This window comes from Chrysemys picta, chromosome 10 (assembly GCF_011386835.1).
Source record: "Chrysemys picta bellii isolate R12L10 chromosome 10, ASM1138683v2, whole genome shotgun sequence".
In the NCBI taxonomy this organism is placed as follows: Eukaryota; Metazoa; Chordata; order Testudines; family Emydidae; genus Chrysemys; species Chrysemys picta.
The window spans coordinates 12,884,025-13,361,177 of NC_088800.1; the positions used below are offsets into that span (position 1 = coordinate 12,884,025).

A 477,153-nucleotide genomic window follows, 5' to 3' on the forward strand; every position below is an offset into this window, starting at 1 on the left:
AACCACCTTCTGCTGGTGACATCTGACTCAGATGATGAAAATGAATGTGTGTCAGTCCACCCTGCTTTGGATCGTTATCAAGCAGAACCCGTCATCTGCATGGACACATGTCCTCTAGAATGGTGCTTGAAGCATGAAGGGACATATGAATCTTTAGTGCATCTGGCATGTAAATATCTTGCGACACCAGCTACAACAGTGCCATGAGAACGCCTGTTCTCATTTTCAGGTGACATTGTAAACAGGAAGTGGGCAACATTATCTCCTGCAAATTGTAACCAAACTTGTTTGTCTGAGCGATTGGCTGAAGTAGGACTGAGTGGACTTGTAGGCTCTAAACTTTTACATTGTTTTATTTTTGAATGCAGTTATTTTTTGTACATCATTCTACATTTGTAAGTTCAACTTTCATGATAAAGAGATTTCACTACAGGACATGTATGAGGTGAATTGAAAAATACTATTTCTTTTGTTTTTTACTGTACAAATATTTGTAATCAAAAACAAATATAAAGTGAGCACTTTACACTTTGTATTCTGTGTTGTAATTGAAATAAATATATTTGAAAATGTAGAAAACGTCCAAAATATTTAAATAAATGGTATTCTATTATTGTTTAACAGCGCAATTAATCGCATGATTAATCACGATTAAGTATTTTTTTAATCTCGCGATTAATCTTGATTAATTTTTTAATCACTTGACAGCCCTATCTGCATGTTGTCTGCCACACAACAGAAATCTCACCCATACAACCCTTATGCATGCGCGTAGTCCTCATTCACAAGAGTCACCCTGTTGACTTCAAGGAGACGACTCATCTGAGTAAGGCCTGTAGGATCCAGCCCTCCTATGGGTGGGGTGAAGGGTGTGTGTTGAGCATGGAGCAACAGTAATTAAGGGTGAGATGTACAGCTAATTTGACATAGCTCCATTATGCACTCTTTGGAGGTCACACACACAAACAGCAACTGTTGCCCCCTCATATCTTCTGCCCCCTTGCTTTTTTTCTCTTGCTGATGGTTCTTTTAGTTCCGGTTTATAATCATGAAGCAGAGGGCAGCAAGAGGTTAGAGCAGGAGTCGGCAACATTCGGCACGCGGCTCGCCAGGGTAAGCACCCTGGCGGGCCGGGCCAGTTTTATTTACCTGCTGACGCGGCAGGTTCGGCCGATCGCGGCCCCCACTGGCCGCGGTTTGCCGTCCCGGGCCAATGGGGGCGGCGAGAAGCGGCGCGGGCGAGCGATGTGCTGGCCGCGGCTTCTCGCCGCCCCCATTGGCTCGGGACGGCGAACCGCAGCCAGTGGGGGCCGTGATCGGCCGAACCTGCCAAGTCATGTGATTATGTTATGGGGAAAAAAGAGTTAATAACAGGCTCTTCCGTCTATCAGAGAAAGGTATGAAACAATAGAGTGGCTAGAAGCTAGATAAAATCAGACTGGAACTAAGACGTACATTTTAAACAGCGAGAGTAATTAACCATTGGAACAACTTACCAAGGGGTGGTGAATTCTCCATCACTGACCATTTTTAAATCAAGATGGATTTAAATCTCAGACTTACTTTGGGGAAGTTTTATGGCCTGTGATATATGGGAGGTCAGACTAGATGATCGCAATGAATCTATGAGAATCTCAGTTTTCATTTGTAGGATGAGGAGAAAAGCTTGTAAATGTGACTCAATGATTAGAAGGTAAATAAAAAAGAATCTAACATCTATTATTTCTAAAAATATCATGATTTTTAAGACAATTTCATGAATTTTTGGTAGGTGCTGACTCATGATTTTAGCACTTGGGGATGACAGTACTGTAGCAGCTAGAAAGGGATATGAACCCAGCTCCCAGTCCTGGTTATTGATACAAGTAATCCAGAGTCTATGCCTACAAGTCATGAGACCTCTGCAGAAATGGATGGAATTTTAACCCAGGTATCTGAAGGATTCCCTTGTGCCCTAGGGAATTTTTGCCAGTCTTTTATAAAGACGGTTGCAACAAACATAACTATAATGGTAGCGAACATCAAGATGGGAGACTTAGACACCGCCAAATAAGTTTAGCTCTGTCTGTCCTTTAATGAAGTCTTTACAACAACTTTGGTTAAAAAGTAGGGATGAGCCTGAGGCACAAACATTTGATCTTGATCCAGCTCTGAATTTTGGTAAAATTTAGGAATATTTAGATACAGGGTATTTCACTCCAGCCTTCCCAGCCCTCCCCTTCACGCCCCAAGAGCCCCCAACATCGGTTCACTAGCTCTCATAAGTGCTCTATATGACCAGCATTTGAGGAGCCATAGGTTGGAGATCTATGGAGGAAAATACTGCTTCTGCTGCCTAGGTTTCTGCAGTGCTTCCCATGCGCAGCATCTCAGACAGCTCATGTTGGAGACTCATAGAACAACCTCATCAACAGACTCAACCCAATGTAAGCCACCTTGTCTGTGTCTCTTGTAACTTCTTTGGGACAGGGTCTGTCTTTACTTTCTCCCGTGCAACACTGAGCACATTGTTGGTGCTAAGCAAGTAAACAACAAGAACTTCACAAATGCCCCCAAATGGGCACTTCCCCTGTGATAGCCAAGAGTTTTAATAATTTTAGGTCAATTTGAAATTGAAAATCAGGATGGTCCCCATGCCATGTCAACCTTTATAATACAAAACACATACTTTAAGACAGGGGTCATTTTCATTTCAATAGTGCTGCAGTGTTCACCTCCTGGTGAAAAGACCCAGCCAAATGCCTGCTCCTCAGCTGGCAATTAACTCGATCACTTCTGCAAGAATTGCACATCAGGCTGCCAGCTTATCCTGTCTGTCACTTGTAATCACAGCCAGGTCACCCCCTCCCACAGGGTATATGGGCGGAGGCTTTGAGGAGAGGAGACCTCTACAGCAGGGGTAGGAAACCTATGGCCGCCTTCGGCACGCGAGCTGATTTTCAGTGGCACTCTCACTGCCTGGGTCCTGGCCACCGGTCTGGGGGGCTCTGCATTTTAATTTAATTTTAAATGAAGCTTCTTAAACATTTTAAAAACCTTATTTACTTTACATACAACAATAGTTTAGTTATATATTATAGACTTATAGAAAGAGACCTTCTAAAATGTTAAAATGTATGACTGGCACGCGAAACATTCAATTAGAGTGACTAAATGAAGACTCGGCACATCACTTCTGAAAGGTTGCCGACCCCTGCTCTAGAGTTTCCTCCAGAGTCTTCTGTTGGGAGGAGCAGGGTCGCCTCCACCTTTCACTGGAAGAAGGAAAGTGTTTGCCCCCAAGCCCTGCAGATTTGAGGATCTTCTACAGTCCTGGGCCATCTGCAGGAGGACCCTATGCTTCCACTGGCTCCTCACCTTTTCTTGCTCTTGACAACTTGGTTCTTTAATTCCCAGCTGTTCAATGAAGTAACCCAAACATCACCTCCCTCCCCAGGCTCTGAATTTCCTGGGCTCCTGGTGGTGGGGGGAACACTGATGGGCTTTGGGCTCTGCTGAGCAAAGGGCCACTGGGACGTGTCACTCTGCGGGTCACCTGCACCCACAAGAATGAAAGTTTCTTACAGCCTTCCCTGCATGGGAGGGCGGACGATGCCTTCCTTGTGCAGGGGTATTTGGAAATATAGGTGGCCCTGTGATGGGGGGATTTATGCATCAGATTTGCCAGCGTCTCTGTGTTATGCTGAGCATCCTCAGCTCCCACTGAAGTTAACAGGGGTGCAGAGGGTCCAGCAACTTGCAGGAATTGCTCAGCATCTCACAAAGTTTTGTACCAAGCATCTGGTCTCCCAGTTGCAGTTCCCCAGGCTGGCTGGAGAACGGTCCATTGCCACAAGGAAAGATTGCACTTGTTTGGGATTTATCCACCCAGCACTGATGAATCTGTGTCATGCTTCTTTACTACAGAGAGTTTGAGGGGGTCTTTCTGCCAGCAGGTTGGGAGCAGATGCCGGAGACCGGCTTGCATTTCTCCAGAACTCTGACCATATAAGCGTGACCTCTCAGAAGCATTACTAAGACCTCCCATTCTCCTTTAAGAATAGCAGACCACAGTAGATGCTGGCTTCCTTTCCTTAGCCAGGCTGGAAAAGGCTGATGTTCAAAGACCTATGGCTGGAGATGAGACTTGAGGTGACGCCTCTTGTTTTTCTGAAAGGGCTGAAACACTTATTGTGGGTACCCTGGGAATGTTACTAGTGCGTCATTGCTATACAAACAGAACGCAACCAGGCAATGAGGCGCTTATCTGGTTTGGCATTCAGCTCCCTCAATTGTCAGGGGATGTGTTATTTGCACCCATCTGGGGTCTGTGACTTGCTGCAATGCAGAGACCAACATCAGACAGATCTTTATTCAGGGAAGTGATCTAGAGAGATGGGGCACACGTTCATCAATTCTTCTGGCAGTCTCTGATTTTGCACTCCTACTTGTAAGTGCACAGCAGGGTGCGGTCCCAAAAGCAGCCATGCACCCATCCCGTGTGTGCAAATCTACATGGAGTTTGTGTGCACAACTGGCAGTTAGTCTGCATAAAATGTGAGCGCACACACTTCATGGGGTGCCATAAACAACTTGGACAAAAGTAAGTGTGCAATACGCTATGGTAGGAGTGAGCATCTGTGTCAGGGCCTTTATTATCCCAGGGTTGTGAGCGTGTCTGTATACTTGAGTGGGAGACTGCCAGGAAGAGCCAGGAAGCTGGAGAAGTGATGTACACAGGTATGGAGGTACGTGTTTACCTCTGTACATTCTGACACAAGATTGGAACATAGAGCCAGAGCTGGGAGGAAGGGTGGAGGTTGGCAGGCAGAAGCGAGGGAGAGGTAAAGAAGTTTTAACTCCCCCATCTCCCATGTGACCTGTGGTAATTCTGCCCACTCCATACAGCCAATCATGGGGTAAAATGGCACCTCTGAGCAATGGGTATCTGGAGTTAAAGGCAGAAAGCCCGGGCTGAAGGGGCTGTCTCTTATTTGCTGTACACTATCTAGTGCCACTATTTAAGCTACCCTCATTCTCCATACTAAGTGCTGAGAGACACAGGCTCTCCCTCCGCTGCTCAGTGCTGGCACTGAATAGTTTTCTGGCCGCAGTACAAAACCCCGGGACTGCGAACAGTCCTGACAGGGGAAGCCCAGAACTCTGCCCGGAGGATCCCCCGTCCCATATTGTCAATTCCCCAAATTAATTTTCCGGATCAGGAGCTGAGCCTTTGAAAAAGGTCTCGTCTGAAAAGATTATGGAATTACTCCCATGCTAATGAGCAGTTTAATGTTACGGCAGCTTAAAATCCTGCAAGAAAAAAGGAGCCTTAGCAGTGAACTGAAGGTACCATGAGAACAGGGAGCCTGGGGTGTCTGGGCAGGGGGATGGAGGGGCATGGACTGAGTCACTGAAACACACAGTCTGCAGGGCCAGGCTTGGCTTAAGCCCCACACTGTAAGGAGAAGAAACTTGGTGGAAAACTAAGCTGAAGAGCCCTACAGTAATATCTTCAGCAGCCCCTAATCTGACAGTACTGTCATCCCAAAGTGTTAAAATCATGAGTCAGCACCAACCAAAAATTCACGAAAGTGTCTTAAAAATCATGATATTTTTAAAAATAATATATGTTAGATTATTTTTAATTTACCTTCTAATTGTTGAGACACATTCACAAGCTTTTCTCCTAATCCTACAAATGAAAACTGAGATTCTCATACAGATTCAATGCGATCATCTAGTCTGACCTCCCATATATCACAGGCCATAAAACTTCCCCAAAATAAGTCCTAGAGAAGCAATTTTTTTTTAGAAAAACATCCTATCTTGATTTTAAAATGGTCAGTGATGAAGAATTCACCACCCCTTGGTAAGTTGTTCCAATGGTTAATTACTCTCACTGTTTAAAATGTACGTCTTAGTTCCAGTCTGATTTTATCTAGTTTTTAGCCACTCTATTGTTTCATACCTTTCTCTGATAGACGGAAGAGCCTGTTATTAACACTTTTTTCCCCATAACATAATCACATGACTCCAGGGGTTGGGGTTTCAAGGAAAGTACCTAACTTCATAAGGCTCAGGATAAAATTGCGAGAGTTGGGAGCGCTGCTGCTATGACCTTGTGCATTGCTGTGCACACTGGCTGCCATCGGGCATTACCATTCATTTCTCAGCAGGGGATAGGGTGACCAGACAGCAAGTGTGAAAAATCGGGATGGGGGTGGGGGGTAATAGAAGCCTATATAAGAAAAAGCCCCAAATATCGGGACTGTCCCTATAAAATCGGGACATCTGGTCACCCTAGCAAGGGATGGAAAATGAGGCACAAGCTCTTGTTCGCCTCTATTTATTGTTGTAGTAACAAGAGTGTAAATTTCAAGCACTTTGCGTTGGGTGGGATTTTGTGGTCAGACTGGCCCTAGTGCTAAATTACATTCCCTCAGCTCTATCACTCTCCTCCTCGTAAACCAGCTAGAAACATGAGGCCGTGAGAAGGGTGTCTGCGTACGTACGTGAGCAGGTATGTCTGTCGTCTTTGGTCCCGCACCCACTGGGGTAAGGGCCAACCCATGTTAGAACAGAGTTTAAAAATGGGGCTGTAGCTCCAATCGCTCCACCCACACTGCACTATCAACAACGTAGTGGGATCTGGTTACAGTACAGTCACCCACCCAACAATTAAAACGTGCTTCCACAACATTGTGTGACTGGGAAGTAAACTTGGCTTATCTGCGTTCTTGCAGCTTGCTGCAGTCTTGGACTTTGTTGCAGGATCTGATTACAACATGAGTAAAACACAGTTCAGAGTAATGGTGTATCTGTGTTAGTTCCTTAGGCTTTGCCAAAAATGTCTCCATGTGGCTAGCACGTGTTCAGCTTCATCAATGGTAGCAAAGTGGGGAGAAGTATGTAAATAAATGTGAGTCTGGAATATACAGGGCTCCCCTTATTGCTGTCATTTTCATCATCATGTCCTGAGACCTGGTGTGGGCAGGATTAGATCACGTGCTGATTAGAAGGCCTGAAGCTGCTATAATTGCTATTTCTTTAGCACCTAGAGCAGTGGTTCTCAACCTGCGGCCCAGTCAGCACACCTGTGCGGCCCATGTGACATCCTCAGGGCCATACAAGTAGTATATATGTAACCCTTCTGCCCATCTAAGTTGGCAGCAACAAGGGCCGGGTTCTGTATCTAGGGGTTCCGTTTCAATAACACAATGCAAAACCGGCTCAAGCCCCCACCCAGTGACCTGGGACAATTACATACCATCCCTTTGTGCCTCTAAGAGGCAATACTTCCCCTCTCGCAAGCACAGAGTCTGAGTGTGACAGAAAATGTTTAATAACATGAGGTAAACGATATCAGCATTAAGTTGGAAAAACACCACAAACAGGATTCATAACACAAACCATGAGCAAAAAAAACCCCACCCCAGCAAATTGGGCTGTGTCCTTTTCCTTTGGTTCTTGAATCCAGCAATCCAAAAATCACCCAGAGTCCCCAAAGTCCAACACCCCCAAAGTCTCTTGGGTCCAGCAACCACCCAAAGTCCCAAAAGTTCAACAGACCCCAAAGTCTCTGTCCCTGGTCAGTGCAGCCCCAGAGTAAAAGGGGGGGGTCACGTAGGGTGTTAAGGGGCACCTTACGTGATCCGAGGCCAGCCGGCCGTCTCTCCGTGAGGTTCCGCCACAGCCTTCACCACGAGACAGTCCACTTCCTGCCGTCCCACAAACTGCTCCACCAGTTGCTTAGCAATATAGCTTCAGGCTCCCCCACTAGTTAACACAGCACTCAGTGATCTCAGCTCTTAATAACTTTAGCTCTTTTGTGATTTCAGCTCTTAACAATTTCAGCTCATAGTAGGGGAGCCCCAGTGCTAGTGCACCATTGGCCCAAAGTGAATTCAGCTCAGCAGCCTGTAACTAGACTCCTAACAGAATCAAAGTTAGCTCTAACATTCAACAGTGGAGAGAAGAGATAGTGCAATTGGTGTGTCAAGCCCTCAGAGGGGGGCCCATACCATCAGCTACAAATACCTGTCCCCATTCTCTCTCCATGCATTAGGTTTTGTAACCCATCCCCCTTGTCAAGCAAGTGCTACTTAGGTAATGGTGAAGGACTCACTCAGGCCTTCTGTCATACAACAGTTCCACTGGCCTTGATTCACAGAATCAGGGTAACAAAACTTTATTCTTCCTGCCCCAATAACAGAGAAAACTGGGGATCCCACACCAGCCAAAGTAACCACTTTCAGTTGCTGTTGTTTCATGCCAGGCGAGTGGGTGTGCCTATGCAAACAAGATCAGGCCCTGGAGTTCTTTTCCCACACTTGCCATAATTCACCACCAGATGTCAGGGTAGAGCTCATCCTGACTCTGCTTACATCTATATTGTGTGGATGTGGCCCACATAACAGACAGAGAGCTGCATATGCGGCCCGCAATAATAAAAGGTTGAGAACCACTGACCTAGAGGTTCCAACTGAGATGATGGCTCCTCTGTACATACACATCACAAGAGATGGTCCCTACCTCACAGAGCTTACAGTCTAAACAGACAAGACAGAAAGGGAAAGCAGAATTATAATTAGCCTTATTTTACCGATGTGGAACTGAAATACTTACACTGCATTACACAGGAAATCTATGACAGAGCTAGGAATTAAACCCACATTCTAAGGCCAGGTCTACACTAACCCCCCAATTCGAACTAAGGTACGCAACTTCAGCTACGTGAATAACGTAGCTGAAGTTCAAAGTACCTTAGTTCGAACTTACCTCGGTCCACACGCGGCAGGCAGGCTCCCCCGTCGACTCCGCGGTACTCCTCTCGTCTAGCTGGAGTACCGCAGTCGACGGCGAGCACTTCCGGGTTCGACTTATCGCGTCCAGACAAGACGCGATAAGTCGAACCCGGAAGTTCGATCGCTCGCCGCCGAACTACCGGGTAAGTGTAGACCTACCCTTAGAGTGCTAATCAGGCCCTTTAACCACAAGACTAGCATTCCTCTTAAGCTACTGTTATCTACACTAGCACCAGGGGAACTGGGCTGATAGTAACAAGACCGAGAGGTTATGGTTAATGTAGACACAACCTCAGAGAAATCATTCCAATGTGACATCATTTAGCAACAATCCCTAAGAAATAGACCCTAACTTGTAGTAAAGAATTGTGGCCCTAGGCAGAGCAGATGCTGATTCAAGGCTCCTATCTTGTTTATCAAGTAACAACTGAGGGTGAAGAGGCTGTTATTTATAAATGAAAACCCTCTTCACAGCAGCTTTGCAGTTGCAGTGACAAACAAACCAGTGACAAGTCTCCAGTCCAAGCAAACCAGCCTACAGGCTGTCTGGCACAAAGGGCTCTTGTAGCGGGTAATGAGTAGCTTCCCACTGATCAGGGCTCTGCACAAACGTGTCTTATTTGTTGGCAAGATGAGATAAACCAGTCACATTCAGCAGCTGCAGAGCCACTAATTCCATAGCCCAGGAAGGATACATTCGTCTTGGCTAATTAAGAACATAAGAACTGCCATACTGGGTCAGATTAATGGTTCACATAGCTCAGTATCTTGTCTTCCAAATGCTCCAGAGGGAATGGACAGAACAGGTCAATTATTGAGTGATCCATCCTGTCATCCAGTCCTAGCTTTTGGTAGTCAGAGGCTTAGGGACATCCGGAGCATAGGGTTGTGTCCTTGACCATCTTGACTAATAGTCATTGATGGACCTACACTCTGTGAACTTAGCTAATTCTTTTTTAAATCCAGTTATACTTTTGGCCTTCATAACATCCTCTGGCAATGAGTTCTAGAGGTTGACTGTGTGTTGTGTGAAGAAGGACTTCCTTTTATTTGTTTTAAACTTCCTGCCTATTACTTTTATCAGGTTTTATCAGACCCTTGATTCTTGTGTTACATGAAGGGGTAAATAACACTTCCTTATTCACTTTCTCCACACTATTCATGATTGTATAGACTTCTATCGTAAGTCCTCTTAACTGTCTCTCTTTTCCAAGCTGAACAGTCCCAGTCTTTTTAACCTCTCCTCAGATGGAAGCAGTTCCATATCCCTAATCATTTTTGTTGCCCTTCTCCAATTCTAATATATCTTTTTGAAAGTGGGTTGGCCAGAACGCACACAGTTTTCAAGGTGTGGGCATACCATGGCTTTATATACTGGCATTATGGTATTTACTGTCTTATTTATCCCCCTTTCCTAATGGTTCCTATAGTTCTGTTAGCTTTTTTGACTACCACTGCACATTGAGAAGATGTTTTCAGTGAACTATTCACAATGACTCCAAGATCTCTTTCTTGGGTGGTAACAGATAATTTATGGTCCATCATTTTTTGTATAGTTGGGACTATATTTTCCAGTGTGAATTACTTTGTATTTATACACAGTGAATTTCATCTGCCATTTTGTTGCCCAGTCACCCACTTTTGTGAGATCCCTTTGTAATTTTTCACAGTTAGCTTTGGACTTACAAAATTACTCAAGCTAATTATCATCTACAAACTTTGCCACATCACCATTTACCCCTTTTTCCAGTTAATTTATGAATATGTTGAACAGCATTGGTCCCGGTACAGATCCTTGGGGAACTCTGCTATTTACCTCTCTCCACTGTGAAAACTGACCATTTATTCCTCAGCTTTGTTTCCTGTCTTTAACCAGTTATTGATCCATTACAGCAGTGTTTCCTAAACTTGGGACGCCGCTTGTGTAGGAAAGCCCCTGGCGGGCCGGGACGGTTTGTTTACCTGCCGCATCCGCAGGTCCGGCTGATCGCGGCTCCCACTGGCTGCGGTTCGCTGCTCCAGGCCAATGGGAGCTGCTGGAAGTGGCGGCCAGTACGGCCCTTGGCCCGCATTACAGAATATTCCCTCTTATTCTATGACTGCTTACTTTGCTTAAGAGCCTTTGGTGAGGGAGTTTCTCAAAGGCTTTCTGAAAGTCCAAGTACACTATATCCACTGGATCACCCTTAGCCACATGTTTGTTGGCATCCTCAAAGAATTCTAATAGATTGGTGAGGCATGATTTCCCTTTATAAAAGCCATGGTGGACTCTTCCCCAACAAATTGTGTTCATCTATGTGTCTGAAAATTCTGTTCTTTACTATAATTTCAATCAATTTGCCTGGTGCTGAAGTTAGGCTTACTTGTAATTGCTAGGTGTTTTTATAAGTCTATGTTACATTAGCTATCCTCCAGTCATCTGGTACAGAGGATGATTTAAGTGATAGGTTACATACCACAGTTAGTAGTTCTGCAAATTCATATTTGAGTTCCTTCAGAACTCTTGAATGAACACCATCTGGTCCTGGTTGCTTATTATTGTTTAATTTATTATTTTTTTTCCAAAACCTCCCCTATCAAACTCAGTCTGGGACAGTTCACCAGATTTGTCTCTTAAAAAGAATGTCTCAGGTGTGGGCAGGGCCATCCCTAGGGGATGCAGGGCCCGGGACATATGTGCCAAGTTTCTAATCTTCTGGGGGGTGCTCCCTCCCAGCTCCGCCTTGGCCCCGCCCCCACTCCACCGCTTCCCCCAAGGCCCCACCACTTCTCCGCCCAGTTCTACCCTTCCTCCAACTGTGCTGTGCCCTTGATCCTCTCCCCTCCCCCCAGCACCTCCTGATGCCGTGAAAAACATCTGATCCGCTGCAGGAGGTTAGGTGCTGAGAGGGACGGGGAGGTGCTGATCAACAGGGCCCACTGGTGGGAAGGAGGCGCTGGGGGGATTGGGAGGTTCTGGTAGCGGGGGCTCCTCCTCATCCCTCCATTCTCCTGCCCACTTCCTGCCTCTCCTCCCCACTCACCCTCACGATTTTATCGAAGCACAGAGCCTGGGACGGTCACCCCGTTTCGCTGTACCCAAGGGACGGCTCTTGGTGTGGGAATCTTCCTCACATCCTCTGCACTGAAGACTGATGCAAAGAATACGTTTAGCTTCTCCCTAACACCATTGTATTCCTTGAGATCTACTTAGGCAACTTGATTGATTGTTCAGTGACCCCACTGATTGTTTGGCAGGCTTCCTGCTTCTGATGTACTTAAAACATGTTTTGCTGTTCGTTTTTGTGTCTTGCTAGTCGCTCTTCACATTCTTTTTTGGCCTGCCTAATTATACTTTTTCACTTGATTTGCCAGAGTTTATGTTCCTTACTTGTAAAGGGAAGGAGGGAAGAAAGGAACTGAGCTTCCATTTGTTTCACATAGGGAAGTGGGACTAAATGAATCCCTAGTGTAAACCCTGTTTTCTTTGATGGAATTACACTGGGGATGAATTTGTCCCAGAGGGAGCAATGTTAAACATCATTAGCAGAAATTCTAGTTGAAAAATTATCAGCTGAGTCCAGGCCCATTAGGTTTTGGAACAGAGCTAATCAGCTAGTTTCCTGAGGGCAGGAGTTGGTCCTTTAGTCCCATTTTTGGTGAGAGGTAAGTTAGAGGCACCTGGGGCAGCTTGAATGTACACCCTGTACATGGATTGCAAACATGCATATGGAGAAGCAAAGTGCAGGCCTCTTTCCCTTGGCTCCACCTCCTTTTAGTGTGGCCACACCCCTTCCATGCCAACTTTGAATGTGTTATGCACAGCCAAAACACACCACTACCCTCTGGGTGATGCCCAAAGGGGCAGCATTAACCTACTTCTCTTCCCATATAACCTACTCTGTTTTCCTGGGTGTGCTGTGCAAGTTACACCTTTCTGGCCACTCGTGCACTATACAGCTCTCATGGGTCAATCAGCACCAGAGGCTGTAGGGAAGGCAAACATGGCCTGTGAGTGGCTGAGGCAGCAGAGGAATTCTGACCAGGTTACCATCCCACCTGGCTGCCCTCTTGTGCTTTCCCTCATTAACTGGGAGATGGATGATAAAAGGCGGCAGGGAACTGTTAACGATCTGCTGTGTTTGTCTAGGTCGAGCTCATGTTTTCACAAGAGCATTTTTGGGGTCAGTACGTTAAAAAGAAAAACAACAAAAAACCAGGATGAAAACATGTTCTAGATTTGCTCAGGAAAAACTTTTCCAGACATTTCTAAGCAAAAAAGAAGAGGGTAGAAAAGAGTCCAAGAGGACATTCTGTATTAGGTCTGCAATGTACTGTCAGGCCAGCCAAGACCAAAACGTCAGCGATTTTAAGCACTGTAAGAGGAGCCCCTCCCTCCCTCTCTCTTTCTCTTCTACATAATGAAGCTCAGTGCCTAGAGAGAAGCACAGAAGCTGATTGTTTTCAGTTCTGGGAAAGCCTGAGCATTGGAAATGAAACAGCCACACAGCCTGAATACATCTGGGCAGATGCACACATGGTGGAGGGAGATGGGGCGACCGTGCTATGTGCTTAGGTTCCCGCAATGGTGGATAAATTGTGCAAAGTCTCCCTGGAATAATAATAAGAGGCTACTCACAAATGTGCTGGAAACAAGGCAAGGAGTTGACCTGTGAATCCCCCACAAGCTGTTGGAGCGAATTCATGGCACTGGAAACCATTTGCCTGGTTCTAAGCCGAGTGCCCTTATGAAAAATACCTGAAGGATCAGGGCCATCTGGCTGAGCCTGTTGTTGACTTCTGAAATCTTCTGACCAGGCAGGAAAGTCATAAATTGCAGAAATTGAACGTATTTTTTGTACAGGTTCCAATCATATATCCCAAGGCTGAAACAGGGCTGTTGTGATCATCTAATCTGACTTCCTGCATAATTCAGGCCATAGAAGGGTTACTGTGCTGAAAGCCGATTGGATAAAGAAGATTAAGTAATGTGTAATGCAGAAATGTATAAAAGACTCAAGTGAATATGGGCTCAAAGTGGAGAAACTCCAGCCCCAGGACTGAAGGACCAGACCAATGGCTCAGAGAAGGCAATGACTATCACAAAAGGTGGAAGGATTTCCCAGTGCCTCAGAATGTGCTTACCAGTTCCGGCTTGTCTGACATTATTTATCTGGCATAAATATGAGTCCAGACGCTATAAGTGACAATAATTCTGTACGGAACTGTATAAATAAAAGGAAAAATTGAGTAATTGTGGAGTTGTGCCTGAGTTTCCCAACTTTTACCCACAACAGTCCCATGTGTTTTACTGTGCAGTGTGTAGCACACCTGTGAGTTCTATGAACTCATGCTGAGTAATAATAATGAATAAGAAGGACTGTGTGATATCAGCCCAGTCTCTCTAGTCAACATGTAAGATACAATAGCTTGGAGCTCTTAAGTTCTCCCAAGTAATCTTGGGGCTTTACTCTTTCACTCCTGGCTCTTATCTGATCCTCCACTGCACCCATGTGGTGCCAACAGTCTATTGACAGTCCATTGGATTCAAGGATACTGTGCCTGCATCCCCCAGCAGCACAGCAACATGTTCTTCCTGGATGTGACACGGTGCATGCACTGCGCACAGATGAAGCTAGAATATTCAATAGCAAGGCAGGTTCATTTTGCCTGGCTGTGCTTGGATCAAGACTGTCTCCAGCTGTTCCCAGCACAATAGGTGAGCTCCCCCTGGAACATTGGGCACCTGTACAAAAAATAAGTTCAATTTCTGCAATTTATGACTTTCCTGCCTGGTCAGAAGATTTCAGAAGTCAACAACAGACTCAGCCAGATGGCCCTGATCCTTCAGGTATTTTTCATAAGGGCACTCAGCTTAGAACCAGGCAAATGGTTTCCAGTGCCAGGAATTCGCTCCAACAGCTTGTGGGGGATTCACAGGTCAACTCCTTGCCTTGTTTCCAGCACATTTGTGAGTAGCCTCTTATTATTATTCCAGGGAGACTTTGCACAATTTATCCACCATTGCGGGAACCTAAGCACATAGCACGGTCGCCCCATCTCCCTCCACCATGTGTGCATCTGCCCAGATGTATTCAGGCTGTGTGGCTGTTTCATTTCCAATGCTCAGGCTTTCCCAGAACTGAAAACAATCAGCTTCTGTGCTTCTCTCTAGGCACTGAGCTTCATTATGTAGAATAGAAAGAGAGAGGGAGGGAGGGGCTCCTCTTATAGTGCTTAAAATTGCTGACGTTTTGGTCTTGGCTGGCCTGACAGTACATTGCAGACCTAATACAGAATGTCCTCTTGGACTCTTTTCTACCCTCTTCTTTTTAATCCCTGGGTGTCCACTGCCTGCAGATGCTTAGAAATGGCTGGAAAAGTTTTTCCTGAGCAAATCTAGAACATGTTTTCATCCTGGTTTTCTGTTGTTTTTCTTTGTAATGTACTGACCCCAAAAATGCTCTTGTGAAAACATGAGCTCGGCCTAGACAAACACAGCAGATCGTTAACAGTTCCCTGCCGCCTTTTATCATCCATCTCCCAGTTAATGAGGGAAAGCACAAGAGGGTAGCCAGGTGGGATGGTAACCTGGTCAGAATTCCTCTGCTGCCTCAGCCACTCACAGGCCATGTTTGCCTTCCCTACAGCCTCTGGTGCTGATTGACCCATGAGAGCTGTATAGTGCATGAGTGGCCAGAAAGGTGTAACTTGCACAGCACACCCAGGAAAACAGAGTAGGTTATATGGGAAGAGAAGTAGGCTAATGCTGCCCCTTTGGGCATCACCTAGAGGGCAGTGGTGTGTTTTGGCTGTGCATAACACATTCAAAGTTGGCGTGGAGGGGGTGTGGCCACACTAAAAGGAGGTGGAGCCAAGGGAAAGAGGCCTGCACTTTGCTTCTCCATATGCATGTTTGCAATCCATGTACAGGGTGTACATTCAAGCTGCCCCAGGTGCCTCTAACTTACCTCTCACCAAAAATGGGACTAAAGGACCAACTCCTGCCCTCAGGAAACTAGCTGACTAGCTCTGTTCCAAAACCTAGTGGGCCTGGACTCAGCTGATAATTTTTCAACTAGAATTTCTGCTAATGATGTTTAACATTGCTCCCTCTGGACAAATTCATCCCCAGTGTAATCCCATCAAGGAAAACAGGGTTTACACTAGGGATTAATTTAGTCTCACTTCCCTATGTGAAACAAATGGAAGCTCAGTTCCTTTCATCCCTCCTTCCCTTTACAAGTAAGGAACATAAACTCTGGCAAATCAAGTGAAAAAATATAATTAGGCAGGCCAAAAAAGAATGTGAAGAGCGACTGGCAAGACACAAAAACGAACAGCAAAACATGTTTTAAGTACATCAGAAGCAGGAAGCCTGCCAAACAATCAGTGGGGTCACTGAACAATCAAGTTGCTAAAGGAGATCTCAAGGAATACAAGGGCGTGATGGAGAAGCTAAATGTATTCTTTGCATCATTCTTCACTACAGACGATGTGAGCAAGATTCCCACGCCCAGAACCATCCCTTGGGTACAGTGAATCGGGACGTCCGCCCTGGGCCCCACAAAGTGTGGGGCCCCTTGCTTCGATAAAATCATAAGGAGATGGGTGGGGAGGTAAGGCGGGGGGCAGTCAGGCAAGCAGGATGAGAAGGCAAACGGGAAGGCCAGGGCCAAGCGGGCACGTGGGCGGAGGAGGTCTCCCCTACCAGAACCTCCCCCTCCTCGCAGCGCCTACTGCCAACCAGCAGGCCCCGCCCATCAGCGCCTCTCCCACCCTCTCAACGCCTACTGCCTACAGTAGATCAGATGTTTCACGATGTCTGGAGGCGCTGGGGGGGAGGGGAGCGAGGGCGCAGCGTGCTCGGAGGCGGGGGCAGAACTGGACGGGGAAGAGGTGGGGTGGAGATGGAGCCTTGGGGGAAGGGGTGGAGTGGAGACGGGGTCTGGGCAGAGCTGGGGAGGAGCACCCCCTGGCAGATTAGAAACTCGGCGCCTATGGACCCTGGACCCACACCCCCCTAGGGAAGGCCCTACCCACACCTGAGACATTCTTTTTAGGAGACAATCTGGTGAACTGTCCCAGACTGAGAGATTGATATGGGAGGTTTTGGAACAAATTTATAAATTAAACAATAATAAGCAACCAGGACCAGATGGTATTCATCCAAGAGTTCTGAAGGAACTCAAATATGAAATTGCAGAACTACTAATTGTGGTATGCAACCTATCACTTAAATCATCCTTTGTACCAGATGACTGGAGGATAGCTAATGTAAAATAGACTTATAAAAACACCTAGCAATTACAGGCCAGAAAGCCAAACTTCAGCACCAGGCAAATTAGCTGAAACTATAGTAAAGAACAGAATTTTCAGACACATAGATGAACACAATTTGTTGGGGAAAAGTCCACGGTGGCTTTTGTAAATAGAAATCATGCCCCACCAATCTTTTAGAACTCTCTGAGGGTGCCAACAAATATGTGGCTAATGGTGATCCAGTGGATATAGTGTATTTGGGCTTTCAGAAAGCCCTTTGTCAAACTCCCTCCCACAGGCTCTTAAGCAGGGCCGCCCAGAGGATTCAGGGGGCCTGGGACAAAGCAATTTTGGGGGCCCCTTCCATACAAAAAAGTTGCAATACTATAAAATACTATATTCTCGTGGGGGCACCTACGGGGCCCGGAGTCTGGGGCCAATTGCCCCACTTGCCCCCCCTCTGGGCAGCCCCGCTCTTAAGCAAAAGAAGCAGTCATGTGATTATGTTATGGGGAAAAAAGAGTTAATAACAGGCTCTTCCGTCTATCAGAGAAAGGTATGAAACAATAGAGTGGCTAAAAGCTAGATAAAATCAGACTGGAACTAAGATGTACATTTTAAACAGTGAGAGTAATTAATCATTGGAACAACTTACTAAGGGGTGGTGAATTCTCCATCACTGACAATTTTTAAATCAAGATGGATTTAAATCTCGGAGTTTCTTTGGGGAAGTTTTATGGCCTGTGATATATGGGAGGTCAGACTAGATGATCGCAATGAATCTATGAGAATCTCAGTTTTCATTTGTAGGATGAGGAGAAAAGCTTGTAAATGTGACTCAATGATTAGAAGGTAAATAAAAAAGAATCTAACATCTCTTATTTCTAAAAATATCATGATTTTTAAGACAACTTCATGAATTTTTGGTAAGTGCTGACTCATGATTTTAGCACTTGGGGATGACAGTACTGTAGCAGCTAGAAAGGGGTATGAACCCAGCTCCCAGTCCTGGTTATGGATACAAGTAATCCAGAGTCTATGCCTACAAGTCATGAGACCTCTGCAGAAATGGATGGAATTTTAACCCAGGTATCTGAAGGATTCCCTTGTGCCCTAGGGAATTTTTGCCAGTCTTTTATAGAGAGGGTTGCAACAAATAGAAATATAATGGTAGCGAACATCAAGATGGGAGACTTAGACACCGCCAAATAAGTTTAGCTCTGTCTGTCCTTTAATGAAGTCTTTACAACAACTTTGGTTAAAAAGTAGGGATGCGCACAAACATTTGATCTTGATCCAGCTCTGAATTTTGGTAAAATTTAGGAATATTTGGATCCAGGGTGTTTCACTCCAGCCTTCCCAGCCCTCCCCTTCACGCCCCAAGAGTCCCCAACATCGGTTCACTAGCTCTCATAAGTGCTCTATATGACCGTCATTTGAGGAGGCATAGGTTGGAGATCTATGGAGGAAAATACTGCTTCTGCTGCCTAGGTTTCTGCAGTGCTTCCCATGGGCAGCATCTCAGACAGCTCATGTTGGAGACTCATAGAACAACCTCATCAACAGACTCAACCCAATGTAAGCCACCTTGTCTGTGTCTCTTGTAATTTCTTTGGGACAGGGTCTGTCTTTACTTTTCTCCCATGCAACTCTGAGCACATTGTTGGTGCTAAGCAAGTAAACAACAAGAACTGCACAAATGCCCCCAAATGGGCACTTCCCCTGCGATAGCCAAGAGTTTTAATAATTTTAGGTCCAATTTGAAATTGAAAATCAGGATGGTCCCCATACCATGTCAACCTTTAAAATACAAAACAAATACTTTATGACAGGGGTTGGCAACCTTTGGCACGCGGCTCACCAGGGTAAGCCCCCTGGCGGGGCAGGCCAGTTTGTTTACCTGCCGTGTCCACAGATTCGGCCGATCACAGCTCCCACTGGCCGCAGTTCGCCGCTCCAGGCCAGTGGGGGTGGCAGGAAGCCGCAGACAGCACATCGCTCACCCGCGCCGCTTCCCACCGCCCTTGTTGGCCTGGAACGGCGAACCGCAGCCAGTGGGAGCTGCGATCGGCCGAACCTGTGGACGCGGCAAGTAAACAAACCGTCCCGGCCCGCCAGGGGGCTTACCCTGGTGAGCCACGTGCCAAAGATTGCCAACCCCTGCTTTACGATGATGTGTCAATAAATTGTTCCCCTAAATGATGAGAAATGTTTAAGTCAGGGAAGCTTTGGGTAGATATCCATATGGAGAAAAAAATAGCCTGTTGCTCTTCATAGTAGAGTCCGCTCACTGTGTTCAATTCCAGCTGGCTGCCGACATTCACTGTTTACTGAACAGCTTGACAAGCGTGTAAATTATTCACAACACTGTGCACAAACTTTAGCTGTTCTGATCTTTGTGCTGTCCTTGTCACTTTCTCCCTGCCAGGACCAAATTAATGACTGTTGAGTATGGAGAGAGTCTAGCCACAACTGTCCCACAATCCTCTATCCACATTACCCATTCTCCTCTTGGGTTGCCTGAACGTACAAGGCGACTCTGCAGTGTTAACAGCTGTGAAGCAGATGCAGGCAGTCTCAGTCACGTGAGCTGATGCTTGCGTTTAGTACTGGCCTCTCTCAGGATTTCTCAGTTGCTCTGGACAGTTGAGCATAAATAAAGGCAGCAGTATCAAGGGCAGAACATTAAAGGAATATCTGCTGTTTCAAGATGCAGTTTAAATTCTTGAAAAGCAAATAATAGTAATTAATAACACATGGTATTAATGATGGAAGTATGTTCTTATGGTTACAACATGGGATTGTGAATCCAACCACCCTGGCTCTATTCCTAGTTCTGCCACTTATTTGCTGTCTGGCCTTTGCCAAGTCATTCAGCTGTCTGCGCCTCTCGTTCGCTGTCTATAATGTTGGATGATGAAACGTACCTATTTCATAGACATACTGTGAAGCTCAGCTAGTTAAGGTTTGCAAAGTGCTTTGAGATCCTCAGGCATCAGGTTCCAGAGAACAATAATGGCAACAACCTATAATTCCGGATCTTAAAAGTAGAAAATTGCACTTGAAAGCCGCTAGTTGCACACAGAGCTAGTCAATGTAAGCGGATGATCCTGTCACTCTTCCCTCGTAGGTCTTCCTCCTTCCCTCTATTTTCTGTTTGTTTTATATCTACCTTTCATCTTGCTTTTAACTACACTGCCTTACACTATGCTAATCCACCTTTAGCTAACACACGCCTTGCCAGGCAAGCCGCCATTTCCTACAGGGTTAAAATGCCAGCTCTACCGGATCACTATACTTGCTTCTTCCTTAAACCTTCTCTTCCCTTTTAGAGAGGAAAAGCTGAACTGGAGCTGTCTCATGTGAGGCATTGTTCTCCCTTCACTAGCTGAGCTTAAAGGGCCATGTGCTGGTGACAGCCTTTCTTTCTATCTGTGGGGTCTGCGTTGCACCAGCACTTTTTATCAGATGCTGTCTGTTCCCGGCAAATACATTTTTTTTAAATTTTCTACATAACTCTATGCCTCCAGCAGTGACAGAGTACACGTACCCAGTGCTATGGTTATGAATCATTTACAACACACCCAGCTGCAATATAAATGCCAAGGGATTTGAACTTGGGGCCTTACCTCCCCACTCTCTGCTCTCAGTGCAAGGGGCGTGTCTTTAACATAAACATATATAACGTGTGTGTGCATGTGAGAGAGAGAACAAATACTACCTGACAGAAGTGCAGTCACGTTGCTCTGCTAGGTGTTCAGATGCTATAGTGATTAGCATGGTACAAGAATCTATATAGAATAGAATCTCTAATTTCTGTGATTATCATAGGCTAGGTCTACCTGAATCGGCAGATTAGAAATCGATCTCTTGGGGATCGAATTATCGCGTCTCGTTGTGACAATCGATCCCCAAATTGACACTCTTTCTCCACCAGCGGAGGTGGGAGTAAGCGCCGTTGACGGGGAGCCGCGGAGATCGATTTTGCCGCCATCCTCACAGCGGGGTAAGTCGGCTCCGATAGGTCGAATTCAGCTACGCTATTCGCGTAGCTGAATTTGCGTATCTTAAATCGACCCCTCCCCCCCGTAGTGAAGACCTGCCCATAGAGTGGAAATATTGCCCAACCCAGACCCATAGATTCAGATCTATTATATATTTTAATGTGAATTTTGCAATAGTGTCCTGGACTGCGGTCCAACTGCGGTAGGGTGACCAGATGTCCCAATTTTATAGGGACAGTCCTGATTTTGGGGTCTTTTTCTTATATAGGCTCCTATTACCCCCCACCCCTGTCCCGATTTTTCACACTTGCTGTCTGGTCACCCTAAACTGCGGTAGGTGCTGTATAGACTAAGCTTCTACTGGAGCAGCAGTAAAGCTCAGTGGATGTGAGTTTGCACTGAAAGTCAAAATGCCCAAGGTTTAGTTCAGTTTAGCATCCAGGAGTTTGTCTCAAGTTTATCCAAACATCTCCTAACTCCATGTTCTGGACATACAGAAATAATATTTGCCATTTTAGAGATCAGTCCCTGCTAACCTCTCAGGTAGTCAGGTATCACTGCAAATGGGAAACTGGGCACAGATGCTGAGCTTGTCTGGAGAAGTTCTTAGAGCAGCATTCAGGACTCAGGAATTACTGACTGCCTGTCCCATGCTCAGACAATTAGACCATGCCTCTCTCCCTACTATCACTTCCTCGGGCTTTCTCATGGGATTACTGGTGCTTCTGCGTTCCATACAAATCACAAATAGTGGGTTTAGGAAGAAAGCTCATTTTGTAGCTAAATCATCAGACTAGGATTTGGAGACTTGGTTTCTATTCCCAGCTCTGTCACTGACTGGTTGTATGATGTCAGGAAACTCACGTTAGCCCAAATGACCCAGCCTTTTATTTTTGGGAACAGAAGGCTTTGGTTCTACCAGACCTTACTGTTAGTGCAAGTGGTAGCGTGACCAGACATCCCAATATTCTTGGGACTGTCCCGATAGTAAGAGCTTTGTCTTATCTATGCAAATATACCACCACCACCCCTGAAAAAAAGTGTCCCAATTTTTCACACTTGGTATCTGGCCACCCTAACAAATGGCACCAGATCAGGGAAAGAAACACAATCAACATAGAAAAAAATATTCTAGCAAGATCCACTAGAGGCCACCATTGTACCCTTTAACGACTCCAGTGTCTCCATCACTGGTTTGGTTTGACTCCCAGGCACTGTCATCACTGTGGTTTGTGTTTGCTTTCTTTTTGGTGTTGTCATATCTTGGCATATGGACTATTACAAATGGACGTGCAGCAGAGCAGTGCTTGATGCACATGGGGATGAGGGAGGGGGAAATAGGTGGCTTTATCTTACCTGTTCTCTCCTCTAATCCAAAGGCTGGACCATCTCTAACTTGTGCTGATGTATAATAGCTGCCAAGAGATTGCTGGGACACATTGTACTCCAGCCTTGCCCTATAAGGCAGCTTTAAGTCCCTGCTGAAGCAGTGCAAAGAGAACTAAAGGGATGGGCTAAAGCCCAGGGCTATCACTCTCCTTCACTAGCACATGATGCTATATCTCCTACCTTTTGACACTGGCCCATTGCTCCCCAGGCCCTCCATAGCTCTTACCTGGCATTCCATTTGGGTGTCAAACACACCATTATTTTTGGTTTGTGCTGGGCCCTACTGAGGCTGTGAACTGTCTGGACATGTACCAAAAGGCTATGGAAAAAGGATGGAACACGGATTGTACATTAAAGTCCATAAAAAAAATATTTTTTCTGCTGCAATTTCAGAGCACAGGTCCTTTTGTCCATAGCTCACAATGTAGCGATATGTGCAGTGCCTTTAGAGTTTTTAATGAGTTGGCTCGGTGAAAATTAAGTGGTGCTTTTATTTATTTGTATGTAATGAAGGAAGAGTCACTAGGGGAATTAAAAAATATTTCTGTTGCTACTTTTTCCTCTTTAAAATGATTAAATAAATGACTAACAACGGGGAAGAAAATAGGTGACACTATGCGACCCTCGAAATAAACCAGTGATGATTTTCTAAAAAACGGTTGTAAGGACCAGATGCCTGTGATTTTTGTTGATTAAATGGTGATAGATAAAAATGTGGCTGCTTATTTTAAAAATAATTCAATCTGGCATTTTGGGAGCCTATATCTTTTGGCTTTATGGTGGTGAACTTGACTTTGCTATTCGGTAACCCTTAGCAATGGGAAGAGTGAAGGTCAGATTGCTCTGTCACTGAGCTTTGACTGAGGTGTTGTGCTTACGGCTGCCAGAGTCGTAATGAAATGTGTGTGAGCATGCATGCTCATGTATGTGCAACAATGCCCTCTACTGGTTGGAAAATGTTACATGGATTTATCCGCTGTCTCTATTGGCCTAACGAGCGTTGCACCCCCGTTAGCTCATCAGGTAGAAGATCCACAGTCAGGAAGAAACTTTATGAGATACATTAGTGTGTGTGAAAGAGAGAGAAATGGGGAGGCTGCTTAAATCTAAATCACCCAACAATGGCCATTGTGGGAGTCATGATACTAGACTAGATGGATCACTGTTCTATGCCTCTCTCTACCTTGCATTATCATGTTCTATATCAGGAATCGGCAACCTTTGGCCCGTGGCTCACCCGGAAAAGCCGCTGACGGGCCAGGATGGTTTATTTACCTGCCACGTGTGCAGGTTCGGCTGATCGCAGCTCCCACTGGCCGCGGTTCACCGCCCCAGGCCAATGAGGGCTGCGGGAAGGGCAGACAGCACATCCTGTGGCCCGTGCTGTTTCCCGCAGCCCCCATTGGCCTGGGAGGATGAACTGCGGCCAGTGGGAGCTGCGATCGGCCGAACCTGCGCACGTGGCAGGTAAACAAACCATTCTGGCCCGCCTGCAGCTTTCCCTGGCAGGCCGCGTGCCAAAAGTTGACGATCCCTGTTCTATATACAAAGATTGGCAGATTTTTAAATGACTGTGCAACATTCTGGTAAGATAATGCCTAGCAGATTCTTTTCTGGCTCAATTACTGCTTCATATGGCATAGAAAGTATGCTTATTAAGTTTGCGGATGATACCAAACTGGGAGGGATTGCAACTGCTTTGGAGGACAGGGTCATAATTCAAAATGATCTGGACAAATTGGAGAAGTGGGCTGAGGTAAACAGGATGAAGTTTAACAAAGACAAATGCAAAGTGCTCCACTTAGGAAGGAAAAATCAGTTTCACACATACAAAATGGGAAGAGACTGTCTAGGAAGGAGTACGGCAGAAAGGGATCTAGGGGTTATAGTGGACCACAAGCTAAATATGAGTCAACAGTGTGATGCTGTTGCAAAAAAAGCAAACATGATTCTGGGATGTATTAACAGGTGTGTTGGGAGCAAGACACGAGAAGTCATTCTTCCGCTCTACTCTGCTCTGGTTAGGCCTCAGCTGGAGTATTGTGTCCAGTTCTGGGCACCGCATTTTAAAAAAGATGTGGAGAAATTGGAAAGGGTCCAAAGAAGAGCAACAACAATGATTAAAGGTCTTGAGAACATGACCTATGAAGGAAGGCTGAAAGAATTGGGTTTGTTTAGTTTGGAAAAGAGAAGACTGAGAGGGGACATGATAGCAGTTTTCAGGTATTTAAAAGGGTGTCATAAGGAGGAGGGAGAAAACTTGTTCACCTTAGCCTCTAAGGATAGAACCAGAAGCAATGGGTTTAAACTGCAGCAAGGGAGGTCTAGGTTGGACAATAGGAAAAAGTTCCTAACTGTCAGGGTGGTTAAACACTGGAATAAATTGCCTAGGGAGGTTGTGGAATCTCCATCTCTGGAGATATTTAAGAGTAGGTTAGATAAATGTCTATCAGGGATGGTCTAGACAGTATTTGGTCCTGCCATGTGGGCAGGGGACTGGACTTGATGACCTCTCGAGGTCCCTTCCAGTCCTAGAATCTATGAATCTATGAATATGAGTCCGTAAATAAAGGGGCTACTTGTGCAGTAGAACCTCAAAGTTACGGACACCAGAGTTACGAACTGACCACTGCCAGTCAACCACACATCTTATTTGAAACCAGAAGTACACAATCAGGCAGCAGCAGGGACCCAAAAAAAGCAAATACAGTATAGTACTGTGTTAAACCTAAACTAGAGGGCCCACCCCGTCCAATCCTGGTGGTACCAGCCAGGACTAACGTCTGGCGCACCAAGGGGGACTACGCCACCTGCACACTGAGATGGGGGGAATGTAGCAGGGGCTCCATGAAGAGATCCTCCCCCTCGGCGGCTGCCACAGACCTGGTCGCCAAGGGTAAGTTCTGACAGCTGAGTGAGCAGCCCTGATCTGGCTGTGAGTTTGCCTCACAATCTGGTACTGGCTGCTGTCAAAGACAGGATATTAGATTAGATTTAGTCTGATCCACTATAGCAATTCCTGTGTTTGTACTATGTAGCGCTGGAGTATACTGGTAGTTCTGTCTTGGTACATTCAGCCACGGTGTGTACCCATCTGTCAAAAGATGTGTTAGAAGAAGTCAGTTTGCCTGGGGGTTAATAATCCTTCCCGCCTTGTAGCATTTTATTGATCATGCTTTTTTCAATCAGCCAGTTAAGCAACTGATGCTGAGTTACAATGAAAACAGTTAGGGGAGGACATGTGGCTTGCACATGAATAGAAGCTAATGACTTCACTGTGACCAGGCTTATGGGGTTAGTGCCAAAAGAATTCATAATAAAGGATGCAGAGAAAATAAAATGCCTCTCTTTATCTAGTAAGTGTAGATCACATGCAAATGACTATGCATGTTTCAAAGAAAAAGGAAAGGAAACTTAGATTGGATAGCAGGAAGCTTAAACTCAGAGCTCTATTAGACCACAAAATGATCTCCCAGAGAAAGTGATAGAAGTCACATTGATGAGTCCCTAAAAACTGAAAAATAAAGTACAGGGAATTACACTTGCAGAGGTGAGGCTGGGCAGGGAGGGAGATTACAGGTTCATTAACTAATAAATCTTAAGTTCTATTATTCTATTATTTCTTTATTTGGAAACCAAGTGTCCATAAAACTCTTTGTAGCTCCAGTCTGCGTGCCTGAAGGATTGTCCTGCGTGACTGTTGAAACCACAGGCATTCCCAGGCACACTGTATCTGATTCTGAAAGTTAGACCAGGCAGAACATCTCTTTGTTAGCCATAATGTCACCTTGCAAGACTCCTCCTGGCCTCACATTAAGCTTCTTACACAAATGTATCTTCACTGCCAATTACATCTACCTTCCTAGTAGTTTATTCTTTCAAAATACACCTGTGTCTGCCATGGCACACCATATTGTATGTATGCAAACCATACATACAATAATAATTGCTGGAGTAATTGCTTGCTCTCCTGCATAAAACAAGCAAACAAAGAAACACACACACACTTTTTGAAAACTAAAAAGGGCCATTAGGCAGCGCCATAACACTCATCCATCTGATAACGATCACCCAATGGCCCCGATGTTACATTTCTTTATAGTGGTCTTACCAACAGTAAGACACAAACATTTAAGCAGTGCCCTTCTGAGCTTCTGTAGCTGTGTCTTAACCTCCCCTTGACACTCCCAGCAAACTATATCCCTCCAGAGACTTCAGAGAACATCATTAGATGACTCCTGCTCATTCTGCAGCATTTTTGGGGTGTTGGCCTGGCTGGCAGGGTATTAGAGTTCAAGTTTCTCCCTCCCTGTGCTGTCAGGGACTAGCGCAATGGAAGCAACATGCTCAGCTGCTAGAAGTAGGAAACACATCACCTCACTTTCAAGACATCCCTTGTGGTTGCTGCTCAGATCTATGCCAATGGGCTCCAAGGGTGTCATATCCAGTCTCCTTGGCTGGAAGCAGGGTCACTGTTACCCAGGTCGGTTAAAAGACAAAACCCAAAGATTGCTCCCATGCAGAGATTTTAGTTACAAACCAAGGGCCAGATTTTTAGACCCAGTTGGGTACAACAATGCACTGGCATGATCTGCACCATCATGTGCCACACTGCACAAGCAACCCAATGAATCCTGTGTGGGAACAATCAATTAAATGTCTGTCGTGCAGTTATCAGAATGTGAATGCTGTTGTGGTAAATGAGCATGCAAATTCTGCAGGTGCATTTTTGGAAATAAATTTTATTTTAAAAAATTAAGTTTTTTTGTTTTGTTTTGTTTTGTTTTTTAAGCATGCACACAACCATCTGACTGGTCTTTCACATGTTCATTTCAATATGTACATTTGAAAACATCTGGTCCCAAATGTTATCCTGTTTCCAATTCTTCCAATGAAAACTGCAGGTAGCCTCACCCTGAAATAGTCTGGCCCCAATCACAGTTGAAAGAATGTCTGAGAACTCACTTTCCTTGTGTTTAAAAGACATTTGTGTAAGAAGCTTAATGTGAGCCCAGGAGGAGTCTTTCAAGGTGACATTATGGCTAACAAAGAGATGTTCTGCATGGTCTAACTTTCAGAATCAGATACAGTGTGCCTGGGAATGCCTGTGGTTTCAACAGTCATGCAGGACAATCCTTCAGGCACGCAGACTGGAGCTACAAAGAGTTTTATTGACACTTGGTCACGTGTTTAAACTACCCAACCCATGGAGGAGGAGATCCGTTCCTTCATCCTCATAAAGGTCTTCAACTGCTCTCCATAAATCAATAGATTAATCAAAAGCATAGCAAGCCAAATTCATGTTTGGTGTATATTCATTGGCTTCAGTAGGAGTTGGGGGCATTCAACACCATACCAAGTTGCTCAGTGCTTGGCAGGATTGAGTCTTTTTTTGGCACTATCAGCAGAGGCCAAGGTCTGAATGGACCATAAAGAGTGAACTTCCCTCTGTGCTCTAGGGAAGCTCCCTTCAGCTCAGGGCTGAGTCGCATTGGCTGCGTGGGGACAGCTGGAAACTTGGCTTTGCTGTACTTGTCCTATAAATAGGTAGAGCACTTTAATCACTCCTTGGCCGACAAACCTGTGCTTGCATTTTTTTGCTTTCTGGGTATTTATTTTTTCCAAGAGAGTGAAACTAAATTCAGGTATAGCGAGAATGCCTAACCATTGTTTTTGCATGTGGTGGGTCTGACCAGTATCTTCTGGGATAGGATCACACTCATGTGGACACAGATCACAAGCTAAAGGGCTGGAGACACAACATTTTGATCCAAGTTTAAACCCTCAGTTAAAGCTTTTGCTTTGGTCTGTTATAGACAATAGGACCCAATTGTATAATTCTGACCCAGAATTGGGTTCAGGTTCCAAACCCCATCTTCCAATGTGGGAGGGTTGGTGGGGGTGGGTGTTAAGAGGAAGGTTCAGATCCAGAGTTTGGGTTTGGACCCATCTCAACCACAAATATGTGAGAGCTATTTCCAAAAATGTGTTTAGCCCCAATCACCTCTAAACAATGTTAAGGAAAACTAAAATGTGTAACTTGCATCGACAGTACCAAGAAGACTCCCTGATATTCATTGCTGAATTTCTGTCCAGAGAATCAGTACCATAAGAAAGTGACTACTGGGGCCCTCAGGCTGCCTTCGTGTGATTGAAAAGTGGTATGTCCAGAGCAGAGACGTACCCATATGGAGGGTGCACTTCATAATCCCTCTATGCTTTGCTATCCTGACAGATCAATGATTTGGAGAGTAATTTAAGAAGAGCACTGAACATACTGCATGGTGGAACTCCCATACCTTTGTCTACAATGAAACTGAGCCCCCTTTTACCATGTAAGTTCTTTGGGGCAGGGACTGTCTCTTACTGGTGTTTGTACAACATTTCACACAACAAGTCTCTGATCTCAGCCAGGGCTTCTAGGTGCCTCTGTAATACAAACAATTAATAGTAGTAATAATAAGCAATAACACACACTCTGCTTATACAGAGCCTCAAGCATGTCTAGCCAGGGCTTAAGATGTCCTGTGTAGCCCCCAAAAGAACAGAGAAGTCAAATGCCTCATAAGTCATTGGATTTGGTGCAGTATCTGCAGTGAATTCCTAGCCAGCTAACAACAGGGAATCATAGAAACTAGAAATGGAAGACCCCTATTTGATCATCTAGCCTATTCCTTCCCAGTGCAGCTATTTTTCATTACGTTGTCCATTCTAGATTTAAATGGCCCACCCAATGCATCTTCCACTGCCTCCTTTGAGAAACTATTCCACAGTTTACCAGACTGGGGACCACTCAAGACATATTAAATAACCAAATGACCTTGAAGTAAGCTACCCTTGGATTGATTTACTGTGCGCGGTCAAGAATGCGTTATGATGACAGATTTTGCTACTCTGATTACTGAGAAACAGATCACTTGCACACAACCGCAGCTGCCATCAGTGAATGCTGCAAAGCACAGCTTGCCCAGCATGGGATTCCAGCGTGGGATTCGTAACTACAGAAAATCGACCTCAATTTACCTGTCAGGAATTTTCAGAGTTTGCTGTATCATAGGAATTTGAACATGCCATATCCCTACCTCAGTACCGCCTGTGTAATGGCAAAAAAGAAGCTGCAACCCAGGCTGCCAAGAAACGACTAACAAAGGGTCTAGGACAGTGTTTCTCAATGACTGTTCCGTGGACCGGCACCAGTCCCTGAGATTTCCCTGACACAGTTTAGGAAAGCAGCAGGCTCGTCCCTGGTATCAAAAAGGTTGAGAAACACTGGTCTAGCAGAGACCCCTGAAAAGTATTACTGAACTGGAGATAAGCACTGACAGGAGACAAGGACACCAATCCTCTCTGACAGTGGTGGGCCATCAGGGTTATCCGCTGACGGGCCGCAAGACAGTTTGTTTATATTATCCACAGGCATGGCCGCCCGCAGCTCCCAGTGGCCGCTTATTTTAAAGTGATAGGAATGGAATTGATCAAAGTAGCTGAAGACACAGTATTAGCCCCATGGTGGAATCCCTCTAGCCCCCAGGGATCGGCAACCTTTGGCACACGGCTTGTCAGGGTAAGCACCCTGGCGTGCCAGGCTGGTTTGTTTGCCTGCTACATCCGCAGGTTCGGCCGATCGCGGCTCCCACTGGCCGCAGTTCACCACTCCAGGCCAATGGGGGTGGTGGGAAGCGACGTGGGCCAAGGGATGTACTGGCCACCACTTCCTGCCGTCCCGATTGGCCTGGGATGGTGAACCGCGACCAGTGGGAGCTGCGATCAGCCGAACCTGCAGACGCTGCAGGTAAACAAACCGGCCCGGCCCGCCAGGGTGCTTACCCTGGCGAGCCGTGTGCCAAAGGTTGTCAACCCCTGCTCTAGCCTATATCTCTGCCTGTCTTCACTCTGACTTTCACCCTGAAGCTTCTCTTACACAGTAGGTGCACAATGTTGCCACCGCTCAAGATTATATTGCAAGTCTTGTGATATTTGTTTTTGTTTAAAGCCCCAGCTCCTGGAATCAAAAAACTGCATGAGAATCTTAGCTTTTTCTTTTTTTAATGAAAGGTTTAGCCCTTGTGGATGCCAGGAAAAGCTTGAAAATGTGATCCAAGTGCACTCTAAAGGCTCAGAAACCAGAGAGTCAATAAAAAGACCCCAAAGTGTATTATTGAAGTCCCACAGATTGTGCCATTTTCAGTGATGTCCCCTATTTTCTAATGGGGAATTCTGCTCAAGAATACAGAATATCTCAAAATAGGATGCACTCTTAAGTAATGCACAAAAGGAAACTGACTAGAATTCATTCATTTCCTTTGATATTAATCTTTCCCCAGAACTGACTGCAAAATCTGACTAGGATTGTTCTCTTTGTAGCTAGCTTCCTCCAGAGCTTGAGACAAAGGAAAACTGAGAACTTCCCTCTGCAGCAAGCTCTTTACACAAGACTTAACTAGATTTCTAATCAATTTCATTTTGCATTTCTGCTCTCTTTGGTATGGCAACCTAAGAGACCTAAATCCAACCGTGCCTCAGTTTGGGTCACAAGTGAAAACTAGATTGGTGATCTCATCTTATTCCTTACTGGACATCTGGCCACATTATAAAATCTTGGCTCAGTACGAGCACAGAACTCAGATACCAACGGGGCTCATAGGACAGTACAGGGGTGTGTTGTTAGAGCTTCTGAGGGAGGTTATGATTAGAATAACAGCTGATGTGGTATTAGCACATCTCCCAGGGCAGGGTTTCTCAAACAGGGGCCGCCGCTTGTGTAGGGAAAGCCCCTGGCGGGCCGGGCCGGTTTGTTTACCTGCCGCGTCCGCAGGTCCGGCCGATCGCGGCTCCCACTGGCCGCGGATCGCTGCTCCGGGCCAATGGGGGCTGCTGGAAGCGGCGGCCAGTAAACCCTCGGCCTGCACAGCTTCCAGCAGCTCCCATTGGCCCGGAGCAGCGATCCGCGGCCAGTGGGAGCCGCGATCGGCCGGACCTGCGGACACGGCAGGTAAACAAACCGGCCCGGCCCGCCAGGGGCTTTCCCTACACAAGCGGGGACCCCTGTTTGAGAAACTGTGTCCTAGGGCAATAATTAAAGCTAGCACTAGTTCCTGACTTTCACAGGCACTAAACACATACAATTAAAAAACGAAGATAATGTGCAGCCTGTATCATCTGTACCATTAATATCCAGGGTCTTGTTTTTGTAGCTGCATAAGCTTAATGAACATTTGTTTCGAATCATGGCTGCTTCCTTTGATGGATTCTACTGTGTTGGCTGCTTTCAACCAATCAGTGCCAATGGAGTCATACTACTATTCCTGCTAATATAGCCAGTTATTCAGAATCTGTGCACAGGCCCAAATTCTACTGTCACACTGGTGCAACTCATACATAAATCTGTGACATGGGCAATGACTAAGCTCCTTGCAGCTGGTTCCAGGACAAAAAAAAATCTGAAAAACAGAGATCAAATAAAGCATGATTCTCCATTACTTGTTGTTCGCTCTAAAAAATGCAAACGTGGATCTGGTGATGTAAACATTTTTGAAGATGAGTCAAAAAGAAAATGATGTGGGCACAAACCCATACTCAGGAAAACTACTGTATGTGCTTCTGTCAATACATTGTTAATTTGCTGCTATGGGTGGTCACTAAGCAGTGCACCTAATGCACCCAATGCAAGAATTATTGGGGGTGAGGAACTTGGATGCATAGGTTGCACTTTAAAAATAATTTAAAAAACCCATTTCAATGCACAAGTCTTTCATCCCAAGCACCTTGAAGATGGTTGCAATTAAAAAGTATTATTTGGTAATTGGAGCAGAAGGCTGGGAGTCAGGAATTGCAGGGATAGGCACTGGTGCAGCAACAGATGGCAGGGAGTTTATATCTACTCCATTCAGGGGCCGCAGGGGCCTTGTGACCTTCCAGTGCAGGTTATAGTAGCCCTAAAGTCTGCTCTAAACTGAGCCCTGAATTCAACTTAGATTGCAAGCTCTCTGGGACAGAACCAGCACAAAGGGGTCCTGCTCCCAGGGCCGGCGCTTCCATTTAGGCGACCTAGGCGGTTGCCTAGGGCACCAGGATTTGGGGGGGGGCAGCATTTTGCTGCCCTAGGCAGCAACTCGGCGCTGGGGGGTCCTTCTGCGCTCCGGGTCTTCGGTGGCAATTCTGCGGCGGGTCCTTCACTCGCTCTGGGACCCGCCCCGAAGACCAGGAGCGCGGAAGGACCCCCCTGCCGCAGAATTGCCAACGACGACTGGGAACGCGGAAGGACCCCTGCCTAGGGCGCCAAAAACCCTGGTGCTGCTCCTGCCTGCTCCATGTCTGAGGCTCCTATATGCCACTGCAATATTAGTAATAAAAGAGCCCTATGGGACTTTGCAGAGGGATGGAATTTCAAGGGTGCCCAGGCTATGCTCTTTCACTTAACTTACCCCTCCCTCTCGTCCTCAGACCTGCCCACACCTCATCTGTGTGATACTTCCCCTGCCTTCCCATCTGGACCTCTATTGCCCAGACCTAATGTGCAGGTGGTATAGAGCTGACGGAGTTGACTCTTCCCCTGAAATCAAGATCCTCATGTGCCAGTGGTATTCCTGGTGGGCTGGGTTATGTCTACTCTAGAGCCGCTTTGAGCTAGCCTGCCTGATGAAAAGGGCTGGAGTCCAACAATGAACTGGGCCTTTCAGTTTGATTCCCCATTCTGTTGTGATCTTAGGCATCTCACTTAAGCTCTCCGTCCATCAGTAAAATGGGCAGAACACTTACTTACCTCACAGGTAGGAAATGAAGGTTAACCTGTTTAGAAAGCACTCAGAGGTCCTCAGAGCCAATGTACTATAACCCGGTCCCTACTTCACCTACATCACAAAATCACTGCAGTTTTATCCAATTGGCAATATCTACTTGATAGAGGACAGCAGTGCTGAGGCTGCTGGAGGTGAATTGACACCTTCTCCATTACAGGGGACTTCGTTGTAGAGAATGTTGCAATTAGGGTACAATCTCTCAGGAGACTGCTTAGCTTTGCCTTCTCTCATTCAAAAAACTTCCTGAAAGCGTTTACAGCTGTTGTGTGTGTGTGTAAATGCATAGTGGGTATGTGAGAGAGAAAAAGAGAGAAAGACTTGTGATGTATGGGGTTGTCTGCTGTATACCTAGCTGCTAAAGCAGAAACATTCCCTTGATTGAAGTCTAAGTGGGGAAAAATATATTTTTCCATATGCTATATGGAAAGATTTATTCAGCTGTTACCATGCCACCTTGTTATTGTGTTTGTCCTTATGGGCTGGGTTGGGTCAGTGCTTCCATGGGACACAGAGGTGCTGCAGGAAGTGGGGGTTCACTAGGTGGCACTCTTTCCTATAAGTCAACAATGTGTTGCTGGACTTCCTGTCTGTTAGGTGAGAGATAAAAATAAGGGTCTGACTAGTCATACCCATTAAAGAACTCATGGCACCTTTTCACAAGGGAAGAGGGATTAACCTAGGTTTCATCGAATTAAAAGTTGGGTCCGTATAGCAGCCATACCAATCCGCCTTCCCCCCCCCCCCCCATCCCTTGCAGCTTCAGTTGGGAAAGTTATTCTTCTCATCTTGTTCTTCTACACCGTCACGTAATCTTGTGTGCTAAAAGGGCAGAAGTGTTCCAAACCGAGAAGTGACTGTGTCACTCCAGTGGTGAAATGATTCTTGTGCACTATGCCAGGGCCTGATCAGTCTTCCAGGTCAGTTAAAATGACTCTTGCCGTTGACTTAAAGGGGCACAGGATCAGCCCATATTTAGCACAGTGCTCTAGGTTCTTTCGGACAAAAGCTGCTCTAGTGAGGTAATGATTTCTAGTGGTTAGTGGGACTAGAAGACAGGAAATAGGTGCTGCTACCCTTGGCTTTGCTGCTAACTTGTGGGTTTGACAAGTCACAACCTTTCTGAGCCACATTTTCCTTGCAGTGTAAGTCAGGGCTGCATTTGGCCCTCTGTGCCATAGTCTCCCAATGTGTCTGATAGGGGATAATCATATGTACTCAACTCATAGGGTTGTTGTGAGGGTTACAGAGGTATGAGAATCACTGCAGAAAAAATGATACAATATGTGCATCTAATCTGTGAGCAGCTCAAACACGACAAAATGAGTCCTTCCCTCTGCAGGGATCACTTATACGGTGCATGCAACAGAATGTTGTGGTGGTGGGTACATGTGCGCCACATTTATTTGCACAGGATCACATTTCACTGTTAAAGAGTGTATGATGCCAGAAACACTAGAAGGAGATACTTTATAATAGCCAGAGGAGGGAATGTTAGAAATGTAACACAAACTGAAACACACAACTGAAGCTAAAGTTTAGTGGGTGAAAGTTATTTCCTTCAAATAAAAATAAATCCAGGTCTTTAAAAAGTTGACCACGTTTCTTTAACTTCAATAAAGCAGCACAGTATTATAATTAATTAGAATTCAGAGAGCAGCTGAATAAACTGGAAAAGGTCGCACATGAGGGAGAAACATCAAGGTGAAATGTAGGTGATAAAACTCACTAGAAGTACCTTCCTGGAATCAAAACAAGGCTTCTCAGGCCTTGGGAGACCAGCAATCTCTCTTCCCAGTCTGGAAAAAGCTGTAATTTCTCCGTCAAAAAACAACAAATCACAATTTGTTATTCAATGCATAAATTGTACAGGAAAACAGGTGGAATCCTGGTCCCACTGCAGTCAATTTCAAGATTCTGACCAGGATTTCACTTCAGGCACTTTGAAGGTCTCCCGTACTGTTTACTCCCACCCCTGAAAGTCCACGTGGACCACAAATCCCTGCCTGAGAACCTCTAAATTAGAATGTCCAGTTTAGAGATAAAAATGTATTGGGACAAAATACTGAGATCTGTGCTCATTTCCCTCCCTCCCGCCCCCCAGGTTTTTCCTGGGGCAAAAATGCCATTGACTTCAATGAAGTGAAACTGAGTAAAAACTAAGTGAAAACTTCAGGATTTAGCCCATTGTAAGGGTAGGATGGTCTTCTGTGTGCAGCTAACCTGTGCTTTCCCCTGCATTTGACCAGACTCTATATACCTTTTGAGAAACATTTTATTTTTTGTGCCATATGAGTGTGTGAAACATCAGATATGTCATCTGCCTGATGCAGATGCCTTTTGTGTAGCTCCAGTGGTGCAAAGGGGCTTAAAGCTGCTGGGGAATCCCTGACACAGGGAAAATCCCCAAGTGGTATAACATAAATATAGCCAGCTATACATCATTCTCTGCCTGCCCAGCTAGTAGGAGGCATACCGTGGGTGAGTCAGAATGCGCTTTGCTCTTGTTGAGTTTGGACCCAGAAGTACATGGGATTGTTTTAGAAAGCATAACTGGAGTAGCCCTGCAGCTGCTCTAGTCCTTGCTCCCCACAATTTGGAATGATGGAAAGGTCTGACAGTGTCACCCCCACTTTTCAGGTGTGCCAGCAAATTGGTAGTACACTTGCATATCCAAAGAGGACCTACATTTAGAAGAGAATTCTTAGATTTGGGTTCCACTGGTTTACAGCAAACTGCTGCTGCATGTTTTTTTACAGAGAGCAGGCTTCCGTTTCGGTAGAAATACATTTGCTTTTAAAACTACACCGTCCTTTGAGGATTTCAATTATTTGTTTAAGGGGGAGGAGACTGTTTTATGAAACTCACTGAAGCCTTGGGAAATCTAAAACATAAAATGGGGGAGAGCTTCTGAAATGTTACAAAATCTCAAAGTCCGGAGAGGAGTTCCCCAACTCTAACCGATGGTAATTTAGTAATCTTCTATGTAGGTAAATAGTAACTTTAAAATCTGCAGGCCACCTATTTTTCTACCCAATCTCTCCAAGAATTACAATATATATATTCTCTGAGATGTAACTGTGTTGTCCTGTGGGGAAGAATGACCTACCCGCTAAAGCTTATCTCAGGACTGAGGGGCAGGAGATCTTGGGCAAGCCACTTAAGTGATCCGTGCCTCAGTTTCCCCTTCTGTAAAGCGAGGAGGGTAACAGGCATGTCACGGGGGGGAGGAAGCATTGCGAGGATTAATCTATGCAAGCCGGTAAGGCGCTCTGGGATCCCCCGACAGCAGGCAAGCGGCAGGAGCTGCCTTTTGATGAACTCCCTGCTCAGCTGCTGAATTCTCCACGCCTGCAAAATGCACCAACTGGAGCCAGCTCCGCGCCCCGTCCACGCTCCCGCTCCCCATCCTCCACGCGTGATTTCCAGCCGCCCGGGCGAGCTCCCTCCTCCCCACGCCGGGGCCACGCCCCCCAGTGGGAGCCGCGAGCTCACGGGCCCCCAGGCCGTGCAATCAGAGCGGCCTCCCGCTTCCCCCCCGCGCTAGGAGGAGGAACCTAGTGGGATGGAGAAAGGGGGGGTCCTCCCCTTCCACCCCCCCTCCCTCCTAGGTGGCGCATGCGTCCTGGCTCAGGGCTGCTCGTCGGGCCAGCGGAGGGAGGGAGCCGCCGGGAGCGCTCGGGTGCCGCCGCCTGTTGCACCAGCGCCCCGTGCCGCCAGCCATTGTCCCCCGCTCCCCGCCGCTGCAGGAGGCCAAGCAGCCCCGCCCGCGGGGTGAGTGCGCGAGCGAGTTTGCGGGAGTTGGGGGAAGTGCCGGGGGCCCCGCCTGGGGCTGCGTCTGCGGGGGGCCGGGGAGGGGGTGTCCCGGCAGAGAGTCTGGGGGGGGGAGCTCTCCCACCACTGCAGTGTTGGGGGGCCAGGGTGCCCCTCTTGCTGCAGAGCTGGGGGAGCCCCTGCTCCGTCGCCCCTCTTGCTGCAAAGCTGGGGGGCCGGCGCCCCCCGAGTCCCTGCGGAGAAGGGGTAGCGGGAGGAGGTGGCACTGCAGGGGCGAGCCGCCCCCCTTCCCCCCGCCGGCCGGGGTACGGGGAGCGCCCGCCTGCGCTCGCGGCGCTGCGATTCTGCTGCTGGGAGGGGGGTCGTTCATGCAGTTCCGCTCCTGCTTCCCATCTCCCGGGTGGAGAGAGGCCCCTTCCTCCCCCCCGCGTCCTGCTCCCCTCTCCCCTCATTATCCCGCTATCCTGCCCCCTCCCAGTCCCTGCCGTATCTGGGGAGGGGGCCTGAAGGGCTCTGTTGAAAATGCACATGGAAGCTCTCTCTCCCTCCCCCCCCCTCCCCCCCGGCGCTTGCCCAAGTCCTGAACCCCCCAGGGCGGTTCTCTTGACAACTTTGTGTCTTCCACGAGCTGTGCTGCGCTGCGTCAGAGCCAGGGTCACTCTCTAACAGGTCACTGCTGGATCGGACAGACCTGGTCTGGGCTGCTCGTTTTCTTCTCCTCTCTCGCTCGCTTTTCTGTCCTTTGTTTCTGCTTTTGCTAATTGCAAACATACTTTATTGTGTCCAAGCCCGAAACCACTTTTCCCTCCGCTCTTGTCTGTGCTGCGGTAACTATTGTACCAAGTTCTCTGGAGTAGTTTGAGCTGTTGCCACCAATTGTTAAATCCCTCCTATCCTGAGGAACTATTAGGGGTGGCACAGAGAAATGTGAGCCTTGAAAGCCATTTTATTGATAAATTAACAGAAAGTGGCTTTCTAAACTTTTTACCCACGGATTTGTGTGTAGGTGGGAGGTGTGTTTTTTTAGAAAAATGTCAATATATGTTTGTAAAATAAACTTCCTCTTTATCAAAATCATGGATGTTGTGATGTGAAATACTTAATTTCAATTTCAGTAGTACAACCAGATCACACTTAACATCGCCACTTTATTGCAAGGAAAGTAATCCAGGAGCTAAAACACAATCTGTTTTAATGTTTGTGTTTATATGAACCTTTGAAGTTATTCTGAGGGGGGTCATCCTATAGAAATGCATCATGTTTTTATTCTGCGGTTTTTAGGAGGCACTGCACGTATATTTTGTTTCTATAGTTAAATCAAACAGACTTTTATTTGAAAAAAGTATGTGGAATTCCTGAACAAGGGTCACAGAAGTGCTGCTGTTTCTTAACCTTTTAACTGTCAGGGTTTATTAATCCACCTTCTGTGTCCATGTTATCCCTGCAGGTCATACAAAGGAGTTGGGATTAGCAGAGAGCAGTTTTACTGACCTCTCTAATTGCTTCTACTGCAGTGTCTTTTACACTGCTTCATTGTGTATCTTTTCATTCTTGCATTCAGGCTGTTTTCATAGTGCTGTTTGTATGAGCATACTGTACTAATTCCATCTGATATGATACTGTGTCACTTTAGAGATGCCCAGATGTTGTCTTGATGAACACATTACAAATATGATAGTAAAACACTCAGTAGCATCTGTGGACTACCTAGTTCTTCAGTCAGCCATGAAACTTAAAATAAGTAGGAGATATGTGATGCAGTAGAAGTATGTTAAGCACGTAGACTATAAAGCAAGTTTAGACAGTTGTCCTGAGTTGCATGAATGTCTTATATGCTGAGAGTTTTGAGTAATGTAATTTAATCAGTTTTAAAGGGAGAAAAAATGGTGTGGTTTCTGTTTATAGTAACCCCGTGGAGCTTGAAATCACTCCTTCTCTGGATTCCCCCCCCCCCTCTGTTTTGTACACACTGGCTATCTGTAGAGTTGCTAAGGTGAGTTAGGCTCCAGATATCCTCTTTGAGGTAAGATATTAATGAATCATTTAATGGAGGGATTGTTTTTGTATTTCTCCCATCACCATAACATCAGAGAGCCTCACAAACTTTACTGAAGTTGACTTTGCAACATTTCTGAGGTTGGGGAAACTGTTGCTTCCCCAGGTATAGACCTGAGATACTGACTCATAGGGATGTAAATAGTGTTTAGAAAAGTAACCATTTAAACTATTAAAATTGTATCGGTTAAACCTTTAATTGTTAACGAGTTCACAACATAGGGAACTAGGGGAGCAGGGGGATCTGGACAAAGGTAAGGGGGCCGAGCCCGGCAGCCGGGACCCCAGGCGCGATGCCGGTGGCCGGGACCCCGGACACACATTAGGCATTTAAACGTTAACTGAATACATTACCAGTAAGACTGGTGCTTATTGGTTAACCCGTTAACATTTTACATCCCTACTGACTCATAGAGAATGAGTTGGTCACAGTCACACAGGAAGTCTGTGGCAGAGAGGAGAATTGAATCCAGTCCTCCAGTACATTGCTCCGACTCCAAGACTATCATTCTCCCTCAGACATTTTCTTTCTCCTTCCCCCTCATATATCCTGTTACCTGCCAGTTGAGCAGATGGTGGGCTGGCCAATCAACCAGCCATGCAGTGTTCCCTTAAATAACCTTAACAAGAATATCTGTGTATCAAATATAGCTTTTTAGGTAGCTTATCAGATTATACTTCATGATGTGGTTATTTTGCATGTGCATACACAGCTTGCCAACACTAAAATATTCTGCATGTTTTTATGCGGATGGTATTGGCCAACATTGTAAAACGAGGCCCATTTGGGATACCATAGATAGGTAGAGGAAGGAGGGTCCAGTGGTGAAGATGCTAGCTTGGGACATGAGACCTCAATTCAATTCCTGTTCCACCACAGACTTCCTGTGTGACCTTGGGCAAGTCATCTAGACTCTCTGTGCTTCAGTTCTCCACCCATAAAGTGGGGATAATAGCACTTCCCAACTTCACACCACATGGGGGTTGGGAGGGTAAACGCAGATTGCGAGGTGTTCAGATAGACCTGAAAGGGGCCTGCTTTTTCAGAGGGTGGCTGCTCAGCACTTTCGAAGAGTTGGGCCTCTCTTAAGGGGACTTCAGTTGGACACTCCAAATCATTAGCAGCTTCAAAAAATCTTGGTTGTTTACTGCCTTGTCTGCCTTTCATGTTTGATTGAGAGCATGTTAGCATTTGATCCTGAGAGATGTCAAGCACCCACAAACTCCGGAGTTCTGGGTGCTAGCCACCTTAATTTGCATGTCCATTAAATTCTTGGCATCTCTGCTAAAGGTGATGCTTGTGATATGGGCAGCTGCTGGCTAGGAACTGGACTTAGGCCACCAACTCTATCACCGCTACGCATGGTGAACTTGGAGTTGTGACATGTAGAGGAACGGCTCCATACACCATTTTTTGGTCCCCTGAGCTTTCCAGTCTCAGTCCACTTCTGTGACACTGGCATTCCCCACCCATACAGAATGGGGAAAAGTAGTCTCCTTGTTACTCAGGTTTTACTATGTTTACTTCAGGTTAATGGTGGTGGTTGGGGAGAACCCTATAAAAATAGCACTTCAGTAGATGATTGAGGAGTACAAACTACAGTAAAACTGGAACAACTTGTCCTTCAGAATGCCTGTTTGCAGGCAGGTGAAACAGAACCAAATGTGGAGCAAAGACAATTTAGCTTATTTCAGAACACATTATTAAAATGAAAAAGGCCTTATGCCTCCTGCCTGTTATCATTTTTCATTAAGTGACCGTCTATTAAGAACCCTTTATTCTGGAAAAGAAAAGATGCAACTGTCCAAAGAAAATGGAAGCCTTCCTAATTCGCGCGTGTGTATGTCTCACTAATAAATTCACCAAAACTTGTGCCTCTCTACTATTCATTGACTTCTTCACCCTTTTCAAATTAAATGGGCTTTTGGAAAAAACACTAACTCTTCCTCCTTTTCTTCCCCCAGTGTATTTAATTTTCTTCTTTTTAGTGGAAATTGTACTACTGACCAGAATGCAGCTCGCTAAGAGGTACATTGATCAAAAACATCTTGTTCTCTATCTTTGGCTAGGTACTTGCTGATCAGAATTCTTTTTTTAACTCCATGGAACACTTCAACTTTTTAGTAAAAAAAAAAAAAAAACAACCAAAAACAAAAAACCATTTTGATTTGGAAAAGCTGTCATGGTGTCTCATGGGAGTTGTAATCTGGGAGTCCCATGCTCCTAGTCTCCTCTATATGGGGGAAAGGGGATGGATGTACTGGCTGGACTACATGTCCCAGGATGCACCATGGTTTCCATTCTTGGTAGGATGCTGTGGTACCTCATGGGAGTCTCTGGCCATGGTTCATCATAGGACATATCTTCCAGCTGGGTAACCCAGCCTGTAGGATAATGTTAGTAGGAGGAACCTAAACCACAACTCCCAGGAGGCACCATGGCAGCCTTTTTGAATCAAAATTTATGGTTACCATCTAGAAATATTTTGGACATTGGTCTTTTATGAAAAGTCTGTTTTCCATAGAGAGCTGACACTATACAAGTTTCTTTGATTCTTCACAAACTCCTAACTTTCTGTTGGAAAAATAGCATGGACAGAAAAATTCTAGCTATCCCGAGTACTCCCTGAATAGCCAACCACTTAATGCTTCTGATGTCATAATTCAGAACCAGACTTCTTGATCACTGCAGCTAACAGCAAAAACATGGAGACAGCTTATAAAGAGTCCTTTTCTTACCTGTCTTTCTCCCTTGGAATTGACCTTTATGTGGCTTTGGAAGGCTATAACCCTCACGTCAAGTGTTCCTTTGGCTAGTGATAAAGAAGTATGCTGACAGCATTCCAGAACAAACATTTACATAATAAACCCGTTGCTACATTCAGTTTATAGAACACATCATCTCCCCCGCCCCAGCATATCATATCCATTGTTTCTTTTTAAGAGGGTAACTTCTCCTTTGACGACACGATAAAAATGCAACTAAATTTTCTAATTCATAGTGTTGCAGCTATGAATCCAGTGAAATTACACCCTCTTAGTGTTTACATATAGTTGTTTGGAAATGTATAATAGTTAAACTGTTCTTAGCAAATAAATCTCAGACTCACAGGTGGTGTTTTAACTGGAAAAAATGACATTTTTTACCATGTTAACATTTATACAAGAAAAAATTGTAGCGTGGACAGGCTAATATATATTAATAGGTTGAATTTAACATTAGCTTGTTCCCTTGACCTACTGTCACATATTAAAACTATAATTTTGTCCACATTAGTTCTACCACTTAAAAAAAAAACCCACACAAATAAACCACACCTTTTTTTCCTAGAAAGGATACACCCAAAAAGCTTAGTCTAATAGCACAAGTTGATGATGCAGGACAAAGGGTAGAAAGTGCGTAGCAGATATTCTATGCTAGTCAGCATATGCACCTCTCAAAAGGTCTGGCTTTTTTCCTAACTCCTCCAACAAAATAACTGTTGAAATCTATTGTAATGCTTAAAAGAATATAACACTATCATGTGTCCCAAAGTAGTATTGCTGTGGTCTTCAGAGATCAATCTTCTTTTTATCTCTCTCTTTTTATAAAGAGACCTGATGCTGGAGAGTGTTGGGTAACTTCTATCAAAATATTAATAAGATTAAAGAGGGTAAAACTGGAGTAATGTAGATTTCTAATGGGCAGCTTTACAGCTCCAATTCTAAACTGCAGTGAAGCTGACCTGGGAGCAGCTCCGGAGGTCTTTGAGGTGGGGGCTCTGTGATCTTTGCATCGCCTTGATTCTGGAGGCAGTCAGGGCAGTCAGGGTAATTGGAGTGGTGCCCACCATAAACTAGAGTAGCCCCAGAGATGGCTCTAATTTACTGTGTGCTGCAACATCTCCCTGTCCAGTAGCACAGAATACCTGGAGCCACATCCTCTATGCCTGGGGTATTAGAGATCTGTGCTACTGTGGAATCCCTCCTGCGGTTGAAGAGGTCTGCCAGAACTATGGGTCCTGTACAACTTCAGCTGGTATACAGATGCCTTGGCAAAGGTCCGAATCAGAGCGTATGTTGGTACTTTTTCCTGTATATATTCTAATTTATAGGATAATCCCCCCCCCCCCCCCATAGAACTAGTGTATGTTCATCTTTCTCCTCCAAGACAACCTGAGATCCCTATTTCTGCATTTATATTTTCTTTGGCTTTCTGTCTTCTATAAACATCAGTAATTGCCTCTTCTCCACACCATCTAACTTTTTCAAAATTAGTCAGCTTGCCCTTCATTCCAAAAATAACTTTTCTGTGATGCTGTTGTTACCGCATTAGTAACAAATTCTTTCCCAAATAAATGTTCCCGCCCTTCCAATGTCAGAGAATAACTCTTGGCAATAGCAGACCTAGTGAATTATCTTGCAACACTTTCTCACCTGGTTAATCTTTGCATGACTTTTCCCATTGATTTGCATGGAACTTATTGAATGATGAGGGATTACTCACATCAGTAGGAATTTCAGGACTGAGCCAACCAGAGAGATCCATTTCAGTTGTTCTTTGTGAGTCCATTAGGGTGACCAGACAGCAAGTTTAAAAAATTGGGACAGCGGTGGAGGATAATAGGTGTCTATATAAGAAAAAGCCCCCCAAATCGGGACTGCCCCTATAAAATTGGGACATCTGGTCACCCTAGAGTCCATTTAATTTAAACGGATCTGCTTAGGAACATGTAACTGGCATCAATCTGCATTTTAATTTTCAAGCATTTGTGAATTCATTTCTACAACATAAATGTAATAATAGAATAAGAAAAATTCTTTGTTTGGTGCTTGCCAAAACATACGCCTGCAGCTACTGACTGCTTCTGATCTTCATTAGCCTGTCTCCTGGACCTTGATTTGGTGGCCAGTCAAGTTTGTGGAAGATGTTAAATTGCATCAGCCTTAGAGCAGTAATTTTTGGCATGAAATTTTCCCAAATGTATGTTTGATTTCTAAACCCATCTTATAGAGAATATGCAAAGTTTGCAACGTGAGTACTTTATATAGAGAGTAGCTTGTTGCAAGGCCAAATTCCACTCAACCTTTCTCCAGTATTGGTGGGAATTAGAGATTTTCTCTTAAAGTACTTAGTCATGTTATTAATTCCTCTTTGAGGGGGAGAGAACATAGACGACCGTTTAGATGTAGAGAAGGAGGGGAATTTTGATATGACCCATTCTTTATAGGGTTGATATGTTGTGGTCCTTTTAGAGTACCGCACGAGGGATTGTGATATTTAAAGTCTTATGCCAGTGAATTCTACCAGTGAATTCTCAGTGTGCGCAGTGTGCCCACATTGGAGTTGTGCATGTAGCTACATGCTTTTATCAGGCAGGCCTATTGCAGTTCAAAACACTAAGCATTTTTAAAAGCTATTGCACACTTCATAACCTCATCCAAAGCTTTTGTCAAAATTAGTCAGGAGGTAAATGTCTCTTCTGTCATTCAGTGTAGCACAGCATCCAGTGGTGTAACTGGTGTATAAAACTCAGTGTTCTCATTAGTAAATCTCTGACTAACAAGAAAGTATTGTGCTATACCAGAGCTCTTTTAAACAATCCCTTGTCTTCAAAATACAAAAAATGGATTCAACCTTTCCTCCTTCTAGGGCTACCATGCACCTGATGGCACAGGTGCTGACTGGCTTGTTCTTATTCTTGCCATTATTCTTGTGAATTTAGGGATGTCTAGTAGAATTGGGAGCATGGGGAGTCTTTAGAGAGTGGTAAAATGTTGCTATGATCCTTATGAGAAGGATCATTTTGTCTGGTAATGGTTTAACTCCATGTTTCCCAAACTTGGGACGCTGCTTGTGTAGGGAAAGCTCCTGGCCGGCTGGGCCAGTTTGTTTACGTGCCCCGTCCGCAGGTCTGGCCAATCGCGGCTCCCACTGGCTGCAGTTCGCTTCTCCAGACAAATGGGAGCCGCAGGAAGCGGCGAGGGTGGTACTGGCCGCCGCTTCCAGCAGCTCCCATGGCCTGGAGAAGCGAACCGCGGCCAGTGGGAGCCATGATCGGCCAAACCTGCAGACGCGGCAGGTAAACAAACCGGCCCGGCCCGATAGGGGCTTTCCCTACACAAGCGGCGTCCCAAGTTTGGGAAACACTGGTTTAACTGATTGCACACTCATTCTAAACTGTGAATAAGGTAAAGGGACCATGTTTGGGATGCATCTTAGTACTTGAAGCACTAGTCTGAAAGTGAGTCTGGTTCTGTAGATGAAAGCATCACACGTACCATAATATTCAGCTTCCCCCTGTATTCCGAGCATTTGTCTGTCTTCTCAACATTAGGGTAAATTTTGGGGCTGCAGTTACTATTAAGGAAAACAGAATTGTGTGTGGGGGTTGCAGGAAATGTAGGCTTAATGAAGGGGAAGGACTGCTCACTATGACCTTACTTTCCTTTCGAATTGCCTCTGGGATGCCGAAACCTCAGGAAATACATACTCGTGGTTGGGATAACCAATGTTTGGATGCTGATGGTCAAGGGGAGAAGTGCTTTTGTGGGAGAGCGGGGAATTAAAAGGGAATTCAGAGCTTTTGCAGGGGGCAGAGAATTATTCTTACCCTAAAACTATTAATTGATGATTCTGCTGTGATTCTGCACTGTGAAAGTCTTGTTTTATTGCCCAGTCTGACCCATTGCCTGTATCACTGGATAGTGTTTTTTACAACCTAAGTGGCTTTCAACGATGCCTCATTAGAGACATACCTGAGAGGTTCTGATGTTCTGTGAAAGGCTGGATTGAGGGACTTCTAGTACTTTGAACAAAAGGGATTAGAAATTACCATCAGCAGTCATTGTGTAGCCTACATGTAGACTTTTTAACTTGTACCATGTACACCTCTACCCCAATATAACGCGACCCGATATAACGCAAATTCGAATATAATGCGGTAAAGCAGTGCTCCGGGGGTGGGGGTGGGGCTGCGCACTCGGGTAGATCAAAGCAAGTTCGATATAACGCGGTTTCACCTATAATGTGGTAAGATTTTTTTGGCTCCCAAGGACAGCGTTATATCGAGGTAGAGGTGTAGTTCAAACATTCTGGGTTAGGAAAAAAGTGTCTGAATGTCCAGAGCATTTCCCCCACCACAGAGCAGACATAAACAATGGAAAACCCATTGAAGTAGCCTAGACTTCCTCAAAGGGGGGAGACTATCTGTCAACCCAACTTCCCTCCTTTCTTCTGAGTTTATAGACATGTCTACATGCAATCTGTGTGTGTGGCTCTGCAGTATTGCGGGGATAGGAAAAAAAATCTGCTTTAGGCCCCTTTAGACACTGGGTGAACTTTCTATATTAGATAATGCAGGCCACATCAGCATAATTTTATGTAAAGGTTTCCTCTGTGTTGTCAAACTCTTGATGGGATTGGGGCATCCATAGGTGGGAACCAAAGGCAGCCCAGTTCCTGAAAGGTTTTTGGTGATAAGTTGGAGTGAAGTAGTATAGATGTCCAACTATCTCTGGGAATTCTGCATGGGGCACTCTTGAATAAAGAGGGGGTAGATGTCAAAATAACAAATAAAGGATGACTTTTAATGGGACATGTTCACCATGACTCCTAATAGCCTTGGGGTAGCAGTATTGAGGTGCAACCTGATGAGGACAAATGAAATGTCCTGGGAAGGGAGATTCTGTTCCAGGGTGGATTAATTTGCACCAATATTAAAACAAGACATTCGGCCTCTGAATGGTAGCCTGAGAAAGCAGGTGAAATGCATCTCTCAGAATATCTCAGTGGGTAGCAAGGAAGGAGGTTTTAATACAGGGCTGGACAAACAGATTGATACACAATCTGAGCCTGGCCACCACAGTACCAGAGAGAACATAATCAGTGAATGGGTTGCTAACCACTAGAAAGCATAGTCAAATTTTGGGGTTGTATCCTTTAAAAAATGATTTGGAAATGAAATAGAGGATTTTCGATTGAATGGGTTAGCCTGGAGGGTAACCAGCAGATAGTTCATACACAGAGATAACGTGGGACTCTTCGTCTCAAAGGGGATCCCCAAGTACTTTACAAACTATTTTTCTCTTGCTTGCAGGGCAGGAAACAACCATTGTGCTGGTCCATGACTGGGGCTCCTAGTTGCTATGGCAATACAAACAATATAAAATAATAACTAGCCCACTGCATGCTGCACAACAATGGGAACAGAAATCTTGGCCATATCCCCTGACAGAATCTCCTATGCTTATGAAGAATACTTGTAGATCTTTAATGTTCTTGTTTCTTTTGATGTCCCTGAAAAACACTCGCTCAGTGTGATGGACTTAAATTGTAGCAATGGTGGTTTAGGTTGGCATTAGGACAAACTTCTTGTCAGGGTGGTTAAGCACTGTAATAAATTGCCTAGGGAGGTTGTGGTAACTCCATCACTGAAGATTTTTAAGAGCAGGTTAGACAAACACCTGTCGGGGATGGTCTAGATCAGTGGTTCTCAAAGCCAGTCTGCTGCTTGTTCAGGGAAAGCCTCTGGCAGGCCGGGACAGTTTTTTACCTGCCGCGTCCGCAGGTTCAGCTGATCCCAGCTCCCACTGGCCGCGGTTCACCGCTCCAGGTCAATGGGGGCTGCAGGAAGCGGCGCGGGCAGAGGGACGTACTGGCCGCTGCTTCCTGCAGCTCCCATTGGCCCGGAGCAGTGAACCTGCGGACGTGGCAGGTAAATAAACCGGCCCGGCCTGCCAGGGGCTTTCCCTGAACAAGTGGCGGACCAGCTTTGAGAACCACTGGTCCAGATAATACTTAGTCCTGCCGTGAGTGCAGGAGACTGAACTAGATGTTCTCTTGAGGTCCATTCCAGTCCTACAGTTCTATGATTTTATGATACTCCACTTACCTACCTTGAAAGAACTTGAGTGGGTCCTGTTGTAATTTGATCCTGTGAGTCTGAGGAGTCTAGGTATTCTGTGACTGAGAGTTAAGCTATGGAGCTGTCCCCAACCCAGGATGCTCTCAAAGCTGTGTAGAATGCCCTGCTCCTCCGAACCATCTCTTTGACCATGTATTTGGATCTGATAAGGATGCTATCAAAGCGGCTCTCAACACTGTTCTTCTTGCTACTGTTCTTATACTGTGCTTACCTCTGTAGCAACGCAGTGCCTTCCAGTAGTTCATTTAGCTATGTGACTAACGTGTCGAGTGGAGTTTGTTCTGTCTTCGTGGGCAGAAGTGTGTACAGCGGAGTGTCTTCTTTTGGAGGTGGTGGTGGGGACTCTGTGGTTATGTGTATTTTAGGGAAGACAGGCTGAAGAAGAGCATCTGGGAGTAGAAGGTGATGAGGTTTGTGATGGGCTTCCTGGGGCAGTTCATTCTGCAGTCTTGGACCGGCCCCTGAGACAGCTGTCTCCCTCACAAGATGAGCTTTCACTTTATTGTGAAAAGTTCTTTTGTGCCCCACGAGCATAGCTGTTGATCACAATATTCCTCCTAGAGCTTTAGTCAATGTGTTGGATATTCTGGGCATAGGGGATTGCGTGTCTTTGAAGATAAGGACCAAGACCTTGAACTTGATTCAATATTCTGTGGGAAGCTGGTGTAGGGAGTGGAGGACTGGCTTGATGTGCTTCCGGAAGCCCGTGTTTCTGAAGAGATGTGCTGCAGCCTTCTTTACCTGTTATACTTAAGGGCTGAAGGCTTCATGCCCAGGTTTATTGCATTGCTCTAGTCTATCTGAGAAATGACAAAGGCATGAGTATCTGAGGCCCGGTCATCATGTGTCAAGGATAGGATGGAGTCTCTAGGCAGCTGGAGATGGTAGAGAGCATTATCCTCAGCTGTTGCTGCTATGTGACAGTTTAGCATTTGCAACAACTCCATAGAGTGCTCCTAATCTGCAGACTGAATTGACTAATTGTGGGTGCATTTCTTCAGCCAAAACAGACTTCACTAGGGGTTCAAGCTTTTCAGAATGTTCTTCTCTGCCTATTAGCATAACTTATGGCTTGCTCTAGTTCAGTTTAAACCAGCTGTTCTTCCTCCATGAGCTGATTTTTGTCCACTGGGTCATCTTGGTAGGAGTGGTATGGTCATATATGGTGAAAGGATACAGAGAGCTGTGTGTCACTCTGTGCTTGATTCAAGGCTCTAATTTAGTACTTCACACGGGAAACATACCCTCTGTTATCATGATGGGCGAGAGCCTGAATGCAGTTGTCTGACTCAATGGTTTGTGCCCATGCCTGCTGAGGAATGTGTGTAATATCGGAGCAGACCTTGCTGTTGAAGTGTTGGCTCTTTTTCACCTATCTACATAAACTCTGCGATAGGACTGTGTGTAGGAAAATAAGTTGTTTTACCTCCCCTGCCCACATATAAAGTACTGTATCGAATGCTTCAAAAGCCAGGAAATCAATCAAAGTAAAAGCTTGCTCATGTGATTTTAACTTGTAATGTTTCCTGTGAGGTTTTTGTTTGTGTTACAGCCCTAATGTTTAACTAGTTTTGTGTGTGACTTTCTTTTTGGTGAGATTTTATTTTTTCATCCATCTGTTTAGAAGAACAGGTTCTCCCCATTTCTGATAGCCATGAAATTATTTTCCCAAGGGAATAGGAGAGAAGGAAGATTATGGGAAACACCAAAGGGGGAAATCTAAGAATAGACTTGTTTTTGCTGATGATACACTAAGGTTCATTATAAACCTATTACTACCCTTCCAAATGTCCTTGAGCTCTGTGAGAGCTTTGCAAAACTTCTTGCATTTCAAATTCACTTACTCGGAGGTGCTTCCTCTGAGTAAAACATGCATTTATAGAAACGGGCTTGTGAGACAGTTGGCATTTAAATATGAAGATGCCTCTATTAAAAAATACTTGGAAATACATACATCTCATGTTAGCTGGAGTACCTGTGGGAAGTACATTAAACTCATCAGTCACCTGAGTTAATTAGCAACATGAGTTAATGTGCTTTGTATCAAATTTCTTTTGAAAACAATGGAGCTGGTGAATGCTGCCTAGAAACTGGAAACTGAAATCTTCTCTGAATCAGGTGAAGCGTAGAAAAGTGTAGTGCAAGGTTTCTCGCTTTCTTTAGGGGACTCCTGACCTCTGGGGGTAAGGATTGGGGGAGAGAGAACACTTCTAGGGGTGCTCTCCATGCCCATCCATTGCTTGGTTTCTGTTGAATCTGCTAGTAATAGTAGCTGTGATTGGTTTCCTTGTGTTTGAACACCTGTTTACTAGACTGAAATCAGTAACCCATTTTACCTGGTTCTCTTGAACAGCTATCAGGAGTTGGTAATAATTTTCAGATACTACTAACCTGTGCTCGTTCTCTAACTTCACTTACTAATTTTTTTTAAAAACCCTCCACTTTGGAAATAGATTGATTTTCTTCATTGGCTACTCCTTTCAGGGCAGGTGGAACAATAACAAAAACTACTTGAATGTTGATGAATAATAGTTTGAAACTTTGCCTACTTTCGTAGCAGTATGTCCATAAATAGAATCACTGTCTAGCGGGTTTCCTTTAGCAAAGGAAGTGTGCCACTGTTACAAAATGAGCTAAGGAGGGACACCTGCAGTCATATACATTAAGGCCATAGCTTCTGTACGTGAAGCATAGGACTTTTAAGAATATGAGCATAATAGATAATGGACCGGATCCTTGACCCAGGTCCCCTTCCTCCCCTCCCTTCCCCTCCCATTGGCAACTTTGTGCCACTGAGGCAGAATTGGAAGGAGGCATAAAGCTAGTGTGTCAAGCCCTACATCATCCTCTTATTATTTTCTCCCCATCTGCTTGGCACAGCATGTCATGGCAGGCTGAAGATAGAATGGAGTATGGACCGAGTGCACGGTGCTCCCTGGTGGATGAAACTGTGCCCTGGGCTACTTTTACAACTGCTGTAACTTAAACTGGTGGCCAACGTGGAGCCTGGCATGACCCAGGATTGGGGGAGTACACAGACAGCTCCCCACTCTTGTCCCTTTGGGTCATGGGCCAAGCACACCATGGCCAGATCCAAGACTGTGGTGTGTTTGGGTCTTGGGTTTTTGACTCACAGTAGAGTTGGTAAGGTGAAGCATGATATCCTTGTATATCAAGTAAGGAGTTTTGTGGTCTGTTTGACTGGGAGCAGGGACAGCTAAATTCTAACCTTGATTCTCCCATCAACTCAGTGTGTCTCTGGCTCCAGTTCAACAGACCAGAAAGAGGCAAAATTAAACAAATTCAAGATTAGGAGTCAGAATGAGGAAGGCTATTTTCCGCTCCTTAACAGCAAAATACTGCATATAAGTACTCTTCTCTCTCTTTCTCTCCTTATTTTCCTTTTTTAAACGGGTTGTGGCATGATTATTACTAGATGTCGAGAAATGTAAATAACACAAAAATAGCTAACTGTAGCATTCCAGAGTCCTTGGCGGTGTTCTTGAATTGAAACGTCTGTCTGTGATTCCTCTCCAGCTTCCTCCCCTCACACAGCCATTGGGTTTAAGTATCTACCGATCTACACAAACAGGGCTTCAGAAAGGATCCCCTCATATGCTGTAGGTGCTAGTGACCCATTCTTCTTTTAACTACTATCCATTTAAACAAACCAAAATTGAGAAGTCTTAGGGCCGTATTAAAAAGAATGTGATTCTTGTTATGAGGAAAGTTCATCTAGTCATTGAAGCACACCGTGTTCTGGTACCATTCTCTGATGAGTCTAAGCTCTGTGCCTTTATGGGAATAAAGGGTGTAAAATGCAGTACCTGACTTAAAGAGCTAATAAATCAGAGTGTTAATCTATTGCTCTTGACACAATCTGGCTCTTCTCCCAGTCTGTCTCTCACTTTCACTGCATTCTCAGACCAGAATCCCCCAGTTGGCCTTGGTGTGACAAAGGTATAATTACAACTTGTCTCTCATATTTGTACTATGTAAATCGGCTTTGACAGGGTAAATTTAACAATTGCAGGGGGGATCTACCCATTTAAAGGACTGTAGAGCAATGGTAATAACTGAATTTCTATGGCACTAATTCACTTTTTGAATGGGGCGGGGGTTGAGATAAAAGTCTAGGAATTAGTGCAAAGAAAAGTAGGAAATCACCATGATTATTTTACTTTCTTGCTTTTTTCTTTAGTGAGGGTGGGTCGGAGACATAGGCTAATAGCTGGTTTTTTTTTTTTTTTTTTTGATGGCAACTTTAACCAAAATAAAAGTTAAAAGAAAACTATATATACATCATGGGAAGATGAGCTATTTTACAACTTAAAGTACAGCGGTGATGGAGAGAGATGATTTGCAGCCTGACCTTCAGAGGTTTTTAGCCATCACAGTATCTAATACTGTTCACTCTGAAGTCAGTAGACTATTCGGAACAACAGAAGCAGGATGGAATCTATGTTAGAGCTGGTTGAAATTTTGCAAATGGCATTTTATTTTAAATGGCTTTTATTTAAATTGGAAATTTCCACAATTTGTCTTTTTCTCTGTTTTTCATGTTTTTGATGAAATGGGGACAATATTTTTTTTTTTTTTTTTTTTTTTTTTTTTAGTTTTTACAATTTATCTTTTCTTCCCCTTTGTCCCTTTCTCTCCTTTCCCCCCTCTCAGCCTTCCTTTTCAATGGCAAGTCACAAGGGGACCAGGAACAAGGAAAACTGGGGGGAAAAAATGGAAAAATTTCAAAAGCAAAAATTCTGATTACAACTCTTCTCTGGAAAAAATTGAAAAGAAATGAAATATTGTTTCTTTTTGAAACCTGGGAAACAAAAATTACTGCAATTATTTGTGCATGCTTCCTTAATTTTCAACCAACTCTCTGGCAAGTTTCTGAGGGATCAAATAGAAGCTGTAAAGGTTTTCAAATAACAAGCTGGGGAGACTTCATACATTGTAATGTTTATTCTGAGTTAAAATGACTGCAGATATTCAGCTGCATTTGTGAGATTGGGTGTCTGTATTTTTTTCTGTTTTCAGTTTATTTCCTTCACAATAATATGATTTTGCTTATTCACAAGGACGAAAATATTTAATGTTCTAGAAACACGCATTGCATCAGACAAAGAAACAAGCTTTAGAGAATTTTGTTTTTCCCCTTCTCTTGTGTCATTCTGAAGGAAATACTAATGATTTTGCGTAGCACAAAAGGGTGCCCACTGTCATTTGTTTTTCTGGCATTTGCTCTGAGCTTTTTAGCAGGTGAGTACTAGCTTGCTCAGGCAGAAATGTAATAATATTATACTTTGGAGTGAACAGGAAGTCTGCAAACAGCCACAATGTCCTGCCACGGGTGCATGTATAGTAGGGCAGGTTTACTAATGGCAGAACAGTCAGTAAAATAAGAGCAAAACGTATAGAAAATAATCTTGTCACAGAAAAGTAAATGGAGGAGGGTTGAGTAAGGTATTTGGAGGAAACCACAGCAGTAGGTTAAATGCAAAATAAAAACCTGGTTTCAGCAGCTGTGCTAGCGACGAAGCTACTCTCCGCAACCTTGACTTCCGTAGCAGTGATGAACAATTTGAATTTTCTATCTCTTTAATAGTTTGGAAATTGTTTTCCTTAACTAGCTTTTTCTGCCAGCTGTCTTGGTATTCGCTTTAAGGCCAAATCTTGCTATCTTTACGTGAGTAAATTTCCCACTGTTGTAAATAGGCTAGATTTTCAGTATTAGTAATGCCATATTTGTGACTGCTTCCTCTGACTCCCCACCCCTCCAAAAACACATTGTAACTCTTGTGGTGCCAAAAATCATTCTTGTAGAGTATTGGCTGTGTACTGTTAAAGCAGCTGGTGTGTTCCTGCCGTTCATATGCTGAGCGTGTTAATTCATTAATGTTTGTAAAGTGCTTTGAGCTCCTTGGATGAAATAAGCAAATGAAATACAAAGTATTGTTCAAGTTAAATGAACATTGCCAAAGCTGGCTATACTTGATCTACTGGGAAACTGACATCCCCTACCTTTTATTTATATAGCTCCACAAGTGTGGAACTGTATAGAGGGAAGTGCTGCCAAACAAATAAATGAGGCTTTGCCTCAAATGTCTAACAGCCTACGTCACGGGACAAACTGGTACAGCATGGACTGTACTAAACAAAAATGGAGGGGTGCAGGTAATCATTATAACTGGAAAGCATCCTGGAATGGCCGTGTTTTGAAAGTGGGGTCTTGGCATATATTAACTGTGAAGATGTACCAGGCCTAAGAAGCAGAAAATAATGCAGCAGAAAGGAAGTGGTTAGGAGGGTAGCTGGGTGAGAGGCAGGAGATAGGCAGAGCAGCACTTTGATCACGATTCCATTTTAAAGCTTTTATCTTTAAGGAATCCTTCACTACCCCTCTCTCTCTCTCTCTCTCTCTCTCTCCCCCCAACGCCCCGAAGAAGTCATTCCTTAGTCTGAGTTTGGGAGATGTTAGTATGTACATGGGAACATGCATACAGTTCTAGAAAATCTTTAGAGGCATGATGTAAGTTTGAGATGCACAGTATAAAAGTATCCAAAGTAAAGGGTGAAAATGGACTGGGAAATTGGCTTGCCACCCCCTCATGCGTATGAGCATGTCTAGTGTCTTTTCTAACCTTGCTAACTTCTTCCCTTGTGTATTTTCTTTCTTTCAACCCTTGATGTTTTTTAAAGTAGTTCTTGTGTAAATATTGAATAAAAAAAGGAGTTCTAAAATATTTTTGAAAAATGTGATTCTCTCTCTGTGTAGCAACGATTGTAGGGAGGCGATATCCTGTCAACAATAGTAGTATCTTGGCAATCTAACATTTAGCTGTGTGTGTGTGTGTGTACACACATAATTTTCAGGGGTAATTATAAGTTACTTTGAGACACTGTCATACATTTTTTGCAACTAAACATATCTTCTCTGCTGCCATCCAAAGATGTTTTTAGAAGTATGCAGTAATATTAGAGCTGGATGAATAATGCAAACAATTTCTCGATAGTATTTGTTTGAATTCTTAAATGAACTCTAGTAGCCTTTGTGGCCCCTTTTTTATTCACATCCCATGAACGCTAGAATAATTGAGTTTTACTAGCACAATTGTTTATGGAAAGCAAATTTCAGAGTCTTCTGTATGCTTTTATATGAAAACAATAAATTTAAAATTTCACATGCACTTGCTTATGCTAGAATACTCATGTTCATTTAATTAGGGAAGAAGAAAAAATCGATTTGGCTTTTATCTGTGCTAAGCAACACAACTCACATTTCAAATTTATGATCAGTATACATCAGGGGTTGGCACACCTGAGGGCCACATCTAGGTATGGAAATTGTATGGCGGGCCATGAATGCTCACGAAATTGGGGTTGGGGTTCAGGAGGGGGTGAGGTCTCTGGTGGTGCGGGCTCTGGGGTGGGGCCAGAAAAGAGGAGTTCAGGGTGTGGGAGAGGGTCGGAGTGGGGGGGGGGGATGAGGGCTTCGGATGGGAGTGTGGGTTCTGGGCTGGGGCTGGGGTTAAGGGGTTTGGGATGCAGGAGGGTGCTCCAGGCTGGGACTGAGGGGTTCGGAATGGGGATCAGGGCTGGGGCAGGGGTGTAAGCTCCGGGCAGTGCCTACCTCAAGCAGCTCCCAGAAACAGCGGCATGTCCCTCCTTCAGCTCCTACATGGCAGCGTGGCCAGGCTGCCCCGGCAGCTCCCATTGGCCACAGTTCCCGGCCAATGGGAGCTGCGGGGGCAGCGACTACAGATGGGGCAGTGCCCCCTATCTGCCCCTAAATGTAGGAGCTGGAGGGGGGGCACCGTGCGCTGAGCGGCCCTCGACCCAGCTCCCCGGTGGGAGCTTGAGGACCGGATTAAATGGGCTGGCGGGCCAGATGTGGCCTGCAGGCTGTAGTTTGCCCACCCCTGGCATACATTTAAAGAAAATCATACTTGTCAAACAAGACTCAAATACACATTTGAAGAAATTGATCTTCTCCAGGACATCCTGCAAACAGAAAAAGAAGCTGAATTTGTTGAATGAATTATGTGGTCACTTCTCATAAGAGCTGTTTTTGCGATTTCCCTTCCTCTCTTCTCCTCTCCTCTTTTTATATTGGGAGAGAAGAAGTAACATGTCAGTGATGTTGCTAGTTGGCAGGTTTTCTCTTGTCTTTCAAGATGTAACTTCAGTAACTTTAACTTCTAACCTTCTGCATTCTGTGTCCCTGAAGTCTGTTTGGAGTTGCAGCTGATGTCAAGATTCTTCTTGACTTCCTGATCTAAACCTTTATGTAGTGTTTCTGTGCACTGTTAAAGAAGAGCTGCATTCCACCCCAGAGGTAATTGCAATTCAGTACTCAGGCCTAAGTCCTGGAAGAAGATGCATACAGGTGAACCCCTACTCAGCTCCCTTTATTTCATTAGGACCCTGCATGACCACAGCACAGAGTTTAGCCTGCATGTATCTCCTTGCAGGAGCAGAACTGAAGGTCTAATCTGTTGTTAGAGAAGGTTTGCTGGTACAGCCATACCTTCCTAGCATAGACGCAGCTTATGCTGGCAAAGTGGTGCTTTTGTCGGTATTGCTTAAACCAGCTACCCAAGCAAAGGAAGTTTTATCGGCAAAAACAAGCTTTGGAAGCTGCTTTGCTAGTATAAAAATATTTCTTCTTAAAAACAAACTAAATGGGGGGGGGGGAACCCTCGTACCCAACATTATTGTACCAGCAAAAGTTTTAAATGCAGACATGGCCTTAGTTTGCAAGTTCTTTTGTAACCTTGATGAAGATCATATCATTGTATAATTACATACTAACATGTATTAGTATTAGACAGGCTTCCAGACTTTCCAAAATTTAGGATGGCTTTCATATCCAGTATAAAACTCCCACAAAACCCTGGTAGTATTGCTGATGTTTGCTATGAATTTGCCTTCAAAAGCTGAACAGTATTTAGTAACTGTAGGAGATCTGGAGATCTTTGCAATATTATTTTTTTTTTATATTGAATGTGGATTTATATAGGCAGCAGGAGATTGCATGAACCCTGATAGTACTGAGAAAGTCGAGGATGGAAAATGTGTGACTCAGTAGCAGAAAATTATGCTGAAGTACGAGATAAGCAGTTTCAAGATGGAGCAGAGCTGAAAAGCATTGCATATGTTGAACAGACATTATTACTCTGGGTCTTACAGAACTTTTCTCTCTTGTGCACACTGTTTCGCTTGCTCTTCACCTTATTTTGTGCTAGTAACTATACCTTACCTTCTTCCGGCGTGGCATAAAATCATTGTTTGGTATTGCTATGACTATTTCAGAGCACGGTGTGTTTAAATAATCACCTTTTCATTTGAACTTTGGTTTCCAATTTTTTTTTTAAATTACATCTCCCAGTGAGTCCAGGTTTGTGGGAAACTTTCTGCACAAATGGAACTTTGTTACCATTATACGCTGTAGGAGGAATACATTATCATTGAGAGAGACACTGACATTAGTCAATAATGTACTGGTGGTCCTTGCAAAGCATGCAGAAAATTTGGTGGCATCTGTAAATAAAAACAAATACAAGGGGGGAGGGATAGCTCAGTGGTTTGAGCATTGGCCTGCTAAACCCAGGGCTGTGAGTTCAATCCTTGAGGGGGCCACTTAGGGATCTGGGGCAAAATCAGTACTTCGTCCTGCTAGTGAAGGCAGGGGGCTGGACTCGATGACCTTTCAAGGTCCCTTCCAGTTCTTGGAGATAGGATATCTCCATTAATTTATAATTTAAACCAGTGTGCTGCAGCAAATTCATCTAGTGACCAAGAAACTATTGTTGAAATATCTTCCACTTCTTTCAGTACCAGATATTCCAAATATTAGATTTTTTTAAGATTATGGAAGCTAAGAAAAGGATGTGTGTAGGCGTTCTAAAACTTTCCACAGTTCAGGCTTGTAAAACAAACTGAACAAGAACCAAGTGCTCCCCTAAAGCATCAACATTTCTATTCTCAGAATAACAGCATCTCTGAAATAACTGTGAACCAGCAGAACGTGCTGGTAGTGATATGCAAAAGAGCACTTGAAGCTCTCTCTGATTGATTGAGACTTCTTGTATCCATCACTAGAACAGAAGGTAGCTTTGGAAATGGAGCAGGATTTGTGCTATCCAGGTGTGGAACAATGGGCATAAATCTTGGTGTGTTAAAACTCAAACTCATTGCTTTTAAGGCCAGAAGGACAATTATGATAAATTGATAAACTTGTCTGGCCACCTGCATAACATAGGGCATAGAATTTTACTCTGCATCAAGCTCAAAGCTATTTGTTGAGCTAGAGAACTCATAGGGCTGTTCCTTTTAACGGGGTAAAATGCATGTCTCTGGTTGCACAGCTGTCATGGATAACCTTACGGGGTTGCTCTCTGAGCTCTGAGAACAAGCTGGAAGGTTTGGGTGTTCTTGCCTAATTGTTTTTAATTAAACATTGGTGCAACAAGGGTTGTACTTTGACAGGGCAGAACCAACTAGCTTACAAAATGTACAGAACAAACAAGCTCCATCATGTCATCCCATTACAACATTTCTATTCTAGGAAACACCCGTTGACTTGTTTTGATAAATTCAGCTCTAATAGTGCCAAGATGCAAATTAAGGAATATGCTTAATCACTTCTGTATACATGTATAACAGTATTTTGGGCTTTTCATATGTGGGCTTGCAAAGACATCATGCAGCTAGGTAAGCATTATTATCCTCATATAATAGGTGGGGCAACTCAGGCACAAAGAAATGAAAGCCACCATTTCCAAAAATGTCCACTAAAACCAGATACCTGCAACTCCTGCTGGAGTCAGTGGATGCTGCAGGTGCATGTGATGAAAATCCGCATAGGTGTCTCAAGCTGGGCAACCAAAGTTAGTGGACCTGTTAAAATAAACTGGGCCTAGGTGATTTGCCCAAGGACACATGCATTGGTAGCAGAGTTCCTGACTCCCATTTATAAATGCTTATATAATTACAGAAATTATATTAATTTGAAAGTTGCTGTAGGTTTGCGTTGCAGTTAATACAGAAATCCTAAAGTCTTTTGTTAATAGTAACTTTAAAGTGTGGGTGTATTTGATCTCCTTTTGGTATGAAAATTGACAGTTTGGTAGTTTTGTAGCTACATGCTTTAATAGGTGTCACCATTCTGAAATAGTATTCATCACGATAGTATGAAGGAGCAGATGTGTTAATGGCAAGCTCTGCTATTACACTTGTGCCACTTCTTTTGTTAATCTGTCACCTCTCTGCCACAGATCACGTGGGAGTGAAGGATGCTATTCATGCTGGAGAAAGGCAGAGGGTCAGTGTGAACTGATGGGGGCTGTTTACTCTGGGGCCTATTGATATCTTGAGGAAGAGGGGCCTCCCTTGAAGACCTCTAAGAGTATATGTACACTACACACTAAGCCTGGGCTCTGACTCATGTTTGAGCCTAAGTCCCCTTTCCGTCCTCACTCGGTCTGATTCAGGTCAGTAAGTACTCTGGACCTGAATCCCAGGACCCTGCGAGGGGTGTGGGTCAGAGCCTGAGTCCTGCTGTGCCTTGAGTTCAAGCAGAGTCATTTTGTTGTGTGGACGCAGGTCAAGCCTCAGACCTGAATCAGAAGGTCTGTCTAGTACAGTACGGACATGTTAGCACAGGTGTGAGGCTTGTGTCCAGCAATTGTAAATCCAGGGTTAAATACAGTGTGGCTGCTCACGCATAGGCTTGGACATACTGAGTCCACAAGCCTGGGTCCCATAGACCTGGGTTCAGTGTGGACATACCCTAAGACTCATTTTGAACTAAATAACCCTGTGTAATAAATTGGGCATATTCCACATGGTGAGTTCAGCTGCCATACCTAGGCAATTCCATCCCCACCCCCGTAAACAAAGAGAGATACTCTCCCTCTCTGGCACTTATCCTCACCTTCGAGGTGAGGACCTGGGGCTCATCCCTATTAGGGCCTGTTGTAACCTGAGCATTGGTTTATCCCCTCCCATCATTTTCACAGGTGGATATTGTTTGCCGGTCTTCTCTGACAGCAAAGTTGTCTGAGGAATAACATCACCTTATGCTTTACAGGAAAAATGCTCCTGTCTGTATAATCCAAAACATTAGGCTACGTCCCGCTGCCTTTGCTCACAGAGGTTGTTCTGCTCGCTGTGGTTTGAGGGAATACCTCAAACAGGATTTGCCAAGATGTTCTGAATGGATGGAGCAGTGATTGAGGGTGGCAGATCTGGTTTGAGTGTGGTGCCTGCGTGCCTTTTTAATTTTTTTTTATTAGCTGATTTCTTGGGTGTGGACGTTACCTTCATATCTTTTGTCATTAGTCTTAACTTTTGGTGAACAATGTACTTTTCCCCAAATCCCCATTTTGGAAGCCTGCAAAGTGCTTGCATTTGTATCTAGTTAATTTTTTTAGCTATATTATGATGGCAAACCTCAGTGTTTGTTTGTTTATTACTTTTTTTAAACAGCCTGTTTAAAAGCTGTTTGGCCAGGGGAGGGAGGTAGTTTTTCAGAGTCCTTCTAGTATTTCCAGATGCTGTTAAGCTTTTCATGGCCTTCTGAACAGTCAAGTACTATCCCAGGCTTGTGGTGGTGGTTTTTGAATAGAGAAGAGTCATTTAATAATATATGGAAATCTGCAAAATAACTGCTTGGAATTGCTAATACCTGACACAGATTAAGTAACACTGAGAGCAGCGTCCTGCTCCCAGTGAAGTCAAATAGCAAAAAGGCTCTGACCTTGAAAGTTATTCATGAACTGACTTCATCTGGAGAAGCTTTAGCAGAAAGGGTCTTTCTGTATGGGTTGGTGAGTTGCCCCCCCAACCCCCAGTTTAATTTTTGTATTTGATTCTTAATAATGTTCCCAGCACACCTGCTCTCTGAGCATGTGTACATAAATTACCAGTCAAACACATTCAGTTGGCTAATGCAAACTAAATCTAAATCCCAGATGTAGATATCAACTAAAATAGCATAATTTTTTCCACTGCTGCTCTAGTTTTGATTGCAATATTGTTGGTTCTCTTATCTGCTAAGAAGAAAATAAATAGATTCTTATCTCTGAGTTTTGGCGCAGCTGTAACCAGCCAGTGTAACTTCCTTTTGCCCTCTGCTGAATAATTCTAAGTACTTTATCTGCTATATCCTAAAGTCTTCCCCTGGTTTAACAACCTCTCTAAGAGCAGCTATAAAAGGGGCTTTCACTAACGAACAGGAAGCAGAATGAATTGCAGGAACTTCTGATAATGCACTGTCTGTCTGAGAGGAAGATCAGCCTGACTAAGCTATACCAGAGTAATGAATGATGGTCCTTCAGCTAGGGCCAGCCGTGCACATTTTAATACTGGGAACAAAGAATTCTCCCTCTTCAACTAACTATTTAAACACCCTTGTCAATTTAGTGGCCCAATACAGTCAATCTCATCTAGCTTATTTGCTTTCTTTTCGCTGTTCATAGTGAATCCTAACAAGCCTCAGACGTTTTTTCTATCTATCTCTATATCTATATCTACACACACATACACCATATCCATTTTGGAAGGGCTAATACAGCCACCAATGCTGCCTTCCTAATGCCTGCTACAGCTCCACTGAGTTTTTAGCATCCAAAAATGTACATGGTTACATGCATGTGATATGTTCCACAGACTGCAAGGTTTCACATACTGAACAGAATGTTGGGCCTTCCTATGTTTCTGTTGGAATTTCACTCTGGGAGTGTCTGGATATTTGTAATGAACGACCGTTTCAATTCCTTCCCCTCCCCCTCCAGGCTGGGCAGCTGTCTGTTTACTCCTTTCTCCACTCTTGAGCACTGCTGGCTTGTAAAAGAAAGACGCCAATGATTAAATAAATTCTGAACTTGGCAGTGACACAGTTTAGCTACCTGCTTTGGGCCTGGTTCTCTATCGTGCCATGCTAGCTTTACGCCAGCGAAATTCCATTGACTTCTGTGGGCTTGCACTGGTACAAAACTTGTGTAATGCAATGGAAGATCAGATCCTTCATTTCTGACATGCCGGCTTTCTGAATAGTGTCCTTTCCACTTCTTCAGGGGTCAGCAACCTCTGGCACGCAGCTCACTAGGGTAAGAACCCTGGCGGGCCGGGCCAGTTTATTTACCTGCTGACGCAGCAGGTTCGGCCGATCGCGGCCCCCACTGGCTGCAGTTCGCCGTTCCAGGCCAATGAGGCGTCGGGAAGCGGCATGGGGGAGTGATGTGCTGGCCATGGCTTCCTGCCGCCCCATTGGCCTGGGACGGCGAACCGCAACCAGTGAGGGCCGCGATCGGCCGAACCTGCCGCGTCAGCAGGTAAATAAACTGGGCCGGCCTGCCAGGGTTCTTACCCTGGCAAGCCACGTGCCAGAGGTTGCCGACCCCTGCACTACTTGGTCTGCTTCAAACGTATCATAATGGAGTGATTTGGGTTTTTTTAAGATGTTGACCTTTTTGTTTTGTCACTTTTGGGTATGTGAAATTAAAATGGTTTGTTCATTTGTGGCACTTTTTTGGTCTCTTTCAGGTCTCTCTCAGATTTTTAATATCAGAAAATTGGTGTCTCTGATGAGAACTTTGTGTAGGTAAGTGAAGCAAGATTATTTTTTGTATTTACAGGTTCAAGTTCCATATTTTACTTTTATGGTATGTTTTATTGTAACTGGAAGCTGCCAGCTGGCTGTTCTGGTAAGCTGTGGCTAAATAAGTCTGGAGTTGTGTATTAAACATAAGTAGGATAATGCCTGTAGTACGATTTAGGGGAGTGATCTTTTAATTTCTCACTTTTCTGGAAAATGTTCTTTATATAATCAACTAAAAAGGATCCAATTGCAGAATAGCTAGTTTTATATCTTTCAGCTAACCACGATAGCTGTTTACAAAGGGATCACTGATTGGAGATCTGCTAGACTTCAGAGGTGGGAGGGGGTAATGATGGGGATAGGATGGGATAGTGACCTGATTTTCATTGTGAAAATTTACCAAGATTCAGGGTTACAGCTGTCTAGTTTTTCTAATTTTCTGGGCAAATTCTGTTTTCCTGCTATTAAGTGACAAAGGCTTATTAACATGAGCCAAACATGGCGGTCCATTACTGCAATGCACACTGTATAGGCAGGAGGGCTTTCGGTACACAGCTCTGCCAATGTACCTCAGGACTGACCTGCAACACGTTGTACGTTTCTGGTCTTTATGATGGAGAGTGCCAGGCTGCCAAATATGCAGGGTGCCTTGTTGCCCCAGGGTCTCACTTAGGATGCAAGAGGGGCTGGTTTTAAATCTTAGACAAGCGCTTGCAGAGATTGGAAAAAATTGCATAAGTTTTGAAAAAAATTGCATAAGTTCTGCATATTCATGTCTCAGATATTGCAGTGGTGAGTGCTACATAAATACCTAGATAGACCCATGACTTTTCTTTTTTTCCCTTTAAAGTGGCTGAGAGGTTTTTCTCTCACCATCCTTGCTTCTGCAGCCACCATCTTTGGTCCTCTCTAAGGACTTCTTTGTGTTCCCCATTGGTTTGCTGAGTCTTTTCCTCCAAGGCCTCTCTGACTCTTGAGGCCATGGACTTGGGGAGAGTCAGGTGGACCCAAGTGTAGAACAAACCACTACTGTGCTCCAGTCTGCTGCCTCCCCAGCTCTATTTTCCTCTGCAGAGAATAATGCCTGGGGAGTGGGTCTAGTGACTCCTCACATATGTGGTCTTAAAAATCAAACCAGACAAGACTCGAGGGCAGGGGTGAAAGTAACTTAAAGGACTTACCGGTATGCCGGAGTCCTGAGTGGGGGAGTGGCCTCAACTGGAAGAGGCGGAGCCTTTCATGATATAAAGGCCCCAGAGCTCTGGCTGTGGCTGGGAGCCCCAGGGCCTTTAAATCACCCCGGAGCTACCAGGCTGCCGGAGCTCCTGCGGTGATTTAAAGAGCCCTGGGCTCCCCACAGCAGCTGGAGCCCTATGCCCTTTAAATCACTGATGGAGGAGACGGTCCAGTCCGGCACGGCGCACCGGCTCTTGCTGGTACGCCGTACCCGACTGTGCTGGCTTAATTTCATCTCTGCTCTAGGCAAAGTTATGGGGTTTCCTGACTTTCTGCAAAGAGGTCCCTCTTAGCTCATTCTCCCTGTCCACCTCTCTCTTTCCAAGGTGCTGACTCAAATTGTTCCATGCACAGTGTGGTTCTTATATTACCCAGAAACCTGCATACAGGCTAGAAGACTGCCTCAAAGAGTTGTGGTTCTCTCATCCCAAAGTGAACTCAGTAGCAGCCTCCTTCTATACTCTGATTCCTCTCTAGAGGACCTGATAGGCCACAGGGCAGAGGAGTTCTCTAAGAACCACCCTTAGGCTTGGATATATTAGCATCCTCTGCATCTTACTCATCTAGAACAGCTGTCTTGACAGAGACCTGTAAATGGAAGTTTCCAAAACCGGTCCACAGGAGTCTCTCCAGATACCTCCTGGCTATGAACAGCCTGAATGATAGCCTAAATGAGCCCTGTGTCCTATGTGCTGGTATTCTGGATCCTTTGTTCTAGCTTGTTGAGTCCTCTGAATTCATTGTGGGCGTGGGAGGTGCCAGGTGCAGGGAATGTCATTAAAACACTGACCCCTAGTACTTTAGAGCACCCCGGCAGCTTTGGAAATATCCTTAACTCTATTTTCCAGGAGATCTGGAAGAAAAGACATCCCCCCCCCCCCCCTTCCATAGGCTCGCTTGTGAAAAAGCCAGTCTGCTTGTTTGCTGTAATCTTCCTCCCCTAGGAGCAATCCCAGCTTCTCCTTCCAGTCAAGTACAGCCCTAAGTAGCAGGAATATAGAAGGAACCAAGTTCCGACCTCAGCTCTTATGGCTGATAAACTCCAAGCCCAAGCTTTACCCTTAGACAGAGTAAGTGAGGATGTAACCAGTTCTGACCATTTCCTTCCTAGGAGGGAAGATTCCTGTTTCATACAGTGTGTGCTAGTGCTGGGCTATCACTCCGTGGTAGTTCCAAATTGGGATGTCAGATAACAAAATGCTCATGTAGACACAGCTAGAGAGAAGAGCGACACCTACGGAGCCATTGCAACACATCTGCAGTGTACTACTGGGTTTTCCTTTGTGCTCTCATCTGAGTTATTGACCTGTCCTGGCTCTGCTTAGTTCCTGAGCTCTGACTAAATCACAGCCCTCAGGCTGTATTGACGTTTTAGTGCGTCCAGAGGGAAAAAACACCACGCGAATTAATAAAGGAAGATTGCATAAAGTGCCCAGGCAGCCATTCTAAATGTAGTGGGCAAGCAGAGCCTTGTAGCTACGTATATTAGACAGCAAGTCAAATCTATGAATATATGCAGGCCTGGTTAATAAATAACCCAGACACTGGTAGTTAAGAGGGAAAGACATGACAGATTTAATTATCTGCTCTGCCTTTAAGTTGGATCCAGAGCGGTAATGCTTTACACTAGAAAGGTAAACACTGTCATTATTCAACAATGAAACACACACAAGGCTGACATTGTTTTTTTCCTCCTTTGATTTAATAATTATTTGTAACAGGTTTAATGGACTATTAGATTGTCTCTGTTTTTGTACAGTGGAACCCTGATAAAGCCCTACCCTTTATGAAGGGCCATTACTCCTTTCTTTTAATTCACATTTTTCATGGTGCTTTGCTGAAGGTCCTTGTTTTAAATTTGCTATGGTTGTTGTATGCTTAGTTCCTCTCCCAGGGTGTGGTTTAGCCCAAGACTATTCAAGAATGTTTCTGCTCATCAGATTACCCATGTTAAACCCTCCTTTACTGAGTTCTCCCATGTCAAACAGACAAGCCTATAGAATGGAAGAGGATTTTCCCTCTGTGGACCTTCTATTCTCTTGTATGTTTTCTCTCTCCTAAACTAAAAATTTTCAGGCTGCCTAATACAGACGCCCTGGGCTAACTCCCAGCTTTAAGGTGCAGGCTGAAGGATGAGGATGGACATTCTTGTCTTGTTGCATTGTACTTTAAGAGTCTGCAGCAGGCTCTTCGTGGGTTTCTGGGTACCTCTAGGGCAGGCCTCCTCTCTCCCAAACCTACTGTGCTGGTGGCCCACATGTTTTGAGCTTCCTTGGACTCTGGAGGTTGTTTTTCAGGTGTCTCAAGACTGCTATTTAGGGTTGTTTAGCTTGCAAGTTTCTCTGGAGAAGCAGACCGTTCTCTTTCATTCTATACCGTACCCTGTTAAATAAAATATGGAGTTCCTAGGTTAACACTCATTGGCCTTGTGTACGATGGCATAGTAGGATCCATCTGTACAATCCGTGGTTCTGCAGCGTTGTGACTGGTTGTGTATTAGGAGTCCTGTTTTTTTGCCATTATAGTTGTAGCCTCAGATTGGTGCCAGGATGGTCCTTAGTTGAGACTTCTTCTCTGTTCCCTTTGGAAAGGCCTGAGTCTGGCGAGCTTAAATGCTCATCGTAAAATCTTTGGGTTATACAGGTTGGCTGGGGTGATTTTTGGGTTATCACTTAATGTAATAAAACATTCAGAAATGGGAGGGATAACTCTTGTTAATGGGCCTCGCTGTCACGGCGATAGGCATTACATCAACGAATACATACATTTTAGAGTATATGTTGGGGGGAACCTTGAGTGCTCCTTCCTGTTGAGTTCCCTTCTGACTCTTGCAGCTCTTGCTCTTCCACTGGGAGTTGTCGTCAAAATCGTTTAAGGGGCCACCAATGAAATGTCTGCTCTGGCTTAGCAGCTGCTTCCCAAAGGAGGCAGTGGAAGAATTCCCTCATTCCTCTTCGTATGTATTTTCTTTGGAAGACCAATAGCTCTGTGCTTTGTCTTTAGCTGTCCGTGCACCTCCTCAGCTAAGTCCTAAGCAGTTAACTACTCTAATACGCTATCTACACTATTTTAAAGGCATTCACTTGAAATCTTCCTGGCCATGCACCTGTGGCATGGACAGGAATAAATAATTTCTAGACCTCCTCCTTACTATCCTCTTCTCGTAATTGCAAAGGTTTTAGAAACGCTCTACTGGTTACTCAAAGAAAAACTAAAATTGAATGGAGTCTCGCCTTACCATGGATCCAACAGAGACTGGATGTGTCTTGGAAAAGGCATAGTAGAAAATTATATGTTTGCCCTTAATGCAGGGTAGGATGCCTGTTGGCCAAAGGTTCTATTGTTTTATGGTTAACACGTTGTTGTGTTATTGCAGCCGGTGATCTTTTTATTTTGCTGAGGCAGATGGAGGGTTTCCAAGTCCCATAAGCATAATCATGGGAAAGCTTAGTTGGTTTTCGGTTTGACCACTTGGGCAAGTTGAGGTTACCCTGTGACAGAGATGCATCCCTGAATATGGAGACACCGTCTTGGCCGAAAGCATGGCAAGTGACGTGAAGCCTGAGAAAGGACAATTGTAAACTCCTGGAGCAAAGTTCTATACGTGCATTCAAAGAAGGAGGCTCTTGTGACATGTGTGGACTGCTTGTGTTCTTTCGTTGTTGTTGTGGCTTGTTTTATTGTTTTTATGTGGTAGAGGAGACTTTGCTGTAAGTGTTCCAGAGATAGTTATAATGGATTAAAATATCTATATAAATGTAACATCGCTCATATGATGCCTGTAAAGAGTCTTGCAAGAATTGCTTTATTCTAACATCGAACATGAATTTTATTAAATAAGAAATCAATATTATCCCTAAAGCTACCTGCTCTGTTGGCCTGACTGTAGTGCTTCTGGGTAGCACTTTCTCAGGGCCCCTTCCCTGTCTTCCTGCTACCGATTTAAAGAAACAATACATACATAATCCATGGAGGTTAGTAAATTTTTTTTTTTTTTTACGATAACAGCAATCCGAAGTAGTTGCTGTGCAGTTCTCCAAATACATGCTCTTGATGCAAGCCTTTGTGTTCATGTTGCAGCCAGAGACGACCCTTGCCCACTTGTGATGGGTCATAATAAGCTGAACCGGACAGATATGTGTTTCCTTTCAGTTGCTCATGTAGTACTTTATTCTTTTCCCACTCTGCTTTGGCTTGGAAGATTGCTGAGATGCTTCCTCTGTCTGACCCACTTGGCATCAGAGTGAAGAAGATCATCTTTCTTCAGTATCAAAGTTTATAGGTCTTCAGCTCATCAGTAAATTCTTAGTTTTGCAGCTGATCACTCATAGAGCTGCTGTTTTTAATACCCTTTTTCTCTCCTTCTCAATAGCTGATGCGTTGTATTGCCCACAAAAACCCAAGGCAAGTACTGTTGTACTGCCTGTGTATTGGAAGGGCAGGCAGCAGCACAAGTGTTGATAAGGGTACTAAAAATGGCAGGCCCATAATACTTCACTTAGTGTCCAAATTTTTATCTCTTTATCATTGTGCTTACACAGTCTAGTGCAATTATTGTTACTATTATTGTAGTGTGGCAGCTCCTGGGAGCTCCAGTCATGGATCAGGACCCCATTGTGCTAGGCTTTGTACAAACACAGACCAAAGTATAAGACAAGAGACAACAGGTGGAAACCGTTGATTACAGACACAGATGGAGGACCACAAGGAAAATTGCTTTGCAGTGTAACTTCCTTGTCTAGATTTCATATCCACATGTGTTCAGAAGAGAAGGAGATGGGGGTGTGTACAGCAGTGGGACTGAAATGAAATGTTACTCATTTCAAAGTATGATATTGACTTTATTTCCCTCCTGAATCTCATGTCAATGACTGGTAATGTGAACAATGGTTCTGTTTTTTCTTTTACGTGGTTAAAAACACACAATTATTATTTTTTAAATAAATCAGACCTTGGTCAACTAGAGCAGTGGTTTTTAAACTGCGGGTTACGACCCAGTATTAGGTCACGGAATGGAAGGCACCTGGCTCATAGCGGCTCTGGTCAGTACCGCCAACTGGCCCGTTGAAAGTCCCATCGGCGGAGTTCCTACCTGTTCTGACACTGCGCTGCACCCCAGAAGCAGTCAGCAGCTGGCCTGGCTCCTAGGCAGGGGGGCCATTGGGCTCCATGCGCTGCCCTCACCCGAGCACTGGCTCCACACGTGGCCAATGGGAGCTGGGGCGGGGGGAGCGGTGCCTGTGCATGAGAAGCGCGGAGCTGCTTGTGCGCCTCCGCCTAGGAGCCGGACCTGCTGCTGGCTGCTTCCGGGGTGCAACGTGGTCCGTGGTGCCAGGACAGGCAGGAAGCCTGCCTTAGCACCCCTGTTGCGTCACTGACCAGGAGCTGCCCGAGGTAAGCCCTGCACTCCAATCCCTGGCCTCATCCCAGAGCCTACACCCACTGAGCTAGAGTGTGTTCATGTACTGTGATGGCAAATGGTTGGCTTGCACCTGTCTTTGGCGGTGCCTTATTGCAAAAGGGAAATCGACTTTTTGACTCTTCAACAATGTTAATGTTTGTGTGTGTATCACACGCTATAATAAAGCTTCACTGAGCAACTGCCTACAGTGGAATAGCTCCGTTTTTAATGAAATCTGTTTATATAAATGCTCAATAAATACCATATATGGCTGCCTTAACTTTAGCTTCTTCTCCATTTCTAAAAACAAACAGAACCTGAGCTTTTTCTTCCCTTTGTCCTCCCTTGCAAATCCCACACAGTTTTGATTTCTGTCACACAGGGGTTTTTTTTGTTTCAAAAGTTGTGCCTTTTGCAGTTGCTAAGCCATTCACCTGTTCAATGTTTGTGAGTATAAATGAGTTATAAGAGAACACCGAGCCATAGGCCCTGTAACTGAATGTTTGCTTTATTCAAATAGAACCCTGTTAATCAGGAAAGCCTTGACTAGTGAAATGACCTGCATAAATAACATGAGAGAGAGGATTCAGGCACCAGCCCGTTTTCCCCTCCCCCAAACACCTCTCTTTTATTTCAGCATCTCACACTGCACAATGTAATAGCTGTTCAGTCATCTTAGGGCTTGTCTACATTACCCGCTGGATCGACGGGCAGCGATGGATCCAGCAGGGGTTGATTTATCGCATCTAGTCTAGACGCGATAAATCGACCGCCGAGCGCTCTCCCGTTGACTCCGGTACTCCACCAGGGCGAGAGGCGCGGGCAGAGTCGACGGGAGAGCGTCAGCCGTCAACTTACCACAGTGAAGATACTACAGTAAATAGATTTAAGTACGTCGACGTCAGCTACGTTATTCACATAGCTGAAGTTGCGTAACTCAGATCGATTTCTCCCCCCCTCCTCTCCTCCCCCCGGTGTAGACCAGGCCTTCCTCTTTCCCTGAACAAAACAAAATGACTTCACATCTGAGGTTGCTTTTAGTGTAGTTGCATTAAAAAGGACCATATATATTTATAAACTATGACTAGATTTCCCCTCTGCCTCTGCAATTCATTCTCACTGTTTGTCCTTAGCTGTTTCCCATTGCCAACATTTTGAGTGTGAGAGACTCTTGAATGCTGAGCCCAATCCACACATGACTTATTCCGGGATTTCAAAGGTTCTGCATGCTCCGTTCTGTGTACTTCATCTGCAGGCCTGTGACCAGCCCCTCTGGCCCCCAAGAAACAAGGGGTAACATCTTATTGCAAAACGAAGGCTGTGTAGAATTCTGTGCATATTCCTATGTATACATGGAGTTCTAGATTTGTCCCATTTAGTATTAATACTAAATTAAGCTAGTCAGGGAAGGTGTTATTTCAGCTGCCCCTGCAGCAGTCAGGTGCAACTGTTCCTTTTGGCATAAATCCATGTCAAAGCCCTTGAAGCTAATTTTGCACTCATCCCCTTCTTAGGAAGCTCTAGAAATAAAATATAACTCTATACATTACCCAATTTACCCAGCCGTGTGTGTATGTTTAATATGGATATAAAACAATGATAACATAAAATATGCCTTTTATAAAACAGGAGGGGGTTCCCTGTCTAGGGGGCTAAGGTAGACCCGCTGTGCATGCGTCGCACTTCCATTTCTTACAAAAGCTCTGCATTTGGTTGAGTGCCATCTCATTTTTTGCCTTTCTCTGTTTCTTATTCCATTTAGAGCAGTGTATGTGCCACAAGTTTGTGGTGTTGGTGAGCAGGAGTGTGTATTATGGTGGGCGTGGGTTACAGTTAAAAATGATAGGGTCAACAAATAGACGGAGAGAGAACCTTTAAATCAGTGCAAGTTGAGGTTGCTCGGCACTGTACAGGTTCCATCCCTGAATCATTTTTGCCATCATATCTTCTCTCTTGAAAGAAAGTGCTCCCATGTCGAAAGCTTAAAACTAGATTGCATTAAGCCCTGGAAAACATACTGTAGGGAGCCCTGTATTGGCAAAGAGAACTGGATTAGATTAATAATAGGTCTCTTCTTTAGCTGACTTTGATACTCTCACATTATCAAGAAATCGCTCTGCCATGTAGGAAAAACAAGATGTTCTCTGGCATGTATATAATTTTCCTTCGGATTTGTGGGTTAGCCAGTATTGCCACACTGGGTAGGCGTCTTAAAAAATAAACGGAGTGTTTGCACGCGCATCAGCATGTTTGCACATGGATTATCTTCATTACTTATCAATGTGAGATTGTTCAAGAGCAACTACTGAGAATGGGATGAGGAGTGTGCTGATGAGACTGTTAAAATGGTAAGTGGAAGTGAAGGAGACAAAGCAGTATCTGCTTTAAATGAGTTCTCCTTGGGCAAATGACTTAACTGCTCGATGCCTCAGTTAACCAACTGACAAAAAGATATTTTATGTAGATTGTAGAGTGATGCAACCTTTAGTTAAAGTTGCACAAGGAATTTCATTCTAATTTGTTTTCAGTTGCTTGCAAGTATGTCAAGGATGAATTTCGGCACTTACAACTTTCGGGCTGAATTTAGCATGTTTGTTCATAGCCTAGAGGTGACTGTTTTTGGAAAGTTGGAAGAATTAACAGTTGGGGTGTTTGAGAACGATGAGTAGTGGAAGGCTAAGCGCGGGGGGGTGAGGACCATTCTGCTAGTGTCTAGCAAAGTGTTGTGCATGATATGGAATTTTTGTTTTATTTTAAAAATACTAGGAAATTCCTTTATAAAACCTACTTTAAAAGGATATTAAGGTTACGATGTGTAGCCTTCAAGTCTGGAACTGCCTGTAATAAAGTCACTCATGCAAAGTTATTGTTGATACCAGTGTGTGTAGAAAAAGTGATGCATTCTTTAATTCCATAACTGTATACTACTTTTTATGTAGGATCTCTGCCTCCATCAGCATACAGTTTGGAGGGCGAATAAGGCACGACTCATGGAAACTGCATCATTCATACTGAGATTGGTTTGTGTGCTTTTTGTAAGACCTAGGGCCGCACATCAAACAATTAGTTTACAACTAAATATTGAACAGCGATCTGATTCACTGAGCGTGATGCAGCCTTTCTACTGGATGAGGCTGGGGCTCTTCTGGGATTAGGAAAGGGGAAATATGTGATCATGTAATCAGACTGTACCAAAAGATACACACCCTTAATTTATGTTTTTATTGAGCAACTTAAATGAAAAGTGACATAGAAGTGTAAAGTATGTTACTTGCACATACATCTTTTCTCTCTCGCTTGCAAACTCTCACCACCTGAAATTCACTGTTCATCCCCTTGGCTCCGTCATGCACATTCCACCTTATCCCAGTCCTCTTCCCACCTACTCAGTCACCATTCTCCTTCTATAACAGTTTCCTGTTGTTTTTCTTTCTCATTCCAAGTTAATCAATCCTCTTTTCTCTTCCCTTGCAAATTCAGTAGTTGTCTTCCCTGCCCTACCAATGCTTGTTCTCTTCAGCAGCAGCTCTTTAAGGCACGCAATGGCCTCCTCAATCCCTCTGACCCAGTTGGACCTCCCCGCAGAATCAATGACCACCTCAGCACTGCTCCCACCCATGTAGAATTGCAATGGTCTCCATATCCCAGTCAGGCCTGCAGTCGTCTCCTGGTGGCAGGCACTTCCCCTCTCCACTTGCAGGGTCGCTTCCTCAGGCCCTGCAGAAAGGCTGGGAGTTCTGCTTTACCTCTTTCCTCATTTAGAGATGAGGCTGCTGGAAATTTTGAGCCCTCCCTGGAGCGGGGTAGGCACTGGGTCTGTCCTGTTCCACTCCCTAGCCCTGAGGAAGGGGGCTCACTGGAGCTGGATAGGAGGAGGCAGCAGCGTTTGGGGCTGGCTGTGGGAGGATGCTTCAAAGCAGGAGTGTTCTGGGCCTAACCTTGTCTGGGGGTAAGGTGAGAGTGTGCGTTGCACAGGTAAAGGGATACAGGGAGGGGAGGAGCTGGTCTATGGCTTGAGGCAGATTGTGTGGTGCTCCCTCTTCAGGCCCACTAGTGTAACAATTGCTTTTCAGGACCTGGCTGGTTCAGCTTAGTCCACACGCAGTATGTTATAAGGGTTCTCCCCTCCCCCAATCATCAGTGCTAGACAATTTAACTCAAACATCAGTAATCTGCAGAAGTTGATCACAGTGGTTGCACTTACCTGCGAACATTTTCTAATTGCCCTGGGCAAGCTGATGAGTAGGATTTTAAAAGGCTGTAGTCTATTATTACCTACACTTAAAAAATAACAGTGGGCATTCTCACGAGAGAGATGGTGCTATCAAATCTTTTACTCTGGTGAAAGCTGGCTAGCTCAAAACCCTCTGCTATCACCAAACTGTAACCTCCTGGTGCCGCTGTCTAGTGATACCGTCTCTGGTTTGTGACAAAGATGTTCATCTAAATCATCCTTTGAAAAAGAAAAGGATCATATAACTTGGTCTCACTTTCCCCTGCTCGGCTGAGTCCTTCATTCTGGCCTGAGTAAAGTGAGGAATTTGATCGGATCTGCTAGTGTCACACTCTTTGAACTAAATGAAATAGACTAGAGCTGGGTTACAGAGCACAGGGTTTTTCTTCTCAAGCTGCCAGAGATTGGTGTATCAGTACTCCAGTTCAGCTTGCCTGTATCGCAGAGTGACGAAAAGGAATCTAGCTACATAGTAATTCTTTCAGCCCAGCTAGCAGTCAGTGGGCGGTGGTGAGGTACTTATTAGTTGTGATGTAGTGCCAGCTATTTATTCAAGTATGTCTCATTCCTGGATATTTATGCTGCAAAGTACATTCAGAGCTGCACTTTATCTTGGGCTAGATGCTTGTTCCATTCACTAAGAAAAAAATAATGTTGATAATGCTGGAACACTTTCATGAATTTCAGTGTGTGAAAATAAAATAATGAGGAATGTTCAAGTGTCAGTTGGGTTGGCTCTCTAACATGCGTGGTGATGGTGGTGATTGGTTTTGTTCCCTTCACAAGGGGAAGAGGGAGCAGAGTTTGTAGCACATTTACTGTAGCACTAGTTCAGATATTGTTAAATGCCCTTCTACTGTGATTATACAGGGGTTCATGTTAATTCCAGCTCAGTGTCCCCAAGATGTTTAGGGACTACTCATAAAATGAACATTTTTTTACAAGAGGGTCCGGGGTTGAGTTTCTGACCCTAATGAGAATTGTTGGAGAATTGATGGGTCAAATTCTGAGCTGAGTGCCCAGAAAGGGCCCAGTGAGCTTATATCCTTCCCAGAGTTCTTGAGGGGCAATAGGTTTCATGAACTCCTTCCTCAGCAACTAGGATTCTGGTTTTAGATATTTTCTGTGCTTACTCTTGGCGCTCGCTTGCAGGTATTGTCTTTTGCCAGTTTTCTTTACAGTGGAATGCCAGTTGTCTTTTCTTTAGTTTTTTTTTTTTCCCTTTGGTATGTGAAGAATATCACTCAACAAACTAAATAAAACAAAACATGGCTAGCCCATTAAATTCGGTGCTTTCCTGCTTTGAGAGGGATCTTACAGACAGCTATATCAGCTTCAGGAGGAGGTTACGTGATATCTCCCTGTGCTACTGCCACCTCCCCCCTTCCATGATGTTGCCTGCTTCAGTTCACCGTCACTGGCTGTAGCTGAATCTTTGCTGTTTGTGCCTATTTAAGAAGTTAATCTTTCTAAAAGCCATTGAGCTCCTTGGCACAGCGCGGTAGCCTTGGCTACGGGTGTGTAAAACAGCATTCCAAAAACCAAATGTGGAGTGATTAAGAAAAATGTGTGCTGCTGTTTTGTTTACTTGCTAGTTTGCAGGATCCTGGGATACATTTTGTGAGTTGGTAACAATTTTTGTTTAATCACTAGCTCAGAGACCTACAGAAGAGCTCTGGGAAGCTCAAAAGCACTTGTTCCTTCCCCAAACAGAAGTTGGTCCAGTAAAAGATATTACCTCACCTACCTTGTCTCTCTAGCTCCGTGATGACATTTAAGTATTTTTGTACTAAAACAAATTGCTTGAGTCATTTCAATGGGTGACTCAGTAAAATCACAGCCCCCTTCTTTACACACAGACTGTCCTTGCCCTAATTAATAAACCAATTAGTTAAAAGTCATGTTAAACAAAACACATAATGTTTAAAAGGAAGAAGAGAATTAGTGTAAGGTTAGCTTTACTAGTGCATACTTGAAAAGCATCTACGAATTAGATCCCTCTTCTTAGGTCTGTGTCCTTGGCAGGTTGAAGTGGGTGCTAGGTATGATGACCTTATAATTAAGTGCCCAAAGGTAAAGGGCATATTGTAATCATTGGCATATTGTAATTATAGGACCCACTCTGACGTGATCTTTGGCATTGAATCCCTCTCTGTTATGTAAAGGCTTTAACTCTTTGTGCACTTTTCCAGGGCTAATTTAACTTCTTGGGGCTGAGTTCACCCATGGTGTAATCCCATTGAAGTTATTTCAGGGATGAATTTGGCCCTTGATCCCATTGCCATAGTAATAGTACTGAATTAAACCCTTTGCAGGCTGGTGGTTCCAGAGTACAGAACTCTACAGAAGTGCTGCTGTGTTTTCCATAAACAATCATCATTTCATCTCGCTCATATTCTCCCCTCCCCACCAAAAAAACCCATCCTAAATGCCAGTGAAAGGGTTAATAGGAACAGCTGCATTCCTAAGATGGACCTTGTCTTGGGAGACTGCCAGTGTCTGTCTGCTCCTCTCCCATATGCAATACAATACTTGGACTACTTGAGGAATTTTGATATGTGCAGCGTGACACTGTAGTTTTGCATCTGTGCCTTGCACTTTAAGTGGGGCTTGTTGCCAGGTGAAGAGTCCTCTTCTTTTCACACAAGCAGGGAAATGAGTCCTGTCACTATCAGGGATTACTTGAGCATACGGACGCATATTCTTTAGCATTCCCTGTGCTTCAGCAGGTTTGCAGTAACCGCTCCTAAGGATAGCAGTACAGAAATGAGTTTTCTTGCATGGAAGCCTTTAGCCTTTATGATTAATGTTTTGAGCTACTGTGGCAATTATGGCTTGCAGGAGCTATGGCCTATGTGTTCTTGAATAAAAACATACAGTGAAGGAACTTGCCCAGGCAAGAAGTTGGTCTTATTGCACAAGGCCCATCTGCCTATAGCCCAGGGCTTGGAAGAAATACATTCAGGCTAGAGTTGGTGCTAAGAAATGATAATGGAATCTGAGTTTCTTTTTGTGCGTGTGTGTGCTAGAGTTAGGCCAATAAGAGTTTTCAGTGTGGGTGACAGTGTGATTTTAATAGCAAGGGGAATAGCTTTTGTATAGCTATAGAACAGGAGAGGCACCACTGGGTGTTACTGTAAAACAAATAGTAAATGATAATGGTGAGGAGGTGGAATATACTTGTAATGCCTGCACTGGGGCTATATGTGATGTGATTCACCTTGCCTTTCACCAAAAAATCCAAACCAACCAAATGCAAAAAAAACCAAACGTCTCAGTTCAGCAGCCCAGCAAGCTGCCATTCGTAAGATCCAGCATCAGCCGTAATGCCGCCTGCCTGAGTTGCAATTATGGATGGGCTGGGATGGGGAAAAGAGTTCAACCAAATGACGATCTAGGGTGAGTGTCACTGAAAGTCAGTGGGACGTAGTTTCCCAAGTCACATAGGTGCTTTTGAAAATGTTACTCCTAATTTGAAACTTGGCCTTTTGTTCATACTGAACCAAAGCTCAGTGTGCAGGACCAGATGAGTTGTTAATGCTCTTTCCTGCCACCCCTGTTAGCTGCCAGGGTCCCGGTTTGCTGCTGTGGCATATCCTTTCCTAGGCTTCCTGCTAGCACGCTTGAGGGCATCCCTGAGTAGCTGGGCACTTCCTGGGATATGACTCGGTTTCTCTGATGCATTTATTTACTGCACAAAACCTTTGTGTGTTTTTTTTTCTGTCACACTTTAGTATGTAACGTTCTTGCAATTTTAAAAAAATTGAACGATCAAATCTAGATGTTTATTCCATCCAGTGAAATGTGGTATGCAGTACCACACATGTCCTTAAAGGCCCCTCCCAAAGCAAATGGTTCACATTTTCCACCCATTTCCCTTGAAATTATTCCTATATACTTGGGTTTGGAAAGTGCTAGGGAATTCGCATCAAAGTTGCATGAGATTTTCTCTTTTCTTTAGGAAGATGTCTCTTCCCCCATCCCCCAACTGCCTTTTAGCTGTAAGACTTCTACCGGAACATGGTGTACCTGAGAACAAAGGCACTGGCTTGCTGCTGCAGTTAATAATCCCCATGGTGAAGTGGAACTATTTCTCTTCCCTTAGCCAACAAGGTGATCAAAGCATTATGCTAGTTTTATAGACAAGGAGATGGCTGAGAGAGTTACCTGTTGCTGGGATCTTTGAGAAACATTAAAACAAAGCAGTCAGTTTCTCAGCTTCCTTACTTCAGGGGAAACGGAAAAAAGGGTCTTTCTCAAGGTGGGTTAGAAATTAACACAGCAGCTGGATTCAGTCCAGAGAGTGCTCTTTGCAGGTGCCCTAAGCATTAGGTTATTCTGGCTCTACAGACCTCTATTTTTTTTCTCACTCACGCTCCATGTACTCCCTTCAAAGGGTCTCCTGAGCCGGGAATTGTAGCTGCTGCTGCCCACTGCTCTTGCTAGACGGGTAATGCCTGATGCCTCCATTACTTCTCTCTCAGCTTGCTTGGCACGGGGCTTTTTTGCCTGCAGGCTGCCTTTGTAGGCCGACGACATGATGTAGTGTGGGAACAGCTTCTCATTGACAATATCCCCCAGCTTGCGATAAAGATGAGCCCTGAGACATTCTTATTTAGACCACAGTCCAAATCGCTCTCACGCTCCCTCCTATCTTATGTTTACCAGATTGGCTCTAAGCAGTGTAACAAGGCTTGTGTTTGGATTGGTTTAGTTTACAGGGAATGTAGAGGTCCTTTATCAGTCATCATGGGTTAAGACTGAGGAATATTTTCAGACTTTCTCTCCATAGCACAGGTTATGTTTTTGTCAGGATAATTTCCTTGGGACATGTGAGGCCATGGAATCATTTCAATGTAAACTGCATTTACACACAAATGTACTCAAACATCCACTGTATTCCCCACAAAACCACATCACTGGGAAGGCTCAGCACCATGGACTTGGGATCCCTGGTCCTATACACAGTAGAACTAGCACAGTTTGCATAGATCTCCCTTCTCCTTCTCTCCTCTCACCCCAGTTGAAGTTGTCCAGAGTGTACCCTGTAGAATTCTGCTGCGTGACAAATGGCCACCCCCACATCTTCCTAACAAGTGTGGCCTGCAGAATATATAGGTCCCAGCAAGCAACATTGCCTCTAGATCTGAGGGGAGATTCATTACAGGCTGCTGTGGTCTGCTCCATTATGTGAGTATTAGGTGTAGCTCTCATGCCCCTTACCTATGTGCTTCTTGGATGGACACAGTCTGGAAACTGCTGTTATTAGCTGAACAAGTGTTTTTTGTCTAACCGTTTCAGAAAGGCTTCTGTTTGGGTATGCGTCCTCCCTCCTCAGTCAGTAACTTTGTGTGGAGGCACATCAGGACTATGCAATAAAGAAACACATGCTTATAATCAAAAGAAGAATGAATTTGCATTCTTCTCCAGTGCTTTTATGTGGGCCCATTGGCTCATGACTCTGAGGCCGCAACGTAGGCACCCAAGCCAAAAATTTATCTGCATTTTTCCGTGTCACATGCTGCCTGCCAGGTCCGTTAGTAGCAACTGTTGGAAAAAGAGAGAAGAATAATACAACTTACCTTACCACCAGGGTGGATTTGATTTAAATCAAATTGATTTAAATCACTAGTCAGGAAGACTCGATTTAATCATGGATTTCTACATAAAAGTGCATTCTTGTTGGTTGTTATAACCTTAATACATATTCTTCACAATTCAGAGATAGATGTAGGTTTCATTTTTAGAAGGTACACACTATACATTTTTAAAGTGATTTATTTTGAAAACTTTTCAGATTAGTTTTACAGCTGTATCAGAAAATGAATGATTGGTTATTTCATTTACCAAAGGTAATTGAAGCAGATATTTATGAAGTCATTGGGAGGTGAACTATCTCCAATTCAACAGGTTAGTCATTAATATTTGGAGGATTTTCTTGCCATGCTGTATTAGGAGGAGAACATCACCAGACAGGCATTTAAATTGTTTTATTTAATTAAAACAACAACCTTGTGTATTCTGGGTTTTTTTCTTCAACAGCAAACATATAATTGTTTAACAAAATAAGCATGTGAATTTTTGAAATTAGTTAAACATTCAAGTTTTTTAAAACCAGGTTTGTTTTTGTTAAAATAGTTAAATGAAATATTAAAAAAAAAAATAAATCGACTATGTCAGCCAGGTCAACATGAGAAACTTAAAATATTGGCTTCTGCAGCGAACTCAGTCATCTTCACCTTCATTTTCCTGTTTCTTCATAATCTGGAAAAGAAAAACAAGCTTTCCTGCTTTTTCAGGTTCCAAACGATTTCTCAATTTGGAATGAATTAGTCGAAAGGAAGAAAATATTCTTTCTGCACTGGCAGAAGAAGCTACTGCTGTTAAAAGTGAGATTATCACTTCAACAGTCTCTGAATCCAAGAGGTTAAGTGACTTCCACCAGTTCACTGGTGTAACTTTCTTTAAAACATCATCAGCAAACATATATTTCTTGAATGGTTCACCCGTAGCTCTGTAGTTTATTATAGTTGGCATTATGGAGGGATGATTGCTGGATGTCCATGTCATAGCCAGCCCCTCTTCTTTAGCAGTTAAGGTTTGACCTTGGTACTGAGTATTGAGAATATTTACAATAAAATGAGCTGGAGATAGTGCTTGTCCCATTTGTTTTTTTAATGCTTGTAATTTAACTCTGTCATTGCATATTTCTCTTTTTAATATCTCACTCAGTTCCTTCCAAATTTCAACAGTGTCAGCAATAAAACAGCTATTTCCCTGCATTTTGTTCAAGGCTACAGAAAAAGGCTTCAGGGTACTCAGCATGTGTTCAACATTTCTCTTAAGCCCAATGTTGAGAACTTGGGCTGTGACAGTGCCATCTATTTTTTTCATGATTTTGTTCACAAACTGTCATCAGATTAGGCCAGTTCTTGATATAGTGCTCAAAACAGTCCACTACTGAGTTCCATTGCACGTCTTGTGGGAGAGTTAGCTTGGTTCCTCCCACGTTTTTCAGAACAGCTGCTGCAAAGTGGTTGTTACGGAAGTATTTTGCAATTTCAACAACATTCGTCTTTATTTCTGGAACACTGAAGTCTTTGGCTAGGTGGTGCATCAAATGAGCACTGCAACTGTATTTTACTAGCGTGGGACTCTTCTAAATAATTTCTTCTCATCTTGGATACGTTTGCAGCATTGTTTGTGACCAAGCTGCGTACTAGACATTTGAATTTTTTTCACAGTTTGTTATAGATTTTACTGCTACTTCTTGTAAGTAGTCTACTGTGTGCAGTTCCCGATGTACCAGTTTTTTCTGTAAGGAAGACATTCCTTTCTTCTCTTGTCACACAAGCACATACAGCAGGATCATTGTGGACATTTCTCCATGCATCAAGACTCAGGTTAACAATTTCACCCTCTAGACCTTTTGCAGACTGCTCAGTTTCTCTTTCATACACTTGATCCAGCAATTTGCCTGCGACATCTGCTCCGTTGGGTGGACTGTATCCTGGTCTTCATGACTGAACCATGTTAATGAAGTGTGGGTTCTCAATCATACGGTAAGGAGAGTTTGTTGCATAAACAAACTGGGCAATTTTTTCATTAATTATCTCTTTTTGTAATCTACTGGTTCTTATCACAAACTTATCTATAGTTGTTTCTGGATGATGGAGATTTTATTTTATTTTATTTTATTTTTTTGCTACAGGTGGTATACTGTGGCTATGTGACATACATGAGGTGACTGAAACACTATCATTGGCAGATAACTCTGAAACTATAGAAAATGATGGTGATCTTGAAGGTGGATAGTCTTCCGAATGTTGAGGATGGATTCTCCTAAACAAAATAAGTCAATGCAGTTATTTAATTATTACCATACTGCTCATTTAGTATTACTCATTGCATTCACTGACACTCAGTACTACTTTAAAGGTCAAATTGTAAAAGGAAAATCTGCCTGTTTCATCTATTTATTTTTTTTATCATAACTGCATCTAAAATGATAGTACCATAGAGTAACAACTACATGTTTTGCTCAAACGTAAGAATTCAAGAATAGTCCAGAAGGAAGACAGGCAGTCCTTAAGAAAGAAGTGTGAAATAAAAGTTTACCAACCTGAAGATCCTGCATGTTCAGACATGTTCCTTTCATCACCTTCAATGCAACTTGCTCCTGAGAAGGAACACTTCTCATGATGTTGTTTCATTGGGGCAACCAGGCCTTGCATTTCTTTATTGCACTGTTTGCGTTTTGCATTGCATGCCTGTCTTACACACAGGTAGAGGAACTTCATTAAAATATTCCCAAACTGGGGCTCTTTTACGGCCTGCTGCCATTATAGGATTTCCCTTCTAGTGAGAGAATGGTATGGTAGATCTCAAATCAATGAAGGCTACATCAGAAAGACCTCAAGACTTCTGGAATATGCTGCTCATCCAGTTTCACTTTTTTTTCTACTTCCTGTCCCTCCCTTCTCACATTTATCTCCAGACTTCTTCTCTTTGTCCAGATCTATTCCGCCCCCAACAATCTCCTTTTCATTTAACTTTTTGAAACTTTGCACTTTTAGCGAGAGATAAGGGATTGACTCTGTGTATACAAATTTGCAGAGGGACAATAGGGTTGATGTCTGTTATTCCTCACCTCTATTTATTTATTTATTTATTTATTTATTTATTTAACAGTTTTGCTTTTAACAAGCATGTTATCTCTGAAGACACAAATCCACAGTTTGAGAACTGCAAAACTAAGCATCTCTGATGGTATCGTCTAGACCAGTGTTTCCCAAATTTGGGATGCCACTTGTGTAGGGAAAGCCCCTGTCGGGTCGGGCCGGTTTGTTTACCTGCTGCGTCCGCAGGTCCGGCCGATCGCGGCTCCCACTGGCCGCGGTTCGCTGTTCCTGGCCAAGGGGGGCAGCAGGAAGCAGCGTGCGGGCCGAGGGACGTACTGGCCGCCGCTTCCAGCAGCTCCCATTGGCCTGGAGCAGCGAACCGCGGCCAGTGGGAGCCGCGATCGGCTGGACCTGCGGACCCGGCAGGTAAACAAACCGGCCTGGCCCGACGGGCTTTCCCTAAACAAGCGGCGTCCCAAGTTTGGGAAACACTGGTCTAGACTGAGCACTGAGTCCCATTGGGTAGATAGAAAGATTAACCTAAATAATCCATACAGAAGCCCCTGGAACCCCATGAGATTGGGTCCCTAATCCATGAACTATTGGAACTCATTTACAAAACTTTTCTTAAACATTACATGAATATATTCTCATACTATAGAATTAGAATTTATAATCCCTATTTCATGATGAGATATCTTTGAGCTATAATGTATCATAATTAAAGCTATCTTTTTCCCTCAAACAGCATTTTATCAAAAAAAATCCAATTTAAATTAAAAAATTAGATTTTTTTTTTAAATAATTGATTTTTATCCACCCTGCTTACACAAGTCTGTATGGAAAGCTGAAGATAACTTGCACAGCAAGTTAAAACCTGACCATTCTCTCTCACCCCTCGACCTTCCTATCCATTATTCTCCTTCTGCACATACCTGCTATGAATAAAATGTCCATGCCTCAGCTCCTGGGTGACTAGTAGCAATAATAAAGGATGTCTCCAGCAGTTTGTGATGGAAAACTTGTTTCAAATAACTCAAGTGGGAGATGTGCCTAGGAAAACAAGATACAATTACAAGAGGGAAGATTTCAAGTGCAACTTTAGAAGTATTTGGAAATAGGTAGTCCGAGAGGAGAGCAAGTATATAGGGAAAAGAAACTGTCACAAAAGGCCCCACCAAATTCTTTCAGAAGGAGGAGAGTGCAACCCCTAAACCCAAAGATGTTACCAAGTAATAATTGACCAGTTTTTCTTCCCCACGCTTGAGGCATGAAATTGAAAGGTGAAAGATGATCCTCTTAAATTTTTCTACTTCCTTCATGTTCTCTTTTCTCAACCCTAGGGTTACCATACGTCTGGATTTTCCCGGACATGTCCAGCTTTTTGGTCCTCAAATCCCCGTCTGGGAGGAATTTCCAAAAAGCCGAACATGTCTGGGAAAATAGGGAGGCATGATAAGGGGACCCCGAGTGCGAGTGGCTGCAGCAAAACTTACAATTCCCGTGATATGCCGATTTGCCGGGACACAGAGGCGGCGGGCGGCATCCGAGCATGCAGCCGCCTCCTCCCCGGTCTCCAACTTTCCCGGCTCCCGCCGCTCTCCACCGCGCGCTGGGGCCAAAGCAACTTCCCCAATGCAGCAGCCGGAGCCCGGGGAGGAGGCGGCTGTGCGCTCGGATGCCGTCCACCGCCTCCGCAGATTGGGGGAGTTGTTAGTTTTGCTGCAGCCACTCGCACTTAGGGTCCCCCGAGCGTCTTTTGCCCGAGCGCTACTGGCTTCACTTCCCCAGCGCAGCAGCAGCCGGAGCCCATGGGGCAGGAGGAATGCGGGGTGCTCAGGCGAGGGGGCGGAGTTGGGGGGGACTTTGGGGAAGGGGTTGGAATGGGGGCGGGGAAGGGGTGGAGTTGGGGCGGGGCCGGGGCCTGTGGAGTGTCCTCTTTTTTCAGTGTTGAAATATGGTAACCCTAGTCAACCCCCCATTTGTTATGATGATGCAAAAACAAACCATTTAAAATACACTTTATAAGAAAAGAAAAAAATAATATTTTTGAACTGAACCTTTGGATCATTTGATGGCCTTTTCACTCCATCATACCCTAAAACTTGGAGAAGTCCCTATATAGTAACCCACTTACACATAACCAGAATGAGTTTATTGGTTTTAATTGATAATATTACATAATCAAACAAAGCAAGATCAAAACCTACTTCTAAAGTTCTATACCTAGTCCATATTTCTCTTTTATTTTTGTTTGCAATGTACAGAACACGTCTGATGCACAATTTAAGCGTTTCTTTTATAGCTAACCATTGTACAGATATATGGAAAACTATATTCTATATATGAGAACAATCTGGAATGTCACCCTATGCACATGCATTTAATACATGCAGTGTGAACAAAACAAAACCAAAAAACATAACTCCAAAGCTAGAGGGGGGTGATTGTAGGATTTCTCTTGGTTTTTTTTAATGTCAATTCTGTGCTTTTTCAATTTACATTCCAGCCCTTCTTGTCAGTGGAAGATGGATGTACACCATTTAGTATTTCTATTTACTTAAGATGTTGGAATGTGAAGTTCATCTTTATTTCTATCTCTGCCCCCTTCACTCTCTTTTTTGAAATGTTAAGTCAAAGAAAGTCGTTTTTACGGTCAGGGCTCGGAATGGAGACATTTGAGCCACCAAACAAATAGCATGGCTTGTTCTAATCAGTTGCTTGGACTGTTGTCATTGAAGCCTTGTTGGAAACAAGAAGCCAATAGATGTGTTTGTATTGAGATTTAAGAGACCAACAAAATAAAACAAAACAACCCTTAAACCTTCTCTCTTATTGGCATTTTTGCTGCAGAGATTTCCACTTCCAGGAAAGTTCTCTTCTTACTGCTTCAGTGTTGAGGATTGGAGGTATGGTGTTTTGAATTTGGAAGAGGGACAGTGACATTTGGACTTTGGAAGTTTATAAAGCCAATTCCTGTATATTAACTTTTCTTCTGTTAATTGCTAAGCCTGTGGTATTAATAGCCTGTGGTTTTTAATGTGGGCAGGCTAGTGCCTCTTACAATGTTTGATAGAGATGCATCGTTGTTCCATGAGAAGATTTCAAATGCTGGTGTTGTAAAAGATGCAGCATCAAGACATTTTGCTGCATCGTATTCCTGATGTTCTTAAGTGTAAATATTACTAAGGAGTCTTTGCATTTCAATTTACTGCGTAATTTATTCTTGCATTAAAATAATAAATAAAGAAAAAACAAAAAATTTGCCACCCTGTGAAAGTTTTCCAGATCCTTGCTTTACTTCAAACGCTGAGCTTGCCTGCGTTGTTACAACTTTCATAGACCTTTGAGTGACTGGTTCTCAGCTTCTAGCAAACTGTGGCTGATTTCACATCAAAACTACGTACAACTCAGTGCACCCAGTTTGAGTCTTTTCTGAGGCACAGCCTGCATGGGTGCAGTGAACCCTGTGCAGGACAAAACTGAAGATAAGTTTCCCATAAACTCCTCGAAACCAAAAGATGCTATAGAATGAGTTGTGCTTCTACCAAGCATTTCCCACTTCCCTCTCCCTTGCTTTGAGGCTCAATCCTTCAAAGTGCTGAGCACCCTGGGCCCGATCCAGCAAAGCACTAGAGCACATACTGTAGGCATAGGAGTCCTCCCCTTAACTCCAAGCATATGCTTAAATGCTTTGGCCCTAATTCAAGAAAGTGGTCAGCACTTCACAGTATTGAGTGCAACTCCTCACTTGGACACTGAACATTTACTTCCATGGCCCTTTGTTAAGGGACTGATCCAGAGGCATCTTGCTCCTGTTGCTTTCAGTGTGAGCAGGATTGGGCCTTAGGTGTGTTGCATTCCAATTAGGATCTGTAATTAGGGTGGTGGGGGAGAACAGGATGAAAAGGAGCCTTATGTTGCTAGTGAAAGCAAGTATTATTATTACCAATTCAGGCAGCTAAGAAAATTGACACTTCCGTTAGGGTTCTGTTGGGCTAGTGTTTCCATCGGCTCAAGGACAGAGAGGAATACAACAGAATGATTGAACAGTTGTATGAATAAAGCTACATTCTAGCATGAGCAATGAAATAGCTGCCAAGGGGGAACACAATGGCTGCCCTTTACAATGTAAGTGAAATACTTCCTAAAATAACTGCAAATCTCACAAGAGGAGGAGGATAATAAAATATATTGGCTGCATTTGTGAAGCCCCAATCAGGAAAATGTGCCTACATTAAAACACACACTTTAATGAATAAAAACAAGCATAATCCAGGTTAGACATTGCCATTCTCAGTGCTTTGCCTTATTGCTCTTGTGTATATAAGGATGGAAGGGTCTTGGAGAAGAGCAGGAGCTAAATGCAGCAAGGTGAATCAAGGGCAGAGCGAGAGGCTTAACTTGCAATTTCCTTGTTTTTGTTGGTTTAAGTCTGGCCCTTCGCATTCTGTTAACATTTTGTAGTTCATTTCCTCCATTGTTTAAGGAATGGCAGAGGTGGGAGCTGGGGACAGGGGTCAGAGGTGAGGCATGCAAAGCTTAAAGCAAATTTGCTCTTCGCTCCCCGTAGATATGTACATACTTTCTCAGTAGGTCAAGAGAGAGTTGAAGTGCTGGTGGTGGTCTGGCTGTGCTGCCGAGTTTAAAACTTTCCTGTGCATCCCTGGAGTGTGGACGCACGCACGCGCACATGCAGTCTCTCTCTCTCCCGCAAGATGCACTGACCCCGACTGATCAGTGTAGCTCAAAAAGAATTGGACTCAGTGAGACAGAGAGTGTGCTGGCAACCAAATGGGAGTTGATCTTTCTTGGTCCCAAGCTATCTTTTCCAGCCATAGCACCTTCACTTTTTTCCTTTTGCTTGAGATGGAGATTGCAAAGGAAGAAATACTCACTTCAAGCTGTTGAAAAATTACCGAAGGCAAGATACACATCAGGGCTACTGGAGGCAAAGCCCAATCTTCCATTGCAGGTGTGAGCATTCATAGACAGACCTCAGCTGATAGTTATTTTGAGTCTGGAATTGCGGGGTGGAATTATTATTAAATTCTCTGGCTTGTGCTGTACAGGAGGTCAAACTAGGTGATCATAATTTAGATGATCATCATTGTCCCTTCTGCCCCTAAAAGCTATTAATCAAAATCTCCTTTTTAGCCTCCCCCCCCCACCCCCCAAACAAAAGCAACATAAGGAGAGGTGGGCCCTTCCTAGAAACCGTTTGGAAAAACTTTCTGTGTAGAAACCATTTCTTGGGTTTGTTTTTTGGTCTCTTCCTTCCTTCCCTCTCACCTTCCTTTTAATCGCTTAGGACATTTAAATGAAAATAGGATCCTTGTTGCTTAGGAGTTAATCTGCTTCTGTTGCTTATTCCCCACCTGAAATTCTCAAGGGATCCATTACTGGCAGCCTGCAGATGAAATGGCCTGTAGAAGAGGGGAGTAGTTTCTTTTAATTTACAGATGAAGCAGTGTTGCTTCTCTTGCTCCCCTGCTTTTTTTTTCTCTTCTCTCCCTGGCTGCCTGTTCCCAGATTAGTGGAAGAGGAGCACAGCTAGTCCCTTAACCTTCCCTACTGTAAGTAGTTTAAATCTGAGAGCTTGGGCATTTTAGTGGTGACTCTGAAGGCCCAGGGATTTATTGTTCTCTTAAAGCAGACTATTAATTCTAAAAATAATCCTTGTAAGAATGTAGCTTTTAATAAAAATTGCCCATAAACGTATATAATTAAGGAAGTGGTTTTTCTATTCTTCTAAAACTTGCTCACCAGGCATATTGTGGGTTATCTCTGCTTTTGCTAACTCCTGCTGTCTGCGTACTCCTTCTACCTGCACTTGTTCAACATGTCTCTTGATAGCAGATACGCATGTTGCATACGCTAGGGAACAGGTGAGGTGAAACTGGAAAACGTTTTAACTCTTCAGAAACACTCCCTTAACCCACTCTGCCTGTGTTCGCAGATCTGTGGGCCGGTGTTGAATTATACCACCTTCTGTAAGTTTCAACTTACCATTCCTAGAAATACCTCCCTTTTGTGCCTCTAAAAGTGGTAATTCCTGAGGCATGAGGCACATTGCTTCTTGGAACGCTGTGACATCCTACATGTGAGTATCCGTGATGAACGGATCTCTCTGTGTCAGGGTTTTATTTCAGGCTGTAGGATTGTGCCCTAGGTGTATAATCCTGAATGTGCTGCCATGCAGTTTATAAACTGCTGTGGCAGCAGGACAAGCTGTAATATTAGGGATGTTTGGGAGTGCTGGTTAGTAAACAAGAGAAATGCTACACAGCATAAGATGTCCGCTGCTTAGGAAGATGTCCAGATTTAGAAGTGCTGCTAATGTCTAATGCCAGGGGCACGTGGAGAAGATGGGAGAAATGGGGGCATTAGAAAAAAATGTATCTTACTGGCCAGCATTTCCTATCAGAATCATTATCTCCAGAAAAGGCAACTCAAGCATCATCAGGTGACGGGGGAATGAGGGAGAATGGAATCATCTGATATACATGAGACCAAAATAAGGCAAAACCCTCATTTAAAATCTTATAGCCTGGCTTTCCGAAGGTCCTGGGCACCTGCAGCTCCTATTGACTTCAATGGATATTCTGTACCTCAGAAAACCAGGCCATTACCCCCAATTTTTGGTCCGTGACAAGGCACTTACATCTGGATACGTTTCTGAAATGAAACCAGAGAGAACTTCTGTCTCCCAGGGTAACACGGAAGGCCTGCAGGGGAGCTGCAGCAGTGTGGTTTTGTTGGTGGAGCTGCTCTTTTGGGTCTCCGGTAAGAAGTTCTGTGCTCTTGTGGGAGCCGGTCTTGTGTTTGAATCCTGTTGCCTACTGATGCGTGGAGAGATGTGTGCACGCACAGTAGGCTTAGAACATACTTGTTACTATGTTGGTATAAAATGATACATATAGGGCTGCAGATACCCAAAGGCTTTTACAAATATAGAGCAAACCCCATTCCCGGCCCTGGAGTGCATATTGTCGAAGGCCCTGATCCTGTAACAGACTGTATGTGCTTAACTAACCATGTGAGTCCTCCCCTTGACTTCAGGGAGGCCGTTCAAATACAAATATCCTGTAGGCTTTGTGTTTCAAAGCGCTGTTTTCTCCTTCCACCCCTCCGCTTTTGCCTTAGTGTTAGATTGTTTATGGCAATGCTGAGAGAGGCGGGGGATGGGGGTGGAAGATTATTGGCAGTTATAAGAACTGGTAGAGGGAAGATCCAAGAGATTTGAGGTCCCATTTACAAACCCGGTTGCAACACGTGACCGCCTGTGGGTATTAGTCTAGATGAGTAGTGGTGCCTTCACTTGCCCAATACCCACGTGGAAATGCAGGTAGTTCATACAATATTATTGTATTACAATAGTGCCTAGAGGCCCCACTGAGAGAGGGCCATATTATACAAAAATACAGTTGACAGGTGCAATGAGTGAAGGTGCATCTGTTGTTCCATGTTATAACATTTGAGCCTTATGTATCTTGGGTAGTTCACCAAATTACTTGAGCACCCGCTTGAATCTGTGGTCATCCTTTAGAAATAAGACTTTCACTTTGCTTTAACCAAAGATTTCTGACTTCAAGGGATGGTTAGGAAGAGGGGCTACCACAAGGCCACGAAGGGAGGCACGAAGGTATACGTTACTGTGTTGTGTAGTTCAACAGTATTCTTGCTGTAGGCTTGATGGCCAGCAAAGTACTCAGATTGATTTACTTGCTTTCGGGATGTTTTTCTTCCCGCTACATCTTACAGTGCTGGTGAAGTTGTGTAGTTGGTTTTGTGTCGCGCAGTAAGTCTTGGCTTTGGTATAGTGGGGTACACGCTTTTCAAAGTCCCGTTCATGTCTCACCTTGTCTTCTTGTAAACTTGACAGGAGGAGTCTGCTGATGCAACTAGGATTTAATGATGCTGCCTGAATTGTTGTTACCCCAGAATGCAAAGCAGTGGCAGGTTCTGATACCTAGTGTGAGGCTGATGTCTGCCTCCAGGCACAAGTGAATTACATCCATACGCTAACTCTCTTAGGAATCATTTTAATTTCACTTGCAACCTGAGCCTGTTTTTCCTCCCCTTAGAGCCATTCAAGTACATGGCATTTGTGGCTCTGTGTTGTTGGGTGCACTCTGGCTCTCACTGTGACTTACTAATCCTATTTAACAAATCCTTTTAGTTGTTTACATGTGATACACTACATCAGTGGTTTTCAACCTTTTTTTCATTCGCGGACCCATAACAAATTTCAAATGGAGGTGTAGACCCCTTTGGAAATCTTAGACATAGTCTGTTGACCCCCAGGGGTCCGTGAACCATAGGTTGAAAACCATTGCACTGCATCATTATGAGGCATCTCCTTAAAGATATTATTGTTGCATCCTTCCTGTCTCCCTTTGGAGGAACAGGAAAGTGACTGGGTGAAAACAATGCTGCCCGCTGCATTGACCTAGTTCAGGGGTCAGCAACCTTTCAGAAGTGGTGTGCCAAGCCTTCATTTATTCACTCTAATTTAAGGTTTCGCATGCCAGTAATATATTTTAACGTTTTTAGAAGGTCTCTTTCTATAAGTCTATAATATATAACTAAACTATTGTTGTATGTAAAGTAAATAAGGTTTTTAAAATGTTTAAGAAGCGTCATTTAAAATTAAATTTAAAATGCAGAGCCCCCTGAACCGGTGGCCAGACCCGGGCAGTGTGAGTGCCACTGAAAATCAGCTCACGTGCCGCCTTTGGTACATGTGCTATAGGTTGCCTACTGCTAACCTTGTTTCTCTCAAAAATATTAATCAGAAGCAAATCGAAGTAGCAAGCCCATCAAGAAGTGCCAGTGCGGGGCTTAAGCTCCTCAGGTAAAAGATGCTCTACAGTGGCAGTGTGTTAACTTCCACCCTTCTGCAACAACATTGTAAATTATTTGACCTACTGTGGTTAAGCCCACCCCAGATTTGTAACAACAATAGCCAGAGATAAGTTCTACTTCTATTACAGAAATGATTCTGTAGATAAATGAAGCAAAGTACAAATGAACTCTCTGGCTTTTGCTGCTGTGCGCTCAGTGATATTTGCGCAGTGAACAACTCCGACTTTTATAATAAAAGTGCCTGCTTCTTGGGACAGAATGTTTTCCAAGGTCTTGGAAAGATAAGCATTGAGTGTTCCAACACGCATATTAAACTTGCATTGCATATGTTAATGTAACCAGGAACAAACTGACTTTTCTGCTCAAAGAAGGGCTAGAGACTTTATTTAAAACAAGGAAACAAAACACAACCCAAACCCTCCTTTTACCTCTGAAAGCCAAATGGAATTTTTCTCCCCTCCTAGTTGTCTTGCTCTGCCCCATTTTTCAACATTAACCTTGTCATAGTATCAAGTTCTCTTGTGATTCATGGAATGTGGAGGTCTTATTGAATGCTACCTTGGAAAAGTAATCGCTGAATGAGTTTGGGGGAGGGAGGAGAGCAAGGAATGCATAGTAGGATGCATTGCAGGAGTGAATTGTTCTCAGTTTGGAGTTTAGTATGAGAATTTTGAACAGTTTGTTTTCCAAGTGAATGAGCGATATTAATATGTTGTTTCCATAATGGATGAGCATTGTTATTGAGAAAAAAATAAAATATATGGTATTGCTTTTCAGAGTATATTTCCAGATACTACAGAACATCAAATTGAGGCTTTTGCCATGCCCGATTAAACCAAACATATGAACAATCACTAGCAAGTATTAGTAAATAAACAATTTGCAAATGGATACTGTTCCCCCTCAGCTAATTGTACTTGTTTTCTAATTGATTATGCACACCTTGATTTTCCATAGCATTGGCTGGCCTCTTTTCTAAATCTAAATAATACTTCTTAGCTCTTACACCAGTGTAGCACTTTTCATCTGTAGATCTCTGAGCCCTTTACAAAGGGAAGGTAAAATAAATACTGCTAATCTGATACTTTTAGTTATTGGTCGTATAAAATGTAACTAAAAATGCTGAACAACCATAAAAAGAGGAATTTGGAATGAAATGCCTTTTCACTTTCAAAATAATGTCATAGTTTTAAAAAAGCATTACTGTTTGGCAGTGTTTTAATGAAGGAAGTGAAACAACAAAATAAAGAACTCTCCTTGTAGAAGTCTTCTGGGCATGACCACCTCTCCTCTCCACAATCCCAACCTAGCTGCAAATATCCAACCAATGTCTAAAGAACCCCAGGCCTTGTGAATGTGGTTTATGAATGACTCCAGTATAAACTGACCCTATGCTGACATTGCCTCTGGATCAGGGTCCAGCTGGGAGTTAAAACATACAGCACAGTACAACTGCGGTGACTTTTGTAAACTTAACCCCAGTGAAACCAATTCAATGATCTGTTGGGAATGGGGTCTTTTTCTGTGTACACGACTCCTCTTGCTGTTCGCTGAAAAGGGCAGTTCTCCACACTTGGGAGAAGAGAGCAGTGCAGCTAGGACAGGCTTGCCGCATATATTATTAATTTGGAGAAGATTTTGGCACAGATCAGCCTCACGGTGATGCTTTTTTTCCATGTTGATGCTTTTTCTGTTTTAGGTGATGCTGATGGCAGCGCTGCTAAAACACTTTAATTCTATGATGTTTACCCCTTAGCTCCTGATGGAATGGAAGTGGGGTATATTTGGCTAGGATATAGCTTGTTTAACATCAGGTGGTTGTTGTGGGAAAGTATCAACGTGTGGGGGAAAAATGATCTGTAGTATGTAAGATTTCTACTAGCTGCCTCAGTGTTTAGTTGTTTGAGCTGTTGTGCAACCCAGTATGTAATCTGAGATTCAGTTGGAGTTTTTTGTTGCATCATTAGACCTCCTCTTTCTTTATTGGTTTAGGAACATTATATAGATCTCCTAATTAATGTAATTATGTTAAAATACTACATCCCCTCGGTGACATGTTGTTTTGAGCAGTGAAGCAATTTAATTCCAAGGTTGCCTACTTGGTGTTCAGTTTGGCAAATCTGATCAGATCAGCACCAGATTAAAAGCAGATATTTTTGAGGCATTAGAACACTAGAAAAAGGCAGTTGGTAGCCCACTTTTGGAGCCTCTCTGGCTGCCAACTCCTTTCCGTGTACTAAGCAGCATGGTCTAGTGGGTAGGGCACTGACCTGGGGGTCGGGATCAGGGTTCTGTTTCCACCCCTCTGCCCGAGACCTTAGGCAAGTCACTTCACTTCACCTTTCTGTGTCTCCATTTCCCTTCTTAAAGTTTGTCTGTTCAATCTGTAAACTCTGTGACGTAGGGTCTCTTACTATATATAGGCAAAGTGTCTAGCACAATGCGGCCTCACTCTTGGTTGGAGCCTCTAGGCATAGAAATGATAATTTGAGGGGGGGAATTTGCTCTTTGAGGTTAAGAATCTCATATCCATATAAAATATAAACTCTATCACTGAGGCAGTGTTTATTTCCTTGTTTTATCCTGTACAATTGAATCCATTTTAATGAATAGCTGATATGGCTAAACTTTTGTTCCATACTCATCGCTGTGGTATCTGATATTTTTAATTTGATATTTCCCTTCCTTCCCACATATTTTCTGTGTGTGTGTGACTGATTTGTTGTTGATTTGTGGAAAAGTCAAGTTAAATAAATGAGTTCTAATTTAATTACTTCTATGACCCCAATTACTGCCATATTTGAGCACCTCGCAATCTGTAATGTGTTTATTTTCACAACACCCCTGTGAGGTAGGGAAGTGCTACTTATCCCCATTTTGCAAATGGGAACTGAGACACAGAGAGACTCTGTCCTGGTCTACACTGAAAAGTTACATCCGCGTAGCTACGTCTCTCAGAGGTGAGAAAAACTTGCACCCCTGAGAGACGTAGGTAAGCCGACCTAACCTTTGGCATAGACCGTGCTAGCTGGCCACCTAGCTACTGCCTCTCGGGGAGGTGGGTTAACTACAGCTATGGGAGAACCTCTCTAGCCTCTGTAGTAAGTGTCTACACTGAAATGCTACAGTGGTGTAGCTGCTCTAACCACTGGACCATCTGTTCTCTGAATTTTGCATTTAGATTTGAAGGAGGTGAGATTCTTGGTCATTCTGCCATCCCCAGGAGAGAGTTCTGCAGTCATAGGCCAGCTGCTGAGAAAGCGCAATTCCCTGTGCTTGCTACCCTCATCATTCTAGCTAGCCGTTCCACTGGAATATAGCTGCTGGCAGGTCATGGTTATATAGATGGAGGTGTAGAGCCTTGCGTACCTAGGGCAACCCATCTAGAAATACTGAGGACAAAACCTTGGGATTGAAATGTTCCCCTTAGGAAGCTAACATAGAGAAAAGGGCATGAAGGTGATGGGCTCTAAATGCCCTGGATTGCAGGGCAGGTGGACTGCTGTATTATGGTCCATTTTGGAGTTTTCTCCAGGGTCAGCTGCTTCTTTCCTAGGAATAATGAGTTGCAATAGGTTTAGGTTCTGTTTACATTTACTTCTCTGTTCTGAAAAATACCACATCCAGTAGCAACAAAATCCTCTTGCCCAAGGACACCTGCTTATAGGAGTGAATCCATTCAAAGAAGGCATGGTATTTGCTTTTCCCAAAGCGTTGTGCACTTGAAACTTTGCCTCTTGCAAGACCACTTGTGAATATGTGCTCACAAGCTAGGGAGAGAAACCCATCCTTTTAGGATGGAGCACAGGGTTTACATGTGTAAAATAAGCATTGAGATGCTCCATCAACAGCACCTCAGCCTGTGGGTTAGTAATGACGGTGTTCCTGTAGTGCTCAGCTTGCTGTTCTTTGCACTTCCTGCACATTTCCTGGTCTGCGGGTGAGGGTTTATTTTGGGCTCTGGCCCATGTTAACAGAGGGGATAACTTGTTTAGATTATAGTCCGAATGTCGTCATAGAAAAGACATCATCCTTTGTGTCTTGTACTAACAGACAGAGGCTGTGCCTCTTGGAAGGGAAACGCTAACACACAGAAGGAGGATCCATGGTGTCCTTCTTTTGAGGAGAGGGTTGTAGGCTCAAGTCGTCATAGCCACTTGATGTTGCTTGGAGTTATTTGCCTAAAACAAAAAAAATACAGTTCTTTGGCTGGAGATGGAAACTGAGTCTTAGTATGAAGCTTATAATATTAGTGCACATCATCAATCAGTATTTTTTAAATCCATAAAAAGTTCATAGAATATTCTTACTGTCCCCCAAATACACTAGAATATGGTGATACAGACCCTGAGATGGTTCTCCAAGAGCTTACTTTTTTTAACAAACAAAAATATTAATAATACTCATGTAGTATGAAGGTTGTGACACATTCTAGTAAAAGCAAGACAGTCTCTGGGCTCAATCCTGCTCTCATTAATATATATTTCTGAATATTCTGGTTGTGCACAGAAATTGGGCCACATTTCTAATTCTGTCTAAACAGTGGGACAAACTTCCAAAAGCCTTCCACGAGCTGGTTTTATCTTCTGAAGGACCAGTACAAACTGAAGAGGATATTCTGTAACCAGAAAGGCTATGCATATATGTTATGGCGATGTATAAATATGTGCATGCAAATACAGCCATCAGAGAAGGGGGCAAAAAATCTGTTCAAAATCTTGTAGATGGGACAGCAGTTTGGGGATGTAGTGAGGGCAGGCAACATTTTCATTGGTTTAATTTGATACTAAATTGTAAAGCGGGGGGTGGTTGTGGTTTTTGAAGGGAGTCATTGCTGTGGGAGTGGCCTCATTTGGGTGTCTTTGTTATTATGAGGTCCCAGCTGCAACAAACGGTTCAAAATAATTAATTGTTTATCTTGTAGCTCATTGGTGCCCAGATTTTGTGCTCCATTTGGATTTGTTGAAAGCTTAATTATTACAATTACAATCGGATTCTGAGATACCTGTCAAAACCATTGAAGCTTACAAAGCGGAAAATACATAACATTTTTCAAAGGGAAAAAAACTCCTTATTTTAAAAAAAGAAATAACTTTAAAAATGTGGCTTCTGGCTTTATTAATGTTTGTTTCATTTGGGTTTTTTTGTTTTGTTTTAACTGAAAGATAGGCAAGCCTATGGTTCAGCTTACTTGACTCTTTAGGGGAAATCAACAGGACACCTGTAAATCAGAATAGGTGCTTCCTTGTCACTGGTTGGTTTTTTCTCTTTGCCCTGAAATTGTTTTTAAGCGTTTTTTTTTTTTTTTTTTTTTAAACAGAGTATAAGTCACTTTTCTTAAGACAGTACTAAACTACATTGTTGTTCACTTGTAAAGGCAATGTATGATGTCTCATTCTAAGCAGTCAGGCTTTGGGGGACACACTCCCACATTTCAGCACATGGTGGCAATTACGTTTTTAACTCCCAATCCTGCCAAAGTGCAGATCTAATCCTGGCACTGGAAGTGTATCTTTAAAATTGTGCAAATTCCCATGACCGCCCCCCCAAACCTCAATCTCTTTAGTAATTCACCAGTGATATGGGCAGAGTGTTCTCCAATCTTCTCAACATGAAAGGTTGCATTTAGACTTGACTGACAGAATGATCTGCCATCCAATGATCATATTTTGCCAGATGGGACAAAGATATTTCTCAGATCAGAAGTAGACTGTTTAGGTGATTAGCTGGTGGCAAATTTGTGACTTTTGTTTAACTCTGTTTATTTCATTTTTACTAACACCACCATCACCTTGCTTGTCTGTTTGGTTCAACTGTGTTCTGTCTCACACATAGATTGTAAGCCAGGGATTGGCAATCTTTGGCACGTGGCCCGTCGGGGAAAGCCCCTGGTGGGCCGGGCCGGTTTGTTTACCTGCAGCGTCCGCAGCTTCCACCGATCGCAGCTCCCACTGGCCGCGGTTCACCGCTCCGGGCCAATAGGGGCTGTGGAAAGTGGTGGCTAGCACGTCCCTCAGCCCGCGCTGCTTCCCGCAACCCCCATTGGCCTGGAGCGGCGAACCGCGGCCAATGGGAGCCGTGATCAGCCGAACCTGTGGACGCTGCAAGTAAACAAACCGGCCTGGCCTGCCAGGGGCTTTCCCTGATGGGCCATGTGCCAAAGGTTGCCGATCCCTGTTGCAAGCTCTCTGGGGCCATGACTGTCTTCTCTGATACTTATCCAGGGTCTAGCACAATAGGATCCTGATTGGGGTTCCTATGCAACCCTAATATAATTCACAGAGGGCTGTATGAGCCACTCTTGAAGACCTCTCTAAATAGTATGCCAATCCAAAAGCTTAAGGAAAAATCCTCTTTATATTGGCTTAGGCTATTTGCCAAGATAGTAATCACAGTTAGTTTCATAGACGCTTTGACTATCTCAGATTTCCTCATTCTTCTGTGTTATACATCACTGTAGGTGCTGTAAAATACCACAGTGCTGAGATATCAAGGTGAACAGCCTCCAAGAAACACTTTAGATAGTAACCAGTGGTCAGTTAATACCTAATTGTGTTCACATGCATTAAACTGGTGATTCTGAAGGTGAATACGATTTGTTCAGTTCAGCATTGCAACTGTCTTATTGCTATATAATTTATCCTTCTTTGCTTGGCTTCTGTGTCTTTCACTGTGAAATCCTTTTGAGTATAATTCATGCTTTTTGAACATATGGGCAAAGTTCACCTGTTGTGTCACTGAATTGACCTCATTTGGACATCACACAAGGAATGAACATGACGCACTGGTTTTATATCTTAGCTTCTTGTTTTTGTAACTTCTGGATACCTAAGTTTGTCCTTTCTCTGACCACAAGTGAAAGTTAGTTTCAAATTCTTACTGCAGTGTCTTATAGATATTCTTTCCACGTCACACAACTGCTCAACAATTTAACATGATTGACAGCATCTGTTCTTAAGAGAATCACAGGACTGGTCTAGTAGAAGGTGTTGCAGGTCAAAATCCAGGGGCATTGTCAGAGCTGTGTGGGTGTTCCAGAGTTGCTTTATTATTTTTGGGCTTTGAGAAGATAACAGCTGAAAATCCACTGGATGGAATGTAGATTTTCTTTATTTTGACAAAGGAACGGCTTTTTACATCCAGTGCTGTGGCATTACAATTTGAGTGAATTTTTAGCATCATGTGAGAGAATTTCAGTGTGGCTAAACCCTCTGCATGTCATATTGGGAAAACTTCACCCTGAGTGATAGTCGTTTTGTTGTTTGATCTGATACAGCCTATCTTGCAGACACCGTCCTTTTTGAACCAAATAAGTATTAAGATGTGTGTTTCTTTATCTAGCAGGCTCTGCAAGCGAGCACCAGATAGAAATGCACAGTACTAGAAGTAATGATGTTAGAGGATTAATTTCCACTTTAATGTCTATTGTATTGTCAACCAGGAGGGAAATTATTTCAAGGGTGGATTTCAGATTTTTTTAAGCTCTCTTTGTGAACCATCTGGGTTTGCCAACAAAGAAACATGGAAAGAGGCATACATTCGCTACACGAGCTGGTTGAAAACTTTTGAATTTTGGAATTTCAATTACATTTTGAAAAAAGAAGACACTCTTTAAAAAACAGCTCTATTCTCTACCATTGTTCCCCGAGTATCAGTTATTTCCCATGGGTAGTAAAATGATACCATTTTCTATACAATAGAACCTTGCTAAACTGCACAAAAAGTCTCCTGACCTCTCAGCAAAGACTCAATAAGCGACTGCATTACAGCTTTTGCTATTAATAGGTTTTCATTCATTTAATGAAATGTTCTACTGTGCAACATTATAATTAAAGCCATACTATATTTGTGAGAATAGATGAACAAGGTATATTTTGTGATGTGTGTCTTTGCTTTTTGCATTCTGTGTTCACTTGCCAATTCACACAGGGTAAAGAGTTTCCCAGTCACTAATTCTACCACTGTCATTTTACTGATCATAAATGCACTTTTAATCCTGAGCCCACTAAAGAATATTGTTTCAGTGTGAGGGAGGGCAGCTATCTCTCTCTGCTTATAAATGCCTTCCTGGCCAGGAGAGAACAAAGATCGATGCTCCCCTTCCTTGGATAGCAGGAGACGACCTGTTGAGCTTTCTAGTTTCAGTTGACTTGTATGTACACAGGAACTTTTCCTGCTGTGGTGACCAAGTGATGGTCTGAGGTGCTGACTTTGTTTTAACTAATAAAATCTCCCACAGAGCATTAATAAACGGAACCACTAACTGTACTTTCTCTTCTCTCACCATTCTGAATTGTTTGTTAAGAACCCAACTTCCCTATTTTGTTAAACTGTCCTCTTTCCATGTGCACTTAGTGGGACAGATTAATCCCTTTGGGTGCAGTATGGGAAGCAAGTTGTACCCTGGAGCAGGGGATTTGCCTGTGGAAGGGTATGCAGGAGTATGCTTTACATTCTAGCTGGGAATCCACAGAACCCTGATAGTGGAGGCTTCTCAGGGCTTCTTCCAGCTAGGCTGGCTCTCCTCTGCCCCTTCTGCGCTGGTCATTCTTTACTAAGTTCCCTGGAGAGTGGATCTTGCCAGAAGCATGTGCTTGTGCTCCTGCTCCAGATGGATTTCCACCTGAAACGAGTTTATTTAACCTTTGTAGGAGTTCCATTTAGAACAAGATGTATCTTTCACTTCAATATAATTGAACCATCTATGGAAAGGGGGGCTTTGCCATCCTCATCTGCATGTCACTTGGAGGAGGAAAGGGTAAGAGAGCTGTTAGTTCACTCCCACCTTCAGAATGTTACTACTTTTTGAAATGTGAAGCTCCACAGGTTAATGGAGACTTCCATCCTCCCTCCTGGACCAATCACTGGCTTGTATTCAAATTAACTGCTTGTCCCACTTCAACTGTTTTCTGTCTCTCACTTTTGTATACGTAATTCTAAAGGTCCCTCTATGCCAGTGGTGCGTCAAATGATTCCAATTTTCTCTTTTCCAGGACCCGTATATTGCTTTCTGCTGCGATTCTCTGTGCTTGACTTGGAGGTCTTGAAAGAAGCTGCACGCTGCTGCATGCAGTTACAATAAGGTTAAACACTTTTTATTGATCAATGATGAATAGAAGTAGTTGAGATTACATGTTCTTGTGATGTTCTCTCTCAAACTTTTCTGCTGATACCACAGGAAGATGCTGATATCAAAGCACATTTCTTAAATTGGTTTAACAGATTATTATTTTGCTACAATTAATTTTTTACCATTGACTTGAAGTAGAAGTCAAACAACATAACTATCACATTGAAGAACAACAAAACAGGTACAGAGATTTCATAAAGCTATTGGAACAGAATGCAATACCAGCATTATCCGTGGAGTATGGTGTGTTAATTATCTGTCTCCCTGTTAAGCTCACCGAGTTCCCCATTTGACACAGTGTGAAATGCATTTCTCTCCCTGTCTCTCTCTCTTGGAGGTGGGGAATTTAGCTCTGTCCCTGTAGATTTGCCATTTCCCCTGCTATTTTATTTACAAGACCCCACATTCCAGGGGTCGTTTGAGTTCCCCCGGTGACACTGTGGCCAAAAGAGCTAATGCAGTACTAGGATGCATAAATAGGGGAATTTGAAGTAGAGAGGTTATTTCACCTCCTATTTGGCATTGGTGCAACTGCTGCTGGAATCCTGTGTCCATTTGTGCCCAAAGTTTAAGAAGGATGTTGATCAGTTGGAGAGGGTTCAGAGAAGAACCACAAGAATAATTAAAGGACTAGAAAATATGCCTTATAGTGGTAGACTCAAGGAGCTCAATCTATTTATCTTAACAAAGAGGAGGTTAGGGGGTGACTTTTTTACAGTGTACAAGTATCTACCTTGGAACAAATATTTAATGATGGACTTTTCAGTCTAGCAGAGAAGGTATAAGATGATCCAATGGATGGAAGTTGACGTTGGATAAATTCAGATTGGAAATAAGGTGTAAACTTTCAACAATGAGAGTAAGGAACCATTGTAACAATTTACCTAGGGGCTTGGTGAATTCTCTGTCACTAACAAATTTTAAATCAAGATTGGATGTTTTTCTAAAAGATCTGCTCTAGGAATTATTTTAGGGAATCCTATGGCCTGTGTTATAGAGGAGGTCAGATTAGATTGTCACAGTGGTCCATTCTGGCCTAAGAATTTATGAAACAAAAACTGGATGAGCCATACGATGGCTTTTCTATTGTACCTTTGATAGTAGGAGAAGAAGCCTAGCAGCTTGTGAAATTCCTCTGTTGTGCTTGGTGGTTTCTCTGCAACAGCACAAACAGCTATGGTGTCAACTGGATCCATCTTATAAACTTCAGCAGACACCCCCCACTCCCACGTAACATACCTCTCTCTTAAAGAGGTCACATTAAGAAGCTTTCAATTTAATTCCATGTTTCTATAATTGTTGCAGTACTCCCCTTACATTCTCCATGTGTTCTTCAAAGGTACTGCTGTAAGCATGTAAAACATACCTCATCCCTAAGGTCCACAAAGCACTCTTCCATACACCCTAGAAGTCAGCAAGTGCATTTGTTAAACCGAAGGGGATTCTAACCTGTTCGTACAGGCCCCGTGGAGTAATGAAGGGCATGATGTGATGGCTTTGTTCAGCCATGAAACTTTGATGGTGGGCCTTCTCTTGATCCAAAATGAAGAACTGGATTTACCTCTTAATCCAGTCAGAACATCATGGATTTGAGGGATGAGTTCTGTCTGCTATGATTTTTCCATTCAATTCCCAAAAGTCAATGCAGAATCTTAGACTACCGTCCTTTTTCCGGACCCGTACCACTGATGATGGATAGGATGACTGATTTTGTAACACAGCCCCTGTTTAGGAGCTCTTGTAGATATTCCTTTACCTCTTTATATAGTGGATGAGGCACTGAGATGTAAGTCTTCTGTATGGGTTGCTGGTAATGTCCTCTGCAGGCTAGAGAGCTATTCCATGTCTCTCATCTTTGGAAAAAGCTTTGGGCTCCTCTTTCAATATCTGCTGGGGCATTTTCCTTCACATCTCTGACAAATGACTCAGGTTCGCTATTGGTTTGAACAGATCTGTCATCTCTTCTGCTTAGAGACTGTTTTCTTTCCTGGTATGACCATCTCTTTTTAAACACTGATACCACCTGGAAAGGTTTTATCTGTTGAGTATCCATCCACCTAAATTTCAGATTTAATTTACAGTAAACTTCCCAGCACAGTTCATCCTTTCAGCGTTCCGTCATGTTTTGAAGGGTTACTCACAGGGATATTTATCCGGCAAGGTGATCCTTTAGGTATTTTGGCTAGTGTGTCTCATGTCCAAATCCTCAGGCCATTGAGAAGCAGCGTCTGACTCAAATATTGCTGTTCAACTTTCAGTATCCAGGTCTGTAAGAAGCCAACGTGCTGCATTAGTGGCTGTTCCTTTGGGGATAACGTACCCCTTTCCCCCCACTTTAAGCATTCACATTTTGTCAGGATTGTTTGTCTGATGACGTTCACAAGAGTTGCTACTTTGGCCGTGCCCAAATGAGGAAATAGATGTTTTGTATTGTTAATAAAGCTAAGTGCTGGTGCCTCATCGGGTAAATTGCAGCAGTGGTATTCGAGAAGATAGGCAATAACATTGTGGCCAGTGATTGAGTTCTCCAGCACAGGAACAGTTAAGATGTTGTCATCTTTGCTTAACTGGAACTGGACTTCAATCCATCCTTCATAAGGGATTTGAGTTCCATTGGCAGCTTTAAGTTCAAGCCCATCTTCTATTTTCAGTAACTCTTCAAGCTTCCTATGGCGTCTCCTTGGGCGATTATCTTCCACCCACTGGCTCAAGAAGACCATGCACACTTGTGTCTCAGTGTCTCATAGTTTTCGCTTTATTGAGGAAACGCCACGCCAAACATCTCTTTCCAATTGAGTTAGTCACTCTGGTTTGCTGTTCGGGCATTAGATGGCATACATGAGTCACTCCTGGTAAATCAGACACAGGGCTGTCAGCTTTGTCTCTGCTATCTTGTGATTTTCTTGCCTGATGCTGAAGCTGACTTTGGGACTCTGAAGTTCCACCAAGCACTCCTGGTTTTGTTGGGGTGACCCTCTGCCAGTCCCTCAAGTGATCCTCCCTGCACGGCATCCCGACTGGTAGTGTTCTCCGCTCTCACATCTGAAACAATGGTTGTAAGTACTGTCTCTGCCAGATTGCCTGCAGCTCTCACACACTTTCTCTTTTCTGGCATTACCTGTCTGCAGGTGTCCTCGTCCAGTATCAATCACTGCTTTTATCTTGTGTCTAGACAGCTTGTCTTAATATGTTAATTTTGGCTTTCATTTATTTAATTTAATCAATACAGGCCTTTAGTTCCCTAGCTTCATCAGTGGGTTACCTTTAGAAATCTCTTTTCCCCTAGATGGAGGTGCTGCTTCCCCCTCCAGCCCCTGTTGTGTAGGCACTGATTTCTCGGAAGTACATGTTACTGCCTTAGTATGGGTTCCTCAGTTTCTGTTTTCTTTTACCTCCTCACTTTCAGCACTGTTGGATTCTCTAATAAGGTCTCATCTGCATCCTGGTTATCTTTTAAAAATAGGGTGGTATTGCTATTCATGTTATTTTGAGATCCTGTCAGGACTGAGTGGAGGAACACGCATGTGTGAGGAGAGGATCGTACCTTAGGTTAGAGTCAGCTTTCAGAGTTCTGTCTACGAAATCCTGCAGTCACTCTTTTAGCTCTTGTGCTGCTCTTGAGAGCTGCTGGTAAAGTTCACTTGTATTTTTTCCCTCATAATAGGACCGTAGAGTCTTCGTTTTGGCAAGTTCAGATCAGTTTTCCCCTTCTGAGGTTCAGTTCTGGGAATTCTGCTCTGATTAGAGCCTCCATGATCTATCTTCTCTTCAGTGTACTACTTTTGAATCCCACTTTCAGTCTTCCAGAATTGAATGCAGAATGCCAGAATACTAAAACTTAATCTATCCTTTTAGATGGGGGTTGCCAATCTGTCCTGCTATTTTTTTATTTTTTATTTTAAACTGGTTCTGTTTTCTGGAGTGGGGATGACCACACTTTTGCAAGGTTTGGATTTAATTTCCTTCTTGCTTTCCCGAAACTGTATTTCAAGCAACTGTCATTTTTTCAGCATACTATTTCTGAATTGCCTCTAGTTTAGGAACTTCAGATTGCTCTCTTTGCTGTAGCAATGAGTTGTAAAATCTTCTTTGAGCCCCAGTAATGTAGACAATCCCTGCTCTCCCAACTCTTCACTATAAGAGTTATGGCTTGTTAGAAGTTTGACTAAAGCCAAATGGCTTTTTGATGCAGTTTTACTGCTATCTTTCCCAGGAATATCCAGTCACGGGCTTCTCTTAAATGCTCCTCTTTTAGCTGGTATAAGAGTCCTCCTACCTCCATAACTATGTTCTCTAACTCTCTCCCAATGGTAGTGCCTGCAAACAGTTTTTCCCTCTGCTTCCCGGGAAAACTTTGTGGACAGTCACTTTTCTGCTTCCATTATCTTCTGGCAGATTTTCCTGGAACAGCCTGCAGCAGCTTCTAGGTAGATCCATCTCTCAGAGAGGTTAGTTCACTGCAGTTCAGCCTCTCCTGCTTGTGCTTGCCAAATGTTGCAGTCCCAGGCCAGGGATGGGTTTAAGATTGAGGTTTTATTAAACACTATATAAAAAAAGCAAGCAAAGACAGCCTGCATAAGCCTCATACCAGCTTAGTTTCACCAGAACCTAACAACCACCTCCTTGCTTCTCCACTATGTTTCCTTGTACCCCGTCAACAGTGCTTCAAACCCATAAAGGGACAGAGCAGAGGTAAATTAACCCGGTCATTCCCCTATGACTGCTACACAACCATAGCACCTTCCAATCAGGATATCACACCTACCTGTCCTATATCTTGATGGAGGTAACCGGTCATAGTTGCTGCTGTACATCAGCAGAATTGGCTCAATAGCTTTATTCAGGCTAACTCTTGCTAATAGTTCTGGTCAACAAAGAGTCCTGCATCCATATGTCAGGGTTATATGTCCTGCTACCCGGTGATAGTACCCAACTCAAGACAGTCATAAAAGCCGTAGTAATTGTTTTGCCTAAAGAAAGAGTAGAGAAATCATACGATTTTTGCAGTCCTGGTAAGCATGACGAACCAATGTCTTCCAGAATACTGTGCTTTCAGTTGCACTGATTATTTTGGTCTGGACCTTTTCCCTCCTTTCTCCCTTAGGGGAGCCCTATACAGTTGAGGGAGGTGACTGAGTTCCTTCAGCCAGCTGTTAACATCTTGTAACGCAGAGTGTTAGTGCACTACCTCCAATGTTCTGCTGGGAGTGCTGACAGATGGAATACACCCATTTTCTCAGACCGAGCTTGAATTTGCAAAACCTGCTTAGCCCTGTGCAGAGGCCGAGAGAGCCTTGCTTGGAAAGAGGATCTCTCAAGCACTTCTTAAACTCTGCCAGAAGAGAAAGAGCCCTCCCCCTCAAACTTATAATTTTCTACTACTCTGTCTAGCCTGTTTACTGTGTGCAGTGTCTCAGATTTTCCATGGACCTACCCAAGAAAACTAGCGCTTTGGACACAGCATATGTAACAATTTTTTGGCCCAAATCATTTGGCACAACTGAACGTTAGCACCAGCTGAATGGATTAATCATAATCTGCGGTTAGTCTGCAAAGACTAGCATTTACTATTGTAATTATTTTGATTTAACTTTTCTTTTGCACAGTTGAGGAACTGGGGAACTATATATCTTTTAACCCTTGACAGCATGTAGAGTAGGAAATGAATCCTTATTTGGCTGTACTAGAATGACACCTAATTGAACAGGGAAAAAAAATGAAGATATGTATGGCTAAAAACCTTGCTTCATGGTTCATCATGAACCCCAACCAACCTAACGAATCCTTGCACATATGAAGGAGAATGGCTGTCTTTATCACATAAACCAATCAGAGAAACAATATGGAAAGGATGAGATTAAATCACCTGTGAATACCCAATAGTTTTGTATTCATGAGGAAGAAATATCAGATCTGTTTCAGATGCTAATATAGTGAACTCCTTGAGGTGCTTTAGAAGATTATTTTTTCTGGGGCATAACAAGCCTGGATTTTGTGCACTGTTCATTGTTCTGAAGCATCTGTGACTCTCTTCCCAAGAGAGTGACTCAGCAAGGGAGTAATGTGGCTTCCTTATATGGGAAGGTGGAAGTAGACTGATCACCAGAGAACCAGTGGATAGGCAATGGAAAACTGCTCACCTAATTGCCTTTCTGGAAATCCTGACTTTTAGGCATGTCTCCTATGCAGACAGCTAAACTTGTTACCCAGTAACCATATCTTTAGATCATGCCTCTTCCTTTTTGGCTCATGAACCAGGGCAAAACTGTACATACAATGAAAAGCTTTTAAAATAACTTCCTTGCAGGGTGGATAAAAATTTAATTTAAATTAAAAAAATTTTTTTTTTAATTGGCTTTTTAAATTAAAATTAGTTTTTTAAAAATAAACCTGTTTGAAATTAACAACCTATGTTAAGGTGCAAACTTAGAATCTATTAAAATAATTTAAATACAAAAATTAATATGAAACAGTACATGTTTGCTGCCAAATTTTACAGGTCAGAGCACCCAACTGGTGGAATTAGCTGGTTCAGCTTCTGGAACCAGAGTTTGTTCAAGTGCTAAACTAGCTTCTGACTGCGATAACCTCTTCTGCAGGTGCAGAGGGAATATTTTCTTCATTTCAGTTGAATAAGCTGGTTCAGTTCCATTACTATTCATTCATAGGCAAAGCAACTGAAAAAGCAGGAAGGCTAGTTTTCCTCTTCCAAAAATGAGGTTGGGAGAGGATGAGATCTCCTAGTTCTAAAATCTTGAAGAACATGGAGACCAGAAACAATCCAGTGAATTATCTACTAATATTTTGTTAAATAAATCAGTTAGTTTTCAATCCAAAACATTTTGATACATAAAAAAGTTTATCCAATACATTTAAGATAGTTTTATATAATAAAAAATTAAAATGCTGTTTGTGTATTTTAATTGATTTGAATTTCCATCCAAATAGCGCTTGAAATAAATCACAAGTAAAAAATGAATAGTCATTTAGAAAAATAAGAAATGCATCATTCACCATTTTCTAACCTAATAAAAATGTAAAAATTAAGAATCTGAATATATGTAAATTAAGGTATTGTGACAAAGTTTCTCCTCTACCTTGGTGGGTGTTGTGCTTATTGGCGGATTTGCTCGCTTCACAGATTCACTCTGTGGGTCAGGAAAAAGTCCAGAGACCTTCCCCTCTGGTAGAAGCTATAGTCCAGGTCAATTCCTCCTGTGTTTGATCAGGAGTTGGGAGGTATGGGGGAATCTGGGCCCGCCCTCTACTCCGGGTTCCAGCCCAGGGTCCTGTGGACTGCAGCTGTTTAGAGTGCCTCCTGGTACAGTTGCACAACACCTACAACTCCCTGGGCTACTTCCCCATGGCCTCCTCCCAACACCTTCTTTGTCCTCACCACCGGACCTTCCTCCTGATGTCTGATAACTCTTGTACTTCTCAGTCCTTCAGCAGTACACCTACTCACTCTCAGCTTCTTGTACACCTCTTGCTCCCAGTTCCTCTCACACACTTCCTCTCCTCTGGCTCCCCTTGGCTTGACTGGAGTGAGCCCTTTTATAACATCAGAGGGGCCTTAATTAGAGTCAGGTGCTTAATTGCCTCACCTGACTCTTAGCAGGTTAATTGGAGTCAGGTGGTCTATTAGCCTGGAGCAGCCCCTGCTCTGGTCACTCAGGGAACAGAAAACTACTTATCCAGTGGCCAGTATATCTCCTTTCTGCTACTCTGCTGTTCCCAACTGGTCTGGGTCTATCACAGTATGTAATTGCTTAAATAAATGTCTATTGATATGGTGTACCCTCCCCATTAGCAAAAAGAAGTACCAAATTTCGTGTAAAAGCTATCTTTAGTTGCAAATCAACATGTTTTAATGGTTATTAACCAATGAAAGTTAATGGTTTGGGGAAAATAACTAAAAAGGCAAAATGCAAAACAATTAAAGCTGAGAATTTAAATCTAGGTCTCTTGCTTGCTCATTTAAATCCTGATTGAAATTGGTGATTTAAATCAATCCAAGTTGCATCATTCATAACTTGGTAATTTTGTTAAAGATGTTTACCTTTATGAACTTGGATGAAACATTTAAAATAACCGTATAACTGTAAGACTGATACCAACCCCGCTCCCCAGATTAATTTTACATTGTACTATAGGTGCACAAGTTCCCTGGGTTGCATGTTGCTACACGACAAGGACTCCTCAACTTTTTACGCTTGTCTGTTGGGATCCCAGATTGCAAAGTGATTGGGGTGTGGAAGGAGGGGAACCTGTGGGTACCTTATGGTATTTCATTCCTAAGGGATCAGTTTGTTGCTAAGATCACTGTTGAGGAGAATGATTCCAGGCTCTGAGAATAAATGTTTGCCAAGCTCACCTTGTCAAGGTGTAATCCTGATGCAGAATAGCATTGATCCCATAAATTGGAGGCAAAACTAACTTCCTTGGGATGGGGCTGGGGTAGGATCTAAGCTTTATAGGATTTATGTGTTCTGATCCTTCTCCTGCCCTGCTTTGTGTCTATTTCCACTCCCAGGAGGGATATTCTGTTTTGGGTTTCATATACTTCAGATTTGTGACATAACTGTTTTCTTGGAGCAGCATTAGAGCTTGAGCTGTTGCTCCCTGGACACCTGGAGAGATTTCAATAGATTGTCCAGGAATGAGTATAGATGGGTGACATGCTTTTAAGACCATGACACGATAGGGATGTCCCTGCAAAAAAATGTTTTCTGTGGCTGTTTGGTTAAATGAGTTGTAGGCCCTATAGTCTCTTCAGAATGTGCTTTCCATTTCCCCTATCTGTGTGGTCTTTTAGTAAGAAATGTGTCACTTTATCAGTAAATTCCAGTTCTAATGTAACCAGTCTCTCTCTCTCTCCCCCCCCCCCAAATCCCAAAGGGTCAGGACTATATCAGGTTTCCAGTTAGAAGGCAGGTCATTTACCTTCCCCATATTTCCTTTTTATTTAGCTGGATGTCCTCCATTGTTCTCCTTCTGCCCATAGTATCAAGTAAATCAGAGAATAGTGGGGCAAATTCCTTCCTGGATATCCTGATCCTAATTTTGATGCTGTGATGTAGTGTGTTTCTATTTGTATGGATGATGAGTGGAATGTCTTGTACTTTTTCAGCTTTCTTTGTTTCTTTGTTTCTTGATCTTTTGGCGAGGAAGCACTGGCTTTCCAACTTGCATTTGTGAGTGGAGCTCCTTATAGAGGATTTAAGGTTGGTGCAAACTAGCTTTACTTCCTGTTCTGCCTCTGAAAAGAAGATGCCTTACAGATAACATGGAGGCATGTCTTTAAATATACTCACTTGTTTGCACACAAATCCCAGAAGATGCCTGTTAGGGACTGCAAGAAATTTGGCAGAACTTGCTTTAAGGGGGAGTTGGTCTTAGAGATATGGAGGGTTTGACACTTACCTTGGGGAAAGATCACAATTGCTACATTCCTGCTCAAGTTCCAACCTTTTAGGTGCCTGTAACAAAAGCTTTTTGCCGAAGAATCTCTACCACTTATGTGTGTGAGCCTATTTCCTTGGTTTTCCAGGGGGCTGTGCACTGAGAACAATTTTGCAATAGAGGAGCATTACAGATGGAGCATTTCTCTCTTTTGAGGCAGGGGATGGTTTTGAGTTGTGAAGTAGTGTGGGAGTGGACGTAACAGGAGTACTCCAAAGAGGGAACCTTAGAAGGTTCCTGAGTAAGGTTTATTCCTGTGGCAAAGGCCAAACCTTACCTGAATGCTCACTCTGTTCACAAATACTGAAGGAAAAAAAAAAAACACGTGAATTTAAATTTTGGAGTGTGGGAGGTTTTTCAGTTTCTGCAAGGAAAATGACTGGGAATGGGCATGGCCTTCTGGAAATGTTTTGGCTGCCTCCAGATTCTGCAGAGAGAAAGGAGATGCTCACAGAAGTTAGGGACTCAGAGCTAGTGGAGTTACCTGGATCTAGAAAAAAGTGGGGGATGGGGGGAGGGAAGGGAGAGGGAGGCTTCTCTGAGCTCCTAGAGAGAATCTAGAGTCAATATCACATTTTAAGACGTCTGCCTTAGTTGCAAATGCAAAGTTGGTGTATTGATTTGTCGGAGTACATATTTGCATGCATGTGCTGCTTGGCTAATTACCTGATTTGCACATGTGCGTACCAGTAAACACATACAAATGATTATCCTTGTCAAATTATGATGCTGTTTCTGAGGCATATGTGGTACTTCATGCGAGTCTGAGGTGCAAAGCAACCTTTTTGTGGTTCCACTCCAAATTTATTGTTCATTTTCAGCTTGAAGTGAATAAGGGTGGGAGGAAGTAGGGACGGAGGCTAGGGTTGCCAACTTTCTAATTGCAGAAAACCAAACACCCTTGCCCTGCCCCGCCCCTTCTCTGAGGCCCCACCCCTTCTCCAAGGCCCTGCTCACTCCATCCCCTTCCCTCCGTCGCTCGCTCTCCCCCACCCTCGTTCACTTGCTCATTTTCACCAAGCTGGGGCAGGAGATTAGGGTGCAGGAGGGGGTGAAGGCTCTGATGGAGGTGGGGTTGGAGATGAGGGGTTTGGGTGTAGGAGGGGGCTCTGGGCTGGGGCCAAGGGATTCAGAGTGCGGGAGGGCAGGGGGGCTGGAGCAGGGGGTTCGGGTGAAGGCTCCATGTGGTGCGGACCTCAGGCGGCCCCAGCATTTCTCAGGGTTGGAGGAAGTCCGCATAGCTCCAGGGATGCGGTGGCATGTCCCTCTGGCTCCTTGGCGGAGGGGCAGCCAGGGGGCTCAGCGTGCTGCCCCTGCCCACAGGCACCAACCCCGCAGCTCCCATTGGCAGTGGTTCCCTGACAATGGAAGCTGGGGAGCCGGCACTCGGGATGGCACCTGTGGGTGGGGGAGGCGCGTGCAGCCCCCGGCTACTCCTCTGCGTAGGTTGCTTCCTGGGAACCGCGCTAAGCCTGCCTGCCCTGCTGAGGCCAACCAGACTTTTAGCAGCCGGAGCTTCCAGGGTCCCTTTTCGACTGGGCATTTCAGTCGAAAACTGGACGCCTGGCAACCCTAAGTGGGACCTGTTGATTATTTTGGAGCTTTGTTTTTTTTCATTCACTGTTGTAAGCCGTCAAACGTAACAGTGAAACCCACATGCTACTACTGCTGAATGTACATGCTTACAATACCACACGAGTCAGAATCTGCACGGTAGCAAGACTGAGCCACCTGGTGTGGCCTGGGATCATGGAATCCGTCGGTCAAGAAATCCCACTGCTTGCAAGATTTTGCATGCACTCCTCTGTTAATGACCGTGTTCCAGCTGAAAGTGTTCTTTGTCCCTCTTCTATCATCTGCACAAAATGTCTGTTGATTGCATTTGGCAAAATACTCCACAAGGCCTTTTTTCCATCCAAAAAGAGCAGCAGATGATAGAGACTACAAAATAAACCGAGGATTCATCTAAACTTTCAAAAATGTCTGATGATTCTGGTTGCCTCAATTTTTCTGATACCTTGTAAACAGCCTGGTTATTCAGAAAGTTCTGTTACTTATCCCTTAGAAATTGGGGCCCTTTAAGAAGTCTCAAGTTGAGCATCCAAAATTACTAGTAACTCTTGCAATTTGAGGACAGTTATCCTTGCACAGTTTTCAGGAATTCGATGCCAAAAAACAAATTTTGTTTAAAAAAAATTAAAGTTTAAATCTTTACCCAAACTCTTCAGCTGACTAGACTGGCTGCTGAAGCCTTCCAAAAATGGAATTTCAGCCTGTGGATAGCTGCCTTGCACATATGGGGAAGAAACAACAGCTGCCTCAGAACCTGTTGGAAGATATAATTTGAACGCATGCACAAACATGCATTCATAAGCACATAGTCTCGTTTTCTGCACTTGCTGGGGGACCCATCTATTCGTTTAGCTAACTGCTAGATAGTAACGTCATCGTTAAATCCCTAACCTAAACCAAAAAACTCGGTCTGAAATTATTTCTATTTTGTTTTTAATGACATCATAGCTCCTCAGTTGTTGGTTGGTGCATTCTGCAAATAGATGTTTCATAGCTTCTACAGAGGCCAACTCTTGGTGATTGACATTTGTGTTGGTATTCAATAAGATAATGTTAGTAAAAATATTTATTTTTAAAAGCATTTACCATCAGTGATGGTGGATATTTAGAAATAAAAATAGGCAGGTGAGGGACTAGATAATAGCTTGATGCAAGTGAGTCCATCCGTAGTAAATGATGATGTAAAACATTAAGTATGCTAATACCGAGCCAGTGATTATGCACACCCCTCCTCGTTACATACAGTGTACATTAAAAGAAGCTTGTCTTTGTGTTACACAAATAGATTCCGGACATGTGAAAGAGGCTTATGGCAAGAGGATGAGATCAGTTGGTATAATTAGAGCCAGCTGATAATCCTTTTACTCTCTCTCATTTCAACATTTACAGTACTTCTATTTATTTGAAATCGGGCACGTGGGCTGTAGATTGGTGCATGTTTGGATTCTGGCTCTTTAATACTATGTTTCTTTACGGGGAGTGGGGATGGCAGAGAAGAACCCAAACAACCATTTTAAACAGAGAGGCTGCTGCTACTTTCCTTTCCCAAGTGGGGGGAGTATTGTTGGTTTTATTAACCTTGGTCATTGTTTTATCTCACTCCAGCATTTTAATTGGCAAGTGAGTAATCAGTTGACAATCTTCGCAATTTTGAACAGGAATGTTGCAGAAAGAAGAATTTAAAAATGGGGGCAGGGAAAGCTACTTTTTAGGATGTTACTTGTAGTAGCAGTATTGCTATTGGTTTTTCATGGTTTTGTTGTTGTTGCATGCACAGTTCTCTCCTGAACATCCTAAGAATGTACTTAAACCTCATTAGCTTTTCTTCAGCCCTGTCTTAGGTACTGGGAAGTTCCTCACTGCCTGTGCACTTCCTGTATCTGCTGTGGCCATGCTGTGCCGCAGCATGGACTATGGGAGTATGAATTGCAGAATTCATCAAAGGTGGTTGTCGTTGGCAGCATCCACACAGGGCAATTCGAGCACAATGCTCTGCAATTCACACTCCCATAGTCCACCCTGCCGCACAGTGTCCACAAGCTCTCAGTCACCTGCTGACCTAGGACACTGGTGAAACAGGAACACTGATTGGTGCTCATCCCCAGGCAAACCTTACTCAGTCCAAGAGGACTGGCAGAGGTATTTGGAAGGAGAGCAAGGGGTCTGCACCTAGTTCAAAGTGATTAGCCTGATTTTCAGTAGCCAGGCCGACTCAGAAGTTGAGGGCTTTCCCGCTTTAGTCATATAGCCAAGGTGGCCAAACTTACTGACCGTCCGAGGTGCATATGATAATCTTCAGAAGTTCAGGTGCCAGGAGTGTCTGCCGGGGCTCAGGGCTTCACACCTGTGGGGTGCACCTGCCGGGGTTCCTGCCCTGTGGTGGGGCTAGGGAATTCTGCCCTGAGTCCCGGCAGGTGCCTCCCATGGGACAGAAGTGCCGAGACCCCCATCTCCGTTGGGCAGAAGCTCCTAGCCCCACCACTCCACTGCAGGACAGAAGCCCTGAGCTGGCGCCCCCCCGCCCCACAATCTGGTAGTTGGGGTGAGGTGGGGCTCTGCGAACTGCACTTTAATTGTAAAATTGCTGCATGTGGCTTGCAAGCTGCAGTTTGGCCACCCCGTCATATAGCTTGTGTCCTGCATCGGCATGGTGAACTAAATATTCACCTCGGTACCATGGCAATGGGGTTTTTGACAGCATGGCAATCACTCACACTCACCCAAATGTACTGCAGGTTAAAAGAAGGCACTGAGGAATATGCCAAAGGCCACAGATGACCGTGTTACTTTGGCTGTGCCATTCCCGGGCCCTACACAAAGCCCAGAAAGGAAGGATAGTCCAGTGGTTAGGGTGCTAGCCTGGAATGCTGGAGACCTAAGTTTGATTCTCTGCTCCTCCTGGCTTTGGGCCAGTCATTTACTCTGTCTATGCCTCAGTTCCCTATCTGTAAAGTGGGTATAATAGCTCTGGCCTACCTCACCAGGGTGTTGTGAGGACGGCATTAATAGGGACTGTACAGTGCATTGTAAAGAATTCCACCGCAGAGAGGTGTCACCCAGAAGATGCTGGTGCACCAGCCTTCTCAGTGACTGCCCTTCAAAGACGCAGACTGAAACAGCTGTTCACCCTTCCTGAAGAACCCGAAGAACCCCTTATAGATGGTGGTGTGATGGGGACTTCCCCAAGTCATAGCACCAGGTAAGGGAGACATAGCACGGGATCTGTAGCAGCAGGAAGGAGTAGAGTGAATTTCCTATATACCTCTACCTCAATATAATGCTGTCCTCGGGAGCCAAAAAATCTTACCGTGTTATAGGTGAAACCGTATTATATCGAACTTGCTTTGATCCACCAGAGTGCGCAGCCCCCCCCCCGGAGCACTGCTTTACTGCGTTATATCCGAATTCGTGTTATATTGGGTCGCGTTATATCGGGGTAGAGGTGTATCTCTCGCCCCCTCTTTCCCCAGTTTCCTGTAGAGTTGCATTGTCCTGGGGGTGAACTGGAAACTTGGGGATGCACATCCGATGGAACTAGAACCAGCTGACAATGTTGGTTGAAACTTGGGTGAACTGAAACTGGTTGGTTCTGCACAGCTCTGCGCTTCAGTGGGGGCACTTTTGAACGATCCAGTGAAACGAAACTAGATTTCAATCTAACAAAGCAATTTCAGTTCCCAGTTCCAGGGGCGCGAAATAATTAATATGAAGCAAAGCACGTTAATCTGTATCCAGAGCATTTTATTTAATCATCAGTCAATGAAATCAGTGACACTCGGTTGACTTTCATCGCCCATTGTGTTTTTTCTTTTTCTTTGGTGTGGTGCAATGAGCAGGATAACCTGATCTTTTTAAGATTGTTGCTGTAGCAACCCCTTGGGTCCCACTGCGGGGCTGTTGTGCCTAATGGCCTAGGATCTGAGGATTCTGAAAAAAATTCAGGAAGCGGAGTTTTGTTTTTAAAGTCATTTTCACGTTAACTGTTTGGACATTTTCCCCCATAGAGTTGGAAAAAAGGTAAAACTCCATCAATTTTATCATCTCCATTCTTATTATGCTTATAATTTTAAATCTGTCTGTTTTACACTCAACTGTGGCTCAGTATTGTCCTAACTCTGTTCCTTTTGAAGTCAGGGGAAGTAGAAGTAGGCCTGGACTGAGTGCTTTTGAAAATCCCAACAAAATCTTCAAAATATGAATCTGCTCTCATTGCAGAAAGAGTCTCATGTCTGCCGCTGCTGAATGAACGTCCCAGTATTTGCCTTCTAGTGGCAGCATGTGGTTCTGTTATGCCTGAGACCGGATACAGCTGGGAAGCAAGCATCACCTGAGGAAATGCTGCACATGAAACTTTTTTTTAAGTGATCATTTTAGCAGGAAACCGTAAACCAAAGCAAGTTGTTTAAACATTGAAGTTCACAAACACATCATCTTAAAAGTTCTTTACTTTGCAACTCAGCCTTGTTGTTATCTGCATGCTGCATTATCATAGCTTAAAGTGTTCTGCCATGTTGTTTTTAAAGTGTCAGTCTTAGTTCCCTCTCCCTCAGCTCTTTACCACTGTGGTCAATGACTCTTAATGGTGGTGACGTGTCCTTTATGTGTTTGCAAAAATCTTCTCTGGTCATACTTTTTTTTAACCACAGCATCTGTCCTTCAACATCCTGTCCCCAACCAGGAAGGTTCAAACCCCCATAATGGACAATTATATATTAACATGGCTGGAGGAGGCGGGTGGGGGAGAGTCTTTCTGACCTCTTGCAGTTTGTGATTGGCTTCTGTCTCGAAACATGTGGGTTGATCTTCTAGATAGATGTTTATCCTGAACTCATATAAATGCAGCTCTCTGCTTATTCATAGAAACATCTAAGCCTTTTTAGGAATGCTACTAAACTTTTTGCCTTATAATATATTTTGGCAGTGTCCCCTACAGGTTAACTATGTAAAGCATTTCTATTGTTTACTTTGTTCTCTTCTTATTTAATTAATTTTGTTCCCTTTATTACATGAGTCAATAAACAGTACCTGATTGAGTTTCTCCATGCACATATTGATCATTTCTGTAGTTATGTATCTTTTCTAAAGTAAATGGTACCGGTCTTTTTAATCTCCTCTCACATGGTAATCCAGTAGAGGGCATTGAGGTACACCTAATGCTGGTTCATTATATTATCATGTATTTGTGCTATTTATTGAATATGGGTGACATTCAAAGCACAGAGGGGTCAACCCAAAGCCTAAAGACCAGCTAAATCCCTCCTAAACCCAGTCCCATGCTGTGAAAATAAATTGACTTTCAGAATTAAGGCAGAGATGGACATTGCCTTTTGCGCTGTATCCTCTCTTCTTTGGGAACCTAGAGTTTCGATCTGCTGGAATCTCAAGTTAACTTCTATTTGATTAGTATTTTGCTTTTAAGTCTAGGGTGACTACAAAGATTTTTTTTTCTCTTTTCCATCACAGCATTAAGTGATAAGTTGAATTTTCTTACCTTAGTTTTTTTAACAGCATCACGCACAGCTCAAAAGGAAAGGAGACAGCTCCAACTTATTTCTCATGACACTGAGGTTTATTTAGAAGAACTACAATAAATAATCATGAAATGAATATCGATGGTACAATTTCCTGAAAAGGGACTTAAGCACCAAATTGCCGATCTGTTGTCCTTCTCATGAACCCACACCCTCCCTGTCCTCCACTCTTGTCCTATGTCTTGTCTTTGTTTATCTTGGGTAGTTTAGAGCATAAATAATTTGGGGCAGGGAACCGGTCTTACCAATGTTTGTAATTATGCATAGATTGACAGAGTTTTATTATAATGTGTGAGTGCCCTCAGGACCATCTTCTATATTTTGATGAATGAGGAGTTTTTGTTGTTTGGGAGCTTGATTTCTTTTTTGTAATGAGTAATGCAAAAATCAAATCATGCCAACTAGTCAAGGTAGGTAGATTTGCTCCCACCCAATACATTTTTTGGCTACATTTAAGAATGTAGAGAGGATCTAATCCAGTGCTCATTCAAGTCAAAAGAAGGACTCCCATTGGCTTCAGTGGATATTTGTCAGATCCCAGGAGCCCCATTTTTGTGTTCTGTTAATCCCTGAATTTGTTTAAACTTTTCTTGGAGAGTTATAGGCCATTTGCCTAGGGCTGACGATCCGAGAATTGCTATGGGCATTTTGCTGTGGAATACTTTACTTCGGCGTTTTAAGCGTGTTATCCAAAATCTCTCTCACAACACGAAGAAAGTCAGTCTGTGACTTCACATGTGTCATGTATTCTGCACAGGTAGAGCAATTCTAATTGAGAAGAGAGAATTTGTAGCTTGTACTACCATTTGAAATGTTTCAGAGTAGCAGCCGTGTTAGTCTGTATCCGCAAAAAGAATAGGAGTACTTGTGGCACCTTAGAGACTAACAAATTTATTAGAGCATAAGCTTTCGTGGGCTACAGCCCACTTCTTCGGATGCATATAGAATGGAACATGTATTGAAGATATATATATATATAAAATATAATACACACACACACATACAGAGAGCATGAACAGGTGGGAGTTGTCTTACCAACTCTGAAAGGCCGATTAAGTAAGAGAAAAAAAACCTTTTGAAGTGATAATCAAGATAGCCCAGTACAGACAGTTTGATAAGAAGTGTGAGAATACTTACTCTCACACTTCTTATCAAACTGTCTATACTGGGCTATCTTGATTATCACTTCAAAAGTTTTTTTTCTCTTACTTAATTGGCCTCTCAGAGTTGGTAGGACAACTCCCACCTGTTCATGTTCTCTGTATGGGTGTATATATATCTCTCCTCAATATATGTTCCATTCTATATGCATCCGAAGAAGTGGGCTATAGCCCACGAAAGCTTATGCTCTAATAAATTTGTTAGTCTCTAAGGTGCCACAAGTACTCCTGTTCTTTTTACCCTTTGAAATGTTATTCCTATAATCTTGTGAAATAACATAAGGCTTAACCCCGGTAAGGCATGCCAGCCAATTCCCATGGTCACCCATATCTGTCTCCCATTTTTCAGACCAGCTTTATGTAAATCACCCCACGTTGCGTCGTATTCAAATAACCCTTCAATTCCTTCTTCAGCTGCCAGCTTTGAGCCTTTGTGTGCCTTCGTGTGTTGCCCTTTACAGCTTGAACTCTCTCTCCTGACCTCTCTTCATTCAGACCCATATTTTAAAACTCCTTCCAGGAGGCCTACAAAACCTCCCTCTGGATTCCCTTGTGTGCCTGATCTTTGTCCCTTTAGACCGTGAGCTTCTTATGGCAACAACTGTTTTGTATAGCACTGCGCACACTGTTTAGAGCGTAACAAATATTCAATAGTGTTAACCAAAAAAAAATGTAAATAGAAAATCTATGCCAGACTTCCAACTCCGTCTTTTTTGAGCCAGCCAAGTTTGAAGCTGGATACACCTGAAGTATTCCCTCATGTAGCTTATAGTGTTCCCAAGGCCTTGGAGCGGATGGGTCTGAGCATATGTTCAAATACCCGCATTCCTCCCAATTCACATAGTTGTTATAAGCTGCTGGAGCCAAGCACTGCCATTTTCCTGTTTCTAAAAATCCTGTAGCCATTGTTTTCCCCTATGAAGCACCCTAAGACATTTCTGTAAAGGGCTAGCATACAGTACAGGTGTCTAAAAGAAGGATGGTTCTTCATCCTTACATGCCACTTTGTCTCCAGAGCTTCTCAGTTGTGCATTCGTGTCCATCAAGAAGGATCCAGATGATGCTACTGAGGCAGGCATTTAATTTACACTTACTCTTTTGAAAGAGAAGGTTAGATATAGTCAGAATGGCACTTGCTATTGTGGGTCCCTAAGAGCCATTTTTCCAACTCGGCAGGCGCCATCTGGAACAGGATAGACAGCTGTTTGTCCACACTGCCCCTTACACATGAACTGATCCCTTATGTCACTAGGCTCTTCTTCGGATCTCTCTGTTGGGCCCACTTTTTCTGGGACATGATATCAGTTGGCTGGATTCTTGTACATGTTAGATCGAGGGGTACGTGGACATAGATGATGTGTATTTGTTACAAAAACACAATGTTATAAATATACATGCACGTGATGGTTGTATCCCTGTCCCTCACCCTTCCTGGTCTGTAACTTCTTCAGGGTAGGGAACATATTTTCGTATGTGTTTGTGCACTTCTGTACATTACTGTACTCACAATCCGTAACTCCCCCTTGTGTCAGGGTATGATGCTGCAAGGGGACCTTATCACCAGCACCTCTTGCAGGCCATCTGCCTCTCCCTGGGTCTTCTCTGGCTCAGCCTGCTGGCCAAGTTACATAAAGCTCAGTCCCCGTCCACAGTAACACAAAGGTCCAGGTCCAACTGAAAGTTCACAAAACATCCCAACACAAGAGAACTCTTTCTCCCCCCCCCCCCCCCCCCCCCCGAGCGATTCCTCAGCTTGTCTTCTGGAGTCAGTCTTCAACCCCAACCTGGGCTCAGTATTTCTTCTGTAGGGCTTGCATGCCTCCTTATACAGAGCTGGTAGGGGAACTCAGGCCCCCACCCTCTACTCTGGGCTCTTGCCCTGGGACCTTATATGAAGCAGATAGGTCTGCTTCTTCAAGCGTGCTTCTGTTTCCCTGGGCCTCTTCCTACCTCTGAGCCCCCTTGTGCTGCTCTCCCACAGCCTGTGTTTAATACGCCTTCCCTTTGGTTCTCAGGCCGCTGGCTTCTCCGTGGACCTCCCAGCTCTTTGGTTCCCTACAGAATTAACCACTCGTGCACCTCTTAGGCTCCACTGAAGTCCGTTTAACTGGCCCTACAACAGTGCCCTCCCCCACCAGGAGCCTACCCTGCTCCTTGAGAATCCTTCTGCCTGGCTTCTTGCTACCCCCACCGTGGGTTTCTCTCCCGAGGGAGAATACTGTGTTCTCTGCAGTCTCCTCCCTAGTGAGTTTCCTCTGGTTCCTATAAAGGGCAGGTACCTACTGATGCTTACTTTGCCTCCTCACCAGAGAGGGAGGAGCAGTCAGTCCATCAACTACAGGTGCACTAATTTGCTTTTACTCCCATCACCTGTCAGGCAAGGGGTTAAGCCCCATCATACGTGCTTAGCACAAAGTCTCATTGGGACCTTTGAGTGCTACAGCGAGACAAAGAAGTCCCTTGCCCAGCAGACATTAACTATGCATTTAGTTGCCCTTCACCACTTCCCCAGTGAATCTAAATGTAAATAGCATATAAGAGAATCCTGGACAGATTTCAATAACAGATGCACCATATTAATTCAGGTTTTAATGTTTAAGGGGGCAGAAGGATATTTTTTCTATTATGAGAAAATGGTGGTTTCAGATCTTGTTTTTTCTGACCCCTGCTGATGTTTTCATTGTTTGAAACCACTGTTGCTTTTTTAAGTGCTTCAACCTGGAATTGTTACTTCATGCCCTATTTTCAAATTTGAAAAGGCAAGGAATTTTACTGTGTTATTTTAAGGGGAGAGACAAAATAGAACTCCAGAAAAATTGCAAGCTGAGTGTTCTGAATTGCTACAAAATGTGTGACAAACCAAACATGAATTTAAAAGAAACGGTTTGAACATTTGAGTGCTGCAACTGTGTTCATGAATATTTGTTCAAATAAAAAACCAATTGAATTTGCTTCAGCGGCATTCATGTCTTAGGTTCATTTTCCATGAATATTCTAGTGAATGAAGTTACAGGAAGGACTCTTGCTCCTTGTTTGCTGAGATGGGGACACATAGAAGTACCTAGACAGTGTTAATGGAAATGGCATATTTTAATCTCACTATTTGAACATGTGCACAGAAAATGAGCCAAAGCTGTGATCCCACATAGCCCATATCCTACTCCTCTCATGAATGTGCCCAGGACACAATGCCAGGAGGCTTGTAAGGCTCAATATTGTGCACACATGAGAGTGGAGAGGAGCAGAGGGTGTAAATGTGTCTATGTACCAAACATCATCTACAGGGGTTTTAATTTTAAGACCACCCGCTACAAAATGGGTCCCCTTTTAATTAATGCATGATGTAGGCATCATCAACTTTGTGGTGTGTCTGTTCAACTTAGTAATTTAAAATGTAATTAGAGGGATAGGATAATGAGCGTGTTTGGGGGGTGGCAGGGTGCCTATTCAACAGACCGTTCATTAACGAGTCCCCTCACACAACGCAAACATTTTAAAACACTGTATTCCCTGTGCATACACCCCAAATCCCAAGAGACGAGTAACTGGCAGACTTCTACCAACAGGCAGCAATTCTTCTAGTTTGTATAAAATCTTTTTATCTTGTTTTACAATGCAGACAACAGATTTGCAAAGAGCAATCTGAGGAAATGTACAGAGACAGGTCTCAGATGGATGACAAGTAACTACAAAGGTTAACCCACCGCACTCGTTATAAACAACATAATGAAAATGTTCATCCACAAATGTTTGCCCTCCAGAATTCCTTCATCCGAAAAGGCTAAAATCCATTTTGCGTTTAAAAGGCAAATAGTGGAATTCAAATTCTGCTGTGATTTCCTCAGATAAGATTTTAATAACACATGCACAGTAGGTAGTCTAGTAAATGTCGAGTGCTGATGGAGTAATATACAGCCTGATGTTAACTGAATGTTTTGGCTGCAGATATTTGAACTATGCCCGTTGTCAGAGGGTTACGTAAGATGCAGTTATGTATTCTGTTACCAATGCTTGAACTATTCTTCAAGCATTTTGGGATCTCAACTTCTTTTTATTTAATCTGAGCATTTGGTTTATTCCTATTGGCATAAATGACTTGGCCAAGTTTGTAGCAAAACTTTACAAACACACATTCATTCATATATTTTCTCGTGTGTGTGTGTGTGTGTATCTATATGTATATGTGTATATATTCGGAATATTACGTCTCATAGAGGCCCGCAGAAGACGTTCAGAGTTTGAGTGGTCGTACTCTGAAAAGTGACTGCTTAAAAATGGCATTGTGGGGTACCCTTTTTATTCAAAGCATCCAAGTCATATTTGAAATTGAGAGTTGGGCACTTTAAATATTTACCCTGTGTAGGGATTTAACCCAGGACCTTCCTTGTCAAGCCCAAACCCCCACCTCTGAGCTAAAGGAGTGCATTTGTGAGGTGTCAGTAAGTCTCCTGCTCTGTGAGCCAGCCCCTAGTGAGGCCTAATCACATGTACTAGAGCAGTCTGTTACACCTGCATTGTGATGAGGGCATTGAAGACAATTTTGATTCCATTGCATCACGGGTGGGGCGTCAGGTGCCATGTTCTCAGTGATGGGCGCGTTTGCTCACAGTGCAACGGATGGGAAGTGGCACTTGGCTCACAGTATGCTGGGCTGTGCTCACACTACCCTAGGGTAATGTGGGGGCGGAGCTAGGAAATACTCCGGTGCATTCACGTTGCTTTTGGGTGAGTATCAGGAGCCGTGCTTGCATTGAGTCTGGGGGAAGGAAGATTGAATGTTGTTGACACCAGTTCAGTTTCTGATACTTACTTGCACCGAAGTCAATGAAACTACTCGTGGAGCAAGGTGCTACTCATTGGGAGCAAGGGTATCGGATTGTGGCCCATTGGTGGAGATAGGATTGTCACAGCCTTGTTGTGACATGGGATGTGCTTGGATCATAGCTGGGTAGGGTGACCAGACGTCCCGATTTTATCGGGACCGTCCCGATATTTCCTTGTTTGTCCCGCGTCCCGACCGACGTGCGGTCGGGACAACCGGACAAACAAGGAAATGCCCCGAGCCTCGAGCCCGGAAGTGCTCGCGCCCCCCCCCCCTGCCCCGACTCCGCCCCCTCCTCCCCCGATTGGCTCCCTCCCCGAATCCCCGCCTCTTCCCCGGGCTCACCATTCCCCCTCCCTCCACAAGCGCTGGAGGGAGGCCCGGGAGACGCAGGGGAAGCGCGGGGCCGGGGTGAGTAAGAGTCCGGCCTGGTCCCTTGCAGGCAGGACTCAGTCGGGTGGTTGGGAGAGGAGGGGGGCGGCCCGCGGGGCCAGGCGACGGGGGAGGAAGCGGCCATGGCGCTCGGCGGCTCTGGCGCCCCCGAACCCCCCGAGCCGGGGCCTGCAGCAGCGCGTACGCTGGGCCCAGCCCCTGGCCAGTCGCGTCTGGGCTGCTGCCCAGCTGGTGCTATCCCGCGGCGGCCCCGGGGCGGAGGCATCGGCAGCCCAGCCCCGTTCGTTCCCCTGCGGGACGGGGGGGCTGGGGCCTGCTGCCCCCACTCCGGGGCCGCCGCGGGATAGCACCAGCTGGGCAGCAGCCCAGACGCGACTGGCCAGGGGCTGGGCGCAGCGTGCGCGCTGCTGGGTCCCTGCAGCAGGCCCCGGCTCGGGGGCTTCGGGGGCGCCAGAGCCGCAGCCGCCGAGCGCCATGGCCGCTTCCTCCCCCGCGGCAGTGGGAGCTGCAGCAGCGGCTGCTCCCGAGTCCCGCTGCCCAGGGGGGAGAACAGCCGCCGCCTGGCCCCGCGGGTCGCCCCCCTCCTCGCCCTACCACCCGACTGAGTCCTGCCTGCTCGGGGCCAGGCCGGACTCTCACTACCCCGGCCCCGCGCTTCCCCTGAGTCTCCCGGGCCTCCCTCCAGCGCTTGCGGAGGAAGGTGTTTGTTTTTTTTTTGCCCCGCCCCCCGCCACGCCCCCCCCCACGTCACCCCCCCCCCCCCCCCCGGCGTCCCGATATTTGTCTTTGGTGATCTGGTCACCCTATAGCTGGGTGGTGGCACGGCCACCATTGGGATATGCCTGAAGGCAGATGCCACACACTCGTTGCAACAGAGCTTGAGCTTTTCATTGTGGCCAGGACTAGAGTGAGGCAGGGCTCATGTTCCCATTGCAAAAGATAGCATGGACTGGCTTGGCTCGGTCTATTTGCAACCACAGCTGTGGAGACGTTTTAAAGAGACCATTGTGAATTCCAACTGTTTCCATTATTTATTCCTTTTAGTCAACAAGCTGCCCTAGGGAAGGGAATCAGACACTTCCGAGCTTGCTGTAAGCTGTGGCTATTGCTAGAGCCTTATTTCTGGCTCTGTAAACATCCTTTTGAACTGAGTGCGTGTAACAATTGTTCTTTGAGTCGGTGTTGGTGTGGATCCTACTGGCAGAGCACATGTGCCGCATGAGCATGAGATTGGATTTTTTTTTTTAACAGCAGTGTCTGGGGCTGCACATGTGCACTATGCCTTCTCGTGCAAAGGTGTGAAGGGTGGAGTGGCCATGACTCTCCCCCAGTTCCTTGTTCCCACCTGTGGCAGCAAGATGGTTCCCTGGTGAGTGACTGGCCTGCTCTTTTTTTCTGAGCGACTAGTTTTGTGAAGAAATCTAGCTTCACCTTCCTTAATTTTGTTAATTCTCTAATTCTAGCTAGACTGACGGAAGCATTCTTCCATCGACCTAGCTGTGTCTACACTGGGTGGTAGGTCAGCATAGCTAAGATGTTTAGGGGCGTGGATTTTTTTAGGGGTAGACCAGTCCTGAGTGGTGCAGCCCTGTCTGTGTTTCTTTACCAGAGGTAGAGAGAGAGGATTCAGCTCCACCTTGTTACTTAGATCACCGAGACCCAAACACACTACTAATTGGGTACCATTCTGGTGTAGCATTTGACCTAGATCTTTGTCATCTGCAACACTGCTCTCTGTCTAATACCAGACAATACAGGAAATTTCTCTGTCTGCTCCTGGTAGTCATGTCAAGAGGAAGTTTTTGTAATACATACGTATTCTGCTGCTTAAAATTGGTTTTCTGTAAATAGCAATGCCTATTTTAATATCTTCCTTGAGAGCATGCATTTTGTGTGTGTGAGAGAGAGAGAGAATGATCACTTGGAGCTAAAATGGCTTGCATGTGTTCGCTGAAAGTGTAAAAGAACTCTCTTTTATTAGTTTGCTTTGGGGTGGCAGAACGGGCCTTAGGAAGAAGTTCAAAGCACAGACAGTATCTTATTTTCTTTTAAAAAGCACAGTTAGCGCTAGTGAAAGATGTGGAATGCCAACTCTTGACAGTTGCATCTTTCCTCTCTCTGAAACAACTATAGTCGGGGCAGTGCAAGCCTCTTTTCTCACACTCCCATGTAACGTGCTTCAAACTGGTTCTGAAGGGATTTTGTTCTTCTTTGCCCACCCAGTTTCTGCTGGGATTGCCACTAGGGGAACCAGATAGATCAGTGCTGCCTTTTAGTTGTGGGGTTGCTTCTCTTCCAGGAACTAGATTGAGGCTGCAGACCAAATTGCAATATCGTCTACACCTGCATTGCAATTAAGTTATATAGCTATTCACAGTAATCAGTTTCACAACCTCCTCTCCAGTAAAACGTCACTGATGATGAAGTGTCTACAACAGCTGTCTGCTTTGTCTCTATGGCCTTGCCTCCACTAGCCTTTTTCCCTTCCAAATTTCCCAGTGTGGCTAGGTAGGAGCCCTGATCTGACAGTGTGCAGCACTGTCATCACAGTGACCTGCTCTGAACAGAGCTAGATAACACGGTGGTAAAAATAACAGTAGTTATGGCAGCCCAGCATACACCAGAGTGTCCACCATTTCTATAAATGACGATAGCAGAAGTGGGATATTTTAAGGGAAAAGGCACAGCCTACTTAGTATCAGATCATGTCACTTTTGTTTAATCAAATGACATGAGGTGCTGAGTGCAGGGCAAGTGCAATACCAAAAGACATGCTGCCCAAGCAGACCCCCCTCCGTTGCTTATGCTGCAGAAACTGTATTGTATAGTACATGCAGAGCTATCTACTAAGCCCTCAATTTGCCTCCTCACTAGTTGCCTCCTCCCCTGCTGCTCTGCCTACGTATCACTTCTGGACTAAAGAATTCTCACGTGTATCAGAATCAGTGCTACAGAGCTTCCTGTGTATGGTTGCCGTTCCTTTTGCATTGCAATGTGGAAGTGCTCCATCCTGTTAAAAGTTCCCTGTGGTAAACTCAGTTAAGCTGCCATCAGGTAAGTTAAGCTTTCAGGACAGACTCCTGGATAAGCAGGACTGGTGGCAAAATATGCTAGCTTGGCAAGGCTGTCACTGATCCAACATGCCCATCCCTGAGTATCACAAGACAATAATTTTAGTTTTGAAGAGTAACCTATTTGTAACTGATCAGAGTTGGGCAGTCCACCCTGTGTGCTCACAGGGTTCTGTAAAGAATGCTTGTCTTCTAAAGTCGTCTGCATTCCTTGTCCGGGTTGACTGAGCTGCTGCGGAATGCTTGCAGGCCGTGCAAAATCCCAGGAATTCAAGAAATGTGTTGCTTTTAGCTTTTATTGGCGACACACAATAATGATAAGGCAGCCTTCAGGTTATAAAGGACTAGCACAAACACTAAACATATGTAGACGATTTTGTGAAAACCCGAGAGAGCAATATTTCATTGCTGGAGAGAGCTTCACATTTCTGCTTCGCTCTTTGCGGGGGCTCTCCCACCCCAAGTTTTCCTTGTATTGTAGCCAGGATCGTTCCTAGAAGCCAGTCAATGTCATTTAATTGTCTAGAGAGATTGTTATTGAGTATTGTCTGGCACTCGTTGGCTTCGCCTCTTGCCTGCACAAGCTGAGTGGGCTCCCTTCTTAACAGTCCAAGTCCCGCCTACCCAAGTGGGGACCCAGGAATTGATCTGTAGTGTATCACAAGGCGCTGCAGACCACAGGCCAGAGCTGGCTTAGAGAGAGGGATTCTGTGATAGAAGCATGGTTGCTTAGGGGCTGTGTGAAAAACACCATTGCTCCCATTTGAAAGAGCCTTCATCTTGAAATTCCTGTTTTTGGGGCGGTAAAGGCATCTATGAAACATGCATGAGCAGAGGGAGAGGTTTTTCTCAGATACCTGGTACTTCTGTCAGTACCTCTCTAGTGTCCCCCACCTCCCAAGCACAAACACACACACCTGCTGCAAATCAACTAAAAAAATCTGCTAGAGCAGTACCTGTGTTGCAGTAGTGCCGAGAGGCCCAGGAAGGGATGGAGCCCCAATGTGCTAGGTGATGTACTAGCATATAATAATAAAAACAGTCCCTGCCCCAGAATGCTTACACCCTGAGAGCTGATTTAAAGCCCATTGCAGTCATTGACTTCTGTAGGCTTTGGATCAGACCTTTACCTGCCAAGAGACGACAGGTGGCTGCTGTGAGAGAGGAGACTCAAATGACCGTGCGTAGTGTAATAAGGAACACACATTCTCTGCAGGTTTGTGTGCACAAACGAGAGAACTGGAACTCTGAAATCGAGGCATAACCTCATTCAGAGTAAAAACAACGAGGAGTCTGGTGGCACCTTAAAGACTAGCACATTTATTTGGGCATAAGCTTTTGTGGGTAAAAAAACCCACTTCAGATTCATGGAGTGAACATTACAGATGCAGGCATTATTATACTGTGTATAATGTGTATATTAATGCCTGCATCTGTAATTTTTATTCCATGCATCTGAAGAAGTCGGGTTTTTTACCCACGAAAGCTTTTGCCCAAATAAATGTGCTAGTCTTTAAGGTGCCACCAGACTCCTCGTTGTTTTTGTGGATACAGACTAATACGGCTACCCCTCTGATACTTGACCTCATTCAGAGTGTGCATGCTTATGTACCTTTTGGATTCTGAAAGCATGAGAATGTATCCACCTTCAAACCACAGAAGTCAAACAATGATATAAGCAGGGTGACTGCAAATACCTCGGAGCCTGACGCACTTTACTGGGAGTTTCCAGCATGAAAGAGAAATCCTATTTTAAAATGGGAGGAGGAGTGGGAAAGCACTGATTAGGATTCCTTCCTCTCAGCAGAGTTCTTTCTGAGAAACTAAATAGCTCTTGAAAAATTAATAAAGAATGAATTAGATCTTCAGAAAAAGCCCTAGGAGAGTAAGAGTAAGGGTGTTACTTGTGTTGTCTTGCTCAGATCCAAAATCTGGTCACTTTTTAAATTCCTCATGGGATATCCCTTGAATTGAGTAACTTTGTACTTTCGTATGCAATAAGCCTGTAATGTAATGTAATGTTGCTGGTGTAGAATGGCTGCTGTGTGGTGGAATTTCAGGGGCAGGTGAAGTATTCTCTGCTAGTATATAGAACATTTTCAGTTTCCTTGTTAAGATAGACGCTATACAATGAGATGATTATGCAGGTTTTATCTTTAGTCTGAGTGTAAAATGTGATTGTTTGTGAACTCAGCTGATTAAATACTATAAAAGTACAAATTAGCCATTCTAGTTTACAATAAAGAAAAAGATGTTTTCCTGTATGGTGCAGAATATTTCTACGGCAATGAAGGAACTGAATATTGAAGAAGAATCTAGTCTTGGACAAAGATTTTGCTCCCTTCAAACACCCTGATTTGAGACAGAAGTGTCGTGTTTGATGTCATAATGTTTGCATCATCATGTCATTATGCAAATGTCATTAAATTCTCAAGCCAGAGATTTCAGGATTTAATTCCAGGACACGGGAGAAGCCCATCAGAAATGGGCCTCTCTCATGAAAATCTGAATGATTAGTTGGCACTTCATGGGGGGAAGGTAGGTTGAAACAGTGGTCTATATCAAAATGAAAAACTGTTCGGTCTCAACCTAGTTTTCATGACACACAAGAAAAGGCACCCAGTTGGACAACACTCTGGGTGTCTGTCTAAGAGGCCCAGCTCCAGAATATCTGGGGCTCTTGTAGCTCAGACTGAGGAGAATTGGCAGAGAGAGATGTGTGATTCGAGTGGGGAATAGGACTGGAAGAGCAGGGGCTAGTGTAGATCAGGAGTGAGGTTTATTGACAGAGCTGTGTGCGGGAAGCTTGTTCTGCACCTCACAAAAGCATGCCACGCTCAAGCCAATGTTATTGGTCCCTCATTTTCACAAGTAATACAATGTCTTACAAGCTGAAAGGTGTGAAAAAGGCAAAACAAGTCTTTCGAACACCGCTATTTTGTAAAACTTTTATTGTGACTCGTGGAAGAGAATGTTGTGACTGAAACTGGACGTGATGTTATGACCAGTTTTAGAAGTTGTTACGAAATAAGGGTGTATATAACAAGATGTCAGGTACTAGGACCCTGCACAGAAATACAAAGTGATTTTGGTGATTCCTCCTTGTCCAGGCATGTCTAAATAATTAGTCTTACCAAGGTGTACAAAAAGGTTTGACTGTAAGGCAAAAGGAATTAGAGGGTATCCTTCAGGGGAAAGAGCGTAGGAATTGCTAAGTTCTGGAGAAAGTTTAGGCTGAGGTTTATTTTGGTTTGCTGTTTAACAATGAAGGCAAACCCCAGGGAGGAGGTAGGTTTGGACCAGCTATTCAAAGTATGTGAGTTAGGTGCAGGTGGGCATTTTCACCCTGTTTACCGGGGGGCCTTAAGTACTTAGAGATTTGCTCCCATCGCTACTGAAGGAAATAAGCACAATTGAAAAGTCCTATTAGAAGACTAAAGCTTTGCTCTCCTCTATCTGTGGATCTCAAAGCACGTTGCGGTTATTAATAAGTGAAATCCTGTCCCCACTGAAACGAATGTCAAAACTCCCACTGACTTCAGTGGGCCCAAAATTTAACCCAGAGATCTTTTCCCCAGGTCATACAGAATATTCATGTCGGAGCTGGGAACAGAAGCCAGTTTTCCTGACTTCCGTTCCCAAAACTTGAGCTGCAATGTCATCCTTCCCTTCTAGGTTGGTCCTGGGAGATTAGATGTACTGACAGTCACAATAATACCTATGATCCTAGGATGATGAATAGGCGCCAAGGCTTCAGCTTCCTTGGAAAGATTTGATGATGCAACAAATCACAAAACCAAACTGCAAGGGATTTTTGAACTTACCAGGAGGGTGAAGTAAAAATCTATTATCTCTAAGGCCACATTTGATTTCTGTTTCTATGTTGTATGGTGCTTTATAAAAAAAGTGAACAAAATCTGCTTTAAATATCCTGTACCTGAATTCAGGCTCTGCCGGACTGAGATGTACATTCTCACCAGGTGCAGTTAGGATTCTAGTGTCTAGCTCCTGGAAACCTTTGAATACAGGCATACTAGAATCCGCTTCTAATTTCTCCTCATAGCTCTTTTCAAGCAAAGTGAACATTTGGGAAGTTGAAAGAAAAGCTTGCACGCTTTTTGCCATTGGCTTTACGTAGAGATGCTTCCCCCACCCCCCATACCTATAGTACAGGGGTTCTCAAACTGGGGGTCGGGAACCCTCAGGGGGTCGTGAGGTTATTACATGGGGGGTGGGTTGCGAGCAGTCAGCCTCCACCCCTGACCCCACTTTGCCTCCAGCATTTAAAATGGTGTTAAAAATATAAAAATGTGTTTTTAATTTATTTTGGGGGTCACACCCAGAGGCTTGTTATGTGAAAGAGGTCACCTGTACAAAAGTTTGAGAACCACTGCTGCTCTAGTACAATTCTCCTAACACTAGATTGTTTTCTACAGAGGTGCTTTTTATTTTCACAACTCCAGAAGAAAAGGAAATGGAAGTTATGTTTAAAGAAATGCAATTCTGTGTGGGGAAATCTACGGGACACAACCATGATAGGAAGGAGCGATATGGAAGATAGAGGGGGTTGGGTACTGAAATGGACTATGGGTACTGTGGTCCATGTTAGTAGTGATGGAAAGTCATTACCATCTCTTGACTCTTTGTTGGCCTATGGGAAACGAGCTGGTGGGTCTCAGAACAAGTACTAGTGGATAGAACAGAGGTGGGCAAACTACGGCCCGTGGGGCTGTCCTGCCCGGCCACTGAGCAGCCGGCCCCTCCCCTGCTGTCCCGCCTCCCCTGCAGCCTCAGCTCGCCGTGCCGACAGTGTGGCGGCGCGGCTAGCTCCGGCCGGGCGGCGCGGCTCAGGGGCAGATTTACAAGTGAACACAGGGTGCCCTGGCACGGGCCCCCCAACAAGAGGGGTACCCAGGGCTGGGCACTCGGGCAGCTCAGCACCAGTGCACCCCCCGCGTGGGGGAGGGGCTGCACTGCGGAGGCAGGGGAGAAGGTGGGTGGCGGGAACGTGGGCGGAGGACTGGGTGGCTGCCCAGCCAGCCGGAGAGAAGCGGCGCTTTGAAGGGGAAATCGCCGCTTCTCTCCGGCTGCATGGCTGCCCCTGCTCCTCCTGAGTCCTCCACCCATGTTCGCAGGGCCGCATTCCGAAAGGGGCTGGGGGTGGGGGTCGGGGGATCCCAGGGGAGTGGTTAGGGGCAGGGGGTCATGGGAGGGGGCGGTCAGAGGACAAGGAGCAGGGGGGTTGGATGGGTCGGGGATTCTGAGGGGGGCAGTCAGGGGGCAGGAAGTGTGAGGGGGCGGGCAGGGGGGAGGAAGTTTTTTTTTTGGAGGGGGGGCACAGCCTTTCCTACCCGGCCCTCCATACCATTTTGCAACCCCAATGTGGCCCTCAGGCCAAAAAGTTTGCCCACCCCTGGGATAGAAGCTAAAGCTATCAACACGGTTTTCACTAACTGATACTTCGGTTGGCAGTGTAAGCATAGAAGCCAAGGATTGTGTGGGTGTAGAGCTTGAATTTCCTTCTCGCCTCTCAAGTAATAGATCCTTCTCAGTCAAGTTTGAGGCATGTCTTCAGAGGAGCTATGAAAAGAGGGCTTGCATTGCCAATGCGCATGTTGCACCTGCCCTTTGGGTACACAAGAGACTTTAATCTCCTGGCAAATTAAGGGCAATCCCTTATATTTCGGGAGTGCTAAATTGACCCAAAAGCATTTAAATATCCAAATTCTCTTTTGTTACATATTAGAATTAACAGAACGTTAGTTTAAAGGCTCTAGAAAGCAGCGTGATTGTCACAGCACAGAATTAAAACTGCACCTACCTCCAACAGCGGCTAAATGATTCAAAAAACTTTTTCATCTATGTGTGGTTTACCCTCTAAGGATTCCCAGACTGGAATAGGAAACAATTGGGACAAGGACTGATGTTTCCTGGCTAGGCTATCACTGAAGAAATGCTTGGGCACTGTATATTGCTTTCTCTGAAGAACATTCCTGAATTTCATAAAGAATGATTTTTCAGTGTACTGCATTTTCTTGGAATGTTTCCTGAAAGACACCACTCCAGCAAGCCCAGGGACCAGATTCCTTTGGAAGATACATTTGCCAGACTAATGGATTTCACCACTTCATTCTGGAACGAGCCATCAGTACTGTAATTGTTACTTGAGGGAGAACAGCTACAATAAATAAAACAGTTTTGTGCTAAAAGGGCGGGGGGAATTATTGGCAATGTATAATGGAATAATAATAATTATTAACATGCAGCATGCAGAGACTTTTAGGGCATTCTGCACCATTGCAGAGAACTCAGCAAATTCATGGAGATTAAAAGACAGTCCTATAAAGGACCCAACAAAAAAAATAGAAGGGGGCAAATATCAGTGGGTTGTCAGATGTGTGGCAGGGCTACAACACTAAAGAACACATTCGGAAACAGGTGGTTTTTAAGATGTGTTTGGGGAATGAAGAGAGGTGAACTGACATGAAGGTACAGGGGTGTGAGTTCCATCTCCACTAACTATTATCAATGCGGGAGATAGCTGCTGGCTCTTCTGTCCCTGACTGGGAGGAGTCCTGGCACTGCCTTCCCTGCACTCTGGCCAAAGCAGCTGGTTGGGTGTAAAGGGAAGGAGTAAACTTCTGCCTGAAATGGGTGAAGTAACCTCCCCTTCGCTAAGAGCAAAATGGGACCACTGCTCTGCTTTTAGGTTGGTGCAGTTACTTGCCACTCCTCATTCAGGACAGGTTGTAAGGTCTAGCCCGAAATGGGCAGTGCCATGTGTGACACAAAGGATATCAACTATCTATTCCCTTTGGGCCAGACTCTGCCACCCTTCCTCAGTGCTGCCCAGTATGAGCAAAGATGGAAGAATTTGGTTCTTGTATTATTTAGATCAGCTGGACCCATAAGGTAAAGTAGTGTGAAACTATAGTTAGAGAGAAATTTTTCTCAAGCTGTGGCCTTGTGTGGATTTGTATATTCTTTATTTAGGATTCTGCAGCTTACCAAAAAAAGAGTTAATTTTAGAGAGGATAAATGAATGTTTTTAACACCTCTTTTCTCTTCCATTCCAGTGTTCGGGTCATGAAACTTAATCCACAGCAAGCTCCGTTATATGTGAGTAGACCAACATTTAAACTATTTGTTTTATCTTTTTTTGTGTCACAAATTGTACCTATTTGATGCGGTTTTGTTCTGTCCCAGGGATGTTGGTTATCTTGTTTTATCCTTTGCTCCCCAAATAAATCAAATTAAAGATCTAGTACTGCAGTAAAAAGGAAGCTTTTTAGCTAATCCGGGTAATTCCTTTTAAGTAGAAAGTTTAAGGGTCTCACTTGTGGAATGCTGTAATGCATAACACTGTTCCGCACCATGCATAAGCTTAAAAGCATGGAAATACCCCCTTCCTTTTTGGAGAACATTTCTGGGTGAACGTAAGTGCTGTTGGAACTCAGGGAGTATTGAGAGGTCTTGCAAGTCAGTTTGTGTGCGAAACAAGAAACCTTAATGTTCACCCAAGGGTATCATTTTTTGTCAGACTTTAGATAGGACAGAAATGGAGCTGGGTCATCATCAGGAAATGGCAGGAGAGCTCTCTAAGGTTTCTTTAGTATGGTATGTTTTAAATCAGTCTCTCTAGAAGCTGGTGACATGGATGACCAAGATAATAAAGAACAGGATAGCTTTTTCTTCTGAATAGAAGCCCTGTTGCAGCATGATAGGAACTGCCAAACAAGAGCTAGACACACATGTATATAAATTGTTCAAATATGTTTTGGAATCAGTGGCAGGCGGCTTAACTGTTTTACTGTATATAGCACCACAGATGTGCATCATGTTAGTGGTTTGCCTGTGGAATCCTTGTATTGTTCAAAATGTATTCCCTGTTTGGAAGGAAACATAAATGTACTGTGCCAGTTTTAAAAATAAGGCTATGTCTTCACTACTCGCCTGAATCGGCGGGTAGAAATCCATTTCTTGGGGATCGAATTATCGCGTCTCATCGGGACGCGACAATTGATCCCTGAATCGATGCTTGCACTCCACCAGCGCAGGTAGGAGTAAGCGCCGTCGACGGGGGAGCCGCGGCGGTCGATTTGCCGCCGTCCTCATGGCGGGGTAAGTCGGCTCGGATACGTTGAATTCAGCTACGCTATTCACGTAGCTGAATTTGCGTATCTTAAATTGACCCCTCCCCTCTGTAGTGAAGATGTAGCCTAAGTAACCACTGTCCTACTCTAGGTAAGCTACTTTTCTCTTCCTAGGGACCTTTGCCATGTGCACTGAAAAATTAGCAATGCATATTTTATAAGGCTCCTCTCACCAGCTTTTCCAATCTGGAAACCGCTTAAATAGACTTCAACCTGTTGTTTCAAAACAGAGAGTCCATAATGTTATTTTGTAGATTGTCTGCTTTATTAATGACCTTATCCTTCTCTCCTGATAAAATAATAGAATATTAGGGTTGGAAGGGAAAGAGTCTTCTGATGACACAATGTCTGATCCTGTTCCTATTGAAGTCAATGGGACTTCAACCACAGCAGGATTGCCTTCAAATATCTTCTCCATGCTAAGCTGTTTTGGAAAATCTGTCACTTGCTACTTCTGGGTACAGCTCCACCGACACCTTCTATTGGTAGCAACGTTGGGCGTTCGAGTGTCGGCAGGCCACTGGCAGTCAGTAATGTTTTAGCCTCCATGTTGTCTATGCTTACTCTGAGCAGAGTTAGCCAAGATGGTGGGTGAAACTCTAGTGGTCAGTCTACATTTATAGTCTCACCATTGCTACCATTGATAGAGCTCCACTTGTTCTAGTGGAAGAAAAGTGCTTGTGCAGACAGCTGTAGAAGTAAGAGCTAAGTGGGCAGGTGTGGTGGGGAGTTTTTTGTGAAGCACTGGGTGTTTGACATAGTGGACTATACTGGCCTTTAATCTCTTGTCATTTTTAATTCTGCACTTTTGTTCTGTCAATGGCTTAATTTTTTACTCCCAGACTGCCACCTTCTCTTTCACATAGCAGCACTAGACTGTGATTCTCCTCCTGAAAAGTGACTGTAAAAATATTGAAATCCACAGCTGCATTGTGTATAATCTTGTAACAATTTTTAACATAAAAGTTGGTAAATCACAAGCAGATTATAGCCACATCAATTTAGAAGAAATTTTGTTTTAAAGTTAGGAACCACCAGAGAGCGGTTACAAGAAATTGCAGGTTATGTACATATATTTGATGTAAACACCAGACAGAATTAAATTTTAGTGTGTAACTTTATGAATTTCCTGTTCTTGAGTGCTTGATTTCTCAGTCCTAATGCTGCACTCAAGCTAAGTTTATTTTCCCCCCTATCATTTTGATTGTTTTGCATTTTATAGATAATAAATTCATGTATTGGACATATTTACAAGGTCTCTTTTTCCATGTGTGGAGGCAGGAAGGATTAAATGGAAGTTTAGTTTAGCACAGTGATGAACAAAATGATGATAATACTGGCATACTGTATAGTTTTTCTTTGTGTATGTTGATATGAGCATGACATGACTGTTACTGCTCTGGTGATTCCCCCCACCCCCCTCAGTAGCTATAAAAGCTAATCTGCTTCTACCGAAATCAAGAGCCAGTTTCAGTAGATGCAAACAATCCAGGAAAATAAATGTTTGCTTTCAATTTATGGACTGCGTAGTTTTTTGGACCAGTTTCATGTTCCACCTACCACTAATTGACAACTGATATCTCTCCATCGGTTGAGTGGATTGTTCCATGTGAGAGGAAGAGAAAAAAGATTAATACCAAAAACAGATCAACCACTTTCTGATTATTTTTTTTTCTCAAAAGGGAGAGACAGAATAATTTCCAGGACCAATCAGCAGTGGGCATTACTATTAAACAGCACTAAAAGTTCTTGGAATTTGTGTTCTTTTTCAGATTGACATTTATTAGACATCCCATACATAGGCTTGGTTGGGGGCTGCATTTCTGAAAGCTAAAAATTGCATTCAAAATAAGTCATTCATTTGTTAATAAGGAATATGCCATCTATGAAGCAAATTATTGGAAATGAACGTAATGATTATCTGGAGGGAGCCACATACACCAGTGATTGCTTCCAGGAAAAGTTTTTTGTTTTGGTGTGATTTTTAGGAGGTCTTTCTGGTGTGGCCTTTTTTTGACTAAGAAAATAAAGTTTTAAATATGAGTAGCAGTTGCTATTTCTCTAGCAACTTTTATCCTGAAAGCGGGGAAGGGGTGTGTGTAAATAAAAATATATTTAGGGATCCATTCTCCATACACTAAACTGCTTCTTTTTTTGACAACTACTCTGCACCAACAGCACTGTCCTGCCACTTTTAGAGGGAGAAAGTGAAAAATAACATCTTCAGTTGAACTTCAAGGTCTAGTTAGAGAGGCAGAATGCAATTTGCCCTGAGACAACTAGGTTAATGCTGTTATAATTGTGAAAAGTGTTGTGGGAACCTAAGGGGTTACATGTGCTCAGGACTTAGATTTTGTATCTAATAGAAAAAAGAGTATTTCCAATAAAACTATATCCTTTAGCTCCATCCTGGGTAATTGATTCATTACACTGACTTGGAGGGAAAGAGAGCCACCTACTGAATCACCACTACTACTTCCTAAATCACCTGGATTTTCATTCTCCAGTCCCATAAGAGCGGACCCATCCTGCCTCTGCTTAGTTTGTGAGATGGGGCGAAGTCACAGCCTGAGATGATATGGCTACAGGCCTTTGAGAGCGCTTATTTGAAGACCAAAAGAGAGACGCTCAAATCCATTTTTAAAATTAAATGTCAGCATTCCATTTCAGCATTCTCTGGTGAGTGAGAATTAAAGCCAAGAACTGTAAAGGGCAGGTGTGATGCAACTGCTCTGGAAAAAAAATAATCAGCAGGTAGCGATGAAGTCAGTCTATTCTTTTAACATCTGTGTGAAAGTGGGCTCACGCTTCGTGCTGAAAACAACTGGCCCTTGTTTTATTTGGCTCCCCTGTGACAATTGTATCTCTCCTTTAATCTCTGAGTAAGTTACCTACACTTTATAACAATACTTTTTAATGTGTTCTTTCTTAGCTCCTTGATTTGGCTCAGCTCCCAGTGTACACAGTGATTCAGTCACAAGGCCTTGCAACTGATGTCAGAAGAGGCAGGGCAGTCAAGTGTTCCTCAATATAGCACAGTGAAACATCAGCAGAGTGTGATATAATTAATGCCAATATTTAATCAGGCTCCAGGTCAAGCAACTATCACCTCAGTGTAATTGTCAACACTTAGTTACTTTATAAAAGGTGGTATTCTATTTTAAAGTCTAGTGTGTTGTTATAGTGTGAATTTAAGGCAAATAAGTTTAAACCCACTTTTCCCCTCCCTAACGTGGGAGGTGCTGTTATATCAGCTGCAGTCTTATTGATAACAAGTAACTCTGAGTTGGGAAGTCATTGACAAGGATTATCTATATCCCCATAACAGATGAATTGCCACTACTAACCTGGGGCTTTCAAAAACTTATGATATGGACCACACTTTAACACAGAGATGATCTTGTGCACTATAATCAAGTTGTGGGGTGCAATAGTGCCGGTCAGAGAATGCACTTTATATCTTGGCCACAGTCCCGTGATGTGGGTCAGGGTTACAAAAGGTTTATGTCACATGACTGGGATCGGTATCCAGAGCCTCCTGTGTATACTGCTATAATGGACCTCTTCCCCTCCAATTTGCAATTGTAAGAACCATCTCTCATCTTGTTCACAATTCCATAATCTTTTTGGGACCTCTACAGCAATTACATGGAAAATGGCATTAGGAGAACATTCAGTGTGCCCTATTGGCCTTCTAGTGCATTGTAGAAGCAGGATATAGGAAAGAGGAACCAAAGCTACGTGACTGGACAATTCTCCATGGACCACCATAGTTATCCAGTTATCTACCTCAACTCATCATAGGGGAGCTCCTATGTTAAAGCAAAGGCACAGAATTAAATCTAGAAAAGGCCTTTAACTCCTCGCCCTTATCAAACATTTTATTAATGAAGGGAGGGATATGATCACAACCAGACTTAGTTTTCTGAAGGTCTTACAGTGAAATCTCTCATCTTCACTATGTCATAGACTTTTTTTTTTTTTTCACTCAGAAAACTTGCAACTAGACCTAGAATATCGGGAGATTATTGCCAGTATTGCATTTGGGGACTTTGCATTTGGAATAGCCAGTTCTATTGCAGGTGAGGGTTGAGATGCATTGGTAGCGCAAGGTTAGTCTCTCCGGGCTGGTCTCCACTACAGGGAGATCAAGGCTGCTGCAATCGATGAAGCAGGGATTGATTTAGCGGGTCTAGTGAAGACCCGCTAAATCGATGGCAGAATGGTCTCCAGTTAACCCCAGTACTCCAGCTCTGAAAAGAGTAAGAGAAGTTGACTGGACAGCATCTCCTGTCGACGCAGCACCATGAAGACACTGGGGTAAGTCGACCTAAGCTATGTCGATTCCAGCTACATTATTCACATAGCTGGAGTAGTGTAACTTAGGTTGACTTGCCCCTGTAGTGAAGACAAGCCCTCAGTTTCCTTAGCACTTAGACTTTTTTAAAGTGATCTTTGTTTTCTGATTGAGTTAAAGAAGCACCTTTGTCTATAAGTGAAATTCAGTTTTAGTCAATTCTTTGGGCTGAATGGAATTGCTACCAATTGAAACAACTAGAAAAGAAATATGAACAAGTTTTATATAGGCAGTATTTTGCTTTTTTATGGTTCATAGAATCATAGAACATCAGGGTTGGAAGGGACCTCAGGAGGTCATCTAGTCCAACCCCCTGCTCAAAGCAGGACCAATTCTCAACTAAATTATCCCAGCCAGGGCTTTGTCAAGCTGGGCCTTAAAAACCTCCAAGGAAGGAGATTCCACCACCTCCCTAGGTAACCCATTCCAGTGCTTCACCACCCTGCTAGTGAAATAGTGTTTCCTAATATCCAACCTAGACCTCCCCCACTGCAACTTGAGACCATTGCTCCTTGTTCTGTCATCTGCCAGCACTGAGAACAGCCGAGCTCCATCCTCTTTGGAGCCCCCCCTCAGGTAGTTGAAAGCAGCTATCAAATCCCCCCTCATTCTTCTCTTCTGGAGACTAAACAATCCCAGTTCCCTCAGCCTCTCCTCATAAGTCATGTGCTCCAGACCCCTAATCATTTTTGTTGCCCTCCGCTGGACTCTTTCCAATTTTTCCACATCCTTCTTGAAGTGTGGGGCCCAAAACTGGACACAGTACTCCAGATGAGGCCTCACCAATGTCGAATAAAGGGGAACGATCACGTATCTCGATCTGCTGGCAATGCCCCTACTTATACAGCCCAAAAGGCTGTTAGCCTTCTTGGCAACAAGAGCACACTGTTGACTCATATCCAGCTTCTCGTCCACTGTGACCCCTAGGTCCTTTTCTGCAGAACTGCTACCTAGCCATTTGGTCCCTAGTCTGTAGCAGTGCATAGGATTCTTCCGTCCTAAGTGCAGGACTCTGCACTTGTCCTTGTTGAACCTCATCAGGTTTTTTTTGGCCCAATCCTCTAATTTGTCTAGGTCCCTCTGTATCCGATCCCTACTCTCCAGTGTATCTACCACGCCTCCCAGTTTAGTGTCATCTGCAAACTTGCTGAGAATGCAGTCCACACCATCCTCCAGATCATTAATAAAGATATTAAACAAAACCAGCCCCAGGACCGACCCTTGGGGCACTCCGCTTGAAACCAGCTGCCAACTAGACATGGAGCCATTGATCACTACCCGTTGAGCCTGACGATCTAGCCAGCTTTCTATCCACCTTACAGTCCATTCATCCAGCCCATACTTCTTTAACTTGGCGGCAAGAATACCGTGGGAGACGGTATCAAAAGCTTTGCTAAAGTCAAGGAATAACACATCCACTGCTTTCCCCTCATCCACAGAGCCAGTTATCTCCTCATAGAAGGCAATTAGGTTAGTCAGGCATGACTTTCCCTTGGTGAATCCATGCTGACTATTCCTGATCACTTTCCTCTCCTCTAAGTGTTTCATAATTGATTTCTTGAGGACCTGTTCCATGATTTTTCCAGGGACTGAGGTGAGGCTGACTGGCCTGTAGTTCCCTGCATCCTCCTCCTTCCCTTTTTAAAAGATGGGCACTACATTAGCCTTTTTCCAGTCATCCGGGACCTCCCCCGATCGCCATGAGTTTTCAAAGATGATGGCCAATGGCTCCGCAATCACATCCGCCAACTCCTTTAGCACCCTTGGATGCAGCGCATCCGGCCCTGTGGATTTGTGCTCATCCAGTTTTTCTAAATAGTCCCGAACCACTTCTTTCTCCACGGAGGGCTGGTCACCTCCTCCCCATACCGTGCTGCCCAGTCCAGCAGTCTGGGAGCTGACCTTGTTCGTGAAGACAGAGGCAAAAAAAGCATTGAGTACATTAGCTTTTTCCACATCCTCTGTCACTAGGTTGCCTTCCTCATTCAGTAAGGGGCCCACACTTTCCTTGACTTTCTTCTTGTTGCTAACATACCTGAAGAAACCCTTCTTGTTACTCTTAACATCTCTTGCTAACTGCAACTCCAAGTGCGATTTGGCCTTCCTGATTTCACTCTTGCATGCCTGAGCGATATTTTTATACTCCTCCCTGGTTATTTGTCCAATCTTCCACTTCTTGTAAGCTATGGTTTGTACCATAATTGAGAGTTCTTTTGGATGCTTTACTGTAGCTATAACTAAAGGATCAAGGATCACAAGTTATGTTCTTATTACCAACATACATTCAATAAATATGGAGTGTGGGGGGGTTAATTATCATATGTAACTAAAGACTTGATCTTGGTGTCCTAATAGTCTTGCTTCAAAAGTGAACTGGGTACTTCCCAATTTTAGCCTTAGTAATGCCTATCTATAGGGTTTTTATAACATTTATCTTATTGCTTGTCTCCATGCACAGAAGCATAGTAAAATTGACACATACTATAACACGCAGTATTCGATAATCAAATGTTGGTGTTAGATCATGCTTGTTTATAGAAAGTTGGTGAAAGTCTGTAGTTGTATAATTGGTCATCTGTGTATTGCATATATGAAAAAGGAAAGTTTTCCAGTGACTTAAGTGAGAGCTTGATTATGCCCATTGTGGCTCAAAGTTGATTGAATTGGGGGGAGGCTGGAGCTATTTCATAGACTCATCAAAATGTAGGGCTGGAGGGGCTTCGAGAAGCCATAAAGTCCAGCTTCTTGTGGTGTGGCAGGACCAAGTAACCCTAGACCATCCCTGACAGGTGTTTGTCCAACCTGTTCTTAAATACATCCAGTGTTGGGGATTCTACAACCTTCCTTTGAAGTCCATTCCAGTGCTTAACTACCCTTATAGTTAGAAAGTTTTTCCTAATATCTAACCTAAATCTCCCTGGCTGCAGATTAAGCTCATTACTTCTTGTCCTATCTTCAGTGGATAGGGAAAATAATTGATCACCATCCTCTTTAAAAAAGCCCTTAACGTATTTGAAGACAGTTATCAGGTCCCCCCTCAGTCTTCTTTTCTCAAGACTAAACAGGCCCAGTTTTTTTAACCTTTCCTTAGAAATCAGATTTTCTAAACCTTCTGTAATTTTTGTTGCTCTCCTCAGGACTCTCTCCAGTTTGTCCACATCTTTCCTAAAGAGTGGCACCCAGAACTGTACACAATACTCCATCTGAGGCCTTACCAGTGCTGAGTAGAGCAGGATATTTACCTCTCATGCCTTACATACAACACTCCTGTTAATACACCCCAGAATATTAGCCTTTTCTGCAACTGCTTCACATTGTTCATTCATATTCTATTTGTGATCCACTATAACCCCCAGATCCTTTTCTGCAGTACTAAAACTTAGCCAGGTATTCCCCATTTTCTAGTTGTGTATTTGATTTTTCCTTCCTAAGTGAAGTACTTGTTTTTATTGAATTTAATCTTGATGAATTCAGACCAGTTATTCAATTTGTCCAGGTCATTTTGAATTCTAATCCTGTCCTCTAAAGTGCATGCAACCCTCGCCTCTCCCTCCCCCCCCCCCCCGGTCATCTGCATATTTTATAAGCATACTCTCCACTCCATTATCCAAATTACTAATGAAAAGATTGTATAGTACAGGACCCAGGACTTACTCCTGTGGAATCCCACTAGATATACTCTCTGTTTGACTACCGTACTCTTTGAGTATGGTCTTTCAACCAGTTGTACACCCACCTTGTAGTGTATAATTTCATCTATACCACATTGTCTTTGTTTATGAGAATGTCATGTGGGACAGTGTCAAAGCCTTACTAAAACCAAGATACGTTGCATCTATTGCTTCCCCCCATTCCCAGGCTAGTAACGCTGTCAAAGAAGGAAATTAGGTTGGTTGGACATGATTTGTTTTTGACTAATCCATGCTGGCTGTTCCTTGTAATCCTATTATCCTCTAGGTGCTTACAAACTGATAGTTTAATAATTTGTTCCAGTATCTTTCCAGATATCAGACTTAAGCTGACTGGTCTGTAATTCCCGAGGACCTTGTTCCCCCTTTTTAAGATAGGTACTATGTTTAGGTTTCTCCAGTCCTCTGGGACCTCACCCGTTCCTCTGTGAGTGCTCAAAAATAATTGCTAATGATTCCGAGATTATTGCAGCTAGTTTTCTAAGAACCATAGGATGAATTTGATCAGGTTCTGCTGACTTGAAAACATCCAACTTATCTAAATATTCTTTAACCTGTTCTTTCCTTATTTTGGCTTGTGCTCCTTCCCCTTTGTTGTTAATATTAATTGTATTGAGTATCTGGACACCATTGACCTTTTTAGTGAAAACTGAAGCAAAATAGGCATTAAACACCTCAGCCTTCTTGATGTTGTCAGGTACTAGCTCTCCTTCCCTGCTAAGTAGAGAACCTACATTCTCCTTGCCCCTAATGTATTTAAAAACCTCTTATTGTCTTTTATGTCCTTTGCTAGGTGTAACTCATTTAGTGCCTTAGCCTTTCTGATTTTGTCCCTACATGCTTGTGGTATTCTTTTGCACTCCGCCGTAGCAATTTGGCCATGTTTCCATTTTTTGGTAGGATTTCTTTTTGATATTCATGTCATTAAAGAGCTCCTCATGGAACCATACTCCTATCTTTCCTTCACATGTTGAGAGCGACATTCGCTTCCCTAGCAGACAGCCTAAGCTTAATTCATGCTGCTCGACCCACGTTTATATGTTCTACCCCACAGAAAAGAGATCCGCTTAGAACTTTTTCAATTGTTTGTTCTGAGACTGTTGTTTAAGGCCCACAAACCCACTAGTGCCTTCACCACCACAACATTGCGTACAGAAGGAAGAGAGAGGCATTAATAAAACCAAGGAAACTCTTCTCGGTTCCTCAATGTGTCCTGCATTCTTCACGTCTCCTGTTCAGATTGTAATCTGCCCAGAGCAGCAGCTGTCTTCATCTGTGTGTCTAGTACAGTTCCAAGCACATTGTCCGCATTTAAACACTAACAGTCGTTATGAGCGACGGTGTGGTACCTAAGTTGCCAGTGTGGATGGAGAAACTGAGCTTTTTGAAATTGGTTAGAAAGTAATTACTTCCTGCTGGGTAGGTGGACAATGGCTGATTAAAATCAAATTTAAATAAAGAGATTGTGGTGAGTGAAAACACAAAGAGGAGTCAAAGCAGTCAGTGTTTGACAGCAGAATAATTACCGTGTCTGAAACGGAGTCTCAAAGTGTGCAACTTGTGCAGCATTGTGTACTATAATTAGTGATCTTTTAAAATATTTATCCAGAGGGATGAGGCCCAAGTGAAATGTCTTTGCTGTGTGTGATGCTACCTGTCAATGAAGTTTGTCCCTGAAGCAATTGGATGGACAGATACGTTTTAATCACTACCTAAAGGCAATAAAACTGCTTTCTTGGAAAGAACCAGGGTGATACAGGCCACTTGGGATTTGAGGGTATCTGATAATGACAGGCAGGAAGCAGAATGTATCTTGGTCTTCTTTTAACATGGGAGTAGTCCATGAACATTATTCTGAGCAACATAGTAGCCTTGTGTGACTCTCTTGGGATCCTCAGGCAAGAAGAAAAGACGCTTTGATCTTGAGTTTTGTAGTTATGAAGGCAGGAGACTCTGATAATCTCTCCTGTCATGTATTAGTTGGGCACTTGAATTTTCTCTTAATGACAAGGTGATTTTCTGTTCCTTCACCCCCAAAGCCTTTGACTTCCACAATATGAGAAGGCCTTTTAAATGAGGAGCAAAGAACACATTAGTCAGAGTTATTTAAAGGGGGACCTGACAATCTAAGGAGACTTTTTAGAAAGTCTTACAGAAAGCATCCTGCTCGGGTAAATTCTGACCTTTTGAGAGTAACACATATTTGGCAGCTCTAAAGAACAATGTGCAGCTTTCCCTTTGTATCTTTATTTTTTGCCTCCCAGATGGAAATGCAAGATATCCTTACATATACTTTCCTGCAACGTTGTCCTTATTCAACTATGCACCAAATGATGATGTTTGATGCCTATCCTGGCTTTTGATCTGTGATCCTTCCATTCCCAACTCCCCAAATTCTTGTCCACGTCATGCACGGATAGTTTGTCTCCTGTTCTGTTGAACTGTAGAGCCCACCACTGCTGATGAAGCACAGTGCTGTGTTCCTGCAAACCAGTATGCTGCTTCTTAGCTGTACAGCTGAATCCTGGACTTGCAATGTATTGTTGCCTCTTAGGTCTGACCTCACAGGTCCCCACAATTTAAGAGCCACTTTGAATAACTCTCACACTAGGAGCTGCATTAACCCATGAGCCCCGCTGAATACCAATGTAAACACCTTCGCGCATCAATCATGTATTTAATATAATGTTCATTCACATATTTAAAGCAGTCTTCTCTAGAGCAGCCTCATGAAATGACCATCAATTGAGAGCTTTCCTGCTTAAAGACCATACTCCTTCCAGACTGGTCACGAGGTGAGTTGCAGTTGGTAAATCCCTTCTCAGCCCTCCTCCCCTATTTCTCACATGTTCCAAACACTGACACACAGTTTACTTAATTTAGTTTGAAACAGCCCCTCCTACTTCCCCCACCCTGTAGTCCATCTTTTCTGCTAGGTCGGTATAAATGGGGCTTGTCTGTGTAGGTCAATCTTATGGTGAAATAACATAAATGGACTGGCTTAAACAAACAAACCCAAGGCAGTTATTGTCAGAGATTCAGCCCTTAAGTCACCATTATCTCAAAGTATTATAGTCTATGTGATATTGAAATAATTTGTGCTTTCCCGGAGGCCCCTCTACCCCCTGCTGAAGGCACCATTATTGTTCTGAGCTGTAACATCTTGATCGTGAAGTTGGTTACTTTAAACCCTGAGTACTAAAAGGCTTCACAAACTTATTCATTGGAAAAGTAGCTACTATGCAATGCACAGTAAACTAATTTGTTAAGATAGCATATAGCTGCCAGGCCCTGAGTTCAGGGTTCTCTATCTCCCACAGTGGCTGGTGAGCTCGCCAGCAGCAGGAACAGTGGAAAGGGTTGCATCCCTTACCCCACGTTGGGTGATAATGTCATCACCAGCTGTCACAGGAAAAACACAGATCCCAGGACGTAGAGACTTCAGCTGTTCTTTTCGGTGAAGTATGTGGGGGAAGGACAATCTGGTGGTTAGGGCACTAGCGTAGGATATTGAGTTCTCTGCTCCACTACAGACTTTTTGTGTGACCGTGGGCAAAGATGCTTTAACCTCTCTGTACCTTAGTTCCCCATCTGTAAATGAGGATATCATCACTTCCCTAACTCTCAGAACTGTTGAGGATAAATGTATTAAAAAGATGGTGAAGTGCTTTGGGGTGTACTGATGAAAAGCACCATATAAGAGTGAGCTATTACTATTTATGTAAAATTAAATCTATGTATTCTGCAGCTCATTTGGGTTCTTAAATAGCTTTTGAAAAAAAAATTGCAGTTCATCTTTAAAAATGACCTGAGTAAGTCCCCGCTCAACTCCTCCAGAACTCTTATCCCCTTTGGTTTCTGTAACAAAATGTCAACGCTTGCTTTGCCCGGAGCTGATTTTTACAACCTCGTTAAATCCTCTATGGAATTTGGCCAGAGCAGGGCTATGTTGAGGATACTGACAGGCCTGAAACTGTAAGAGAGAGAATGGTAGTGTACGTTTTCAAATCACTATAAGCTTTCAAATCTCATCAGAAAAACATATCTGCTCTCCTTTGCTTGTCACATCTTTCTCTCCCCCTCATTCTGCTATTGTTTCTTACGTGGCTCTGTAAAGTGTGTTGGGAGACAGTTTGTAGGAAAGATGCTATGTGACATATAGCTGTCTAAATAAACCAATATGTTTTTATTTATAAATGGAAAATAAAATAGAGAAGCAATTATTAGAGTCTCTTGTTGAGATCAGTGCTGTGTACTGCCACCCAGTGGCAGCTGCGTTACAGGACAAAGATTTTAATGCTGAGGTTCTGCTTTCAAGTCCGTGTTACTTGTTGCAAATGATTGTTTGTTAAGGAGTAAAAGAACTAATTGTCTAGGGCAAGAGGAAAAATACTCCTCCTTAGTAAAATATAGATACAATGTATTGTATTCCTAGTTGCAAAAATGTACAATGTCACTTTAAAAATTGGCTTGATTATTACTGTAGCTCTCAGTGCTGTAGTTGTGAAATATTTTTTAAGTGGGAGAGGCTGTTTTGCAGCTGGTAGGGAAATTGACACTTCAAGTCACGTCTGAGCTGCATCTTTTGGAGTGTGTTGCTGGAGAGAGGAGGAGAGCAGAGTGAGGAGAGCCCTTCTGCTGCCATGTGCCTTTAAATCGGGGAAAGGCTTAAAACCTATGACTTTAAGATACAGCTGCTCTGCTTTAGAAATTATACCATTGATAGGAAACAGTCTAATAAAAAGTATGGTCATATGTACTTCGCCTCCAGGAATTCTAAATCTCTCCTTTTAACTCCATGGTGCCAGGGCCGACTTTCCATTTCTCAGGCAGCAGATGCATTAACACGGCCTGCTATTTTCCCTTTCCCATGTTTAAATAAAAGGCCCATTTTGTTGCTTGTAATTGGTTGAAAGTGGTGTTGATCACTCAGGCAGCTACTAATAAAATTATATGGTTGAATACTTTGAGTGTAGCCAAAAAGGCTCAGATCTTGAAAGGTATTAGACTCTTCACTTCCACTGATTTCAGTGGATGTTAGGAGCCCAAAATACCTTTGAGGATCTTGACCTAAGGCTTGGAGAGAGGGGCAGGGACAAGGAACCCTGAGCAAGTTAAAGTTGGCTTGCAAGATACTATAATTCCATCACAATAGCTTTCAGGATTCCTGTGGACCCCAGGGTGGTATGATTGGCACTAATGCCATGAACTATTGCAGCAGTTCTCAAACTGTGGGTCCTGACCCCATTTTAATGGGGTCACCAGGGCTGGCTTAGACTTGCTGGGGCCTGGGGCTGAAGCCAAAGCTCGAGGGCTTCAGCCCTGCGCGGCGGGGCTCACGTTACAGGCTCCCGCCTGGGGTTGAAGCCCTTAGGCTTCAACTCTTCCCACCCCCCTGCCCGGAGTGTTGGGGCTCAGGCTTTGGCCACCGCATGCGGGGCTCGGGCGGACTCAAACTTCAGTCCCCCCTTCCGGAGTCATATAGTAATTGTTGTGGTCAGATGGGGGTCATGGTGCAATGAAGTTTGAGAACCCCTGAACTATTGGATAGCGTAAGTGGTAGGGGTACAGGCTTTGGGGTCTTTCACTGACATTCTGGGGCCACATATCGAGATTTGCCCCCCACGCGCACACCCCCCAACTAACAGCAGAACAATTGTGGAGCTGCTCCCTGGTGCGGCTTTGCCCAACTCAGGGCCGTTACATCGAGGCTTGCATACAGCCAGAGTAGTATGGAGAGACAATATATATTATTAGTTAATATTAGATGATTAGACTATTTGATGATTAGACTGTTAGATAATTGACTCTAATCTAATATTAGATTAGACTATTAGATTATTAGATGATGATGATAATGTGTAGTATTAGAATAAACCATTTTAATATTAAAAAAACAAAAGTAATACAACAACATAGATTTTTTTCAAGCTGTATCATAAAATATCAGGGTTGGAAGGGACCTCAGGAGGTCACCTAGTCCAACCCCCTGCTCAAAGCAGGATCATTTCCCAGATAGATTTTTTGCCCCAGATCCCTAAATGGCCCCCTCAAGGATTGAACTCACCACCATAGGTTTATTAGGCCAGTGCTCAAACCACTTTGGAGCCGAAGAATTTGTCATTCTTCCGTTGTTGAAGTTTAATTCTCAGATTATTCATTATGGCATACACTTCACGTGCCGTCACACTGTCATTTTCCAAACAAAGCATAGTATCGTTGAAGATTTTTCAGGACATTCTGGAGGAAAACCAGATGAATCTCAACTTTGCTAGGCCCCTCACTTTGTTCACCATTTTCCATGTCAGAGAACAGCGTCCATAGAGATTTTGGGCACTCGTCACTGCCCAGAGAAACAAAGTAGCACTTCACAACCTGCCACGTATTGACAAACTTGTTTACAGCTGGGAAAAGACTCACCCAGCGTGTTGGAACATGGCGCAGTAAAGTGGCATACTCCATATCCACAAAGTCAAACATCCTTCAGTGCTGTTACTCTTTTAGCAGAACTGCCAAAATGATTGAATGTCTTAATCACCAGAGTCTCAATGTCAACTTGCAGGGTATTGCTAGCACGTTTCACAGCCACGAAAGCTTATGCTCCCAGTACTTCTGTTAGTCTCAAAGGTGCCACAGGACCCTCTGTTGCTTTTTACAGATTCAGACTAACACAGCTACCCCTCTGATACTTGACAACATGGGCAGGGCAGTTTGCAGGCAAGATATTTTCGTCTTATTTTTTTAAATTCTGGTACACTGATTGTCGTTTTCCATAATTCATGTTCGAATTATCAGCACAGTAGAAAGACACTTTGTTCAGGTCTAGTTTGTGTGTTGCAAGTTTTTCAAGTAATGTGTTGCTTATTGCCACTGCAGTCTCTTTGCTTTGCTCATAGAAGTCTAACAGTTTATCTTGGACCCCATGTTCGGGTGTCCAGTATCTCAGCGATAAGGGGAAAGTTTTCACATTGCCCTTGTTAGATACATCTGTGGCAACTGAGAAATAGGGACCGTCTGGATCTTTTGAAAATCTTGTCGAGAGTGGTGACAGCACATTTTTGATCAATGCCTCTGCTTTAGTTCGGCTACAGCTGGCATGCTTCACAATCGTTGAATCTGGATACAAGGTGGGCGCCAGTTTAAGTTCACAGTCACACGAGCGATAGGAGTGTTGATGGACTACTGTGTGGTAAAGTTGTTAGCTAAGCAGCAATAACCTTGTTATTGAAGGATTCATTTGACCTGCTGAAAAAAAACTGAGACCAGGGTATTTGCTCTTGTGAGTGTCGGTGTTTTGTTCATGATTTTTTGAATCAGCATGATGCTTAACATTGGACTCACCACCATGGCAAATGCTAAATTCCTTCCTGCATGCTTTACAAAAGGCTTTTGAATCACACTCGTAGGATTTCCGAATCCAGGTGTAAGTGTTTTCCCATTCTGTCCTGTATCTGCACTGTCTTTTTTGCTTTTTGGTAGTTAGCTCCTTACTTGCTGTTGCCATTTCGGGCGGGGTTTTCGGCTGAAGACCATTAACTAGAGAGCTAGCAACTGAAAAGAACCGCACAGTCTCTGTGCTTCTTACATGTTACTAAGTGCCCACTGTAGTTTGTGCTACGGTATGCACTGTGGTTCAGAACTGTAAACTACATATCCCTACTGTAAATTGTGTTACACCTGAAAAACCAAAATTGCCAGCAGATAACATAGTGTGCAATCAAGTTTAACAAATAGGACATCCCCAATTGACTAATTTTCTATTTCACTACCAAGTTTTAAATTTTACCTGAATATCTGGACAAATGGCATCCCAATCGTACATCAATCAGGTGCACACCCCCAGGTGCAGCCCCTGCATGCCAGTGTAGGTAAGTGACCTGGGCAGCAGCTTAGCAGTGCTCAGCCCTGGGGCAGAATCAGCATGTGCAGTGCTCCAGCAGCAGCCTCTGCAGCCCTGCCCCCGGCATGGCTAGGTGTTTCCTTTCTCTTGCTCTGCCATGAGCAAGGTGGACTGGTCTGCACACACTTTGCTGGGGGGAGGATGCAGCTATTACACCTGCCCCCGCCTCCCCCATCAAACATGGAGACGTGTCTCATTTCAGAGCTGGCAGTTCTGGCCCTTCCGCTGCATCCACGGAGCCAGCTGTGGGGGACTCCCTGCCCGGCTCTGCGAGCCAGGGCTCCCTGCAAGCTGCCTGGCCCAGCCCTCCTTAGGGGCACCCCGAGCACAGAGGGGTTCTGCTCCAGGGCTGTCACTCAGCCCTGGGTGCCAAGAGCCATTGGAACACTCCAGCCCTGGGGGTCAGCAGCTTCCCGGGCTCAATTGGCTGAGGTGGGTTTCCCTCTCTGTTGTCGCTACCCCCTGTTAAAATAAATGGGCGACTTCAGTTCACTTTGGATCGGTCCGATCCCAAAGCTCGTTCGCCAAGAGCGGGTTTGGATCGGGCGCAGCGCTAATCCTGGTCACAGAGAGCCGGCAGGTGACAGCTGAATCGAAGCGTGACTTTTGTTCCCCGCCTCATGGAAAGGGCAGCTCTTTCCAGTACTGGGTTTACAATGGGCACCGGGACACTCAGTGCAGAGCCCACTTCTACCCTTGCAGTAGCCTGAGCGTGGTGCCACACTGCCGGTGCGTGCACACTCCCAAGTGCTGGCGCGAGGCCCTTGGCGGCAGTGTGGGGGCACGTGCCGAGGAGGGGGCGGGGTTCAAATGGGCACACAGCAGGCAGCCTCCCCCCTCTCGGAGACTCCGCCAGTGAAAGGCATGAGCCTGGGAGCTTCGAACCCAGCAGCAGTCCATGTGGGGGGGAGGGCTGCCCCTCTCCCCCAGCTGCCTCACACAGCCAGCGTCCCGCGGACCTAGCTTCACATGGGCTCTGCCCCCTGCTTCATGGGCTCCAGCGCCCCCCACCCCAATGGGCTCCTTCCACCCTGTGAAGTGCCCCCTGTGGGACCTCCATTTTTGTGGGCTCCAGCGCCCTACATTCATGGGTTCCAGCGCCCCTCCCCCTCCGAGGACACCCCCCTTCCTTGGCTCCATTCTCCGCTTGCTGGGCCCCTGGGGATCCCCTGCCCCCATTCAGGGGGTCTGTGCTTTTCACACTGTCCCCTCTTGGAGCTCTTCTTCCCTCCCCCTAGGCTTTATTCCTCCCTGACCTATTTCTTCCCCTGGACATAGGCTGGTGTCATTCTGAGGAGAGCTGAGTGGGCTGGGGCTCCTTCCCGGAGCTGTCTATCTGTGTGGTGGTTTTGTTTGGCTCCTCTCCACCTCCTGCCCTGGCCAGACCCCAGTGCAGCTCCAGCTCCGGACAGTCTCTGATGCCCGCCACCTGTGGGGCCCCGCCTGCTTCCCCAGAGCTGAGCCGCGTGGGATCGGTGCAGAATTAGGGCCACTCTCAGCCGGTGGGGGGTCAGCATGGAGGGGGCTTGGCTGGGCCCCTCCAGGCAAGTGGGTCCTGAGGGAGCCTGGCGGGGGCGGGGGCAGGCCCTGGCATGACTGATAGCGTTGCTCTCAAGGGGCTGGAGTGATTCCCAGGACTGGCCCCAGCCATGTTGCTGGCTCATCCCAGCTGACACTCACCACACCTCCCAGCAGGGCTGGTGAGTGCGGCCAGGGGAGGGGGCAGGGTATGAGGGAGGGAGTGTCTGGGAGGTCTGTGGTGGGTGCTGGGCTGTGAGGCAGTGGAGGGTGCTGGGGAGTGGGGGAGGTCTGTGTGTGTTGGGGCACTGGGAAGTGGGGGTCTGTGTGGGGCACTGTGTAGTTGTGGTGGGGCTGTGGGTAAGGGCACTGGCGAGTCGTGTGCCAAAGGTTGCCAACCCCTCGATTAGAGGGTGAGTCATTAATGAATGTCATGGTGATTTGAAATCTTGAATGGGATTGTGGGGTACTCACCTTCCCCTTGGTTTTGAGCTGCCATTTATTCTCTCCACTAGACACTTTCCATGGAGAATTTTCATCCACCCCTAATGATTATTTCCATTTTACAGATAGGGTTGCCAATCCTCCAGGATTGGCCTGGAGTCTCCCAGAATCGGCACCAATCTCCCGGTGCCTATTGAAAGCAACCTGGGAGATTTTAATTGGATATTTTAATAAAATGTCATGTGGGGGAGGGGGAATCTCCGAGAATAGCTTCAGTCAGAATTGGCAACCCTATTTACAGATGAGAAAACTTGAGGCACAGAGAAGTGAAATGATTCGCTGAGAACTGTTCTTGGGGCCGCCCCTCTACAGGTCCCAGCTTTCTCTAAACTGGTCTCTCTGTATTTCTGTTCATCTCAAATTAGCCCAATCCCATCAACTTGACCTACAATGAGTCAATCAGCCCTTAAACTCCAGAGTTTGCCATCTTCCTTTGTCTCCCTGTCAGTTTGTTATAGGCAGTGTGGCATGGGACTGTTAGCCCTCTGCTCTCCTAGGTCTTTCTGCCTCCTCATTGCTCTCTGTTTTCCTTTTTTATGGCTTGGCTTGTTTTCCTTATTGGTCCCAGCTGTGGGTGCATTCCTCCATGATTGGCAGTTCTGGCAGCTGTGCTGGGGTGTGGTCAGCCTAGTTGCCAGTAAGCAGGGAAGATTCCTTTCCTGCCTGTGCTCACGTGGTGTTTATAAACCCATTACTCTTGCCCAAAGTCATACAGGATATGTCTACACTGCAGCTGCTGCACAGTGACTCAAAGTGTAGACATACTCACAGTTACTCTGGAGTGAAATCTGACTTCTCTTTGTGTGCCCTTAGCAGTAGATAATGCTGCTGGCTTGAAGGTTAGATGACAACATGCCTACTTCATTTAAAAAAAAAAAAATGAAGTTGAGCCTGAATCAGTTCAAGGAGGAAAACAATCAAAGGATTTCAATTTTCTGTGCCCATAAAAGAAGATCCACATTGAAACTGTGTGAACAGCTTTCCATTAATAAAGAAGTTACCAGTTTGAAAGTATAAATTGCTATGGTACCAAAAGGCATAATGTAATAGGAAGTTGACCCAAGAACAAGTCAGTTCTGTTATGAATGGAAACAGAATTAAACCTGTTAAAAGGGCACATTATTCTCACTTGTCTAATCTGACACTCCAAGCCAAACTCTTCAGTAAAACAGCAGAACTCTTCTTGGCAAAGGCTGCTTGGAAAGAAAAGTGCTGAAAGGTATCAGACCTATTTTTTGCATCCACTTAGTAAATTTTTCCTAGTCATCGAATGCATGCTTTTGTGCCCAGCATCAGTGTACTGTAGTAGGTGCTACCATGATGAAAAATGTAACCAGAGATTGTACTGATTAACATCAGCAATCTCATGCTTGCATTAGAAATGAATGCAGGATTACCAAGTGCTGATATATTCTGTCCATTTACCGTTCTGCTTTTAATAAAACTTCTAACACATCATACTGGCGTTTGCATTTATTTAAATAGGCCTAGGCTTTGTTTGGGTTAGGCGAAAAAAGATGAGTTTTTGATATGTTTGCTAACATACTTTAAAACACCACAATAGGATAAGTGGTATAAGGATAAGTGGTATTTTAAAATGTGCTAACTGCTTGAGGTGAATATGGTTCATATTAAAATACAACTTAAATTGTTTATAGTGGAATTTTAAAATACGTTAGCTAGCACATTTAAAAAAAAATATCCTTTTCCGGCCCTAATCTGGACAAACACAAGTGTATAGGAAACCTGTAAAATGATATAGTTTTGCTTTGGGGATGAATGGATTACTGTGGGTCTTGCTTCTGCCATTTCTTATTGACTCCTCATGTGATCCCAAATGGTGCATGTTACAGGGGAATCCTTATGATTCAGTGTCATTTGCAGTATAGAGTCCGACAAGATTGATGGTTCCCCAGCACTTACAGAAGCAGACAAAGATGGTCAATAACTCAATTGGAAATTTGAGCTTTTGCTGTATAATTAAACTGTGCAAACATTTTAAGAGATTAAGGTAGTCTCTTTTTAGAATGCAGATATATTTAAGAAATAATAAATAATATAAATTAGTAATATTTGGCTCTTGTATAGTGGCTGTTGTCTAATAACATCATAGAAATTTACAAACGCTGATGAAATAAGCTCATATAAAAAAAGCCCTACAAGGGCAGATCATTCCCCTTTTACAGATGGAGAAAGTGAAACACAGAAAGGAAATGGTTTAGCCATGATCACTCAGGGCTCATCTACACACAGTTTTTGTACTCCCATTACTGTAATGGTTTAGAAATTGATACGAAGTGGTATAGTGCTCTAGTGTTGACACAATTATATTGCTGTAAGGGTGCTTATATCGATATAGCCACCATTATACTGGTGTAACGGTGTCAATGCTAGACATTGTACCACTTCAGTTAAAATCAGTTTCTAAATTGATATAGTGGTACAAAAATTGTGTGTAGATCAGCCCTCAGTGAATCTGTGGCCAAGTCCCTTATCTTTAGTCATGTGCTGTGATCACTAAACAACATTCCCTCCCCAGCTGGAGATACTGAATGTATCAATAATAGGCTTAATTCATACAGGTCACATCTCTGAAATGTCGATTTCATACATCTTGAATTGAAATTTGGGAGTTGAAAGAAATGGTGACCTTTTGTGTGAATGGACATAAAATGGAATGTTTTCATTTCCAATGGGCTTTAAGCTAAGTAAATATTAGTCAATCCAAACTAGTTTTGAAATTAAATTATTCTTATTTGTTGGCATGTGCCGGAGAATTGCTTTGATCTATCTGTACTTTCACCGAAGGGGTATTGGCAGCCTGGCTTTCCATTTGTAGCCATTCAGGATGAAAGGGGTTATAATAGCCACCTTGTGTGGCAGTGATATTGAACAGATGACATTATTTGGGTAATATTAAATGAATAAAGGTAAACATGCTTCAATTAAAATGTTTTTGCAGGCAGAGTGCAATAGTGCTATTGGAAACTCTTCTATGTGGGTTTAAGGAATTTGGCCACATTTGTAACTGGTTTGCTTTAACTCTGAAGTTGTTGGGAAGAGAGAACCTTGTACTGTAAACTGTTAATTCATATTTTCAAAAAGATTTTTTTTAAAGTAACTTTTGGATGTGGATTTTTTTTTTATGAAGATGACGGAGTTTTGCTGTCTGTTACCGATTTTAATGAGAGATATTAAAGGCCACCCACTTTCTTAATCATGATAATTAGAACTTGTATATCTCCTTCATCCAGGGGTCTCAAAGTAGATTACAAACAGTTAATTATGCCGTACACAATAGCAAATGGCAGTTCAGAAGGCACACACAAAGGTGAACTGCAACGCACGATAAATAAATGAATGAATGGCATCCTTTCCATCTTGCTAATGACCCACAAAGAGAATGTCAGTTTGTTTGTTTAAAAAAAAAAAGGCTGTGCTTGGTTTTTATGTTAGGAATATTGGGTATTGGCTTCCCGCTTTTTATTAAAAGACTTTATTAAAACTGACACCTGAGCTGTAGCTCCCAGGTTGCTAACTGAGGTGGCAGGAGATGCTTATTCTTAGGCCTTGCTTAGGTACAAAGGTACCTTGTTTCAACAGAATTAGTTAATTTATTTCCGAACCCCACTGAACACCAGTGTGGACACAATTTACCAACCTTAGTTTGAAATAGAGTTCCAGGGTAGACCCATAAAGTGTGGTTTACAGTCAAGTAAGGCCCTGTCTATGTAGGCCAGGGGTCGGCAACGTTCGGCACGCGGCTCGCCAGGGTAAGCCGGGCGGGCCGGGCCAGTTTTATTTACCTGCTGACGCAGCAGGTTCGGCCGATTGCGGCCCGCACTGGCCGTAGTTCGCCGTCCCGGGCCAATGGGGGCGGCGAGAAGCGGCGCGGGCGAGCGATGTGCTTGTATCTATGTAGCAGAAAATGGAGCATTTTTCAATTGTGTTTAGTTCAGTAAGTTAGCTTAGCATCACTGGAATACCCCTTTAGCACCTGTGTAGACACAGTTCTGTGGCACAGTGTGGACTGTGGGGGTGTGACCAAAATGATGTGCTCTAATTGCCCAATGTAGACGCTGTTGGTGAGACCTAGAAGGTACTTAGTTTGTGTTAACGTAGTCCTCTTTCAAACAGGACTGTACTAACACAAACTAGGTAATGTTTAGTTTCTGTCAGCATCATCCACTGGGGAGTGCACCATTTTGGTGCGCTCTACAGTTCACAGCCCCCGTAGTCTACACTGCAGTCCAGTGTAGACCTTTACAATCATGCTAGCTGATTTTGTCGAAACCTAGGCTTCTCTCTAGACGTTAACTCAACCAGTTTAGTATATTCTGAAGTACAGTTGCTTTGCGTTGACTAGAGTTTTAGAAGATGTAAAGTAGAGTTAGCTAACTTGATCTAACATCACTCCTTTAAATCCTAGTCTAGACGAACCTATATAGAGGGCCTGAGGGGTTCTAGTATTTGTCCACATCTGCAACTTGTTCTGTGTTAGTCCTCTATCCTGGTTGTTTTAACAACAGCTAGGTGCATGTATCTATAGTTTTTTGCTCTAATATTTGTGAGTTAACCTGTATCTCTTCAGCTTGTTAAAATAAATTATTACCCTGATGGGCTTTGTGTAGTCCATGTGTGTATAAACCCATCAATACATGGTTAAATAAAGAAAATAAATTAATGGAGATATCCTATCTCCTAGAACTGGAAGGGACCTTGGGTCATCGAGTCCAACCCCCTGCCTTCACTAGCAAGACCAAGTACTGATTTTGCCCCAGATCCCTAAGTGGCCCCCTCAAGAATTTACCTCACAACCCTGGGTTTAGCAGGCCAATGCTCAAACCACTGAGCTATCCCTCCCCTTCTCATGTACTCTGTGCTGATTACTTTTGTTCCAAAGGAAAATGATGAGCCATATTTACAGGTTTTGGGTTTAAAAATATTAGCCTTAGCTGATATTTGTTTAAACAATCAGCTCTGTTGATGGGGTTGTCTTAAACTTTAGCAGGACTTTAGGTCCATTTAAGTATTTGCATGTGGATGCCATGGGGGGGAACAGTTTGAGCAAGGATGAAGAAACAAAAATCAAAACAAAGGGAGAGATTTGTAGGTTAAAAAGTGTGGGTTTTGAATAGTTGCTTCAAAACCAGACATATTTGTTGGAACGGAATCTTTTAGTTCTACATGTGAATTAGTAATGTTTGAATTTCAAATCTGAGACTTTTTCCCATCTTTTTTTTGTATAATTGAAAACACACACATTATATTTCTACCTTTTCTGTGTATTATTCCCTTTGTATCCTCTAGAACAGGGTACGCGGCCCACCAGGGTAAGTCCCCAGACGGGCCGGACCTGTTTGTTTACCTACCGTCTCTACAGGTTCGGCCGATTGCGGCTCCGTTGGCCTGTGCTGCTTCCCACAGCCTCCATTGGCCTGGAGCGGCAAATCGCGGCCAGTGGGAGCTGCGATCGGTCGAACCGCCGGACGTGGCAGGTAAACAAACTGACCCGGCCCACCAAGGGGCTTACCCTGGCTGGCCACGTGCCAAGGGTTGCCGATCCCTGCTATGGAACTCTGCTCTGGTATTATCTCCTGATAGACTGCAGAAGCACTTCTTCTAGTGCCTTTCTGCCACTGGTTCAATAATTTTTGTCAAGATGAATTGCAGCAGCAACAAAAAGTGGGTAATATGCTAATTGTTTAATTGTAAGCATTACTTTTATGAGCAGTGATGATGGACTAACCTGTGAGCCATGATACGAGGACTAGTGATAAGTTTAACTCTCTGCATGATCTGTACACACTTGTTTAACTAATGGTGTAATTTTATACTGATTTATTTAAATTGATGCATCTTTGTGTATGGGAACTCTTAAATGGATTTAAATCTGGTTGATATCTGGTTAGCTTGTTCCTGAAAACAGGGGAAAGCTTAATCGATAAAACTAGTTTTAGGTTGATGATATCAGGATTTTCCACTAGTGTAATGACACTGGGGCAACTTTGTATGTTGACAAGCCCGCAGGAGCCTATCTGCTGAAGCCACATTACCACAAATAGTTATGTCACCCTTGTGGTTTTCTCATCCAAAACCTGCTTAGATTTTACTACCATACGGTCCACATCTGGCATATGACTAGTTGGCAGTAATGTCAACTCTTATGATATTTGATGTTTTTCTTAAAGCCCCAGCTCTTGGAGTCATGAAATTGAGACGTTCTATTTTCTTTTTTCCTTCCCCTCCCCTCCCCCTTTTCGTTTGTTTCTCTTTCCTTTTGTTTTGCTGGTTTCCCTTTCATTTTCCCTCATTCTTTTTCTTTTTCTTTTTCTTTCGTTTTCTCTCTTTCTTTCAGTGGTGTACCTTTACTATAGAGTCCCATGGAAAGTGAATGGGGTTGGAGTGGAAGACTGGAGGGAGAGGTACTTGAGGTGGTTTCTGTTCAGTTAGTCTCCTCTAAGGCAGATTCTCTGTGGTTAGCATCCTCTAGGGAGTCCATGGGTGGTCTGTAACCATAGAAACTCCACACACAGCATCACCCAACCAGCTGCAGATAAAGAGATAAGGCAAGAGTAACACTGGATGGAGTGATGTAGGGTGTTGTGCTGTGTCGAAGGGTACATTGGGGGACTACTTTCTTGGCGAGAGGAATGAGACAAATCCAAAGATGGACATGAGGAACCAGAGATGAGTTTGGGGGAGCCAGGCCAGGGTGATGGAGGGGCAGCTCAAGTGAGGGAGCCAGAATGTGAAGTGGAGTGTGGAGGAACTGTGGGGATCCAGAGGTAGAAGATGGGGTGGGGAACCCAGGGTGGGAGGGTGAGTGAGCAGAAAGGAAGATGGAGCGGAAACTGAATGGGAAACTGGTGGATTTGTTTGGGAGAAAGTATTAATTTGAGAGGGAGGAGGAGGAGCAATGAATTGAAGGATTTTAGAGTCAAGGTTATATAATGAGACTGTGCTTGTTGTTTAAATATTCAAATTGGATTTTGCATAATCTGCATGGAGCCTTTTCCAAACTTACAACATTAATGTATGCTAAGTGGAGTGGTGACACAGGGCTAGTTAATATGGCTTACATTTTAAAACCTGAGGCATCAAACTGGTTTTGATCTTAGTAGATTAGTGGGCTAGAAAAGGACCAGACATTTCAGCCTACTGTTCCCAGTGATGTGTGTCTTAAGCAATTAATTGTAGGCAAATTATGAAGGATAGCAAAGTCATACAAAACACCCTTCACCCTTGTTATTTCTGTATGTACTTTCCTTCCCTTGCAATGAATGTATCTCCGAGGCTGCAGGAGAGTGGATTTTTAATCTTTCATAGGTATTTATACACCTTGAAACCAGTTTTTTAGAGTTGTATGTCCAAAAGAACGTGTATAATTTGCACATACGATTACTTCAGTTACATGCAGAGTTACTTATGATAACTGCATATCATTTATGCAGAGATAAGAAGGGCTCGAAAGCCTGTCTCACCGACAGAAGTGGTCCAATAAAAGATTTCATTACATCCCCCATTTTGTGTCTCTAATATCTTGGGACCAACACAGCTACAATTATACTGCATGTCTCATTTATGTATACTTCTTTGCAAACAGTTGTTCTAAAAATCTAGGTTGTGCAGACTGAGCGTAGGAGTGTCACCTGAGACAGCAAGAGATAGAGGAGAAAATCTGCCACTTATTCAGGATATATTCTGGTTTCATGGACTAGTGTATTTGATCTAAATAAGGTTTTGCAGCCTCATCAAAGCATGATCTGCTAGAGAATGTGGCAAACGAGGAGGTAATGCATACCTTGCAACAAGGCAGTGGATATTTTCAAATTGTTATAGTTTGGTAAAAGTGTAATTGCACATGACCATGTAGGCATGACAGTAAATCTTACTTCTAGGCAATATTGATATGTGCCAGTACATAGCTATCGGGTTGCAAAGGGAGTCAGATTTGAGTCCTGAAAATATAATGCCTATTCTCCTGTCTGGAGTTGTTGTTCCAGGAAGGGTAGGTCTATTGAGTATAATTTTGCAATAACACTGCCCTTATTGGTTCCTTACGATCATGTTTCTGTCCCCCTCTCTTTGTAGCAAGAGAAAACCCTATGGAATTTGATGCTTCCCTAGGTTTCTGTGTTTGTGTGTTGAGGAGGAGAGGAGTGGTCAGTGCTTGAGTTAGTTACCTTGCAGGTATCAGTAGGTAGTTACCTTGGCACAGAGAGGGATCAAAGAGAATTTAGGCTGGGATACTTTGGATACTTGAGCAATTTTTGGTTGCTCTCCATGCTTCCTTGTGTGTGTCAAACACCAATGAGATGCTACAGTACCATCGTGATATCACGGTGCTGATTTTGATCTTGTGCCGACGTTTCCAGATGATGTCGCCTACCATGGCCATTTGAACAGGGTTTGGCAATTTTTTTACATAAAAATTAGTTAGTCTTTAAGGTGCCACCAGACTCCTGGTTGTTTTTACATAAACAGTTTTTCATCAGAAAATAACACATTGTCGAAACTGAAACTTTTCGTGAAACCATACCAGTTTTGGAAAAAACTTGAACCAGGCAGGATTCTCAGGTCCGGTATGGGATTTCTGGTGAGAGAGAGGAGCCAGTGGGTAGGGTATGCACCTGGGATGTGGGAGGTCCAGGTTCAAGAATCTGCTCTGCCTGACTGAGAGCAGAAACTTGAACCTGGTCTTCCCACGTTTCAGGTGAGTGCCCTACAGACCAGACTGTGTTGGCTGTTCTGGGGTGAGGGCACTCTCTTGCTCTCTCTTTTGGAGGGGGTGGGTGAGGGGTAAAATTTTGTAAAAGTCTTGGTTTCATCCCAGTGCAATGTGGGAATTTTTCTTTTCTTTTTTTCAAACCTTGACAATTTTCATGGGATGGGAAAACTGTTTTCTGTCAGGATCTAATAGCCGTGCCTCTGCATATCTTTTTGAAGCTGACGGCTGTGCTTGATGATCTGGTCAAAATGCATGCTGAAATCTACCTGTATATCTGAAGATGGGAGCAGGACTCTTAGAGTGATGTGAAAAAGGACAGAGAGAAGAAACCAGGAGCCTTGGAGACCGAGAGGGTCTTTTATATAATAAAATTATTGACAATGTGAACTTGACCTCTGGCTTTTTTTGCCCTTTTCTTAGGGTGACTGTGTTATTACAGTACGGCTGACGGAAGAAGCTGAACTTGAAGATGATGTAGTTTTTTACTTGGTGTTTACTGGCTCCGCTGTCCAACACTGCACAAGCACTAGAAAAATTAATCGTGGGACATTGGAGACCATTGCTCCTGGTAAGCTTTCTTTGCAAAACACAGCCTAAAACAATTTGTGAAAACGGATGCATCGAAGTTTATTTAAACCTCATGTAATGTTGAGAATATTATTTTCCCCTACTTGCACAAACTTTTAGAATAAAAAAATATGTATCTGGAAAGATCATTTTAAACCAGGCTTTGACTGGATGGGTTTTTAAAAAACGATCCAGAGGCAAACGGAGGTTTATAGTGGAATCGCATCCGTACGGTAGCATAGTTATTTAATGCATAACTGTTACGCTGTACAAAAGAAAACACAACGTTTTGCTTATGCATGTTAAGACTTTGAGTAAAGGCCAGACGGAAGAGGACACAGTTGCCTTTACAGATTACAAATGTCTAGAAATGCCATTTGTTCAAGGGGATTTGCAGCGCAGTAAGGAACTGGCTGCATTTAGGTTGCTAGGGTTGAGTTGAACAGAGGCTCATTAATGTAGCCACAGGTACAGGCTTCCTCCTTTCCTGGGGGGTGCTCCACCCCAGGCCCTGCTCCTACTCCACCCCTTCCCCCAAGGCCCCACCCCCACCCCACCTCTTCCTGCCCCGAGTGTGCCCCCCCCACTAGTTCCCTTCCACCCCCCCCCCCCAGCGCCTCCTGCATGCTGCGGAACAGCTGATCGTGGCAGGCGGGAGCCACTGAGAGGGAGGGGAAGGAACTGATCAGCAGGGCTGCCAGTGGGCAGGAGGCACTGGGGGTGGGATGGGGAGGAGCTGGCTGCCGGTGGATGCTAAGCATCCACTATTTTTTTTTTCATGGGTACTCTAGCCCCGGAGCACCCATAGCATCAGCTCCTATGAATGTAGCCGTATTGAAACAAGCCCCTGCCTTAAACCTAAAACACCTTCATGCACTTAAACCCAGTGCCATAGTTTCTGAAGTTGTTGCAGGGTGTGATCTCTCTCCAATAAATGTGCTTGGTCCTTGGTGACTTTCCCACTCCTGTGGTATATAGTGCTCAGGAAGAGTCATTCTTGGAGTCTCTTTGGCCCAGGCTTCATGCAATTAAAGAAGGGCAGCACTTTCCTTCAGTGGCTTCAACACCCTGGGAATGAAAATTTTCCAGATGGCATTTTTTACTATTAACCTTTTATCCTGACTGTTGCTATACAGCGCATTGATATGAGTGTGAGGAAAAAACAGTTTATTATTTTCAACTATATACAACAGTATAGCTTATGTAATTTAGTGTATTTCCTGCTTTTTATCTATGTGGCAGGTAATGTTATAGGAGAGATGCATGTTCAATGGAATTTGCCAATGACAGCATGCTTCTGTATGTTGCTGTGGTCTCTTTGTTTCCTCCTGGTAAATGTAGTGATTAAAGCAAAGTTGGCCATATTATTCACTCTGTACAGTCTCTGTTTGCATTGTCAGGGTAATTAAAGTTACTTGGAAAGAGCAATCTAGTACGATTACTGATTACTGGAACCCAGTGCAGTCAGTGAGATTGATTCATTTTCTCATGGAAGCGATACAGAACTGGTAACTCTTAGACTGTGTTTGTGTTGTGAGTACAAGGCATACAGTAATTCTGTGACAGTATTGGGTGCCGGGACCTCATCTCTCTTGGGACCCAAATAGCAGAATTGCCCAGAAGGGAACTGAAATGATTGTGTTCCGTTTCAGCTTGAAAAGGAGCCGGAATACCTCACAGGATTTCATTACAAAAGCAATCCATTTCTATTGTTGTTATCCTAACATCCCTGTATGCAACAAAGGACACCACTTGAGCTTCTGTTTGACTTTAATGATTGTATCTGCAGTGGTGCTGGATGGCAGTTACCTCTAGTAACTTGGGTTTAGTATGTGTATTTCATGTTGGAAGATACTGTCACAGAAGGTAGGACTTCAGTATTGGACCAGTCTTTGGTGAGGGGTGGTGGTGAGGGAAGGTGAAGAGAGAGTCTTTTTTATCATACTTGTATCCAGAAAAAAATCTATTTAGCCAGTATTGTTCCTTGGTTCAGTCTCTCTTACTGAAGATGGATTTCAGAGGGTTAGTCTGTATCAGCAAAAACAATGAGGAGTCCTTGTGGCACCTTAGAGACTAACAAATTTATTTGAGCATAAGCTTTTGTGGGCTATAACCCACTTCATGAAAACTTATGCCCAAATAAATGTGTTAGTCTTTAAGGTGCCACAAGGGCTCCTCGTTATTTTTATTGAAGATGCTGATTCTAGTAGGAGAATGATCTCTCTTAGCTCAGGTTCTCCTCCTGCTGGACTCCACAGTGAATCTGCAATCATGTGCTTACCTTTTGTATTCAGCCAGTTACCTTGGAAATGGTTATGATGACTCATAGCCAAGTATTATTTGACCTCGCTGGAGGATTAACTATGAGCAAGAGGCAGTGTGTGGGAGACCAGCCCTTATTGAAACATCATAGCCGGGGTAATTAACAAGTCCTTCATGATTACACAAATTAAGAAAACCATAAGCAAAGTGAATGACTTTTGGCCAATCGTCACATGATAGAACTAGGAGTGCAGGTTCTCTGTGTAGCATACAAGGTAGGGTGACCAGACGTTCAGATATTATTGGGACTGCCCCGATATTATATAACATAAGCCCAAGACTGAGAAGTTGTTGGCTTGTTTGGGTTTTTTTGTGTAGGGGTGGGGCAGGGAAGAAGGAGGTTTAAAGAGAAAAGTTTTTAAACTCCTTTAAACCTATTATGCAAAAGAAACATTGCCATTTTGTTTCCGAACTTTTTCTGGCAGTTCTGGTTTGAAAACATACCAGCGTTCTGCTAGTACATGCGAACCAAAAAGGGGAACTGACCAGACGAGGTTCTGCTGTCTAAGCTAAAGAAAATGTTTAAAACAAACTCCCATAAAGGGAGAGCATTTGATTAGACTGAGCAACATAAGGTAGCATTAGGCAAATAATTTTTTGAACACATGACTTTAACCCTTTCAATTCTCATTATACATAAAAATATTCCATAGTCTGAATGTCTTACTTTAAACAAAAGTTGTTAAGGGCAGAGTCCAAAGCCTGCTACATTTCATCTTACTATGAATAATCTGCTCTTTTACTGTGTGTTTTCATTATTGGTCATATGATAACTAATCTTTAAAAGAAATCTTTTGACTATTGAAATACAAGCTTTTACTTCTATACATGACAAAACTGAAGAAAGGATTTAAATTTATAACCAGAGGTTGAAGATAGGGCAAGATTGTTATTTACAGAGGGATCATTTTTAATTGAAATATTAGATTCTGAATAGACTATATTACTGGGCTGAATTGTACATCAAATTAGATCATCAACTGTGATGTCTTGCAAATATTCAGGACTTGACAGTCCTACTCCCCCAATGACACAGTGGAAATAGCCAATAACCCAGTAAAATTGTCATACAAATTTGTAAGCAGAAATGGATCAGGCTTCATTTTCCTGTGGGTCATTTCACACGTCATGGGTTCATAGAAGGAATAGCTTAGTGTTTGGACCATGAAAACCCACAGTCTCCTTTAAACACATACACATGTTCATATGTGTAGTACAGTTTTGGAATGTATTACAGTGAGACTTCTGAGGGTTTTTTGTTTTAGGATTTGTTGGTGGGTTAGGTCTGAAGTGTTGAATACCGGAAATGGCAGTTTGTTAAAAGCACCTGATTATAAAATTGTTCCATCTTGCATTCCCATTGTTAGTTAGTGTTGGGGAAGGCAGGGTGGGCCAGAACTGGAGTGGGTTTCGTTCTAAAGTAATGATCACCTCGGCCAAGAAGAGGAACAAAAGTGGGAAAATCACTGTCTAGATTTGTACCAAGAGTGTTGCATAATTAACAGAATGTCACTTGTATGTCTATTGGGTGGTGGTAATTAGGATTGTTTTTATACAAGCTCTGTTTCCTTTGCTTACTGCTGTGAAGGAGATTAGTAAGAATTTGCACTTTTGCAAACTTATTGATTTTTGAGATGCTTAGGAGAGGTCATCCCATATTTTACCTTTTGATCTGTGTGCATGTATATAAAATGTTTATTACTCCATTGGATTACAAACCACATCCAGTTGGCAGAGATGGGATGTGCCTATGCCTAAAACACAAAAGCTGTAACAAAGAATAATTGAAGAGAAAGCACATTTTCAACACAAACACCTTTTATATGCTAGAATAAATTTAACAGGGTCTGTCCTCTTCCTCCTCCCATTGCCAAAGCAGGATAGTTCCCATGCTCCAAGATTAAACTCTGTCTCAGAGTCAATATCATACTTGGGCAATTATAATTATCACTTAGTTTACAATCTGAAGGCCTTGAGGTTGGAAAAAGGGGTAAACAGTGAGGTGGCAAAATTTGCAGATAATACAAAACTACTCAAGATAGTTAAGTCCCGGGCAGACTGCGAAGAGCTACAAAAGGAACTTTCATAACTGGGTGACTGGGCAAAAAAAGGGCAGATGAAATTTAGTGTTGATAAATGCACATTGGAAAACATAATCCCAACTATACATATAAAATGATGGGGTCTAAATTAGCTGTTACCACTCAAGAAAGAAGCCTTGGAGTCATTGTGGATAGTTCTCTGAAAATATCCACTCAATGTGTAGTGACAGTCATAAAAGCAAACAGAATGTTGGGAATCATTAAGAAAGGGATAGATAATAAGGCAGAAAATATCAGATTGCCTCTATATAAATCCATGGTACGCCCACATCTTGAAAACTGTGTGCAGATGTGGTCACCCCATCTCAAAAAAGATATATTGGAATTGGAAAAGGTTCAGAAAAGGGCAACAAAAATGATTAGGGGTATGGAATGGCTTCTGTATGAGGAGGGATTAAGAAGACTGGGACTTCTCAGCTTGGAAAAGAGACGACTAAGGGGGGATATGATTGAGGTCTATAAAATCATGACTGGTGCGGAGAATGTAAATAAGGAAGTGTTATTTACTTCTTCTCATAACACAAGAACTAGGGGTCACCAAATGAAATTAATAGGCAGCAGGTTTAAAACAAATCAAAGGAAGTATTTCTTCTCACAATGCACAGTCAACCCGTGGAACTCTTTGCCAGAGGATGTTGTGAAGGGCAAGACTATAACAGGGTTCAAAAAAGAACTAGATAAATTCATGGAGGATATGTCCATCAATGGCTTTTAGCCAGGATGGGCAGGGATGGTGTCCCTAGCCTCTGTTTGCCAGAAGCTGGGAATGAGCGAGAGGGAATGGATCACTTGATGATTACCTGTTCATTCCCTCTGGGGCACCTGACATTGGCCACCTTTGGAAGACCGGATACTGGGCTAGATGGACCTTTGGTCTGACCCCAGGATGGCCATTCTTATGTTCTTATGGCGATGCTCTTGCTGGTCCTTGCAGCTTCCACCACATCTTTCCTCAAATGTGCAACTCAGAAGCCTCCCAGTTATTTATAACTGTTAAAATAATAATGACTAATAATGTGTACACCACTATGAAATTACCTGACATATATATAAGTTATTGCAATGGGACCTTGTTTTGACCATTTGTTGACCATTTTCTATTTCACCTCTCCATTGACAGCCTTTTACTGACCTTCCTTTCTAAACTAGATACTAGGTGCCCTGACTGTTCTACAATTATTTGCTATTCGGAAGCTACAGGAGTAAAAGGAAGCATTATGATAATCCAATAGCAGATGGGGATCCAACAGGTATCATAAAAGGGACTTGGCTTGTTATGTAGCCTGCATATCAGCAGAAACATTTACCAGGTCCCAGTAATGGAGGATTCAAAAAAGCATAATATAGATTAAGGGTATGTCTACACTGCTGACAGCACTTTAACGTGACTGTGTAGTCGTGGCTCCAGCACTGGGAGAGAGCTCTCCCAGCACTGTAATAAACCAGGGGAATAGCTACAAGCTCTGGGACCGCACCAGCACTATCTACACTGCCACTTTACAGTGCTGAAACGTGCATCGCTCATGGTTTTTTTTTTTTTTTTTTTTTTTTTCCCCCACACTCCTGAGCGAAGAAAGTTTCAGCACTGTAAGTGGCAGTGTAGACTAGGCCTTAGTCCCTTATTGGAAGATTAGATGATTATTGCTGAAGCTCCCCTATTAGTGGAACAGAATTGTGGGTGGATCTAATGCTCCTATGAACTAAAGCAGAAGCTGAACCTGCGGACCCGGCAGGTAAACAAACCGGCCCGGCCCGCCAGGGGCTTTCCCTACACAAGTGGTGGCCTCAGTTTGAGAACCACTGAACTAAAGATTCATGAAAACTGTTCAGTTCATGATGTCTTTCAGCAGCATTTTTACCAACCTGCGGACGCATTAAGTGGTATTATGCAGTTAAACCATTTTGTTAAACTGAACATTTATTTTGTTTGTGTTACTGCTTTCCTTTTGCTTTCTAAAATGAAGCATTTCACCAAACTGCTGGCTTTTTGTTTTCCTAGTTGAGCTCATATTTATAACCCATAATTTGAAGTGTTTTCCTTTGTGCCAGAAGTAAATGCTGATGCTGCAGAGTAGTTGGAGCTTTACATCTTGTTTGGTACTTTGTGGTGATGTTTATTTATCTTAGGTTCTTATATAGTCTTCATTTCCATAGTATCTGAAAGCCCCACAAGTTTCAGTGCATTTGTCCTCACAACACTCCTGTGAAATAGGAAAGTGCTAGTCTCCCTGTTTTACAGATGGCGAACTGCATCACAGAGAGGCTAAGTGAGTTGCTCAAAGTCACGCAGGAAGTTTGTGGTGGAACAGGAAATTGAATCTGAGTCTCCTAAGTCCCAGTTAGTGCCCATTGTGTAAGTTTGTGAGGTGGGGATTTACCCACTGGGCCTTGAACTGCTACGTGCAAGCTCATTTTAAGTGGGTTACATGATTTAACATTCCTATTAATCTGGCTAAGGCTTCATTTCTCTCTCTTTCCTTTTAACTGTAGTTTAGGAAGTTAGGACTTAAATGAGAATAGGAACAGGCCCTTAATTGTTCTGTTGCAGTAACACTAGTTGGCTGCAGGCAAACAAAACTTCACCCTTAACATACTGGTAGGGTAAGAAATGTCATGTTGGTGAACCATGTCATTAAAACAATAAAGAAGGCGATTATATGCCATACCATTGACTCCACATTCACTATAGTGTTTTATCATTTATCATTTTCAGAAGTTGTCCTGTGTGAAGTAGCTAATTGATTAGGGTCTACTCCTGTAACGCTGAAGTCAATGGAAGTTTTGCACTGGTTTCAGTGGGAGCAGAATTAGGCTCTTAAGCATCATGTGTGTCTCTTTGTGGTGGTTGCCATTTGCCAAAAGTTACCATGCATTTGGGGTACCCAATTATTTCCTCTTATAATATTTCTACATATTTCCATTACTACTGCATGGTTCCATAACTTTCAGAAAATGTTGACTTTTTAATGTTGTTCACTGTATTTGTCCTTAATTATGTTCATATGGGGAGGTTCTGACTAAATTTTTTGTAATTCCTTTAATTTTAGAATTTTTTTCTACTTGACAGCTGCTGTTTAAAGTGAAATAAATTGCTATTAAATGAATATCTTCATTTAAAATATATACTTGATTTTGCATTTTTTTAAATGTATGTTCATGCTTATTCTCTTCCACCAATGACTGTTTCCCACCTAGGAAACTACTGTTAATAGAAAAGGCTGTCCTCTCGACTTTATTAAATAATCTTTGTTCTGGAAGACCAAAAGAGTAAACAAGTTATGTAACAAATGATCACTTGGCAATAATAGTCATGTGGACTTGTTTTAAAATATTCTTAACAATGAAACCTCTACAAAGCTAAAATAGAGACAGATGATGTAACCAAAAACAGTTATATACTGCAGCCTCTCTGGTATACTTTGGTGCATTATGCAGACTTATTAAAATTAGATGAAGCCAGCTAAATGACATACGTCATAGGAAAAAACTGGTGAATACTGTATAGAGAGTATCTATGACAGCGTGTTTGGAAGGTATATAGTGCCATAGATTTTATGACAACCCTACATTAACAAGCCACTGAGTGTGTATGGAAGAGGTGGAAAGATTTTGGCTAGGAAATAGATTTCAGTGTTGAAGGTTTAAAACATTGAATGTGGCCTCTCTCCATTGTTGTTGCAATATCTATTTATTTAAGCCTGTACTAAATCCATGTGTTGCAAACAGTGGGTATCTCATGTGCACACACTAAATCACACACAGGGTCCTTACATTTCAAAAGCAGAGTGTTAAACTCCTTGAGCAAAAGAACTCCTTTATCTGTTAGCAGTACAGTAACTCCTCACTTAACGTTGTAGTTATGTTCCTGAAAAATGTGACTTTAAGTGAAACGATGTTAAGCGAATCCAATTTCCCCATAAGAATGAATGTAAATGGGGGGGATTAGGTTCCAGGGAAATTTTTTTTTTGCCATACAGTAGAGTACAGTACTATAGTTGGGAGGTGCCCCGCCTTATCCCACACAGGCACAGCCCACTGGCACTGGAGACAAGGAGGCAGACAAGGAGGCTGAAGGTGCTATAGGCTAGGAAAAGCACATTGCGCAGCAGCAGTGGCAGCTTCCCCTACTCTGCAGTTCAAGTCACCGTGACAGAGGATACAATTAGCACAGGAATCCTGAGTCACCTACTAAAGCAAACCTAGCATGCTCTTCCAATGTAACTTTAAATAGCTGCCGAGGCCAAGAACCTATTGTTTGGTGTATTAAATATGAATCCTCAAAATAGGAGGCTTGGACAGGATTTCCACTTTCAGCTGGGTAGGAAGTGAAGTCATGTTTTAAGGCATTCATTGGCTTTGTGTAGCTACAACAATGTTTTGTCTCCATGTATGCTTTGTTTAATGATAAGGAGCCTGCAGGAAACGATACCACCCTTTAAAACACACCCTCAGTTTTAGTCAAGCACATTTATGGTACTGGTATAAATTAGACCCAACTTGGTTGTATATTGTAAGTTAATCATTAGCAGTTAACTCTTTGTAACTTCCAGGTTTCATATTTTTTCTGTGTATTATCTCACAGGGTGTCTCCACAGAAAAAAATAAAAGGCAGTTTTGTCAGTTTTCTTCAGTTCTGCGTGCATACGTGCAGGTGGACGAGAAGCCTGTGTTAATTTTAATTTTTTGTGTTTATATATCGTGCTGTTGCCTGAAGCAAATTCAGCTTCTAGCTAGGAGACTGTAATGCAGCACTACAGTTAGTATAAAACAAGGAGTAATGGTCTCAAGATGCAGTGGGGGAGGTTTAGGTTGGATATTGGGAAAAACTATTTCTCTAGGAGGGTGGTGAAGCAATGGAATGGGTTACCTAGGGAGGTGGTGGAATCTCTTTCCTTAGAGGTTTTTAAGGCCCGGCTTGACAAAGCCCTGGCTGGGATGATTTAGTTGTGGTTGGTCCTGCTTTGAGCAGGGGGTTGGACTAGATGACCTCCTGAGGTCTCTTCCAACCCTAATCTTCTGTGATTCTATATAGATCAGACATGTCTTTTTAAAGTGTGGAGGATAAAGTTTTACCATTCTGACAATTTACCTGTATAAAGGAGTCGCAATAAAGACTCCATAGTTTACGTTGTAGGACCGTTTCCATTGTAAGCTCACTTTTGGCTTCACTTCCAATTTCTGTTTTAAACAAAAAAACCTGCTTTCTGCATACATTTTTTCATGTTGAGTCCCTGCCCAGAGAAGCCGTTTTTTTTTAAAAAGCTGGAGGTTAATCAGAGAAGCCAATTTAGTTATGAGACTGAAAAATGGATGGCATTTCACTTTCTAAAAATGTTTTTAACGTTTGCCTGCTCCTGGGCAAACATTGGTTTCTTATCAGCGCTGACCATCTCTTAACACAGATTTTGGTATGGATTCTTGGGAAGAAATGTCCCAATCCACACTGAACTGAGGGTGGGCAGAGTTCAAGTTGTTAGGGTAGTTCGTGGATAGGTAAAGTTGATGAAACGTTTCTTGTTTCACTTTATATGCTCTTAATATTGTGGATTTTGTAATTTGCTTACAAAGAGAGGGCAATGTGTAGAAGTTTGCCATAGCTCAAATTCAGTCATACCCCATGTGCACCGATAAATAAAACTGCTTTTCAATCTGTTTATGTATTTATAATGTGCCCAATGTTGTGCTTGGTACCCTTCAAAAGAGAAGGCAGACCTTCTTTCTGCCCTGAGAAGCGCACAGACTAAATCAATCCTAATTGAGACAGGGAGAGAGAAATGTGAGAGGGACAATACGGTAACTCAGCAAGAGCTATCGGATGGTCTGATGGAGTAATGCTTGGTGTATATGAGTTTTCACAGGGTTAAGGAGTGTGTTCATTGGCTAACGTCATATGGATATTGTGTCATAAATGTGTGTTGATGGTTCTAAGTGGGAAAGGCGTTCCAAGCAGAGGAATAGCAGGGAGGAAAGCCCCAAAACGTTTGCGAAAGTAGTGGGCAAATGTGGTATGAAGTCTGGTGTCATTGGCAGAGCAGCTAAAATTCCTATTAGAATATTATTTGGTTTTATACAGTGGTCATGCGTAACGATTTATCGTTTGCCTTAGATCGTTGTTTCTCAACCCTTAGGTCATGACTCCCCAGGGTGTCATAAAAGGCAATCTAGGGGTCACAAGACATTGAACATTTTACTACAATTAAATCCACTCTCTTCCGCTCCCTGCCCACCCTTTCCCTTCAAGGACAAGTATTCTTGACCTCTTGAAACACGCTCAAATTATATAGGCGTATTTGTTGTTGTTACTGATACTTTAATAAAGAAGTAAGAGTAAAAAGTGAATGGGAGTCGTGAAGTTTTTTGATTTCCAATAAGGAGTTGCTGTGGCTGGTATTGCAATTTCCTGGAGATCTTACAGTATTAAGTTTATGTATCGTTGGGGTCAGGAATTGTATGTAATTCCATGGGGAAGGATGACCACAGGTCTTCCAGGAACTAAGATTAGGTTAATTGACTCAGGTTGTGATACCTCCAGAGAAGTTCCACCATCTAGAGAGGCATAAAGTAGTTCAAACTGGATTCTCCAGAGACCAACAGACAAAGAAAGGACTTCTGGATAAATAGTCTTAGTTTAAACTGTTGCAGGGCTACGTTTCACATCCAGCAAATGGTCAGAACCTTTTGTCCAAGGGGGACCTCAATCCTTCCTGGGAAGGGTTGGAAGGACTTTGACCTACTGAGGCCCTGTAAGACTGATGGATGACATCTGGTAAACGTCTAGAATGCATGTAGGATCTTTTTTTGTTTTTATATGTTTTCTTTGTATTACTTTCACCTTAAGAATAAATGTGCTTGCTTATAAGGGTCTGTGCATTAATTTATAACTGCTTTCAATTATGCTGTTCATAACCCATCAGAGAGAACCAAAGTGCAGATGCTAGCTTGTTTAGGAAGTCTCGTTTGCTGGGAATATCACAATGTAGTCTGAGAAAAACAACAGTCAGGAGGGGGAGAGATACAGGTTTCTGCCCAAGAAAGGTAATGGCTGGCCTAAAAGTAGGTGCCAGTGATGGGCCATGGAGGAGGAATACAGGTACAGTTTTCCTGATCTGTGACAGTTGTCAGTCAACCTGAAAGGAGAGCCATATCTCTGCAAAATTGATATCTCACAGAGATCTGGCCTTCCTTCAATTGCTCATTATATTCAAAAGCCATATTGCATGCTTTTTGGCCATGTCACCAGGATCAAAACACCCCGGCACACTGTGCTCTCAAACTCTCCATTGATGAGCAAAGGGGTACATGCCCTGACCCTACCTGGCACTGCTCACTGGGCTACCCCATTGATTCTTGGATTTGCAGTATTGACTCAGATTTGGGAACTTCAGTATACAATGCCTGGTGCGATGCCATCAGCTGTGGTCATTCTGGCTGGCACAATGGTCCTCAGTAGTCTATGCATGCTGGATGTTGATGATGAACCTGAAAAGATTGAGAGAGACTGCTTTGAGATGGTGCCTCCAGGGCCGGCTCCAGCTTTTTTGCCGCCCCAAGTGGCGAAGCGGGGGGGGAAAAAAAAAAAGATAAAAGCCGCAATCGGCGGCACTTCAGCAGCAGCTCTACCGCGCCGCTTCATTCTTCGGCAGCAATTTGGCGGCGAGTCCTTCGCTCTGAGAGGGACTGAGGGACCCGCTGCCGAAGACCCGGACGTGCCCCCCCTTTCCATTGGCTGCCCCAAGCACCTGCTTCCTTTGCTGGTGCCTGGAGCCGGCCCTGGGTGCCTCAGATAACCAAATGACTGGCTGCAGTGTTGTAAGTATTCCTGGTAGTAAGCATAGGGGAACTGTTCCATACACCAAGCATGTTTGTGTTTTTCAGAGTACATGAGTTGATACTTATCATACGTAAAGGAAATCCCTGCAGCGTAGTTGTTAGAGCAGGGAACAGGTGACCAGGAGTAATTGAGTATGCCATCAGTGTCACTGACTGTTTGATCTTGGGCAAATCACTTAACCTTGCTCTGCAACCTGTAAAATGAGCATAATCGCATTAACTATCACTTATTTCATAGAAATGTTGGGAAAATCAGCTAACATTTCTAATGCTATTTGACATCCTCTGGGGAAGGAGTTGTTGCAGTCCAGATATTATTGTAAGGGGCTCTTTGAAGCTGAGAGAAATGTTACCCCACTGGAGACGGTCCCTTCAGAAGGCTGTATGTGTGCATTCATGTTTTGAAGCATACTCACACGCACCATTCCTGAAGACATTTCAAAGCAGGGGGCAGGGTCCTCTTGAGCAATCTTAGCATTTGTCATGCTTGTTACTTAATTGCTCCTCTTTCTTTTGAACTGATTGCCAAAGTCAGAACCTGTCCCAGACACTCACCCCTGAATCTGATGTTTTGTCAGATGGAGGGAAGGAGAACATCAGAGCATTTGAGGGGATAGAATACGGTTACCCTTTAGGAGAACATGCCCCTTAGGTTAGCAGAACACATGTTTGATCCCATTAGATATAAATGAATTATCACTTCCCTTGCTTCTCTGAAAGCTGTATTGGCTATTTTATGTGTGAGTTCTGAGAGACCTTTACTGTCTGCAGATCAGTGCATAAAGTGTTTGCAATACACTGCACTGAACACCCATCTGGTTTTGCTTTAAATTGGGTGCAGAAACTCTGATGTTTGGGCTGTCTCTCTCTCTCTCTCTCTCTGTTCATGGGAACTCAGTTCAGCATGGCTAATGGATGTCTGCTATGAGAACATGAGTGCAGTGCCAGTTTATCTGACAACGGGAGTCCAAATATCACACCTGGGATTTCTCTTGCTACTCTCCTAACTGAAAAGCCTGTACTAGTGTCAGATAGGCAGAGGAATTGTAAGAAGTGAATGACCTGAACTATTTGTCCGTGCATTACCTCACTCCCTTAACTATTACTTGGCATTGCTTGGGGGAGTTCAGACTGAATTCTGAGTGACGGCAGGTTTTTAGAGTAGGGGTTGTCACACTGTCTGGAGAGGCTCACAACTATCTGAGTGCCAATCTCAGATCAGACGGTCAGAAAAAGGACAGACACCCCAAACTGGTGGTATATTTTATAATTGGATTTCACCAAGCCAATAACAAATATGCACTCCTGGATTACTATAACAGTATTACATGGAGTCACAGACGGTCCCCTTAGACTCTCCAGCCTGTCTTGCCATGCAGACAAACTGAACTTAGTGATAAAAGTTATTAAAATAAAAAATCACACCACTTCAGGTTACTCCCAATCTCAAAGGGTTGGTCGCTTACCCCACATCAGTCGATACTCTCGATCTCAAAAGCAAGCAGCCGATTTCTCTAGTAAACGAACTAAAGGTTTATTGGGTAAGAAAAATAAATGAGTTATTGAGAGGTTAAATCAGGTAAAATACATTAACAGGTGAGTCAAAATTTGTATGTCCAAAATGATATCAGAGATGTAGTAATCTGCTAGTTTTCATAAGTCTCTCTTGGTTACACAAAGTAACTTGGGGGATCTGTCTTGTGTCTGGAATGCTTTCCTGTGAGTGTCCAAAAAGTTCAGAGATGCAGGATCATTCCCTTAGACAATTATTTATAGATCCAGCTCTCACAAGACAATCTGACCAGTGTCTTCACCCACCTGGGTTTTGATGAGTAGCAATTGTAAAACTTAGTTTGTGAATTTCCATTCTTGAACACAACAGCCCTTGCTTTGAAGTTAGCATTTTGCTTCTATTGTATTCACAAGTAATTTAGTTACAGTGATGTACAAAATTCAATTCTAATTGGGATAGATAAATGAAAACAATACAAGTAACATTTCATTAGTTTTCGTGCAGTTTACACTCAAACATCATCTCATCTTAGCACTCACACACACCTTGGTCTAGGTTATCCAATTACAAGGTATACATAATGATGTAATGCGATAGTAATCAGTAAGTAATAGATAAGTGAAGGCAATAGCATTCACATTTCCTTTGAACTAAATTAAAACGTGAGTGAATTAGTACACGTAACATTTCTTTGATATTCTCACACAAGTGAATTGACCTATTGCTCTGACCTGAGCTGGCCTGTCAGCATCACAGGGGTATTATAGGCACATTTTGCAGATGAGACGCTTTTTACCGTACAGCCTAGTAAACAGCCACCGCAGGTTGCTAACAGTGTCTGTGTTGGTGAAAACAGAAAGCGTGCAGCACCTGAGCTGGTTTCCATGGGTTGATGCCATGTCATTACTGTATTATGTACATTGTATCAATATTTTTGTGTAATAGGGATTGAAAAGTTTACCAGACACCTGCTGTCCAGAGGACTAATCCTGCAGCCCGAGGAATAAATGAAAGGCAGAGTGGGAGACTTGTCTATATTAGTAATGTACTTATTGCTGACAGCAGGCGTCATAGACTGGTGGCAAGGATGGTTAAACTGCAAATCCAGAATTTGCATCATTTCAGAAACCATGTTCCAGACCTTGCTCTGAGCAGAGCTCAGCCACAGGGTTCAGAAATGGTGTTGAAATTGGTTTTGTCTTCTCTTGCAGTTAATCAATTTTAGCACTGGTTCTGCCACACCCGCTGCTTCATCTTTCACATCAGTAGGTGTTGGATAAATTTGAATCTCCACTCCATTCTAGCTGCTGGAAGGGAGAAGGAGTTTTGTGTCTCATCTGCTAATTCCAGAGCCTCCAGGTTGCAAGGAGAGGTCTCAGCTACTCTTTCTCCCCTAGCCTCTGTTTTTGTGTGTCCTCCTCTCCTGTGGAAGCCGCTGTTGCCTGCCCCTGTTGCACATGTTTTTCTCCAGAAGCAGCATGACATTAACCTGATACTTGACAATTTGCTGACTACAGAGTCCTGAATAGCAGCGATGAAACTGATCTTTTTACTGAAACTGACTATTTGGCTGACGCTTGACAAATCAAGGAGCAACAGCAGAGGCATTGGAGCAGTCTGTCTTCAGACTGGGAAGACAAACCTGCATTTGGTTATATCTGGAAGGTTTTCTTCCTGACCATAAGGGCTAGAAACTTTTTTTTCTTTATAAATAAAAGTGATTACTGAGACCCACTCCCAAACACAAGGGAAGGCTACCCACTCATCATCCATGTGTGTGAGTAAATGAAATGTTCAGGCCCAATTGTGAAAATTCCGTCATCTCTTTTATTTAATAAAATAAATAAATAAACAGGGTTTGATCAACGTAGTAAGATGCTGAGGTCATGGGTAGAGAGAGCAGCTTTTCCAGTAATTAGTGAAGGGTCTGTGCTTGTTCTGGCAAAAACAGCAATGACGTCAGTCTACCATTGGAGCGAGAGACCGAGACTGCAGAGAACATTGAACTTGAAACATAAACCTTATTATTAAAGGGGCTTGTCAGACAATTTTAAGTGTCGGTCATGCTAAAAAGATGAGATTTTTTTTTCCACCTTTTAAATTGCAGGGGAGTTTATCTTGCATTTTCTGGGTCTAGGGAACTGCTGCCCTGTTGCACTGGCCTTTCATTAAAATAAGTAAATGAAAAGTCAGCAGAGATGTGAAAATAATCTTCTCTCACTCTTTTTTGGAAAATATGAAAAGCAGCAATTTCCCTGTTCTCTGGAATGCAGCAAGCTTAGTTCTGTCATGTGAAATCAAATCCAAATGGCAGGTGCAGTGTTGAACAAAAGAGGTGTAACCACACACATAGAACATGTCTAAAGCATGTTATGTTCCAGTATTAATTGTTGCTTTTTGGTTGCTTAAGTGCAATTAGTTCATTGTCTTCACTGGCAAGGTGCTCCGAATGCTGACACCTGTGCTTTATTTCTGATGGGCTGCCATGGTCTCACAGTATTCTTTAAAATATGGTTCTATGAACTAAGGGGGAGATTTTCAAAGGCCAAATGGGAGTTAAGTGTCAAACTCCTCTTGACTTTCAATGCGAGTGAAGAGCCTTACTCCCCTTTTTGATTCTGAAAACCTTCTCCTGAGTCAATTAGCAGTCCTGAATTTGTCTCTTGGTGGCTGAAGTTAGCCCACGAACAAGAAGGCTGTAATGTGATCACTAGATAAGAGAGTGAGTGGGTTCTCATGCAGGAGGCATCACTGAGAACTTTTTGCCATACGGTGTTTTCCTTTATACGCAAAAAATAATGTGTAAAGGGACACCACGTGCGGGTGTGTATATACTAATGGGGTGATCAATGTCCAGACCCATGTTGCTTTAGCTTAGTCATTTCTCTTCTCCATTACAATTATGTTCATTTTCTTGGTTTTATTTTACAGGCCATGACTGCTGTGAGACAGTGAAGGTGGCACTTTGCGCTGCCAAGGAAGGGCTTCCTGTTCTAGTGGTGGCAGAGGAAAGTTTTCAGTTCATTCAGGATGAGGCCTATGATGCAGCTCAGTTCCTAGCAACCTGCGCTGGAAACCAGCAAGCACTGAACTTCACAAGATTCCTGGACCGGTCAAGGCCTCCCTCGGGAGATGTGGATTTTCTGGATGAGAAAGTGGTTTTGGCATTTCGGCATCTGAAACTGCCAGCAGAATGGAATGTGTTGGGAACAGACCAGACGCTTAATGGTGAGAACTAGTCGCAACTGAGTAATGTGTGTATGTATGAGAGAGAGAGGATCACTGCATGTGTTGCAATGTTTCTGTTGTGGAGAGTTCCTCTGATGTGTGAGGGGATTCTCCAGCAGATAGATCAAGGACCTGTGCTTTGAGCTTTAGCCATGCTGAAGATGCCCTGGTGCAACTTTCCCCAACACCCCATGCATATCCACAGAGTTTGGAGCAGGGTTGTGTCTTCTTTTCTTGGCACACAGTCTAGTGCTTTTCTCTACCTCCTTTGTAATAAAAGAGCACAAATTGGCTTCAGTGATCCAGTGTTTTAATATCGTGCTCGGAGAGTTCTTTTTTTATATGGGGAGTGTGTGTACCAGTATTACAGTGATGACTGGAAGGCTTATACATAAATATCAAGCCTGGTCCAAAGTCCTGTTAAAACATACTCCTGGGAGTACTCAGTGTAACTGGTACCCTGGTATGATCCTCTGGCTAGCTAGCAGCATGCAAGGTGCAAGGCTTATTCCATGCTGTGCTCCGCTGTTCAGAGAATAAGAAAGTGGAGCGTGGTATGTGGGAAATGAAGGGTTAAATGCTGCGGCAGCTTCCAGTGCATAGAGGGCAAGTGTAGAAGGCCCAGAAGATAAGGGCATGGGGAATTATGGCAATGACAGTAGAGCAGGGGTCGGCAACGTTCGGCAACGTTCGGCATTTTACCTGCTGACGCGGCAGGTTCGGCCGATCGCGGCCCCCACTTGCCACGGTTCACCATCCCGGGCCAATAGGGGCGGCGAGAAACGGCGCGGGCAAGCGATGTGCTGGCCGTGGCTTCTCGCCGCCTCCATTGGCCCGGGATGGCGAACCGCAGCCAGTGGGGGCTGCGATCGGCCGAACCTGCCACGTCAGCAGGTAAATAAAACTGGCCCGGCCCGCCAGGGTGCTTACCCTGCCGAGCCACGTGCCGAACGTTGCCGACCCCTGCAGTAGAGGACTGGTAAGGTTTGAGCCCAGGTATTCGCACCTTTGCTACCTCTACACTGCAAAGCAGGCTTGTAGGTGGGCAGGTCATCGCTCAACCCACGCATCCATCCACAACCTAGACAAGCTCACCAGCTCGGAATGTAGTTGCTTACTAGGTGTGGGTTTAATGGCTTTGAGTGTGGACAATGGAGGGTCTAGGCACTTCTGCACACCTTCATCTGCAGAGAGCTTGCAGCATAGACAGAGCTATAGAGTCCTTGCCAAATATTGAAACAGAACTACGAAGACCTACCTGTTTACGACAAGTACACCTGCTTGGAGCCCTGTGCTCATTGGGTGTCACATGGGAATTGGGAGGACACATACAGATTCACGGTGCATTATATTTTTTGTAGTGATTTATGGCGTATGGCTGCCCACAGAAAATGTGATTGTGAGATCTGTACTATATTACTACATGAATTCCCTTCTCTTTATTTAAAAAAAAAGGGGAGGGGGACTTGGGGGAGGCAATGAACCCTTTACGTGTGGTGGAACATGAATTGTTCTGTGCAGACTAGCATGGCAACTTTGTTCTCATACAGCATGGTTTTCTGTAGTGTTTTGCGGTTGCTGCTCTCGTGTCTTTCAGTGAATAGCTGACCACTGTTTGGTTTTATTATAAACATGTATGCCTGGGCAGGCAATTGAACCAAGGTTAGTAAATGTTCACAGTTTTGTACATATTTGGTGGTTTCCGCATTAAAATTCAACCATAGAGTCATTCGCTTACAGGTAGCTAAACAAGCAATGCTGCCATTTCTTTCCTCTACTTGCATGGCTCCTACATTCTTATTGTGGTTTTGTGAGATTTTTTTTAATCCCCCTCTCAGTTTAAAGATAATGCTAACACATGCATTTACATGCTCCTGTGTAAATAACGAAGTACATTTAACAGACTAACAGTGGTCTTAGCCAGACAGTCGAAAATCATGTTTGAATCATTGGTGACGTAGGGCCTAATTTTCAGACATACTGGCAACCAGTCTCTCTCTTCGACTTCAGTTGCATTCGTGAGAGTTCAGCACTTGTGAAAATCAGGCCCATAACATTTAAATTGTTCTGCTTAAGAAAAACGATTGTGTCAGAAAGCCATGAACATTCAGGGCTGAATGGCACCTGTGGAGTGCCTGTTACAACCTCCAGTAAACAGAGAGGAGCTCCTGGTGGCCATCAGTGTAATGGGACCTTTCTGAGAGGTGTCTGCTGGGAAGTGGGTGGGAATGATGTTTGTTAACCTGAGATAGTATAGATGAATAAATGAGTTTTATGTAATGGGATTAAATGTGTTTAGCAGCCACACAAGCATTCCCTTGTGATGAGTCCTCCTGCACTTAACTGTTTAAAGGCAGTTTATTGCTTGCTTTCCTGTCTTTGATCCTTCCGTAACTAGCCTTTCGTCTAAGAAGCTGTGCCTTTAACATAGATGCAGTACAAAAGAAAAAGGATTTTTTAATGTGAATTTGGACTAGTGGTTGTTGGATGCTACCAGTGTTGTTGGTTTTCGTTTGTTTGCTTAAGCTCCTGAAAAGCAGGACTGATAAAAGCATCAACCAGCTCTTAACTGTAGCCGTTTAAGAGGACATGTCTCTAATTCAGAGATGATTCTATAATCTGACCCTTCCTGATTGTGTCTAAAGATAGACAAGAGAATGAAATGACTCATACTTCCTACTAAGAGCAATTAAGGAAGTGATGCAGTAACTCAGCATTTCTATAGAGGCAGAATTTGGATATTGGCCCAAAAAAGAAAGTAATTTTAATTAATTTCAACCTGGCCTCTCTCCTCTCCTCTCTTTTATCCCTCACTCACCTTTCTTTTGATCACTTTGATCTTTCTCCACCATAGGTTAACTTAAAAGTTTACACATTAATTATGTTACTTAATTAACTTAAAATATTACACATTAATTATACGTAAATTATGCATGTCATCTGAAAATATTGCAAATTAACCCATTCTTATTTTTTAAAAAATGCTGTATTAGTTTTTTAAAATACAACCCCCCCCCAAACTATATGATAAAATTAAAAAAAGTACAGCCCCAAAACAAAATATATTGAGCAACACAATTTAATTTAATATGTCAATCAGTATTCCACACATTAGGTTAAAGAAAAACTTAAATAAAATGTCGGGTTTTTTTAATTAATTGAGTTTTTTAGAATGTTATGTACATCTAGCACAGGGATCGGCAACCTTTGGCACGCAGCCTGCTAGGGAAATCCGTTGGTGGGCTGGGCCGGTTTGTTTACCTGCAGCGTCCATAGGTTCAGCCGATCGCAGCTCCCGCTGGCCGTGGTTCGCTGTCCCAGGCCAATGGGGGCTGTGAGAAGCGGCGGCCAGCACATCCCTCGGCCCGCACTGCTTCCCGCAGCCCCCATTGGCCTGGGACGGCGAAGTGCGGCCAGTGGGAGCTGTGATCGGCTGAACCTGCAGACGCAGCAGGTAAACAAACTGTCCCAGCCTGCCAGGAGCTTTTCCTGACGGGCTGCGTGCCAAAGGTTGCTGATCCCTGATCTATCACATCACTAATACGAAATCCCCAAAACCCAGCCCGCAGTTATTGGCTCCCTTAGGCCCTGATCCAATGCCCATTGAAGTGAACGAAAAGACTGGCTTTGACTTCAGTAGGCTATGGATCAGCCCCTTAGCCCCTGATCCTGCACACGTTTAGCTTTATGCACCATGAGTAGTCTCATTGCTTCAGTGGGGCACTATTCACAGTGCATAAAGCTGCTCCAGGGGGAGGGGGAGTCAAGTCTTTGCAGGATTAAGGCCTGTGATTGTAAAACCTTTGGGGGGGGCAGGGATTATGTCTTCATATGTTTTGTTCAGCACCTCGCACAATGGACCATGGAACCTGATTGGGAACTGTAGATACTGCAGTATAACTAAGTATCGTTAATTATATCAATAGCAGTTGTAGGAGAAACAGGGGAACCCAGCTCTGAAGTCTTCCTAATTTCACAGGTTTTCAGTGCAACTCTAAATTGTTTATCAATGGCCTTATCTTGTAACCTATTCCTAATGTCCACTCTCATTTAAGGCAGTGTTCTTGTCCAAATTTCTGATTTGTTCCTAATTTTCTCCTCTTATTTCTGATCCTGCTTCACCAGGACGAGATATTTAGCAATAATCCTTTCAGTAATTTTGAATGCTACGGTTTGATCACCTGAAAATATTTTTCTCTCTAGCATTTATAAAAACTCAATCTCTTTCGCCTTTCCTCATGACAAATGCTCTTAAAAGGTGTAATCATGTTTCATGCTCTTCAAGTCAGTACTATATTCTTGAGAAAAGGTGGCACAATGACTTGCCACTAAGCTACAGCCTGCAGAACCGATTAGAAAGTAGGAGAGGGGCTGTTAATGCACAGTCCTGTGTAAGTTTTGTGCATGACTTGGTCATGTTCTTGCAAAATGGTTTATTTTTGCAATCACAATTCTACTTCTTCTCCCCCCCCCCCCCCCCCCCCAAAATAGGCTTCCATCTCAGAATGCAAACTATTCTCCTGACATCAGCCTTGCCAGCTGCTAATTGGTAAGAGTTGTGTAAGCACTAGACAGCCTGCTTTCTGGTAGTGAAGGAAGTGCAAAGAAACAGACTCACAACCAGACCTTCTGACATTGAGTAGATCAATAAATGAATTGATTCCCTCCCCTTCTTCCTGCACTCGGCTTGATTCGGGAGGTTTACAAGCAATTTAGGTGCAGCCTTGTATGTTTGATTCTTGTTTCTATCAAATACATTTCTTGTAAGCTATATGTGCAAAGATTTTTCACAATATTAAAGGTTTTCTTTCCTTTCTGATGGGTAGTAAACTAATGACAAAGATCCAACCCTATAGGTAAAATCTGAGAAATAGGGATATTTTGCATATTGACTTCTTTCAAGGTAGTACCTTCAGTAGTACCTTCAATAGATTCGTAATACTTCTGGAGATTCCTTGTGGTTACTGAACAAGGTAACTCCTCACTGAGAGGATAAGGGAAAACCATTCTGAGAGCCAGACAACGTTCCTCTTTATAAACTACAGAACACTGGACCCTGGTTGTGGACTGCTGACTCAAAGCCTGTACTTATTTGACAAAACACTTGAACATGTTTTAACTTTAGGCACGTGCTTAAGTCCCATTGACTTCAAGAATTTGTATCACTTTCCAGGAACTCTGCATGATAAACGTTCATTTGCAATATTTTCTTAAGAAAAATGCACAGACTGATGCTGTGAGATAACCAGAAGGAGGGGAAAGTCTAGAACAAGATACTTTAACTTTTATTCATTCTGTGCGTCATCTGAAATTATCTAAATAACGTGTTTGACTAGAATTGCATTAAGCTTTTGATAACCAAGCATACAAATTCACCAGTATATGACTGTCCTAAATCACGTAAGCGCATAATGCAACATTAGTGTCAGAATGGCAAGGAGATACCCCCTTTAAAAGCTTTTGTTTTTAAATACTAGAGGGAAAGAAAAATCAGAAGAGACGAGTATGAAGAGGATATGGGGAAAAGAGAGAGGGGAATGTTACAAGGCTAGAATAATGAGAATCATTTAGAAGCAACTGACCCTTGTCCAAGTGCATAAAAGAGGTGTGGTTAATATGACCAGCAAGATAAATTTTATGGGACTTGTTGAGTCAATCATCTGTGTGAATGTACTTAAAGTAAAGCTCTAATAAAAGGTTACCAGATTTGAATGTCCTTTGTTAGATTATGCAAAAGCAAACGTTTTGAATATAGCTATTTCCAGAATAGATTATACCTATTGCTGTATGAATGGCATTGTCTTGATAAGAATAAATTCAGCCATCAGTAAAAATTAAAAGGAGATAATATGCAAACACAGGGTACCTCTCTACTGTTACATTTGCATTAGCAAAGTATGTGCTGGTGGCATTGCCTGATTCGAAGCAAGAAGTAATCGTGGATTAGGGGTAGAAATTGGGATGGGAATTGATGGGTTGAAATCATCCTAACCTTATTCCCACAAAAAAGGAAGGGGTCTTACTGAGATGCTTGTCTTGATTGTGCCTGTACAATCCTTTCTCAAGCTGAGGCAAGAGAAGTCTCTCTGGTGATACCACTACGCTACAGAAGACAGAATATTGTGGCAGCCGTAAAACAGACGTGGGTAGTGGTTGAAAGGGACGGTGGGCTTTCTGGATCAGTGGTTGTTGTTCATATTGTAATTGGGTTCTTTCAGGTTCAGAGGCTTAAATCTATCCATCTTCCACATGTTTTGATAGTTTCCCTTGACCCCTTTCTTTGGAGTAGCTACCAGTAATGCTTGAGCTTTAACTTCAGACTTTCATATTAATTTGCAGTCCACTCCCTCACATTCACCTTTTGTTGTATGTTGCAGTAAAATAACTGTGTGGAATACATCATCTTTCCTGTATCAACAGCATAGCATTGTGCACATGGTCTTATCAGTTCAAACCAGTGAGAACCTGGACAGTGAAGGAAAACCTTTCTCAGAACAAAATGCAAGATATCTTCAGCAATGGGAGGAGAAAGCGGGGAACTAGAAAGTTGCAAGCAAAATAAAATTCTTTTTTGTACAAGTGGTCTCTGCCCCCTAGTCCATCCATCCAAAATCTACTGCTCAATAAAAGATTCTGTGACTGAGATATCAAAGCCACTCCTAATTCCCTTTAAAATAAGTAGGAATTGAGGCATTTCAGTCCCCTACGCTGCTTTGAAAATCACAGTTTATAAGATTAAAAAAATTACCCACAAATCAATTATTTTCAGCTGAGTTGGTGTTTCATCTCTCAACACTTTAAGGCACAACGTCCCTCTGTCTTGACCCTCCTCTTCTAACGTTGCCGGTTCAGGTGGTCATCTGGGACTTACTGATCTGTGATGATAACATGTTTCCATTTCCCTGTCCCACTGACATGTGAGGTTTGAGCTGGGTGAGAGGGCAGCTTCCCACAGAGGGAGGGGTGCAGGGGTGGAAGCCAGATTTGATGGGGAGTTCCACAATCACTCACTCTGTACCTCTTCATGGGAAGCGTGGGTGGTTTTTTTCCCCCTTCTTTCAATCAAGTTAATTAAAAATGAAGCTCCTGGCTCAGGGAACACCGTGTATGTTCTCAGATCTGTCATATTCAAGCGTTTTCTTCCTCAGTGGGTATTTGTTACTGGTTAAAAGTACCTTAAACCTTAATCCTGTCAGTTAGCAAAGTGAGTTTGACAGTTTTCCGTGGAAAGTTGATCCTTAGTTACCCAGCTTAACTGCCTGCTTATTTATCTGCCACAACTGCCAAAAACAAAAAACAAAAAACCCCAGCACTCTAAAATCTTGCATTCCTTGCCAGCTGGATTAAAGTGCTCTTTCATTATGGGGCACTAATCATATGTTTTGAACCTTGCCTATTACTAGGAAACATAGAAGGAACAAAATAGCCTTGACCTCCCAGTATTGCATGTACTTTATTTCTGTAATTCTCTAATTGCAAAGGGCTTTGTGTTACCACTTTATGGGCTGCTTGGTGATTCTGCAGACCCCTGCTAAATTTCTGCTTTCAGCCATTTATGATGGAAAACAGCTACAGCTAATCCATGCTAAAGGTTGTGTAACTCTTCCATGCTTGGGATGGTCATTCTGCACCATGCCAACCTGTTCAAACAAACCTCTGCCTGAATTTCTAAAGTCCAGTGCCCTAAGATTCCCTTGTTGGTGGGCAAAAAAAAAAAAAAAAAAAACTTAGAAATAGCTTCATTTTTTTTGCCTTTCCCCTTTTTCCCCATTCCTCCCAAGGTCTGATGCAAACAGGCTATAAACTTGCTTTGAGCAGCCGTCACAGTGACAGATGCGTTTTTATTTTGGGAAGTTAATCCAGTTCACAGATGGCACATCCCTTTTAACACAAGTCATGTAAGTTCTGTATCGTCTGTCGCTGAAAATGTGTTCCGCTCAGACTCCTGCCCTGAGCACTCACAGTTGTTGCGTGTACAGTACTTTGTCTCTTGGCTGCCATCATTCATACTTGTCTCTCTTAGGATGGCTTGATGCCAGTTCACACAGTAGTCAGATCCTCTGGCCCTGAGGCTGGATGGTGAGTTTTTTTGTTTAATGTGCTCGACACGGCAAGTGCCATCTCTTCTGGTAAAAGACTGCACTCCCTCATGTTGGTACTCAGAAGCATTAGTGTAGTATACAGTATATGGATCCTTGCGTGTAAGGGTAGTATCCAAACACAGGAAACACACAAATCCAAGATCTTCTATGTGACTTGCTGCTTGGAAGACGGTTTGTATTGTAATAAGTTGGGTACAATTTTCAAAAAAGACTTAAGTATGGAAGAAGAGTGTCATTTTTAAAAATGGGACTTGGACTCCTAAATCACTTAGGTGTTTTTGAAAATTGTACTCTTAAAAAAAAACAGATAAAAACTGTCTTCAGAGAAGTAGCATAGATGCCCCAATTCGGTACAGGAATAAGCTATACTCATATGATTTTATACCACTGTAACTGCATCCACGGTAGGAGGATTGTTTTGCTTTATTATACTAGTGCAGTTAAAGTGGTACAATATTTATGTGTAGACAAGCCCCTAGGAAGATCATTTTTGAATCTACTGTTCTCCTCTCTGGAAAAGTTCCTCCTACAGCAACTTTTCTATTGTCTCCTCTCAGGCCCCGTTTCCCTTCCCAGACAGTCGGCCATTTTTTTTCCTGACTTAAGATACCTTGTCTTCTCATTCATCTATAAAGTGCCATGCTGTAGCATGTTCTACTAATGTCCCTCTCTTCGCTCTTTCACAGGCTACAAATATTTTGTCTAAGCAAGCTCGGTTATGTCCTTCCTGTAATCAGCTGGAACCACCATTCAGACATGATTTTCCTTTACTCTAATCAGGAAGAGGCTGGGATTGGGGTAGTGTGTAGTGGGTGTGGGGGGAAGGGGAGGAGGGAGAAAGCAGGTTGGCAAAGCCCTAATTCGGAGTTGTATGGTAGACTGTGCCAGGAAGCTTTTGGTACTTGAATACAGATTAGGCTCTGCAGGAGCTGAGCCAGCCAAGAAACTCAGCAAAAGCTACATGGCAAAAAGCAGAGAAATCGCTGTTTTGTTTTTTGACTAAATGCCTTAATGATGTCCCTTAAAACCCAGCTGAACAAAGGAATTAGCAGTTTGTACTGTGGCATCCTTCAAAAATGTGCTTGAGAGAAATGACCTGATTAAATCTTAGAAGCATTATGCACTCACGTTATAACCTGATCTGTTGGTTTGGTTGTCGACCAAATAATAAGTGTATAAATTTTTACTACAATATTCAGGGTGTTTCGCTGAATCTATTCATGCAGTTGGTTTACTGCAGTGTAAAGGGTGCCTTTTAAAGCTATACCAGTCAATGCTGAAACCCTTTGTTAATTTTCAAGAACAAATGTTTAGGGTTTTTTTTTTTTTTTTACCTCTTCTTGCAGATTTTAAAATCCAAATATCCATGTTCTGGGTACAGATATCACAAATGCTTTGATCTCCAAATACTGTATTTCAGTGTTTCCCAAACTTGGGACGCCACTTGTGTAGGGAAAGCCCCTGGTGGGCCGGGCTGGTTTGTTTATCTCCCGCGTCCGCAGGTCTGGCCTATCGTGGCTCCCACTGGCCGCGGTTCACCGCTCCAGGCTAATGGGAGCTGCTGGAAGCAGCGGCCAGTACGTCCCTCGGCCCGCGCCGCTTTCAGCAGCTCCCATTGGTCTGGAGCAGTGAACCGCGGCCACTGGGAGCTGTGATCAGCCGGACCTGCGGATGCGGCAGGTAAACAAACTGGCCCGGCCCGCCAGGGGCTTTCCCTGAACAAGCGGCGTCCCAAGTTTGGGAAACACTGCTGTATTTCACAGTGTATCTGGAGCTCATTTCTGGTTGTTGCTGTTCAGAGCAAGGTTCTAGGGCTTCAGTTCTTTGAATAAGGGTTTATTTTTCAGAGATGAAAGCTTAGACAGTGGTTTTTTAAATCAAATTATAAGACCATGATTGTTAAATATAAAAGGCGGGGGGCGGGGGGAGGGAGTACACCCATCTTACAAATACTGCTACTCAGAATTATACAGCTTCTGTGTAATGCTGTGTCTGCTGACATGGGCACTGTAAAAGCTGGGCTAAGCCCTAATCAAATTAGAAAAAGAAAGTCCTCACTTTTTACTTTGAGAAAGTGTAGACTGTCCTCTTTTTATAGCTGCTCCAGATTTATGTCTTCAGTTTAGCATTTTTGCTGTGCCCAGGGAGGAATCTGTGTTTTAAACACCAAATTTGGCAGTGCCAAAAAGTTAATTCAGTCTTATGTGGGAGAAAAGTACCAGTACGTACAGACAAACACAGCCTGCTTGAACTTACTGAGCTTCTATTTAGAGGTAGTTAAATAGTCTACATATCAAGTCCATCTAGGAACTACACCCTTTCTCATTTGCTTCTGCAGTAGGTCTGATCCTGAGAGGTCCTGAGCACTCACAACTTCTATTAAAATTACTGTGGTAGGGCCCTACCAAATTCCTGGTCCATTTTGGTCAATTTCAGTCATAGGAATTTAAAAATTGTAAATGTCATGATTTCAGCTATTTAAATCTGAAATGTCATGGTGTTGTAATTGTAGGGTTCCTGACCTATAAAGGAGTTGTGAAAGGATCGCAAAGTTATTGTAGAGGGGTTGCGATACTGCTGCCCATACTCTTGCGCTGCTGCTGGTGGCGGCGCTGCCTTCAGAGCGGGGCAGCTGGAGAGTGGCAGCTGCTGTCCAGGAACCCAGCTCTGAAGGCAGAGTCGCTGCCAGCCGCAGTGCAGAAATAAGGATGGCATAGAATGGTATTGCCACCCTTGCGTCCGCATTGCTGCCTGCAGAGCTGAGCCCTTGGTCAGCAGCCACCACTCTCCAGCCACCCAGCTCTGAAGGCAGCAGTGCAGAAGTAAGGATGGCATGGTATGGTATTGCCACCCTTACTTCTGCACTGCTCCTGGCGGGGCACTGCCTTCAGAGCTGGATGCCCAACCAACAGCCGCCCCTCTCCAGCTGCCCAGCTCTGAAGGCAGCGCAGAAATAAGGGTGGCAATACTGTGACCCCCCCCCCTAAAATAACCTTGCAACACCCCTGCAATTCCCTTTTCGGTCAGGACCCCCAATTTGAGAAATGCTGGTCTCTCCCGTAAAATCTGTATAGTATAGGGTAAAAGCACACAAGACCAGATTTCACAGTCCGGAATGCCCTTTTTATGGCCGTGAATTTGGTAGGGCCCTACACTGTGGTGATCCCCTCGCTCTGAAGTGCAAGCCTCCCCTGAATGTGATCAGCCAGTCTTTGCATATGTTTTTCCAGGTGCTTCAGTGTTTGGGTTGCCTGGCTTTTTGGCTCTGAGAGACTGCTAGTTTTGTGCCAACCATTGTACTGTATTTTGCATCAGTGTGGCTCAACTCCAGTAGCTAGGATGTGGGGAAGTGGCATTCATCTAATCCATAATCTGCACGTTTCATTTTCTTTTTTCTTTCTTCCCAGAGAGTAGCCCCCGGGAGACGTTGTTGCATTTTGCAGTGAGGCTGGGCCTTCTGAGGTTGACATGGTTTCTGCTACAGCAGCCAGGTGGAAGAGGAGCTCTTTGCATCCACAACAACGAAGGGGCTACACCTGTGAGCTTGGCCTTGGAGCGGGGCTATCAGAAGCTACATCAGATTTTGACAGAGTAAGAATAATTTTTCTGAGTTTCTGTGTTGGCTTTCTGTCCCCTGCAGCATCCTTGCCTGTATTGTGCATAGTTATTTGAATAACACGAATCCAAGTACCCCCAATTAGGTGCAGTTTTTGTTGTTAACTCTTTATTTTTGCCTTTGTTGCTGGAAAGGGTTGGACAGGACCTCAAGGTTTATGGGAAATGCAATAGTCATGTGATATTCTCATTTCTGTTTTTGTTGCACAGTCTTCTGTTTACAGCTGTCACGTCATTTTTTGTAACAGTGTTAGAGTTAAACCTTATGCAAACACAAATGAAGAAGTTTTTCCTTGCACAAGTGCCAGATCCCCCAGTGGAAAGCTGATATTGGGAGTTTGGGTGAGGTTTTTTGTTTTTCTTTCTATTAAATAATATTCTCTACCAGTTTTTGCTTAAAACAAACCATGCTGATTCTATAGAATAAAATATCATTATTTATGGAAAAGATATGTAACCCTGAAGGTCTGGACTGAAATTAACTTGTGTGTTTAAAAACAAAATGAGAGGTTTGTGAAGACATACTGACTAGTCCCAAGTGACCAATCATGTATGTGTTTTCACGTTATTTTCTTTATTGAAGTGCTTTACAAGAATGTTTTGGAGAACTAGAAGTTATCAAAAATAACAGTATATTGAGAGATCTAGTTTTGAAAGCCAAGGCTGATAACACTTATTTAATCTGTTTGCTTTGAGTGGAAAGTTTGTCAAAGCAGGAGAAAAAGTTTTAACCAGTTGCACACTTAATCTATATTGTTATCAATTTTTATTATCTTGATATCTTGTCATCTTAAGCTCTTCTGTCATTAACTTTCCTTTTCTGCTCTGAATTTTTAGACTCCTTTTAAATCTGCATTCAGTTGCCCAATGCCATGAATTGTGTTAATGTTATTAAACACCAGTGCATGTTATTGGGCGTAATGTCTTTGTTCTCCATTATTATTACTGCTACTATTGTTGTTGTTGTTATTTTAGGAGATGGGGGAGAATAATTCTCAAAGCTGAAAGTCAGTCTTGTGATATATGTTGCTGAAGTCGTTGAAATTAATCTTCCATCACACAAGTTTCAAAATTTTCTATCAACACCATGTTAAAGTAGAGAGAGAGGGGGAAAAGAAACTCTGCATTAAGCTTTCATTTAATACCCATCATCTGGGAATAATATGGGGTCATGGTGATAGGCGTTACACCCGCTTTCCCAAGTGATCTTTTGATATATGAATCATTCTGTGACAATGTTCAGTCCCCATAATTCTCTTATACCCACACACCCGTGCCTGTATACTGAATTAAAGTTGGAATAAATGGATCAATCCTATAATGTGGTTAGTTAACCATGAAATAAGGTGAAACTCTCCTAAATGTTTAGATGGTTAGCAACATAACAGGATAGTCAAGAAAGACAGGATGCAGTCAAGAAAATTACATCACTCAAAACTCGGTTGTATAGCTTGCAGCAAGTACCGTAAGTACTGTTATTACCCAAATAGGAGTAGAGCTGGTAATTTAGTAAAAATGGGGAAATAAAGCTATTACAACAGCCGCGCAGTGTACTTGAGGAATATTTCACAATCGGTTCAAGTATTGGAGTGTCAGATCTCTGTTGGAGTGAAAACTAAAAGTTCTGAGTCCTTGGATTTCTGGCAGTATCTCCCTAGTGTTACTGTTTTTCCCTGGAAAGTGATTCTGACCTAAGACAAGAGGCTTTGTGATGGCCTTGTAGTTCACCTGTGAAAATAAAAGACCAAATTTCAATTATGCTACCAATATGATCTGAATTCCTGTTATCCATATTATTTCCTTAAAGCATTACTTAGCTTCAGCAACAAGATACTGAATCCCCCTCTTAGCCGGACTAGTGAGGACATAAAAAGAAGAACAGGAGGACTTGTGGCACCTTAGAGACTAACAAATTTATTAGAGCATAAGCTTTCGTGGACTATAGCCCACTTCTTCGGATGCATATAGAATGGAACATATATTGAGGAGATATATATACACACATACAGAGAGCATAAACAGGTGGGAGTTGTCTTACCACCTCTGAGAGGCCAATTAATTAAGAGAAAAAAACTTTTGAAGTGATAATCAAGCTAGCCCAGCACAGACAGACAGTTAGATAACAAGTGTGAGAATACTTACAAGGGGAGATAGATTTCAATGTTTGTAATGGCCCAACCATTCCCAGTCCTTATTTAAACCGGAGTTGATTGTGTCTAGTTTGCATATCAATTCTAGCTCAGCAGTTTCTCGTTGGAGTCTGTTTTTGAAGTTTTTCTGTTGTAATATAGTGAGGACATGACACCTGTGGATATATTATTATTTGTACTACCGTAGTGCCTACGAACCTTAGTTGTAGGACCAGGACCCCTTTGTGTTAAAACAAATAATACAAAAAAGACAGTCCCTGCCCCAAAGAGAATTAAGGCCTTGTGTACATGGAGGGGTTAGTTTGCACTGAATTGACACTAGTTGGCATGCAATATGTAAGCCATACGAATAACCTGCACACAGGTCAACAGACTTGGGCTCATGTTACTGTGATTAAAAATAGCTGTGTAGATGTTGCAACTTGGGCTTTGGAGCCTAGAGAGGGGGATAGGCTCCAGAGTCCAAGCTCCAGCCCCAGCATCCGCACAGCTATTTTTAGTGAGGTAGCACAAGTCCTATCAGCCTGAGTCTGTTGACCTGGGCTTGGAGACTCACTGCCGCTTGCTGTGTAGACATATCCATTGGATACATGGCGTGGGCTTGACGTGTACTAAGTGTGTTGTATTCTCTGATGTTATCCTTTGGTCCTTTTTGCTTTGCTGCTGAGCTGTGTATGTTCTCGGATTTTTCTCACTGCGTGTTGAGAGATGCTTAGTGGAAGCCAGTGGAATTCTGGGACGTGGTCAAATTTAAAAAAAATCCCATGATTCCTCTCTCTCCGTCCCTTGATTCCTCCCTGTTTATGAAAAAAGCTTTTCCTTTTTAAGCTGTTGCAGTTCTTCATGAAAACAGCCTGAACATTTTCTTTCTTATAACCCCTGGATTCCTGGAGAGTTGTTGCTTTCTTATGTTAACTGGTCCCTGCATCATCTCTCTTGATATGAGAGGTGTAAGCACAGATTCTTCAAGAGTGAAAGACAGAACTGGATTAGAACAGACAGCCCACTAAAATGAAGTGGGATCTTTCTGGGAGTGTGATGAATAAGTCATAAATCACCCCTGCGCACCTTTGTTTTATCTATAAATAAGGTTTGCAAAATAAACCTGGCCTTTCTCCTAGTGAAAATGGAATAATCTATTGCCCGAGGCAGTAATATTTTCCAAAACATCCCATTAGGATCCTCTGTTACTGGAGCTCATCCACATTTGCTAAGTATCTATTTATTAGACATTTTAAATGCATCTCTCTAATTTGCAGGGTACAAATCAGTGACCAAATAATGATCCATCCCCTTCTGAAAACAGCTAGGAAAATAGGTCGGCCTTGAAAGCCAGCTGTCTCTTAGAGCAGTGGTGGGAGTGAATTCCAGATTCAAGGTCCCTTCATTGAGAATGGTTTGCCAGTAGCCCTTTCATGTTTAATTCTGGCCATTGGTAGCTTGAGAGCCTCAGCTAACCTCAGTGGCCATGTTATCATGCAAAGGGAGAGATGACCTCTAAAGGAATGTGCTTCCCAGGATGGGTAAACAAACATGCTAGCTTTGCTCAACCTAGTGCACTAAAAATAGCAGTGTGGCTGGGGTGGCACAGGCAGCTCCTTGGGCTAGCTGCAGGAGTATGAATCTGCCCAACCCCCGGAGTATGTATGCGGGTGGCTAGCTCAAGCAGCGGTCTGTGCCACCTTGGCCATACTGCTGTTTTTAGCAAGCTGCCTCGAGCACAGCTAGTGTGTGTTTGTCTACCCAAGCTGGGAGGTATGCTCCCAGTTGCTGTGTAGATTATACACTAAGAGCCAGTTCACTCTGGAACATAGGGGTCGCCTGCTTCCTGGCAGTAACTTGGCTGTGTAAGAGGACAGCTGCATTTTGCACTAGCTGGTGTTTCCAAATAGAATGCAGTGTAGTAATCCAGGTCCATGTTCTTCATTGCTTTGTGAAGCAGGTATAGGAGGAGATTCCAAGGACTGTCTGATATTCAGTTTGCCAGTTGATTGAAAGCCCCTCCTCTCTTTTGGGGGGTGGGGGAGGAATTGGGTAAGAAAAGATATAAATGTTTAAAATTTAGCAGCTGAGATTGTGACTGGCAAAGCAGGGGTCGGCAACGTTCGGCATGCGGCTCGCCAGGGTAAGCACCCTGGCGAGCTGCGTGACAACGTTGCTGACCCTGAACTACAGCAAGGGGAAGATCACCCAGGACTTCTCATTGTATCATCTCCACTTCTTTTATTCTCCTTGAATATGTTCGGTAATGCAACGCAATTGTTGTTGATTATTTTTAAAATCTGACATACTGTTGTGTGTATGTGTCTATAAACAACCTAACAATGCCACTTTCATAATCTGATTTGCTTCGTAGTAGCCTAAATCTCTGTCTAATAACTGAAAAGTGCAAAAATCTTCGGTGAGCTACGCATGTGGAAACTCTCAGCAGTCAATCATGAGTGTGGCACCATAAAGAAAGAAGTAGGTGAGAAGGATGAAAAGACCCACAAGGAAAACACTTTTTTTTCTGTCTGGCTCTTATTTTTGTATGCCTACTAGAGAAAGGAGAGATTCAAAGTTTAAGCAATCACTAATTTCTCCTAGAAAACTTTGCAGGATTTTCATTTGAGTTAGTTCTGCGTCTGTGGTGTTATCACTGTCTGGTGGGTTTCTTCCCTTCTCTATTATTAATAAAGTCATCAGTGCAGCTAAGTGATCATAGGGAGAGTATTACCCTTCCTTAAAATGTTCTGATAATAGCCAGGTGGCTCAGCATGTGAAGATGTAAATCAGTGTGCAGAGAGGCAGGACAAAGTGTGGTTCTTATTAGAAAATGGATGTAATTTCCAAGTTCATACTGACCCAGACCCAACTAACATAAAAGGAAAAAAAGTTGTTTTGTGAGCATTTTGCAATCCTTGATCTAAAATACATAAGTGATGAGGTCTGTGCTGTTTCCCAATGAGATGCTTTCAGTAGTGCCTCTGAGATGGGTACTCTTCTAGGTATTTGTACTTGAGTACATGCTTAATTTTAAATACGTAGGTAATCCCATTCCTATTTAGCAAAGGATTTAAGTGTGGGTTTAAAGGTAGGCATATGTTTAAATACTTTGCTGAATAAGGGCTTTAACTGTGGTCAGGGTAGAAGCTGAAGACATTCTCTTCCCCTCTCTCATCTCCAAATATAACAACAACAATAACAAAAAGGAGGATAAGTAACTTGACATTTTCATTTATTTTCATGGCTGGGTAGTTTTATTAAACTTAACCTATTCCTAGCAGGAAAACTGCCTACTATGTAAATGCACTCCCAGAATTACCATTTATACGCATATACTGATGTAAATGCCTGGCTTCATATCAGCTCCAGGTTTGTGGCTGTTATATGTAAGCAGGTACTTCTTCTCTGACCGGCTGAAATATCTTTGCCTACATGCTTGTCCTCAGCCAGATGTGAACTGATAACTTCGAGATGAAAGGTGCCATGTTCTCCTAAGGTTGTCTCTTATTGATCCTTCAACTAGGAGGAATGATGGTGGCAGAGTGAGATGCATAAATATTAAGCACATGGACAGTAGTATACAGAGCATCTCAATTACCAATGGCTAAGAGCGACCATAATTGGAAAAGAGTGGGGGTTGCTTTGAGACTCGTGCCCTTCTCCAAAGCTCATGAAATGCTTCCTCCTTCTGATAAGAATATCAAATTTCTTTCCCTCCCAGTGTTGTCTTCTTTCACTAGACGACTACTGATTTTCTTTCCCTCTCCTAAAGTTTTCTCAGTAGATTTGATATTACAGGGACACTGTCCAGTTTAAAAAAAATACTAAAAAGTAATTGTCTCTTTGTATTAATATCACCTTATATTATTAAATTCAAAAGAATTTTTAAAATCTAAAATCTTATTCTGGGTGAAACCGTGCAGAGGCATTTGGTAGAGTTTACCATAATGTCAGACTGGCTGATGAGTTGAGTATTAAACTGAGCTGACGTAAATGTCCATATATTAAGTGGATATGCACCACAATTAGGAGAGGATCAAAAGATAAAAGTGGAGTTTTTGTATCAGTTGTTGTGCCTTACTGGAAACATATTACCCAATGAGAAGATAATTATCAAGCAGATCTAAGTACACATGTTATAACCGCAAAGACTGGGTATGAAACAGTCCATGAAAGGCACGGCATTGGAACCAGAAACTCCAAGAGGGAATTGGCCCTACAGACTTGTCTGGTGATTGCTAACACACGCTTTCAGAAGAGGGAAAGTAACATTATAAGGTATGCCAGTGACAGACACAAGTCCCAAATTGATTTCTTGTTGACAAGAAGCAGCAATAGCTCATGAATAATCAATTGTAAGGTAATACCTGGCAAGTGCATTGTGAACCAGCACAGACTTATTACGGACTTCAGACTGCAGAGATCTCAGAAACGTCTGAACTATTGGGCACTGGAAAGGCCGAAGTGGTGGAAACTTAAAGATGGGAATGAAAAAAATCTTTGAACAAGCAGTAATGTATAGGCTTCCGGACTACACACAGGGATGTGTGGAAGATAACTGGTACAAACTAAAGTTAATATTGCTGGACATGGCACAAGGAGTCCTAGGAGTGATGGAATCAGTGCCGAAAAGGATAAGAAGGAACACTTTTTGTGATGGAATCATCAAAATAAAGAATCCGTTGAAAAGAAAAAGGTAACCTTTAAAAAACAGCAGGCCAGTGGCTTGAACGGTGATGAGATGGTGTATATGAAGGCGAAAAAGGAAGCTAAAAGAAGTGTTACGACAGATAACATTTAGGCTTGTGATAACTGACTACGAGGATACGAGGGAGAAAAGACAATCTGCAGACTCATTAAGGCCAGAGAGAAAATGATGAGGGATGTGAACCAGTTTGTGTATATTAGAAATGAACATGGTATATTGCAGACAAATGGTGAATCAATCAATAAAGTCTGGGGTGATTATTTTGAAAGAGTGATGAAGGGAGGGACTAAGAACACATAGGCCAAACTTGGGCATGAAAGATTACATGCAGGAGGAAGAGGCTTGAGAGGCACATAGGAGAATGAAAAAGGAGAAAGCTTGGCTAGAAGAAGTATTGGTGGATGGACTGAAGTCATTGGGAAGGGAAGGTGTCATGTATTTTACAAGTCTGTTGAATTATATTCTAAGAAAGAGGGAAATGTCTAATGAAAGGCGTAAAAGCTTCATGGTGCCCATTTTTAAAGATGAAGGAGATATTACACGGTTTGCTAATTATTACTCAATTCAGCTGACATCACATGCTTTGAAAGTATGGGAGAAGATTATTGAAAAGTATTTGCCTGGAACAGTTAAAATTTGGGAGGGTCAATATGGACTTAGGCCAGGAAGAAATCAAATTGATGCCATATTTGCTCTACAAATCCTCATGGAGAAGTTCAGCAAAAAGAGATGGCAACTGGGCATAGTCTTTGTGGTCTTAGAGAAGGCATATGATCATGTACCAAGATAATTGGAGTTTGTGATGGACAGGTGTGCTAGAAGGGTATATTCATTTTATCTGGGTTAGGTTTGATGGCATGACTACTGTAGTCCAAACCAAATGGGGCTACGCAGAGAATTTCCAGTAAATGTTGTCCTGCACCAGGAGTCAGCGTTTGTTGTTTACAGTTGTCTTAGATGTGCTAAGTGAGAGTGTACAAAGGGAGCCACGTTGGAAATCCTGTTTGTTGATGGCTTAGTGGCATGCACAAAACATTGTTTTGAACATTGGCAGCACAGTTTTGAGTAGGCAGCACTTAGAGTGAATGTTGATAAGATTGAGGCTGTGCTGACTGCGGGAGGAGGACCCACCCCCTAAAGATATTACAGGCAGAGAGCTTAGAAGAGTGACAAAATTTAAATACCTAGGATTAGTGGTTGTGGACAGTGGTGTCCTCCTGAGTGATGCTCGGCATTGTACCAAAGCTACGTGGTGCAATTGTAGGAGCTGACCCTCTCCTTAATAAAAATATGGCAATAAAGTTAAAGGCTAGAGTGCATAAAACTGTAATTTGGCTCCTCCTAACGTATGGGACAAAGACTTGGCCAGCCACAAAAAAAGAAATCAGTATGCTCCCCACTATGGGGATGAAGATGTTGGGATGGTCAAATGGTTGGACAAAAAGAAATGAGATTGTGAGGGGCCTAATGCAGGTTGCCCCAATTGAAGACAAGGCTACGTTGGTAAGGGCACGTCTAGCGGAGACCTGAGAGTTATATTGGTAGGATGGCCATTGCAATGATTGTGGATAGAAGACATTCAAGGGGGAAACCAAAGACTCAGTATGTGAGCTGGATATTACTGGGCCTTAGAGAGACCAATTTGCATGACAGCCAGGTGTACTATCATGAGTTTTGGAAGAGGGCTATAAAAGACCCCAAATAGAGACATGGCAAGAAAGAATAAGAATATACTTTTAAGCCTTTTTGCTATTTGTTTCCTATTTTGCACTTCACTTAGCTTGGGCAGATTGATCAGTCTAACTTTTAGTCATAGTTTTTCTTCCTAGCCAGTGAAACTTTCCTGGTCTTGTGCCCTAATACAATGCTGGAGTATTTGTGTTAGCAACACTACACAGTAATTTTTTTTAAGTTGCAATTTAAAAAAGTGGAGTCATGGAAACATTTATATATGATCAGAGGTTTAAAAAAAACAAACCAAAAAATCATCATCATTATCATGATTTGGGCTTGAGTCTCCTCTGTCTCATATCTTTTATCTGAAGCAGAGCTCTGCATGGCTCAAAAGCTTCTCTCTCACCAACAGAAATTGGCCCAATAAAAGATATGACCTCGCCCGCCTTGTCTCTCTTGTATCTTTAGCTGTCATTTACAACTGTGTAAAGTGAGTGCAGAGTGGTTATATAACACTGCTAAATCAGGGTAGTAGCGTTTTATGGCATTTTGCGCTCAGTTTGCACAGGTATATATGATGACACAAGGTGCAAAACAGTGGAGAATATGTCGAAAGGCTTTTACAAACTGAATTTTCGGCTTAATTTGACCTGGAAATGCTCCTTTAATAGATTTGTGAGTGTTTAGGTGCTTATTTCTATAGTAGCAGTATTGATGGTGCCCTCAAAGCTCTGTAATTGTAGGTGATGGCTGGCTTTTTGCCGTTGTGACACCTAGAATGTAGAGGTTACACAGACAGTGGTTAATTGGGGTATTAATTTCATTGTTATCTAGAAGAGAGAGAATGATTAATTAATTAGGCAGATAGCTTGAATCCACAGAATGTTCAGCATCAGAAAGTAACACTTTTAAAAATATTTTTAAAATATATTTTTATTAAATATACTGTTTGCAAGAGGCACCAGATTGACAAATCTGGAACATGACATCTCCTTTGTCACAGCCCTAACCTAGTGGGGGTGTGGTCTCTCTGGCCCATTCATTCTTTAGTATTTCTGCTGAGCATGCTAACAAGAGGGCTAATTATAGGAAGTTGTTTTTGTGAGGTGTGTAGCTGTCTGCTAGAAACTTGATGCAGAGTACTATCTTATTCCATATGGGTCACTGAAGGGCTTTCATTTGGGAACATCTTTTTGTCCCTACTAGACTGAGCTGATTCAGAGTAACCATTTTAAAGCATTCACATTGAGGGAGGCACCAGGATCGTAAGAAAAATGGGAAGAGTGGGGGAAATGATGTCCCCCCCCCCCCCCGTTTGCACTCAAACCTTCCCTCTCCCCAAACTTCCAGTCTACTCCTTGTCCTGAACCCCTATGTTTGCAACTAACATAGCACCTCAGCTTCTCAGCATTTCTTCCAGTTAATGGATAAACATTACGTCAAACCCAATTATGGCTCGGAAACTATCCTGTTAAAATGTAATGCACAACAAACGAAACCTGGTGTCCTATCGGGTAGCTCATATTCCCTTGTGTCCTATTGGATAGATATATCCCCTTGAATGCCCACTCTCACTCAGCTGTTTAATAGCTTTGATTGCCACCCTCTCTTTCGGTTTTCATATTGTACTAGAATTTATACAGGCTATGATTGTGCTTTCCATGTCGTTTGATTTATTGTGCAAAACTTCCTTATTTTAAGCTGGTAACACTGTTACCTATTACCCTCTGAATATTTATCTGTTATAGAGTTAATAAGATTTTTTGGGTTGTGGGTATGGAATAACTTAAGAATAGGCATTCCAGTGTACCATCAAAGTTTTTCTGCACAGGATTCCATTTAGTCCAGCAAAAGGCTACCTTGTAGATAGAAAACAAGTTTGTTACAGGTTCTTAACCAATATACAAGAAGAGCAGTTCTCTTTCGAGTGCTTGCTCATGTCCATTCCATATTAGGTATTGAGCTTGCCACATGCACCGGTGCTGGAAGTTTTTCCCTCAGCAGTATCCATAGGGGACTAGCTCTGGCGCCCCCTGGAGCGGTGCACACGTGCCACGGTATAAGGGGTGCCGCCGGCTCTCCCCACCCTCAGTTCCTTCTTGCCGCCAGTAGTGGTGCTGGAACGTCGTCTGCTTCGGCTAGCGTTGTCTCGTTCTCTGTTCGTAGAACTTGTAGTATAGTTGTAGATAATCGTTGTTACAGTTAGTTACCCTTAGTAGTAGTTCTTGAAGTTCTCGTAGTCCCAAACGGGACTCAGCCGGGGGACAGGGCATGCCCTAGTCCCCAGACTTTAAGCTCTGCGATCGCTGCAAATGGCCTATGCCCATCAGCGATCCAAATAACTGCTGCCTAAGGTGCTTCGGCGAGGGACACATAAGCGACAAGTGTTGTATCTGCAAGTCCTTCAAACCTAAGATAAAGAAGTAGCGCAATATCCCTCTAAAAGCACTCCTAATGGAGTTGACACTCACTCCAGCACCAGAGCAGCGGTCTGACTCCGCACCGAACACCGTGGCCTCCGTGCGCAGTGCTCTGCCAGTGCCATCCACAAGCCAGCACTGGTCTCCCTCCATGGCTCCAGTCAAGAAGCCGAAAAAGACTGTGAGAGGAAGATCTTCTACTTCCCGCAAGGAAAGGAAAAGGAGAGGGCTGGGGGCGAGCAAGAGTAAGAATAAGATATAGATGAAGGGGTGGCTTACAGGCAAAATGCAGCCTTCCACAGAGTTCTAACATAGCCTGTAATCATGCGCATGTTCATTATGTAACTGTGTCCTGCAGAGACAACATGTCCCATTATGCAACGCTCATCTTGACCAGAGAAACCTTTGTTTGGATACAGGTAGAACATTGCATGCTGAGGCAGTATCCATTGGCCACACCTGTGTATTAAAGATGAGGGTGGGTGAATCTGCTCCACTTTATCCTAAATACTTGCAGCTCCCAGACTTACCCTAAGTTTCCAATGAGACCATCAGCGATGCAAAATTCAGCCATCCCTTTTCTTCACTAATTACCTTTAATAGGCTATTTTGGTTCCTTAAGTAATGTTGAGTGCTACAGTATTGGATCTCTAGAGGTGAATGCCAAGAGGTACCAATCTTTTTGAATTCAAGATAGTTGGTGTGAATATAAACCAAAAGGAAGAATTAATTTAATAACAGGCAATTATGTCTTATGGAATTTATAGTATGTGAACTGCTTTGCCTGCAAGTATATATAATATCAGTGTTGCTGTTTTGATTTCTTATTTTACAGCCCACATTGAAGCCTGAAAAATGCTTGGTTTAAAAGAGTGTAGTCCCTTTGTGGGAAGAAGTATAGTTTGAATTGCACTGAGAATAATTTTTCATACTATCTGAGGATATGAAAATCTGTGAACATTTATTAAAGAAGGGATGCAAATTAAACCACCTTTCTGACAGGAATTTTATATTGTCTGGTATTTGATCGGTGGTCTGAACATTTCCCAAATTACAGTGTAAGGCATTTTGAAACCATTTGTTGAACATTTCACCTTTTACTGGGGAGCGCTGGTTACACAATCCAGAATTATTAGTGTCCTAATCTTCTACCCTGCTTCTGTTCACTTCCATATGCAGTATGGTAAGGAATTAGTCACTATTACACAAGTACATTTTTAACTCTTTGTTGCCACCTCAGAAAGCATTCAAATTAGCGAGTGCCCATAACATATTCTTACGGCACTAACAAATGTATTCGTTGCTGCTTTCCTGCATATTTCTGGAGGCACCTAAAATGTGAAAATCTCTCCCTTGTACACAAACTCTCACATACCCACAGAGTCAGGTGTGGTAGTTGGTGAGAAGTTAATCACCTGAGCGTGTTGCTGTAGATCCCATAACCCAGTGTTTCCCAAACTTGGGCCGCCGCTTGTGTAGGGAAAGCCCCTGGCCGGCCGGGCCGGTTTGTTTACCTGCCGGGTCCGCAGGTTCGGCCGATCGCGGCTCCCACTGGCTGCAGTTCGCTGCTCCAGGCCAATGGGAGTGGCTGGAAGCAGCGCTGGGCAAGGGACGTACTGGCCGCCACTTCCCGCCGCCCCCATTGGCCTGGAGCAGCCAACCGCGGCCAGTGGGAGCCGCGATCGGCCGAACCTGTGGACGCGGCAGGTAAACAAACCGTCCAGTGGCTTTCCCTACACAAGCGGCGGCCCAAGTTTGGGAAACACTGCCTTAACCCATACAACTTATTTGAAAATGTCACTGGTGAGTATTAAAGTTCTGTTTTATTGTAGTTCTGAGAGGCTATATTTCCAGATTACTTTTCATTGCCTCTGCACAATGGTAGTGAATACCATTTCAGCTCTGAGGTCATTGTGTCCTCTCAGAAGTGATAGTATTTGCAAGAATAAGGTAACACAGTAACTATGGTTCTTACCATTAAAAGTTATTTAGCCAGAGCAACCACATAATAGAATTCCCTTCTAGGACTAGGGAAATACTCTGGGATCTGATATACCACTGTGGTAACTTTGGGGAAATGTTGACTTTTTAACGGCGACCCTGTCATCGGTGTCATTAAATTTCAATAGTGAAGGATCTAACTGTGACCTTTATTGAAGTTGTTTGCACTGTTCTGTCACAGAGCACTCACTAAAATCTGAATAGATTGTCTAGTACGGGGGTGGGCAAACTTTTTGGCCCGAGGGCCACATCGGGGTTCCGAAACTGTATGGAGGGCCAGGTAGGGAAGGCTGTGCCTCCCCAAACAGCCTGGTCCCCGCCCCCATCCGCCCCCTCCCACTTCCTGCCCCCTGCCTACTCCCCTCAGAACCTCCAAATCATCCAACCCCTCCCCCCCGCTTCTTGTCCCCCTGACCGCCCCCTCCTGGGACTCCCGGCCCCTAACTGCCCCCCCCCCCCCGGGACCCCACCTGCATCCAACCCCCCCTGCTCCCTGTCCCCTCACTGCCTCGACCCCTATCCACACCCCCGCACCCTGACAGGACTCCATATGATTTTCAAACCTGTGCAAATCAGTATGCGAAACTTTGCACTTAGGACCTCAGAGTCCAATTGCAAATGCATCTCTCTGTTTTTGAAGCACATTTTGTTTTCCTCTTTTCATTCTTCTTCCCTCTTTTTAAAAATATCTCATCAGTAGTTGCAGGAAGTTCTAAGACTTGCTGTGTAGCTGCAGATTTCTATCTCTTTCCGTTGCAAGATAGTGACGCAGAGCTATCCTATTTGCTCTGCTGCGTTAAATCTGTTATTTTGTTTCTTAAGTGCTCTTCACCAGGGAAGAGCAAATGATCTACTTGGGCAGCCTTTGGACATGAAAATATATTGTGCTGTTTTACATTTCAAATGTACTAACTGCACTAGGGTGTGACCAGTCTGATTAGTTTCTTGGATTCAGTACGTCATATTACTTTGGTGGTAGCAATGATTTGGGTTAATTGCTTTGGCTGTCACTCCTTTTTGGGCTTGCACCCTAATCTGAGATGTTTCTGTAGCTGCAGGATGACCTGGTAAATATTTTTCCTGCTTAGGTGCAAACACTGTTCATCCCTAAAGAAACAAATTTCTTCCCTCTAGGAATATTTTTTTTCTGACTAGGATTTTGGACAAACCAAAACAGGGACTAAGAGCAGAGAATTCATCCCAGTTTTTATCCTGAAACTTTATTCAGTGCTGTGTGGATACTCTCACAGCGTAGATCTGATCAACAGGGATCCTCGTTTTCCATGATAAAAAAAAAAACACAAAATTCTCTGATTAAAAAAACCATAAAAATCCATAGCCACCATATTCAGTTGAACACAATGTTTTATTGATCTACTTACAATTTTTTAACAAGTTCAAAGCCTACCAGTGCCATCAATCATTATAATAAAATAAAATAAATTGCCATTTGTATCTACAGCCTTGCTCCTACAGTACTGAACAGCACATTACCGTCAATGTGAAATTTGTCCTTGCCAAACTCAGTGACACCGTCTTTAGGAGTGATTTATAAGGTTTTCGGCATCTTTCGTAACTTTACTCACTCATATCTGGAGGCTGAAGTAAAATTTGAGATGCATTAAAACACTAACCCCTGTACACCGTTGAATAAATTTTATACCCCAGAAATGGTTTATTAGAGTATGTTTAGCTATGTAAATTTAAAGCACATTCAAATATCCACCACAGGTGGAGAAGGTTATGCACATTGAATGAGTGACACTGGTACTTTCAGTAAAATTTAGTTAATAGTTAATATACGTTTTTATTTTTTCACAAAATGTAAAAACTAAAGATTCTGTATAAAAATGAAAATTCCAAGTTAAGGAATTCCAAGATGAGGAAGAGACTAGCACAGTAAATTTAAACTTTTCCCCCCATTGCTAGTGTTGTCTACTTTATAGTTACACACTGAGTGGAAAGAGGGGATTATGTTTTTATATGAAGCAATGTGCCAGACAAAAAATGAGCTTTCAAAATTAAGTTGGTTTCCCAGGAAGTCTTTAGGGAGGAAAGGTGTGCAAATGTACCCTATCTGGTTGCAAGAAACCAGCCTTTTGAAGCTTTGCCCTGGCGGAAGGGGGAACCTTTGTAATTTGATCACCTGTTACATGAGGGCAAGATCAGTGGCCCAAACTATATAAAAAGTGAGTCTCAGATTCATAGGCATTCTGGTTCTGAGCAAAAGGTTTTATGAACTTGTGACCACAGAAAAAACGCTTTAGTGGGGTTGAAGGACTGACTCCTCCCAGAGCCCTTGTCAGAGTTGGGGTGATCTCCGGTAAACTTCTTAGCATGTGCATAGGTTTTGGGTTTTGTTTTTTTTCTTTCTTTCTCTGTAATGCTTTCACCTTGAGAATAAATTTGCTTGCTTAGGAAAAGCTATGGGTACCTTATGCCTATGGGCAGTTACTCTGTTTATAGCCTCTGAGGAGAAAGCAAAGCAGGCCTGCTTAGGCAGTCTGACTTGCTGGGGAACTCGCAGCCTGGAAAAACCCCAGTCACCAGGGAGTGAGATCTGCTCAAGAGAGGGACAGCTGGGGAGCTGGAAGCCTAAGAAGGGGTGCCTTTGCTGGACTATAAAGGGAAACTACAAGTGCAGTTGCCCTGAACCAGGGGCGGCTGTATGTATTTTGCCACCCCAAGCACGGCAGTCAGGCAGCCTTTGGCGACATGCCTGCGGGAGGTCCGCTGGTAACACGGATTTGGCGTCATGCCTGCGGGAGGTCCGCCGGTCCCGCGCCTTCGGCGTACCTGCCGCCGAATTGCCGCGGGACCAGCGGACCTCCCGCAGGCATGCCGCCCAAGGCAGCCTGACTGCCACCCTCATGGCGACCGGCAGGCCGCCCCCCGCGGCTTGCCGCCCCAGGCACGTGCTTGGTGCGCTGGTGCCTGGAGCCGCCCCTGCCCTGAACTGTGGCAATACCTTCCTCTGGGAGGAGTCCCATTCGCTGAAGACTCATCACGGTCCTCAGTGGGACAACTCGTGGAGTAAGGGTGGTAGATGCAGGCCATCAGTTATATCTTTGTTTCATCTGGGCATGGTACAGATGACTTCTTATTGCATACTGAGCCAATAGTCCCCTGCGACTGCCTGGATGTGAGATGTAATTTGCTACTTAACAAGGTTTACGCACCATTATAAAAATGTTCAGTTTAACACTCAGCATGAAATTTGTATATGAAAGACATTTTTTTCTTTGTATGTGGAAGTAATTATTTGAATAAATCTGGCATACTTCTGTGAAGGTGGTGAATTTCATTAGAGGCAAACAGGTAGGCGTAGTTACTCTGTAATTCATTTCTGAATTTTGATGTTTGTGAAGTCATTCATAATCCTGAATTCTGCAGATTGCTTTGTGGATGCCTGTTTGAAGATGCTTGCAAATATACTTGAAGCTGATGGGAAATTGACAAAGGCTGCTGCGCTTAGTTCTCTTTAATCTCGCTGATGTTGCTCTCATGAATTGGTGAATGGGCTTTTCACCATGACTGCTTCATTGTGTTCCGAAAGCTGCTCTAAGTACAGTGATTTCTCATATATGACAGCTGAAAAGAAAAATAGCTCAGACAGAAATGTCTGTGTTTCCTTGATAAAGAAGGGCCATTTATTCAGTTAACTGAGCTATTAAAAGCATAAAATAACTTGGATTGCAGGGGTTTGATGGTTGGTTTTACAGAAGTTGAAACAGCCATTTATAATAGAAAACCGTACATTACCTTCTCTTTCTTTATTGAAATATTGATTCTGGTTCTGAATAAATCAGGAGCAATTCCATTGAAGTCAATTGAGGTACACTGTGGAGACAGGGAGGAGAATCAGGTCCATTTAGACTGGGCTTGATTTGGATGAATCATAGATTAATTTGAAGTGAGTCATAGAAATTAGAAAAAATCTGTTAGGGCAGCTAGTCCATCAGCCACTGTCAGTACAGGATTGTTCTTTGCAATATATATATATCGTGTATAAAACTGTCTCAGGGTAGCCCCACCCGACCATGCCCACTATCTACTGCCAATGTTCATAGAGATCCATTTCTTCAATACTGCTCCACGTCAAAGATGTAGGTGTTTCTTTTAAATTGCATGGTAACTTATATAACAGTATCCAGTGGACTTGCTTTCCTCGAGTAATTTCCTTGGGTACTCATTAACCTGATAAAAGGGTTACTGTTTTTATCCTAAGGACTCAAAGTGGCATGTGTTCGTAAACGTACCTGTAATTTTATGAGGCCTAATGGACATATTTCTCAATGGAGTGTGTTAGTTCTAGTATTTGAAATCCTTCATCGTTTAGGGCTCAACCATAGCTTTGCCATGCAGCTGACGTATGAAGTAGTTTGTAATTTCACTGCCCCCGAAGAAACTTGGGAATCAGAATGTGGCTCAGGCCTTGTCTTCACTAGGGAAGAAGGGTGTGGTGTTAACTTCAGTTAACTAAGGGTATGTCTACATTAAAAACTTAAGTCAATTTACAGCCACCACAGTAATTTCTGTGATGGTGCATGTCCACACTACCCTCCATGAGTCAGTGATGTGTGTCCTCACCAGGAGCGCTTCCACTGACCTAAGAGGGGCAGTGTGGGGAGCGGAGAGCCCGGTCTCTCAGCTGCGCTGGCAGCTCCCTGACGGGAGCCCAGCTGCCCCCCATTTCCCATTGGGAGCGGGGTTTTGCTGCCCACGGCTCCCAGCTAAGAGTGGGATCCATTCTTACCCTCCCAGATGGGAGTGGGGTCCAGCCATTCCAGCTCTCCAGGGGTATGGGGCGGCAGTTGGGCTCTAGCTGTCTGCTTTCTTGTCAATTTCACAGCGCAGCTGGAGCCATGAAATTGATAAGAGAGTGAACAGCCCATGTAAATAACACAGTGTCTATATGGACACTGCATAGCCCTAACTACACCGGCATAAGCCTTGTGCCCCTTGTGGAGGTGGAGTTATGTCGTTGCAGTAGGGCACTTACATCAGTGGGACAAGACTGTTGTGTAGACACTGACATAATGAGGTCGACGTAAGTTACCTTATGTCAACCTAACTGTGTAGTGTAGGCCAGGCCTAATACAAGATAAAATCCTTATGAAGTGAAAGCAGTTTGTAGTTTTTTCATGAGTTAGCAGGTTGAGGCACACCCTAAGCTCCACCACAGCCTTGAACTTCACCTGATAACTTGTGTGAGAACTACAAATGGCCTTGTCTCTTCTAGGATTTAAACTTGTGCTACTGACTCAACTTAACTACACATCTTTTTTCCGAGTGAAGAAAACTGCCTCAGCTGCCCACCTCCCAGTCCCCCTGGCACACTTGCTCGGACAGAGACGTACCCTGCAGAGCCGTATACCTGGCACATCATATGTCTCCAGCACATCAGTGCAGCTGGCCTAGATGGCACACAATGTGATGAAGTCAAGGCTCCACTCCTGCCTGTCCACTCCCACCCACATGCACCGAAGGGGAAAGTATCAGCCCCACAGTGGCTGTTTTCTCTATTCTGAAAGTGATACGATTACCCCTAGGGTGATTAGCCAGCATGGCCACCATATGCCACTGTGACAAGATGAGCCAGAATCTGGCCATTAGTGGAAAGTGCTTCTCGCTGACAGGCCAATGTCTCATCAGTTCCCGGAACTCGTTTCTGGTTCAAAATGAAACTTGACAGAGGGCAAAAAACCCCAAAGTGAACTGCAGACTAAGGCCTCGATCCTACAAGTGTACCCATGCTTAACTCTAATGCTTAACTTTAAGCATGTGGGTAGTCCCATTGAGGTTACTGAGACTAATCACATGACTAAAACTAAGCACTTGTATAAGTGTTTGTGGGATCAAGGCTAGCTGTTTAACCAGGGTTCTTACTTTCTAGAACAGCAGCCTGTAGGCTGCTGGCCTGTCTCTCCAGCCCAGGAAAGGGTGACATCATGTGCAGATTCTGATTCAGTCCTGTTTCCTCAGGGCTTCTGCTTTGGTTCTTACACGTAAAACTAGTACAGTACCTCCATTGTCCCTTCCCCTGAACCTTGAGTCTCCTGCAGGGAGCTAGTCCCTACAGGTTTCTGCTCTACTGGCTGTTTGCCTGAGAGTGTCACCCTGCTCCAGGGCCTGCCAGTGGAGCCAGCCTGCTTCCTGTAGTTCTTCCCCTTTGACTTAGGGGCTTCTTGCCAGAGCCTCCCTGCTCCTGACATCTCTCTGCCTGACTGGGCTACTTGCTGGGTTTTTATAATCACCTGGGCCCAGATTTTTGGAAGTATTGGCATTGCTGCTGTCAGCATTGCACACCTAACTGATTTATGGCAATATATATAAACATTCTCCTACATCACAAAGAACAGTAACCACAGTATATGGGAGTCATTGGCGTGCAATCTTCCTCCATCTTTCAGAGTTTTTACGCAGCCTCGCGAAGTGCGCTGTACCGCATTCCATCCAATCAACATCATCATCAGCCCACGCTCGCCATAGGCGCCCCTTGGCACCTTGCATCAGTCCCTGCAAAACTTTCTTTGGCCATCTTCCTCTGTTCATTTGACCCACATGTCCTGCAAACTCAAGTGTTCTTTATCTGATTGTCTTAATAGACAGTATCGCTCCAGTTATGCTGTAAATGTGCGTGATTAAATCCTCGTTAGTCCTGAGTGAGGTATAGGTAATCCCCAGCAATTGCCTGTAGAATTTCAATTCAAAAGCAGAAAGCTTCTTACCATCCTGTTTCCTTAGTGTCCATGTCTTGTTTGTGTATAGCAAGATGCTGAAGGCAAGAAACTGCAGCAGTTTCATTTTACACTTCATGGTAATATGTTTGTTTCTCCAAATGTGTCTGAGTGGGCTAGAGCAGCAGTCATGAGTCCAGTACTATGTCGAATCCCTAAGTCACGGGTAGGCAACCTATGGCACGCGTGCCAAAGGTGGCATGGGAGCTGATTTTCAGTGGCACTCACACTGCCCGGGTCCTGGCCACTGGACCAGGGGGCTCTGCATTTTAATTTAATTTTAAATGAAGCTTCTTAAACATTTTAAAAACCTTATTTACTTTACATACAACAATAGTTTAGTTATATATTATAGACTTATAGAAAGAGACCTTCTAAAAATGTTAAAATGTATTACGGGGACGCGAAACCTTAAAGACTCGTGTGCCATAGTTGCCTACCCCTGAGTTATAATGACAAAAGTGCAGTGTAGACATAGCCCAAATCTCATTTTAAAAAAGAGATTTCAGCACCTTGGAGCCAAAATCTCATTGACTGCTCACAGGATTTAGGCTCCTTAAACGCCATTTGAAAATTGGATTTAGGCTCCTAAATCTGTTAGACATTGGAATGCTGAGCACAGTAATGCCTAAATACCTTTAAAAATCTGGGTTCTGATTCCTAACTGGTCAGCCTCAGCTGGAAGGTTGCTGATCTATCACACCTGTGGCTGGGCCCAACTCCCCTTAAAGGGCCAATCACACTCCTACAGCATAGCACCTCAGTATGATTTATCCTTTTAGATTCAAATTCAGTCTTTATCACAGGCATCACTCAAATGCAAACTTCTGCTAGGCCTGAATTTGGCTAGTAACCTTAATGGAAATTCGACTTGACTCTTTTCTTTCAGTTCCGGTTCTTAAACTGTGCCATTTACTATGGTATCTGAGCTCATGTTAACTGTTAGAAACATAACAATTTTCCTAACAATTAGGGATAGGAAAAGTTCCATATGGGTGTGCCTCTGTTCTTCTGTCAGTGTAGTCATGCTCTGAAGCTTGTAGTGAAGGTGGCAGTATTTTGACCATTACTGTGTTCATTTTATGTAAATAAGAATGTAAATTAGTTATAACTTTAAAGCTCTGTGCTAGTGGAGACAACGGCATGGTTTTCTTTTTCTTTTTCCTCATAGGATTGACCCTTTTTAAAGATTTTGTTACTGTTAACTGTCAAAATGGGAAACTCTATAATTAAATCAATAATCCTATTGTAGAGGGACTTGATATCTCAGGATATTGGTGTCCTAACTGTTATGTAAGAATGGCCATATAAGATCTTCCCCTTTAGGCCAGCCATTCAAATCAAGTCCAGTTCAGTAATGAATGAAAGTTGCTAGGTTTATTGTCTCAGTCCGATCCCTGGAGGAATGTTTCTGTCCTAAAAGTTGTTATGCTGTTTGCCTATTGCCCTACAGTCCTTATTCTATAGATTAGGAGATAGTTCCCACTCTAGGGTTGTCAACCTGGCCACCTTGGTCTGCATTAAATTCACTTTAGAAAGCAGTCACTTTGCCCATCATCACTATTTGCTATAACCTTCTGACAGCTTGGAAACTCCAGGTCGATAAGACTTGGCAGGACTTTTTGGGATGTAGCTTGTCATTGACTCTAACTCTCAACTCCAGTTCATTTCCCTCTGCCAAGATTGGGGAGCGTATGTGTTTCTTGGCCTGACCTTCTAGCCTGCAGAGTAAACCGCCCTGTAGTCTCTTTTGCTTGGGCCATTGACTAGATGAGTATCCAGACCAAGGCATGTGTGTCACTGCATCACAGCGTTTCAGTCTCATTTATGTGTTAACCTGGGTTTGTTTTATTTCAGAGAGGAAGCTGGTGAACCAGACTCTTGGAGCACTTTGTCTCATATAGTGCACTCGGGGGACTACTGTGTGAAATACCACCGTGGGCTGAATGTTTATACGCTAACGGCTGAAGCCAAGGAAGGAACAAATGCCGGCATGGAACATGACATAGAGCAGCTCCAGAAATTCATAGCGAGCCACCAGCACACGGTGAGAAAGGGACAGGGCAATACAGTGAGTGTAAATGTACCTGGGATGCCTGCTGCTGTTATCTTGAGCTTCCAGGTATCTTGTAAGAAACTTTGCACCTAGGCAGTGCTCACATAGGGATTTACAAATGACACTAGACCATCACATCTTGAAGAACCACAGTTACAGTAAGAAACTGTTTCTTAACTTAGATATACCTTATATACTCGTTCATTAGCCCGTTCGTTTATAAGCCAACCCCCCAAGATGGTTAGGTAAAAATAGCAAAAAGTGTATGACCCTTTCATAAGCCGACCCTATATTTCAGGGGTTGGCAAACTTTGGCTCCTGGCCCATTAGGGTAAGCTGCTAGCGGGCCTGGACGTTTTGTTTACCCGGAGCATCTGCAGGCACGGAGCCCCTCAGTTCCGAGTGTCCGCAGTTTGCCATTGCCAGCCAATGGCACACCACGTCCTGCAGCTCCCATTGGCTGGGAATGGCAAACCGCGGACACTGGGATCTGCGGGGCTCCGTGCCTGCAAACGCTTCAGGTAAACAAAATGACAACATATTAGATATTTAATTCAATGATTCCATAAAGTTTAAAATCATCAAATTTTGGTGTAGACCCGTTTATAAGCCGGCCCCCGCTCTTTGATGCGTCATTTTTACCAAAAATATTCAGCTTCTGAACGAGTATATACGGTAATTAACTAATGCCCAGGGGTATCTTACCTGGGAACTGTCTGCTTTCCTCTGATTTGGGAGTGGGGCTCTACTAAAGGCATTGTTAGAATGAAGGGAAGTTTTCTGCCATCTGGGAGGTGGAGCTTGGTCAGGACTCTCTAGGAAGAAGCAAATCCTGCCCTGCACCTCCTTCCTCATGTACTCTGCCTCTCTCTGCTTCCGGATCCTGACTCGTCCCTGCAAGAAGAAGGCGAGTTACATCCTGAGGGCAGAAGAAAATTGCTTGGAGCTCAGGGTAGCTCCCTGCAGGGTGGTTGGGTCAGTGGGTGAGGAGTGTGAGGTGGGTTCTGGTACTGGCTGGGGGTTAACAGAGTGCTAGGGAGATGGGAATGTTTTTGTTTGGAGAAGACAATAATAGATCTGCCAGGAAGCAGCCCTCTGGTTGAGGGGAAGGGCCAGAGGAGACGTCGTAAGAGCATTGTATGCTCTTCTTTAGTACCTCAGTGCAGGATTCTGAGGGTGAGTCCTCTCCTGTTAAATGTTGTAGGAATTCATGGTGGGGTTTTCAGAAGCACTTGGCATTGGCCTGATACTGCGCCAATTGAAGCCACTGGGAGCTTGATCATAGGATCTGCAATTAGGTCAAGGCTGAGGTCTTTGGAAAATTCCACCCTCAGAGCTGCCAGGGAGACCCTCTTCAGAGGGTGAAATGCAAAATGGTGGTCAGGATTTTACAGCTGCTGCAGAACCGTACAGTTTTCCTTGTGTGTCCACCATTCCTTCAGATGTCTGTATGTTTTTGTTTAATTCTACCATCCTAGGCCTGTTCTACACTAGGAATTTACTTCGGGATAGCTACGTCTCACGGGGATATGAAATATCAAACTCCTGAGAGAGGTACTGTAGCTATACCAACCTAACCCCTGGTGTGGACCAGCACTAGGTCAATGAAAGAATTCTTCTGTTGACCTATCTACCATCTCTCAGGGCAGTGGAATACCTATGCCAATGAGAAAAGCCCTCCTGTTGGCATAGGTAGTGTCTACATGAAGAGTTACAGCCCGCAGTGTTGTGTTATTTAAATATTGCTACTCCTTTTTCATGAAGAGATAAAAAGGAGGAGGTCGGAGGAGTATTTTTCATTTTTACTAGTTGAAGTTTTAGCCCACTGATCATTCTGAACAACAGTCCTCGCTGTCGTCTGAATACAGAACGGTAGTAACTCTTGGTTTCAACTGGTGATACAAGTGGTACTGGTGATACTGGTACTGGTGATACAAATGGCAAACCAAAGCGAGTGTTGGGATCACCTCACTTTGCCTCCCCCTTACCACCAGATGACAGTAAAATATGTCTAACGTACTAAGCACATTTCTTTTTGATAGTGCAGATGCCTGATGGGTTCATTTTGTCTGACAATGAAATCAGAAAAGCTATGTTTAGATTTTTTTCCAGCCCTGTTTCACTTCAAATCTAATCTGATTTGAATTTGGAAAGCAGCCCTGCAATTACTTCATTTAGGCTCAGCTGAAAGCCAGTTGGCTTCCTTTGGAGAAGGCTCTATTTTTCAGTCTATCAGCAGAGTGACTTCACTGCGAGGATGTGAAGGCTCCCACTCCCCATGTCTTTCAAAACCTTGCTTGTTCCACAACAAGTGTCAGTTTTGTTTGTGTTTTTCTGTATTGGCTGGAAACCAGTAGAGCATTCCCTGTGCTCTGCTGCAGGGTGGAAGCCACCAGACAGCTGACACTCCATTTGAACTTGTTCAGTTGCGTACCCACACAAATGGATCTATCCTGTGTTCTTTCTTCCTGTAGAGCAGTAGTTCCAGCCAATGCCCACTCCCTCCCAATCAGTTATGTGCATTCTAACCCACCACAGAGAATGGACAGCATCGCAAGTTTAGAACTGCATGGTCTGTCATTGTAGTGGCACAGGAGCACCCCTATAGTTAAGGTTGCATCATGACATCTGTTTAAAGGTTAACGCTTCTAAGTCCTCTAAAACCGACATGCGTAGTCAATTTTTTTTAAAATTTGGTGTGCTTGGAGGTGCTTGGTGGGATTAGCAGGAGGGTGCTTGGTGGGATTAGAGACCCAAATTTGGAGTCGTATGAGCATGGGGTTCTGGAGATACAAGCCCCCATCCACCCCCAAAAAATAACCATGTAAAAAAAGTTTCTAGGTGGGTTTCTTTGCCCAGAGCTAGGGATTAAACCAGGGGTCGGCAACATTCGGCACGTGGCTCGCCAGGGTAAGCACCCTGGCGGGCCGGGCCAGTTTTATTTACCTGCTGACGCGGCAGGTTCAGCCAATCGCGGTCCCCGCTGGCCGCGATTTGCCGTCCTGGGCCAATGGGGGTGGCGAGAAGCCGCGGCCAGCACATCGCTCGCCCACGCCGCTTCCCACAGCCCCCATTGGCCCGGGACAGCGAACCGCGGCCAGTGGGGGCCGGGATCGGCCAAACCTGCCGCGTCAGCAGGGAAATAAAACTGGCCCGGCCCGCCAGGGTGCTTACCCTGGTGAGCCGCCTGCTGAACGTTGCCGACCCCTGGATTAAACTATTGATGTGATGAAGGTCAAAATGGTCTCAGTCTGTTGAGTTTTATCTAGAGTAGTGTTTGGCATCCACTGAATCTTTGGGAGACCCACATTGAGAATGGTATTTAAGGAAATGTACATATTTACACTGTGCATGCACCGATATAGAAAAAATGGCTTCAATTCCCATCATTTTATAGGTTTCAAAGCTTGACTCTTGTAAGTGTTCTAAAATCCAAATAGTTAATTGGATAGCTTTGAAATCTGGGGTCCCTCATAGGGGCGCAGGGTAGCATTAGTGATCCACATTGGGGTCCTTTGACCCCAGGGGTTCTTGAGTTACAGCCCCAACTCCAAAAAAAACAGTTTTTTTCTGCTGCCTTGTACTGTTAAACTGAGAGGTACTAAGGCTACAATTATGTCACGGAGGTCACGGAATCTGTCATTTCCAGAGTCGTCCCTGACATTTTCTGCTTCAGCCCTGGGGCCACGGGGCTAGATTTGTCAGCCAGTGGGGGCGCCAGAGCTTTCAGCTGCCAGCCTGGATCTCTGAGCTATATGTGGGGGGGGGGGGCCCACAACTCCCAGGCGCCTGTCTAGAGCTCCAAGCCTCCGGAGCTCTGAGCCACAGCAGAGACCCCCGCAGGTCCCAGCTGTCGTGGGCAGCAGGTCGCCTCGGAGCTCTCAGGTGCAAGGGCCCCTGGAGTTCCACGGGTGGCGGATGGCCCCCGGAGCTCCCACCCATGAGGGTTGTGGGGGGCCCCCCTGAGTTCAGAGCTGGGGGAGGGGTCCCCATCAACTCCCAGCTGCCAGTCCTGGAGCTCTGAGCCTCCACGGGCAGTGGGGGCCTGCCGCTCGCAGCCACTGTGAGCGTCAGCAGCGGTGGGTGTTGAGGGGCCCTCCCACTCCCTATTTTGTCAGGGTTATTTTTAGTAAAAGTCACGGACAGGTCACGAGGCTTCTGTGAATTTTTGGTTATTGGCTGTGACCTGTCTGACTTACTAAAAATTGCCATGACAAAATCTTAGTCTTACTAATGGCTGATGAATCAGAGCCCTCTTGATGACTGTGAACTCTTCCTGTCATTAACATAACTACCACCTAAGACAAAAGGAGTTTTGAACTGAGTAGCTGGAGGTTGCTACAATTTGTGAGTTATAAGTAGCTATTTGAGTTTGGGAGGTCATGGAATCAAAGTATTGGGGGGGGAGGGGGAATTAGGCATGTGAGTGCTTCTTGGGAAGGGAGGGGCATTGGGGTCAAAAAGTGGGGAAATATGGGGAGAGGAGTGGGGGGTTGCAGTGAGGGGAGGTGGGATTATGGGGAGGGGGATAAATGGTGATGTGGGGAGGGAGAAAGGTTGGGGGCTCAGGTGAGAGGGGGGGTGGCACCCCGAGCTCTGCCAGTGCATCCCAACTGTGCACCCAACCCCGCTACATCTTCCAAAGTCTTTGGGGGGAAATTAGCTATGCAAATATTTCCCGGGAGTGGTGGGCTGAGTGAGGGGAGAGGCATTTGGGACTGTTGTAGCGAGGAGAGGGCGGTTATGAGACGGGGGATAACTGCAAGGGGGGGAAGAGGTTGAGGGACCAGGTGAAGGAGGTTTGGGGGTTAGGGACAGTGGAGGGCTAGTGCAGTGGGAACGGGGCTGTGGGTGTGTGTGGCAGAGGGGAGAATAGGGGTAGGGGCACTTGTCAGTCTCGCATTACCTCCTCCCTCGTGTATGTCCAGATCTGGTGGGCTCTCATGCCTCTAGTGGTTCTAAGTCCCCTTTAAGCTGGGCTATGGGGGACCTTATGCCTCTGAGTGTGTCTGAGTCTCTCATACTGCCACCCATGTGTGGGTCAGGATCTAGGGGGCCCATGCTTGTCTACAGCCCCCCTCCCCATCTTCCTCAGTTGAGCCAAGATCTGAAGTCCTGCCCATTTGAATGGGGAGCTGAGAACAGGCATACTTCATGTATATCATAGGCTCTAAAGAGAGGTGGGAGCATTCACTAAGATGAGTGGAGTGTCCACCATGTGTCTCAGAGCTGTTGTTTCAAGTTGTCTTAATCTCCATGGGGTGTTCTCATTCAGCTGAGATGTGATCATGGTACACCTCTCAGAGCCTCCTATGCTTAAGATGGGTATGTAGAGGAGCACTTTCCCACCGTTGTCCCTCTGTCCTTCCTGTTTAAAGAACGACGCTTCTAAGTGCTCTAAAATCTGCATGCTTGCACAGATATTTTTCTTGACATTTGCTATACTTTGTGGGAGTGCAGAGTGGGGCGAGTGACCCCCATTTAGGGTCCTAGGAACCAATTCTGGAGAGAAAAGCCCCCCCAAAATAATTAGCCATTTTCAAAAAGTTTGTGTGGCTTTTTTTTTTTTGTTCTGAACTAGAGATTAAACTATTGCTCTGAAGTGGGACAAAATGGTCTCTGTCGATCAGATTGTACCTTAGGTAGTGCATGGCACCTGCTCAGTCTTGCGGGGACCGAAATTGTGAACGGTATTTAAGAACAGGTAAGCCTCTTAGCCAGCTGTGCAGTCTGGAAGGATTATATCAATAAAGAAAGGAGAAAAAAAAAAGGGTTTCTATGCAACCACTTTATGCTTGCCTGGGTAGTTCAAGGGAACTGGCCAACCCCATTACCCCGGTGAATATCCCACCACTGACATTTCTAGTCTGAGCCGTTGTACACCTGAACTATAAAGATTTAATAATGCATATTGCTTGCTACAATATGCATTATTAAATGCATTATTAAATGCAGTTATTTTATGACTCGGGTTACTGTAAACACAGCAGGATAGTCAGCAGCTGTTGTCACCAAAATGCGTGTTACGTTGGGTGGGGAGGAGCTGGAGACGGAGGACTTGGTGTATGGGAGTGGGGTGGGAGAAGGAGCAAGCACAGAGAGATGGGCTGTGCAGGGAATGGGCAATGAGGAAAGGTGGTAGGCAAGCCTTGGATTGGTTGTTTGAGAAAAGTCTGTATTTTACTAGCCCCCAGGGGATGGTGGCAAGTGGCTGCTTCCTGCTTTGGGGGCAGATTAATATGGTGTTTCCAAAGACACAGGGGATCTGTAATCCTCCTACAGGGTGGCAGTTCAGCCCAGAGCCAGTCTTGAAAAGAACTGCATTGCCATTTTTGGAGCTGGATTGTACATTCAAATGCATGTTTACTTAATACTGCAAATTAAATTTAAATCCTGCTCTTTCCTGAGTTTAAATTTAAATCCATTCAAGCAATAGTCTTCAATATAGCCAGTGGCTGGCAAGACTTAAAAGATCAATGTACTGTTCCAGTACATTTTGTAAAGGCGGTTCAAGTGGATAGACACGCAGAGATGGAGGGAGGGGCCGGTCTCATTTTGTATGAACTCGAGTTAATGTTACAGATTTAAGAATTGTACAGGTGACTGATAAATCAACGTGTGCACTTTGAGAGTGTGACATACAGCACAACAAACAGTCATAGTCTTTATTTCCCTCTTTTCAGACTGCAGCCAAACAGCCAGAGCCTGAGCTGAGAACTTCAGAGGATAACTGCAATATAGGAGCAGAGGCGGAGGGTTTTCTGGCTACTGCAGCCCCCCGCTTGGAAGAAATGCCAACAGAAGGAAGCAAAGAATGCCCTTCTGCACTGGTTAACTTTGATGTGAGGCAGCTCTCAGCCCCAACGGGCCACAAGGAGAACCAGTGTGACAGTGGGAGTTTGGAAGTGCTTAACGACACATCAAGTGATTTGTTGAGCCTGGCGCGTATAGAGAACCCAGGGTTTTCCTGTGAAAGTAAAAATACAGCTACGTTGAGTAAAAAGGAAGAGGAGGGGCCAGCCGCTATTGTAGACTCTGGGACTGTATCAGATAAAAATGACTGCACACTGATCTTGGCTGCTGGAGTAAACGGTGCTGCAAGCCTTCCATCCTGTGGAAATACAAATGAGGAAACCGGAATGACATCCACTGGAGTTGTTTTGAGTCAAGCCAGCCTGTGTAGTAGAGATAATACCCAACAGGAAGTGCAAATCGTTGAAGAGTGCACAACTGAAAGCTCTCTTCCTGTGGCTGAAACTGCATGCAAAGCCCTAACGCCCTGGGAGGGTGTGGATGTGGCTATGGGCCAGGCAGAATGCAAGAACTGTACAGGGTCGGTGGATGCTGCTTCAATCCAGCAGCATGTGGAGAATGGAGAGGATGAGACCCGGGGTTCAGGAACTTCAAGTCTGAAAGAGCTGCCCCCAGCAGGTGGGGAGTCGATCCATGCTACTGAGCCCTTTCTTGCAGCGTCACCAAAATCTCCAAGAGAAGGTGGGGAATGTGGAGATGGACAAGGGATGCAGGCACAGGATAGTGCAAATGCACGTGTCGACAGTGATATTACCCCTGTTGGCCATGGGGAGACAAGTGGCAGCGAAGAGAGTGGAACAGACCCGAACACCAAAAATGCAAAGATTGGTTTGCCAGAGGGCTTAGTCCAAGGTGAACCCCTTGTACAGCAGAGGCAGAGTATGATTGCCAACCCTGGAGAGGAGCTGCTGGTTGTGACTGAAATAAAGGTTTCAGAGAATGCATTGAAATGTGATCCTGTTGTTTTGGAAGTGAATAACAATAGTAAGAGTGGTGAGCAGGGTGTGCAGGTGGAAGATGGAAACGCAGACCTTGGGCTGAATGAACTGGTTTTGAGTGACAATGTGGAGAATAATTCTGAAATGAAAAACAGTCCCCTTGACAGGTCTGGTCCAAGTGATGCAGAGACTGTGTGTTCCCTTGAAAGCAGTAAAACCATTGCAATTGTAGCTGAAGGCGAAGGTGACAGTGAAGCCCTTGAAAAGTTGTCACTAGGAACTGAAACTACCAGCAGAGGAAGCACAGATTCGGCAGAGGAACGCCAGGGGTCTGCTGGCACTTGCCACGCTGAGAATCAAGCTGTTTTAAAAGGTGAAATGTGTGACACTGCTTCAGCTAGCAAATGTGAGCCTGGGTCACAACCTCCATTTGACGCAGGTTTGTCCTCAGCAGAAAAAGAGCCTCTGCAAAACCAATTGGTGGCATCAGAAAGCATTTCTGAACAGGAGGCGGTTGGCAAGCAAATCAAATCAGTCTCATCTCCCTTGTTTAAAGGAGATGTACAGCAGGGACAGGCAATCGGTCAGGAGAGAGATGCTGCAGTGGCACCTCCAGGACAGGAGGCGTCTGTGCATGGTAATGATCCTGTCTTCTCTTCATGTGGCATGGGCACAGAGCGTATCCAGGATAATTTAATGGACACACCCTCTGCAATTCATAATAAAGAATCTAAACAAAACCAGGAAGTAGCAGCAGTAGCAGAGACAGCAGTGCTTGCTGAACAGGACAGTTCTATGCAGGGTAAGATAACCGCAGAAACTAGTTTGCCTAAAGACAGTGGGGGAAAAGAGGTCTCTGATGAGCAAAGTCTGTCACAGCCGGCTGAAGAGAGCAAAGCTGAACCCAGTCAGGAGCTGTGTGAAAATGGGACACTTGGCAAAGAGAAGTGTTTGTCCGAGGAGCCTGCTGCTGCTGCTATTGTGAAATCCTCTGTTTGCAGTCAGGGCGAGGAGTCTGCAGCGAATGACAGTAACACAGATATTGGGCTGAAAGGGGAAATCTCCTGTCAGGAAGCAGATGACAATGCAACAGTGGATGCAGAAGAAAGTATTGTACAAGGGTCTGAATCTGAGTACAAATGGCTGGATGCGAAGAATGACCCTCCTACCGACACAATGTTGAACCAAGAATGTGATCTCAGTCAGGGGGCACAGGGAGGCTCTCTGCAAAACAAAGCACCAGAATTAAAGGAGGTCTCTGTTATGGAAGCACCTTCTGTTGCCTTTGAGAATAAGGCACCTCTAGGTGTAGCTGAGACATCCACCGTACCAGGTGATCCAGAAGAGGAGGAGGATATGAACAATGTACTCTCCAGAGCATCGCTTCAGCCTATTGCAGAAGAACCCCCCTGCGACAGCGACTCCAGCACTGACACTATCTGTTTGACTAGTGAGAGCGAAGCTGGGTCTGAAGTGAAAGAAGCCCAGGGACAGGTCTTGGATTGGCCCAACAAAGATCAAGAGGAGCAGAGCAATGGCGTGCTGGAAGCGTCTCTCTTACAGTCACATCCATACAATATAAATGCTGCTGCTGAGCTGACAGATGACGTGGGGGCAAAGAGCTTGGTTCCAGAGGCTGATGGCTCCTGGCTGGATAAAGTTGCCAATAGGGTGAAAAGTCCCGATGGATTTGTTTCTATATTGGAAACTTCTTCTGTCCCTGAGTCTGCAGTTGGGAAGCTAGAGTGTGTGCCTGTTGGGGTTCTCCCCCCATCCCCTCCTGAAACCCAAGTGATTACGGGAGACATCCTTAATGGAGAAATGGATTTAAGGTTGCAGTTTGATGAACCAACAAAGAGGGGGGATGCAAGCTCAGAAGTGCTAGGATCTGAGTCTGTTACAGGTAAGCAAAATAGTGTCTTGTTCATTTTATATAGCACCATATGTGCACATGGCATTTCACATGCAAATAAAGGAAGAAGCTCTCTGCCAGAAAGAGCTTCCAACTTAAAGGAGATATTTCTTGCTTTTAAAGAATGAAAATCTGGCTATGGTGGGTAGAGAAATGGGTGTCAGAGGCCAGCCCCGGGAGGGGAATCCTGCCCTTGGCAATTCTTTTCCTGCAGAGACCAGAAATCTGAAATAGATATTAAAGGGTTACACTACAAGTACATGTCTCTAGGATTGCATCACTGTTAGGAAACGGTCTTATATTTATGCCAAAGTATTTTAGAGGAATCTTTAACATGTAAATTATGTCCCCTAGTAGGAAAGAAAACAGTTAAATGGGAGTGTGATGCTGAAATTTGCTGTGTGTTTGTTACGTGTTTCCTTCTGGGCCAGGTGCCTTAAGGTTTTGTGCTAACTTGACTCTTTCCTTCAATTCTGCACTGTATTCTCTGCGAATCTGGAGTTAAAGAATATAACAGTGCTGTATTAAAGCTTCCTTACCGGTCAACTGGAACAGCTGTGAGTGTCGTTCTGAACTGGGCAAAGACGCTTCCTAATTGGTGGCATTGAGTCATTTAAAAAAGAGGGGGAGAGAACACATCCCTCCACCCACTTTTCCTGACTCTAAAGCCATCCTGGAGCGAAGCCGCAGTCTTTTCCACTGTATTTAAGCAGTGCTGGAATTCAAACGCTCATTACTCGTTCAGTGCAACAAGCAAGGATGAAAGATCAGTGGGGACCTCTGATGAGTGATGTCATAGGAGATAAGTGACTGCATCAGGAGAGCTTTGGCAGAGTCAGTCTATGTTCAACAAGAGCAAATAGGAACCGTCAAAAAATCAAAACAAAACAAAACAGCAACTCTTCCTCTGATAAATACAACAAAAAATAACTGACTTTTGGAGTCTTCCAGTCTGGACTGAAATCACAGGTGACATTTCTACTGAAGCGCACAGCTGGTTTGATCCAGGCCTTTATATTACACCTGTTCAGGCAGCTGTTAAATGTAAACAGCTGATCTATCTCTGTGTTGCTCTTATTTAGTTATAAGGAATCTATAGGTAAGACGTATCTTTCCTTTAACAAGCTCAAAACAAAAGACTAATTCAGAATTCTAAAGAAAATAATCAAAATAGATGTAATGTATCCATCAACCCCAGCCGTTTAGAGGCGGGAGCTGTAAAATCATAGAAATATATGACTGCTTTTTACTGCATAAAGGGAAGAGATTTTTGTCAAGTAGAGTTGTGGAAGGCGATTTATGTTAGCATTGACTGGCAGCACAATTGTGGGTACCTGTTCTTTGGGGCTAGGGGTGGTGAATATTTAGTAAGTTTTGGTAAGTTTGGGATTTTAAAGAGTTTTATTAGTCATAATAAGTTATCAGCTGCTATGTAACAGGCTGTTTACATGAATCAGAAAGCTCCTTTAAAAAATAAACTTCTATTTTTGTATTGTGGCAGGTTGACATTTCAATAGAATGGGAGTGGCTGAAAGTCAATACCTGGGAATGCTAATTTCTTCTGGGAGCTCCTTGTTTTTTTGTCTCCTGGCGTCTAAGTCTCTGTAGCCAAGATTTAATTCTATACCTGCTGTTGGATATACAGGTTTTTCATGCAAGATATTGTATAGAAATCGAAGAGACAAGGAATTACAGTGTAGTAAATTAGTGCCCATATTGAAAAATACAACTTGTGTTTTTATAAAAATGTTAAAACATCATTCTAAGCTAGGGTAGGGAAAAGGAAACTGGGAGGTGATTATGTTACAGATTTCAAAAATGTAAAAGGGAAATAACACAAGGATCCAGCATATGTTTATCTCTTCTACCATAAGAAAAACATGGTCACAATCTGAAGCGGCACAAAGGACAAATTAGGGTAGCATGGCTTCTCCTAGGGAGTATTGGAACAATCTACAGAATAATGCTATGTGGGCACAGACAAGACATGGGTTTAAAGCAAAGACCAGAAGATATGTTTTTTATTATTATTATTATTATTGTGGGGTGTGTGTGTGTGGAGAGAGAGAGATGGCATTTAAACTTTGTGTGGTGACTGCCCTACCTGGATAACTTATTGTCTTGTCAAAGGAGCAAATTACTAAGTACTGTGAGGTTTTTCAAGTTTACTTTGTTCTGAGTCAGAACTTATCTTGGCAAGTAGGGACGTGTATATATTTATTTTGCGGTTAGGGACGTAACTGCTGCTCAGCAGAAAGAACCAAAATCCTTTTCTGACAGACTTTGGGCTGGATCCCTTTTGAGAGTAGAGGCTCGGGTCAGGGGGATGCTTCCCAGAAACACACGTCAATGGGGATTTTTTTTTTCATTGTCATTGCTAAATTGTCACAGTTTGTGAGGTGCAATCAAAGGATTTTTCTCAGTGAGAGAGGCAGGGAAAGATGCAAGACCATCTAGCTGTGTAAGTTTATATTCACTGCTTCTGATGACATCACTCTCTTTCATCTCATCCCCATGTCATGTGATCAGTTTAATAAGATTTAGAGTCTCCAAAAGCAAAATCAAGCCTGCATCCAAACAGCTATTCAGGGCCTGGTCCTAAAGTGCAGTGAAGTCAAGGGGAGACTCCCATGCCTCTTGTAGAAAGTCTTACAAACCTCATGCAGTACCTAGGGGTTGGGCCTTTTATTCAGCACTGAATTACCCCTGTGAAATGGGATTTTCCATGCAAACTATTTGAATAGTGCATATTTGGCCTGACTCGCATTTGGGCAATCAAGCAGTTGGGGTATGAAGCTGAAGTTCGGACACCCAACAGATAAGACGACACACACTGGCCTGGTTTCTACCGTAACTAAATCATGAATAGCATGCTTTGTTCTCTAGAGATTCCCCTTGAACAAATTGCCCTAATGGATCTCCTGGCAGGTATTGGCCTTTAGAGAGAATTTATTGGCTGGCATATGCTTAATTTCCAATAGTAGAATTTTACCATTTCTACTTTCTAGCGCCTAATCTCATCTTCACCATGGGGACAGAAAGGTTTGACTGTCCAGAAAGGTTTTCACTGGCATTTATTTCAGCAGCTAGGGTGGCAGGTTCCAGTGTAGACCAGTTTTATTAATATTAACAATATTACTTAAAGTGCTCCATGCCTGAATGCCTCCATGATGTATTTCAACACTAGTTTATGGGTTTGGGATATTCATTCTTAGTAGAAGTGCTTGTGTTCTGGAAGTAAAGTGCACAAAACTTGCATAATGACAGGTTTCAGAGTAGCAGCCGTGTTAGTCTGAAGAAGTGGGCTGTAGTCCACGAAAGCTTATGCTCTAATAAATTTGTTAGTCTCTAAGGTGCCACAAGTACTCCTGTTCTTCTTTCTGCACAAAACTTGGTTCTTCCAAATCACATGCTGGACCAGTCCAAGTGATTATGTGGAAGCCCACAAAGGTCCAAACCCGGAAGTCAGATTTGGCTGGGTTAATCCATATATGTAAACAATGCTCAGACTATGATTTGCAAAGATAAAGTCCTTAAATTATACATCGAGCCAATCACAGTTGTATAGGTGAACAACAAAAATAAGGCCTGATTTTGCTCCCATTGAAGTCAATGGATGTTTAACTGTTGGCTTTAATGGGAGTGGGATTAAACATGTCCCTTGCCCTTTCTTCAGGATCTCAAAACACTTTACAAACATGAATGAATTGATCCTCACAACCCCCCGGGAAGGAGACAACTATCATTATGATCCCCATTTCTCAGATGGGGAAGCTGAGGCACAGTCAGTTTAAGTGACTTGTCCTAGGCCACAGAGGAAATCTGTGGCAGAGCCAGGAAGAGAACCCTGATGCCCAGTACTGTGTTTTAGCAACAAGATTGTTCCTTCCACCCCATACTTAAGGGGCACCTTCTTGCATTCATGATAGCAGCCTGTCTGTTCCCCCTAAACATAGTTCCTTGTTTATATGTGCAGCCTGGGGCCCCAGGGTGGCTCTCTTCCCCTCTATACCCTGGGGGAGTTAGGGTGCACATGCTGGGCATTAACAGGCTGGCATTTCTTGGGGGCCCATTCCTGCGGCATTATTATCCTTTCCGACAGCAAATTTCAAGAGTTTGTGAGGGAGGGTCACCCTTTCTGGCTGAACTCTCTTTCTTATCATAAATACATGATCACTGGCTGTTTTGCCAACAAACTGGTGTCCCCTGGGTGATTCTCACATGTGCTCAGAACTACTGCTGAATCGTCTCTGGGTTTTTGGGCGGTTCTGCTCTTAACAACCCATAAACTCATCAGGTCTTTCTATCAGATACCACAATGTTGTGTTAATTGCTAATTTCTTTGAATTAGTACAGCAAGCGGTGTGTAGCAAAGTATCCTTAATGCCCTTAAGACAGACTAGCTTGCACTATGAGTGCCAACTACTTTTTTCAGTGGTTTTAATTTAAGATGGAACTGTGGTTTCCCACAGCCTCCTTTTGTACAAATGATCCACTACAAATCGTTAGTTAAAAATCCTTTTGATTCCTATAGTGCTCAGTTACAGATGGCTAGGAGAAGAATGATGTGCCTAGTGGTTAGAGCAGGGAGACAGGTGTGTTGCGTTCTGTCCCTGGCTCAAGCACTGACTCACTGTGACACTTCGGTCAAATCACTTCACCTCTCTGCACTGCTGTAGAATGGGAATATTTATATAACTCGCAAGGGGGAGAGTAGTGAAGCTTCATTCACTGTCTCTGAAGTATTTTGTAATCCATGGGTCTTTAGAAGTGGAAATTGGCTTTAGATTTAAGTCCTGTTCTGTGTAAGTGTCACAAGACAAAAATGGTTATTTGAAGTGGGAAAAGTGCAGAGAGAGAAAACGCTGGTGTAAATGGCGATCGTTTAAGTTTTACATGTTAATTTGCTGGGAAGAGAGGACAATGGGGACACAATGTTTCTCTTGTGTTCCATCAACACCGTTACCAGGAAAAAAAAATTGTCCAGACAGTTGCCAAATTTGGATGGAGACTAACTTGTTTTACTGCCCTCTGGGACCTAATCCACCACTTCAGGTTAAGGAGAAGAGGCATGTGTTGAGAAGCTGGCATTGCATTAAACGCTTGAAAGTTGAGAAAACATTCTTGCCTCCCACCTGTCTCCATGTTAGGGTAAAGAATCATAGAATTGTAGAAGATTAGGGTTGGAAGAGACCTCAGGAGGTCATCTAGTCTCAAAGCAGGACCAACCCCAACTAAATCAGAAAAAAACAAATATATACTTTTTGATCATACAGCAGGAATAATGGAAGTAAAGTCTTCTTTGGTATAAACATATATGCAGATATAACCTAGATTTCAAGCTTCACATAGAGCCATCTGTAGAAGTCTAGTCCTGTGGTTTCTGTGTGCTCACCGCTGTTTCATAGTTTCCTTCATTCACAGACACTGTAGTTGTAAAATTACTAACAAACAAGCAGCAAAGTCAGGAATGAAACCAGCTGTTGGAAGGAAAATAACGCCTGTCAAGTTTTTTAGAACTTTTTGAATAAACAGAAAAACAGCAGCCTTGGGGGAAGTTTGTTTAAATCTTCTTTGCAAACCTCCTGTCCTTGCAGAAAAGCTGGAGATGAAAACTGAAGATGAGGTGGATTTTTTGAAAGACCTCGGAGAGCATGCAGTTTCTGAAGAAACAGTAAGTGTCATTTTTGCATCTTTATCTTGTACTTTGCAATGCTTTAAAAAGGAATGTCTGTGCAGCTGTTGATGATCAGCTGAGTTGCTGATTTCCTTTCCTCAGCTGCTGTGAAGCTAAACATAAGTTATACATTGTGGCTTTTCTTTTTAACCTTCTAAAAATAGCACTGATTTTTAGTCCTCCTTATTTTTGAAATGGTATTTAGTTTTAAATAAAAAGACGATAAAAGACAAATTAAAAAATCAAACCCACAAAAAGTTTTGACGGTCTCATAATGTATGATAGATAACTCAGGTCTGTTGGTGCCCCATAATATGAGGTTGTCCAAAGTTGGGGAGGTGAAAGATTCCCTCCTCCCCCTACAGTATTACTGTAGTTCATGGTGTAGATAACATAAAATGATGGTTCATAAGTGTGTACAGAGAGAGAGCATGGTCTAGTGCAGGGGTCGGCAACGTTCGGCATGTGGCTCGCCAGGGTAAGCACCCTGGCGGGCCGGGCCAGTTTTATTTACCTGCTGACGCGGTAGGTTCGGCCGATCGCGGCCCCCACTGGCCGCGGTTCGCCGTCCCAACTGGCCCAGCCTGCCAGGGTGCTTACCCTGGCGAGCCGCGTGCCGAACGTTGCCGACCCCTGGTCTAGTGGATAGAGCACTGCACTGGATGTCAGGAGATCTAGTGTTGAATGTGACTCTGCTCTGTCCTGTTTCCTTGTGCAAGTCACTTCATTTCTGTGCTTATGTGTCTCCTCCCACCAGTCATCTGTTTAATTGTTAATTCATCAGGGCAGGGGACTATTAACTATGGTCTGCTCTATGCTAGAAACTTAGGTTGACCTAGCTACATCCCTCAAGGGTATGAATTTTTCACATTCCTAAAAGACATAGTTAAGCCGACCTAAGCCCCAGTGTGGACAGTGCAAGGTCGAACGAAGAATTCTTCTGTCGATGTAGCTACCACCTCTTGGAGAGGTGGATTTACTAAAGAACCCCTTCCGTCTCTGTAGTAAGTATCTATGCTATAGTGGCGCAACTGCAGCTGTGATGCTGTAGTGTTTCTAGTGTGGACGTAGCCTGTGTGTTTGCACAGTGCCTAGCACAGTGGCACCCCAATTTTGATTGGAGTCTATATGCACTACAGTATTGCAAATAAATAATAATCATAAGCCCAAATACAGGGCAAACCAAATCTGACGGGGAAGAGGGAACCATAAAATGGGAGACACCAGGAAGAAGATCAGGCAGGAAGTTTGAAATGAAGTGGGGTTATTTTGTGTTAAACATTTTCTGTCACCATCAGCTATCACCGTTTTTGAGGATTCATTACAATAATAAAAGCTAGGGTATTACATTTGTTTGAGATGGAGTTAAGTTGTGGTTTAAATCAGCCCTCATGCATTTTGCTCTGTTATAAGCTGTCTTTCTTGATGTGATCTGTCCCAATTGTCTTTGAGGCATTTTCAGTAGTGTGCGTGTGCGCTGTTTTAGAGCAGCTGTGTTTTTGTGTTGGTTTATAATTAAGAAGCTAATGTTATAATAGTAAACAGTATAGAGATGAAGTAGCATTACAGGGTGGAGCCCAGAGAATTCGTCTCTGCACATTAATGAAAGCTCTTTGGGAGGTAAAATAATCTTGCCAAAGCAGACAATAAAATCAGGCTTATTTTTGTATGTTTTTAACAAGTTAAGGCTGAGTTTGTAATTGTTAACTTAGCGAGTTAACCAGGGAATAGTGTTAATAACCTTCCAATCTAAAATGTGTGTGCTTCAATAAATGTCTTTCATTATCATAATGCTGTAGTGTAAAGATGCTGACTGTTCTTAACCCGCCCCTTATAGATAATTTTCATGACTAATCCCTGGGTGTCTGCTTGTATAGCAGGATCTATTTAGACAAATGCAAAAAAGAACACACCCCATATTTCATTTATTTCAAGCAACGTGCATCTCAAAAGAGGAACAAAAATAAAGGTACTGAATTTAGGTTTGTTTTATGTGTTTCATAATGTAAGTGGTATGATACTTCAATATAAATCTGGCTGCAGCTTTGTCCTGTCCCTTTGCTTCCCTGCAGAGAGAAGGAGCATGCTCAGATTAGCCAACCTCCCCGGCCCCTTTTTAAATCTGGCTTTTCTGGTGTGGGATTGGGAGTGCCAAGAGAATGGAAAGTTTGCTGCAGAAGGAGTGACACAGTTTCCTGTTGCTAAGTTCAACAAAAACAACATAACAACTGTACTATATTAAGGCCATTTAAAAAAAAAACAGCTGAACATTTATAAATAGAGCTTAATTCACACATGTAGGTTTAGCTAGTGGCTAGGTTTAGGCTGGGGATGGAAAGGGGAGGAGAATCACAAAATATAGATGTGCTGCTCTCTCTGTTCTCTGCTACTGCTTTATGTAGTGTTAATTTCACATAGCCCGGGATTTTTCAGGTGTCCGCTGCCTTCTCATTAGTGGGCCATTTGGTGGTTAGTAAAAGTGGTTTCTTAGCTTGCTCCAAATAGGGACTATTTTATTGTTTGCACCTATTCATGGGTTTTGTTTCTCAAAGATTCTTTATTGATGTTGTTGGGAAGCAAAGGGAAAGTAACCACATTTTTCACATCTGAAATTTGCGTGGTAGTACAGTATTTGCCTATTTATAATTCAGAAATAAACTTATGTGCAGAGAGCAGTAAGCACTGAACTTTGTCCCTAAAAGAGAGACGCTTCATTGTCCTGAGCCTGTTGCATGACATATGCGAACATGGGGGTGGGTGGAATTCTGTATACCTCTTCTTATGGTTTAGTCTCCTAGCCAGAGGAGTGATTTGATAGCTGGTGCACAGCGATTGTACTCACTTGAGCATTATCTGTACAGTTCCCTATCCTGTCCCAGAACACTTTGCTTAAATATGGATCTTGTGCATGTGATGGAAAAGCTGCAGCTGAAAAGGACTTAGGAAAAGGGTGGCTTTGAGGGTAGCAAATATTAAGAATATAACAGGAAATGGGTACATGAGAAGATAGTTCTGAGTGGAAGCTTCTGAATTTAACAATCAACATTGGATTTGGCTTCAAAGAACCACACACTGTCTTTGAGTTCATTGATATAAATAGCTATAGTTGTCATAAATACTGTTAAACACGACCTAGGAAGATCTTCTTTACTGTCACAATGGTGGGGCTGGGTGTTCCAAAGTACCTGTCCATTGCTGCTCTTTGCCATCCAATAATTATTGGGAGATGAAATTGTTTGCTCTTCCATCCTCCTTCCTGTAAGGTTTCGCCAATTAAAGTGGGCTTTTAAAGTGGGCATTTCTCAAATGTCCTAAAACTGCTTCCTTAGAAATTATATTTGTTCAGTTTTAGGTCCAATTTTGTAGCAAGAATTTCCCAACTTGTTCAAAGAACTAGGGGTTACCAAATGAAATGAATAAGCAGCAGGTTTAAAACAAATCAAAGGAAGTATTTCTTCAGACAACGCACAGTCAACCTGTGGAACTCCTTGTCAGAGGATGTTGTGAAGGCCAAGACCATAACAGGGTTCAAAAAAGTACTAGATAAATTCATGGAGGATAGGTCCATCAATGGCTATTAGCCAGGATGGGCAGGAATGGTGTCCCTAGCCTCTGTTTGCCAGAAGCTGGGAATGAGCGACAGGGGATGCATCACTTGATGATTACCTGTTCTGTTCATTCCTTCTGGGGTTCCTGACACTGGCCACTGTCAGAAGACAGGATACTGGGCTAGATGGACCTTGGGTCTGACCCAGTATGGCCGTTCTTATGTTCTTCATGCATTTATCAGTATGTACTATAAACTGTGGTTATGTCTGATATTTAATTAGCTACTCTTTTGTGTCTCCTTTTGTATTTTGTTTCAGGAACATAAGTGGAATTGGGGACGATAGCAGGATATGATCAATTCATGTTAAACGTTCACTTCTAAAACTGAATGACTCTAGACTCTTCGTCCAGGGGTCAAGACATACTGATGGGAAATCATCCTAGCTTCGATACATGGTTATATTCAAGCTTAGCAGACTTGACTTAGTTTCATTAAACTGACGGGATATCAGATCATTTGTGCACTGACAGCCTTAAATCTTTATTAAGTCTCTATTTTTTGAAGAGTTAAATGAGCCTGACTTTGTGTTTGTATTTAGAAATGGAACCTGGTAGCTGTGGGCGGTCAAATAACACTTACTGCTTTCTGACGTACATTTCCCCTTGTGTTGGCCCCAGAAATAAATTGCAGCTGTTTTATTCGTTGAATTGCTTTGTGTAGCGGTGACACAATGGAAGAAACTGCCTTTCTTGGTTCTTGCTATTTTTTTGAGTGTCCAAGGCTGAGGGTAACAGTTGGTAGCTGGCCGATGAGAACACAAGAGATGATTCACTCGGAGTTCTCCTTTTTGCTTATTATTATGTTTATTTACCATATATTGTTGAGTGTTATGCACCCTCCCTTTAAAGAATGGAAGGTTTTAAAGGACTATGTATTTTCAGCAAAAGGTACGTTGCTGGTAAAAGTAGAATTTGTAATGATCTTTGCATGGAGGGAAGCTAAACTAAGTAAGCCATTTGCACTTTTCCACATGTCCACTGGCCCAGCTTTTGCAATAAGGAAACAAAAATGACAGGTGCTAGCCACATCATTTACTTCATTGGTAGGTGCTCAGGTACCATGGTGATGGATGCAGTAGATGCTTGACTACAATATACTAGATAATGCTGCTTATATACCAGGGGTCGGCAACGTTTGGCATGCGGCTCGCCAGGGTAAGCACCCTGGCGGGCCGGGACAGTTTTATTTACCTGCTGACGCGGCAGGTTCGGCTGATTGCGGCCCCCACTGGGCCAATGGGGGTGGCGAGAAGCCGCGGACAGCACATCGCTTGTCCGCGCCGATTCTTGCCGCCCCCGTTGGCTCGGGACGGCGAACCGCAGCCAGTGGGGGCCGCGATCGGCCGAATCTGCCAAGTCAGCAGGTAAATAAAACTAGCCCGGCCCGCCAGGGTGCTTACCCTGGCGAGCCGCGTGCCGAACATTGCCGACCCCTGTTATATACCCTTCCATAAACCTTTTTGTTCTGTGTTTGCACAGTGCCTGGCATAATAGAGTTCTGGTCCATGACATGTCTCCTGGGCACTGCTGCAGTACAAATTACTACTAATAATAAATTGTTGTTTAACTTTCCTTCCAGCTTAATCTCCCACATTTGAGGTTATTAGCACTTAAATTCAACTACAGCACTTAGAAGAAATGGTATTGAATTACTAAAGCTAATAATAATAGGGTTACTTATGTGAGAGACATATGCACCCAAAAAACACAAAAGGAAAATTCTTTTAAGATCCAAAACAATTAGCAACATAAGTGTATCAGTTTTAAATTTTAAAACTGCATTTTAAAGCATTATATTTGAAACCACCTTCTCTTTTATTTATCCACAAGCCCTGAGCTCAAAGCTATATACTTACCTCATCTTAATAAATAAATAAATAAACAATCAAACCTTTAAAAAAAGCTGTTGAATTTTTCTGTAGCATTATTTTTATTATTTCATGTATCTTTTAGGACAGGGGCACCTTTTAGACCCTCAGGACACTGGTAGCTCTGCCACTGGGATGCCTGAACCACTGCCCCACAGGGAAATGAGAAAATAAAATTAAGATTTTCCAAAAGTGACTAATGATTTTGGGCACCTTAATTTTGGGAGGGTTCCAACTTGACACATTTTAAAGGGACCTGATTTTCAGAGGGTGGGCTCTTAGCACTTTCTAAAAGTCAAGCCCCTTTTGAGGCATCTCACATTAGCTATCCAATAATTGATGTGCTCAAAATCATTAGTCGCTTTTGGAGATTTTGGTCATCAGTTTATTATCCTTGCAATATTATGCGTCATTCTTTATTGTTAATACCCCTTTGTGGCTCCTCACAATGAAGGATCCATTCAGGGGCAGCTGCACCAGTGACTCATATTGTGTAGTGAATATCCCAACAGGTGACTGAAGCAACAGTAGCAGCTGTAGTAGTATTTTATTGGACAGCCTGACAACCACAGCCAGTGCCTTTTCAAAACTGGGCACCGTGCTAATAGAACAGCGGAAGAGTGTTATAGTCCCCACTTAAAATATTGACCAAGACATTTGGAATGATGTAAATGAGCAAAACCCAGAATATATCATGGGCAGTGAAGACAAAGATTATGTTGAAGTTGTAGCTAATTACAGGCATTCCTGGTAGCGATGTCTACAGTTAAGGTTGCCCACTACTTTCCATCATAAGACCTCATAGAATATCAGGGTGGGAAGGGACCTCAGGAGGTCATCTAGTCCAACCCCCTGCTCAAAGCAGGACCAATCCCCAACTAAATCATAAGCATGAGAGGGCACGCTTCTATTGATTTTTGCTGATGCACATCTCAGGGACAGGGCATGACCAATATTTGAACCCAGAACCACTGACATCCAAAGCTGAGGCACTAACCCTAAGCCACGGAGCCTTGTTCAGAATTGTTTATAAGTTTGACAGAGAGTAACCATTCAGGCTGGAATTTTCCATGCCCGGTGTCGGCCTCAATCTGAATTTTTTGGGGGAGGTTTTAGTTAAAATGATTCATCTGTTTCTGAAATTAAGGAAAAGTACTTTTTGACCAAGTTTTTAAAAAAAATGCTTACAACCATTTAATTAAGGAACTCTAGTGCCCCCATGCTTTGGAACAGGGAATTGAAATTTGGCAGGGGGGTCGCCCTGGTGTCAGGGTTGGGCCTTTTGATGTTCCTGTGAAAATCTGTCCAAATTTGGCCAAGATATGACTCCAAAAAATGTCAGTTTGAACATGTTCAGTAGAAAGTTAGTTTTGCAGCTAAATTCTCCAAAGATTCTGACTGTACTGAGCATGCTTCAACCCGGATGGCAAGGGCTGAGTAAACTTTCCCTATACCTGCACCTTCTGGCAGCCAGGGACTAGCGTGGCACCCAGCACTGGAACTGAGCATTAGAACACTGTCTTTTGCTTTCAGAATATAGAGGGGTGAGGAATTGGGAGGTAGAAGGGTCCTTACCTCCTTGAAGGAGTCATGGAGGATGGGAGATGAGAGTTGGAGGATGAGGGGCGCAAAGAGAGTCAGGAGCCGGTGGAGGGAGGACACAAAAGGGGGGAGCAAGTGGTAGAATTTCTGTTTTATATTTTTGGAAATTACTTTTAATAAACAAACAAAAGGAGACATTAAAAGAATGTGAAGGTTGCAAAGTCAAGGACATAAAAGTTAGGAAATGCCAAAATTAAGGGTCGTCACTACAATCCTAATTCAGCCTTCTTGTTAATCTTTAATTGCATGACTGCATAGTATATTTTCTGTTCGACCCCACCTCATTCAGTGATTGTGTAGTGTGGAAAATGTCAATTGAACGTCCGAAGTTTGGCAGTTATAAGCAACTGAGAACCTTAACTGTAGGTGGCCCTATGTTCTCTGGCTTTTAAATTCTTTGTGCCATTTGCCTTTTTAAAATGTTTTACTGCATTTGTAACTATTATAAATGTGGAAGGAAGCCATGTAGGAGAGACGATCCCGCTGAAATAACTTGCAGTTCTTGAAGACGACGTTGCTTTTCTGTGAGTGATGCAATGAGGATCAATCTCCTCCACCCTTCCAGAGCTGACAAGGAGAGGAACGGGGTGGAAGAAATGAGCCAAAAATGAGATGTTTTATCAGTGTTTCCATTACCATGTGTTCTACTTACTCTAATAAGGGTGACACACTGGGCCAGAACTTTAGTCCAGTCATCGGCACAGACCTTTCTCACACCCACTAGTATCCTGTCTCTAGCTGGGTCATTCACAAAGCACAGGCTCCTGTGGTCTGAGGGGAAATTATGTCAGATGGTCAAACTTTTTTTTTTCCTTCTCATTTTTAATCTCAGTGTCTTACTGAATAACATTCCCTTTTATGTTTGTTAGCTTTAAATGGTAAATATGTTCTGATTTCAATTTTCCCCTCTCCGCTGAACTACACAAAGGCGATTTTCACTGTTAACGTTGCCTGAGGATATGTAGTTCCCTCCCTCCCAATCTCCCCCCCCCCCCGCTCCCCCCCTGCCAGTGAAAAGCCTGGTCACCTCCAAATAGACTTTAAGGTCAGAAGAGACCATTGTGATCATCTAGTCTGACCTCCTGCACATAGCAGGCCACAGAACCTCACCCACTCCTGAAATAGACCCCTAAGCTCTGGCTGAGTTACTGAAGTCCTCGAATCATGGCTTAAAGATTTCAAGTCACAGAGAATCCACCATTTACTAGTTTAAACCTGCAAGTGACCAGTGATCTGTGCTGCAGAGGAAGGCAAAAAAACCCCAGCGTCTCTGCCAAACGGACCCAGTGGAAAATTCCTTCGTGACCCCAAATCTGGTGATCAGTTAGACCCTGAGCATGTGGGCAGGACCCCCAAGGCAGATACCTGGGAAAGAATTCTCTGTAGTAACTCAGAGCCCTCCCCATGTCCCATCTCCATCAGTTGGGGAGTTTTGCTACTAGCGGTCACCAGTGGGCCACATCCCATTGTAGGAAATCTCACCATACTATTCTCTCAGCTCAGATGTTTGCCTTTGGATTACCAAAGCAGCATATTCCACAATGTGTGCTTTCTAGAGTTAGAATAACTATAAAATGTAAGGAAACTAAAATAGTGACTAGCCTGAGACTATCCTGAACAAGTATTACCAGAACTCTTTCTCTTTTATAACTCTGCGGTAGGAAGGCTTTCACAGTACTCATTTTTTTTTCTTCCCATGTTTTGTCTATGATGTCATAGTTGAGATTTCATTCATGCCTACATCCCAGTAATCCTTAGTTGAATATAATAATGTCCAAGTTCAGATCACAGGATTCCTGGAAATCAGTAAGAGGAGCAGTACCATAAAGTAAGGGGCAAAATCCCAGATCCAGTGCCAACACCATATTCACAAGCTCAATACTGGACAATTCTGCAGGACTATGAAATGGATGAATGCTCATCCCCAGAGCCCAGGTCACAGAGTAGAAGCCAGTAAGACTGTTGTTGTATCTGCTGGTGGCTTGAGATGGCAGATCCATGTAGTATCTAGGTTGACCAGGTGTCCCGATTTTATAAGGACAGTCCTGATTTTTGGGTCTTTTTCTTATATAGGCTCCTATTACCCCCCACCTCCTGTCCTGATTTTTCACATCTAGTAGTAATGGATGGACTTACTTGCGCTTGTCTCTGCAGAGTAGCATTCTTTGGTGACATGGAAGAAGCCACCACAGAGCTGGGCTCTGCAGATTGCAAAGGCTGTTGCATGGGGTTCTGATTTTCTGGCTTCTTCATGCCCCCAGACCCCCAACTCCTTCAGATTGACCTCTAAGATTCCCTTACAAAGCTGAGTTCTTCATCATGCTGGGTAGATGCACGTCTTCCCCAGGATCCTCTTGCTGCACTGGGTGGAAAGGGGCCAGAATAGCTTTGGTTCCACTGCCAGAAGATTCTCAGCAGTCCCAGAGACAAGACCACGTTAGCTTGTGTGTGTGAGCCATGCTCCTCATTATTACCCCTTTGGTCCAGATTTCCTGCCAGTACCAGTCACAAAGGGTATTTACCTGTTAGCTTTTTCATCTTGAGTGTTGAAGCTTGGTGAGGTAGGTGGAGTTCCCATTGCATTCCGCAGAGGCCATTCCTGCTGAACAAAACCTCTAAGGCTGTGGTGTAAAAGTTGAGATGGAATATAGATGTAGTATTTGGATCTTTCTGTAATACTTTTGTTGAACATTAAGTAGAAGAGATTAGCTCTTGTTAAGATGTATAATACAGTAGCACCCTGATACTCCCATCAGTATCAGAGCTCCATTTTGCTACAGGCTTTTACAAACATATATGTTGACTGATTCTCAACCACAAAAAGAACAGGAGGACTTGTGGCACCTTAGAGACTAACAAATTTATTAGAGCATAAGCTTTCGTGGGCTACAGCCCACTTCTTCGGATGCCACAAGTACTCCTGTTCTTTTTGCAGATACAGACTAACACGGCTGCTACTCTGAAATCAACCACAAAAGGCTTCCAATCTGGGAATCTCACTCAAATAGCTCACTACTGGTAAATAATGTTTTACTTTCTCTTTATGTGGTTAAGTTATTGCTGGGTATTGATTTTTTTAAATTGTTTCCTATATTAACATAGCTGTGTAATCAAAGGTATCCTCACAATGGCATGTAAGATGTTTCTTGAAGAAATACTGAATTGTACTTAAATGATTAGGAGAACCCAGGCATCTGGACTCTTTCACTTCTACTTTAACATTTTCAATCTTGTCTTGTTATAGGTGAAGTACAATAAACATAATTACCACATAGTTAACTCCTACTCTAAATATAAAGAAAAGCTGATACCAACCTCAGAGACCAAATGCTGATTTTCAGTGGAAACTTATATATTATGAGAAGTGGGTATTTTTGGAGGTCACCTTATAGAATGTTTACTTTTTACATTTGTTTCCATTCTGGTACTTTGGAATTTGAAATCGGCACTCTGTAACCTGGATAAGCAAGGACTTACTGCTACATATAGGCTAAGGCTAATTGGTTATTAGAATGGTTTAGCAAGAAAATTTATAGCCAAGAATTCTATGCTGTGAACAAAATGTGACAAAATTGAAATGTCCTTTAGCTCTCTCTCCATCCTGGGAAGATGTTTACAGACTTGTTGACGCTCATCCAGTATGCTAGTTCTCTCTCACAAGTATTCATCACAAGTGGTTCCCAGGACCCCATCAGAAGAAGAATGTTGTTATTTTGTTGTGTAGGAGCACATATTTTATAGCAGCAACACATTCCATAGCCTGTGCTATGATTGGTATTGCTGCTTTTGGAAATGAAGTATTTAATTTCAGGTGATACAGAGAAAGTCACTGCTAAACTCTTGAAGTGTTACACAGACCAGTCTTAGATAGTTGCCTATTAGTTCCTCTGATGTATGGTTGGGCATACTTTCTGTGGATAGTGTGAAAAATTTTTCTTGCTGGAAGCAAAGATTAAAAAATATTTAGTAGACCTGTTTAACATCTTTCAAAAATATTGTGAAAAATGTTTCAGCACATTTAGACCAACCCTATATTTTATAGATTTTCACTGAAGATCCAGTATCTTAAATCTCTAACCTTGTGGTGGTATATTATTCACATATGTTGCTGGAGAGTAATTTGCATGGAGAAGTTCCTGCTGTTTCATCTGTAGACTGATATTGTGTGGGTGTACTTTATGGCCTATCCTTTTGCTTCCTATCCCTTGTTTTGAAGACCCCCATGAGTCTGGTGGAGGGAGATAGTGAGAAGAAGGGGAAGAGGGTGGGAAATGGTAGTGGTACATGCAGAGTTTAAAACCCTTTTGCAGTACAGTGAATTTTCTTGTTTGTGGAACGATGCAGAAGAACAAGAGTGTGCTATAGAGTTTAACTGACTACCAGATTTGGCATTGGGGAAGGAATTCATCCCTTCTTCTGAAAGCTTGTGACAACCATAGGACAAATGCTAGCTAGATGTTGGTTGTTACAGCATCTCCAGTATGTTTGTTTTCCTATCTATTATTTTTGCTTGGCACAAGGTTTACTTTGCACTGAGTGTGTACTGAAGCTAGCAACCTAATAACGCCTGTGAAGATTTTGTTTGTGAATCCAGAGTTCATAATATGCATGAGCTTCATTTAAAAAAAGTGTAATCAGGCTGGCTGTTGGAATGTTGTTGAAAATTGGAAAGAGCTCAGAAAAGAGCTACAAGAATGATTTGTGATCTGGAAAACATGCTTGATATTGAGAGACTTAAGAAGCTCACTGTGTTCAATTTATCCAAAAGAGGATTAACAGGTGCCTTGATCATAATAGAAAAGTACACGTATGGGGAAGAGATTTCTGGTAGTAGACGTCTTTTTAATCTAGCAGAAAAAAGGCATAATGAGATCCAGTGGCTGAAAGCTGAAGTTAAACATATTCAGACTAGAAAAAAGGTACACATTTTTAACAGTGAGTGTTGTTAACCGTTTGAACAACTTACCCTAGAGATATGGTAGATTCTCTGTCACTTGTAGTCTTTAAATGAAGGCTGGATGTCTTTCTAAAAGATATGCTGTAGTGCAAATAAAAGTTACGGATTTGATGTAGAAATTTCCAGGTGAGATTCTCTGGCATGTGTTATGCAGGAGGTGATGATAATTGTCACTTGTGTATTAGGAAATCAGACACAGGGATGGAATTCTGGAGAACCCAGATATGGCTGTGAATGATTATTCAAGAGATGAGCTGGAACCAGTGTCCTGGCAGTGGATAGACAGTTAGAGGCTGGTGGTAATATCCAGGAATGACCCTTCCAGACAGAGAGGCTGAAAAGGGTTGTGCATCAGAAGAAAATATAAAAGAAATGAGAGTGAGAAAGAAAGAGGGAGTGGAAGAGCGAGAGCGAGCATTTTATTTAAAGCTAGAGTGCAGATTAGAAAGAGAAGTTCTTCTGTTAAGTATTTCCATTCATGCAGTGTGAATTGCTATGAAAATCTATTTGACATTTTACCCAGTGCCATTAAAACACTTTCTCTGGAATTATGGAATTGAAACCTGAACTTAGCCTCAGTTTCTTCACAGAATCTGTTTAGTTTTTGTTCTCTCGCTCCAACCTCTTCCCCTCCCCCCCCACACCCTCCCTTTCTTTTGTAGACTTTAATGCTTATTTTTGCAATATCTTTTTATGCAAAGGTGAAAATACTAAGTCCTATTCTTTTAAGGCAGGGGTCGGCAACGTTCGGCACGCGGCTCGCCAGGGTAAGCACCCTGGCGGGCTGGGCCAGTTTTATTTACCTGCTGACATGGCAGGTTCGGCCGATCGTGGCCCCCACTGGCCGCGGTTCGCCATCCCGGGCCAATGGCGGCGGTGAGAAGCGGCGCGGGTGAGCGATGTGCTGGCCGTGGCTTCTTGCCGCCCCCATTGGCCCGTGACAGCAAACCGCGGCCAGTGGGGGCCGCGATCGGCCGAACCTGCCGCGTCAGCAGGTAAATAAAACTGGCCCAGCCCGCCAGGGTGTTTACCCTGGTGAGCTGCGTGCCGAACGTCGCCAACCCCTGTTCTAAGGCCTATGCCCTATTGCTGCCTGATGCCTTGTATCCATTTGTGTGACCTGGACTGACAATCAATTGTAAGTATGGGCCAGAAACCTCACAGAGCGTTTTTTTCAAAATGTTTCTAGGATGACCGGAATTTCAAAATACCCAGTCAAGTGGCAGCCCAGATGTTCCTCTCCCTCTCTGCCCACAGAGGACTAATGCAGTGCACTGTTCTGTCCTCACTTTTGTATACCTGGATTCAAAGATAGCTTAAATCACCAGTGACTTGATTCTTGGTGGCTTCTGCCTTGTCTCTACAACCACAACATTTGGTATAGTTGGCGATGACTGTTTAAGAATGGCCCCCAGAGTGGAATTGCACAGATTGGGGTGAGGGGTTGGAGTTGCAGTACAAGATTAAAAATCTATTTATTTTAGGTCTATTTTAGGTGCTGTTGTCAGAGTGAAAGGGTTAACTGTACCTTTGACACTCACCCCCTCACCCACCACCCCCGAATCCTTGAGAGCACCCACTTAAGGTTTCAGGCTGTCAGCTGTCACCTCTCTTGGGCAGAGACATGCATCTGTTCCTCCGTCCAGACTGGAGGTTTAGGCTTGCAGCCCCTCTGCACCTCACTGTGATTTCCCCAGCAGATCCAACCAGGGTCCAGCAGTGTGGTTAACCTTCCTCTGGTGGCTACAACAGTGTACACCAGTTACCAACCAGCCCTCACAAAGCAAATATAAGGTCCTATTTATTTGCTAGATCCAGAAATAAGACCTTTGTCAGTTCAAACTCAAAAACTTTTTTCTGTGTTTGAGTCTCTGGGAAACAAAAACAAAACATTTGAACCAGTATATGCAAACCTCTCCAGGTGCTGGTACCTCTCTAGAGTTGTTGAGTCTCAGTGTCTCATCTTAATTCCACACTGTTTTTACTTCCTGTAGGAGCTGTGGGAACCTTCCCCCATGAAGTAGAACATAAGCATACACAAACCATTCATAAATGTAATAGAGTGGTCCCCAAAATATTGCATGGGGTTGCAATATCGGTCACACCTGTTACCTTGGTGTCTAAATGCTTCGTATTTAAAGAGCTTCAGCTAAGTTATGGGAGGGCCTCGGTCTGGGATAGCAGAAGGTGCTGCAGATCAGGATTTGAAGTGCATTTACATTACTGTGATGAGAAACCTTCAGCAGTGTCTGCCCTTGTTATGCCTGACTACAGCCAGCACCAGCAGCCCCTCACTTTCATGGGCACTGAATTCACTTCCAAATTAAGGAAGTGTCTGCTTGGCAAATTACTGGATGGCAAGCCAGGGTGTGAATCAACAACCCTCCAATTTGCCATGGATTAATGTCCCAGGTGGACACGGCTACAGTACAGTGAAAGCTTAGTGTACTGGAAAGTGTAGTACGCCAAGCTGCAGTCTGGGACTCTCACTGCATTGTAGCAAAGTTCACATGAGACATTACTACATGACAGGCTGGTGCATACCCTGGCTTGCCATGAAGTAACTCACCGTGGGGACTTCTGAGCTTTATGGAGAATTTCTGTATTCACCCTCATTTATACCAAAAGCCAGATCACATCTTCAGATGCAGATGCTTCTAAAATGCATGGGATGATACTGACTTTTCTGTTGAAGGAGAACCCAGAAGTATGAGTGGGACACCAGAACAATGTTTCTTTTTACCACCACTTAGGACATTCCCTTCACCAGTTTGTTGTTGTTCCTGTGGTCTGTGTTTGGCCACCATGGAGCCTGTAACCAGATATGACTCAGTTTTTGCAGTGGTTTAGTGAAGTACATCATAACAGCAGTGGGATAGCGAGAGATGTTGCATTGGAACTAGCCTGCTTGCGGTTCTTGTCTTCTTATTTCCCTCTCCTCTCAGCTTGCTTGGGGTTTTTTAATCTGTTTTGTATGTACGTGTATTTAATGAAAAACAAAATTGGCACTATAATGGGATTTCTAGTTCTAAATGGCCCCAGAAACATCTCCTTTGAATCCCCAGTTAATTTAGCTGTTCCCTCCTCTTCCTGTTTATCATTTAAGTGCCCACAGTGTGCTCAGTGCTGTATAAAACAAAAGTGACGGCAGTTCTTGTCCCAAACAATTTACTCTATATAGAATAGATGGAGAACCAGTGTTGCTTTTTTGGGGGGAGAAGAACGTTTTTGGGAGGGCTTTTTGTTTTGTTTTGCTTGCTCTGTGGGTGTTTTTTTGTTTTTGTTTTTGTTTTTTATATAGGAACAACTCTCCGGGCAAGTTCTTGCAGTAATTGCAAAATTAAGCCTGAAGCAAATGGTCATGGTTTAGCTAGAATCACCTTAAGAAAAGGCTTTCTCTTGGAAGTCTTCCCCATCCCTTTAATACAGGGATGCAGGAAAGTGCCTCTGTGCATTTTGTACGGGCTTGTTACTTTCTTCAAGTGTCACGTGCTTCCCTTTCCTACAGCGAGTGCCCTTCTGTGTGTCTTTCTGGTAATTGAGTTTCTTTTACCAGTGTTGTGACAATGATCTGTTTGTGTCCCCCACCCGCATTTCGCTACATACACAATATTGTGTATTCCCCTTTCCATTACTGCTTATCCTTGTTGGTGAGATAAGAGGCAAGAAAGCGAAGCCCTGCCCTTTCTAACTCATTAGCTCTAAGACCTGGTATTGAGCCTGCTCAACATCAAGCACGGTGACTTGTTTTTCTTCTGTCTGAGATTGTACTTGCCTCCGTAAATTAGAGCGAGAGCCCAAATTCAAATTCACATTCAACTTTTAGCTCAGCCTCCACACACAGCTGGACACGTTAAAGAGAATACCTAAAAGCAGTTAGGAGGGATATTGCTATTGCTGATTGGCATATAATGCAATTGTAGAAAGGTGGACGATAAAACTCCTGCTTCAATTTCCAGTCTGAGATCTGGCATCCAGGAGCTTAGAAATCTCTACGATCTCTTCTAAATGCTGCAGCACAGTTCTCAGTGTTGCTTATCAAGCAGAGAAACATTGATGGATGTGGACAGCTGGGGTCTGTTGTCATCACTGACAAGTATTTCTCAAGTATCAGAGGGGTAGCTGTGTTAGTCTGGATCTGTAGAAAGCGACAGAGTCCTATGGCACCTTATAGACTAATAGACATAAGCTTTTGTGGGTGAATACTCACTTAGTCAGATTTGTCAGTATTTCTCAGTCATTTTCCCCCTTCCCTCCTTTTCTTTTTGACCTTGCATTTCTTTCCCTGTGATTGCAAGATGAACATCTGCATGCCCAGAAGGAGGAGGACAAAGCTGTTTGCCTCACAGTTGTGCTTGAGCATTCTCTGATATTTGGTAAAGGGGAATTTTCCACCACTTCACTCACAGAGGTGCAGCCAAAGGGACAGGTCATGGTTGCCACAGGGGAACTGGAATAACTTCTTGCCAAGCAGGAGCTTGTTTTAATGGAAAGATGCCTTTTAATGGGAAGGGTTGTTAATATTCGGTCCCCTGGGATCAAGGTGGAACAAATATTGTACTTCTCTTTATTTGACAGGACTCTTAGTTGGGGATCAGACCAACTTTCCATCCTCAGTAACAGGGGATTGGCTTGAGTTGGGTTGGTGCCTCTCCCTGTGTGAGAGGTTGAGAGACCTGTTAATTGTGAGATGAGAGTGCTGTCTCTTTGGGGATGCCCAGAAAGGAGTGAGTCTCTTGTGGAGTGGGAGACCCCAGAGGTTGAGCGGAGTTGGGTTTTATGGGGCAGATTATATTTTGCGGGACTGGGGGCAGTGGGAGGCAGTAGATTTTTTTTGGTAAGAGAGACCTCGTGCTTACAGCTTGCCCTAGAGTATCTATTTGGACTCTCATCTGGAGCACTCCACTGCTACCTTAGGGTGGCTGAGATGGTTGAATAATGATGCAACACACCAGAAATGTGGATGCTGAGGTGGAGATATTGGTTGCAAGGTTTGGGTCCCTCAATCCCTGTAATAGTAGACAGAGGGAGACAGAACAGGGGAAGAATAATGTAGTGCCGAAACTGGAGCCCTGAAAGGAAAACAGGTGCAGAATGCTGCAGCCTGCTTATTAAGTGGTATATCTTGGGAGTAACACACCAGCACCTGTGCTCTGTATCTGCACTGACTACCTGTTGGTTTATTGGAGTGGTTTAAGGGGGTGTAGATGACCTGGAATCTGCTTTCCTTTCTTCCTATGCTAGACTGCTGCTGCAGGCAGCAGAGATGCTCAACCTGGAGCTCTCTTGGTAGGAATGGCACCTTAACTCTGTATTTAACTTCTTTACTCCCTACTGTTCCCTCAGTCTGAAACAGGCTCCAGGGCCCTCGGCATGTCCCGGTTCTTTTTGGGAGGAATGGAGGGGAGGGCAAGGCTTTGCAGTTGGTTGGCTTGCTTGTCAGTTTTGGTAAATGTTTATCCTTTGGGGGAGCTGCTGGGTTTTGTGTTGTATTTTCAAAATTGTCAGGGGCATCTGGATCCCAGAATATGCGCTTTTTCTCTTGCTCTCTTTTTGCTATAAATCTAAATAAATAGATTGATTAAATAACTGTCCCATTAGGGGGGAACCCAACACTTACAGAATGCTCTGACCAGCTCCTCACCCCAGCCCTTTTCAGTGTATCCCACTTGCTTCTAATTTGGACTTTGCCTTTGGGATTTTCTAGGCTGACCTCTCCTTCATGGTATTAGTTTTTATTCTGCTCCAGGTACCAGTGTTGCCTCTTTGCTGTATGGCTCCTCGGATTCCTAAATCTATCCTCCATTCAAGTGCAGGGCAGGCTCTGCCTATTTCAGATAAGTGAGCTCTGTTTGCATTAGGTTTTCTTGTTGTTACCATTCTTTTGGGAAAGTGTTGCTGCAAGTAAACAGATATCCAGCCAGAGTCTAGTAACACATGATAGCATAAAAACAAAGGAGTTTTAAAGGAAAAAGCAGTCAGCTGCATTCAGGCCAGAGGAGTGCGAGGAAAATTCTCTGAGCATTGCATGTTCTCTGAGCACTGAAAAGGTCTTCATCAAGTACCTACTGATACTACAGTGCAAGAGCTTTCCCAAGTCATTCTGGTTCCTTCTCTGTTAGGAGAATAAAGCTAACAGACAAACTTTATTCCACCCAGTATCTGAGCTAAGTTTCTCGTTGATTTCTAACTGAACTTTAGGTTTCTGAGAAAAGCACAAAAATGAAATGTATATACGTACTGTGATGAGTAACAACTATTCCCCAACTGGTAAGTAATGCTGTCTGGCGGGTTAGCTACCTTTGGCAGGTCTGCTTTTTAAATATATGGTGTGTCACCTTTTATGGCAGATGTCTGGGGTCGCAGTACTGAAACGGCAGAGGGGTGGTAGGCTGAGAGTGAGGTTATTGGCAGAGCTGTGAGGGGGACAGAGGGTAAGGAGGCCAGAGGTGGAATATCCGAGGATGCTGCAGGTCAGAATTTTGGTACATTAGCAATGTGCTACGTGGGACCCAGGACTAGAATAACAGGGAGTGCTACAAGTCAGGATTAAAGTGCATGAACAGTGCAGTGAAGGCATCCCTCTGGGCATTGCATTTTCTTGGTTTTATATCTAATGCCAATGATTAAGAATTGAAAAAGGAAAAGGAGCTTCTCAGTTTAAGCATAGTCTGGCCGTCACCCTTTTAGCTTTAATGCAAGGAGCCTGGCCTCGGTCGGCCTCTTTACCAGGCCCCCCGAGGGGACTGTCTTTAGTGCTGGAGTTAGGGGTGAGTGTCGGGAGAAGGACACGACTAATATTTCTTTCCAGATTTCTCTGAAGCTGACCTAGTCGAGAGAGCACAAAATGGCAACAGCTGTTGAAAAAGCCATAATTGTTTGACTAGCCCAGCAGATGTTCCCATAAGGCATTTATGTTGTCCCAACCCCAGTGCAGTGAGGGAAGGGGATGGAGGAGGACCCTAATATATATTTTTAATCCTCTAAAAAAAGGTTTTGCTGTTGGCCAAAACGTCACAGGCTGTCAGAAAAGCTGCAAACAGAAGTACACCAAAGTATATTGTATTTCTTTAAACATTTCTAACTTGAGCTTAAATCCTGTCTTCTCCCCTGTTACTGAATGCTTTGGTTAAGAAAGAAAATGTTTGTCTTTCAATAGCTTTTGGATCTTTTGCTGAGTCTCCCCCTCACCCCACCCCCTTCACCGTCTGTATTAAATAAACCCATTTAACAAAACCCGATCCTCTTATAAACATGGAATAATGACAGCATCCCACATATGGGATTCATTAGTTTTTGCATGTTTTGAAGGACTTTTTTTTTTTTCTCTAACTGCAAACTTCAAAAACTTGAGACACTAATGCTGCGTAATAGCCAAAAGGGCTCGCTGAGTCAGCTGCAGTCCCAGCGTTGGGTGGAAGGGCTTTGTAGATAAATTAATTAACCATTCCATAATGGGAAGGAATTTCTTTCTTGCTTTACAAAATAATCTCTTGTAATTCTTGCATCCTCCAAATCCTTTTGTTTTGCTTTTAATTGATTTCACTGGGACCTACTTTGCTGAAAACTCTGAAGGTTTTCATGCTTCTGAGTCTAGTAAACATTTCTGCTGTGAGGCCCCTGAGAACACCAAGAAATATTCCCTTCATCCCTCATTTAATGTAATATAATCTATATTTATTTATTTTTAAAATCTCCTCCTTCCTTGGAGCTGTTAGCAAGAGACCTGAGATCGTCCTTTTTGTTCAAGAACAAAGTGCTGAGTTACCTGTGACATCAGGAGTTTTAACTGAGGAAGGAAGATCCCAATTTAGTCTCTCCAGTACCCCAGGGAACTTCCAAAACTCCCAAGCATCTTGAATGCTTCTGTGTGGCATTTCCCCCCTGTGCGTCCTGTGCCCAGTAGGTGGGGTTTACTGCAGTGCCAGCAAGTATGCACTTCTAATGCCTTGAGGGGCTGTGATTTCAGCAAGGATAAGGTAACTGTGTTGGGGAGGTATGTGGTCATGAAAAGGGAATAGACAAAGCCTCTCCAAAACACACTCAGTGGCCTGAGCTTCCAAGCTTGTTCCAAGATAGAACTGACATTATTTGAAGCAAAGAGAGACCTGTTCCCCTGAGACGCTCTGCCAGTAGGAACAGATTTATTCCAGTGGGGTTCCGTGATAAACTGGAAGGAATGACAACCTTCATGTACTATATTATGAGCCAAAATTCTTACTGAATAGCTCTAGTATGTAGTATTCCATAATCATAAAAATAAATATTATTTTTCTTTTCTGTAAAAATGTCAACAATAAGGCTTAGGCTGTGATATCTGGCTTCTAAGTAAGAGATGCTTTTTATCCCCTGAAGTGCCTCTTGTAGTATTACATAAAGCTGTGAAGAAGAGGCATCTTAGGCATGTTCTGCTATAGCAGAGAAGTATCTGGTCATGTTTTGAATATGTCTGTAAATTGGAGCTTAGTTTTGTATTCCTTGGGGACCCTACCCATTCCCTCCCTCCAGTCCCCTATAGAAATCTATAGGGCATTGTGACAAAGTTCCTCCTCTATCTTGGTGGGTCCTGCGCTTATTGGTGGATTTTTCTTGCTGCAGAGATTCACCATGTGGGTTGGGGAACAGCCCAGAGACCTTCCCCTCTGGAAGAACCCACAGTCCAGGTCAATTGGGAGGTTTGGGGGGAACCCGGGGCTGCCCTCTACTCCGGGTTCCAGCCCAGGGCCCTGTGGACTGCAGCTGTCTATAGTGACTCCTGTAACAGCTGCATGACGGCTACAACTCCCTGGGCTACTTCCCCATGGCCTCCTCCAAACACCTTCCTTATTCTCACCACAGGACCTTCCTCCTGGTGTCTGATAACGCTTGTGCTCCTCAGTCCTCCAGCAGCACACCCTCTCACTCTCAGCTCCTCACACTCGCACCACAAACTGAAGTGAGCTCCTTTTAAAACCCAGGTGCCCTGATTAGCCTGCCTTAATTGATTCTAGCAGCTTCTTCTTAATTGGCTCCAGGTGTCCTAATTAGCCTGCCTGCCTTAACTGGTTCTAGCAGGTTCCTGATTACTCTAGTGCACCCCCTGCTCTGGTCACTCAGGGAACAGAAAACTACTCATCCAGTGACCAGTATGTTTGCCCTCTACCAGACTCCTGTACCCCACTGGTCTGGGTCTGTCACAGCACAAATGTATACTAAAAGCTTAGAAGAAAAGTAGAATATGAATACTTTTCCAATCTAAACTGTGCCATTTTATGTTGTCTAGTAGTTTTCCTCATTGATTTTGTATGTGGGTTTTGTTGGACCTTGTCAGCCAGTTGGTCTATCTAATCTGCTATCCTGTCTCCCTTATTAGCTAAATACGTAATATTTGTTGGGGGAAGAATGCACCTGCCCTAAGTCATCTAAAACAATTGTGTACAACTGTAGGAACATAGGAATTGCCATAATAGATCAGACTCATGGTCCATCTGATCCGGTATCCTGACTCCGAGAGTGGCAAGCAGCAGATGCTTCAGAGTAGGCAGATGTGAGATAATCTGTCCCCTACATCAGACCCAAATCCTAAATTTAAATCCTAAAGCATTGTGTGGAATATCTCTTTCAGAATTTATTAGCATTATCTGTTACAACTCTGGGTACTCTAGTTATTCAGATGAATGTCCAATCTCTTTTTGTATCTCACTAAGTTTATGGCCTTAATGTCATCCTGTGGCAATGAGTTCCACAGTCTAGTTGCACGTTGTGTGAAAACTGTTTCCTTTTATCAGTATTGTATTTGCCACCTTTTAATTTCACTGAATGTCCCCTTGTTCTTGTGTTATGAGACAAGGAGAGCAGAAGCTTGCACTCTACCTCCTCTGTACTATTCATTATTTTATGTACTTTTATGTCACCTTTTATTCATCTCCTTTCTGAGGTAAACAATCTGATCTTTTCAGTATCTTCTCATACGACATGGAAGCATTCCTTCCTAACCCCACACATCACTATCTTCTGTTCTGGACTATGAGGCTTGATTTCTCTTAGTTTGCTCAGCTGTCAATATGGTTAACGCTTCTAATAGTATATAGTCCTCTTTAAAATTCTGTAAAATGCTCTGTTCTGTATCCATGTGACTTCTTGTAGGAGCCGATCCCATAGGTCAGTGTTGTGTTTTCCATTTGCTGCCTTCAGGTTTTATAGTCTCCCCTAGTCTTCGTATTACAGTATGACAGGGCAGAAAGAAGCATCTGATCACTTGTGAGTGAAATACACATTGCTGTCTATGCCTCAGTCCAAGTCCTGACTTACTCTTCTCCTTGGAAGTTAAATAATTCCAATGTTTCTCCTTTGTATAAAAGCTCAGCTAATGTCTGTGTCTCTAAACATTTTTAAGGGCAAGCCTACACTGCTCCACAGTTTGGACTAAGGGGAAAGCACTCAGGACCTGTACCTTTGCGCTCACAGCATCCACATAGGGGACTTAAAGCGCAGCACTTTTGGTGAGCACTGCTCTTCATGCCCCCTTAGTCCGAACTCTGGGGTAATGTAGACGTGCCCTCAGCGACCAGTGTGTAAACACCTCTGCGGGAGGATGTCAATGGAGATGTTGAAGTTGATGAGGATAAAGAGGAGAGGTATTAACGTCAGTAGGAGTTGAGGGGCACTGAGCCCCTTGCAGGACTGAATCCATAAGTAGCCAGTTTTCATTATTTTCAGATTATTTCACAGCGTCTAGTGTAAATGTTCATTTGACTGCAGCAGGTGTTAGGCAAGATTACCTCTCACTCTGTTAATTAGCACTCCTCAAGAGCAGTACATCATATATAGCAGGGGCTCTATTATACAGAATATTTCTGATGGAGGAGTTAGCCATTGCACCTCCTACAGCTGTTAATAAGGAGTAGACCAGAGAGGGAACTTTGAGTTTGGGGCCATGTCTACACTACTGGCGCTACAGCAGTCCGCTGCAGCTGTGCCACTGTAGCGCTGTAGTATAGATTCTTCCTAAAGTGATGGAAGGGGTTTCCCCTCGTTGAAGGAATTCTGCCTCCCCAAGCAGTGGTAGCTAGGTTGTTGGAAGAAGTCTTCCATTGACCTAGCCGCATCTACACTGGGGGTTAGGTCAGCATAGCTGTGGCTCTCAGGTGTGAATTGTTCACACCTGTGAGTGCAGTAGCTATGTCAACCTAACTTTTAAGTGTAGACCAGGCCTAAGTTAACAGCTCTCCCTGGCTTCCCTCTTGCTCCAAGGGGGAAATCAATGCGCCTGCTGGTCTATATCAGTAGCCAGCTACTTCTCCCTCTACACCAGCTCATCTATGCATGTTTCTGGGGTTGAGCCAAAGCCATTCCCATTCCCCACCCCTGCTCATCCCCCTGCACCGGAGGAAGAGTTGCAAACTCCTACAGGGAGTAAAGGGATGCTTTATACCCCATACTCTCTTCCATGGGCTTGTAGGGCAAGAGATGATCTTGCCGATAGCTGTCAAGATTTCTGTAAGAAATGTCTCTTTTGAGGAATTTCCCACTTGGCTGTGAAACATGTGTGTTCGCATTAAACTTAGTGCACAAATTCCCAGCATCTTAAAATCATAGACGAATAAAACTTCCTTCAAGCTCATGTAGGCAGCTTTTTTGTTAAAACAAATCTAAAAAGGAAACACTTGCTTCTGGTTGCAGACTTCGTTTCCATATTCCAGCAAAATATGAATTTTCAGTAGAAGAATTATTAATAATAATCAAGTAAGACATACAGTTATTACAGTGATAGATGGAAGACTGGGGAGCGGATGCTTTATAAAGGATTAATTCATCAATATTTCATATCAAGAGATGTTGTTTCAAAATGGGCTTAAGGTTCTGTTGACAAGAGTGTCCATATCACAAAACTTCCTGCCCTGCCTGGAGTGTTTAAGGCAGTGGTCCCCAACCTTTTCCGTGGGGGGGCGGGCGCCAGACGACTAGCTGCCGAGGACCGTGGCCGCTGGACAAGCAGCCGCCGAAATTCGTGAAGTGGCAATGTCAAGAGGCGTCATCGACAGGCGTCGCCGCTGAAATTCGGCGGCATTTCGGCGGTAGCACTTCTTGATGTTGCCACTTCTCGGCGACATTTCGGCGGCTGCTTGTCCGGCAGCCAGTAGGCGAGCGCACATGGATGCCCCGGCAGGCGCCATGGTGCCCGCGGGCACCGCGCTGGGGAACCCTGGTTTAAGGACTCAAATAGCAGTGGTACATGAGGAGGCAGAGCTGTGTTCTGAAGCCCAATTGTGGAATATTAGTGTAATGCTACTGGTGACAATTGAGGTGCCTGTTGGCAGTGTTCCCGATTTTAGCGATTTCTCTTACTTCCTCACTTTTGTGAGCTCTAGATTTACACAGGTCAAACAACAAACAAACAGAACGCACTGCTATGAAGAATTACTTTTAATACCCTTTGTTTTAAAGTTGTGGCACTTGCAATAAGTTTAGAAGATCACCAACTGAGATCTAAAATGTGAGGTTTTCGGTTGTCGTTTTCAAAGAGCTGGCCCCACTGCATGGTTCGAAATGGTCAGAATTCATGGCAATGAGGAGACACTTTCTCCTAACACTCCCACAATGTTTGGAAGAATCATCCATGTTGTTGACAAAGTTTCCACTGCACTTGAGGCAGCCAGACCTCTTCATTTGCAGCTTCTTTTTGGTATGGGCAGAGCTGTATGTTGCAAACTGATGTAAAATGAGACAAGAGTTTGCTAATCTCTTTGGGAGTTGTAGAATGTGCAGTTTACTTCCTCTGAAAAAGATGTTCAGACATGCACTGAAGTCTAATAAAAGTATCAGCATTTATTCTTTTTGAAAAAAAGCCACAGTTATTTACAAATTTGGCATGAGACGTTTATACGGAAGAGGTATTAAGAAAGAGAAAGTTGGGAAGTAGTTAAAACGCCTGTAGGGTTGACGTTTATCTTTATTTTTATTTTTTAAATATGCACTCCATGTTTCTGTAGTTAGAGGAACTTCCTCATTCTCTCTCATTTATTTTTCACTGTTTCAGAATTGTTTATTTTACAGTTTGTGCAAGCTGTATGATGTGTAAGTCTTGTGTCTGGATTTACAAGTTCAGTTCTGGAATGTTATCCCACTGTGTTGTGTTACAGTTTAATTGTGAGGGGATGGGCCTGATTCTAAAGCCATTGAATGAATATCTCAGTGATTTAAGTGGGGGTTACATGAATAACAGTTGCAGGTTCAGGCTTTTTATTTGAATTTGCCTAGCAGGGAGTTCAATATAAATAATTTAGGCAAATGTGGGGGGCCAGAAAGGAATTTGTCTCCAGGGTATATAAGCAGAATCTTGGTGCTTTTGTGTCTTCTGTATTGTTGAGCAGAGCTTATTCCTTAGATTAGACATGTGCCCTACCATTTTCCTTTAGGCCTCCGTCCTTTCAGTTGTCCAATTTATTTTCTATGCAATGTCTACTAGGGGAATCCAAGGTAATAACTGCCTAAGTTGCTAACTTTCTATTTGTTGCTGACTTGCTTCAATATTTGCACAACTGCAAGAGCTTTCATTTGCTTTAGGAGGGACATCTGTTAACTTTAAATAATTAAATAAATTGTAGCCACCAGGTGGCGCAAAGGCCGGTTCTGTTTTCATGTTCAGCTGCAACGTTCATCAGATCGGAAAAAGAACTGCAAACAAAATGACAGGTTTCAGAGTAGCAGCCGTGTTAGTCTGTATCTGCAAAAAGAACAGGAGTACTTGTGGCACCTTAGAGACTAACAAATTTATTAGAGCATAAGCTTTCATGGGCTACAGCCCACTTCTTCGGGGTGCATCTGAAGAAGTGGGCTGTAGCCCACGAAAGCTTATGCTCTAATAAATTTGTTAGTCTCTAAGGTGCCACAAGTACTCCTGTTCTTTTTGCAAACAAAATGTTTTCCAGACTTCATTTGTCCTCTCAGAGGGTTCAGTTTCCAAATTCTGCTTTGTTTTTTGAAACATGTTGTGAGAATGCAAAATATATTATGTCAGATGTTATATATAGACTTTGAAAAATGCCTGTCTTTTCAGTACTGAGTTGTATGTGACTTTGATGTAGAGAAACTGCCTCGTCCTCTTGAAAATACACTCTAGGGTCTCGGTCTTCTAACGTTTTTTTTTCTTACCATTGCTGACCTGCCATTCTCTAAATAAGCTAAGTGTGTACTTCTTCCAAACTTGGATGTAAATTCTTTCTTAGATTTGTAATGTTCTGGTGCAGATTTCCTTCCTCTTCTTTGGTTTTAGGAAATAGTGTTTTTGTATCTCGTTTAGGCAGAAATCTTAACAACACTTTTTGCAAAAAGTCATATCTTTTTAAAAGCACAGTTTAAGACCTAGCCATTTCCCTGTTCTCCTTCTGATGCATTTAACAACTCCTGCATGTAGTGATCAGAAGTGGGTTTTGATTTGATTAAAAGGAAGAGGATTTTTTTTTGCGCTCTACTCTATTAATTGATATCAGAGCCACAGTTTAAAATATTAATATTCTGCAGTATTTCTGTAGATTGCATCATTTTCAGCGTTTCATAACTATACGGATCTTGTAATTTGAAACAGATAACAATAATGCTGTCTGTTTTTAGGCTAGCCATGATTTCCTTGTCATTAAGCGGTCTGTTAGCTCGTGGGGTAGGGTAGGGGGGAGGGGTTTTATCTGGAGGAGTTCGAGATCATATGATGCAGTTGAACAAGACTTTTTCTTCACTTGAAATCTGCAGCACTGGTTTTGGTTTGGATATGAAATGATTGGTTAGTTTCAAACTCTTCATCATTTCCAGATGTTTTTAATAAAGTGCCCAGAACTGTCGAATCTGTAGCCAGTGGATGTAGTTGCTGATTGTTTCTGTTCTCCATTTTGAGTAACTCTCATGAAAGGAGAGCAGAAAAAGAGAGAATTACTAGCTCATTTGTTTTCTCTCTGTCTTTTCCACTGATAATGCCATGCATTTGTGGTTGTATTCCTCAGTATGTATACAGTGTCTATTGCCTGGGTGTACGCATGTGACTACGTATGTCCAGGGACTGCCTGCAGGTGTTAAAAATAAACAAACAAAAGAGCCCAGAATACCATTGCTTTTCTTTGACTCAGCAGGAGCCTGTTTCCTGCATCTTCCTTCTGCATGTGTATGTAAGGAGATAGGGATGTCTGGGAAATGAGATTTCCAGCCTGTGGCTACGTAGCAAAAGCCCCACCTAAAATGGAAGGAGACTGACTGTCTCTCACGTGAGTGCACGCCTGGCAGATAATTTTGTGTGCGTTTTACAACGTGAAGTTTGTTGACCACAGAACCTGGGAGGAAAAACCTTGGAAAAGGGGCAGGAGCGTTTGTAGCCACCGCCAGGAGCAACTTAGGGAGCTTCAATTTAAAAAAAAAAAAAAAAAAAAAATCTGTAAAAGAATTGGTCACTTCACTGTGCATGTGAGAGGGGAGCTCTAAGGGATTCGTGGGTGACCCTGCCACTGAGTTCCAGAGCCTATGAGATCAAAGCATGTTAATCCTGAATGGAGTTCCGGTAGTCACCTCACTTCACAGAGCTAACAAGATGAATAGATAGATATTCATAGAATCATAGAATATCAGGTTTGGAAGGGACCTCAAGAGGTCATCTAGTCCAACCCCCTGCTCAAAGCAGGACCAATTCCCAACTAAATCATCCCAGCCAGGGCTTTGTCAAGCCGGGCCTTAAAAACCTCCAAGGAAGGAGACTCCACCACCTCCCTAGGTTGATCCTTTCCTTGCTCTTCTTCCTCCTGGTGTAGAAAATACCTGCCTGGGTCTCCTCTAGTTTTTGTCCCCGGCTAGAGGTCATTGTCACTTTCTAGCCTTTAGAAAAGGTGAAGTGGCTGCTTCTAGCCTATGCTACAAATGGAGTTGCCCCCTTTAGAGGTTTGTCTTATCACATATTTCTGCCCAGAACCCACCACCATGGGGGGAGGGATAGCTCAGTGGTTTGAGCATTGGCCTGCTAAACCCAGGGTTGTGAGTTCAATCTTTGAGGGGGCCACTTAGGGGATCTGGGGCAAAATCAGTACTTGGTCCTGCTAGTGAAGGCCGGGGGCTGGACTTGATTCGATGACCCTTCAGGGTCCCTTCCAGTTCTATAAGATAGGTATATCTCCATATTATAATTAACAGAGATTGGCCTGTTCATCTGTCTCATTTGGAGGCCAAGGACCAAGTGAGTCATAATCACTGAACTTCTCTCTCATCATTAAAAGACTATAACAGGGTTCAAAAAAGAATTAGATAAATTCATGGAGGATAGGTCCATCAATGACTATTAGCCAGGATGCACAGGGATGGTGTCCCCCTGTTTGCCAGAGGCTGGTAGTGGGTAGCAGGGGTTGGATCACTTGGTGATTGCCTGTTCTGTTCATTCCTTCTGGGGCGCACCTGGCATCGGAAGACAGGATATTGGGCCCGATGGACCTTTGATCTGACCCAGTATGGCCATTCTTATGCCCAGCAGCTCAAAGGTGAGATACATTATCTGAGGCAGTCTGAAGGAGCTTGTACAGCCGCCGCATGGGTCAGCCATGCTCGGTAAAGGAAGAGAAGACTTATGTGTCTCAGTGTCTCAAGAACCTGTCACCAGGAAATTCAGTTTTAAAAAAAAATCACTAAGTTCACTTGAAAACAATTGAAGAAAACGCCAAATGTATGAATTGTAGATGCTGTTTGCAACACTCCATTGGATTAGAGCATCATCCCGTCACACTGCTCATCACAGCTTTCCTTATCTGAATTAACTTGAGTTTGAGGAAATCCCTGCCTTATATGGCAGAGCCTGAAGAGCTGTCACAGACATTTGTGATTTCTTATCTCTATGACTGCATGACTGCTGGGAATTCATCATTGGATGAAACTGGTGACTCCTGAAAGTCCCTGTTTACTGTATTGTCATATTTGGGGTATGTCCTAATACCGAAAGCAGAAGCTGTGTTCACTAACAGAGAGAAAAGATTCCGGGACTGATCTTATGAGCCAGTGGATGGTGCTATCTGAAAGATTCAGGTATGGGAACCTCCTTAGTCTAGTTGGGTGAGTTGTGGAGGTGATGTTATAGGTTGTGAGGGAGAGTTTGGAACTGCTCCAGGCTGTGGAAAGCTGAAACAAGAGGTGGGGGCTGGAGATTTCAAAGGAGATCCAGACACTTTCATCTTCCTAGTGGTAGCTGGTACCGAGCCACTCTGACATGTTGAATGAGACTGCTAGTCTTCTGAGTTTGCATGGTGAGTGTACTGGTTGTGGTGGTTGATCCGATGGCTTCAGAATAGCCAGATTGGGGTGGCATTTGCAAGGCAGCTCAAAATAATAATTTACATTTTTGGACCATATTTCATCTCAGTGTTTTACAAACTCTTTGCCTATGAGAATCAGTTTGCCCACCAGCGAGAGGCAGATCCTCTGGGGCAGAAGCCAGCAACATGCCCCAGCAGACTTGACAACATTCAGAAGAGAGGAACTTGAGCTGCGTCAGACTCCTGCACTTGCAGAAGGGTGAGAAGAGCTCTCGCATGTGGGCTCAGAGCAGTTGGGACCTCTGATTTTAAAGATACTTCTGAAAGATCCTCATGCATTGACATGGGTGAAGCTCACTTTTCATCTATTTTGGAAGGATGCAGGGTTGAGTAGTCCCTGCCAGAATTTGAGCTTGCGGTTACAAGTAGCCTTGAACAACTAATGGGACTTAGACCACTGAGTCATTGCCTCTGGGACTGTATCAACAGCCTCAGAAATCCTCAACTATGTGCATTAATAGAGTGAATCCCTGTCCTGGGAGATTGACCAATTTCATTCATGGGCCTCATGAAGAACGTCTTTCCATATCTGTAATGGAAGGTTGATTTGATATTGCCATTACATAAAGTTCTTATTTTTCCCTTTGTGATGCACTCTTAAAAGCTCCCTTAATTCCCATCTTCCTCTCTAGCAACAGCAGTGAGTTCTTCTGCTCTGTAAAAATCTCTGCATTTTGCAACTTAAAGTAAAGAAAGCCTTTTTCCTTTTCTCTTCTGTCTCTGTTCCTCTTCCCTTTTAAGCAATGAGTGAGAGAATGTCTAAAGCCAGGGAAGTATGGAAACATTTCGTCCCATGAGAGGTCAGGGTGGGGTGGAAGCTGAAGGGGGCTCTGAGAGGGCTGAATCAGTTTGAAAACAGGAAACCATGTGGCAGTGTGAAATGAGGGCCCAGCTGATGTGAATGAGCCATTGAGAGGAAGGGAGACTCGCTGGCTAGACCAGCATTAGAGAGACTTAAAAACTTTGTTTAAACACACTGCTTTTCAGATTAAAACAAATGAGAATTGTATTTTTTTATCTTGTAAATATTATAACAAGCTGCTGAAGTCTTTTGCTTCTCCTGCTGTGCGCTGCAGACAGAGCAAGCACCGAAAATGGCTGGTTTCCTTTTTTTCACACATTAAATCACAAGTTTCCATTCCTGTTTTTGAGAAGCTGTACGCCTGAAACTGTCTCTTTTCATTCACCTGAGGCAAGGATCGGGAGAAGGGCTGTCTTTTCTCCTGATCCTTTTCTTTAAGATGCGCACTTTTACTCTTCTTCATCTCTTTCAATTAACCAAGTGCACCAAGAGGCTGCATCTTGAGGTGAAAGAAATAGGGTGAAAAAGAAAACCCTGTTGTCCCCCTGCTTTTTCTCTCTACAAAAAAGATGAATCATGTTCCCACAACTGCAATTACATTTTCAAGACTCAAAGAACGCTGGTACAGCACTAAAAAGGCAAGCAGTGACGTTCCAGCTGAAATCAGGAGGGAGTGGCTTTATTTTATTTATTTTTTCCCCTTTTACCCTGTGCTGTCATTAGAAATTTAAACTTATTCAAGACCATTCCTTCTTGCCTGGTTAACAGTGGACTTACTTGAAAGGAGGAAAGTGTTTTTTGTTGTTGTTTTGCTTTTCCATCTATAACAGTGGAAGAAAAATTCTATCAGCAACAGTATTTTCTTTGGATTTGAGGGCCAGACTCTTTTCTTCTTTGAATTAGACACGTTGTGTTTGAGTCTAGCCTAGGTATTTTTTTTTCTTTCTCTTGGTATGTTACACGGTTCCAGTTGCATGCATCTGGCTTTTGTTCTCGCTCTCTTTCCAGAATTTAATTTTGGTGCTTGTCTGCCATTAACATTGGCTAGAAAACTTTTTTTATCAAATGTAGCAGGAATACTGGTGCCATCCTTACCACTTAATATTATTTTTAATTTTCATATTTAGAATAATCTCTCTAAACATATCTGTCTTGTTTGCTATAAATTACTACGTCATCTGCATAAGTGACCCTGTGTTCTAAGAAGACTTTTATCAAACAGTCACAGCTCTGGGATTTTCTTTTTCCTGTTAAGAGAATTGGAGAGGCTGATGTGATTCAAAGAACGCTGAGATGCAGGGGCTTCTCTGAGCACATATGTGAGAGATTTGGACTGTACGCCTTACCGAGTTTATCCTGGAGTTAATGGTGGGCTCTGCTCCTTGCATTTTACCTCTGTTTTCCCTTTTTTGGACAAAATGTATGAACGACACAAGAGGCGGTACAGCCTGTGTGACATTTCCAAGGTGGACAGGACTGTAGATGTTGTGTTGTTAAAGGTACAGTATTGGTTGTTTACATTTCCTATTCATTAGTACTGCTTACTCATCTTGGATTCATTCATCTACTCCCTGCTGTAAATGCACCCCAGACAACCAGATTTCTTGTGCCTCCTTTGAAAGGGGGAGCAGGTGGGAGGCAGCTATCAGGAGGTGACTGTGCAGCTTTTACATCTCGAGTATTTATTAAAATTATATAACATCAAGTGATTTTGTTCTTGCTATGACCGATACTTTGAGTGGTGATAGAGACATACTGTTAAATATGTGTTTTTCAAGTGCTCTGGCTGGCTGTCTTTTCTCCTCTATCGAAATCATCAGTGGGGTACTGCAAAGATTTTGCAAACGTCCCATGGAGATGTGTTGAGCCTTCCTGTATTAAGTTGCTTTTGAACTAAAGATGTTTTTACCCACTGGTCCTCTGCACTTCACCTGGAAGACTGTGGGTTCAGCCCAAAAAGGCATGGTAGGTTTTTTGTCAGTGCTGCATGGCTCTGGCTGTTGGTTTTGTATAAAGCTTTTCTATTTTGGCGGAGAGGGAGAGGGGTTGTTTTTGTTTGTTTAAATGTTTGTCTTAAAATGGGTGGAGGAAAGCCTCAAATGCCTCTTGGCTAATTGTCCAGTGCTCTCTCCTCCAATCTAAAATTAGTAAGTACTCCACCAACCGGTATGGTGACAGTCTGGGAATGTTCTGTCACTGTAATAGCTCTGCTTGGAGCTTGAACAGTTTCCTGGCACAGCGGATGGAAATGGGAAGGCAGCCCAAGTAACTTCATAACACTGCCTGACTTTGATATCTTAACTCATGGAAGAGAGTCACCTTTTTGAAACTGGAGGTGGTGGGGTGCTGGATGGGTAGGTGTCTCCTGCTGCATGGTTGCGTGGCTAACTTTTTTAGTCACACTTTATGGCTCCTAGAGTCTTTTTTTCCTTTTTGTATGTCAGAGGTGAAGATGGAAAAACTACAATTTTTTTTTTCAATCCAGAATTATAAGCAGTGTAGTTATTTTTTCCGGGATATGTCTTCTCAAACGATTCCCTGACCCATCCTACCTGCACTAAGATCAGCCTGGCAGTTGCCAACTCGCATTCACCTATAGAGGATTATTATTTTTGGCTCACACTTAATATGTTCTTCTCCCACCCCCAAAAAACCTTTGCTAGATTTCTTGCCATATTGGATTTGGTGAATTGTTTTCTAATACTATCTTTAATTATGCTGATTACAAGAAACTGGAAGCCCCTGCAATGCAATCTCTAGACACCCCTCTGAGTCATAGACAAAATAAATGTGCAGACACGTTATACAAACAGTGCTTTAGCTGTGGTGTTGAATGGTCCCCTACAATAGACAGGAAGCATTGTTACCCCCTGACAGATTCAACTGTTTACATAAAAAGCACAGTCTTTTTGTAAGCTGTGTTTGTCTGCCTAGACTGAACTGTTATTTGCTATGATTATAGTGAATTAGTATTTCTGAAGTCATCAGTTCCCTAACTTAATTTTTGTTAAGTAAAATTTAGAATTTATAACAAAATATGGTTCTTGTGAAATCATCCTAATATTTTTCCAATCAGCTTCCAACACTGGATGATACTGATTGATCCTGAAAATAATTCAATGTGTGTGTGTGGATGCTGTGCTAATTCAGGGAACATAGAGACACAAACAACTGGGAATTACAGTAACATTTACCTTGTTTTTTAGTGCCTCATGTTTTAATCTGTAATCTATAACGCAACCTGAGCTAGTTTTCGATCTGTAGGAGCCCCGTGCAATATCAGGCAAAGTCAATGGCAAATCTTCTGTTGACTTTGATGAGAGCTGGATCAGACCTTTAGGCAAGGGGGGCTTTTTTTAATTAAACTATTTATAGAAAGAAGGAGGACTCTCCCAAGTAATTATTTTGGTTTGGGTGGGACACTGTTTCCTTAGCCTCAAGTGTCCAAAGGTCAGATATCAAAAGATAAATTAATGCAAGCAAGCAAACAAAAAATACCCTTCAGTAATAAGCCTGCCTTTAAAATCATGGTGAAGTAGATAATAAGAGAGCGAGTAGCTTTTATGTTGGTGCATTGATTTGATTCTCAAAGGACTCGTGAATCAAGGGCTGTCAGTAATGCATTGGTGTGCCCTTACCCCTGTATTTTTTTAGGTAGGTGATCTCGGTGACATCAGAAGTAAAAACAGCTGGTAGGGGGATATCACTGGGATAAGCTCTGAACATAGGAGAACTAATGCTGTTTTAGCTGCAGAATATAAATGATGTTGCATTTGCATTGGTTACACCACTTGTAGGTAAAGTTGCAAAATAATTTCAGTTCTAACTGATTATTTTTACATGCTCATAATTTTCCTAAGGATTCAATTTTGGAGCTGAATTTTTTCATGTTTAGACTGCCTGAAGCTGTTTTTTTGGAAAGTTTGAATCAATACTCATCAGCCATTTTGGGGTTGCGAGGATAAAAATAATTTCCCCCCTCTATTTTAAAAAATAATCATCTGACCTCCTCTTTCTAGGAGCAACTCAAAAATTCCTAGCATTTGAAATTTGGGAGCAAAACCTCTTCCCTACTATATGGTCCTGTTCTGTCACTGCAGCAGCACAGAGGTTATAAAGCTGGTTTAACTGGCTACAAGGGGATTCTGACAGTATATAGGAAGTCCTGGATGGCATAGAGCTGACATTGTGATTCTATGCCACCCTCCCTTCCCTTCCACCCACCCACTATGCCACACCTGTCTAGGAGATATAGGAGAAGGGGAGCGGTCAGAGTGTCTCTACAATACTTATATCTCCACCTGCCTGAATAGCTGCTTATGGTTCTAGGTAGCAAGGTGTAATTTAGGAACGCTCTGATCCATCTCTAAGTTACTCCAGGAACCAGCCCTGCCAGCCATAAAATCAGGGAGCTTCAAAGTGTTGGTAACTATCCTCTCTGGGTTCTTATGCTGTACCCATCATCATTGTGTATAGGTGTCTTACAAATATATTGATGTAAATACAACCTAGGCATAGCACCCAGATACCACAGTGATTGATACCTTACATGTCTGTCTGTCTGTCTAGGTATTTGTATGTAAATAGGCCTCGATTACCAGTATTTGCTTTGCTAAGTTTTAAAACAACCAATTCAGGACTGAGCAGTGACAGTAAAAAAATTGCTTTAAAGAGCTCACTGCACATTTCACAGCGTCTTTGTAGCTTCATGCTTATGAAACTGTTAGCTCCAGGTCAGAGAACTTAAATTCCGCCTGCAGAGTTTATAAGATGTATGAGTCAAGTAGTTTAGGATTTTTCCCCCTGCTTATTTCTTCTCAATCAGGGATACTGAGGGCCAGACCTGTTATTGAGTCACCCATTGATTTTAGTAGAGATTGAATCAGACCATACGTGCAGAAATTAGCAGCAGTGCAGTGTGAAGGTATGAAAACAAGCACTCGATATTTTGAAACTGAATGGACCCAATTTTCAACCTCTGGTTCAGACCGATTGCTCTGCTCCATGTATTAGACTGCAAGGGGTCGGGGCGGACGACATTCCGTGCAATAGATGGTCAATGCAGTTGTCCTTATAGGACCATTGCAGCCAGCGTAACTTAGAGCAGTATTTTCTCTATTCTAAATTATGCCGTGGACTGTTTCAGTTCCAGTGCGGCAAGACTTGAAGGAGGTGTGTAAAAGTGTCTTAGAGCTATCTTTCCCACCTTGGTACAGCTCATACTTAACCCCAAGGTTTCTCTGTGTTAACTTGTGTATATAGCATTTTATCTCCCTCTGTGCATTTAGTTTATAGACCTGTTTTTCTTCACTAAATAAAAACATGCATGAATTTGTTGGATTTTTGTGCATTACAATCAAATATATGAGATATGCAATTCCCCTTGTGGAAGGAAGCCTTAGCTTTTGGAATTAGGGTTTTTGAGTGTTTGATTTCAAAACCATAATGTTGAACTAATGTCAGCTTTTGGGGGTTTGCTGTTTGTGTTTTTTGGGGGAAGGGGATACATTTAATATGCTGTAGGTTTCATTTGTTTTGAACATAGTTTGTTTTTCCAGAGAGAAGCAGAGGGATCACTCAGGTTCATTCAGGATAATAGGGCATTTTCAGATTGCCAATAGGTTTCAGATATCGGGAATTTGGAAAGAGGGGAAAATATAAGGCTAGAAGGTGGCTTCCTTGCAGCTCTCACACATCTACTCTAGAATGCTTTTCAGCTCCAATCTAGTCCCAGCTAATGGGGAAGGGACCTCACTGTGTCAAAAGTTAAAACATATTCTTGGGACATTTATCCACTTTCCCATTTGGAAGATTGCCAAAGGGAATGCTGCAGCCTGAGAATCCCCTGGTGTTCTTAAACTACACAGCAACAATTTACCTAGCAATTGGAAAGGTCTTATGGTTATAGGAGCCTCTTCCCCGCTCCCTGTTCAAACTACAGCTGTTGGTAGCCCTGTCCCTTTTGTTCCACTTACTTATTAATATATCCCACAGGCCCTTTTTTGAATATCCATGCCCCTGGAAACTGGGAGAAATGGCAGTGTTGTTCAGTGTACTATAAGGGTCCAGGCCCTAATATGGCAAGAATTTATGCACATGCTTAACTTCACGCACTGTGAGTATTTCTACTGAAGTCAAGGGAACGACTCAGTGCATAAAGTTAAGCACGTGTGCAAATCATTGCAGGATTTGGCCCATAGTCCTTTCTGGATAACTTGTGGAATGGCTTTTACGTTCCTCTACTGCCTTGATTTGAGAGCACCTCCCGATGCAACACCTATTGCGTGTCTATGGAACCATGCTGAAAATTCCATTATTGAATTCTCCTTCATGCATGTTAGATGGTAGCTTTGTTACTGGCTGTGGAGGGTCTTGAAAACATAAGGTATTATCTAATTTTTTTTTCCAGGGAAGGAGTATCCATAATTGGGCCTTTCCCTCAGTTTCTGGTCCAGGAATATACAAGTGGTGTCTGTGACTTTCCATCATAATTTTAATTCACTTAAAATTTAATTCCAATGATTTGTGTAAATTCCTCAGATGAAATAATAAGGACCCCAGGATATTTCCATGAATGTGAGGGCAGGGCTAAGGTTTGCATTTGTTTAATTTAAAACTCATTGCACAATTTCTGAATATTAATCAAATGGGAAAAACATTTGAAGTAAAATAGTATCTTATCTAAAATCAGAAAAATTCTCAAGTAACTTTTGTTCAACTATATTTGTTCTCCATTAGACATTTCACATCTTTTCCCTAGTACTGATTAATACTCAGGTATCCTAAGTACTTAATAATATATCAGCTGAATGTAAATGAATAGATTAACAGTATATATTTTTTTCTTTAGAGCCATAGTCTCTTTGCATAGTAGTATCCTGCTCTGAGTTGTAAGGTAGAACTCAAAGGATGGGAGATTTAAAAAAATAAGAGAGAGAGAGAAACCTGGAAACTTTAATTGCAAATTTAAGACTATGTTAAAATAATAAAGAAGGAAACCAAACCACTAGAGATTTTCAAGGAAATTAAAGCTAAAATTATCTGGTTCCCCCTTCTTCCGAAATGCTTCAATTTAATTTATCACACTGCCAACAAAAGTTGAAAATTGCAAACCTTTTAAATAGCAGAAGCTATCTGATGTCAAGATAATGTGTGCAGTGGAGGGGAACACTTTGAGAATAGAATGGAAACGAGACCTTTCTCCATTAAAACATCTTATAGTGTCCCCAACTATTGCATCTTTATTACTCATTAGTCGCTCCTTTGGGGAATTTAACGTATGGTTAAAGCAGGAGCACTCACTGCTGTCTCACTACATGGCCAGTGAGGTGTAACCTGCAGAGCTCTGTTGCAATTCAACCTAGCACCGTTAACATGCATGAGTCTTGCCAACAATCCAGTGTTTGATGGCACTTGTTATGACAGCTGCTGATCTTAATGACGCTTAACATAACTCTCCTCTTGGAAAGGAAACACTAGGGCCCACGTTCAGGTCTCACACTGATGCACTCCCCGGCGAGACGGGTAGATGTGAATGAGAGATGAAGATGGGACCTAATCATCTACTGCTTAAGTGCGAGCCCTCTGGGAAGGTCTTGTGACTGTTTGAAAAGAACAAGCTGCAGCAGAAGAGGAAAGAGACAGTGTTTAAAAAGTTATCTGAGAAGAAGTAACAGAGCCAGTGAAGTGGAACATTACTGAGTACAGTAAAGGATGTTGGAGAACTCCACTGAGACACATTGACGAGCACAGGAAAAGGGAGGGGGGCGCCATTGTGGATCTTTAAAATGAAACATCTCTGTGTTTAGCTGAAGGAAATAAGAGCTGGTGGTCACTAATTGTTCCCACATGATGCAGAATGTAACTTAACAGCCCCTTTTGTCTAGCAGACTCTCTTGTCTCCTCTTTCTTTTTCTCTGCACAAAGGTTTCTGTATTAAGTTGCTTTGGATTTTAAATTAAATGTCTGCAGTATGTTGGCTCTGAGATTCTGGAAACCACTGCGCACATGTTCCCTGGAAGAAAAATCCAACAGTCCAATGTTTGCACATCCACACTGGTGTCGGCCTAATTGAGTCCTCTTTGGTACCGAGCTGGCCGCTACTCTGCCATATCCACACGCCGGTCCTGTATGTACAGCAAAAAACAAACAAACCAAACCCTCAGGGATACCCTTTTTAATTGTAGTGGAGGTGCTTCCTTGATCCGTTCATTGTCTTAAGCAAGTTCAATCCAGTGCATGTAAAAATACCTGGCTTCCTGCTGACCTTTTCCCGAAAGTCTGCATACTGAAGTTCTGTCTATCGAGAATGCTGCAGATTTCCTGCTGCTAAATGGTGCCATATTATCTCTGCTCCCACACTAGCAAATCAAGATGCAAGCCTTTGGCAGCTCAGAATCAACAAGCTATGATCAGTGTGGGTGCCGAGGGAAAGAAGGGCTTTGAATTTTTTGTAGCAATCAGTCTGTCTTCCTGTTGCTAGCATCCCTCTTAAAGAAGCAGAAAGACTGGGGGGAATTCGTTTTAGTGATTGACAATGGTTCTATGTCCATGATAAAATCTCTAGGTTGCAACAGAGGCTAATAGAAGGTAGAGCTGAGACTGATTTTGTGTGACCAGCCTCACTTGTCTGCCCAGTGCTTCAATATTCATCACCGCAAAGTGTAAACTTTGGGCTGGGTTTTGATGAGGATGAAGAGGGGCTCTGGTAAGAAAGTTTATGTGGCCGGCCCCTTGTTTTGAGTATGTCTGGATCACCCAGTTTCTGTGATCATCGAGCAATCTTCTCTCAAATGCTGCTTCTTTGGCTTTCTGTAGTGTAGAGAGCATTCATTTACGCAAGTAGTTTTATTTGTTTTTATATTGGTGCATAATAAATATTCTTCCTGTGTTAGTGCAGTTAAATGAATACTTGGTGTATTATAAAAACAGAATCTATTAAATTATCTCTAAAAGCAGGTGCAACACCAACAGACCCTTGTCGTCGGCAGGCAGGATCAAACTGAAGACCTCTGGAGCTTAGCGCATGAACCTGTACCGCAGGAGTGGGCAAACTATGGACCGCGGGCCGGATCCATCCCCTCAGGGCTTTGGATGCAGCCCGCGGTGCCACCGGCACCACGTCCCTGTGGCCCCTGGGCAGGGGGGCAGAGGGCTCCATGCGTTGCCCTTGCCTTCAGGCACCGCCCCTCGCAGCTCCGGTTGGCCGGGAATGGGGAACCATGGCCAATGGGAGCTTCAGGAGAGGTACCTGGAGGCGTGGCAAGGGCAGTGCACACAGAGCCCTCGGTCCCTCCTCCCCCAGGGGCCGCAGCGCTTCCGGGAGCAGCACGGGGCAGGGGACAGGGTAGGCCTGCAGGGAGCCTGCCCTGGCCCTGGTGCGTGCCACTGCCACCCTGGAGTCGCTTGAGGTAAGCGGCGCTGGGCTGGAGCCCGAACCCCTCCTACACCCTGCCCCCCAACTCCCTGCCCTAAGCCCCCTGCCTGCCCCTCGCATCCCTCCTGCACCCCAATCCCCTGCCCTGAGCCCCCTCCTGCACCCTGAGCCCCCCTGCACTCTGCACCCCAATCCCTTGCTGTGAGCCCCCTGCTACACCCAGCACCCCAACCCCTTCCTTGAGCACCCTCATGCACCCCACACCCTTCCTCTGCCCCAATCCCTTGCCCTGAGCCCCTTCCTGCACACCGCACCCTCTCCCACATCCTGCACTCCCTCACACACACCAGCCTCCTGCCCCCCGTCCCTGCATACAATTTCCCCACCCAGGTGTGGCCCTCGCCCCAAAAAGTTTGCCCACCCCTGCTCTACCACATGAAAGCCAATTGGCTCTTAGCTAAGGCTGTAGAGCAGACTCATTTAACTCTCTCTAAGTGGTCTCAGTGCCACTAGATGGGACACAACACCGCACCCAGCAGGTGTGTGGGTTACATACCTCCCCTAGCTGAGGAAATGTGTCCTGAGCTTCAGAGTCTTCCCAGCTGAAACCCCGGAGGAGCCCCCACTTGTAATGCCAACAGACTCCAGTCGTCGGCGGGCAGGATCGAACTGGGGACCTCTGGAGCTTAGTGCATGAGTCTCTACCTCATGAAAGTCAACTACCTCTTAGCTAAGGCTGTAGACCAGACTCATTTCACACACCCCATCCCACTCCACTCCACTTCACTCCACTCCACTAGATGGGACACAACACCACACCCAGAAGGTGTGTATGTTACACAGGCTTGTTAAGGTCTCCCTTCAGTAGCACCCTTTCATTACTTACTTGTATTAATTAGTTTTAGAATGCAACAGTTTAAATCCTTGGAAAAGCCACAGGCTAGCGAGGTGGAGCTTGCTGGCTAATGGGGAAAAAATCACAAATAATTATCTGTTGAAAAAATTGCCAAAATCTGTAATTAATTTGAAGTGATTTTATTCAACTAACTCTGATAGAAAAAGAGAAAATGATAGATGATGATGTTAATCCAACTCAGTGCAAGTTATGCTGTCATGACAAGTCTCTTGATCAACTGCAAACACCCTATCTGTTTTCCAAGCACTGTTTGTCGGACAGGACATCGTTAGGTATTATTTTCCTCTCCCTGACGTTGATGTAAATTGGGTGTAATTCCCTTGGTTTTGTGGAGATACACTGGTGTGAAATTGTTGAGAGGAGAATCAGGCCCAATATTTGCAAGGGAAGGTTAAGTGCAAGCTCGTATTGAAGGGAGAGAAGGTTGGCCCCACACCACAAATAAATGACCACAGTGGATTTTCTTCAGAGACATAAGCTTGGGCAAACCTGAATTTATGTTGCCATGTGTTCGCAGATAATTCCTCTAGATTTGTCAGTGAAAGCCTACGTATCCGTTCCAAAGAGATTCTGGTTTGACTTGGAAGAGTGGAAGAATATTGCCATGGTATTTAGCGATCTCTATTGTGATGCTCTCAATTGTGAAATATATGCATGTAAATCCAGGAATGGATAGATGCAACTTCTCTGTATTGGACACATCCTATCAACCTTGCTGCCACATTTCTTCCTGCAGAATTGAATCAGAAACTCAGAAAACCCCAATTTCTAACCAGTGCATATTTACAAGGTCTATATAATGTTTTCAGGCTTTACTAAACCATTTAATTATATACTGCGCATTAGTGTTTCCCAGGTATTCGATACATATGAATGGGACAGTGCCAATCCCTTCCCCTCACCCACATCGCTTCACGGCTAGTGTGTGTATATGTTTAATATTAAATGTCTTGTGTTTTTCATCGTAACCGTCACTTAGACTGGTTACATGCATGTGAAATCTGAAATATTTAAAGGGCTTCTGGTTCCCATTCTATCTTAGATTCTTCTGTGTTCCTCATTACCACAGTATCGGACTATCTTTATTGTATCTCCTCATAATGCACCCCGACGTACTATGGTGATATGCTCATTCTGTAGATGGGGAACTGAGGCACAGAGTGACAAGTGACTTGCCCAAGGTCTCACAGGAAGTGGAGCTGGGAATTGAGCTTGGGTCTCCCGAGTCCAAGGCTAGCACTGTAAACATTGTGTCATCCTTCCTGTCCACTCAAGCAGGATCTCACACTGATCTTGGAAAATAATGATGTAGTATGTTTGGTCATTTCTTTAGCCACTTAAAACAAACACATATCCTATCGCTTTGTGAGACAGTTTTGAGATTCTTTTGGCCCAGGAGGCAATTAGAAAGCCGTATAACATTAGGGCTGTTTGTTGTATGTATCTGTATTATAGTAAGATTTAGCCAGGACATCAGAGCAGGATGCCTAATGCTTTTCCAGGGTGCCTAATGCTGATTTTTTTTTTACTTCTGTGACTTTACCAGCTGGCTCTCCTGTGGCACTGGCCAGTTAAGAGGTGGCAGATGTCATAATCTAGTTCCAAACCCACCTTTCTGATGTTCTCTACATGTAGTGGAGGGAGCGCTGAAGAGTGATAAAATATTGCATCTTCTCTTTCTTCTCTCTGCTAAGGTCCACGGATCCATTACAGTGGATATTTCAGTCTGCTTGCAGCTGGGGGACAGAACCAGATCTCTGGTGTCAGTTACTGGCAGCACCGTAATGCCCTGCCCCCAGAAGTTCCCTGCGGTTGTCTCTGCCTCCCTGGCGGCTGCCCCAGCCCTCCCTGCTGCAGAACTTTACAAAGAGAAAGGCCAACCTTTTATTTCAAATGACCAACAGTTTGTCTGTTGTGTCTGATTCCCAGCCAAATCCCAGGTTGTTCCCCTCGGCTCCACTTCCCCGATTGAAGTATTTGCAGCAGCTGAGGCCCTGTCAGCTTCTGAGAGAGTTCCTCAGAGCCAGACCAAGAAAATCCAAAGGAAACAGGTGGACATTGGCACCCAGAGATGTGGTGGTGTCTCACTAAAGGGAATGTCCCATCCCCTACAGCAGGATAAATCATTGTGCTTTTTCCTCACAGTCTAGTTAACACAATCTGTAATTCAGGGAAGTAGAACTAAATTAATCAGGTGGTGGGGGCTGTCTCAAATGGTGGGCACTACTGGAGTGTGGGGAATTCCCTTTCTGCCAGAGACTGACAGGTCTTGTTCTGCCCGCAAGCCTCAAGTAGGCCAAAGTACCCATGGCAGTGGAGCTGTGGACCTTAATACGTTGCTTTCTCAGTGCTGGAAAGTGAAAATGGTCCTATAATCTTCAAGTCAGCACAGTGCCACTGGTGGGAATGTCCGGACAGGTCTCCGTGCACCAAGAGCACTATGCACTTAAAGCAGGAGCACTGCACTCCCTAAAATGGCCTCACTGTTGACATTTACTTACTTGGTCTACTTTCTGCCCTTTCAGATAAATCGCGAAAGCTGGTGTTCAATAGAGCCATGTTCAGATCCTTCACTGCTGGAGCCAACGCAAACTCATGAATCTAGAGGTAAGTAGAATGCTGTGCTCCCAATCCCTTCGTTCAAGGAGGTGACGAACCAGTCTTTCCTTACAATTAACCTTCTACCATGGAATTATCCTTCTTTCCTTCCCTTTCTCTCTCTCCTCTTTCCCTTCCCCATAAAATAAAAACATGCACAAATGGGAGAAAATGGCACATGTAATTATTAGTCCATTGTTCCAGTGCTTATATGACTGGTACTGAGACATCCAGCTACATAGCCCATCTTCTCATGATGCAATTTTGTGTTAAAGTATTTTATTCGCTCATTTGATTCATAAATAAAATTTAGAAGTGCATGGGTGTATAGATTATTGCCAAGACTTTGAAAATGGGTGCCCCAAATTAAATTCCTAAATCCATATTGAGACACCTAAATCAGTAGCCGGATCTTTCAAAAGTACGGAGCACCCAGCAGCCTCCGTTGGTTCCCAGGATTCAGGGAAAAGAAAGGTGGTTCAGACCCATCTTTCCCACCCCCACCCCAGAGCTGTGCTGAGCTTATGGTCATTTATGCTGTTTAATATTTGCCCTTCCTTCCACATGGATGGAAAAACTAGCCTGGCCTGTTTCAGGGTGCCTTGATATCCCAGATAAGAGGGAATATTTCCTGTCTTCTAATAGTTGTGTTTAAAACAGCATAAGTTGGAGTAGTTTATCTGCTTCCTTAATGGTGGCTTTGAACTGGGCTTTTCTTACAGCGGCCATTTCTTGCTTTGTTTTCATTAAAGAAATTACACTTGAGGGGTTGAGATGTGGAGAAGGAGGGGTATTAACTTGTTTTCAGTGATGAGTTGGAAGATAAGGGTTAACTCTCCTGAGTGTACATTATTGGCTAACAGCAACACTCTGGTTAGTGTCAGGGCTGCCCAAAGGGGGGGGGCAAGTGGGGCAATTTGCCCCAGGCCCTGCAGGGGCCCCCACGAGAATATAGTATTCTATAGTATTGCACTTTTTTTTTATATATATATAGAAAGGTCCCCCAAAATTGCTTTGCCCCGGGCCCCCTGAATCCTCAGGGCAGCCCTGGTTAGTGCATTAACATTCTGCCTCTGCTTCCTGCTGAATAATGCACCTAGACGTGCACTGTCGTGTCCTGATCAGATCCCGGAGTGAAGTAGCGAGCTGTCTGGTTGATTCTGGGCATGCTGACCAAGCAACATGTTGAGTGAAGTATCCATTGCAAATGAGTATTATACGTAGGTCGGAAGATTTGTCACGGCATTTCTTTTTATCAAAAATCACAGAGCAATCATGATAAATCTAGTAAAAGTCATGGATTTAGTGACTGCTCCATGATTTTTATTTTTTTTTATTTATTTTTTTTAAACAAAGCCCTGACAAATGAACCACTCCAGCACTGCAACCCTGTTTCGGTCCAGGTGAGGAGGGGAGGTGGAGAGGGAGCTAGAGAGCAAGCCAACCCCAAACTCACTGCGGGCAGTGGTGGCTCCTGTGTCCCAGGGCTGGGCTTTGGGGTTGAGAGCGAGTCCATCCTACGCTTACTCTGGGCAGCGGTGGCTCCTGTGGGATTGGGCCCAGCTCCTCTCTGTGGGTGTTGCAATTTGGCTCATGGAGTCACAGAGCCGCTGAGGTTTGGCCCAGCCACCCTTCTGTCATGACCCACTTAGAGCCTTCCTGCATGGAAGTCACAGCCAAACAGAGAAGTCAAAGTATCCGTGACTTGTTCAGCAAAGTGACAAATCTGCAGCCCTAACTGCAGTTTCATGAGGTGGCAATGTAACTGTCCTGATGAATTAACACAACAGTCCAGTGTCTGCCCAAGCTCATGCAGTCCTTCATATGGGACTTCATCATCTGCTTCAAAAATCTGAGCTGTTTCTTAAGTGAAATTAGATAATCTAGTTTTTTCATTGAGGATACAGCCTTGAGTCTTGCTCTCTATGCAAGACACACACAAAAAAAGACTTGTACAGTGGCCCCAAATGTGAAGTTCAGATCTGACTTTGGCCAAAGTGCTGTTAAGAGGGGGTGATGTGAGTAGTTAAGTGAAATGGGGTCTACCTAGGTTCTGCTTCTGGCCCCTTGTAATCAGGCACGGATTCACCCCTGCGGCGCCTCCTGCTGGTCGTCTCGGGAATTAGCTCACCAGTCGTCAGAGCACCTTCTGCAGGCCAGGTATCTAGCCCAGGGGTCGGCAACGTTCGTCATGTGGCTCGCCAGGGTAAGCACTCTGGCGGGCCGGGCCAGTTTTATTTACCTGCTGACGTGGCAGGTTCGGCCGATCACGGCCCCCACTGGCCGCGGTTCGCCATCCCGAGCCAATGGGGGCAGCGAGAAGCCACAGCCAGCACATCGCTCGCCCGCGCCGCTTCTCGCCGCCCCCATTGGCCCGGGACAGCGAACCGCGGCCAGTAGGGGCCGCGATCAGCCGAACCTGCCGCCTCAGCAGGTAAATAAAACTGGCCTGGCCCGCCAGGGTGCCGAACGTTGCCGACTACTGGTCTAGCCTGTCATTGGCCCCCATGTCCCTCCCAGACCCCGGTGCCCTTGGCTTGGGTGCTGCTCCCCTGGCAGTACCGCACTCTCTCTCTAGGTCTCCCCACCCAGGGGAACCCCACCCTCTATCCCCATGTCGCCTCAGTCGTGGCTACTGCCAGTCACAATCTAGCCCAGGGGTCTCAAACACGCGGCCCGTGGGGTTCTTTTGTGCGGCCTGCCAAGCTCCCCGCGGCCCCCACCGTCTACCCCGTGCTGCCGTGAGCCCCGTGCCGCTCCCTGAAGCGACTGAACTACTGTATGTCCCTGCAGCCCCGGGCAGGGGGGTGGGAGGCGAGTAGAGGGCTCCGTGCTCTTGCAGCTCCCATTGGCCGCAAACTGGGAACCGCGGCCAATGGGAGCTTTGGGGGAGGTACCTGGAGGAGCAGCAAGAGCAGCACATGGTGCCGTTTCCCCTCCCCTGCCTCCCCGGGACTCCAGCCGCTTCCTGGAGCGGAGCAGAGTGGGACCAGGGACAGGGCAGGCAGGCAGGGAGCCTGCCCTGGCTGTGGTGCGTGGCGCTGCCACCCCGGAGCCGCTCTAGATAAGCGGCGCCGGGCCGGAGCCCATACTCCACACCCCTTCTGCACCCCAACCCCCTGCTCTGAGCCCCCATCACATCCCGCACCCCTCCTGCACTCCAACTCCCTGCCCTGAGCCCCTGCCACACCCTGCACCCTACACTCCTCCTCTACCCCAACCCCCTGCCTGGAGCCTCTTGCCACACAGTGCACCCCAACCCTCTGCCACACCCCTCCCACACCCCAACTCTCTGCCCTGAGCCCCCTGCTGCACCCTGCACACCACCTGCACCCCACACCCCAATTCCCTGCCGTACCCTGCACACCTCCTGCACCTCAACTCCCTGTCCTGAGCCCCCGCCACACCCCACACCCCTCCTGCACCCCCTGGGGGCAGGGAGGGGGCAGAGTTGGGGTGAGTACTTCAGGAAGGGGGGTGGAATGGGGGCAGGGAAGGGGCAAGAAGAGGCAGGGCAGGGGCAGGGCCTCATGGAAGGGGTGGAGTGGGGGCGGGGCCAGAGGCAGCAAGTGGCGGGTATCAGTGATGCGGCCCTCGGGCCAATGCACTAGTCCTCATGCGGCCCTCGATGTCATCTGAGTTTGAGACCCCTGATCTAGCCCCCGTGCCCTGGGTGCGGACTGCAGTCTATCAGCCAATCATCACAGGCAACAAGGGGTTTGGACTGGCTGCCTTTACCCACCCTCAGGCTGCCCCTCTGCAACCCCAATACCTATGTGGGGCTAGGACCAGGCCCTGCAGCCTAGGGCTTCCCAGCCCCCAAGGCCTTTCCCCAGCCCTGCCTCACTCTAGGTCCCCGGTGAGTTCCCCAGCAGCCAGGCCTGTCTCTCTCTCCTGTCAGAGCGAGACTCCTGAGCTTCTGGCTGCCCTGACATTCTTATAAGGCCGAGTTGCTCTGTCTGGGGCGTGGCCCCAGCTGCAGCCATTTCACCAGTCAGCCGGGGTTTTGCTCCTTGCCCCAGCCCCAGCCCTCAGCAGGGCTTTTCCAACCCCTTCAGGGCTGGAGCGGGTGTTCACCCCGCTACACCCCTATTAGATAAAATAAAACTCTTTTAAAACCTGGACTTTCCCTGGGGAAACACTTGACAGTAATCCACCATATCAGTGAGATAATAAGTATCACATATTTTAAACAGTCAATAATTCCACTTCTGAGTCCCCCCAGATTGATGGGCAGTAGCAAGCACCAATCCTTTCACTGCCTTCCTGTCTCTTATTACGTCAGTTTAAGCTCCTTGCATGCATTTTCAAAGTCCATCTGAATTTCCCCCCCACTTACATGTCTCTTAGCTGCTTCTTTTGTCTCCTTTTAACCACCCTCAGCTGTCTTTTCTTTCATATGTCACACTATGCTTAGAACGGCCTAGCACTCCCAAGATGCACTCAGCCTCCTCTTTCAATTGCACTTCTTTCATGAGACCTTTCAACATGGCTTGCCATCTTCTGCATATGTGGTTTCCCTGTGGGTTGTATTTCCCTCTGTGAAATTGATTTTCAGTTCCTCAAGGCAGAGCCTGTGTGCTCTATGTGTTTGCAAAATGCCTTTACACATATCACTCCATTACTCCATAAATAATGAAAATAGGACACACCAAATCTACTGTTGATCTGACTGTGGGAGTGTTGGTGTTACCGCTTCTGAAGCCAGTGTCTGTACTCCAGCTCCTCCGCTTCTGTCCCTTTCTGAAGTGTTGTGGTTACTGCACAAAGACTTCAAGGATCACAATAGCAACACAGCTCCTGACTGAGCTGCAATGCTGCGGGATGGGAGGAGGGACAGGGAAGAATGCAGGTGTCTCTCTCCCCTTTAGGCAAAGGTCTGACAGAAGGTGACAGAGATGAAATCAGTAGAGTTCTGCAGACATTAACTCAACAACCAGTAGAATTCAGTATTACTCCAGAGGGCATTCTGCGCCAAAATTTAAAAATTGTGCGCACAATATTTTAAAATTCTGCAAGTTTTATTTGTCAAATAAATGTGGACGCTCCAGCATGGCGTTGGGGAGCACAACACAGAGATGGGAGATCACTGTGCAGCTCCCCTTTCTCCCACCTCCCCCAGGACACGGACTCAGCGGTGAGGCTGCACTCAACCCTGACACAGCGCAAGGAACGGGCCTGCCCCAGAAACACCCCCCGGCCCTGCCCCTCCATATCAGGTGTGGGCAGGCAGGCTCAGCAAGGCAGGATCCAAGTGTGGAGGGGCTTAGTGGGGGGGGACAGGTGTGGGTTGAGAGGGTTCTGTGTGGGACAATCTGGGTGTGGGCAGCTCACTGTGGAATCCAGGTGTGGGGGGGATCTGGATGTACAGGGACTTGTTGGGGGGTTCTAGGTGCAACAGTAATGGGACATTGCAGGGGGGTCCAGGTGAAGGTGGCTGGGGTTCAGGTATGGGGGGGCTGGGTGTAGGGGGGGATAGAGCTCGGCGGGGGGTCCAGGTGTGGGGAGATTTTGGGGGATCCAGATGCTGGGGGGAGTGGGACTCAGTGGGGTGGGGCTCCAGGTGCAGCGGGGTGGGGCTCGGTAGGGTGCGGATTCAGGTGTGGGTGGCTCGTTGGGGTTGTCCAGGTGCGGGGGAGTGGAGCTCATTGGGGGGGTTCTGGGTATGAGGGGGTCTGGATGCACAGGGGTTGGGCAGATGCAGGAACAGCTCCCTGTATAGTGATCCTTCCCCCTGCAGCTGAGGAGCGATGGGTGCAGGAAGCGTGGGGCAAGGGCGGAGTTTGCAGAGTTTCCTACAGCTGGGGGAGAAATCTGGGGGTGGGTCTGATGTGGCCCCGGATTCTGTGCAAGGGAAGAGAAAGTCCTGTCCTCCCCAGCCCAGATGGGACTAGCAGCTGAGCTCGGCGCAGGGTAGGAGCCACCAGCCATGTCTTCCCCAGTCAGCCCCCAGCGCCACAGTGATTTACCTCTCTGCCGGCTGCCCTGAGCACCCGAAACATGCTGCTGGGATGGGTTGCATGACAGCTTTTGTGGCTTCCCTTTGCTTCCCCATCCAAAAGTCATTTTTCTGCGGGGAAGCAAAGAAATCTGCGGGGCACATAAATTCTGCACATTTGCAGTAGCGTAGAATTCCCTCAAGAGTACAATATGGAATTGAATCCTATCAAATTTGATAGTAGAGCTGGAGCTCACTTAAATTTTATAGGATCATTAAAAACAACCACTTATAGAAAGGATCTCATTTAATATTAATTCTTATAAAAAACATATAGGTTGCTTGAATACATTGAGAGCTATGGTTTTCCCATGGATCTCAGTGCAAGCATTCAGTAGAAAGCTATGCCTTCTCCTTCCTTTACCTCTCCCCCTCTTTGAGGGGATGATGCTGTGGTAATTCCTTGCAGTGAACTGCTTGGAGTTTTCCTTCCCAGGGGTTTTTAGTTTGATTTGTATCTGTCTCCATATGATGCACATAAAAATGCACCCAGTGTCATTTTATTTTCATATGCATCGCCATGGAGAGAGACACACACACATGTATGAGCAGAGTTAAACTATAAATCATGTGTGCACAGTAAATACATGACGTATATGTGATGAGAGTCATCTGTCTAGTTCTGTTAAGGCATTGTCACAGTGTCGTCACCAGGGCTTATCAGATTATGGTGTAAGAATGTTGAGTCCCAAATTGTGCAACATGTGTACAGTTTAAAAAAAATCAATAAATAAAGTGCCTCTGAAAAGGAGAGAGAATTATTCCAAACAGCCTTTGGATTTGGAAAGTTCTCAGCGCAGCTGGGACGAGGTATGTGTCAGGTTTCTCCTCCCCCCATTGTTTCTTGAAAGAAAGAAACTCCTTCCTCTTCCACCCTCTCATGCCCCTCTGTTGGCCCTGCAATCCTGTTTAATGCCTGTTCTGATTTATTTTCTGGGCGAGGTATCCGTCCATTGGCGAATCTGGAGCTTCCCTGTGAATTTTCCATCAGAACGTCGCTGAGCCTGTTTGTTTTTCTGTCTGGAATGTGGACATGCTCTGTTAAACTGCCAGCTGGATTGTCCAGGATGTTGGCTCACAGTCTGTTACAGCTTCTCTTTTTTCCTTTTCTCTCTTTCTGTCCCCCCCCCCAAAGCTGTGGAAAAGAGGTTCAGATTTTCCGGGTTACTGAAAGGGGAGAAGGAATGGGGAACAGCCACACCTAGTACAAGAAGTACTTTTCCTATTCTCTGTGGTTTGGAAACTCATCTCTGGAATATTGGTGTTTCCAGTCTTATTTTCTTTCTTGAGCGTAATTATAGTACCACAGGGAACATCTTTATCTCCACTAGTGGAAAGCAGTTTTCTAGGGAAGCATTTGTTGTATCTGAGTGCTTTCAAAAGAGCATTTTTTTTCATTCTCTTTGAACTTTCCACTATTCTTCTTTTGCACAACTATCAAGCTGTCTCCATTTCCCACTAGCCAAGGGACACAGATGGAAATAGGTGGAACCATGCTGTTCCTGGATGTAATGGCTCAGTGCTGGTGCCAGGGGCGGATGGTTGACTGTTTAGCGCTCTCTCCCCACCACCACCAAAGGCCAAGCATGTCACTACCACAACATAGTCATCTCTCAGTGACTCAGTAGACTATACAGTGTAGCCAGCCTTCATTTTGGCGTCTCTTCTCCTGTCACATACTCACTGAGTGAACTTCTCAGCTGAGAAGTACTGAGTTTACATGTACTATTTAGCTAGAGTTGAATTTTTAATTAGGACCATCTGAACATGGGCTCGTGGGAGACCTTTGCGGTGCAACCTGACAGTCCTTATCCCTTGGGCTGAGTTTTGTGCAGAGGCTGGCTACAGCTGGCGTAATATTATTTGTATTACCGTAGTACCTAGGACACCTACTTATGGTACAGGACCCTGTTGTGCTAGGGGCTGTACAAACACAGGAGCAATAGATGGTCCGTGCCCCAAGAGGCTTACAGTTGAAGTAGAGCTGCCATGGGGGAGAGGGGGCCTGTTTCAGATAGAGACAAAGGTGGCTTATGGCTTCTCTCCTCACCCCAAACCCACCTCAGCTATGCAGAGTGTACGTACGACACAGCTGAGGGTTGAGCACAATAGATGTAATTTAAAAGTGAATAAACGTTTCATTCAAGCAGATACCATCAAAATGTGTTTGTCTGCCTAGGTTAGGTCAGGATGAAGATATTTACTTAAAAATATTTTGATGGAAAATTGGTTTTTTGCTAAAATGAAAATGTTCATAGAAAGTGCTTGCTTTTCTCAACTCTTTTCAGTTTTTTTCATTAAAAAAATAGAAACTAAATGGTTCAGTTTTTGGCTAAACATTTTTTGATTGCCAAAGGCTGAAGAGATTTTGATTTTCAGGTTTGGGGTTTTTCTATGAAATGTTGACATTTTGCACTGAAATATCAACAAAAACTAAAGTTTGTTAGTTTTTAAAAAAAATGATGTAGAGGAGATAATCCCTTTCAGACCAGCTGTACTCTAAGTGTTCATTCTGTGCTCAGCACCAGGATAATGAAAGGTAGAGGCAATTTATGAAAACATGCATTAGGTTGAAATGGATTTATTTTTAATTTATAAAATGTCTCTAACGATCAAAGTTCCAGGTGCAAGTACAAAATTTAAAAAACTTATGAATTCTGAATAACTTAATCTGTTCAGAGAGCATACCTTTCTCCAAAACGAAGTGAACTCTTTCATCCCTGGTAGGAGATGTGGGAAATTCTCCTGCTAAGCACTAAAGAAATCCTAACCTTGGCTTTAAAGAATTAAATGGAATTGACTTTCTCTGATATTGAGAAAAAGGAACACACGTTTCACTTACATATGCTGTACGCCAGTGTTTCTCAAACTGGGGCCGCCGCTTGTGTAGGGAAAGCCTACACTTGTGGCCTGTTTAAATAGGTCAGTAGCAATTAGTTGACGTGACCAGTGCTGCTGTCCACAACCAATTGCAGATGTGATGCCCTCTCTAGTGATTTTATTGAATTTGTTTTTGTACCTCGTGCAGCAAAAATGAGAGATGGATGCATGTGACTGCAAAAGAAAAGGCCAGGTTGTAACTCATTCTGGTGTTTTGTTGTTTGTTTCCCCAGAATGTGAAAATTTCCTGGAAGATGGGCTGAGTGGAGACTGTGCCTCATCACAGGGTGTCCTGAAAAGAGAAACTGGAAGTGAGTCTGAACTCTTCCCCTTGCCTGGCGATGGGATGGATGACATCGTCTTTGGAAAGGTAGGGCTGTCTCAGAAGGCCAGCTTACTGATCCTAACGACCCTCCCCAGGCAAAACTCCCATTGATTTTGTGAGAGTTCTGCCTATATAAAGACTGGTGATTAGGTAACTGGAAATAGATGAAGAGATAGGAAGGATCAGGCCCCTTGTGTACAGCTACAATGATGATCAAGAGGGACATGTTTGCTGTGGTTTTGCACAAAGTTTTTGATTTCCAGCAGGGTTCATTAAAGGGGATAATTTGATTTTAACTTTCTGCAGATAGATCAAACGCAATCGGAAGAGTTGAAAAAGTACACTTTCTTTTAAGGTCTCTAATAAGGGTTGCACAGAGGCTATGAAATCCAGTGTTACAAACGTTACATTTTCTCCTACAAACAGAGACCTCCTGCAAAGCACTGAGCTTTCCATTGGCCTCCTCTGCACTGTATACTACGGTTTGTTGGAGAACCAGTGTGATTCCATCACTTCAGTGAGAGTATGTTAAAAGGAAGAAAACACTCACTCTGGATACTTAGGGCCAATTGAACAGTGCAGAGTGGCATGGTTACATTGCCAGGCAATAGCAATATAAGTGATAGTAATAGCTCTAGTTGTTGGGTGTTTTTGAGTGACAGTGTTTCCAGTTTGCTAAGGGGCCTAAAAGTCCTGAGAGTCATCATTGGCCTGAGGAGGAGGAGGAGGGTGAAAACCAAGATACAAGATCAGACTCTTAAATGAGAGTTGCTTTGTTTCAGAAGTTGCCTTGGGTCTACTGCTTCCTGGACCAGGACAGCCTGGTCTAACTTGAGAAGCAGAAACCACCCACCCTCAAATACTTCCAGCTGACCAATTTATAATGTTAAGATGCTTGCCTTCACCCACTCTATCTGGTGAAAGGATAAGCATAGGAGGTGGCTGAAAGGGCACCTCAGGAAAAAATGCTCCAGAATGAGAAGGCTCACTAGACTCCTGTGAACAACCGTCACAGAAACCTTGGCACAAGCTCTGTGTGTATATGGTGAAGCTTAGAATTCTGCACAGATTATTATTTATCATCTGTAGCCATCCCATGCTTACCTCCTGCTCAGACATGCGTTTCCTATCTTGAGCAACTGGAAGTCGGGGCAATTTTCATGCAAACTTCCAGAGAAATGCATTTAACAAATTGAATTTCTCTTTGGTTAAATCAAGTCAGATGATGGCGAACGTTTTCCAGCACGATGGGAAAGACCACAGCCTGGATTAAGTGATCTCATGTGCTGTAAATGCACTGGAAAGTCACCCTTAGTGAAAGTGGCAGGGCGTGGAGCTCACCAGCCTCACCCTTTCCCATCTCACTCACGAAATGTGGGAGGGGAACTTGCCTCTATACAGGGCTTTCCTTCAGGCAGAGCAGAGCATTGTCTCCAGTTATCTCATTCAGGGAGTTGCATGAGTTACAGAGTTCAGCATTGCTCATTATTTGAGTCTGATCTTAATAATGGTGTTTGTGGAACTGGCAGTGGGGAGTTAAAGTAAATAATGGCAAAACGTTTTACATTTCCCCCCACGTTATAAGGTGTGTTTCCCAAAATATAACCACAAAAATGGAGGTTCAAAATGACATAGTAATCCAAAATGGCAGGAGTGTCACAGGGGAAAGAAACGTCAAGGTGTGGGGCCGAGGGAAGTGTGCAAGTAGGGTATATGATTCTTTAATGGCTCCGTTACAGTGACAGGGCAAGTAATGAGGAAATTTTCATTTGCAGAATGGAAAGCTCTTATCAAATCAGTGTTCTGAGTCTTTTCCACTATATGGTGGATTGCATCTAGAGATGGGTAAAACTGAAAAGATTTAGCAATGTAGTTTGAAAGCTTATTCAAAGCTGAAATGACTTAGTTGACCTCTGCCTTACAAGCACTTTTGTCTCCCCTTTGCTAACCCTCCAGATCTAAACAGAAGGGTTCCCTTTTCCCTGTCTCTCTCCTTCCTATATGTTTGGCACCTCTTTACTACATTTGTGCCTCAATCCATTGTATATTTGTAAATACCAGAAGCTTTCATCAATACTATCAAGCTTTCAGTAGCTTTTTCTGGTTTTCATTTATCTTTATTTCCCAGGGTCCCAATAAGAGATGGGAAAAATCAGTTTTAAAAAGAAAGTGTTTTTGAACATTCATTCAAATGAGTACTGACCTCAATCAGATGGTATTTGTGGCCCTTTTTGCTCACTTTTCACAAACGTTAGTACCAGCACGTTTTGTCCATAAAAAAGTTTTCAAAATGGAAAGTGCTGTGAATATTGACATATTTCAGAGAAATTATGGTGAAAATATGCATTTACACAAGTATTGATGTTTGAATGGCAATCTTAAAGGGTTCGTGGGTTTGGGAGTCGTCCAGCTCTGGAGCACTGCCAAGATCATGTAACTTAGGTGACCAAAGACACAGCATAAATAGAGAACTATTCATAGCAAATCATGAGTGGTAGTCACAGCAAATAGTTTATGAATGACCCATAATGTTCATGTAACCCATTCAGCAAATGATTCTGAATTACAAATGTTATAAAAATCAGAATCTGCTCACTGCCTGCTTCTTGTCGGGTTTGTACATGAACAGCAAGGAGTTAAATTCATTAAGTATATCCTAGGCCACTCTCCCAATTTGAGTCCCAAATGTTGATGAGTTCTGGTTTAGGAATCGAAGACTAATTTGTGCAGGGGAGAGAGACCATCAAAATACAGGCAGGTCGGGCTAGACATTCTGTGATGTGCACACCAGTTCTTACGTATCAGGGTCTGTGTTGTTAAATGTATAGGAAATACTGTGGAAAAGGAGCAGGGATTAAAAAAAAATCAAGTGAAAAATGGAGTGGAAAGTGCAGAGACTGAAAAACAAAGAGTTAATTTAAAAAAGGAGTAAAGAGAGAGAAATCCTAGTGATCAAGCACAGCATATACTGTAGGACATCTTATAGCCTGTCTTTCTTAGGCTTGGTCTACACTACCCCCCCTAATTCGAACTAAGGTACGCAACTTCAGCTACGTGAATAACGTAGCTGAAGTTCGAAGTACCTTATTTCGAATTAGTTCAAACTTACCTTGGTCCACACTCGGCAGGCAGGCTCCCCCGTCGACTCCGCGGTACTCCTCTCGGCGAGCTGGAGTACCGCAGTCGACGGCGAGCACTTCCGGGTTCGACTTATCGCGTCCAGACTAGACGCGATAAGTCGAACCCAGAAGTTCGATTTCCAGCCGTCGAACTTGCCGGTAAGTGTAGCCAAGGCCTTAGAGGTAGTGAGGTAGTTCTGTCCCTAGTAACTAGCCCAGGCTTCCCTTTATCCAGGTCAATATTGTTTTAATTGAATTGCGGTGGAGTGGGGGGAAGAGAAATAGATTTCAACTGTGGAAGAAAAAAGTTTGTAAAAACTACTTGTGTGAACAACAACAAAAACTCCCAAACAAACCAAAAAGCATGTGAGGGTCTCAAAACCCCGAGCACTTTGATTTTGCCCATTCCTGATTATTATTATTATTATTGTAAAGTTCCTGTTTCTCCTTTGGATGGAGTTACACTTGAACCGCTTGCTGCAGCAGCTGTTTGCTGTATGAAACATCCATTCTTCATAGCAAGAGTTACTATACAAATACTCAGTGAAGTGAAAGATAGCACTGGCTGGAAATCCAATATTAGTTGTTTAATATAGTCAGGAAACTGTAGGCAGAGCAGTCCCATGGCTATACGGAGCCTCTTGTGAATATCAGAAATTCTTGTAGCCTCCACAAGATTGTTAACATTTCATCCATTTTAAGCCCTGCTTCTGTTCAGGGGCTCCAGAGGCTTGAGGTCCTCTGAGCAGTCAATCTCTGCGAGATGCCTGGGACTGCATCTGACTATAGGTGTGTGTGTGTGTGTATATATATATGTTCTCATTACTATGTGTTTTACCCATCTCCCATATTGTTCTGATTGGCACATGCAGAGTTGAGCATCACGTGCCAAAGAAACAAGAGCTCCTCAGTTAGAGGCCCTATCATCAAAGCACGCCTTGTTTCTTCAGATTCTTTGCAGTTGCTGGCATCTGAGAGTCATTTACACAATGAGCCCTAAGACTCCAGCAAAATGTCGGGCTCTATTCCAGTGTTTATTCCCATAGCCTAGTCATCCTCCTCCTCCTTCTCTAGAGAGCTATCTGTGCAGTAGGCAGATATTGCAACGTTCTCTTCTGTGAATGATTAATGCTGTCTAAGGTTATTTCCTGTCGTCTGTGTAACTCTATCTTCCTGGGGCATAACTAGTATTGCTTGCTCATCTTAGCTTTTAAGCTCCCATTGACACTTAAAGTCACCATGCAGCTTGTGAACCTGCCCTTGCAGATATTATTAAAGAGATTACCTCTGTGAGCCAGAGGTCACACCGGAGACTGTATTCCTTATCTTTCTGAGCCACCGAGCAGTCTTACAAGTTAAGCTGTGGTACACTGCCTACAGCTGGAAAAGGAAGAGAAATCCTATGGAGTATTTCCTAAAGCTTTCAATCTTGCGCATAGTCGGGCAGTAGATAGTCGGTGATATATAGAGATATACAATGATCATTTTCATGAGTGGACAGCTTGGCCTTCACTTCCCAAAATGCTAAAATGAATTAGGATTCTCCCAAAGACTTCCTCATGGGTGATGGCCCCATCTCACTAATTTTTTTACCTTCATCTATGATCTTTCTTTTCCCCAGAAGCTTCCACACTCCCCTGAACGATGGCATAAAAGAAACAAAGGAAACTGTTTGTTTCTAATTTTAATGTTAAGACCCTCCCACTTTTTGGCACATATTAAGACCATGTGACATTCTGTGGTTTTAAAATTCCCATCACATTAATTAATCTGCCTTCCTTAAAGTTCTCAGGAGCTAGTGTATGATGATGTGGGGTTTCGGTTGTTTTTTTAATTAGCTAACCCCTGGGAGCCATGGTCATACCTAGTTTAGTAATCACGCCCAACACTGGGTCATCAGCAGGGTTAGAATTGAGTACCTAAGTTCATTAGCTGGAAGGAATAGTAAGCAGTTGTGATCTGTGGATCTGCCAGCACAGTTTACAAGTTCCATTAACACAGATTTTTTTGGGTTTTTTTTAATCTACTGTGATGGCAAATTGCTAAATTAAAAAAAAAAATCTCTGTGTAGTGGTGGTGATGAATAGCTTATGACTCTCAGGCCTTGTGATATTGAGAGGTTCCAGTCTTGTGTTGTGGGTTTTGCTTTCTGTAATTTGCATCATTATCTAGGGAATTTACATGCAACTGATAAGTGGGGCTAAAAGAGGATGTTTTGTTAATGGAGTGGAGGGACATTTTCTGCATTCCAGGTTTTGAAATCTTGTACAGGTTTTTCCAAAATGATGATTCCCATCTACAGATACAATCTCCTGTGCTGCACCATTTTTGTTTTTAAGTTATTGTTATTCCTAATGCAGCTTTTAATGGTTTTCTAATTAGCTGTGCAAATTAGGGAGAGCAGACATGATGGGTCTAGCTAGCCATAGCCTGAAATATGCAATATTTCCTGGGAAATTTAACATCTTATTTACTTAAGTTAATAAATCTCCGTTATAATATTTGACTGAAAAGTACAGGTGCCAAGCTACACTTTCATTGTGAATCAGAGATGCCCTTTTACATTGATTGGGATTCTTGAAATAAAAACTAGTGTGTATAATTCAGTGCTCAAGAGCAATTCTGCAATTGCAGATCAGTATGTGCAGCCCAGAGTTCTTGAGCATTATGATAATAATAATTCTGATACAGCATTTTTCATTTATAAATCTCAAAACATTTTACAGAGAAGGGTCAGTATCATTATCACCATTTTACAGATGGAGAAACAGACTCAGGGAGGTCAAGTGTCTTGTTCAAGATCACCCATTGGCAGAGCTGGGAATAGAATCCAAGTTTCCTGTGTCCCAGTCTGGTGCTGTATCCACTAGGCCACACTGTGTCCCTGTTAGTCTTGACTCTTTAAAATGCTTTGTCTTACAGGAAGGGAGTGTCTTTTTTAAAATAGGAAATCAGTGTTATTTAGGAGAACTTTTTCTGAAGAACAGGAGGGATATTAGAGTCATGACTGTACACTGGAGGCTCGAGCAACTTGCACCTTGTGGTTTTTTTTTTTTTTTACTAAACTAGTCCAAGAGATGAAGGCAAAACCATAAATGAACCAAATGTATAAGTATAATTTTAATTATAATTTTTAAATTATATTTTGATTCTATCCAGCTGTAATTTAAGAAACAAGCAAGCGCATATATGAGGGAAAGTAATTCTGATTTTTTTTTTTTAAATAGGGATTTTTTTTTTAGTAAATTATTTCCATTTGGAAAATAAAAATCCCTTTCCCTGTTTTGGAGTTAGGCAGCAAAACACAGTAATTTGGCAATTTTGCACTACATCCATTCCATTTGCATCCAGGATTAATGTCCTTTAACTAACTGTACCCTTCTGGTGGTCAGCCGGGATGCAATCTTCCTGCCCTTCAGGGACTCTGCCTTATTATGACAACAGCTTCCTGTGACCTGGAAAAGAGAAACAAACTATTTCCTTCTTTAATAAAGTATTGTTCTCATCATGACTACTAAGTAATTTGTCTGGATTTAGGAAGTTCAATAAACTGTCATCATGACATGCAAATGCCAAGCTATCATCAATGATGTAAAAAAAAAAATCTGTAACTTTATAAGGCCGCTTCTCCAGTTTTCTTATGTTTTTGTTTTGTTTTACCCCAAACCTCATTTAAAAAATATACTGGAATATACTTTTTTCTAACACTAATTTTGTCACTGGAGTATATTTACAGAAAAAATATCTTTCATGGGCGATATTCCTTACCATGACACACAGATCATTGAATTATTTCAACCAAAAATATATACTTACAGTGGGGGGGGGGGGGAGTATTACTCATGCAGTCTACTCTGTGGATATTGGTTTTTGATGGACGTGATTGTGGGAAAGAATGTGGAATCATTTCTTTAATACATGCCTTAAAAAATGTATCTTGTACTTATTAAATTTGGCAGTAAGGTTTCTCTTTAAATTATGAAGTATTTTACCAACGACTGTTTTCAAACACCTCATACTCCCTTTTTAATTGCCATAGAAGCTTTTAAGTGATATTTTTGTTCTAGTACAAACGCAGAACAGAAACATGCAGACTCTGGAGTGGTCTAATTGACTGATTTTTAAAGAGCCCACGATGTTGGACTTTGAGGTGCCCCATAGTGGGAATGCGGTAACAACATTTGTGTTCACGTTCATTACTGTTGTCTGTTGCATTTGTAAAGGCACATCTCTCGTCTGACAATTGAATTTGGTATTCTGTTATCTTTTTGCAAATGAGATTTGACGGACTGCAGCTCCCTGAATGCTCAGTTCCTGTTAAGTATCAGTGAGCCTGCTAGTTGAAGACAGCGACAAAGCGTCCTGTGGCACCTTATAGACTAACAGACGTATTGGAGTATAAGCTTTCGTGGGTGAATACCCACTTCGTCAGTCTATAAGGTGCCACAGGACTCTTTGTCGCTTTTTACAGATCTAGACTAACACGGCTACCCCTCTGATAGTTGAAGACAGTTAGCCACTGTGGCTTTGGTGAATAGTCCATTATATACAACTAGATGAAACATTCGGAATATTATTATTTTAAATGATACAGTGCAGGACTCTGCAGGAATATACATTGAAACTTCCCATATTGGCCTTGAGTCTGAAAATGATGTCATCAACATGCTTGTGTTTTTTATACTAGCCATCGGGAACACAGGATAATCATAGACTCGCTTTAAGATGTATTGTCAGAATGTGGCCGATAGCCGAATAGAGCTAGCTGGGGTTCCACGTACTGCTTTTGGAGCAAACTAAACCCAAGATTACAGTCTGAATAAAGACCCGTCCCACAAGGTGGCCAATCCTGTGGAACAGTATTTTTCAATTATAGTTGGATTTGACAAATGCTGAAACTCCTGACATTAACTTTTTGATAAATGGAAGGTGGTTGGGGGAGGGGACTAATCATTTTGTGTGTGTTTGTTTTATGCTACTGACTAATGTTCAGTTTGTGCTGTATGGTGCAGTGGAACAGTGTGTTAGCCTTTTTGCTGTAATGACTGGAAGCTACCAATCTGGTTCAGCTCACACAAAGAGACCGAGTTTGCAGACTGAAGTCATATGACCTAGCAATCATCTGTGCCCATCATTTAAACGACATAAGTATTTGGCAGGCTTACAAATCTTTGCCTGGCAAAAGGCTTTAGGACTGGAAATGCAGGAGAAGCTACATTGTAGGGTTACGGTGCATTAACAGAACTGTGAGAAGGACATTAATAGAATAGCAGGAAATGCTGTAGTGTCAGATTGGATTGCATTGGCAGAACTGAGTAGGGAGCCCAACTTTACAGTAGCAGGATGAGGTTTTGGGTAGGATAAGACAAGGGAGCAAAGTTGTAGGGGGTGACTTGTGCAAATAAGAAGGAACGGGCCTAGCTTTTGTGATGACTGGCTCTGGCCCGGGCTGTCAGTTGAGATCTCTCTTACCTAAGTTTCATGTTTTTACTTTTGCTGTAACAGCCTGAAGAGGAACAGTCTGCTTGCGATGTCACCAGTTCCAGCTCATCGGCAGACGACACAGTCTCTTTGGAGAGGAATTCCTCTCTTGGGAGTGACATATCCCTTCCACATGCTCTAAACCTCAACAGGCCTAAGGAGAGGCACACTCTGGATGGAAACGGCATTGACATGGGAGCCGCAGGGGGACGGGAGAGTGAACTTGGTGGCTCGGGCGAGATGGAAGAAGAGATGGACAGTATTACAGAAGTGCCTACCCACTCCTCTGTCTTAAGAAATTCCATGCGACCACTGTCACCATTCCGACGGCACAGCTGGGGGCCGGGGAAGAATGCTGCCAATGAGGCAGAAATCAATCACAGGAGGTGAGTGAAAAAGGCTGTTTAAAGCTGTTTACACGCACATAAGCACGTGCATGTGGGCTTTGCGATTTGGCATTTGAAGGATGTGCAAAAACACGGAAAAGTGAGGTCATTCCATGAACTCTGAGGAGAGAAAGAGAGAGAACCACTTACTACAAAAACAAACAAACTAATCTTCCTGGTTTTAATTACATGTTGAATTAAAAGTACTTTATGTCTACAATATATTTTAGCTTTTCAGAGGACTTAGGTCCTTATCTAAAGCCCATTGAAGTGAATGGAAACACCTTGGACCAGTCCTTAATGTAAATTATCACCACCTGTTCCTATGCAGAGGGTTTTGCTAAAGGAAAGGTTATCTGAGTTAAATCTAGGTGACCACAGAATAAACACAGCCACTATTAATCAGTAGCATTATCACATTAAGGTGTTGTGTCGGCTGTAAGGCTGTAATGGAAAAATATAAGCCTTTAGTCTTGGGACTGGAGTGGATGGGTTCCAATTTGAATCCTGATAGGATTGAAGTATTGAATGAAGTGGACAGACCCTATACACCCTATGCCTAGGATGTTCTTCCAGTTTCCCCCTCTGCTCTCTCTCCTTTCAGAAAAGACTAGGGAACACCACAAAGGCAAGGCTTGCCATGTACCTCTTTACATCAACTGCTGTGAAAAGAAATAATGTTATTTTCCAGAACCACTCCTCCCTTGATCTCCAGTTGCAGAAAAATTCTACCCATAAAGTAACTGATTAGGAGTAAGCCCTCTGCATTCTGAGTAACTATCAAGTTCTCTGACTCCCTTTGTACCCAGCATGTTCTTACGCACATCAGCCTTTCTTCATTTGCACTGCACAAAAGTTACTCTACATTTAAGATCCTGGTCCTGTTGAAACCAAGTGAGTTTGGCCGTTGATTTAAATAGGACCAACATCCCTTTAGAGCCAGGGTGGTCAAAGTTTGTTCCCTAAGTCACATATATTGTATACCACTCTCATCTGCAATATGGATGCATGGCTTGTTGAAGACTGCAGGTCCATCAGGAGTCAAATTGCAACCCATCTAGTTGACTGCTGGGAGTTGTTGTTTTCATGGGTCACAGCTCCGTATTAACAAGTAACATGGCCAGAATCGTCTGCATTATATTAAAACCAATAGTTGTCCTTTGGCTCCTGGTAAATTGCCAGAGGGCAGAATTTGTTGACCCCGATTTAGAGATATTAGTCACCCTTTAATGCATGTGGATAAATCCCCTTGACATTTCTAGATATTATTTTCATGCACTGAAGAGAAATTATAGATCCTTAAATTATAAGTTTTATTTCCTCTAAAGCTAAACTTGAGAAACCATTCGGTACTCGGAAAGTAATATGCATTGTTTGTTTTGTTACATGACTTTGTCACCCCTTTCTGGACTTCTTTCCAGGTCCCGGGATGACACACAAATAAATAAAATCACACCGATATTTTAGAACCGCAAGAGAGGCAACTTCAGAGATCAAAGCCAGTTTATGACAGACTGAGTCTATAAGCTCATAAATTAATTTAGAAAGATTTATTTTTTATGTACTGAACTTATTATGTAAGGATTTCTGAGGGTAATAAACTCTGCATATTTGGCAATTACAGCTAATGCTAAGCAGATGGAGTTAAAAACTTCTGAATCAAAGGTTGGATGGCACAGGTTGGATGTTTGTGACATGGGAAAATATTCCTACTGTAAATGATTGATATATTCTTTTTTAAGTAAAGAAACAGAGAAATTATTTTCATATTTTCACATACACAGCCACCAATAGACAAGGGTGTACATCTGGCTGAAAGGTGATTTGCAAAGGAAAAACCAGTTGGGGTTTTGCACCTTTTTGCTTATTTATGATGCATAAAGGCCTGGAAATTCAGTTTTATTCAAACCCAAATCTCTATTTGGTTGATTGTTTTTTGCTAATAACTATTTAACTAGAATATTTTTGTTGGGATTTAACTCCTCCATCCTTCAGTGAAGGGCTGAGGACCTGATCCAATTCCATTCAAGTCAAAGGTAGTCTTTCCATTGACTAGAATGAAAGCTGGACCAGGCCCTGAGAGAGCTGCCCATGCGAGACTCTACCCTCCCCCATGGGTCCTCTAGCAAAAGCAGGGAATAACAGATTTGATATTCTCTATATTTCTATGGTAAAATAATTAGTGGAGCATAATCTTTTTATTAAAAGAAGAAGAAAAAGACACAACCTGTTGAGCATCTTGAATATCGTTTAAATATGGTTTTAAATCATTTTTTTCCTTTATAAATCTCATGAAGAATACTTATAAGGCTCCAATGGAGCATGCTTATCCTTGGTAATTCTTAGAGTTCATACTGAGTTTTATACAGCTCACATAGGGTGGATTGCAGCTCATATAGACATACTCAGCTAACGTACCTAGTTATTTGGCTCAGGTACAGGTACTGGAGCAGTACAGGGTTCGTGGTGGACTGTACAAGGCCACTTGGAACCCAGGGCTAGCCCACACTGGAATCATGCTACCATGCGTCAATGCTCCTGTGTCCAAGTTAGCTGGATTATAGCTGGCTCGAGGATGTCTCTGTGAACTGCAGTCACGCACCATGTTTTCATCATTGCCATGTCCAGATTGCCACTAGTTGCCATGTTCTTAATGCCCTTTTGAAGGAAAGAAAAAATTGATTTTTCACTGATGGTCCTTTAGACTGTGTCTACACTACCTCATAGAGCTGTTGCCAGTGAGGGTTGCTAACAATGCCTGCTGTTGAACTGGCACTGACTAGTTTGTCCTTGTCTACACATACAGCCAACCCATGACTGGCACCTGTTTATATGCAGCCATCGTCAGTGGCCATTATACTTTGTTCGGTAACAAGGCCTTACTGTGAAATAGAGGGAGAAAGATAACTTCATAGAAGACACATTTCTCCCTTAAGTGCTATAGTTTTTATACTCCCCTTTTCATTCCTTCCTTCTGCTGTTTGTTTTTGGGGGGGGGAAGGGCGGGTGGGAGGAATGGGTGTTTTCCCTTCAGCTGTCATTTGTTCATTTTGTTCCATTCTCATCTCTGACCGCTTTCCATGATTCATTTTCAGTTCAATGCGAGTTCTGGGGGATGGTATAAGGAAGCCTCCCATTCATAGGAGAAGGTACAGAGCCAACTAACTTGACTAACCATTTTGCATTTGAATGTCTACTAACTTCATACTCTCATATTAGTTAATCCAGTTTAGATTCAGTACTTCTTGGAACATTTGTCTTATACGGAGACACGCATCCAGTTTCATCGCTCTCACCCTTAGCCTGACACAGCCCAGTTTTTACAACCTTCAGTGCAAGCTGCAAAGTCATTCTTTCTAGGGCTTTTAGTTGATGGGGTGGGTTGAAGGATATTGGACATTGCGGATTGGAAGCATCCAACAAAATAATATATTTAGGACTGGAAGTTGAATTTAAATGGGCAAGTGATTGTTTATTTGTCTGTTCGCCTTTATTATTGTTTAAAATGTATCAAAATCCCTAGATCTCCAGGATAGGCATGTAGGAACATATTTGAAAATAGTACAGAGGATACATAATACACTTGGTACACCTGCAGCAGCTGATTTGCTTTAATTTGAACTTTATGGGTTTTTTTTAACCCTGCCTCTTAAAAGCTGGAAAATAAGCATGATTTTCAAACCAGTTTTTGTCCCTTTCTATCTGGCAAATATTTATGATTTCTTATCCTCCCCATACATATTTATTTATTTATAAATAAAATAAGGATAAGGCAAACTTACCCCTATTTTATTGTTGAAGCATCAGCATGATTAATTGATGTGAGCAGCAATGTTTACCACTCAGGAAAGAGCTTTTTTAAAAAAAACGGAATGCTGGTTCTACAGAAACACTATGTAGACCCTACAAAAATAGTTGCTGCTATTACTGTTAGAATTCTTGGGGGTGCAGTAGAGGATCCTTCCTTCGCTCTCCATGGCCCCGGTTTTATGGGGAGTTTTGTTGTTGTTTTTGACCTTGTCCTCCCTGCCCCACCCCAGACCCATTAATTCCTTTGATGTACCCACTTCTCTGAAATTTTACTTATGATTGTGTCATTGTTGTGTCATTGTTTTGACTGGAGAGACTAAGTACCTGCTATGTTGGTTCACTTCATGTGCCATGACACTCATTCTGCTACTGCCACAGAACATGGATCTCTTGTGGATAGTTGTTTCCTAAGGCCTTGTCTATAGTAAAAGGGTTCAGCAAAATATTCCCACTAGTGGTATAACTGATTCAGTTGCACCAGTGAGAATTTTTTTTCTACATGATCTTTGGCTGTAAACACAGCTCCTGGTTTTCTTCCTAGTTGTGTAGAGTGAAGCGTTAGCCCTTAACAAGCCTTTGACACGGCCGTTGACCTTGACTCTCAACTCCACAGAAGCATGCGCTCTCACACCTGGCTGTAACATGCAAAAACCTAAATTCTCAAGCATGGCCTCAAGGAATTAGTGCTCTATGTGCCTTCTACGGTATCTTCCTTTACAGTGCAACACAGACTGCAAAGGCCTCAGTGAAGTACTTAGCATCTCTAATTATGATATAGCCTCTGAGAAGAGCAAGTGAAAGGGGAAATGGTGATATTTCCCCTGTGCTTCCCCTTGAGGCTCTCAATCCAGTATCTTCATGCGTGCTCACACCTACTGATATCCTCATTACCTTCATTAATATACTAGACTTCAGGTTATTGTTACGCCCACCCTTAATGAAACTCTATGGACTCCATTCGGCTCAGACTCCGCACTGCTCTGTACTTTGTAAGGTGGCATGCAAGGATTGCCTTGTGAGCATATGCATGCTAACTGCTTTTTACCAGCTGCACAGTGATAGCCACCTGACTTCTACAGAGGAGTTTGGGGTTCTTATGCTAATCGTAAAGAGAATGTCTCAAGTTGGCCACTTAATATCACTACTTACCTTTGCAATTTAGGTCAGATTCTTTAGTCAGTGTACTCTCATTCTATCTCTTTACCACTGCCCCAGCCTCCCAGCCTTTTAGATACCCTACAAGCAAGTGCTGGAGAGGGGACAATGGCACAGCCTCAAATTAATTCCAGTCTGTAGCTGATCACACAAATGGCTCTTCCCTCTTCTCCCTCCACCCTCCTCCCCAGTCTTCTGCCAAGGGTTTGTATATATATTGTATGACGGGCCACTGTCTTCACTTTTGCATGGTGTTGCCAATAGATTGTGGGTGGCTGTGATGGGTTGGATCACAGAAACCTCCTTGGGAGCTGCCACCCGATGTGCAAAGACTACCCCTGCTTCTGTTTTCCCTGCCAGCTCAGGACTCCAGCACCCTGTCTTGCTGAGCCAGACACTCCCGTCTGGCTCCAGACACAGACCCAGGGTCTGAATCACTTGTCCCAAAGCTGCAAGTTTACCTGAAAACAGCTCCCAGACGTGTGCTTGTCTCTAGCACTCAGATGCCCAACTCCCAATGGGGTCTAAACCCAAATAAATCCATTTTACCCTGCATAAAGCTTATGCAGGGCAAACCCAGAAATCGTTCGCCCTCTATAACACTGATAAAGAGATATGCACAGTTGTTTGCTCCCCCAGGTATTAATACATACTCTGAGTAAATTACTAAATAAAAAGTGATTTTATTAAATACAGACAGTAGGATTTAAGTAGTTCCAAGTAATAACAGACAGAACAAAGTAAGTCACCAAGCAAAATAAAATAAAATGCGCAAATCTATGTCTAATCAAACTGAATACAGATAATCTCACCCTCAGAGATACTTCAGTAAGCTTTTTCTCAGACTGGACACCTTCCAGGCCTGGGCACAATTCTTTCCCCTGGCACAGCTCTTGTTGCAGCTCAGGTGATAGCTAGGGGATTCTTCATGATGGCTCCTCCCTCCCCTTGTTCTCTTCCACCCCTTTATATATCTTTCGTATAAGGCGGGAACCCTTTTTCCCTCTGGGTTTCCACCCCCCCCTCACTGGAAAAGCACCAGGTTAAAGATGGATTCCAGTTCAGGTGACATGATCGCATGTCACTGCAAGACTTCATTACTCACTTGCCAGCACACACATATACAGGAAGACTCACAGGTAAATACAGCCATCTGCAGACAATGGGAGTCATCAAGATTCCAAACCATCCTTAATGGCCCACACTTTACATAATTACAATAGGCCCTCAGAGTTATGTTTTATATTTCTAGTTTTAGATACAAGAGTGGTACATTTCTACAAATAGGATGATCACACTCAGTAGATTATGAGCTTTGTAATGATACCTTACAAGAGACCTTTTGCATGAAGCATATCCCAGTTACATTATATTCACTTATATTTTTATAAAACCATATAGACTGCACAACGTCACAGTGGCTCACCAGCAGGATTATAATTCTGTATGTCTGTGTTTTCCACAGCTCTTGCCAAGAATTTTTATTCCTCTCTGGGACCTTCTGCCATTTCCTCCAAGCCTCCTACTCCTTCATCTCTCAATTATAGAGTTTCTGCCATGCAGTTTTGTAGTCACACTATAAAATTAATACAGTTAAGAAATATATGTATGTAGAGAGAGATTTTATATATATATATATATATATATATATACACATACATACATACATACATACCCAGATCTACAGAATTGTCAGCTGTAGGTCAGTTTTCATTGTGAAGGAAATTGGATACCCTCTCCTTCCCCACCTCACCCCCACAATACACACACAACTGCGTGAGTATGTTGAACCGTTGTCTTAAGGGACACACAGGTCACCTAAGGGTGTCAGCAGACTCTGAAGGTGAGAGCAGCCGTGGAGCTGTAAATGATGCGAGTTATTCATAGTATAGCAGGACACTGACTCCCTTTGTGACCTTGAGCAAGTGTCTTATCCCCTTTGTTTCAGATTCTCCATCTGTAAAATGGAGATACTTCCTTACCCTGCGGTGGTTTACTTAGCTGCTGATTACAAATGCACTTTAAAGATTGTGCATGTTACAGCAAGGTGACTGTTCATAATGGATATTGATGTTAATATTCTGGAAGCAATCAGAAAAGATCTTCTATATATCTGATGGCCTGCCGAGCACAGGAGCGTCACTAACAGATGCATCATGGCTAGGACCCTAACAAATTCATGGTCCATTTTGGTCAATTTCACGGTCGTAGGATTTTTAAAATTGTCAATTTCATGATTTCAGCTATTTAAATCTGAAATGTCACGGTATTTTAATTGTAGGGGTCCTGACCCAAAAAGACATTGTGGGGTGGGTGGGTCGCAAGGCGGCACTGTCTTCAGAGCTGGGCAGCTGGAGCACGGCAGCGCCACGCTGGCTGGGAGCTCAGCTCTGAAGGCAGAGTCGCCGCCAGCAGCAGTGCAGAAGTAAGGGTGGCATGGTATGGTATTGCCACCCTTATTTCTGTGCTGCTGCCTGCAGAGCTGGGCCCTCGGTCAGCAGCTGCCTCTCTTTGCCCATACAGCTCTGAAAGCAGCAATGCAGAAGTAAGGGTGGCATGGTATGGTATTGCCATCCTTACTTCTGTGCTGCTGCTGGCAGGGCGCTGCCTTCAGAGCTGGGCGCTCGGCCAACAGCCGCCGCTCTCCAGCCACCCAGCTCTGAAGGCAGCAATGCAGAAGTAAAGGTGGCAATACTGCGACCCCCCCCTCCAAAAGAACTTTGTGACACCCCCCCCCCTCCCCGGCAACTCTCTTTTGGGACAGGACCCCCAATTTGAGAAATGCTGGTCTCCCCCCATGAAATCGGTATAGTATGGGGTAAAAGCACACACAAGACCAGATTTCACAGTCCGTGATGCGTTTTTCCTGGCTATGAATTTGGTAGGGCCCTAATCATGGCCCAATCAGCAGCCTCAATATGAGGCTTTAATTCCTAGACAAACTGCTGGTGGATACCCTCAGACTAAACACCATGGGTTCTTCAGTTAACTGTCCTTACTTCTTTATTCATTTAGGGTCCTTGGCCCCAGTTCTGAGTACTTCCAGTTTTGCTTGGAGTGCTGGAACAAAGAGGGGCAAGGGAAAGATGACTTTATGCCTCCTTGCACTCCCTGTATTCTGGGGCCACTTGGACCCTGCCCAACCCCTGATGTCAGAGCAGCTCTAGGGCTGCTCAAACGTACGTTCTGTTTCCCATAGCCCCCTAGGTCAGAGCACAGTGCTCTCTGGCCATGCTTACGACCCCGGGAGCTAGGAACAGTGTAAGGTTACCTTGGTGGCTCTGTGTTGGTGCAAGACCTTTCTTATGCAATGGGTGTTTCCTGGGGCGGTTTTCTGCCCCCCTTTAAGCACCACAGCTGAATAGAAAATCAGTTCCTCTGTGCTCGAAGAGTCTGCAATTGGGCTCTGTTGGGCATATTTGTAGGGCCAAATTTAACTATGTAAATGCTAACTCGCAAAGAAATAATAATTGAAACCATTGTTTAAAATCAGAACCAAAGAAATTGTCACTGTTTTGAAATTCTAATTGTTTTACATGCAAGATGGAGACTGTTTGGTTCTTGGCACTGGTATTTTGACAAGAGAAACTTTCATTTCACGGTCCCTGATTCGGATTAATCCTAGATTCATTGTGAAATAAAAAGCAAGACGCATTGCCTAGTGGTTAAAGCACAGAACTTGGAGTCAGGAGAGACGTAGTTTCTGTTCAGGCTCTGACATTGACTTGCTGTGCAACCTTGATCAGATCACTTATTCTCTTCTTCATTCTTCCCCATCTGTAAAATGAGGTTAATATCCTGATGTGGGGGGAGCTTAATCCATTCAACGGTTGTGATGCATTTTTCAGATCCTTGGATGGAAGGTGCCATAGTAGTGCTGATTACTGTTGTTATTAATAGACCTTTTACCTCATGGCCATTTGCTTTATGTGAAATTGGCCTTTGTGGGTCTCAATCCCATTCTCTCTCTATAAAATGCTATGGCTTGGCTTGACTGGGTTGCATATGCCAATTAAATGAAGAAAAAGTTCCCTCACAGCTGGTACAGATTTTCACCCATGGGACATGGAGTGAGCTCCCCTATCAGCTCCAGTTCAGTATTGGCACCCGTTGGTGGAAGCAATTCGAGGGAAGCTTGCACTGTTCCACTACCTGCACCATCTCTGTTCTGTGGTAACTAACAGGGCTTTAGTGTCCTGGGACTGCCAATCTGGTACCTTTCACCCACCATTAATTAACATACAATGCAAAAATCTTTCTAAAATTAAATAAGTTTAACCGAGTCCTGAAGCATTCCCTTTCTGTGACAATCCAATAACTGCAGCCCTTTTCCTTTCTCTGCCTTTGATATCCTCAGTTTGAGCTGGTGTCCCTCTGGCGTACAGTACATTACCATGGGTGCTGACTTTAATTGTAGAAGGTATGGTATAAATAAATGTGCAGCAGCGGAGGGGCATTGCAAACAGTGTTGTCAGCTCTTTGTGTGGTGGTCTGTTTCTCTGTTGCTCTGGCTGGAATGTGCTTGTGTCTGTTTGCTTTGTCTGTTCCTCCCCCCAGTCACATTTGGTGTTGGGTCCTCCAGAGACTGAGGTACAGGTGAAGGTGTTGGTTAGTCTCTGCTAGTCTTGAGTGTCAGAGAAGCTGCATTATTCACCTGGAGCTGCTTTTTTTCTGTGATGATTTTTAGGCACATCTTTCCATACAATCAGAGCAATGAAAGTGACAGCAAAAGAATCTAAGCCAGAGTTAATGAGATATAGCAGGGGTCGGCAACGTTCGGCACGCGGCTCACCAGGGTAAGCACCCTGGCGGGCCAGGCCAGTTTTATTTACCTGCTGACGCAGCAGGTTTGGCCGATCGCGGCGCCCCCCCCATTCATACAGACTGCTTCTAGTACAATGAGAGTTCTTTTTGCTCTCTCTTGAGCAGAGAAGCTAGTCATTTAAACCTCTCTAGAAAAAAAAATCTGATAACCACAGATTTGGTTTTCCCAGGCACTTAAAACTTGCGTGTCCTGTAGAAAGTCCAGAGTCAGAATTAATTATCACAGGTAAGATCCTCAACAGAGGTAGATTGGCAGAGCTGAAGATCTGGACCCAGATTTATTTTTGCCTCAACAGTTAAAGGATAGAATTTCCAACTGTATTTTCTGGAGGCTAGATAACTCTGAAGTTTGGAATACAGATCATTTACTTTAGAACACTGATTTAAATGTGATCCAAATACAGTAGGTAAAAACCACAGAGCATTATCAGCTGATGACTATTTGATGGCATGTCTGAAGAGAGTTGCTGTTCTGAGCCCAGTTATTAGAGGATAGATGTCAAGATCACAGCAAACTACCAGCGTGATTTTGGGCTGCAAGAATAAAAGCCTGTCCTCCCTAGATAATAGGAGTGGGACTGATTTCCCCTTGCAGATGTTTGGGAGTAAATTTTACAATGCATGCTATAGCTAAATAAAATGCAATTAAAGGCTTTTGTGAGTTGATAAAATTGCAAATTCTGTGATTTGTCTGCCTCTCGTTTACTAACTTGAAAAAATCTTTGGAACACGGATGTCTGTCTCTTCTGATTTAAGATTTACTTCAGCTTTTGCTTTCGAGATGATACATGTTTGTCAACCATCAGCTCCTCCAGTGATATGTAGAATACTAGTATCCATTTGGTGTCTACGTGGATTTAAAGCTCCACTGTACATTACAAAGTATTTTATTTTTCCTTTTAACACGTTTTGAATGTTAACTCAATAGTGAGTTAGATTTCATGATTAACCTTGAGTCCAAGTGTGTTGTACATATTAAATGTTTTCTGTAAAACACTTGCCCCTTATCCAACCACAGCAAATTGTCATATAATATACGATGCATAGAGAGGACAATCAAAAGAACATACAAGTGTCACTGTAATTGACATTTTGTCTTCAGGTACTCACAGGCCATTAAATAGCAATTGATTCAACTCCAAAGTTTGAAAAAAAAGTAGTATTTGAAATGCTAAGGTTATATAGCAGGATCCTATCCGAAAGATGTCAGGAGGTGCACTGGGACTAATTTGTTCATCTTTCACCTTTAGAAAGAGGGGTTGAAATCCTCATTCATGTCAAAAATGAAAATGTGTGTATTGGTGTTATCTTTAGTTCCTACTGTACATTGGACCATAACAAAAGCCATCTTTCTCAAGGAAGGCCCTGGATCAGAATAGCAGCGTTTGCCGCACATGAGAATTGAGCTTCAGTCATAGAGCTATGTTGGGGATCTAAGACTGGCATAGTTGGGGGCACTGCAGGTCAGGAATGAGGTGACTACAGATCTGTAGGGTGACCCAGGCCTGGAATTGCAAGGGATGCTGCAGGTCAGCATTGAGGTGCTGGATACAGTGCTTTTGCTAGAACGGTGAGGCTGGGACGATAATGTAATGTGTGGTAGCAGGGAAGGGAGGTTGGTGTTGCCAGTGAAAATTGAGCTACGCTAGCGTGGCTCTTCGTAGGGAAAACTTGCATATCAGCAGCCGTCACTGTGGCTGAGTCTGGCCAACTCTTTCATAAGCACCAGTGTTGCAGACAAATGCTTTTTGTTTTGTTTTTAGTGATCGTGCCTGGCTCAGTTGGATAACCTAGCTGCAGAGGCAAATGCTGAAATGTGATTCATTGGCCGATGGAGACAGTACTTCTTTAATACTTAGATTTTGGCACTAATGCCCTGCTTTCTGCCAAAGCTTATACAGTGGCAAATGCTAAGCAGCATCAAGGAACATCTCTGCGAAGAAGAGTTGTACACCTTCAATATATTGCTGTCTATAAACCAATGGCTTCATAGCTGTGGGAGGGGCAAATAGCATCAGGATATACCAGCTATGTCTAACTTAAATTGAGCTGCATCCAGTATATCATTTGAAGCTGAGAGAATAGAATGAGTTGGAAATAAGCACACCTAAGAAAGCTCCCGGTTTTTCTTTTGCACAGTTCAGGAGAGCGAGAAGGAGTCCAATAACACAGAAATGTATTGGTCCATTATTCTCACGCAACCATTTGCCTGAGTGTACCAAGATATTGCTGTCTGCAGTGAACACGACAAGCTGCTACCTGCAGTAGGTCACGTATATTACTCAAGGAAGTAACACAAACTGAGGGAATAATATACGTTTCACTCCACGGTGAATGTCGAGGTTGCATCCTTTTTGAATTAGAACGCGTCTCATGCACACAGTTTAGACGCCACATTGTATGTTAAAGCATTAAGAATTTTCAGTGTCTAACCTCTCTGATTTTTCTTCAGTTACAGCCTAGAAGGCCTTGCAGGAGACTCCGATGATAACAAGAAGCCCTCCTCAAATTTAGAGACTTCCTCTTTGAGTTCCAAAGACCTCAGGCGAAGTCCACTTGCTAGTGACGAACGTGGCTCCTTGGTCTCACTCACTGAAGAGGAAGTAGAATCTGAGCAGGGGGAAATCAGAGGCTTTGACCGTCAGGTAAAGCTGTATTTTTCTTATTGTTGGGTTTTCACAAAACTCTAAATCAAAGGCTCCAAAACTTTGCCCAAGTGAGGGTCCTCTTTGCATGCATAATACAGAGATATTCTCATCTTTAATATAGATATGTGCCTGGCAAAGGCTAAAAGATTCATCACTCCCACTTGATCATAGCGACCTTGCTACTCAGCCATAAAGGCAGCATGGTTAGACCGTAGGACAGGGAACAAGTAACTCCTGAGTTTTCTGCTACGGACTGGATGGTCTTGGAAAAGTCACTTTGCTTCGTATAATGGAGTTAATAACACTTCTCCTATAGAGATGTTATGAGGCTTAAAAAAATGAATGTTTGTGTGGCACTCTGAAGATGTGAAGCATATATAAGTACTAAGTATTATTTTATCTGTTACGTTTTTTCGGTTTATACCCATAAGAAAATGAAGACCTTTCTCTTTCATAATAACCTGTATTCTGATTTTTTTAATGGTCTCATCCTACTGTTACAAGCAGCAACTAAATTCAATATAACAAATGGAGAATTATGCAAATTTAGGTTCACCTTCTTGGAGATTTAATCAGGAGAGATGGGCCTGTGTTTTGTGGACATGTACCTTCAATCTGTTTTATTAAAAAGGCAAATATATTAAATGCATTGAATATCTGAAAGCCACACTTCCACTATAATACAGTAACTCCTCACTTAACGTTGTAGTTATGTTCCTGAAAAATGCAACTTTAAGTGAAACAATGTTAAACAAATCCAATTTTCCCATAAGATTTAATGTAAATACAGGGGGTTAGGTTCTAAGGAAGTTTTTTTAGGGCAGACAAAAGGCATTATATACTGTACTGTACTGTGGTTGGGAAGTGCCCCTGGCTTATCCCACACAGGCACAGCCTGCTGAAGGCAAGGATGCTAGGAAGCACCTTCGCAGCAGCAGCAGCTTCCCTGGAGAAGAACAGGCACCAATTTTGCCCGGGGGATGCTCCAGGCCCGCTTCTTCCCATCCCCGCTCCACTCCAGGCCCATCTCTTCCCACCCCCGCCGCATCCCCGCTCCTTCCCCCGCCCAGAAAGTCCTAAGCTGTTTGGCAGTGCTTAAGGCTTTCTGGGAGGGAGGAGGAAGAATGGAGACGCCATGCTTCCCCACTCCTGCCCTCCCTCCCAGAAAGTGCTGGGAGGGAGGGGGAGAAGAGGAACTTATGCAATGCTCCCTTGTAAAGTCGCTGCTCTTCCAGCCAACCAACATTATAAGGGAGCATTGCACAACTTCAAATGAGCATGTTCCCTAATTGAGCAGTGACATAACTTTGAAACAATGTTAAGCCGGAGAACGTTAAGTGAGGAGTTACTGTACTTCTCTGGGCAGACACAAAAGAACTGGGGGTTATTCAGCTGTCCCTGTTTAACTGCTGGAGATTGTCTTTGTTGACTGATCCTGGCACACTGATTTTCTTTGACATCTTCATGAGTCTCACATAGAGGAAATTGGTGTTGCTTAGTGCATCTGTCACTTGAGCATCAAACTGTTGTTGAAAGTGGCATTTGAGTCACAGCCTAAGTAAAGGTGAAGGGAGTAACCAGGGCTCATGAGAACTGATCTGTGAGAGCTGGCTTTAGGATGTGGGATTGTATCTCTTAGCCATTGCTTTGATGAATGGTGTTCATTGAAAGTCCATTGTTACAGCTACATACCCTCAGTGTCAGACTCTTGCCATTTTGTACTGACAGCTGATGTGTAACCTTGATTTATGCATTCCCAATTAATAAGCTAAGGATAAGCAATAGAACCAAACTGAACTCTTTAAGGTTCAAGCTTCTGGGGCAGTAACAGATAATTTAATGTAATGGAGGACTGTGAATGACACAGTGAGGGACAGCATTAAAGACTTTTATTTAAAATCAAATAATTAGTTAAAGCAGACAGGCATTACACTGCATTTATACCCACATTCCAGGATAAAATGGTGCCTCCAGGCTGATCAGTCCCAGGATGAGAAGAATGAGTATATAATCCTTTCTCTCTCTGGTACCCCAAATTAGCATACTACTCTTTATATAATCAATTATAACAACACCCCTTAATTAATTAGCATTAGGCCTACCTTTTACCGTATTTACCATAATTTAAATATTTTCTACTTTCTCATTGGTTTTTGAATATTACACATAATCTTACTTAATGTCTACGTAAATATCATTCCAATAACTATCAATACAGATAGCATTCTTCTAAAACATTCACATTTTGTCTAAGACACTTGTTAAAAGTAGTTAAAACCAAAATCTGTTTACAACATGGCCTAAGATTGTGTCCGAATTTATCTCTAACTTGCCTCTAAATTATCTCACTTTACTCATATTTTACTAGGCCTTATTGTTTTCATGCCCAAATTTAAGGCCCCAAAGCATATTTTCTACTAACATTTCAGCACATTTCTATTTAACATAAGCAAATGTCATCTCTATAGACTCCAGCTGGCAGGGTTGAAATCACAGCAGTATTTTCATTGGCCATCAGACAACAAACATACATTTTATTGGCTTGCCAGAGAAGGAAGCATCCTGTGCTTGCCTCTGTTTTTGTTACATACTTACATTTGTTTCCCATTTTTAAAGACGTTGCATTTCACTTTTACAATTCCTCTGTGGTTTTGTCATGCTGCAATTCACCATTTTTGTACCCTACCACCCTAGTTGGGCCCATCCCTTTGGGGAAGGTATTCTTGAGTGTTTTAATGTTAAAGGGATGGGCAACTAATGCATTTAAACACTAGACTGTAGTCTGCAGTTGGGGTGAGGGCATTGCTTGGCATATCTTCTTAATAGAGTTGTTTTCTATTCCACAGATACGCCAAAGATCACAGCCGCATGGATTTAGTTTCTGTACTTCTGCCACTTCTCCGCTGACCAAATCCATTTCGCTAATGACAATCACTCAACCAGGACTAGACAGTGAGTAAACATGACTTTCCATTTGGCTTATCATCCCATATGCAGTATTCACGTACCCCATGCTAACTCCCCAAGATAGAATTCCCCAAGCTTTCTTTCTGTCTTATTACTTGAAGCAGAGGTGTGCTTCTCTACTGCATTTAATTACAAAAAAGGGGCATCACTCATTTTTAGACCCAAATTTGCCACCTTGCATACCTAGAATTATTTTACTCTGTTAACGTAAATTATTGGTATTAGAACTGATGTTTCTTGACTATATTATAAAAAAACTGATTATGTTCATGATAAATCCTGTATCCTTTTGAATTTCTTCCTCTGCTGTTACTATAATGGTTTCTCATTTGAGGTATTACTTTTCCATATCTTGGAGAGTTGAGAGGTGTAGAGATATGGTATCTGAATCTTCTGTATCCTCAGAAGAAAAGCCATAAGACTAGTGTTTAGGCTGGAGAGGGAATGGCCTTCCTGATATTTGTTCTCTAAAGGAATTTACTCATTAATATTCCTGTTACCCGGATCAACCTTTCTGTGGGTTGAAGGGCATAATTTCAAGTTGCATGCTTTGAGGAGAAGCAACAGATGCAGGGGTGAAATGTCAAAAGTCTGGGGTGCTTTTCTTAAGTTAAATTCTGTGAAAAAAATAAGTAGTTTGCAAAGTCTTCTTTATTCCAGATGTACTTGAGAAGACCACACACTTCTTCTCCTCACTAAGTGTTGGCCAGGCAGTATGTTTGGTCTGCTTTTATACAATTCCTCATTGGCTTGATGAGACCAGCTCTGAGCTTTTTCTCATTACTGAAATGCATATGATCTGTATGATCATCAGTCTTTACATATTGTGGATTACATTTTACTAAAAATAACCTGTCTGTTTTTGGCCCATTGGTCAAAATCATCCAAACAAAGTTAATAGTTACATCAGAGATTTGTTTGGCCTTACATTTATAAAAACCAATTCTGTTTCACCTAGCTTCATCATGGGGCTCCTCCCCTGAACTCAGTGACAAAACAGCCATTCAGTGGGAGCGTCACACCCAAAAGGACCTGTTCCTAGCAAAAAGACATGCTTTAAATTAGAGAGTTTTATTTCGTTTGGAAGCTAACAGGGAGAACCGTACAGAGAGGGTGCCTTGTGACATTTTTAAGTTCATTGCCCTCATTCTTCCATGATTAATAAGCATGTGGCCTAAAGGATGTGTCCCATAGCAACAGTAACCAAAACACCACCAAATCCATCCAATAAAAAAAACTACATCTTACTCTATATTATGTCACACCCTCTTTCCTCTTTTTGCTCAAGCCCTTCCTTTCTTTTTTTTTTTTTTAAGTAAACAGTTTTTTGGCATCGTTTCCAGTTGCTAACCAAACACTCTAAATAACACAGTCCCAGAATCCCAGAAAAACAGACGTTTTTTAGAGGACCAGAAAGCTAGGCAACCTAATGCTTTTCTCTCCATTAATTGGTAACTTTCTGTTGGGCTCACTGAGGAGATTGCCTCAGTAGAAGACTTATGCCACCTCACTTCCAAGTAAACTGTGACCCATTTCTTAAAGAGGTTTCCCTCATAATGCACATTACAGGTACCAGCAAGACCTGAATTGGGAGCAGATAAACTTGGTCAAAAATCTCTCCCTTTTTTTATATTTGTTTTTGTCTAATTAATGTCAGCCCAACCAGAGCACTCAATATATCAGGGGTCAGCAACCTTTCAGAAGCGGTGTGCCGAGTCTTCATTTATTCACTCTAATTTAAGGTTTCATGTGCCAGTAATACATTTTAACATTTTTAGAAGGTCTCTTTCTATAAGTCTATAATATATAACTAAACTATTGTTGTATGTAAAGTAATTAAGGTTTTTAAAATGTTTAAGAAGCTTCATTTAAAATTAAATTAAAATGCAGAGCCCCCTGGACCGGTGGCCAGGACCCGGGCAGTGTGAGTTCCACTGAAAATCAGCCCCCATGCCGCCTTTGGCATGCTTGCCCTAGGTTGCCTACCCCTGCTATATATGCAGGGAATGAAAGTGGTAACTCAAATGAGACTATGGAAATGGAATATTGTTAATCAAACCAGTTTAGGGTAGAATAGTAGGGTCAGTCTGGTGGCTAGAGCTGGGCCAAATTATGGGCCTAAATTTTCAAGACTGTCTAACTTTCTGTGTGGTTAACTTGAGATACCTTAGAGAAGCCTGATTTTCTGAAAATCAGGTCCCTTTAAGATGTTTGAAGTTAGACTGCTAAAAAGTAAGGCATTCAAACTCATTAGTCATTTTGAAAATTTTTGTCATAAGGTCTGTTCCCAGCTCTGCCACTTACTGAATGTGGAAACTTGGGCAAAACACTTCACCTTTCAGTGTCTCCATTTCATCATAATCATCATGGCAAATCCCAAAGGGATGTAGCCTCCTTGTAGAACAAGTGCTACTCAGATCGATTTTTAGCAAGGTCATCTTTAAAACAGGCATGATGATACCTCTTACCAGCCCAAGGATGCGTTGAGTCTTAATGTTGGTGAAGTGTTTTTGTGCCTTTTGTTGGAGGATCTCACAGTATAATACATAACTTTTATTGGATTTCCAAAACTGAACATTGATCTGTTCATTACAGCATACTTAGTCTATACCAGTGTTTCCCAAACTTGGGACGCTGCTTGTGTAAGTTTGTTTACCTGCCGCGTCCGCAGGTTTGGCCGATCACGGCTCCCACTGGCCGCGGTTCGCTGCTCCAGACCAATGGGAGCTGCTGGAAGTGGCACGGGCCGAGGGACGTACTGGCCGCAGCTTCCAGCAGCTCCCATTGGCCTGGAGCAGCGAACCGCGGCCAGTGGGAGCCGCGATCGGCCGAACCCGAGGACGCGGCAGGTAAACAAACCAGCCCAGCCCACCGGGAGCTTTCCCTACACAAGCAGCGTCCCAAGTTTGGGAAACACTGGTCTATACTATGTGTCTGACTAAGTGGGTATTCACCCACAAAAGCTTATGTTCCAATACATTTGTTAGTCTGTAAGATGCCACAGGACTCTTTGTTGCTTTTTACAGATCCAGACTAACACGGCTACCCTTCTGATACTTAGTCTATACTTAGTTATACAAGAATAAATCTCAGTGATTTCATAGAAGTAAATAAAGTAAATACAATCTAAAACAAGTTGAATTGTCCAAGATTATTCTGTCCACTTGAATAATTTCATAAGAACATAAGAACAGCCATACTGGGTGATACAAAAAGTCCATCTAGCCCAGTATCCTGTCTTCTGTCAGTGACCAATGCCAGGTGCCCCAGATGGAATGAACAGAATAGGTCATCATCAAGCGATCCATTCCCCTGTTGCTCATTCCCAGCTTCTGGCAAAGAGAGGCTAGGGACACCATCCCTGCCCATCGTGGCTAATAGCCATTGATGGACCTAACCTCCATGAATTTATCTTGTTCTTTTTTTGAACCCTGTTATAGTCTTGGCCTTCACAACATCCTGTGGCAAAGAGTTTCACAGGTTGACTGTTCATTGTCTGAAGAAATAATTCCTTTTGTTTGTTTTAAACCTGCTGCCTATTCATTTCATTTGGTGGCCCCTGGTTCTTGTGTTATGCTATATGATATAAAATAAAGTTTATCCCAAACACTCAAAGGTGCCTGGATGGGAAGAAAACAGCTTGTTTTGCACAAAAGCTTTAAAAATAAAACGCAACTGGGTAAATGTTTGGGGGATTTTGGCCTTATCTTGGTCTCTGCATGTGCATGTCATGTGTTGGTTTGGGAGCTGGTTGTAGAGTTGCACTTCCTCTAATCTCTCCAGATCTGTTGTTCCTGCTGCATCCACACTATCCTGAAGGAATTGGCTGATGTGCACTTAGCATTCACAAATGCTAATGCTGCAGCGTTTATATAATCAGAGAGTTTGCAAGAGCTGTTGGCTGGAATATGCTGAAGGCTGCTCCCAATTTTGGAATAACACATTTCCAGTGAGGAGAATTGTTACAGTTGCATACAGGAACTTCTAAAAATAAAAATAACTAAACTGAAGTGGGAACTAAGCCATGCCTGGGGAGCCTCTTCTCTCTACATTTAAAATATTGTGGCTCATCTTTCCTCTTTGAGAATAGTCTGACAAGAGAGTAACCTAAAAAGGAGAAAAAATAATTCTTCACCATCGTGGTTTTCAGAGCAAAGATGCAGGGAACATGAGTGATTTGTTTGTCCATCAGCAAGTTTAATAGGGTATATGAATAAAACTATAACTTAATTTTGTCTGCAAATGGCCCAGTTTAAATGCCTTCCACTGGGAAATGTATCTCTGAGTGTTTTGCATTAAGCAGTGCCATTGATTCTTGAGTGTGTCACATGACCTTGACCAGTCCCTCCCATGCGTGGGCATATTGTCCAGTGACCGAGAAAACACTGTGAGAGATTTTTCATCATGTTGCTTTTTTTTTGGTCTGGGTAATCCTGTGCATTCTGAATTTCTGTTTTATCTTAAGGTACAGAACCAAAAATATACAAGAGACTCTTTATAAATGGTCAAAAAGACGTTTGTTTTTCTTTTCAGTTGTTTCTTGAAAACTGAAATTTGGTTCCTTAGCATTTGTTTCCTCTATTGTGCATGCATGCAAGTTTATGTGTGACAAAGGATTGCTCAGAAGCTCTAGGATATATGCGCTGATTTGTTATTGTGGCATTGCTCAGAAAGGGTGAGTTTTGTTGTAGGCATTGCTAGTAGTATGCTTAAGAAAATAAAGCATTAAAGCATTTATTGTTTTGTGTCGTAAAAGACTTGACGACTCAAAAAATTACACTGATCTTGAAGAAAGGTTTTTAAAAAATAGGTCAATTTTTCCCCCCACCAATTGTTCTTGTAGGTAACTATCTATCTTATCTCCCTATTTTCTTTAGTGACTTCTTGCAGCAAACTGCAGTATTCCAAATTGATGTGCTATCTTATGTCTGCTTGGTTGCTCTTTAAAGAAAAGGCTACTTTTGCGTGACTCTAAATTGCACTGAAAAGCAATTCCTCTCCATAAATCCTTAAAACTATGCACATTTCAAGTTGAGTATCAGTCTTCCCTCTTTCTCCTTTTTGCCTCTATTTTCCCATATGGAAAATCCCTGTAGTGTTTAATAGAAAATAATAGCCACCCTATAGAATTTAATAGGGAATCATATCTGTGCTGTAGAATTCTGTAGTATGGCTAAAAACTTACAGGATTTAATAGAGAATCATACTCATCCTACAGGTTTGTTAAGAGTAACTTTATAGAATCCTACTAAATTGATATTGTTTTATCCCTATTAAATTCCATAGTACTTTTCCATAAGAGCTATTATGGCTGATAGGACACTGTGCCTCTGTTTCAAGAAAACTACTCTCTTTAGCCAAAGATTAGATGGTCTCCTGCTATTAAGGCACTTCTCTTAAAATAAAATAATTTAAAAAGCCAGTGCCGTAGAATGCTCTTCATCTGTGTAGATTTAAGAGAGTACTGAAACATGCCAGGAGGCATTGGCCCTGGTTCCTAGGAAAAAAAAAAAAAAACAGACCAGGAGAGAAACATCGTCATTTCACAAACTGCATTAAAATAAGAAAAAAAAAGCAAAACATTTAAGTATGTGACAGAATTATACTTATGAGTTTTCGTAAGCTTCAGTCCCGTTACAGGGGTCCACGTCACAAAATAATGTGGCGCCCTTGTTGGCAGACTCATTAAAGTTGGACTGAATAGGTCATGGAGTTTCGTCCTCCCTATAAGTAGTTCCTGTAGAACAAGAGGTGTGCCCTTTGAAAAGAATAGTAGGAGGAAGGCTGCTGCTGTGAATGCTATATTTGTTTGAAAGATAAACTAGGGAGTTTAGCTCTCCAGTGCTATCAATTCAGCACCTTTCACAGGCATAAAATTAACTGGATCTTTTAAGAGCGGCAATGGTGGCTCTTAAATAAATAAATAAAGCCAACAGTTCAGCAACACTGTATGGCTGTAATAGCACCTGATCTGCCATTTAAATGGACAAGGTGTGCCACTTAACCAGTATTTTGAGACATTGAAATGGATTCCCTGGCAATTATCCCAATAAATTCAGTAGGTGCTGTTTATTCTGGGATTTTACTGTATTTGGAAACATACTTGTTCAAATATATAATCCTATTGAGCACTGCTACAAAAACTGCCAGTGAAAATAAGAGGAGCCTTGACCCCAAAGTTATGCATGGAATTAAACTTGCACCTTTTAAAATAAAAATGAAAACATGCTGAATTCTTTGCTGACTATGCCTTTTCTGAAACCAGCTGCTCTGCACATGTTTATTTTGCTTTATTTTTAGTTTGGCTGCTTTCCTCTCCTTTTTATTATTAAATGCATTTTCATGCATGCTCTAATGTCTGCTGTTAACCCACTTCTCAGCCCAGAGACGGACTCGACCATGCGGACGAATCTCCTTCTCCTTCAACATCTCTCCGCTCATCCCTAAGTCTAAAACTCTCTTTTCTGTTGGCTCTTCTTCCAGTGATGAGGAGGAGTTGGATAGTAAGTAATCATTTTACATGAACTGCAGCCATTATGGGTGGAGGTAAAGGGAAGGTATTTCTGCTTTTTAGACCTGGCTGTTTTAGCTTGTGAGCATTAAGCTAATCTTTCCATTGCATGATGCCTAACAGCTTCACCTTCGCCGTTGTGTCTAAATGCTTCAGGAACAGCATAATGAAAGGATTGTAATCCAAAGTTTTTAATATTCCAACATCTTGACTTCTCAGCTAATTAGTTTTTGCTGTGTTGACAATATTCTTCCTTTCTGACACATCAAGGAGGCTGGAAAAGGTTGATTGTATCAGGTCAGTAAGTGTGTTGTACCAACTGCCATGGGAATGCGAAATATTGTTGTTGGTCTTTTAAAACAAACGATTATATTGTGGATATTCCAGCACGCTGGGAATATCAGTAGAGATGGGACCCCAAACCATGTGTGTGGATCTGAATGCTCATAAACTGCACTGGCGAGAGTTTGTCCACTATGGGCATTTGCTGTCTGAGCATTGATTCGGATTAGAATTTCACAGCTGCCCCGTTCTCTGGTGAGTTAAAAGCACACATCTGAGCCAAACACGCTTAAATTTCGGGAGCTCAAAATCTGGGTCCAGATTTTTTGAGGCCACGCCTGTAGTGTTTTTCCCTCCAGGAAAAAGATGTTTATGCAATGATTTGGGGTTTTAGCTGGTTGATTAGGTTTTTTGTTATGGCTTACCCCTCTCATTGTAGTAAAAGAGACTTCTTCCGAGCCAGACTTTAAAAAAAAAAAAAAAAAAAGGTCATCCTGCCAGAAGGCAGAGTGACCATTTAAAATCAGAATAGCCCAGGCTGTCTTGTGTTCTTTCCCTCAACCATCCCGTTATGACCAGTGAGCTTTAAAACTTGAGTTTATTACTTCCCCAGAACATAAAAATGTTCCATAAGGTGGGGGCTCATCACTTGGAAATGAGAGAGGAGGAGAAAGACCTGGTTGTATTAATCATCTGTAGGATGACTATGAGCCACCAATGTAATGCAGTCACAGAAAAAACAAATGCGATCCCAGGATATATCAAGCGAGATATTTCCTGTAGAGATAGGGAAGTATTAATGCCATTGTAAAAGGCACTGATATGTCCTCATCTACAATACTATGTACAGTTCTGGTCACCCTCTTGAAGAAATATGAGGTCAATCTGGAAAAAATATGAGTTCAAACTAGCAGAAAAGGGCTACTAGGATGATCAGGGGAATGGAGAGTCGATCTTACAAGACAAGACTAAAAAGAGCTTGGCTGGCTTAGCCTATCAAAACAAAGGCTGAGAGGGGATACAGTTGCTCTCTCTAAATACATTGGGGGTAAACTTCAAAGTGGGATAGGAGCTATTGCAACGTTGGTACAAGAACAAATGGGTATAAATTGACCATGAATAAATTTAGCTGGAAATAAGGTGGTTTCTAACCATCATAGAAGTGAGGTTTTGGAACAATGGGAGTACAGGGGGCAAACTACCACACTGCTTGGAAGATGGAACTTGACACCTTTATAATCTGATTATATGATGGAGTTGCCCACAATAACAGGAGACTGGACTCAGTGACCCAAGAGGACCTATGTCCTGTGCTCCTACTTCGCTGGGTGTTGGTTGTAATCCCTCTCAATCAAACAGTTCTGTGATGGCTTTATATAAAGGTTGCTTTAGCCACAGGTATTTTTAGATACAATAACCCTAGACTTGTATTTTTTCTGCCTCTCCAGGGCTCATATCTGACAGAGGAGATGGATGCATTTACTTTCAGATCAAGTGTGCATTTTAATTACCTTCCGCCAATATCTCTACACATCCTTTGGAATGACACGATCATATATTTAGATTGCCTTTTGGGGGGGGGGGGACGAGTTGCAGATTTCAGATGGGTAAATTATTACTTGATGAGCTGGTCTGTACATTTTACGGAAAGTTTAGTTGGTTGTGAGCAGGCTTTTGGAATTCTTTGGCCCCCTTAAGTTTAATTACTAGCTGTCCTAGGGTGCTGCAAGCTGTTTTCTGTCATTCAGGCATTCTCATTGGAATATGCCAATCCTGCAGCTTCTTCCTGTATCACAAAACTTATGAATTATTTTAAGTCCATCTACCATATGAAATTATTGTTGATGGTGAAGTTCAGAAGGTTCAGATGTTCAGATAAGCACCCAAAAGTCTGGCTGCTTATCCAGACTCATTGGAGTTGCACAGTGGGGCTGCAAATCTCAGAAGAATAGGCTTTTTCAGGTGCTATCCAGTCAGGGCACTGATGATTTTCTTGCTGTTGCCCAGCACTTCCGCTTTTGGTTCCAGGCAGAGCCAGGAAGCACCGAGGTAGAAGGAATACAGAAAGTATCGAGGGAGGAAAATCTCTGTCCATCCCTCTGTCTGTTTTTATGGCGAATATAACAGGTATCTGAATGCTGTCATACAGTCCTTTTTGAAAACGTTTAGTTTTAGGTTTAGTAAAAAGCAGTTTAGTTCAGAATTTGGGTTGGTTCTTATTTTGTCTGGGTTGGTTTGCACACCACTATCAAAGGTTCTCTCTGTTCAAGGTAAAGTATTGTCTCACGCTACGGGACGAACAGCAACTGCATAGTTGAAATGCCATGCAGCTCAGGAATTCTCAGAGATGCTGAAAACTGGATCATGAACAACAAATTATTGCAGCTCTTGATTAAATGTTGCTTCATCCCACTTATTCTGGTGACGGTATAGGATGGTAAAATACTTCATAGGTTTTATATGGAGTGTTTAAATTCAGTCAAGCAAGATGATGGTTAAATATATAGAGAGGCGAGTGAGCGAGCAAAGAGGTTTAACCTGCGTTGACGAGTAGATTGAAGTTGATATGAAGAGCAGAGTCCACTATGAAGTTCACCATGGACAACAGTTTGAGCTTTTAAATTACTTGTTCAATGCTTAGATACTCAGGTAATAGGTACTATTCAAAAACCGGAGATAGATAGTAAATGGTATGGAATTTGATTGAATTAATATCATTGCGCTATGTGATGGATTTGAGACAGATCACTTGCTAGACTAAAGGCTCCACAGAGGACATACAAAAAGGGTCTCCTAAACCAAGACTAGGTGACCAGGTTAGGCCACTATTTAATTCATGAATATCCAAGAACGAAAGGTTAAAAAAATAGCCTTTTCTCATGCTATTCTAGGAACTGTAGTCAGTAATTGAGACTGTATTTATTTTAGAAGTGGGGATGGGACGATCCTGAAGAAATGTGGTATTTTAATAAACTTTATAGCCTCTGGGTACTGATCTGCCCTTTGCTTCGGATGCCAAGTGCTAAGTTCGTTTGCATTAGCTCTTAGCTCAAGCTTCTGTTAACCATTGTTCTTATGGCAATTACAAAATCCTAATAAGAAGACCAGCTATGTTGCTTGCTGTCATTATAGCATGTTTGAAAATACTTTAAAGGGGTCCTTTAGAGTCCTGCCATGCCTACTTCCTGGAGGAAGGATCAGGCATCTTTCTCCATCTGAAATGATTTATTTGGATTTTTTTAGCATTCCCAGATACTAAGCAGCTACTCAATACATCTAGCATTAGCTAGATAATCTGCTCCAAGCAGACTGTGTAAGCAGGTTTCTTGGTGAACAAGAGGAATTTGTGTCACTGGAGGACTTCAGTAGCATGTTGTACATCGTTTTTTCCTAGAGCACAATTCTGGGTGATTAAGCTCTGCCTCTGTAGACATTTCAATGGAAAAATTAATAAGGCTTCTCTTGTTTCCCTTATCCTTTTATTACATGCTTAAGGGTTGTGAGGGGGAAATAAGCTATAATTTTATCAACTAGAATTCTGTTTTATACATGAAATAAGGACGTATTTTACAATAGATTCATTCTGATGGAGTATAAATAAAAGCACTGAGGCAAAGTCTCTCGTTTTCACCTATTATAATTAAATTAGCAGTTTGGAATTATGCACCCTTAATGTACCAGTGAAGATCATAGATTCACATCCTTTGCCTTACAGCTGGTGAATGATAAAACTACTAAGCAACCCACCTCTTTTTCCACCTCTGTCACTAACTTGGAATCCCATGGCCTGTGGTGAACATTCTTTCCCCTGGGCACATGAAGAAACATATCTGAGCCCTTAACTTCTAAACAGTCCCCTCTTTTTCATAAACTACCTGAATCCAGGAACTATGTTTTTAGCACTACTGTGGGCAAGACTTCGCAGTCTAACATTTTTGTTTAATCTTTTCCAGGCACACGATCGTTCAACAGCACCAGTAGTTCATTGTCTCAGAGGTACAGTACTGTGATGGTCTGATCTTTTCTCTGTTGAAATGCCCAAAATATAGATCTGATTGTTTTTTTAGAGGTATTGAGCAGTCCTAGCCTCTCTTGACTTCAGTGGGATCTGCAAGTGCTCAGACCCTCTGAGAACCAGGCCAATATTTCTGTACATTGAAGAACAGTTTAGAATGATAAAAGATTTCTTAAGATTGCCACACTGGGAATGAAGACGGGTCCATCCATCAGCTTTTCCTGAACAGTAGTTAATTCTGGATGTTTAATGTTTATTCACACATAATAAAAGTTTAGAATATTATTATTTTATTATTAATCAACATAAATTTACACCAGACCCAAATATTATTCCCACATTTTCCCTTTCCCTTTGTCTATTTTTTTATGATTGCAGAGATTCTCATGTTTTTTAGATATACTTTGTTCATCCTTGCATGGCTGTAAGCGGAGATCCTCTGTTCTGACTGGATGCTTGCTTTAATAGTTCCTTTCTGCATGGGGGCACGATAGCATTTGTGGCATCATGGGAGCTGGGTCTTTGATCACTGCTTCATACTTTGTGCTACTTCTCCTGACAGCTCTGGCTTGTCTGACTTGCCCAGAAGGCTCTTAAGCACCTTTTATTGTTGTTTTCCTCTCCCTTTGGTTTCTTCAGCTGACTGTTTCACTTTTGTATTCTGGCATGTCTTGGAAAGATTGTGTATCTTATGTGGAATATGACTCCTTTATGTACATCCCTACAGTGTTTCCTTTCCTTTTGGGGTGGGGGAGTGGAGGAGTGTGGGGGGGAGGAGGTATTTTAGTTTTCTCCTTTGGAACTTAATTCTTACAGTGCATGCTGGGGATTTGGACAGGAAATGGTGCGTGTTTTTATAGGATCCGGTGTCTCCTACTTCCCTAACGTAATAAAAATGCTCCTATTTATTTGTACTGTGGTAGCATCTAGGAGCCACAGTGATGGACCCAAGACCCCATTGTGCTAGGCATTGTATGGATAGAACAAAAAGATGGTCCCTGCCCCACAGAGCTTACAATGTAACAGCCTTATAAAAGGCTCTTTAGTGCACAGCAGTGTGTTATCTTCTGAAATCTCTGACGTATCTTCTTATTTGCAGAGCACCAGGACAATCGTTTTATCCACTGCCACCGCCACAATATGGCTTCTCTTTTGGCTTTGCACCCCATTTCACCAGCCCCTTCTGAAATTATTGATAGCTCAAAGTTTGACATGAAATGAACCTCTAGATTAACAAATAAACACAAATTGAGTCCTATTTGCTGTGTTTTAAGGGACCAGTAAAAGTCAGTAGTCTAGCAAAGAACATTTTTAACAAAAGCTCTAATTAAATTATACTGGAAATATTGGGGGTACTTTATAGACAGGGTGCTTCCCAATGGACACTGTCCTTTGTGAAGATTTCACTACATATCTTTCTTTATAGCCATCTGCTCTGTGTGTGTTATGGAAGACACCCGTAGTTTATGCCAATAAGTTAAGACTGAGACTAGGTATATGTAGCCATACAGAATGGGAAATTGGTGACTACTGTGTTAATGAAAAGCTGTTTCTCCCTTAAAGCAGCAGAGGGCACAATGTCATAGTTTGAGACTATGAAGTACAGAAATATTACCAAAGAAACAATCTCTCGCAACATGTGACTGAGTGGCTGATTAGTGTTTAATCTTTAGCTTGTCATTATTCATATAAAAATGTAAACTGACCAATGAATCTGTTGGTTAGCTACAATAGCTGGATAAAAAAATGTATTTGCTCTTTTAAAAAAAACAAGGTTTCCTCTAAAATAACAAGGAGTCCGGTGGCACCTTGAAGACTAACAGATTTATTTGGGCATAAGCTTTCGTGGGTAAAAAAACCTCACTTCTTCACTTTACCCACGAAAGCTTATGACCAAATAAATCTGTTAATCTTTAAGGTGCCACCGGACTACTTGTTGTTTTTGTGGCTACAGACTAACATGGCTACCCCCTGATACTTGACACCATGCAAGTTTTCCTCTAGTTTTTTTCCCTGTTCTGCATGATCTGGAAAAAAAAAAGTTAAAAAAACCCACAGTCTCTGTCTTTTGGCTTTAGTGTGTCTGAAGAGAGCGGCAACTTCCTGCCTCCCAGCCCCTCCAGGAAAGATTTAGAAGGGAAAGGTGGAACAAAAGTCAGTCGCACCTTCAGCTATCTCAGGAATAAAATGTCCAGCAGCAAGAAGAGCAAAGTAAGTGGCATCTGGTGCCCATGTGTTATTAATCATGTTTATTATGTTAGTGCCATGTGCTTAATGTTCACCTCCCTGTGAATAAGACTTCTTAGTGTGTTGTTGAGAGCTCTTAAATGAATCCTTTTAGGCCTCAAAGAAATATGTTCAGTCTAACATAGTGCCTAGTGGCGAACACCAGGAATTACCACCGATTTCAACAGGACATGTACATTCTTGGGATGCAGCCCATAGAATGAAAAACAAAGTAGGGTGACCAGATGTCCCGATTTTAGAGGGACAGTCCTGATTTTTGGGGCTTTTTCTTATATAGGCATCTATTACCCCCCACCTCCTGTCCCGATGTTTGGAAACGCTGCTTATTCTGATAAAACAAGGTGCTTTTGGTAAAAGGCAATAGGCTCATTTCTGAAAGATGCTCTTTCAAGGTATTTTAAATACTTCTAAAATCTCTGTCACGTCTGTAACAGCCTCTGGGAAACTTGATGCTGTAATTGATTTCTTTACAGAGTTTCGTGTATTCTTGTGTTGGAAATGTAACAAAAATAGAATCACAGACATTAACATTTAATCACAGACATTTAACAGAATCACAGACATTAGAGGTGGAAAAGACCTATTCTATCCTGTTTACTCTATACCCCTGCCAATGCAGGGCTGTTCTCTAATTGCATTTCCAGTACTTTGCTCTCCAAAGGTTTCAGGGATTCAAGCTATGCAAATAACCACCACTTTCTTGGAGAGGTTATTCCATGATCTGATACATCCCACCATTAGGCAGAGTTTTCAGCCTAAATTTTCCTTTATGTAATGACATCCCATTGATCCTGAGAGACATTGGTTTGTTCACCTGGGGGCTGAGCTGCTGACATTGATTTTTAGATTTATTTAGAACAAAGCATGTATGTATTTATTTATTTTGGAGAACAAATCAGACTATGTAAACAGTTATCTGGAGAGGGAGGAAAACTAGGTCAAAATGTAAGTGTATCAATATGGAATGTGTCCTTTTAAGGACCATGTTACTGAAAAAGCAAAAACAAATATCTAGTATTCTATAGTTAGGTTTGCTGCTGTCCCTATATGTAAAGGGAAAAAGCTATTTTGTCTGCAAGGATTTACCCAGCTGTGCACATCTTATTGTGTCATAAGCTGTGACTGCCCAAGACAATAGTGCACTGCAAACCTTTCTAAGGCCTTGGCTACACTGGCAATTCACAGCACTGCACTTGCTGCGCTCAGGGGTATGAAAAAACACACACACACCCCGAGCGCAGCACTATAAAGCACCAGTGTAATCAGCGCCTGCAGCGCTGCACGCTCGCTCGCAGCTCTGCAAGCTATTCCCCTCGGAGAGGTGGAGTACTTGCAGCGCTGCAAGAGAGCTCTCGCAGTGCTGGCGGCGCGACACTCGCGCTTCACAGCGCTGCCAAGGCAGCGCTGTGAATCCGCGAGTGTAGCCAAGGCCTAAAAAACTGCAATTTGTGTGTGCAAAGGAAAACTAGCAGAATTTGCAATACTAAACGGGAGTGATATAGTAATTTCCACCTCCCAGTTAAAAAGTGTCTGTGCTTTTAGCACCTGATCAGTGATTATTTAAAACATTAGCACCTCTCCAAATTTCCAAAGCCCACAGATAAATGTATCATTCCATGCAGCTCTGAGAATCCTCATTGGCTGGAGAGATCAGGTTTCCTCTTGGTGAAACAGTATCATTGTAAAGGCAAGTCGAGGCAATAATCCAAACTAGCAACAGGAAAAGGGTGATGTATCAAGAATATAGTGCACGTGCCTGTGTGTTCAGTGTGGGTGCGAGTGCCACTCAGATTTTGTCTTCTTTCTTCTCTTCCTCAGACACTGTATTCACCCAATGTAACAGCTCAATTGGCTGAATGTTCCCCAAAGCCTTTTTGTTTTTAAAGGGATACTGCCTCATAAGTAATGATGGATTTTCCCCTTACTACTGAGTGACGGGAGTTTTTACAATTACACCGCTACCTTGATATAACGTGACCCGATATAACACGAATTCGGATATAACGCGGCAATGCAGTGCTCCGGGGGAGGGCGGGCCGGGCTGCGCCCTCGGGTAGATCAAAGTCAGTTTAGTATAACGCGGTTTCACCTATAACACGGTACGATTTTTTTGGCTCCCGAGGACAGCGTTATATCGAGGTAGAGATGTATATTTTTCCATTTGCTGACAGATTTGGATGGAGGTTTAGTTGAAGATATGAAACATTCATGGGCTCCATTATATTTGAATCTCTGGAGCCAATGATGACTCGTGCTAGATAAGTGTGTTGCTATATTTTCAGTTCAGGCAAGACAGAACTGCTTGTCTGTCTCACATGTTCTTTATGGTCTCCTCTGATCTTGTGGAGGACATGGCTCTTTAATAATTAATAATAGAGACCTTGTCATAGCTTGCATGTTATTAATAAACAATGACAAAGTATGTGTTGTGGTTGGCAAAAAAACTATTTGAGGCAGTGCTGGTAGCGCCACATATACTTGAGTTTGCCCAGCTCTTCCCGTTATAAGAGCCGGTTGCCAGTTGCTCATAACTTTGCTAGACTAGAACAGATTGCATTGAAATTCTAGGTTGGGTGCCTCCCCTGAGTGTTTAGGGTTTTTTGTTTGTTTTTTGGGTTTTTTTGTTTCAGCAGAAATACTTCAGTCTTTTACAAGAACAAGATTAGGGGAAAATATTTTGTTTTGCCGGTGTTGAAAACGTTTGTACATTTGGTTCATTAGGGCTACCATATGTCCGGATTTCCCCGGACATGTCCGGCTTTTCGGTCTATAAATAGCTGTCCGGGGGGGGGGGTTTAAAAATCTAAAAATGTCCAGGATTTCCCCCCGGTTGGCTATTGATGGACAGAAAAGCGGCGGCCAAGCACCGCTCGGCAGCCAAAGCACCTTCCCGGCTCCCTGCAGCCTTACTACGCCGTTCGGCCCCGCAGCTGTCTTCCCCCTCCTCCCTTCCCCTGAATGCTCCGCCCACTTGCTCCTCCCCCTCCCCTGCTTCCTGCGAATCAGATCTTCGCAGGAAGCCTGAAAAAAAGCAGGGGCAGGCGGGAGGCAGCAGCAGATAAGCTGGGGCTGGGGCGGGAGGGACGTGAGGAGGAGAGCTCTGGGGAGGCACGGCCCTGGCCGAGTGGCTCCCTCCAGCCCGGGCTGAGCAGTGCCCGGTGGCCCCAGTGGCTCCGGCCCTGGACCCAGTGGCTCCGGCTTAGCTTGGCTCGGGCCCCAGGGCACCGGCCTCGGTTCTGGCCGAGCACGCCAGCCTGGCCCTGGCTGAGCGGCGCCGGCCGAGCACCCCCGGCCCCAGCAGCTCCGGCCCAGCTCGGGCCCCAAGGCGGCGGCCCCGGTTCCGGCCGAGCGCGCCGGCCCCGGCCCCAGCGGCTCCGGCCCGGCTCGGGCCCCAAGGCGGCGGCCCAGGTTCCGGCCGAGTGCGTTAGCCCGGCCTCGGCTGAGCGGCGCCAGCCGAGCACCCCCAGTCCCAGCAGCTCCGGCCCGGCCCGGCTCGAGCCCTAGGGCAGCAGCCCCAGTTCCGGCCGAGCACGCCGGCCCAGCCCCAAATCCCGCAAACCCGGCCAGAGCGCAGCCTGATTCCTGGGCTCTTTAAAGCCGGCCCTGGTCAGGGGACAGGGAGGGGGGGGTTGTATGGGTCGGGAGTTCGGGGGGGGGGGGCTGTCAGAGGGGCAGGGGTGTGGAGAGGGGTTGGGACAGTCAGGGACAGGGAGCAGGGGGGGTTAGATGGGTCTGGGGTTCTGGGGGGTCTGTCGGGGGCAGGGGTGTGGAGAGGGGTCGAGGCAGGCAGGGAGCAGAGGGGGTTGGATGGGTCGGGAGTTCTGGGGGTCCTGTCAGGGGGCGGGGAGCAGTTGGATAGGGCATGGGAGTCCCGGGGATCTGTCTGGGGGCGGGGTGTGTGAATATGGGGTGGGGGTGTGGATAAGGGTCGGGGCAGTCAGGGGACAGGTAGGGTCCTAGAGGGCAGTTAGGATGGGGGGTTCTCAGGAGGGGGCAGTCAGGGGACAAGGAGCGGGTGGGGGTTGGGGCTTCTGAGGGGGGCAGTCAGGGGGTGGGAAGTGGGAGGGAGTGGATGGGGGCGGGGCTAGAGCGGGGCTCCTCTCCCCCCATGTCCTCTTTTTTGCTTGTGGAAATATGGTAACCCTAAGTTCACTGAGAAGTTCCAGCATCTCCATGCATTGGAGCAAGAATTTGTGATTTGGCAGAAGGGTTGGGTTGCCTTTGTGTCAGGAATATACCTCTTGCTTTTCCTGTGGGGAAAATGCCCACATTTGCCAAATGATAAGCTTTTGAAGAATATCAGTTTGCACATGTTCAGTAGAGACTAGGGTTACCATACGTCCTCTTTTTCCCGGACATGTCCGGCTTTTCGGCTGTCAAACCCCCGTCCGGGGGGAATTGCCAAAAAGCCAAACATGTCCGGGAAAATGGCGGCTCTGCTCCTCCCCGACTCTTCGGCTCTGTTTAAGAGCCAGGCTGCCCCAGAGCTACTGGCTTCGGGCAGCCCCCGTGCCTCTGGACCCTGCGCCGCCGGAGCCCGGGAGGGGAAGTGCCTGGCTGGGGGCGCAGGGTCTGGAGGCACGGGGGCTGCCCGAAGCCAGTAGCGCTCGGGAAGCCCGGCTCTTAAACAGAGCCGAAGAGTCGGGGAGGAGCAGAGCCGCCGCGGCTGGATGCTCTGTTCCTCTTAGGCTCTGTGTAACTGACACAGTGTCAGTTACGCAGAGCCGAAGAGGAGCAGTGCCTCCAGCCGCTGTGACTCTGTGTAACTGACACAGGAGGGGAAGTGCCCGGCTGGGGGCGCAGGGTCTGGAGGCACGGGGGCTGCCCGAAGCCAGTAGCGCTCGGGAAGCCCGGCTCTTAAACAGAGCCAAAGAGTCGGGGAGGAGCAGAGCCGCCGCGGCTGGATGCTCTGTTCCTCTTAGGCTCTGTGTAACTGACACAGTGTGGGCTCCAGCTGCGGTGGGGAAACGCTGGCTGGGGGCGCAGGGTCTGGGGGCTGCCCGGCAAACCCTGAAGCCGGTAGCACTGGGGCAGCCCTTTCCCCCTGGCTGGGAGTGGAAGGGAGGAGGGGGCGGAGTTAGGGTGGGGAAGGGGCAGAGTTGGGGCGGGGCTAGGGGGTGGGGAAATGGGCGGGGCCAGGGCCTGTGGAGGGTCCTCTTTTTTTATTTATGAGATATGGTAACCCTAGTAGAGACATGATAGTGTTTGACAACTAATTTCAGCAAAATTTACATCTCCACTGAGAATGCTGCAGCACAAAGGCTGCAGAGGGGGAGCCAGATTTTCCTGCAGTTGGTTTTAGATTAAGGACAGACACTGGAAATAAGAGCAGGGAGACTGTGTTGCTTGCGTTTTCACTGCTGTGGAATCTTGCAAGAGGAAGCACCGTGATTCAAATGCTGAGGGAACAAGAGTCCATACCTGGAGGGCAAAGGGAGTAGATTAGGACAAGGAGCCTTGGGGAAAAGGTACCTGGGAGAGCAGGGGGCTGACATCAGACTAGTAGCTAGGGAGAGGCTGGGACTAACTGACCAAGGAGACTGGCAGTCCCTAGGGTGGGAGAGACAGATCAGATGAAGAGTGGAACTGGGACTGTCTGGGCAAAGGGACTTGGAACCCGAGGGGGAGGGGAACTGAGATCAGATGGGGAGCCTGTTGATTGGGAAGACTGACTCTGGCTGGGCAAGAAGCCAGGAGACAAAGACTAGGATTGGGAGCCATGGTGGAGGAAGGAATGGAACTCAGACATGAACCCCAGAGTGGGACACTAGGACTCTCTGTGCAAGGATGAGCTCAGGAGACTAAGATCAGATGCGGAGCATGAGTATGGGAGGGCGGAGGAGAAAACACAGGATTGGGAAAGGGCTGGGGCAAAAAGTGCCAAACTTGTGGGGTGGAAGGGAACAAAGGCAGAAAGGTCTATGACAACTAGAGCACGCTCCCTGTCAGAACCTGAAATGGTACCCAACGATTCATCAGTGTCCCCATTCCTCTGCTGTCAGCAAATAGCTGTGAAACCCACTGGCAAAATATGTGTTTCAGCCCCCCTCTACTGTCTGGTTCTCATAGAGCAGTGTTTCCCAAACTTGGGACGCTGCTTGTGTGGGGAAAGCCCCTGGCGGGCCGGGCCGGTTTGTTTACCTGCCACGTCCGCAGGTTCGGCCAATCGCGGCTCCCACTGGCCACGGTTCGCTGCTCCAAGCCAATGGGAGCTGCTGGAAGCGGCGCAGGCCGAGGGATGTACTGGCCACCGCTTCCAGCAGCCCCCATTGGCCTGGAGCGGCGAACCGCTCCCAGTGGGAGCCGCGATGGGATGGACGTGCGGACACGGCAGGTAAACAAACCGGCCCGGCCCACCAGGGGCTTTCCCTACACAACCGGCATCCCAAGTTTGGGAAACACTGTCATAGAGGATGACAGCGTTCTACTTTTATCAGTTACGCCGTTCATTCAAGTGGTAGAGGTCTGTGCTATAGGTCTAAGTGCCAGTATGGTTCCATATGATGGGATTTCTGTTTTTCCAGTTTGCTTTTTTAAAGACATAGCAAATTGAACACGAAAAATGACATTGAAAGAACATTAAGGTTGCAAAGTCAAGCACTCAAAAGTTAGGAATGCCAGAATTAAGATTGCATGTGCAACCTTAATTCATAATGAGCATGTATTATGATTCCCTCTTTAATAACATTATCACATACCAATTTTTCCACAGGACCCCAGCACCGTTCTGTGGATGTGATGGACTGGGCTCTGGGGATGAATTGTGGTTGTGTAGTGAATTAGACTCGTCTCATGTGTTGCCAAAACTGGAAGGTGTGTAGTGAACTGAGGCAGGAGACTGCAGGAGGAGAAAGGACAGTCTTGTGGTTAAGGCAGTTGAATGCTACCATGGAGAATTGGCTTCTATCCCTTCCTCTGCCACAGAGTTCCTATGGGATGCTGGACAAGTCACTTAAACCAAACTTTGCACAGGTGGCTACTAAGTGTGTATTTTCCTCATTTTCTGGGTGCCTGTTTTGAAATCCTAGGGTGTAATTTGCAAAAGTGATGAGCTCTCCAAGTGCAGCTGAAGTGACTGGGCGCTGTGCTTTGAACATATGAGAGGCTACAGAATGCTAACTACTCTGAAAAGTCAGACTCTAGGCATCTCAGAATGGACACCCAAAAGTAGTGGAATCTTTTGACCATAACCTCTCTGCGCTTCAGTTCCCCCTTGTAAAATATGAAGCATAATACCACATCACCTTGCAAGGGGCTGTGAAAATTAATTCATTAATGTTTGTGAAGCACTCAGATACTGTAATGATGAGTGCCATTCCAAAATTTAAAAGGAAATTAATAATTCTTCATTCAGAGCAGGGTTTGAATAATGTGCTGGAAATAAGGTGTGGGACCGCACACTGAACAATGGGGATAAAGCAAAATATTGAATAACTGCTTGTTCAATGAGCATCAGCCATCCTGTGCACTGAATGATTCCTCTGGAAAAAATAATATATGACAGGGATCGGCTTACATCGGTAAGCCCCCTGGCGGGCCAGGCTGGTTTGTTTACCTGCCGCGTCTGCAGGTTCGGCGGATGGCAGCTCCCACTGGCCGCGGTTCACCGCTCCAGGCCAATGGGGGCTGCGGGAAGAGGGATGTGCTGGCTGCCACTTCCCGCAGCCCCCATTGGCCTGGAGCGGCGAACCGCGGCCAGTGGGAGCCGCCATCGGCCAGACCTGCAGACACGGCAGGTAAACAAACCGGCCCGGCCCACTGGTGCTTGACTTTCCAAACTTAACATTCTTTTAACGGGTAGGCCTTTGTGTGGTAATACAATAAATGTACAATAGTGGCGTCATCTCTGGTGCATCATCTAGAGATTGTGACATCTTTAAGCCCTTACACAAGGGAGATCAGTTCCCTTTTGTTGATCTATCTCTACAGGATGCATGCTGTGGTCATTGACAACCCCAGAGCTGCATCCGATTATGACAAGTTCAAAAGAATATGACAGCTGTCCCCGTTCTCCAATGCAAAGTTCAATGTGAGAGAATGTATTTATATAGAACCCTTCATACAAACCACTCGTGAGAATTTGTGGAATATGTACAGTTGGGGGATTTGCTGACAGTCCTTGCCATAAGGCATGAACTGGGAGTTCGTAGTAGATCACAGTTGTATATAGAGAAAGATTCTGTTAGGATGAGGGATAAGACAGTACGTGGAGAATGCACATTGCGACACTTCCTGTACCTTTGTCTATTAAACCACGTGCCACAGAGACTGCCACACTCTGGCTTTTTTGGCTACTTTAAAACTTTCTAATAAAATAAGAGTCCCTCCAAGATAGTAAACACAATTTGCTTTTTAAAAGCTCGCAACAGCTAGCAGCTTTGACTCTTTACTAATTGGCAATGCAGAGTGATATCCAAGTCAAACACTTTTGTTTTCTTCTTGCTTCGGAATATTTTTGTGTTAATTACTGCAATTTTATACAGTAAGTCTGAAAAATACAGGTTCACGTTCCTCGGAGGACTGGATCATCACAGAGAAGAAGAGTTTTTTAGATTAAAACATGAAAGACAAAAAACAACCCTTGAAAGAGGAAGTAGAACAGGAAGATTTGGTTGTTTCTTCTAACTGTTTCTAGTAGAGCAAGAGGCATAAACATACAGTTGCTCCTAACAGATTTTGCTCTGCTCAGAACTTGGTTTTAGATAATGCAGTTTTCTAAGATCAGTTGTAAAATAAACTTTCTGACGAAGACCACGACCAATATATATTTTTAAAAAATTATGTTAACAACAATGCAAAAGGAGACATATAGGCACAAGGGAAATTAAAAATGAAGGGGGGAATAGATAAGTGGGTAATTTTACCAGTGTGTCTAGAGTGCATCATCATGTTACTTCAGTTTTACATTGGTGAAACTCCATTCAACTTAATTGCATAAAATGGTTCATATACACACGATCTTTACTGTGTGATATTGCTCTTAGTCAGAAAAATATTCAGAGTTTCTTCCGTTTTCAAAATGAATTTCTGGGGAATGACAGCAAATATGGAATCCAATTAAGAAAAGCAGGCTAAGTAATTTCTCCTGTCATTCACTTGTGCAGTTAGAGTAGGTGTCTGCATCCAGGGAGTTTTAAACACCACCAGCTTTTCAAAATAGCATTTCAAAGAACTGTGAGATTGTAAACATCTGTGAATGAGATATACAAAAGCAACCTCTCTAGCCATCTTCATGAGAAGTGTTTTGATAAACAGAGTACTGCAAAAGTACTAAATACTGGTGAGGTACACTAAATGTGCATCTATTTCTAACAGAATAAAATTTTCTTCTCATAAATGCCCCAAGTATCATAGAGGGGTTGTTTTATTAAATCTCTTTTAAAGTTCTGGACGCCAATTTAAGTGCCACTTTCCTTTTAAAATTCATTTCTTCTCGTCACTGCCCCTCTGATTTTTGTAAACAGGTCTAGCTAGGGGAAAATGTGATACAAGCAGCCGCAAAATAGTTAAGATCATCTTTAAGGAAGTCAGTAGCAAACAGACCTCCCTCCCTCCCTTGCCCAAGCAATCTTACTTCCTCTCCCAATAGTCTGTGGTGGCAGACTGAGCAGACCAGTGTGCTGTCACTATGGACTAATACACATAGAGAACAGCGCTCCTTTCCCTGGGAAAGCATGTCGGTAAAACGGAGTAGATTTAGTGAAATACCTGGAATAACAGTGAGACTAGTAGGAATGACGCATTGGGAGGTAAGAACTTAACCGTTATTTCACGCTGAAATTTGATGTTTAAGTATGCTACCCAGTGAACTGGTTGGTTCAACCGTGCTGGTGGTTTTTTTTTATGGAAGAAAAGTGTTTCTATTTTCATGCTGTTATTTGAAGGAAGCTTCAGTAATGGGTGGTGTAGAAAGAACATTTAATTTTAAGGTAATGCTTTGTGATGGGTTATTAACCCACCGTATGAAAGTTGGCTTTTTCCTTACTAAAGGTGGTGCAGTATTTCCTGTGTCTAACTGAAATCATCTAGTTTTTTTAAACGTTTTTTCTTTCTTTATAAAACCATAAAAGACGGTTAATGTCCCAGACCCCAAAATTACCAAATTGCAAAAACCTGTCTTTAAATACCAGCTGCACTCCCTGGGAAGTTATAAAGTTAATCTCTTTTAGCATTGCTAGGAGTGTTTAAGTGTTCACAGAGGCATAGGGTCTGGGTGAGAGTAAGATCCTTCCCTCGGAGGTCTGAGTTCCTTAGAGTCTGACATTCAAGCAAACTTTTTGGTCTTGATTTGCTACCATCCTTACAGGGTATAAGTCCTGAGCCCCTTCCAAAGTGAACGCTGCTGGATTTGCACAGTTCAGCAGATTGTGAATGGGACATGGAGCCTTTCACCTGTAGTTCACAGGGTTCTAATCCAGTCTAGATGATTTAGGGGACTGCTGGCAGTTTCAGGTTTGTCTGCGCCAGATAAGATTGTCACATTTAATACTGCATCCTAAGTATTGTTCATTTCTGAATGTAATGCTGAGAGGGGCTCTGGGGCCAATAACTGAGAGAGTCAACTTTAGTTTAAAGGCCATGTAGGGGTGGACTCCGTTTTGGATTCATAGAGAGACAGACAGAAATGTTAAACTTTTTACTAATTATTTGCATGTGATATCAAAGGCTCAAAGCTTTCCTCATGGGGACTGCAGAACTTGTATTCACTGTCCTGGTATTAACTGCTTTGTTGCTGTTCCTCAGTCCTGCTGCTGGGCAGCAGGAGGGATCTTTTGTTTGTTTATTTAGACCTCTATTGGAAAAATGTTTAGCTCTAGGCATGTTACATATCATTAACAACATATAAATCCACAGAAAACCTTCATAATTTCACTTTAGCCTCCATTCTCTTACAAAAGCCATCATGGTCTCAATAATCCATTGCGATAGAAATGATTATCGTTGAGACGATAATGGGGTTGCATTGTGTAATCAGCAGTTAAATGCTTTGTGTGTGTATGTGCAGATATATATTCGTTGAAGGGTTGAATGTTATTCACATTTGTATTTTGCATGTGCAACTCTCATGAAGGTGGCAGTGATGCAGGCCACATACTAGAGAGCTAAATTTCCTGTGTTTGATGTAAGTTATGACCCATATTTAACAGGACTTCCAAACATAGAAGGAAACCAACATATTGTCACTTCCTATATTTTTTCATCGTCTCAATATTAGTCATGTGCTACTCAGGCTGTGAAAATGGGAATGTTTGCATTTTCTGTGACTTGCTTTGAATCACCCATTAAGCTTCCAGATTGGGAGGGAACTTCAAGCCTCATATTTAAAGCAGCGTAATCTTGCTGATACAACAATCTCTTTGTGGGAAGGAGGAGGGACCCTTCTGAAAATCAGAGCGGATGGGCCTGAAGGCTTTGCTAGTCAGCTTACCAAAAGCGGCTGTGCTCTGGATTCCCAAAGCTGAGAGTAACCAGTATGGCCTCTTTAAGATTTTATATAATGTGTTGATGCTAGTCTATGTATCTGACCAGTCTTATCTCCCCTGCTGTCGAGACATGGGGAGCTCAGAACCTAGGCTTTGCAAAGCAGCCATCATCTGCCTTTACTGGTCTCTGCAGTTAAGAAAGCCAGAGCACAGTGAACAAGCCGGTACTGGGTAACCTGGAGTCCCATTTAGCCATAGTTCAATAAATCAACCTACTCTACCGTGCTATGGATAGAAAGTTTGTGAAAAATCCATATCTCCAAGGATCGTGTTTCCCAAACTTGGGACGCCACTTGTGCAGGGAAAGCCCCTGGCGGGCCGGGCCAGTTTGTTTACCTGCCATGTCCGCAAGTTCAGCCGATCGCGGCTCCCAGTGGCCGCGGTTCGCTGCTCCAGGCCAATGGGAGCTGCTGGAAGCGGCAGTCAGTACGTCCCTCAGCCCACGCCACTTCCAGCAGCTCCCATTGGCTTGGAGCTGCGGCCAGCGGGAGTCGCAATCGGCCGGACCTGCGGACGCGGCAAGTAAACAAACCGGCCCGGCCCACCAGGGGCTTTCCCTACACAAGCGGCGTCCCAAGTTTGGGAAACACTGTCCAAGGAGATTATTCACAGCTGATTGAATGAAACTGAAGACGGCAGCTCAAACTAGTGAAGAGGAAAATAAGGAACAGAATTCTATCAGCCCACCCCGAAATAAAGGTCCGTCTTTCTCCTTTAAAATACACTTATAAAAATTAGTTTTTACATTGGCCGTAAAAATTAACTTCACATTCAAATTCACATTGAAAGCTTGGCCTACACAAAACCTGTATTTTAGTTATGCTACAATCCGTTGGAAGTGCTGCAGAGATTGTGTTTTAGTGATGATCAGAACAAGGGCATATGTTTAAAGCCAAAGATGGGAAGAAACACAGATGCTTTGATGAGAAGAGACCTAATTTCTTGAGCTGCTGTACTTGTAAAATGCCTGTATAGAGAGAGGACACGGGAAATCTAGAGTGTTAATCTTTTTCTGCGAAGGCTGTGCATTTGCTTCCCTAGCTGAGATCTATGAATACATATGGCTATTGGTAAGGGGTGTGTGGATCAATGTACTCATAGCATGAGGGATTTGTCACTAGACTCTACAGGTCCTTTTTCCCTTTGCAGGAAAAAGAGAAAGATAAGGAGAAGACTAAAGAGAAGGACAAAGATTCCAAGGAGAGAGAAAAAGACAAGAAGATGTTAAATGGACACCTCTTCAGTGCAACCCCTACCGTGGGTCCAGTCAACTGTTACCACTGTATGAAACCTTTCAACAAAGATTCACACCTCTGTGCAAGTAAGTAGTTTTTTCTTTGTGTTCCACTGTTGGTGGAAAGCCTGTCAGCCAGAATCAGGATGCTGGTCATGGAACTTTTGCTTTATTCCCCCTACAAGTTTGAGAATTCTGATCAGGGAGAAGGGAGAACCAGATCTGATTAATGCATCAGCCTTTCACGTCAGGTAGCAAGGGTTCAAATATGACTCTCAAGTGAAATGGAGGCTGATTTTCAATCTAGTTCATAGCTGATGTTTGGCCCAGTTTACAGGTATGATGCTGTTCAGTATTGTCATCTGTATCTGTTTAGAGGTAACAGATCAGGACTGTGGTGTATTACTAGTGCTAGGGACTGAGATAAATTATTAAAGCTTTTGGGGGTGATAAGGAAAGCTAGCTTGGATCATGACTGTTTAATTTTCCATTTTAACTTCAGGAAAAAAAACTCTCTCTATCCTATCGCTAGCCTACCTCCTGCTTTAGCTCCAGCAAATACTGATTCAGTGTTCCAGTGAGTTCTCAGTGGCAGTAACACAACATTATGAAATTAGAATACACTCACACTTTTCCCCTCGCATATGTGCATGGTGATGATGTTGTGTCTCAGATCAAAGGACTGCCATTTTTCTGTGCAAGCTTAGTCGATTGTAGCAGTTCTATTTAAACAGCTTTCAGACCTGAGTAAATCCTGTGCTTTAAAGGTTAAGAGTAGTTGCCCTACTCGTTGATACATGTTACCATCCATTCAGGTGCTTTTGGTAAGGGGAATTTCCAGGTCCCTGAGATGTGCTTACTTGTTGCTGATGAGTCAGGTACAAATCAGAAACAAAAACAAAAAACAGGTAGTTTATCTATTCTCTGCCTAGTAGTAGCTGTTGGCTTAGACCAGGGGTCAACAGCCTTTCAGAAGTGGTGTGCTGAGTCTTCATTTATTCACTCTAATTTAAGGTTTCGCGTGCCAGTAATACATTTCAATGTTTTTAGAAGGACTCTTTCTATAAGTCTATAATATATAACTCAACTATTGTATGTAAAGTAAATAAGGTTTTTAAAATGTTTAAGAAGCTTTATTTAAAATTAAATTAAAATGCAGAGCCCCCCGGACCGATGGGCAGGACCCGGACAGTATGAGTGCCACTGAAAATCAGCTCGCGTGCCGCCTTTGGCACGCATGCCATAGGTTGCCTACCCCTGGCTTAGACTAATGTAGTCTCAAAGCATATGTAGAATATAATGTTGAAAACACTGTATGAACAACAGCTATTTATTGATGCATGCGTAGGGTGAGTATTAGAGGGAAAGGCATATACGTATAAATGCATTAGTGTTGTGGAATATGTAATCAACACTCTCTAGGTATAATGTAGCTAGGCTTGGCCACATTTGATTTTAATCGATAACTGTCGGTAAATGTCAATTTCAGCTGCCACACTGAAATCAAAGGGAAAAAAAGCTGTGGGTAACAGCATGCCTACAGGGAGCCCTCTGAATGAGTGAGTGGGTCCGTGACAATAAAGCTCTCCTGCGCTGCCTCAGAGCCAATGACACATGATCCCTGCAGGCGCAAGGTGTGGTAGGGAGGCAAAGTAGATACCCCTGGCCAGGACTATGAGGACCCTGCTGTCTCTGCAGCTAGGGACCCATTCCTCCTCCTCCTTCTTCCAGTCCTGGCTGGGGTTTTCTTTCTGCTGCACCATGATGACCGCAGCATCCCCTGCACCTTGCCACCCCAATGTTTTGGGTCCCTCGGTTGCACAGGGACACCTCTTCAGCCCAACACCCAGCACTGCCCTTAGCCCAGCCCTACAGCTGTAAAAATAAAAGTAGTTAGAAAAAAATCTTAAAAATTGGGGAGGGGAATCTTAAAACTAAACATTGATAAAAATCGTCAAAATTAGAAAAAAATCGAATTGTGCCAAACCTAAATGGAGCATCGCCAGCACGTTGGCCACCGGGAGATATGGGCTTCTCTTTAAACTCGTTTGATGTTCTTGTTCTAGCCCCTAAGTAGAATGTTCTTCGCATTACAATCCACCACGTGAATTCAGTAAGGTTGTCAGACTTAGTTCAGCAGAGACCAAAACAGTCACTCCTTCAGTTTACAGTTCAAAACTGCAGGATATTTAGAAAGCTGCCCTGTGCTGTTGATCACTTGCTATTGAATCAGTGATAATTTCTATCCTCGTGTTTAGAAACAATACAAAGTATTTATAAGTACCTCTCCTGGTCGGAAGCAGAGTCCACTGGCTCTCAATCTGGTGCTTGGCTGCTGATCTGAGAACTGTTCAGCATGTGCTGCCTTTCCACTGGGAGAGAGGCTCTGGCCCCAAACTACTGCAAAGTAGGAAGCTGTGAATGGCCTGTTCTCCTAGAGGATGCAGACTGCAGCATTCACCCATTTGGCAGGCAGCACAAGGACACTCAACTGCGATAGATGACCAGCGTCTAAAAATGTTGGGGGGAGGGAAGGGAACAATAACTAGTTGTATCTCTAGATTCAGAGGCAACTTTGGAGTTTCCTGAAGGAGAAAAGACAGCAGCACAATTGTACGAAGACTGGTCCGTGTTAACCTGCCAGGAAGTGGAAAATTTTAACAGTTATGCTTGCATAAATCCATCCTCTCCCCTCCTGTGCTTATTTTTTAAATCCTCCCAATCCATTTAGGATACAAAACATTACCTGATTTAACTTGTTACATTCTGATGAGCTTAAAATTGCTCCAAAATGTAGCTGTTAATAAATTCCTGACTGTCTGTGGACCTGTGCAGATAGGGATACATGTTCCATGCCTATAAAATTAACATTGTCCCGGATGTACTTTTATGTGTTGCATTTCCTTTCAGTATACAGGTTTAAACTATGCAAGGTTTATTTTAAGTGAATATGCATGCACACAGCATAGGCTGTGGCGCACAATGAAAATTGCCTAGGGTCCTGTCCTCACAAAAAAGTAAGATGATTATCGCTATCAAACAAAGGTATTAAACATCTTTGCTACGCAATGACAGTAGCTGCTTCCCTGCAGTCAGTCAGTCATGGCATGCAGAGAGCAAGGGGAAGATTTTCAAAGATACAAATGGGTATCAGGTACCCAGCATCCATTTATTTGTCATGGAAGTTGGCTATCTAGCTGCTCTTTGTGCCTTTCAAAATCTCCTCCTACATATATACATGTGAACTCTCTCTCACCTAAGCATTGTGACTAAATATACATCCAGTGTCCTAGCCAAGAGTCATATAACCATAGGGTTAGAAGGGACCGCAAAGGTCATCTACTCCATTGTACGATGTCCAGAATAAAGGATGCTTTAGCTTGGGCATAAGTTTTGTGTGATTGTGTTTTTATTTTTTGCTTCGATGGGTGTAAGTAATCCAGCCCTACTTGACTTGGGGCTTGTCTGCACTGCCCAAAAAGTTGGACTATGGGGTGCGAATAGCAGTGTGGGCCAAAGTGCTGCGTTGTTACTTCCTCGTGTGGACGCTGCATGCGTGAACTAAGATTCCTCGTTCGTGTTAACATAGTTCTCGTCAAACAGGACTTATAATTTATGCCCGCAGTATCCGCCCGGGGGTGTTGTAGTGCAGCATTAGAGGGCGTACAGCTGTTCACACCCACCATAGTCTGTACAGTGGCACACGGTGCACTGTAGCATACTGTCGATATAGCCTTAAGCTACATCTATACTGCACACTTTTTTGGCAGCATCTGGGGTACATCCCACATAACTCCCCTAGCACAGGTATAAATAAATAGCATTAAAGCTGGCAAAGCATGGCATAGGCAAGTAAAGACATGTCTGAAGGGTGTGGGTATGTATGCGAATATGTACCCTATATGCTCTCTACCCGCCAACCTCATGCCTCCTTGTCTACACTGCTAAAAAAGAGCAGTGTCCCACTTCTGGTGCCTTCCCTGCCGCAGGAATAGATTCCCCCAGCAAGGGAAGGCTCTGGCGGCAGTGGTAGTGGAGAAAAGCTTGGGTAGCTTCCTACTGCAGAACGGGAAAGGCTCTCGCAGGGGGGAAAGGTTCCACCAGCTCCCCACTGCAGGAGCATTCCCCTTGCACGCGGAAAGACTCTGGCAAGGGCTCACCCATCCCCACTGCCTCTCCCACCAAAACCTTTCACTGACGTGTGTAGTTACACCCCACAGTGTGGATGCAGCCTGTGTAGCTACATATACATGACATGCCGCCACTGGTAATGTGTAGTGTAGGTGTAGCCAACAGCTTCTGTCAAAATTAAAGTAATGTACAGTGTACGTTAGCTCGCTATAGAACACATGGAATATTCAGGAGGCCAGATGAAGCCTAAGAATCAAATATTCTTTCAGGGATTGTTGTGTCAGATTAAAGACACACGGGTTTCAGGGGCCTCGTTGGTTTGCAGTACTTGCTTCATTTTGCAACTTGCACAACTCTTTCCAAAGAGAGGAAGTGTATTGTTTTGGGAAATGGGATGCAGCACATCAGTGTGTGAAACTTTCAAGCCAAGCGGCAAAGTGTGTTTTTGTGAAATCAAAAGCAAGTTGTCATTATGGAGGTGCCAGTAGCAAGTTTATAGTTAAAGTTGTGTTGAGTTTTACACATAAAGCAGAGATTCAACTTCTTGATTATGTCACATATTTTCACTTCCATATATTCTGTGTAAAACTGTTGCTGTCTGAATTTTTACTAGGATCATTTGGCTGTTTTTTGTGGCTTTCCTCCATCGTTTTGTTCCTCTTCTGTTAATGGAGCCCTTTGGTTTGTGCACAGAAGGAATACTAGATTCATATTTCAGTTGGGGATGATTGCCACGCATGTATTCCAACCTGCGTTGTATCAGAGGACACCAGCCAGTTCCCATGTCTCACAAATTAAACCAATTCCTGATTGTGATGATGATAGTCTGCTGACTCCCTTTTAAAATGTCTAATATTCAACAGCAATGGTCCAGAGGTCTATTGTTCATATAGCACTCCTTGCTTCACATTCCACTACTTTTCTGCACTAATGGCCAGTATTTACTATGGTAGTTCTTAAGAGAGTAGACTTTTAAAAAACATCTACAGAGCTTTGGCCTATTGTAAGCCAATGTACCTGTGAACTATTCAGATTACTTTTCCAGCTGACTGCTCCAAACATATTGGAAAAAATTAAATTTTTCTTAAAAAAAAAATGGAGACATTATAGATGTTTCTAAAGGTCAAATTTTGAATAAGTTTGGCCTTTTTTTCCCTTTCATTTCTTTTTTTAATGTAAAATACCAGCTTGGGCAAAGCAGAAATTTTCCCTTCTGTAATTATTAATGGTTTTGTAATTGGGGGGTGAGGGGAGCCGAAGAATCTCCCTGCATGGCTGAAACTTGTTGCTGGTCTAGAATTTCCATATAAAAGCATCCAGTGACTTTTGCAGCAGTTAAAGTGAATTAATAACTGCTGCCTGGCCAGCTCCCAGCTCCTATCTTGTCCGAAGTGCTTGGGTTTTTATTGTAGAGATCAGCTGAGGAAGTGACATTTGAGTCTGGATTTGGTTTAGGCTAGGGTTTGAAATACAGGTTCAAGGCCAAATCAGGGCTTGAGTTTGAATTTGACGGCACTGAAATCTCACAAGCTGTTCTGACAGGATGTCTGTTCCAGGACAGCAGAAATCTTATGCTTATTATTATCTTATTAGAAATCTAATCATTTGAGAATTCTTGAGACTTTTCTGCCATCATATGTGGTGGGAAAATCACAGTATTATCTGTTTTTGAGAGATTTTTAGCTCCATCAGAGCTAGGCCCAGAATCAGAATTGGAGGGGCAGGTTTGACTCAAGGGAATCCAATCTTACCCCACCTTCAGAAATGCCAAGGGAATCAGATTTAGAGATTCTTCCCTCTCATAAAAGGTTTTTGTTGTTGTAATTTCTAAGCGCTTCATTTGTGAGATGTGTATATTTGTGAGATGGAGGGACCAAGGGGATTACCTAAAGTGGGGTGGGGCTATTAGTACTTTTAACTCAAATAACTGGACTATAATATTTCTAGCTTTTTACTTACTTGGGTCTCTCCTGCTGTGTCAGTCATGGAGACATGCTAGCCACTAAGGCAGAAGTGGGCAAACTAGGGGCTGGACCGTCCTTCCCCGCCCTGAGCTCCTGGCTGGGGAGGCTAGCCCCCTGGCCCCTCCCCTGCTGTCTCCCCTCCACTGCAGCCATGCCACTGCACGGGCAGTGCTCTGGGCGGTGGGGCTGCGAGCTCCTGCAGGGCAGCGTGGCAGGCTCTGGCCGAGCGGCACGGCTGCCAGACATGCTGCTCTGAGCGGCATGGTAAGGGGGCCAGGGCGGGGGGATTGGATAAGGGGCAGAGGGTCTCGGGGGGCAGTCAGAGGACAGGGAGCGAGGGGGTTGGATGGGGCCGAGGTTCGGGGGGGCAGTCAGGGGATGGGGAACGGGGGGGGGCGGGGGGGGGTTGGATAAGCGTGGGAGTCCCGGGGGGCCTGTCAGGGGGCGGGGGTGTGGATGGGGATGGAGCAGTCAGGGGACAGGGAACAGGAGGGGTTAGATAGGGGGTGGGGTCCCAGGGGAGCGGTTAGGGTCACAAGGGGGCAGTCAGGGGACAAGGAGCAGGGGGGGTTAGATGGGTCGGGGGTTCTGAGGGGGGCAGGCAGGGGACGGGCGGGGACTAGGCTGTTTGGGGAGGCATAGCCTTCCCTACTCGGCCCTCCATACAGTTTTGCAACCCCGATGTGGCCCTCGGGCCAAAAAGTTTGCCCACCGCTGGACTAAGGTGATGGCAACTCATTGTAAAAGCATTTTCTCACTAGACAGTATATAAAACAGAAGTGGCACTAGCCTTGTAAGAGACTTCCCAACCTCCTAACTAGAGTATGTACAGGAAACCTTACGTGTGTTCAACCTCAGACGAGTTCTGACTTGGCATATCCTGGTAGCCTAGCGGGATTGCTGTGATGGCAATGCTTACAGCCTGGGTCAGGCCATGGCAAGTCTCAACTCCCCCAGGGGCATCACTTCACCCAATTCAAGAGCATCACTGAGCAGCAAGATTAGGGATTCTTGACCAGTTCTCCGGTGGCTGTGAGGATCATAGGATATGTTACTACAACCATGAGCAAGGAAAATGGGGTGTTGTATCAAACAGGAAGGAAAGGGTTTCTGAGGCAAGAAAAAGACAGAAAGTTCTCTAGGTCCGTTGCATTTTTTCCCTTGATCCGAGCTATGATAGTCTTAACCTGCCATGCTGTATAAAAACATTTTTGTCTTTCTCTTTCATATGTACAGGAAATTGTGGGAAGTTAACAAAAGAGCGTAAACCTTAACGCCCATTACCGCTCTCAGAGACGCATTCAACATTCATGCACATCCTTTCATTTAGCAGACACATATCTGTGAATTTAATGATGATTTGTGGATTTTTGTTTGTCCGTTCAGGGGTTTTGCTATTTTTGACTTTATTAGAAGCCTTTTAAATATATTTTGCAAACTAAATATTTAAAATGGATTTCCCTGAATAGACAAACGTGACCAGGTATATTTGCTGGATCTAGTTATATTGAATTTCATATGAATGTTTTTAGGCTGGGGATTTTCAAGGAGTTAGTAACCAAAATCCCATTATAAATCAGTGTGTGATGGACCTGGAACTCCCTGCGCCCCCTTTTGTAGAGCCCAGCCTTAATGGACAGCTTATCTCCATGATGATTAGGACAAAATCTGATGCACTGAGTGATTGGCTGACTCAGGGAATTAGGACTGGGATGTGGAGCTTTTTCACTTCCATGTGCAAGCCAGGTTGGTATTAAGCAGTGAGTTGAGAGTTGTTACCCTTGGAACGTGGCCTATATGAAATAAACTGATGAGTTCAGTCTAGGTGGACAAGAGTCTAAATCTCAAACCCAGTATCCCGACTCTCATTCCTGTTACCTTCTTTGGCGTCTCTGCAGAGTGATGGAAGATATAAATATAAAGGAGTGATCCTTTCACACTTATGCAATATATTTTTTTTCCCTGTTCCTTTCCTGCATCTGGTTTCCTGTCATTCTTGCTCTAATTAAGAAGATATTTGTGTTTAAGGAGAATCTTTTGCTGTTATAATCAATCCCTACTTCTGCCTGCCTGTGAAGTTACAAATCTTCAATCATGTCCCTAGTTGTTCAGTGACTCCTGTTCACCCCCTTATTTTTCATCTAAAGAGTAACAAGCATCTTTGTGTAATTTGAGGCATTGTATGCCATTGATTTTTAAGCAGAACTCCCAATCAATTGAAATCTGTGGGGAAATCTTGTTAATAATCATTATATGGTGAGGGCGAGGGACCTGTCTGGTTTTAAGATTAAATTAGATAAGTTTATGGAGGGAATGGTTTAATGGTAAAACATATTAGCTGAGGAATACCGAGCAGTAGCAGGTAAATAGTATAATGGCTAACAAGGGTCAGGCTGGAGACTCTTGCCTACATGCTCGGGGTCTTACTGATCGCCATATTTGGGGTCGGGAAGGAATTTTCCTCCAGGGTAGATTGGCTGAGGCCCTGGAGGTTTTTCGCCTTCCTCCGCAGCATGGGGCAGGGATCGCTAGCAGGAGGGATCTCTGCCAATTGAAGTCACCAAGACACAGGATTTGGGGACTTCATCAGCAGAGTCAAGGGAAGGGTAGGGACGGTTTTGTGGCCTGCAGCATGCAGGGGGTCAGACCAGATGATCATAATGGTCCCTTCTGACCTTAAAGTCTATGAGTCTATGGCCTAATTATCATGGAAGGCAGCACATTTGGCAATATCTAGAGCTGCTCTTCTAGTTTGAGTGGAAGTGAAAATCCCTAATTACCCCACGGTCTCGCATAGAAATGTAAGAGGAAATCAAAAGGCAAACTTCTTCTGACCTGACTTTTTGTGTGTGTGTTTTCTCACTTTACAGACTGCAATGCAATTGTTCACAAAGGCTGTAAGGAGAGTCTCGCATCCTGTGCAAAAGTCAAAATGAAGGTGAGAGGTTTCATGTCGTCTGTTGAACATGACATTTATTTTGAAGTGTTTTAGTATACAGACATCTTTTGCAACATGTGCAGGAATGGAATTTTCAGTCTGCTGGGCATAATGTCAGAATCCCTTGTTATGGGGGATCATTTTCCTAAACTCTCCTGAAATGTATGATACTCGCCCAAATTTTGTAGATTAATTCTGCTTCCCTTGCCTGATGTGAATAGGAAAAAATCATTCTAAGTTTTGTAAAATGCAGCTCTGTTTGTTTAGAGCCAGGGGAAGGCAGGGATGGGGACAAGTGGTGGAGGAAGGGGGAAACAAGGACTGGGACATGGAGCTGAGCACGGGGGAGGGGAAGGAGGTTGCTCATCTCCCTCTAGTGACTGTCCCATATAAAGGATGCCAACCTACTACTGCTGTGAGTTACCATGTGAGCCTAAGTGACAGGTCTCTGCTGTGGATCTAAAGACTCCAGCAGTGCTGCTGATTTTATATATGTGTGTATATATATATATATGGGAGTCAATATGGTTCCACAATATAGAATTTGTTTTCTAGGTGTGATTAAAAAAAACCACTAGGATATTACATACAAAAAAAGCCTACTGTATGAGAACATTATGGTTGAAAAGTCAAGCAGTCAAAAGTTAGTAAATACCAGAATTAAGGTTTGCCCTCTGCAAACTTAACTTGCCCTCTTGTGCATATGCATAATGATACAGTCTTTACATGATCCACAGGACCCTGCTTCATTCAGTGCAGAGACTGGACAGTGCTCAGGAAATGAATCAAACTTGTGTAGTTAGTGTGGCAGCTGTAGGTAGGACTCCTGCCTCATTTGTTGTAGAACTTGGAAGGTGTGTAGTGAATGAGGCTGTGGATTGCAGGAAGAAGAAGGATAGTCTTGTTGTTTAGTCATTCAAATGCCACCCTGCCTCTGCCACAAAGTTCCTTTGTGATGCTAGACAAGTCACTTAAACCAAACTTTTCTAACATGACCCCTGTGTCCTTCCCTTTCTTGGAGCCTAACTTGAGATCTTGAGGTCTGATTTGCAGAAGTACAACTGAAGTCAGTGGGAGCTCTGTTCTGAAGAGATATAGTGCTATGTTCTCCGAAGAATCAGGCTACGGGCAACTCAAATCAGACACCCACAATTAATGGACACTTTGACATTACTGCTTCCGTGCCTTAGTTTCCCATCAGTAAAACGGTAAAAAAGAAGAAGAATTGAGTAAACTACTCTAACCTACACTCCATATTCCCCAAATCAGAAGAGTTTTCCCATATTTACCCTTGACTACACTACTGGGAGTAACAATACCTTACCTCATGGGGTGTGTGAAGATCAACTAATTAACATTTGTGAAACACTCAGGTGCTACATTGAAAAGGCCATCAGGAGATTAATGCTTCTCTATACAGAGTAGGGTTTGAATAGCGTGCAGTAATCACAGCGTGGAGCCACGCATTGATCAATGAGGATAAAACAGATACTATAGCAGTTCGTTAATGGAGCGCCTCTTCTCCTGTGCATCTCCATGCGACCAGAGTGAGCATGTACCATCCTCACCGAGCAACTGAGCATGCTGCCGCCCAGGGCTGCACTGGATTTCCCCTGCTATTGCTCCTCCCGGTACCAGGGGCCGCTGTGGCCGTGGGCACAGGAACCCAGAGCAGGAAGATACTCTCTTCTGTGCCCTCCACACTCCCCTGGCAGCAGGGAGAGGAGCTGGGCCTGGGTGCGGTGGGTACGGTGAGCAGGGAGATTGGGATGAGGTTGCAATGAAATATAGACTAGCTCCCCAGTCTGTTAGCACCGTCCATCTTGTGCACTGAATGAGGCATGGATCCTATAGAAAAAATAGCATCTGTTCCTGTAACTGGATTACAACATAATGCATGTGCACCATGGGGCCAAATTAAGGTCACATGGGCAACCTTAATTTTGGCATTTTTTTAACTTTTAAGTGCTAGATTTCGCAACTTTAATATTCTTTCAAGGCAGTTTTTGTATGTTAATATAGATGAGCGCCTCTGATTGGAATTCCTGGTTGTCCCATGTGCGGGGAGCCCCCTTCTCATCCTGGTTCGCCAAGCCACCATGCTCTTCCTGTTCGAGGCTTTTGCTCCTGTCTTTAAATCATAAGCTGTTTGAGGCAAGGGCTGTGTTCACCGTGCTGAGCACATTTAACAGCTAGCCACTACAATTATGTATACTGTTCCCTCAGTGATCCTTTTGGCTTTAATACACTTAGCTATCTAGCAATATCAGAACTATATCAGGATTATTGTCTCCCTATTTTACTTCTTATTGCAAATATTTCTCCATATTTGATTGCATACCTTGTGATGGCTTGGACTGTATCACCATGCTGAAGATGCTGCTGCTTGTAGATACCCAGGGCACTGTATCTGGGATCTAAGCTGTTCTGAGGGAACTCGGAATGGTGTTACTGCGTGATTAAAATAAGGTGTCTGTGGATATACACATCCCTTTATTTATGTTGGGCGGGAAAAATTAAACCTCTCTCTTTTTCTTTCAGATACAAAAAGGGATGCTTCAGGCACACGATACCTCTTCGTTACCCACAGTCATTATGAGAAACAAGAGTAAGAAGCCTTCCCTTCCCTCTTTTCTGGTGTAGCTCCCTAAAAGTTCCTATTTTTCATTGTATTCGGTATAATCTTTTACCATCGTGTTCAACTATTATCCATTTCAATAAGATGAAAGAGAAAACATTTTAGGATGCAGAAGTAAAGTGATTATATCCTGTGTGATAAGCAACGATTGGGATTTTAGAGACATTGCTCATGTTGTGCAAATGGTTGGCCCAGTTCTGTGGTACCCATATAAGCTTATGCAGATACAAGCTATGGAAGAAAGAGGCCGTGTTTTCCGTATTGGAGACAGTATTTTTAGTGATCTAGTTCTTTTCTGTTGGTTACACAATGCAATGGAGCTAGAATTTGACTGTAGCTGGCCAGCTGAGAATTCTCCTGGAGTGAATGAACTCTCAGCTGGAAAGAAGACATCAGAGGTGATACCTGGGTTATTCATAAACTGGGAGAATGTTTAAAACAATATTGAACTGAGTGTATTGTTCAATGGGGAAGGCCAAACTGGGCCATTTCAGTAAGTAGCTCTTGTCAGATGGACCAGCAGCACCACTATGGGAAACAGGAAGGCTGACCAGGGAAAGAAAAAAGAGGGAGTGAGATGCAGGGGGGCTAGTGATGATGTGGAGAGATGACCAAGCCCTTCTACATAACTGGAGGGTCTTTCTCTCTGCATTATGTGAACTGATGGATAGTCAGAAACTCAGTCCTAAGAGGGGTCAGGGCAAATCGAGGGTTGGAAGAGCTCGAAGGAGGTGATAAGAGCACAAGACGAGTTGCTGTAAGTGACTGTTTCAGTCATTTTGTAATAAAGTTCTGCTCACCTTCCCATGATAGTATTCTACCCAACCCTCCCTTCCAGCAGGCAGTACAGTGAGGGGTCAAAGGTCTTTCCTTCCCCCACTAGGAAAGCCCAGTGTTCCATCTGGTGCTCTGCTCACCACTTCCCTGCACAGGAACACAAGCGAACCATTGAACAGTCTCACAGAAGATGATGACTGATCATTTACCTTGTTCGTTTTTTCCTATATTGCCGTAGAAGTTATTTATACATAAGAATATTGTGTCTTAAGAGTTTGGAACTGCCCAGATAGGTCAAACAAATATAAATTACGTTGTTCAGTGTGGGCTCCAGACTTACCTGGGGACTACTTCTGAAGTTTTACTCAGGCAGAACTACTCAAGTGCATGAAAATGATGTCCTGAGCAGGGATTTCAGAAATGGGCCCTGTGTTAACAAACCAGTAAAGACAAAGAATGAGGCTAGATTTCAATGGAGCTATAACAATTGATACCAGCTGAAGATCTGCCCCTGATTATTTCTAAGCAAAGAGGAAGTGGATTGTTAGAATCTTGCTTGATCGAGTCGTCATAATGAGTTTAGCAAGGAGTTTGGATGGTGTTTCTTATCAGATATTTGGCATTTCTCTTCTAGCCTCACAACCTAAGGAGCGCCCTCGGTCTGCAATACTTGCCCCTGATGAAAACACAGTAACCTCAATATTCAATAACAGGAGATCACAGCAGACCACAACACTTTCAAAAAGCGTCTCAATACAGAACATTGCAGGGTAAGCCTGTGTGTGTACAGTAAGCAACCTACATTATTCCCCACATTTCATTAGGAATACATTTATGGGTGTGTCTCACATATATTCTATCGCCACATATGCAGAAAGACAAATACTATATACTGTCTGAGGAAAGGGTCAAGATGCAGTTGCTGTGGGAACTATAACTTCAAATTTCCTGTGTGTTGGGAATTAAAATTTTCAACAGTTTGCATGTAATGCAGCCATTCAGAACTCAAGCTGGTAAAAGCTCCATACCATCACACATCATCATGCGTTTTGTCTTTATGTATAAAATAATTACATACACACGTGGAGTGCTGCTATACATAAAGAGTTTCCATGATCATTAATTCTCTCTTCCATTTTCTCTAACACCAGTGATTTTAGAAAACCCTGTTGGATGTGTGTTTGCAGAGCTGTGAAGGGGAAAATTATCAAAAGGCTCAGTTTAGAAAAACATCCACAAGATTAACTGCTTATCCAAATGTTATATGAATTTCATTCAGCTAGAACTTTGCATGTACAGACCCTTGAGAGATTTCCAATATTCCTCAGCATTTGCTGAGCTGGAAAAACAGTACCTTGAAAATAAGGCATTGGAATGGCAATACAAAAATGAAAAGTAATTAAATTAAGTTTACCAAACTCTTTCAGACCTCAAATATTCACTTCAGGTTTTAGGGAAATGATTATTTCAGTTAGAAATGTAGATGATCCAGTTCGTTGAGCCCTAATTTGTAGTTATTAGCACTGTATATAAAGTATATAAATACATGCGCACACAACAGATATACCTGTGCATAATCGGCAACATTTAGTGCAGCTTTCAGTTTTATTTAAAATTATATTTGTTTTATGTACTTTAAAAAGTGATTGATTTTAAGTTTTGGGGTCCTGAATGGGGTTCTGCATTTCCTTTTTTCTGCAGAGTTGGTAATGATGAAAGCATGATACAGACTTGGAAATTCCTGTCACAGTCAACAGACTCTTTACATAAAATCAGCCGAGTGAATGAATCCACGGAGTCGCTAACTGATGAGGGTAAGAGATCCCAATGTATTTGTACAAACACAGATGCATTCCCAGCAAATGGATGGTCTCAACATTGATTTTTAGAAATACTAAATCCTTTAAAAGTGTTTTGATATCAGATTTGTTTTCTTTGCTGGAAGATTGAAGCTTATTTACATAAGAGAAAGTATAAAGAAAGACAAAAAAGCAAGGCCCCATATAGTAATTTCTTTATAGGCTAGAGCATTTTAGCATATTCTGAGTGGGGGGAAAATATATGAAGCATTTTATTTACATTTGAGTTATGTGGGCGGTGTTTATAGCTCAGAGGTACACCTTCTTCCCCATCTTTCATGCTTTGTCTGTTCTTCCAATCTATTTGTACATCTACATATCCCTATATATTTTACTTTTTTCATATTGGCAGGTTCAAAATATATTTTAATTTTTTTTCAGTTAAATTTACGAATCCAATGTACATCAAACCAAAAAACGAAGTTATTTTTTAAGCAAGGGGTGCTCTAAGGTATAACTAGTCCTTAAATGTTTTATATCTTAGCCGACGCTGGCCTGAAAAGTACAATATGGTTTTAATTCATTAGGACAGGGGTCGGCAACGTTTGGCACGCGGCTCGCCAGGGTAAGCACCCTGGCGGGCCGGGCCAGTTTTATTTACCTGCTGACGCGGCAGGTTCGGCCGATTGCGGCCCCCACTGGCCACGATTAGCCATCCCAGGCCAATGGGGGCATCGAGAAGCGGCGCAGGCGAGCGATGTGCTGGCCGCGGCTTCTCGCAGCCCCCATTGGCCCGGGACGGCGAACCGCGTGCTTACCTGGCGAGCCGCGTGCCAAACGTTGCCGATCCCTGCATTAGGAACTGAACAGAGGACATGATGACAGAGAAATTTCCCAATTGCCAGGAATTCTCACATGTTGTGTCCAGGCAACAAATGAACAATTTCTTTCTAAAATGTACATAATCTTCAGTTCCGGGCACATCAATTATTGCTTTCTAAGCTTGAAAATACAGATTTCACAACGCGCTCCTTAACGGTTCTGTTAATTTACTGAAGTAAACAAAGGAGGGTAAATTGCATATTAATTACCATGTAATTACATGGTAGATAACTGGTTCTTGCTTGTCTTGTAAACCAGAGTTCAGTATACATGATAATTGTGGACTTTAGCAAGTAACCTGTAAAAGTAGTTTGCGTTGTTTCGTACTTACCCAGTAAAATTTGACATAATTGTTTCCATGTCAGTAAAGGAGAGTGGATATGATGTTTGTGGCATTCAGAACAAAGCCTAAATCTGTAGACTAGGCAATGGGACTTTCAAATGGGACCAGATATATGTTTATGCTGCTTTTATGCAGGTGCAGACATGAATGAAGGACAGCTCATGGGGGACTTTGAGATGGACTCCAAGCAGCTGGAGGCAGAATCCTGGAGTCAAGTAGTGGACAGCAAGTTTTTGCGGCAGCAAAAGAAGGATATCGTCAAACGGCAAGATGTCATATATGGTGAGATGTTTATTGGTTAAAGAGAAGTGATCCAATTTAGTTCGTAGAAACCTCTAGGTTTGGATGGTCTGTTCATATTTTTTAGTTTGTGACTAATTTGGAAACTTTAATTAATTAATGGAGATATCCCATCTCCTAGAACTGGAAGGGACCTTGAAAGGTCATCGAGTCCAGCCCCCTGCCTTCACTAGCAGGACCAAGTACTGATTTTGCCCCAGATCCCCAAGTGGCCCCCTCAAGGATTGAACTCACAACCCTGGGTTTAGCAGGCCAATGCTCAAACCACTGAGCTATCCCTCTCCCCTTTAAGTCAAAGGGAGTTTGCCATTGACTTCACTGGGGCCAGAATTTCATTCTTGGTGTTTACTGGAAATAAAGACCTCCAATGCCATCTTAGTAAGCTTTGGAATTCTGGATTTCACTTACCTTGAACCATCCAAACAAATTGCAACTCTGGTTTGTCTGGTGATGACCTTTATACACAGTTACCCATGAGTACAGAGTAGTCAATTACTTGTATTAGCATCTTCTCCCCCTTGATATAAGAGTCCTCTTTTGCTACACAGAAAAATAACTATATTGAGAGGAGCAACATGGTGTTTTGCTATTATCATCTGTCCTTCTGCAGTGTTCAAATTCCAGCATAATGGTCCCCAAACTTTTTACCTCCCCCCCGCCCCCCTTGTAGGGTGACCAGACAGCAAATGTGAAAAATCGGGACAGGGGGTGGGGGGTAATGGGAGCCTATGTAAGAAAAAGACCCAAAAATCAGGACTATCCCTATAAAATCAGGACATCTGGTCACCCTACCCCCTTGCCCTTTGCCCTACCCCCCAGCTGCGGTTGGGAGCCAGGTGCCGAGGCTGGGGCTAGGTCTGTGGCTCGGAGCAGAGCCGTAGCTGGGCTGGGACCGGGAGCAGAGCTGCAGCCGGTCCAGGGGCCAGGGCTGGGAGCTGGGGCCAGAGCAGGGTAGGGTTGCACTCCCTCCTCCCCTGTGTGGGGCTGGCCCAGGCCCCATTTCATGCTCTACCCCTCCCGAACGTTCCTCCGTGCCCTCCCTAGAGGGACAGGTCCCACAGTTTGGGGGCCGGTGTTCTAGCAGTAATGAAAGCGAGCACTTATTCATATAAATAGAGTATGGGGATGGCTGATCCACCCCCAAGCTATGCCCTACCATGCATTTTGAAAAGAAAAAATGTTTTCACATTGATAATCTAATTAGTAACTATTAAGAGGCAAGAAAAGAATGAAACTGGTATATACCAATGGTATTGGGAAGCCCAAAGTGTTGCATTTAATGTATTACAGGCTGTTTTCCCCTGAGTTCACATGTATAAATCCCAGTAATACTAGTGCAAGTAACACACACATCAGAATGGGGAATTATGTCCCCATAGCACTTCATTACATTGTTAGCTTCTGTGAGCCCTTCTAACCAACTAGATCTGGTAAGTGCCTTTCCTTGGCTTAGCAATGCCAAGTACTCTGGGTTGATACAGCGCCTTGTCCTAGAAGATAGTAATAATGACTCATGTGCTTCCTGTGTTGGACCTGTCCTTGTCTCATGCAGAGCTGATGCAGACAGAGATGCATCACGTCCGCACTCTGAAGATCATGAGTGATGTGTACAGCAGGGGGATGATGCAGGAGTTGCAGTTTGAACAGCAAATGGTGGAAAAGGTCTTTCCTTGCCTGGATGACTTGCTGAACATCCACAACCAGTTCTTCCAGCGGATTCTGGAGAGGAAGAAAGAGTCCCTGGTGGAAAAAAGTGAAAAGAACTTTGTTATCAAGAGGATAGGAGACATCCTGGTGAATCAGGTGAGTGGTGAGACACCCCTGCATGCTCTAAGCACAAGACTGCAAGCCAGGAACTCCTGAATTACAATTCTCTCTCTTAGGGCAGGTCCACACTTAAAAGGCTGCGTTGGTGCAGCTGCTCTGCTTTAGCGCTTTAATGAAGATGCTCTACACTGACGGGAGAGCTCTCTGCTGTCAGTGTAGTTAATCCACCTGAGCAAGAGGCGGTAGCTACATCAGTCGGAGACGCCCTCCCACTGACGGAGCACTGACTACACCAGTGCTTAGGTCGGTATGGATTTTTCACACCCCTGAGCGACATACACCTCTACCCCGATATAACGCTGTCCTCGGGAGCTAAAAAATCTTAGTGTTATAGGTGAAACCGTGTTATATCAAACTTGCTTTGATCTACCAGAGTGCGCAGCCCCGCCCCCCCGCCCCCGCCCCTCCGGAGTGCTGCTTTACTGTGTTATATCCAAATTTTTGTTGTATCATAGAATATCAGGGTTGGAAGGGACCTCAGGAGGTCATCTAGTCCAACCCCCTGCTCAAAGCAGGACCAATCCCCAGGCAGATTTTTGCCCCAGATCCCTAAGTGGCCCCCTCAAGGATTGAACTCACAGCCCTGGGTTTAGCAGGCCAATCGGGTTGTGTTATATCAGGGTAGAGGTGTAGTTATTTATACTGAAGTAGTTTTGTAGTATAGACCTGCCCTTATGCTGTCTTATTGGTGGCCTAAGGTGAGTCGCATCATCTCTTCGGGTATGTCTACCCAGCAAAGAAAAACCCGTGTCTGGCCCGTGCCAGCCGACTCCGGCTTGTGGGGCTCAGGCTGTGGGGCTGATTCATTGCTGTGTAAACTTCTGGGCTCCAGCCCAAGCCCAATGGGGTGGGAGGGCCCCAGAGCTCAGGTTCCAGCCCGAGCGTGGAAGTCAACACAGCAATGGAACAGCACCGCGAGTCAGAGTCGGCTGGCACAGGCCAGCCGTAGGTTTTTCTTTGCTGCGTAGACATCTCCTTTGTGCCTCCGCTTCCCTACTTATACCGTAGAGACGACAATAATTATGCATCTTTGTAAAGGGCTTTGAGCTTTTCAGGTGAAAGGCTTGATGTCAGGTTTGATGCCTGCTTTGTTTGTTTATGCCACATGGGCAGAAAAGCATCAGCGCTGGTTACAGTACGGTCTGTAGTTTATTGCACTAAGCTTGGAAGCAGGGGACCTGGATTCCATTTCCTGGGTCTGCTGCAGATTTGCTCTGTGACTCTGGGCAAGCCGCTTCACACCTCTGTGGTTCTTCTCTCCCCCCACCCCCCTTTTCTCCATCTTGTCTCTTTGGAGTGCCAGCTCTTTGTGATAGGGTCTCTCACTCTGGGTTTATACAGTGCCTAGTCTCCATTCTGAAAATTCCATAGATTTAGTTTTTTGAAAGCTACACTTCGGGCTAGATTTATACTGACAGCGTGGCCGTCCTTTTCAGTGACAGACGGTGCGTGATGCCAAGTGATTGATCCCAAGAACTCAGTGTGGGGGCTATAAGTTTGTTCATGTCTTGCAGTTTTCCGGTGAGAATGGGGAGAGAATGAAGAAAACTTACGGCAAATTCTGCGGGCACCACAACGAGGCTGTAAATTATTTCAAAGACCTGCAGTCAAAAGAGAAGCGGTTTCAGGCATTCATCAAGGTAGGAACTGGTGGGGGATTTGTTTCTGACCCCCTCAGCGTGTGCACACTGCACGTTGGCATGTCTTGGCGAACGCTCCATCGGCAGCATTTTAATTTATGTCTTGTCTTTTTAGAAAAAAATGAGCAGCACGGTGGTGAGGCGCCTGGGGATTCCTGAGTGCATCTTACTAGTAACTCAAAGGATCACAAAGTATCCCGTGATATTACAAAGAATATTACAGTATACCAAAGGTAGAGCCTGTTTCTTTTCCTAAGCACCTTTGTTTCCTCTGTATCTTTTTCCAGGACCTTTCCCAGTAAAACTGCCCAACTCAAAATCAGCCAGCCAGCCAGCCCAGTGTTTAGTGCCCAGCACTACTGTAATTAGAGACCTGGGTTTCATTTCCTCCATCAAGGTTTCAAACCTCAGGCTAGGCAGGCTTGAGAGTGTTGCAAAGATACAGCGCACAGCCTCTGTAGAAGTGAAGTGCCTTGGTATGCTCATCATTACAGCAATCTCTAGCTAATTATGGAGCAACATGCATAGACTCCTGTTTTGTCCACTTTGGATAGTGGCTGCGATACAGGGCCTTGGAGAGGGGGATGGCAAAATAAGGAAGAATAAGATTCTCAGATTTCCAAGAGGATTGACACTCTCCTTTTGAACCTTTCTTCCATCCCAGGAATCCTACATTACCATACTTTTAAATACTGTATTCAAAGAACTTGGCCTCGAATACGAGTCTTTATGGGTGATTTGTGATCAAGTGGTTACGGGTGATAAGTCCTCAATCAACTCTCTAGGGTATTTCTCTGTGTCACACAAGCACCTTTCTGATTCTGTATGATCAACCCATCAGGAGTGGCCACGAAATCTTAACACCTGAGGAGATCAGGGGTTAGGATGGTAGAAATAATGTGGGAGTAGTCTGCATACCACATGCTTGCGATGTTCCTGGTTTCTCTCAGTCAGCAAAAAGGCTCAGTTTACAGTTTAATCTCACCTGCTATCTGCTAGTGCACTCTGTTTAATCTCTGTGGAAGCCTTTTATTAGGTGTGGATGAGGTGTGGTTTATCTGTGCCACTCCATTTAAGATGGAGTAAACTCCAGAAGTGTTTTTGTATGATTTCACCCACAAAATCCTCTGGAGAGTGATGTATATGTAATGCTTTTTATCAGCGGGTGTGCATCCTACAGATACATCAGCTGACGTTGTAGATTAGCCAAGGAATGGCAGAGACTGACCACTGTGTCTTTATAATCATTAATGTTCTGTAATTCATACCTTTCAAAAGTTTTCAAATATTGTGTTTGTTTCTTATAAAATAAATTTATGTTCAGAAGGGACAATCTTGTTGGCCATTATCCTCCTCATACATAGTCGTCTGTCCCATTGGCGTGGTTTATAGAAGTGTGAGTGAGGGTCTCTGGAATGTGAAACAATTTATTTCACAAATGTGTCACTTCATCAAGACCCAAAGAGATGAGAATTTTGCCATTACGAGGGTGGACCATTAATCCAGACCCTTAAAACTTTTATTGCAACTTGACTGAGTGTTCCTAATAGAATCTGGTATTCAAAAATGGCTGCACCTGATTTGCTCGCATAAACAGCTGTATGCACATGCATAATGGATGCATGCCCATTTTTATACATGCAGTCAGGTAGCCATGCACTTGGCAGAGGCTGAAAATGTGGTTCTTATTTACGTTGTCCTAGTTTGCCATAGCTCATGCAGAGTATATTTCCTATGGTTCCCCTTTACTGTATAGGTGTCTATTTAAGGTTTGTGACAAACTTTTCATTTCTTCTAAATGAAACTTGTCTTGGGAAGATGGTTAAAAATAGTGCGTCCATGTGCTACAGTGTTTGATGACTCAGTGGTAAGGGAAAGGGGAGAAGTAAGAAGTTAGGCTCTGCATATTCACAATAAGGGTGAACTGAAATTGAAGTCTCTCTCTCACTCCTTAAGAAAACGAAGTGGAACATCAAGACTTGACCCAGTCACTAAACCTGGTTAAAGATGTGATTGCTGCGGTCAATAGCAAAGTCAGCAACTATGAAAAGAAAACACGTCTTACTGAGATCTACACCCGGACGGACAGCAAGTCCATCATGAGGATGAAGAGCGGCCAGATGTTTGCCAGGGAGGACTTGAGACGTAGGAAGCTCATCCGAGATGGGCCTGTCTCACTGAAGAACACAGCTGGGAGACTGAAAGGTGAGAAAATCCTACAGATCATGCACCCAAAGGATGTACCCTTCCTGTCTGCAGATGATGGCAGGGTTCATCCATCTTGCAACCTGTGACTTCATTCCCTTTCCTTTGGCTTGGTGGTTCCTCTGCCTTTTACACAGGGTTTCTTCTGAAATCGCTGGCCCATTTATTATTCACATTATTTTATTGATTTTTCTGTTCCTAGAAAGGTGCTGTCAAAGTAAAAACCATGAAAAATCCTTCCCAGTGCTCCTAGTAACACCCTAGATTACTGCCACAAATATTTCTGTTACTGCTCACCATTGATGCTGCTTATTTATTTACCTTCCAAGCTTTGCCCAGCAAGCTAAGTGATGGGTGTGATGGTGAATCCCATGTTTACACACTGCGGTTGTATACACATCCATTGGCTCTAGGAAATATGCACACTGAATGTGAAACGCAACCATTGCAGTTCCCAGTTTTGCTGCCCAGGAGCAGCACGACATTTCTATTACTCGAAAGTTCCCCGGAGCTGCTCAGCAGAACCAGCATTGCATTACTTGTTACACTGAAGTAAGTCTCCACATCGCACTATTTGACTCAGAAATTTCGGAGGCTGCTGCTCCAAACCATTACTGCTCTTCTGTTTCCCTAACGTCCCTGCAACTGTTGTATTCTCTATTACATGCACATTACAGATGAGGGGTAGCCAAATGTACTAGCCCTCCGAGCCGCATACGATAATCTTCAGAAGTTCGAGAGCCAGGCCTGCCTGCTGGGGCTCGGGGCTTCTGCCCTGTGGCGGGGTGGTGGCGCTAGGGGCTTCTGCCCAGCAGGCACCTCCCTTGGGACAGAAGTCCTGAGCCCCAGCAGGTGCATCCCGGGGACTGAAGCCCCATAAAAGAGCCACATGCTGGTTGCTGGATCTCTTGAACTGATTTTCATTCACTAAGTAAAAAAAAGTTAAGGCAAATAGCCCCCAACTCATCAAAGCATTGGGCTTAATTGCTTTGCTGAACTGGGGCCTGAAATCTTTCAAGTGAACTTTGAGATAGGAATCATGTTAGTCATTCTGTCACCCACAAGCAGAAGCTTGCGAGCTGCCTATGCTGTACTCCACCCCCTTCAGAAAGGTTGGGCTTGTTTTCGCTCTCCACCAATATCAGGCGTATAATCTTGGTACTTGGGGCTTCAGTGGAGTTTGGCCATCTCTCTTTGGTGTGTGTAGAACAGATATGATGCATGGAAAGTTACCATGTTATGTTTCCAAAGAATGTCTTGATTGCAGAGGTGGAAGTAGAAGGGTTTTTACCAGTGCATCCCTCCATATTCTGTGCCATCGGAGGATAATTTAGATTCCACATATATGATATGATTTGTTCTGAGGGAAAGTTTAAAGATGGTTTCTAGGTTCCTAGTAGGGCTGTCAAGTGATTAAAAAAATTAATTGTAATTAATCGCGCTGTTAAACAACAGCAATTAAAAAAATTAATTGTGATTTATTGCGCTGTTAAACAATAGAATACCATTTATTTTAAATAGTTTTGGATGTTTATTACATTTTCAAATATATTAATTTCAATTACAACACAAAATACCAAGTGTATAGTGCTCATTTTATATTTATTTTTGATTACAAATAGTTGCACTGTAAAAAACAAAAAAATAGTATTTTGCAGTTCACTTCATACAAGTCCTGTAGTGCAATCTCTTTATCATGAAAGTTAGGGTTACCATTCGTCCGGATTTACCCGGACATGTCCTCCTTTTTGTGCTAAAAATAGCGTCCGGGGGGAATTTGTAAAGCACTCACAATGTCCGGGATTTCCCCCTCCCCCGGCACAGCAGAGCGAGCGGCTGGGAGGGCTGCAGGAAAGTCCCGGGCTGGACTCCGGAGCAGCTGGAGAGGAGCTCCGCCCTGCATTCTGAGCAAGTGTCTCAGCACAAAGTGCAGCCCTCCCCTTTTGCAACTGGGAGTGGTTTCTGCCATGCAGCGTAGCAAAACGGGAGCGAGAGCACTTTGTGCTGATACAAGGGCAGCTCTCCCCTGCAACCCGGTCCGGGTTTTGTTGTGCAGGGCCAGGGACCGGGTTTTGTTGTGCTGGGGAGCTTAGCCACGTGTCCGGCTCGCACAGAGCCCAACACCCTGTTCTGAGCAGCAGGGTAAGGGGGGGCAGGAGAAGGGGCAGGGAGGTTCTGGAGGGGGCAGTCAAGAAACGGGGGGGGGCTTTTTGGGGGGAGTGGAGAAAGTTTTGGGCAGTCAGGGTACAGGTAGGGGGTAGGGTCCTGGTGGACAGTTGGGGGGGGGTCTTAGGAGGGGGCAGTTAGGGGACAAGGAACAGGGAGTCTTAGGTAGGGGGTGGGGTTCTGGAGGGCAGTTAGGAGCAGGGGTCCCAGGAGGGGGCAGTCAGGGGACAAGGAGCGGGGGGGTAGGGGGCTGGGAGTTCTGGGGGGGAGCTGTCAGGGGGCAGGAGTGGGGAGAGGGATCGGAGCAGTCAGGGGACAGGGAGCAGAGGGGTTTAGATGGGTTGGGAGTTCTGGGGGGGGCTGTCAGGGGGCAGGAGTGCGGAGAGGGATCGGAGCAGTCAGGGGACAGGGAGCAGAGGGGTTTAGATGGGTTGGGAATTCTGGGGGGGGGGGCTGTCAGGGGGTGGGGAGTGGTTGGATGGGGCGTGGGAGTCCCAGGGGTCTGTCTGGGGGTGGGGGTGTGGATAAAGGTTGGGGCAGTCAGGGGACAAGAGGCAGGGAGGCTTAGATAGTCCTGGGGGGCAGTTAGGGGCAGGGGTCCCAGGAGGGGGTAGTCAGGGGACAAGGAACGGGGGGAGGGTTGGGAGGTCAGGGGGGGCGGGAAGTGGGAGGGGCAGGGGCGGGGCTAGGGCGGGGCTCCTCCCGTCCTCTTTTTTGCTCGCTGAAATATGGTAACCCTATGAAAGTTGAACGTACAAATGTAGAATTATGTACAAAAAAACCTGCATTCAAAAATAAAACAATGCAAAACTTTAGAGCCTACAAGTCCACTCAGTCCTACTTCTTGGTCAGCCAGTCACTCAGACAAACAAGGTTGTTTACAATTTGCAGGAGATAATGCTGCCTGCTTCTTGTGTACAATGTCACCTGAAAGTGAGAACAGGAGTTCGCATGGCACTATTGTATCTGGCGTTGTAAGATATTTACGTGCCAGATGCGCTAAAGATTCATATGTCCCTTCATGCTTCAACCACCATTCCAGAGGACATGCGTCCATGGAGATGATGGGTTCTGCTTGATAACGATCCAAAGCAGAGCGGACTGACGCATGTTCATTTTCATCATCTGACTCAGATGCCACCAGCAGAAGGTTGATTTTCTATTTTGGTGGTTTGGGTTATGTAGTTTCTGCATCTGAGTGTTGCTCTTCTAAGACTTCTGAAAGCATGCTCCACACCTCATACCTCTCAGATTTTGGACTGCACTGAGAATAGCAAAATATAAATGACTCTTTCCTCGTTATCACATTTAAATAAAAGTTGGGGAATCATACTGGTTGAAACAATTTAAACTAAAACAGTTTGGCTAAAATTAAACAGCATTCAGAGTATACAGTTAAAATAAAAGAAATTAGTTTCCCCTACCATTTTCCTCTCTCTATAATTAACACTGCCAATGCTTCTCTGCTGGGTGAACAGTACCACCAAGAAGAACAGGAGTACTTGTGGCACCTTAGAGACTAACAAATTTATTAGAGCATAAGCTTTTGTGGGCTAAAACCCACTTCATCGGATGCATGCAGTGGAAAATACAGTAGGAAGATGTATGTACACAGAGAACATGAAAAAATGTACCACCAAGTTGCTGCAAAATGCTTCAGAGTTAGGGAAAACAGCCTGCTTTCTGCTCAGCTCAGCCTGTCCCAACCCACCGAATGCACATAGGGCAGCTGCTTTGCAAAAGGCTAACTACTTGCCCTCATGAAGTCTGAGTCCAGCAACAGGGAACCTATTGAGCATACCCAAAACTACCACACCCAATTCCAGAAACTTCTGAGTGTGGAAAGCTAATTGTGCATCTGTCTAGCAGCAGTGACCCAGACACAACTCCTTCCTACCCACCCACAATAGATCTCTTGAAAAGATATCTCCCTATTTGGCATGTGCGTTACACTTTATGAGATCTCTCAATTAGCATAGGTTATATTATGCATTTCCCATAGAAATAATGGCTCCCACTACCAGAGCCAATAGCTAGCCAGTAGAGATGAGTCAGAAGTTCCAGATGGGAAAGCATCCAAAAGTTTAGAACCTGCTTGTCCTAACTTCTGGGATTTGGAACTGGAGCCAGGAGAAACACAGGAATAGCTTTCCTTGAAGTATTTTGGTCTTTCCTCCTCTGCACCAAAAGCAGAAAGTGCAGCTGGAAATAAAAACAAACCAAAGTAAAACAAATCTTACCTGAACTTTTACAAACCTCTAAAGAGGTTTGGGTTTGGTTTGAGACTTCGGCAAAAGTTTGGTTCGTATTTGATCTGAAAGGGATCTTGTTCCTTCAAAAAGCCTGGAAGGAGTTACGCAGGGGATGAATTAGCTTTTGAATTTACCTCATCTGTATATCACAAGGTCTCGTAGTGTATTACACAGAAACTCTTTGTGCGGTGGGGCTTGGGTGGGGCATCACACTCAATACTTACTATGTAATCTTGTGATGTATCATGAGGCAACTTGGAAGGTAGCATGTGTATTTTGGGGAAATATCCTTGCTCTGATTCAGAATTTTATATTCATCCTCTTTGCATTTCTTTCTTTTCTCCTTCTTGAGTCAGATTCTCCCCTCTGAGGCACACCCGTTTGGCTCCTCATGAATTCAGAGAGAGCCATATACATCTGTGGGCAGAGTCAACATTAGCTGCTGAAGTTAAAATGCCTGGGGAAGGAATTGCCGCTGACAAGTGTTGTTACAAGATAATTTGCACCACTCATGAGAGGAGAGCAATAAAACCAAACAGATATTTTGCTTGAGGATAAAAATATAGATTATCTAAATGGATAGGGTGTATATTCAGTGAACATCCCTTGCTTCCACTTCCCCAATCTTCCATGACTCTCAGAGGGCTTGTGGTTTGGAAAAGAACATCCCAGCAAAGACTGAGTAGATACGATTCCCTCCGACTCCTTTCAGTGGTGATTTTACATTGCCCAGAGGAGTCACTATAGAGATAGAGGCCATTCTCTTTCCAGGGGCTGAGTATATTGCCTCTGCAATGCTTACAGTTCCTACTAACTAGGAAGCAAAACACACCAAACAGCAGACTAATCCACTTTCTTAGGGTAGCCCGAATTATCACTCTTATGCTCACCAGAAGCTCTAGAATGCAGGGCATTGCTAAATAAAAGGTATTGATAGGCACTAGAACCACTGATTAACATAGATAGATATTTGATGGTTAAACCTTGGTGTTTTTTCTCTGTTGTAGAGGTCCAGGCTGTCCTCCTCTCAGATATGCTGATATTCCTTCAGGAAAAGGACCAGAAGTATGTCTTTGCCTCATTGGTAAGGCTTTGGTGTTTTCTCTTCCTTTCTTTTACATAGATGATCCTTGGTATGAATTTAGCAATGAAATCATGTCACTGCCTGCTACATTCCTTAGTTTTTATTGGACAGATCACTTTGCATGTAACAGTTTTGTTTCCTTAGCAGACTCCATTATTTTCTATTGAAAACATGTCTTAATTTCTCCCCCTCCCACTCGGTGATTTCTACAGTGATTTTGAACATTTGGTAATTGGTTCTGAAAATAAGCCTGTCATTGGATACATTTATTCTTCATCAGCCTGTGCAAATCCTGCTCACTTAGGAGGGAAGAACGTGAACTGTGTACAAATGAATCCCAGCAGAAAAGACAGACCTAATAAATCAATCTAAAAAGCAAAAAGCACAGGAACAAAAGCCTACTGCTGCAATAAAGTTCGAGAAGCTCACAAGGCAGTATGCTATAGGAATATATTTGTCATGGACCAGTTCATGTAAACAAAAACAGGAGCTTTCCGAGAAAGTCCTAGATGAAAGAGACAGACGATGAGACATGCTGACCTGATGAAAAAAAGTGCCAGTGCCCCCAAACCAGTGAATAGCTACGGGTCTGGCAGGGATGCATCTTTCATGCATGCTTCAAAGAGGAGACTTTCTCTGTTCCTCTTGTTCTTCCCATTCACTGAGCCACATTTCCAAACCGCCTGCTGCCAGCGCAGGGCATTTCCTAGCTCTTCAGCTGGCTGTGGTGCACACAAGGGTCATGCTGGCAAACCTCTGCTAAAGCACACCCCCTCCCAAAAAAACCCAAACCCTGTGATTCTGTAAAGACCACAAATGAGCCCATTGGACTATGCATGCCACAGGTGGGAAGAGACAGGGCCGGCTCCAGGCACCAACCCACCAAGCATGTGCTTGGTGCGGCGCGGCACTCCGGCCCGAGAGTGGGGCCGCGACTGGGCTCGCTGCCCTCCCCACGGCGGGCTCGCCGCCCTCCCTACGGCGCTCTGGCCGCCGGGAGAGCGGAGCCCCAGCTGGGCTTGCCGCCCTCTCCACAGCGCTCTGGCCGCCGGGGAGAGCGGAGCCCCGGCTGGGCTCTCTCCCCTCCCCCTGGCGTTCCGGCCGGTCGGGGAGAGCTGGTCCGTGGCCGGGCTCGGCGCCCTCCCCTGCCGCGCTCCCCACGGGGGGTGGGCGGCGGGAGGCTTTTTTGCCTGGGGCAGCAAAAAAGCCAGAGCCGGCCCTGGAAGAGAAGCTTTCAATGCTAACAGAGAGATTACACAGAGATATTACAGTGACCCTAACAGCTCATTGCACATAATCTTCCGTGGAATCCTTGATGCAACAGTCTCACAAAAACTTCTGTAGTGGGAGTCGGCTTTAAGCTACAGAGAACAGGAAGGATTTGGGTGAGATGTGAAGAGAGGATATGATGCAAGGGTTCCGAGGGGGAGAGCAAAGGCAGTGACAGTGAAACAGGGACCAGCAAGCCATACCGAGAGTGGTGATGTGAGATAGAGTCCAGGAATAGAGAGCACAGACAGCAGGATGTGAGATCAAAGCAAGTTCTTGGAGAGTCTGGAAAACCGCAAAGGCAATTTTTAATTGTATCCAGGGACAGCTGACGGCAGTTCTTCCTGAATGGTCAGAGGAAGGTGACACCAGCGTTCTGGGCTCAGTGAAATAAATTACACTCAGAATATACATGTTGGGTGAGGCTAGCACTTCTCTTGGCATGTAGTGGCTAAAGGTGCTCATGAGTAGGAAGGAGGTGTGATTGCAGGTATTAGGAGCTTTTGAGCACTTATTGTCAGCCTAAAGCTCTGGTGCTTTTTGTCTGTCTTCTCACCAATCTTCTCTCATCTGAAGGACCACAGATCCACTGTAATCTCTCTGAAGAAACTGATTGTACGAGAAGTGGCCCATGAGGAAAAGGGTTTATTCCTAATTACCACCGTAGTGAAAGATCCAGAGATGGTAGAAGTCCATGCCAGCTCCAAGGAGGAACGCAATAGCTGGATACAAATAATTCAGGACACAATTAACACCATGTAAGTTAACACGCCATTCGTTTGGTTTAGCTGTTTCTCACATGCTTTGTCGTGGTAGTAATTGAGGTGTATCTCTCATGCAGGGACAAAGACGAAGATGAAGGAATCCCTAGTGAATCAGAACTGGAAAAGAGAGTGTTGGACACCAAAGCCAGAGAATTAAAAGGTAAGGCTGCTGGGGCTCAGAGAATCGTCGGGTGAAGTTTTGCTAACCTAATGTTGAGTTTTGTGAAACTTTTCCATTCCTGATCTTAACCATGATTTTTCAGGGAAGATAGAAGCCTGCATTTTGCAAACAATTAAAATCCTTGTTTCAAAGTCAGTCTGTCGTGGATTGTAAGTCTGCCAGGGGCCAGTACCATGGAAAGCTCTGAATCTCCAAAGTTTCAAATTCTGGTCCAAATCTAGAACCCCCAGTTTTCAGTTGGGCTTGAAAGTTGACAGAATGAGTTCTCCCCTCCTCATTGGGACTAAAACAGAACTGCAGCTGAAGTGAAACAACAATGTGTCCTTCAGTACAGGGAGATGACTTCCCATGGGGTGATGGCCTCCACTGGTGCCTTCAGAAAAGGTTTTTATAACTCTGAAGCAGTACATGTGAGGCACGGGCAGATAGTTGATATGTCAGGTACTCTACTTCTCTTTTGCCTCTATTAGTCAATAGTTCTAGTTCTTTTCAGGTGCCAGCGGCTTTCAGCTGTGAAGAAAATGAATTTTGTGGCCTAGGCCAGCGTGGCCAGATATTTGGGTGAGGATTAGGGTTTGGGTCCCCGTCTCTCAGCCCCTAGCTGTACAGAGAGAGCTGCTGTTGTAATCCCCACCAGCCAGGGCTTGGAGCTATATTCACTGGTTCTTCAGAGAGCCCTCCTCACTAGGGGGATTGACCCAACATTCAGGGTGTTTTGGTTGTGGAAGGAGGAGTAAAGAGTGAAGAAAGATACCTATTCAGTACTGTCTCCTCTGCTGCATCATGGGTCGAGCAGATAATATGTGGCTTTGTAACTGCGCTAGGGATACTTGCTTTACTGCACTGTAAAAGCTAAGATGCCATTCAAGTGGGAGCATTGTCACAGGATAGCTGTTTCCTGCTAACAGATAACTACTGTCCCCAGGATGAGATGTGTCGTTTTGAAGCAGGCGCCTTCTGGGACAGAGCTCTGCTGTGCTGACTTTATTTCTGAGACACCAAATGGCCAATGTAGCTGCAGAAATTCTGTTTGCTGGCTGTAGTTGCAGCACAGGTGCAGGGGTGTGTATTTAAATGCAAAGTAAAAAAGCCAACAAGCAGGGCACAAGGGGGCCCGATCCTGGATTAATGCAAGTACTGCAGCATGGCTGGCAAGTTACTCCTGCCTATGAGTAGACGTGAGGCCAAAGAAATGAGTGTGACGCATAGTGCCTTGGTACCACAAAGAGGAGGACTGTGCCTAGTGCCTACCTATGTTTTCACCCTCAAGTAGCCTCCCCTCAGGTCTGAGATGTAACAAAGGTCAAAAGCCAAGTGAATACAATCACCTGGGAAGTGCAATGATCCTCTAGGACTGTTACCCTGCAGCGTTTGCACCATTGTGTGTATGAATTTCTATTGAAAACTGAGCATTGAGCAGCCTGCGTACTAGAAAATGCGATATTGCTGAGAACCCCAGCTCTCTGGGGGTTCGGAAATGTTTCATTGTGGGCATTAGCCCAAAACCATTTAGAATTTGTTATTTTTTTTTACTGGTGATCGACTCTGGTATTTGCTGCTTAGAGTAAATATGGTCACACTGTGTCTAAACCTAGATGGTCTGAAATGAGGTTATGACCCCCAATGTGTCTCAAATGCATCTGTGAGAGTGACACCTCATCGATCTGCGTTACTGTCATGCCTCCCAACTTCATTTGGAGAAACAAAGTTTGACTCCATGGGGACTGCTCCTTGTGAGAGCATATAGCTAGGCTTCGAAGGAGTCATTTTTTATTGGTAAACGTTGGTAAATGTCAATTTCACTCTACACGCACCCAAAAAATTGTCCATCAATAAAAATCTAAATCTGCAGCTAGGTGAAGTAAGAAAAGTGCTGCTTGAGAACTTAGAGTTTGATTTGAAGATATTTACTTTGTATATTTTCCACATGTGATGTTGACAATTTGTGTTTTAATGGTTATAAAGCATCAACTTTTTGAATCTCCTCATCTACTGTCATTAAATAATTCTCTGACACTCCCTATTGTCTGACACTGCTCCCCCCCGGCCCCCCGGTAACTTCCTGCAACAGTGAAAATTTAAATCAATAAAAATGGGAAAAGCCCTAATTTCCTGCAACTGTATACATTTAAATAGATGAAAATTGAAAAAAAAAATGCTTAAAAATAAATGTTGATATTATCCATCAAAATTATTAAAAAAAAATAAAAATAAAAGTCTGCCAAGCCTGCTTATACACTCCAGTATCCTGGGACCAACATGGCAGCGACAACACTGAAAGGCCTAAATGTAGCTATTCAGATTGTAAGCAGCACACAATTCCTGCTATTCTTTGATTTACCACATGATGGGGCCCATGTCACAGGGATTATTCAGTTTCCTTAGGGTCGCAATGTTTTCTGTTTTAAATTTGTTTTCCCCTGTTCACCCACAGAACAGCTTCAGCAGAAAGATCAGCAGATCCTAGCGCTGCTGGAGGAAAAGGAGAAGATTTTCCGGGATATCACTGACTGTAGCATGCAAGAGGATGGCTCAGTCTCCAGAGTGCTGTTCAGGTCCAATACAGAGGAGGCACAAAAAGGGGAGACCATTATGAAAAGTGCAATAAACGAGGGTAAACAAACCAAACGGTCCCATTAATTACAGTGTCCAAAACAACAGTGTGGGGTTGAATCCATGAGTGCTCAAATGCCACCTTCAGGAGAATGACCCTTCTCTGATAATGAATAAACAGTAATAATAATATTGAACATAAGTAAAGACAAAGTCCCATCCTCCGATAGTAAAGCATGAGAGACAGACAAGGCTCACAAATTCAGGAAAGAAAGGGGATGATAATGATCGGTGAGAAGAAAGCAGTAGAGGTACCAGGGAGTCTTCATGCTGCTAACCTAGCATGGGGAGCCAGCCCTACACAGAGTTTGAGCTGTGTCAGGGCAGTGCAAAAATGAACTTTCATCCCGTTGCCCACCACACACTGGTCTGTGTTCTGTGCAACTCAGTTACACCCCCGGATCTGGTCCTTTGTTTGAAACATGGGCCAAGCTATCTTTGGTTACACTCCCCTCCTGCCACATAATGGAATATGACGGCTAGGCTAAACGGATTTCCATCCACAGCAAGAGTTTATGGGTCTGGTATCCACAAGAGGCACTTGAGTCTTTTGGGAAATCCACGAGTAGATGGTAGCCCACTTTCCCTTGGTAAATTACACAGCAGGCTGAAGTTAGAAATCCTGCCTTTGCGCAAGAATGTACCAAGAACATTTGCCAAGGGGGAAGAGGGTGATGGGAAGCATGTGCAAGATTCAGTGTGTTTGAGTTATGGCCTGACGCACCTCTCTTATTGCATCATGGCCTCCTATAAATCCATTAACTCTTTATACCAACAAGTGTGTACGTTTTACTGACCTGACACCTTTAAGCCAGAAGAAAAAATACGCTAGTCAGTAAATACCGAGGATGTTTTTAATGGACCTTTTTTTCCTATGGCTTTTTATCCTTTCAGTTGAATATTTGCAAAGCTTGATCAGTAGGAGTCTAGGGAGTGCACTTGGGGCTGCTGACCTGCTGCCAAACTCTGAGCAAGAAGGGGGAGTCGGTCCCATCTCCCTTCCTAGAAGAGCAGAAACTTTTGGAGGATTTGACAGTCATCAGATGAATGCATCCAAGTGTAAGTATTTCTGTGCATTGTGCATGCGTGTAGGTATGTATTAATAATACCTTATACCTGGTTGGCAGCTACCTGACAAGGAACTCAAAGGACTTATATATCTAAATGAATTTAGCTTCCCAACCCTCCCTGTCAGATTGGTAAATACCACTGTACCCATTTGACAGATGGGGAAGGTGCAGCATATAATCGTGGGATGACTTGGCCCAGGTTACTGAAAGTCTGTGACTGAGCGGGGAATAGATGCCAGCTCTCCTGATTTCTAGTCCTGTGCTTTCCCCTCAAACCATCCTTCCTTCTTTACACACAATGTACTTGTACACTTTTGCCTTACTTATGTATTTTTCTTTCACTTCCGCTTCAGTGCTTCTATATCTGCAGCCCTCTTCCTTTATCTCCAGTGGGCTACCACCTCCCAGCCTGAGAGCCAACTGAGGTCCTAGCTGCAGTCTGACACCACCTTTCCTTCTCCCTCCCTGCACTCTCTACACACACATGAACCAAACACAATCGAGCATGTCAACCCCACGGTGAATTTAGTCTCCCACAGCCGAACGAATGAGTATTTAGTTTGGCAGCACAGTTCACTGCTTCCCAACTCGCTGTTTGTCTACAGCAGGCTCCAGGGATTTCCATACCCCCCAGAACTCAGCCCTGTGTGCTCTGTCCTACCCTCCCACCCCAACTGTGGTAAGCTGTGCTATGCTAGCATCGCTGTCTCAGCACTGGGCTCTCCCACCCCCTTTCCAGCCTTGCTGTTTCTGCACTACAGGGTAAGCTTAAGCGCCAGACAATCTGCTGTGTGCCGTACGTAAGAGTTTCTTAGCGATTGGAAGGCCACAAAGTTCCCAGCAGGTCCTGTCCTACCAATGGAAAATGCATTGGCTCAAGGAACCTTAGGGATTTTGTTTAGATTGCACTTTCTTGCTTTTTAGTGCAGCAATAATTTGAACAGTCTCTGGCTGGACTGGTGAGATTGTTCACTGCTTAGCTCACCCTTTACCTTGCCTGGGCTTCTGCAGAGATCTGCTCACATGGATTAGATAGTGAGAGATCTTGAAGAGGCTTTGGGAGGAGACTGTAGGGCCTACTGGATAAGGCGCATGGCTGGGTGTCAGGAAACCTGGGTTCTATTCCCAACTCTGCCACTCACTCCCTGTGTGACCTTGGGCAAGCCTCATAACCTTATTTCCCTATCTGTAAAATAGTAGTAAATGATCCTTTACCCATCTACATGGAGGAGAGTTGCAGATTCTAGGACCCTCCAAAGGAATGAAAGGATTGCTGGGATAGATAGCATAGGCTGCAGTTTAGGGTTGGTTATTGTTTGTTTGTTTGAGTTACCAGTAAAGCCAGACTCCAGGAAGGGGCTACGGTTGGACTGCATGTGGTGTGCTGTAGGCTGTTCAAAGCAGGGTTGGATGCTTATACCATGTTGGTAAAGCACCTTGAAATCAATGGAAGAAAACTACTAGAGGGGTAGCATGGGCACAGGTGGGTTTTTTACGTGGTGTGTCTCAATTGGAAGCACTCTTGTGAGCTGTCCAGCTGGAAATTAAAGATCCCAGTGGATAAATCGAGTGTCCTAATCAAAATTCTAGGGTTCTAATGTGCGAGGCTGTGGGTGAGCTGCTAGCATAAAATAACGTACCTGTTTGCACACGTACACTGCACTGCTAGTGTCTGAGTCCTCCAAGTCCAGTTTGCATGGATAGCATTGAAACATAGCTTGATGTAGTAAGATCTGACTTGATAGTTGTCACTCACACTACATGTTCTAAAACAACTTGTCTTGGAAACAGTTTATGGAATTGAGAGATTTCTAACAGATGACCCAGAAGTCAGCTTGCTAAATTTTCAGCATGCTATTTGAAACCAAAGCGGGTCCCTAACCTATGTTCTTCTCCACTCTCTGTCAGCAATGGCTGATATTTATTGGTACAAATAGGAAGCAAACATACATATGTGAAGAGCATGGCTCAGCGGCGTGCATCCACTTTTCAAGTCCTTTTTTCCCATTTTACAATTGCTAATGACTGAGGATTTTATCTGGGGTTTGAAAAACTCAATGACCTGTGCCAACCTGATGTGTTTTCTTTTAGGTGGAGAGAAAGATGAAGCTGATGATGCTCAGGATCTTCGGAGAACAGAATCAGACAGCATTTTGAAGAAGGTACTATTGTTGTGTTTGTGTCAAATGTCATCCATGGGCCTTTGACACTTTTAACACTTGAATTGTAACTTTTTTTAAATCTGAAAAAAGCATATATTTATGGACATATTAAAACAAGTTAAAACTCACCCCACTGGGGAAAAAAACTGGGGGCACCATGCTCAAAACCAATTTTACGCTAACTAAAATTTCCTCTTTAAAACAATTTTACTGGGTAATAGACTCTTCCGTAGCACTGGTTATCTGCCATCTGTCTGCAAATCAAGTAAAACATGTCTAATTATGCATCGTTATTGAAATACCAAGGCCAAACATAACCTCACACCTATTCTCGCTGTGGATGAATTTATCAAATCACTACAAAATGATCGCTAATTAACATTTGATTTTTTGATTTTTCACTTACTACAAACTACATGAGTTCTGCCCTTCCAAAAAGGAAAACAGGAGTGTGTGTCTATGATTAATCGTACTTAGAAAGACACTTCCTGTGACTTGTCATTTGCCTTTTTATTAAATCTATGTGTTCTTTTTACAGGGGGGAAATGCTAATTTGATGTTCGTGTTGAAAAGAAACAACGAGGTAAGAACAATCTCCCTGGCTTACTTGTGTGGTGTTTTTTCCTCTTCAGTTTTGGTACCAAGTGTATGTATTTCAATAGGTGAGGCTAAAATGTAACAAGACTCTTAAATGCAGTAAACTGAGAGTTAAACCCACTGTGTTGTGTGCGCTTAGGCTTGGATGCTCAGACTAAGGATTTGCTGACTGGCATCTAATTGCCAGCCGTAGGATGCACGTTGATTATAGACATCAAGGTTTAATTACAATTAGAAAGCACGTGACTCTATTTACCATGCATCTGCGGATAGAATGAGTATAATTGTATGATGCAGGTGCAGTGAGTTGGGGCAATTAGGTTTCTATTCTCCCTTTGATACGCTTCGGTAACTCCCAATTAACTCTAATGGCAGCTAAGTATCACAGTGAGCAAAGGTTCCCTTAATAACATTTATTACACACGTATTGGAAATACTGCAGTTTTTGTCAATTGAATTTTTGTATTAAAGGAGTAATTACAATATGTTCAGCAGGATTGAAAGAAGCACTTAGCCGGTGTTTTGAGATACGGGAAGTCACCCAAAGCATCAGACATTCTGTTGGCACTATACCAGTATATGATATTGGAGCGCTTGCCTTTAAGGACTGTATTTTCAAATTGGCCTCCAATAATACTCATGCGGCATTTGTGTGCCCGTTATTTTGCAGAGTCTCCCTGCACCATAAATGCAGGGGGTTGCATTTGTGAAAAGACATGACAAGCACACATTCTGGGCCATTTTATGATTTTTACCCCAACAGTTGTTTCCCTGCAAATTTGAAAATATGGTCAGTTCATTCCAGTTCCTTTCCCTCCCTGTATCATTCCCCTAGCATCATTAGCTCTTCAACCTGTTGATACAGCAGGAAATAGTTTAAAGCAGGGATCGGCAACCTTTGGCACGCAGCCCGTCAGGGAAAGCCGCTGACAGGATGAGACAGTTTGTTTACCTGCAGCGTCCGCAGGTTCGGCCGATCGCAGCTCCCACTGGCCGCAGTTCGCCGTCCCAGGCCAATGGGGGCTGCGGGAAGGGCGGCCAGCACATCCCTCGGCCCACGCCGCTTCCCGCAGCCCCCATTGGCCTGGGACAGTGAACCATGACCAGTGGGAGCTGCGATCGGCTGAACCTGCAGATGCTGCAGGTAAAGAAACTGGCCCGGCCCGCCAGCGGATTTCCCTGACGGGCCGCGTGCCAAAGGTTGCCGATCCCTGGTTTAAAGAAACAACCTGCAAATTCCTGTGAGGTATCAACAATCCCATGGTTCTGTGCATGATTCACGCACCTTGTTGTGAGAGTATGTGCACGCCAGATGCCATGGTCAGGTTCTTTCAATGACTGGTCGCTGCACTGATCGCTGAGGAAGGCCAGGGTGAGATTATCTTAGATGTCTCTGAGATGCCAGAGAGAAATGGATGACTAAATAGATACCTGTGACTAGTACGTGTGTTTGGGATAAGGAAGTACAGGGCAGAGAGCATGGGAAGAGTCAGGGGAAGTAGAAGGATGTCTGTGTGGCTTTAAATAAAACGGCATGGCTTTGTAAGCCTCGTTGCTAAGGCTATGATTTAATCAGGGGTATTTTTTGTAAAAGTCATGGACAAGTCACCGGCAAGAAACAAAAAATCACCGCCCGTGACCTGTCCATGACTTATACCATAAATATCCCTGATTAAGTCTTTGGGTCGGCGAGCACCACTGGGGTGGGGGGAGGGAGCCTGTGGCACCAGCTGCCAGGAGGGTGGAGGGAGTCCTGTGGGGCCCGCTGCCAGGTGGGGAGAACCCCAGGGGACCAGCAGCTGCTCCAGACACCCCGGGACCGCTGCTCAGGTGGTCCCTGGGCCAGCCGCATCTGCCGCTGCTTGGGCGGCCCTTGGGGCCAGCTGGACAGGGCCACCAGAGCAGTGGCTGGCCCTGGGGCCACTCCAGCAGCAGCTGGCTCCAGAGTCGCTCCAGCATCGGCTGCTGTGGCTGTCCCCAGGGCTGCCTGAGTAGCTGAGCACGGGGCCAGTTGCTTGGGTGGCCCTGGGGTCAGCCACACTGGCCACTGCAGAAGTCCTGGAGGTCACAGGAAGTAATGGAATCCGTGACTTCCGCTACCTCCATGACAAACACAGAGCCCTCCTCATTGGTCGTTGGAATGTAAAAGACAAGGGCTTTGCCTGTGGTCAGACAGGAAGGTGAGTTATAACAGCAACACTCTTGTGCTTTTGTTTCCTTGCAGCATGTTCTCCAAAGCATTACCTACCTCCACAACCTGCTCAGCACTCTGCAGGTAGGTCAGCCGTAAACCTAGTACCCTGCTTTGACGGGCTTCTTTCCCAAACAGCCGGTCTCCTCTGCGGTGAGGTCAGCATTTCACCCCCGCCCTTTGCATTGCCCGTCCAGACTGACACTGAAGGGTCCAGTCCAGTGTCCTAGTGACTTTGTACTGGCATGTGGGAGTACTGTCTCCTCATAGACTCATAGACTTTAAGGTCAGAAGGGACCATTATGATCATCTGGTCTGACCCCCTGCATGCTGCAGGCCATAAAACCGTCCCCACCCCTTCCCTGGACTCTGCTGCTGAAGTCTCCTGGTCTCTTGCTGCCCAGGCCAGCAGGGGCTACAAGTGCTCTGCAGGTCAGGCCTACCCTGTGTCTTACAAATAAGTACCTCAAATAAACCAGCCCTACTGGACCCTCTAGGTTAACAATGATTAATGAACCCTCCCCCACCCCATACTACAATTGCAAGGTGCCGCATGATGTTAGAGTTACTGCATGTCTGTGCAGTCCATGAAGGGAGGCACGACACTGACTTTGTCCTTGCCTCTCCCCTCAGGGAGTCGTGTTGCAGCAGGACACTTATATTGAGGATCAGAAGCTGGTTCTCAGTGAGAGAGCGCTGACACGGAGCTCCTCCCGGCCAAACTCCTTGATCGAGCAGGAGAAACAGCGTAGCCTGGAGAAGCAGCGCCAGGAGCTGGCCAACTTGCAGAAGCAGCAGGCCCAGCACCAGGAGGAGAAGCGGAGGAGAGAGAAGGAGTGGGAGGTCCGGGAGAAGGAGCTGAGCGAGCGGGAAGTGCAGCTCGCCCAGCGAGAGGAGCAGGCACAGAAGGGGTACCGGGATCTGGAAAGGGAGAGGGAAGAGCTGAAGCTGAAGAAAGAAGCCTACCAGCTGGATCTGGAGCGGCTGCGAGCAGCACAGAAACAACTGGAGAGGGAGAAGGAGCAGCTCAAGAGAGATGTGGAGCGATTACCCCCAGTGCAGACGGAGCCTGACCTCAGACAGGTAATCACTCTGCTCCCAGTTGAGTTCTCAGCCAGCGCACGTGGCTGGGGTGACAAGATGTCTCCTAAAAGAGGAGATCTAGTTGAGTCACAATTGATGGGCTCGGTACTGGAATTACCAGGGGAGGTTCTGTGGCCCATATGATGCAGGAGGTCAGACTAGGTGTGAAATCTAGAAGCTGTGGCGCTGATATGTGGGGCCTGATTTCTACCAGTGGCATCTCTTTTTGCACCTGATGTTTGGGGCTATGTTTTGCCTGTTATATCTCAGAAGGCTGCAGGGAGAGACATCTAGCAAAAGACGTTCCTCAGAATGTTGTGGAATCAAGATTCCCAGCAGGTCCTGCTGGGTATGTGAAATCATAGTGTGTCTTTTGTCTTTCTAGTGGGGCTCATCTGTGAATGTATCTGTGTTTAGCCAGCTTGTTTTGAGACGTTCCTCACTGGTCTGATAGCAAATGGCAGGGAAGAGCATATACAGGGATGCTGAGGGGGAAATCACTGGTGCGTTTCACTTCGGCCTTTTCACACCGTTTTTGTTCACCTGTGAGGAACGTACAGGCAAGCACAGATTGGTTCCATATGCAGTCAGTCCATTAGTCTGATACACACTGTTGGGCTGACTACACCCCTCCGCATTCACAGAAGCAGCTTGGTGCTGACAAGTTTGCTGCTGATCAGCTCCCCCAGTATAAGCCTTGCGACTACATTGCTAGACCTTAGTATTTATATATGTGAACTAGCACCCAGAAGGGTGGTTCCCCTATACCTCCCTTGTGGTCAGTTATTTACGCAATGTTGCCAACCAGCTAGCTGGACGTGTCCCTGCTCTCAAGACTCACGGTCTAGCATAGAGACGCGACAGAGCAAGCGGGGGTGGGAACAAAGCAGAGGGGCTTGGGATAGAGCTGTACAGAGTTACAGCTCCTTGCAGGGACCGCGTACACTTCTTAGTGCGCTGAGGTTTATTTTCTGTTTTGAAGCTGTAGTTGCTTCTGCTGCAAAGAAGGGAACTAAATCATCAGAAGGGGTCTGGATGAGGGAAAGATTGCCTAGTTCATACAGATATGTGCAGAACTCTGATTTCAGGCCTGGAGCAGATCTTTAATTAAGACACAGAATTAATTCTATAACAAAATGTAATTTGTTTTGGGCTGAAGCAGAAGTGGTGTCATGCATTCAGGGAGTGGAAACAGCACCATGTGACTTAATAGACCAACCATTTATCTCCAACAGTAAATTCTGAATAGCAGGTAATCAGAGGAATACCTCCAGTTTCCTGAGCAGCCCAGGGGCTGACATTTCTCCATGCAATTTTGAATAATGAACAAGGCCCTATGAATTGTGATCTATTTGAGAGCAGATAAACATGCCACGTTCTGCAAATAAGTTGTATGCATTATTATGTAGATCTTACTTACTTGCAGGAAGCTCAGATAATCTGGCCAAGGGTGCTATAGGAACACCTGAGAGAAAACACTGCTGAAGACCAGTAAGATGCCAGGGTCATCAAAAGGAAGCAACTTCTTGGAGGCACGCATCATCCACCACATGTCAAAGCTATTAATAGGGACGTTTGATGGAGCATGAAGGGATAGGAATTCATGTCTTAACTCCCCACTCCCCGCTTTAAAAACATTGGGTTCAGTTATGTTGCTGGAGGACACATTAGAAAAGCAGTACAATATTTTGCCTTGTCTTTTATACTTAGGAAGATTCCACTTGTCATCATGCATCAGTACATCCTACAACATTCTCTTCCGAACGAAGCTCCCATGGCTTCTACCACCATCTGCATCTGGGAGGAGGAAGGTGGCTGGGTTTCTTAGATTTTTAAAGAGGACTCGTCCATAGGTGGTTGTGCCGCCATCTGTATCTGGAAAGGAGTGGAAGGGTTCATCTTTAAAATCTTTGTCTCTTACCCCTTGGACAGAGAGGGCTGCCTCTGGGTGTTTGGCTTTTGTTAGGAGAAAATGTCCATTTGACTGGGAGATGACTTTTGGGTGGTGATTATAGGTGGCGTGCAGGGCAACAGACTGTCCCTGGCAGCGGTCATGGTAATATTACCCTCCCCATGATTTTGAGCCGCGCCTACTTCTGCCAGTGAAACACTTCCGTTCTCTTCTTTGCAGGTTTCAAACCCCCATGATAAAACAGTGAGGATCCCCTCCCAGCCCACCGCTGAGGACTCCAAGCAGCACAGTTCTTCCCTTCCCAAACAGGGGCACTTTGATGCAGGACTGTCTGTGTCGCCCAAAAGGAACAGTCTCTCAAGGACACACAAAGAGAAAGGCACTTTCCACTTGCTTAGCGCAACGAACCAGACTAACAAGGCAGCCGAGGTGCAGCAGCCCACCCGCCTCTTCGGTTTATCCAAGCCAAAGGACAAGAAGGACAAGAAGAAAAAGGGCAAAGGACACCGCTCCCAACCTGCTGGTGAGTGTCAGATGGGGCCCGAGGAGATCTTTAGGGGTTAGCGAGCTTGCAGCTTGTCTGTGGCTGTTTAATTTCATGGAGCCCAAAGGGGTGGGTTATAACTGAGCGAGGGATGGAAAAAAACGGAGGTTGTGAGCGGATTTTCCAGCAGAAGGTGAGTTTGGGAGGGAGAGGCGTTGTCCCATGCATGCAGAGAACAGACATGACAACATTCTCTGGGTTTTTTTGTTTTTTTTTTTATCTCCCCCCCCCGGTCTCTTCTATATGGCATTGTTGCTGCTCTCCAGGGCTTCAATATGGGAGCACCTTTTCTGCAGCCATGGGAGTTACGCTGACGCCCCAGCCTGATGGGTTGCATCTTGTCAGCAGATGGCCAGGGGGCGCTCAATGCTCCCTTCTCCCTCCTTTCTCCCAACCTAACCCAGGTGGCTTCATAGCTTGGGCTCTCCTTATATTTTTCTATTTCTTTTGTGCAATATCCATGTTTATGCAGGGGAGGTGCTGATAAACACTGCCTGGAGCCAGGGCTAGGTCTTAGGAAAACTTTTGAAACTTGTGCTTATGTCCATGAAATCTTCTCTTGCAATGCCCCCTGCTGTTCGAGTCCCTTCCTCCCTTTTCTGTCAGTGCACCTCATTCCTGACCTGTAGCACCCCTTGCCAGTCCGGTTGCCTCTCCTCCCCCTCTGAGCTTATGCACATCAGTCCTGACCTGCCAGTGTAAAGTGATACAGTCGTTTCCACATGTGGATTTATATTAGCCGGAGACTAGCTTGTGAGCCTCAAACCTATCATACTTATGACCCAGCACCTCAGGGATGAGAGGCTGCTAGTAGATTACAGGAATTTTCCTGCACGCCAGTCACACAATCCTGGGACTGGTGGGTCTAGCAACTCAAAGGTGTATTTTAAATGCCAACCACCCAGAAAGGCCGTCATGTGCTTGGGAATGAGGCAGTGGGTGGTAGGCAGTGTTTGTTTTAACATAGACCCTTTCCTTGCCTGTTCCTTCTGGTGATGATTCATGGCTGACTTTCCTTTCCCAGATGCTCATTCATCAGAAGCACCACCAGATGGCGAGGAGATCTTCTGCTGAATGTCTGCTCCTAATTCTGCAGGGATGAGCCTCCCTCTCCACTGTACTGTGTTAGAAGCTGTACATGCATCTGATGGGGCCAAAGCATGAGCAGCTCTCCCTCTGCACATCAATCATTCTCAGCCTTTGTACAGTGGAAACCTCCCCGCCCACATTTTGCAGCACACTTTTGGCTCCTGCGCCCCACCAGCTCTCTCCGTGTTAAATAAAACATTTGTAAAGGCTGCACGTGGTGGGAAAGGGGCTCTCTCCTGCGGTTTTTTATGAATTCTGGCTGCAGAGGCTGACCACACTGCAAACAGCACCCACTTCGGGTGCAAATCTCGGTTGAAAGTAGGAATAGATGTTCCCAGTCTCCTCTTACTGCTAAAGGATGAAAGACTATGGCCCAAAGGGTCTGTGCCTCCAAATTCTCCTTTTCTGGGGAATACAACCAAAACCAAGCATTTAGCAAAAGGCCAGGACTCTGAAAATGGTGCGTACACACTGGCATATAGATATACTATATACATATGTAAGTGTCTATGTATTCACTGGGATTTACAGTCTGTACAGACAAACTGGGTTAGCTTAGCTCGGCCCAACGATACCTGATGACTTTCAGGGAGCATGTAGATATTAAATATCTTAGCCTTAATGCTCAGAGTGTATCTTTATTGGCCCTCATGCCCCTTCCAAGCACATTGTATGTTACATGCTTCATTTCAGAAAGGTACCAAACACTAGGCAGCAGCAACAGTGTAAAAAAAAAATACAATCAGAAGTTACTCCCAAAGGATTTCTTTGGGGCAGAGGAATTAAAATTTAATCCGATTGGAGCACCAAACAAAATGTCTTTGGATGTGTTAAAAACACGATCCAGAAAGGAAAAAGGATGCTGTACTTGTGAAGTAATCCCAGGAAGCCAGAACAGACCGTGTTCAAGTGACAACTGCTTTTTAATGTGTGTGAGTTACAGTCTATTCCCTCCTCTTCCTGAGCAAGGCTTTCTTTGTCAGATTACGTTTCTCCGGCAAGATGTCATTTGGGATCAACACTGTCTTGTTACAAATTCACTGTCCCATCATAAAAACCCAAGAGAACCTTCCATTCGGGAATCACTTTTTTTAACCTACTGCCTGTGATTTTCTTCCCCTGGCGTTTTAGTGATGCCATCTGTATGATCACTGGGCTTCTGTTTCTCCAGATTCTGTCAGCTTGTATAGCTCATTTCTAACCCAAAGCAACTTCATAGCAATTTCCAGAGCACTCAAACAAGATGGCAGAGGTTGTAACCTGAGGTGGGGAATAACTTGTGTGAGCAGATGAACAGGAAGGAACATAAAGCCTAGTATTTATGCACGTACAGTCCTGTGTGCTTACGTACACTTACTGGGGAGACAGTGTCCCCTAATGGGCTGAACGTTCAGGAGGCCAGAGTCCTGCTCCCAGTACCATCATTGACTCACTGTGTGCAAGTCTCCTAGCCGCTCTTTGCCTCAGTTTCTCCATCTGCAAAATTGGGATCGTAATCATTCCCTGTGAGAATTAGCAGATGTGCCCCCAATGCATTCACGATGCAAGGTGTTATACGAATGCTAAGTACGGTGGTAATGTGTGAAGACCAAGGGAGATACATGCACAAAGCTGAATTTTTGTTTCTAAATTCTGTTCTTTCCACACACCTCAGGAGATTTGCCTAAGCAGATTTGTAAATGTCATGAGACTCTATCCGCTTTGATCCCTTGAGCAGTTTGAAGCTGTTGTGGTCATTTCTTTTCCCACAGATTCTCCTTTTTAAAAAAAAAATTTGCACTATGTTTTGATTCTTATTTGCTTTATATCTCCTCACATGCTAGTTACATGCAGTAGATTTCAGAATTCTGTGCTAGCCTTTGTAATAACGAGCAACAGCAACATGGGTGCTTAGATTGGTCTGTCCGGATCAGTGGACTCCTGAATAGCCTGCTTGCTTTTGAAGCTCTCTGAACAATTCGTACTCAAAAAACAAAACAAAAGAAGTAAGATGTTTTCTGAGGTTATATTTTTGTTTTGTTTTTTTAAATATTATTTGGTGCTTGTTCTTAATTGCAAGCTGGGCTTGCAAAAATATTTATCTTTCTGTTTATTTGAAAGAGATCTGGTTTAGAAAAAAGTTTATTTTGTTTTATTTTTTTATTTTTCTTTTGTTTTTTTAAAGATGAGCTCTATCAACCCAATGGTTTTATTTTGTCATTGCACAGTACAAAACCAGGGTATGTTCAGTGCTGCATAGCAGCCCGTGTCCTGCCTGAAGAGCGGTTAGGTACAAGTGATTCCGGCTGGAGAGCTGCTTTCAAGGCGAAGTATCTCCAGGCCAGATACAAATTTGGGAAGAGAGGCAGTGGTTTTTGTATGGAACCTTGCTGGCCCTCCGTTTTCTTGTTTAAACAGGTTTGTGTTATATATTCCCATACCTCTTTGAGGCGAGGTAAAAAGCCAAATATTGCTCTTGTTGGAAGGGCCTGATTCGCTGCCGTTGGAAACCAATGGGTGTCTTTCCATTGGCTTCAGCGGGCGTTGGTTCATGCCCTAAGGCTGGAGTGTGAGTTTTAGAAATAGGAGAAAACAACAGCCACCGCTAATTTAAAGAACCTCTGCCCTAATATTCGCCTGCTTGTGAAAGTGAATGTGCTAAAAGGAAATGTGGGAACCCAATCCAGTGTATGGCATGGTTACCAATTTGTACACACAACTTGTCTGGCTGGTATTTTTGAAGGATCCCATTTAGTTTGTAGGAGCGTTTGCCCGTGTGAGTGCTTTCTTCTGCCCCAGTGATGCATCTCCTCTTCACAAAGCCAGCACTTCTTGAACTTACAAAACAGCACACCTAAATAGAGGCACCTCCCCCAAGGGCAGTGGGGATGCATTGCCTCTCTCTCCAGTCCTATTGTAAATAGAATGGCATTCAATGCACTGTGTAAGCTCAGTCTGGATTTCACCAAGCGGATGGCTGCCCATGTTGTTAAAGTTATTTGTGTTTGTATTGTGGTGAACAGAAACCCTTTGTCATTGGAGGATACAAATTGTTGCGTGATTTGATTATATTCGATTAAAGACTGTAGTCCCGCCCTCCTCTTTCCTCCATTTTCTTTCATTTTTAGGGACCTGAAGGTTGGGTTTTTTTATCTATTTTGCTCAAGTTTTCCTTGAAAAGTTGGAACTGGTCCATGGAGATGGATTCCCACTCTGATCCCTGCAGATTATCCAGCATTACCCAGATAGTGCATGAGTGCATGGTCCCAGGTGTAGTGTTAAGTGGGTCAGTTTTAGCAGCACCAATGTTTTATTTTTTTCCTTTCCTGACCTTCATTAATGAATTATGTTGTTCCACTTCCATGCTTGGCATCTAACTCATGTTTGTTGAGTGCACTTTATTTCCCACTGGGCTTCTAAGGCATGAGGCCTCTCAAAAGTCACCTGCTATGTGTTGTGCTGCTGCACAGTTCAGAAGTGGCTGCACGAATTCCTTACTGGAAAAGAGTCATTTGCAAGGAGCTGCAGTTTGAGCTCCCTTTGCTAGTTTGTCATTGATGGGAGTGTCGGATCTCCCTTAGGCTTGTGGCAAGGCTTGGCATGGTAACTGTTACTACACAGTAGAAGGAGCTTCAGAGAATAGCAGAGTGAAGGATGCAATTTCAGCATAAAAGATATCAGGTGGTCACTATTAGGGAACTTCTGGTCACACCAGCAATCTGTGATCAGACTGCAGCTGTAGCAAACGGTCCCTAGAATCGAAGGGATTGCCTGGGATTTGATGTCAGCATCTTTTACATGAAGTGATCATCTCAATATATAATTTTCGCTTTAAATGGAGTCTGTCTTGTCACTTCCTTCGTTGCTTTTTGGTTATATTGAGACAATCAGGCGAATTCCTTCCCCTCCCCATCCCTAATACAGTCTGGGAAGGAGGTTAGAAGTTACAAAATATTTAAGTGTGAAGTCTGCATAATTTCGGCTTTGAAGAGATGTAGGAGCCGTGGTGGGAAAGAAGCTTTCCGTGTTATTTTGTTTAGCCCAAAGTTCAGAATGTGTGAATTTTACCACTGTCCCCTTCCAAAGGTAGTGAGTTGAGAACCCTCTCTTTTCTTGTGGGATTCATCTATTCCTCAGCCTTTTGGTTAATCCCTTCGGAAACCTAGCCCAACTCCCCGGCTTGGAAGACTCATCTTGCACGTGACGCTGGAGGAAAATCAAAAGCAGCAATGCTGCTAGTGGGTTGAGGCAGGGGTTGGAGGGATTGGCTTCCCCCCAGGTAAAGCAGAGACATGGCATTGGCATCAATATCACCTCCCTAGCAAGGGTGGAGAATGCTATGTAAAGAGCAACACTTCCATTGAGGTCTTACTAGATAGAGAAAGAGGAGATAGAAAGTAAGAAACTCGGAGTAAGGCATGTAGCCAATGAGTGAAGTGCAATGAGGCTATTTGCGTGTACTAAACTCTTTATTATACAGTACCTCCGGGGACCTCATAGGCTGTGTCTCTGGGATGGGAGCACTTGCTTTCAGTTGAGATGGCTGGAGCTTTTCACTACAGATAGCTCTTGAAGTCTGACCACAGGTCTAAATTTAGATTGGTCTGATTTATATTTTCTTTCACGGGTATTTGTAGAGTCTGGTAATCTTCACACCTTCTTTGGGTTCCTAAAACACCCTGAAGCTTTCACTGATCCTGTCCACTATGCCAGAGAGCCTTGAAGACAGGCTAGGGAGAGTGTAGTGGGTGCCAAATCTCATGGGAGTTGTCTGGGATAGCCGGATAGCTAGGCATGGAAGACTGGTCAGAGGTGGCAACAAAGGATTTGATTGCCCCTTTAAACTTACCATAACATTCCTTGTTAACCAGAACTCTGGAAACTATTCTGCCTGCTGGCCAGGTTTGTAAACTTAAAATAATTTAAGTTAACCTATGAAATAAATCCTCCCCAAGTACTCGTAATTCTTATTTCATTTGTCAGAAGGGGCAGCGATCCATGATTAGTTCTCTCTCCAATGGTCTAGCTAAGTTTTAAAGATAGGCAAGCTGAACTGGTTTAGGCTTGGACCTCTCATGCTCTTGAGTAATCGGAAGACCACTATCAATATCTCTTTTAGGATCTCATTGCCTTTTCCCTGCACATGCACTTCACTGACATTGAAGTTCTGCCCTAAAATATTCTGCTTCCGTTGCCTGGAGGGACGAAAGGATGTAGTTCGCTGCTTTGCATACAGCAGTAACCTTTGTATGTATTTTTAAAAGTCTATAAATATTGATCACATTCACACTCTTATGTATTTTTAACTCTATTCTTTATTAATAATGAACACTGACTCAGAACAGCTATGTCCAGTTCAGTTTGCCTGTGGTTAAAGTTTAGCCTCGTGTTTATTTTGTACTAATATGGAATGCACTAGAGCAATCCACAGACTGTTGAGGATGTGCATTATAATAACACTCTATACCTCTGCATCCAGTTCTTGGGTTTTTTTATGCTTTGCATTTTTTTTCATGTTGAATCTGTAAAATAAATAAAAATAAAAAAGTTAAAACGTTGCAAAAATAAAATTTAAAAAAGAGGGTAAAACAATAATTGCTGTATGTTAATTTGTAATTATGTAAAAAGTGAGCAGGTTATTGTCTGTAAAATTCTTCAGTTTTTCTGTAATTTGCCAGAACCCATTAGGTTTTGTAACAAGCTTTTATTTATCTTCCTTTCTAGTTAGCAGCAACCTCTTGTAAAGTCATTTTTTTTCCTCTAAATAAATTTGATTTTAAGTCTGAGCACTGTGTCCGATTTACTGCCATCCCTGTAGTTTTCCTTTTATTGATGGGATTTATTGCGATGAAAGAGAATGAATGGGGAGGAAAGAGAATTGACCTTACCAGTAACAGATATTCCCAGCTTTAACTTAAAAATCCCTACATGTATGTTTGAGGATGTTTAAAATATGTGAACATTTATTTCCCCCTCTGTAAAGTTTAAATTTTCTGGAGAAAAGGGAATTGTCTTGATTTGGGATGAGACATAATGTGGGAGGCAGATTATTCCACATCTGCCCACTTCAAGGTTTCTTGCACCTTCCTCTGTAGCATCTGGTGCTGGCCACTATCAGAGACAGGATATGGGACGAGATGGACCCCTGGCCTGATTCAGTCTGGCAATTGCTGTGTTCCTGTGTCTACCCTACCCTTCAGGGATCATCAGCACTGAAAATAGGTCTGATTGTATCCCTGAAGAATACAAGCAGGGCCATAAAGCTGTACGTGTCTTCGTAACAATTCTGCGGCCATGCTGGTCATGAGGAACAGAATCGAGATATGGTGGACAGGGAGGCAGGAGAGTTGGATTCTGTTCCTAGCTCAGCCAATCAGTAGCTGTGTGACTGAGACTAAGTTGCATTTCCCTCTGTATGCCTCAACTTCCCCATCTGGAAGACGGGTATAATGATATTTGACTCTGTTTGATACAGCTTTTTGTCCATAGATCTCGGCTCTTTACAAGGAGGGTAAGTACCATTACCATAGCACCTTCAACTCCAGAAACACAGACTTCTATTGTTACACTCAGATACATGCTGTTAGCTGGGGTAGGCTGTGCTATGGCTTATAACAGGGATAGGCAACCTTTGGCCCACTTTCCCGCCAGGGAAAAGCCGCTGGCAGGCTGGAACGGTTTGTTTACCTGCAAAGTCTGCAGGTTCGGCCGATCGCAGCTCCCACTGGCTGCGGTTTGCTGTCCCAGGCCAATGGGGGCTATGAGAAGCGGCGCGGGCTGAGGCATGTGCTGGCCGCCGCTTCCAGCAAGGTTATTGCTTGCTCCAATCCTTTGTTTGCTCCACAAACTGAACTTCAACATAGATTCTCCCCAAGTGTAAGGACAACAGAGCCTGCACCACCTGTCCTTTTACTTTGTTTGTGGATGCAGATTAATTGCTTTTACTCAATATAGGTTATTTTACCTGTCTTCACATGGGAGCTATGGAGACTTTGATCAATATACTCAATGCTCGCTAAGTGCCTCTCTCTCTAACCTCAGCTGGAATGCTTGTTAGTGGCTTCTGAGAGCCACATTGAATCCCAACATGTCTTCCTGTGCCACCTAAACCAATAGTGCACAGCAGGAACTACTTGTTCTCTCCTTCTCTCTCTCTCTCTCAGGGTGGATATACAGTATTTTCCCCAAAGGCCATGTCGAGTTAGGGCACTAGCCTTTTCCGAACTGATCCCATTGTGGTGAAGTGCTTATACCAGTGTTTCCCAAACTTGGGACGCCGCTTGTGTAGCGGTGCGGGACAAGGGGTTTGCTGGCCGCCGCTTCCCGCAGCCCACATTGGCCTGGAGCAGCGAACCGCAGCCAGTGGGAGCTGCGATCGGCTGAACTTGCGGACGTGGCAGGTAAACAAACCAGGGGCTTTCCCTACACAAGTGACGTCCCAAGTTTGGGAAACACTGGCTTATACAAAATTAGATTTCCCCAACATCCCGCCCAGTGGTCAACTAGTTACAGGCGGTGTAGCCAATTTAGTCATTGGTTGGAAATGTGAATTGAAATTGAAACATGAATACACACTTCAAAAGCATATGCAGTATATGATAAAATACTTGTACCTGAAAAAGCATAGGTTTGAAAAGTATGAACAAAGACTAGCTTCCTCACACAGCTGTTGTTTTTTCTGACAACGCTGATGCATTTGTTTTGGTGATGTTGGCCAACCTAATAATTTCAAATTATGATTTGTAAGCAAGGTTTGAATGAGCTCTCCCCTGACAGCTAGTGATGCGCTGAGGGGAGGGGAAGTCTTCAGGACCAGTCTGCAGAAGAGACTTGCCCACCCTGCCCTAGCATTGAGGTTCCCCCACTGAGAGCTAAAATCACTGAGAACTGGTGGAATCTCAAGAGACCAACTCACAGAGGTCACAGTAGCAGGGGGCAGCAGAAGGTGACGGCGCAGGGCCATTGGTAATGGAGCAATGGAGTGAACGGTGGATGGCATGATGAACAACAGTGGCCAGAGTGAGCGGCCAGGGTGAATGGCAAGCAGCGAGCAGCTGGAGGAATGAGCAAGGTGCCTTCTCCCCGCAACCCCATGAGAAAGCACCTCTGAACTCTGGGTCTCCATTGACCAAGGATAACAACTCTGAGTGCAGTGTCATGCAGGGAGAAGGAAGGAGCACGTTAAAGGAACATTTGTTTGTTGGACTATGTTTTAGTGACTTTGCTCCAGAATTAGGGTGACCAGACAGCAAATGTGAAAAATCGGGACAGGGGTGGGAGGTAATAAGAGCCTATATAAGAAAAAGACCCAAAAATCGGGACCGTCCCTATAAAATCGGGACATCTGGTCACCCTATCCAGAATGCTAGATTTGTGACTGGGAAACGGAGTTAAATATACATTTCCTAGTAGGCCAAGATTTTTTAAATGTATTATTTGCCAAGGTTGTTATCTCGCATTGTTGCCATCTTGGGGAGTTCCTGTACTAAACATTTTTATTATATTATAATTACTTTTTACATAAGAACAGCCATATTGGTCAGACCAGTGGTCCATCTAGCCCAGTATCCTGTCTTCCAACAGTGGCCAATGCTGGGTGCTTCAAAGGGAATGAACAGGACAGAGCAATTATCGAGTGATCCATCCCCTGTCGTATACTCCCAGCTTCTGGTGAACAGAGGCTAGGGAAACTCAGAGCATGGTGTCGCATCCCTGCCCATCCTGGCTGATAGCCATTGATAAACCAGTCCTCCATTAACTTATCTAGTTCTTATTGGATCCCTATTAAATTTTTGGCCTTCACAACATGCCCTGGCAAAAAGTTCCACAGGTTGACTGTGCATTGTGTGAAAAAGGACTTCCTTTTGTTCGTTTTAAACCTGCTGCCTATTAATGTCATTGGGTGGCCTCTAGTTCTTGTGTTATGAGAAGGAGTAAATAACGCTTCTTTATTCACTTTCTCCACATCAGTCAAGATTTTATAGACCTCTATCATATCCCCTCTTAGTCGTCTCTTTTCCAAGCTGAAAAGTCCCAGTCTTATTAGTCTCTCCTCATTTCAGAAGCTGTTCCATACCCCTAATCATTTTAGTTGTCCTTCTCTGTACCTTTTCCAACTCCAATACATCTTTTTTGAGATGGGGTGACAAGAACTGCATGCAGTATTCAAGATGTGGGCATACCATGGATTTATATAGTAAAAGCGGAGGAGCTTGGTTTGCCAAACTGATCAGCAAACGAATGCTGACAATCTTTGTGAAAAGTAGGGTTACCATATTTTAATTTTTAAAAAGGAGGACACTCCATGGGGCCCCGGCCCCGCCCCAACTCCGCCCCTTCCCTGCCCCCAACCCCGCCGCAACTCTGCCCCCTCCCCTGAACGCTCCGTCCCCTGCTCCTCCGCCTCCCCTGCTTCCCGCGAATCAAATGTTCGCGGGAAGCCTGAAACAGGGAGGCAGCAGGTAGGCTGGGGCGGGGTGCGGCGCGGCTCAGTCCAGCCCTCCTGGCCGAGCGGCTCCCTTCGGCGGCCGGCCCAGGCCAAGAGGCTCTGGCCCCGGCGTCTCCCGCCCTGCTTGGGCCCAAAAAGCCAGACATGTCCGGAAAAATTCGGACGTATGGTAACCCTAGTGAAAAGGCTGCAAAACACCAAGCCTTTGGACTGACCTCCCCACACCATGCTCTATTGCCCCCATGGGGGCCCACAAATATGTTTGGTGCCGGGCCCACAAAAGGTTAATCTGGCTTTGGCTCCTAGGCGTGCGTGAGGTGGTACTGGCGGCGGTGAAGGCAGCTGGGCGGGCACGTCCCATTCTAGAGGGCCCATTAACTTCTGCCCCGGGGCCCAGAATTGCTGTTGGTAGGCCTGACAATGTTTGAGAATATGGCTAAACGTCTAGGAACAAAGAATGTATAGGCCATACTTACAGGATGGGGGACACTATCCTAGAAAAAAGTCTTGGGGGTTGTGGTAGAGAATCAGCTAAACATGTGAGCATGACTGGATCACGTTTATAGCGTGTCCAAAAGAGCTAATGTGATGCTGAGATGCATAAATAGGGGATTCGCAAGCAGGACTAGAGAGGTTATTTTACTTTTCTATATTTGGCACTAGTGCGACCATTGCTGGAATCCTACATCCAGTTCTGGTGCCCAGAGTTCAAGAGGAATGTTGATAAATTGGAGAAGGGTCAGAGAAGATCCATGGACGGGAATAATTAAAGGATTAGGAAACATGCCTTATAGGGAAAGATTCAAGGAGATCAATCTATTTAGCTTAACAAAGAGAAGGTTAAGGGATGACAATCTACAGCAGGGGTCGGCAATGTTCGGCACGCAGCTCGCCAGGGTAAGCACCCTGGCGGGCCGGACCAGTTTTATTTACCTGCTGACGCGGCAGGTTCGGCCGATCGTGGCCCCCACTGGCCGCGGTTCACCGTCCCGGGCCAATGGGGGCCGCGAGAAGCCACGGCCAGCACATCGCTTGCCCGCGCCGCTTCTCGCCGCCCCCATTGGCCCGGGATCGGCTGAACCTGCTGCGTCAGCAGGTAAATAAAACTGGCCCGGCCCGCCAGGGTGCTTACCCTGGCGAGCTGCGTGCCGAACATTGCCGACCCCTGAGCTACAGGGATCTACAGGGAGAATAAATATTTAATAATAGGCTCATCAATCTAGCAGATAAGGAATAACGTGAGCCAATGGCTGGAAGTTGAAGCTAGACAAATTCAGACTGGAAATAAGGTGTAAAATTTTCAACAGTGAGCGCAATTAACCAGTGGAACAATTGTGTCAATCACTGACAAATTTTAAATCAAGATTGGATGTTTTTCTAAAAGATCTGCTCTAGGAATTATTTTGGGGAAGTTCTATGGCCGGTGCTATGAACTGGCCAAAGGGAACAAGCTCGTCTTGTCCCCCTAGGGAAAATCTTCACAGCTGCAAATCTATGAATCCTGGCAACTTCATGCAAAAGCACCCGCGCAGTAGCTAGCCTGGAGCGGGCTGATACTAGAAGCCTCTGTTCACTCAGCTGTGCTTTTGGGATCCCCTTTCACAGCAGCAGATGCAGCAGGGCTGGGGATTTTTCCAAGTCCTTGCATTGTGGTCCAAAAACAATGGAATCCTCTGCCTCGGGGAACATGAGCAGTTGCTGACAAGGGGGAAAACAAAAGTATACACAGGCCTGACGGAGCTGATTTACTGAGGGTGCTGCTGCAAAACAAGCCGCATCAGCAGAGTGGTGGTGTGTGAGACTGTTTGATTACATTTTCATATGGTAGTAAACAGAATTCTCCGTGAATACAGCGTGGGCTGGGAGGGGAAGCCTCAGGGGGGAGCCTAGTTCTGGAGCAGCTGTGACTGCTCCCACGCTGCAGCGTTGCAGCCTTTAGCGTCCAAACCAAATCACACCTGCCTCTGCAAGAAGGGAGTCTGTGTTTGTTTTCCCGGGGGCTTAGTGTGACATAAGGGGTTACCCCTGCAGAGCAGAAAACACCCAGGAAAGGTGGCATCCTCCAGGTCCAGGCCTGTACGACGTGGTGGGTATATGTGAGAGGGGTTGACTGACCAAAATGAACCCATTCGTTTACAGCGCATGGTCTCTCGGGAGGTAACGCGTGAAATGGCTGCGCTGGGGGCTGGAACAGCCGCTTCTACACTCCAATAAGTCCATTTTGCTTCAGGTTTCCTCTGGGACGGGGCGAGGTGTTTCATGCATTAACTGTGGTTGAGTTTGTGGCTCACCGGCTTTCCCTGCAGCCCTGGAAGGAATGGAGGGTGCAGCAAAACCACCACGTGATCCCAGCATGGCCCTAATGGAGAGACGTTTGCTAAAGTCACAGGCCTACCATTCCCCTCGGTCCTAAGTGCTTTTATGGCCCCCAGCACCATAGTACCCAGATGCCACTTAAAAAAAATCTACAAACAATTTCCTGCCCTTCATTTCATACACTTGCCTTCCCCCTCCTACGTTCCCAGCTGCTGCATTGCCCCTGGGTGCTGCTGTAGGCTTAGCCGCAGCCCCATCCCACACCACTTGCACAGCCACGGCCCTTGTCCTTTTTGCATTGGGGGGCGCCTGCCTCCTTTCATAGGGTAATGGCTTGTTCAGTGGGACTGGACATAGAAACTCGTCTTCACTGGCGGCTGAGGCGTCAGCCCGGCGCCTCAGACAGACACTCCCTAAAGAGGACAAATCCAGGGATTGTTCCCTGATGGCAGAGAGGCTCCCTGGAGAGGATTCTTTCTTTCTTTCTTTCCTCAGACTGAAGCGCCGGCTATTCCCTGACCTCTGGCTGTAGCCTGGCGTCTCTTGCTAGAGGGTTCAACAGCTCCAGACGCTTCCACCCAGCCCCCCCCTTTCTCCAGGAGCTGGTTCGTACTGGTCACATTTTTGCAGCCAGGCTGTTGAGTCCAATTAGCTGCGAGTCCCTGACTGCAGCGTGAGAGCTGTGAGGCGGGAGCGGGGCCGCGGGGGCAGCCAGGGAGCTGTAGTGGAAAGCCTTAGCCCAGTGTGCGGAATGGTACTGTCCTCACAGCTGCACCATCACTCAGGAAGGCAGGAGAGCAACAGCGAATGCTGAGAAGGGCTGATGTGGGTGAAGCCAAAGCAAGGATTATGTGGGGTGGCAGAGAGCTGTGTCATTTGGGCCTGCACAGAGGGGGCCCCTCTCCCTGCCTAGGGAAACGCTGCTGTCTAGCAGCTGCACTGAGAAACCCTGGTAGGGAAGCATCAGCCTGTTGATGTGGTTAATTCTCCCAGACAATGACCCCTAACAAAGTAATAGTTTTGTGCACTGAGCTCACCCCCTGCATCTGCCCGTAAGAGCCGAGCAGGGACACTCCAAGAGCCACATTGACTCTCTGAAGTTCATTCCGCCAAGCTGCACCTGGCCAGGCAGCAGGGTGGTGTGATGAACGCAATGCTTCACTGGCATGACCCGCAAACCAGCACGCTAAGGATTAAAGGGCCTTGCAATGGCTCATTGCATCGTGCCAGGCCCAAGAAGGAAGCAAACCTGAGCAGGAGTCAATCGGAGGGCTCCCGCACAGCATGGTGCCTGCCTGAGCCTTTGGCAAGGTGCAGGAGGGGCTGACCCCCTGTCACCTATGTCGGACAGGGGAGTACAAGAGGGGTGGGCACTGGGTGCCTGGGCAGCACAGAGTTGGTGGAGGTAGAGTGGCATCTAGCCCAATGGAGCCCAGCCAGGGCTCACTCACTCACCAGTGCACTGTAGCCCCGTCTGGGGTGGCCAGTGGCCGTAATAATGCCCAGTAATTTTAAGAGAGGAAAAAAATGGATGTTTTTTTCAGCCACAACAGCTACAGTGTCGTTAGGTGGTCGAATGTAGTGACCTAATAATGGGCATCTCTGCAAGCTGTGTTAGTGCCAGTGGCCTGGCTAAATTGCTGAAGGATTTTTAATGAACACAAGTGATCAGGACCCACTGTTGCAGCTCATCTGAAAGCCACCAGGCCCAGAAGCACGCTGGCCCCTAGTACCACACTGTGGCATTCATTCGAAACCGCCGCCAAATGACAAGCCACTTTGTTTGACCTGGGTCACTACAAGGGTGAGCGATGCCAGATTCTTCTTAGAATGTGACTAGATCAAAAGTTAAAGTGGGAAAAGCGCAGGTCTGGCCCAATGCATTCACCCCTAGAGAGCTGTTCCTCCAGCCCCAGGTGTGAAGGGCTCAGCCTGATGCAGGACTGCTCCAGCCAGCCAGAATTTTAAGCTACAGCAATTTGATTGCTGAGATTAATGATCCAAAGAGGAAGTCAGAGCTGTCAGGAGCAGTTGTAATGGCAGGAAGCCAATACAAGCGTGACTGCACCTCCCCAAGGAACATCTCCTTCCCCGTCAACAAGTTCCTGGGGAAATCTCAAGCTACACTCCTTAGTCATGACGTTGGGGCAAATCAAATAGCTGGCGCTGTTGCATGCCCCAGGGGAAGGAAGTGAGGCGTCCGTGTGTCGAGTGAACGAAAGCCAAGCTTTCTTCCATCTAATCAGGTTTGTTATTCAGCTGACAAACTCCAAATGGATTTGCTGGGCTCCGATCTTGTGATTTTAATTAGGAAATCAGCAAGAAATGATTAAGTAGGTCACCCTTTGCTGGGCTAGGGTTTGCACAACAGCGGATGACGTTAAATTAAGAAGTGGTGAAGTAGAAAGAAAAGAGAGATTGTCAGGAGAGAAGGAAAATAAGCAGAGCCCATGATGCAAGGCACTACTTCAGAAGCCTGCCTTCCAATCTTGTTCCCTCCTGACTCAGCCCCGGTGCGTTCCCATACAGCCTCTCCAATCCTTCCCCAAAAAAGCCAGTGTGGACTGGGGGTAAAAGGGATTTGAGGCCCCGCTCAACCATTCCGCTGGCAGTTGTGTGATGTTGGCCCCAATTCCTCGCACTCCTACCTGACAAAAAGAGAGTGTAGTTCTGTCTAATCCAGGGATTGGCAACTTTTGGCCGCAGCCCGCCAGGGAAATCTGCTGGCGGGCCGGTTTGTTTACCTGCAGCGTCCGCAGGTTCGGCCGATCGCGCTCTCACTGGCCGCAGTTTGCTGTCCCAGGGCGAGGGACGTGCTGGCCGCCGTTCCAGCAGCTCCCATTGGCCTGGAATGGCGACACCTGCTCTGATCAATGGCACAAGACTCTTCTGGCTTCAGTTGCTATCACTGCGGCCTAGGATGTTGGTCCTTGTACTCCGATACAAAAATGAGAGTTGGCAGGGAAACGCCCTGGGAATGCCAGTCAGTGGGGAGCAGGAGGAGAGGATCATTTTTGGAGTCTGAAAATGGTCGCCCCAGTCGTTTGGTGAGCTAGAGATGAAAGGCGCTTTACAACAAGCACTTCCATGCTCCTTCCCCTCCCCAATTTCAGCGTCATCGTAGCATTAGCTATTGTTTTCTAAAGGGTTCACCACTACCACCACCCCTATTTTACTTACTGGGCTGCTTTTAACTAAGAATCTTTTGTGGCCAGCTTCACACTTCATCCCCTAGCAACAGGTTGCAGCTGTCACAGCCGCTGGAGCTCACGTTTGAATTGCCTTTCATGCCAGAGCAAGAGTAAAGACAAAGGGGAACTTCTTTTGTTTTGCGTTGATCAAAACGATCAACTCTCGAATCCCCCCACCCTTCTTTTTAAAGTGCCAGCGACACGGGTAACATTCGAGTTCACAAAAATGAATCGGGATTTCTACTCTATAGTTTAATGGGAATTTTGTAGCCTTAATGCTGAATACAGTGAGCTGGGCTTCCATGGGGCTCTTTTGTTAGCTAGCTGTATGGGCTCCCGCACCCCAGTAGCTTAGCATCTCTCAAGTATTCATCCTCACAATCCCCTGAGATGTAGGGCAGTGCTATTATTCCCATTTTACCAATGGGAAACTGAGGCACAGAGCCACTCAGGCCCAGCTCCTCAAAGGTATTTAGGCACCTAACTCCCGCAGACTTGGCCAGCGTCACACACGGAGTCTGTAGCTGAGCCAGGACTTGAACTCATGTCTCTTCAAAATGCTTTAACCACCCTTCTTCCCTACCTAGCAGTGGTAGCACAGCATCTGTACACACAATGCTGCATTGTCAGGTGCTCCAGTGATGGAGAACAACTCACAAAATTCCTCAACTACAGCGACCGCCTCACCGCACTCCTCCCCCTGGGGTGTGTGAGGCGCGAAAGGAGACGGCCATACTCTGGTCATGAGGGCCGGCTAAGAACCTACAGAGAAAAGCAGGCAACCTATTCCAGGGTAGCACCATTAACCTTTCCCTATGACAGTCTAGAGCAGGGGGGGGACAAACTTTTTGGCCCGAGGGCCACATCTGGGAATAGAAATTGTATGGCGGGCCATGAATGTTCACAACATTGGGGTTGGGGTGAGGGCTCTGATTGGTGGGGGGGGGTGCAGGCTCGGGGTGGGGCCAGAAATTAGGAGTTCAGGGTGCAGGAAGGGGCTCCAGGCTGTGTGTGTGTGGGGGGTGGGGATAAAGGCTCCGGCTGGGGGTGCAGGCTCGGGGCTGGGGATGAAAGATTTGGAGTGCAGGAGGGTGCTCTGGACTGGGATCAAGGGATTCAAAGGGCAGGAGGGGGATCAGGGCTGGGGCAGGGGGTTGATGTGTGGGGAGAGGCTCAGGGGTGCAGGATGCAGTGGCATGTCCCTTTGCCGGCTCCTGCATGGAGGCGTGGCCAGGCGGCTCTGCACACTGCCTTGTCCACAGGCCCCGCCCCTGCAGCTCCCATTGGAGCGCTGGAATGGGCCATTGGAGTGCGTAGGAGTCAGAGGGGGGCCATGCTGTGGCTTCCGTGAGCCACGTGGAGCGGCCCCAGACCCTGCAGCGGCCTCAGACCCTGAGCCCCAGCTGGAGCGGGGTAAGCCCCAGACCCTGCTCCCCTGTGGGAGCTCGAGGGCTGCCGGCCCGTAGTTTGCCCACTCCTGGTGTAGAGCTACAGTGGTCATTCAACATTCCTCTCGTCCTCGTTAACACTACCGATTCCCCTGACACCCGTGCTGTAACGTGGGCTGGCCACCAAAGCCCATTTGACACGTTACTCCTCTAAGGCCAGAGTCTGGCTCTGACGTTTTCATTCTTGTCCCTTATTGCTCTCACTGATCGCTGACCTGCAGCCAGTGGCAGGCTAGCTGTGAGGTGTGTGCTCATTTTAGTCTCTTGAGAGGTCAGTACGGCCCCAGCTCACAGAACTTTATTTCCATTCCTGCCACTGACTCATTGCCTTGACCTTGGACTCGATCCCTAACATGGTACCTCAGTTTCCCCAACTGTAAAGTAGCAAGAATTACAGCTCACTACGGTGGTGAGGCTAGTTGAACTGTGCAGGGCTGAGGCACCGCTCGGTGCCAACTATACTACGAACCATGTTTTTAGTCATAAAGCCCATTTGTTTGGGAAAGAAAACTCACACAGCCCCCTCCCCAAAAGGCTCCCCAGACTGTTTTATTAAAGTTCTCAGACATCGGGGGAGAACCAACATTTAAATCAATCAACAATTCAGTCCATTAGCGAGGCGGCTGTGTAAAAAGGGTGTGCTCATCTTTGCAGGGAAGGGAGCTCTTCCCTCCTGAAAGGCATCTGTGTTTGAGGCCATGTCAAGGGTTTCCAGTACATTGCACTATTTGGCTGGCTGGGCTGCAGCTTAAGCGCATCCATTGAAAACTCAGAATACGCAAAGGCATGCTGGAGCCGCCAGGCCTGCGGACAGCAGTGGTCGGGCTCGGTGTGGAAGAAATGTAGTCCATGCTGTAAACAGTTGTTATCAAAGAGCCCTAATCCATGATGAGAACAAGGGGGTCACTCAGAATTAATGGGTACGTCCTGTAAAACAAAATGCAGGCAGAGCGCACCGCCACGTTGACAGCCCTGGCCCGCGGCGATCAGCCACTGAAACTTAAGAGCTGCTTATGGGTAATTTATGACCAACACCCGTGGCAGCTCTGCAGAATGGGATGAGGGTACAGCAACCACAGCCATCAGGGTGTGCCAGCACAGGGTAGGGAATGGATTCTTTACCAATACTCCCCTCCCATAATTTACCTTGCCAATTGTGTGATACTTTACCTTTGAAGCATCATGTATTAGGCACTGTTGAGGCAGGACATGCTTCTCACTGGACTGTAGATCAGATCTGGTATGGTAAATTCCGTGTTCCTGTTCATTTGCTGATAAACCCCCCTTCCCTCCTACACACCCAGGATTTAGGGGATGTAATAATGCAGAGGAGCGGCTCAGAGACCTGCTCTGAATGTGCAGCGAGTGTTATCCAGCTTTAGGTCAGCCCTTTGCAACATAATTAACCCAGATCCTGACACACTGACAGGTGTACAACGCCTCTCCCCAGCTGCTGTGGGAAGGGAGCTGCCAGGCCTCCGACACACTGCAGTAGAATGCGGAAGGAAAATGTTCTGATGTGCACAACGGGTCCCTGCCTTCTTCCTGCAAGTTACCTGGCTGTCTGGGGTGTTGGCCTCCTGGGATTTTTTTTAGCAACATTGAAGGGCTACCAATTTAAGTTTCAGCAGCCAGCTTCCCTGCCCGGCAACAGGAGCAGGTACTTGGGTCATGCACGGGGCTGGCTCTCTGCTACCTTTCCAATCTGTGCAGAGCCCAGAGTCGGATTCTCCAATCCCCGCCCCACTGGCAACAGCCACCCGTCTCACACTCCCCTTCGGTTTGGATCATTTTGAAGTGTCCTAATGACCCGGGATCACCGACAAAGCACTCTGCAAAATTAACCGCTTTTAAAAAGTGTAGAACCCTCCCGTGTGCCCCAGTACAAAAAGCACCTCGTCGGGTTACTGTGCTGTGCGCTCTTAGAACCACTGGAAAACCCTGCTGGGGTCCTAGCACGAACTCCAGCGGAATCAGGTGGCAGGACAGGTCCTGCGCTCCCACTGCGCTCTGTTTAATTCAAACTTGTGCCTCCTTAGGTAGTGGCAGCAACATCCATTTCCTGCAACTCAATAGGCTTACAGCAGCGTCCACGGACACTTCATCTTTCTTACCATAGTAAAACCAATCCCCTTCCCTCCCCACTCCCACAAACGAGAGCCCCGATGGAAAACAGCCCCGACACAATAGGCCTCCACACCAGCACTTTTCTCAGCTCCGTTCTCCTTCAGTTGCTTGATTGCACGGCCATTCGAGTAGCTGCATCCCCTCTCAGCCTTCATTCTCAGGTCAGCCCTTTTCCCATGCCCTGGGCCAGGGCAGGGCTGCAAAATACCCTTTGCAGGCTTTGGGTGGGGGCAGTAAGGAGCGAGGCTGGTAGCATTCGGTCACTGTGCAGACTCCAGCAGAGAGAAAGGGAGATGAATTCGACAGTGGCATCTAGAGAGGAAGTAAGAAAGGGAACGCTCATTAATACCCAGATCACTCATCTACCACAGCCATGAACATGTCCCTCCCATTCATGGGGGATCCCGTCTGGGCCTAATGAATCCCCAAGGGAGACGAGGGGCTCCACTCTCTCACTTGTCTGGAGAATCTCAAAAGGCTTTGTATTGTCAGCTCTTGTAAGTCCTGCTTCACTGCATCCCATTACAGGGCCACTGATGTAATGACAGCCCCGCCATTGATGGAAATGGGGTGGGGGGATGTGACGGAATATACCCGGGTCCACACCCCGCACACTATTGTAATAATCTCTGTACTACGTACAGGGGCAGCTCTAGCTTTTTTGCCGCCCCAAGCATGGCAGGCAGGCGGCTTTCGGTGGCGCTCCTGTGGGAGGTCCCCGGTCCCGCGGATTTGACGGCTTGCCTGCGGGAGGTCCCCAGTCCTGCGGCTTTGGCGTACCCGCCGCCGAATTGCCGCCAAATCCGCGGGACCGGCGGACCTCCTGCAGGCAAGCCGCCGGAGGCTGCCTGACTGCCGCCCTTGCAGGAACATGCAGGGCGTCCCCTGGGGCTTGCTGCCCCAGGCACGTGCTTGGAGCACTGGTGCCTGGAGCAGCTGCTGACTATGTACACCTTGTGCGGTATCATCTGAAAACTCATAATTTGCTTGTCCTGATAAAATATGTGGGGCAACATTGTATGTGAAGTTATAGGATTCCACTGTACGGTGATGGTAACACATGTTCCACACTGAGTTTGGCAGACAGGTCTGTCTCAAACAAAGGAATGTGTGCTCTGCTAAATTTGCATTTAAGCAATAAGTAGAGACATCAAGCAGGAAGGGAAGCAAAGGATGCTCAAACAGGTGAGGAAAAAGCAGCAGGGAACATCCTTCCTTAGAGACTCTTTGTCTTAGCTGGAAATGTTTTTCAAGAGGGGGACTGATACTATAAAAAGGAGGGACAAACACCCCAAGACGACCCCTCTCTTTCCTCCGGCCCATCGCATTCACGGCACCAGAAGAGACCAAAGAAGCATTCGTTGAACTCAGAGAAGGGGTCCTGACCCAAGAAGTTTGGCCAGTAAGACTGCTGAAATCATATGGTGAGAATCTGATATAGTTTGTTAAGTCAGGTACCAGTGGTGTTTTAACTTTATTAACTACAAAGAGAGAGATTTTAGGTGAGTACAAGTAATGAGGCATGTAAGTTAGAAATGGTTACAAGAAAATAAACTTGTTTTATTGCAGTGGTTCTCAAACTGGGGCCACTGCTTGTGTAGAGAAAGCCCCTGGCGGGCCGGGCCGGTTTGTTTACCTGCCGGGTCCGCAGGTTCAGTCGATCACAGCTTCCACTGGCCGTGGTTCGCTGCTCCAGGCCAAAAGGGGCTGCGGGAAGCGGCAGACAGCAAATCCCTTGCCCCGCAGCCCCCACTGGCCTGGAGTGGCGAACTCCGGCCAGTGGAAGCCGCGATCGGCTGAACCTGCGGACCCGGCAGGTAAACAAACCGGCCCGGCCCGCCAGGGGCTTTCCCTACACAAGCGGCAGCCCCAGTTTGAGAACCACTGTTTTAGTGTTTTATCTGAAGCGTTTGGGAAACTCCATTTAGGGTGGCCAGTTGGGTGCATATTATTTCTATTAAACAGCTAAGAGACTTTATGTAAACTTGTATTGTCCAGGAGAAGGCTAGGCAGTGCAGGACAGACATTTCTGGGGGAAATCTAAGGCTGCAGTATAAGCAAGGCTGGTAAGTGCGATAGGTGTAGCTGGCTGGCTACAGCACACACACAGACATTGCTGGGAGTGATTTGGAGGCTGTCTGTGAGCTGTCCAGGCTGGAGGCTACAGCAGCAAAGCGCTGCAAAGGGCATCCCAGGTTACACAGCAGAGGTGGCCCAGCTACTCGTTAGTCTAGATTGTACCCTGGGACTGGAGGCTCTGCATTCTCGGCTCACAACAGGTACAGACTGGGAGGCCTGGTCTGGAAACTCCCAGCAAAATTACACTGGAGCAAAAATGGAAGAAAAGTGGGAATTTTTTGGAGAGGAGGGAAAAATACTTCCTATTTTCCCACCAACCCGCTCTTAAAAAACCAATCACATAAGTATCTAAAGGGCTCATACATACAGCCTGGGGCCAGACTTCAGGTTCTGCATGGAATGAACGAACCAGGTGTTTGTCTACCCCAACCCAGGCTTGGGAAAAGCTTGATTTTTATATACCTGGCTCTGCAGGCCAACCACTCCCTCCTGACTCTGCCAGATAAACAGGCTTCAGACACAAACATCTGCTTGTAAAGCGGCAGCAAGCGGCAGCCACTGCTTATCCTGCCTTTGCAATCCAGTGGAGGCAAATGAGTTTCCACATGAGACACTGTCAAAAATTCACTGTGACTTGGTCACTTTAGTAATGACAAGATGCTCAGCTGCTCTACAACTACATAAGGCCTTGCCCAGAGAGGGGGTTAGCTACAGTATTTTAGGAATGGTCCATTTTTTAAATTGACCCTATGTAGCCACGCCCTGGGCAACTTTTATTAAGCGTTTGCAGGTTTTTGAACTGTGGTTTCTAAAGGCCCGAGAGTTCAAACAGGTCAGTCTAAAATAGCCAGCGTGCAAACACAGCAATGTCCGTGCACAAGGAATTACAATCGGCCTCACTAGAAGATGAAACGGACTACGCTGCTTCACTGCCCCCAGCAGAGAGAGACGAGAAGGGATGAACAGTAAATTACATTTTATAAATGCTTGTAATCTAAGATGTAATTAAATAACCTCGGGAAGGAATTGTTACAGATATGAATCTCATTATGACTGAGATCCATTAAATTATAGCATAGCTTTTGAATTGGTACATAGAGGGCTCCTCACACAGGACAGATCAATTGGAGAGAGAGACTTCTGTTCCTATACATCAGGGGTCGGCAACATTCGGCACACGGCTCACCAGGGTAAGTACCCTGGCGGGCCGGGCCAGTTTTATTTACCTGCTGACACGGCAGTTCGGCCGATCGCGGCCCCCACTGGCCGCGGGTCGCCGTCCCGGGACAATGGGGGCGGTGAGAAGCCGTGGCCAGCACATCGCTCGCCCGTGCCGCTTCTCGCCGCCCCTATTGGCCTGGGACAGCGAACCGCGGCCAGTGGGGGCCGCGATTGGCCGAACCTGCCGCTTCAGCAGGTAAATAAAACTGGCCCGGCCCGCCAGGGTGCTTACCCTGGCGAGCCACGTGCCGAACGTTGCCGATCCCTGCTATACATTCTCTCCTTTCAGTGTTACCCACTGATAGAGGAGCAAAGTTCTCCTTATTTGGTGTTGCGTTAATGTTAACTGCTCAGCTTGATTTCCATTTCTATTACAGCACATTTCTATTAAGCCAATGTTTCCCAAACTTGGGACGCCGCTTGCGTAAGGAAAGCCCCTGGCGGGCTGGGCCGGTTTGTTTACCAGCCGCGTCCGCAGGTCCGGCCGATCGCGGCTCTCACTGGACGCGGTTCGCTGCTCCAGGCCAATGGGAGCTGCTGGAAGCGGCGCGGGCTGAGGGATGTACTGGCTGCCGCTTCCAGCAGCCCCCATTGACCTGGAGCAGCGAACCGCGGCCAGTGGGAGCCGCGATCGGCCGGACCTGCGGACGCGGCAGGTAAACAAACGGGCCCGGCCCGCCAGGGGCTTTCCCTAAACAAGCGGCGGCCCCAGTTTGGGAAACACTGTATTAAGCGGTTAACCCAGCTCCTGATTTGCATTTATACTGGAGGTTTTGGGAGTTTGCATTTGCCTCTTTGCATTGATTCTGCTAGTCATGAGCTGATTCCCATAGAAGTGCCAAAAGTTGGCTAAGCCAATTTTATGTTGTCTTATTCTGTGTGTTTAATGCAGAAAATGTCCATAAATATAATAAGGGGCCGGTGGGAGAGGAAAGGTGAGAGTTTTGTCTTAAAAGAAGTACTTGATTAAATCTCATCTGAGACACCAAATGGGAAGAGGGTGGATTGCCATGCTTACATAGCTCCTCCCACACAGCACGGACAAAAGTCTGGTATTTCATGGGTCACTGACCCTTGGAGGCACACACATCAGCTGGAGGGCTCTGCGGTGGGAGAGATTAGGCTTTTGCTTTTTAAGCTGCTACTCATGGTTGATCCCTGGAATTACGGCTTGCGATCAGCACTAAATTATTGTCACACTGTATTCTTGGAGGGGGCACGGAGATCCTCATTGAAAGGTAGGCTGATGCCAACCACGTGGGGCTTAAACATGGCCAAATTGGAGGCCAAGCCTTCTGCAGGAAACAATTCATTGTTGTTATGTTTGTTACATTTTAAATTAAAGCAGGGTTGGCGCTTTTGGGCCAGGCTTTTTCAGGGAGCTTTTCAAACGTATAAAGGGCCATTAGGTACCCAAGTCCCACTGTGAGTTAGGTGCCTAACTTCCATTTGTGCCTTTGAAAAAACTCCCATTTGTGTGTCGGCACCTTCCAGCTCTTAACACGGGGTTAAAACGCCTGGTGCTGGTGCTTTACAAACCCATGGGTTTGATTTCTGGGCTTGGTCTCACGCCCCTGGATCAACAGTGTTTGACAGTGGAGGAAGCACATTGTGTCCCTGTAGGGTCACTCAAAACCACCCCTCTAGACGAATAAGGGGTGGTACTGATGGACTCCTTGCTATGCTTTCCTTGCTCCGAGTGGAGGGGACTGCAAGGATGGATTGTGAGAAAATCCTCAGGGCTCCAACCAGGATCACAGGGAAACCTTCTAGACAAATAAGAATTAGCAGCCAAAGATGGCAAAAGTTCCATTTGGCCTCTAAAGGGCAAGCACGGCTTACCCTTTGGTTTGGTACGTACCAGGGTGGAGAGAGAAGGGCCAGGGGGTAGGTGCTTCTTATTGAGAACTCTGGTCCATGGGACTGCATACAGGGCAGTAGCAATCAAACCCCTGCTATGAGGTACAGCAGAGAGGGGACTGGGCCAAAACACTCCACAAGTTCAAAAGGATTAAAAGTCTATGGGTGGCAGGTTCCTCCCAAGACGGAAAAAACAGGAAGTGCCTCTGAACAGAGCTTTCCGAAGAGAATGGGTCAGATTCTCTGGCCTGGCCTGCCCCGGCGGAGCAAAGGGAGTGGAATGCAGCTGGCTCTTCCTTGCACTTCCCAGTGAGCCAGAAGAACCAGCCCCTCATCACCCCCAGCCACCCTCTGCTTCTCCCAGTGTAGAGAATGGATCAGGGAGTGGGAGGAATTCAGAGCGGGTACAGCAGAAGAATGCTGCATTCTGGCTGTCCCTGCTTGGTGGATGGTCCTTAGGGGGCCCAGCCAGCTGGCTTACTTTACACCCCAGCTCTCCTAATCTACACTGGGGCTGGGGACAGCACAGAATCCCATATTCAGGAAGCTGCAACTGACCCCCACGAACCCCCCAACGTTCGCAGTGGGAATACAGACCAATACATGTAATGTCCTCTCCAGATTCCTAACAGCATTTGGGATCAACCAAATTAGAGACCAGTTCCCAGAGCACCCTTCTCAGCTTTTGCCCAGGGCCCAGTATAGGTCAGGGCAAAGTGTACTGTGGGGTGCACTGTGGGGTACACATGCAGGGCAAACCTTTTCCAGAATGGGCTTCACTCTCAACTCTCAGTGTGCTTTGATTTAAGGAGCTGTCAGACACCCAGGACAGAGGACGCAACAACAAATTAGTTTAAAAAATAATGGGCTGAAAAAGCTAAAATATATCAGGGACAGGGACACCTGGTTAGCATGCCTGTGCTTTTAAATGTCTTATTTCTTTGGGTTACTAATAATCCATCAGAGGTTAGCCAAAACCCTTTAATTCTCTACATTGAATTTACAGTGGCTCTTTGCAGATCACTCATCTTGAATAATGTGGCCGTGCTAGTCATTTTCACTTCCTGGTTTTCATGCACTAGTTCGAGATTGCAGACAACTGGGGAATGTTTAAACCTAAAAACTGTTCTGTCTAGAAAGTTTTAAATTGAATAAAAAAATAATCACAAAGAAAACTGTTAGTGGGTTTGGCGCATGCAGGGCATAAACTCCCTATCCCTTGCAAAGATCCAGAGACTTGAGCAAAATTGAATTCAGTAGACGAAGCATCACAGTCCAGCCAATGCAATCCCTAGCCCCATTCCCACTTGGGTGGCTGGCATGGAGGTTTACTGTTCACTAGCTCACTGAGAAAATTAATTTTCAGCTCTAGGATGGCTCTTGAGGGGAGGCCCCATTGCCCCGAGCTGAAAATGATGGAGTCCTCATACTCTTTGCTGCGATATTTAATAGCCGAGTGGCAGTTAATTACATTACTGAGCCACCGCGACAGATGCTAGGCAACCCGTGAGAAGGGTATTTGGAAAAGCCATTATCATTCAGCGCAGGGAATGCACAGTACAATCCCATGTTAACCCCTCACATCCTTGCTGTGCCCTACAAAATGGTGCAGCCGGGTCAAAGCCAGACACGTCTCAGAATCCTACAGCAACTCGGTGTTTTGGGTGCTTTTTCCATCATGCACCAAATGTCTATGAAAAGCAGGCAGCGGGCAAGTGGGGCAGCAATGCCAGCAGCTCCTTTGATGCCAGCTGTACAGGCAGAAGAAGTTGAAGGGGAAACCCTGGAAGGCTGCTGTAATACCACCCTCTTGCATTTCCCCCCTGACGTGTCTGTGACACTAAGCGTCAGGGGGAAACAAGAGGGCGTTACAGTGTTTGGGCACCATTCTTCCCTCCAGGTGTAAAATGAAAGGAGGATTTCAGTGCAAATGAAGATCCTCTCTGGAGTCCCTCATCCACCTTCTTGGGATGAAAACCCTATAGAGGAAATTTGCCAATCCCCCCAGGAGATGCTTCCAGGTTCTCTCATTTGGCTTTTAACAGGCTTCCAAACTCACATGCAGACCTCCCAGCGGTAGAGGAATCTGTGCAGTCAGGGCCAGAAGTGGTGCTTGATTTGCTGCAAAGGCAGCATTATTCCCCAGGGAGTGATGCCCAGATCAATACTTGGATCACGACACGCAATGGGAGAGATTTTAGGAAGTGCCACCTTTCACCGGGGAACTGCATCCTGGCACAGACTGAGCAGATGCCGATATACACAGGTTGGTGATTTTAAGGTTAAACCATAGACCAAAATCTTGCCATCGGCATAGCAGCCAAATGGCCCACTGGAGATGAGTGGGTGGGAGCCAGCTGCCAGGCTTCCTGTCCAAGTTTCCACTGCCCCTCATTTCAAACAGTGCTTTCCCTGTTACTCAACCAACTGGGGAAAATAGCCTCAGAATGTACGTACCTGGGGTCAAATATCAACGTCTTTCACAGCCCGTCCCTGTATGCACACACAGCAGCGCAGCAAATGCATTTTTCTTCGGGTTATTACATTCCCTTCCCTCCCACTCATGTCTCACACAGGAGTCTGGTGGGTTTCAATTTGATAGGGAACCGCTCTGGTGACAAATTTACATCTGATCCCTGGAAATATGCCGTGGCTTCTGTGCTTCTCCTGCCTTATCCACTGAACGATACACACAATATAATTTGTTTTACCCCTCACTGACATCCATGCCCTCCCTCCCAGCATGCCAAGGGTTAAGTCATTTTAATACCTACTTATGAGCATCAGGGCCGGCTCTGGCTTTTTTGCCGCCCTAGGCAAAAAAGCCCCCCGCTGCCCCCCGCCGCCCCCCTCCCCCCCCTCCAGCGCAGCAGGGGAAGGTGCCGAGCCCGGCCGCGGGCCCACAATCCCTGACCGTCCAGAGCGCCGGGGGGAGGGCGGCGAGCCCGCCGCAGCTCCGCTCTCCCCGGCAGCCAGAGTGCCGGGAGCAGGGCGGAGAGCCCGGATGGGGCTCTCCGCTCTCCCTGGCGGCCAGAGCGCCGGGGGGAGGGCGGCGAGCCCAGTCGCGGCCCGCTCTGGGGCCGGAGCACCCTGCCGCGCCGCCCCTCTCCAGACGCCGCCCCAAGCACATGCTTGGTGGGCTGGTGCCTGGAGCCGGCCCTGATCAGCATGAAACACTTACCCAGATGCTAGCAGAGGGACAGACTATCTATGCCGTTCTTAAGTGCTCATCACCACAGTGTCTACCCTACCAGAAGGTGTTGAATACAAGTACTATTAGAGACATGATTGAAACATATTCTCTGTCTTGCCCTGGGATACAAGTGGATGAGGTGCACTCTAAGCCTCCAAGATACTGAAGGGGCAAGCTTGAAATAATTATGGTATGAGAGCAGAGGGGTATCAACATACAATGCCCTGGGCCTGCTCAGCCTTCTATCCGTTTACACCTCTCTGTTTCAAATGTAAATACAGGGAAATGGTGGCATTCCCAGGAGCAAGTCTAGATCCAGCTGTCTTGACATGGGGTGTGGATGCAGATTTTAGGAGGTGGAGGTGAAGTATCAGGTTAAAAATATATATAATCTTACCCGGTTAAGCTTCTGAATTCTGGGCCCAACCCAATGCCTCTCAAGCTGGCAAGTGCTTCCATGTGCTGACGAAAGCCGTGGGGATGAGTGAGTACGGCACTGTTGTTATACAGTTCCACGTGTCCGAGGTAGGGTCATAACAATCCAGCGTTTTACACCTCTGCGTCCCAAAGTAACCCCCCACCACGTAAAGCTTATTCCCCGAGGCCAAGGCGTGGCATGACATGCGCTTGGCAGTCATGTCCCCGATCCGCGTCCACTGGTCCGTTTCACAGTCGAAGCGGTAGGCGGACGCAGCTGTGAATTCAGTGTCCCCGCCCATGATGAAAATCTGGCTGCCTAGAACAGCGGCGGCAGTGTAGCGCCAAGGTTGGGGGCACTCTGCTTTGATCGCCCACCGGTTCACGACAGGATCATAGCACTGGACTTTGGACACCATGTCCCGGTGGATGCTGGTCCCGCCAAAGACAAAAAGCTTCAGCCGAGCACTGACCACTGCAGCGTTGCTGACTCCATCCCTTAGAGGGGCCACCATGGTCCATTTGTTGGAGGCAGGGTCATACTTCTCTACCTGCTTCAAGGAAACAGAGGGAGATGCCGGAAAGACACCAGCCACCGCCGTGTGCCCACCAACCACGTAGAGGCAGTTCTCCAGTTCAGCTGAGCCATGCCCAAACCTAGCTATCAGCATGGGAGCAGCTTTGGACCATTCCTCATGAACGGTGTCATACACCCAGACGTCTTTGGAGACCCCATTCTCTGAGCCCCGCCCGCCGGTGACATAGACTTTGCAGCCAATGGCACAGGCACTAAACTCTTTCCTTGGGCTTGGCAGGTCTGCTTTGGGGATGATCTCTTTTGCCTTTTGATCCACCTGGTAGATCTTATCACACATAAAGGTCTGCCCGCCCAGGATCAGCAAGGTGTGCCCGGCTTTGCGGGGCCTGGCACAGGGGCTGGTGACCACCCCGTCATTCTGGAGGATCTTCTTCTTGCAGTGCATGGCCTCGTCCATGATGAGCTTGTTCCTCTCATCTGCCATGATCAGGTCCTCGCACGCCATGGCTTCCTTGAGGCACTTGGAAGGCAACAAGGCCAGACGCACATTCCTCAGCAGCTCTGGGAGATGCACCTTCCGTTTGTCCAAGTCATACTTCACCCACTGAATGATGGCCCTGAAGACCTTCTCCTCATCCTCTATCTCCAGCTCGTCACTGGAGATCAGGTCCAGCAGGATGTCCTTGGAGAGGTTGTTGAAATCCTCGCTCTCGTGCACTGTTTCAAAGTTGACCAGGCACATCCTCCAGGACAGCTCGTAGAGTCTGCGGCACTGATGAACGTCCGAGAGCAGCATCATGCCCAGGCAGTTGGAAGGGTAGAGGTTCTTCTCGAGGAACTCGGCCGCTGCGTCTCGGACGTCGTGGAACTGCAGCATGTCCCCAGCCTCCAGCAGGGACTCTGCGTTCTCCTCATTGATGATGATCTGGGAGGAGTACGCGAAGTCCAGCAGCAGCTCCAGCACCTCTGGGTGGAGGCTATCATGGAAATTCACCTCATCGTCCAGGCTCTCCCGCAGGCCGTTGCTGAACATGGCCTCGAAATAGCTACTGGAGGCAGCCAGCACAGCACGATGGCAGGGGAAGGACCTGTTCCCGGCCCAGAGGGTGACGTCAGTGAACACGCAGCGCTTCCGGAAGGTGTTGAGATGGGACAGGACGCAGTCTGGGTGGGAGGTTTTGTGGAAAAGCAAGATGTTCATAGAGCCGGTGCTCGTTCGGGATTTACGGTTCTCGTGGACGCTGACCGACATGATGACAGCGGCACAGTCTGCTAAGGAGTGAACAGAAAATAAAAGAATTAGTGGTGCTTATAGATGAGAGAGACCGACAGCACTATCTAGAGCCAGCAGTAGAGAGTGGGCATCTTCTGTGCTAAATTCCCTCTCCCTATTGATCTGCCAACACACCTCAAACCTACTCTGGTGTCCCAGCACTGGGTCCTTCCCAATTCTGCCAGAGCTCCTGAGTCCTGACCTGCAGCACCCCCCAGATATTCCAGCCACAGAGCACCCTGTAAGTCTCGCTTATTCTTCTAAAATTTAATTTTGGGGAATAATGGCAGAAACAGAGAATTCTGCACTTTGGCATCAACAAGGAATAAGCGAAATGCAGCAACCAAAGCCCCAAACTAAATGGCAAATTTTCTCAACAGCCCCTGGAGGGCAAACACATAAACCACGCAATGTTTATTTTTCCTTGTTAAAGAGAACAGTCTATTTAGGGTAAAGGGTTCTGGCCTGTTCTTGGCTCAGTTCATGTCATATTGGCTTCTGGTGGCGAGATTATTACAGGTTTAGGAAAGGCGATTGCAACCGTATTCATTTATGGGGTATCTAGCTATTAGAGGGAACCAAAGATTTCAACAGATTTGGCAAAATCCTTCTAATTTTAGTTCCTGGCTGATGAGTCCCAGCAGACTCTTCCACATGACTCATCTACTTTGTAGAACAGGCAGGTTTCAGGGAATATGACAAAGCTCAGTGTCGACATTCCTGCTTGGGCTGGAACCCGGGCTCTGAGACCCGGTGAGGGGGATGGGGCTTAGAGCCTGGACTCCAGCCTGTGAGAACGTCTACACTGCTCTTTTTAGCCCCATAGTGCAAACCCAAGTCAGTTGACCCGGACTCTGAGACTCACTGCTGCTGGGTTTTTTGCAGTGTAGACATACCCACAATGGCCTTTGGGGGAGAGAAATTGAGTTTGGACGATGGAATCTGAGAAGTTGCTTGGCCTAAAACAGTGTTTCTCAAACAGGGGCTGCCGCTTGTGTAGGGAAAGCCCCTGGCGGGCCGGGCCGGTTTGTTTACCTGCCCCGTCTGCAGGTTCGGCCAATCGCGGCTCCCACTGGCCGCGGTTTGCTGCTCCAGGCCAATGGGAGCTGCTGGAAGCGGCGCGGGCCGAGGGACGTACTGGCCACCACTTCCAGCAGCTCCCATTGGCCTGGAGCAGCGAACCGCGGCCAGTGGGAGCCGCGATTGGCCGAACCTGCGGACGGGGCAGGTAAACAAACCGGCCTGGCCCGCCAGGGGCTTTCCCTATACAAGCGGCGGCCCAGTTTGAGAAACACTGGAACTAAAATATCCAAGGCTGCATTTTCAGTCAGTCTGCATTTTTCCACCTACATCCAATGCACAGGCACAACTATGCAAATGATCCTATTCTGAAAGTGTAAATCAGGTAATCGGTAGGCTGACTGATTGATTTGTATGTTGTAAACATACAAAAACCAGAGGCTTAGACTGGAAAATTTAGTCCATAATTCACAAAGGAAATGCCGAAGGCACATCCATCAGCGTTGCTGGAAAATAACATGTTTAAGAGAGAAATTGCAAGTCACTAAAAGCCAGTCTGTCAGTTGCAAAGAATATAAGAAGAGCTAAAGAATACAGCTTAGAGAGACAGACAGACAAGTCTGCAGCCGCACAGATGCAGCTTCAGTCTGACAAACCACACCCCCCTTTACTTCATTGAGCAACCAGCTCACGGGTCAAAGCCCCAAAACAAAACCCCACAACTGCCATCCTGATGTCATCCCATTACAAACATCCTGTTGCTACAGCACCCCCCCCCTGCATCCCCAGTGTCTGATATTAAGGGCTTGTAACAAACATTAAGAGGTGACACTGTCTTACCAAAAGTCAAACATTGTTTTATTTCATTTTGCCAGAAAACAAAACACACACACAGCTAGAGTCTGGGTTTAGGGAGCAGGCAGATAAGTCCAAACATGATAGATAGAAATGGGGCCAAGTTGCAAAGGTCAGATGCAGATCTGGGTTCACACTGCTCCAAAGTACAGGGATATTTGCTCTTTAAATGCATATCCACAGGCTGCGTCTGACAGTGGTTCCCAGACAGTTGGTAAGGGCTGTAAAGGCTGCACGCAGTGCAAATAGATTGCTCTTCTTCAATTAGATTTTGCTGGGAGTGAAGACAGAAACAAACTGGGCAAGTATCAGGATCTTGGGAAGGCAGACCTAATTCAGAAGCAAACTTGTTAACTTTAAAGTAGTGTCCAACTATGACCACCACCCCCACACCTCCATACCAGAGCTGCTCTTCTCTTTTTCACCTCTTCCGCCCTAAAAACCTCTCTCTGTAATTATTGTTCTGCTTTTTTAGCTAGGGCCAAGGTTACACCATAAGTCAGGCCCCAAAATCATGAAACCATAAAACAATGTTGGTTTAAAGGAATGATTTGGGGAGCTTTTTATTTGCCTTCTAGTTGTATGAGCCTTGAACAGGCACTCAGCTCACATTGTCAAGCTTTTCTCTGTAATCACCAAGGTTAGAAACTTAGCTTTCCTGGGGGGAGAGGGAGGAAAGAGTGAGATTCTCATGACACCCCTCGATTCCAGAAGTTGGGACGTTAAGAAAAAGCACCAAGTATCGCAAGGGTTGGAAAAACACTGAATGAATAAAATCCTCTGTTCATCATGAAGCCAACAGGTCCCTGCCCTCGCAAGTCAGCTAGATCAGAGTACGGTCTCAACACTGCTAATGGAGCTCACGGTTCCGAGTCAGCTGCTAGGCTCTGAGACATCCAACCCAGGGGAGACAGTCAAATCCGCAGCTCATGTCGGAAGAGTCAACAAACCCTGGATGACAAGTGGGTCGTGTACTCATGCTTTGCTGGCTTCATGAGAGGGAGAGTGCATAGCACACCCTGTGATTTACAGGGCAGGAGTCAAGTAAGGAATTCTGAATAACCCACTGTGGGTGAGAGGCGGTGACCTCTCCGAGGCCAATGGCAGGTTAGCAGCCCCACAGGACACAAAGCTGAGACACTGACCTCCCAGAAACTCTGAAGCAGTTCAACACTCCCATGGTTCACAGAGCCTGGCTGCAGATAAGCCAGACACAGGCTTAACCACAAGCTGCTCAGACACTTTCCAATGCCTCAAACAGAATTATTCCTATTGATTAGGATTTATTTATGTTTTGAGTTGTGTGTTTTCTGCCTCTCCCCGCCTCCCTTACAGCGTTCTGCAGGGCAGACGTAAATGGGCCAAGTTATAGGCCCCGAGGAAGTCTCCCTAGACTTCCCAGTCCCCAAACAGTACAACGTAAATAACGCAGAGTCGCTGCGGCTGTGGGATCTTTGACCCAAATCAGGCCGCTATTGATTATATTTGTATTCAACATTCTCAGATTCCTAGCAAATATCCCCAAGGTCCCAGGCTGAGGCCGCAATACTCATTTGACTTGTGAGCAGAGGCAATTTTCAATGCAGGGCTCCAGAACTGGGCAGGAAATCACATTATTAAGTGGTTGAGCTGAGCGGCAAGGGGAAATGTTCTAGCATCATCAGGATGCTTATTCTACACCCACCTCAGGGCTAGTACAAATTTCTAAGGGTTAATGTGGATTCTGGTGACACAATTTTACAGCACCAAACTCAGAGATGCTGAAACTACGGTAGCAGTGCTGGAAGCGGATTCCATTATACGCCGGGTTTACAGTTTGGTTCAACGGCTCTCAGCACCCCCACAATACAAATTGTTCCAGCGCCCCTGGCCAAACTGAGGAATACAAATGAAACATTTATGAGTCTGCTAAAAGCTATTGATTCCAGCTCCCATTCCTCCACCCTCAGAAAACACCCTCCCAATCTAGTGCTTCCTTTGAAGACCAGACCTGAGCAGTGAGTGGATGTGTTAATTTTCCGCAGATCATCAAACCAAATGTTAAGCAATTCACACAGAACAGCCATAGAAACAAAGAGAAGAGCCCAGAAGGGGAAAGGGACAAGGATAACTTTTCCAGAGCCTTATATAGGATCCTATTACCCCCACACACACACACCCCGTATCCCGAGTTTTCACATTTGCTGTCTGGTCACCCTAAGCATATGCTTACTATTAAGCACATCCTTAAGTGCTTTGCTGAAGCAGAAACTTATAGAGCAGCATTTGGCCCTAGGTTATGACGGAACCAGTGGGGGCCGCGATCGGCCGAACCTGCCGCGTTAGCAGGTAAATAAACTGGCCCAGCCCGCCAGGGTGCTTACCCTGGCGAGCCGCGTGCCGAACGTTGCCGACCCCTGATCTAGAGCTACCAAAGTAAGATGGGACACTCCAGATTAGGAATATTCTGCACACAGAAATCTGCCAGTGTCCCTTTCCAACCTCCCACCTGCTAGGCAAAGCTCAAAGGGCTATCTGAGAGCATAGCAGCCAGTGCCCTCGGGGTAGGACAGGGGCAGTCATTAGAATGGAAGCTACCGCTCAAATAGCAGAGGACCTGACCTGAGCAAAGTGGGCCTGGGATGCACTCATATGTTGCAGTCATTTTGTTCTTTTAAAGGGAGTTATACAAAATAAATAATGATGGCACTGTCTTCACAGGATCTCAGGGCAGGCGGAGGCAGGCGGAGGCCCTTCTTCCATATAGATGAGGGCCTGGGAACATCAGCCTTTTTGTCAGCTAGCCAAGGCTGTCTGCTGGCTAGAATATTTCCCTGGCTCTGGTCAGTCTCAGCCTAGTAGATCTAGGAGAGAGAGTTCTTACGACACAGCAGCACGGGGAGGGGGCTTTGGACAGCCTTTCACACACCCGTTCAGCGAGGACAGCACCCATGGCAGCAACCCAAGCCAAAGATGAAAGTTAACTGAGTCACGGGGAGGGCAGGCACCCCTGATTCCAGAGCACAAATAAAAGTATCTCAAGAGTCCCTGGAGACGACAAAAGCCAGACTAAAGAACCAGGGAGAAAGGTGAGACCTAGAACTCTGATTCTCTCACCCGCTATGGCTACTTAAAGCCGCTATGGTGGCATCAAGAAAGTGGAACTGTTGTGTAAAGGGGCTTCCCTGGTGGTGCTGGGATAATGGAGCATCCCTACATCCCACCTTGCAACCCGATCGATACTAGAGGTGACTTGGGGCTGGAGGGCATGGCTGAAGCTCACTGAGTTCCAGGTATTCCGGGCTGGCCGTGTAGCCTGTAGGTATCTGAGGGAGGCTGCTATAATTTAGAGCCTCTCCTGATTGTGCTCTAAGTTGGGCTGGGAAGCTCTTGGTGGGGCCAAGAAACCAGGAGGCACAAAGGGACCTTAGATCAGTGGTTCTCAAAGCCGGTCCGCCGCTTAGTCAGGGAAAGCCCCTGGCGGGCCAGGCTGGTGTGTTTACCTGCCGCGTCTGCAGGTTCGGCCGATCACGGCTCTCACTGGCCGCGATTCGCCACTCCAGGCCAATGGGAGCTGCAGGAAGCGGCGGCCAGTATGTCCCTCAGCCCGCGCAGCTTCCCGCAGCCCCCATTGGCCCGGAGCAGCGAACCGCAGCCAGTGGGAACCGCGATCGGCCGAACCTGCGGACGCGGCAGGTAAACAAACCAGCCTGGCCCACCAGGGTCTTTCCCTGAACAAGCGGCGGACCGGCTTTGAGAACCACTGCCTTAGAGTTACCTTTGCTCTCTATCCCTATGTGAGCTCTGCATTCTGAAGGGCCAACTCAGAAGCAGGGCCAATGCTTTAGTAAATGTAGCTTTTTTTGTTTTAAGCCACCAGGTTGTCCATGAACCTCCCAACACTTCCAGTATCCGTAAGAATTTACCAAGCGGTTTGAACAAATCGCTTTACAGCCTGAGAGCTGTTCACAAACAGTTTGATTGCACAGTTTGTGGTGCGTGGTTGGTCTAATAAATCATGCGATATCGTTTCTGCTCCTTGACTGGGCAACCGAGTTTGTTTATTCGGTATTCTCCTGTAAAATAAAACAGCAAGTAACAAGATCCCTGCTATGAATTTCTGGTCCAACAATTGCTAAAAAGTGTGAAACGTTGTCATTCAGAAATGTTGTTGCCAAACCCTGCCTGAACATGCATGAGGAACCCTGACCCTGTGAACCACTGTGAACCAAACCCTGTGCTTATAGTCCCAATACAGGGCTTGGGGGAGTCTTTTAAGGGTTGCTTTCTATTCTACCATCATTACTAAAAACTACCTACAGCATTAAGAGTCACTGAGGTCTGATATTCACACGGTTCACAACTCCTGGGAGAAAACTCCCATGCAACCTTGGAGGCTGGAAAACCAGGGTTCTCATTGCAGGGTTCTGCTCCTCCTGGCTTCAGGAGGGGCTTTCATTAGCATTTAAATGCTAACCAGGCAGCTTTCAGATCAAAGGCATTGGCTTAGAAGATCTCAATTTCCCCTTTAATTTATTCTATTTGCTTTTTGCTGCCTCTGCTGTTCTTGTCACCGTCTTTGTCTCTTTTCACATGGGCTGTGGCAGGTGCTCTGACTTTAAAACCTTCAGAGAAACAAGGACAGGGTCACCGGCACACATATTTCTGGGCAAGGCAGCAATGGAAGCAGCAGCACAGACTGGAAGGAAACCACTGATCTGTAAAAGCAGGGCACTGGGGCACCGGTAGTATAATACCACTGGTACTCCTGGGAAATCTGGGAAACCCATGAGTTACTGGGTCAGGCCACAGCAGTATCCTACATGGTGTTTTACTCTCATCTCTGCACCAATAACCACAAATCATCCCACTTCTCACAAACCTGGAGGAAGCCTTAAGGAGGGATAGGGAAATTCAGCCACCAGTGTATAAATACAAATGTGCAGATCAGCGGTAAATGAATATAGCCACATGGGCCAGGGCAGTAGATAGCCCTAAAGAAAATGCCAGAAGCATCTGGCCTCGGGCACCACAGTTTCAGATCTATTACTGGGTACAATGCTCTTCTCGGCTACACCCGTACATCTGTAGTGTAATCAAGGGAGTCACACCAGTAGACCTGCAAGGAGATGTAGACCTTCCATATCCACTGGGCTGTCCTGGAGTAGCACTGGCACCCAGGGCAAGCAGGAGAGCAGAGTGTCAGCATCCAGGCAATAGTGACACAAGGCTCACCCACGTAGTACCAAAACCTGCTCCCACGGAAGTCAACCACACTCCTACTGCTTTGTCTTGGACCAGGATACGCCCATGAGCCTTTCTTTCCACATCGGAACTGGCCTGCCTGAAGGGCCAGCACTGGATACTTCAGAGGAAGGCATAAAACACCGGAAAATCACCCAAATTTTGCAATACAACCCTTAGGGGAAATTTCTTCCTGACCTCAGCCGAAGATCAGCTTCTCTTTTGCACCCTTCTTTTCCGCTCTCCCATCCCCATTGTTAGGTTCCTAGGCTGTTATTCTCTGAGTCTAGGACATTAACATTCACCCGCAGTTTCATCTGGATAGTGTGTTCTTCACTTCCTGTCCTGAACAGTTGCACTGTTAAAAGAGTTGTCCATTGCACACCAGACATGGCTGCATTTCCACATTAGGGAAACTGATCCTCCTGTGTACGCTCGCACACACACACGCGCACTCTCTCTGTAAAATGGGTTAGGATGATGTGCGCCCTTTAAATGTGAGTTCCAATTATTCACATAGTCCATTACTCAAGAAGACCTGGATCAAACATTTGGACAGGAATCAAAAATAGCAGACACAATGGGGAAAACAAATCTTGCTGAGAAAGACAGAAGGGAGATGGCAAATAGACAAGATAGGGGAATAAATCCTCCCTTTTGGAGATGTCAGCAGCAGTTCTAATGGGAGTTTTAAAGATTTGGTGCATATATGCCACTTTCACGTCACTTCACATAAACAGCTCAACATCTCTGGAATAAATACTCCTCCTTGCAGGCTCCAAACCTGCAATCCCACTAGTGCTGTTCAGTAGACACTGGTCTGTCCCTGCACATACAATGGGATCTGCCTTCGATACTAAACTTTCACAGCTCCCTATGTTCTGGCTGCAGCAATGCACTCCTGTCCCCTTAGGCTGGCCCCAAACAGACACACTTGTTACTAATTACATCTTCCAGTAAATAGTACTTGAGATGAGAGGCGTAAAAATAGCAACCCACACTTAGTGCAATACAGAAAACGTTGACAGTGAAACCTGGCCAGCTGCCAGATAGAATGGAAAGAAGTGTCCTGCCAGGTTAAAGAGACGCCACACCTGCTTCCAGCCATGGACCTTCTATTAAGGTGTCAGTTCACAACCACTGAGTCATTGGATGCTGCCAATATGTCCCTCGGCCTGCGCTGCTTCCAGCAGCTCCCATTGGCCTGGAGCAGCGAACCGCGGCCAGTGGGAGCCGCGATCGGGCCGAACCTGCGGACGCGGCAGGTAAACAAATGGGCCCGGCCCGCCATGGGCTTTCCCTACACAAGCAGCGTCCCAAGTTCGGGAAACACTGCACTAAGTTGACGCTGCTGCATTGATTGCAGTGGCGCCGGGTTAGCCGGTAGTGCAGACAAGCCTTTAGGATTCACACCTGTGTAACAGAACAGAAACTGGTTCACTGGCACGGTACAGTACCTTTCTTTTATAAACACATCTCATTCAGATATAGGCACCTAAAGCAAGGAAGGTCAACCGGACCAAAAAATTGAAGCTCTGAGTCAACCCAAATCTTTGCCATCTGAAAGATTGCCATTGACAATTTTTTCCTCCTTCTTATTTCATGTTTTCATGGCAGCCCTGCACTTCCTGGATGGGAGGCAGAAATCCAATGCAAAATGCTGTTCCATTTGTACCGATTCGACTCAAACAGCAACCACGCGGTTTTCCAAGCCCAAATCTGCAGGGATCGTCTGGAGAAGGTCTGGGCAAGCATCTGAACTTCTGCGTGCTTATCCACATGGATCTGAACTCAGAAATGTGCTCTGGTCATCACTATTCCATATTCCAGCCTGTCCAGGAACATGCTCCATCATGTTGTACCAACCTGCCCTCATGTCCTGCAGAGACTCCAGTTCCAAGGCTATCACAAAGGCTTTTTAAATGCCTGTGTCCCAAAAACCATGAGCTATGTTTCACGCAGTACTGAGCAGAAAGCAGAATTCTTATTGCATCTGGCAGGGGCGGAGGAAAAGGGGATTCTGGTGCCGCCTATAAAAATGGATTATGCTAAACCAAAATAAGCCCCCCCCAGACCAAAATAAGAGTGTCTGTAGACAAACTTGGTTTAAGAACACACCTTCAGTTAAACTGGTGCAAGCTTGTGTGTAGACCAACCCGCTCCCCACCCTCCACAGTGAATGCTCTGTAAACCTTCTTATTAAGCCACCTCCAGAGGCAATAAAGGTGGATAAGTCTATGCTCATTATTAAACCCTCTGGTTTTGTAGTCCTGGGGATACCCCTCCCCCCATCCTTTTGCCATTATCCAACCAGGAGAAATCATGTTTTGAGCAACAGTTAAGGCTGTGGACAAAAGCTTTTTAATGTCTCAGCCCAGCAGATCTTTTCAAAGCCCGGAATTCATTTCAGGAGCTGCTGTGAGCTTCCCCCCGCCCCGAAACCTGCCTTCCAGCTCAATGAGTGAATGAATTCCATTCAGCTAGATCCATCACAATCTATTTGTGAAATGAGGCAGAGTTGCAGATGAAGCTACAGTCTGTCTCCATCCCCCCTGCCCGCCTCCCAAATTAAGCTCACAGGGGCCCGGAATGGAAATGTCCCATTTGATCACAGTGTCCATCTCCACGAGAGAGTCCCCTGAAAGAGAGCCTAGCTGCTACACACTTGGAAGAAGAGGTGTCTACTTCAAATGCCCGCACATGGTACCGAACCACGCAGCTCCCAGTGGATGTGCACTGGGCGAGAGGTGGTCCATTGAGGTGATGGCAGAGTGACTGTTGAAGATGCTGCAACTTTAGGGGGTAGGCAGATCTTCCCGCCCTCTGCTCACAGGCCATCCCTGACTACGAGCACAAACAAATTTGTTGGCAAAGTAGGGGGCTTGGCTCATAGGGTCAACCAGAGCCTCTACCATGTATTTTCTTATCAACAAGGCCCGGTTCTCCTCACAGCTTTCAATCCAGAATTTAAATTCAGCTCCCAGTCAGATAACCTGATGCTCTGTATTGCTCTGCCAGGAGATCTTGCGTACAATTTCCAGACACTGGAAGGGGTTCAGCGCCCCACGCAAGTCCGTGAAGATGGGAGGACCTTGTGTCTCCATAGATGATTACTCACTGGTGTTGATGGGCACTGGAGGGAATTCAGCGCTGGCCAGCAAAAATGCCAACCCCTGAAGAAGATTAAAGACTTTAAGGAGAGCAAGAAGGGACCCTCCCTCCCGCCCCCCAGCCAGAAGGGAAGATTTAGAAATTAAAAAACATTCTTAGCAAGGATTAAAGGAGGTGGGAGTGTTACTCTGAGAGATAAAGGGCTCCGAACTAACTTTTCAGGGCTACATGTGCATCAACCCACATGACCCAACCCCTGAATTACTGGGTCAGCAGTATCACAGCTGCTCATGTTACCTTACATGATGTTTTACACTCCCCTCTGCACCAATCAACAATAGATCAAAGGGATTTCCAATGGGCTGCAGTATGAAGCTTGCCTGGCCTGGGGCTCATAGGCTATCAGATAAAACCGGCTGTCTCTCCTGAGTCTAAGCGTTTGCAAGCAGGCAAGCTGGGATGGCTCGGTCAGAGTATTCTAGGACAAGGGAAGCAATGTACCCAGTGGAAGGGATGATGAAGCAGCCCTTGCTCACTGGACTGGTGCTAACAGCCACCATGGGGATGTAAAACTTGATGAGCAAAGATACATTGATGTGATGGTGGTTAAAGGTCCCGCCAGGGGCGCTGGCGCAGCTTGTTACTGCTAAATACATCCTAGCAGGCATTCTAGCAGCCAAAGTTTAAGCAATGTTGACTACATTTGCCTGAATTCAATTACGATCTATAAAGAATGAGAATAAATCTGGCTCTTGCTAATAAGCTCTGACATTTGTATTTCTAACCTGACCCTTTCAGCAACTCATCTGTCCAATGAGCAATTCCAACACCACAGATCCACCAGGCCAGGTCTGCCCCTCCTGGTCCACTTACACATACATGTGGCCAGGACCTGCCTGACCTGTACCCTTGTGTCCTGTTCCCATCTCCCTCCACATCTGACCAGGTTCTGCCTGTGCTGTTCCACCCCCACAGACAAGTTGCCACCACATAATGCCTCTCCTGTTCCAACCCATCACCCAATAAACATTTCCTAAAAACATTACTGGCCATCAGGGAAGATTACTTTGAGTCCCAATGAGTTTGTACAGGAGGCAATTTCCCCTGCAGGGGTAGTAATACAATCATCACTCAACAACAACAAGTTATACTCTTTCCTGGCCTTGACACTACATGGCAAGGTCATGGTCCTCCCTCCAGCACCACGAAACCATATAGCACACACAGTGTATACACAACACACAGAGTAAATTTGCCCCGAGCCATCTCTCTCATACACTTAACTACCCTGCTCCTTCACTGGTATGATATTAAATTGGCCTCCTCTCTTCTTTTCTACACATGCAGTGAATGTTTCTCAGGAACGTGGTGCAAACCCCATCACGCGAGCCACAGGCTGAACACAGCACAAGAGATTCTACCACAGGGAACAATTTAGCACAGACTGAGGGTGAGAGGGGGTTTGGCTATTAGGACTAATAGCTTTTTTCTTCTCTATCCTATATTGAACCAATAGAAGGGCAGAAAGAGCTAGTTTCTTGGTGGCGCTGCTTCAAGTCGTGTACGTTTACACTACGGTTTGGATGTTAGCCTTTTGGAGTGAATTTGGTGCTGGGTTTGGACACAAGAATCTTGTTTCTTTGGGGGCAAGGACCTGTCTTTTTGTTCTGTGTTTGTACGGCTCCCAGTGCAATGGAGTCCCAGTTCATGACTGGGAGTCCTCAGCACTCCAATAATATAAATAACGAGACAATGAGACTACTTTAAAGAGGAACGCTGCAAGCCGTCGTTACCCCAGGCACCTTCATTGCGCACAGCAAACCTCCATACAAACCTTATCCCAACACACCTCATCAACAGAGATCAATGGTAGCAAATGGCAAGAGAAATTACAGAGGGGAAAGACACGATTTGTTTTCGGATAAGATTCGATTTGAACCAGCAAACAGAGGAGGGGAAAGGATAATGGGAGCCTCTTCCAGAGCTGCAAAAAAAAGGTTCCTACACCAACAGCAGCCAGATTCTGGGGAGAGGAGACCCAGGATGGGCTAACAGGAGTAGGAAGGGGAAAACGAGAGAGCGGCAGGTAAAATAGGAAGCACAAGTTTCTCCCACATTTTCTTTCCCCCTCCCCCCAGCATGCTTTATGCCTACACTGAAGGGACCACCAGTAGGACAGCAATCACTAGCAGCACTTGTGGTGGCTATGTGTTAATATTTATACAGCACTGTACCTGATGCTTTACAGACGAACGAGGAGTTTCTCTTCCTGTGTCTTGTGATGTTCGGTAAGGGGCTGGGGTGAGGAAGAGAAGCGAGGTTTAGACAGTAAAAGTGAAGTCACTTGTTTTTTCTGGGACCATGTGTCTGTGCTGGAGTGAGAGAAGTGCATTTGGAGGAGGGATTTGAAGAACAGCGAGGGGTTGCAAGGTATACAGGTGACTCCAGGTATACGGTCACAAGAGGAGGAATCACCCAGGCACTCATAGGAGGAGGAGAGAGGTTGAACAGACAGGCTATACCATATGGAGAGGTGTCCCTAATGGACAGATGTCTCCTCCTGAAAGGAGTGATTGTACTGAGCTCAGAGTTTGTTTTCTTTGGAGTAAAGAAGACTGAAATCAAACCGTGTTAACGGGCTTATGAAAAAAATAGCTGTAACTTTTGAAGTACATGAGGGCCCCAGGGAAGGCCAGGGTGACATGGCAGATGCTGTCCTAACAGAACAGGGAGCTGTAACACTCAGCCAGTTTGAGTCAGCCATTTACACACAATTGCAAACTTTCAGAATTGTTGCTGCTGCTATTTCTGCAGCTCGTTATTTTATCGGGAGGATCACTAGAGCAGGGTCCATTGATCCGTAAGTAGTTTTACAGAGATAGATTTAGAGTCAAACAAAAAATGAATCAACATTGCAGTATTCGTAGGTTAGGTGTAAACGGCAGCTTTTTGTTTTAAAAAGCCAAATGCCTCAAGCATTTGTTAAATATTTCACTGCTAACGTTCTAAATGTATACAACCTGTACGGTGCTCCAGGATGACAAGAAAGCAATACATCCAAGTATCCGCAGACAGCATGCTGAGTTCACGCTGTCACCGAATAGTCTGACACCGTATTGTTGGGTCTTTCCACGCCCCAGCGGCACATTTTAATAAAGGTAAATGTAGACCTATTAAGAGAGGATTGTGAAGCTATCCATTGAAGATTTGGGCTTGGCAGACAAAACCTGAACATTCAGGTGCTCAGACACAAATATGTGTAGTAAACTGAGTGGTTGTTGTAGCAAATTCCATACTACACGGTCAGTCGGAGAGAAAAAAAGGATTTTCTTCTAAACCTCCCCCCAGCCTTAAACCCCAATCTGTAAAATTAATCTCCACCCAGGCTTAATAAAAAGAACAACAAAAACCACCCCAGGAAGTGTTCTTCCAAGATTATCCAAACACTCCTGAAAGAGGGGAAAGACACCAACTAATTTCAGAGTAGCAGCCGTGTTAGTCTGTATCCGCAAAAAGAAGAACAGGAGTACTTGTGGCACCTTAGAGACTAACAAATTTATTAGAGCATAAGCTTTCGTGGACTACGAAGTGGGCTGTAGTCCACGAAAGCTTATGCTCTAATAAATTTGTTAGTCTCTAAGGTGCCACAAGTCCTCCTGTTCTTCTTTTTACATCAACTAATCTCTCTCTGGCTCTCATCATTAACTGCAGCTACTTTTCTCAGAGTCTCTTGGAATGATTTACTGACGGGAACTAAATAGGAGAAAAACCTGGGAAAACATCCTGCCCTCACCTCCGTTGTCTCTTCGCGATCAAAGCTCTACCACGCACTGCCCCTTTCTCTCCCCTCCTCCCGAGCTGAGATCTGCCTCCCAGATCCCCCCTCTTCAAAGCACTTTGCCAATGACATGTTTGCAACCGCACAGACAAGAGTTTGTTGCACCCTCTCCTGCGCTATCCCAGGCGCTGGGAACCAGCTCTCACAGCCGGGAGTCTCTCTCCACACTTCAGGCTGCCTCCCCCCACTAGGGCAGGGCTGGGGATGGAGATGAATGTACACAGATACTCACTGGCCAGCGATCTGCCCCAGGGGTCAGAGCGTGTCCCCAGGTCACTGTAGATCCCCCGGCGGGCGGGTGCCCATGCTGCCCCCCCAGGTAACTCCCACTGACTGGCTACAATGTAACACCGGGGGCTTGACACTAACTAGTTTCCAAGCTGGAGGAGGAGACCCCCCCCAGCAGGGCCAGGGCAACCAATCAGAGCTGCGGCATTGTGACTGATAGGGGGTGACAGCCAGAAGTCAGGCTCGTGGAAGGGAGGGGGCGGTGCAATAGCGGATGCAGCCAATCGGATGAGAGGAAGCTGCTGCTGGGCGGAGTCAAGGACGGAGTCTATAGGGCTGGGCTGAAGCAGCTGGATTCTCCCCCCCACCCCCCCGTGACTCTTAAAGGTAGAGGAGCCTTTGAATCAGGCTGAGGGGTAAAGCCAGCGGAGCAGAACCGCTGGGGTTTCACAGGACGGGGCACCCGAGGGAGCTTTAACACACAGTGAAGCATGGCTGGATTTCAATCCTAGCCTGCACCTAACCCTCATTCCAGGCTTGTCTCCCCCAATGCACCTCCATCCTTCCCCTTCCTCCTGCTGGGCTCCCCTGGCAGCGCTTGGCAAAGCATTTCGGTCCTGCTCTGCAGCGTCCCCTGCTATTGCACATGTGAAGCCCCATATAGCACTGGTATAATGCCTCTTAATCCCCACCCTGCACCAGGGCCTGCATCTCCCACACCACTCTGCCAATGCACTTCAGCCCTGGTGTACAGCCCGTGCTACTCTGGTCCTGGGCGACCCACATTGTGCTATGGAGCCACCTCAGTCCCGACCTACAGAGCCCTGCTGCTCTCCTCCTAGGTGTAAAAAATGTGCTGGGGAGGGAGCGCCACCAAACCTCTCCAGTTCAGTGCAGGTAAAATTATTGAACCTAATATGCCCCTCACTGGCCTCCACATAATGAAGGAGAAACAGCATATTGTGCTCTCCTGGTGCCCAGCACAGCCACCTCCGGTCCAGCACAGTAATCACCAAGACAAGGTCAGGGTGGTAAAAGTCTCAGCCAAAGTCAATGCTGATTTCTTAAATCACCCACGTTTGCACTGAGATTTCTCAGCTACTTTAACGTATGGGATATTTAATGTAAAACAAAACTTTAAAGGGCCACATCTGCTTCAAAAATATGCATCGCACGCTGGAATGGGACACTGGGTTCTATTCCTGTCCCTGCCACCGGCTGGTTGAGTGACCTTCGGAAAGTTGCTTCATCATTCTGTGCCTCAGTTTTTCTATCTGAAAGATGGGGATAATAATAGTTACCTCATTTGTAAAGTGCTTTGAGATCTCAGGATGAAAAGCACTTACACTGTATAAGACCGTTAATTGATCATTAGTAGAAGTAGTGGTAGCATGCCATATTGGGGCTAGAATCTTTTGAAAAACTGGCATTTGAAATTTGCTCCACAGCCTCGATTTTCTTTTCTCTTGAAAAATAATTTAATGTACTCTAATTCTAAACAAAGTGCATCTCAGCTGAAAAGGTGTGTCTACAGCACAGGGGGAGGACTTCCCCTCTCTTCTCCCATCACCTCCTGCACTTCCCTAGGCTTATACCCTTCTGCTTTCAGTAGGTAGCTTACAATAACGGTCAATATTACAGTGAAGAACTTTATTGCGCACATCCAGCTGGGATAGTGACCCAGTGAAAATATCCTGTCCCCAAAGTGTGCGGGGCCCTTTGCTCTAACCCAGAAAAGTTCTCTGTGAGTTTCCTACCATAGTTACTTATGCCTCTGCTTGTCCCTGTTTCATGCTGTTGACTCACAAGGCGGCACTGCCTGCAGGGCCCATTCTGCAGAGTGTGGGGAGAGGAGGAGATGGGGATTGATTGAAGCAGCAACCCCAATAAAAAGCTGCATGATAAAATACAGTCCCATACTTCCTCCAGAGTAGAAATGGGATAACATCTTGTCACTATAGTTAACAGGGACTATATGCTCTAAATAATAGCTATGGTACATCAAACTATTTTAAATCCTTGCTCCTTACATAAGAACAGCCACACTGGGTCAGACCAAAGGACCATCCAGTCCAGTATCCTATCTACTGACAGTGGCCAATGCCATGTACCCCAGAGGGAATGAACCTAACAGGTAATCATAAAATATTGGGGTTGGAAGGGATCTCAGAAGGTCATCTAGTCCAACCCCCTGCTCAAAGCAGGACTAATCCCCAGATCCCTAAATGGCCTCCTTAAGGACTGAACTCATAACCCTGAGTTTAACAGTCCTATGCTCAAACCACTGAGCTATCTGCCATCCATCTCCACCTGCTGATAAACAGAGGCTAGGGACACCATTCCTTACCCATCCTGCCTAATGGACTTAATATCCATGAATTTATCTAGTTCTCTTTTACACCCTGTTATAGTCCAAGCCTTCACAACCTCCTCAGGCAAGGACTTCCACAGGTTGACTGTGTGCTGTGTGAAGAAGAACTTCCTTTTATTTAGACTCATAGACTTTAAGGTTAGAAGGGACCGTTATGATAATCTAGTCTGACCTCCTGCACAATGCAGGCCACAGAATCTCACCCACCCACTCCTGTAACAAACCCCTAACCTATGTCTGAGTTATTGAAGTCCTCAAATCGTGGTTTAAAGACCTCAAGGTGCAGAGAATCCTCCAGCAAGTTACCCGTGCCCCACGCTGCAGAGGAAGGCAAAAAACCTCCAGGGCTTCTGCCAATCTGCCCTGGAGGAAAATTCCTTCCCGGCCCCAAATGTGGCAATCAGTTAAACCCTGAGCATGTGGGCAAGACTCACCAGTCAGCACCCAGGAAAGAATTCTCTGTAGTAACTCAGATCCCACCCCATCTAACATCCCATCACAGACCATTGGGCATATTTACCTGCTAATATTTTATTTGTTTTAAACCTGCTGCCTATTAATTTCATTTGGTGGCCCCTGGTTCTTATATTATGGGAACAAGTAAATAACTGTTCCTTATTCACTTTCTCCACACCACTCATGATTTTATATACCTCTATCATATCCCCCCTTAGTCTCCTCTTTTCCAAGCTGAAAAGTCCTAGCCTCTTTAATCTCTCCTCTTATGGGACCCCTTCCAAACCTCTAATCATTTTAGTTGTCCTTTTCTGAACTTTTTCTAATGCCAGTATATCTTTTTTGAGATGAGGAGACCATATCTGTATGCAGTATTCAAGATGTGGGCGTACCATGGAATTATATAAGTGTGATAAGATGTTCTCCATCTTATTCTCTATCCCCTTTTTAATGATTCCTAACATCCTGTTTGCGTTTTTGACTGCTGTTGCACATTGCGTGGACGTCTTCAGAGAACTATCCATGATGACTCCAAGGTCTCTTTCCTAACTAGTTGTAGCTAAATTAGCCCCCATCATATTGTATGTATAGTTGGGGTTATTACTTTACATTTATCCACATTAAATTTCATTTGCCATTTTGTTGCGCAATCACTTAGTTTTGTGAGATCTTTTTGAAGTTCTTCACAGTCTGCTTTGGTCTTAACTATCTTGAGGAGTTTAGTATCGTCTGCAAACTTTGCCACCTCACTGTTTACCCCTTTCTCCAGATCATTTATGAATAAGTTGAATAGGATTGGTCCTAGGGCTGACCTTTGGGGAACACCACTAATTACCCCTCTCCATTCTGAAAATTTACCATTTATTCCTACCCTTTGTTCCCTGTCTTTTAACCAGTTCTCAATCCATGAAAGGATCTTCCCTCTTATCCCATGACAACTTAATTTACGTAGGAGCCTTTGGTGAGGGACCTTGTCAAAGGCTTTCTGGAAATCTAAGTACACTATGTCCAATGGATCCCCTTCGTCCACATGTTTGTTGACCCCTTCAAAGAACTCTAATAGATTAGTAAGACATGATTTCCCTTTACAGAAACCATATTGACTTTTGCCCCAAAAGTTATGTTCTTCTATGTGTCTGACATTTTTATTCTTTACTATTGTTTCAACTAATTTGCCCAGTACTGACGTTAGACTTACCGGTCTGTAATTGCCGATCTGTAATTTGACCATGCTGTACCAGACAAGTGAAAATTAACCCTTAGAACTCTGCCATTTTCCAGCTTCCAGCAAAGCTGCTACTTCAAATAGATGAAATACTGTGTTAATTAGTTTAATGAGCTGCTGCGGATGACAAGTGGAATCTCGAGGAAGGTGGCTGCTGTGGCACCCAGAAAACATCTGTTGAACAACGGCAACATTTAAAGACAAAACTGAATTGATTTTTCCGTTTGTGGTTGAGTCTCATCCAGCTGCTCCAGACTATAAAAGAACCATCGAGGAGTGTAATGAAGTAATTGTTAATTCTCAGAGCAGTTTCCAACTGCTACCCGCTCAGGCTGGCAAAGTCCTTATCTCCGCAAGCTGTGTGTGAACCCAGACTGACATCCATCCTTTTGTAACTGATCCAGAGAAAGGGGAGGGGTAATTCGTATCAGTTGTCACTCACAGAAGGTCTGAGGGGGAAGGGTTTCATCCCCTTTTACAAGGGATTCCCCCATTTCTTCAGTTTTGCTCAGAACAGCTTTTTGCAAATTCATGTCTTGGAAAGTGCTTCTGTCCCTCATCCAACTCATGGGGCCTAATGCTGATCTCTCTTATGCCAGCTTTACATTGGTGTAACTCAATTGATTTCAATGGAGTCACTCCTGATTGGCACCAGTGTAACTATGAGTAGAATCAGACACTTGGAGTGCAATCCCCAATACAGGGCTGGCCTTACCACGAGGTGACCTGAGGCAGCCGCCTCAGGTGGCAGACTGTGTGTGTGTGTGGGGGGCGCGACTAGGACCCAGAGTGTAGAACATTGTGTCTGCTGCTGGGGCATATGTATTCTCTCTGCTCTAGATGCACAGAGATGGTGGAGTGCTGTGCTGGAGGAAGGAGGGCACAACAGACATAACAGGCAGGCAGGAGAAAAGGTGAGAGGGAATAACAGAAAGCAGCAGGAGCTGCAGGGAGAGAGCGGAGAAGGAGCCTCTTATGTACCTCTCTAGCACCCCCAGGAGCCTGGACTGATTAACACCAGCTTCTCAGGGAGCTTCCTGTTTCCTGCTGCTTCCCTGAACCCACTTGAGGAAAACAGGCGGTCAACTGAAGTAGCAGGAGCCAGTAGGCCCTTAAGATGCTGATATCTTCCCTCACTCAGGCCCTGCTACCAGGCTGCTTATTTGTCCCCTTCAATTGAGTGTTGAGAGCCACTATAGCTGGCACAGAAGAGCAGTCATGAGTGAAAGAAGAAAACGCCCCTCTGGGGCAGCATTCAGAAAAAGAAAGAAAGCAAAGGAAGCTTTTCTATCTAAGCAGGAAGGAGCTCTCCTGAGATACATAGACACAAATGTTCACGGTGAGCCTTCCGGCCCCAGTGAGGATGTGAGTGGTGAGGAGATGCCTGATCTTCCAGTTAGTCAGAGTGCAGGTGACCTGGCAGCTACTGCAGCATCCATATCTCCATCTCAAATGGATGTAACCATGCACATTCCTGAAGAAACGTGTAGATCAGAGCAGCAGCTGTTTCTTGTGCCTCCACCACACTCTTCTGAGTTTAGTTCCTTAAGTCTAGATGATCCAGGACTGTGGACCAACTTGAGCAGTAGCCTGAGGGACTTCCTTGTATTGCATGGGCTACAGCAAGTGAAAAACTTCATGTTCCCTAAAGACAATGACAATAGAAGTTTCCATCCAACACATTACTGGTGTGAAATCCCCAATGGTGACAAAGTGGAGAGGCCATGGCTTATGTACTCAAAAACTCAGAAAGCTGCATACTGTTTTTGTTGCAAACTCTTCCAGTCTACTGTTCCAGCCACATTGGGTTCTACAAGAACAAAGCACTGGAAAAATCTGTCTAGAAATCTGGCATGCCATGAGAAGGCAGCAAATCACCAGAGAGCATTCCATAGGTGGAAAGAGCTTGAGATGAGACTAAGGTTAAAGGCCACCATAGATGATCAGCATCAAGAGATTGCATCAGAGTCTCTTTACTGGCAAAATGTTCTGAAAAGGCTCATTGCCATTGTGAGAATACTTGCTATCCAAAACCTAGCACTGCGAGACACTTCAGATCAGCTGTATGTGCCAAACAATGGAAACTTCCTTAAAATTGTGGAGCTGATGTCTGAGTTTGATGCTGTACTCCAGGAGCATCTAAGAAGAGTCACCACCCAAGAAATGTACACACACCACTACCTTGGAAAAACAATTCAAAAAGAAATCATACAGTTACTGGCAACAAAAGTCAAACACAAGTTTGTGGCAGATCTGAAATCAGCAAGATATTACTCTGTTATTCTGGACTGCACACCTGACATCAAAGCATCTATGTATTTTCCTCTGCATCAATTCATCGATGGCAAATTTTGAAGCAACATCTGGGAAGATATAAGATGCCATAGTTGCCATTATGGAAGATAATACTATGACAGGAACTGTTTGTGGGAGAACGGTGGCAGAGGGAAATGGAATCACCAGAAACATACATAACTTCAAATTTCTGTGTGGCTTAGTGTTGTGGCATGACATACTGTTTGAAATAAATGTTGTAAGCAAGAGACGCCAAGGTGTTGAGCTTGATATATCTGGAGCAATGGAACAACTGGACAAAGCAAAGTCATGCCTACAGTCTTACCGGTCAGATGAGGGATTTCAAAATGTTCTGAAGAGTGCACAGAAGTTGGCAGAGGAACTTCACACTGAAGCTATTTTCCCACCCATTCAAGAATACAAGAGTCATCGAAGAAGAAGACATTTTGATTACGAGGCACGGGATAATCCCATAAGAGACCCCAAACAACAATTCAAAGTTGAATTCTTTAACCAGGTGCTAGATTGTGCAATACAGTCAGTTGAAGAATGTTTCATGCAGCTCAAGGAACACAGCAGTATATTTGGAATGTTGTATGATATTCCAAAACTCCTCACTATACCTGAAGAAGACCTACACCAGCAATGCAGGGCACTAGAGACAGTGTTGACACATGATGACATGCGCGATATTGATGCGAGTGATTTAGGTGATGAACTGAAAGCCCTTTCAAGATACATTTCAGCAGGATCAACTCCAAAGGCTGTTCTGGAATATATGTGCACAAATAAGATGACCACCCTCTTTCCAAATGCTTTTGTTGCTCTGTGCATACTTCTAACACTTCCTGTAACAGTTGCCAGTGGAGAACGCAGCTTCTCCAAGCTGAAGTTAATAAAAACACATCTACACTCCACAATAACACAGGAGAGGCTGGTCGGCCTTGCAACCATCTCAGTAGAGCATGAGCTGGTCCAGACTGTGGACCTTCAGGAAGCAGTTCAAATCTTTGCAACCAAGAAGGCACGGAAAGCACCACTTTGATTATTCAAACAGATAAAAATTCCAGTGTTTACTATGCAGACAAGAAAAGTTAGATTTGCTGTTCAGGCATTTGAAAGTTAAGTAAAAAAATGAGGATTCCTTGTTTTTTTTGCTGATACAGACTAACATGACTACCACTGAAACTTGAAAGTTAAGTGTTACTTAAAATTTTTGAACAAGGCATTTTAAGTTGTTAGTTCTCCTTTATTGGGGTAGGTAGCAGAGCAGTATCATGAGAGGAGTAGAACAGGAAGAAGGCAGAATTGAGACCTTTCAAAGTTTTGGCCCAAGCGAGGGGGCATGGGGGCATCATTTGAGCTTCCTGCCTCAGGTGCCAAAATGTTGTGGGCCAGCCCTGCCCCAATAGAGCATGTGTCTCTCCTCATCCTACCCTGCTGCGTGTCATCCTCATTTGTTCCATCCCTTCGGAGAGGGAGACTGTAGCCCACTGGGGAATGGCACGTAGGGCTCTGTGTCTGCTGGAAATCACCTATTTGAGTACTATACAACAATCAGTGCCAGGCCCTGAAAGGACGGGGCTGCGGAACAGGCTAAGACCTATGTTTTAAAGGAACTGCCTCCAGTCACGCACAGCATAATCATAAGCTAAAGGAGTAGCAGCCCTGAAAACTGACAGACTCCTTCTTGTGATGGGGAGGAACCTGCCTACATGTGTGGTAGTAGCAGTGTGGGGAGCATGAGCACGGCAGGCAGCAGACCTAGACAGCATGGTGATGGGCACAACACAAACACACAGACAGGCAGATAGCCTGACAATAAGACAAACTGCTCGAGCGAATCTGCCATCCAAAGAGGCAGAGGGAGCTGAATCTGAGGGCACCTGACAGCAAGGGAGAGAGTGAGGAGGGCAGCAGTGGGAGGAACCAAGTGGAAAAACAATCCATCTCTTGCCATTCAGAAATCAGAATATTTTCTAAGGACTCCAACTGGGGAGGAAAACAAGAGCAGCTCCTCCCTAAGGGAAGAATGGGACACTCCTGGAGATGGCTTCAACCATTCCATATTTTAAAACCAGCACCTTGGATGTGATCTAGAGTGGAGAATCCTGCCAGGTGGGGAGAATTCTCCTGCATTATTACAACACACCACACCTGCCACGGCCTTCCTTTGATTTGCCTATTGTATGGTCAACATTCAAAACCCAACCTGACATTTAAAAAATGTGATTAAAATTTTGACATTTGAAAAAAAGTAGGGAAAAGTTGGCTAATTCCCCCCCACACACACACACACACCATTTTTTGAGCAGCTATGCAATGGATTGAAGTGTTTTTGTTTTTCAAAATTCAAAAGCCAAGAAGCAAAATTAAAAAAAAACATCCTTGTGAAATGTTTCCCCCTCTTTCTTGACCAGCAGTAGTCATCACTGCATTTGTTCAGTTTAATGTTTACTTGAAATGGACCCAAGTCACAGACTTTGGAGCCAGTTCAAAATTTTCCCAAAGTTCAAGGGGTTTGGTCCTGCCAGTTATGGAAATTGCCCCCAGTTACCAACTTCCAGTCTAGATCCTAACTTTCCCAAAGTTTGGTGTTTTTCAGATATAGGGTTTTTTTCTAGCCCATTTCCCATATTCACCAGTTCGTGTCACCCATCTAAGTAGATCTTGCTACCAAGGAAGTAGGTTACATTGCCAATGTTTTCAGAAGTAGCAGGAGCGGTTAAAACTGGCCCAGAACCTTTGTTGGCTTCCGTGTATGTTTTTGTTTTTCCTGCTTCTTTTTTTCACTCAGCATTTCCATCCTGGGAAACTCCACTGCTGAAAGGGCTAAGTAAAGGGATTCAGTGCCTTTTTCCTCAGACACTGATCTCAATCCACTTCAGGTCAGGAGTGAACAAATGTTATAATCAGCTGATGGCTCTTTTAGTGGTCTGTGTGAAATTCATTAGTGGGTCTCACTTCAGCTCCTACCACAAAAAAGCCTCCTCGTTGGCAGTCACAGCACATAAGTCAAGGCCTGAAGAGGGCATAGAAAATAAGCAGTTCTCTGGAGCCACGTCTGCACTTGAGTATTTGGTGAATATTTTCTACTGTTGCTATCACCAGGGGAACTCCAGTGCTCATAGAAGGTAACAGCACAGTAATACAAACAGCAGTGTCTGTGGGAGTTATCTCTGCATTAGCATTCCCAGCATTGCTACCACTGGAGAGCTGCACCGCTATTAGCAACGGTAAGAAAGTTTTGCAGAAGAATTGTAGTGTAGACACAGCCCTTAGGTCAGAGGGGAGGCTCATTGGCAAAGGGAATTGTGGGGGAAGCTTGCATTGTCATGGCTCATGCTGCGCTGTGCCGTGGCGTGGAGAGAGGAGTGCAGATTCCTGAGCTGTCAGCCTTGCAGCCTTCACTCACATTAAATTGGCGTTTGACAAACAGAAGAAACAAAACTTCCTCGTGTTTCCTTCAAAGGGGAAGAGAACCCCCCCCCCTTGCCAAATTTAAATGTTACTTTTTCTGGCAGTTGCAAACGTCTGCTATTAAATATAGAACCCAGAGCAGACTTTCAGATGGAAATTACAGCACGGGAACAACAGATGGCATTGTTTGCTGGGATGGAAAGGCTGCATCTGCTCTCTATAAGAAATGCTAATGAGAGCTTAATTAGGCATTCAGAAGGAACAGTTCCCCAGTCCCAGCGACAATGGCCATGTGTACATGATCCTGACAAACATCAGGAAGGATGTAGAAAGTCATCAAAGATCCTAGTTGGGATCAGTCCAAATTAAGTGGATAATGTGAGAACGCAACATTCAGAATGTCCTCGCTTTGAAATCCTTGCAATCACCCTACAACACAAATTCAATTTGCTGTGGGCCGGCTTCCTTAATTTTGTTTTCAAGGGGCCGGTGACTGAGTTGCTCCATTCAAAGAAAAGGATTCTAGTGTTAAAACTAAAGCAGCTCACCATCACCTTCTCTCTGTCTCTGTGATGTGTGGTGAGACTGGAAGGAGGGCTGAGATCTTTATAGGTAGCCATGGAGATGGGGGTTGAACAGAAAACAGAGTAATGTGTTTCATTTCTGGAAAAAGAGCCAGTAGCAATAGTGAAGATGACATTATGGAGCAAGGGGGCAAAAAGAAAGAAGATTTTGGAGTAGGTTCCCTGGCTCATCCTGATCAGACAGTGTTTAACCACACAAATGGTTCCCCAAGAAGAGCACAGAATGAAGCAAAGTAAAGAAGGCTCTTATTCCTTCTCATAGGAAGGCTTTGCTTTGATAACATACCCTGGAGATGGAGGTGATAAGACAGAGCATGATGTCCTTCTTACACATTTCAGTGCTATTTGTGGAGCAGCCAGCTCTACAATGACAAAAATCATCTATGAAACATGTCCAACGTTTGACCAAGAGCTGGGCCCGAGCTGCAAAGTTCAGCTCACATCTGAATAGCTACAAAGCTAAGCAGGTTCCTTTTTTGGGGTTCAGATTCAGGCTCGTCTCCAGATATAACATTCTCCTCCTCTTCTAGCTGGATTCGCCACCGCCAGTCATAGCAGCATCTGCTAGGTGCTGATTATCGATGCATTTTCTAATAGGCCTGGTAAGACACTGAGAGCACAGCTGCATTTACTAATTAGAAACAAAGCCCTGTACATTTGAATGGTGTCCAGAAATGAGGCCTCTTGTCCATTTTGACACTTGTACTCTCTGAGAAGACCAGAAAAGTCCTGAGAAATAAGAAAGGAGAACAGGGGCAACTGACTCAGAATGATGAGGTAAGACCTCCCTTGGAATCACACAGGCAACTCCCTGAAACTTCAGAAGCTGAAGGGGTGGGAAGGGCTGTAGTCTATAGTGTTCGCATGTGCAGTACAGTCTACCCTCATTGGGATGTTAAACCATGGTCTGCAACAAATAAACAATCCAAAGCATTTTGAGGAGAATATGATAGAGGAAAACCCTGATGTCTTGGCAAATATCCTGGTTCTAGTGTCTGCGTGGGAAGTGATGGCAGAAAAACTAGGAAAATCTGCCATCTAGCTAGGTATTTATTTCTCATTGGGTTGACTGGTCACTGCATAGCTGCTATGTATTGCTCTGTAAGGTGCTTAGAGGGTGGCCTTGTGCTGTGAGCATGGAAGGCGCTTTAGAAAACCAGATTCAATACGCCACCAAATATCATTACTTATACTATGTCCCTCTGGAAAGAACTTTGTTTGTATACGTTCTCTGACTCTCTTGTGACCCATTGGCAGCTGATTTGGTGCCACCGTGCCTGGAAAGAGGGATCCATTGGGGATCATGTCATCAGTGGAATCCCTGAGCATGCAGTCTGCTTGGTGTCATCAGATCTGCCTTTTCCCCATGCACTGTATTTCCATGGCAGGGGCAGCAGGTCTCCATATTTAGCGTGAGTGGGCAGGGGGAACAGAAGCCAGGAAATGTAGTCTGCAGCTGTACAGCAGAGGCATTGCTCATCTCCAAGGGATTAGATGAAGCTTAGTGGGTGTCACTCTTTGCTAGAGGTCTCTGTGGACTGGTCCCTGCAGTTCCTGGTGAACAGAATGCTTTGAATGCGGCAACTGTCTCGTTCACCCACAGTAACTTTCTGTGGTTTGGCTTTCTGCGCACAGAGGGGCCATATTGCCTGCCATTTAGTGAATTATTGGACACGCAAAGGTGACAAGAGGTCCAGCACTGCCGCTAACCTGGGTCTTAGAGCCTATCTGCATCACTGCCACTGGGGGTGACACAGGGCACACCGGCTGGGAGTGGGACTAGATGACTTAGAGGAGGGGTAATGGGACATACAGTTTTTCATATCTATGGCAACAGCTAAGATCTAGCCAAGACCCTAAATTGTTACCATCTGCTGAGCGTTTGGTGGCCTCTGAACAGATAGTCAGTCCATAAGTCAGTCCAGTTCCAGTGGTGCTATAAAAACAGCCACCCTAATTAGCACCAATGGGCACCCTTGTTCGTTTCAGCCAAGAGGCAAAGGATTGAATGAGCCAACTCCTCTCTTGCCCTATAGGTAGCCTCTCTGAGTTATGGTTATCGTACGTGGGCAGTTTGGGTGGAAAGTCTGCACTTCTGAGGCCCGTGCGGTCACTGCTCCGTGGCTCGAGACGGAGCTTCGCTCTCCAGGGTTGTTAAGCCAACACTTTTCACTATGGAGCGATTGTTAACACCTCCCAAGAGGCTGGGAATGGGATCCTGCCTGGACTGTTGTCCCACTGTCATTTGTTACCAATGCACTGGTGTGTTAGGAAGTTATGGCAGCCTGACTGAAGGTGAGAAGTCAGCATGCCACGAGCTCCTTCCAGTTTAGGCCATCCTGCTGCTCCAACAATGAAGACAGGTTGTTTGTGAGCGCAGATCCGGTGTAACCCAGTTACGCAGTCCATTCCATTTGGATCACAGCAGGCAGCCTTCAGCCCTAGGCTTGGACAATGGCAAAGGTGCTCAGGTCTCAAGGTCACCTACGAGGCCTGGTTCTAGCTCACCTGCTCACCCTAGAAGATGGGGACTCAAAGCAGGGAGGCATTTAAAGAGCCAGGCTTATTCTGGCCAGAGCTCCACCCTGACTCCTAGACCATGTGCAGCTGCTGTTTGGATCCCCAAAAGTGTTTTTTCCCTCTGTCATAGGGATTTTCCTTCCCCTCCACTAACAGGAGCAGAGGGGAGAGGAAGCCAGCCGGGTGCCTGAAAGTAGAGGGCAATGACTCTTTGGAAGCCACCACGAACTGTGCAGAGGGAGAAGGTAGAGCAAAGGGGAACAGTCTCAATCTATGACAGACTGCCATCCTAACCCCCAGGACACCTGCTTCAGAATAAGTGCTGCCCTACTCCTGCTCCTTCTCTCCATTCACCAGGGCCGTGGGGCCCTCTAGTGGCAAACTTGATTCACTCATGATTTCAAGCCAAACAGACTTGGTTTCAGGGGATGCTGGCAGGTGAAACTTGGCCACAGATTTAGGCTTTGTAAAAAAATATAAACCTCAGGGCCAATACAATTGGGCCAATAACCTCAGAGGATATAGTTGAAAACTCAGCCATCCAACCCCCTCCAGCATTTGCAGCCAAACATTGCAACCTCATTCTAGTGCATGAGAATCTGAGCAAGAAACCAAACAGGAACTCAGCACGAAACTGATTAGTCGGCTTTTGTTGTCTCAGCCGAGAAAGTGTCAGAAGGAAAGGAACAAACTGTATAAAAAGTGAAACATACATTAGATTTGTGTATGGAAAAAACAGAGCAGTTACTCTTTTAGATTGAAGACATGAGTCTGCTTTATTGCTACAGCATTTAGTTCAGGGTTTCTCAATCAGGAGTCGCCGCTTGTTTAGGGAAAGCCCCTGGTGGGCTGGGCCAGTTTGTTTACCTGCCACGTCCGCAGGTCCGGCCAATCGTGGCTCCGACTGGCTACGGATTGCTGCTCCAGGCCAATGGGAGCTGCTGGAAGTGGCGGTAACTCCCTCGGTCCATGCCGCTTCCAGCAGCTCCTATGGGCCCGGAGAGCGATCCGCGGCCAGTGAGAGCCACGATCGGCCGGACCTGTGAATGGGGCAGGTAAACAAACCGGCCCGCCAGGGGCTTGCCCTACACAAGCGGTGACCCCTGTTTGAGAAACCCTGATTTAGTTAAAGAACACGGGTCAGTCAAGCTCTCAAAGCCGCATTCTAGTGAGCTTATGTGAAATACAGGTAATTGGGGTCTAGTAGGGTGGCTTGGCCAACCCAATGCAGGTCATTGGCGAGAGCTGGTGCACCCGGGGCTCTGAGTGCTAAGAAGACAATGCTTTCTGTCTGGAGCTGGTGGAAATGGCTTGACTTTTGACAAAATTTCTAATTTTGAAAAAAAGAACAGAAAAAAAATTGCAACATTTACACACACACCCCCTTTTTTTTGTCCATCCAGCTTTATTTCTGTCTCCAGAGTCTTTCAACCAGTACAAGGACATGGCCTCACGCAGCCAGAGACCATACAAAGCATAGAGGGAAAGGAAGCTCACAGAAATTTGAACAGACACATGTCAGGGAAAGTCTAGTTCCTGGATTGGTTCTAACTTTCAGAGGAAGTAACATCTTCCATCTCTCCGTGGTATAGGCCACTTTCCCCTCACTAATGAGACCATTGGGTCCAGCTGAACTTAGCCCCATTCTCTTCAGGCCTGGTGGCCTAGCAGTGAAGATGGACACCTCCTTGAATGCTTCTGCTGAGAGCTTGGGCTTTAACCCTATCCCTGCTAAACACTATGCAAGATGTGGATAAACTCTGAACATCATTGTTGATTAAACTGACTTGGGACGTGTTTATTGCAAATATAAACTGGCCTGCCAGCCCTGCATCAATCCTGACTGGCTGCATCAATGTATATTTCTTGCCCGTGTCCAAATCAGTGATGATCAATAATAGTAATAATGACTTCATAAAACTGAAGTTATAGAGATTGTTATTACTGCTATGGAACTGAGCCCCTGGAGTTTGCTCCTTTGGCTAATATCTGTGGTTACTGCATCTCATAGGAGGATTTCAAAGCACTTTCAAAGTGCCTTTCTATGAGAGAATTGATAAATTTACCCTCACAAGGGCCCTGAGAAGCAGAGATTATTACAGCTGGTCAGGAAATGATTTCCCCCCCCCATGGAAAATTTTGACACTGCTGAATTTGTTTTCATTTTTTGGAATGTTTTGGGTGGGGTTTTGTTGAAAAATGAAAATTTTCCAGTTTTTGGCAAGCAATTTTAAACAAAAATATTTGGTTTGATTCCCTGTCACTGAAAACCAACGTATTTTGGACGTGGGTTTTTCAGTGTCCTGCATCCCTCCCCCCGCCCCATGAAGATTTTTGACGATAACTCATTTCCATCAGGAAAATGGTTTTGATGGAAAAGTTTTGGCCAGCTCTAGTTATTATTTCCTTTTTACAGATGCAGGGCTCATGTTTGGAGAGGGAAGGCACTGGAGCCCAGATCCTCTAAGGTACTTAGGTGTTTAAGAGTTACGCCCCTAAATACCTTTGAGAATCTGGCCCTCAGATACTATGGTGATGGGCCTGAACTAGAATAGAATGGAATCCCTGAGGTCACATAGGAAGTCCCGCACAGAGCCTAGACTGAGGCCACATCTACACTTATAAGCTTACAGCAGCATAGCTGTACCTATACAGCTGTGCCGCTGTAAAAGCACCTGAGTAGTTGTGTTATGCCGACGCGAGAGAGCTCTTCCATTGATATCATAAAACCAGCTCCATGAGTGGCGGAAGCTATGTTGGAGGGAGAGCATCTCTCTCTGACATAGCGCAGGGTGCACGAGCGATAATGCCAGCAAAACTTATGTCGCTCGGGGGGTGGGTTTTTTTCACACCCCTGAGCACCAAAAGTTTTGCCGACATAACAGCTAGTGTAGACATGGCCTAAAACTCAGATCTTGACTCCCATTGAGACCCCCGCTTCCTGCACAGTAAGCTGCGCTAGTTCCAACACATCCCAAACACAAGAGAAAATCATATTTTTAAAAGCACTGAAGAGTGGAGGCAAAACAGTGGTTGGTATCACTTCCAGTTCCTGGCTTCTCACATCTTGTTCTTACAAGACCTAAGAAAGAGACTGGAAAGTCTGTTTCCAGGGGGATGTGAACCAAAGAGATTCCCCTTTGCAAGGCGGAGAAAGACAATGCCGCTCTTTGTCTTTCTTATATTTTCGTTTTGAAGGTGTCAACTAAGGTGGTTGTGAAAGGCATGGCCTTTGGAGCAAGTCCCAGCAAGGCCTTCCCTCGCGGGAGCATGGTAGAGCTGCTGCTTTCACTTCCTGCCTTCTACGAGTAGCACAGTTCCCCGCTTAAACATTTTGCCCTGGGTTATAACAGTTTTTTGACCCTCTTCTTCCTGGCCCAGCCCCCTGATGAGACATAAAGGAAAAATACAGCAGAACTCCCACTCATCCCTCCCCTCACTAGACATTAACTGTTGGGGATAAGTTTTTAAGTCAGTAACCGGTCATGGTTACTGACCTTAGTGCAGCCTGGTGATATCTGCAAACCTAGCACACACAGGGCTGCTCAGAGCCAGTTATCATGGTGTGTCTGACTTAAGACAAGGTTGGCATAGCACCTGCTTTCCACTTTGCAGAGCTGCAACTTACCATTCCCCTTTTGCATCATCATGCTTTAAATGGCCTTCCTGCATGTCTGACTTGAATACCTTTAAGGCCCCTAGGATTGGACTGTCAGTCACCCTATACATCACTGAAAAGAGAATTTCCCCAGCCAGGCAATACATTCTCAGATGTGACCTCAAAGCTTCATGCCATGAGGGATTAATGATCTCTGTGCTTTTGCTCTGAGATCCCTTGAGCTCCCACTTCAGGATGGTTTGTGGGAGGGTGGTGTACAGAGCTTAACACCTATTTAGTCTTAAACCTGTCTATGGCACTCCTAGGTTATGGTGATGGGCACTGAATTAGGGATCCACCCCATAGCCCTTTGTCCTGCAAGGGGTCTCATTGACTCCTAAGGGAGTTTGGGTTGGGATGCTCTGCCCCACCCCCCAGTTAAACCAATAGAAGAGGACTTGGGTTCAGGGTGGAAATTGGAAGGTTCCCCTCTGAAGTCCTCCCTGATCAGTCTGCCAGGGGAATGGGGTTTTCTGTTTGTGGAATGGTGTACAGGGCCATCCCCAAAGCCTTGCTGATCACCGGAGATGTGGATAAGGGCAGGGACTGCCCATAAACTCCTCTGTTTGTGCAATGCCTGGCACAATGGAGCCCTGCTCTCGCTTGATCCTTCTCCACTGCCGTAATAGACATGACCCGTCATGAGGCCAAGCCTGACAAGGATGAAATGCTATAGCTCAGAGAAAGCACTGTGCCACCAGGCCCTCCCCCTCACAGCACCCGTTCCAATGGAATTGCTCTACCAGGGACTACCCGGGGCTGCAGTTGCCATGGGGAAACCCCCTTAAAAAGGAAACCCCTATCATGGAGTGGGCTCTGGAGTTACCTTTCTCAGGTAAGCTTTGCAAGGCTGGAGGGAGGATGACGGGCGTTCACCCAGCCCCACCTAGTGCAGGCCATCACTCCCTGTCTCCACCCTCTGCACAGATCCCAGTGCCATGAAGACCCCACCATGAGCTCACAGACAGTGGGGACGGTGCTACAGAGGAAGCTTCCATTCCCCACTTCCATGAAGGAGGGATGAGATCCAGATGCAGACAGCACCCTCGCTATGTGCACTGTGGGAGTGGGGAGGGCATGGCATGGCATGGCCTTGATTTGACCCTTATACGGTGCCATATTTACTGTATTATATGTTGACTCATAAAATATTTCCATTACTTGTGTCAAGTAATTTTCAGGAATATAAGTGGCCAGTAGTTCCTGGGGATCACAGGGCGGTGACATGCTATCGTTATAGGGCTGAAGCCTCTATCTTACCAAGGTGTGTGATCTCAGTGATTTATTCTTACTTACTCTGTAATCAGTGTGAGGGTATTTGTGTCTGTTCCCCTCTATTGGGCCCTTTTCAGGGAGAGAGAGAGAGGACACAGTGCTAGGATCTCCAGGTGCCAGAGGGGAGGGAATGTTGTATAGTGGACAGGGAAAGGAACAAAGGCCCAGATTCTCAAAGGTATTTAGGCACCGAATTCCTATTGAAATCAATGGCGGTGCCTAAATAGCTTTGAGAATCTGGGCCTAAGAGCCAGGGCACTGTTTGCGTTGAAATCCTGTTCTCACGGTTTGGATTGGATTGTTTGCCCGATGGCCCCAGACAAACACTGAGGGCAGATTTATCCCCGCTCTGGAGCAGACGCAGTGCAGGGACAGAGGGGAGGTCACTTGTGCCTCCCATATTCAGGGGCTTGAGGGGCCTAGGGTGGCCCTAGTGCCTGCTAGGGCCCTAAATCACACCCCTGCTTCACTGCCCCCTATGAGACTTTGCAACGGTGTAAAACAGCTGCGGCACAAATCTGACCAGGCCACACTTCCTCTTGCCCCACAACTTCTCCCCTTCTTTCACCTGGCCCACACTCTGCCCCCATCCCATCCCAGAATACCCCCTGCGTTGAGATTGTTCTCCAAGTGGGGGTTATGGCAGGGCTACATCCCCTTTGCACAGAGGGGCCTTAGGGCTATGATGAATTGGGCCCAGGATGTTCATTATTAATTGTTTCAATCATAATCAATCAGAGGTGTGTATCTATCTATCTATCTATCTATCTATCTATCTATCTATCTATCTATCTATCTATCTATCTATCTATCTATCATCGTCATTCCCAGTCTTAACACTTTTCTTTGGGGATATCCATGCTCAGTACACTGAACAGTTATCACATTACATTTTTTTCCTCAAAGCTCTAATTTATCTCCATGGCTTATGATTAATTAGGAGGCACATCCCCCTCCCTATCTCGCTGTCCACACAGCACAGCAGCCAAGGGCAGGAAGATAATGAGCTCTCAGTAGTCTTGATTTACATGTTTACACATTAGCTCTTTGCAGGCACACTGGGTCCTTTATTATGCCACTGTTATTAAACACAAAAGGAGGTGTTAGAAGTAACAGAGCCATTAGTGATGCTGATACTGACAGGGCTGCCTCATCTCAGAGCTAAGAGATGTTCTGGTCACAGCCAGTATTTGTGGGTAGGGAATAGGAGGAGTTTGGGGGAAAGGGTCCCACAGTTACATTAGCAGAGTTTGGGGAGTTTGTTTTCCCAAATGTCTCCAGTTTCGCTGTCCAGCGTTTTGTGATGGGAGAAGCAAATATTTCCTGCAGCTCTATCCCATGGTAGGCAGCCCTTACTGCTGAGATGCATTCTCCCTGGTGGTATATGCTGTTGAGGTTATACACAGTGTGAATGGGTTTCCAAAACTCCTGCTGACTTCAACTGAGTTGTGAGTGATCAGCACTTCTGAAAAAAATTCAGCACAGGTGAAAATGGAGGCTACTCCATTGAGTTCATGGAATGCCACAACGATGGCTTTTTGATCCAGTGACTTGTTACAACTAGGATGTTGTCATCTTTTCATTTTTTAATCTTACTTTAAAATGATTTATTTAGCTTCCTGGGGTTTTGTTGTTTTCATTCAAATTCACATCATGTGCGGCTGGTAAAAATAAATAAATAAATACATTTTTTTAAAAAGGAGAAATTTCACAGTTTTAGTTGGAAATTTGACTCCTTTCTTAAAATTTGAAAATTCAACATTTCAAAATGGAATACAGTTTGATCTGCAGAAAAAAAAGGGGGAATATTTGTGATAACATTGTTGGAACGCTTCCTGGTTTTATTTTTCAAAATTTCAAAACACAAAAAGTTTCGACCAGCAATAATATCATGTGTTTGATACATTGGCGATGGAGCCTGTTTCATATCATTGGTCGGAACAAAAATTGTGGGACATCTGTGATTCATACAAATTGTGGCACTCACTCAGACAAATTAGTACTATAAACAGTGTTAGCACTTTGCACATACCTAGCACCAGACCTCTGTGGATCCCTAATTGCTTTACAAATATTAATAATTTATGTGTTATGATGAACAAGCAAGGTTAGCCAGGGTTGTTATCCCTATTTTACAGGCTGTAATCTTGCGAGAACAGCTCAATAGGTTTTTGGCATCATCGACTTAGAACCTGGACTGTAACCATGAGTCCACCTCAAACCCTAGCACTGAACCAGACTTGAAATGGGGGCTATTGGAGGGATCTATACGTCTAGGGCTGGACAGGGATGTGGACAAATCAATGAGTCAGAAAGACAATTTTGAAAGAGTTCTGTGCTTCTCTCTCTCTCACCAACAGAAGTCAGTCCAATAAAAGATATTACCTCACCCACCTTGCCTCTCTAATTTGGGGGATTTTTTTTCAGATGGACTAAAAGGGAGTGAGGGGAATATCCAAAAAAACAGAAGGAAGAGGTTGCCGTCGTTAAGGTGGGAGATGATTGAATCACATACTGAAATACTGGGCGTGATCCTAACCTCCACCTCCACCAGGTTTAGGTTGGAACTCAACTGACTCCCATAACATTATTCCTGATTTGCAGAGGTGTAAACAAAACCAAAATCAGCTTTATCACATAATGTGTGCCATGCAGTTTATGTATCAGAGGGGTAGCTGTGTTAGTCTGAATCTGTAAAAAGCAACAGAGGGTCCTGTGGCACCTTTGAGACTAACAGAAGTATTGGGAGCATAAGCTTTCGTGGGTAAGAACCTCACTTCTTCAGATGCAAGACTTGCAGGTTCTTACCCACGAAAGCTTATGCTCCCAATACTTCTGTTAGTCTCAAAGGTGCCACAGGACCCTCTGTTGCTTTATGCAGTTTATGTATCCGGTCTGGGCCAAATTCTGTCCTTTGATGCATGCCTGTGACTCCTTTGAAGTTGGTAGGAGCCCCACACTCACTGTTGAAGGCAGAATTAGGCTGTGTGCTGCACAAGAAAAATATAAGCTTTTTACAGTCTGGCCTCTGCAACATTTATTGCCAGAAAAAAATCAGGTTGAGAGTGAGCATTCCCTTAGGAACACAAGATATACTGTCTGTGCCCTCTAGGTGTCACTGCTGACCTACATTTGGGGGAGCCAGAATCTAACTGTTCCTATGGCAACGAGTTTATTGATGAAGGCAGAGGCTTTATTTTTATTTTCTCCCTTCTTTCATGAGTCAGTGAGGGTCTGCTCCCTGCAACCAGATCCGTTGAGATACAGCTGTCAAAGAGAGAGAGTGAGCGAATCACCCAGACACGATCACACTGTGTGCTAGGAAATAAGAAACTTCAAACACCAGAAATTGCAGCTTCTCACACAGTGACAAGCACCACGATTACATGATAAGTGATACTCCGACTGCTAAGTAGTCAGAGTACTCTAACTAGTGTGTTTCCAGGAGGCAATGGGATGCAAATCCCGCTGATGTTCTCCATGGAAATCAGGTGCTGTATGGAGTGAAAAGGAGAAGGAGGAGGGCACCATGATTATTTTGATATCTGGTGCGATAATCAAAGATATTCTGAGCCTAATTCTCCCAGAGACAAGGGTGGACTGGAGATCAGGATTGAATCAATCCGAATGGAGAACAGGCTCTTAAAGCAAACAGAGATAGAAGCCTAGATTCTGATCTCATAATTGCTATAAACTGGGAAATATTAGGAGATCATTAGGGACATTCAAGGGATGCTGAATTATACACACAACCTCCTTCACCCATTCTCAGATGTATTTGCTGCACTGTTGATCAGACAGTAACTATCTCAGATTCCTCAGGCCTGTTTCTTTTTATTAGCTACACTGTACTTTATGCTTAATTAAAAGCCGAGGCGTCTATTCCCCTCACAATGCATGCACATAACTCCCTTGTTCCAAGCTCATCAGAGATTGGAGGAGCCCTATTGCTGTCTCAATGCTGACTTTTATTTCTTTTTAATTGCCAGGAGGAAATTTTGCCAGCACTGCACTTGGGGTTAAATTAATTAGAAGCTGCTGGAGAGGTAGTGTGCTCAGTCCTAAAGTAAGGAGTGCTGGGGAGAGGGAGGCCCTCCTGGCAGTACAGACTAAGGGACTGTTCTCACGAGTAAGGGTGTGCCGGATCAGGCCCATAGGTAGATATCTATAGGCATTTTTCTTTTCAACTTTAACTAAGGCATTTGCCACCAAGAGGCTGCTGTAATATTAATAAATTATACACATCCACACCATATATACAGAGGTGATACTCACATGATATCTTGTGGAGCCATGTGTAGGGTTACCATATGTCCTCTTTTTCCCGGACATGTCCGGCTTTTCGGCAGTCAAACCCCCGTCCGGGGGGAATTGACAAAAAGCCGAACATGTCCGGGAAAATGGCGGCTCTGTTTAAGAGCCCGGCTGCCTGAACACTACCGGCTTCGGGCAGCCCCGTGCCTGGAGACCCTGCGCCGCCGGAGCCCGGGAGGGGAAGTGCCCGGCTGGGGGCGCAGGGTCTCCAGGCACGGGGCTGCCCGAAGCCGGTAGCTCTCGGGCAGCCCGGCTCTTAAATAGAGCCGCGAGGGCTGGAGCCGCCGGGGCTGTGTGTAACTGACCCAGTGTCAGTTACACAGCCCCAGCCGCTGGAGGCTCTGTTTAAGAACCGGGCTGCCCGAGAGCTACCGGCTTCGGGCAGCCCCCTTGCCTCCGGACCCTGCGCCCCCAGCCGGGCACTTCCCCTCCCGGGCTCCGGCGGCGCAGGGTCCGGAGGCACGGGGGCTGCCCGAAGCCGGTAGCGCTGGGGCAGCCCGGCTCTTAGAGCCTAAGAGGAGCAGAGCTTCCAGCTGCGGGGGCTCTGCTCCTCTTTGGCTCTGTGTAACTTATACAGTCTAAGTTACGCAGAGCCGCCGGAGCCCCGGAGGGGAAGTGCCCGGCTGGGGGCACAGGGTCCGGAGGCATAGGGGCTGCCCAAAGCCCGAGCGCTACCGGCTTCACGGTTTGCTGGGCAGCCTCCAGACCCTGCGCCCCCAGCTGGGCACTTCCCCTCCCGGGCACCAGCTGCGCTGGGGAAGCGCCAGCTGGGGGCGCAGGGTCTGGAGGCTGCCCGGGAAACCGTGATGCTGGTAGCACTGGGGCAGCCCTTTCCCCCTGGCTGGGAGTGGGAGGGAGGAGGGGGCGGAGTTAGGGTGGGGGAAGGGGCGGAGTTGGGCGGGGCTAGGGGTGGGGAAATGGGCGGGGCCATGGCCCGTGGAGGGTCCTCTTTTTTTATTTATGAGATATGGTAACCCTAGCCATGTGATAAACTGCAGAGAAACGTGATAACATTTCATTAATCATCTACCTTTGACAAATGTCACCTGCACTCTGCCCACTAATCTACCTCCTCCAGATTTATTGTAACATTCCACCCACCTGCGCAGCTTGGACAGGCCCCAGTTCTTTTATCAATCAACCTGCCAGGAAGATGTTTCCTCCTCCTCCCCTCCAAATGGGGAATGCACTCCACCTCCAGATAGCTTTGCCCGAGCCCCAGGAGGGGTGAGATTTAGCCCTGCACCAGTACCAGACTGTACATAAACAGGTCATGACTTTAAAGTCTGTTGTCTCCCATCCCTGCTGGGCTTGAAACTGGAGCTCCCCCCCCCTTGCCACCCACTCTCCCTACATTATTATGTATAGGAAAGCTATTTTAGGTCATTTTTAGATGTTTTCAAACTGTGCTGTATTTTCCCCCTCTCTCTGAGTCCAGCAGAGTGGAACTCCTGGTAACTAAGGCACCTGGTTTTGCAGGCAGGGGGATAAAAAATAATCCCAATACAATTTAAAAAAAAAAACACAACCTCTCTCTAAAGTAGCTTTTCTGGAACAGGTCTGGCATCTACAGATTCCATGACAGGCTGGGTTGAGATACAGGCTTTGATGGCTCATTTGGGATGAGCTGCATAACCCACTAGTACCTTTGTCACTCGAGCAATGATGAAATCATCCAAAATTCATCCTGATGAAATCTGCCTACCATACCATTATGCACAGTATTCATATATGGAGATTTTCAAAGGAGATTAGGGGTTTAGACCATTACTTTGAATAGATAATATGTGTCTAAATCCCGTAGCCTGTTTTGAAAATCTCAACATGTGAGTGTGTACCTAACTGAGATCAGGGCCCCATTATGCTAGGCCATATACATATACATAGAGACAGTCCTGCTCTGAAGAGTTCACCATCTAAGTAGATATAACAGACAAAGGGTGGGAGAAAGGGATATTATTGTACATATTTTATAGCTGGTACAGTATATGTCTGATTTCAATGGGGCTACACAAGGGTTTTCAGGAATACGCTCCATTTATCTGATGGCTTGGGGGCAGGGCCGGCTCTGGCTTTTTTGCCACCCTAGGCAAAAAAGCCCCCTCCCCCGCCCCCCCGCAGTGCGGCAGGGGAGGGCGCCGAGCCCGGCCGCGGGCCCGCAATCCCCGACCGGCCGGAGCGCTGGGGGGAGGGCGGCGAGCCTGGCCGGGGCTCTCCGCTCTCCCCGGCGGCCAGAGCGCCGGGGGGAGGGTGGAGAGCCCCCGGCGGCCAGAGCGATGGGAGGAGGGTGGAGAGCCCCCGGCGGCCAGAGCGCCGGGGGGAGGGCGGCGAGCCCGGCCGGGGCCCCACTCTCCCCGACCGGCCGGAGCGCCGGGGGGCGGGCAGCGAGCCTGGCCGGGGCTCTCCACTCTCCCCGGCGGCCAGAGCGCCGGGGGAAGGGCGGAGAGCCCCCGGCGGCCAGAGCGCCGGGGGGAGGGCCGTGAGCCCGGCCGGGGCCCCACTCTCCCCGACCGGCTGGAGCGCCGGGGGAGGGCAGCGAGCCTGCTGCGGCTTCACTCTCCCCGGCGGCCGGAGCGCTGCGGGGAGGGCAGCGAGCCCAGTCGTGGCCCCGCTCTCGGGCCGGAGCGCCCCGCTGCGCCACCCCCCTCCAGGCGCTGCCCCAAGCATATGCTTGGTGGGCTGGTGCCTGGAGCCGGCCCTGCTTGGGGCGGGGGGGGGGGGGGGAGAAAATCTCAGAAGAACAGCTGACCTCCTAAGATTTCCACCATGTTGGCCAAAGTCTTGCCAGAACAGGTTGAATGCAGTGAAATTCCAAACCCCAGGGATGTCCTGGGCTCAGCCCAAAACTCAAAGCCCAAATCCTTACCTAAACTTAATCCAAACCTATCATTCAGATGAGCCTTGTCCTGATTAGATACCAACAGAGGGAGATATCTGACTGACTGATATAGTTAACATCATGATTATCAGGAGATAAACACATCTTATAGTCAGACTGTCTATCTACCTTTTATCTCTCCCTGTACAATCTGGACACTGCTCAGCCATGTCACCTGCTTATCAATCAAGGAAGAGAAGATTCGTGGACTGATAAACTCGGCAAGTGCCTCCTGAGTTCTAACTGGCAGAGGTGATCCACAATCATTGTATTAATAACTCCACAAGGTGTCCACTGATGTTATCACATCATGTCTGCTCCCTTCATTAATCTCCCCGCACCCGCCACCACTGAAATTTTCCACTGTGACAAGCCTAGCGTCGAGATTTTCATTGACATGAAAAAATGCCTGCCTTGTTAATAGTGTAAACGGACTAGGCGCTTTGCCTTCAGACTTAATTCAAGAGCGCTGTAGGCATGAGTGGGTTACAAAAGCTCTTTCTCAAGATAAAAGACAGCTCCCTGCCAGAAGCAACTCAAACATCTTTATGACATCCCAGCACAAAAAAACAATTGAAAAGGATCGTCATAAAGGGAACCGTGTCAGTTGTGAACTTTACTGAATTGAGCCTAATGCAAAATTCATGCTGAGGTGTCACCAACGAAAGGCAGTTTATTAATTCAACTTATCTGGAGCTGGGAGGCAGTAGTCATGGTACATTACCAGCATATGAATATTCCTCGGGCTCATTTGGGTTTCCACGCATGCTCCCTCTGCTAGGTTATACAAAGGGGTTCAGAGGGGTCTTTTGACCAGTAGAGCAGCATTCTCTCCTTTTCTCCTCCATGCACCTCTTCATATTTGTCACATGCCAAGTGCAGAAGGCCTAAGTAAAGCATGATATCTCTGCTGTCTGACTGATCAGAAGACAACACCAAGATAACTGTGTGTCATCCTTTTTTATTCCAGTCAGGCATTAGGAAGCATTTTACTCCTCCATTATATTTTGTACATTCTCAGGCCAACTTTCCTTATTGTGGAAGGACACAGGGAATTTAAAAGTCTCCCTTTTTTATGAAATCTCACCTTTACCTAGTGACTTTGTCCCTTGAGAGTTCCCAAACTGCTGTCCAGACTGTAAGAATAGAGGAATCATTGAAATGAACCCCTGTGCCTACAGAAACCACCAATGCACCTACAGAAAGCCCATCCGGTTCTTCATAGGGAGAGCTGTGAGTGCAGCAAGTTTTCCCCAGAGACAATCGCACATCTCCTGAAGAAGCTGCCTGTGTGGGAATGAGGCCTTTCTAAAGAAGAAGAAATTGGAATGACTTGAATTAAAAGTGGCGCAGGAACATAATCTGTCCCCATTGTCTCTCTGCACAGCAGGACAGAAATTGGATGAGACTATAATAATATATGGAGATATACCTATCTCATAGAGTTGGAAGGGACCCTGAAAGGTCATTGAGTCCAGACCGCTGCCTTCACTAGCAGGACCAAGTACTGATTTTGCCCCAGATTCCTAAGTAGTCCCCTCAAAGACTGAACTCATAACATTGGGTTTAGCAGCCCAATGATCAAACCACTGAGCTATCCTTCTGCCTCACTTATAGATATGTAAGCAGATCATAGCAACCCTGACAATCTACATCCATGACCTAAGGACATGTCAAATTCAATGGGTTGGATCCTGCCCCTTTGAAGTCAATGAAAGTTTTGCTATTGACTTCAATGGGGCCAGGATTTCACCCAATGTCTATGGAAGGCGGGAAGGACCTGTCGGTCAATATTATGTAGTAGATCACAGGTCAAATTGAGCCCTGATGTAAGCAGGCTCCACTCTATTGAAGATGATGGATTTTTGCCTAGCTTAAGGTAAGGTTGAATTTGTTCATAAGTGAATGAAAATGGGAGAGGAGACAAAGAGCCTACAGAAAGATGACAGGGGAGGTGCTCAAGATGGTTGTGTGATTGGGAAGTTGGATACAGCAAGATGGCAGCTGTAACATTCAGATATAGAGAGTGAATCAACTTACTAAGGCCTGAAGAGTCTTTTGAAAAGGAAGCAATATTTCAGTTCTTCGAGACCAAAGCGGAGAGGATCCTCCCAGAAAACCTGAGTCCTATGGAGATAACATCCTGGTGCAGATCTTTTTAGTAGAAGACTTGAACACACATTTTAAAAACCTTTTAATGTTGAAATTTTTTGTTATATTGATGTATGTTACCCAGAGTGGCTTTTATCAGATGTGCATTTGGCTTGGAACTGAAGGGTAATTGCAGCTAAACAATCTATAAAAAGAGACACACAAATGCTGTAGTGATTTAGTTGGCCAAAAAATGTCTTCACTTACATCCATGTAAACCCATTGGCTTTAATGAAGTTGCATGAATATCATTGATGGCAAAATTTGGTCTGGAGTATTAAGGAGAATAGAAGGGAATGTATCGCGTGATTATGGAAAGGGTCTGGGAGTCAAGATTGGTGGGTATCCACTTTGCCACTGACTCATTGCATAACTTTGGCTACATCACTTAATCTCTGTGAGTCTCAGTTTACCTATTGGTGCTTACTCATACTTACTGGCTCACAGGGGTATCATAAGAATTAATTAATGCTTGCAAAGGTTCTTGGGCATGGTATATATGTAAAGCATTGATAATAACCAGTAGGAACAAGTGAAAATTTGCAAACCAGTCACTGTGGGAAACATAAAATACCACTACATTACTTAATTCAGCTCCACTCAGTGAAAACGCTGAAAGATAGGGGAAATTCTGTCGTGTTACAGAAAGCAAAAGAAAAATACCTGGCACGTTAGTCTTTTTTGGCCCCAATCCTGCAAAGACTTACTCATATGCTTAATGTTACGCACTGCGAGAAGTCTCATGGACTTCAACGGGACTCCTCACAGTGCATAATGCGTAAGGTTTTGCAGGATGGGGAGCATTGATTGTAAATGCTGAGTGGAAGAGACTCTGTTTTTAAATGTGTTTGAACAGGACCTGACACACTGAGGGCCTGATACTGATTGAGGTCTCAAGGGTGCAATGGTAATCAGTCATCATCTTCGTCTCATTGGCACTGACATTAGAATCCAAAGTGAACAAATTAAACTCACATGTTCTGTTCTCTCAGCCAATCCATCAATGGTATGAAATGAGATACAACTGGTCAGATCCCCGGAACAGACCATTTGGCAACCCGTGCAGCCCAGGCTGGAATGCTGCAAAGGTGACTTACTGCCATCCTTCTTGCTCTTTGATCTTTGGGCTGCTGGGCCTCAAAGAGTGTGAGAATAGTGCAACTTCAGGATGCTCTATGTTGTACTGCATCTATGCCCCCAAAGGGGAGTTGTGAAAGCTAGGGATCATTAAAGTGCAAAGGTATACAACATTTTCCTCAGCCACACCCCCTCTGCTGGGTGTGGGATGCTGTGAAGGGCCCTGGAATGAATCGGCCAAGCCAGTTTTCCTCCACTTGAGGATTTCTCTGCACTAAAGGAATTCTCAGCAGTCCGTTTATGTCCACTTTGCACCATCAGAGCAGCACAAAGCCGGCTTAACAGGGCTGAGGAAATGGCCCATAGTTATATTGCTTTCCTTTCTCATGCTGTTGAATAGTTTTAGTTACATTTATGTAGATATCTGTTTTGATCTACCACTAGATGGCAGTAGCTGCTAATGCATCAGTCATCTCGGTATCTGGCTGTTTACTACCGTTGAGTTCAATCACAGATGTGCCCAAACTGATTAGCTGGCATTTAGGTTCATTTGACTAATAGACACCAAGAAGCTCCAAAGGCTGTCTTTGACTTAGAGTTCAAACTTCATTCCTCAGGTATCTCCCCAATTGAATCTTTCTAAGTGGCCAAACTGGGACAGGAGAGACTACAACCCCCCAAAATCTGATAGAACTTCTACCCCTCTGGTTTTCTCTGGTGACAGCTCTCTCCACATGAAAGCATGCTATAGCCAACACATTAAAATCCGTGTGTTAAATTCAACCTGACGGACATGGGAAGTTACTAGAAGCTGCCCCTGCTTACACCATCTATGAATTTGTCCCCTTCTTGCAATTGTGTCCATCATATGAGTTCAGTAGATTGAACCTGTAGTGGTCATTGCAGCTTGGGAAGTCTCCTTTGACTGAAATGCAACTGTCAAATTGCCAAAGGAAAGGATCTCTTGGCAGTAGAATGGTCTATTGGCTGTAACATTGGATGGGAAGCCATGCCTTCTAGTTTCCTCCACAGACCATAATTTGGGAACCACAACTCTAGTAAATGAATAGACCACACAGCCCAGAAAAACACAAGCTAGCTCCCTGGCTTTAATTACATTATTCTCTCCGACCCTGTCAAGTGTAAACTCCAGTGGAATCTGAAATGAAACCAGGGCTTGAACCCTGAAGAGGTTTCTCGATCACTAAAAATACAAATAGTTGCCTTCCTTAAAGAAAGATTTGTAAATTGCCTCTAATGCACAGGAAACTGGCTTAGTTCTTTTGGTGTTTTAAGGAACACATCAGAAGCTACTGGGCTCAGAAGACTCACTAAGGGCTGAAAGCAGCAGCCACCTGCAGCGGCAATATCTCCAAACCCTCCAAGTGAACATATGCGACATAACTTTGCTACAGTCTCTCCAGAGGACCATCAAGAAATGACTTGATGAAATGAGATATCCTACACGATTATACTCATAATCTGATATTGCAACATTAGATCTCAAAGTTACATGTGTATGTGCAACTCAGTTGCTATTCGTGCCTGTAGGACTTCTCCTCTCTTTGCTATAAAATACTCACTTCAAAAGAGAAAAAAGATCAGGATGAATTTGATTTGTGGCGCAGTACTGTGGGGAGTGGATGTCTCAGGAGATCAGTGTTGGAATATGGGACATAATGGCAGTGCAAAAACTTCATGATCCTTATTCTCCTCTCATGTTAATGTAAATCAGGAGAAACTTCATAGAAACTACCACCCCTAAACTGGTATGAAACTGGAGTCAGAGAAGAATGAGGCCTCCTTTATCTGTGATCAAGTTGGAAGCATCCAGGATCCTTTGAATTGCTGTTTGGTAGCCTATGTGAAAGAGCTTGGGGCTCCAGTCCAGTTTCTACTTGACAGTTTCCATGCCCCCAAAACACATCATTTGAATTTGCACCATTGACATTTCTCAACTAATAGGGCAAGGACCAAGTGGATACAGAGGCCAAACTCTGCTCTCATCCTAGAACTGATTTCTTTATACTGAGGTCCCTTCCGGACAATTTATACTCTCACTGTCCTGATCTGGGGCAAACAGAAGTCTTTGACCCCATTTGATATCCAACACCTTTCACCATTGGTCCTTGCTCATGTAAGTTGTCCCATTGAAATCAATAAGACTCCTTGTATCAGAGCTACTCATATGAGTGAGGGTTTGTGTAGTACAGGGGTCGGCAACTTTCGGCATGCGGCTTGCCAGGGTAAGCAACCTGGCGGGCCGGGCCAGTTTTATTTACCTGCTGATGCGGCAGGTTCGGCCGATCGCGGCCCCCACTGGCAGCGGTTCGCCGTCCCGGGCCAATTGGGGCGGCGAGAAGCCGCGGCCAGCACATCGCTCGCCCGCGCCGCTTCTCGCCACCCCCATTGGCCCGGGACAGTGAACTGCGGCCAGTGGGGGCCACGATCGGCCGAACCTGCTGCGTCAGCAGGTAAATAAAACTGCCTGGCCCACCAGGGTGCTTACCCTGGCGTGCCACGTGCCGAACGTTGCCGACCCCTGGTGTACTCTCTCCTTGATAGCACTAGTCTGAGAGCTTGTGTAAACAGGGGCACTCAGGAAAATTAATCCAAATGAACTTTTAAAGTGGATTTGTTAAACCTCGTTGAATCCCTATGTGAATGCTATTATTCAGAATTAAAGTAGCCTTAATTCAGTTGAATTTAATTCACTTTGGAAGTGAATAAAGCTAAACTGAATTAAGGCTACTTTAATTCTGATGAGGTTGTTCACACAGGGGTTTAATGTGATTTAACTAGCCCACTTCATATCACACCATTAGTTAATTTGGATTAACTTTCTTGCATGTCCCCAAATAGAAAAGCCCTGAATGATTAGCCATACTGCATTGTCTTTCCCTCCTCACTCAGTCCGAAAAAGTGTTAGGGTGAGGGGGGAACCTGAACTCTTCCTACAGGAGATATTTAAAGAGCTGGAGAACTTTTCCCACATTTTCCCCCTCTTTCAGATTTTAGCTCAATTCCTGGTTGTGTGCAGTTTCCAAGGCCAACTCAGTTTTGATCGAGTTGTGTTAAGTTTGAAAAGCTGACTGACTCTATCTTAAAATGGATACACTTAAAGGTGGATGAAAGGTCTTTTTTATCGGTGTTGAGTGAAGTAGTTCAAAAGCAGAGACAGCTTCTTTCTGAAGACAAAAGAATCCCTTTCTCACTCTTCTCCTGCCACGAATGGGATCCTTTGTGAGAGTAATGTTGTGCATCAGAGAAGAATCAAATACACTGGAGGTGAAGTAGGAGCATATCAAGGATTTTATCGCCAGCCGTATAATATATGGCATTTAATTTTTATCTGATGCCCATCCGTGCCCGTTCTTACTCCCAAATCTCTCTTGTGAAGAAAGCTTTTTTGGATAGTTTCTTTTCTTTACCTCTTTTGAAATGACCACTGGATGGTTTTGTGGCAGCCTGGCTGGCTACAACCTGACGGAATTACTGGCTCAGAGAAAAAGTCTAAAAATAACCCCTAGGATGGATGAAGAGAGAGAGGGAAAAGACAGAGATGATGAATTCTGAGTCCCAGTTCTACCAGTTTGTGAGGCCACAAAGATAAGAGGCTTAATTCAGATGGATGAGTGAGAATTACTTGAGCAAGGAAGGGATGTGGTAGGATTGAGTCCCTTGTTTGGCAACTTGATTCTTTGGGTCCCTAAATACACGTTTCATTTTGATTTCCTAGGATACTCATGGCACATGGAGGGGATGGTTTGAATGTTGCTGGGTCTGCTGCCACGATCTTGGGCTGTTACTGTCTTAGATCTCAACAGCTCAGTGGGGCCTTAGTAGGAAAGACCCAAGAAAAAGCCAGTGTGCTTCCAGAGGTGTTGCTGATGACTCGGTGTGGGGCATTCTTCTCTGGAAGTCAGTGCTAAACCTGTGACCTGGGGGGTGCTGTGCTGCCAGAGGTGCTATCTTTAGGATAAGATGTAAAAGCAGGGTCCTGATGACTTGGGGTTATTAAAGATCCCAGTGCTCTTTATGTAAAAGCAGGGCTGTTAACTCTGCTGTTCTGGTCATATTCCAATTCAGGCAATTAATTTCTACTTACCTACTTCACCCTCTTCAATTTCTAGTAGATACAACGTTCTTCACTTTCTCCCTTGAACTGTTACGTTGTGGTGTCGTGTGCTGTTTAAAGGCTGCTGCGTTCTACCCCAGGGGTGGCTGCCACTGAGGTGCGATCATTCCCATTTTCATTGTGTTGCCTCCTTGGACTCAGTTTGAAATGTGCATCATACTGTGATGGGGCTTACAAACCCCATGCTGAACCAGAGGCATGGAGCAGTACTGGGCCAGGTAGGCCCTGCCCCTCAACAGCTGCTGGGCATGCTCCAGGTGGAGGGATAGTTTAAAGGGGACTGGCAGACCAGTGAGAGTGGGTTAGGGGTCACAGGCTGCACCAGGAAGTGAGGCTGACACTGGAGCTATGGGCAGATTGACTGCAGCCTTGGTAAAGCCACTCTGGGAGCAATGATTCATATTTCTCATCTTTTGGAGCCAAGGACCCAGGAGAGTCCCCGAAAAATGGGGCGTTGTCCCCCGACAGACAAAACAGGTACTTCTAAGACTCTGACCATGCCCCAGATGCAGAGCCACAGCCAGGTAGGAAGCAACTGGTGGGGAGTGTAACTTGGCGCGGACCAGAGTGGTCCAGACACCACAACACCACTTTAGAGCGCTGGGTTGGGACCTGATAGAGTGGGAGGGCCTGGGACACCCTCCCTTGCTCCCCCTCCTCTCTGTTATGACAAAATTCCAAGGGGGGAAGAGGGGCACACAGGAGAGATGGAGGTCTGCTACATCTGACCTGGCGCAGCCCCCTCCAGGATGGACAGACTGAAAAGAACGGTGAAGCCACTGCCTGACTACTAGGCCAGCTGGCTATCAGACTGATCTGCTACACATACCCTTCAGAATCCTCCCCTGAGACAAATGTCAGTCATTCATACGTGTTTTTCCCGCCGTACATACTGTTCTTGTCTGCTCTGCAGGAACTCACAAAGCAGGAGTTTGGTTCAATGGACCCAAATATGCTTGACTGAAATTTCTGTTCACCCTGCCAAGAAATGACACCTTTCTCGACATGGGTATTTAAAGCAAATCATATTACTGAGGGCTCTCTCTCCGGGTTAAATTTCCCCTTCTTCATTAAACTTGCAATGACAACTTCATCTCCCAGCTGAAGCATCGTATAAAGGATTTCCATGCCTAGCTGGCCTCTAAAATGGGAAAGAGACAACACACACATACACACACAGCATCACATAAGCATATTAAGCATGTTCATATGAATTATTAAAGACAATATCACAGCAAAGCTGGCAGAAATATAACCTACATAATTGGCACCAGCGGGCTGCATGTGTCAGGGAAAAATAACCAAGAATTAAACGGGTATCAGAGGAAATCCAAAATACTTTCTTAGTCTGTTTTCTTTTTGACAAATGAATTCTGTTCAGGGGTGTGTGAAGGACTTGTAGATCTATTTAACTCTTTGGAGACTGCATGTAGGCAGGCATAAATATCCATGCACTGAGAGTGCATATAACCTCTTATGCATTCGTTTTTGGCCTGTAGTCAGGAATATGTCAGCATTCTAATTAACAATATACATTCAGTAGAAAAGTGATTCACAGTGTTGGTTTAAGCATGTGTGCATTCAGGGTGTTTGCATTTTCTAAACCGTCTGGAATCCTGGGCAGGGAGAAGAATATGTTTTCTCTTTGTTTGGATTTCGACATTTGGGCTTGACAACTCCAGAATGGCTGGCCTGGGTCTCACTTGGAGTTACAGAGATTGTAGATCATGGGAGAGGGAAGATTGTCAGTTCTGTCCAATGCCTGAACATGCCAAGTTCCCTCTGAGACAGAGCCCTGAATGAGCCAGGAACGATGCATCTTGCTTCAAAACTCAACTGCTGTAACATCCAAACAATTGTCCCTCATCTGTACTATGATGTGAGCTGTGATGTGTCTCCCCACCACTCTCTATTTTCCATATCTCTATCACCCCTCTCTTGTCTGGGTCTGTATCACCCCTTTTTAGTACAGTTAAAGGCAAAACTATATGTCTAGACACAGAATGAGGGGACTAGATCCTGGAGAGCAGTGACTCTGAAAAAGATTCAGGGGTCATGATGGTCCCTTCTGGCATTAAGTCTATGAGTCATAGTGGACAAGCACCTGAGCATGAGCTCCCAGTGCGATGCTGTGGCCAAAATGGCTAAAACGGTCCGTGAATGTATAAACAGGGAATGGCAAGTAGGAGGTGGGTGGTGATTTTACCTTTGTATTTCATTGGCAAGACTGATACAAGAATACTGCATCCAGTTCTGGTGTCCACATTTAAAAAGGGATGTTGAAAAATTGGAGAGGGGACACAAAATGATTCGAGGGCTGAAGAAAATGCCCTACAGTGCCAGTCTCAAAGAACTAAGGAGATTGAGAGGTGAAATGATTACAGTGTGTAAATACCTGCATGGGCAGAAAATGGCGGATACTAAAAGGCTATTGAATTTAGCCGAGAAAGGTGTGGGAGAGAAGAGCCAAGGGCTGGAAGCTGAATCCAGACAAATTCTAATTAGAAATTAGACACAACCATAGCAGTTGAAGTGGTGGATTTTCCATCTTGATGTCGTCCATTCAAGTCTGGATGCCTTTCTGGAAGGTATGCTTAAGTCAAACCTAAGCTGTTGGGCTTCATCACTGGGTGAAATGTAGTGACTTAGAGGTCAGACTAGATGATCTAATGTCCTTTCTGGCCTTAAACTCTATCAGTCTCTCTGTCCTCCTGCACTGATGTCCAATTGAAGGCAAATGATGTCGGGGAAAACTGGCCTGCCAAAGAAATGACAAAGTGCGTTTGACATTGGAACACAAATATGTTGTTCAGCATGAATCCTTTTGTAGGGATTCAGCCCAGCTTTGCAAGGTATTAGGGGAGGGGACCAAGGCCTACGGCACATCTGGTCGAAAGTGGAAGCAGTCCTGACAAACACAAATTTCTACAACTCAGGCTGGGTTGCTGGATGGTGTACATTTAAACTCTGCCTGGTGGGGAGAGGGGGCTCTCTGATTGGCTGCTGTCCTCACTTTCACCCCGACCTCCTAGGGTGTAAGCAGCCAATCAGAACTGCTGCAAGAAGCAGGCAGAGCTCTCTCGCCCTCCCCTCAGGAGCCTCCACTCTTCTCACAGGAAAGGAGGGGTGGGGAGGAGGGAGCTGAAATAGCCCAATGGAGGATAACAGCCTACTAATGTCGCTGGCTACTGGAGTTTCTCCTTTATCTCATATGGCACAGACTTGTGTTTTTGTGCTGATTCTATTAGATAGCAGCATTTCAGCATACTGTTAACTCTGAGCAAAAGTATCTCTTGCTACCTGGGTTTGATATTCTTCAGACTGTGTCCACGGGCAGATCCAATATACTCCACCCTCGAGATGTATTTATGTTATGTCTTTATTTCCTGTTGGTGTGTGAACAGTAAAAATCACCCATGCACAAGCTCTGAGTGCCCTGCCAATTATTTACAAGTTCACAACAAATACAGTTTAATCAGCTCACGCCCCCTCTCCAACAGTGGCTCAACATTAAATGGTAACACCCCCATTCATCTTCAAATCCCCCCACTGCTCTTGAAAGGCCAGGTGAAGCAGATGGGCTCTGCAGCCGGCCCTGGAAGTCAATAAATCAAGCTATTTTGGACCAGGGACAAGAGGGAATTCTACAGCCGTAGAGTTCTTATGAAGAAAGCCCTGGCAGCCACCCCCTCGCTGTCATATTGAGAGAGATCTAACCTAAGTGGGTCCACTGACCGCAACTGTGGCAGCGTGCCATGGGGAATGAGGTGGTCTCTCAGATGATATGAGGTGAAAAACAGGGGCTGAATATAAAAAAAGATCATCATCGCTCTCTTGACTTCAGAGGTACTACTCCAGTTTACAGCAACTGAGGATCTGTCCCTGGGAATGGAAGCACTGAGACATGAGAAGAAAGGACGCTCTCATGGCGTCACCTTCCTCTTCCACCTCTCTGACCACATGTGCCATCTCCTCAGATCCCTCCACTGGCTTCTTTGCTCTGTTTCCACATGCAGCTCCTTGCTCTTACATTCTAATCCCTGCCTACATCACTGCTTGTTTCCTCCTACGTCCCTGGCTCCTGTCCTGCCTGTGATCCACCAAGTCCACTCTTCTAAGTGGATCCTGTTGTCTCCTTCTCTCTCTTTGTGCTTTTTAGAAGCAGGAGGTTGTTCCAGACATGGGTGGCAGCAAGAGCAGCGGGGGAGGGAGGCACAAAGTCATGGGAAAGAGAAGGCCATCAGAGATGTAGGTGGAGCCTTTAAGCTGAAGTCAAAGGTCAAGAATCAGCTGTGCCCTTCTCTCTGAAACTGCCGTTCACTTTTTTTTGCGGGGGGAGGATCTTTCAAGGGATATACTGATGCCTGTAAACTGCTCACCAAGGTTAGAAAAAGACCAGAACTGCTGCCTTTCCATCATATACATTTTTTCCATAACCCAATAATCTAGTTAATGGCAGCAAATGCTGCATTTCTATAATCCATTTATTAATAAAGTACATAGGTTTCAATCTGAGGTCAAAATGACATGCTTAATGGTAGCTTTCAAACCTCATTAATGCTCTGTGAGAAGTTGGTCGTGACAATAAGTTTGCATAATAAGAATGTTGGTCCTGACGTTAAAGCATACATGCTGCGCAGTCTGCATGGGGCTTAACAAAGGAGGAAGCCCCTGTTATTTTGTTCTTCTGTCTCCCCAGCTATATTAGTGCATGGATTAGATTTGTTGGGCATAGTCCAAAGGGGTCGATTTGTGCATGTGCAGACCCAACATTTATATATGCAGACAGGTATATGCACACCTAAAGTACCTGATTCACCTGAGTAAACTGAATTTGGGGGTCTGTAAATCAGGTAGTTAGTTCCCAAATGCACTCAGATACAGGGTCTGTGTGTGCACATGGGTGCAAGTACACATTTTACACATGCACTAAGATTAAGAAGGCACTCTGAGAATTAGACCTCACAATTTAAATGTTAAAGTGACGGCATCAAGAATAAAATAATAAACAAAATCCTTCCTTAAAGTAATAGAACTAAAATCATTTTAAAACTCTGATTTATTTATCACCATGTTCCTTTACGCTATTCATTTCACTTAGCTCGGACCGTGAAATAGGCTACTCTGTCTCAGTTTCCGTTTCTAGTCACATTTATTTTCTGCTCTTCATGCCCCATCACAAAACTTTTGTTTTTGGGTCTCCATCACTGCAGGTGAATAGTTAAATGCCTCAGAGAATGGGGGAAGTGTGTGTAAGTGTGTGTGTGTGTGTGTTTTTAAAGTATATTTCATAGCAGTTCTATTCAAGTTACTGTAGGTTTTGTCCAACTGTTTTTATTATTTTTTTAAAATGTATCATATTAAACCACTTAACTGTGTCTTTTGAAAACAAAAACTTGGGACATTTCTTGCTTGTGATGAGTAGTGATAGGTTCTGAAACACTCAGTAAAGAATACTCCCTTGACAAAGAATAAATTATATTTCATATTAATAGAAAACCCTCCAAAGCTTAGCATTGCCTGTATGTTTATTAAATCTTAAACAAAATGTGAGCCTTACAGCATGTTTTATGGCCTATTTTAACACTAACTACTGTTTTACTTTAACTAAATGCTTTTGTTGTAATGCATATATTTCAAAACCTAATAAAAAAGAAGTCATAAAAAGGAACTGCACTATACTGTCTAGGTTCCTTTGTTCCCATCTGTCGTAAGGTCTGATGTCTGGAGAGAAGCTGAATTCACCATCATTTAGAAACATGCTAGACTTTAGAACATAAACCAATCCAAACCAAAAGAAAAACATATTTTGAAAAAGCTTGTGTTTGATCGCCAGTATGAGGAGCAGGGCAGCTTTCCATCCATTTTCCACTTTAAGGCCAAAATTCTTCTCTTTCATTGTCCTCACATTGCAGATCTCTTTCTTGTATACTGGATTTTCTCTATGCACAGAGCTGCTACAGGAATTCTGCATAGCAAACACACATAACATACTTGTCAAAGGTGTGTCATTTTCCCCTCTAGCTGCCAGTCCTTGTGGAGGATAACAGCCTACTAATGCTGCTGGCTACTGAAATTTCTCCTTTATCTCATATGGCACAGACTTGTGTTTTTGTGCTGATTGTCCCATGTTCAAGGTTGTGTTAGGTGTTATGATGCACACACAAACTATGCTAGGAAGATGCACTGTACAGAAAAGAGGAATATTTTTAGCTTACTCACAAAGGGGCAGGTTTCCAGCAGTGCTTCCTTTGCACTGAACAGTTTATTATCTGGATCTAATGAGAGTCTAGGGTTGTGCCTCTCAATGGTGTAGAAGCACATCCAGAACTTATCTGGCCCCACTTACCCTTGTAACTGAGTGCCTCACACTCCTTAATGAATTGTTCTCCCCTGAGGTAAGGCAGTGCTATAATCCCCATTGAACAGAGGGGAACTGAGGCACAGAGAGGCTAAGTAACTTACCAGAGGTCACGCATGGAGTCTGTGGCAGCACCAAGGCTCAAACCTAGCTCTTCCAAGTCCTCAGCTAGTGCCCTAACCCCTAGACCATCCAGCTTCTCTTCCTTGGGAAAACTGACCTGCTGTTCTGGTGGGGAGTTGTAGGTGCTAATTTTCTTTTCTAAGGTGTAATTATATGGTTGCTGCTCCTCCATCATATTCACCGAGACCCTCCCCCACAGTAAATCCCACAAGGCTGTCTGATAAAATACAGCCTATTACAACTCCTGTTTCTTATACCCTCCTCTATACAAACTGTACCTCAGCATCTCTACGTGCTTTATAGGGCTGAGTAATAAATAACCGGAGAGGGAGAGAGGAATTAAGAGGCAAAGGCAAGGAAGGAAGGATGAGCTGAGATCTGAAAAGAGGACAAAGTCAATGTGATGGGGAGACACAAGGAGACAGTTGTAGATGGTAAGAGCTGCAGCGGAGAAGGCTCTTGCACCCACAGTGGCTGGATTTTTCTGGACTCTTTCCCATAGTGATCTGTGCATAACTCTCTGTGGGCTAAATCCCCCTATTAGCCCATCCAATGTTTTGCATAATAATTTCTTGTAACTGGTCTTTTTTCCCTAAGCATCAGCTCTCAAAGTGCCCCCTTGAGCTTTAGGTTTGGGGCACTTGCAAGGGATACAGAAATACTACCCCACATGAGTCCTTTTGCCCACAAATAGCAGAGAGCGGTATGGGTAGCAAATTGTCCACTTGGGCCATGGGCTAGAAGCAGATGCAGCATGTTGGGAAATAGATGAATTTTCATGATTGGGAAAGGAGTCTCCCGGGGGCCATCACTAGCAGTAAGTCATGCCAAGGCTCTATGTTGTATTATAAGCCACCTATCTCTCCGCACACAAACATCTCACAGAAACCTCACTGTCAGAAATACATTGGCCAACCTCAACGGTAGGAAATGAATGGAGTTGTTCAGGGAGCAAACCATCTGGCTAAATCAGGAGTACAGAACAGTGACCCTCTGGTGAAACATCTGTCTTAAATGTGCACAGGGACTGGTGAAACAGCTGTAGCCAGATGTGCATCGTGACTAGAGAAGACTGCCTTTGTCCTCTTTTACCATCAAGTAATGCCAGCCCAGCATTGAGAATGAGGATTTCCCCCCATCTGGGGATTTGTTACCATAGGTACCACATTGGCTCTTGGCATCAGAATTTCAGGTGGGGCTGCATTGTGATTTGATAGCCATTTTCCCAGCTGGGCAAATGGCATCAAGGCAGGAGCACCATTAATTTGTGCCTGGGGTGTAGGCAGAAAAGTGGAGTATCCCAATAGCTACTGAGCTAACTTCAACCCCTGTGTAAGAAGGTGCAAGTCCATTGGCTTCAACAAAGTGGTGCCCAAGGCTGAACTTGGTCCATTATTTGTGGTAGCGGGGAAGGAAGCTGAAAAATGTGGCGGGCCTGCTGTTCTTGAATTTAGTGGCAAAGCTCCCTTTGATTTCAGTGGGGCAGAATCAGGCCCTTAGGGTTGTGAACGGAAGCGTGTTCAGGCAGCCTGGAGTATCTCTAAAGATCAGCTCTCATGCAGAGGTCTCTGCAGGATTGCAGCTCTGATCTTAGCATAGCCAGGCAATAGCCCGGACCAGCATCCAGCGTGGCACTATGACAGCCAACAATGTTCCGGGCAGCTCTCTCCAGTATTAATACACGTTTGTCCTCTTGATCTTTGCTTAATGGAAAAGAGACCTCAGTGTATGCAGAGCAGCAGCTGGTGAGTAATGTAGTTCTGTGCAGGGTGATGTGCTTTGGCGTGGGGAAAACCCAGGGGGCTCGCACTGCAAAGAATCACAAGCTGTTGAATTGCAGTGAATTAATAGATCTGAATCTGTCTGCTGACTTATTCATCAGAAAAGCTTGTATCATGATTGCCTCAACTTAAGATTTCCCCATAGGTCTCTCTTAAAAAAGATTTGTCTGGGGTCTGCATTCCCCCCAATTTGCACCTTATGGTGGGTGAGACACAGAGGCAGATCAGCATCAACAAATAGTGAGGAAGGCAGCCAGGAGGATAAAGACCTGAAAATCTAGCTACTTATCTGTATTGTTTCCACATTCACCTAGTCTTCCTCTCCCCCCCCCCAGCTACCCCCCCCCCCACGCCTCATCAGCTCTCATGGGAATAGCCAGTGCTTCAGGTCTCCTGCTTCTGGACGTTGCCTTTGCCTCCAGAAGGGCTGAGGCAGACCTGAGCTTTAAGTATAATGTGTGAAAAGTTATTGGGACTTTTCTGAACCTCCCAAAGGATCTGTGTGTGGAATGATAGGAGTGTGGGATGCCGGTTTGTGTTAGTTCACAATCTGTCCAGACCAGGGGTGGACAGAGAGGTAACTTTGGGGATTCAGCCCTCCCCCCCCCGAACACACACACTTTTTATTTTTCCAGTGCCACCCCCCACCCCCAACTCCTCCTCCCACACCAGTCCATCCCCCCAAGGATGGACTCTCCTTCCTAGCTCATCCACATGCAATGTAGTCTTCCTTTGTCTCCTGCCTTCTTGAGTTTCCTTTCATAAGGCAGCCATCCCAACCCAGTCATATGCTGCTTGCTGCTCTGTCTTGACCTTTGTTCCTCTTGGACCACAAGGCTTGGATCTCAAATATTTTACATTCATCTGCCTTTAAACCACTGCATTGCCCATCACCGTGAATAAGCCTTGGGGAGCAGGGAAAACGCCACCACGACTCTCTGACTAAACAAGTCTTAGCTAGTAAAACGAATCCACCCAGATCTTATGAGTGGTGCTAGTGACCCAGAATCAAAATGGCCTGTGATCAAAATGGGCCAATTTTGGGGGGAATGGAAAGTTCTCCAAATCACTGGTTCAAAAGCTGCCCAGGTTGAAAATCATTCCTACTATCTGACAGCCATTGAATGACCTATGTGAAATCTGTCTCCCTAGCTGGGTTCTAACACAGTGACCATCACCAGAGTAACTGTACAAACCCCACCACCAGTTAGTTAAGCCAGCGCTTCTCGCAGTCCCCACAGCCCTTTTCTGGCTCATGGTTTTTTGTGTGTCTTTGTGTGAGTAGTAAAACTCCGATTTTTGTCACACACAGTCACAGGCCCACGCTGAAAAGTTCAGAACTGGGTGCAAGTTTTCCTAGTGCATGGGGGTACTGAGATGTGGGGCTTTGGTTTGACTCCTTATGGAGATGGGACCAGCTGTGAAGTTCAGATCATGGTCCAAACATTGCCAGCATTCCAGGGTGCAGGGAGCTGTACTCAGCACCCTACAGTGGGAGTGAGACAAATGTGCTGGGGAAACACAATCCAGGCCAATGAAGAGGAGAGGAAAGCTCAACAGCCAAATACAGTATAACTGACACAGAAGGGGGCTCCACATCTGGAGCTCGAAGCCGTGAGTAAAGAAGAAGGAGGTGGGACTGCTATTCCGAGTAATGGAAAAGCTGACTCTGTCCCTGGGAGCGGAAGGGGGATTTGCACAGCACCAGAGGTCAAGGGAAGCTGGCGCTTGGAGTTTCTCATTCCAAGTTGGTAATCTGAGACTAAATAACCCGCCGCATCTTTTGTACCGTGGGTTTTTCAGTGTGAAGAGATGGGATTTTAAGGATATTAAACTCAGCCCCTAGTGCAATTACCAGGCAGCTGGCGGAAAATAGGCCTTGGCAGATTTAGTGTGAGTGTTCAGTGCCCTGTGAAGCTTGTTTCTGCTGAGGAAGCATTGGGCAAACACCATGGAATAAATCTCAGTTCCTCCACGACTCCAGAACCCCTGAAATAATCAGAATATTCAGAGTGGCTGCTTGGATTCTTCTTTTAAGTGTAAAATATCCAGATAGCTTGTCTCTCTCTCATGTATATATTATCTACAAATATTTGTTTTGGGGTATATTTGGTGACTTTTTGCTCATGGAAGGGAGATATCGATAGCATTCAGTACCACACAACTTTGCTGATGTGCAAACCCACATACCACCCCCACAACTCTGCCAATAGCTTTCAAACCTGACCTGCAGAGTTACCTGCTATTCCACTCCAGGTCCCTACACACAGCTGTGCCAATGCCTCTCAATCCTCACCTGCAGAATGCCCTTTTATTCCAGCTTCAGGCTCCCAGTCCACCTCCCTCCCGCCTTTCACCACCCTCTGCTCCTCGAGTCCTCTGGCTCTTTCGTGCAGAAATTGCTACAAACTGAGCTGTGCTTAATCATCGTGTGGATTTGTGATATGACAAAATAACATCTGAGGGGCCTAATTTGAATTCAGGACTCCTGCGGGGAGAAGGTAATGCAAGTTCCTGCCCTCCTTCCATGATCTATGAAATACCCTTTGCTTAGTTTCTTTCTTTCTGGTGTCTCTTGACAGATTGCTGCAAAGCTCCCACATGGATGGAGTTTCATCAGTAGATGGATTTAGCCTTTTCTATTGACTTCTGCTCCACAACAGATCCACTTGCTGGGCAGCTTGCTAGTGTGAACTAGCCCCTGTTTGATCCCTGTAGCGAGTGAGTCAATAATCTGGCTGGTATCTGGGTAGCATTCTCCAGTCTTTATTAACTGGGGCCAAGAAGATGGATAGCCGCTCCTTGGTCCCCCACTGTCAGGGGCAGCAGTGCTAGATGAGGTTTATAATGAGTTCTTCAGCCAAGCCTTCCAGTCTAAATGGCATCACCTAGGATTAAAGCACTTTCTAGCCCCTTGGAGCACGGCTGCTCCCGGGAAGTAGACATTCAGTGGCCATGCCATGTAGGAAGTGCATTAAAGCCCAGTCAAGCTCAGGTTTGCAATTCAGGTTCAGTGCTGGCATAAAACCTGAGGAGGAAAAATACCCCTCCGCCTAATCCCCCAGAATATAGTGAAAGATGACAGTGGAGATTTGTTACAGACACAGTGCATGGCCGCAAGTGCTCCCCGTGCCTCACGACATACAGAAGGGGCTCAGAGCTCTGCAGAAGTGACCCACTCTCCTGCTATTTCAAACATATTTAGCTGCTGTTTACAATGCACTCTGGGATATTGCGCACACAAAGGAAAAAACGGAGTGAAATTAATGCTGGGGAAAGGTGCTAGGTGGTTTGATCTCTGAAGGAGGGGGGAGCACCAATGGTCTCACACTAGGAATGGGGAGGGGCCACAAAGAAACAGAGGCCAGCTGAGAGTAGAAGAAAGCGAAGGGGAGATGAAAGATGCCCCATTGACAGCGCTGTAAATTGATGCCTAATGTTAAGCTACACTGAGTACAGGGTGGGCAGTGACAGAGCAAATTGCCCCCCCTCCCCAGTGCTGAATCATCAGTGTGTGTCATGCCTGACATGGAGGGATGTTACCTAGGAGTGCAGAGGGACCTGTCTCTATGAATCATTCAGTCCTTTGGCTTCCTCGCTGGGACTGGCAGCATGGGCGAAAATGATTGTAGTAGTTTCTGAGATGTAATATTTGGATTGATACCTGCCAGCTCATTTCACATAGGTTGATGGATGGCCATCAAGCAAACTTTTATAGCTCAGATAACGTGAAAGTCTGTCTCTCCCACAGGCGGTGCCATGCTGGTTTATCCCTGTAGGACATCCTGTCCCTTGCTCTAGCTCTCTATCATCATAGATAGACTTCTCAGGCTTTTAGAGTTCTAAGTTGAAGCTAATGAGACCAGCCTGATCTAGCTGCCAGGATGAGTAAGCAGGACATATCTGCACCTCTACACAGGGTCTTAATACCTGAAGTTCACTCACATGACAACAAGAGACTTTTTATAAACCTAAATACTAACTGATATCAAGTTTTGTGGCTTTTTTCTACACCCGGAAGGAGAAACTTCCAGCAGCATTGTGTCTGGAAGTTTTGCTTCCAGTATATCATGTTTCTTCCAATCATAAGATGGGATGGAGGTCAGACCAGGCATTTCACTTTCTCTGTGTGAAGAGATACATATCCTGCATTTTAATCAGAGATGAGACAAACTGGATCCACAAATCTGAGCCCCTTTGAATTGTGGATGTGAGTTCTTCCCCACTGTTTTGGTTCCTGGTCAGTTCCAAATCGATAAGGGACCTATTTTCCAGTTCAAGTGCACATGTAGCCAAAACCACTGAGTTTTTTCTGAAGTAAATAAGTGAGTCAAGGCAGCAGGGTTAAACTGGAAACTTTATTCAAGCAAACCCACAAATGTAGTATCTCCACTCTAGTGTCTCTTGCCTCCCATTGTCCTCCTGAATGTCTCTAAGCTCCCTCTAGCGTTCCCACTAGGTATTGCACATACTCCTTCCCATTTTATTGAATCAGTTTTAGATAGCAGCAGAAATTTTGACTCAAATTGGCTTAAATTTCATGCGACAAACTCCATCATTTTGAGCCAAAACTGGAGCCTTAGTGACAAACCCAGGGACCCTTAGAACCAAGAACACTATTTGGAGGTTTCTGCCTCAAAAGGAAGAAACAATACGGTCAAAATATAGCCTGCTTTCAAACTGTTACAATCAGTTGGGAGATGAACCACGGAATGTTTGTCTATTACATTTAAATCCCCCTGTGTGAGAGAAAGAGCTCTCTCTCTCTCACACACACACACACACACACTATTGGTTGGACCTACCAAAAATACCAAAGCTACCCCTTGCTGACACACAAGTGCTATAAAAAAGGAATATTCTTTTCTTAAACTTCATTTACTATTTACTTCCCTCTCCCCCATCCTCTTCACAGATTCCAAGGCCAAAAAGGATGACTGTGATCATCTAGTCCAGGCGTCGGCAACCTTTGGCACGTGGCTCGGCAGGGTAAGCACCCTGGCGGGCCGGGCCAGTTTTATTTACCTGCTGACGCAGAAGGTTTGGCTGATTGCGGCCCCCACTGGCCGCGGTTCGCCGTCCCGGGCCAATGGGGGCGGCGAGAAGCCGCGGCCAGCACATCGCTCGCCCGCACCCCTTCTCACCGCCCCTATTGGCGTGGGACGGTGAACCGCGGCCAGTGGGGGCCGCAATTGGCCGAACCTGCCACGTCAGCAGGTAAATAAAACTGGCCCGGCCCGCCAGGTTGCTTACCCTGATGAGCCGCGTGCCGAACGTTGCCGACCCCTGATCTAGTCTGACCTCCTGTATAACACAGGCCCTGGAACTTCCCCAAACTAATTCCTAGGGCAGATCTTTTAGAAAAACATCCAGTCGTGATTTAAAAATTGCAGTGATGGAGAATCCACCACAATTGTCGGTAAATTGTTCCAGTGGTTCATTACTCTCACTGTTTAAAATTTACACCTTATTTCCAGCCTGAATTTGGATAGCTTCAACTTCCAGCCATTGGATCCTGTTATACTTTTCTCTGCTAGATTGAAGAGCCCATTATTAAGTACTTGTTCCCCGTATTACATGTTCTTAGTCAGTCTTACTCGTTATATCACTAATTCATATTGACGGAAATGTTTACATTCTATGCAGGGCCGTCCTTACCCATACGCAAAGTATGCAGCTGCGTAGGGCACCAGGAAATTTGGGGCACCACATTTCCTGGTGTCTTGCGCAGCTGCGTGCTGCTCCAGCCCCTGATCTGCCTCCTTCTGCCCCCAGCTCCACCCAAGTTCCACCTCCTCTCCACTCCTTCCCCAAAACTCCCGCCCCTGCTCCGCCCTGCCCTGCCTCTCCCTGCTCCTGCCCCGTCCCAGCCTGACCCCCACTCCGCTGAGGAGTGCAGCAGGGCCGGGCCTGCATTCACCGGCGGCGGGAAGTACAGCGGATTCTGCAAAGGGTTAACAGCGAATTCTGCAAAGCCAACGGGTGCTGAAGGAGGAACAAGCAAAGCAAATAAGACCTCTCCTTTCGCATACATGCTTGCGGCATGCGATGAAGCACAGCACAGCAGGAGAAGGAACAGAGTGGTGTGCTGTAGCTGTGAGCTCTGTCCAATGGAACAGAGCGGGTTCCTTATTACTGTCTCCCCACCCCTCACTTGGCTGCTGTTTCATTAGCTTCCCTTTCCCTTTCTCTTTGAATCTAATTTATCGCTCTACTAAAGTATGTCCCCCCGTTTAATAGGAAGAGAAACCTGGCATTTTGCGGACTAATGGCTCAACAAATGGTCAGGAAGACTGGGGTACAGTAGACACCGCATGGATGCTGAACAGAAGTCCTCCGTTTTTAGAAGAAAACCATCAGAATAGCATCAGCTTGGCTTTGCGCCGAGCAGCCTCTCAATGTCAGTGGATGATGAGCTACTCTAAGTCCTGAAACTGAATAATGTGCAAAGAGCAGGAGGGTAACAGAATATTAGCTGGCATCCCTGGGGCATGCTGCACCAAAATATTTATATTTATATCAGCCCTCATTGGAAGGGGCTAAATCTGCCGGACCATAGAAGGACCTGACTGTAATGCTCTCATGGAGGAGGAGGGGTTTGTGTCTGAGGTGTCTTCATCATGTCCTATTCCTAAAGCTGTGGACTCTGGGCTTGGCTCACATTTGGAGGTGGCTGTTTATGACAGTGACAATCCACCTACAAGCACTCCTTGATGAGTGCAAACAAAACACTGATAAAAGTTGGGTCTCCACTAGCCTGGAAGTTGGTCCCATTCTATATGCCCCAGAGACTGTTTCATGTTTTCCTTCTAAATGCTATATCCCAATGGACTGGCCCCCTGTGATGAGCACAAGGAATGGATGTTCCCAAGGAGAGAGCGCTGACATCTACATTAGAGATGTGATAATGGGAGGTTTTCATGGGGTATTGGCCACGATTTCCTTGGGAGAGTCACCTTGGTTACCATCATGTGAGACAGGGGAAAGGGAATGACCTCAGTGTATGATCTGGCTCATGTGGTGATGCAGAATGATGGGACATATTTAGGGTTGGGCCTCATTTGTCCCTCTCTTTAGCCTCAGTGCCAAGATGTCTTCTCTGGACTTTCACGGCTCAAAATATCATGAAAGTGGAATTGAACGGAGGCCATTCACCAGTCCACATGTTGGAAGGCTCAAGGGACTGGAAATGGGAGATAATGATTTGAAGTAAACATGTCGAGAAATTTTCATCTCTAGGTCATCAGTTCAAAGTCCAGATCAGGTTGATAGTGAGCAAAAGTTGCTACATTCTGATGGCTCTTTGGTGAACGCATTGGGGGTTTTCTGTTCAGTTCCTAGTGGGCACATGCCCATATCATAAAAAGCCTCATCAGAGCTAGTATTAATTGCCCCCTCGTTGGCAATCTTGGCAGAGAGGCTACGGCATGCATGAGCTCAAACTGCCCTCTCAGTCCTCCAAGGGGTCCTTTACAGGTCAGAAGCACATTGGCAGCAAGCAGGATGTAAGAGAAGTCTGCATTAACACTACACATGTTCTGTGAATAAGCAGAAAAAGAGTTCAACTTCCAGGACTGACAGTCTAGTACCAAATTCATTCAAAAATATTCAAATAATGGAACCTTCCTGACTACTGGGTGGGAGCATGGGCAAAGAACACCAGCTCTTACTGCAATATTTATCGAGGTTGTACGTAATTTCTCTTCAAGTGAGGTTTTGTGAAACTGCTTTTTTAATATGTATTCCAAACCTAAATTGTGGGTTTAAACCACTTGATACTTTAAATGTAAATGTCTTTAAAACCGTGTGCTGTATGAAAGATTTGGAAAATGGGTATCTCTAAAATCTGTGATACAGTTATAACATTGCAATGAATAACTAGTAGAAGTGTTCCTTAATACGAGTGGAGTCAATTTAGTTGTGGAAGAAGGGCTCTATATAAAGTCTATGAGCCAAGAGAAGCTTAGCTTTCTAAATCTCTTGCTATGTATTATTGCATATCCCAGCATTAAGTCCCAAAGCTGATTTCCGTGTGCACTCCAAATTCCTCATGAAATCAGTGAGAGCTTGGGGCAAACAAGGAATTCAGATTTGGGCAGTTAGTCTTCAGAATGCTTTAAACATGGAAGACTTGACCATCGGTATTAAGACCTTTGTCTCTCTCTCTCAGCTCCTGGATGTCATTAACTTTGTCTCCATCACTGTTTCTAGTTGATATGTTTTCATCATTCTTCCACAGGTGGCATTAGTTGTCAGAAAGATGATCGTGTGTCTTGCAAGCAGGGCTTGCATGTCGATTCATCTGCCTCCAAAATTGCTTCTGGGGTTGTGCAAAAATTATCACATTATGACACTGCATTGTGATGTGATGACCCTGTGCATCATGGCATCAAGGAGGGATGGCATCACAACACGATAAATTGTTTGGTGGTAATATAAAGACATTTCATGATGATGTTGCATGATGCAGTGATTGCAAAAGGCTGCAGCCTTAATAACGTTAATGACATGTTTCTCCATGCACCTCTAGGTGGCAGAATGACTGAGCTTTTATTTAGAATTCATAGATGAAATTCTCCAGCCTCACCTGTGTTATACAGAAAGTCTGACTAGATAATCCAGAGTGGCCCCTTCTGACTTTAAAATCTATGTTTATATGAAAATCACAGCACGGCTAGTGCTGAGTAAATAACTCACAATAGAAAAAATATATTTAATTCAGTTCTTTCTCCTGATCATGAATGATCTACAAACCAACTGAATTTCATAAATCAGTTCATTGATGGTGATTATTCCATAAATCTTCAGTGCAAATATATTTCAGCCTCTGGGTTGCTTGTGAACGTTTGTAGTGAATATTGTTTTGATATTCATAATTTACTGTTTGGGTTGTTTGGATTAGACATAGCGCTCACATGGTATGTACCAGTTCTTCACTGGATGATCCATCCTAACAAAGTCAGGTTTCTGGAGTGAATACTCATCACAACAAATTCAAAATCCATTTGTGGAGAATATTCTACAATATTCGCTTTAGGAACATTCCTGATGGTATATTTGTTTGCTAACGTATTGTGGAAAGCCATCACAAAATGGGCACCAGCACAATCAAAACAAACCCACTAAAAAAGCTGACCATAGAAAATTTTCTACCTAACTCCCCTCAGAAGGAGCCCAAGGTGACACAGAAATGCTGCCCATTGGTATGCACACTGTGGTATGTCATCCAGTAATAAACATGTTTCAAATGGGACAATAGACACAAGGATTCAATTTAGGATGATGAATGGATAGCACAGAATCTATGGAATTTCTGGAGGTCAATCCCGGGCTAGAGAGACACATTATGCATCATTTTGAGACACCCAACCCTTATAGTGTTCTGTATTCTTGCATTCCACATTCATGAGAGAAGGAATCTCTGGAATTGAGACAGTAACTGAAAGACATCAATCATTTAACTTGGAACTTCTAGCCTTGGGGTCATGCCCAGTGGAAACTGATCAGCAAGGCCTCGCTTTATCTGTACTTGGAGCATCTACTGTACTAAATAAGTCCCTGATAACTTTAACCCTCCAATACAGAATACCAGCTGAATAAGGGCTGAAACCCACCACGTCTATCTGTGTAGCATTGATGTATTGGCAAACATCCACTTTCTTTATATAGAATGGGGGACCTAATCCAAAGCCCACTGACGCTGGTGGAAAGTCTCCCATTGACTTCAATGTGAATTGGACCAGACCCTAGGTTTTGTGGCACCACGGTTGGCATTAAACCTCCCTCCTTGTTGGAAGTGCCGGCAGAGGAGGAGGACTGGAACTTTCCCCTTTTAGAGGTGGTCCCTTGAGATAAGGAGTGAGGCATAGTGGTGAGGTGGTTCTAATGCTGTGTGTGAGAAAGGCTGTTCTTCCTCTTCCTGTTTGATACTTGTTCTGCAGGGAGAGGATTTCAACATCTCGAGCTCTGTCTCAAGACTACCTTTCACTATCGCTTCATTCACACCAAAATGTAAACGCAACAGTGTAAATTCTCAAAGGAGAAAAGCTGTGTGGGTTCTGATCTCATTGTTCCATTCTCCTCTCCCATCTTACCCCTCTGATTTATTCGGGAAGCCTAGGAGCATGAACAGACGCCTGCTTCTATGCTGCACAGCACAACCTCTCGCAGTAGCAAGCTTTTAAAAAGGGTTATTCGATTAGACTCAGACAATGGAGTCATGGTACTGTAGCAAGCCTGTTGTGCCCTGTGTGCTATTAAACAGCTACTACGTTCCCTCCCAGAGGTGGCTGGATATAAGTGGTGTTGGTGGGGGTGGTTAAGTGAAATGACTTCTGTGTGTGTATGTGTGTGTGTGTGTGTGTGTGTGTGTGTGTGTACACAATCTCTAAAGCGCTTTTTAATCCTTCAGCATGAAAGGCGCTATAGAAATGTAAGATAGTTTCACCATTACTTTTATCAATAGTACAATATTGCTCCCTCACTTACTTCATTATAGTCCCATTGCAACGCTACCGTTGTTACTTGGTCCATTTTAAAATAGATTGGAGTTTAGTTTTATCTTTTGCTGGGTTAGAAACCTCGCCGAGAGATCGAGCTACTATACTTCAGAGCTGCCGAACAAGCGTGTTTTATGCAGCCAAATAAAAGTTTGCTTCATCAACCACTGCAGAGTATAAACAACTGTCAGCCGTCTTAGGGAATAGACATCATTTTATTTAATTGCAAATTAAAAAACATAAACCACCTTAAACACAGAGCTAATGCCACATCAAATCAATACAATAATTGCACTCAGGCAATTTTAAGGCACACACAGCGCTCAGCACCTTGCATACTAAAATAAGTCAGTTATCAGAGCAATAGGCAAGCCTTATTATATATGGGGGGGGTTGTGGAGAATTAGCACATTTTGTATTGTATGACTGATTTTCTCCCATGCTCTGGGATACATTTAATACAGAACTTGTGATTGAAAAGTTGTTAATGGCTCTTTTTGTACTTGTGAATTCTTGGTAAAATGAAAGTTGCTGGAATAAAACAAGAGATTTTCAATTCATACACAACCTCCAGCATCTCCCTTCACTGTCTGAGAATGAGTCATGTTGATTTATTGTTTTGTATGCTGTTGAAGGTTGGGTTTTTTTGTACACAGGGGGTTACATTTAAAAATAATTTTAAGTGATTGAGAGAAAGGTCTTGGAGACAGAAGTCCTCTGTCTGTCGGTCTATTTGTCTGTCTGTCTATGGCAGAGGTCCCCAAAGTGTAGGGCGTGGAGGAACATCCCAGGGGAGGAGGGGGGCACAGCAAGGCCCAGGCCAGTCCCCACGGGGGCGGGGAAGGAGTGGCACCCAGCTCCTCCTCACCACCAGCTCTGCTCTAGTCCCCGCCCCCAGCTGCGTCTCCGGCTCCCAGTCCCACTCCTGGCCCAGCCCCCAGCCTTGGTGCAGCTCTGCTCCTGGCCTGGGCTCGAGGCTGGGAGTAAAGCTGGGAGCAGAGCCGGACCTGGCTGCAGGCCTGGCTGTTGCTCCACTCCCGCCTCCACCCCTGGCTCCTGGCCCCAGACCCCGCCCCAGCAGCCCTTACCCCTGTCCGTGTCCATCCCCCCACCCCCCGGAGCTGCGGCCCCACTCATGGCCCCGGCTCCAGGAGGGGCAGGGGGACACGGACAGGGGTAAAGGGGTCACGACCCTCAAACGTTTGGGGACCGCTGGTCTACAGGGAAAATACATCATAGCTAGAAACAGTGCAAGCTTGCTCCACCCCATCCCACTAGAGGGCCTTAACTGTGACTTGAGTGGATCACCTCTAGGAGCAAAGGAAAAGTTTTCATGAGTAATTCAATACCTATTATTCAAAAAACCCACCCTTCATGCTGTCTCCCATGCTGCCCCTCATGCTTGGCAGGTGTTTCCCGTCAACATCCACAAAGCTACCTTTACATCCCTCCCCAACTCTCCTTTTCTGTCAAGCTACAAAAAGCTTGACAACAGTTAGGCAGCTGGTGTGTGGAGGCCACTGCTTACCATGCGAACCAGTGTTGTCTCATTATTTCCTTGGGCTCCCCATTGATCTAGAGCCACCTGTTGTCTCTTGTCTTATGCCTAGATTGTCAGTTCCTTTGTTCTGTGTTCGTACAACGACTAGCCCAATGGGGTCCTGGCCCATGACTAGCGCTGCTAGGCACTATGGTAATATAAATAAATCATAATGCTTGGCCTTTCTGCTGAAACCACCAACAAAGGTTTCATTGATTGCTCTGATGTTTGTGAGGAGGACAGCTGTCCACCAGGAAGGAGTCTGAGACTCACTAGCTGTGAATCACTGTGGTTTGAGAAAGACTTCTCCAGACCTCAAGATCACTGGAAGTAACCTCACCTGAAGGGGTCCAACAGCATCATCTTTATTTAAAGGAACATGACATATGGCATCTCAAGTAATATGGGGAGCTTAGACGTTTCGTGGCCTAGTCATGAAGGCCAGAGTCTTCCCCTGTAAACAAGGCCCAAGGTATAGACAGATGTGTAAGGTCCCCTGAGATACAGCCGTTTACAGGCAGATTACGAATGGATGGAACTAACTAATGTCTTTAGCCAGTTCCTGGAGTGACGAGAGAACATGCTTTGGATTCCCTAGTTGTCCACATCCTAAAGCCAACACATTGTTTTGCAGGACTGGCACTCTCTTTTTAAGACTGGTCCAGGACTGGAATAGCAGAAGATACTCTGGGACAAATGTATAACGTGCACTGGCAGAGCTGTGGGGAGTCCCCAGTTGGAATAGCAGTGGTGCTGCAGAGCAGGATTGATGTGAGTTGGTACAGCTGGGGGAGCGGGGTGAGGAAGGACTGCAATGGCAGCAGCTGCTGCAAGGCAGGACGGGTGTGCATTGGTAGAGCTGCTTGAAAGCCCAGAAGTGGGTTACAAGGAAGATGTCTCAGGTCCCCGGATTAATGTGCCCAGCATCTCTAAAACAGATCTCTAAATCATGACTGGATCTCTGAAATCTATCCTTTCCTAGCCATCACTAACCCAAGTTTTGGCCACCTTTTGACTTGACAACTGCAACTTTGATCCATGATCATGGAGGGAGTAACGCTCTCTCAGGCAGCGAGGGCCACGCCCATGAATAACTCTGAATATCAAGCCAGAGCCCATGAACTACTAGACTTTGCATTCAGTGGAGATTCTTGAACCACTCTCAAAACCTTACAACACCCTTCCTTCCATGCAATGAAGCCTATCAGCGATAGCTCACTTCCCCCTTGCATTGCACCAAAAATCACCCAGATATTTCTGTATCAGGGTCTTGGAAACCTCTGGTATGTCAAAATTGGAAAAAAAACACATGGGATGCATTTAAAACTGATTTTATTGTAACCAGTGAACTATAAAACTATGAACAAATTAAACTTTCCTAGATTCAGAAACACACTGCACAGTACTTGTGTTGGGGTCTAACTGACCCCTGGATCAGACATATTTTTTAAAAAGCTACACACTATACAAGTGCTGAGGGTCTAACTGACCCCGTGTTTAGACTATGACACTAGATAGCAACAGCAACCAGACAAAGGGCGCAAACACAGCAAAGTGGCAATAAATGGCCTACTACTTTGGACAAATGGAGCAAACAGGTGACATATGTTCTGCACATACGAAGTTTTCACACTTTGCATATTTTGTATGTGTTCTTCTGTCTTGTTTTCTAGAACATCGTTCCCATTCCTTAGTCTATGGGTCAGTACCCAGCACACCGGACACTGTTTCCCATGGGCCCTGAGGCAAGGCTGCAGAAATGTTCCTATCCTGCACCAGGAGTTTCACCATTTCTGTCCCCAGGTCCCTGGGAAACACCCGTCTCCTACTCAAAGATTTATTGTGCCGTGTGTGATTCAACAACATCCAAACAACATATGCATTCAGACATGCAATGTGCATGTGCAATGCTTGTCTTTTCCCCAGCAACGGCATCAATCAGCAAGTGTATCTGACAATTGTGGTTTCCTCAGAAACTCTTCCTAGCAAGTGCAAGCTTCCCAGAAAATCAATCTGACAGCATTATCTTCAAAGAAACTCAATTTGCTAGATTGTGATGATACATGAGAACAAAGTTATCGGGGGGTCACAGATCCCCAAGACCCTTTGGGTGCATTTTTTTGAAAACCAAAAACCACTGAAACTCTGGTGATAAAAACAATACTGAAAGATTCCAATAATGGTATCATAACTGCTCCCTCAAACTAAAAACAATCTGCTGCTGGACTGCCTGAATAATTAGGTTTGATACAGGAGTGAGTGGGTGAGATTCTGTGGCCTGCGTTGTGCAGGAGGTCAGACTAGATCAGGATTTCTCAAACAGGGGTCGCCGCTTGCGTAGGGAAAGCCCCTGGTGGGCCGGGCTGGTTTGTTTACCTGCCCCGTCCGCAGGTCTGGCCGGTCGTGGCTCCCACTGGCTGCGGTTTGCTGCTCCAGACCAATGGGAGCTGCTGGAAGTGGCAAGGGCCGAGGGACGTACTGGCCGCCGCTTCCAGCAGATCCCATTGGCCTGGAGCAGTGATCCGTGGCCAGTGGGAGCCACGATCAGCCGGACCTGCAGACGGGGCAGGTAAACAAACCCGCCCGGCCCGCCAGGGGCTTTCCCTACACAAGCGGCGACCCCTGTTTGAGAAACCCTGGACTAGATGATCATAATGGTCCCTTCTGACCTTAAAGTCTATGATTCTATGAATTAATTGAGGGTCTGACTGACCCCAGTACGGTTTGAGTGACTTTTTTTTGCTATACTAAAACAGCAACAAGGACGCCAACAAAACCAGTGCTAACAGCTGGCCTCATCGTAGTTTGCGACTATGTAAAGAAAGAAGAGGCAGTGGTTTGCCTATCATGTTTGATTTAATTTTTTTTATGTTTTTATGTTCAGAGTCCAAGAGACTGCCAAAGAACTTGGAAATGTAGTACTTTCATTGACTAAGCTTGAAAGGTCTAACTGAACCACTACCTTTTTAGTGACTTCTTTTGCTACTCGAAAACCACAAGAGGCTGGATGATAAAACCAGTGTGGACTGACCTCACCCTAGTTTGAGAATACTTAATGTTGGAAGAAGGACAGGTTTGGCACAGACATTTGTATTTACATTTTTGTGGGCGTTGGAGTCAGATAGATACCAGGAAATTAGGAGGGTTAAAAAAAAATCCACCTCATAGCAAGTCTACACTATCGCCTGCTATATTGCTCATCTTAACCTAGCTGTCTGCCTAGCCTAGATTGTGAGCAAATTGAGAGACTGTGTCATCTGCACTGTAGAAAAGCAAGCAGGTGAGCAGTGAGAAAGAGAGGCAGAAGGCATTTCAGCTCCCTTGCTAGTCACCTCTTGCTTCTTTCCTGCATATCGAAGAGGTGACACTTTTGAAGAAAGCCTGGTGCTTGCCTATTCAGACTGAAGCGTTCAGCCTTGGAAGAACCCAACCTCCACTCCTTTTCCTCATAGCCAGAGAGTGAGCACCACTTTTGGGACTAGAGGTCTGAGTGGAGGCGTGGTTGATAGCTGTTTCCATAATACAGAGGTAAATTAAGCTCAGGATCTCATTTGAGGATCTCCCTTTTGTTGTAATCAGTTGCATTTTGAGATCTCTTGTTGCCTTTTAGGCTGCTGTGTTGAAGGAGACGCTTGCTGTGATATGTAGCACTTACGGATAAGGAAGATGATAGTAGTTGCAAGTTTTATACTCCATGGATGCCTCTTAAAGGAAGAAATTGTTTTGCTTCCCCCTGTCTCAAACGCTCCTCCCATACCCAGATCTCTCTCATCTCTCTCCTCTGATCCCTCTCTCTCAGCAAACTTCTCATTGGCAAGGACAGTAAAAGGGCAGAAGGTCTGTCATTGAAACTGTGGATTGGTAGCTTTCACCGCTGTGCTGCTGCTTTTGATCCAAAGATTGATCTAACGCTGTAGCTTTTTTTTTTCTCTTTTCATAAATAAAGCTTTAGAAGTGCTTAGTGCAAATACCCGGGTTCAGCGGCGAAGCTCTCATCCCACCGGTCTGTTTTTCATACAGCTCTTGACTTTATTTTGCCCTCTGTTTGCTCGTCCTACTTCTGTTCTTTCGCTGCTATTACCAGGAGGTTAGAGTTGGAGAACAGCTCACAGCGATGGCCTATGTGTAGAGCTTTGCAGACCTCACACCATAACCTTTGCTCTGAACTTAGTGCAACATCTTGCAGCCACCTGGGGGAACAAATCCCATCTCAGTAGGGACCAGTCTCCTGTACCTCTCCACGAACCGGCACAGCAGGGGAATTTGTGACAACCACTAAGAGAGAATCAAAGGGAGACTAAAGAGGTTGAGCCTGAGATGATCTTTGTGGGCAGTACCATATTACAATAAAGCAGGTCGTCCTTCCCTATGATGACTGTAAGCGCAGCCTGTGTCTCTCCATGTCTACTTTCTAAGGTCTCTTTTTCACTTGGGTGTCCTGATCTCAGAACCTGCCTATTGCATTCAGCCTAATATTAATACTTTGCTTTTGTATAGTACTTTTCAGCTATAGATCTCAAAGTGCTTTGTAAAGATGGCTGTGAACATCTCCATTTGTAAGACACAATGAGCTGAAATGGGTCACCTCGCAGGTCAGTGGCAATAGACCACAGGTCTCCCGAATCTCTATTCCACGTCCTAGCCAGTGGCCGCCCTGCCTCCTCAAATCCTAATAGCCTTCTTTCACTTTCTGTTTGTAGCTACAGCTACTAGGTCCAGACTGGGGGAGCTGCCATTGAAAGGGAAGATGACATTGAGCTATACCATAAGAAAGCAAGACATGATAACTTGCTGCAAGCAGAGATTTATGGGGCATGAAAGTATTACCAAGCAAGCAAGAGGCACACATAAAAAGTCCCAGAGGCATTTGGCAGTAGGCCCTGGGCTCTTCTCCTAAGCCCCTGTCACCCTACACCTTGCATTGGTGGTACCATATAATGATAGAAGCAGTTTATCCGTCCGATACCTGAGAGATGTTAAAAAGGAGTCATCAATTAGCTCTGGATACCAGTGTTATGTAATAGGAAACGTACAGCTATGCAAGGAGCTATTTGACAGAGAAAATATAGCACGAGGTCAAACACTGGGACCACTGCAGGGCTCCAGTAATGACTATTTCAGTCCCCTTTGCCATGCTAAGCCTCTCGGATACAATATCATCTATCACTCCAGCTTGCGATGATGGCCAAGGAGAATGCCTCCCCACATTAGTGGCTGGTGTCTTGTTTGGAAACAGACAAGATGCTTTTTCCATTAGGATTGAGTGATAGGTGGCAGCGAACATTCTGTAACCCAAGCCAGATTCGCCTTAGTTCAGAAAATTAGGCCACTTGTTTCTTAGCAGTGGGAGGGGTGTTCACGGAGGGGGAAGGTGACACTGGGTATACTCTGATCAAGAAGGCTGCCCTGTAGAACCCAGCCATCTGCCCCTGCTGATCTGGAAGGCTTACAGGTCAGCATATGAATCTTGTACTAGCCCAAAAGCCGCGAGACAGCAAGAGGAGCAAATTTCAACCCGGGTGACTCTGGTGAGCATCTTTTTATGAGCCTGTGTACCAATGGAAAATGCCGCCCGTCAGTATTATTTAAGCATTAAGAGAGCTATAATTGGAGACTAACGTGTCCTCATCATAGTTGACCTTATTTATGGAGGAGCTGACATCTGAATGTCAAATTTGCATCAATGACTTTTCTCCCCTAATAACCACTTTAATATGTAAATAACTGCATTTGCAAAAGAATAAAAATAAATAAAAGAGCTATTTTGGTTATCTCTGGGAAGATTTGTGTTTGCTGTCACTGTGGGGACTGGGCTGAGATGAGGCTCTGCCACTTAATCAGGAAGAAAGTGAGAAAGAAAGACATTTACGGATGCAGGGATATGTGAATTGTAAATAACCTGCGGTGCAATCTTAGGCAAGAAGAGAGTATAAAGCACATTACAGAGCCATTTGCAGTTCTTTGTTCAGGCATACAGTTATTTTGCTAAATCGTCTGTTCATGGGTATATGTTTTTCCATCCTGGCTAGGCAGCAATCCCAATCCCTGGAGTGAAAAAGATTTACAAAATACCTGAAATCACACATTCATGTGCAGACTCAAGCTATTCATGGAGCCATGAATCTCAAGAGTAAGGCATTGGGAGAGGGAGAACTGAGAGAACAAACTTTGCAGTGGGGGATGTTGCTAAGGAATTATGCATTGTTGAGAATAAACAGAACCACTGTAGCTTGCCATGCTTTGGGCATAGGGCCTAATAAATGTGCTATTACTGCAATATGGCTGGTCGTTCCACAAGGTAGGAGTTATGTTAGTGCGGGGCACCAGACTTATTACTGCCATAAAGACAAGAGAAAGATACAAGACTTAACCCCCTGGCATGGGGGTCTGAGTCTCGCCCAGCAGGATATGCCAATAGAAGTTCCTTGTATCTGAAAGGAAGAGGGACTGCTGTGCTCATCTGAACTTGGTTAATCCTAAAGGGAATGGAGAGATGTATTAGCTGGTACAGTGAGACAAGCAACTGACTTTACCCTGCTATTCACAAACACCTTATCCACTCAGTTCACATGAGCTAGAGTGGGGAGATGTCAAAGGACCTGCTGGGAGGCTCATTCATGGAACTGAAACCTGTCAACATGTGATAAATTGTATTAGTCTATGTTTAGCATTCAGAGTATCATTTGCAGTTGTTCACATCTGGGTCTTAAAACGTAAAGGAGAATGTGAGGCTTCTTTAGATGGGCCCTAAGAGCCCCGGAGAAACATGCCTGCTATCTCCAGAATGTTTGCTGCTTAACCTCAGTCAGTGCAACAGTTTATGCTGGTGCCCAAATACAATGCAGAATAAAGGACCATTGTAGTTAAAATCTGCAGCTTGTCAGGTACAAAGCTGTCCATTCACAAATGCCTCCATCCCATGTTCATCAGTGTATCATCTAAATAGCTTAGTTCAGCTCTGCTGGTGTTGGCTTTAGGATTATCTTACTAAGGATCAGAACCCTACACCCAGACTGTGGGAAAGTTTGAATCCAGATCTGGATCCACACTTCATGGCTTGGGTCATTCTTTAAAACCAACTCCTTATTGCAACAAAAAGGTCTGCACCTCCGCCAGCAGAAGACGCTTCTTTCACACACAGCCCCCAACCAGTGTTTCTCAACATTCCTTTGGAGAGACAAACTCCAGGGATCAAGGGGAGTTCAGGCTCCATGGTCCATTTAATCCTTGGCTTCTTTGCTGGCTTTGATTGTGTTGGTGGAATTAGAGAGACATACACCTGGTCACCAAACAGAGACAAAAGAATTACCAAAACAACCGGTATGAGTGGCACCTTTAAGACTAACAGAAGTATTGGAGCATAAGCTTTCGTGGGTGAATGCCCACTTCATCAGACGCAAGTGAGTCATGACAGCCACCAGATAATAGAGCTATTCTATCTGTATTGACTCAGGCCACGTGGTGATCCAGAAGTAACAGACTCCTTTATAAAAAGAAGAACAGGAGGACTTGTGGCACCTTAGAGACTAACAAATTTATTAGAGCATAAGCTTTCGTGGACTATAGCCCACTTCTTCGGATGCATATCCGAAGAAGTGGGCTATAGTCCACGAAAGCTTATGCTCTAATAAATTTGTTAGTCTCTAAGGTGCCACAAGTCCTCCTGTTCTTCTTTTTGCGGATACAGACTAACACGGCTGCTACTCTGAAACCTATCAGACTCCTTTATCTCATTCTCTATCCAGTTCCTCAGTTTTGGACAATTTTAGAGCAGAGATACAAACAAGTAGAGAAAAATGATAGTTCTACATATATCATTCTGTAGAGCCCCTGCTCTGTACCCAGAAGATATGAATTTAAGTACAAATCAGACCCAGACAAGAAAATAAAATAATCATGGTATAACTGTGTTGTTGGGGCAGCAACTCTGTGTTGTCATTCAGGGCACAACTCACCCAGCTGTGGGGCTCTGCTGGTGTGTCTCTGCTTCTCTGAGGTCCAGAGGTCCCTCCGGCCAAAGCATCCTTCAGTTCTACTTCTGGGCCACTAAGTTTCAGAGGTACAAAGATGGACCTCTGGAACAAAACAAACGCAACTCAAAAACAGGGTTGTCCCTCGAACCTTCAGTGAAGCTCCACCCTTCTATTGAGGGCTTGTCTCCCAAACCGTCCAGGCCTCCACTGGTTTCCCCCTGGGGTCTGGTCTCCTTTTCTCTGATCCAGCTGGCTAGCAAGCTCTCTCTCAGGGCTGTAATCAGGCTTCTCTCCCACTAAGAGAAGCTGAGCTCTGTCAGAGGCTAGTTCTCCCCCTTTTCTCCATGTCTGACATTGGCTGCCTCTTTTGCAGGTAGCAGATGGATCCCCAGGCATATCTTAACCCCCTCATTGCCAGTGTGGGGCCTTTCTGGCCCATCTTACATGGCAATGTTAAGGCAACTGCCATGATGGCTGAAGAAGCCAGAGCACCGGAAGAGATTAACACTTCTTTCGTTCTTTCTCTCGCAAGAACAAATTGCTTTATCAGGTTAGTTATGAAACCAATTCCAATAAAATGTCTCCATGAATTCCAAGAGGGATGTTGATAAACCGGAATTGACATTCAAGATGCAGCAAGATGCTGTGATAAAGACTATGCAGATTTTGTCCATAGCGTACAATAAAACTTTGATTGTAAAGCACCTTTTATGTAAGCTGGATCACAAAACATTTTCTAGAATTAAATTAATGCCAGACAATATATGGCATAAATTACAGAAAACAGTGGTCGTAAAGACATTGTATGGTGAATAAATTTAAGCAGTTAGAAGATTGATCGCAGAGGATGAGTCAAATTAAGAGGTAGAGTCAAGGGAGAACAGGAAATATACATTTTAAAATGAGAATTGAAAAGAAATGGAGAGTTGATGAGGCGGAGAGATACAAGACACTGTTCATTACAGATGGCAGGAGATACAAAGAAGAAGTAGGGCTCTTGCTCTGAAACTGTTGGGGGATGAAGAAGATGAGAGGAAGTAGATCTAGATGGGTGAAGGGAA

At 44.6% G+C, this 477,153-nt stretch overlaps 2 protein-coding genes across 29 annotated transcripts; one reads left to right on the plus strand and one right to left on the minus strand.

Moving 5' to 3' along the window:
* Positions 1–36,849: 36,849 nt before the first annotated feature.
* Positions 36,850–377,853, plus strand: AKAP13 (A-kinase anchoring protein 13). 23 transcript variants are annotated; one of them, XM_042856648.2, is made up of 42 exons: positions 36,850–36,990; positions 62,502–62,559; positions 99,910–99,999; positions 133,134–133,176; positions 161,330–161,477; positions 178,175–178,471; positions 189,981–190,164; positions 211,724–211,913; positions 218,606–221,576; positions 227,183–227,259; positions 270,230–270,311; positions 279,414–279,550; positions 288,130–288,491; positions 291,587–291,640; positions 297,814–297,876; positions 300,733–300,925; positions 303,775–303,880; positions 310,276–310,398; positions 312,696–312,815; positions 314,642–314,684; positions 316,782–316,914; positions 329,583–329,754; positions 338,633–338,700; positions 341,242–341,308; positions 342,750–342,885; positions 343,817–343,929; positions 345,275–345,421; positions 346,992–347,242; positions 348,781–348,906; positions 349,022–349,139; positions 350,863–351,111; positions 356,537–356,613; positions 358,459–358,640; positions 358,724–358,806; positions 361,262–361,441; positions 362,335–362,499; positions 364,602–364,672; positions 365,211–365,255; positions 367,494–367,544; positions 368,094–368,543; positions 370,675–370,978; positions 372,024–377,853. In XM_042856648.2, the coding sequence occupies exons 4-42, from the start codon at positions 133,144–133,146 to the stop codon at positions 372,071–372,073; spliced, it is 8,421 nt and encodes a 2,806-aa protein (XP_042712582.2). In that variant the 5' UTR covers positions 36,850–36,990; positions 62,502–62,559; positions 99,910–99,999; positions 133,134–133,143; the 3' UTR covers positions 372,074–377,853. The 23 variants fall into 23 exon arrangements, with proteins under 23 accessions (XP_042712582.2, XP_065415354.1, XP_065415360.1 ...); XM_065559275.1 differs by having other exon boundaries at positions 36,908–36,990; positions 99,910–99,994; XM_065559282.1 differs by lacking the exon at positions 312,696–312,815.
* An 11,148-nt stretch (positions 377,854–389,001) lies between these two features.
* KLHL25 (kelch like family member 25) lies at positions 389,002–415,622 on the minus strand. Of its 6 annotated transcripts, none has more exons than XM_008165437.4 (5): positions 415,458–415,602; positions 414,408–414,557; positions 413,622–413,683; positions 399,348–401,174; positions 389,002–390,909 (listed from the first exon to the last, which is right to left on the minus strand). In XM_008165437.4, the coding sequence occupies exon 4, from the start codon at positions 401,155–401,157 to the stop codon at positions 399,388–399,390; it is 1,770 nt and encodes a 589-aa protein (XP_008163659.2). In that variant the 5' UTR covers positions 401,158–401,174; positions 413,622–413,683; positions 414,408–414,557; positions 415,458–415,602; the 3' UTR covers positions 389,002–390,909; positions 399,348–399,387. The 6 variants fall into 6 exon arrangements, with proteins under 6 accessions (XP_008163659.2, XP_042712583.2, XP_008163661.2 ...); XM_042856649.2 differs by having other exon boundaries at positions 399,348–401,177; positions 415,458–415,560; XM_008165439.4 differs by lacking the exon at positions 414,408–414,557 and having other exon boundaries at positions 415,458–415,622.
* Positions 415,623–477,153: the final 61,531 nt, after the last annotated feature.

What these genes read in the sequence shown, in the direction of transcription:
- AKAP13 (XM_024102925.3), top strand. Translation starts at nt 53,141, where the DNA reads ATGATTTTGCGTAGCACAAAAGGGTGCCCACTGTCATTTGTTTTTCTG. An exon ending in TGCTCTGAGCTTTTTAGCAG is followed by an intron (nt 53,214 to 62,501) that starts GTGAGTACTAGC and finishes GGTCTCTTTCAG; the next exon opens with GTCTCTCTCAGATTTTTAAT. An exon ending in TCAGATGAATGCATCCAAGT is followed by an intron (nt 362,500 to 364,601) that starts GTAAGTATTTCT and finishes GTTTTCTTTTAG; the next exon opens with GTGGAGAGAAAGATGAAGCT.
- KLHL25 (XM_008165439.4), bottom strand. Translation starts at nt 401,157, where the DNA reads ATGTCGGTCAGCGTCCACGAGAACCGTAAATCCCGAACGAGCACCGGC.